Here is a 576,716-nt window from a genome sequence, read left to right as displayed (position 1 = left end):
ACTAATTAATAATTAATTATACATAATTAAATAACTTCCCACCCTATTCCTCTATAAACCCAATACCCGCTACAGAACATATATATCAATTATTCAATTATTTATAATGAAATAACCATTAATTAAATTTATTTACCAATTATTTAAAATATTTTATAATAACTACTAATTATTTTTTAATGTAACATAATTAAATTACTACCCACCCTATTCCCCTATAAACCCACAACCCGCTATAGAACATATTTATCAATTAATCAATTAATTAAAATGATTTACCAATTAATTAAATTTAATTACCAATTATTTATAATTAATTAATATTAACTACTAATTATTAATTATTTAACCTATTTATATTACTTCCCACCCTATTTCCCTATAAACCCATAACTCACTACAGAACATATTTATCAATTAATCAATTAATTTAAAAAATCCAATTATTTAAAAATAATTACCAATTAATTACAATTTATTTATAAATCCTACTAATTAATAATCATTTTAACATAATTAAATTACTTCCCACCCTATTCCCCTATAAACCCACAACCCGCTCCGGTACTAAAACATATAATTTACTTCTAAATAAATGTATTAATATATAAATTTAATACACATATAATATTAATTATTTTAATTACTTAAGTAAAACATATAACGCATACATAATAAAAAACAAAACAAATAATACAAATATCGATATTAGTGTAATCGAAATTAGTAACATCGATATATATGCTATCGATATTACTAACTTCGATATTACTTACATCGATATTAAGTATTTCGATATTACTTACCTTAGGGTCGATATTCTGTCCAACGATATTCTTGTCATCGATATTCTGCACCTTCGAAATTACTGACACGATATTTTGGTACATCGATATTTCATACTCGATATTTTGACTGTGTACCAAAGAAATGCATATACCACACACTCAAACATATCATACACAATCATAAACAGACTCCTTACATGTCACATTCATGCAATTTAAAGACCTGGAACCCCTGGCACAGGAAGACTGGAAAGACATTTTACAAGTGACATCCATAGACACTGTCTGCTGGAGTGAGCAGGTATAAAAGGCCTGTCTCTTTGCCATTGATCATACTGCCACCACAACTATTTCCACGAAGCCTGGGTAGAGAGGACAGTAGCCAATCTGTGGAAGAGGGCTGTATTTTGAGTTCCACCTTGACCTCTCCGAGTAAAGCACTAGAGTCACAATCCACTACACAGGGACAATTATCTGTGGCCTCATGATTATCAAGCTCATGTATGGCATAATGTTAGACACTTAGTACATCAACACAGTGCATGGCAGCAGGCATCTCCATAGACATGCAGGAGGCTTTCCATCCCAAAACGTACCTAAGACATGACTAGATCTGCCAGTCCAAATCCCGAATCTAAATTATGCATCAGACAATGCACTTTAAATATTTTAGGATTCTTTGTATTGGATTTCCAACTACTATCTTGAATACTCAGTCAATTCTCTTTGTCTGATCTGCCCATAATTGTGTCTGGGTGCACAGTATCTTCTCCACTGACAGGGCCTTGGCCCCGCTCCTAAACTCTCTTCTATGACCTGGTATCGGACTTTACACCTCTGGCTCCTGAGGTCTCTGTTTATTCTTCACAGCTAACACAAATACATGCATCCATCCGTATAACAGTCTGTGTTTTATTTATTTTATTTTTTACTAGGCCTTGCTCATTACCCAGAGATTGGATTTGTCCATGGTGGTTTCTGGAAAATCTTGAAATATTCTTCACAATATATTAAGCCTTCCAGCCTTAGAATGGAAGGTTTTCAGTTGCTTGACAGTCTGGTAAGTAAATGTGGTGTACCCATTATGGGACCTCCTTTCGCCTAGTGCACCAATGTCTTGTGCAGCAGTCTCTATTCCACTGCCATGCCCCACTCATTCACCATCCAAATCCCCCAGTTGTCTCATTAGGCTCTATTTCGGCTTCACAATCGTAATGTTCTTTCTTCCTCTTCCCAACTGAGTGTGTTATTGGCTATCGTTGCTCACCAACTCCCAGTGCTACTTCATGCTCCACTATGTATTATTCATGCTCCACTATTTACATATATTATTTCAGTAAAGTAGCTTTGACTTCATGAAATTGTAAATGCCATCATTCCGCTTCTCCCACAACCACAGATTGGGTTCCTTTAATGAAATTTGTCAGGCCTGTTCTTATTTGCAATTGGTATCTAAAGAACTATGTCCGTGTGTCAAATGTTACAGCAATAGCACCAGAGCACACACTGTTATCGCAATGCAATCCTTGATAAGACAAAGTACTTAGTCGATTTTCAGTTGTATGCAGTCTCTTCATTTATTGTTCAGCATGACATGGTATGAGCAGTTTTATCATAGAGGCAGCCAACACGTGTTTCGCCTACAGGACTTCTTCAAGGCTAAATTAACTGTCTAACAGACAATGTTTGAGAATGGTGGAGAAGTGTGGCTCAATGATTAGAGAGGTCTAGCCCGGGACCAGGGTTCAATTCCCCGCCTCGGCGGGTCTTGGGCTCAAAATTCCACGGACCTGATAATTCTCGCCTCGGTGCCTATTCCAATCATGGAGTCCCACTCTGCAACTCTGGGCAATAGCTTGCTTAATCTCCACAACGACCCCCACAACGCTAAGGATGCCTGGCCTCCACCTTGGGGGTGGCCAGGAGTGGACGTCTCACAGGGAAAGCCAGGATGGGTTCCACAGCGGTATTCGTACAAGTGCCTTGAGACCCTTGCGGGTGAGTAGTGCGCTATACAAGTATCAATTTACATTTAACATGTGCCACGAAATTCAGTCGGTCCATTGTGAGTTAAAAATCCCTTGTAACTGTAACAGCAGAACCACTGTGTATCCTCCAATATGAGTCTCAGTAAGTATGTATCTATTTGCCTAGCATTGCCCAGTAGGTACGTCAATCACAGTAGTCACTGGGTGTTATAAGCTCCATTTACATAAAGTACTGCAGGACCATGATAATCCTGCCATCGTACTGGCCCACAGACTCTGTGTGTCAAAAGTTGCTGTCTTAGACTGGATGAAGAGTGTACTTTGGGCCCTCTACCATGAATGCCTTGCAGCACTGATCTGGGGTGATCATGTTAATGATGAGCTATTAACCTCTTTCTCTCCCACCACTATCATGAAGATACAGTGGCACATTGGTTCAGGTCCCTGCATGGGCCAATAACCTAGTTTCAGTCTGGAAATCCTCTGTTGTGTTATGTGCACCATTTATCACAAAGTTTACCCGTGAAATGTTGAGGCAGCATTTACACTACAGAGTTGCTGCCTTTTTGCCTCTAGATACTGCGTCTACAGGGCCGGACTAACAGTGCAACCGAGCCCTGGCAACTTATTCGAACTGGGCTTTACGAGGGAAGGGGGGTGCTGGTGTGAAACACTTCTGCTGCTTTTGTTACAGTTGGCCAATATTGCAGCACTGCTGAAAAACCCACCCCCAGTAACAAAAACCGCCCCCACTGGTCCAAAACCGGCCCCCACCCCTCTGGCCCACGGCGAAAATGCCAAGTACCCGCCATGGCTAGTCCGGCCGGTGCTACTGCCCCAATTAATGAAAGATGCCAATATTAATGTATTAATGTGCCATTTCTTTGAAATTTTCATAATCGAGTGTGTGTGCAACTGGTACCTTACACAACTTTTCTATAAGAGAATATGCTTCCTGGCCACTTTCAATTAACTTTACTCTGAGATAATTTTTCACTTTCTCATAAGATTCTTTGGGTTCTGTACACAAAGGCATTTTGGAGTATGTAAAGTAGTCCTCCTGTAGTACTCTTTTACTAATTTGTAAATGCCCTTCTTTTTTGTCATCAAAATATAATGGAATATTCAGTGAATATTCATAAATGATTAGCAGAAATAGAAACAACTGTGGCTCTGATCTTTTACTAATAGGAAGTTGGACATTTGCGATCGATTCACAAAGCCATGCAAGAGCATCTAAAAGAGAAAATCTGCAGTTGTGCTTCTGTTTCCCATATATGCTTTTGTGAATTGTCAATGTGTTTCAGCGTTGCCATATTGCTTTAGTCCATTAGAATGACTTTAATTACTGTCTGCAGTTTATGTTGTCCTAACTAGATGACATCCTTAAATGGAACAAGATAAATTGCTGGCATTTCTTTTTCCACCCCGTCTGAGTTGGACAAAGAAATTACAGCACGCATTACTGCCCGCATTTCTGCTACTAATAGGGAAAGCTATAGTTGTCACAATTATCTAATTATTGAGTCATGTATACTTTTTCTAAGTGTAAGAGAAAAATCCGTCTCACTAACTGCTAAATGTGACTGCATAATTATCTTTTCACATTATTTAGAAATAGGATACATGATTCTTGAGCATAAATGCGAACCTTTAGTTTTAAATAGGGCTTCCGGTTTTATTTGCGGCCATCTTATTAGTATTTATCCATATTTATGTTCTGTTTCGAGAATAAAGGAGTCATAAAATCATATATTTCCACAGAGGACCTGGGGGTCTGCGAAGCTCTTAGGAAGGGTTCTCCTGCAGAGTCTGGAGGGCTGGGCATCTGACAATTCCAAACCTTGAACTCTTGGTACGAAAATACACAAAGGCAAAGCCAGAATCCCTTTATTTATGTTTTTCCAACCTTAATTCCATGTATGATTTACTAGATCACTCAATTCTGTCGCAAATCCCGCTGTCAGGTGGACCCCTGAGAATATTGTTGGTCTTCTTTCTCTACTGAATGAGAACCTTACAGACATGTGTTACAGCCCCAATGGAGAATGTTCACCATCTTTTAAAATAAGCGGGTTGTGAGACAGGGGTGTATGCTGGCTCCATTTTTATTTTCACTTGTTGTGAGACAGTGGTGCTTGCTGGCTCCATTTTTATTTTCCCTTTTTATAAATGGCGTGGATAACACTCCGGTCTTTGCAGGCTGAAGCACCAACCGTTGCTGGTCGCCCTGTTCCAGTACTCTTGTATGCAGATGGCACAATCCTATTGTCCAGGACCACTGTCAGGCTGTAGAAATTAATGAATTCCTTATCAGGGTTTATTGAATCCAAGGAATTAAAGATAAATAAATTAGTGACTTTCACAATGACCTGTGTGAAAGCATCACAGTAGGCTGTAGGTGTCCTAGTCCTAGGACGCTCCCGCGCCGCACGGCCACCAGCTGCTGCGTGTGCTTCCCCTTTCTTGTGCCTCGCTGCCAGACTGCCGCCTCGTGACCACGCCCCCCCTTCGAGCGGCGTGGTCCGTGATCGGCGCTCCTCTCCCTGTGCCCCTGCTGTAGTTACCGAGTAGAATTGTATTATTGGTGTATTTACAGAGTAGAATTGTTTTGTTTTATTTCTGTTTCTCCCGCTGTATTGCCTGTTTCTTCCTGCCTGTTGGCGCCCTCCGTCGTCCCTCCCCGCTCCCCGCTTCCCGCCACCACCGCTGACCACGCCCCTTTTTTCCTTCTGTTCCCTCCCCGCTCCCGCCTCCCAGCTGCTCCGCCCACCCGTGCACTTCGCCATATATGGCGACCGTGCGAACGTGCAGCGGTCACGCGCAGCGGGCGCGCCGATTGTGCGCCGAAGGCGAGCCAAAGGTAAGCCCGTCTGCGCCCGTCCGCGCCTGGACCGCGCCCAGTGCCAGGACCCCTGGCCCACGAGGACCCCGACCGACCCGCCTGACGTACACCGCCGCCACCCTCATCGCACTCAACACCGGCCGAGTCCCGGGATGCTGCAGAGCCACCCCACGACGCGTCCACGGACCCTTCAGCTGCAACACCTGCAAGTTCTCCTGCATCCGGACCTGCCTCGCACCAGCACCCGCCAAGATGAACACCAGCAGCAACCACCTCAAGTGCATCCTGCTCAACACCCGCTCCGTCCACAGACACGCCATCGAACTCTGGAACCTCCTAGACGCCACAGCCCCTGACGTTGCCTTCATCACGGAGACCTGGATGAACGCCTCCTCAGCGCCCGACATCGCCATCGCCATCCCAGAAGGCTACAAGATCACCCGGAGGGACCGCTACGCCAACCAGGTGGGAGGAGGCATCGCCATCATCCACAAGAACACCATCCGCATCACGACCAGCACCGACAACACCCCACCCTCCGCCGAACACCTGCATTTCCAGATCCACACCGACCCGAAGACCACCCTCAGAGGCACCCTGATCTACCGACCTCCGGGACCACGCACTCAATTCAGCGAGAACATCGCCGACTTCGTCAGCCCACACGCCCTCCCCTCCGCTGACTACATCCTCCTGGGGGACTTCAACTTCCACCTGGAGAACAACAACGACGGCAACACCAGCACCCTGCTCGACAACCTCGCCAACCTTGGACTCAAGCAGCTGGTGTCCACCCCCACCCACCTCGCCGGACACACACTCGACGCCATCTTCTCATCCAGCAAAGACATCGCCTTTAGCCACGCCACAGAACTCCACTGGACGGACCACAGATGCATCCACTTCACCTTCAGAAGAACGACGACCCACCACCACCAGCAACAGGTTGCCCGAAGAAGCTGGAACAAGATCACAGCCGACCAGCTCGCCGCTTCCCTGAGCCAGCACCCTCCGACCAGATCAGCAAACCCCAGCCAGGCCGCCGACAACCTCTCGAAGTGGATCAGCAAATGCGCAGACGAACTCGCCCCTCTGAGGATCCCGCCCAGCAGACCCGGCAGTAAGAGAGCCCCATGGTTCACCGACGAACTCAAGAGCTCCAAGAAGAACTGCCGAGCCCTCGAGAAAGCCTGGAGAAAGGAACCCACGCCGGACAACAGGACCACCCTCAAGCTCGCCACCCGGAAACACCACCAACTGATCCGCACCGCCAAGAAAACGGCTTTCAAGAACCGACTGGACAACAACGCACACAACTGCAAGGAACTCTTCAACATCGTGAAAGAGCTCTCCAACCCCAACGCCGGAAACAACGTCATCACCCCATCGCAAGACCTCTGCAACTCCCTCGCCTCCTACTTCCACAACAAGATCGTGGACATACACAACAGCTTCAGCACTCAACCGACGCACGCCACGACCGCAGCAACGCCACCCACCACCACCCTCCGCGCCTGGACCCCGGTCAACACCGAAGACACCGTCCACATGATGAACTCCGTCCACTCCGCATCTCCGACCGACCCCTGCCCTCACCACGTCTTCAACAAAGCCGACACTGTCATCGCACCCCACCTGCGGGACATCATCAACACCTCATTCGACACCGCCACCTTCCCGGAGAGCTGGAAGCACGCCAAACTCAGCGCTCTACTCAAGAAACCTACAGCAGACCCCACCGAACTCAAGAATTACCGCCCCATCTCTCTACTCCCGTTCCCAGCCAAAGTCATCGAGAAGACCGTCAACAAACAGCTGGCCGCCTTCCTCGAGACGAATGGATCCCTCGACCCATCGCAGTCCGGATTCCGGGCCAACCACAGCACCGAGACCGCCCTCATCGCCGCCACTGACGACATCCGAGCCCTGATGGACAACGGAGAAACAGCGGCCCTCATCCTCCTAGACCTCTCCGCAGCTTTCGACACGGTCCGCCACCGCACCCTAGTGCAGCGCCTCAGCAACGTCGGAATCCAGGAGAAGGCACTGGATTGGATCGTCTCCTTCCTCGACGGAAGAACACAGAGAGTCCGCCTACCACCGTACAAGTCAGAGGCCACCGAAGTCATCTGCGGCGTCCCTCAAGGATCCTCGCTGAGCCCTACTCTCTTCAACGTCTACATGAGCCCCCTCGCGGCCATCGCACGCCAACACAACCTCAACATAATCTCCTACGCCGACGACACCCAGCTGATCCTCTCCCTGACCAACGACCCCGCCGCCGCCAGAGCCAACCTGCACGAAGGGATGAAAGAGGTAGCCGAGTGGATGACGACGAGCCGCCTGAAACTGAACTCAGATAAGACGGAGGTCCTCATCCTGGGCTCCTCGCCATCCGCCTGGGACGACTCCTGGTGGCCCCCCGCCCTGGGTACCGCACCCAAACCGACGAACCACGCACGCAACCTGGGCTTCATCCTGGACTCCTCCCTCTCCATGACCAGGCAAGTCAACGCCGTCTCCTCGTCGTGCTTAAACATCCTGCGCATGCTTCGGAAGATCTTCTGGTGGATCCCCACGGAGACCAGGAAGACCGTCACCCAGGCCCTCGTCACCAGCCGACTGGACTACGGCAACGCACTCTACGCCGGAACCACCGCCAAGATCCAGAAGAGACTCCAGCGCATCCAGAACGCCTCAGCCAGACTCATCCTCGACATCCCACGACACTGCCACATCTCCGGACACCTAAGAGACCTGCACTGGATCCCGGTCAACAAGAGAATCACCTTCCGCCTCCTTACCCACGCACACAAAGCTCTCCACGATCAAGGCCCGAGCTACCTCAACAACCGCATCAACTTCTACGCTCCCAAACGCCACCTCCGATCTGCCAGCCACGCCCTCGCCGCCGTCCCACGCATCCGTAGAGCCACTGCAGGAGGAAGGTCCTTCTCCTACCTGGCCGCCAAGACCTGGAACTCCCTCCCGGCCGACCTGCGCCTGACCCAAGACCACCTCTCCTTCAGGAAGAAGCTCAAGACCTGGCTGTTCGAGCAGTAGCGGCACCCCCCCCCCCTCAAGCGCCTCGAGGCCCTACGGGTAGGTAGTGCGCTCTATAAATGTCTTTGATTGATTGATTGATTGAGGCTAGGTCCCTCTTCTTGAAGGGTACACCCATCATAAAGGTGAGTTCCTTTTGGTATCTGGGCATTCTCTTTTCTAGTAATGATTTCTGGGTCGGACACATCCAGAATACCAGGCTTAGGATGAACTGAGTGTGTGAGGGGAGGGTTCAGGTTTTCTTTTAAACCTGGCTGCCGCCCTAATAAGAATATGAACAGCATCTATAAAGTGAAAGCAATAGCTGACTCTACTTATGGTAGGGTTCCGTTGCGTACCCTACAAGATGAGGAAATTGAGTATTCGCCCTTCATCATCGTCCTCCATTATCCATAATGAAGTAGCACTATCTCATTTGTAGGATATATCATCACTCAAACTGATTCTACTGAGGGGCTCAGTTTGGGCAAACCATGGAACTGAATTTACGAACCAATCATACGGGACTGCCCGACGCTAGACTTTGCCTTTGGAGTCCTGTGGCAGTCTTACATTAATACCCTTATGCAGGTTAATTCTGTCCCGCGGCTTCAGGAGCTGTCCAGAATTCTTATGCTCCAGGAGCCAGAGATAAGTGCTGAGTACCAAAGTTTTGTTCAGAAATCTGGAGCAGGTGCTCTCATATGTGGGAGAAGCTAAATGCCATTCATGTGTAATCTTGTTTCCACCTCGTGCCTCTAAATCGATCAACAAACACTCACTGTCCCTTTTCCTCACTCTTTAGTGATATATTTTTCTTTTGTTAATAAGTATGTTGCAGGTTTAAAATTGACATATGACAGGATTTCGTTAACCATGTGCAAGAACTATCAATGGTGTTAAACTATAGCCATTCTTGCTCCTGGAAAATCATGCAGCTTGAACCAGCCATAATGTGAAGTGGTTGAGGGACCTACTGATGAAGTGGCTATACTGCTTTAACTTCATCTACAAAGGGTACAAACTGTTCCTGAAAAACTCTCAGGTGGACTGTAAATGCTACAATTTTGTTTGCCAAGCTATGCCTACATCTTTAGGAGGTCAATCATATGAAGCCAGTCTTTAATGTACTCAGCTGGCACCCAATTGAATCAACGCTCAATTTTCACAGTCACGAGCCCTATTCAAACAAAATTGCTCGCTAGTTGCATAATCTCGACCCTCGCTTCACTTACTCAGGAACCTTCAGTGGGTCAATTTGTTCATAATCCACCGTCTGGCCTCTGGGCAAAAGAAACTTTGTGGATCACTGGGTACCTTCTGTCCCAAGCCATGAATTGGCTTGAATTCAACCTGAGGCTGCTGTTCCATTGAAGACCAGGGGCCTCATTTATGAAAAGTGACGCATCGCTGCGTGAAAACAGCGATGCGTCACTTTTCACTGCACACTCCTTACGACATTCCTGATGCGTCATATTTAATGTATGACGCATCATGTCGCAAGGAGTTACAGATACGTCAGTATTTCTGACGTATCTGTAAGCGCAAAAGTGACGCATTGCTGGTGTGTGACACAAAAGTGACGCAACTCCAGCAATGCGTCCTTTCACATGGGGAAAGCCCCATGTGAAAGGGCTTGTGTCAGTCTTACGCCTGCTGTGAGGCAGGCGCAAGATTTTGACGCAACAGCGTACTAAAAGTGACGCAGTGAAATCTCATAGATTTCACTGCGTCACTATTATGAGGATTTTGCATACGTTATACCTGACGCAGGTATAATATGGCGCAGGGGTTTAAAAAGTGACGCATCTACCTAGATGCGTCACTTTTTAAATATGGCGCAACGAGGCCCCTGTTACTTTATCCAGAAGCTCCAAACTAGTCCTTTACCCCTTGCATCCACTTGCACTCTAGCTGCTTTTAATCTTTTCGGTGGTTCATGAACACCAAGCAGATAGCACTGACTAGTGACTGCAAGTCGACATACGTTATTATAAAACTCAAAAATAAATGAGAGACCTGAAGCCTGCAAGTTGGTGACAGGCTTATGAGTAATATTTGTAAATATTAATTCACAGAAAGAGTATGACGCATGAAATCATACATCAAAAACAGTAAATATGAGTTAAAGTTTCATAACTCGGGTAAAAAAAGATAGATACAAAAAACTGGATTCAACTTAGAACCAAATTATATCTGCCATGACTAAAAACATTTGGTGAGAGGGTGTTTTGCTACTGCACACACTGAAAACCAACTGATAGCAAGCACTCCAAATGTCAGCATCTGTAAAATAAGGTTTCTTTGGGAGAGGCAACTAGTCACTCACTCTCTCTCTCGTACTCTCTCACCCCGCTCTCTCGTTCTATTGCACACTCTTCCCACCTCTCTCATGTGGTTGACTACAGGACTTTGAGCACAGTTTCTTTCTCAGGACTTTTCAAGGTTTCCATCCCTTGAATCCACGCTCTCCTTCTCTTCTTGGGGTGTCTTCTGCATACACCAGTGCTCCCTCTTTGTGTGTTTTTTATCATGCTCTCCCCCTTCTTTCTCTCTTTCTTTCACACTCTTTCTGTTCCTCTGTCTGTAGTTAATTCACCACTTTGTGCACAAACTACCTGTCCCTTTCTGTCTTCCTGGTATCCTGTGCAGCTCTCACCCCTATCTAGGTAGTTACAATAGAAATGGTCAGAGTCTATCGATTCATTGGAACAATAAATGTTAAGCAAGCAATTAATCAAGTATGGAACAAAACAATGTTATATCCAAAGTGTGCTTATGCTATTTATTCATTAATTCAGCATAATATAAATCAGGTACCTGGTTCAATTCCATGGGTACCTAGACACAAGAGGTATCATTACATGCAGACACAGGAAATACAATATTCAATTACGTCATTGAATCATATGTACGCCAGCAGGTATTATTCTCATATTGAATACACCACTTATGAGCTTCATATAGAAAAACCAAACATTTTACGCCAATTATTTACATGAATATCGCGCTCAAAGTGATAGAAATAGGGAAACAGTTAGGTGGGATAGGTGTGATGGGGAACACGTGAGGACTGGGTAAAGGTGGTTGTGACTAGAAACAATCACAGTGGGATAAAATAAACCCTTTACAGTCTGTAGTTCGATCTGAAGTTCCAATATACACATATACATAGGATTCGTGTTACTCTGTTGATTAATCCTATGATTGGAGATTGGTTGTGATCAGGTCTACGTTTCGACCCCTTGGTTTAAAGGGTAGGTTTGATCCTCATATTGGGGTCTTCATCAGGACAGGAAAGAACAGGAGCGCCTATGAATAATAATTCTGAATGAGTGTATCATGTATTAAGAAAAGCTGAAAAACACACTACGGGAACATATCAATGGTAAAAAATGGCTTACTTCAGCGTTTGTGTGGTCATGGTTCTCGCACCACACGCGATTCTGAAGGGAGAGGAATATAAAATATAGCCAAGTGTTAAAGGCAGTTGCCTCGATATGTGGGGCACATTTTATAAAAATGCCGATGTTATATATCCATTTGTAAAGAATATATTAATGGGGAGCCTCATCTTTAGGAATTGGCGCTAAAACACAGCGCTGATCATAGAGCTAAATTAACCGATGGTATGGTTGCTGGTATATAGCTTTACACATAAGGAGGCCTCATCTTTAAGAATTGGAGCTAGAATACAGCGCTAGTCATAGAGCTAAATTAACCAATAGTATGGTTGCTGATATATAGCATTACACATGAGAATAATATAGCCAAAAAAATGGAAGCGTTGCTGTACAGCGCGCGTCCGATCTCCCTAGCCGCTGGGACCGCGGCGAGGAGCCCAGAACTGGAAAGTAGCTCACCGTTAAGTTTTGACAGCAGTGGTTGTCTACCAGATGCTTCTTGCTCGTTTGCCGGCCGTGTCTGAGCCGCGAGGTGCAGCCGCCGGATACTTCCTAGGGGCTCGGCTGCTCATGGCCAATCAGAGCGCATAGACGTAAGGGAGCGTGTGAAAAGTCCCGCTGCTGGGTGAACAAGTTAGGGACTGTACGGAAGATTGGTTATATTCTGATGCTAAAAGCAGCGTGTAGAGTGAATGTTAGCTGACTTAGCTGTGAATCTTGCAAAAGAGAAACAACCCTTTGGATGGAAGGCTTTTTATCCCAGTAAGTACCCCCTCAGGATCCTTAGATAATTAATGCGTACACTAGGCTTTAAACGATTTTGGCTAGTAATTCAATACTCCCCTTTCAGATGAAGGCGGAGTAACCACCCCAAAAGTAAGGAACCCTTGATGGTCCTACCATAATGGCCACGTAAGGGCCTCTGCTAAAGTAAGCCATTTTTTACCATTGATATGTTCCCGTAGTGTGTTTTTCAGCTTTTCTTAATACACGATACACTCATTCAGAATTATTATTCATAGGCGCTCCTGTTCTTTCCTGTCCTGATGAAGACCCCAATATGAGGATCAAACCTACCCTTTAAACTAGGGGGTCGAAACGTAGACCTGATCACAACCAATCTCCAATCATAGGATTAATCAACAGAGTAACACGAATCCTATGTATATGTGTATATTGGAACTTCAGATCGAACTACAGACTGTAAAGGGTTTATTTTATCCCACTGTGATTGTTTCTAGTCACAACCACCTTTACCCAGTCCTCACGTGTTCCCCATCACACCTATCCCACCTAACTGTTTCCCTATTTCTATCACTTTGAGCGCGATATTCATGTAAATAATTGGCGTAAAATGTTTGGTTTTTCTATATGAAGCTCATAAGTGGTGTATTCAATATGAGAATAATACCTGCTGGCGTACATATGATTCAATGACGTAATTGAATATTGTATTTCCTGTGTCTGCATGTAATGATACCTCTTGTGTCTAGGTACCCATGGAATTGAACCAGGTACCTGATTTATATTATGCTGAATTAATGAATAAATAGCATAAGCACACTTTGGATATAACATTGTTTTGTTCCATACTTGATTAATTGCTTGCTTAACATTTATTGTTCCAATGAATCGATAGACTCTGACCATTTCTATTGTAACTACCTATACTGACCCGGGTCAGAGATTTCTTAGGGTGTACCCCATTGAAATTTACTACTCACCCCTATCTAGCCACTGATCCAGCGGGCCAAGAGAAATTCAGTCTAATATACACAACTCTACACCAAGATACTCACCATTATTCATAAATCTATCACTAGGCCCATATACGTCTGAGACATGATTTGACCAACTGAATCGTATGACCTAATTAATCAGAAACACTTTATAATACATTTAATTAAGTCAATATCATAGGAAATGGATTAACTAATGGTAACTCAAGGAAACAAACAAGACCAGCTTGTCATTTCAAAATCTATTTTATTAACTTTATTATAGAGCAAAATGCATTTTAAACGTAAATTCTTTATTAGCAATCTTTATTAAGCAAAATTATTTATTAGAAAGGCACATTTGACTGTCAGCTCAAACCAAACTCAGCATGAGAAGTGCTCAAACATTTAGGAAAATTCCCTAAGCCTTTTTTCCCTAACTTAGCTAAAGAAAACCTAAAGGGAAAAAGTAAAGTTTCAATGGATCTTACGTGAAACGAATGTCCGTCAGCATTTCTGGAGCACAGGAACGAGCCAGCAGTGCTCCTACGAAGGGGGCAATTTTTATACCTTTTTCCTATCTAAAACTAACTAAAAGAATACAAGTATTCGAGCAACACGAAACACGATTGGTCTAGGGACATCATCCGATGAAGTCATATGTCTTTCGCATGGCAAAAGTCACATTTCTTCAAGAGCGGCATTGTTCATAAACTATGAGTGTCACAGGCTTTTCCGTGAAATGCAACATTAAGCAAAATCAACTACTGCTTCCTCCGTTGAAAGCTTTTCCGCCGCTGCACATCCTGTCCTTGACCATGAAAGCAGAACCAAATGTCCTTTCATAATTTCCACGCAGCCTTGTTTTCGAGCATCTTTCAAAGAATTATTGTAGAAAATATTTCCACTTTCATACGCTGCTGTACAAGGCCCAACTTTTGACAGGACTTCGGACATCCATTTTAGAAATAGGCCACAGGCCTCTTTTAGCATGAGTCTAGTATGCAAGGAAACACAAGACAATAATTAATTCAAGAAATGATAATTATTCTGTTTCCCACCCCCTTTACTAATATTAACCCATTAGTCTATATTACCTAGCTTTGCATACAAAAGATAAACATAACACAAACACATGAGATGACACGACATAAACAAAAGCACATTTTAAAGAATGCACATGCCATTATTTGAAACAGCCCCAGTTAATTTACAACAAAACGAAAGGCAAAGTAAATGTATTATTTAAAGCAGAATGACAAACATAACAAGAGCACAAATGATTAAACCCGCGTGTTCGTGTAGGTGCACATTATTCTAGGTTGTGTCAGTACAAAAACGTGCAAATCATGCAACACTCATTAGTAAGCTAAAATTATGGAAGTTTCATTACAGCGTGCTTTAATTCAGAAACTATTCTGAAAGTCCACTTCATCACCACCCTGCCACATATTTCCACTACACAAATCCACTATAAGCCACACAATTCCACCTCACACACCACTGCTAATAATTCCAATCCAACCCACATAATCCCACTCCACACCACATCCACTCCACAACACATTGATAAAAAACATTGGGACATGTGTATGAAACTATTTTGTGTTCGCAAACGCTGCGAATCGCAAACGCTGCGAATCGCAAAAAAACAGCATTTGCGAATGCCAAGTAGAGAAACGCGATGTACCATACATTTCCTCATTGCAAATTAAGAAAACGCAATTTATTGTGATTTCTTAATTTGCGAGGCAGCAAATCTAAGAATATCCTTGCAAATTCGCAGTCTGCGATACGCAGGCTGCGAAGATCGCAAAAAGAGAAATTGCAACTTAAGAAGTCGCTAAGGAATGTATCAAAAATTTGCAATTTCTGAATTATGATAATTTGCAAATTTGCACTGCAAATTTACCACCAAGTGAATGCAGGTGGTAACCGGGTGCAAGCTATATAAACAGGCCCACAGTGCAATAGGGACTTCCACAATGGTAGCGCTATATGTGAAAGCCAGGAGTCTGAGTATTCGGGCAGCAGCAAAGAGGAGGAGGCGACAGGAACGGATCTTTAGGGAGCGCGCCACTCTGTTCCAGCAGACTGAGGAGAAGATCCATGAGAAGTACAGGCTGGACACAAATACCATTTTAGACCTGATAGAGGAGCTGAAACCCTATCTGGAATACCCAATACACAGGACCCAAACCATTCCCACCCATGTGCAGGTCCTGTGCTCACTGCACCTACTGACCACAGGGAGTTTTTAAGGGGTGATTGCAGTGGCAGGTGGGGTCTCACAGAGTTGCCTATTGCGCTTCTTCCATGCATTCTTAGATGCAATGCTACATCGCCTAAGGCATCACATACAATTCCCCAGCACACAACAGGCATTACAGCAAACAAAACTGGGCTTTTACCAGATTGCACGATTCCCCCACGTAATTGGCTGCATAGATGGGACCCATGTGGCCCTCATACCCCCAGTAACCAATGAATAAGTATTCAGAAACCAGAAATCATACCATTCCCTGAACATACAGGTCACCTGCAATGCCAAACATATCATCAATGACATTGTAGCCAAATACCCAGGCAGTACTCACGACTCCTTCATCTTTAGACATAGTGGGATACACAGACATCTGAATGCTGGTGAGTTTGGTAAGGGCTACCTGCTAGGTAAATGCATGGGACACATACCTACATACAGTACATCTTTGGGGGGGTGGGACATTGACTCTCCTCTTGTTTTCATCCCTGCAGTTGACAGTGCGTGTACAGTGCGGGACTTCATCCTGATCCCGTACCTAAATCCAGCCAATGCAAGGGAGAGGAGATACAACCCTGCACACAAATCTACACGCTGTGTAATAGAGCGAACGTTTGGGATCCTGAAGAGCCGGTTTGGCTGCCTGCATAGGAGCGAAGGAGACCTCCAATACAGCCCTGAGACCTGCTGCAAGATTGTGGCTACCTGTGCAATGCTTGGAAAACAAATAGGAGAGTAAGGAGTTGTGTCCGCGAACGTTGGACGGGAAATACTCCTGATTCCCTGGTCAAGGATCAAAAGAACAAAAAGGAGGAGTACTACCCGATGAGGGTATGTGAAGGCTCTTGTCTGAACTCAGGAAGAATTTTTCCTTTGTTAGGAAACCCCTCACTCACCACCTGGTGGTGACTTGCTTCATCCTACCGAGCAGCGAGCACGGGGAAGTAGGTGAACTGCCTGATCACGCCCTGAAAACTACTATGTTGGTACCGGCGTAGCGCCCCCCTCCTGCCTGATGCAGCTCGAGTTGAGCTTTAGCACTGTTTTCAAAGCACCCTCCATTCAAGGTGTGCGTCCCAGAAGTTGATTTTTCTTCTGGTTGTCCAAGGATTTAGGACTGGGTGTGTCTTTTAGGGGGCACATACCACCCACTTCCTTGGTTTTTGGTCCTGAGGAATACCGGGGATTTTCCCCTAATGGTAGAAACATGTCGACCAACACATAAAATAGAGATAAGTGGACCGTAACTCCCCCACTATTATCTCAACCTGATCTTTTAATTTTGTCCAGTATCTTTTTTATTAAAACTCTATACTAAAGAATACCAGGACATTTTTAACACTCACATTCTTTTTTGTTTTGCACCCCACACTTCACTACCAGCTCCACTGCAGTTGCAGGTGTTGAAGCACACCCAAGTGACGCTAGGCCACTTGGGTGGGCCCCGATGATGAAGCAAGTCACCACCAGGTGGTGAGTGAGGGGTTTCCTAACAAAGGAAAAATTCTTCCTGAGTTCAGACAAGAGCCTTCACATACCCTCATCGGGTAGTACTCCTCCTACCTGTGCAATGCTCCACAACATAGCAATGAGAAAAGGCATCCCAACCGAACTGAGTGATACAGATACGTCGGAAGATGATGGCCCAGCTCCCCCAGGCAGACCAGCAGTTGGGGTTGGGGCAGCTGTCGGATGGCAGAGATGGGCTGAGATCACACAGAACTACTTCTAGGTGAGTAATGATGACATGAGGCTACATACATTTTGTAGCAGATATGTGTTTATTCACACCTTTAACTGCAGGATGGAGGTTTGTCACACAGCCTGACCAACACAATGAGTGTTGGTTGTCCTTATCACATGTTAGTTCCATAGTGCAGGTAGTCAGGCAAGTTTTGAGTCCTGTAGGAATGGGTTGCCTCACCCATTTGCGTGAATCATTATTCCAAATTCACCTCCTCCTTGGATGGACCGCCGCAGGCCGTTACAGGGGCTGATTGTCCTTCCATGGGTCCACAGGTGCTGCACCGTCTCCCTCTGCACCTTCTTGGATCTGGCACTGGTGAGGTGATACTTCTCCTATTGGATGTCTTCTCACTCTTCTCTGTGGCCATGAGTAATGTGCCACCTGCTTTTTCTGTCTGCAGTTGCTCAACGGCAGTGGTGACCTGCACCAGGCCTTTTGCAATGTCGTGGCAGCAGTGGGACATCTTCACTTGCATGCTGATGCTGCGACCTGTCATCTGGCTAGTGGCAGTGCACAGGCGGTTCACTGCCTTGGTGTAGCTTTGCAGACGTAGGTTTGAGCGTTGGATAGCCCTGTGACTGGCTGCCTGGTCCCTGTTTAATGGTGCTCAGAGTTCAAGGATGGCACCTCCCATGCCCATCATGCCATCCCCCATGTAGCGCAGGCTCTTGTTCATTCTGCATAGCTGACGGTTAATGGACCTCATTGATTTGTGTTGCAGGCGCCAAATCTGCAGCATGCTGCCCTCCAGTCCTGCAAACATTGTGGCAACTTCGTCAGTGGTACAGCTGGTCCTGGGCCTTGACCTGCATCTTACTGCTCCTGACTCCCTATGTTGGGGCGTGTGCTGCTCAAGCACCTGGGTGACATGCTGCCCTGGCTCTGCCTGTCCATCCTCCTCCCCTGTGGACTGTGATTCAGCCTCCAGTGGTGGCAGTGGTGGCACAATGGTGTGCTTCCTATTAGGTCAGGTGTTGCCTCTGTGTCTGAGTCTGAGTCCCCATGACATGCCTGGTCATCCAAATTTTCAGACTCCTCGCAACCTGCTCTGTCATCCTGTGTCCTGGCTTGTGCTGTGGATGGAAAGGGGAATATTTGATTTTGTGACTTTGTCTGCATTTCTCACTCAATAAAGGTTTCTGCATTTGTATTGGCTAACTGCTATCTCTCAATTTCCCCCTGTACATGAATTCACATACTGCATTAACATTGCTAGGTCTCATTGTCCCACTATTATGCATATGACTACATCTCCCATGATGCACTGCTATATGTGCTGGAAAAAGTGGACCGGAATGACGTGTGTAGTTTGTGTTTGGTGCTTTCCTGACTGTGTGAATGAGATGGAGATGTGTGCAGCTGCATTTGGCATGCATCTTACCTTGGCTGGTGGATGCAGGGTCAGAGCTGTCTATGTCAGCAACACCACTGACGCTCTCGGGCAGGAGGGTTGACTCCACCAACTACTCATGGGATGTTGAGTCGGTGGCAGTAGATGTTCTACCCCCAGTCTTGTTGGCCTCCGGCAGCCTAGCTGCCACTTTCTCCTTTGACCTTTGGCGCATGTCATACCAGCGCTTTCTTAACTCCTCCTCCATGCGCTGGGTCACACCTACTGCATTCACCTTTTCCTGGATGTCCTACCAGATCCTTCTTTTCCTGGACTCAGGTACCCGGAGTGCCTTCTTGCCAAATAAAAGTTCATGGCTTTACACCATCTCCTCAATGAGCACCTCCTGCTCCCTTTCACTGAATTTCTGTGTTCTTTTTCTTCCTGCACCCTCCTTGTCCTTCTGTTTGTCCTGGGACTCCATTCTAGCAGTTTCACTGGTGTGCACACTCCTCTGCCTCTCTTCTCAGCCTGTGACTCTGCCTCAGGCAATCAGGTGCAGCAAATCACTCCCACTTCCTGGGTGTGATGTCATCAAGCTGCACCTGAATTGCAGATTCCCTAAAATTGCAATTTCTTATTTGCGAAATTCCCAAATAAGAAATCGCAAGTAGGTGTTCTCAGAATTTTCTGAGATTTTTAAGGAATCGCAAACAGTTAGCGACTTTTTACTTACACCGTGATTTGTGATTCTCAAAATGCGATTTGCAAAAAATTGCATTTGAGAATTGCTAATCAGAGTTTTGATACATATGCCCCATTGTCATTTACAATGCCAATAGCTCTTGTTGAATAGCTTTTTAGGACCCTAGTGAAAATTTCCCAATTCATGCCCTTATATAGGTATACATCACCTTGTCCTTATATAGGCATAAAAATCATAACCCTATTTAGACATAGCTCAATCAGTCCAAATACAGGCATGGATACTTCCACTAGTTCCGAAAAGCCACAACGATTTCTTGGAAAACTCGGCTTCAGCAGTCAGGGACTTGCCCTTGCTTGAATATTGATTTGTCCACGAACTCCTAGGATTTTCAAAGAACTGTGATTCTTTGATGACGTTATTATGTCCAACTTTACGTCAAACTTGGCACCTTCAAAGTATAAATATGCCCACACTTGCCCTAGCAAACACACAGTGGTTTGGAGCAGTTCGACTATCTACTTGCCCAATGCAGCTCGCTACAGCAAGTACCGATGGAAGCCGACCCTCTAGCTGATGCACTGAGAGAGACGCTGTCTTTTCTCTTGCCGAGAAATCCAGCTCCAGTGTTTTCCAGCTCCCCTTGTGGGTGTTGGGATATCGAGTCCCGAGACAGAGAGATACCAGACTTCCTCCATTGTAAACCAAGGTACAGAGCTGATTAGGACCTAAGAGAAATCTTGGATAGATTCTTCACAAAGAATACTAAACTTATGCTACACCTCACTTACTTCTTCCCTCGTACTAGACTTAGTTTAGATACATTGGGGTAGGTGTATATTAGAAGCACCAGTTGAGTTCTTTTAGCCGTCACCTACCTAGCCGGACCTTGGGCAGATTTTCCCCTCGTCTCTATGTCCTATCTTCCTCCTACCCCTTTACCCTATCTCTTACCCTTCCTTGCTTCATTCACCTTGTTCCCTAGGTTTAAGCGCGGGCGCAAAATCCGTTCCGCTCCCGGACTTTGTGGATTTTCGGCAATTTCTCGATTCGCAAATCTTGCGAAATTGCCGAAAAATTCACAAATCCGCTCACGGTGGATTTTGGACAGTTGAGTGGACTAGGTATTGCACAAACCGGTGGCATCTTCTTGGATAAATATAAAGGGCAGGGCTCATTCTGGCACGATGCTCCTGTCACAAAAATTAAACCTCAACAGGAAGCACTTACAGATATAAATAAAGCAGGTGCCCGAGTTGAAGCTCAAGTTCAGTAACGTATTCATCAGCCCAAAAACAATCGTGAGCTTTGTCGAGGCTGGGCAGGTGTGCTTTCTCCCCATATGTACTGTCGAAAATTAGCTGTGACGCTGGATAGAGGCCTTTGCATTCTTGACTTTCACGAGCGCAATCCCCTTGCAGTTCCTGTGACCAGGAGATTCTTTCTCCTCATCTGCAGCTCTGATCGGTCTCTGACCTTTTATACACACAAGAGGCATGTGAACTCGCGTGGAAGCCCTGCCTGTTTGGCCCCTCCCACACACTAGCGGTGTGCACCGTCTTCCCGCCATTTACCCACTTTGATGGACAGCTCACTCAAGGGACCCCTGCGCCCTTCGGCGCGATGGCATAGTAACACACACGGTCACTGGAGACAACTCTTCTGGCACTTTAAGCAGCTGTAGTGTAGGAAAAGCACTATACATTTACCCAACGAGGTAGCACTTACTGATTAGCCAGTAGTAGACAGTGGGAAACAGGCTATTTGTGCAAATCCGCGAGTTCGCAAATTTTTTCCGGAACTCGCTGATTTTTTTGCAATTTCACGTGAATTTGCGGACCGCAAATCCGTAGAATTCGCCAATACTTACCTATGTTCTTTAAATACCTTTCTTGACACTTATGTAACTTTTATCTGATGTAAATTGCAACATTATTGTTCCTCATGTAAGTGCTCTGATTCCCTCGGGTCTAGCCAGCGCTATATAATAACTCATTAATTAAATTTGTTCCCATTTAGTACTCTTTCTCTCTTTGTCTACCTCCCTAGCTCCTAGCTCCTACCCTCTCTCCCCTGAATCTCTCATCTTGCTTGCTAGTCTGCCTAGCCCCCTGTCCTTTGTGCCCTATGACTAAGCACTCCTTCTCCCCTTGTTGGGGAAAGATCCAATATTTATAATCTGGAGTCTCAGCGAACTCGCTGAGAGAGTCCACTGCGCCAAGGAAGCAACTCACAGCTGAGGTATGGTATGGCACCCCTGCCAAAGCACTCCCTCTCCCCTTTTTGGGGAAGAATCCAGAATGTAGGCCTTGGAGTCTCAGAGACCCCTCTGAGAAGTCCACTGCGTAAAGGGAGCATCCCGCAACTGAGATAGGGAAGTGATACCACTTCCCCTGGGATCACAGCTTACTGGACTTTGAATGTTGCTTTGACTCATCTACCGGTTTGTGTTCCCTGTCGCACTTCCCCTCCTCTTTCCATGCAGTGTCCTTCACCCTCCCCTCGTCCCCGCCTTCATTGCCTGACTACTTCCCCAGCTCCTTCCCCCTCCCATGAACCTTTTCCAATGCCTGCTTTTCCCCTTTCGTATTTGTGCATATAGTTTATCGCAACCATACAAGTAACTATGTTGCCATGCTCTAATAACTGTGTAACCTTTGTAACGATGTAACCTGTAACTTTGATTTGATGCTCATGTAAAGCGCTCTGATAACTCAGGGTCTAGCCAGCTCTATATAAAACCTTTAAAATAAACAAATAAATAAATATGTATTTTATGGCTTAGAAACCATACCATGCTTTTACAGTATTATTTTATAATACTCTTCTTGCTGTACGTATTATACTCCGCAGCCAGTATTACGATTGTAGCAGTTCATTTCTTCTGCATGAAAAAGAAGACTGTTCAATAAATACTTTTATTGAAAACGCCTGTCTCTCTATTTCTCTGCACCTCTGATGAAACGAAGCATGCACGATTGGCTGAGTGAAATATCTATCTATTATTTCCACAACTCCGAAGATACGTTTTATCTTGGGGAAACAAAGTTGTCATGTTTATGTGGTTGTCAGAAACAAATCCCTTCTTGTTTATTCATGAAAGTTTCTTGTTACCTCTGAGCTAGCTGGCACTCACAATTAAGTCTAATATTTTCGATAGAGACCTAGTCGACCTAAGTCCTACGTCACATCTATAGGATATATAATTCCAATGCGCAGAGCCTATTGGGAATATAGGAACTACACTACATGGCACCCAGTGTTTGGTAAGGCACTAATTTAACGCTAGATACTAGAGTAACTCAATCGTGCTTTTCACAGAGACCCCTTTTTCCCATCAAAAAAACTCCAATAGACGTCTGGAGTGGGTGAAAGGATAAAATCTGCCATATCTGAGTAGGACGAAAAATCCTATGTATTAGTTTTTGGTTTGTTTCAACGTTGAAGGATACAGTGTTCCAAAATATTGTGCACCTTATCGTTGTTTCCATGAAACTTACTCTGCAAACTTTCATTAAACAATGTCGAATAATGGCGACAACAACGCAACCGGTGGAGCTGCAGCAGCAGCCCGACCAGGCTTTGACGTTACAGGGTTTAATGAAGACGATGCAGATGCTATAATCATCCCGGAAAATTAAAGGATAACCATCACTATAAAGCTTATTACAAATGGCCTATCACCAAGAGGTGGTAGGGTAATTTTTGTCATAGAGGCTCATGAATATCGGCAGACAGAGGTATTCTATTCATGGATTGTCTTCCCAGAAGCAAATCCAACAACACATGTGTTCCACTTCTACAAGATAGAGGGACCTCCAGCGGAATACACTTCTTTCGAGGACATTGAAATTCCATTACATACCAAGAGCATGCGCTCTGGTTTAAAGGCGCCCTACAACATCAAAATCATATTACCAGGCTCGGTCCACTAGGTAGACCAGGAGCAACATGGCCGGTACTAGCCAGCTATACACCACATCCTGACATTGAAAGAATGACAGATGTAGAACTATTAGTTCAGCTAAAACAATTAATTAAAATACATAGACAATTGGTTCAATATGTCATGCGGACTCTAACAGTCCAACCTGCTATAAGGATTTCACAGCACACCACTCATCAGGGGAACACAAACAAAATTACACCACCGACTATACAATCGGTCATTGGCAAATTACCTGTAAAAAGGGAACAAATTTATTTCTGGTTAGCTCAAATAATTACTTAAATCGAGGCAGTTTTTCCCGATAGTAATCCTCATGAGAAACACAGGATTCTAACAATCTGTTTACCAATGGGGATCACACCACACCTGGAGGACTGTGACACTTGGGGTACAGTCTTTGCTGCAATCTACACAAAAACTCATGGTGTTCCGTCTATGGCGGTCATACTAGACATCCTGAAACAGATTAAAAATGAATACGGGGCAGTGCCTGCTTTGAATCTAGGTATGAAATTACTGAAAGATTTCAAACAGGTCTCAGCTATAATATTAGCTAATATTAAAGGTGAAGCAGCATCGGTGGCAATCCGCCAAAGATCTAATTTTCTTGTTAGTCTTAACAACCTAGTCGAAATAACAGCTGGAGCTCCTCAATACACCATATTAGGAGACTTCAATTTTCATTTAGAATCCCTGACCGACAACGATACCATTGCCCTCATCAGTGATCTTTCACCTGTAGGACTTCATCAAATTGTCACCCAGCCTACTCATAAAGCAGGACACACCCTTGATGGGACATTCACTAATAACCCTGACATTCTGATCTCCCCTCCAACTCCCCTTATTTGGACAGATCACTCGGCAGTCTGCTTTTCTATTAAAACTAAGTCCCCTCCATCTCAATTCGGACCATCTTCTCCTATTTCAACACGAGACTGGAAAAACATCGATGTCTCTCACCTTGCCTCCATGCTGACCGCTAGCATCAATGCGATTGAACCGAATCCTTCACTAGCTTCTAGCAACTATCTTAACACCCTGGACACGGCATGTTCCAAACTGGCACCTCCCAAAACCTCTCATTGCAATAGAAAATCACCCTCCGCCCCATGGTTCTCTGAATCCCTACGTCTACAAAGATAACACTGCAGAAATCTGGAAAGACACTGGCGCAGGCACTACAACCCTATTGACAAAATTACGTATAAAAGCGCCGTGTCTAAATACAAAGACCCCATTGCCTCAGAAAAAATGATTTACTATACTTCCCAAATCAATCAGGCTCAGAACTCCACAAGAAAGTTGTTTCAGGTGGTTAATCATCTCTCAGACTCCCCCACTCCCCCTTCCGACACGTCCCAACCCCTCTGCAACTCCCTTGCAGATTTCTTCATGGACAAAGTCACTTCTATTTTCTCAGCCTTTCTTCCCGAACCTTCTTCAACCATCACAGTTAACCAATCTCCAACCACCACTGCTCCCTCTTTCTGTAAATTCAATTCAGTCTCTGAGGAACAAGTCTCTCGTCTAATCTCCAGCACCAAATCAGGATCACCCCTGGATCCATGTCCTCCTTCCATCCTCAACCTCATCCCTGATGCCATCTCCCCTGCTTTGACCAATATCTGCAATACCATGTTAACTACTGGCTCATATCCCTCAGTTTGGAAAAAGGCCATCATCAAGCCACTTTTGAAAAAACCCACGCTTGACCCCTTTTCCCCATCCAGCTACAGACCCATTGCCTGTCTTCCTTTCCCTACAAAAATATTTGAAAAATGAATGAATATACAGCTTTCCAAATTCATTGATGAAAATAATTTGCTAGACGACACTCAATTTGGATTTAGGCAGGGACACAGAACCGAGACAGCCTTAATAAAAGCAGCTGACGAAATTTGAATGATGTTAGACAAAGGCGGTGCGGCAGTATTAATACTGCTTGATCTATCCGCAGCCTTTGACACGGTCGATCATGCCACTCTGATCGACCGTGTCTCATCAATCGGCATCCATAACAAAGCCAAAGAACTTCGCGCTTCCTTTCTGACCAACCGCTCACAAGCTGTAAAACTAGGCCCTTTCTTCTCCCACACGTTCTCCTTTCCTTGTGGAGTACCACAGGGCTTCTTGCTAAGTCCGACCCTGTTTAATATCTATGTTTCGGACTTAGCGAGGGTGATCAAGTCCTACGGCATTAGTCTTACAACCTATGCTGACGACACCCAGCTGGTTCTATCTGTACATCATGATGGACTCGCAGTTGCAGCAAACTTTCAAGAGGGAATGCTTGCCATCAGCTCCTGGATGTCGTCAAACTGTCTAAAAAAACTAAACTCTGAAAAAACAGAGGTAATGACATTTGGGAAACTGGAACCTGCCTGGTCCCCCCTCTGGTGGCCCAAGGAGATGGGACCTCCACCAGAACCCGTCACTAAGGTTCGCAACCTCGGAGTTACGTTCGACGACAGACTGCTCTTCCACCACCACGTCAACTCAGTAGTCTCCACCTCCTTCTTTACTCTAAAGAAGATCAAGAAGCTTCTCCCCTACCTTCCCTCTTCAGCTGGTAAAACTCTGATCAGCACCCTCGTTTTTGCCAGAACGGACTACTGTAATGCTCTCCTTCTCAATGCACAGGAAAAAGTTCTCAATAGGCTTCAACTAGTGCAAAACGCCTCAGCCAGTGTCTTACTGGGCATACCCAAGTTCACCTCCATCACTCCTTACATTCGACAGCATCATTGGCTTCCTGTCAGGAGCCATACAAAATTTAAGGCACTGTGCATTGCCTACAAAGCCATCAACAACTCTGGCCCGCAGTTTCTCAAAGAGACCCTTCGTCCTCTTGAAAACCCCAGGACCCTCCGCTCATCTTCAGCTTACCTGCTCAATGTCCAACGCACACGGAAAGCTAACTGGGGTGACAGATGCTTTGTGATCTCCACAGCCAGACTATGGAACTCACTTCCTCTTACCATCAAAACTGCCCCCACTCTGCTTAGCTTTAGGAAGAAATTAAAAACCTGGCTGTTCCCACATTAAGATCTGTTATAGTTTTCATCTGATCAGTTAAGCGCAGAGACACCCCTGGGTATTTGTGCGCTATAAAAATCGCCAAAACATAAACATAAACATAAACATAAAGAACTTGATGTAACTGAGCAACCGTATGAACTGGCCAAAATAATAGAAAAATCCTATGAAGAACTAGGTAGAGATAGTTTGGGTGGGAAATCAGTAAAACCCCAACTAACAGAAAATCCTGAAAAGGTTTTTATTAAAAACACTCTCACTACTCCTAAAAAGAAGTGGGAAAACACTAAACAGACACTTCCTAAAGAGAAGCGTTCTCAATCCAGAGGTAGGTCTCCTCAAAAGGAGCCCTCTGAAAAGAGGTATAACCTCAGGAATAGGGATAATTTGAGAAAACCTGATAGATATCAAGATACTGAAACACGTTCCTTTCGTACCTTTCAGACTTCCTCACAGAAATCGGAAAGAAGAGGACGATCAGAACACAAGGAAGAGCACGTGAAGTCCAAAGACGATCAACACGTTCCAAAGAATAAGAAACCACAATTCAACAGAAAGAAGGTAGCAGGTCTGTAAATCAGACATGCCAACGATCTTGAGGACATAACTCAAGAATGGGTTGTGGGCTCAAACAATGCTGGACAGCGCAGCAGAAGTTACCATAGCTCGAAAGATCCTAAAGGATCATCTGGAGACAGTGGACTTGAATGAATACATTCAAGTTGAAACTGCTGATACTAGGGTTAGTGTACCCCATAAATTATATGAAGTAACACTCAGGATAGAGGGGGACATAACTAGGAAAATAAGAGCACTCTTTAGGGAGAAACTCTCTAAGGGTTATGACATTCTTCTAGCTGAACAAGACTGGCCACCTGAATTTGTCAAGGAGTGCCCACAAGGCGAAGATATCATTATGCCAGCCTTCTCAAATCATATTCTTATTCATAAAAAAACACCTATGCCAGAAAATGGGCTGTAGCCCAGGCTCCAGCATTATATAAAAATCATGTGGGATGGGATGAGGATTCTCCTCACCATAAGATCCAGTTAAAAAATCAACCAACTGCTCAGAGGCAGTATCCAGTTAAGCAAGAAGCTAAAAAACAGGTCAGGGAGATCTTAGATCAACTTGAATACCAAGGGGTGATTGAAACATGCACCTCGTCCATGAACAATCCTTTGTTTCCTGTCTCCAAACCAGATAATACATATCGCTAGTTTTGGACTACAGACATTTAAACTCTTGTTGCAAAACCTTTGCAGTACAAAATGCACACAGTGCAGCACTGATGAATAACATCGTGCGTAAAAAATATAAAACCACATTAGATATTTCTAACGGTTTCTTCTGTCAAAACATTGCGCCTGAAAGCAGGTACTTGACCGCTTTCTCAATTATTGGTAAACAGCGTGACTTCTGTCATCTCCCCCAGGGATTCAAGAATAGTCCAGGGTTATTTTCAGCCAGAGTAACAGAGTTACTACAAACGTATGATGATGAGGCATTATCTTATGTCGATGACATCTATCTAACAGATGATGACTTGGACAGGAACTTGAACAGAGTGAACACCATAATACTTGGCTTCGCATCTGAAGGGTACAAATTCAACTTTAAAAAATCAAAAATTGCCCACCTCAATGTCCTATTACTAGGATACGAACTTTCAAGTGAAGGCAAAAGCCTGGCAGACAACTTTTTAGGAAAGTGTGCGCTACTCCAACCTTCAAAAATGCTGAAAACCTTACAGTCAATTCTGGGTTTCCTGAATTTCGAAAGAACTTACATTCTAAATTATACAGAAAGGGTTAAACCTCTCTATGAACTAATCAAACCTGATTTCAAATCAACTAATTGGACTCAAAAACACACAGAAATGTTACGTTCAGTGTAAACAGACATGTTAGGAACAACCGATTCACAGACACGCGTAAACGTACGCAACCTTGTAATCCAAATCATCCCAGGGAGATGCGGATGCACATACTTAACCTTTAATGGAGGTGAAAAGGTACCAATAGCTTATAAATCACACTTGTACACACAAGCTGAAATGAAATTCACTTCAACAGAAAAAATTCTGACAGCGGTTCAAACTGCAGTAGCAAAAGAGAGAGCCCTTACACAAGGAAAGCGCATAATGGTTTTTTACGCCTGTACCTATTTTAGAGGCAGTGACAAAAGCGAGCATTCAGAATGCAAAAGCTTTACATCCAAGGTGGATGTAAAGCTTCTCTTGCTGCAACAGACGTTAAATACGTTTTTGACCCTTACTTGAAAACTCAAGAATTTCTACAATACGAACAAGAATGTCCTCTGCCCGCTGAGATTTTGCCTCTAGAACATTACGGATGTATAATTTATACAGATGGATCAGCACAGCCCGCAATTGGGGGTAAACAAGCTTATAGTGCTGCGTGTGCGATTGTTAAAGGTTGTTGGCCCGATAGTAAATTCCGACCTATGGTCACAAAAACACAATCCCTCGGAGACTGTACAGCTCAGCGAGCTGAACTACAGGCTTTCAAGATGGCGCTTGAAAATACCGATCGCAAATTCCCCAGACTCATAGTGTGCAATTCGTAGTACTGCGTTCAATCTTACATCAAATACTTTCAGAACTGGGTTCAAAGCGGTTTTAAAGACGCAAAAGGTGGCACAATCAAGCATAAATTGCTTTGGGAACAAGTAGTTCTATTACAGAAAGAACTACAAAAGACTCACGTGATCCATTCACTGAGTCATCAGCGTGATGGCGTTCACGTTGCAGGGAATTCATTGGCTGATGAAGCCGCAAAGGCAGCTGTGCAAACGGCTTCCTGCAATCAATCGTTCAAAAACAAAAAAACAAAAAAGACGGTGAAACAATGTTACCTCTAAACTGTCCACTCGAATACTCATACATAATTGATGCAAACTCCTTTCCTTTTGCTTGAATCCCTGGTAGTGGGGGATAAGGCAATTCCAAACAGGAAACGTCGAGGTACTTTCACACAAGTAGCACATATGGGAGAGGGTCTGATACATCAAGGATCTTAAAATCTCTCCTAGAATTAAAAAAGACGTACTGGTGGCCAGGGATGAATGCCCACATTTACGAATTTGCAATTAATTGCCCTCACTGCAACAGAGATCGCAGCAGAGAGAGCCGCCAGATACCAGACTACAGTGTAGCCAGCCCAGTGCAGACACTATTGTTAGACAGCATTAGACTGTCTACACGCAGACGTCCGCATAGACAAATGCGGTCCCACAACTATTAGGACAGATTCATTTGAATGTGGCCTCAGCGCTCGGCTGATGCCCGAACTGTTATAAAAGATGGGCAAGTCTTTATCGGCACATACGCAATCGGCACGCTACATTCTGACCATGGTCCTGCGTTTAGCTCTCAAGCTTACAAGGAGGCCATGGCCAAACTGGGCGTTGCATTGCGGTACTCAAATCCATTCCATCCTGAGGGCAATTCGGTAGTGGAAAGAAAAAAACGGGACATAAAGCAATCTATAACAGCTAGGGTATGAGGCTCGGGTGACGGGTGGGTCAAACATCTAATAAGTGTCCAACATAGTTTAAATAATCTGCCAAGAAATTCTCTTGGTGGAATCACTCCATATGAAATTCTTTTTGGTACTAGAATGATTGTTGAAGACCTTGATCCTCATACTTCAGTGGTAGAACAAAAACCCTTTGATATCAAAGACCGTTTGGCTGTTTTGCAGGAGTTCAATTAAACAAGACGAAGTCTAAGCAACACATTACAGAAGCCAACAACCACTGAAGAAAAACCTCCTGTCCCAGCAAGACCTGTCTGGATTCCAAAGATTGGGGATCTAGTCAGAGAGAAGATCGTGGACAAGAAGGAATTTGGGCCTTCTTACAGAAAACCAGTACCTGTCTTAGAAACCATGGATTAAGAACAGTGTTACTGCCGCCCCTTGCTGGAAGAAAGAAGAACCGGTTTGTGTCAATCGACCTGGTGAAACCACATCATGTGGCCGATAATAAGTAGTAGGTCTAGTGGACTCCAAAGATGTAACAGAAGACCAAATAATGCTACTATCCAAGAGGTTCAAACTGAGAGACTTATCACCTTTGAAAAATCTGCAGTAAGAAAAGAAGGACTATGCAACAAAGCCATGGAACTTGTGCCTTTTGAAACCCAAATAATACTTCGTCAAGACACTTCTGTCTACAATGATATAGCATCTGACTATACTAATATGACAAGGGATCAAGTAGCTCCAGTGATTTCTAGTAATCCTGATGCAATACCAACAATTGACAGAACTGCCTCTGGCTATTTCATCAACTTTGATACGTTTTCTGAGTATCCCAGTGAACCCGAAACAACACCAGAAAATAAAAATATTAAAGGAACAAGTAACAGAACTCTTTCATCAACTTGCAAATACATATCTGGCATCACCATGGGTTGAACTTTGGATTGTGTTAGGCGTACTTTTTCTCCTACTTTAACTCATTCTTGTATTAAGTTTGGGAATGCTGATAAATGGGAAATATAGTAAAATGGACACAGCAAGTAAGAACATCAACTTGCAGCTGAAGCCACACAAATCATCCCCTCGTGAACAAAGAGACTTATCGTCAGCAAATATCACAGCCGTTCCTCTTCCTCTAGCATGGGACAGAACTGATTATGACATTTGTGGTCCTGTAGATCTGTTGAAGACTCCACATCAATTTAAAGTTTCCTTGAGTGTCTTTGTTTCCCCCCGCATATTTTCTGATGATTGGGCTTTGAGATTGTAAATAACATGATGGCAGACTTAGAAATGTCAACAAAATTCCCAAAACATGCCCACTTAGAAGGTTCATCAGATTATGAACAAGTGTATTGTTTTAATCATTATTGTCATCAATATTTGCACAAATCTGCAAACCCTAGAAATGTTTTTTTCGTATAATCAATGGGAACATTCTCCAACGCCACCAAAGGGTAGCTCAAAAACGGTATACAGTCACAATATTGAGTTTTTATTATCCATTTGCATTAATATTGATTAAAAAATATAGAATGGGCACAATATCCACTGGACAGAATATAGACTACAAAAATATTGAATAGGATAGCATTAATATCGAATTAAAAATATAGAATGGACATAATATCGAATGGACAGAATATAGACTACAAAAATATAGAATGGACAGAATATAGATTACAAAAATATAGAATGGACAGAATATAGACTACAAAAATATCGAATTTGAGGTAATTAAGTTAATATCAATTTTTAAAGTGTTTTTTATGTTAGTATATGTTTGAAAAGTGTATATTTATTTTATTATTTATAGGAATTAATTATTTGTAAGGTATTAAAATTTTTTTTTTTGTGGTATACTTATATAGCGCAAACCTGTCACCACCAAGGGCATCCTGGCGCTTTGACCCGTGATCCAGCAAATTCAGCAGCTCAGCCTGTCCTAGGGAAGAGGTAGGTTTTCAGCGCCTTTCTGAAGGCTAAGAGATCCTCAAGACTTCTCAGGGATATTGGCAGGGAGTTCCAGAGTTTGGCTGCCGCTACTCTGAACGATCGGCCACCCATCCTCACTCTCTGGAAGCGCGGAACTATAAGTAGCCTGGATGAAGAGGAAAGTAAAGCTCGGGATGGAAGGTACCAGGCAAACATTCTCCGCAAAGGGAATGGGCCCAGGCCATGGATAGCCCTGAACACAATGCACGCTGCTTTGTAGCGAACGCGTAGATGGACTGGCAGCCAGTGGAGTTCCTGTAACGCTGCCGTGGAAGAGCTGTGGTAAGGGCGGGAAAGGGCGAGTTTGGCAGCCATATTTTGCACCCTTTGAAGCTTGCCCAGAAGTGTTACCGGGGCCTCCAGAAGTAGTGCGTTACAGTAGTCAAGTCGACTTAGGATGGTACTTCGCACTACTTCTGGTCTGGCTTGCTCAGGAAGGAGGGGTAAAACCTTGCGCAATATAATTCTGTAGCGGGTTGTGGGTTTATAGGGGAATAGGGGGGGGAAGTAATTTAATTAGAATTAATTAAATATGTTAATTTATTTATTGGTATTTATTTTGAATTATTGTTAATTAATTATTAATTGGTAATTAATCAAAATATAATTGGTAATTATTTTTAATTAATTGATTAATTGATAATTATGTTAATTTTAGTAAAATATTTTCTGTAGCGGGTTGTGCGTTTATATGGGAGTAGGGTGGGAAGTAATTTAATATTAATTAATTAAATATGTTAATTTATTTATTGCTATTTATTTTGAATTAATTATTAATTAATTATTAATTGGTAATTAATTAAAATATAATTTGTAATTAATTTAAATTATTGGATTATTTGATAAATATGTTAATTTTAGTAATTTATTTTCAGTAGCGGGTTGTGGCTTTATAGGGGAATAGGGTGGGAAGTTATTTAATTATAAAATATTTAAATATGTTAATTTATTTATTTGTATTTATTGTGAAATAAGTGTTAATTAATTATTAATTGGTAATTCATTCAAATATAATGGGTAATTAATTTTAATGAAATTATTAATTGATAATTATGTTAATTTTATTAATTTAGTTTCTGTAGTGGGTTGTAGGTTTATAGGGGAGATGAGGGGGGAGTAATGTAATTGTAAGTAATTCTATTTTTAATTTTTTTTTATTTTATCAAATTTTTAATTATTTTCTAATTGTTAATTAATTTATTGTTAATTGGTAAATAATTTGTATTAGTAGGTAATTATTTTTAATAATTAATTTGTATTTGCATTTTTAATTGATTAATTAATATATTATATACAAGTGTTAAGTATTTTAATTAATTTGTAATTGGTATTATTATTTATTTTATTTTTATTTATATATGAAGTATTGACTTTCCCTACTGTTGCACTCACTGGAGTGGGAACAGTAATTTTTACCCTCCTGCTATCCAATGCTTTTTCTACTGTTGCTCTCACTGGAGTGGGAATAGTAATTTTTACCCCTACGCTATCCAACACTTTCCCTACTGTTGCACTCTCTGGAGTGGGAATAGTAATTTTTATCCCTACGCTATCCAACGCTTTCCCTACTATTGCACTCTCTGGAGTGGGAATAGTAATTTTTACCCCTACGCTATCCAATGCTTTCCCTATTGTTGCACTCTCTGGAGTGGGAATGGTAATTTTTACCCCTACGCTATCCAACGCTTTTCCTACTGTTGCACTCTCCGGAGTGGGAATAGTAATTTTTACCCCTACGCTATCCAATGCTTCCCTACTGTTGCACTCTCTGGAGTGGGAATAGTAATTTTTACCCCTACGCTCTCCAGCGCTTTCCCTACTGTTGCACTCTCTGGTGTTGAAATAGTATTTTTTACCCCTACGCTATCCAGCGCTTTCCCTACTGTTGCACTCTCTGGAGATGGAATAGTAATTTTTACCCCTACGCTATCCAACGCTTTCCCTACTGTTGCACTCTCTGGAGTTGGAATAGTAATTTTTTCCCCTACGCTATCCAACCCTTTCCCTACTGTGGCACTCTCTGGAGTGGGAATAGTAATTTTTACCTCTACGCTATCCAATGCTTTCCCTACTGTTGCACTCTCTGGAGTGGGAATAGTAATTTTTACCACTACGCTATCCAACGCTTTCCCTACTGTTGCACTCTCTGGAGTGGGAATAGTAATTTTTACCTCTACGCTATCCAGCGCTTTACCTTCTGTTGCACTCTCTGGTGTTGGAATAGTATTTTTTACCCCTACGCTATCTAACGCTTTCCCTACTGTTGCACTCTCTGGAGTTGGAATAGTATTTTTTACCCCTACACTATCCATCGCTTTCCCTACTGTTGCACTCACTGGAGTGGTAATAGTAAATGTTACCCTTTCCGCTATCCTACGGTAAAAATATTGTAACTTTTTTATTAATATTACGTTTATATACATATATGTATTAACAAATCAATTTGTATGTTTTTTTTAACTTACATTAATTATTTATTAATTTTAAGGTTATTTAAGTATTTTAAGTATGTTTAAGTTAATTATATTTTTTATTTAATTAATTTTTAATTAATTTAAAGCATTTAAAAAAAATCGATGTTTTGACTAACTATATTTTTTACATCGATATTTTTGATTCGATATTTTTGTACTTACCTGTTTGGCGATAGGAGGTCGAAATTTTGGCATTCTATATTTTTACCTCGATATTTTGGTAGGTCGATATTTTGGCATTCTATATTATGTCAGTGATCCCTCAAAAACATTTTATGAAAAATGTCCATACTTCTCAGCTTTTAATGTCACCAATCGAGAAACATTTTACGTTAAAAATGTTAATAAGACAGGAATGAATAGTATGTTGACTAATACTGAGCAAATTTATTTTGCTGCCTTTTATGCTCGATTGTCCACATTAAGGGGGTCATTAGGATGGCGGACGGAAGGACATCCGCCGGCATGAAGTAGGCGGAAAATGCCTTTTTTCAGTCCGCCAGCCGCGGTCTGTCCGTCCGTCACATTAGGATGGGAATAACTGTCAAAAGTACGTACACCGTGGAAGAGCAAGCACTGCCACGGAAATACACCCGACCCCGTGGCGGACGTAACCAACCAGAGACACCGCCGTACGGAATGACGTCTCCGACCGTCCACGTAATTACGATAGCGGATAAGAGACAGCAAATCGCAGCGGAAAAACCACCAGCCTGAACACGGCGGATACACCACAGCGGAGAGCCAAAACATTGCAGAGATACCCACCACAGGCAGATATCCGTCAAAGACCCAGCTCTGAACGCATTTTCGATCCTCTTTGTGCTCCACCACCAACAAGTCATGGACCGTCGCCAACGCCGCCGCAGGTACACAAACACAACAATCAATGCCGGAAGGGGAGTACCTGCCGGGCCGTGACGTGGGGAGGGGGAGGTGCATGTTGGGTAAACAGCATTTACGATAGCACCAATATATCAACAATGCAAGTACACAACCAGGAATGACACACAGAAACCACTACACACAATTAGATTGTTTATTGCACATATTACTAAATAACTCCTAGAGTAGGCAGGAGCATGGGCACTGGATACAACAGAAAAGGTACATCTGAGGTCGCACATGAGAGGGCACAATGCAGTACCATTACAGCAACAGGGCAGTGTTCATAACAGAGCAGGTACATCAGTGGCAGCAAATGAGAGGGGCCAAGTGCCTCAACAGTCCATGGCACACAGCAGGGACATCAGTGGCAGCACATGAGAGGGGCCAAGTGCATCAACAGTCCATGGCAAGGCACAGAGCAGGTACATCTGAGGCAGCACATGAGAGGGGCACAGAGCATCAACAGTCCATGGCAAAGAACAGGTACATCAGAGGCAGCACATGAGAGGGCACAATGCAGCATCCTAACAGCAACAGGCCAGTGTTCTTAACAGAGCAGGTACATCAGTGGCAGCACATGAGAGGGGCCAAGTACCTCAACAGTCCATGACACACAGCAGGACATCAGAGGCGGCACATGAGAGGGGCACAGAGCATCAACAGTCCATGGCAAGGCACAGAGCAGGTACATCTGAGGCAGCACATGAGAGGGGCTAAGTGCATCAACAGTCCATGGCACACAGCAGGGACATCAGAGGCAGCTCATGAGAGGGGCACAGAGCATCAACAGTTCATGACAAGGCACAGAGCAGGTACAACTGAGGCAGCACATGAGAGGGGTGAAGTGCATCAACAGTCCATGTCACACAGCAGGGACATCAGTGGCAGCACATGAGAGGGGCACAGAGAATCAACAGTCCATGGCAAGGCACAGAGCAGGTACATCTGAGGCAGCACATGAGAGGGGCATAGAGCATCAACAGTCCATGGCAAAGAACAGGTACATCAGAGGCAGCACATGAGTGGGCACAATGCAGCATCCTAACAGCAACAGGCCAGTGTTCGTAACAGAGCAGGTACATCAGTGGCAGCACATGAGAGGGGCCAAGTGCCTCAACAGTCCATGGCACACAGCATGGACATGAGAGGCAGCACGTGAGAGGGGCACAGAGCATCAACAGTCCATGGCAAGGCACAGAGCAGGTACATCTGAGGCAGCAAATGAGAGGGGCTAAGTGCATCAACAGTCCATGGCACAGAGCAGGTACATCTGAGACAGCACATGAGAGGGGCTAAGTGCATCAACAGTCCATGGCACACAGCAGGGACATCAGAGGCAGCACATAAGAGGGGCACAGAACATCAACAGTCAATAGCAAGGCACAGAGCAGGTACAACTGAGGCAGCACATGAGAGGGGTAAAGTGCATCAACAGTCCATGGCACACAGCAGGGACATCAGTGGCAGCACATGAGAGGGGCACAGAGCATCAACAGTCCATGGCACACAGCAGGGACACCAGTGGCAGCACATGAGAGGGGCCAAGTCCATCAACAGTCCATGGTAAGGCACAGAGCAGGTACATCTGAGGCAGCACATAGGAGGGGCACAGAGCATCAACAGTCCATGGCCAAGAACAGGTACATCAGAGGCAGCACATGAGAGGGCACAATGCAGCATCCTAAAAGCAACAGGCCAGTGTTCGTAACAGAGCAGGTACATCTGAGGCAGCACATGAGAGGGGCCAAGTGCCTCAACAGTCCATGGCACACAGCAGGGACACCAGTGGCAGCACATGGGAGGGGCCAAGTGCATCAACAGTCCATGGCAAGGCACAGAGCAGGGACATCTGAGACAGCACATGAGAGGGGCACAGAGCATCAACAGTCCATGGCAAGGCACAGAGCAGGTACAACTGAGGCAGCACATGAGAGGGGTGAAGTGCATCAACAGTCCATGGCACACAGCAGGGACATCAGTGGCAGCACATGAGAGGGGCACAGAGCATCAACAGTCCATGGCACACAACAGGGACACCAGTGGCAGCACCAAAGAACAGGTACATCAGAGGCAGCACATGAGAGGGCACAATGCAGCATCCTAACAGCAACAGGGCAGTGTTCGTAACAGAGCAGCTACATCAGAGGCAGCACAAGGACGTGTGTCAAGCGGCCCATCCCATGGACATAAATAATGCAAGGCTGATTACAATGGACTATCTACACACCAAGTAAAATTACATGTGAGTGATGGGAACTACACCTCACAGCACTGAATCTGGTGGACTGCTCGACCTAGTAGCCTCGGACACAGTGGCAGGATCTGATATCGGATTGGGAGACACAGCCATAGCTCTAGTGACTGACACATGAGCCATAGGCCCAGACACACTGCCAGCACCAGAAACAGGAGTGTGGGATACAGCCACAGCTCTAGTGACTGACACATGAGTCATAGACCCAGACACACTGCCAGCACCAGAAACAAGAGTGTGGGACACAGCCACAGCTCTAGTGAGTGACACATGAGCCATAGACCCAGACACACTGCCAGCACCAGAAACAGGAGTGTGGGACACAGCCACAGCTCTAGTGACTGACACATGAGCCATAGACCCAGACACACTGCCAGCGCAGCACCAGAAACAGGAGTGTGGGACACAGCCACAGCTCTAGTGACTGACACATGAGCCATAGACCCAGACACACTGCCAGCACCAGATACAGGAGTGTGAGACACAGCCACAGCTCTAGTGACTGACACATGAGCCATAGACCCAGACATACTGCCAGGACATGACCGTGCACTGTGACCAACAAATACCATGCCAGCATCTGAGACATGAGAATGGCGGACACACACATTGATAGTACCTAAAACAAGAGAGAGCACAACTGACACAGTGCTACTACACGAGGCATGACAGCGAACAACAGACACAGTGCCACTATCTGACACATGAGAGTTAACTACAGCTGACCCACTAGAACCACTGAAATGATGAGCCACAGGGCTGTATGGGCCAGGAGGCAGAGTGGCTCTGGGACCTGTGGACAGCTGTACTTGAGCGACATTGAGGGGGGCAGGTGTCACAGGTGTGTGTTTCCGTTTCTTTGGGATATGGAAAGGCACCCTGGACATGACTGGACTGGTGAGTGGTGTGGCCTCATCATGAACATCACCCATCAAAGGTGGATCATGTGCTGGTGTGGGTCTGCTCTCTGGGGACGTGCTGGATCCTGCTTGATGTTTGCTGTGGCCCTGCCTTCTGCCCTCTGCATCATGTGTAATGGGGGATGCAACAACAGTGCACTCCTTCTTCTGCTTCTGCGGGGTGTGGATGGGAGTAGAGGTATAGGGGGACTCCACCGCTGACACATGTGTTTTAAGTTCTTTCTCCAACATCAGCCTCAGGGCATCCAGGGGTGATGTATGCCTGTCCTTGATGGTGCTCGTGTCCATGGGAGAACCCTTGTCCCTCTGAGGTGCCTTGCTTGTAGGATGTGTCCTGTCTCTGGAAAGTGCCTGAACCGTGAGCGGTGACCTGTCCCTGGGAGTTGGCTTGTCCTTAGTAGTGTCCCGGTCCATTGTAGTGTCCCTTTCCTTTGCAGTGTCCTTGTCCTTGGGAGTGTCCCTGGCCTTGGGAGCTGCCCTTTCCTTTGCCGTGTCCTTGTCTTTGGGAGTGTCCCTGGTTTTGGGAGGTGCCCTTTCCTTTGCAGTGTACTTGTCCTTGGGAGTGTCCCTGGCTTTGGGAGGTGCCCTTTCATTTGCAGTGTCCTTGTCCTTGGGAGTGTCCCTGGCCTTGGGAGCTGCCCTTTCCTTTGCAGTGTCCTTGTCCTTGGGAGTGTCCTTGGCCTTGGGAGGTGCCCTTGCTCTGGGAGTACTTTTAGAGGGGGATGCCTGTGTTACATGTGAATCCCTGTCACCCAACACCCCTTGATCATCCTGTGTGTCAACTCCAGGGTAGCTGATGTCGTGGTCTGTGAAATATTTCCCTGTCCTAGGGGATGGTGTCTGTGCCCTCCGTGCCCTGCCTTGCTGCCTGTGGCTGCTTCTAGTGCAATATCCCGAAAATGAGCCCTGCTCAGAAATGTCACTCTTCGCTGACACATCAAGTGGTGTGGATGGGGGAACTGAAGTAGAAGTTTGTGCCTGCGATTTTTTAATGGCTGCAGACATTGTGCTGGTTAACGACTGAACTGTTCTGTGTAGACCAGCAACTTCGCCATGCATCCCCTCCATGAATGCTACCACCTGCCCCAACTTCCTATCGTGGTCTAGGAATGTATTGATCATGTTGGTCTGGCCTACACACAGCTGTCGCAGCAGATCAACCGCCTCAGCACAAAGGGCATTTTGGGTCACAGGGGCAGGGGCAGCGGTGCCTGCACCGAAGGCCACTCTGCTCCCCTTACTCTGGCGAGCACGAGCAGTACTTGTTGCAGTTGTTGGCAGTGTTGGCCCTGTGTGCTGTGTACCGACTGAAGGTGTAGATTGCCCACTCCCTGTGTCTACCAACAATGCTGACTCACAAACACCTTCTGAAGATGAGGACGATGGTGTCTCCACATGTGAGTCCTCAGGGACAGTCCTGTCCCCCTCTCCAGGGCTGCTCTCTTCAGTCTCAGTCTGCGTGTGTGTGTTTCCGGATTCTGATGCATTGACACCACTGAGCTCTGTCGTTTGTGGATCAGTGCCCTGGGCCAAAGCTGAAAGAGAGAAAAGAGGTATACGTAAGTGCCACACTCATGTACTGACAATTGCAACTACAAAACACCTTGACTGCTGACCAATATGTAGCCCCCATCCTGCACAAGAATCACCCCAACCATACATCTTCATGTCAAAGAACCGGGGTGCCTGTGAAACATGTACTTCTAACTAGCAGGGGAGTGCATGCCGACCACCACACATGTGTCGCCATGAGAACACAGACCTCAAGGGCATGTCCTGGGACCCTGCACTACAATGCAACTGGTATGTCCACCTGGCTGGCATGGATGCCAACGCACACTCTGATAATGGCACCAACATGCTATTGCAGCACAACATACACACCACAGATGTCACTACTGTGTCTGGCATCAATACATGCATGCACTCACAAGTCACAAACACATTCAGTCTGCTTACCGCTAGTTTGCTGCTGATCCCCTCTCAACCGGGCGGACAGGTCAGGATGAGTCACTGCAATGATACGGAGCATCAGAGGGGTCATGGTGCATCATGTAAGCCGGGATGTACGTGGAATCTGCCCCAGTGTCATCTCCACCACATTCTTGCTGAGCCTGGAGATGTCGTCCCAACGCTTGTGGCAGTGTGTGTGTCGCCTATTGCACACCCCCACTGCCCGTACATCACATGCTATGGTCCTCCACACGGCCTTGCAAAGGTGCAGCTTGACCTACCATGATGGGAGACCAAATGGGAAAGTCAGTGGACATATGGACAGCCACACAGATAGGAGCAACACGTATCCTGCAGCAGCCATGCACAGTACAGCACATGTGAAGGTCCCACAGCACACCGCCAAGATTGCAGAAGCCAGGAGTCAGTGACCACCTCATGCACACCAACATGCCCCCCACTGCACTTACCACCTGTTCGGGGGCACCGTAGAGCCGGTCATAGTGGCAGAGCACACCGTCCACAAGGACATCGAGCTCCGCTGCGGTGAAGGGACGAGACCGGATCTCTCGCATTCTCGACATGGCAGGGTCCCTGACTGTGGCACAACAGCAGCAGTTGGAGGATTGGTCAGCAGCAGCAGGTAGAGGTGATGGGTGCAGGCAGAAGTTGGCGGACTGGTCAGCAGCAGCAGGTAGAGGTGATGGGTGCAGGCAGCAGTTGGCGGACTGGTCAGCAGCAGCAGGTAGAGGTGATGGTTGCAGGCAGCAGTTGGCGGACTGGTCAGCAGCAGCAGGTAGAGGTGATGGGTGCAGGCAGCAGTGGCTGGAAACAGTGGATGTGTGCTGCAGAGATTCACACATATATAGGGCCCTGACCTGATATCAGTGGCACACGTCTGCAGCAATTGGTTTTCCCGGGCTGCCTCTTTCAAAAAGAGCCAATGACTGGCCCTGCTGTGGAGGTGCACGGCTTCCGCTAGTATTTGAAATCGCTTACGCGCCCCGCGTAACCTGTTTCCATTGGCTACATGTCCAAGGACCGTCACGGTCACACACCTGCAACCGCATGTGCGCGCTACCGCGATGGTGCATCATTTGAAATTCTACACTCACTGGCGTCGCAATGGCGGAGCACGCATTCTGCGGGGGCAGGGAAGGCTAACACATACATTTGAATGTGCAAGTGGGAATGACAGTTGGTAACCCCCCATTACAGTCACATTGCAGCACCCACCGCAGACTGCCGGGCCTGACCGTTCACTCACCGCCGGGTGCGGACGGTGGTTGACCGCGGGGTGCAGGCGGTGGGTGACCGCCGGGTGCAGGCGGTGGGTGACCGGCGGTTGCAGGCGGTGGTGAACCGCCCTGTGTAGTGTAATCAGCCTGGCATGGTTGCCCCTGGCCGCTCACATACCGCCTGCACCCGGCGGTCACCCACCGCCTGCACACAGCGGGCAACCACTGCCTGCACCCCGCGGTCACCCACCGCCTGCACACGGCGGTCACCCACCGCCCACACCCAGTGGTCACCCACCGCCTGCACCCCGCGGTCACCCCCCGCCTGCACCCCGCGGTGTGTGAGCGGCCAGGGGCAACCATGCCAGGTTGATATCTGTACACAGGGCGGTTCACCACTGTCCGCACCCCACGGTGTGCGGCCAGGCCCGGCGGTCTGCGGTGGGTGCTGCTATGTGACTGTAAGGGGGGATACCAACTGGCATTTCGACATGTTCATTCAAATGTATGTGTTAGCCTGCCCCGCCCAAGCGGAATGCGTGCTCCGCCATTGCGATGCCAGTAAGTGATGATTTTCAAATTATGCACCGTCATGGTAGTGCGCACGCGCTGTTTGCGGGGTGTGACCGTGATGGTCCTTGTCAACTCAGCAAATGTAATGCACTATTGCAGTGTCAAGGATCATCTCATGTGTTGGGGGAAGGCATACCCGGATGTCATGTGTACACACAATGCATGTCTCCACACACATGTTATGTTCATAGATGTACATGTGTGTCAGGACATGTCCGGAAATCGACAGTAATCATTATGTCATGTCAATGGCACGTGTACACATGTATCAGTTATGTCCATTGTTGACATGTGTGGCCATACTATTGACCGAGCCAGTGTTGAACATAGGCCCGTGATGTGAGCCCAAGTTGCGTCAGATGTGCATGGCTATGTGTTTATGTCTTGGTTTTGAGGTCACACGTTTCTATTGGTACACATCTACACAGTACATCACGGCTGTGTACCCACATCCAGAAGCTGTCGGGAGTGTGTGGTGTGTGTGTGCAAGTCGCATTGATGGTGGTATACATGCATACTGTGTATGCGTCTGTGTGTCGCTTGTTGTATGCCCATGACTGTCATGTGAGGATGCAGAGTATTGTAGGTGGGGTAATGGGTGCATGATGACAATGAGGGTGTGGTCCATGTTCATGTTGTATGTGCACATCATGGTGTGTCTGTGGGGACGCTTCTCCACACTTGGGCAATCTGTCATGTTATGTTGGCAGTCCTTTCAACATGTCTGCACGTGACCTTCGACATTTTTGCACACCGGATGTTGTTTGTGGATGTACTTTGTGTGTGTAGTCAGCTGTAGTGCCTTATATTTTGGTCACGTCACACATACAATCAGTGTCTGCTACATGTATAATTTGTATTGTGTTGGTCAAGATGTGATGGTGTGGCCCAGATGTGCATTGTTGGTGAATTGACATCTGCTCCCATGTACTCCCACACAGGAGGGCTCCAAATGTGCATCGACCATACACTGTGCTGGAGGACATGGTTGACGAGGAAGTAATCCGAAAATTCCAGCTGGACAGACGGAGGTTGCAGGACCTTGTAGGCGAATTGTCACCTCATCTTCAGCTACGCAGGTCATATCCAGGAGCAATTACACCCACAGCAAAGGTGATGGCGGCACTTCACTTCTTTGCAACTGGCACTTTCCAGAACACAGTTGGACATGCCGGGGGGATGTCCAAATCCATGTTCAGCATGGTACTGCAGGATGTGCTGGATTCCATGATGTCTTACAAGGATGATTACATTCATTTCCCACGTCTGGCAGAGCTGCCTGCAGTGAAGGATGATTTCTATGCCCTGGCCCAGATCCCACACGTAGTGGGTGCCATTGATGAGACACATATTGGTCTGATACCACCCCAGGCACGTAAAGCCGTCTATCGTAATAGGAAGCACTGCCACTCTATTAATGTGCAAGTGATGTGCCTGGCTGACAACATCATCTCTAAGCATGGGCGGATTTTGCGGATCCACGATCCGCGGATTTTGCGGATTTGCGGATCGTGGATCTGCAAAATCCGCGGATTTTGCGGATTTGCGGATCCGCGGATTTGGGGCGGGGCTTCCATGCGAGTGCACATGCTTCTTGTGTGTATAAAAGGTCAGAAAAAGATCAGTTCAGCAGATGAAGAGAATTAAGCTCCTGGTCACAGAAACAGCACGGGTATTGCGCTCGTGAAAGTCACGGATGCAAAAGCCTCTATCCAGCATCACAGCTGATTTTCCACGGTAGAGTTGGAAAGAAGGCACACCTGTCCAGCCTCGACGACGCTCACGATTGTTTTTGGGCTAATGAATGAGTCACTGAATTTGAGCATCAACTAGTTCGAGCGACCATGTGTGTGTTACTATGCAATCGCCCCGAAGGGCGCAGGGGTCCCTTGAGTGAGCTGTTCATCATAGTGGGTGAATGGCGGGAAGACGGTGCAAACCGCGAGTGTGTGGGCGGGGCCAAACGGGCAGGTCTACCATGCGAGTTCACACATGCTTCTTGTGTGTATAAAAGGTCAGAGAAAGATCAGTTCAGCAGATGAAGAAAAATAAGCTCCTGGTCACAGAAACAGCACGGGTATTGCGCTCGTGAAAGCCACGGATGCAAAAGCCTCTATCCAGCATCACAGCTGATTTTCCACGGTAGATTTGTGAAGAAGGCACACCTGCCTCGACGACGCTCACAATTGTTTTTGGGCTGATGAATGAGTCACAGGAAGGGCATGTTGTAAATATTTTAGGATGGCGCCGGCAAGCTGCCAGCGCCATCCTAAAATACTTACTAAATTAGCTTCAACAGGAAGCTCTAATAGATAAAATCGAGCACCTGCTCGATTTTATCTATTAGAGCTTCCTGTTGAAGCTAACTTAGTAACTATTTTAGGATGGCGCTGGCAGCTTGCCGACGCCATCGTAAAATAGTTACAACAGGCCAGGCTTCAACTTTTGCCCCCGGAATAATCCGCCGCTCGCGGATTTGCGAATTCTCGGTAAATTCGCGGGAGTTCGCGGATCGCGAATTTACCGAAAATTCGCAAAATCCGCGAGCGGAACGGATTTTCCGCTCATACTTAATCATCTCCCATGTGTGTGCAAGGTTTTCAGGGTCTGCACATGACTCCCAAATCATGCGGAGCAGCATTGTCCCCCAACTGATGGCTAATTTGCATCAAGAACGTGCTTGGCTTGTAGGTGAGTGTGCTGTGATGACTACTGTGTTGTATGTGTGACATGCTATTACCTTCTTCAAAAGAAGAGAGTGTCCCAGAAAACTAGAAAGGACTGGGTGTCAAACTATATCAAAAAGAGATTCCTTTCTGTGTTATTTAACTTTAGTTTTGTGACCAACTGGTCTACACACAAGTCTAATGTTACTTGTGTTAAGAAAGTGGCTTCAGGTACTTATTACTGCACAACACTGAAGTTACTTCTTTCTCTCAACATTTTATTTTCATAGCATTAAAATCATTTATATAAAATTCATAACAAAACATTTAATTTCCAAACTTATATTCAAGAGCATTACCTAGTCTAATACAAAAGCAAATCCTATTCTATTTTATTGCTAAAAAAAAATGTTTAAACAAATTTAAAACAATTTTTCATACATTAAAATATTGAAATATCCAAATACGTAATTTGTAGGAAGTCCCTTGTCAACGCGTTTCGGTGCGTTAAGATCTTTAAGCACCTTCTTCAGGACAGACTTATGGGTTATAACAATTAATCTTCTTTCTAAAAACTTAAATTCATACAATTAGTATATTATGTCTAGTTGAGAGTTAATAACAGTCTATGCAGTGTTGGGCACCCTTTATACCAAAGCACTATCTATGAGGGTATTGAAAGGACAATCTTACTTGGATTGCTTTTACGTCAACCGTTTCGTTATAGGGTTTCCTCTTTTGTTAGATATGTCCGATTTCAGTTTCACTTTGTCTCAGTTTCAATCATTTCTAGAACAAGGAAGGTATATGCATGAGGGGTATTATCCCAAATATATCCCCTGTTTACAATTAGATCCTGGTAATGATGTATGTGTCTGTCATCCCCCACCTAGGCGACTCTGCGTACCCAAACCGACCATGGCTGCTGAGCCCCCTACGGAATCCAACTACCCCAGGAGAAATGCGCTACAATGATGCCCATGGGAGGACACGTAGGGTGGTGGAACGTACATTTGGACTGCTGAAGTCTAGGTTTCGCTGCCTTGATAAAACCGGAGGGCCCTGCCATACTCACCCGGAAAAGTATGCAAATCGTGGTTGCTTGCTGCATGCTCCACAACCTGACCTTACGCAGCAACATTGCACTGATCATGGACCCTGCAGACCAACAGGTAGCTCAGCCTCCCATACCACCCATGTCCAGTGATGAGGATAGTGGGGAGGAAGAAGGTGTGGACCAGAGGCGTCAGCTCATTGCTCGCTACTTTAGTTAAATGTGAGTAACTACCTCTTGTGCTGGTGTTCAAAGCGTGATGTATGTTAGCTGGTGATGTGTGGATGTGGTGTGTGGATGGTGCCAGTTCTGGTATGTTCTGTTTGCAAATGGGTGTGGGAGATGGTGTACGTCCAATGCTCCCTGATGTGTTTCCTGTGATCTGCTTAATTTGGGATGAGTGTGGTTTGTGGGATGTTGATGTATGTTGTGGTGTGATGGTTGTGAATCAGTTTCCTGACCTGTGCTTGTTGTTCTCTCATTATCTCTAGGTCACTCCCACAGAGACATGATTGTCAAGTACATTGATACCTGCACCTGGTAATGACAAGTACTAAGACGAACCTTTGAATGAAACATGGAGGTCACACAGCATTGAGTGTTTACGTGGTGTTTATTTACAGGGTGTGGATTACTGTTAGTGCATATTTGCAAATAGGTGTTGGTGGGGAAGTGAGAGTTGATGGTCATATCAGATGACAACACCGTGGGGACACCACATTGTGTGATGTACACCTAGTCCAACAGACGTGTGCCAATGCTTGGAATTGTGGTGCAGGATAGTTCGCAGAGTGAATGCCAGGCTCAAGGCAGGGTGAAGTCAGTCGCAGCCCCTCTTTGAGCGGGTGGTTGGTGCATTGCCACTGCTGTGAGCTGGATCCAGCCTCGGACGGCCCCTCCGTCTTGGAGCTGGAGTGGTGCCAGCTGTGGGGGCAGGTTGTTCTGGGGCAACTTCCCTGTCAGTGCCCTCAGGTGATGGTGGCGGTGGTGTTGGTGCCCTGTCCCACTGGCCACTTGGAGGAGGGGGGGTGGTGTTGGTGCCCTATCCCGCTGGCCACTTGGGGGAGGGGGAGGTGGTGTGGTACGGGATAACCACTCCCTCCAAAGAGCTGTTTGCTGCCCAATTATGTCAACTATTTGTCCCAAACGGGTGTCCACTGACCGCAACAGCTGGCAGGTGTCTATAGAGTCTTGGTGGGCATGATCGAACTGTGCCTGCGACCGCTCGTAGGAGGCTTCCACTCTGGCAATGGCATCCAGTGTCTCTGTCCCAGGATGGGCTGGGTGTTGTTCACGGCCTCGCCCTGCAGCTGCACTCCTGTTTGTGACCTGGGCCATCATCTGTGTCCTCACCCGTCCACTCTCCATGCTAGCCTGTGATGTTGAGGGTCCATCATTGTCCGATGGGTCAGGTGGGATATCAGTGGCAGGAGTGGTGGTGGTGGTGGTAGTGGTGGTGGTGGTGGTAGCTGCACAGGTCACAGTGGCAGTAGTTGCTGTTGGTCCAGGGTTGATGGCGGTGGAGGCAGGGTTACCTGATGGCCCTGGGAGTGTAGTTGGGCCGGCATCGTCCTCTGCAACTGAGGTGTCTACCGGATCATCACCTGAGAGTCCATGCTGTGAGGTGGGCGACTGGTGCTGGCGGCTGCTGGTTTCTCCTGTCAGTTCACGGTCACCTGAGGGACAAGAATATGGAAATCAATGCTGTGGACATGACAGGTTTATTGTTATAACATTTCTATTTTGTAGGGCATGAGGACATGGTTGTTGGTGTCATGAAATTGGTGTGTTCCACAGTACTGGGCATTATGGTGGTGGGGATGTGAGGAGACAATACATGGATATGTGTGGGCCTGTCCTGCTATTGGATGGTGCCCCTGTGAAGAAGGCTACCTACATATGAGTTTGAAGGAGGAGATGCAGTGGTGAGCACATGGTAGGCGGACTCCATCTTGCTGTGGGACGGGACATGGGGGCCTGTTGGGAGTTGTAGTGCTAGACCAACCCCGCACCCTCCCTGTGAACATGGGTGCCTGTTGGGAGTTGTAGTGCTGGACCAACAACCCCACCCTCCCCCACACTCCACCACCCTCCCTGTGAACATGCGTGCCTGTTGGGAGTTGTAGTGCTGGACCAACCCCCCCACCCTCCCCCACACTCTACCACGCTCACTGTGAACATGGGTGCCTGTTGGGAGTTGTAGTGCTAGACCTACCCCCCACCCTCCCCCACACTCCACCACCCTCCCTGTGAACATGGGTGCCTGTTGGGAGTTGTAGTGCTGGACCTACTCCCCACCCTCCCCCACACTCCACCACCCTCTCTGTGAACATGGGGGCCTGTTGAGAGTTGTAGTGCTGGACCAACCCCCCACCCTCCCCCACACTCCACCACCATCCCTGTGAAAGTGGGTGCCTGTTGGGAGTTGTAGTGCTGGACCTACCCCCCACCCTCCCCACACTCCACCACCCTCCCTGTGAACGTGGGTGCCTGTTGGGAGTTGTAGTGCTGGACCTACCCCCCACCCTCCCCCACACTCCCCCACACTCCCCCACCCTCCCTGTGGACATGGGGGCCTGTTTGGAGTTGTAGTGCTGGACCAACCCCCCCCACACTCCCCCACACTCCACCACCCTCCCTGTGAACGTGGGTGCCTGTTGGGAGTTGTAGTGCTGGACCTACCCCCCACACTCCCCCACCCTCCCTATGAACATGGGGGCCTGTTGGGAGTTGTAGTGCTGGACCAACCCCCCCACCCTCCCCCACACTCCACCACCCTCCCTGTGAACGTGGGTGCCTGTTGGGAGTTGTAGTGCTGGACCTACCCCCACACTCCCCCACCCTCCCTGTGGACATGGGGGCCTGTTTGGAGTTGTAGTGCTGGACCAACCCTTCCACCCTCCCCCACACTCCACCACCCTCCCTGTGAACGTGGGTGCCTGTTGGGAGTTGTAGTGCTGGACCTACCCCCCATACTCCCCCACCCTCCCTGTGGACATGGGGGCCTGTTTGGAGTTGTAGTGCTGGACCAACCCCCGCACCCTCCCCCACACTCCACCACCCTCCCTGTGAACGTGGGTGCCTGTTGGGAGTTGTAGTGCTGGACCTACCCCCACCCTCCCCACACTCCCCCACCCTCCCTGTGAACATGGGGGCCTGTTGGGAGTTGTAGTGCTGGACCTACCTCCCCACACTCCACCACCCTCCCTGTGAACATGGGGGCCTGTTGGGAGTTGTGGTGCTGGACCTACCCCCCCACACTCCCCCACCCTCCCTGTGAACATGGGGGCCTGTTGGGAGTTTTAGTGCTGGACCAACCCCCCCACCCTCCCCCACACTCCCCCACCCTCCCTGTGAACATCGGTGCCTGTTGGGAGTTGTAGTGCTGGACCAACCCCCACTCTCCCCCACACTCCACCACCCTTCCTGTGAACATGGGGGCCTGTTGGGAGTTGTAGTGCTGGACCAACCACCCCACCCTCCCCCACACTCCCCCACCCTCCCTGTGAACATGGGGACCTGTTGGGAGTTGTAGTGCTGGACCTACTCCCCCACCCTCCCTGTGAACATGGGGGCCTGTTGGGAGTTGTAGTGCTGTGTGATAGTGGTCATTGGTTTGTACTTACCAGCCTCAAGCCCCTCTTCCATTCCTTCAAGGCTCTCAGGGTACAGTATTCCCAGCACCTTCTCCTCCCATTCTGTAAATGGTATGGGCTCCGGGGGAGTGCCGCCCCAGTGTGGTGTGCCCACAGGTGGTTCTTCGCCCTGATGCCTTTCACCCTTGCCTTGAGGTCGTGCCACCGCCTCTGGATCTCGTGTTTGGTGCGTGGCACGGTCCCTGAAGCATTCACTCTGCTCACTATCCTGTTCCACATGTTGGTTTTGGTTGTCAAGGTGGGCTGCTGGACTAGGTTGCCGAATAGATGTGGTTCCACACGGATGATTTTATCCGCCATTACCTTCAACTCAGTGTCTGTGAACTTGGGGTTTTTCTTGGGTCCCAATGGGTGTGTTGTGCAAGGTGTGGGTGGTGTGGGGTGGGGTATGCAGGCGTGTGGTATGTAGGGATGGTGTTGTGGAGGTTTGTTTGCAGGTTCTATGTGTGTGTGTGTGTCTCTGCTGTTTGTGGTAATCTGCCTCTTTCTTCCAGGTGTGCAATGATGCAAAGGATTGTGGTAATGGGAGGGATTCCTTTTATACTCCGTGTGGTTCTTGTGTCCCAATGGTTGTTGGCAGTCAGGTGTTCTGTGGGTGTTGTGACTTGGGTGCTCTTGTTTATGTTGGGGGGCCTTGGGGCGTGTAGTTGGTGGTTGTGGGTGTTTCAGGTGGGTGGGTGTTCTGTTTTGTGTGCTTAGTATTTACTTCCGTCCACCATTTTAGAATCGGTTTGACGCCGGGGTGATGTTCGTTTGTTCCATCCGCTGTCATGCTCCGTTTTCCGATCATTCCGCGGCGGTCGTGGGAGCTGGTGAGTTCCGTTGGGTTTGAGGGGTTATCCTAATCGTGCGGCCGGACCCTCCGCAGGTCGTGCGGCGGTTGGCCCTGTTTCCGCGGTGTTTGCGTCCGCGGCGGAGGGAATTTATGTAGTACCGTTCGCCTGTGGCGGTCTTTCATGTTATCCATCCGCCGCGGTCGGATTTTGATGTGATCCGTCCGCCGCGGTCGGTGTTTGCTGACAGTTATAACCTAATCGCTACCGCGGATTATCCGCGGAGCCGTCAGGAGTATTTTTACCGCGACCATGGCGGACAGAACACGTTTCCGTCCGCAATCCTAATCGACCACTAGGTTTTGACTTTTGGAAAGACAACATTGAGACAAAAACTGTCTGGGGCACAAAAGACTGGCAGGTGCAAGGTTAAGAAGCCTTATTCAGGGCCTGCATAATCCCAGAACAAATAATGTTTTTAAATGACACTGTTCACCAGACATCTTGTCTTGGCTTAGCTAAGATAAAAGACTTAAACAAACCGTCCATACCTAAACCAATACCTGATATTAATGGCACTACAGATGAGGAGGTAGACCTGAAATATATTTTACAACAAAACAGAACTAATCCTGATTGGAAAAAATGGCTAATCTGGCCAACAGACAGGAATAACTGTCAAGGTAGATTCCTGAACAAAACAGAAGGGTTCACATTCACTAGGCCAGACCGAAGATATATCCAGAGAAAACAATCAGGGATAATAACTACATACAGTGTAGGAAAACTGTGCCTTGAGTGGCTTCAAAAATACACACTCCCAGATATAAAACAACACTTAACTTTACTTAAAGATGGTGTTCATTTAAGAGACTTCTTACAAGGACCTCGTAAACCACGTCCTAAACGTTTCATATACGCCAGTATATATGCTGCTTATCATGAAGCATGGAAAATCATGCAAATGGAAACTGCAGAACGAATACGAGAAATTGATCGTATTCATTTAGAGAAAGCTCTCTCTGTAGTTGACCATGGGTTAATGACTCAGTCATCCAGAATGTATTCTTTAGACAGCATTGTATTCTCTTCCATAGACATAATGGAACAGAACTTGCTCATGTTACAACATGGACAGTCTCAATTGCGTTCTATAATGCTGCTAGGCTGGATGTTACAAAATCTTCATTCAGGCTATGTGCCTTGGTGTCTAATCAACACCATGTCATTATTTACTGGATTTAACCTTACAAATAAACAAATATCTGTGGCACAGAGGGGAGCAGACTATACGGTGCTGAGCATAGAAAATGTTGGAGTGGGGGAAAGGAGTTATCTCTTAGTGGCAAAAATTGCAAAAGCTCATTAAGCGGTACACTTTTATGTCAGGGTAATAATTTACACGGAGCCTGCGATGGTTCTTCGACCAACTTATCCTGACACCTGCAAGGTTCTCCGGCAGCAGTGATAGATCCAATTTTTAGGCAGCTTTCCAATGGGAGCTACATAATGTTGAATGATCACAGCTGTTGTGGAATGATGCCCTGAATAGCCTATCTCGTTAGTGTGTCAGCCAGGGTCACTTGTTGTATGCAAGTATTGTTTCCTAAAACTAAGACAGACGGGGAGTCGCCGCTATGGCCTTCACTGAACATCTCTTCTATACAAATTGATACTTTAAGCAGAATGAAAGCCATTCTTTTACAAAAAACTGTGCCACTGACCTCGTCCAAAGAGACTTGTGATCTGCAAGTTGCAAGGTCCTCTGCAGAGATACATGCCCAATTATCAACGAACTGCCCCATACATTTCACAGAAATGTTAGGTCATATCTTAAACATGTCTGATACCAGTGGTATTGTACATGTATTTATTATGATTTTTTCGGGACTGTTAGCACCCTTTGAAGCAGCCTAGGCATTTTTACCAAACTTCATGCACTCTCTGTTCAGTGGCCTGCCTCTCATTTCTGGGACTCGTAGCAGGAATACTATTCTTGTTCCTTCTGCTCCGATATGGCAAGCAGGCGCGGTGCGTCTATTGGGGTGTAGGGGCGTAGCCCCACTGCCTCTGGAGGCACCGCCGTGACAAGAGCACGGAGCAGCAATTCAAATTGAAATAATTCAGACATCACAACAAATAAAAAAGCGCCGCTGCCGCCGCAGCGCAGCGCAGCGCTTTGGGACACACCCGATGCAATAAGGAGTGCGCAGGGGGTGGGGCTGGCTGGTCTGAGTGACAATCTTCTGCAGCAGGCCAGCACCAGCAGCAGTACTGTCTGCTCATGACGATTTTTGGCCTGTAACTTGGTCGAGCATGCGTGTTACTAACCTGACAGTCACGTTCCCCCTTAGAGACGGACCGAAGGGCAGGGGGGTGCTGCTGTAGCCGGGCCCGGGGTTTCAAAGGCGCGCCAGGGCGAGTAGTCTGTGTGCCCCCCTAGCCAATCCTAGCGCTGCATGCAGCACCAGGATTGGCTGGCCCACCGCGCAGAAGGGCAGGCAATCCATTATTGGATGCCGCGCGTGGGTGGTGGCACACTGGCTGAGCACTGCATATCATTGCCAATCATTGTGTGACTTCAGCATGTGAAGCCATGCAGTGATTGGCCATGATTCGGGACGCGCGTGTCGTGACTTTTTTTCACTAGTTAGTTGAGTTTCTAGTGTAGGGGGGCGGGGGCTCTAGTCTTCGCTAGTCGCCATGTGCACAGCAGACGTTCGATACTCATACTTCTTCACTCGAGTCGTCGTCGAGATACTGAGTCAGACAGAAATCACAGAGATTGAGAACTTCAACTTTGAAGATTATTTAAGAATAAAGTAGGTGCAGTGCTGCTCTTCTCTAAGTTGACTCTGATGTTGTGTGCAAATTGCAAAATGTATGAATTTTAAAACATATGCTGCGCTTGTGCTGGCTGCTGCAGCGCCGCTGTTGTGTTCAAGTCAAGTGATCTATGGCGCCTCTGCCCCAGTGGCGTAACTAGGGGGTGCGGGCCGGGGTGATAGAAATTCATGTATATTTTATCTTCCATTTTCTCGACCTGCCTCGGACTTTCAATCAGCCTCAGTTGATTCATGTAGAAATGTCTGCCCTGGTGTAAAAATGTCATATTCCAAAGAATGCTGTTTCTGGCCGTGACCAGAGTTGAAAAACACATTCCCACCCTGCCAGAAAAAAAATAAAAAGCTATTTCTTTCTTGATATTTGTGGTGACTTCGCCTGTCCTACGTGACCTACACTGGCTCATTACTGAAAAACAAATCCAAGTAAAAGCCCTATGTTTTATCTTCAAAGCTACAGCTGGACTAGGCCCTCGCTATATCAAGCACATGAGGATATGGGGGGTCGATTGTTGGAAATGGTACTTGCATTGAGATGGGTCTTTACATAATGTTTTAGTCTGTTTACTGAAATGACAATTTTGCTGCTCATACTTACCTATTGTGGATTCCGGTGCTACTGTGGTGTTCTAGATACTGAGGTAATGTAGGAACTGCCATGGCAGTGTATGGATTTACATTCAGGGGCAATGCAGTCACTGATATGATAGTAGAACCAGGGGCCTTATTTAAGAAGGCCTTGTGGCGCCGGTGCGTCACTTTTTGCCATTTTAAAAGTGACGCACCGGTGGCGTTCATAAATAAGGCCCCAGGAATTCAGTGGGTAAGTCTATGTCTGATGCCTGCGCCTCTATAATACGCAAACTGCACCTGACTTGCACACTCATCCACATTTCTAACACCCGATGGAATATCTGCATAAAACGCTCGGTTCAGTCAGTTTTAGTCCGTTTTCCCGCCCGCCTTCTTAAGCACACTGATTTAGTACAGACGACTTAAAGGGAAATTGGAGCTTTATTTACCTTGAGCTGTGTCAGTGCAATGAGACGTCAGCACGGACATTATGCAGAAGGTACACTATGAATGGTACTCGTACAATTCCAAGCCTCTCTTTCAACTGGTCAGGTAAATCTTCAAGTTGACAGGCCTGGATAATGCACTCCATTCCATGGTTTTACAGTCGCTCCCTGCCTAGCACATTCTATCCGTGGATCTCACTCACAGCCTCTCAGTGAGGTAGGGTACCACATGATCGTAAAAGGTAGCACAGTGCTCTAAAGAAATTGAGGTTAAACGCAATAACAAGGATTGCTGAAGGAAAACTTGGTGCCCAGATATCTATTGCTTTAAGCACTTTATAAATATAAATATTTGCTGCGGCAGTTGAGGTGACATCAATAAATAATTGGCTGAATCGCAAATAGGAGCGTGAACCACCTTTCGTACTCATTCTATTTGCATATCAGATAGGGTTGCAAAAGCCCTCAGTTGTGAAAAAAAGCCAACTTAATAAGGCACTTGTACATTGCAGTCGTAAACCCTGTGATTGTGTGAACTGCAAGTTTGCAGCCACAGAAGGGCTTTTTACATATTCCCATCATAACTTTTGCACGTTCTTACCCTTCAAACCCAACCCCCATAAGTATACTATCGCTCTCGCTATTGCTTGAACATTCACAACATTTTCATAATTTATTTATTTACTGTTCGTGTTATGTTGAGCACTAAATGTCACCTGTGGTCACTTCAGAGCACAAGACTATCAAACAAGCATTAAAGAGGTGGGAAATTGAGTTGCATTGTGTTTTCTTGAGTCCAGTCCACCACAGATGAAGGGGTAGGATATTCAGGGTTCAGGCATCTCTGGGTAAAGGTTGCACAACTGCCAAGGTTTCAGATTGCTAAGTGTGAAATGTTCATAACTCCAGTATGATTATGAGTGTAATGTCGACGACTTTGAGTGACACTTTCTCACAAGCAAAATCAAGCAACGAAGACAAGGGAAACATACAAATATCAGAAATCACACCCATTTGAATAATGGGAAACTCCTAGAAGATCTTAAAACTGCTGCAAAGCACCAGAAATGGAAGGGCACTAACTGGAGGTCGACTTTGTGACTGCAGTTCTCAGTAACAGAGGGCAGTCAGGCACTGCAGCTGTAGCTGATCATTCATGAGCTTAAAACGCTAATTTTATAGCATAGCAAGTGCAACGAGGCGATTTTACCAGCACTGAGTCACACAGCAGGCTGGGTCACGTCAATGTCCTAGAAAGGCTGCTTGCTCCACTCACCTGGAATGGACACCTGGCACTGAAGCCCTCTCACAACACACATGGAGGGCAAGAGAAGGGTTCAGGGCATAAATACTTTGCTCAGTTTGCAATAAACTGTCACTCAAACATCATCCAATGTCACACATAAGCACACCGAAAAATATGGAAATGTCACATATGGGCCGGTGGCAAACTTGGTAGCTATGCATGGGCAGGGTTAAGGGTCTCCTCACCTCTGGATTGGGGAGCGTTTGATTGGTCCTGGGTATGACGCATTAAGCTGCTGGGGTTCCAGCACACAACAGTTATTACAATACCAGCAATTGGTGTGCCTTCCTCGTGGTTTGCTGCGCCAACTTCACCACAGGTCTGAGGATTTACACAGCACTGTAAACACACCCTGCCCTCCTCGGGATCACCTTCTCCCTGCCTCCACCACTCTATCCATCAGGAGCCTTCAGCTGCCACTGACTCTCTCTGCCGTATTGTCCCCCGCTAACCTCTCTGCTGGCTTCTGATACCCAGTATGGCTGGTAAACGTGATGCAGTGCCCCCTGTTGGTAGTTGATGTAGTTTGCCACCAGGGATACTGCACCAGTGGCCGGGTAGTGAGACGGGGGGATTTGCATCTTTGCAGCCAGCAGTGCAAGGACCTGAAGCAGCCAGACCAGGTGCAGGAGTGGCCCAACCCCTCAGGGCCCAGCCAGGGTTGGATTGGGATTACAAATCAGCCCTGGCACGTTAATAAAAAGTGGCCCACATTTGCATATTGCCTTTCCACAAAACACTGCTCCGGCGATGTTTTATAAACACCTGAAAACAAGCGAGGCCTCTTCTGCTCAGGCCCCCTGTCCCCACTTAGTATGCACACATTCATTGGTCAGCCCAGCGAGAGAAAGGGAGTGACACCTCTGCCTGTTGATAAAAGGGAGATAATGTATACCCATCTGCCTCCAGAAAGGCCACTCAGGACCCCACTGGGCCGCTGGTGACATCTGAACATTAGCCTGACGCTGGGAGCTATCTTTTTTCGCAAGGAACAATACTGACCTTGTTGCATCCTTGCTCATCCTTGATCCGCTGGTATTTTAAGAAGTGCTGTGGCATACCCAGGGGTACCTCTGGCAGGCTGGCAGCCACACCAGAAGTGCTGCTTGACTGTTAACTGGCACAGGAATCTTGAGATCGAATTTAAACCTGAAGTGCTTTCTTTCTGCATAGGATATTTACTCACGGGTGCACACTTCATTAGATAGACATTGCACGTCTATTGTTTTTGTGCAATGCACAGAATATATATGCACATACATGACTTCTGCTTTGGAGTAATATTGATCCTGAATCTTCAGGCACAATGTAATGTTTTATTAGTGCGCCATCCATGCTTTCAAAAGGCTTTTTAAGCAAAATATTTGAAAAATAGGGCCACAGAATGCACATGGAGCCGATTTAAAACAAAAACATTTCCTTTCGGCCGAGAACCTTCCCCCTATTTCGAACCCGTCAGCTCCGCATCAACCTCATACAGAGGGGTGGAGTCCATTATTTTGCTCGCTCACACAGGTTAACGGGGGTCTGGATTTAAAATTTTTGCCAGGGCTGGTTTCCATCTTGGTCTTGGACTGTGCACAAATTGTTCAGTATTCTTGTTTTTTTCCAGTGCACACTATTTCTTAGATTATCATAATGCAAGCAGGTGGCCCACCCCTTGAGAAGCACTTCTATGGGAACGGATCTGTTTTTGAATAAGAGTCTTTGATGAGCTGAGTATCCCAAGTATTGAAAGGCTGTGTACGTGAAGTATTGTACGTCTGTGTATGTGAAGAGGTACTGGCACTTGTAGTTTCATTCGAGGGGAAGACAAATTGTGGGCACTGGTAAGGGAGATAAGCTGCCTCCTCTTCTGAAGATGGCCACCACGTCATGATGTGACTGTGTGCACACTGATATGACTTGGACAAGACCATCACTTTCCAGCATCGCTTCTGTCTCTTTTATCAGACAGTGCCAGCACTTCTAAGCAGGGCTTGAATGTGCACTTCACTGTGACATTTCTAAACGTTGGATGGGACAGAACCAGCACTTCTTGGGCACTCCTTAGAAAGGTCGACACGATCAGACTCGGACAGTGTGGGAACTTCTAGAAGGGTGGTCTTCCTTGAATGGGACAGGATCAGTACTTTTTAGCAACGCTGACAAAGCGATGGCATCTCTTTTAAATGAGACAAGACTTGCACTTCTCAGCAGATGGCTACACTTCAAATATGGCAGCGGCAGCCTGAGCCTCAGCCTCGCCCGCACCTCTGCTGCTTTTATTTAGAGTGCAATGCAAGCCGCCGCAAGCGGACGCTGCGCCACGGATGGGGAAGTAAAATATAGCAATTTTCTGGATTCGATTCAATGGGCCCTCTGTGCAGTGGGACCAGTCCACTGCACCTGTTGCAACATTGGTAGCCACACCCCTGCTCGATACTAGACAACTACTGCTGACCTATGGGCATCACAGGAGAAGGGGCACAGCATGCATGGTCACCTTGAGACAGCAAAGAAGAACGGGCACGGCACGGCATGGTAAATCTGTTTAGTAGTTTAAAGAAATATTTGTTGAAATAAGTCCTTGGTGTGTGTACATTCTTCAGAAAAGTTTCTGCAGGCCTTCCTACGCAACACTGTGTGCTTTATGTCCCAGAGATGTGTGTTGGCCTATATATGGAGGTCTGAATTCAGCAGCGTAATGGTATGAAGCTCTGTGGTTATACTGAATAAGCAGCTACCTATGTTATGACATCTATTAATGTAATAACTGCACTTTCACAATTGCTTTATTAACCTTCCTGCTTTCTCAAATTTGCTTAAAAATGTACCATTTGTCCACGTTTTTTTCAAACTTTTCTTGGGGGGAATTCCCCCCGAACCCTCCTTTAGGGGTTTGGGCTCGCTCGCTGCGCTCGCTCGTTACGGTGCAGTATGAATATCATTTTACACCCCACCAATTTCAAATGTCACCACCCTCCCCTGATGGCAAGTCCAGTCACCAGCGATACCGAGATTACCATGGAGAGCACTCTTCTGGCAATGCAGTGTCGTGAGCGCATGATACAGATTCTTGGCTTAGCTCATTTCAGAGATCTAAATACCACGTGGTTCCGATCATTCAGACCAATCTGGCAAGATTGCATCTAACCTGTTCTACGATGCCTGCTTTGTGGAGAGGAATGCGTGTTGGATATTTGTCCGACACTTCCATCAGCACTACCAACGGATGTTGACGCTTTGCTTGGTTCTGTAACGGCTCATGCATTGTGTTGTCCCCAGCGGCTACCAATCCTGATGACGGCATTCATTGTGGTCTCACCAGCACATGCAGCTGACGGTGAGATATGTGGACCAACAGGCACACAGGTACCATCTACTGTGAACATTGCTAATGCGACTGACACTGACGTCGATGCTTCTCATCTGTGTACGATTGATCTACTTAATGAAGTGGTTCAACTTTCACCTACTGTGGTAGACGATTTCTTTGCCAGCTTAGAAGATTTTATGTTTTCTCCTGACACAGAGAATAACTTTTAAAATTAGCACACAGCGGTCTATCAACTTTAAATTCAACCTACGTTTTTCAAGAAAACAAAGTGACTTCTAACGTTGGAACTCTATTTTTCTACCATTTGATTTGACTTTTTTCCAAAATTAAACTTTGGCTCAAAGTACTCTGCTTCAAGTAGAACTATTCTTAGAGAACAAGAATTTTTTGAATACTTCCTAGAGACAATATTTGACCTAGTCCACAAACCAAAAACAGTTATATATTCTACAATGGAATGGTCTCGACTTTTTCTTCTGTATTTAAGAGCCATTTCATGAATATGATTTCATGATTCATTCTGATAGCATTTCGAATGTCATACAATATGCTTTGAATGAAACCATTACCTAACGTACAGCACAAATATTCATTTTCGTGCACAACCATTTTTTAAATGCATTTTATGCTTTTTTGGGTGGGATTGTAAACAGATGCTTTAGATATGTTTTAAATGCTTAGAATTTATTAATGTCGAACATAATAAAGTGGAGTGGGTGTTGTATAGCATTTTAGGACCCTAGTGTAAATTTCCCGATTCATGCCCTTATATAGGTATACATCACCTTGTCCTTATATAGACATAGAAATCATAACCATATTTAGACATAGCCCATGCAGTCCAAATACAGGCATGGATACTTTCACTAGTTCCGAAAAGCCACACCGATTTCTTGGAAAACTCGGCTTCAGCAGTCATGGACTTCCCTTTGCTTGAATATTGATTTGTCCAAGAACTCATAGGGTTTTCAAAGAACTGCGATTCTTTGATGACGTTAATATGTCCAACTTTACGTCAAACTTGGCAACTTCAAGGTATAAATATGTCCACACTTGCCCTAGCAAACACACAGTGGTTTGGAGCAGTTTGACTATCTACTTGCCCGACGCAGCTCGCTACAGCAAGTTCCGAAGGAAGCCGACCCTCCAGCTGATGCACTAAGAGAGACGCAGTCTTTTCTCTTGGCGAGAAATCCAGCTCCAGTGTTTCAAAGCTCCCCTTGCGGGGTGTTGGGTAATCGAGTCCCAAGACAGAGAGCTACCAGACCTCCTTCATTCTAAACCAAGATACGGAGCTGATTAGATCCTAAGAGAAATCTTGGATAGATTCTTGGCAAAGAATACTAAACTTATGCTACACCTCACTTACTTCTTCCCTCGTACTAGCCTTAGGTTAGGTACATTGGAGTAGGCATATTTTAGAAGCACCAGTTGAGTACTTTTAGTCTTTATTTATTTATGTATGTAGTTTATGGCTTAGAAACCATACCATGCTTTTACAGTATTATTTCATAATGCTCTTCTTGCTGTACGTTTTATACTTCACAGCCAGTATTACGATTGTAGCAGTTCATATCTTCTGCATGAGAAAGAAGACTGTTCAATAAATACTTTTATTGAATACGCCCGTCTCTCTATTTCTCTGCACCTCTTATGAAATGAAGCATGTACGACCTACTGAGTGAAATATCTATCTATTATTTCTACAACTCTGAAGATCAGTTTTATCTTGTGGAAACAAAGTTGTCATGTTTATGCGGTTGTCAGAAACTAATCCCTTCTTGTTTATTCGAGAAAGTTTCTAGTGACCTCTGAGCTAGCTGGCACTCACAATTAAGTCTAATATATTCGATAGAGACCTAGTCGACCTAAGTTCTATGTCACATCTATAGGATATATTATTCGAATGCGCAGAGCCTATTGGGAATATAGGAACTACACTACACTCTAACTCTTCCAAATGCGAATCTGATTGTATTGCTAATGCTAATTTGAATACTTCTTTCTAGTTATCATATGACCCAAGTCCGTTTCCAGGCTTCAACACCAATTAGCCTTTGTAAAAGTACCGTTCCTCATGGAACTGACAGAGCAGTATTTTATATGGCTCTCGGAACATCGTGATATACCAACACAATGACATAGTAATGTATACTCACGAATATTGTCACATTAACTTTACTCAGGAAAGAACACTTTGTCCGCTTTCTACTTTTGTATTTCTTGTTTTCCCCAGGATGCGTAGTCCATCATAGCAGTTCAGTGTACCTCATGTTTGATGGAAAGTCTGTCTACCCTTTTTGAAAAAACAGACTATCTCCCACTCGGCCACCTATCATTATCCTAGTTTTTTAAGCACTCATACCTGTTGCCTATCGTGCTAAGAAAAGCAGATGGGCCTCGTCAAATTTAGCACCCACACTCATCCTTAATAACCCCACAAAGGCCAGTTGCGATAACATACAGGAATGGGAGGATATACTAGGAGACACGACCAGGCCTAATCTCTCATCAAGTGAGTAAGGGCCAAAGAGGCAAAAATAACTTTCTAAATAATTTTAATTTCAATTCAGCATCACACTTTCTCAAATTTTTATGACTTCTCTGCAACTTATAGAGAGTGACTGTGAGACCTCCTGCCTCATTCCGGAACCTATGGGGCATCTTAAAGTCTAGATCAAGGTAGGGACTGCGCGGTTTGCAGTAAATAAACAGTTCTTTTTACACAATCCGAAACAACCCATGACTGAACAAATAACCTACTGCACACAACACGATCACCATGATTTAGGAGTAATATGGTGTTTAGCTACACTGCTTAAGAGAATAGTGAAATGTTTGCACGCTGTACAACATCTCATCTTTGAGATTTAGACACCTCACTTACAGCTTACAGAATCACCTCTGACACTAACAAGCACAGTGACAGACAAAAGGCACATGACAAGCACCAAAAATGATGTGATGTTCTGTCTTTTACTATCTATTTTCCACACTACCTGTATTTCAACACAGCCTGACACAGTTAGGCATCTTTACATAGACATGATACTACAGAGTATCAAGGTCCACTAGACATAAAATCTTGGGAACACTACATTTGTTACCAAGAACCACCACTCGACTGTAGCCTCTTTACTATGAGATCACTTAATGGCATACATACAATTAAATATGTCACTAATGGTGATCATAACTTATACTTGGCGTTAATTGTGAATAGGTGCACAGAAGGTGGACTGAATACCATGCAAACACCGAGTATAACAATTTGTAGCATAATATTTATGTTTTTTGGAATTGTTCTCTTTGTTTCAATGGGATATTGGCAACAAACAATATTCTTGAAGACATCTAGGTGAATGTACTTACCTACACACTTGAAAAGCACCATAAGGCCTTGTTCCTACATCGGAAAAAGGGATATGATTTCACAAGGTCCTGATGAAAGCCAACTGACCCTACAGGCATCGATGGCTGAAACATGTAGACCATCATTGTGAGATGTGATGTATTAGTAGTGCATTCTGCAAACATGTCCCAGTTTTTAAACCTTGTCCATATTGTAAATTATATAAATGTTGTGAATTCCAGTATAGAAAGTCATTTTAACTGTCCCTACAGACCCCACCTGATTTCTATAACCAGATACTCTTACTCCAGCGGGTGGTCTTATCTACCTGTACTGCCCCATGCCCAGATAAGGGACCCAATGCTGAATCTGTCCACTAGTATACACTGGTGGAGACCATATACAGCACTGATTGGAACTAGTGGTACAGGGTCTCCAAGAATATTTATGGTGAGACTCTGGAATTAGAATGGTGAGGGTTCACTTACTATTGATTTATACTGTACTACCTACGGAAGCAGAGTGAACTCAATTTACTTTTACCTCCTCCAGTTTGATTTCTGACTAAAACTAGATGGCCCAGATTCCAATGTAGCCATGTATCCTCAAATACATCTTTCATTTAATGCGGAAATATGTACATAATCTGATCTAGAGAAAAGATCAATAATATCAAAGTTGTAAAATAATATGTGAATCAATAGGAGAGAGGATGGTGGCATTACAGAATCTATACATAATTCTGAGATCACCTACATTCTTGTTAAGTACTTGAATTGATTTAATTGGGCCTCACTTCAATGATACATTGAGGTATGTCCAGTTTTCCTAATTATACATTTCTCAAAGGTGACATATTTTTGGAGCTCCCGCCACAATTCACAACAGGAGATTTAGTCTTTACTACCCTATCCAAGAAATATTAAAGTGATTGTTAATTTGAAATTGATGGTATATTTGCTCCCAGTGTTAAACAAAACAATCCTGGAACTATTGGATTCATTGGGTGTTGTGCAAAATTATCCTTGTTTGGAAACATGCATAAACCTTTAGTCTGAAATGCCAAATTCAGCGAATATAAACTGAAATATTTTTGGTTTTGTGTCATCAGAAAACTGGTGCATACCCAGTAATTATATACTTATCTAGGGCAAGCAATGGCCATTGCTAAACACGGTGGGAATCTGGTACTAGAAGGCAGTCACTCTGTTAAAGGAATTTTATAATTTTGCATAACATCACCTAAAACATAGTGGAAGAAGCACACACATTTACAGCAGAGTCTTTTGAAGTAACTGATCCCAGTAAAGTTGGCCAAGCGACTCTGCCTATCTGAAAAAAATATATATATCAAAGCATGAATCCAGTTAACTAATCGACTGCTGGAGGGAACCACACACCTCAGTGAGAATATATTATTACAGTTAGACAGTACCAGTGCCAAGCACCACTGCATTCTGTTTTAAATATCCACTTCACTTTGCTGTATACAGGCTGAAATTGTACTATGAATCCTTTATAATCATGCTCTAACAACTGTTCAAATAAAACTGCAGGCTCAAAACATAGACAAGTACAGGAATAGATGTTGGATGATTGGTCTATCAATATTAACCAACAACACATACCAAGAATGCAGTCTAACACCACCTAAAGCTACTGTAGCAAGAATGTGGGAAGATTTCAAACCTTATCAAGAGGGTAGTTGTTACTTATAAGAATGGAATACAAAAGAAGAAACAAAAATACGTACACAATCTGAACATCAGCTTCAAGATACATACCCTACAGTAACCCAGGTGTCCTCTCTGCCAAATGAAGAAAAGGCACAGGCATATATTAAAGAAATTATTAGTAAGAAGGAAATTCCTAATCAAATGACACAATGTCAAAGAGTATTTGAAGAAGATAGGATTATTATACTACTGGAAAATTAGAACATACTGATAGCTAATTGGATCATGCAAATTCATGAACCAGAGACATGTAAAATGATAATTTAACCACAAATGAATGGCCAAGCCTTTCATTCTTTAAACAAAAAGACATTACACCCCATTAAAGGTATATAGTAAAATTGTTAATACAGACAAAATTGGAGCAACTAAATCCAGAAGATCAAGAATAAGAAATAAAACCATTTATTATAGGGGAAGTTATGTTTGCTATTAATTCACTGGCACGACTTCTGGAGATGGTTAACTTAAGACATTTTATAAGGTGTATAATTCATATCTCACAACTATCACTAAATCTTTTAATGACATTTCTTAAGGGCTTGCTTTTCCCTTCTTTCCTTGGAGCGAGCAATACCCAAACAAATATAGCATATAGAGATGAATAGCCTTGCTAAACTTAGACCATATTCTATATCTGAAATGGATACATTCCTGATTAACTTGTCTTATGAACAACCTGTTAACCCAAAATCAGACAGGTTTTATTCCAGACATATTGCTTGCAGCAATATAAAATATAATCTCCAGACTACTGACTATGAGGTCTTGGACACCATGTTAACCATTTTTATACTAGATGTGGTAAAAGCATTTGATTTAGTAAGCTGGGCATTTTTATTTTATCGTGTTGTCCTCCACATGTAGTAAACATCCTAAAATCTATGTATAAAAATGCGACAGTAGAGATGACATTTGAAGGAAGTTTGTGTGCAGTTCCTCTGTTAGTAGATGGAAGTGAATTTGTACTACTTCCATTTACATTATTCATTGAGCAACTATCCAGATTGATTACACTAGTTTAGTAGCTAGTTTCAAACTGAATCAGCTATGTAAATATGGTTGTATGTTGATAGAATTGGTTTATTTTTAAATCAGAAAGGAGACAGCCTTGATCACATATTTGATGAAACATCTGCATTTTCTAAAGGAGGGGGATTCAAAATAAATCAGTGAAAATAGAAGGATTGCTACTAAGTTATGATGGAGATAACTTGGTTGCTAATTTCCACCCGATGATTATCTCTAAACTAGTTTTATATTTGTTGTAAATGGTTTCAGGATCCATTTCACAAATGTTCATAGTGAATGATTAATCATTATTGAGAAACACTGAAGCAGACTTTGGTAAATGTGCACATTTGCCTGGGTTAATTTGATTTAAATGGTAAACCTAACTCAATGTCTTTTTATTTTTCACAGTACACCAAGCAATCTAGAAAAAGCCTTCTTTTCTAAATTAAATTGCTTGAACGTATAATCCGTTTGAGCTAGATAAACTTCACAGGTTTCCAGGGTAAAAGAATGCTTGCCATTGATCAATAGGAGATGGGAATGTTGGAAATGGAATTGTGTAATTTGGCATGTATTATACAAATTAGTAGTACATTTTCAGATCTCATAGAGGCAAGCAAGATGCTTTATGAGAATGATCGATTAGATGTCAATAAAGTCAGGAGCGTCAGATTTTACAGCCGAATTCGGCAACTGAAAAAGTCTAATTTAAAACTTTGAGGGCAATATTCCAAAGATAAAAAACTTTGGAAAAGCAATCTAATCTACAAAAGGTACGGGCTGTATCCCATTATGGGACTTGTATCCCATTATGGGACAAGCACTTACTGCTGATGAAATTACTTGCAACTTTAAGTCGTAGCACAGAAAGAAAATGTTGAAGTTAGATCAGTTAAAAAATAAGAAAGGGGAATTTCTATTACTTCCCAAAATTTTTGACTAACTTGAGATTGAAAGAAGGGGAGATTTTGTTTTTAAAATATTTATACATCCATTTTTATTTTAAAGAAAAATGCAATAAAGTACTAGCATGTTTGATGAGCTATTGCGTTGAAAACCATGGCTGGGCTACAGTTGGTAAAATTTATCACATCTCAATAAACACTTAGATCCAAAGTCATTTGTAATAGCGAAATTGTTGGTGCCAAGAACAGATATTTGCATTACAGACAATATTTGTTGAAAGATCATTGAAGAGGTCCACAGACTATTAACTGACTATTAACTGTTCTAATCTCCAAATGATACAATTTTTCTGCTGGATCACTTATATTTTAATTCTGAGCAGCTCAACAAAATATTTCCTCAGGTCTGAAATACTTGCTTTATAAATAACAAAGCAAAGGAGTCATGAGTCAAAGTTTTAAAGCTCATTGTTCTGCGCTGCCCTACGGTTCAAAAAGTTTGGTCTTTTATTTATCATAAAATAGATAATCATTCAAAATGTATTACATAGGAATCTCATGTTGCCTCTCTCGGTTTCTGGTGGGAAGCCTGTCACAATACAAATGTGGAGAATTTGATAATATTTGCTCATTGGTTGCCATATCTATAATTGCCGAAAGGTAGAAATCAACGGAAGGATCTTACTATGTCAGAACATGATTAACAAAAGGAGTGTATTGATCCTGGGGAAAATATGAGAAATGAGGTAGCACTTTATCATATGCTTACTGCTATGAAAAATTAATTAATTCAATGTTTGCTTTTCTTTTTGTATGACTATGCATTGCCGGTTCTTGAAAATTCCAATTAAAAAAAATTATGACATGCCCATGCTGATTATAAAACCCTTTCCGAGCCCATATGATTGGATCATAGCCCTAGGAAGTCATATTTTTATAATTATATTTTATCTCTTGCTGTGACCTTCATGGTTTATTATGGGCCGAATAAAGTATTTTGAACAATATATAGCACTTTTACTCTTTTGATAAATTTTAGAGTATGTGACATTTTACTCAAAATCTTCAAGGGACATGATCACAACACATCCTATATAGTGTTTCTTTCACCTAGTTATATCACACCCAAAGGTACACATACTATCTTAGCTTGATCAAGTGGGCAATGTTATGGTAGTGTGATCCAGTTTCATTGTTTATTGAGAACCCAGGGTGAGAGTCCGTAACTAGATATGGAATTATACAGAGATTTGTTTAGCTAAACTGTTTTCATATATTTAAGTTACATTTAATATTAAAAGACATGTGTTTAGCTATGGTGATATTTACCTAATTGATGACACACATCTACCATGCATTGTCCCAGGAAAGAGGGTCCTTACTACTGCACAAGTTCCTTGAACAATTGTATGTTACAATATTTTTAACAAAAATATTGTCTGCCAGAATTCTTATGGCCTCAATGTTATTTACAAATATATCACTCCATTAGTGTAGATTTTCTGTTAATAACTCGAAAGGGGTGATATTTTTATGAACCATATTTAGGACATAACATTTCTTTGAAGCAATATTTTTGAAATTGTGGCACCATCGACTTGAAATTTTGAAAAACAGAACATCTTTACACTCAGTTGATTCTATAAGGCTTGTTTGAATTTTCATTTGGTGGTCCTTTAAAAATCTGCAGCCCCAGGCAAAATAATCATAGAATTCACCTTAGAAGTCTGTACCCAAATGCGAAGAAGTGCACTCACATATGGTGTTAATCACTTAATAGTTTTTGGTAATCTTTATATGAAATATTTAGCTCTAATTTTCCATTTACTTGATTCATTTCAGGGGAACCCTCCACCCTTTATTAGAATTACTGTGTATATTATGTTATAAATAGCATACACAAATATTCAACATACTTACCTTACTAGACAATTCAAATTACAGACTTCTCCCACAAATGATCAATCTTTCAATCAATTGCAAAATATTCTCTTCTCACAGTACCTCCTCAAACTATAATTACGTTTTCATAGCATTGTCTGAATTGTTCTGGCTCTTTACACAAGCCATATCTGTCCACCCATTAATTACTTCTCACATGCTCTTAGCGTCTTCTTTCTTAGCTTTCAATCCACCACAATTTTGCTTACTTCAAAAACTATTAGATACTTTTTTTTACTTGTGCTTTCATCAAGCATTGAAATGTTGATTCAATTACAATTTGATATCAAATAAAATCATATCTTTACAATATGGTGACTCTCCATTGCCAGTTCCCAAAAGCAGGAGTAATAACTAGAATACCATTTGAAGCCTCTCATCCTTCTCTGCTTCCTTTAAAGTTATTCACTTTTTTCTACAATTTGCAACTTGAATGTATTATCTCTTGCGGTCAGTTATGTTATTTATGAATGACAGCTTATACATAGTTGATCATGAAACCATTTAATATCTCCGTGTTCTCTTTTTAAATCCACTAACATGGGAAACATATGAAAAGACAGAATGGTAATGGCTGCTATTTGCACCATTTGTGTTTTGTGCTCAATTTTCTTTGTGTCAAATGCACACTTACATTTAAAATGGATGCAAGGGTGCAGTCTTTGCACTAAAAAAAGTGCCAAATGCCAATCTTGCATTTTGCAGAATTATGTCTAATTCCACATAATTTTTCCAAACATTCACACAATTTACACAAAAGCAAATTAGACACACTTCTAGGTTAGATCTTATATTTTGGTTTTTAATATTTGAATTATGTTCTCTAATTCTGACTTTAGGCTTGCATGAATTTTGGCACACATAGGCAAGCCAACTTATTATGTAACGACTTTAGAGTTATAGCACGTTTCAAAGAACCCAACTTTATTTGTTCTCCTTTCCTTTGAAATGGTGACTCTACTCCTTAAATTCTATTATCCAAAAATCACATTTGTTCATTTTTTGGCAATTTAAACATTGATTAGGTCCACTATTAATTGGCATAAGGGCATTTTGTAATTTTCTTGTAGTTAGAGATTCCAAGTTTACTAAAATGTCTTTGACATTTTATTTTCTGGTGTACAATAATAAAGGTTTCTCCTTACAAAATGTCAACAGAGAGTCATCAATGTTCAGAATAAATAAGGTTCTAGGAACTAATTTTATTATTTGTCGCTATTGTGTGCTTTATGGTATTATCAGCTTTATCTATTCTTATGCATTATTTTCTCTCTCTTTTCAAAATTTTCATTTTGTGAATCGATATTCAATTTTCCAAAATGTACTATCCAAGATTTGTTCCAAAAAAATGCTTGTAATAAACTCACATCTCATTTCTCCTATGCACTCATTAAATTTTTCTTCCTTCAAACCAATACATTATTCTCACAACATCTGATTATAGGGTAATTTTTATGATCATTTTTGGAGGTAAGGTTGTGGCTAATAATAAGCTATTTTTGTCTCTAAAATTGTTTCTAAATACTCATCTCTTACTTCAATTTGAACATCTGATGTAACAGTCTGGATGCTAATTCAAACTGTATTCTTCAAACATTTGTAAATCATCTCTTAAACTGTTTCACACACCAAGAACATTGTCTATAAATCCCCTCCATATTTGTATCTTACATGCCCATATTGGGTGAGTCAAGATAAGTCTCATCTGAATCGTATTCGCTTACAATGGCATAAGATAGCTTCCCATTGCAGACATAATGTTTGTAGAAAGAATTCAACCTTGAATCTGAAAAAAATATAATATAATAGTATAAGTAACATTTTCAAAATAAAGACACTTTTCTCATTTGAAAGTAAATGTGTGTTCAGTAGCAGACTTTGAACAGCCTCCATGCCATTCTCATGGAGAATGTGACCATAAGCACTTTTCATATGACATGTAAGAAGGAGATCTCCATCTGTAGGTTTTAATGATTCTAATCTCATCCAAACATCATTAGTGTCTTTCAACTGATTTAGTATTGTGGTAATAGTTGCTCTAGAAATGGTCTGTGCACTGTACAAATAATACAACAAATAAAGTTCACTCCAGGAAGAATCATTCTTAAAGATAGATATTTCACTTTCAGATTAGGTGATTTGTATCTAGTAATTTATAAATTGTAGTTTTCTTTACAGTTTCATTCATAGCTGCTCTATTAACCACCTGCTTATTCCCATTCAGTATCTCATGTGTTGGTCTTGATACCATTTTATATATCCTCTTCCTTGAATTATTAAGCATGCTTGACAAAAATTGAAAATTATGAGGGAATGAGATTTTAAATAGTAATTTGGTCAACATTCTAGGTCTCGATGACAGTAAAATTACAGAAAATGCTGGAGGATGTAATTAATGAATGTGCAGAACCAATCCCGAAATTGTAAATAGAGTCAGAACAATTCCGTCAATGCTATGAAAATTAAAATTGAGGGGTTCATGAGAAACTGTGGGTAGGGAACTTAATGAAATTAAAAGATGGTTTCATGAGAAATTGTGAGTATAGAATTAATTAAGAGAGTGACATTTCGGGGAGAAGTCTGAGATCTGAATTGTTAAATAATGTGATTATGTTGTTTATGCACTAAATATTGAATGTTGTGATTTATATTCCTTATGAAGGACAGAGATTTCCGGCAAATGCATTGCCTACGTAGAAATTTGGAAATATTTAGATACATTTATCAATGGAAAGATTGCATACAAATTAGGAAGTAATTATCACTTTGCATGAGTGTCCTTCTTACGGTTTAGGTAGAGGTATCTGTTGGAATATGTATCTTCACATCGCATGAAAATACATTGCATGCCATTACAATGCGTTTGGTACAATGACCGCGTTGTAGCAACACAAAATAGTACATCGCAAGTCATTACAACGACTTGCTGTAGGGTGCACACTGGACTTACGAATCATATTATCTACTATTCCTACTCCAGTTTGTGCAAAAGCAGGGAAGGTGTTGGATTGTAAATCCAACACCAGCGCACCCCGTATAGCAAGTCGTTGAAACAACTTACGATGTAATGGTATGCATGGTAACAACACAGTCGTTGTAACAACCGCATTGTAAAGGTACTTCGTTGTGGAGACAGTGTTGTAAACGCTGTTTCCCATCTGTTGTGAATAACATGCCCTTGAATGCCAGCCAACATATTTGAAGCTAAGTATTTGACAAAGCCTTTTATGAATAACCAAATCATCTTGGACTGCAACTTTACCATTGAGAAATAGTTTAAAGGATCGCTCTTGCAAAAGTAATATTTAGTTCTAATTATACCATAGATTCCTATTCTAATGTCGCGAGGGAAATGCAATTCATACATAACAGAAATTAAGCACAATGGTATCCTAACCTGTATAGAAATGTGTATACTTTCATCTTATAATGACTGGCCCTGTTATTAATGACTGGTTTATTGAGATGAGATTTGTTTTCATGAATAATCATGGGCAAGACAGTACTTACTTTGTCATGAAACTCAAATGTCTTAGATCTGGCAAAAATAGCTTTAGATTGCTTGGATGTTAAATAGGCCTATAGCTTTGCTTTGGCATTGTGTAATGTTGAATATTGACTACCTATTGGTGATTACCCATCAGAATATGATCAGAAAGTTGAGTCTCAACTTTTAGATGTCAGTGCTCAATTCCCTGTTGCATTATTGCTTGATTTCTGTTATACATCAGCTCAATTATTAGGCTTTGTAAGTAGGAGTTCTAATATCATTCAATCCAAAGCTGAGCGTTGTCCGATTTGAATAATGTCTGACACTTGGGTCTGTAAGCAGATAAAGAAATTTAAGTTTACTTGTAGGGGTTGCTCGAAAGTCCACTTTCACTGCCTTTACAGCACTGAATATTGAGATAGTTAGTTAGAGTAAAGAATGTTCTGAAAGTAAAAACTTATATATATCTGATGAGCAGTTGCCTGTATAAAGTTGAGGAATAAAGATTCGATCTATAAAGGAGTATTGTTGATGCCATATGCAAGAGAAAATATTAATTCTCAATGAAGGATTTGCATGCGTTCAAACATTCACAAAATCTAGTGAATGTGCTCAGTAATTACTTGGCAAGTCATGCTCAGTCGACCAAGATTATTTAGATCACTGATGCCCATGTTGATATCAGGTAAACACTTGAAATTTCCACATAAAACCAGACGCCTGTTTCACTGCGAATAGCACCAGTGAGATCACTGTACAACTGTGGTTCTCTGTGTTAAAGGCGAAAAGAAAAGAAAAGACTTATTGCAAACTAGAGCAATGGACCACTGACAAAAAAAATATATGTTGTTCCTTAAATAACATATTTTGATAGTTACAGAATAATATTGAACTCCCCTTGGTTGAGCCGGTCAGTGGCACAAAGGTACAATCAGAAATTGATTACTTCTCATTTGATTGTGTACCAATTGGTGTCTGTATCAGGAATATGAGTCACCTGACAACACAATATGTCTGGCACACCCATCTTAACTCATACTTATTGAGAGCTCCTTACACTTTGATTTTAGCCCTTCAATGTACCAAGTAATTGTTTTTACTGATCTTATAATTAGGCCATCTTTGAAGGATATTATATTTTTTCATGTTCCTTTGCCACGATATGACCCTACACATTACAGAAAAAGCACTATGAACACATTTTAGCTCTCAAATTCTTTACATTTTTTTATTTAATTTCTATGCCACCCTTTTCAACCGGTTGCCCAATTCTGCCCTCCCCTTCTGTCTTCCTCTCTGTGCAAAGGGAAATTCCTATCTGTGTGTCTATAGCCCATGTGTCTCAGGTAGTCAAAGAACACAACAACAGACTAGATAGCTCCCTTTACCCCAGTAATTATATATAGACTAACTTTGCTATCATACTTGAGGTTATCACATCGCCAATTAGGCATTGACCTGTTTGGAAATCATGACCTATTTATCTTACTCTTTGCCTAACATTTACTATTGCCGAACAGACCCCTTGATGTGATCAGTATTGAGAAAAGTGAATGTTGGACTACACAAAGAGGAAACATAATTGATCACTGGTCCTATGATCTACAGTTAGATTAAATATCACTTTATCGATTGAGAATCAGCTCCACTTAAATGTGGTCAGTTAACAACAGTCTAACATTTTATCTGCATCTCTTCTGTTCCGACAAACTCTTTCATTTCACCCTGCACTGCGGTCTTCGTTGTGAAATACTGAATAATGCCCTGAAATCTAGTTTGACACTTAGTTGACTTAACTGGCAAACTCACTTGGAGCAGCAAAATGGACAACGTCACCATGTTCTATCACAAATGTTTCTTCACAGAGTCAGAGCAGATGAATATAGACAGTCCATACATCGTGACTAGCCTGTTGGATCTTGCAGAGTGAAAAATGTGCTCTGGTGAGTTCCTTGGCACATTTAACTGGCATTTGGTGTGCATGAAAAACCTCTGCTTCAAGGATTTACTCCTTTGAACATGGCACGCCTTTTACAGCAGCTTTCATTTAAATCAGAGTCAGTAACTTTTGCACTCTTTGTCATGTCAAAACACCTGAGGACCAAGCATCTTTGATGATTCTCAATATATTTGCATTCATCCTAAAATCCCAGCATTTGATTGATAGACTAAATTGATCAATTTAGCTACAGCTGCTGCCTCCTTTTCCACATCTTTAATTCTTCCTTCTACCTTTGTAACTTGGCAGATATTCACCATCAAACTTTGGTTGATATCCTCTATACTCTTTGAAGTTATTCTATTGCACTAGATGAGACAGCAAAGCTATCTCTCATTTCATCTCAATGTAGTAGGTCTTGCAAAAATTGATAATGATGGTGCACAAGTTTGAGGAATAGGATCACTTTGGGAGCCTTTTTACCTAAGCCAGTATCCTACCAAATGTTTTACTATATCACATTCAGTCAGTCTGAATCAACAGTCAGATCCCAATCTAATGCTTTAGTTACATTGAGGAACTATGGAGTAGTCACCTGTTTGAAATCAGTCTCACAAGTGTCCACCCCTTTCCTGAAATGCAGCAACTCCCCAATCTTCAAAACTTCTTCCTCACTCTGCGCAGATCACCTTGTGTGTATCTGTGTCTGATAGCCAGATGATAAAAGGGGATATTGCTCAGTGTTTGATAAGGTCAAGAATAGATTGCGAGAGAATGGATCCAGGGAGCTGCTTCTAGGGAATACCCACTTGAACTGAACCACAAGTCTCTCATGTACTGGTTCTCCGGTTTTCCCATAAACTGCCAGGGTGTTACTTTAGGTGTTGGAATTTGTTCCCAATATTGCTATATTTATTTCACCTATGTATTGTGCCTGGCGGCATGGTTATATACTTGTGCAATGTTTGCACACCTTAACAAAGTTGGTTGTCTTAGACCTTTTGTTGCTCATGACAGAATGGTTCCATCATGAGCACCAGTGCTCCTGTGCTCATGACGGACCCATTCCGTCATGAGTACGGGGGCACTTTTTTTTGTTGGCCTCGGGAGGTGGGGAAGAGCTTCCCCAACCTCCCATGGACGTTTTTAAAATTTTCAAAGCAATGACGATTGCATGGCGTGCTGACGTCATTGCATTGAAAACAAAACTGAAACTTGGGGGTCCATTAGGATGTCTGGCGGTGGCACCACTGCGGTGTTGGTGGGGCAGATCAACGCCTTTTTCCGCCAGCGAGCAGCGGGAAACACGTCTGCCATATTAGTACTGCAAAACATATGTCAATTCCCGTCCGCAGTGGAGCGACGCGCACTGCCATCAAAGTGTGCCCGCCACCGCGGCGGTGGGAGCCAATGGAGACTCTCCTCCATGCGGAATGACGTCCGCCCCAATCCACAAATTAGGACGGCCCAAACAAGCAGACGCACCGCAGCGGAGACACCTCCTAACCCGAGACGGCGGAAACTCGACAGCAGAGCGCAACACCACAGTCCCTGTCCTCTCCAACCGGTCACGACCGCCATGGACCCTGCCCTACACGTGTTCCCGGTGCTGTACCTGCTACAGCATTATCATCTCATGGGCCGCCGTGTACACAGCCGTAGGTACGCAACTACACAAATACAACACACAACACACGGGCTGACACAGGGTCCAAATATACAACAGACACCCTGCTGGGGGCATCAATGCATCTCTTGTACAAACTAGGACCTGTTCACATGGTGAATCTAATCCTCAAAATCCCACCCAACAATTGAAATGTTTGTTGGGGCAGCGGCTACCAATATGCTGTCTGTGCCTACTGGATCTGGATAACCACTTTCAATGAATTAAAACTGGTTTAAAATGTTGCGCTGTATTACCCACTGTCAACCCTCATATCCTCTCAACCCTCCCCTCCTATGAAGGACTACTTGTGAGTAAAGAGGAAAGAAGGAGAGAAAAAAAGGGTGAAAAGGGATGGTGGAGCCTCACGGGAGTAACACCATGGAGGTCAGCAGGATGCTACACGCCTGCTACCTAGGTTCTCATCATCAGCATCCACCAACCCGAACAGGAATTGGGATAGTGCACAAAAAGAAAGAAGAAACTGGATAGAGGTGCTAGGATGTCAAAGCATGCCTGTACATCAAGACAAGTCTGGTGTACCACAGGTCTAGACCCACAAAGAGGACTTAATACACTAAACCCTTTGGTGCATCTGTCCTCAGTTAAAACCGAGCTAGACCCCACTGGCTAATGGACCTTTATTCAGTGCTGTGTGTCTGCTCATATAAAAGCCAACATGTTTCATTGCCCACAGATGACTCATGGCAATTTCTTCAGGGCATGGGTCTGCCACTCCACCCTGCACCGATAATCTTATATTGTTAGTGTTCCTGCAAAAGACATAAGTGGAAATCAACGCAACACCATCAGTAGGCACTCATTCTCTTTTGGCTGGTATTGTCTTAAAAAATCCCCTACTGGATTGTCATAATCAATTTACAGAGATCAGGCCCTTTGCAGGCATACCTGTACCCTCGTGCTTATGTGAGTATGTGCTTGGTCACTCTCTCACTGGTTGTCACTTTTACTGCCACCGTCAGTCTGTAAAACATGGGGTATTGTGATTCATCTCAACTGTATTTCAATAGGCAGTTATATTCTATGTTCTATCTGACTTTCAGACTTTCTGTTCAAGTTCTCTCCCCATTTCTAACGTATTGTTATTTTAGTTATATGATATGTATTACCGCTGGGAAATGCGAGTCTTGCTCGTTCACTGCCCACTATTCATCAAATTTCCCCTCGATCTATTAAACAATGACCGTTTACAAATGGATCGTTTCTGCTGGTAATACCAAGATCCCTCCTTACTTCTATGTTCTTTGTGACATGCTCACATGGTATCAATTCTCACTCACGTCATTATCCATTTGGTGACTGTGTCTGCCTGCTGTTATCCTGTTCATACTTAGCTTTAAGAAAATTCTAAGCGCTATACTGCCGACTCTCTAGTTAGCTATCTCGAAGAATTCACTCACCGTGACCTCGTTTGGCATGGAGCTCTGTCTCATCACCATTCGGGTGACTGCTATGGTGACGCTCTATGTACAATCGGTGCGCGCCATGTCATCACGCTGGTCATGTGGCCAGTACCACCCTCTCTATATTTCAGTTGAATAAATCTACCATCTTGCAATGTGTCAAAACAGACGGGTTTGATCAAAAAGCCCCGTATTAAGATATGCAAACCTGGAGCAAAGTATTTGCTTTCCTGCCCATGTTTAAAGAAAATTAGAAAACAATATTTGAGGAAAATTTGTTGAAAAGGGATTTTAAACAAAAAGAGAAAAAATAAATTCTTTTTTTGAATGAGTGTGGCTAATAGTGCAGCAACTTTATATACAGGCAAAGCATTGCCACACCGATAAATTGTTTTGGGGTGCGGCATGAGGAGCGAAGAAGTTCTATTCACCCAATTTATAGTACAGAAGCCTCTATACCCCAAACCCACAATTATCACGCTCCTACTCAGACACTTCCTGTTGTCAATACGGAAAACATTTTGTCAATACAAAAAACTTTATTGGGTGTTTTGAGATCAGTTCAAGCCTAGTGGCCCCTTCACTGGTACTTGGCCCCTGCTGGTAATATAGTTCAAGTGATGGTTACTAACTCCTACAGAAAGTAATATCATGTTGTACCTCCCTCCTAGTAATGTCAAGGGGTACCTACCCTAGTATCAGACTATACTCTCATGAGACGCAAGGGCACGTGAAAAGGCTATCACAGGGATCCTCAATTAGATGTTGACCTTACCCCATTCAATGAGGTCGTTTAGCCCATGTTGGTCCACCCCTTCCTGGTAAATCCAACGTGCTTCTCTCGTGCTGAGTCTACTTTCAATATTCAACTGGCCACCTAAAACTTTCTCCAGCACAACCCAACGGATGTCTCTCGGGGTATGTTTCAGTTCCTGGAAATGTTGCACAAATTTAGTTGTAAGTTTCCCTGCACGCAAGGTACTCAGATGCTCTTGAATTCTGATGTTGACTTTACGTGTCATGAGGCCTATATAGTGTCGGTCGCACGAACATGTAAGTCTGTATATGACTTTGGAGGTGTTACAATTGCTGTATTTGTTCAAATACCAGGTTTTGTTCCATACCAAGGTCACACTTTTTGTAGGTGCAGTTAGAGCACATACCGAGCAACTACCACGCGGATAATGTCCATGTGGCAAGTTGGTCCCACGTGATCCCTGTTTGGGCCGGGTATGGACAAAGCGGTCTCGGAAATTCGCTGACCGTTTAAAGGCAAAGCGAAGTAGAGGCATTTTAATGCTCCTTGTGCTTAAAAGATGCCAATGACGTCTGATGATCTGTCTAATTTTAGTAGACAGAGGTCCAAAAGTGGTAACCACTGGAATACATTCTTCACGGTTCTTTGCTGTCCTTTCTAGCAGGGCTGCAAGTGGAGTATTAAACGCTTGTTTTTGTGCCTGTTTGATTACTTTTCTAGGATAGTCACGTTCTTCCAGTTTTACTGAGAGCTCATGAGCTTGTTCAGTGAACTCCTGTAATGATGAACAATTGCGGCGGTATCTTAAATATTGGCCCACCGACGTTATTGTTACATAGGGCTCGTGGGTGGTATGATCTGTAGTGGAGGAGTGAGTTTTTGTCAGTGGGTTTCTGGTGCACACTGGTCACCAATGTATTGTTTTCCACCCGAATATCAAGATCAAGGTAGGTTGCTGTGGACCTACTAATGGTCCACGTGTACCTCAAACATTTGTCTAAATTATTAAGCCATTCCAGAAACTCATTTAGTCTGATTACTGAGCCTGTCCAAATGCATAGCACATCATCGATATATCTCTTCCAGAGGACAATGTTCCTCTGGAAGAGATTGGAATCGTAATTGATGTAATGTGCCTCAAACTGGCCCACATATATGCAAGCCAGGCTTGGAGCAAATGTTGCCCCCATTGAAGTACCAGAGAGTTGTAGGTACATCTGTTCCTTAAAAGCAAAAAAGTTGTTAGTCAGGGCAATTTCTAAGCACTGTAAGACAAACGTTTGTGGTGTGTCATAGAACCACTCGTATTCCCCAGGGCGCGCGCTGCTGCCACCAACGTCGCTTCCTGGGGGATGCTAGTGTAGAGTAACTCAATGTTTCTAGTGACCAACAGGTGGTTATGTTGGTCATAAGTAATGTCTACCAGCATTCTCAACACATCTGTGGCGTCTTGTACGTACAGATGATGGTTGTGTAACTACACATTCCCTTAGAAAGTAATCTGAAAATTGTGATAACGGTTTCAGTAATGATTGGATCCCCGAAACTATCGGACGCCCGGGTGGTGGTCGCTGGATTTTATGGATTTTTGGCACTATATAAAAGGCTGGCATCCTGGGTTCGAGGTTAACGAGAAACTCTGCTTCTTTGTGTGTCACCCATTTCTTTTCTTTGGCCTGTGTCATAATCATATAACTATTTACACACACTGTCTAGCTTTCACTGATGACCATATAGCATCTATCTTGTCTGGTCCGTCGCTGTTGCCTAATGCCCCTCTCAGTGGGACATCATCAGCACGTGACGAATGGGAAAAATTATCTAACACCAGAAAACGCCAAATTAGGATAGTGTGGTTTTAACTGAGGACAAATGCACCAAAGGTTTTGGTGTATTAAGTCCTCTTTGTAGGTCTAGACCTGCGGTACACCAGACTTGTCTTGATGCACAGGCAGGTTTTGACATCCTAGCACCTCTGTCTAGTTTTTTCTTTCTTATTGTGCACTATCACCATTTCTGTTCTGGTTGGTGGATGCTGATGATAAGAACCTAGTTAGCAGGCGAGTACCATCTTGCTGACCTCCATGGTGTTACTCCAGTGGGGCTCCACCATCCCTTTTCACACCTTTTTTCTCTCCTTCTTTCCTCTTTACTCACTTGAAGTAGTCCTTCATAGAAGGGGAGGGTCGAGAGGAGGGGGGATGACAGTGGGTAATACAGCACAACATTTTAAACCAGTTTTTATTCATTGAAAGTGGTGATCCAGATCCAGTAGGCACAGACGGCATATTAGTAGCCGCTGCCCCAACAAACATTCCAATTGTGGGGTGGGATTTTCGAGGATTAGATTCACCATGTGAACAGGTCCTAGTTTGTACAAGAGATATTGAGTGGGGGATGTCCTGTTCTCTACCCCTTTAGCTCCTTTATGTATGAGGCATCAACACATCCACAAGGGCATCCACACATGACCCACATGCCACCAAGTCACCCTACTGCATCCTGGACACACATCGACCGCGAACTTGCAGCAACGTCCCAATCACGTCACTGCAGCGGTCAATACATGTGCACAATGCAGAAGGCAGGGCCCGTCCAAGGCATGGGCAGGGCACAAAGACCACAGGGACACACTTCCCCCACCACACATTAACACACCCCATGAAGGCACAGGCCAAGCCCCCATCCTGTGCACACCCATGCACAGCAACAAGCAACAAGCACAGCAACAAGCAAGCTCAATCCACACCCTGCACCACACATCAAACAACCAGGGAGACAGCCACTGCAGGAGTGGCTGCACAGGAACACACACCACCAGTGTCACACACACTGAAGGCTGCCAATACTAGCCAGTACATACACACACAAACAAACACACACCCTGGGTGAAGCCACAAACATAACACACACATAGGGATGCCTGAACAGATGTCTTCCCAAAAACAACACGCATACACAAAACACTAAAGAAACACACAAAGAACCCCATCCGAAACAGACATACCCTGTCAGCAAAACTGTTGAAAGGCAATGGGAGCACAGACACCACAGGAGTGCACAACCTAATCACTCAGGACCAAAACACACACAACATACCCCAATTCAAACAAGGAGTGCACCATCACAGAACTACACTGCCATATAAAACCAACTACAGACGCACATGAAATCAAAAATAAACAAACTCTATAGGACATCAGGGGGTGCATATCAGGCAATGCCAAGGCCACATACACACAGCACTGTATGCGCAACAAGCAGTGTGTGCACACCAAGCAGAACAGTCCCACACAGACATGACTGACACAACCTCAACACACACAAAACAAATCAGCACAGCACAAACACAACAGCACACCCAGGAAGTGAAGGAATAACACAGCCAACACACATACATTCAACACAACAACAACAGATGCACCACTCTGGGATACAAGAGCAGAACCATCTTGACAAGAGCGCTGGGCAGCACACAGAGCTGAAGTGCACATGAGCAATCCTCACTGATTAATACCACAAGAAAATCACACATAAATCATAGGGGCAATGTCCATAGTGGAACATCACATTTGGCCCAAGAACTGCACCACAAAGCACAGTGTCACAAATGAAGTGATGGGGAGGCACACGCACATTTAAATCAAGGGGACAGCTGACATCAAAGTGAACTGTCTTGCATGTCAGTAGTCGACATGTAAGGGGTGTACCATACTCAAATAGAGGGAGTGCAGACTCACAATGGGCAGGCACAAGTGGCACACATAGGGGATGGCATTACACCACAAACACCATGCCATACAGGAGGATAAAAGGCAGCATGTGCCTGCAATGCCTGAGAAATACAACCACAATTGCAGTGTGTAGCAGCAGGTCTGCACAATCTACACAAACAGAATCAAGGCACATGGATGATCAAACAAACACAACACCGATGTGCCCGTCACACACTCTGCACACTCACAAGTGACTAAAACAACAAGTAGGAGTAAGACAGAACAGCACGGACACACCAACACACTGCACAGTGCACAAATCACACATATGAATACAACCATATCCACAGGGCAGAACAATCCAAACAACAGGCACACAACTCCTGGGTGACACATGTCTGTCTTTCAAAATCCAGGGGCACACACACACATCCACACCCACTACAAAGTCACACCCTTCACACTGCACACCTCTTCACTACCCAAGAGCACACATCTCATGTAGGCCATGGGGCCAGGATTAAGAGTCAACACAAGATGACCATACACATACACAGCTGGGAACACATAAAGGAATAACACACATACATGATGGCATTGCCCAGCCTGCATGTAACATACACAGAAAAACCTGTGCACAGCATCACACCCTGTGCTGGCGGTGTACCCCAACCTGACATCTGAACAATGTAGCCAACAATAGCAAACCACGAAAAAGAAAACTGCATGACAGGTAAAATAGACATCACAGATAACACAAGTATCAATGTCTGAATGAACTGAAGACCCTTTCAGCCCTGTTAAAAAATGTGATGGGGGCAAAGTGCTTGGCAATGTTGAAGTGACATATAGAGCATGGGGCACAGTCAACCAAATGCACACACCAAAATAACTTTAATCAGCAAGTACACTGACAAAACAGACAACAGGAGTAACTGTCTTGTTTCACATATTGCACAGATGTGACAGTAGAACAACAGTAGACAAGAGCAAGGCACAAAATGCTGATCATATGCAAGATTATCTGCACAGGCAAACTCCAAACAGGAAGGCCAGTGTCCATGGCAGGTGGCACAGAAAGTACATGAGAGGCTGCACAGGGCAGACTCCAACACAGGAGAGCAACAGGGCCAGCGTCCATGGCAGGTGGCACAGCAAGTACATGAGAGGCTGCACAGGGCAGACTCCAACACAGGAGAGCAACAGGGCCAGTGTCCATGGCAGGGGGCACAGCAAGTACATGGGAGGCTGCACAGGGGATAGTCCAACACAGCAGAGCAACAGGGCCAGTGTCCATGGCAGGTGGAACAGCAAGTACATGAGAGGCTGCACAGGGCAGACTGCAACACAGGACAGCAACAGAGCCAGTGTCCATGGCAGGGGGCACAGCAAGTACATGAGAGGCTGCACAGGGGAGAGTCCAACACAGTAGAGCAACAGGGCCAATGTCCATGGAAGGGGGCACAGCAAGTACCTGAGAGGCTGCACATGAGAGAGTCTAACACCGTAGAGCAACTGGGCCAGTGTCCATGGCAGGTGGCACAGCAAGTACATGAGAGGCTGCACATGCAAGGGCGGACCAGTAGTGAATGACAAGGCTAGTGGGCTTGGCAAAGTGAAGAGTCAGGACATGAGAAGCTGCACAGGCATGGGCAGAACAGCAGTAAATGACAAGGTCAGTGGGCATGGCAAAGTGCAGAGTGAGGACATGAGAAGCTGCACAGGCAAGGGCAGAACTGCAGTGAATGACAAGGCCAGTGGGAATGGCAAAGTGCAGAGTCAGGACATGAGAAGCTGCATAGGCAAGGGCAGAACAGGAGTGCATGACAAGGCCAGTGGGCATGGCAAAGTGCAGAGTCAGGATACGAGAAGCTGCACAGTGAGTGTGTTTGACTGTACCCTTCCATGGCCAGCAATACACCCAGGTGGTAAACAATGGGCAGGACTAGCACACCTGTATGAGAGACAGGTGTGTGAGGGGGACCACCACTCGCTCTTGACTGTCAGAGGGACTTGGAGCTGGCTGTGTGTCGGGACAGCAAGACCACTTGACTGTGGAGAGAGAGGCCCAGGTGATGTAGGGCTATCAGTGGCTTGGCAAGCTGGAGGGCTGTTTGGACCAGGTGGTGTGGTGGCACGTGGAGGTGGAGTCATGCAGACCTGTGACACAGTGTGGGTGGGAGAGGTTTGAGGGGTGCCTTTCCACTTCTTGGGAATTCGAAATGCCTTCCCTGCACTGGGATCAATGGGAGCTGGTGATGACACAACAGGCACACACACCAACAGACCTGCATCAGGTGCAGACACTGGCACTCCCTCTGGTGATGTGCTGGATCCTGTAGAACGCTTTGTCTGGCTACGCCTTTGGACCACCTTCCCCTGTTTGCCAGGTGTACCCCCTACATTGCCCTCCTTCGCCTGTTTGCCAGGGGTAGCCCCTACAATGCCCTCCTTCACTGATTGCCAGGGGTAGCCCCTACAGTGCCCTCCTTCACCTGCTTCACTGGACCTGGAATTGGAGTTGATGTGGTGGGGGAATGTGGCCCTGAGCCCTTCCTAGGTGTACCCTTGCAATACAACCCCTCCTCAGTGGGCATAGACACTGCACGCTTAGCTCTGCTGGAAGTTTTACGGATGTCTTTGCATTCTGGGGTGGCTCTGCCCTTCTGTGGGGATGGTGTCTACGGGCGGGCCCACTTGGGTTGTTTCTGCTGGGTGCTTCTTGTGCTCTATCGTGACTGTGACGCATGGGAACCATGATCACTAACATCTGATGTGGCCACTGACTGGGGGGTGGACAAAGGCATTTACATGCAAACCAAGAAGGCGTGTATTTACAACTCTTCACAACAAAGAATCCAAAGATGCACAATAAGTAAAGGCATCAAGTAATAAGTAACCATAAAAAAGTCATCTGTAGAGTCAGGCCGATGACGTGTATTTAAGAGTCCAGGCGAAGAAGCGAAGTATCTTGCCACTAAAGTATAAAATTGCCGGGCTCCATAGAGTTCCAGGTATTCGTGTCCGATACCTTGGAGCTTGTGTCCAACAGACGGCGTCCCACACTAAGGTTTGGATTAATAACTTGGTTATATTGTATCTATACAGGGGGCACCCTTTTTTTGCAATAAATATCTGTCCTGATGATGATCTTAGAGACTACAGCTACAAAGACCGAAACGTAGAACTGCACACCATCTCCAAAGGAATCTATGTTTGGAAGAGCTATAATGATTTCTGTTCTCTAGTTGCTCTCACCTGATTAATAGGAGTGGTGGTTCTGTTATGAATTGTTTTGTTGAATTGATTTATCCATCCTTTCATGACATTTTGCATTAGATTCAAGATTTCTTGGTGGTTTCTTTTGCAACAGAAGAAAATAAGCTCATGAAATGTAACACATATACAATGTTGTATTAGCTAAATGTGTAAATATAAGTCACTCATGAAAAATTGTGAAATGTCATGATGAATATGAATTAAATATTGCTGAATGATATAAATCAATCATTGTTGTTGCGTGCTGTAGTCCTAACCGCCATACTTTGGGGTCAGGCCACTTACATTGTTCATGTCACTGTCTAGCAGGCAGTAATTCAGCACAGCACACATACCATATAAATAGATTAGTAGCTCAACCGAGTGCGACCTCCACCTACATTCATTGATACGTTATATAGATGACATCTTTTTTGTTTGGGTTGGTACCCCTGAACATCTATTGGAGTTCCATGAATGGATCAATTTCCGCAATTGTAACCTTCAATTTACGATAGCCCATGATAGAGCTAGTATGGGTTTTCTTGACATCTCTATTAGAGCAGGAGATGACAACTTACTATATACGACACTATTCACGAAAACAACGTCGAGGAATACCCTGTTGAAATATAACAGCCATCACCCTCAAGGCCTGAAGGATGGTCTCCCCTTTGGGCAGTTCCTTCGCCTTCGTAGGAACTGCTCAAAGCGGGATGACTATTTTTTCGAAGCCAGAATACTGAAAGACAAACTGCATGCCCATGGCTATCCAAATAAATTGCTGAAGCGCTCACTCAAACGCGCTTGGTATAACTATCGAGAGGTGATATTACAAGTGAAAGCCAAAGCAACCTTGACACAATTAATATGTGTCACCACTTTTGGTACTGCCACAAGTATGGTGAAGAAGCTAGTCCTGAAACATTGGTCACTACTGTCTAATTCACCCGAAATGGTTGAGAAACCCATGTTTTCTTTCAAGAGAGGCTCAAATTTAGAGACCGTCTTGTCCATGCCTACAAGGACACCAAAAGCAATTTTATAGAGAACATGCAAAAATTGAGCACAGTGGTTGGTCATTTAAAATGCAACCACTGTACGGCATGTCAAACCACCATCAATCTTAAAAGCTTTCAGCTGAATGGAAAGAACATAATGTTGAACTGTTTCTCGAATTGCAACACATCTAATGTTGTTTACTGTGTCCAATGTCCTTGTGGATTCAAATATATTGGTAAAACCACTCAGCCAGTCAAAAAACTAATTTTACAACATCAATCTAGAATCCGATGCCGCACTGAAAATGCCTATTAGGGGAGCATTTTACCATGAGTAAACATACTGAAAAAGAACTTTTGTGGTGGGTAGTCGAGACTGTCAAACCAACGATCAGACAACCAAACGTTGATCATATTTTAACCATGAAGTAACAGTGCTGGATTTGTACAGCTGATTCCATTTTAAATGGTTTTAATTCTGTTACAGAGTGGTATACTCTAGCTAGCTTGGCATGATTCATCCACAGTCAACATATGTTGTTGTACAGAGTTGCCTGATTGACCAATACTCAGTTTGTCGAGATATTTTAGATGACACAACATGTTACTCTTGGTGTGCATAAGCCTTTGAAGTATATATACACATGAAGAGGTTATATTTGTCAAGACAGCTGCTATTCTGTTTTAAACAATTGTGCATTGATGCAGTTCTGTACTGTCCAAAAGGAAAAATATAATAATATACATATGTGGCAGTAAGAGCTTTTGAATAATGAGGAAAAATGATCTGTTTTGCATGGACGATCTCTGTTAGATTGTTACAATAATATATGAATAAAGAATTATTTTGTAGCGCATACTGCGTGAAAGAAGTATTCTGTAGGACATGCTTCATGTAGCCTCCTCTCTGAGTATGCCTACATGAGAGATGACATAATTCAACGTGTTTTAGAATTGCCCTGATGCATTGTTAAATAATAAGTGACCCGATATTTCATTAGTCAAAATTATAGCAAGAACTGAAGATTAGTTGAATGGAGCACCAATTACTAATTACTTATTAATTATGAAGTATGAGCTATATTATTTAAAAGATCTATGTTATTTCGATAAGTTCATTATCATGAATATAAATCTGTGAAGCTGAGGAGCTGTTAATATCACCATCGCATCAGTGCACAGTAAAACAACAAAAATAATATAAACTTCAACCACAATCCCCATTTGAAGGTGGCGTGCCGTTTTACAACTTTGTTTAGGGTTAGTCCGGTATCGTTGTTGAGCCTGCTGTAATAGGCTGTAGATACAAGTACGTTTGTTCTAGTCCTTTGTTGATTTTGTCTCGATCTTAACACTTCCGGTGCATGCTACATAAAAAGAGAGCCCCTGCCCGACGTACATTTATGCTTCACTCTACGGATCTCTTTTGGCCGAGGTGTTTGGTTGCGTCTCAAAAGAAGCGTACATGTAAGTAACTTGAGCTAGGTATCAGTGGCTCGCGATTTAAGAGTGCTTGTTATCACGTCTGTGCTCTTGCAGCAAAAGGCAAGCACTTTCAGCAATGGAGTTAAACATCCACGCTGTTCTGAATAGTATATATGTCTCAGTTTAACTCAGTTCTTATGTACCTGCTGCCTCACGGTGCTGTTAAGCGTGATGCACGGTGTGCATTTTCATTGATCTGGACCTGAGGGTGTTAATGGCGGTGGTATTTGTGGACAGTTCACCGTCACTAATCGTAATTGCGATAACGAGTGAACTTGTCTACTTCACTTGTATGTTACACCCATTTGTTACTCTGACTGATGATCATGCCCAATGTTTCTGTTGGCTTGGGGCAGTACGGAGCAGCATAGCTGTCGACCGGTACAGACACGGTGTTTGATTCGCCATAGTTTACGTATATAGATCTGTCTGTGCCACCATGGTATAACGAATACGTGGTTGACCTTAAGGCTTTAGGAATTCTACTATGGTTAAAGATATCATCATTATGTGTGTTTCTTTGAAGTATTTAAGTCCACCATTGATTTTTATATATGGTTTATTTGTAGTGAAGACACGCCCTTCATTTCTTTTGGAACCTATCCAGGAACTGCTGTCCGGATAGTGAGATCTTATTTGTTGAGATCTGATTCAAGTTTTTTTAAAAGGTATGGACTATGACATTAACACAGAGGTTATTTAGTCTCCACTGTTACAAGATAGGCAAATACATATCCCCTGTCTATATGTTTCTTGACAGATTCTGAGAAAATTTTTCCTTCACAATTTCATAGATTTGACCACCCAATAATCCTGTAAGTAAATTTGCTGTTCTTTTGATGCGTTGGTTGATGGTAGCTAATTGAGAAACTGCTAAATGTTTAGGATAATTGCTGATATACATGTAATGGTGTGAAATTTGTTTTACAATACCCTGTCATTAACATTCTGGGTATAATGATATAATTTGTGAGAAATGTTGATTTGTTTGGATATATGTTTGGTATAACAATGGGGCTAGCAATCCCAACACAAGGTTCTTATATGTACTATGATGAAATATGTTCTGAAGAGCTTGACTGTTGTATGTTCAGCATACTAAGGTTTGGATCAATAACTTGGTTATATTGTATCCATACAGGGGGCGCCCTTTTTTTGCAATAAATATCTGTCCTGATGATGGTCTTAGATACTACAGCTACAAAGACCGAAACGTCGACCTGCACACCATCTCCTAAGGAATCTATGTTTGGAAAAGCTATAATGATTTATGTTCTCTAGTTGCTCTCACCTGATTATTAGGAGTGGTGGTTCTGTTATGAATTGTTTTGTTGAATTGATTTATACATCCTTTCATGACATTTTGCATTAGATTCAAGATTTTATGTATCCCCTTTAATGAATTTGCAATCCAGCAATTAAAATACAGAATATATATTTTCTATTATATTTTCTATAAAAATAGCTCTTCCGTGTGTTACTTTTGCTTTAATAGATTCATAATTGTTGTCCTGTGGACACTTGCGAGATAGTTCATGTATGACAATCTCACTGATTAAGGTTTCAACAAGTAATGTGATAGATAGTGATCAAATAAATCCCTTGTAGACAACTTTACCTTGTTTTGAACTTTCTAAAAGGGGCATTTTTAGAACTGTGACTTGAAATCCAACTTTATCCTTCACAAGCGTTTTAGATTACAATTCATTTGACTGTAAACATGACATTTTTACCTGTTCCCAATTAAAAGTTATCATGCATTAAATGTAATAAAGCAACCCAATGTTATTCTATGGGAGAGGTCACTCTCACAGTAGGGAAAAACAAATATGTGTATTCTTCACTACCCGGACATGTAACACTTAAACGTACTAGTCCAACTCTTAAAATACAACGCAGCCTGCCCAATGGACTATTTAGGGTCTACAGTACGCGTGACTTTTACATGTATTAAAAAGGAAAGTTTGGGCCTGGCAAAGGGCATATTTTGCCAAGTCAAAATGTTACTTAAAACTGCATAAAAGCAACAATGAATGGCAGACCTAAGGCATGTTTAAAAAGACTACTTACCTGGATGGCACAATAAGTGCTGCAGGCCCACTAGTACCATAGTACCACATTATCAGGGACGTATAAGTACATTAATGGTGCCAATTGGGTGCATGCCAATTTTAAATATTTACAGGAGAGAGCAAAAGCACTTTAGCACTGGTTAGCAGTGGTAACGTGTGCATAGTCCTAAAGCCTATATAAACAAATTCAGCAAAACAGGAGGGATGAAGCCAAAATATGTTTAGGGTGACCCTGCAGAGAGGGCCAGATTTAACAATTGAGTCCATATGTCCTATTTGTATAGCGTTCTAGTTTGCTTTCAGTGGTTTTGTCTGTCTTTATATTGTAAACATATTGTCTCAACCCCAATTGTGTGTATTTGTTCTATATGTGTAAACTAGTTTAGTCTGTAAGTCTGGCTTTTATGGCTTTCTGGTTAACATTAAATAAAGTACACCAAGGGTGCAACAGGCATGTGTGCCTGCATTGTGTGCCCCTGGGCACTTTGATATTACTAAGGGCTGCAGATGCTAGTGTAGCCCCTTCTGTACTACAGCTAGCGCTGGCACATGTGTGGAACCAATGTTATCTCAAGCGGGTGTTCCCTCATGAGGGAATCACTTTGCCTCTCGCCCTCACGGTAATATGAAAGCGAGCACACAGGCAAAGAAGTTGCCAGGAGACAAACTGAAAGGGCACCACAAAAAGGCTGCGTACTGTCAGTGCGCCCCTTGATGGCAGCACTCTGGGAGGGTAAAGGGGGTCCAAAAGACCGCTCAGAACAAGGGAGCCATTCTTAATGGAAGAGAATGCCTCACACACAATATTGTGTCATGCTTCATCATAGTCATCGTCTTCCCACTCTGGTACAGAGGTACTTCCAGGGCTGACTCAACCTCCACGAAGACTTGGTGGTAGGAGGGAGTTCTTACATAAACCTTGCAGGACAAGGTTGGATCCAGTTTAATTAAAAATTCATTCAGTCTGGGGAAGGACTCCACACCAGTTTAGAAAAATATAGAATCCTTTTCTAAACATAACAAGATGTAAACAACAATAATCCAATCAGAGAAAGTCAAGATAGGAATTGCTCATGCAATTTCAAGGGTACAATGGTGTCAAAATGACACCCTGTTGCACTCCCTGAAATTGATCTGTGCACATATGTTGCACACACACATGCCCTAAGGGCATGTGTGTGCGCAACATGAAACTTTGAAAAATGCACAAAAGAGCATTTTTCAAAGTTTTTGCAAATTAATTTGCTACTCCTATTAGCGAAATCACTAATTTGTTAACTTTTATGCATTGCATTTAAGGATTCTCAATTTGGGATTCCTTAAATGCAATCGTAATTTAAGGAATCACAATTTAGAGATTCCTTAAGTTGCGATTTTTGCATTTGGGATGATGCAATCCAAATGCAAAAATACTGGTTGCAAAGGGGCAGATTCTGAGAATCTGCCCGTTTGCACTCACTGATGCATATGGCATCCCTATTATAGTACTCCTAGTCAAAGTATTTTGTTCAAACCATAGTATCAGGGCCCATGCTGCCCTTTCACAAGTAAGCCTACAAAAAAGTGATGGATGGAATGATTGAATTAATCTCAGCCACTAGTCCATCATTATAATGCACAACGTGTCCTCTCATTATGGACCCATCCATATGCAAATCAGTCTTTACCCCACTCCCATGAGAACTGCCGAGTCTGAACTGCCAGGCGAGTTCCGTCTGAAATGGAACACAAGCAACTCAGGACTTGTTTCGCCCTGAATAGGGCTTATGAGTCAGATATAGCTTTCACAATGAGCACATCAAAGAAATCCTCTTTGGCTTCAGGTAACGTGTGATTTTTTTTTAAACAAAAAATATGGATGGTTTTAGCCAATGGTGTTTTTAGATTGATGGCTTTGCAACTTCCCTAACAATAAAGGTTTTCACAAACAATGAAAGAATAAAACCTGAATTGCGAAAGCCCAAATGCTGGCGGCCAAAATCTGACCAATAGGTTTGACAATGCTTGATTGTGAATTGAACCCTGTGCACTTTCTTAAAATAACTGCTGAATTGAGCGTGGTATATGCTACATAAGCATGATTTAGAATGAACTGTGAAACAAAATATGCTGATGATGTAGAGGAAAAAAATCTTTAAACCACATGTAAACAAACAGGGTTTTGTTTTTCTGCTGCAGTCAAAAGGCCTCCTCTTAACTGATACTCACACCATCTAGGAAAAAAATACATCTGTTAATTGTCTACATATAGCAATTGGTATCTGAAATGTGACCAGTGAAAGTTTGTGGCACTGAGTTGTAACAGGTCTGCACAGTTTTACAAAAAGGTTGGTTTGCTTGAACTAAAAACCAAGTATTCTTTACTAATCAGTGGAAACTACACAACAAAATCTGCAATATATGCAGCAGATGATGAGTGATATAAGTCACCTGTGCCTAATCCATAATGTTGTGGAAATCACCACGGTTGCAGAATTGCATATTGTAAGGGTCCGCGATGATAATACATTGTAAACAGGGCCATGCGATTTATGTGAAATCATTTTCGAATAATTATGAATTTACCACGCTTACCACATAATCTAACAGCTGGATGCTACATTATTTTGGTTTAAAATTAAACGAGAATGAAATAATAATACTAAAGAATACGTTGCATTATTCTTCTTAATGTCTCTTTTATTGCTGCAAAATGTATTCATCTCGTTACTTCATGTATCCCTCCATTGTAACATATTTCCAGTGGCCCTGAAAAAAGCCTCGAGCATGATGAAAAGGAAACACATCATCACATATGCAAATTTAGCCCACGCTTTCAGTACACGATTCTACCCTTACTTTGACGGACTGTGCTAATTAACCGGCAGCTTGAAACGATGCAACATGTACAATGTTTCTGTATGACCCGTCCCTAAAGAGAAAGTATGGAAACATCAGAGCATAAGGACTATTCAGACTGCTTGGATTTACAAAGGGTATACTACACGTTTTTCTGTAACAGTTTAATGTCAAAACAAATCGCATTGAGTTGGCGTGAATAATATAAATGGTTGGTTGCCATTTTTCGAAGAGTTACATTGTTAAGGCGACAGAGGTGTTGGGGTATTCTGAGCCTCGCAGCACGCTGGTCAGACAGTTACTAAGTTGTCCAGTAGGGGGCTTGCCGTCCCCAGACTTGGGAAGCTGCAGCAGCGGTTCTGGCAGCATCAACAGAGCTCGCGCTACTGAGAGGGCTCGCAGAGCACCTCGCGCGCGGGCAGCCGCACAGTGACGTCCAACGCGCTGCACATTCCTGCGCGAGAGCTTTGAAAGGGAAGTTCAAACCTGCCACGGGCTGGCTCTGGCGAGTGAGGAAACCGGGAAAACACACCTGCAGCAGCCAAAAGGACACAGCCACGAGCCTGAGAAGTTATGGCTGCTGCTGCCCTATGAAGTGACGGACTATTCGCGACCCACTTGCTTTTCTGAAGTGAATTATTTTTATTGAGTCTTTCAAGAGTTTATCTGACTTTAAGGCTCACTGATAACTTTCAAACCAAAGGAGGAAGAAGCGGACTTACTGACTCATGCCCTGGTTCAAGTTTGTGAATTGTGTCTCTTAGCGTACGGTTTCCTCGCACAACAAAATGCAGGCAGCTCATGGAATTATCGCTGCCTTCTGTGCTGAGGTGATTTTTAAATAGGAGGGCCCGGGCTGCACTCTACTACCGCCTCCCCGGGAAAAGGAGGCAAGTGTTGCACTTTCCAAAGAAGTGAATTTGGGACCATGACTCCGGAGGAATGCATCCTCATAGACACGGGGCTCGACAATTTTGCACTTTACAACGACTCCGTCAGCCCGTGCAACAACCTGACGGACGAGTCCTTCTACCCGGGGTTCCTGTACGCCATCCCCACCGTGTACGGCATCATCATCCTGATAGGACTCATCGGCAACATTACCCTCATCAAAATCTTCTGCACCGTGAAGTCCATGCGGAGCATCCCGAACCTGTTCATCTCCAGCTTGGCGCTGGGAGACCTGCTGCTGCTGGTGACCTGCGCCCCCGTGGACGCTAGCCGCTACCTGGCCGACAAGTGGCTCTTCGGGAGAGTGGGTTGCAAGCTCATCGCCTTCATCCAGCTCACCTCGGTCGGCGTGTCCGTCTTCACCCTGACGGCTCTCTCTGCAGACAGGTAAGCGCTAGGGCGGAAGTCACGCGCGCTTCAGTTTGGAAATGCGGGAGTCACGCGTGCTTCAATCTCAAAATGCGGAAGTCACGCGAGTTTCAATTGCAAGTACATGTCCTTACATTTAAAGTGCTGCCCTGAGATGCACCGTGGGGAATTCGGCACTTTGATTCTAACGAAAAATTAAAAATGTTCCCTGCTGTATTTAAAACTTAGAATATCGCTTTACCGTGCGGCTGGTGGGACGGGACTCTTCACACTGTCTTTTCAGTGTAGGGACTGCATGCAAGTTGGAAGGCAGGTGGCTGAAAAACCCAGTGTCGACCGCACATTTCATCTTTTCGGGGGATTGTGAAATTAGTATACCAATAAGTTAATGTATTGGCCAATGAATGGGTGTATTAGTTACATTTACCAATACATGTTTTGTAGCTCAGGTGTTACGAATGTTCAGGAACTAAGACGGCAATGTTCTATTAATAATTGTTGAATCTAGTGCGGGGCAGGTTTAAGTGCATCTGTGTATTTTCTGAAATCCGCACCGAAAGTTATACAAAGAAAGAGAAAAAATGCAAGTTTAGAAGTTTTATTGTGTAGAATATACAGTTCAAGTATAATATATATTTTTTCCCGTAGCGATACTACGTTTCCCACCACGTGTGAATCCCTTGGAGACAAATATAGTTTACTTACTCCTGAAGTTCGTAGTCAAGTCGTTTTGCTTCGTTTAACAAACGTAATACTTAAGAACAAACCATTCCTAGTGACCCAAACAGAAACGTACGTTTGAGGCACACATACAGATATAGTGTATGTGATACACACAATTACACAGAGACCCAGGTATACACACATTCCCACGGGCATAAACAGAGCCAGACAGACACACAAGCTCACATTTGCACACACGTACAAACACACAGGTACAATATTACACCCAAGAACACACACAAACAAACTCATGTAGACACCGGACCAACCACCCAGAGATATCACCAGACGCAAAACCCCCCACTTAGTCATGAATACACTCACATTGACACAAGCACACCCAGGCAGGGACATACAAAGACACACCTACTCCTTGCTCACACAGAACACAGCCCTGACACTCAAAATAATGCAATATATTCTCATTGCACGTGTAATAGACTGAAACTCTGCTGAAATGTTTGAAATGAGGCATGACCTAAATGGAAGGGTGCAATGCCGTTGGCCACGAAAGGGTGCTAGGCTTTGGGCAGTAATATAAGACCGATATTTTGGTGCACCTGCTGAAGAGTAGGGTGGGGTGACACACAGCTATTCTGTCCGTTGACTCAGGAGACAGACCTGACCCTCTCCCGCCATTTCCATAAAGTGACCCTTTGCTGATACCATGAAGCAGCCCTTTCGGACTCTGCACTACCACAACACAACCCGGTTTCGGGCGTTACTGTACCGAGGGCAACCATTGCTTGGCACAATTACTTAGCTCAAAAATGGTGCATCAATGACCATTCCACAGATGGGTGAGCGCAATGGAACTCCCTGGATGTCACATGTTCTTCTTTCAAAGGAATGATTTTCCCGCCCTAAAGAGTGCAAAGTGGCTTCCCTTTAGCCCACTGACATTTGCTTACCTCCCCATCATATCTACACGGGGAAACCCATACAAATGTATGCCTGTCGCTACGCAGCAGCATATGTATATAGATAGTGTAAACATTGGGGGGATGGAAGAATTTGGCCAGATAAATGCTAATAGAAACAGACACTGCACAGGCACGAGACACCGACCAATCATTAAATGTGCTTTAGCACACTAATCCCTTACGTAAATTAAATGGATACTGGGTCCAGCTCGTTGGCGGTGGTGGGTATACATGACGAACGCATTGTATACTGTATCACGAGTGACCCGATCTCATGTCATATGTCACCAGGAATGTATGGAATGTATATATATATATCTTTAAAAAAAAATGATGCATTTGTATAAAGCTCTTCTTTGAGAGGAATGAGACAGCAACACCTTTGCCTGCAACAGTACAGGAAAACCCTTTTGTGATGTGATTATAGAGTTTTTATTTTTACCGAGTATTGTTTGCTATTGTTTAACTCAGAGGACGATAAAAACCAGAACGAGTCTATTGTGAGCACACTGAGAGGCACCGAGTTGCCCGTCTCTCCACAGCACCCTGCAGCCTTGAGCTCCAACTTTCACAGCCCACTTGTTCTGCCGCCACAGAAAGATGTGATGAGGGCATCTGGCGTTTATAGCAGTGTTTATGCTCTGGACAGTAAACTGTCACAATCACCCCCAGGCTCCGATTACAGTTCAATCTGATATTTTAATTACAGACAAAACTCGAAGTGGCATTTACACGATCCCATGTTTGCATTCAAACGTCTTGTCCACTCTAGTTAACTAGCAGGACGCCAATTTGCAATGTGCAGTACAGGCTTTTTCTGTCCAAAAATGGCCAGCTTGTTTTTAAGTAAGTCAGACTTTTCTCGTGCACAAACGTAAAAACATTCTAATTTCAGATTTATACTTCACCATCTGATGACGTTCTAAAACAAAATGACCCTGGAAGTTTTTGGTAAAGAGGTTCACTCACATTAAATATTAAGTTTCTTCAAACTCCAAGTATACATTCATAACATCCACTTATGGTTCCTTACTCAGAAGAAAGTTATTGTTTGATGTTAAAATTAAATTATGTGAAGTTCCCCTAAAGCTAGATCTGCCAGGGCGTTTAGAAAGAGTATGATGCAAACTGAAGAAAACAATGAGATTCGTCTACTGATTAATGGATTCACAACTCTTCCTCAATGTGCTGAAGATGACCTCACATGTGCTAAGAGTAAAGGGCGTATTTGAAGTGCATGGAAAAAAAGCGAGAGAGAGAGAGAGAGAGAGAATGAGAATGAAACATTGGAGGGACTTTTCCAGAGAGAAAGAATGAACGAAAGAATGAAAAATGAGAGAGCAAGAAAGCAACCAAGAGATATGTAGAGATATACAGAGAAGGGCAGAATGAGAAAAAGTAGAGTGAGAGAGGCAGAGATGAATTACTAAATAAATGGCTGTAGAAAGGAACGGAATAAGAGAGTCACAGGGCTTGGGAGAAACAGAATTTGATAGAGCATGCAAGAGAGACAGACAGACGGTGAGCGTGAGTAGGAGACAGAAAGGAAGAGAGGCAGAATGGGAGAGAGCTGAGTAGAGAGAAGAGAGAAAGTGGCGGGAGGGGCATTTACAGGCTGCCAGATCTCCTCTCGTCAGAGAGCAAGATTCACTGAGTGTGAATAGTCTGCAGAAATACATTTTATCTGGTTGTATGATAGAACAACGCATGCCTAATCCACGCTGTTTCAACCACTACTGCATCTTTACCACACATGCCTTTACAATTAATTTCATTGTAAAGGCATGACTGGTAAAGACATGCATGGTAAAGATCACACCGCATCCCCTGCCTTGAGCACTATAAATCACCCCCAGCACTGCAATCCCCCGCCCCAGGCCTACACTACCCAGACCCCCTGCCCTGAGCCCCAAACACTGGCCCCTAGCCCTGCAATGCACTCCTCCCTAGCCCAAAAAACGACCCTGGCCCCAGCCCCCTGCCCTGAGCCTTAAAACAGCCACCAGCTCCAAAAACTACATCAACCACTGCGCCCCCACCCTGAGTCCTAAAACGGCCACCAGCCCTTAAAACTGCCCATTCCCTCTGCCCAGAGCCCTGAAACTACCCACCTCACCCCCAAGTCCTACTTATCAAGCCGCGTTCCGGTCCTTCCTCTCCCGGTCCTTCCTGTTACTCTCCCCGCCCATCCAATCTCTGGAACTAGACTAACTAGTGACTGCTTTAAGGCATACGCGTTGTTAAGCCAAGTGGTGTTCTGCCTGCGTGGTAACAGCACACATGGCTTAGCCCGCATGATTAATGGTGTATCCCATTTCACCTATGTACAGTGATGCTGACAGTACACAGAGCAGCTCCTGGTATGCACACATTCTGCTGCGAGAGAGGCAGTCACTACAAGTCAGAAAGTGAAAGAGGTCTGAAGATACCTCCCTCAACCTGGGGAGTGGTTTTCAGGGTATGGTCAGGTATCCTTTCCCCTTATAGAAAAACTGACAGATCATGGACAGACTGGTTGAGCTCATCCAATTCACAGTGCAAGAAGTTGTTAGTACATTGTAAGGATGGATGACTCTTCTTTCCAGAGGAGGAGTCATCAAGAAAAAGGGTGTAGGAAATAAAAGGGGTCCAGAAAAAGGATATAGGAAATCCTTATATCCAGAGGTATAGATTCAGATACTATATAATCAGAATTCTAGATTCCCTTAACTTTATGACGCACAAGAGAAGGCCTGCTATGCATAGAGGGGCATATTTACTTACAATTCATACGATGCCATAACGATCAGGAGATGGTATGCTATACATAGAGGGCCATATTTACGTACAATTCGCAAAACGCCATGGTGTGCAGGAGGAGGCTTGTTATACATAGAGGGGGCATATTTATTTAAAATTCACACAACACCATGACACGCAGTAGAAGGTTTGCTGTGCATTCTGGGGTATATTTAATTACAAAACACACAACACCATAATGCGCAGGAGAAGGCTTGCTATACATAGAGAGGCATATTTACTTACAATTCATGCAGTTCAGCCAGACGTTGCTGCGCTGCATTGCATAAATTGTAAAGAGTTAAAAGCTGCATATCTACTAAGATATCTACTAAGATATGGTCCTCCTCAGCCCTCTCCCTGCGCTGGCACACTTGTGGCTGTCTAGCGCCACTGCAGGTACCCTTGCACCAATGCTGGTACCATTGCACCGTAGGGCATTAGTGCCTGCAGAATATAGCATGCATAGAAATATGAAGTAATGAGGCAAAAAAAAGATATTTCTCCTTGTTACATCTGCTTCTGGGATGCATAGCATTTTTGATGTATTCTTAGGTTTACAAGTCTTCATACATCTGGGAATGCGCCAAAGTCCATGGGTGGATGCATGGGTGCGCCCAATGCTCCATCACTGTTACAACTCTCAGATGCAAGTAAAGCAAGGCAGCACTTTGTGCTGCCTTGCATTACCCTGTATTTTCTAAACCCTGCAAAGCCACACAAGGTGGCTTTGCATGACTTAGTAAATGGCAAAAAGGATTTTGCATCAAGGCTGTGCCATAAAAGTTACACAACCTCAATGTAAAACCTTAGTACGTATCCCCTAGAATATCTGCTGTACAATAACAAGAATTCCCGCAGAAGAATAGGTTTGAAGGACACAGACACAATGCAGGAGGAACCTTCTCTGATGGGAGATAGATGAATGGCATGCGCACAGGGATTGTGCTTTCAGAAGGAAATGGTGTGGCAGTAAATTACATTGGTGGATAAACATGTTACCTCATGATGGGGACATTAAACTTTTTTCTCTTAAGGGGGTGGCTACTCTCCAAGCAAGTTTAATATAAGTGGTTTGAAGCAGATTACGTCAGATGTGAGAAAGTGTGCAAGAGTGAACACAAGTAATGGGTTCACTACTCCTTACAAAATGGTGACAGTCACTATTTGAAGTAGTCACTCATGCGGTCAGCACTACCCAGAGCTGGCTGCTAGAGCCTTGTTTTACATCAGTGTTTGAGGCATCAGTGTTGCTCAGCACGGTCTTGTATGGTCAACTACACACCACTGACTAAAAGAGTTACTAGCTGACCCACCATTGCCCACCGGCACATGGCATGTGATGTTACTACTTAGCAGTGGAGAACTAACTATTGTAGTGACTACAACCAAACACTGAGTGATAGCGGACACCACTGTACATTACTGAGTGATTATACGTCCACTGCACAGCACTAACTGATGCCGTGAACGCAGCACACAATCGACTAATAGCACCGCCTATTATTTGCACAACCATTGCACAGAACTAGAAGCTGAAGTGCCAATAAACAGCACTGTGTTGTGGGATCATAACCACAGCACTGGTTCCTTGGATAACTACTACACAGCACTAGCACATTGCCCCACTCCACCACAGCACTTCCTGGTGCCGTTAGCTGATGCACAGGACTCAATTTTGTGGTAATTACCGCACAACAGCTTCTACTTGTGAACATGGCCAGCATCAAAAGATAAGGGTAACAGTGTCTTTGCCTCTCAGTATTGGCTGATGAGGTCACTTCAACACAGAACCAGCGACCACCACAACTGCTGCTGCGGTCGATGTACTTACTGAACAGCAGCAGCAGACGAGTAACTCCTGGACAGCAGAGCTCGATTGACAGCCTGCTGCAGACGATAGACCATGCATTGACTGGTGCTCAGCACAGGAGAAGGAGGAGGTTTGTGGCAGAGCTGCTTGAGAGGGAGATTATTCCGCATCAGTCGATGATGGAAACTTCACTCACCCAATGAATCAATACAGCAGAATACCCATTTGCAAAGTTAATATTGAACGACACACACTGATGCGAATGCTGCACCCCCTCTACGGAGCTTGTAGAAAGGCTGGACTCCACAGAGCACGGGACTCAAGGCGTGGGGTTCATGAAGCGCTCATTAATGAGGGAAACACCTTTGCAACGGGTCAGTGGATTCAGCAGACCTCTGTACAGAAGCAGCTCACGAGGCTCAGTACTGCAAACCATTGCCTGATGTTAAGTACTTACAGTAGAGCACTGGCTGATGCGGCTCATAGCTGCACAGTACTGGGTAATACAGGGTGACAGCAGGGCGGTACTGGGTAATGCAGGCGATAGCAGCACGGTACTGGGTAATGCAGGGTGACAGCTGCACAATAATGGGTAATGCAGGGTGACAGCTGCACAATATTAGGTAATGCAGGGTGACAGCTGCACAATAATGGGTAATGCAGGGTGACAGCAGCACAGTACTTGGTAATACAGGGTGACAGCTGCCCAGTACTGGGCAATACAGGGTGACAACTGCACAGTACTGGGCAATACAGGGTGACAGCTGCACATCCCAGGCAGAGCGAAGAATATTTTGCAAATCACAGGCTTCAGCTACTGAGAGTGACTGCAGCACACCCATGGCTGCTAAGACTGACTGCTGTACCGCACTAGGAGGCGAAGGTGGCAACAGATGTGGTGACTACACATGAACTGATTAAATGGCTGAACATTGTGTGTACTATTTAAAGTGAGTGGTTGCTATGTTGGACGGTATGATGGAAGAGAATAAAACAAATAGGCAAGGTACTTGAGGTATTCTTTACTGCAAATGTTGGCTGTTGGTGTAGCTACTAAAAGTCGTGGGTTTGAGGTGGACGAATTCAGGGCAATACTGGTTTCTATGACTTGTAACTGTATACTGGCTATTGGATTTGGTTACTACCAGAATGGAATGATCACTAGCCTGCTTCCAGGCTGAAGGGGGCTGATTATTGTCACTATGCATCGCTGCTATAAGCTTATAACTTGTACTTTACTGAGTGGGCGGTCACATCATTGACAACACAATAACATGTTTTTATTCACGAGGACCGTATTTCCAATGTGCCTTAGGTTTCTCTATCTGTCACTCACAACTTCCATTTTTGTGTTAGATGTAGACCCAGAGAACTACTTTTTGCACTCCTTGCGTTTCACACGTGTTGCCTTTTGCCAGGCATGTTTAGAGCTGTGATCAATTGGCCGAAGGTGACATTCCTAATGAATACACAAAGTTCCATTACTTTATGCACTAAAGGATTGAATAGAAGCCATTACCCATCCAAATCTACTGCACACAAGATCTCATTAAAGAGGTTAATGTTAGAAGATGTAAATATCCAAAGACCAGGATAAAATGTAAACAGGTCTGTTTATTAATCATCCACTCTCCTCACTGGAGAGTGTCCCAACATTCCATGGCAAGCTCCAGGGCCGGCCACACCAACAGAGTGAAAGGGGAAGGGGTGGATGGAACATACCATTATAGGAATAAATTACAACACATCTCCCTTCCATAAGGTGACACAGAATAAAACAAGGCCCACCGCGGTGGGGTAAAGAATTACCATAGCATCCCAAAAGGGAAGGAAAGAATACAGAACATACTTATTCACATTGACAAATCTTGTCAAAACTCCACCATTGGCCATTCTCATGTTGAACCACATTCTTAAGTACTTTGGCAATTTTGCATGGCATGTGGTATTTACTCTGGGTGGGTCCCACTTTGATGTTCTTCCTGACTTGTACCCTGTCACCAACCTCCCACTTGGGATCCTTCACCCCATTCTTAGAGTCGGTACACAGACAAAATATCGAGTTTTAAATATCGATATACAATAATATCGAAGTTTAAATATAGATGGGACAAAATATCGAAGGTAAGTAATATCGACAGTCTTAATATCGATATTAGTATGATATCAGTAATATCGAAATTTTAAATATCGATGTCAATAATATCGAAATAAATAACTTCGATGTTACTAATATCAATTTTTAAATACATTTAGTGTATATTATATTGTATTTATTATGTTTTATTATTTATTTTTAATGTAATTTAATTAAATATTGTCTTTTACTACTGTAGCGGGTTGTGGGTTTATAGGGGAATAGGGTGGGAAGTAATTTAATTATGTTAAATTATTTATTAATTAGTAGGAATTATTAATTAATTAATTGACAATTAATTTTTAATTAATTTTAATTAATTGATTAATTGATAAATATGTTCTGTAGCGGGTTATGGGTTTATAGGGGAATAGGGTGGGAAGTAATTTAATAATAATTAATTAATTATTATTAGTTTGTATATATTTTAATTAATAATTAATTGGTAATTAATTTATATTAATTAGTTAATTAATTAATATAATTTTGTACATATTTTTATTTATTAATTAGTTGGTAATTAATTTATATTAATTAGTTAATTACATTATTTATAGTAATTTTTTTAATATATAATTTTTTATTCTTAATTAAGTAATTAGGAAAAATAATATTAATTATTTTATTAAATTAATTACAGCTAATTACTTTATTGTTATTGTTAATTAATAATTGATTGGTAATTAAATAATATTAATTAATTTTGGGTAAAGGAGTATTTTTAGGGTTCAGGGTCAGTTTTCAGTTTTTGGGTAAAGGGGTATTTTTAGGGTTCAGGGTCAGTTTTCAGTTCTTGGGTAAAGGGGTATTTTTAGGGTTCTGGGTCAGTTTTCAGTTTTTGGGTAAAGGGGTATTTTTAGGGTTCAGGGTCAGTTTTCAGATTTTGGGTAAAGGGGTATGTTTAGGGTTCAGGGTCAGTTTTCAGTTCTTGGGTAAAGGAGTATTTTTAGGGTTCAGGGTCAGTTTTCAGTTTTTGGGTAAAGGGTATTTTTAGGGTTCAGGGTCAGTTTTCAGTTTTTGGGTAAAGGGGTATTTTTAGGGATAAGGGGCAGTTTTCAGTTCTCGGGTAAAGGGGTATTTTTAGGGTTCAGGGTCAGTTTTCAGTTTTTGGGTAAAGGGGTATTTTTAGGGTTCAGGGTCAGTTTTCAGTTTTTGGGTAAAGGGGTATTTTTAGGGTTCTGGGTCAGTTTTGGGTTTTTGGGGTAGAGGGATATTTTTAGGGTTCAGGGTCAGTTTTGGGTTTTTGGGGTACAGGCGTACATGGTAAAAACAAAAAAAATTACATTAAATCAATTAAATAACATTAAAAAAAATTAAATTACATTAAATTATTAAGTGTTTTATTTATTTTAAATGTATATGTATAAGTTGTAATTTTGTTTTAATATTTTTATTTAATATTTGTAAAATTATATGTATTTTAAAATTATTTTTACATTATTATTAATACATTTAAAAAAACGATATTTTTAATTCCGATATTTTTGTACTACGATATTATTTTTTCGATATTTTTGTACTTACCTTTATGAAGATATGATTCCGATATTTTTGATGTCGATATTTTTGTTCTGATATTTTTGTAGTTCGATATTCTGGCTGTCGATATTATGTCAGACATTCCTTAGAGTCATACCACAGCTTGTACCTGTCTTGGTGGAGTTGGACCTTCTCTGCACTTGCTTCTCGATCCACTACCCTGGGCTCACCCCCACTCAGCCAACTGGGATTAAACTTGGTACAAGGTTCACGACCACGCAGTGCCACAAAGGGTGAGATGCCTGTGACATTATTAGAAGAGGTGTGGTAAGCCCACAGGCACTTTCTAAGGGACTCTTCCACATCATGCCCATTGGTTGCTGCTAATTGGATGTGTTCCTTGATGATCCTGTTTGCCCGCTCAACCAGCCCATTGGCTTTTGGGCAGTATAAAGCGGTGGTTTCATGTTTAATGTCTAAACCTTTGAGGAATGTACGCATTTCTTCAGAGCAAAACTGCACCCCGTTATCTGTGACCAAAGTCACTGGAATGCCTTCCTCAACGAATACTCCATTCAAGAACTCTACCACTGTCCTGGTGGTGACAGATTGGACAAACCTTTGCTTGATCCAATGGGCCGTGTAATCGATTAAAACAAGCACGAATCTCCTCCTTTCTCCCAATTCTTGCATTGGCCCGATAATGTCCAGGGCCAGCTTGCTCCATGGTTTAATTGGCACTTTTACTGGAGATAACGGTGCTTTCTGTACTGTCTTTGACTTGTCGCTTTTTGCGCACGCTCCGCAGTCCTTGACAGCTAGTTCGGCCATGGCATCCATCCTAGGGAACCAGTAACTGGATCTGACTCTAGCTTTGGTAAGGCTGCGCCCTAGGTGGCCTTTGTGTGCCAAGTCTATGACCTTCTTCCTGAGGCCCTTAGGTGGAACCACTCTCAGATTGCGATAGATTCTTCCATTAATGAGGCTTAGTTCATTCCTCACATCCCAATACTCCTCTATGTTATCTTCGAGATCACTCTTCTTGCTCGGCCATCCTTTCTCCATGTATTCCTTCAGGAAATTCATTTCCTTGTCTTCCTTGGTCTCCGCTACCCACTCCTCTTCTGTGATAGCAGGCGTCTCCGTCATTAGTACTGGACTGTCGAGTGCTTCTTCCTTTTCCCCCACTTCCAGTAACGGTGACCTTGAGAGGAAATCTGTGATTTTATTCTCCTTCCCTGGCACATACTCCACATTGAAATTCTAGTGCTCCAGGCCCAAAATCCATCTGCTAATGCGAGGTGTGCAATTCTCTAGTCCTTTCACAGAAAAAATGAAGGTGAGGGGTATATGAACGGTCCGGATGGAGAACCTTAAACCCCACAAGAAAAACTTGAAATGTCTAACAGCCCAGAAACAGGCCAGGGCCTCCCTTTCAATTACGGAGTAGTTCTTTTCTGGGTTTGTGAGACTCCGGGAAGCAAACGCGATGATTTTCTCATCATTACCATCCTTTTGTATCAAGGTTGCATCCAGGCCCTTGTTTGAAGCATCAGTGGCTAGGATGGTTTTCTTTGAGGCATCAAAAGTTCCTAATGCTGGGGAGGTTAATATTTCCTCTTTCAATGATTTTAACACAGCATCATGCTCTTTTTTCCAGAGGAAATCCTTGTTCTTCTTCATTAACTCCCTCATGGGCTCACATTTGGCAGAAAAATTGTCCACGTACTTTGACATGTACTCTAAGAGCCCTAACAAATACTTTAGTTCTTCCTTGTTCTTGGGGCTGGGAGCTTCCTTCACCGCTTGGATTAAACTGCCCTTCGGCCTGAATCCATCTTCTGTAATCTTGTGGCCTAAATACTCAACTTCCTTCACTTTTATTTTACATTTTTCCTTCTTCACGGTCAGGCCTGCCTCCATAAGTCTGCTGAACACCTGCCTCACGACTCCATCATGTTCTTCCTCAGTTTGACTATATACTAGGATGTCATCTTGGAAACACATGGTGTTCCTCACTCCTTCCAATATCTTCTGCAATGCCTTCTGGAATATAGCTGCTGCAGACGCCAAGCCAAATGGCATCCTTTTGAACATGTATGCCCCTGCTGGGGTGATGAATGCCGTGAGGGGCCTAGATTCAGGATGAAGTTCAATTTGTTGATATGCCATGGACAGGTCGATTACACTGAAGTACTTAGCTGGACCCATGGTACACAGCATTTCATTAATTATGGGCAAAGGATATCTTTCCACCCATATATTGTCATTCAGGCTGCGCAAATCCACACAGAGACGAATACCCTCACCATTGGCCCTGGCCGCGATAACCCTCGGAGCCAACCACTCTGTGCAAGTTACAGGTTGTATTATATCTAAGCCCACCCATTTGGCGGAGCCTTGTCATCTGGGATTAGTTGAAGGGTCCTGGTCCAGATAAGGAGACACACCTGATGAATTGTGCGTTTACTCCAATTCTCCAGGACCACCCAGGCGGATCCGACCTCAAGTACAGAGAGTGGGTTAAATGGTGTGAGAAATCAAGAAAGGTTTGCAGTGCAACAATAAGTGTGAAAACAAAAGTCAAAGGATAGTGTAGGCTAAAATTGACTACCATGATATAGGGAACATTTTTATTGGGAAATAAATGATGGGGTCAAGGTTAAAAATGGAGTGTAAGACAGTGCAAAATAATAACTGCCCTAAGAAGATGAAATAATGGTCGACATGTTTCTGCTATCTCAGGGGCAGCTCCCCTGCTTAGCTTTCATCAGGACCAAGTCTTAGTTATACACTACTGCAAAAGAAAAGGTTCCACAAATATTTGTTTGTGATTATTACCCAAAATGTGAAAAAGTAGGTACCACAATTATTGCATTATAAATGTTACCTAATGATTATTCTGGCTATAGCTCTCTACGCAATGTACTCACTGCGCCCATTCTGCCAGATTTAGTCTTAAGGGATTCTTTCCTGTAAAAAATAAGAGTAAGACACACAGTATGTCAATTATGCACCTCAATTTAACTCTAACATCAAAAAACTGCAAAATAAAGTACAGTGTCTCACTCCACTTTCAACAGCGGTGAAGAAAATAATGTTTTGTATCAAGTGATTCATTTACTTACCCCAGTAATCTAGGGAGTAAGCCTCACCTCTCCTGGCACCGGCTCAGGGATAGGAGGCCCGCTCTGAATTCATGTGGAAAAAACAAGTAACAATAAGGATTTTTTCATTACAATTAAAATCCCTTGAATATATATCCAACCTATGTGCATCTAAATTGGGAGCACAGAACAAACGTTGGTATAATGACAAGGTTGAAGCGAAAATGGCTGAAAGCAACAGGATGGTGGGTATTCAGTTATCCTTTCTATAGCTGTCCGTTAGTTACTAGTGCTCTGTATATTGGTAAACAGAGTTTCCTTATGACTAACTTTTAGGCAGCATAACAGAGAAAAGCAGGCAGAATGATGTTAAAGGTTTCCTTACCTATCCGTCGGTACCTCTGGCCTCTTCCTGAGGCTAGGGGGGAGGTACCGACTGGACACCGTGTATGTACTGATATACTCGCTGGTGAAACGCCATTGGTTGACTTATCTGGCGGACCAGAACGAAAGCATGCGAGGTGAAATGAAAACAGAGCGCATGCGCAAGGTCGCGTGTTTCTATTGGTTTATGATTAGTTCGTGAGTTGGTATGTCAACAAACCGATTTTTTTGATCTCTTCTATTAAATCGGCATTGGCGCATATACTCTCCGAGTGTTTTCCACCCGTGTATGTTTATTCAATCACCGCTTGAGCAGACCCGTCAAAATAACAGTTATCAGGAGAGACGAGTCAAAACATAACACGAAAGAAACTCATTTGAAACACAGCCTCCAATTGGGTTCTCACGACTTACAGCGAGACCCATTGGTCGGTGGTGGGCCAATCAGAATGGTGAAAGCTACCTCGCCGATGTCGGCGAAAAAACGTGAGACCCAGCTCATGTCTCTGAAAATAAAAGGAAAAGTTTTTCAAGTTTGATAATCATCAAGCCATTACGAAGATTTTAAGCAGTGAAGGCATGGCTACGCATGGTGATTACCAAAAGCAGTAGCGCATTTGCATTCAAGTTTAGTGCAATGGCATTACGATCATTCTAAGCACAAAAGTAATGAACCCCCGGAGCACAACCAATTGCAACCGGAACTCGGGCATCGGGTATATAGCGTGTCGCGCCTATATAGTGTAGTGAGCTCGTATTCGCAAAGAATATCCCATAGTTATAGGTACATGTGATTGCAGATGTGCGCACTCTGGATGTACGAAAGACAATATGGTCAAAACCTTTAGGTCAGGCAGGGCAACAGTACGATCTTGACATGAGGAAGTGAACTATGGACCACATGTTGATGAACTTCTAAAAGAGGTGCCAAAGAAAAGGAACAGTGGTTCATCTAACACTTAGAACCTACTCATTCCAAATTCCTGAACCAGATAAAGCAGCCTGTAGTCGTTAGATTGATGTCCAAGGAATATCATCGTTCAATCCTTCTACGTCACTCCTGAGGCGAAAAATCCATTTTTGTTCTTTCAAAAAGAGGAAACGTGACACATCAGTGATATGGGGAGGCACAGAAGGTTTCTCCAAAACAGTCCAGCGGATGTCATCTGGAGAGTGTCTCATTTGCAAAAAGTGCTTAGTGAGTCTGGTAGCCTGTTTGTTACATCGGATTGTACTCTTGTGCTCGTTGATCCGCAATTTGATCTTTCGAGTTGTCATTCCGACGTAACGTAGGGAACAAGGGCAGGTGATAAGATATATCAACTTGTTGCTGTTACAGTTCGTATGACTTTGCAAAACCCAGGGCCTTGAAGTTCCTATGTCGATGGAGACTGTCTTCTCTGTCTGTGGGCACGCTGTGCATACACCACAGGGAAAATGCCCCAATCGTGGGGGAAGGTTCCACAAGGTGTTGGCTGGAACCACACTAGTGCATCTGGGCCTTGTATGGACCAAACTGTCCCTCAGACTCGCACCTCTTTTGAAAGAGAAGAGTGGAGTCTGAATGGAGGATCCAGCAATATTGAGAATTTTCCAAATCCTTCTCACCGTTTTCTGTAATTTGTTTGACAAAGTACAGAAAGTTGTCACAAAGGTGAGTCTATCCAATGGTGGCTTTATGACTGGAGGACTCAGCAAGGCATCCCGGTTGTTATTGAGTGCCCTCTTATGCGCTCTTTTCACCAGATGTTTTGGATAATCTCGATCTCGTAATTTGGATGTTAGGTCCTTCGAAAGATCTACAAAATCAGAGGTCCTCGAACAATTCCTGCGGATTCTTAGGAATTGTCCCACAGGCAAGTTTTCACGCAGCGCTTTTGGGTGGTGACTCGTATAGGATAGTAAAGAGTTACGGGCCATTGGTTTTCGATATAACCTGCTGCCAAGATGGCCATTCTCAGGAAAGATGGTAATGTCCAGGAAGGCTAGTTCTTCTGCACTGTGTTCGATGGTGAATTTGAGAAACTGATTTTGTCCATTAAGCCATTGTTGGAAAAGCACGGCTATCTCTGGTGTTCCATGCCAGATGACATAAATGTCATCTATATAGCGTTTCCACACTAAAACCTGATTGAAAAATGGATTGCTGTGGTTAAGGACACACTTCTCTTCAAACATATGTACGTACAGGTTCGCTAGAGATGGGGCAAAAACGCTGCCCATCAATGTACCCGATACCTGTAAGTACAAATCTTCCTCAAAAGCAAAGAAATTTTCGGTCATGGCCAATCGAGCGCATTCCATTCTGAAGTTGATTGGAGTTATGGAATCTAGGTCTGAATCCTCTAAAAGACTCTGTACTGCTTGTAGTGTTTCCTGCTGTGGTATGCAGGTGTACAACGATTCGACGTCGAAGCTGACCATCAGGTCAGTCTCGATATTGAACTCAATCTCTGGGAGCAACCTCAGCATGTCCGCGGTATCCTGTAGAAAGGTCGGCCTTTTCTTCACCAGCGGCCTTAAAAAGATGTCAACAAAGGTGGACAATGGCTCAAGTAGTGAGCTGATGCCCGAAATAATCGGGCGGCCCGGCGGTGGCCTTTGGGCCTTGTGAATTTTAGGCAGATTATAGAAGTACGGTACAATAGGGTTGGATGAGATCAAGTAACATGCTTCTAATTCTGTAATCCAGCCCTCTGCTGATGCTTCTTCCACCATGTTCTTTATCTCATTCTGCAATCAGGCGGTTGGGTCCTCAGTCAGAAGGCGGTAGTGCCTTTGGTTTCTGAGCTGTCTAAGGCACTCTTCCCTGTAGATGTTGGAATCCATAATTACAGTTGCTCCCCCCTTGTCTGCTGATTTGATAATTATGGTTGGATCTTTTGCCAAAGCATTGATGGCCGTTCTTTCTTCTCTTGATATATTAGAGAAAGACCTTTCTTCACAGGCTGCCAGACGATTGAGGTCGTGTACTACTGCCTTCTCAAATGCTCCCACCTGAGGTGGCACCTGATGTAGTAGTGGAGTGAAGGTAAAGGGTTTCTTTAGACCAGTGTTGGTTAGAGTGTCATCAGTTTCCATGGGTTTATCTCTAAAAAAGAAATGCAGACGCACTTTTCTGAAAAATTTCTCAACTTCACATCGAAGCTGGAAGGGATCAGTGTTGTTCGTAGGTACAAAGCCCAGTCCTTTGTTCAGTACTTGAAGTTCCAGCTCAGACAAAACTCGAGAACTCAGATTAACTACGAGATTCTATCTGTGCTCGTTCCTGCCTGTTGTGATATTTGTTGTCTGTTCTTGGTGGTGCTCCTGGTATTTGGGTAGTTCGATTCGTCTTCCCATTGCACTGTTTGGCCTCTTCTCCGGCCTCTGCTCCGTCCACGGCCCTGGCCTAAAAAAGACTGGTCGTAATACCATGGAGGTGGGGTCTGGAAGTTAGGCATCATTTGTGGGTATTGGGGTTGATGAAACCCCCATGGGGTTGGTGGCCACCATGATACCCCTTGGAAGGACTGCGTACCCCGTCTATTGCCTCTTCGAGCAGGCCTGTTGTACCCACCACGGTTGTATCTTGTCGAAGTGTTGCCTGAAGACGCATCTGAATCACTTGACCCTGGGTCTGAGGAAGATGTTGAGTAATTGGAGCCGTATTTCTTGCCTCTGTTGTTGTACTCAGGAGGCGTGTAGTTGTCGCTCGTGTAGGGAAAGACTTTATCCATGGCAAATTTTGCCAGATCTTTGCGGAATTTGTCAATTTTAGCGAACAAGATAGATTCTTTATATTCTTTGTTGGTCTTGTTATTGTCATCCAGTTGTTTCTTATATACTGTGCCTTTTATGATCGTATTGATCTTCCCTTCCAAGACCTGAATTTCTATTAGGATAGCATCCGCTAGTCTTTTTGCTGTGGAGATAATCAAGATCAGCCAGTCCCGTGTGCATTTCCATGCAATGAGGGACCAATCTTTGAGGAAGGTTTTGTCTGTTAAGAAAAGACGAGGGGCATTTGTCACTATAAGCCCAGTGGGAGCACATTTCGCATGAAGGTACTCTGCCATGACCTGACCATGTATGACCGTGCGTGAGTGAGTTTTCTTCAGAGTTAATAAAGCACCCCAGTCATCCTGGTGACTGGGTCCAGAAATGGGGATAGCATCTAAGATGCTAGGATTATCTGTAAGGATCGACTGTAAGGTGTCCTCATCAAATGACAAACATGTAAATTCAGCCATCTCGCAACCTTGTAATAGTAAATTACCAACGTGAGCAGGTAAAGACTAGCGTGAAAAATATTTACTCCAGGTGTACACAAAAAGGACCCGCAGCCTAGGCTGCTCAGAATATGTAACACAACAAGATGAGGAAGGGTCCAAGGGGTGGCAATATTTATAGACCACTTTCAGCCTAAACCCCCAACTTAAACCGTTATCAAAAAGAAAGGCTAGGTAGGGTCTGTACACAGGACTGAACTTCTCAAAGTAGCAAGAATGAAAGAAGAATGAAAAAAGAGTTAGATATGTGTGTGCAACTAGATGGAAATGAATCCCATCAGCCCACCCATTTGGCGGAGCCTCATTATCTGGGATTAGTTGAAGGGCCCTGGTCCAGATAAGGAGACACACCTGATGAATTGTGCGTTTACTCCAATTCTCCAGGACCACCCAGGCGGATCCGACATCAAGTACAGAGAGTGGGTTAAATGGTGTGAGAAATCAAGAAAGGTTTGCAGTGCAACAATAAGTGTGAAAACAAAAGTCAAAGGATAGTGTAGGCTAAAATTGACTACCATGATATAGGGAACATTTTTATTGGGAAATAAATCATGGGGTCAAGGTTAAAAATGGAGTGTAAGACAGTGCAAAATAATAACTGCCCTAAGAAGATGATATAATGGTCGACATGTTTCTGCTATCTCAGGGACAGCTCCCCTGCTTAGCTTTCATCAGGACCAAGTCTTAGTTATGCACTACTGCAAAAGAAAAGGTTCCACAAATATTTGTTTGTGATTATTACCCAAAATGTGAAAATGTAGGTACCACAATTATTGCATTATAAATGTTACCTAATGATTATTCTGGCTTTAGCTCTCTACGCAATGTACTCACTGCGCCCATTCTGCCAGATTTAGTCTTAAGGGATTCTTTCCTGTAAAAAATAAGAGTAAGACACACAGTATGTCTATTATGCACCTCAATCTAACTCTAACATCAAAAAACTGCAAAATAAAGTACAGTGTCTCAGTCCACTTGCAACAGCGGTGAAGAAAATATTGTTTTGTATCAAGTGATTCATTTACTTACCCCAGTAATCTAGGGAGTAAGCCTCACCTCTCCTGGCACCGGCTCAGGGATAGGAGGCCCGCTCTGAATTCATGTGGAAAAAACAAGTAACAATAAGGATTTTATCATTACAATTAAAATCCCTTGACTATATATCCAACCTATGTGCATCTAAATTGGGAGCACAGAACAAACGTTGGTATAATGACAAGGTTGAAGCGAAAATGGCTGAAAGCAACAGGATGGTGGGTATTCAGTTATCCTTTCTATAGCTGTCCGTTAGTTACTAGTGCTCTGTATATTGGTAAACAGAGTTTCCTTATGACTAACTTTTAGGCAGCATAACAGAGAAAAGGAGGCAGAATGATGTTAAAAGTTCCCTTGCCTGTCCGTCGGTACCTCTGGCCTCTTCCTGAGGCTAGGGGGGAGGTACCTACTGGACACCGTGTATGTACTGATATACTCGCTGGTGAAACGCCATTGGTTGACTTATCTGGCGGACCAGAACGAAAGCATGCGAGGTGAAATGAAAACAGAGCGCATGCGCAAGGTTGTGTGTTTCTATTGGTTTATGATTAGGTCGTGAGTTGGTATGTCAACAAACCGATTTTTTCGATCTCTTCTATTAAATCGGCGTTGGCGCATATACTCTCCGAGTGTTTTCCACCCGTGTATGTTTATTCAATCAACGCTTGAGCAGACCCGTCAAAATAACAGTTATCAGGAGAGACGAGTCAAAACATAACACGAAAGAAACTCATTTGAAACACAGCCTCCAATTGGGTTCTCACGACTTACAGCAAGACCCATTGGTCGGTGGTGGGCCAATCAGAATGCTGAAAGCTACCTCGCCGATGTCGGCGAAAAAACGTCAGACCCAGCTCATGTCTCTGAAAATAAAATAACTCTTTTTTCATTCTTCTTTCATTCTTGCTACTTTGAGAAGTTCAGTCCTGTGTACAGACCCTACCTAGCCTTTCTTTTTGATAACGGTTTAAGTTGGGGGTTTAGGCTGATAGTGGTCTATAAATATTGCCACCCCTTGGACCCTTCCTCATCTTGTTGTGTTACATATTCTGAGCAGCCTAGGCTGTGGGTCCTTTTTGTGTACACCTGGTGTAAATATTTTTCACACTAGGCTTTACCTGCTCACGTTGCTATGTCAAGATCGTACTGTTGCCCTGCCTGACCTAATGGTTTTGACCATATTGTCTTTCGTACATAAAGAGTGCGCACATCTGCAATCACATGTACCTATAGTTATAGGATATTCTTTGCGAATACGAGCTCACTACACTATATAGGCGCGACACGCTATAAACCCGATGCCCGAGTTCCGGTTGCAATTGGTTGTGCTCCGGGGGTTCATTACTTTTGTGCTTAGAATGATCGTAATGCCATTGCACTAAACTTGAATGCAAATGCGCTACTGCTTTTGGCAATCGCCATGCGTAGTCATGCCTTCACTGCTTAAAATCTTCGTAATGGCTTGATGATTATCAAACTTGAAAAACTTTTCCATTTATTTTCAGAGACATGAGCTGGGTCTGACGTTTTTTCGCCGACATCGGCGAGGTAGCTTTCAGCATTCTGATTGGCCCGCCACCGACCAATGGGTCTTGCTGTAAGTCGTGAGAACGCAATTGGAGGCTGTGTTTCAAATGAGTTTCTTTCGTGTTATGTTTTGACTCGTCTCTCCTGATAACTGTTATTTTGACGGGTCTGCTCAAGCGGTGATTGAATAAACATACACGGGTGGAAAACACTCGGAGAGTATATGCGCCAACGCCGATTTAATCGAAGAGATCGAAAAAATCGGTTTGTTGACATACCAACTCACGAACTAATCATAAACCAATAGAAACATGCGACCTTGCGCATGCGCCCTGTTTTCATTTCACCTCGCATGCTTTCGTTCTGGTCCGCCAGATAAGTCAACCAATGGCGTTTCACCAGCAAGTATATCAGTACATACACGGTGTCCAGTCGGTACCTCCCCCCTAGCCTCAGGAAGAGGCCAGAGGTACCGACGGACAGGTAAGGAAACCTTTAACATCATTCTGCCTGCTTTTCTCTGTTATGCTGCCTAAAAGTTAGTCATAAGGAAACTCTGTTTACCAATATACAGAGCACTAGTAACTAACGGACAGCTATAGAAAGGATAACTGAATACCCACCATCCTGTTGCTTTCAGCCATTTTAGCTTCAACCATGTCATTATACCAACGTTTGTTCTGTGCTCCCAATTTAGATGCACATAGGTTGGATATATAGTCAAGGTATTTTAATTGTAATGATAAAATCCTTATTGTTACTTGTTTTTTCCACATGAATTCAGAGCGGGGCCTCCTATCCCTGAGCCGGTGCCAGGAGAGGTGAGGCTTACTCCCTAGATTACTGGGGTAAGTAAATGAATCACTTGATACAAAACATTATTTTCTTCACCGCTGTTGCAAGTGGACTGAGACACTGTACTTTATTTTGCAGTTTTTTTATGTTAGAGTTAGATTGAGGTGCATAATAGACATACTGTGTGTCTTACTCTTATTTTTTACAGGAAAGAATCCCTTAAGACTAAATCTGGCAGAATGGGCGCAGTGAGTACATTGCGTAGAGAGCTATAGCCAGAATAATCATTAGGTAACATTTATAATGCAATAATTGTGGTACCTACTTTTTCACATTTTGGGTAATAATCACAAACAAATATTCGTGGAACCTTTTCTTTTGCAGTAGTGTATAACTAAGACTTGGTCCTGATGAAAGCTAAGCAGGGGAGCTGCCCCTGAGATAGCAGAAACATGTCGACCATTATATCATCTTCTTAGGGCAGTTAATATTTTGCACTGTCTTACACTCCATTTTTAACCTTGACCCCATGATTTATTTCCCAATAAAAATGTTCCCTATATCATGGTAGTCAATTTTAGCGTACACTATCCTTTGACTTTTGTTTTCACACTTATTGTTGCACTGCAAACCTTTCTTGATTTCTCACACCATTTAACCCACTCTCTGTACTTGAGGTCGGACCGCCTGGGTGGTCCTGGAGAATTGGAGTAAACGCACAATTCATCAGGTGTGTCTCCTTATTTGGACCAGGACCCTTCAACTAATCCCAGATGACGAGGCTCCGCCAAATGGGTGGACTGATGGGATTCATTTCCATCTAGTTGCACACACATATCTAACTCTTTTTTCATTCTTCTTTCATTCTTGCTACTTTGAGAAGTTCAATCCTGTGTACAGACCCTACCTAGCCTTTCTTTTTGATAACGGTTTAAGTTGGGGGTTTAGGCTGATAGTGGTCTATAAATATTGCTACCCCTTGGACCCTTCCTCATCTTGTTGTGTTACATGTATTATATCTAACTCACAAAGTTTGCGCAATTCTTCTTCTAGGGGTGCCTTCAACTTGAGGGGTACTGGGCGTAGTTTGTGTACAACTGGTTTTGCGTTATACTTCAGCTTAATTCTGTGTTGGAACATATGCAAGCAACCTAACTCGTCCCTGAATAGTTGCCCAAACTCCTCACAAATGTTTCCACATCCCTGGTACCTGTCAGTGAGCAAAACCTGTTCCGCACTATTTGGATCTAGGATGATACCCAGCTCTTTTTGGTGAGCCCAACCCAGCAAATTGGATCCTGATTCCACTACATACACTGGACCAAAAGTTCCTCTATCCTTAAAGTGTAGTTGAACATTTTTCATGCCCACCACAGGTATTTTCCCCTTGTTATACCCTGTGGGAGAAATGTCAGGCATTTTCAATTGTTTCACATTGCAATTTTTCATGGACACAAAATCATCTCTGTTAAGTAAAGTGTACGGAGAACAAGAATCTGCATACATTTCTACACATTGTCCATCGAGGAAGACATCACATTTTGGATAAATAGCATTTACAGATCCTTTTATGTCTTTTACCTGCAAAATTATTTTCTCGCATCTTTGTCCTATGCACTTCACTTCTCTGGCTGTACTCTTTTCCGTACTCCTACTCTCACTTCATGTATGTTGTTCACCATCCCTACATACTCTCGCGAAATGCCCTCTCCTATTACATCTTTTGCATGTGACAAACCTGTCAGGGCACTGGTAAAAGGTTGCAAAATGGTTGTTGCTCCCCCACCTGTAGCACTTTGGTCCCTTCTCTTTTGTTTCACCTCTGACGCTGTAATTATCCTTTGACCTTATCTTACATACTTCACTGCCCTCCTCTTCGTCTTTTACAGTAGCCACTTCCTCCCCATTGGTTTTCATCTCCTTAATACATCAACTGTGTGTTCTACAGACTTAGCTATTTCAATGGCTTCTTTTAAACCTGGGTTTTTTGCTAGCAACTTCTCCTGGATGCGTGGGTTATTGGTACATCTTACAAGTTGATCCCTTATAAGGGAATCTGTTAGACTACCAAACTCACATAGCTGTGTTAAACCCCACAATGCAGCAATACAATTCTGTACAGACTCCTGTTTCCCTTGACTTCTTTTGAAAAACTTATGGTGTTCCAACACCACATTTACCTTGTCCCCAAAATGTTTCTCTAACTTCTCCATGGTCTGCTCATACTCGTCCACCCCTCTTTCATCATGTCCCTCCTGATCTAATATTGGTAGAGACTCATATAACTTGCGCCCTTGCCTACCCAAATTGTGCAATAAAATGTGTTTTTTCCTTCCAGACTTATATTTTTCCCCACCAACAGCTATTAAATAAGACTCAAAAAGTTTCACCCACTCCTTCCAACTTATTTCAGGTTCACCTATCTCATTTAGGAAGGGCGGGGGTTGGCTCATACTTGCTGCTGCTATAGCTGAACCCTTCACAGCTAACACCAACAGTATGGAATTATAAGATCCTCAGGGGGAAAGAAAAAAAGCAATGTTTCAAAACTCTCTTTCAAAAATATAGTCACCATCAGGACATATATTATAAATGTAAACTGCCTGGATTCCACAGGGTCTGCGTGAAGTTCCACCTTCCACACGAACTGGTGGCAGCCAATTGAAATGACAAGTTAATTGGAAGGAAAACCCACCAAGCAGCGAATTGGGAAGCAGGCAGGATTTGTTGGTTGCAAAGAGTTAACTTTTTCACAGAAATGCCGGCCCTTAGCTACCGGCGCGCCGGGGAACGTCCCAGCTATCCGGTTACCAGGAAGTCCTGACGAGCTGACAGGACTTCCAGACACGCAGCTCTCCTGCTTCCAATATCTCTGGGGAATAGTCGCGCTCGGCTCGGAGCACCTTCAAGGCGGCAGGCTGCCGGTGGCTGCACGTCTTCTGTCAGACTCCAAAGACGGATGCCTTAACGCTGACCTCACACGCACTTTGGAAATCAGCACACGGGACCACAAGAACAGCGCGGCGGCTTCAGTGGAAACCCCAGCCTGGACGACACCTCAGGCGAACATCCACGCTCCTGGACAGGCACAAGGCTCTACACGGAGGTAGGTAGGTTATATTATTCCTGTTCCCTATAGCTATGTTTCCGTTCCTTTCCTCAAGTAACACAGAATTTTTTACAACATTCGCCCAATTCCTTCCACGCTGCAAGTCTTATTTGAACAGTCACAGGGCTAAATTACTCGGCAACGCAAACTTCAATCAGCCATAGAATGGCAATGCAAAGCAGGGACGGAAGGCAGCTGAAAAATGCCCAAAAGCCACTCGGAAAGTAGGCTCTCACCTTCTCTTCTAGTAATCTAGTCAGCAACAGCAAAATCCGACTTCCTGAATAAGCGCAATGGTCACTTCTTCTTGATTTCCATTAGCAGCTGTCCTCGACCATATATTATTATCTTCCTTTGTCTTCCTCACACAAGTTTTCCTCTTCCTCCTGTGTGTTTGTGTGGAGAGAGCACTCAAAGTGGAGATGATTAACTTCTGCCCCCTGCGCAGTTCCGTCGCCAGTGTTAGAAAATGTAAATATCCAAAGACCAGGATAAAGTGTAAACAGGTCTGTTTATTATTCATCCACTCTCCTCACTGGAGAGTGTCCCAACATTCCATGGCAAGCTCCGGGGCCGGCCACACCAACAGAGTGAAAGGGGAAAGGGTGGATGGAACATACCATTATAGGAATAAATTACAACAGTTAATTCTCATGCTGGGCAATAGGAACATAAAAAGACACATGTCATGTAAGGATGCCACGTGATGCATTTCATGAAGAGTTTTAGATCATTTTATGCCATTAGAAGGACCTTTAATGCAGTCAGTGCTTGTGTGGGTGAGATATTTCAGGGTCTGATTGAGGGACTTAAAAATCCTCTCAGTTCTGGACGATTTCTGGAAACCAGAGGGACATTCACCATTACATTTAAGCGCACTATAGGCGCTGTGCGTAGTTGTAACTCCTAAGGTGGATTTTCCTCGGATTTAGTATCTCCTCAATAGTAGGAGTATTTTCCATAGCCATATCACTCTAAATCAAGACTATTTTTTTTTATATATTAGGTATTTCTTTTGAAAATTAAGGACTCAATTGTGAATTTAACGGGACTTTTTTTGGTAATTTTTATACCCAATTGTCATGAATCACCCTCATCATATTTCCCCTTTCCCTAATAACATTCTTCACCATTCCCCTTTTTTCCTTCTTTTTAAATCATTGCCCACCATTTACATTACTTTATACCTCTCCCTCTTACCCAATCCTCTTTACGTGTTTTACTGGGCACTTAGAAGCATATTATCAGGAAAACTATCACCACTTTTTCGGCACATATCGCCGAAAAAGCAGCAATTTTTTCTTCGCACTATCTCCAAGACCACTCTAATTTGCTTTAGCACTTGTTTTCTCGAGATAGCTGCTTTTTTTTCCCCTGCTTTGCATGTAAGCGATATTTATCGCTAATGACATGCAAAGTAGGCGTCTCCTCATCAATACTACCTGAAAACAGTCTCAAACCAAACATCGCACTATTTATAATCCTGCCTCAGACACACAAAGCGATATGAAAAGCCGCTCTAACCCCGGTTATCGCAGGAATCTAACACCTGTTTGAAAGGTGACTTACCCACCTTTTGCATGGGTTGTGGATTGTCTGGTTAGGTTCACACTTGCATATTAGCAAGCATTTCATTAGACCTGAGAAATCATGGCATGATTTCTCACGCTATTGCTACTTATCGCTGTATATCGCTGTTTTTGACGTCGCCTCTGAGCAAGGCGTTGCAAATACGCCGCTAACACGGCGATGTCAACCAGCGATAGACGGAGATACAGGAAAACGAGTTAAGCACGATTTGCGATTATTATCCCAATACGTTACTAATATGCCCCTTATTTCCTTGTCCCGTGTCATTTGCTGTTTCTCTTCTCAAATATTTCATAATCAGATCCCCCAGGATATAGCGGCATGGATTTGCAAATTTAGCGGCACAAATATGGAAATTTAGCGGCACAAACATGGAAATTTAGCGGCATTTTTGCGGCACTTTATTTTACTCATAATCATTAATTTTCAGCCTCAAATCCTGGAGGGTCTGTACAGTGCATTACACAAGTAAGGGGAGGCAGCGCCTAGGACTGGGCTACTACTGTGTCATCCCCTGTGAGGGTGCTCTAGCAATGTCGCCTTGTGGTACCTTCCAGTGACGCCACCCACAGCATTTTTCAGACGGTGTGCGCTGTCTACCATAGAATTTGTATTCGAACCCCTAACCTTCCAATATATATTTCTGTGGCACCAGCCTCTCCAAGCTTTTTTTTTGGTGTGGGAGGAGGGGTATTGGGGGTGGGTTGGGGTTCAAAAAGTGCCTCCTATGTACTTCTCGGCGTATCCTTGCATATGCAGTGCCTTGATCTGTGCGACTGGTCTGCAGCCTGTCTTCATATGTGCATCGCCATGACCAGTGCTGTTTGTAGGAAGCCTGTCTGCAATTGTGCTGTGCCATGGGCTGTACTATTGGTCTGCTGCCTGTCCTTGTATGTACAGTGCCATGGAGAAAGCTATTTGCCTGCTGTCTGCCCTGTTCTATGCAGTGCCTGGGGCTGTGCTGTTGGTCTGCAGCCTGCCTTCGTATGTGCAGTGCCATGGAGTGGGCTATCGGTTTCCAGCCAGCCCTCGTATACGCAGTGGCATTTTCTTTACCACTGGTCTGCATCTGCATATTGTTAACTTTTAGAATGGTGGTAGAATGATGTGAAAGTATATTTCTCCAGGCTGTGACTAACTCGTGTGCAAATGGCGACATAACTGTCCAGCAGAACTTGGGTGCCTCAGTGTGTCAACAGAGTTACTCCAATTCTGCATTTAGAAGCATTGGTTGTATTGGGCCACGTGAAATGCACTCCCACTTCATTTGCAAACACGTGAAGATTTACACCTGCGCTAAAAGACATTTCCGCCTCAAACTACTACCCGCATATCCCGCCCCATTAACTGATTATTGCTCAGACCCTCTCCTGTAATGCAGGAAAAATACCATGGGGCAGATTTATGTCGGGCTTGCGCCACGTTTACGCCGCCGTTGCGTGACGCAACGGCGTGGAAACATGGCGCATCCCTATGACCTATTTACAACGTGACGCATCTAGGCAGCTGCGTCATGTTGTAAAGCCCTGCGCCACATGGAACGTGCGTCAGGTTTCATGTGGGCATTCTGTCGCAGGGTGGGCGTTCCCTCGTAGGAAAGACCCGTAAAACTGACGCAGTGAAATCTACAAGATTTCACTGAGTCAGTTTTACGACGCTGCTGCGTCAAATCCTTATGCCTGCTTGAAGCAGGCGTAAGGAGTGATGCACCACGTTATGTATGGGTGGCCTCTGTACATTGCAGGAGTTGCGTCGCACTTGCGACGCTACTCCAGCAATGCGCCGCCCGTACACCACAAGATGCGTCACGCATCTGCCGTTCCTTGCACCATGTTGTGCCGCAATGTAAATGCGGCGCATCTGTGGTGCCGCAAGGAGGGAATTGCGTGACGCATCAGTTCTGGCGCATCCCTGCTGATTTGCAGAGACGCGCCAGAACTCATAAATCTGCCCCCATCAATTTTGTGGTTGTGTTTGACGGAGGTGCATGCATTTTCGAAGTAACCACAGTCTCTTGCCTGGTAATGTTTTTATAGTCATCATCTTTTAGCAAGTGCAGCTGGGCACTGTAACTCTCTCCAGAATTATGATTTGCTAAACAGAGCATACACATTCGTGTACACAGACACCACCACAAATTTGCCAGCTCCGTTTATTTTGCCTAAGCGTGCAGGCTAAAATAAACTTAGTAACTGACATTGCATTACCCACAGAAAGCACATAAGCAGTGCGGAAGTCCTAAATATGTTTGTTGATAAAAAAGCAGTCGCTGAAATGACAGATGGCTGGAACTTTTTAGTGCAGCAAAATGTACGCATTTCACATGCTCCTCTTGCTCCTCTAGAAAAATAAAATGACCATGTATTGCCCATGTCAATGAACGTGGCTTTAAATGTTCACTTGTTTTGCTTTTGATATTATGTGCCATATGAAGATTGATCGCAAAAGAGAATAGGAAAAATCGGAAAACAACTGGAAACATAGGCAGAAGACGCACACACGTAGCTCTAAACTACTCAAGTACAAGCCCTGCTTAACAGTAATTGAACCGGGTTGGCAGCTGCCGGTATGCGCGTTTAATGAACATCTCGTGTTTATGTTCAACCGTAAACACACATGGCTGCATGGTATGCTTGCTAACTCACAATAAGATATGGTTGTTCTTGTTTGGCGCTGCCTCCTTTAGGATTTAAATGCTCAACGGCGCCGACGGCACAAACAAATTCAGCTGTTAATGTTCCTTCTTTGTAATGCAGATACGGGCGGCACTCTCCTGTTTCCTGCTATTACGGCTGTACAGCGCAGTTCACGTCGTGACGTATGCGCGTACAGCCGATTAAAAGGCATCATTTTTTATGTCTGCCAGGAGACCTGTTTTTTGCGTCCGAAATAGTCAATATCGCGGCTATCGCGGTAGTCTGCCGATTTCGCGATTTTTTCGTGAATCGCAAAATCGCGATAAACTGGAGGGTCTGCATAATGGACATAGACAGGCTACACAGATAAGGGGACCCCCTCTAGGAGAAAACTTTTAAGGTCAGGGAGAAGAGGGAAGAACAACAATACAATCTAAGAGTACTCCCTCATGACCTATATTTCTTTTGCCTGATTCAACATGAATTCAACATAGGCTGAAGATAGAATTAGACAATAACAAAATCCCAAAAACATAAACATATTTATAACTCTTGACATTATTTATTTATTTTCTTCAATGTATCAAAAATATTTTTATACTACCTTTCGCCAATTTTGCATATAAAATTGATATTATAGACATATACACATCATTGTAAAATATAATGACATTTTCATGTATCAACATCATAAACCCCCAGGTAAAGAGACAACAAGGAAATCCATTCCAACAAACTATCACACATGCATTCCTCTTCAGCTACACCCATACCACATTCATAACTGCATATATCTGGAAAGTGGGCGATATAAAGTTGTTTTTAGTCTCCACGACCATTTAAGGCAACTGCATATAGCAGGATCTGAGTAGCATTGGTCGACGCGTTTCAGTGGCTTGAAGAATGGATGAGCACCACCTTCCTCAGGACCCGCCAGATATCAGACCAATATCTCTACACACAGGGGATACTACCAATATTTCTCCACCAATAGTTACGTAAATTGCAATTACCACCCTTTTCCCAGAGTATTTTTGCTGCTCTCTAAATTTCTCTTATGCTCTGTTTATTGGGTAAGATGTAAATACAAGTATGTTGTCGTAAAAAAAGTGGGTCCTTATATGATCACTTCAGTAGGGTCTCTGTATCCTACGTTCTTATATTTTGCCAATCCATTAGGGCAACATCTTTGATTAAATGTGCATAAGAATGTTTTAATCTGAGTCCAACAATGCTGCCTTCGCTAGCACAGACTCCTAACGGGTCTCGAAACGGGCACACAATGTGTCAAGTGGAGACAGACTACAGCAACCTAGAATTAGCATCTGCCAGAGAGGTATCCCTAAAGAACACTTTCTGCAAATTGGTATTCTTTAATGCCGTTTTTATCAGGAGAGCACGCTCTTGGTGCCAAATATAATTTCTCTGAAGGTTTGTGGCTAGCACTATAAGCAGATAGGCTATTTATTTCAACGAGCTTTGTAATATATCATTTAATAAAAGTGTCTGATTAAAGCTGGTCAAACACATTAGAATGAAGAAATGGAAGCATGTGGCTGCCCATAGTTAATATATGCTGCGTCTCTAATAGGACTAAGTACGCAGATTGCCAGCCACACACTTACTTAAATCCTCTATTTTTGAGGGAACAAACCATAAGAGACTTCCTGGTTCGTACGAGTATATCACTCAAACCCTTTTATTATTTATTTGTTTTTTGTCTTTTTTTAAGTATTGATGTATGAAAGGGACACCTTATCGTTTTGTACACCTTATATACAATTATTTACAATTTGTGATTATTTACAACACAAACACATACACATAACTAGTTGTATTATACAAAGTGAATTGCTCTGATATATATACACTCAAATATTCATACTACGAAGAAAAAATCATCCGTAATTCCATAAAGACCAGAGTCAAAAGTATAAACTTGATGACAATCATAAATCAATGAACTACAGTTGAATGTAGGCAGTTCAAAAAAGGAAAAATAGACTTCAAATTAATTCATTCAGTCCATTCAACCAACAAATGGCTAATCTTTTTACGCCAACGAATCCGGTATGTCAACTCTACGGATTCTCATCAGGGCTCTGTCTTAATACGGGATATCTGCAAGTGTATAAAATAAAACTTGTTTTAGCTACATTTCTGACAGTTGTTTAGCTTCCAACTACACTTAACTCGGATTCCTCATATTACCTGTTGAACCGGCAGCCGCAAGTCAAGGGTAGGGTATTAGTTCTGACTGAGTTTCTTTTCTTTTCGGGATCTAAAAACAAACGCAGGTATCATGACCTGTTCTGGCTCACTTTCTAAGACCAGAATGGGGCACATATGTTATCAACATACCTTACTGGATCATGCTTGTGATCCTACGTTTTCACCAAATGGGAGTTAATTTTCAGTCTTGTATTACAGCCTGACAATAATGAGAATAACGTTTTACGTGCTTTTTATGCACAGACGGAGAGAGTATGGCACTCGTTGCTCTACTCGGCATACCTGCTCTGAGGGATTCCTCGCTTGGGCTGTTCTTGTTCTAATCGGTTGCAACGGTTAACGCTTTCTAACCATGTGGGCACCGCTTTCCTCAGTCCTTATTATTTGCGCTCGCTTTCCCTAAAGGAAATAACAGCGTTTTATTAGGTTTCTGGGCTACTGCAATATTGGTGGCATATCAAACCCATGTTAGCTCTAGACTTACTTGAACAAGCTGTGACTCGGCATCTAGCTCTCATTCACTTAGTTTGGCAGCCATGTTGTAACATGGTTTTGGACCTACTTATAGCTACTTGCTTGGCGGCCATCTTAGAGTGAGGTCGCTAGAGAAAGCTCTCATTCTCTTAGTTTGGCAGCCATGTTGTAACATGGTTTTGGACCTACTTATAGCTACTTGCTTGGGGGCCATCTTAGAGTGGGGTCGCTGGAGAAGGCTATCATTTAGATGTGAAAAAAGGTGAATTTAAACCACATATGAAAACATACGCGCAATTCCCATCGACCCTTTCTTTTGGAGGCACTATACTAGATAAAGCTTACACTCTAGATATTTCAGAAAGCGAGTTGAGCCCGCTGAGTGCGCTATTAAACTTAAGTATAAGGTAGGCCTCTTTTTTTAGTAGAAGTTTATCATGGTCAATGGGTCTAGACTGTTGCAGAACATATAGAATTGACCACTTTAAGTCATTCTCAGTGTGTTTATTTTCAATGCAATGCTCCACCATAGGTGCTGTAAGCACTTTATTCTTGATTCTAGACTTATGTTGCGTTATGCGCATATTCACTTGTTGTGTTGTCTTGCCTATGTAAATCTTATTACATGGGCAGATGACTACATACACAACCTTTCGTGTTTTACAATTTGAGAAACGTAAGTGTTTCCACTTAATATTCCCATGTTGGAATTCCTTCCCTTCCACAGTAGTCCCACAGGCCACGCATGTCCCACATTTATGATGTCCCTCAATGGGTTTCATTCCCCATTGAGACAATAGGTCACTCTTAGGTTTGGGTAATGCTATCTCGGCTCGGACAAGATGTTGTCCGATGCTCCTGTTCTTACGATACGCGAAAAGAGGACGGGGAAATGGACAGTCCAGGTTTTCTAGTAAGTGCCAATTTTTTAACAGGGTTTGTCTGAATTTGTTTGTGTCAGGCCCAAATGTGGTGACACAGACCATCCGGTCTAGTTCAGCCTTTGATTTTGTTTGTAGCAAACATTTGCGTGGTGTACATCGTGCCCGCTTGAATGAGTTTTTTAACAGTTTTTTCGGATAGCCACGGCTTTCCATTTCGTGACAGAATGTGTCAGCGTGTCTTTCATACTCTGACAACTCCGTGCAGTTTCTCCTGATACGGAGCAGTTGGCCATAAGGCAAGTTAGCCTTCAAGTTCATGGGGTGGTCACTTTGGTGGTGCAGTATTGTGTTTTTATCAGTCTGCTTCTTGTACAAAGAGGAGACCAACTTCCCGTTTGAACATGTGATTTCCACATCCAGGAACGTCATTCTTGTGTCACTGATCTCAATAGAAAATTTAATGTCTGGATGTTTGGAATTAAGCCATCCAAAACCAGTTTGTTCCCTCAAAAATAGAGGATTTAAGTAAGTGTGTGGCTGGCAATCTGTGTACTTAGTTATATTAATGGTGCAGCTAGCCCCACGTCCCAGGACCTGACTCCCCCATGCTTCTCTAATAGGGACATAGTGTTTCCTCCAGTAAGAAGCCAATACATTTATTCTTCTTTGTCATTTAAAGTATAACTCGGTCTTCTTCTGCTGGCTTTTCTCTAGCTTGACGGTGAATCTTGGTCAACTAAATCTAAATTAACTAGAAGGCCTGAGACCCCTAAAAAGGGTTTACTCACCTCAACCTCACCAAGTTGTGTCTTTTTTCTACTTATTCCCTCTTAGCAGAACTGGTATTCAGACAAAATATCGAAATTAAAATATAGTCATAGCTAACTTTGTTTCCTAAATATCGTCATATAGAAATATCATCTGCAAGAATATGGTTGTCAAGAATCTCGATTTTAAGATAAGTAATATAGAATTTTAAAATATCGAAGTCATTAATATCGTTTACAGAGATATAGGTGTTTATAGTACTGTTTTTAAATGTTTTTATGTATTTTTATATATATTTTAAATATATATGATGTGAATGTGTGTGTAATTATTGTTTACGATTTTTAATATTGTTATTACATTTTTAGTAGTTATGAAATATAATTTAATAATTGTTTGTGATTTTTAATACCGTAGCCGGTTGTGGGTTTATAGGGGTACATGGTGTGAAATAATTTAACTATAATAAATGAATTTTTTTTTTAATTAATAATATTTATTTCATTGGTATTCATTATGTTATTTTGCAATTACGTTTTTTTAAATTTACACTTTAGGTGCGGGTTGTGGGGTTTATAGGGGTACTGGTTTGGAAGTAAACTAATTATAAGTATTAATATTTAGTTTTTAGATAATAATAATTATTTATTTGATGGCTAACTTTGTTAATTGTGTAATTAAATGTTTTTTTCTGAAATTTTAGATGTGGGTTTTGGGTTTTGTAAGGGAATAGGGAGGGAAGTAAATTAATTTTAATTCATTTGTAATTACATTTTAATTGATATTAATTATTAAATTGACTATTATGTTATGTGTGTAATTATTTTTTAGTTAAATTGTATTTTAGGAGTGTGCTGTGTGTTTTCCGGGGGGTATATTGTGAGAAGTAAATTAAATATAATGAAGTAATACTTAATTTTTATTTAGCAATAACTAATTTATTGATACATATTTACGTTAATATGTAAATACTTAATTTCTTAAAGTTAAGTTTTAGGTGCAGGTTGTGAGTTTTGTAGGGGTATAGGGTAGAAAGTAACTAAAATAAAATGATTTAATAAATTTTTTTGGGTTATTAAATGAAAAATACTTTGTTATTGTAATGATATTAATGTTTGTAGTTATTTATGATATGTATTTAGCATTGTAATATGTATTTATTTTGTTTAGTTTCTAATATAAAATATATTTATTTTTTTGCTATGTTTTTGCAAATATTTTATTGCCTTGAAGATAATTTGTTTGTTTCCAATGTTGCACTGACTGGAGTGGGAATAGTACATTTTACCCCTCTGGAATCCAACACTTTCCCTACTGTTGCACTCATTGGAGTGGGAATTGTAAATGTAACCCTCTGCAATCCAACACTTTTACATACTGTTGTACTTATTGGAGTTGGAATAGTACATTTTACCCCCCACCATCCAACACTTTCCCTACTGCTGCACTGACTGGAGTGGGAATAGTACATTTTACCCCTCTGCAATCCAACACTTTCTGTACGGTTGCACTGACTGGAGGGGGAATAGTAATTTTGAACCCTCCACAATCCAGCACTTTCCCTACTGTTGTATTGACCAGAGAGTGAATAGTAAATGTTACCCCTGTGTTAAGTAATGGTTTTCCTACTGTTGAGTGAAGTGGGAGTAGTACATTTTATACATTTTTTGTAGTACATTTTGCCTACTTTACTTTAAATTGTAGTGGGAATAAGATATGTAATAAATGTAAAATTATACCATTTATTTAATATTTTTGCAATGTATATTATTATGCTTTTGCTTGTTATCACTATTTTTAATGTTTAAATTATTTGTATAAAATTGTAAGAAATTTGTTGTTTACTTTTTTATTTTATTTAAATTGGTTTATTTTTTTAAATATTTCATGTTAGTATATGTAGTAGTAATAACTTTATTTCGATACAGTACGTATCATAAAAGCAGTACAACATCAATAAAAACAGTACAGAATATACAATATAGTGCTTTAAGATTCGAAGGATAAAAACAATAAAAACAAGTGTGCAGATAATAATAACCTTTTCCATATATACACCAGCTTGGAATTCAGTTTTATCAACTTTACTGGAGCAGCAACAACCTTGAGGTTCTTAACCCCATGGCTGCTAGGCGTTTTCCCGTCCTGCGCTGCTATTTGTTGTTTTACTTTATTTCATGACGAGCTGGCCTTGTCATCCGCGCACGGCAGGTAAGCGCCATGACGAGCCCAGCTCGTCATTAGCCTCGAAGGGGTTAAGCGCCAAGCCCAACCTAAGAATTTCGCCATGCAACATGCAAAAAACGGGCGTGCATCTGAGCGCAATATACGTAGGGCTTCAACATGTGACCTTGTTCCCAAAGTCTTACACAGGGGCGTTAGTATATGTATATATATTTATTTGCTATAGTATTTCATTATTTGAAAAATTCTTAAATTATAATATAATTTTAAATTATGAGTTTTTAATAATACTGTTTAATGAGATACATCTAAATAAAAATAAAAAATAAAAAAATATATATACATATATATATATATATATATATCAACAAGAAAGCTGCTCCCAGCAAAGAGATGCCTCACACTTCGTGCATACATTCCATTTATTGGCATCTTTAGTAGGCAGTGGCAATGTTCTTTGCACATCTGCCTGTTTCAGTGAGAAAGGGAGGTGAACTCCCGAAACGCGTATGGACTTGAAGGCTTAGAAGTTTGTTGCCTGCATGCACGCAGCTGTAACCCTGTGATTCGCCAATAAATACTGTTCTATGAAATTCATCACTAAGTCATCCGGATCTGTTCCAAATTTAGGTGCATCCTTGATCCACAACAACATATGTATATGAGGAGCACCTCTTGCTTGGTACTCCTTTCTCCAGAAGAAATCCAACACCTCTCCAAGAGGTGGATTCTTCTTATTTGTGATGAAAGACATCATAGCTTCAAATCTATGATTGAAGTACCTGCATACATTCACAGGATCCAAAGAACACAGTTCTCCAGGTGTCTTGAATTCAATGTTTTCAATATTTCCATTTGCCTCTCGTAGAAATTCAAGTAAGTCTTCCCAGCCATACTCGGCACAGCTCAGAGTGAGGAACCATGTCGGAGTTCCTAAGTTCCTCAGCATACATTTTAAATCACCATGACGATGGTACCAGTACTCATTAGTACCACGCTGACACGCCATGAGATTAATTAAGTGAGAATCCAAAATACTGTCTTGGACATTGACTTTATGCATAAAGTCCCTTGCCGAGATATTTCGCATCTGTATACCACTTTTTAAGATGTGGTTCACTGCATATGACAGTCCAGACAGATCGCTTTCAAACAGGAGAGGAAACAAATAGGGAATGCATTGACGAAACCTAGGATCGTCTGCATACAATCGTAAAGTCCGGTATTCAGACGCAGGAATTTGATGAGGTCGCTCATCATATCTTCCTCCTCGACCTGTGGGAAATAGCTGTGGGAAACACAGAGCTTCCAAACTTTCCTCCCAAACACTAATGGGACTCCCTTTAGCTTGTTTCATTTGAAACAACTCAATAGCATTCCCCATGACTTCCTTGGAATGCAAAGGATGAACACTATAATGTTCATATATTTCTTCACTTTTAGAGGCTTCTACTTTCTCAATTTGGCCAGCACACAAATCGCTATCCTCTTCATCACTTACTTCCTCTTCTGCAACATATACATTCTTATAGTACTTATTATTTGTCTTCAAATACACTGTTGCCTTTTTGACTTTCCTAACATCCACTAAATCTTGCCATATTTTCTTATTCTTTGTCGGAACCCCATTAACTAAGATAACCAGAGGTTCCTCTTCCACTTTTTCTATTCCAATTGTGTTAATGTTTTTGTTCAAATCTAGAGGCAAATAAACAACTCTTCCCTTTAATCCTCTCTGTAAATCTGCTGGAGGCAACTTCCCTGTCTTTGGCTCCATTCTTACAATAGCCTGAAAGGGATGGATACTTTGAATCAAAATACATTCATAAGTATTTAAATCCTTCAATTCAGAAGGAATCTCAACCAATTCCAGATTATTATGAACTGCCCTAGCAGGCATCTGGTTTTGGTTTAATTTATTACAACAATAAGTACACACACGTTGATCCGATCCTAAATCAAAATAATTTTCTACCATCAAGTATGTGGCAAAATCCTTCCATTCACTATTATTTTCCCTTTCACTTTTTGCATATAAATCCACTACTTTAGTCTGATTCTTATAATAAGTGCGTCGACAACATACACAAGTGAAATTAGGCCTCTCACTTGATTTCATCTGAAAAGTGGCAATTTCCTTCTGAAAATTATCTGTACTGGAAACCTGTACATTATCTTCAACATTACCCTCTACTTCAGGGTCAATTTGAACATTCTCATCTTTACTACTAAAGTAACAAAACTCAATTTCTTCACAAATATTCTTCACATCTATTTCAGAACCATGCAAAAGAGCAGCACATAATTGTTTAAGCATAATTGCTGGACTCTTAGCATAATGCAACATTCTCACTAATTTTCTCACTTTATTATGATGCACTGCTAGCATCCTGAAATGATGAAAAACACTCTGGCATACTCTCCTGGAAAGACAAGCCAGTGAATGACCACGCAAACCTGTCATTTGTCTCACTCTGCAAGGATCTAAATTTTGCAACAACTTCATTTTCTGCTTCAAACTTTTCTTATTAAATGTCCGTATAAAATCACAAAGCAAATTGATGGAAACCTGTCGCACACTGCAAATAGAACTACACTTCCAAATGTACACAGGACCCTTAGGACGTCTTCCTAAAACCTCATCACTTAGCACCTCTTCTGTCTCTGTTGTCACAAGTTTTTCCTTTTCAACTGGACAACCATCCTTCACTTCATAAGCTCGACCACTGGTGTCAACTGCAAACATCAAATCATTATCCTGAAAATAACTCTCCTCATCAAAAAATGCCTCAGAACTTGAACTATGCATCCATTCTCCGGAAAAAACTTCACAAAAGTTACTACGATTTACTACTCTCTTCCATCTACTGTTTGTTTTGAAATCAGAAATTACCTTGCTTAGTTTCCTAATTCTATTGATTACCAAAATAAACAACTTTCGCTTAATTTCAAAAGCATGATTAATAATTTTCTCTACATTTTTCTTCTTCTTATAAAATGCCGCTTTCTGTTGGCCTTTTTTAATATTTCTTAATAAATTAACTATTATCCTGTTACGGAACATTCGTTTTCGAATGTCCCTAAACTGTTGTTTCCTTCTACTATCATGCACAGAGTTATCTCTTCCTCTACCAATAACATTTTTGATGGGTCTTTCCTTTCCATTTAAATTACTCTTCTTTTTCTGAACTGAAACATTTTGGCGAAAAATACTTTTTTTACTAAAAATATTTTTTAAGAATGATTTTGTGCTCTTACCCGGAGCTTTCTTGGTGTTTTGATAAGTATTTGGGGAAGAGGACTGCTGCAATAAAACATCATCCTGCTGTCTTTGACGTTTTCTAGCCTTTCTAATTCTATTTTTCGTAGGCATTTTTCAAATTTAAAAAAGATCTGCAGTTGAATCTGTGGAAAAATATAATAAAAAATGTTATTAACCACTATTACCAAACAGTAAATGAATAACAGTCATCAAAAACTTAACGCCCTACTTATTATTTAACATAGAAAATCTTTTGCACCAGCACTGCATCACAAGGACATTTTCAGTCATTTCCTCTTGAATGCAGGTATACAATTGATTTATGTGCTGTGTTTAAAAACGATTTTTTGAAATCAATTACATTTCTGGATATGTACTGCTAGAGCTTTATAGGTTGCTTTGGGTCATATTTATAAGGCATATGAGTGTCTATAATGTTATTTTTCCTTTTTAAATGGAAAGCGTTCTTCATGGTGCAAGTTTCTTATAAATACGCTCCCACCTGCGAAACGGAACTTTGCGATGCGAAGCTGATTGCCTCCCCGGTGTCTGTCAACATTCTAAACAGACCGGAGCGGCCGCCATCTTATCTCTCGGTAGGATTGAGAGAGAAGAAGAGGTGAAAAACGAAGGGGGAATTTAATGAAAGGGGGCAAGGTATACCCCTCTTGACCCCCTAGGAATGTTGTTGGGGTTTTTAAAGGGTCCCGTGGGGAAAATAAAAAAAATATATTTTTCACGGTAGAAGCGCTTTCCGAACACCGATCTGGGCCGCAAACTGCTGGCGAAACGGGAATAGGTATAAGGGGGTGCGGGAGACCATTTTGTGCTTCGTTTTAATTAAATTACTAAGTATAAGGGGGTGCGGGAGACGTATCCTAATCCCTTATATTTTCTGAGGGTGGCTGAGAAGGCTCATATATGTTGATACATGTGTTCCAGCGGCTGTGCGTGAGCTTTTTTTTTTCTTTGCTGCGTCACGTCTGTTAACGTTCGATTCGAAGGAAATCAGGAAGTGTTGACAACCAATTTGTCAGTGCGATAAAATATTTCGTTATAAATGAATCCTTATTGATAAACATTGTCTGCGCCATCTTGTCTTTTTTACAATGCCACAATTTTGTCGTGCACGGTAGCCATTTTAGATGCCAGGCCGGTCCCAGGCTATCACCTAGCCCCAGCTGTAGAGAATCCACACATACCAACCCTCCCGATTCAGGCGTCAGACTACTGATTTCAGTGCTACTCTCCCGCCTCCCGATTCCTGCAACCAAAAACGCGGGGGTATATTACCAACCACTAGCGATAACTTCTTTAGAGACAAAAATTATCGCCGCACATCGGCGATTTTTATCGCAAATAAACCTTGCTATTAGCAAGGTTTATCGCAAATGCGATAAAAAACGGCCGCAATGCATGAATATCGCTGAAAAGTCAGCAATATTCATGCATTATCCAGCAAATGCTCTTAGCCATGTTATCCACCTCTCATTGGATAACATGGCTAAGAACTGCTCGCAAATGCGATAAGAAGCGGCCGCAATGCATCAATATTGCTGAAAAGTCAGCGATATTCATGCATTATCCAGCATATGCTTTTAGCCATGTTATCCACCTCCCATTGGATAACATGGCTAAGAACTGCTCATGGCCCCATGAGGAACGCTTTCCATTTAAAAAGGAAAAAATAACATTATAGAAAAGAATCGTTTTCAAACACAACATATAAATCAATTGTATACCTGCATTCAAGAGGAAATGACTGAAAATATCCTTGAGACACATGAAAGCGTTTTCTGGAATGCCCTAGCACCATTTTTTGGACATTATTAACATGGCTATGTAACTCCCATAATCAAAATCTAAATTTTCCAAGCGCAAGTGGCAACGTATTTACAAGACACTTGCCCCATGAGGAATGCTTTCCATTTAAAAAGGAAAAAAATAACATCAATTACACTCAAATGCCTTATAAATATGACCCAAAACAACCTATGAAGCTCTAGCAGTACATATCCAGAAATGTAATTGATTTCAAAAATGGTTTTTAAAAACAACATATCTGTTACAGCTTACATAGGAGACCATGGAATGGGCTTCATATACAACAATAACTTGTGTTACTGCATGCCAGAATGCTACACCGAATATGCAATTACAATTTCTCAAAGTAACAAAATCTATTTCTATATCACTACAGACAAAGCCACAGTTTAAAAACACAGCTTTCTTCATCATTTTCTCCTTAGCAAGGTTTATCGCAAATGCGAAAAAAAACGGCCGCAATGCATAAATATCGCTGAAAAGTGAACGATATTCATGCATTATCCAGCAAATGCTCTTAGCCATGTTATCCACCTCCCATTGGATAACATGGCGAAGAACTGCTCGCAAATGCGAAAAAAAACGCCGCAATGCATGAATATCGCTGAAAAGTCAGCGATATTCATGCATTATCCAGCAAATGCTCTTAGCCATGTTAGCCACTTCCCATTAAATAACATGGCTAAGAACTGCTCAGGGCCCCATGAGGAACGCTTTCCATTTAAAAAGGAAAAAATAACATCATAGAAAAGAATCGTTTTTAAACACAGCATATAAATCAATTGTATACCTGCATTCAAGAGGAAATGACTGAAAATGTCCTTGAGACACATGAAAGCGTTTTCTGGAATGCCCTAGCACCATTTTTTCGACATTATTAACATGGCTATGTAACTCCCATAATCAAAATCTAAATTTGCCAAGCGCAGGTGGGAGCGTATTTACAAGACACTTGCCCCATGAGGAATGCTTTCCATTTAAAAAGGAAAAATAACATCAAAGACACTCAAATGCCTTATAAATATGACCCAAAACAACCTATGAAGCTCTAGCAGTACATATGCAGAAATGTAATTGATTTCAAAAATTATCTTTATAAACAACATATCTGTTTCAGCTTACATAAGAGACCATGGACCTGGCTTCATATACAACAATAACTTGTATAACTGCATTCCAGAATGCTACACCGAATATGCAATTACAATTTCTCAAAGTAACAAAATCTATTTCTATATCACTACAGACAAAGCCACAGTTTAAAAACACAGCTTTCTTCATCATTTTCTCCTTAATTCATACTATTCTCTATCTAAAATAAATAAATCTTTTCTCACCTTAGCAAATACTTTTTGAGTTTTGAAAACAGTCTCAGAAATACACCAAATTGTCTTCAGCAGAAGAAAAAGGATGCACTCCAGAGTCTGCAGCTATTGAAAGCACAGAAATACAGATATTCATTTCACATATCTCTCATATTAGCCAATCATAACTCTTCCCTCACTTTTTTCAAATCAAAACCCTTCCCCCCTCTGCCCTCTCTGCCTTTTTTCCATAGCAACGACCTCCTGGAAGACCTCTCATGTTTGCAAATTCACACAACAATGTTTCAATTGAACTCTGAACTCTCAGTGCACCTGCGTATCCAGTGCAATCTTTCATTAAAAGTTTCTTCCTTGACCATTCAAATTACATCTTTCAAAGAACACATCCATGCACCCTAACTTTCTGTTTTCAGAAATGGAAATACACCAATCACTGCTAATGAATCATTAGCATTGGAAATCCACAGTTTTTTTTCTTTACAAACTCCTACTGTTTCAACTGCCCTTTCATTACCACACTTCATCTGACTGCAGCACAACCTTCTCCCACCATGTTTAACGTCTGGATTGTTGGACATAGTTACATCCACTGGGCTCAAAGGTATGCTGAGAGCAGAAATTTACACAACCTCAATTTACAAGATGTGGAAATTAAGTGGTTGGGCCAAAGAGGATTAAAATGTCACCAATTGATACCATTGGTGAAAACCTTTATGCATTTGCCAAAACCTGACCTGTTAATTGTGCACTGTGGAGGTAATGATTTGGGCACTTTGACAGGGGTAGGTCTGGAAATGCTTTTAAAGGACACCTTTGAGCAATTAATGGCACTTTTTCCTCAAACTGCCTTGGTATATTCCAATATATGCCAAAGACAGAAATGGAGGTGGTCCAACCAATTTTGTCCACAAATTGAGAAGTCGAGGAAGCATGTAAACAAATCTGTTTCAGCTTTCATGAGAGACCATGGAATGGGCTCCCTGTACAACAATAACTTGCGTTACTACATGCAAGATATCTACAGAGGAGATGGAGTTCACTTCTCAGATGAGGGCAACAGAATTTTCATTCTGAATTTAAGAATGTGCATTGGTACCTACTTATAAGTACCTAAATGTACCATAAACCCAAAAGCTCTTCTCAGAGCTACCCTTCATCTAATCACTCACAATTATTATTTTTTTCTAACTTTTTTCACTAATTTTCCACAAAATACGCTCCCCGGTTCGCTAACCGAAAGCTAACCTCGCGGAATTTTTTTAAAAAATGTTTTTTTTCCGCACATTTAAGCCTCCTCAGCCACCCTCAGAAAACCTAGGGGTCAAGATAAGTCTACCGTGCCCCCTTCTACACATTCTGAACATTATTTGCCCTCCATCTTGTATCTTAATGCGACCGAAACACAAAATGGTGGACTCCCGTGACGCTTAAGGTTCGCTAACCGGGCCGCTTTCCAGAAAGCGGTCCTAAAAAAAGGTGGGAAAGTAATTAGCAGAAAAACGACTAGAGACACTCTCACCAAATATAGATTAGCTCATACTACATAACAATCCCTTTCATTCTCACAAATTTGATTGAAATTTCATTTAGCCATTTAGCCTGTAGACCTATCTAAATACCCTGAGGTAAATTACTTCACAAAACACATCTAAAATATTGGAATTGACAACCAATGAAAACTTTACTTTCATTTACAATTTTTATTACCTGACATTTGATTGGTTATATACCTGAATATATATAAAGGAAGAGAAGGAAACACAGCCATTTTCACTGCTACTTCCTGAACTACATTTCAAGAGCCTTTTCACCTCCCTGTAAAGTTATTTGATAATTTGTAAGTGGCACTTTAAATTAATTTGTAAAAACGTTTATTGATAATTATTTACTGTCCCCCTGCTATAGTTATAGATACAGATAACCTCCTCTGTTACATTTATTGATTGACTTACACTTCTCTGCTATAATTATGAATTTACTTACTTTAACTTCACTGTTAAAAAAACAGAACTACATGTCTGAACTTAAACCCAACAGTGCCCTAACTCTTCTAATATAATTATTTTTTTTATGCAATTTACAGCAAAAAAATGGAAGGGGAGCAAGAAAAAACTAATGTTTCCTTCGAGATTACATCCGAAGACATTGTAACTGAAGAAAATGTGGATGAAGATTTTATGGATCAATCTTTTGACGAACAATTTATTCAAACCTTACAAGAGACAGAAACATCCATGTTTGACGAGATACCAGATGATATAATGCTGGAAGTTTTAATGAACTATGAAAATAATAAATACATTTTTTTTAATCAAAATAAATAAATAAATAAAAAAACGAACAAAAACAACAAATAATTAACATACAGTATTAGAAAAGTCTATCATTCTTTTATCCTTAAAGTACGCTGCCCAGAACACTTTCCGGTTCGCGAACTTGGCGCTTACCACGCAAAAAAAAAATATATTTTTTTTTTTTGGACCCTCCTAGGCCCTTTTAAAACCTCCACATAAAACCTAGGGGGTCAACGAGGATCTACTATGCCCCCTTATGGTAATTTCCCCCTTTGTTTTGGCCTCCTCTTGTCTCTCGATCCTACCGAGAGACAAGATGGCGGCCGCTCCGGACTGTTTAGAATGTTGACAGACACCGGAGGGCCAATCAGCTTCGCATCGCAAAGTTCCGATACGCGAAAAGTTCGCTAACCGGATCGCTGCCCGGAGCGCTGTTACAGATATATATCTTGATTTAAACGTTAATTTCTCAAAATCCACTGAAGCACATATATTGAGACCTAGCAAAGGCACATCGGGCTAACAGTCCCTACAATTTTGCCAAGTTTCGTGAAAATCCATTCAGCCGTTCGGGCTAAAAGTGAGTCCAACCGCCCTTGCAGGATGGGACTGCGCTTATGACTGTCATTGTTGCAAGACTTTGCGAGCAACTACGGACAGGTAATATAGCGGTCCATGATGACATGCATACCTTTACTGCTTAACTTGTGAGGTTAATTAATATTGGCATTACGTTTGTTGTGCATTTTTAGTAATACTGAAGAGCTGCGCTCAAAGCTGTGAAGTTAGATGCTGCAGTTACTTTTAGCTGACTGGGCTAAACAAAACGCTGATTGTAAAAGAAGTGAACTTACTGACATGCTGGGAGTCTCTTTTGGTGAGTTTTGGAGAGACTTTAGTGACAAAACTTAGACCTAAAGGAAGGGATTTATTCGGGATGTACAGGACTAGTCTATTTAATTTGAGAATTGTACAGTTTTGTAAAGTATACTTATTAAGGCAGTGATTTGCCATGAGTGTGATAACTTTCGATGACTATGGGATATATAGTTTGGTTGCCTACTTGGCACTTGTTCTGTCACCCTTGGGAGATTTTGGCTTTATTCTTGGTGTTGGGTACCTATTTCTACCGTGTTACTACTGTGTATCTTCACTAGTGGTTCGGTGATTATTGAGTTGATGTTTACCTGGGAGTTACATTATTTTGTGAGTAATTAATTTGGGCCTAATAGTGGTTATTCTGTATATTTACAGCCCTGAAGAAGTCAATTGTCATATACTGACAAGACGAAACACGTGTTGGCTGTGTATATGAAATCTCCTATGAAAAACTTTATGAAGCAATAAAGAAGAAGATTGGAACACATGAACTTGTAGTTACTTTTGGACATTTGAATAATAATTTTGAGTGCTTGGTGGAATGGTGTAGCGTTCTGTAGCCTTTGGCTATATTTAAGGGTCTTGGTAACGGATCCTTGCCCACCTTGAGCACCACCTGGACTCTTTGAAGACTAAATTGCTTTTACACGCTGTGCGCTCCTGCATAACCGTTACCATTTTTCTCTTAATTGGGCACAGTATATCAGTATATTACTGCAGTCACAATAGCTCTTCAATACTTGTATGCAGCACATTGGAGTTCGGCAACGCTTGTATTGCGGAAGTGCATAATAACGGGACTCCGCCCACTCACGACCTATGCAAGTGCCTGACGGCATGATGGTATAACGTCATCTAATTCTGCATGACATTACTAATCGTGCCTACGCATGACGTGTACGTCTCTTTATCCTGTGCCACAAACTGTGCTTGATGTGATTTAACTCACAAAATTATCACTGAATATGACTTCACCTCTACTATGGCATGTAGGGTGATATATTGTTGGCAAGTGCCCAACTCAGTCACTGATTGTCACGTACATGGCATAAAGTTTATGACAACTATTACCCTCCACGATAAGCCTCAAGGTGCAAGACCGTTCTAGTGCCTGTGTAGAAAGGAGACAGAGAAGGGGAGAAATCCAGTGCAGGTGAAATGTAGGTGAAATGGGCCCCTGCTCGACCTCCTGAAAAATAAACAAAATAACAAAACATGATTAAAATACTTATAAAAGGTTCACTTGAACAACATTAAATAACATTATTCAAAAACCATATACACATAATCTGTACAGCAGCACAGAACTGAAATTATCAAGGGAATGGAGGATACAGAAGAACATATAAAAGGCATAATTCCATCAAAACTATACATTTAATCCTTCAAATGTACAGACAATTCCTCGTCTTGTTTTATCCCCCCAGGGGCCTTTGTCTGGAAGTTTATGATTAATCTAGACTCCCTCTGTCGCAGCTTGAGAACTCTGTTTACCCTCCTGTGGTTTTTTGTTACCTGTTCAAGGACAATGAAACTGAGATCTTTAATGTTTGAGTAATGTTGTTCTCTGAAATGTTGAGCCACTGGATATTAAGGATCAAAATTCGTAATTGCTCTACTATGCTCTAATATCCATTTCTTTGCCATGCATGTGGTACTGCCAATATACCATTTGTTGCATGTACAAACAATGGCATACACAACAAATGTGGAACTGCATGTGAGAAAAGTACAATCCTTTTGTTAATCCCATTATACATGACCTCTTTACACGTTTTGCTATTGGCGCAGGCCTTACAATGCCCACACGGGAGGAAACCATCAAGGCCCTGAATGTTGGTCGGGGGATAGGATGTAATATCACTGTGGACAAACATGTCCCTGATGCTCTTACCGCGATGGTATGTGATGTTCGGTCTTTCTGAAAAGCTCTTACCTATAACATTGTCAGTTTTCAAACCCCCCCAGTTTTTGGTGATGACTTTCTTGATGGCTTGGGTGTCTGAACTATAGGTAAGTATAAGTCTTGTGGTATCATTTTCCTTTTCATTGCCAGTACTCTTATCTGTGATGGTATCAGTTCTCTCTATTGTATTAGCTCTTTCTTTTGCCTTTTTCAGCACACAATTAGGGTAGCCCCTTTCTCTGAATCTGTCAAGAATGGTTATACTTTCCTCAGAGTATGCCTGGCTTGTGTTGCAGTTCCTCTTAGCCCTCAGCAGTTCCCCAAATGGAATACTCCATTTGAGATTATCGGGATGACTGCTGAGGGCATGTAGGATGCTGTTTCCGGCGGTAGCTTTGCGAAAAAGTGAGGTATGAACCTTGTTGTACTTTATCTCAAGTTTCACATCAAGATACTCACTATAGGTTTTGCTTTTCATACCACTAAGAACAATGTTCTTATGTTGTGATTGAGTTTATTGATAGAAATATCTGCCTCATCAACTGTGCCATTCCACACAATAAAGAGGTCATCGATGTAGCGAAGCCACATTGATACCTTCTTGAATTCTTGTTGTAGGGAGGGTTCCATCCGGATATCTTTCTCCCATCTTCCTAGGAACAGATTCGCAAAATTCGGCGAAAAGCAAGAGCCCATAGCTGAGCCACTGACCTGTCGGAAAAGTTCCCCATTGAACAGGAAAATATTGTTCTGTAAACAATATTTTATCATGTCCAATATCATTTCGGCATGTTCTAGAAATCTTATATGTCTGTCCTTCAGGAATTCTTCGCATGCTTCTAGGCCCTGAACATGATCAATAATAGTATACAGACTCTGTACGTCCAAAGTAATAAGTACAGAATCTGTATCCCACTTGATATTCTCTATCTTCTTCAAAAAATCTTTAGTATCCCTAACAAAACTATCCACGTTTACCACAAAGTCTCTGAGAAAATGATCAATGTATTTAGACACCTTCTCTGAAATACTGCCCCGTGAAGAAACTATAGGTCTCCCTGGAGGTCTAGTGGCATTCTTGTGTACCTTAGGTAACAGATAGAGGACAGGAAGAACCGGATAGTCACATTTCAAGTAATTGAATTCTTCCCATGTCATTATACCCTTCTCTTTCCATTCAAATAGATAATCCCATATGGTGGTAATACTTTCATTGTAACGTTGCGCTTCTATTGGCTCATAGAAATTGGCATCAGAGAGTTGTCTATTGGCTTCCTCTATGTATTGTTCTCTATCGAGAACAACAATATTCTCCCCTTTATCTGCCGGACGGATAACGATCTTGTCATCTTCCATGAGGGATTTGATAGCCTGTCTCTGTCTGTAAGTCATATTCAGATCTCCTTTCTGTCTGCATTTATGTTGTTTATGTCTTAATTCATTAAGGCTCATATTTACACCTTCGTGAAAAGTATCAATGCTATCGTGTGGTAAGACAAAGACAAAATTGGATTTAGATCTAAAATCAGTCTGTGCCGCTGCACTGGTGCAAATCTCAAGATCAGTAAGTAGTTGTGTGGTGCTGGTGGATGCTCCCTCCTCTGATTCAGTGGTACCCAGTTCCATCACAGTTTCTAGTATCTCACTATCTCTAATGTCAAAATTATATACATCAGACATTTCATATGCATTGCTAGACATGTTGTCTGTACATCCTTTCAACTTATGCCACTTCTTAAGTTTCAATTTGCTGGTGTACTTAAATAAATCAATGCGGTTATCAGTGTATTTCGAGGGGAAGGATGGGCAGAAGGAAAGGCCTAGGCACAAGGTTCTTTTCTCAGTTATGTTCATATCTCTCTTGGACAAGTTAATAATAGTCATGTTCACCATTTTATAATCCAATGTTAGGTTCTTTTGGCGCGTCCTCTGCTGATTCCCATGCCGCCACGGCCCTTGCCTCTTTTGCCATCTTCGCCTAATTCGCGCTCTTCTGTTTCTGCGTTTACCCTTCCGCGCCCCCTTCCTCGTTCTCTCTGTCCCCGTGTTTTCGGTATTGGTGTTTCCCTTGTTGTTTGATGCCCCCTCCTTAGGGTCCGATACTCGTCTAAAAAAGTCAACTGTTTTTTTCCCACTGTAGGTAAAACTTCATTAATCAGGGAGACATCAGACTCACTCTCACTGGTAGGATTTTCTTCATTGTCAATCACGTTCTTGGGTTCATCTACGGTAATGTTACCTGAGCCATCGTTTCTATATAAGTGATCATCCTTGTGACTGAAAGTTAGAATGCGACCACTATCATAATCTGCATAATCACGGTTCAGGTTTCTTTCCTTCCTTGCTTTTATGTAAGGGCTATTGTGACTGCAGTAGTATACTGATACACTGTGCCCAAATGTCTGACTGAGCTGGACGGTGAAACTTTAACGTGACAACATTTATAGAGTATACATTTTTGCGTATTTGGAAGTCCTGCTTATGACGTAATTTTATGTCAAGGGCTGTTAATATCAATTGTGACATACAGTATAACTGAATACTTTTTATTTACTGTTCATTATGTGTTCATTACTGTTAATGCACTTGCTAATGCTAAAGTCTTTTGTTTATGTCTATAACCTCATTCACGATATGTAGCCAATGAGATGCAAGTATTATTTCACGTGATCAAGCCATCGTTTTGGCGAAACGCGTTGTGAACTAAACACACTTTTTGGATTTGGCGACTACGTCCTTTTTTGTCCTGAGAGCGTGTGAGATTGTATCATTTGACTGAATCATTGGATTGCCGGTTAACTCTGCCGGCGTACACGCCACCTTTCTTGGGTCACTAGGGGTTCGGAAGGAGTATTATGCTGTGTGGATATATAAATATATATATATATATATATATGTTTCTTTCACTTTTTAAAACAAGTTTATTTTCTATATTCATTGAAGTATATATTAAATCTATTTTCTTTTAAAAAATTAATGTTACTATTTAATATTTGTAATATTTATATGTATATATGTTTAAATATGATATTTAATACAATGATATTAATGACAATGATTTCCCCCGAAAATATTTTTGTACTAACCATTATGAGTATAGGACACCGATATTTTTTACATCAATATTTTGGTTACAATATTTTGGAATAGCGATATTTTCATAAGCGATATTTTGTCAGTGAACCAGCAGAACTGGGCTAACTGCTCTGCTTCTGGGGCACTGTAGTATATTTCTCACATCAGCGCTGTTCAATTTAGAAAGAAATTACACATACTTTATAGATACGTGGTTACCTTATGAACTCAATGGGGCAGATTTATGAAGGGCTTGCACCACGTTTACGCCGCCGTTGCGTGACGCAACGGCACGGAAACGTGGCGCATCCCTGCGCCCTATTTACAACGTGACGCATCTAGGAGATGCGTCACGTTGTACAGCACTGCGCCATGAGGAGGCGTTCCTGCGCAGGGGGGGGCGTTCCTGCGCAGGAACGCCTCCTGAAAGTGGCTGAGTGAAATCTGTGAGATTTCACTCAGTCACTTTCAGGGCAATGCTGCGTCAAAACCCTGCGCCTGCTTGAAGCAGGCGTAAGGCTTGAGGCAGCATTGAAAGAATAGGCCCCCCCAGAGCATTGCACAGCAATGCGCCACATTTCCGGCACAGATGCGTCACGCATCTGTGCCGTTTTTGCCCCATGGTGCGCCGCATCATAAATGCGGCGCACCATGGGTGGCGTAGCTGTGGCGCACTGTGGCGCATGTTAACTGGCGCATCCCTCGGGATGCGCCAGTTAACATAAATCTGCCCCCTAGTTTTTTGGGGAGGTGTGAAGTGGGGTAGTCACTTAGCTGTTACTGGTTTCTGAACTGGAAGACATCAAATAGAGGCCATCTGCTTTTCTTCGGAGGAAAAAATTTAGCATATCTTTGTCAGTTATTAATATCCTGGATACAATGTTGAGACCTGTAAAGCTAACTGGAATGACTCTCTGTATGTGTCATAGCTGTCGTTATATGCCAGCAAACGGTGCATTCTTTTTTGACTGCTTTCAACATCAATTTGGTGTGCTGGGGTCCCTGGGAACCTTGCAGGAGCAGTAACCACATCTTACATTAAAGATAGGTTGAAAAAACAACTCCATTCTTCTGTGGCTCTCCCTCAACCTCTTGTGAAGTAACCAGATGAAACAAGGCAGTCAGGCACCTCCACCTGGGTTTTGCAGAAAGGGAGGCGCAATCAGCCAAAGAAAAAGTAGAAAACATTTGTTTACTGTCTTCTACTTTTTTGGCTGGTTGGCAGGGCCGGTCTGACCACAGTGAGCACTGGGCATTTCCCCAGTGGGCCGTCAGGGTGGGGTACGTTTTGGGCCCCTGGGGGGGCCGTTTTTGTGACAGGGCCGTTTTTGCACCATAGCTGCAATATCGCCTCCTGTAACAAAATCGGCCGAAACCGGCCCTGGCAAACAGCTCGGCCGTACCCCCAACCCCCGGGGATCCGGCTGAGCACTCTGCCAGGGCCAGCTTTGGTTCCCAGTATGGCCCTGCTGGTTGGGCTTTCCTCTCATCAAAGTTATTCTAGTAGCCGAACAACCATGTGTCATTTTGCTGGTTCAGAAGAGGCAGAGGAAGCAAATTGGGTACATGGGGATCTTATTTTCAACTTGTCTTTCATTTAAGAGGCGGCACCCGCTCCTGGAGCGCTCCATGATTTTTTGATTTTTTTTAGGGGGTGGGGGTGTTGCCGGTGCTAATAGCCTTATTTTTCTTAATGCATGGGAATAATAGTTTTCATTACCCAGTGAGCAGTTATGGACCAGTGTCCTATACAAGAGCACATGATTGCAGGGAGGATAATTAAAAGCCGTTATTGCCCAGTTCCTAATTAGATCAATGGATGCTGAAGCTCCTTTATAGCATACAGTGGAATGGCAGATTATCAATAACGGCTGACAAGCTGAGACTCATCAATTACACGTGTAAAGAATAATCAAGCAACCACGAACTTTCTGCATTTGAGCAGTAAAACCTTTGCATTTTAATTTCATTCAGCTCACACGAAACGACTTCTTGATATTTTGTATGGATACTATCAAGTGAATTTGAACCAATAAAGCAAATATGTTCAATATAAATAGGAGTGAACTTAAGGCCACAAAACCGAAGCAAGATAAGATAAATGGAATTTTGTAGACTACAAATACTTTCTCAACTCTGTTTTGGGAATGAATTTCATACTTAGCTAGAAGCCATTCATCGAAGGATAAAGGAAATGTTCTATTCAGAAAGACAATAACAAAGCAAGACGCACTCGAATCTATTAATGAATTGTAAAATCAATTAGAACCACAGTCAATCCAAGCATAAGTGGTTTAGAGCCGTAAATAAAATATTTTACCTCCATGGAAGAATGCCAATGTATATCGACTTGATGGCTTACACAGAAGCAGAGCAATTTATGCACGATCTCCTTGAAGTGTGCAAAAGACTTCATGCCTATCCGCCCTATATATACAATAATTCAGGTCAACATAGTTTATCAATAGTAAATTGTGGTTGTTCTTAAATGGTAAAAGGTAAAGGCATGGAAAGCAGTCGTTATAGCAAATGACTGTTATTATATTACTTTAGACTGTGTTTGTTCAAGCATACAAATAATGAGTAGAATTTTGAGACAATCTTGCTATTTCCCAATGGTCTGTCCTAGATAGCCACACACAGCACATCTGCTTCTGAATCGGAGCTTTAATCAAGCATTATGAAAAAGCTAATTGGTTTGCCTTTTTGGAAGTGGAAGTGGAAGTGTTTGGAAATAGTTGGCTGGCTTTAGGGGAAATTCACAAGGACTCAACTCCAATTTATACCCACCTTAACGCATCAAAAGTGGAGATAGATTCAACACCCCATTCACAAGCTGGTGCAAACTGCAGACATCACCTGTATTCCCACGATAACTGCCTCAAAATTTATCTCCACGGTGGACATCACCAACTAACCCTAATGAGATGCACAGTAGGTGTTCCTGTGCAAAACACACACAAAAAAACCACAACAACCACTTTCACAACGAACTGCCAGATCTGCGATGTGAAACAAAAACAGGATATAAGCCGCGGTAGCAGCAGGGAATTAACACCTGCCTATTGCTGGTGTAAAGCAGGACGACTACCTGCAGCATGAAAGAGAGCCCAGCCAAGAGCCACACCTGGAGACCCACAGATGCCATGGAGACAATGACTATGCACTGCGGATACCCATGAGGGCCACAACACCCACGTAACCACCCCAGGACTGCCACCACCCCCAGGACCCGTCCTGTCCCACCCCGGTAACACCACAGAGGCAGCGTACACGAAGACAGCGGACCCACCTGAAACGCATCTGCCGCCCACAGGCATGCGACTCATGACAATGCCAATGGGCACGCAGCACAAGTATATTCAATATGACACACAACATGCCAACCCACCAGACACGATAACACGACACCAATGGGAATCCGGCCTTGCCATGCCCACAACCCAGCCACAGCATGGCACCACAGACACACAATAGCAGGATGTGAAGAGAGGCATGGAACAGGCATGTGCAAGAACGGCAAGTGACTAAGAAATGTCAACCTACCCAATGCCAGGTGTGACGTGGAGGTACCGGACAGGCCACAAAGTGCAAATCACGGAATTGGCCATGTGGAGAGCAACTGCTGGTGCATGGAGTGTAGTGGCCAGTCGACGCTACCATGTCCCCACAGGCTGTGTGGCAGAACATGTAAATCTTGCACATTACGTCCGTCCCTGCATGCCCATGCATAGTGGATTGGACCTGCATATACAACAGAAAGTAAAACCCTGTGGTTTGTATATGCAAGAAAGTCAAAATGCTGACTGTGGAGAAACGTGTGGGGGAATTTTGCTTAAGGAGAATTCCTAGTGTTAATCAAATTATCCTGGCAAAGAAATGTTGAACACTTATCCCACTGTGTATCAAACCATTGTTAAATAAACAATTCAAACAAAGATATAAAAACAATTTGCACGATTTATTGTGGTACCTCCCTTTAGGGTTACACTCTAAATTTAAAAACATTTGCTAAAAAAGTTATCTTCATGGTAAAAAACAACATGGACAGTAATAAAAAAGACAGTCAAAAGCAAGAGTCGACGCGGCGTTTCGGTGGCTTTACAATAGTTGCACCTTCATCAGGACATTTGGCAATATTGACTTTTAATCTCAAATCGAAGATTTTAATATCAGAAGACTTCTAGGTCGATTGGGGTCTTGCACTATTAAAGTTCATCTGGTGGTAAAATACCTTCATATGTGTTTCTGTGCTTGTAAATCGGCACGGAGGAGCCACCGTAGTTTACTATGCGGCCTTTGTCAATTAAATTGTCGGATCCCTTCTTCACATTGGAATCACAGTTAAGGTACTCTTTTTTATTCGATCGGTGAGGGTAGTTATAGGTTTATCCGATGCAAGGGGGTTTGATTCACTTCCTCTTGTTCATCAGCCTGATAAAATGGATTTGGCCTCCCTGCTCCTCCGCGTCCGTATCGTCAATTTAGCTGAGTCTCGGTGAAGGTTTCCAAGTCTAGACTTCGTCTCCTTTTTGGAAGTCAAAAATCTCCAGCGGGGTGACTTTGGAGGCTGTAGCTGAAAAGAGTTCCCCTGGGCCGGATATACCATTTGGTGGAAGTACGCTGAACAGGATTTGCTGCTGCACAAAAGCAAATCTCAGTGCTACATTGAATTTAGGTCGACTGGCGATGCACCGCGGGCAGATGGAGAAGCAGATTGGTCTCAGTCTTCTCTCAGTTCTCAGAACAGTTTTTAACCAAAAAATTTACACGTTTTGGAGTTTTGCTATCTAGGCACCTTTAGCATTATCACCAAGGGTCCAGAACTAGAGGGGCACCACTTCAGGGGTTAATACCTACTTAGGCTGTGCCCGGGTGCAGTTTCAAGATGGCTGGACCATTTGCTATCCCTGAGGCTTTAATCAGGAGGCCAGCCAACTAACTCTTGGAGTTACTCTGGTAGTCCTGTTTAAGTAGCAGGGCAGACCTGTGAGTGGTCGAGCCAGACATCAGGTACCAGGGCTGTCCTCTGAAGTACACAGAAAGCCACAGCAGCAATCTGTCCTCTGAGAGTCATTTTGCAGGCCCAGAAGGTGAACTTAAGAATGGGAGAAGTTTCTAGAAAATGACCTACAAAGTGCTTGAAGTCTCCTGAGACCCCTGCCTCTAGGCAGGCTGCATGAACAATGCATTGGGGATGTGCCTTTTGTTTGAAGGCACAGCACAGACTATTCAGTTGCATTTGGGACTGTACCCAGCACCATCACCATATTCTGCCAGTGATGGCCTATCAGTCACACCTTATCCCTCTGTTGTGGAGATGTGTGGGTTGAATATGCAAAGTCCAAATGCCAACTACATCCAGTCGTTGGACCTATGAACATGCTGCAGGCACCAAATAGGGAAGAAATATGTCAGCCTTCTAAAAGTTGCATTCTTAAAATTGCCACTTAAAAACAGGGCCACTGGAATTATGCAGGTTGAGCAAATTATGTGGCAAGAAAAGGCAGATCATGGGCCAGATGTAGGTAAATATCATTTACTGATTCAAAAATACAGAATTTTACCGATTCGGTATTTTAGAATTGGTAAATGCTATGTAGCAAAAAATGTGGTAAGTATTACCGAATCGGTACGATTCGGTATTTACCGAATCGTATTTACCGGTTCGGTAATTCCCATTCATTCCCAGGGGCCTGGAGGTCCATAGTAATGAATGTGAATTACAGAATCGGTAAATACTGATTCGGTAAAATAGGGAAACATTCAAGGTTGGCAGGGTGTCACATTGACACCCTGTTGCACCCCTGAATAGTGCTTGTGTGCACATGTGGCACATATACATGCCCTCTGCCACATGGCACTGTTGAAAATGCACAGATTTGCATTTTCAAAGGTATTCGGTATTTACCACCAACTAATAGTTGGTGGTAAATAATGAATCCTTACAGCACATAAGCACTCTTAAAAGTGCTTCCTACATGCCATTTACCGATTCGATAAATACAGAATCATCCCCTACATCAGAAATGGCTAAATACCAGTCGGTAAGCCTGAAATTTACAGAATTTCGGGTTTACCGACTGGTAATGGGCCACCTACATCGGGCCCCTTGTGTCTTAATGTCGTAGCTTTGGAGATATTAGTACTTGATTATTTTGTTTTTTTCACACTTGTTAAGGCTGTCCATGCATTGGTTACACCTCATTTGTACCAGTTTAACACCCAAATACAGCAATAAGTGATAGAAATGTGACTAGTCAACCTTTACAAAGGGACTCCATTGTGCTGCAACACAAGTCCCTTTGTTTTTATTTACTTTTGAACCGTTTAATCTGCTGGAAACATTTGCAGATTATTCAGCAGATGATGAAATATGTTGCAAATGCGGCAAATCTATAATTATGCAAAATTCTCTGTAGTGGCATAATCACATAATTACGGTGGCACTGCTTCAAATCCAACTTTACCATTAAAGAGAATTTGAAATTACAGTTTCTCAGACACCAAACATGAAATATTAACCTGTTCCCAATCAAGAGTTAGCACTTATAAATTGTAGCAAGGCAAGCAAATGTTATCTCATGCAAGAGGTAGCCCTCACAGTTGTGAAAATTGAATTAAGGAGTTGTTCACCACCAGGAGATGTACACCATACATGCACATTTTCAATCTTTTAATTACAATATCAATTGCACCTATAGGCTACCTAGGGCCTACTTTAGGGGTGGCTTTTATGCGAAAAAAGGGGAGTTCAAGGCATGACAAGGTGGTTATATTGCCAAGTCAAACTGGCAGCTTAAACTGTTTTCGGGTTTCAGTGGCAGGCCTAGGGTATGTTTTATGAAGTGGTGGCACAATAAGAGCTGTAGACCCACTAGCAGCATTTGATGTACAGCACTGGGTATATGGTAGAGCACTTTGCCAGGGACTTATAAGTACATTTAACATGCCAATTGGGTGCAAGCCAGTTTTAACATGCTTTAGGGAGATAGTACAAACACTTTAGTACTGTTTAGAAGTGGTAAAGTTCACAGAGTCCTAAAACCATTAAAAGTGAATTAAGCAAAATAGGAAGGCAAAGGCAAATTGTGCAGAGGAAAACCACCCTAAGTCTGACAGTTTTAACAGTCTGTTTATGGTGCCATTAGAATCCTAACACAAGAGGAGGCATGGCTTTCTAGCAATGTGCAGATGGCACAAAGATCAAATTAAAGATGTTTTCAATCCAAAGAAATTGTATCCAGAAATGTGTGTGTAAAAACAACAAAACTGGATGTCTGCAAATCTCCAAAATCCATTTTACAGAAAGCAGAATTCATCCATATTATTTGACCTCAAGACTCAAAGTGCAAGAAAGACTGGCACTGTGAAAGTTTTTACCCCTCTCTGACCAGAAAAGTCAGGTGGCTAGGCAAGTGTATCAATTCTGATTTGACCATGTCCGCACATATCTGATATGTAAACTAATGCCAAAGCCATGCCTCATGCCGTAAAGAATCTCAAACCATTTCTGGAACCCAGTGACTTCTACCACATTGTGTAGGCTCCAGTAGTACAGAGAACAAACTATGGAAACTCTGTCTTGGTGGGCAACAACGCATTACCTTTTCCTCTACTAAGAGCCATTCTCCCCTCAGCAGCAAAGGTATATATGTCTGATATGAAAAAATATGACCACATTACTTCTTTTTGAAGGGTAGCCATTAATTAGGTTCTCTTTTAGACAGAATACAGTTGAAATGGGCATGCACTTTTATTCAGTTAATATGTCTGCAGAAATCTGAGTACCTCAGTTCCTCCCTCAAATTATCTGGTGCTAACTAGAAATTCAGATTTCATAAAGTGAAAAATCAAATCTTTGGTGCAGGAACTTCCACATGTGCCTCTCTCTTAGACAGATCTACATATACAAAGATCTTAATGCTCCTTTGATCCGGTTAAAGTGTTTCTCAATTGAACTTGCTACATTTGGTTCCCCTTTAGCCTCTTATCTTCTCTTCACCTGTCTAGCTTCTCTTTTTTCACTGATTTTTCTTTCGTGAACCCTCTACCGTACTTTCAAGATTAATCTCCTCCCTTGCTTCTCCCATTCTTGACATATGTTTACCAACCTCATCATGGTTTGTTTGTACTTTCTCCTCCTAAACCTCCCCCCTCTGCTCTAAACTCTACATTTTCCTTTTTGCTCTACTCTAAAAATATTTGTTGACTATTTCCTTTATTCTTACATGGTTCAGTTGAGATGAAGTCCTGTGTACGTTGACACGTTAACATTATCGCCGCTTTAGCGGCACAAAACTGCAGCTAAAGTGGCGATACTGGGCTTGATAATATGCCCTTGTGAATTCCCATAGAAGACTATATTCTGGTGTGAACATGGGCTTCTATGGGAATACTATACAGCGTATTATCAAGCCCATTATCGCCGCTTTAGATGCAGTTTTCTGCCGCTAAAGCAACAATAATGGTAACGCCGTGCTTGATAATATGCCCCTTTGTTCCTTGTGATGCTATCTGTTTTGTTGTCTGTAGAGCGTGCTGATGCTTTTTGGTTGAGAAGTACTCTACATGCACAAATACAATAAAAAATAAATACAATCATCATATTTCTAAAATAAGGGCTTGTTTCTCATACTTATACATTGCATTAATAAGAACAACTTTCCAATGGGTTACAAACAGAGTGCACCACAAGAGTGGAAGAACAATTTATGGGTAATTATAATTCCTCTAGCTTATGCATGTTTAATACTTAAGTACTGTGGATCTCTCTTATGACATATTTTCTGAAAATCTTTATGTATGACTGTGTTCTCCCTGAATGGTGAGTGGTGGTGTGGGTTACGGATAACGAAGAGTTGCTCTTCCCCCATACACCTGTTGTTTTCACTGCGCATTGAGGCTCAACTGCAGAAGTGGCTAGGAGTGCTTGTTCCGGTGTTTCTTCTTTTGTCTGCCAGAACAGGGTCTCCTAGAGTCTTCTAGGGACTCAGATCTAGTGGGAGTGGTGGGCACTATCCTCAGTTTAGTCTCCCAGGAGCGTTCCGCTGTAATCCATCTGCCATTCCTCTCCCTGGAGCTTTCCTTCTCGACATACTCTGTTTTGGGTTGCCTCAGGTCCTTTTCCTCATGAGCAGGGCAGTGTTGGCCCTTTAGGGACCTCACTGTCAAGTCTGCCCTTTTCTCTTCCTGGTCCCTACAGTGTTTACCATTCCCTCCAGGTTCCTGTCACTCTTCTCTGTGTTGCATCACACTGGTGACTGATCTCCTTGGTGGCATTGGTGACTGTGTTGTGGAGGAGTTACTGTGGACAGTGGTGGTGGTGTGGTCGGGGTTGAGCTTAGTTGACCCTTTGCGGGTGAGGCAGAAGGAGGAAAAGTGAACAGAGGGGATGGTTAGGTAGTTTTGGAGTGTATGATTGCCTTGGGTTAGCGTCACCCCTGCAAGGTGGATTGCAAAGTAGAGTCTTAGTGTAAAGATGGCCCTGGTGAAGGTTGTGGTTCAAGGGGTTGAGTTGAGCACAAGGTATTATGTTTTCTATAAATTCACAACTGAACACTATTGTCTTTAGTGTGCGTTGAAGCTTTAGTGCTTTTCTGTGATTATGCCCACACATAGGCCTTGCGTCAGTGTTTGTTGTCATGTGGTGATGCGTAGGACATGTTGGAGGTTCCCAAAACCAGGCTTTATGCTGTCGAAGAAGAGATCCAGATTTTCACATGCTCCTATACATACTGTATACTTGCTTTGGCTGCAGGGACTGAGAACCTGCAGTGATTTTTTCTTTCTGCTTAGATGTGGTTGACGGTGCAGTCAGAGTCTGCTGCTCCCCATACACCCCGCTTTCATGTGTCCTCTGGACATGGGTGTACTGAACCCTCACTGTGCCTGACCCTGGGGAAACAGAGTCAGACATGTGGCAGGGCGGTGAGCAGCCTCGGCCAGCTGCTGGGTTGGGGGTGTTGGTGTTGTGCTAGCAAGTGGAGGAAGTCGATTTGGAGAGTACTCTGTAGGAGGACATGAGTTTCTTTCCTGAAGGTCTGTTTTTTATTCACTATTAGTCTGCATTTCTGCCTGTGGGTGTTGGCGGCAGAGTATGTTCTCCTCCTTTGTGGAGAGGTGAGTGGAGTGGACTGTTTTTTTCAGCATGTTCAATACACTTTGATTCATTAGGAAATATTTTATTGTAGACTTTGCTATGATTCCACTCCTCACTCTGTTTTGCCCTACTCTCCCCAGAAAAAGTTGGGTAGAATAATGATAAAAAAGCTTAGGAATTGTACCATTCATTTAAAGAGACAACAGCCTTCACAAGAGGTAAAAGTAGAGCAGAGAATATCCCTACATGTTGAAACTCTTGTTGGTTTACCTCCTATTCCAACATTTTTTCAAAACGTAAAAGTTCCAGAGAAAGAGTCTTTTCATCTATTTAAACTAAAGGAAGTAGTTTCTTCTTTCAATAGCACTTCCCTGCGATTATTATCTAAGAATGATCCAATCCTGGAATTCAATTTTAACTTTGTTCCCATTGACGGAGGTAATACTAATCCAAAAATGCTAAATGAGAAGTCTCTGCCTTTGGTTGCAATAGAATTTATGCTTCCGGAGATCTAGACTTGGAATGCTGTCTTTCCTACCGGGAAAATGGAAGTAAAAGAGACACTGGGACCATTTAATAGTACAATAACTATTGAGGGTATTCATGAATGGTCCAATACTCCTGATTTTCCATTGAATGTCTTTTCTCATCCCAAATGAGAATATGTGCAGTTCTCTAAAGCTCTACAAATCTTACAGCGAATCTCAGAGTTCATTTTATCACTACTAGAAAAGACAACATTAAATTCAGATCACTTTCTTCAAATGTCAGCCTCTATTTTAAAACAACTTAGCATTCAAAGTGTTCCCTTGAGAAATGGTCAAGGCCCAATTGCAAAACAAAAGTGGAAACCAATGCATTCAAATTTGCAGGTTATTTACCATTAACGGATTCCATTATATTGACAAGTACCAAAAAAATGTTGGAAAATCAATCTTAGTACAGAATAGTCCTTCAAAAGTGTCCAATCAGGATAGTTTTTTTTCTTTAACAAATTTCTTTTCAAAGGACTCAATAAAGCCACATACCCCTTTTAATGTTAAATCTTGTTCTGATGTACCATGTTTTCCAATTTTTACTAGAGCTAAAAAGAAATTATGTCAGTCAGAAGAGTTGAACAAGTTACAGTGAAGTGGTAAAGTGAAACCACAAAGAAAAAGTACTGAGAGTAAAAGGAAAGGTACAAGTGTAGATTTACTGGTAAACTTTCTTATCATATCAGATTTAATTTAAATTCAGTAAATAAAGCAACCCAAACTTCCGAAGTTGAGCATTCTAATACTCCATAAATTCCTCAGGCCCTACAATCTGATAGTTCTCTAGCTACGCTTGCTCTAGAAAAGCCGTGCCATGGCCTCAATCCTTTAGCTACAGAGTTTATATACCAATATTTAGGTAAACCAATTGTTTCTTCCCTATTGAAAGAGGACTTAGTTAATAGTTCAAAAATGGCCTTAGTTAATCAGCTACATAATAATCCTTGAACTATTACATCAACTGCTGAAATCATTGATATTTTTTGCACACATTGTAATCCATTAAATGACTCAAAAATTCTGTATCTACTGTGCTCATACTCACAGATACAATCATTATCTTCAGCTGAAATCAAGTTAGTCACTTTTGCTTTCTAATCAGGTCCTTTTATTGCAAGGGTTGAGATTTGGCCTACATCAGTTCCATCTATAGTTTTGAGTAATATTGATTTATTACATGGGAGGTAGTGACACTTCAGTTAAACTACCTTTTGTGTGACTGGAGTCAAATAGCTCTCCTATAATGGAGATGAATATCCTAGCTCATAGTTCCACATTATCTAATAATGATAAAGCTTATGAGTTGCCTAACTCTTTGGTCATCCAAGTTGACATGGATGGCAGAAGAGTTTGTACTAACAAGCATACTGGGCAGGAAATTATGAAGTATCATGGTATCTAGAAGGCTGGCATGGTGAGAAAATGTACTTCCTGAGGAGCCTGAAAGCTTTTATTATTTGTTTTACAGGAGACCTGGTGAAAAGCAAACTAGAACTTGATAATCAAGGCTACCCAAAAGGAGGTTTAGCTATATTGTTATAAACATTGTACAGATGGAACTTCATATCTTTAGTAGGACTGAGCATTTATATTAAATGTGTAAAAAGTAGGCCTAGTTGGAATATTTGATTCCGGTGGTGCAATTGGAGAAACTTTGTAATTCCATGTTACTTTTGCGGAGTTAATCTGGAGCAATTATATTTGTTTCTAATAGGGCTAGAAGAGGGAACAGTCCCTCTATGTTTAAAAATCACTGAAGATTAAAGTTTAATCTGCAGTGATTTGTACATATAGAATGGCTGTCCCTCTTGTGGGACTGTTTAGAAACAAACAACCACTGCAGTGCACACCCCTCAGCACCTTTAAATACTCTGCAGTAATCACTGCAGAGAATTAAAGGGTGCTGCGGGGTATGCACTGCAGTGGATTTTACAAATGGAGAGACTGCTCCTTCTTCCCGCCCTTTTTAAAAATCACTGCAATGCAGTCCCCTTGGCATACTTACATGGGGGTATGCACAGGAGAGTGGTATGCAGTGGTTTCTAAACTTTAGAAACCACTGCATACCACTTGGTGGCAGCACACTTACATACTTTGCCATAATCACAGCGAAGTATGTAAGGGCACTGAGTGGCATTTGGCTGTGCTCTTTTCAAAGCACAAAATGCATCCCTGATCTATTTTTGGATGCAAGGGCGCATTTTGCGCTAAGAAAATAGTTCCAAAAGCCCACTCTGAGGAATGTCACTGGATTTTAAGGTAATTCCAATGAATAAAATTCCACCAAATGCACCCTCCCTTAGTAAACATGAATTGCAGATTCAGAATTGCTGTTGTAAAAATAACTTCTACTATTAAATCTTTTTGTACTCTTTGTATATCCCCGAGTAAGGAAAATGACTCACCCTGGGTCAGCTCTTTCAATTTTATTGAAAGTACAATTGAAAATGATTCTAGCTCTCAGTTCCTAATAGTAGGAGATTTTAATGCAGCAATATCTAATACTCTCCTGAGAACATTTAGGAATAAAAAGATTGCAGAAGCTTGGGTTATCTCAGAATTCTTATTTCCAAACAACTGTTTAGCTGATAGTAGGTGTAGACAATTGCTTGAATTCCTAAAAATCATTAGGGGAATCGTAATCTATGGTAGAATTGTAGCACATGTTCCTTCAAGACCTACTAGAATTGGTATAAATGGATCATCAATAATTGATTATATAATATTGAGTTGTGATTTATTTGGTCTAATACCTGAATTGAGCAGGGTTGATGAAAATTATAGTGATCATACAATTTTCTAAGTTTGAATTACGCTCTTATTCTAGTACACATCGTATTGGCCGCTTGAATTCAGTAATGGTCAGGTTGATGTAGCTCCTAAACAGGGTCATCTATTTGTAAATCTAGAAATATACATTTGTTCAAAGGAAAAAAAAGTTTAGGAGGTTTGGTGTTAGATAGTGACAAGGATTTCAATATAATTGTAGAGTTTGAGAAATGTATCGCTATGGTCACAGAGGAGATACTGAGTCTCGAAAAACCTAAAAAAAGAAGAGACTGTGGCAACAGATATGTCACAGATACAAAGCTTTTAAAAAAAAATCAATAATCTAATAATGAAACAGTTTTTGAATGAAACGGAACTTCAGAGCAAATAAAATCTGGCTTTATGGAAAAAAAGGAAAAGATTTGCCTCTCTTGCAAAAGGAGATTACATGATCAAAACTGGATTGACTTGCACCAACCTGCAGCTACCAGAAATTCTAGAAAATACTGTGGCCAGTGGCTTTTAACTGAGTGTCTAAAAATAATATTTCAGTTACTTTCATTTCTCCATTGACTTGGTGTGACTACATTGTTTAATTGTATGCTGCAAATGTAAATGATCCAGTTCATGTTCTGTCTCTTTACCTATATTTAACATCAACCTAAGATAATAAGGATGTCTCACCTCCAACAATTCTTCAGATCATTAAATACATAAAAATAGCCAGATCTTCTGGAGAGATGTGTCCAGATTAGATTCTTGTACTGGTCTTGAAAGCTAACCCAGAAATATAGGGAACAGCTTTAGCTCCATTATATGATTATTAGTAGAATATAACGTGCAATCCTAATTCATTGAAAGGAAGTATTACAATCCCACTGCTGAAAAAGGATACAGATCTACTCCAAGCAACTACAGGCAACTTGCACTACTCGATATACCTGGCAAGCTATATGCAAGAAGTATTTTACATCATTTGCATGACTGGGCTTATGGAAATAGAATGATTCCTTTAGAACAATTAGGTTTTAGACCGAAGCACTCTGTATTGGATAATATTGCAGTTGTTTAAACATTAACCAATAAATGTGCAAATTTTAATTCTCCTGTAATTCATACTGCTTTTATTGACTTTTATATGGCCCTTGACAGCGTTTACAGGCCTATTCTAGGGAAAAAACTTGTCGACTTGGGAAGTCCATCCTAGGAGTAATAATTGCATTCTATACTTCTACATGGTGCAAAGTTTTGATAAGTGGGTATAAAGGGTTAAACCACAAGATAAAAGCAGTGAATGGATTGAAACAGTGATGCATATTGGGCCTGATTCACAGAACTAACTTAAGACAAAATCCTAAACTTACTACCGTTTTGGTATGCACAGAAGGCACTTACTCATTTTGGTATTCACAGAAGGCACTTACCGCCCGATTCATCAATGAAAATAGTGCTCGCAAAGGGCCAGATTCTGAGAATCTGGCCCTTTGCGAGTGCGATTTTTGCATTTGGGATTCAACATCCCAAATGCAAAAATCGCTATTTGCTAATTCGCATATTTGCCAGGATTTACATTTAAGGAATCTCTTTTTGAGATTCCTTAAATGTAATTCATCATCCATTTTACAATTGCGAAATCGCAATTTCGGGCCGCAATTTACCGCGAGGTCAAACCTCGTGGTAAATTGCGAAAACTCAGAAAAATGCATTTAAATGCATTTTTCTGAGTTAAACGTTACACACACAAATGTCCTTTGGACATGTGTGTGTGCAACACCTGTGTTAATTTCCATTGCAGGGGTGCTACAGGGTGTCCTTTGGACACCCCAGGCACCCTTGTACTCGCAATCTCATTTGCGATTAGCTAATTGCTAATCGCAAATGAGGAATGACTCCCCATGCATTCCTATGAGCCTTTTGGCCCATAGGAACGCATGGGGAGTTATTCCTTATTTGCGATTAGCAATTAGCTAATCGCAAATAAGGAATCAGTGGGAATCGCAATTAATATTGCGATTCCTACATGAATACCGTTTTGCGAGTCTCAAATAGCGATTCCTTATGATTCGCTATTTGAGCCTCGCAAAACGGCCCGTTCATGAATCAGGCTGTTACTAATTTCGGTATTGACAGAAGTCATTTAGCAGTCCTAAAGTGTTGGAGTGCTAACTTTACTACTCCTAAACTGAGAAAAGTCCTAACTTTAAGACTATCGGTATTCTCAGAAGGCATTTAGGAGTCCTAAAGTTAGGCACTTACTCATTTCGGTATTCAAAGAAGGCATTTAGGAGTCCTAAAGTTAGGACTCCTAACTTTAGAACTCCTAAATGCCTTCTATGAATACCGAAAGTCCTAAAGTTAGGATTTTTCTCAGTTTAGGAGTAGTAAAGTTAGGGCTCCTAGCTTTAGGACTCCTAAATGCTTTCTGTGAATACCGAAAGTCTTAAAGTGAGGATCTTCCTCAGTTTAGGAGTAGTAAAGTTAGGACTCCTAAATGCCTTCTGTGAATACCGAAAGTCTTAAAGTTAGGATTTTTCACAGTTTAGGAGTAGTAAAGTTAGGACTCCTATCTTTAGGACTCCTAAATGCCTTCTGTGACTACCGCAAGTCTTAAAGTTAGGAGTTTCCTATAGCACTGGTTAGCAGTGGTAACGTGCTCAGAGTCCTAAAGCCAACATAAAGAGGATCAGAAAAATAGGAGGGGAAGGCAAAACATTTTGCGTGACCCTTCAGTGAGGGCAATTTTCACTCACGTAGTAGTACTTGAAATATTAAATGCACTTTTGGCATAATGGTGACAGCCCCTGCTGAAATACCCTTGCACAATGCTGCTATGTAATTATGTATTATGAGCATTTTTAATATATTAGTGCACGGATCTGGCATAATATTTCCATTGCTTAATGGTGGTAATTATTATAAAGTTATCACTACTACTGTCAGAGGCCGCAGCTTGTAAAAGTTGTGTAACCCAATCTGCATGGGTGCACTCCCCCATTCTTCCATTCATGCACTCATACAGTCACCGGTGTCTAAAATTGGATCACCGGTTGATTTGGGTGTAATCCCTGGTTAGGCAGCACCACAATCCCAGGTAGGGTAAGGACAAGCAAAAACCAAATAATCCTGTGCTGAACCAGCTGATAGCTTGGCACAGAGCAGTCAGGCTTAATTTAGAGGCAATGTGTAAAGTTTTTGTGCAACACTTCAAACAGTAAGACAGTGAAAACACCACAGGTTAGAAAAATAGAGCAACATATAATAAATGAAAAAGAATCGAAGACATACGTTTTAAAAGAAGTTAGGGAAAATAGTGACAAAAAGCACAAAGTGCCAACTCAGGTTTTCTGCTCGTGCCGAACTGGGTCACGGTCACACTTTCAGGCAGATCGTGTTGGAGCACAGATCAGACAGTCACCCGGTTAGATACCTTCTCAAGTTTGTGCCAAGAGTCCTATTCACATAAAAGAGGGTTGCGAGGAGCAGGCAGAGCATCTAGAAAGACTGTTGGAGAAGTGCGAAGAGCTGGCAGGTGACGCGGGCAGGCATTGCCGGAGCTTCACTTTGGCGGTCCCCATGAGCTGTTGATTCGGCAGTGTGAATAGTTGGGCTGATGGAGCTTCATGTTGATTTGTGGTGCTAGCTGCAAGGTCTCAGAGCTACCACATGGGGTTGAGGAACTCACTGCAGCTGGCTCCAGTGGCTGGTACAGGATGTTTTGGGGCCTTTTATGAGCCTGAGGCTCAGATTAGGAGACCAGCAGACGAGACTTTGGAGTCAATCTTGGGTCCTGGGTTCAATATGAAGTTGCAGGTGCAGTTTGTCTTCACCAGACAAGAGGGCAGCAGGTAGCAGGTCAGCACAGCAGGGCAGTAGTTCCTTCAGAGTAAGAGTCCAGCACAGTGGCAATCCTTGCAGCAGCATAGCTGTCGTGTTGTTCCTATAAATCTATATAGGATCTGCGCATAAACTGTGTGATTGGTGTCCAGACTGATTCTAGGTACCCCCACTGTATATGTTCACCTGTATACCATTATGAACTCTTACCAAGGAGAGAATAGTTTCTGGCAACTATCAAACATGACAACCCTGTCCCCTCAGGGATTGTGGAAACAGTACAGTACTTTTCAGTCAGTCACTCATGCTCTCTTTGTCTCGGAGAAATGCACAGAATTAACAATGGGGATGTTTTCAATAAGCATTTATTGAACCAGCATTATTCTAGTCTAAAATACGTGTGTTGCAACAAACATAAGACAGAAAAATATATATAAGGTTATGAGCACCAAGAGTAATTAGATGGTAGAATTCTACCATAGTGCTAAAACAATGAATATATGCAGGCATATAAAAACATGACAGTAATAATGCGTACTCTTACAATGCTAACCCTAACTAGATGCACCTAAATGTACCTAGCATGTGTGTAACTGTATAGCCAAGAATCCCCCTAGGATCGAGCCAACCCCATTGCCTGCAGTGAGAGAACCAAGGACCCCGTCTTGGTCTTTAGATGGACACCCTGCAACAGATGTCAGACCGCTGCGTGCTGGAGTGTCTGCATGCATGAACCTCAGCATCTCGTGTCAGTGTGTCAGCATGGAAGTCTTTCTCCTCTGCCTGTTCAAACAAAGATATGGTTCCTATATACCAAAAAGGTACCCTCAGGGGTTCTAGTTTGCTATGTCATGTCGGCCGAGAATGATGATAGGGATGACCCTTATACATAGTTATTACACAAGAGATGCAGAAGATGGTACTTCTGCCGTGATTCTGCAAAATCTCATGCATAATAAATGAGGCTAGTTTTTTTCGGAGAAAACCACACAAAATGTATGCAGCACCTAACTAGGTAAAAGGTCAGCACATACCCGTCATGTTGGACAATAGTACGGTAAATGTAGGTGAAATGTTTGGTGAATACCCAGGCCTATATTGGGGTACATTACTAATCATAACAAACAGTCATTCTTCCTGGCAGAGTATCCACAGGTCTAGAAGTGTACTGTATGCTGCCCTAGAAAGAGGAAGTAACGAGGAGAAATAGACTTATTTCTCCTTGTTATGCCTCCTCTGGTGAGACTTAGTATTTTGACGCTTTTCCAGGTTTACCAGTGTTGACAAATCTGGAAATGCGCAAAAATTCATGATTGGATGCTTGGGAACACCCACACTCTGCCCAAGTGATTTAAGTCACCTTAGAACATACGGGATATATGTATCCGCTGTCCAGTCATACAAAATTGTATGACTGTAAATGTATGGTGGATGCATTGAGCAGTTCATTCATTTATAGACAGGTCTGTTGTTGTGTTGGATTCTGTGAGTATGGGGTGACCTGTTCCTTTGTACCCCCTGAGCTCCTGTTTGTGCATTGCAGGGGGAAAGATGCCTGTGGTGAAGGAGACCCCAGTCCTTTTAGGGTGTCAGGTTTGGCCAACTGGTGGGTGTTGTTTTTGCATTTGTCACCCCGAGTGGGATGGGTATGATCAGACGTGAGTCCCATGCTCTCCACACCACTCGAGTCTTGCTATCCTGGCTGAAGACTGCTGATAGCCAGAAACCGGTCCTAGGATGCTTGATTCCGGTCCAGGAAAGACATGGCTTGGCAGTGGGCTAGTTTGACCCTAGGGACCCTCAGGATTCAAGTGGACTTAATTTCCTAACTTAAAATGGCCACAGGGCACGTTTACACAGTGGTGAAGGGAGGGGACGGGGCCTGAGGTGACGTGTGCAAACACGACCTATGGTGTTTTTTAAGTTGGGGAAATAATTCCCCTTCAATCCTGAGGGCTCCTGGGGGCCAACTAGCCAACCAGTTGCTTCCAGTAAGGGCCACTTCGCTGGGTTGCAGAGAGGTGGTCCAGGTTGTGCCCCTTTTTACACCTCTCTGCAACAGCGCTTACTGGAGGTACCTAGTGGGCTAGTTTAATCATAGGGACTCTCAGGATTCAAGGGGACTTTATACCCCAAATTAAAATGGCCACAGGGCGTGTTTGCACACATGTCACCTAAGGCTCCCCTCCCTTCACCAGTGTGCAAACACACCCTGTGGTGCTTTTAAGAGGTTGTTTTATTCCCCCTGCCCTGTTATGTACTAGAGTCTTACATAGGAGGTCATGGTAGTCACAGGGGTACCACAATGCATAGTGTTCTCTAGTGTATGTAGGTGTTTTGACTATATTCTAAGTGTCTTTTAACATAGCACTGGCTCTAGGACTGGTTACTCAAACTCAGTTACCACCAGTACCCGTCTGAAAAAGTTGAGGGTAAAGGATAATTTTGCAACAAGGCTTCTTTCTGCTCCTCTGTTGCTTCTTTCTGCATTTCTCTTTTTTCTTTCTGTGCGTTTTTTATTCTTTGTTCACATGTCCTACCTCCGTAGGCATAGTTCGAAACTAGCATTTAAAAAAACCTTTGAAATTCACTTAAAGAAAGCATATGTTTCAGTCACGTTTAAGTTAGAAATTCCTATTTAAAAAACAAATGAAATTCACTGAAGGTTTCAGGAACCTATGTTTTTTTCAGTGAATATATATATATATATATGGGTCATATATATATATATATATATATATATATATATATATATATATATATATATATATATATAATTCACAAACGATCCCGTCGCAGAGGGAACAACTTGGCAAGTCGGTGCTTGGTTCGGGGCCAGGACCGGGTCCCATAAATTATTACTCACGAAAAGGAAAACAGCACTCCGCTCATTGGAAATGAAGATTTATTCAGACACTGTTGCAGCCTACGCGTTTCGAACCAGATGGTTCCTTCTCATGGCAGTGTTACACAGTTGTCCTACTTTACTTGCAATTATATATCTTATAGTGCTTGTCAGAGTGCATTATGGGACATGCAGTTCAAAGCTAGTTTAGCTTGTTTCTTTACAACATTACTATCATGTTATCATTTCAATGCATGCACACAGTTTGCTAAATTGTAGGCTTAGTGTCATACATCAATTCAATGTTCTATAAGCACTCAGACTGTGTGTCTGGGCAGTGTCTTTAACTGTGCACTTATGGAAACATGTCCTCCGTATTTTTGCCATATGTTAATTTATTCGGCTGTGCAGTCAGTTTATGATTCCTCTGAACAAATGTACTCTTTAAACATGCCAAAGGGAATCCAATAATCGAACTAATATTGGGAACGCACACACGACTAATATGAAAACTTTTTGCTCTCCTCACTTGGTGCGTATGCACATTACAGTGTCTAATCATTGGCAGTGACAAGGGCACTCAGCCCGAGGAATCATAAACTGACTGCACAGAAGAATAAATTAACATATGGCAAAAATACGGAGGACATGTTTCCATAAGTGCACAGTTAAAGACACTGCCCAGACACACAGTCTGAGTGCTTATAGAACATTGAATTGATGTATGGCACTAAGCCTACAATTTAGCAAACTGTGTGCATGCATTGAAATGATAACATGATAGTAATGTTGTAAAGAAACAAGCTAAACTAGCTTTGAACTGCATGTCCCATAATGCACTCTGACAAGCACTATAAGATATATAGTTGCAAGTAAAGTAGGACAACTGTGTAACACTGCTGTGAGAAGGTTCGAAACGCGTAGGCTGCAACAGTGTCTGAATAAATCTTCATTTCCAATGAGCGGAGTGCTGGTTTTCCTTTTCGTGAGTAATATATATATATATATATATATATATATATATATATATATATATATATATATATATATATATATATATATATATATTATATATATATACACACCAAAATGATGCAAGTGGAATTTCTCTCTGATATATGTTCAGTTATCTCACTTAAGATAAACAGTTGATAAGTATTTAGGGGTCGATTACGATGCTGCCAGGAAGGGCTCCGACCATCAAGCCGCATCTCGGTTTACTTTCCGACTGCCGAATTACAATACTAGCAGTCAGAAAATAAACCGGCCGGTCATTCCCACTGGCTTCTGACAGGCTCCTGTCGGCCAGTCAGAGGTCAGCCCACAAGCCCAAAGGGTGGTCTTTCAGCTCTTGGGATTACGATGCACAGTTTCTGACAGGGTGGCCATGCCAGCCTTTCTGATATGGAAATCCTGCTGGAAAGCGTGTTTGGGGCCCCTAACAGGGTTCCCTTGAGCTTGCAGTCTATGGTTGGGGGCTGAGGGAGCACGTTAATCCCTGCACCCTGTGGCTGGTACCTTGAGATGCCTGCCATAGGATGCAGGGATTAACACCTCCTCCCATTTCCCTATGGCAGCATGTACTACGGCGGATTTATGGTTGTAATGCATTCTCCCATAGGGAAATGTCGAAATGCGACCAAATAGTGTTCAGTCCCATCCTAATCAGGAGGTCGGAACCGCTGACCAGGTGTCAGTCATTCCTATTTCCGAGAGAGTGTCAGGCGGACACAAGTCCGCCCAACATAGTAAAAGGTGCCTTAATGTGTAGTAGAGGCAGATATGCCTGCCACTATTGTAAAGTTGACAGGCTAGTCATTTTAAAAATGAACATTGAGTTCTATCACCTTTTTTACAATTGTTAATATAAATAGATTAATAACTTCTTCATTGATATTTTTTGGGGATGCACTGAGTAGTTTCAGGAGCTGAGATATCTTTCTGCACAATATATATCTACCATTGTTGCTTCACAGAGACTGCAAGACCCATTTTCCCCTCTAGAATGACTTGTAGAAAACATACATTCATTATTAGTTACTTTCCCAAGCCTTTCAGGTACTTAATCAAGGTCCCATAACAGTGATGATTATCTTCTGAATGTTTTCAGTATTTACATTAAAACTCTAAAAGATCAAGGGAATTAATCTTCCTTTTCGGTGGCTGATCCCTTTTGGGACCTCAGAGAGTTAAAACAGTAATGAACTACAGTAGGGAGTCATAATGGACCGTATTCACATTTGTATGCAATTTGCATATCTGAATTAGAGGAATGTGATGTATGAAATGTGCAATAAGGAATGTGCACATTTTGCCTATTTGAGGCTTGACAAATATTAGTAATAGTAGTCAAAGTGCACTGCAGTGGTAGGCCTGAGACAGGTTTGAAAGGCTACTTATGTGGGTGGCACAATTAGTGCTTCAGGCCCACTAGTAGCATTTAGATTACAGACCCCGGATATATGGCATACCACATTACAAGAGACTTACCAGTAAATCAATTATTCCTATCAGGTAAACACCAATCTCATCATGTTTAGGGGGAAGCACATGTACTTTAGCACTGTTTAGCAGTGTAAAGGGCTCAGAGTCCTAAGATCAACAAAAAGAATCAGCAAAATGTAGAAGAAGAATGCAAAAAGCCTGGGGAAAGACCACCCTAAGGATGACATGTCTAACACGTGTCCCCCCACAGATGAAAGTGGGGAGATCTACCCAACCTCTATGGAGTTCTTATCAGTAAGGCTATGAAACCTAGATAGACAATCAGCATAGGTGTTGTTTTCCCCAGGTCTGTGCTACACACTGACATCCATACCCAGGAGGGAAATGTGCTACCTCAACAGTTTTGGATTCCTCCCCTTCATTTGCATGAGCCTCCTGAGAGGCCTGTGGTCAGTTTGAATCAGGAAGTGAGTACCAAACATGTTGGCTTCAACTTCTTTAGTGCGCAGGCTACAGCAAAAAAGTCTAACCTTATGGAGACACTCCTCATTAAGTTGGGATATTACTGCCCCTATGACATGCTCTAAGGGATCTGCCTGAATGATAAACTCTTTGGAGGAATTAGGGGCCTTGAACACCAGACAGGACTGTGCATATGTGTTGGCTTGCTCCAGGGAGTCAAAGGCAGTTTGACATGTCTCTGTCCAAATTGCATTTCTGGTCTACATCTCTTGGAAGTCAGCTCAGTCAAGCAGTCAACAATGGTGCCATATCCCTTGAAAACCTCCTATAGTACCCAGTGAGGCCCAAGAATGCTCTGAGCTCTGTCTGGGTTTTGGGGGGCAGGCAGGCCATGAAGATTTCTAGCTTGGCCTGAAGTAGTTGAATCTTCCCCTACCCCACCAGGTGTCCCATGTATACCACGGGCCACTGCCCCCCCAATCTGGCACTTACTTGCCTTAATAGTCAGGCCTGGATGTTGCAGAGCCAAAAGCAGTTCCTGGAGGTGATAAAGGTGGTCCTTCCCGCTGCTACTGAAGACAGGTATGCCATCCAGATAAGCAACAGAAAAGGCTTCCATACCAGCAATGACATGGTTCACCAGCCTCTGGAAGGCAGTAGGGGTGTTATTTAATATAAAGGGCATCACTCTAAACTGGTAGTGGCCCTCTGGAGTGGAGAAGGTTGACTTTAAAAAAAAAGAGCTATATATAGTGCAAACAAGACCCGAGACATTGGGAATCAGAGCGCTTTACATGAGCACCAGTTTCGTTACATGAGGACACATTCATTTTTTCTAGGCAAGGGGAGATTAAGTGATTTGCCCAGAATCACAGCATGTTGAGTGTCGTTGACGAATTCTCGAACCCGGTTCTCCAGCTACGAGGTTGACCGCTCTAGCCGTAAGGCTACATCATCTCCCCACATTTCTTCTGCTCCCTCTGTAAGGGTGATCTGCGTGTTCCCTGATGTAAGATCATAGGTACTGTGATACTGGGCAGCCCCTAACCACTCAATCAGCTCACCAAACTAGGGGATGGGGTGAGCATCAGTCTTAGTTGAAGAATATAGCCCTCTATATTCCACTCAGAACCTTAATTAAGTGTGGTGCCCAGTGGGGCATCTTTGGGAACCAGAACCACAGGATTGGACTAGGGGTTACTGAGGGGTTCTGTAACACTCAACTCCAGCATTTTGGACACTTTAACCTTAATGCCGGACCTCACCTTATCTGACAACCTGTAAGATTTATTCTTAGCAGGACGGTTGTCCCCTGTGTCCACATCATGGGTACACAGGTGGGTAGTTCCAGGGATAAGGGAGGACAGAGACAGAGAAGATTATTGCTCCAACACTTGGTGGCAGTCTCTCTGTTGGTCAGGAGTTAGAGTGGTGGAAAGAATTACTCCTTCCACAGATCCATCATTCTCCTTTGAGTCCAAGAGGTCAGGGTGAGGTTCACTCTCCTCTCCCTCTATTCCATTAGTTACCACCAGCATGGTGAGCTCAGACCTCTCAAAGACTAGTTTGAAGTTATTTGCTTGCAGAACCCTGTGGGGTTCCCTTCGGGTCTTGAGGTCCACTAGCCGGGGGCCTCACTCTTTCTTTCAATCACCAAATATGGAGCTTTACCACCTGCACTTCTGGTTGAAATTACAAAGTGGTAGAATTCTTGTTGTACCACTCCTTCATGATTTCCTGGCTTGCTTCAAGGTTACTGGAAGCTTGCTTCCATAACTTAGCCATCTGGATTTTGAATGCCAGCATGAAGCTCACTATATCCTGGTGTACCTTCCTGGGAGCTTTCTCCCACCCTTCGTTTAGCAGACTCAGAAGTCCTCCGACTGGGTTACCATGCAATAGCTCAGAGGTGCTGACACCAACTCCTCTCTGTGGCACCTCTCTATAAGCAAACAACAGGCATGGCAGGAGGATATCCCACATTTCCTCTGAGGTTATTCGGCAAGCCGCTAATCATGCATTTCAAGGTCATGTTGAACATCTCAACAAGCCCATTGATTTGTGTATGGTAAAGGGTGGAGAACCTGTATGTTACCCTTCACTCCTTTCACATTGTTTGCATTTAAGTTGACATGAAGTTTGTATCCCTGTCAGACACAACTTTCTTGGGAAAACCAGCTCTGTAAAAATCCCCATCAGGGCCTTGGTCACTGCGGGTGCAGTAGTAGTCCTTAGAGGGATTGCCTCTGCGTATCTAGTGGGATGATCTACCAGAACCAGGATACACCTGTTTCCTAATGCAGTCTGAGAATCCATAGGCCCTACAATGTCGATGCCCATCGTCTCAAAGGAGAGCTAAATACTGGAAATGGATAAAGGGGGGCTTTAAGCCTCTGCTCTGTCTTCCTGCTGTCCTGGCAGATCACACTAGTCCTACAGAAGGTATCTGAGGAATTATTGATCCTAGGCCAATAGAAGTAGGAGACAAGCCTTGCAAAGGTCTTGTTTTGGCATAGGTGTCCTACCAGGGGAATTTTGTGAGCTAGCTCCAGTAGGAAGACCCTGTAGCATTGGGGTATCACCAGGGACCTTGATGTGCCATGTCCAGGAGCCTTATGCTCACTGTAAAGGAGGTTGTCCTCCTAGTAATAATGGTGACTACCAGAGGCATCAACCTGCTGCTTGGGCTTAAACCTGTTGCCTCATGCCCACCAGGATTGGGCACTCCCTTTGTGCCCTACATAACCATTCCTTGGTAGCTCCTTCTTCCACATGCCATCCAGCAAGCTCAGGCAGATCACAAAAAAAAGCAATGTCCTCCTCAGTGGACTCTGGGGCGACCACCGCAGGTGTCCCATCCATCTCACTGAAGGTACATTCTAGGTCTGGATTGCCACGCCCTCTGCCTTTCCTCATCTTAGCAGTTGGCTGGGCCATTGTTCAAGACCCCAACCCTTTTGTGTAAACTACACACACAGGCACTGCTCTGGCGGGCATGAGATAGGTTTGAAAGGCTATTTATGTGGGTGGCGTAATTAGTGCTTCAGGCCTACTAGTAGAATTTGAAGTATAGGCCCAAGGTGTATGGCATACCACTGTCAAGGGACTTACCGGTACATCAAATATGCCAGTCAGGTATACACCAATGTCAACATGTTTAGGGGAGAGGCACATGCACTTTCGCACAGATTAGCAGTTATAAAGTGCTCAGAGTCCTAGAGGCAACAAAAAAAATCAGCAATACGTGGGGGCAGAAGGAAAAATGTCTGGGGAAAGACCACTCTCAGTATGACAGGTACAACAGCTGCCTCCCAAAAGGCTATGAGTATCTATGAAAAATACGAGTCTCAGGAGCCCTTACTGCATTGTGCCGGGAAGGGGTCCATTAGGATTCTTTCTGCCACTAAATGTCCCCCTTTAAAATAATGTGAATATTCATACTGTACGTTTTGCTTATTAAAAAATCTCCTGGAAAATATTTCCAGAACCTGCAAAAACATATAAATGCACTGGTAAAAGGGAGGAACAAAGGATTTAATTGGGTGAAACAGTAGAAGGATTGCCTCGATGACAGGGGAAGGATCTAGTGCAGTAGGGCACTGTATTAAATCAGTGATGATATACAAGGACAAGCAATATAATATTGTAGTAATAGTACAGAAGTAATGTCAAAACTTTTTCATTGTGGCTGTTTGAAAAGACAGCTATTAAACAATCCATTAGATAATATACAATACAAAAGACTAATAAAAACATCAATAATGTATGGCTAGTCCAAATATTAGCAATTGGACATTGATAGGCCATCACTAAACCTACAAAACCAGCATTAATATGAGTTGAAAAAACCTAACATGTGGAAAACTGCAAATGTCATAATGCAAAACAACAATAACATTGCATTATTTAAGGATTTCTGTCAAAGTCTTATTATTAGAGAACAATTTTAGTCTACGAGAAAAAAGTACTAACTAAAGTCTTTAAACGTCATCAAAAAATAGTAAGGTCCTCATGCGTGGATGGACTGAAAGTTCTTGGAGAATTGTTTTTAAATATTTAATATCCAATCGACAATACAGCATATAAAGGAGGTTGAAATTAATAGGGTCTCAAGTGAAACACCAATAAGACATGCAGTAAGATTCTGGATGTCTAATGTACCCAATTATTCTGCCACCTGAACTTTATCTCAAACTAAACTGTAGCATTAATCCCTACACTTTTTAGATATTGAGGTAATCACTGGTTTTTAGAATGTATTCCAATTATGCAAGAGGCAGGGTGTTTACAGCTCATAGTAGTAAGAATTAAAGACTGCCTCGAATAAAGTCTACTGTTCTCTACACAATAGATGGAGAAAGGTTAGGTGGACTGATGGGCAGTCGGAATGTAAAGCGCCCGAGACAGTCGGAAGGACTCCAATGCAGTCGAGGAGATTCTGACTGTCAGGAGGAGGCTTTCTGCCGACATCATAATCAGCCCCTTAGTAGTGTAGTCTTTTTGAATAAATCAAAAGATGAATGAATGCAAGGAAGGTCTATCCAACTATAAATACACCAGAATGTTTGCAAGTGGATTAATTGAGGGTGCATGTAATTTTCAAGAGAGGTCAGCTATTGTGTTCAGGGTTTGATAATCTGTATACTGAGAAATAAATACATTTTAGGTTCTAGACAATGTAATTTCCATTGAAGCACATTTGAAATCAGCGGTACCCATCCTGTTTTTTCAGTCTAATAGGCTTCTAGACATTAAAAAAGGCTCCTGTCTACAATAACCTTAAAGAACATGATCATAAATTTTGGACATTGATGAAACCTTGGTTGGTCCCCATAGAGCAGTTTATAAGATATATTTCACAGCACAACTGAACACCAGAATGAAGAAGCTACAGTGTATGAAACCTCTATAATGTGTACTCACCAAAATGCAAAGACTAAAAAGATGAAAGCAAGAACTCTTTGACTCTTAATTACAGAACAAAGATACCTCCTAGTTGCACTTGCAACATTACATTGCTGATGATGGGCTCCGAAAAGAGCATTCAGGGTTGTGGCAGAAAAAAGGCAGTAACATAATGTAGTTTAAGTTACTTTGCAGGTATTTTAAATCTCTAGTTCTCATGCAATTCTTTCATAATCTTTTATTTTTTTATATTTTTACCTGTCTAGCTTCTCATGGTCTTTGGCGATCCTGCCTTGAGGAATCAATGATTCCAATTGAGGGTGGCAGAATGTCTTATATATTAATAAGGCTATTTAATCCCTGCATTGTTGTCAATATTTGCAGGTGACTGCTTCTTCAGGGTGCCATACATTTCGCATTTTAATATTTTACTCAACTATAAAGACTGCTGGGCATTCATTTTGGTTATTTATGGTCACTCAAGTTTTAAGATACTCCATTTCCATCTCAGCTCCTACTGTCCTTCTTCAGTAGATCTACAAATATCTGACCCAATAGCGAAATATTACCAGTGTACTCAGCTAAAGATTTACTTTAGGGGCTCACTAAGAATATTTTCCTAACCTCTAAAACTCAAAAGGTTCCCCAAGATTTTCCCTGGCTTTTGCTTGTTCGGATTCGGTTTGAATGGATCTTGAAAAATTCACTGCTTTTCATTGCTCAGGCCAATAGTAGGAAATTAACTGTTCAATATTTCTCCCTTCCATGGCATTGAAAACATTATTTAACATGAAATATTCCCTCCTTTCCTTCCAATTTCTGTTGCCATCATACCTATCTGTGAGATGTTAGGATATTCTGTTGGGCAGAATATGCTTGGAGTTCTACTGCAAGAGGTCGAATAGGCCATGCTGTGCTCGGACTACTAAAGCATGTGCCAGGTGTAACAGCTGCTAACCCTGGCTATCACTAATTGATGTCCATATAAAGGAATCTCAATAGGTTACCATCAACTCATTAGCTCAGTATAAGACAGCTTGCTAGGATGCTGACATTTAAGCGAGTATCAGTGAAGTTTAAACCTTTTCTGGTAGAATTTGGTGGTTCACATCTAAGTGAAAACCCTTTTCACCAATGGATATGCATTGGTTGCCTGACAGGGTGTCTTTAACAGAGCTACAAAGACCTGATTGATCAACACAATGATCTCTAATTTGCTAGTGGCACATTATGTCTTTCTGAAAATATCAAGGACTCTGAGCCTTTGTTGATGATTGTAGCCATGAATACTGACAACAAAAATATAAATCTACTAAAATAGTGAGGTCAAAATCTGTGAACTCTATACTTATATTTAAAAATTACAAATATTGATTCCAAATTAGCACCCCACAAAAATATCTTAAATTAGACATCATCTAACAGAATAATATATAACATCAAACATCAATATACAGTGTGCAAATATTGATAAAATAATTTAGAAATATTAAAATTATGTAACTATAAATAATTTTACATTTTGAAAGTAGCTATATTTTTTAAACACTTTTGTATTATTAAAATAATCTATTTTATAATTTATTTTTTAATATATCTGTATTTTAAATTGCAAATTATCATAAAATGTAACTTTTGACATTCAAAATGTCATTTACAAAATATAGATCAATTAGAAATGTAAAATAAGTTTTGAAAAAATCTATTTAATAAATGTTTTTGAGGGTTTAAGATTTATTTTTCCCACTCCAAACTAGGCTACAATAAGGAAAATGTAGGGCCCTGGAGCAGTCAGGTTTACTTTTTCCACTCTAAGCTGAGTGATGTTGGGGAAGTGTTGGACAAGGAGGCAGGGAGCTGATTTGTTACTCCCCTGCCAAACTCATAGTCGCCTGGCGGTGGCAGTCTTGCGACCACCAGATTACAACCCTGGTGGACGTGTGGCCCTGGGACTGCCTACTCCGCCAGGGAACTACCATTTCCTAATTGTGACGCGGCAGTCCAGAGGCAACTATATACATTGTGGGTCCGCAGCTGTTCTGCCAACCATTTCATGACTTTCCTTACCGTCACTGATTTTATGGAGGTCTTTCCTAAATGAAAACAGTGGCAGGGAGGAAAGAAATAGGGTCCTGAAGGGCCCCCTAGTGCCTCACGCCATTTGGATGAACACGGAGGGCACAACATGTGCTCCTCTATGCACAAAAGTTCCAGCAAGCCATCGACTTCTCAGTCCATGCCATGCTGGAACTTCCTTTGACATTCCATTTGCAAGGCCTATTCCCATTGCAGTGCCTATTTTATAGGCACCGCTGTCAGAACAGCAAAGCAAATGCCAGCCAATGACTAAAAAAGTCCCCCCGGTGGTGCAGCCGGGGGGGGGGGGCGGTTACGCAATGCACCATCAAACTCCTGATCTAGCCCGAAGTGTTGGGTTCCGGGAGTGGCGCACTGGGACACATGAAGCATTCCATATCTAAAATAAATTGCAGAAAATATTTGTATCTGTGGGATTCCAATTTACTATTCAGACTCCAAACTAAACCTACATTAAAGAAAAGAAAATTTAAACAAGTAAAAGTATCAAATAAATAACAAAAACAAATATCAGTATTTTATTACTTGATGAAGTTAAAAAGGTAGGAAAAATAAATACCTTTGCAGTCCAACTAAAATTAGGGGATGTTGGGCTCCCGATGGAGGGGTCAACTTTATTATTTTCACTCCAATATAAGCAACATTGGTATATGCTTTAGACATTGGTCTTTGGCAAATTTACCATTCTGTCTACCAGCTGAACAATATTGGCAAACGTATTGGACTCAGTGGTTGACTCTGGCTGGTGTGATTTACAAGCTAACTTTGCAGCAGAAGTTCAGATATTTAATTCTCACTTCATTCTAAGCAACATTTTGGAAAATGTTGGACTCTTTGGGTCAAATTTACTATTCTAGCTCCAACCTAAGTAATATTCTGGAAAGTGTTGGGCTCTGGAAATTAAGATGAGTATAAAATCTCCAAAAGAAGCAATATTGGAGAAAGTGTAGGACTATGGGGAGTCAGATTTAATATTGCCGCTCCTAAGTAACCAACATTGGGAAATATGGTGGACTCTAGTGGGAGGGGGGTGGAGGGGTCACATTTACTATTCCTAATCCAAACTTAAGGTTGAACTCACTTTGGGGTAAGGCGTCATAATTGCTATTACTACTGCAAACTAACCACATTTGAGAAACATTGTCTGAGTGGAAGGTGCAAATTAAGTATTACCAATCCAAAATAAATAGCATTGTAGAAATTATTTGTCCCTAGAGTAGTCAAATTTACCATCCACATTTTAATTTATCAAAATTACGGAAAATAGAAATGAAGAAATGATTTAAATAAATAACAATACAAATATCAACATTATATCTAAAGTAAAACAAAATAGCAAAATAACATTATTAAAAATAAAACATTTAGATATAATATAAATAATGTAATACTATGTGGGATAAATATATAATAACACCATTTTAAACAATTTAAAACAAATATGATTTTTTTTCTAAAATAAAATAATTCTACTTATAAAAACCATACCTGCTAAAACATAAACAACATAAAAATAAAGTTTTAATTAGTAAGTAAATGTATAAGCATAATATGAAACATTTATGTAACTTTAAAACTTAACTGAGGATGAAATTGGCTGGAATTTGCAAACCAGTCAAAGTGACTGTTGACAAAGAAGAATAGGTAATGATTAATGAAATCTGTTATGATAACTTTTTCTAGGGTACATAGATATTTCTGAAGATGAAATGCAAAGCACTTCATTTTCATGCTATAAAGAAGCTAATCAGTTATAGGACTTTTTACTTTAGGACAGTTACTGGTACATGCCATGAGCCATTAACTGTCAAGCAGAGAGTCTCCGCCAAGTATCAACATTTCCCCACCTCCTGCACCCATGTACCATTTGTTTTTTTGCAATTGATACTTTTCCCCTGGTACTTCTTTATATTTTAGGGGAAGAGCAGCTGCCTAGGTAGGCTGGAAGGGGTGGACCACACTCTGGACAAAAAGCTTACTTTTAGAGCCAACCTTCTGTTGTGGTGTCTATCTTTTTCCATGTTTATGGATGTACATCACTACTCCTGATGTTTCCCCTCTGTCTTTTATATTTGCCCATATCCACCACATGCAGTGTGTTATCTTGCTGCTTGGTGCAAGGAAGGAATGTATACTGGCATTTAAACCACGTACTGAGCTAAGCTCTGAAGCAACATCACAACCAATGGACATGCACAATGATACTTAGATGGAAGAGGCATGCTGTTTCTGTTTTAATTAGATGTCCTTGCCATTAATGACCCTTTCTGCATCATGTATTTCATCACTACAATATGAGTGGACGCTGAATCATGTGTGATCTTTAAGTATATCCAATTGCTCCTGTTTGTCAAGTGTACAAAAATTGTGGTGGTCAAATTCCTGTCTGACTCCTTTGCCTGTTATCAGAAGTAACACAATTGCCCTATCTCTCTTCTTAGGGGCTTATTTGGACTTTGGTGGAGACTGTAATTCTGCCAATCTTTGAAGGGGAAAATGATAAACTTTCTGTTGCATGAGTCTCTGGGTGTGAAAAATGTATTTGCAAAATCATCTCCATCACGGAGAAAGATTTGCTGAACTAATACTGCCATGGAATGCTCAACTTCAGAAATTATGTATTTTTTTAATTTCAAGAAATTTCATGAACATTGTGCAAAATCATTTGAAATTCTGCGTGTGATGCAAAATCTGGTTGACTGATATCTTATGTGGTATTGTATGTGAGGACATACTTCATGTCCAAAAATCATACAATATACCTACAGAGAGAAAGCTGCTTTGAGCAGAAAATGTCTCCTGGCCATAATGTAACTTTTCCCACAAGACATTTTCTGGTCAAATCTATTTTTTACAGACAAGAATTATGCAGAAGTGCATCATGTAAAATTTTTGAAAATATCTTAAATTTTTGGAAATTCAAAATTCATGAGTTTCACAAGAATTTTCTCATGTAAATAGCAGTTTTTCCAGTCTAAAGTCCTCCATTGGGCTCTATTTATGCTTTTTTTACAAGATGGATGCTCCAAAATAAGCTCTAAATATCAGCCTGCACCTTGCATATACTTATTAACAGCTGGACAGAAGTACTCGTTTTGAGCATAGGAAGGAAAACATTACAGGGCATATTTACTAGCCCCTATCCCCACAGGAAAGTCATTTTTATGACATTTTCTGTGGCTATGAACCCTTTGCCTTATTTACAAGGTGTCATTAAGCCACTTAACATGGCTTAACTCGGCCTTGTCAATAAGGCCTCCTTTTACACTACATATAGGGGGGCGATTACGATGTTTGGTGGACTTGCGTCCACTTGACACCATACCGATAACGGAACCGACTGACATCTGGTCAGTAGTCCCGACCACCTGACTGGGATGCGACCAATTCCGACATTTCCCTATGGAAGCATGTGTAACGGCCATAAACCGCCCGTAGTACATGCTCCCATAGGGAAATGGGAGTTGGTGTTAATCCCTGCACCCCATGGCAGGTACCTCGAGGTGCCAGGCACGGGGTGCAGGGATTAAAATTAGCTGGTCGGAATTGAAACCAACGATGTCGGTCATTAGACCTCCGACCTGAGCTCAGAGGCCTTACGACTGACATCGTAATAGGTCCCTTAGCGTAAAAGGGGTAGGAAATGGGTGTTGCGGTGCACGTTCCACTGTAACACCCATTGATTTTGACGCTGCTCTTGCTGATTGCTTAAGGCAGACTTTTGTATTTGTTATAAAGTATGTTTCATTTATTGTATTGGTGTATTTTTGTGGACCTCCGTTGGAGTTCCGTAACAAATAAATTAATTGACTTGACTTGACTTGACTTGACTTGGCCATGAATGATTGTGTATGTGCAGGAAGGTATTCCGTCCTGCACATAAACAATCATTAAAAAAATGACAATTTACAACTTCTATGTGTGCTGCACAATGCTGCACACATAGGAGTTACAAATCGGCTTTCTGGGATGTTTATGTGCAGGAAGGGACACCTTCCTGCATATACACAATCATTCTCCCCAAAGCAGAAGCAAGGGTGCCTGCATTGGCACCAGGCAGCTAGGTTCAGCGCTAACGCTAGAGGAAACTTAGGGGTGCACCGCATTCTTGTGAACAGGGCGCATCCCCTCATTTTCAGAATGGCGGAGAGTGGCGTTAACAATTCTTGCTTCCACATTCTATTTTTAAAATGCCCCTACATTTTCAAAAAATTTGGCGTCAGTTGTAAATCTGTCTAGGAGTTTACTTTCGTATATTTTTAAGCTGATAAAAGCAAAGTTTAATTATTCCTCTGTGTTGGATGCCGTAAATTGCATACATCATCTATAGCAGATCAAAGCTTTTGTTTGGCGTTTCAATGTCTGTAAAATTGCAAAGGAGATGAGGATTTTGGATTCTTTTTTTTTTTTTTTTAGTCCTCATTACGCAACATTTAAAAGTCAGGAGTTTTCAGGGATCCTTCTCGATATTCGTGACACCCTTGAGAAAGGAAACCCCTTACGTCCACATACTTATAGGGAGGAGGCATGGTTGTTCATAGTGGGTTGAGCTAGCCATTTTTGCTACTCTTACAAGCCTTTCTCATCATTGTTCCGATAGCGTAATCATTGGACCGTAAACAGAGGAGGTGATTTGGAGAGCCAGGAGTAATGCCTTCAAGTTTCAAATAGACATTATATTTACCACACCCTTTAGTTCAATGCTTATGGCATTCTTCCCACAGGTCCCAGAATCTATATTTTTTTGAGGCATACCTCTTATTTTTATCTAAATTAAACACTTTCAAAATTGAGGCCAACCATTCATTATGAGTAGGGGCAACCAGAGTTATCCGTTTTACACAGATCTCCCTCCTTGCCAAGAGAATCAGAATGAAAAGTAAATTCTCTTGGGCTTTAGTAAGAGGCCTTCCCACAATTGTTCTTGAGATCCCAAAAATAACTAAGTCCATACTTACAGAGAGTTGTCTTCCAAATACCCCTTCTAAGATAGTACCCACTTCGTTCCAAAAGGCATCCAGGCTGGGACAACGCCAAAACATATGTAAATCGTCAGCCCTCTGCAGACCGCACTTTGGGCAATTCTTCACTGTGGCCCCGTTAAATTTGGATAATCTTTTCGGAGTCCAGTAGGCTCTGTGTACAGTGAGCAAATGGTTTCTTTTAAGAGCAGCAGATGTTACAATTGACCAGCACATGTTCATAGATACTTGCCATATGTTACTTGTATCCAGCGTCTGCAGATCTTTTCCCCAGATGTCTTCTGGGATTCGGAAATCTTCCTCCCCGGCCGAGGTTAAGGCCCAGTACCAGTAGGAAGTTTCTTTCAAAAATGATTTAGCCGTCCGCATCTTCATCTCCAGGGTAGTATTACCTTTTCTAGTTTCTCTGAGAGACTTACTCCAACTCTGTAGTTGGTAGTATTTAAATTTAGAAAGAGTGAAGTTTGTGCTCGGAGATAATATATCCCAGTCAAGCAAGTTATTCTGAAACAGGAGTTGACCCCATTCCTTTATTCCTGCTGATCTTAGCGATGTTGCTAAACTATCTTTGTAGTCTGGTGTAGTATGAGAATCCCAGATCGGGGCCTTTTCACTGTAAAAGGGGATATCCAACGTAGATCTGATACAGTACCATACTCTTGCGGCAGATTTCAGAACCTTTAGTTTAATTTTTTTAAAGAACTTAGGATGGCCGAATTTGTATAGAAAGTGGCTGGTATTGTTTGTTAATACACATAAGAATAGTGGGTAATTTTCATATGGACCCAACAATACCCTACTACTTTTAAATTGGAAGGCTCTGCAATATTCTAGTAGGTCTGGGCTTGCTATTCCTCCTTGCTCTTTTGATCTTCTTAATTTACGCCATGCAATTCTTGGTTTTTTAGATGACCATATGAAGCTGGATAAGTCTCCCTGGATCTTTTTTATCTTATCTCTATTGAACTCAAGCGGGATAGCATTAAAAATAAAGGTGAATTTTGGTAGAATTGCCATTTTTATGATATTTGATTTCCCCAGGAATGTTAAGGGCAGAGCTCTCCAGACATTCAATAATTTTTTTACTGCAACCTCTACCCTATGTAGATTTATTTGTGTAATTTTATCAATCTCCTTTACCAGATCAATACCCAGGTATCTTATTTTGTCTTTACTAAAGGGGGATACGAAGTTTTCATTCCAGCTTATGGTTTCAGTTTTTGTTTGATTTATCTGGTAGCCAGATATCCTACCAAAATTCAACAAGGTCTCTTCTGTTGTTTTAAGAGCCTCTTTTAGGTCTGCGGTAAAGATCATAAGATCGTCCGCATATAATGCGACTTTCTTGTGCCACCCTTGGTAAGAAAATGGGGAGATTAAAGGAAGGTTCCTAAGGTGTTCTGCAATCGGCTCAATATAAAAATTAAAGAGTAGAGGGGAGAGGGGGCAACCCTGGCGTGTACCTCTACCTATCAGGATGTTATTAGTAAGGTGACCATTAATTAATATTTTAGCTCTGGGCGAGTTATAAATATTGGCTACTGCTTTTACGATGTTTTCCCCTAGATTGAATTTCTTTAGTACTTCATTTAGATAGGACCAATTTACTCTATCGAATGCTTTAGCAGCGTCTATTGTAATTATTGATAGAGGAATCTTTTCTGCTATAGAGATGTCAATTGCTGCCATTAACTCGTGAGTGAGGTCTTGTAAGTGCCTTGAAGCCTTTCTGGTTAGAATTTATTAAGGTCCCCGCTATTTTCCCTAACCTTTTTGCCAGGATTTGAGTAAAAATCTTGTAATCACAATTCAAGATAGATATTGGGCGGTAAGATTTGCATTGCTTTGGATTTTTTCCTGGTTTTAATATAATAGAAATGATGGCGTCATTCCATGATTCCGGAATTCTCGCATTGTTTATGAAGATCTGGTTGACTAGTTTTGTTAAATGGGGGACTAGCGTATCTTTTAACTTTAAATAGAATTCATTGGGGAGGGCATCAGGCCCTGCTGCTTTTCCTCTCTTTAACTCTTTAATCGCTTGGACAACTTCCTCTGATTTTATTTCACCATTTAAAGTTATTTTTTCCTCTGGGGTTAGAGCTGGTATATTTTGTGTTTGCAGGAAGTTAGTTATTTCTTCAATTTTTGGGTTACAATCCTCAGCGTAGAGTTTAGTAAAGAAAGCCGAGAATTCTTCTTCTATTATTTTCTCTTCAAACCCATTTTGAGAATTGTCTGTTGGGTGAATGTAATTTATTTTATTTCTAACTTGGTCTGACTTGAGTTTCCATGCGAGCATCTTTCCACACCCCTCTCCATACTCATAATTGGCAAGTTTACTACATTCCCATCTCTCCCTAATTTTCCCTTCCAATAGTGATGATAATTTTTCCTTCTGGTGAGCCTTTCCCTCATTAATTCTTGACATCTCGGTGAGGAAGTATCTAACAAGATCTGTCTATCCAAATTTTTTATATTTTCTTCCATGTTCTGGATCTCTTTTTTTGCCTCTCTTGATTTATGTGTTGCCATGCTACAAATCTTACCCCTGATTACTGCCTTATATGCATCCCAGATCATTTGGGGTGAGGCACTCCCAGTATTATCGTGAAAATACTGATCTGTCTCTTGTATAAGTAAATCAATTATTGTAGTATCCAGGAGGATTGAGCGGTCTAAAGTCCATCTTGATATAGATTTAACATCATTTATTTTTAATATCATTTGAACAGCCGAATGGTCTGAGAGATGGGCGGGCAGGCAAGTTAGTTTATGAGTATTCTCTACCAGTCCCTGATCTATTAAGAAATAGTCAATTCTTGATTGTGTTCTCAATTTTTTATTATTAAAAGTAAATCTATCCTGTTTGGAGCCCCTTTGGTCCCATACATCAATGAGATTTAAATCTCTTTTGTATATTGTCAGCCATTCTCTCATTTTGGGCAAGGTGTTTTGTTTCCCTTTTGGTATCCGATCTGTGTTTGGGTTTAAGATTATATTAAAATCACCTCCTAGGATCACAGGAAAATTTACCGCGATTAATTGAGAGTATAAAGATTGTAATGGGGTGGGGTCGTCTATGTTAGGGCCATAATACCCGGCTAAAATAAAGGTATTGTTGAAAAAAGTTATCTTGGCCATGGCCCATCTCCCTTTAGGGTCTATCTCGGAGGATAATATTTTAGCTTTCAGGGATTTTTTTATAAGAATAACAACCCCTTTTGAGGCGCATTGTTGGTCAGTACAGACGTAATCTTCAACCCAATAAAGAGTTTTAATGATCTCTTCCCATTCTTTTTTCATTAAATGAGTTTCTTGTAGGATTAGTATTTCGCTATCGGCAAGTTTTAAGTATTCAAAGATTTTCCTTCTTCTGCTCTTGACTCTTAACCCGTTAACATTCCAGGTAATTATTTTTATATTCTTCAGATTTTTTTCCATCCCCCTCTGTAAGGTATATGGCGCTTTTTATTGATCATCTGGTTCCCGTTTTTCTCCTCTATTTTGCGATGAGGACATTTTTTGGTTTTTTCCCTAGTTTGCTCCCAAATCCCATGTGCTCCCCCCCACTCCTTCCTCCCCTTTTGAAATGGCTGGAAGCCATTTGTGTTCGTGAGTATTTACAAAAAAATGTAGAAAAGAAAAGAAAAAAGGAGGGACGGGGAGACACACACCCTCCCTGGGAAAGCCTCCCTTTCCTTTGGGCCTTAATTGTGGCCCTCTTTGAGCTCCGTGCCCGAAAAGAAGAAAAACTAAGTAAGGATGCTAATGTGAAAAGTATATCTTAATTGTACAGTTAGATTTCATAGAATCATTATAAATGTGATCTCCCACAGCAAGTGTATTTAGCTTTATGCCTAGGAGTGGGCTTGAGATTGTATTTGAATCTGGTCCCGCATTAGTGTTATCAAGTTATCTACCTCTAGAGGATCTCTTATATTATACATCTTGTTTCTCCACATTATTCTAAGTGAGGCCGGGAACTTCATTTGAACTGTTGCCCCCAGTGATTTTAATTCAGGCATTTTTTGACCCAACTCCCACTGCCTGTCTTGTGTCACCTTTGCAATGTCAGATCGGATTCTAAAAGACCAGTCATCTCTGTTAAATGTTCCTGTTTTTAGAGCCTCACTCAGAATCCTTTCTTTGATGTTGTATGATTTAAAATTCACCAGAATCTTCCTAGGGTTCTTTCTTTCTTTAGGTTTCCCAAAAGGGTCACGGTGAACCCGCTGGATGTCATTTTCTAGGTCTGAAGATTTACACCACGGGAAGTATTCCTCTAGTAGGGAGATGATAAATTTCTTTACATCTGACCCTTCTCTGCCTTCTGGCACATTAAGAAATCTCAAGTTTGACCTCCTAGACTGGTTTTCCAAGGCTTCCAGTTTTTCCTCCATACTTTTGTCCTTTGCTCTTAAATCTCTTATATTTTTTTCAGATGCTTCCACCCTCTTTGTCAGACCCACAGCTACAGCTTCTACTGTAGAGACTCTCTCGTTAAGTGGCAGTAACTTTGAGTCCAGAGATTCAAACCTTTCATGAAGTTTGGTTTGGTTATCTTCTGATATCCTAAATCTGGATGTCATCTCTGTGAACATTTTTTCCATAAGTATCTCCATACTACTGCTGCTAGACTCACAGAGATTTTTAGCAGAATTAGCAGAATTATCAGATTTGCCGGAATTAGAGTCAGGGTTAGCATCAGGGTTAGAGTTAGTGTTAAATATATCCAAAGTGATGACGTCAGGGGATACAGAATTTGTAACATTCTCTAGCTCTGGAGTAGTCGGCATAGTGGAACAACCAGGGACCGAGACAGGATTTCCAAGGGAGCCTAGAGGAGTAGTCGTAATGAGAGACTGGTTTTGACTAGTAGTTTGATTCTGAGGTTGATCTATCATCTGTGATTCCTCAAGATCTTGATTTTCTATTTCCTTCATTGAGAGCTCAGACAAAAAAATTCCCGGATCGCTTATATCCCCCACTAGTGGCTGAGGTAACATTGGTACTTCTGGTGAGGCAGACTTTTCCATAACAGGTACAAAGTGTGTTCTATCTTGGGGTTTATCCTGCACTTTAAAATAAGTCCTCAGAGAGGGTGTAATTTTTATTGCAGCTTTTTTCCTTCTTTCCGCTAGTTCCTGCCTAACCTCTGAAGTTTCTTTCTTATTTATTGGTATCCCTTTATCTGATTTAGGGGCTTTACGCGAAACTCTCTTTATGATTCGCGGGATTACCGTTTGTTTAAGAGCAGGGGGAGCTGATTTTTTAAGGAAAAGCCTATTCCTTAGACAGTAGGAGGACTTCTCCTGTTGACACAAATCGAGATGAGGCTCAGTTTTAGTGTCCAAATCAGAAATGTCAGCACCTACGGTTTCAATTCTGTCAGCACCTGAGGGACTATTGTTGAAAAGAACTCTTGCCTGTATAGCCTGTATGGCCTGTGTTGTCAGCTCTGGGATTACTGGAGGTGTGATGGCGCAGATTGTGTTTTCCTTCTGTCCCTCCACTTTTATTCCAGCCAGTCTCCCTGAAGCGATGTGCTGCAATTGTGATTGTAGTTGTAATTGTAAATGAAGGGATTGTAATGATATTTTAGTCCCACCGGCTCGTGGCTGGAAAGTCAGCTGGGGTAAATCAGCCAATCGATTAAATTGTATTTTTTATGTAATGCCCCCCAAACTGAATTGTCAATTGAAGAACAGGAGCAGGAGCGAGTCTCGGAATCAATGTACTTCACTGAACAAGATGTCCAGTTTCTAAACGCTTCAACAGTCCCCACCTTACCTCCAGCACAGAAGGAAAATCGGCTCACCGCTTTCCTGCAGACTCGACGAGCACGCAGCGCCACCTCCCACTTTCCAGTGTCTGAGCCAGCTGAGAACTCTGCATCGAGCTCCGAATCGCCGATGGGAGGGCGCGTCTCGCCGGAGCTCTCTGTCCTGATGGCGGAGGGTGAATGGGAATCCTGAGCGCTAACGCTAGCGCTGAGCGGGGTCATCTGACAAAACGGTACACACACCGCAGGTAAGCGTCGGGCTCACTTTTTCTCCTTAACCCGCTATCTTAAGCTGCCCACAACGTAGCCACAGCCAGAGGACAAATGTAAAAAGAAAAAAAAGAGCGAACGTGGGGGAAGATGGCGGCCGGCTGCTGAGACCGGTCGGGAGCTCCGTGCCTGAGCTCCGTATGCAGCTATGTGTAGAAGAAGGATGCTTGCGTAATTCGTGAACTAAAGATTGTGATACTTCCGTGATACTTCTGTGATACATGTGTAACCGTGATGGACTAATATGCAGGGGTTGTTTGATCCTGGAAAGTCGGTTGCAGCTATTGAGGGCTGTTGGCTCTAACGGACGTGGTGGGCGCAGCGGACGCAGCGGAGTCTGCAGCGGAGTCTGTTTCCTTTTCTTTTTTTTTTTCTTTTTACATTTGTCCTCTGGCTGTGGCTACGTTGTGGGCAGCTTAAGATAGCGGGTTAAGGAGGAATTTTGGATTCTTAACAGGATTTAAATATTTCTAATGTTGACACAGCCTTTCTGCAGCAGGTAAGTTTTGCTTACATGAGTTAACCAATTAGCCTTCTTTCATCCGGGACAGTCTGCAGTTCTCAGTTTGATAAATTAAAGACAGCTACATCTCTGGAGCCATTTCTTTGTTAACTCAGGTTAAACCGTAATACTGAGCCAAGTCATAAATTAATTCACAGATCTGCAAATGTTTACACGCTCTAATGATTTGTTTCCACCCATGACATTTTATCAGTATCTTGCAATTTTATTGTGTAAACGTTTAAATCTTCTCATCAAGATACACATAAAACGCAGCCTTAGCCATTCATGCACATGCACAATTAAAAGTGAGTCAAACTTTGTATAAATACCCTGTTAAAATGTTTTACTCTCCCCTTTTGAAGATGTTAACGTTGGGATTGACAAATAAAAGTACAGTGTTTACTTTTTCGATCAATTTCTTCATAAGAGTTGCTGTCCATTTGAAAGGTCTTACTCTCATAATTTACAGTTTTATTAACAGAACTAGAGTCATAATAAATGATTTTTACCACAGCAAAAAGTTGAATTTAAGGTCGGAATTCTCAAAGCCTGATTCTCGGATTAAGGATTTAAGAATGTTCCAAGTCTGACTGCCACCTATAATTACTGTAAAACTGCCAGTGTAGCGGATTTTTCCGTTTATGTGAGTGTTCTCAAAGGGTGAGAGGGCAGAAGGTTGGCCATTGGGAATGGGGTGAACATCTAAAAAATCGTTGGTATTTACAAAGATTATTAATCATTTTTCACGCCTAATTAGTAAATTTACATTCGGTAACAAAGAAATTGTTGGAGTGAAAGTGCAATTTACGAGGAAAGCGACCTAAACACAACCATATTTTCAAGGGGGATAGGGAAATTAATTGCTCAACCTTGAAAAGGCTTTCCACATGACAAAAAACAGAAGTAAATACGGTGATTGTACATTTATAGTATATTTACTCCTGCGGATTGTCCACACTGGGAAAAATCCACTAGATAAACCATAGGGATTAAACAATGTCCCTGGAAATCTATGAAAATATTTCAAAACTGTGCTCATTGGGACTGAATGGCTTCCTAAAATGTGGTAATCTCAATCTGCATAAATAGTAGGTGATAGTTGTGACGCATCTATCGTTAAATTTTCGTCTAAATCTGGCCAGAAATTATGACGTCAATCAATCAAATCACATTATTCAATATTTAAACAATTTTTACGGTCATAAAATAACACAAATGTACAATATACAATTAAAAAGAGAATAATACAACTTTCATGATAGAAATATTAACAGTAATTTGATGACAGACATTGAATTTAAAAACAGGATTAAAATATATATTTCGTAATTCATGAAAACAGAGTAGTCCAGGCGCCTAGTCTTCCATTAGAGAAGTAGATATAAAGCCACAATATAACATACTAATTCATTGGTTAGTGAATGTAAAAAATACAAGGCAGGACGACATTGAATAAAGCAGCCGCGGCCGGTAGTGGGAGTACCGCTGGGCGGTGACATGGGGAGGGGGAGGGGGAGGGGCAGGGTGGGGTTTAGTAATGTATTGATTACGGAGGTCAACAGGTAAATTTCGTTGCGTGCACTGCATCGCATTTGGTGATGCAGTGCATGCAACAAAATTTGTTTTATTTATTTATATGTTTACTTACCTGTTACACTCCGTAACCCATACATTACTACCCCCCACCCTGCCCCTCCCCCTCCCCACGTCACTGCCCAGCCGGTACTCCCACTACCGCCCGCGGCTGGATTAAAGTAATATTTACTCATTCGCGGACAGATACATCTTTTGCAGTGCGCTTTATTAAATTTACAAAATATAATATTTAAATTTGATTGGGGGGACGAGCCATCACACGGACAAGGCGGCAGGTCAACTAAGGAATAGATGCCAGCCGGATAGGAAAACATAGAAGGAATAAGGTTGAGACAAAATCGTACCAAAATAAATCAATGGTGCAAATTAGTTACAAGGGATAGAAAAAAGTAAGTGCAGTGATTGTACATTTATGGTATATTTACTCCTGCGGATTGTCCAAACTGGGAAAAATCCACTGGATTAACTGTAGGGATTAAAGAATGTCCCAGGAAATCTATGAAAATATTTCAAAACTGTTCTCATTGGGACTGAATGGCTTCCTATAATGTGGTTATCTCAATCTGCATAAATAGTAGGTGATACTTGTGATGCATCTATTGTTACATTTATGTCTAAAGCTGGCTGGAAATTATGAAGTCGTGGTCAGGGTGAGCCTTAGGGTGCTCATACCACCAGGGTTTAGTCCCCGTGGTCAGGGTGAGCCTGAGGGTGCTCATACCGCCAGGGTTTAGTCCATTTTGTTGTCCTGACGAATGCCTGGTAAAATTACACCGTTTCAAAGGCAGAAGCATGTTGACTGATGTAAATATTTATTGGAATTAACCTAGCAATTAATTTGGGTTCATTCTCCAACATTAAATTTTATCTATGGCCTAGTGATCATACAATAAATAATTTTTAGATACACCTAAGACATTTTTTACCTTACACTACCACTAATTAGTTTCACGTCACGCCTGAACTCACAAAACAAACCCGCTCCGCAGTAGACCTGGCGTCGCAGCACACTGAAGAGGCACTCGGCCTCTTCAGTGGGGCCCGATAATGAAGCATGTCATAGACCAGGTCGGTGAGTGAGGGCTTTCCTAACTGACCAAAGCGAGGCCAGTGACATTTCCCTTTTCCGTTGCTCCAAGTGTGGTTCTCTATGTACCACCCAACACTCTTTTTTTGTTTGCAAAAATTTGACCGGGGATTAAGAGTTGTTCCTTATTCTCCCTACCTCTCTTCTTGTTGTCCATTTCCTATAATGTGGTCATCTCAATCTGCATAAATAGTAGGTGATACTTGTGATGCATCTATTGTTACATTTATGTCTAAAGCTGGCTGGAAATTATGAAGTCGATAATTTTGGCACCTAAAAAAAAAAAACAAGTTGTTTCAGGTAATGAATTAATTTCGTTTATAAAAGTATAAAAACAAGTAGTACTAATTTTGCTTGTAGTAGCCTGGGCACTTTTGAAATAATAGTTTTACTAAGGCAACCAATGAACAATTGTGTCAGCATTCAAGCTTTGTCACAGAACTATTTTACCGATCATGCTAACATTGGACCCATTTTAAGGTTGCAATAGGTGTGTCTTTGACTAGCCAGACTCATGTGGAGGGCTGTATGTCAGTGACATGTTCTTGAAATGTGTACTATATTTTTTTAACAAAAATATTCTGTACAAGGCATGTATTCCGTGTTAGTGCCTCATTACGAGTGATCCGGTAATGCTGATGGTCTTGGTAATGGCCCAGTCAAGATCACTAGATCCATGGGAACACTGTGGTTCTGGGACATCTTGAAAATTGACCTGCTAAAATGAAGCAAAGAGTCAAGGTTTGACTGCGATTGAAATTAGAAAAATATAGAGCAATCAGTGCTGAAACACTGATTTTACATGTTATTCCCCATATACTTGTGATCAAATTTACACCCTTCACCCACAATTACTAAAGCCCACAGTTATGGTAGGTTTGTGGGCAGTGAAAGATATTGTTACAGATACCGGCACCCCAGTAATGAGCCCCTAAATAAGTGAGGCTCATTATAGGAATCTTGCCATCTGTGGATAATACATTACACCCAGGTCTCTCCTGTTCTCGTCCTATTCATTACAAAGTGGAGATAATCATCTCCCAAAAGAAAAAAAGAACAAAGTAATGCTGGGACCCTACCCTAGCCCCTCCCACTGGGAGTACGTAAGCAAAACTTACCTAGCATTCTGCCTCTTCTTTTTTTTCTGTCTGTCAACAGGATTGGGACAAGGTGCTGGTGCTGTTCCTGCTGGACTGGAGTGGTGTTGCTTCTTCCTCTCCCCATTTGGCTGCCTGGTTGTGTGGGTGGGTAGTTTGCTGGTCTGCCTCCCAGCCTGCCAGGCTTACTGGGAGACTTGGTTGTTCCCGACTGGCTCTTGCATGATGGCCGGCCATTTGAGGCTGGTGTGCCACTGTAATGGCAGTGTTTTTGGCTTTATTTAGCAGTGATAATAGATCATTATTCTTGCTCGCATCTAGTATAGGTATTCTTAGCCTGTGTTGGCCCTTTTAAGCCCTTTTTCCAGACCTAGAAGAGGATAGCTGCTTAATATGCCTTTATTCTTGACTTTAACCTGTCTATTGCCTATTGGCTTTGACATATTAGACATATTGGTATGGTTTATGTAGGTATTCTGACAGAGCTAAGGAGCATTTCACCCCTTTCAGGCCTAAAGCTAGAGAGACTCCATCTTGATGGAAGCAGAGAGGCTTTTTAGGGCAAAAGCAATGTTTATAGTTATAACTGTTGTTTGCCCTAAGCGGACCGGAGAGAACCGGCCAGAGCTGAATCTAATCAGGAATTGTTCCCGGGCTCAGTCTCTAGACGAAACAAGCAGACTGGTCACTGTGGGAGCGTCTAGCGCAAGGAGCCTGGTGCATGGGATTGGTGGGAAGAAGCTGCTGGCTGGAACTTTCCATGAGGAAACAGCATTCTATATTTGTGAAGTGCAGAGGCGGAGTCAGTCAGTCAAGCAGAGGGGAGTCAAGCAGGAAGGAGTCGAGGAGAGAGTCCAGCAGAGAGGAGAGCAGTGGAGTGGAGTTGGCAAGGAGAGAGAGAGAGAGGGTTCAATCTGGAGAAGAGCTGAGTTGAATAGTGAGCTGGAACTGAAGGAAGCAGTCAGAAGCAGTTGCTTATCAGGAGGAGGTGTGAATAGCTGGAGTCTGAAGTAATGCCTTTTAGAAGAGATAGAGGAGAGCTCGTGGATTAACCTATGGGAGCAGATGGAATTGGACATTGGCGCAGAAACAAAATGAATAAGATAGTGGAATGAACGGTGATCAGAGCGGCAGGAACCATTAAGAGTGAAGACGCAAGGTGGAGAGACAGTTCGTGTGGGGGAGAGGAGTCCAGAGACAGAGCGATCAGCGCAGAGGTGTACCCAAGAGTGCAGGAGAGAGAGAGAGCATGAGATGAGCCAAGGCACAGACGAGAGAGGAACCCAGATGACAGCTAGAACAAGACTTCACACTAATCAGGTGATATTGTTTTCATCACATTAGCTACACTTAATCTTTTCCCTTTCAGCGGAGTGTTCCTGTTATGTGTAATCTTTTCTCTTTCAAGCGGTGTGTTCTACCTATAGCCTTTGTTAGATTTGTATTAATGTTTATATTACTGTAATAAAAGACCCCCAGTTTATAACAAACTGGTGTGTAGCCCCTATTCTTGTTCACTGAAGGTAAATGAAGCTCCTAGGTGAGCATTAGATGCATGAATGGATGAGTAATCCCAATCAGGTAAGTGGTGATCACATAAATAGGGAGTGAGTGGACCTTTGATGCCAAGAGCAGGTAATACACAATAATCTGGACCCACAATCAAAGTTATTATTGTAGTTTCATCCCGAGTAGACAGCTGAGATAATATCCCAATATATATATATATATGTATAGGTGTTCATAGGAATGTGGTCGTCGTTGATATGCGGCGTTAATGAGAGCGACAGGAAGGATACTGTCGTGTAAATCCACCAGATTGTGGCTTAAATAAATGAGAGCACTAGGTAGTGGAACTAGTGTGTAAGTTTCGCAGGATCGCGAACGGTTTGGAAAAGGGAGCATTGGGTTCTGCAGGCCCGTGTGTAGACGCACCAGATTGTGTGTCAGATCTGCCCTAGGGTAGAACGGTCTGGGTCAGGGTGGCCGTGAGACCAACTGATGTGAATAAGTGTGGTGTAGGGTATGGATATCCCCAGTAATCAGTGAGTATTCTTAGTATCCCTATAGATTTAGTGGTGTTTTTAATAATATGAGCTTGTATATTGCGAGTTCCCTATCCTCAGGTAGGTACCAGGTGCCTGGATATAGAGGAGTCCTGAGGACGGAAGGTGAGTACGTTTTGGCTGGGTCACAGGGGCCCCTGGGGGCTGATCCCATCTAAACAGAAAATCCAGCCATTACAGCCACCCTCCCGGTTTCTTCCGGGTTACTCTGCGCATCCTTCTGTGGCCTGGCTGGGTGGAAGACGTGCCTCGATAGCTGGTTCCCCTGCCTTCCTGGGAAACGATGATCCTATCTGGCGGGAGCCTTGGGCTGGCTGGCGGGGGGCCTTGTTCTTGTCTCCTGGCCCCCTGGTGAGTGCCTAGTAGCAGTGTCTCTGCGTTTATGGGAATGTGATGTGTTTCTGTGTTTCTAGGCATTTGGGGCTCCGTGCTGGGGTGCCTCACACCTGTCTCGCAGCTTTCTTCTTGCCCTGGTGTGGCTGATGGTCGGACGCCTTGGGTTGACTGGTGGGAGGGGGGCCTTGTTCCTGTCTCCCGCCCCTCCCCAGGGTGGATGCAACGTAGCAGTCTCTTGTTTTTTCCTTCTACACTGGAGATCCTTGCTGTGCTTTTGCCTTACGGCAGTGGAGCTGCTTCCTCCTGCCCTGGCATGGGTCCGGTTGGTATGCCTGGGTCTGGCTCGAGGAAGGAGCCTTGCCCTGGCTCTCAGCCCCCCCCGGGTGAGTGCTGCGTGGCATGGCGGTGTCTGCTTCCTCTGATGTTTGCTGCTTGTTGGACCCCCTCTTCCACTGGTTGTCTCTTTGTGGATGTCTTCTTGCTTTGGCTGCTATGCTGTCTTTCCTTTCCTGGCTTGGGTCCTGGTTGTGCGCCTTGGGCTGCCTGAGGATGGGCCTTCTTTCTGTTGCCTGCCACCCCATGGTGTGTTCCGCATGGTAGTGGCTGTTTCCACCTCTGCCCTCATGTTGCCTCTGTGCTCCTTCTGTGTGCTGCTCATGGGACTGGGGGGGCTTGTTCTGTGTCTGCTGGCCCACCTCCCCCGGGGTCATGCTGTATAGTGGTTTTGCCCGTTTTTCTTCAGTGTTGGTTGGGGTTCTCCCCCTGTGCAGGAGTTCCTTTTTGTGGTTGTGTCTGCTCTGGTTTGGAATCCTCCTGGGCCAGCCGGGTGCTGTGGCAGTTGGCGTCTTCTGTCTTGCATTTGGGATTGGCGATACAAGTTCCTGGCTCATCCTTCTGTGTGTCCGAGTTCCTCGCCTGGTCACTTCCCTTGCCACTCCTGTGCCAAGTTTCTTCTTGTGGTGGTCCTTGGTCCGCCCTGCCTTGTGGTTTTTGTTGGCTCCTTTGGACCTGGCTTTGGTCTTTTTTCCTTGGGTGCATCTGCCCTCTGCCTAATCTGTCTGGTTGCTCCCTGTCTGGGTGCCTGCCTGTGTTTCCAGGGACTGTGGGGTTGTGCCCTGCGCCTTGTTGGGCCCTGCTCTTGCCCGTCGCTTTTGGTATTCATATGGCAGCCTGGGGCTGTTGCTGTCTGGTGGGTCCAGCGTGGGTGATGGGTGGTGAGGTTCTGATGCTCCGGTTCATGGGCTGTTAGTCCGTTCTTGGGTCTCTGACCCCTCTTTTTGCCTGGTTTTGGGATGCATCGTTTCTGCCTTGTCCACCCCCAGTTCTTGCCTGTTTTCTGGGTGTTGTGCTGGGTTGGGTCGGGTCCTTTCCTGTTTGCATGTCTGCCTGGGTTGCCTCTGGCTAAAGTATCTGTTCCTCCTGCGGTGGCACCTTTGGGTGTGTTTTTCTTCGTTACACCTTCCATACCTCTGGCTGAGTTTCCCTGTTGGGCCCAGGTCTTTCTCTGGTCTCAGCCCTTTTTGGTGAGTCGGGCTGGTTGGTGGCATGCGTATGCTGGCCTAGGTGTTCAAGGGGCTCTGGGCCTCTGCTGCCGGCTGTTCTCCTCTGCCCTCTGGTGTTCGGCGGGGTCAGGCCTGGTTGTTTCCTGGTTGAGGGTCTCCCATGCTTGTGGCCGTGCCGTGTTGTCTTCTTACTCTTCTAGGGTTTTGGCTTTGGTCTCTGTTTGGCGTGGTCTCCGCCTGTGGGTGACTGTTCCCTTAGCGGTTGTGTTCTGGCCCTTGCGGGGTGGGTTGGTCTGCCCCTTGTGGCCTCAGCGTTCCTTTCCGGCAGTGCTGGTCTTTTGCCTCTGCAGCTGCTCCGGTCTTCCCTGTGTGCCCCACTTTTTTTGGGCCCGCTATCATAGGTGGTGTCTGTCGTTCTGTGTCCCCACTTACTCTGTCGGGAGTGCGGTCGGGTGGTGTTTGTCTAGCCTGTTGGGTGCCTGCCTGCCTGGCCGCTGGTTTCCCTGGGTTTGCTGCTGTGGATTGAAGGTTGAGGTGGGTGTCTTGTGCCTCTGGCTGCTCTAGCTTTTCCTGGCCTTTGCATTGCCTGTGCCTGTGCCCTGCTGGGGCCTTCCCTGTTTTGGGCCTTCCCCGTGTGTGGGTTGGGCCGCAAGGTCCCTCTGTTTCGGTGGGTTGCTTGGCTTCGGCCCTGGCTTCCTGTATGCTTGGTGCTCTGTTGCCTTGTTTCTGCCATGGGGATTTCTCTCCTGCTCCTGCTCCTGCCCTCCCTTGGTTTATGTTGGGCCATGGAGTGTGTGGGCTGGGCGGTCTGCTTGGCTTCCGCCCTAGCTTCTGTTGCCTCTCTGGCTTGCCTGGTTTTGGAGGTTCGTTGCCTCCACTCGTGAGTTGGGCGTTTCAGGTCAATGGCCATTGGCCCTGACCTACCCCTTCTGGGCCTGTGCGGATTCTGGATTGTTGGACCCCAGTCTTTTACTGTCCTGTGTGTTGTTTATTTGACTGTCTGCCTGGTCTCTTTGGGGGGTGTCTTTGGCTGACTTGTTCTTCTGCCGTTTCTGTTTGCTCTGATCTTTGTGGCCTTGTGAGTTGTCCTCGCCTGACCTTGCTGATCTGGTGTTTCATTTCGGGCCTTGGTTCGGTTTGGGGCCTTGTTCCCTGTGGGGCATTTCGCCTCTTGGGTTTCTGGTCTCTGGCTCTTCTCCTGCCCTTTTCGGTTTTGTTGGGGTTTGGCTGTATGGTCCTCCTGGTTGGTCTTTTGATCTTTCGGTGGCTGGTTCTGTTGGGTGCATGGCTTGCTCCCTTCTGGCTCTGTGGGCTTTGTGGGGTGGTGTTCTGGGGAGTGTGTTCCTGTTTCCCCGGCTTCTTGTGTTTGTCTTGACCATAGCTGGCTCTTGGCCTGTTCCTGGGCTCGAGCTTTGGCTCCACCTCCATGGCTGGGTGCGTGGTGGTTGGCGGTTGGCGGGCTCTGGTGGTTGGTGCTAGCCTTATTTTCCTGGGGCCTGGTCCTCCTCTGTAGGGCTACAGGAGCTTTGTCTTCTCGCCTCTCAGGGTGCCAGTTCGTTCTGATGGGGGGGGCTGGTGCCTGGCCTGTGCTTGGTCTCAGTGGTCCTGCCCTTGGGTGGTCCTTGGAGTTGGGCCTTTGCCCTGTTGCCTGGCCTCTTTCCTATTTGTCTTCTCCAGTGTGGCTGTCTAGTGGTGTTGGGGTTTGTCCTCTAGTTGGCCTTTTTGCCCTTCATGACCGGTTGCGTTGGGGGCATTGGGGCCTTCCTCTCTTCCCTTGTCTTTTTGGGATGCTTGTGTATCTGTTTGGCTGTCTGGGCTTCCCTTCTGTTCTTGCTGGGGTTTCTCTGTGTCTGTGTTGTTGCCGGGTCCTGAGTGCCTGCCGGGTGGTGCTGGGCTTGTGGCCCTTTTGTCCAGTAGATGCCCTTGGTCGTATCCGGTTGAGGCTTTGTCTTCTCTGGTCCACTGAGTTACTGAGTGTTGGTTGCTTTGGAGCCTGTTTCCCTTTTGGGGTGTCGCAGGGATTCTGCTCCTACACAGAACTGTGCACAGAGACCCAGGACCTCAGTGAATTGCGGTGTACCAAAAAACTCACCTCAGTGTCTAGAAACCCTAACCAGCTAGCATCAGTGTCACATTAGCTCTTCGTCCTATAGCAAAGGAACCAATGATTAGACAACCCAGAACATGCGAATTAGTTTATACTCAGGAATTGTGGGAAATAAGAACACTCTTTTGTTATACTCTCATACCAGTCCACAACAGGAGTAAAAAAAGAGACACGGGCAAGGCTCAAATATTTATTTTAATGGCATGCTCTAAGATGCAGTACTTTTGCTAACATAAGCAGACATATGATTAGAAATAATGTGATCAGCATTGTATTCCATAAAAGACAAAGGGAGAAATCATATTACAGTGATGGTGAAAATAGGTCCTATAATGCCTAGTGAATCACCCTTCCTAGCTAGGAACTATGTTTCATAAAATATAGAAGGTCTCTTAGGCTTGTTTGGGGGACCCCATACCTCCAAGATCAGCAGGTGTGAATCACATCAGGATCTGCAAAAGCTCTCTGTATCTCTGGAAAAACGGACATCTTCCACGTGTCTGAAATCATGCTTACAGTGCATTTTTAAAGGCGCCAGAATCACTTTGGCTTGCAGCTGTTACGGCTGGAATGTGAGCCGATCTGCCCGGACAACAGCTACCTTGTTATGATAACCTTGGAGGCTTTAGCAATCAGTGTGCAGACTAGAGTCAAGATGTAAGTCTAGGGATGCTAAAAACAAGCCATTCTCATGTGAAGCATTTCACGCAGCCTAACTTACAACAACAGTTATATGCAGTGTTGTGTGCAAAAGCAGCAAAAAGGAAAAATGGCGTTTAAACTTCTAATAAGCCCCTGCTAACATAACAGTGGGAATAACAAGGCTCAGCCCTCACTTCACCCTCCCTTGATCGGAGAACGCACAATACCGGGGGCAATTTTTAGAACACAGAATTCAAGTTTAAATGAGACAGAACCAAGTACAAAATTTTGCCAAAGTGGATAATTGGGAGTAAAATCCGAATTAGTAACTCAAAAATGTTTTTTTTTTAAATCCAACAGCGATGTATATTTAAAAAAAACATGTAACTTGTAGAGTTAATGAAAGTTAAAGATTGAAAGGAAAAAAGGTCATCATAGCAATACGTGTCTATGAAGCAGAAAAAAGTTGTAACTTCAATCCAACAGCGTATAGGCACAGTATGTTGCAACCGCCTCCAACAGGAAGTTGTTGTTTTCGTCAGTGAACATTTCAGCCATCCAATTCAACAATGGAAGAGAACACACATGTTCCTCAACAGCCGGAGCCTCTAGCACCATCAGAGGACATCTCAGATGTTCTTCGAGATAACTGCATGCCAGAAAGTCATGAGCTGCAGTCCATATCTTTCAATTGCCTGGGACCCCATGAGCCACTGCGCAGGCCATAATCCCAACTCCAGAACAGTCTAGTTCATGAGCAACTAAGGGACTCATAATCCGGGTTAGGAGACATGTGTTGCAGAGACACAAATCCAGAGCCCACTCAAATAGGCAATCCAGGTAGTGGAAAACTGGCTGCACGCATGTAAAATATGAAAACCGGAAAGATAAACCATACGCCACACTCAGAGTCAACAGAGATAGAAATCTATAGTATTCAAGCATCCGGTTACGAAGATGGAGCAGCCGGGGCACACCGTCGTGGGGCAGAGAATGTGAACCATTTTGGAGTAAGCAAATTAACAGCAGTACACCAGCACCCAAGGTGAGAATTAACGGTAAACCGCCAAAGACTCTGAAAAAAATAGAATGAAAAAATGCCGGTATGACACTAAATATAGTCTGGAATGAAGTCAAAAGGTCAGAACTCACTACTTTAAAAAATTGTGCCAAGCCTTCGGTCAAAGAGGCAATAAAGATTGTGTGAATCAATGCCCCAAAATGCAGGGGGAGATTTGTGTTTAATAAAGCGTGTACCTCAGTAGGAGTATTAGCCACGTGAAGGACGAATGTTTCACGGGCAGATGTAAGGGCGGCTTCCTTTTGAGACAAAAGCGCTCTTATTCGACTCATCCTGTTGAACTCTGCTTTCAAGGTCGGAATAGAAGGCCAGATGGATACATCGAGCTTCCCATGTGGAGGAGGAAACAGGACATTCTTACAGCAGACAACACGTTGGGAAACAATCACGATGTACGGAATTCCTGTCAGCATACCACAGCAATCTTCATTACTTAAAAGTAAATAACTACTGTTTGCTAATAACGTGAAAGTAGGTGTAATAGCCGGGGTGGATGTACCTTTTCAAATACAGGCAAAATTCGGGGCGTCTGTATTACAGGTACCATGCAATTATAAATTCCTATAGACCAATGAGTGATCGGGGGTGGAAGTGCAATCTTCTCCTTTTAAATAAAGTTATTTTCCCTCCCTCAGACACCTATAGGTGAAAGGAAGAGACCAATCCACATGGAGATACGCGCTACCTAATGGTTCATATCTGCCTATGGCATAGAGTTTCATGCATGCTTCAAATTTAACCCCTTCGCTGAGGCGGCTATTACGCCGCAGCGCTAAGGGGGCGGGGCGGCCGCGCGGCGGGTCCATGCTGGTGACGGAACCGCTCCGCCACCAGCCGCGGTTGAGCTGTGCTGATGACGGAGGGGTTCCGTCATGGCCCCGCCCGCTCAATAGAACGCCCAGCACAGGCGCTGAATCCGCGCCGCGCAGGCGCGTCGTCGAGCCATGACGGAACCGCCCCGTCATCAGCACAGCGCCACCGCGGCTGATGACAGAGCGGTTCCGTCATCAGCACGGAAAAGGTTAAACAGCGAAAAAGGGAGCGTTATTAACCCATGAATAAGCCAAAATGCACAATTTGTCTCGGCCACAGAAAATGGTAAGGGTTCTAACTTTTTAAAAGGTAAAAGTGAAAACATAGCATCTTTCATTGACATAAATTGTTGTTTAACAGTCCAATTAAATAGCAAAAACAATGAAGAAGTGTTCATATAGTCCCAAGGCACCTTCCCAGCCTTCAAAGCTTGTAAGGTCCATGCAAACTGCATAATATAACGCAATTGATTTTGACCATGGTACAAAACTGAGACTTCATCTTGCACAATATCAACAACAGAAGAAACAATATATTCTAATGTGTGAATTCGGGAAGAAAGTGTGTTAATGCTATTATCCACAACTGCAAGCACTTTTTCTAAATTAGCTTGCTCAATAGCACGTAACCTAGAATCAGCTTCAATTTGGGACAGTTTCCAAACTTCGTTATAAACTGCATAGATCCATCTTTTGGACCTGCCCTTTGCATGACCTCTGACAAAGTCATTCAAGTCAACGGCGTCAGTCAATTCAGACAAATGGAGTTTAACTGACGCTAAGGTGGAGAGTTTGAGCCCGGACTGACTTTTTTTTTTTATTTTTTAACATCATTTGTATTGCATCACCAATATAAATGTACAGACAAGATATTCAGCAAAAATAACACGACATGAACCGATTCAATTGAGGACATTCGGTCTTCATCCGGGGGGATCACCCCGCTCCTGACGTGGGTGGCTTCATTTCCGTCTTGGTCCCGTACTTCTTACATTGTCTGACCGCTTCATTTTGCACATAACCCTGGAATGCTTTTGTGATTTACGACCCTCCCCCTCCCCAAATTTCGGTACCCCAACATCCCTCCAAACCAGCTTCCTACCCGCCCTCCCCCGTGGTCGCGCTGCGCTTGAGTAACCATGTATTAGCGCCCGGTGTGTTGTAGGAGGAAGCAAACAATCGCTAAGGTGTGTTCTCCTGTATAGTGTTAGGGTCTGCTCCAGCTAGTTCGCTCTCGCCTTCCTGCCCCTCTTCGTCCGCATCCCTGAGTGCCTGCACCATCACCTCCCATGCAGTCGCCCTTTCCAGTGCTTTCTCGTCATTCGACCTCCAAGCCATCTGGTAGCGTAGGGTACTATCACACGCAGCCCATCTCAGACACTCCCCATACCATCTTTTATACGTGGGCCCCACTCTGGACTTCCAATTTCGTGTGATCTCCCGCTTGGCCAAGATAAGCCCTAAATCTATAAATTTACTTGACATCGTATTTCTAGGTGTGTGTGGGAACCAGTGAAGGATGCCAACTGCTTTAGTATACTGGATATCCCTGTCCGTCGCGCCGTTAAGGGCCCGCCCAACTTCCTGCCAATAGTCGCCCAAAGAGGGGCAATCCCACAGCATATGACATAGATCTGCCCCTGCTGTATTACATCTGGGGCAAGCAGCGTCGGTCGCCCCAAAGTACTGTTGGATTTTCCCGGGCGTGAGGTATGCCCTGTGGATAACATAAAAGTGGATCAATTGGAACCTGGCATTCCTCGAGCTCTTCCGCGCCCTCCTCAGCAGTTGGCCCCAGGTCGTGTCTGGTATCTCCACCTGGAGGTCCAGCTCCCACTTGGCCTTCAGGGCTGCCAAAGGTTGCAAGGCCTCCCGCTGCATCCTCGAGTACAGGCATGTGACGGCCTTAAAGGTTCCCGCCGCCATCATGGCGTACTGGCAAGCCATCGAGGTGCCTGGTTCCTGCAGCCCTTCCCCCCAGTGGGCTCGCATGGCGCCCGTGACTGCCGCGTGCAGCAGGTAGTCACCCCTCGGTAGGTCAAATCTCTCCTGCAGGTCCCGAAACGGCAGCAACACCCCATCTTCGTAGAGGTCACCCAACACGTGTACTCCCGCCTCCTCCCACCCTAGCAAGCGTGACCAATCACCTCCATGTGGGAGGGCAGTGACCATTCCCAGCGGTATTTCGGGGGCATACATAAGGCGGACACCCGCCCGCTTACGGGCCCGGTCCCAACATAGCCGGAAAGTCTGTTCCTCGACCGTCAGGTCTCCCACTCGGAGTTTCTGGTGCAGCGTAATATAAGCCAGAACGTGTCGCGGGGTGCCTTCGGCTCTCGCGTCCTCGGGACCTCTATATACTCTCGCCACCTCCTGAGTAAAAGTCTGCAGCTGCGCGGCGAGGTAATATCCTTCGAAGTCCGGCACTGCCATACCTCCCTCATCTTTGGGGCGTAACAGCGTGTCGAGCGCTATGCGTCTCCTACCCGTGCCCCACAGGAACGCTATAATCAGTGACCTCAGGCGTTTGAAAACCGAACTCGGGATCCATACCGGCAGTGTCCTAAAATAATACAAAAGCCTGGGCAGGGCTATCATTTTAAGCAGGGAAATTCTACCAGCCAGGGAGAGCGGTAGAGTCGCCCAGAAGTCCATAGATCCACGCAGGGCGTTAATACAGCGAGTTATGTTGCCATCTAGCAGGTCGGACGGGGCGTGGTAAACATAAACCCCTAGATAATGTAGGCAGCGCGGCTCCCACCGGAGTTCCTGAGCAGTGAGTGGGCACGGCTCTCCCGGCCTCAGGGGAAACAGACAGGATTTAGGCCAGTTGACCCTCAGGCCCGATAACCTACCGAACTGCTCCAGTAGCCTCCGCGCCCCCTGAAGTTCGGCGCCGGCATCGGCCAAAAACATCAACAAGTCATCCGCATATAGGGAGATGAGGTGTGGCCTCCCCCTAAAAGGCAAACCTGCGTAGTGGCGGCCCAGTCTGGCTACCGCAGCGAAAGGTTCCATTGCCAACGCAAACAGTAGCGGGGATAGGGAACAACCCTGTCTAGTGCCACGCCTAATCGGGTATCGTCTTGAGATCAGTGCACCCACCCGGACCCTTGCTACCGCCTCAGTATAGAGGACCTTGGTCCACTGTATATATCCGTCTCCCAACCCGAAGCGACGCATCACCTCATACAGGTATCCCCATTCGAGGCTGTCAAATGCCTTCTCAATGTCGATGGACAGGACAAATGGGGAGACGGTGTCTGGCCAGTCCGCACCCATCAGTCTCGTGAGTCTACGGATGTTATGAGTGGTATTGCGTGTCGGTATGAAACCGCACTGGTCACCATGAACCAGTCCCGTCATGTGCACTAGTAATCTGTTGGCCAGAATTTTACTGAGGATCTTGTAGTCCGTCGTCAACATAGACAACGGACGATACGAGGACAGCGCCGCACCCTCTCTGCCCGGCTTCAAAAGTGGGATCATAAGGGCCTCGCACATAGAGCCCGGGAGTCGGCCCTTCTCCTGCGCCTCATTGTATACCTCGCGCAGCCGCGGAGCAAGATGCTCTAGGTATTTGCCATAAAATTCGATCGGTAGACCGTCAAGGCCCGGGGTCTTGTTTCTAGCCATCTGTTTTACAGCACAACCTATTTCTCCGAGGGAGATGGGCCGCCCTAACTCTTCTGCCTCCGAGTCCTCCACTCGCGGCAACTCTAGCTCGTCCAGGAACTCCTCAAGCTCCTCCGTCCCTCCCGTGTCACCACTCAGATAAAGCCCTTCATAATAAGCTCGGAACTTGTTCAGGATCCCGGGTTGGGAGTGGCAAGGCTCCTCCCCTGCTCCTGGATCCTCATGATCGGCCCTCCCCCCCGGATAGGGTTAGCAAGCCAAGCCAACATCGCCCCCGCCTTATCACCTTCCGCATGCGCCCTCGTCACGTACGCCTTGTGGTCGAAGCTACGCAGCCGCTCCAGCTCCACCGCCAGCCCCTCCCGCGCCCCGCTAAGCCCCTCCTGCAGTTCAGGGTGATTCGGGCGCCGCTTCTCAAGATCCCTCAGCCGTGTCTCAGCCTTGTCTAAGTCATCCAACAGAGTCTTCCGCGCCCCTGCCGTGTGCCCAATACAGTGTCCCCGCACCACCACCTTGAAAGCATCCCATTCAACCGCCCTCGTGGAAGCCGAGCCACTGTTCTCCTCAAAATACCTCTCAATACGTTCACTCAGGGCCTCCCTGAACAACAAGTCGTCCAGGGTGTCAGGTTGCAGGCGCCATGTTGGCACGCAGTTAACAGTCACCATCCATTCCAGAGACATCAACAAGGGGTTGTGGTCCGATATCGTCCTGGCCAAGTATTCCGCCCCTCCCACCGCGGGGAGCACACATTCCGAACAAAGAAACGCATCCAGCCTCACATGTAAATCATGCAGGTGCGAGTGAAAGGAGTAGTCCCTAGTGGCGGGGTGCAACGCCCTCCATGCATCCGTGAGGGCCCAGCTCTCCTGCCATTCTAATCTACTCTTGGCGATCCTATGTGCTGGGGACGCGCGCAGCGGGGGATGGGACCTATCTAGTAGCACATCCTCAACCGAGTTGAAGTCCCCCCCCAAGAGGACCGGCCCTGCTAAATAACCCGCCAATTTGCCCGAGATGTTAGATAAGAAAGCGGGCAGATCTACATTAGGAGCATACACATTACAGAGAGAAATCATCCTGCCTCCCAGCCTTCCTTCCACCGCCACATACCTGCCCTCTGGGTCTATCGACGACTTCGAGACTTGGAAGGGGACCCCCGCCCGTATCCAAATCAATGTCCCCCTCGCAAATGCTGAAAATGTCGTGTAGAATAACTGCCCCCTCCAGCGCCTTTGTAGAGCCGCCCCTTCCTGCTTATTTAGGTGCGTCTCCTGCAAAAACGCTATGTGAACCCCCCTACGCTTGAGGTACGCCTGAACCTTATGTCTGCGCGTCATGGACTGCATACCCCGCACATTCCAGGTCACACATTTCAATGCTCGAGTACTAGCCATTCCCCCCTACACAACCGGACCATACAGCAAAGAACAGTGTCCGTATAAGTCCCGCGACCACGGGCCCCACCCCCACCCTCTCCAAACAGGAAGCCAAACCCCTCCAACAACTACAACCCCCTGAGCAACCCCAACTGCTCGCAACTCCCACCCCCCCAGGACAGGCCCCCCCGCAACTGGAAGTACCCCCATCCAAACCAACACTCCCGACCACCCCTCAAGGAAAGGTGGTAATATTCGCAGTCCCCACTGCGATGACCTTAGGGGCCAGTAAGGCGCGGCTCAATGCTATAAGACCTCCAACAAATCAGCCCCGCGCGCTCCACCCCACAATCCCCACATTACAGCTCCCCAAAACCTCAATCAATATCTTTCCACTGCTGCGGGTCCATCGCCCCGGTGTCCAACCAGCGAGTCCATTCCGCCAAACCAGTTCAACACGCCTCCAGTATCTCTCCCGAGGTCTGCGGCGTCACCATAGGGCCCCGGGCTCCACCAAATTCCGATTGTCCTGTCTCTGAGCCCGTGCCCGGGGCCTCCGAATCCGTACCCTTCCCAGACTGAGTCCTGGCGGCTCTAGATAAGTCCACCACCGCCTGTAGGGCCGCCTGCCTCTCCGCCTCCGTCTGCGACATCGAAGGTTTCCCGGTCCTCTTGCAGTTCCTTCTGATCCGTTGGGACTGCCTGATCGGCTTTTCCACCTTAGCCTCTTCCTCCCTGGCCTTAGCACCGTCCGTTCCCGCCTTATAAGTGTCCCACCAGTCCCATGCGTCCGCGGAAGTCGTGAAGAATAAAGACTTCTCATCCACCACCACTCTTAGCTTGGCAGGAAACAACAGGGAGTACTTGATGCCTTCCTGGCGGAGCTCCCGCTTGAGGGACAGGAAGTTTGCCCGGAGTCGCTGAGTCTCAAACGTGTAGTCCGGGAACATGGTGACTCTGTTGTTTTCCACTTGAAAGGGCCCTGCCTCTCTCGCCCTCTGCAAAAGCCAGTCTCTGTCCCGGTAATGGAGCAACTTGAACACCACCGGGCGAGGGGGAAGGCCCAAGGCTGGCGGACGCGCCGGAACTCTATGTGCCCGCTCCAGGGAGAAGAAGGGGGACAGACCTTCTGGTGCCACCTCCGTCCGCAGCCAGTTATCCAAATAGCCCACCATGTCGTCACCTTCAATTTTCTCCGGCAGGCCCACTAGGCGTACATTGTTGCGCCTGTTCCTGTTTTCTGCATCCTGGGCCCTCCTTTCCAGCACCTTCAAACGGTCCATCACGTCGGCCATCTGGGCCTTCACAGTTGCCTGGGCCGGGGCTAAGTCCTTAACCGTGGTCTCCACGGATTTCACCCTGTCCTTGAGTTTGTCGTGGTCGGCCTTCAGGAGGCCCAAGCCCGTTGCCACCTGAGCTATATCTTGCTGCAGGGCATCTTTTGTAGTGGCGATGGCTTCCAGGATACGATCCTGCATCCGTTGTAACGCCGCTTGGTCTCTCTCCGCTCCTTCCGCCGCCTCAGTGTCGGTCGCGCCATCTCCCTTCCCCTTCGGCTTCCCCATCTGGGCCGGGGTGGGCGGTGGTCCTCAAGTGTGTACTTGGTCGCCCTCCGAGCGTCGCCGGGCACCGTCCTCCGGCCGTGTTCTCAGGCCCAGATTTGTCACCAAGAAGCAGGAAGCACCGAGCGGTCGTGGCTCGGCCAGCGCCAGTTGCGCCAGAGGTCCGGGGTTCTCGTCTCCGGGTCACTGTCGCACCGTTGTTGCCCCAATCAGGAGACGGTCCTCAACCACCGCCCAAGGCCGCGCCAAAAGTCCTTCCGGCACCTGGGGAGAGGCGCGACGCGGCCGCCAACACCTCTAGCGTGTCCGGGAGTGGTCTTCAGTGGGTCTCCGGGCAGATGTCTCCGTCACCAGCTATCTCATGCCCTCGCCGCCATTTTGGGGTCCGCGACTTCTCGGCCGAGTTCAGCTTTCAAAGTTGAGATACTGCTGTGGGAAGGCTCGGTGTCGTCCTCCGTGGGTCCCGGACCCTCCACAGTACCGTCCAGTACCGGATAGTGTCCTTTATCTCGGGGTTCGAATGAATTATCAGGATATTTTCCGGGATCGGGCACGGAGCTCCGAGCTCACGCTGCCTACCTCCTCGGCATCCAAGCCACGCCCCCCTTGAGCCCGGACTGACACAGCTTGCCAACAGAGTAGGTAGGGACAGAATGGTCAGTCTCAAAATGGGGGTCCACCCTAACCTGTGTATAACAAGGTGCTAAACCCGGAAAACGATGCTGGCATGAATCTGCAATTATTTGCCATATTATCCAGGCTTTGGGATCCAAACTGGAAATGTTAAATGACACATTCTGTAACAGAGTTTGTAAATCATTAAGGAACCTACTGGTATGATTATTCCAATTGGAGTATTCTCCCAAATCAGGAATAGAGGGAGCATTTAATTTTTTAGACATGGCCAATCCAAATCAGGTGGCTTGTGAAATAGTCGAATTCAGAAACAACATATGGTTCGGGAGGAGACATGCACGATGCAAAGCCTCAGTGCCTTGCACTTGCCAACTTTTAGAACCCCAACCAGATTTAATATCAATAGTCTCTCTACAGCTCATAGCCCCCTACAGCCAATTGCTCGATAAAGGACTTCGAATACAATAGTTTCATGTGGGTGAGTCTAATTCTGGAAGAGGACTTCTCAGTCATCCTAAAATAAAATGCATCAGGATTTGATTGATTAAAATCAGTAAAGTATGAAAACTTTTTCAAAAGAGTTTTGGAGCAGCCTTCAACAGGAGTGGGACAATGTTCCCATTGTTTGTAATAAACCACATTTCTAAATGTGTTTGCTTTGTGCAGAAAGTGATTGCAATAGTGTTGGTAACAGCAAATCAGCATAATTAGCAGAATCTAAGTACAAATCTTCAGCATCAAAGGCAGCATAATATTTCAAATCAGAAAACAGAGCCTCTACGGCTTGGACGTCCCAATCATCAGAGCGAATGTTTTGCTTAACCACATCCCCCATTGAAACACGAAGTACATTAGGGACATTATTAACCTATGTGGGCCCGTGGATTTGACATTTTACAGCACCCCATACTATCCAATCTAAGGCAGGCCAAGCAGTGATATTCACAAAAGTCTGGTCTCTCTTCATTCTGTGTGACGAAGAGTGGGGTGCCAAAGTTCCAGCAATTAGACTAATTGTAGTTCTTTCTTTAACATAGTGTCCATTCACAAAACAGAAAAAATACACCACAAATCCAATGGACATGAATACAAAAAAATTAAAAAAGCACCAGCCAAATGTAAGTCCAGGGGGGATTAAAAATTTGTTTTAAACCAAACAGCAAAAATCTTAGCTTAACACCTAAACTATTACGGCCAATGGTCTTATATTCCGCCGTGATAATTCTCAGTAACTGACGGGGTTTCTCTGCATCGGGACATCGTGCAAAGCATTAAACACCTGAAAGCTTACCTCATCTCCCTTAATATTAGCAAGAACGAGATCGGAAACTACGTCAAACACTCCAACGAGTCTCATTCCCAATTCAATAGCCGCCTCCGGCCCCTGCCCATCCTGAACACGTTTAATGACGGAGGGTAGGAAAAACATTGACGGGGTGCTGAAGCATCCCGTATAGACTGCCGCAAGAATCATACCCCATGTGGTACAGTCAGTTACTTCAGGCACTAAGTCTATTGCATACTAATTGTAAGAATCCTGTGTATTAGGAAATACTGTCTCCAGTTGATAAAATTTCTCAGCAAGCCAAAATGGCATTTCATCCTTATCTTGGGGACTCTTGCCCATAACCGCGTTAACCATAACGAGACTAAGCTTCAACCCGTTCGGCCCAACTAGATGCGCTGCAACACCAGGGCCACCACCTGGCATGTTGCGGGAAATGTAATGAAACAAAGCCCTAATAACCTCTACAGCAGAGGTATAAAGGGACCTCATTTCAAGTAAGGGACATTCCCCCACACGCGGGTGCGGGGTAAATTCAGTCAAAACCGGTCACAAAGCTCCTGGAATTGACAAATGACCTAATCTAACTGCCGCTAGAGTGTGGGGAAGGGGGCCATCAAACCAAATGCGGTGCTGCCAAGCAGAAATCAGAATCTCATGTGTCCTCTACGGAGTATACACCACAGGCACGGCAGTAGGAGTGTATGTATGAAACACATTAGTATCCTCATTAACTACCGGAAACGTAACCCATGAGTAGAAAAGCTCAAACAGGTAAGCTGCGTAAGCAGTCACAACAAAAACAACTGCCATGCCTTCCAAAACGAAGTTGAAGCCCTGCAAGTGATTGCGAACAGCCAATCGACTGTGCTGTGGGATATCAACGGCAGCATAACGACACAGGAAGAATAAAAACAATGCAAAGTAATGTATCACAGCTGTGTAGTAATCCAATAGAAACCGTTTTTAAATATCAAGCTTGAAAAGACCTATGTAACTATAAGTAGGTTTATCCGTGACTACTGTCAACCGGAAACAATAGTGAGGGGGTCGTGGACTAATACAAGCACTAGTCGAGAGTCTCACAATAAGACCACAATGTTGGGTGCGCCATGTCGCAGGAATTCTGCTCCTACACAGAACTGTGCACAGAGACCCAGGACCTCAGTGAGTTGTGGTGTACCAAAAAACTGACCTCAGTGCCTAGAAACCCTAACCAGCTAGCATCAGTGTCACATTATCTCTTTGTCCTATATCAAAGGAACCAATGATTAGACAACCCAGAACATGCGACTTAGATTATACTCAGGAATGGTGGGAAATAAGAACACTCTTTCAATATATACTCTCATACCAGTCTACAACAGGAGTAAAAAAGAGACATGGAAAAGTGAAAATATTTATTTTAACGACGTGCTCTAAGATGCAGTACTTTTACTAACATAAGCAGACATATGATTAGAAATAATATGATCAGCACTGTTACAATTCCATAAAACACAAAGGGAGAAATCATATTACAATGATGGTGAAAATAGGTCCTATAGTGCCTAGTGAAACACCCTCCCTAGCTAGGAACTATATTTTATAAAATATAGAAGGTCTCTTAGGCTTGTTTGGGGGATCCCATACCTCCAAGATCAGCAGGTGTGAATCACATCAGGATCTCCAAAAGCTCTCTGTCTCTCTGGAAAAACGGGCTTCTTCCAAGTGTCTGAAATCATGCTTACAGTGCATTATTAAAGGCAGCAGAATCACGTTGGCTTGCAGCTATATATATGTTATGGCTAGAACGTGAGCCGATCAGACGGAACAACAGCTACCGTGTTATGATAACCTTGGAGGCTTTAGTACTCAATGTGCAGACTAGAGTCACGATGTAAGTCTAGGGATACTGAAAACAAGCCATTCTCATGTGAAGAATTTCACTCAGCCTAACTTACAACAACAGTTATATGCAGTGTTATGTGAAAAAGCAGCAAAAAGTAGAAATGGCGTTTGAAGTTCTAATAAGCCCATGCTAACATAACAGTCTTAATAACAAGGCTCAGCGCTCACTACAGGGGCTTTGCCTTTGGGATCTCTTTGGGGTGCTTCCTTGTCAGCTTTCTTTTTTTGCCTGGTTGTCTTTTTGGGGTGATCCCCTCTGCTTGGCAGGTTGGGGGTTTCCTTGGGTTTGCCTAGGCGCTCTGTTTCCCATTTTTTGGTTGGGTGCCTCCTTGCTGTCTTTTTCACCTTCTGTTTTCCTTAGTTCCAGTTTCTGGTCCTTGGTTGTGTCCCTGCTGGCCTGTTCTGGCTTGCTGGTCAGTTGGACCGCTGGGGGTCTTCTTTTTGTGAGGCTTCCTCTCTGTCCTTTCTTTGTGGGCAGCCTCTGCTGTTTTGTTTGGTTTGGCATGTTCCCCCCCTTCCTGGATTCTTCAGGGGGGTGCTCCTAGTGTATGCTGGTTGCACTCTTTGGGTGTCCTCCTCTTTGGCTTGGTCATCTCCCATTCGTTTTTGGGGTACCAGCTTCGGTGCGGTGCTTTCCAATCGGAGTGCTCTGCCTGTTGTTTCCCGTAGTTCCCCCTTTGTTCCCTTGGTTTGCTGCTTTTAGTGTGATTTCTGGGGTATGCTTGGGGTTTTGGAAGACCAGGTTTTCTGCTTTGGTATTCTCCCCTTTGTAATGAATGAGACAAGGACAAGGGGGGTCAGGGGGGTAATGCTCTGTTAGTTACCTGTAATCTTCATTACTCCGGATCCTGCTGTCCTTGTCCCATTAATTACGCCCCACCCCGCCCTCCCTCCTAGACAGCCAGCTTTCCGTTTGGGGGTTGGTTGTTCAGGCGGAATGCTGGGTTGGTACTGCTTATGTACTCTTATTGGAAGGGGCTGGGGTTAGGTCGCAGCATTCTTTTGTTCTTTTTTTCTGTCAGGAGATGATTATCTCCACTTTGTAATGAATGGGACAAGGACAACAGGACCTGGAGTAAGGAAGATTACCGGTAAGTAATAGAGTAGAAGTCACTGGAGACAGATTTGTATTATTTTCCATTGAATATGCAAACCTTGTTGGATATTTCAAGTAATTCATCAATTTTGGTGAAGAACATGTGCCTCAAAGTATCTCCATTGTGAACCTGTCTTTAACACCTTAGCTGCATCGCAAATATCCCTCCCCAGTGCTGCGCTGTCCATTGGAACTAGTGCTGAATGGACGTCCAATGGTCGTGCGCAGCACTGGGGAGGTAGCGCTCGTGACGACCGTTGGCCATTAGCAGCGCTTAAGAGGTTAACAAAATGATTATGCAGTTGGATATCTACATATAACACTTACCAGTGGCCCATTTATCGTATTGTACAGTTCTTTGTTTTAATATTTCTGTTGTTTGCTGTGAGAAATTAGGTTACCACTCTATAAGGGCATTATAAGTAAATTTAATTTCCCAATCAGGTGTAAGCCAATGTTACCAATTTTTAGAGAGTGAGCAAAAGAACTGCCATGTTAGCAGTGTTAAATGGTACAGAGTCCAAATGCCAACAAACATGAATTTCAGCAAAAAGTGGAGGGCGAAGGCAAAGCATTTGAGAGCAGACCACCCTAAGGCTGACACGTCTAACGCTTCCTTTGGCTGCACTTGTAACAAAACAAGAACACCATGCAAATATGATAAAGAGGAGCCCCACCCTACCATTATGCAAGAGCATAATAATTTGAAAAGGGGAAATGGCAGTAACATAATAGTGTCAAGATGATGATTCATACTGGGTTCCCATTCTGTTGTATGATGTAATGTTCCTCTGCATGGATATAACTTGAAAAGACACAACCCATCAAGCATATCTTATTCTCCTCAATTCTCAGTCCAGGGAGAGCCAAAGTAGTCTTGCACCTGGCTCACAGAGGAGGAACCACTTGAACATAAAACATTAGCCATAACGTTCAATTACAACCAAACAACATACCTTTGCTCAATGTCAGCCAGATTCCCTCAGTTTATAAATCTAACCCCAACTGTGCACTTTCTTTAAGTTTGTTGGGCACATTGGTGATCAACTTCTTACAAGCAATATGATTCTACCCTATATAGTAGCCAGCAAAGAATTTCTTTATTTTAGTTTTTTTTCAAGTGATTATGAAAAAAGTGTGTGTTGCTGATCTTTGAAATGTCAGGGAAAAGCACTGAGTGTTTTTAAAATACCCATCACACACTACGAATCCCATAGTGTCATGCTTCATCATAGAGGTCTTCCCATCCCTCTACGGGGCAGGGCGTGCTGCAACTTACGAGTACGCTGGAGCACTTGATGTTGTGAAAATAGGCCATGTGTGGTGTGGGAGTGAGCGTGTTAGGGTCTATGAAAGATACAAAAATATTAAAAAATTCCCTGCTAGTGGAAAAAACAGATTTTATTCACTTCCCAAGCTGGAAACATTAAAATGGGGTTGTGGAGGGGGTATACCTTAATGTGATGCCCCCTACTGGGTCAACATGTTTCGTAAGCAGTCCCCACTTCTTTACTCATCCGGACCTAGTATGATCCCTACTGCACTCAAAATATAATGTTTTTATATATATACTATGCCTATCTTTCAAAAGCCAGCCAGCCTGAGAAACGTGTGTTTTTCATAGCTAGTTAATCACAGTGAAAAGGTTATCACATAAGAGCAATTTTGTACATACACTACTTGGAACGATAGTCAGGCTTCATGAGCTTGCACAGAAGGGGAGGCTGCCGTGAATAAGTCACTGTAGGTAAAGTAAGAGATCTCATAACATTAGTGTTTACTGATCTCGCCGTAGGTTTAATGTGAAAAAGTAATGACTTGCGTGACTTAAGTCGAAGAGCAGGGATTTAAAGACTTAGCTCGAGTCTTACTTACATGAAAAGGGTATGCCCTCTCCTCTAAATACCTCTGTGCTGCTCCGTGGGATGCTGAGAATGTGTTCGGACTCAGAATTTATCCGATGTTAATTTCAGAAAAACCGCGACCCGGCCGTTTCTTTGACACTAGAGTGTCGAATGTAACTAAGATGGCCGCTCACATTGTGCTAAAGTAATAGTAAAGAAATGCACTACTTCCTGGATCGGTGGAGAATGTCCGATCAGTTTTGAATACAAACGTAAATGACAGTGAAACCAAGGCTCTATCTTAGAGCAGAAAAGTTGCTGTCTTGTGGCAGAATTCTAATTTTAAAACTGATTTTCTTGCATGCACGGTTTGTCATCTGCAGGGGCCCTGCTTTTCCAAAGACACTAGAGTGTGGATGTTTCCAAGATGGCCGCTCTTTTTGTACCAAAGCTTTATTGAAAAATGCGCTACTTCCTGGATGCGATCGATCAGTTCTACAAAAACACTTTGATGAAAAATGACACTGCTTCATCGCCAGCTATGATATAAAAGCAGTGCATTGCCCCTGAAAAATATATCACAACATTTTACCTAATGGTGTGATTCCACTTTATGGTGATGTGTTCAAAAAAACAATCACATAGGTTGTTTAATCTATGTTTCTTATCATTTCAGATACCAATTTGGTCATTGTGACTACTAGGGGCTAATCTACCCCCATTTTTCCAGACATGCTTATTTTTGCAGGCTGGTTTTTGAAAGAAAGGCATACTATATTGTTGGAAAACGAGGCAGCGTCTGTGAGGCCTGCACAAATAACGTGACTACATTTGTCCTTCACTGGGAACCAAATACCCAATTGTAGCGCCTGACTCTCAGAGGGTAGCGTTGCAGAGCAGTCTGAGGCTTACTCAAGGTAGGTGGTGTGGGCTAGTAATCGCCATTTGCAAGTGCGCAGAAATAACATTCAATAACTGATTGTCCAGTCTGTACTTTGATTTATAAAAGTAAGAGTACATTTATTAAACACACACACTACTCAATACTATGCACCAATTTACAAATATACATAAGCTGTTGGAATTACTTTGTGGCATTACATAACATCTCCCCCCCTCCCGCAAGGGGGGGTGGGGTCTAGTACCACCACTCCCATGTATGCACATCATCTTGCCCTCAATGCAGTTAGTGGATCATAACCTGGAGCAAGGGCCTTGCGCACAGACACCATCCCAGTGGCGACCCACCCCAGTACTTCAACTAGCATTTAAAATAGGTAACCCTGCCTTGGTGACACACAACCCTGACCGAGCAGTTCCTACTGACCATAAGGTATGTACCTCTATGTCTTAAGGGCTAATAGTCTGGGTTATTCACCTAAGCGCTGCAGCAAGAATACATGTTTAAGCATCACTTTAGAATGATCGTACTCATAACATTTGGATATCATTAAAAATGCATTGCAATTACAGCCCCTTAAGGCATCACAGATGATCACAGGATTAAGTAAAGATGGTCATACACCCTAGCAGGAGTGTCTAGCCACTTAAATTCACTTTGCTTATGACATCACCTTACACCAGTACTTCACATTACACATGTAACCTTCAGTCCCTCTAAATAAGATAACATTAGTAAAAGCATTTCCAGTGCAATTACATCTCTTCACCTCCAGGGGACGCCCTTCTCCTGACATTCCCAACTCGGCCCTTCACTCCACGATCACTCCATGATGCACTTCTCAATCCTCCTCCAGCTGTAGAACAAAAGTTCCAGCCCACGAGCAGTTAACATGTTGGCTGAGCCCTTGAAGGGTTATTCTTTTTAAGTCTCCATGTGACTTAGAGAGGGACTTCCAGTTCTGTGCTGGGGGAGACTGCGCTTCTCAAGCAGCTCCCCCTGCACCTTAGGACAAATTTGGCGGCGACCCCGTTCTCCTGGGCCTCCACCATAAGTACCAAAATGTTGCTTTCCCCATGCCTTGCAAGGCATTATGGGGCGCTTCAGGCTCCTTTCCTACACATATTATAGTAGCGGCTCCCCCACTGCTTCGGAGGGAGCCGCGATCATGCTGTAGCCTTCGTCACATCTCTCGTTCTCGATGGGGGGCCCGGTCCCACCCGGACCCCCAGCTGACTGGCTGCGGCTCGTTGGGGGCCCAGTCCCACCCGGACCCACAGGGGTTTCCTCACAGCTTGGGGAGCCCACTCCCGGCAGCTCCTGCGAGGGAGTGCGTTCATCTTTACTTCAGTGAGGTCCAGTCCCACCCACGAGGCCAGCACACAGACGAGCAGACCACCCCCGGCTACTCCGGCCGGCTCCTCGCGCGGCCCGCACCTCCTTGTGAGGCCGCGGGAGCCGGTACCTTCATTCTGGTCTTCCCGCTCCGGCAGGCAGACTTGGAGGTTTCCGCTGCTGCCAGCAGATCTCGGGGGAGAACGACAGCACTCACCCGTCTCCCTCTAGCTTCGGCTGGTTTTTGGGTCCCAGGGATGGGGTCCCGGGCCCCCGGACATCTTCGGGGGACGCAACAGCAGTCCCCAGCATCCCGCATCAGTGGGGGTCCAGGGCGGGCTTCTGGTGCCCCCTCTGGGCCATTCTCATGGGGGGGGCGCGCCAGCGCTCCCCCGCCCCTCTCCTTCACATCACCAGGGTCCAGGGTGGGCTCCTGGCCCCCCTCAGGCATCTTCACGGGCGCGCTACGGCGACCCCAACTTTGCTTCCTTCTGGGGCAGCCCCCGGTACCTGACCCACCCCGGGGGCATGATTGCGACTGGCAGCAGCGACCCACACGCTTCCTCGTTGGTCACAGGCGGGGGTCAAAGGTCGTCTACCTTCTTGAGAGCATATCTTGGCCCCCTGGAGTCTGATTTACCCGATTTTCACGTCTTCTTGCTCCTGGTGGCGTCCCCAGCCACTGGTAGCACTCTCCTTCATCCTTGGGGTCTCCAAGAGGGTTCATTCTGCAGGCAGCGGTTTTCACTGGCTCCCTGCACCTCTCTTCTCCCTGCGCGGAGGCCTCTTCTTCTGCGCACCGGTCCTGGGAACTTCTTCTGGCGCTGTTAGGGGCCTGGGGGGCAGTCAGGTGTATCCTCCTTCCAAGTGCCCATTGCCAGGCTCCAGCACATTCCGCCTCAGCAGGCCACACCCCAGAGAGAGCTTCTCTTCCTGTGCAAGTACTTTTTAAAAGTTGAGTAGGGGGCTGGCACAAAGTCTCTGTGTGTCTTATCAAATGGCGACACATCACTTCCCTGCCCCTGCTCCCTCCTTCTTGTCCAGTCTCTGGGTTGTTCAAAATGGCGTCATCCAGTGTCTCTGGCCACATGGCCTCTGAAACCCAACTCCTACCCCCCTCACTGCCTTTACCGTGGTTCAGCTTGGTGCCTGGCACCCAGTTGTAGCAGTTGATGGATTGTCTTGTAGCTCCATGTATCTTTTCTCCTTGGAGGGAAGATCTTCGCTCTGGGTAGAAAGGTTATTAATGTATCCTTCCAGGGCCAGACCCCAGCCAGGGACTCAAGAGAAATATGACAATTCTGGACGACCCAAAAGCAGTACAAATATGACTTTGGACTCTGCAGAATACTTACTTTCACATCCGCTACACAGGGGTGTCCTCCTTCCAACTGCCCATTGACAAGCTCCAGCACCTTCCGCCTCAGCAGACCACAACCCATGAGAGAGCTTGCCTTCCTGTGCAAGTACTTTTTAAAAGTTGAGAAGGGGGCTGGCACAAAGTCTCTGTGTGTCCTATCAAACGGCAACACATCAATTCCCTGCCCCTGCTCCCTCCTTCTTGTCTAGTCTCTGGGTATTCGTAGGTTGCAGCACGCCCTGCCCCGTAGAGGGATGGGAAGACCCCTATGATGAATCATGACACTATGGGATTCGTAGTGTGTGAGGGGTATTTTAAAAACACTTAGTGCTTTTCCCTGACATTTCACGGATTAGCAACACAGACTTTTTTCATAATTACTTGAAAAAAACTAAAATATAAAAAATAATTTACTGGCTACTATATAGGGTAGAATCATATTGTTTGTAAGAAGTTAAACAGGAGGTATATTCTATCTTTAGACCTCCTCACTCCCCCTTTTGTTATTTTCTTGACATTGGTGATCATACTGAAAAACATGTTCTTTGCATCACTTCCAAATTGTGTTTCATACCCTGATGCATCAATGGTTTGCTACTGCAAATTCAGTCTCAACCTTTGATCAGTTACAGACTCCTAGGTTGGGGTGGTAACTGATTCGCAAAGGGGAAGAAGGTTCTCTTTTGGGCCATTACTTTGTGTTACTGTTTGAAAATGTTTCAGGGACAGTAGACAGTGGTCCATAGGACAACCTGCTAATTCTCAGTGACATTTTTTTTTAAAACAGGTACCTTTTTTAATGCAGTCCTGTTTCCTTTAGGAAAAACTGGCAGTAGCTAAAAAAAAGGAAGCATTACCAACATGGTGGTCTACTAGCACTTGCATGCCACCTTCTGTGCAACTGTGACCAAATGCTAGGGGTTTCAAATTGTGACCTGCTTAATGAATATTGATTCAGTTGGTCGTTCTGTGACCCATGCATTCTGGTATTTTGTGCATCAACCTATTTGTAGATCGATCAGTTTGCAGTATCCCATTTCATTGGTAAATGGTTGTTCCTCAGTGTCCACGTTTTGCACATTGAATAACAGTATATCATGCCCATAGTGTGACTGAACACAGAAAAATCCTCCTAGTAGTTCCTGTAGACCAAAAAAGATTCATGAAGATGCATGAATACCATACCCTAGTTCAGTATAACAATTTACTTGCTGTGCTTGCACAAAAACTACAGCAGGATTTAAGAGTAAGATTAACTCATCTGGCTTGGTAAATAAACCAGTGATAGATGAACGGAAGGCTAGCAAGACCAGCAAAGTTATACTGCCATCCATTGTTGCTTCTATGGACATTGTATTTCTGAATGACACAGAGTTGCACAACTAGAAGGAGCACAGGAAGAGTTGTTCTAAGCTTGCGCAGACCATGAATGATTTCTGAAACTTTCACAGGAGGAGTAGGGCATAACAATTTGTTTTGCAATATACCTATAAAGCAATCAAGTACACTACCGCTTTTTTGTGGCACACCAGCAGCGGGAGTTGGTCACAAAATAAAAAAGTACGTAAGGAGACCTGAGCCCAAACAGAAAGCGGAGTTACAATTTAATTGAACATCATGTCTGGGCTTGGTACCTTGATCTGGTAAGAGGTGTGACTAAATTCTGCTATAATCTGGAAATGTCTCACAGAAGGTAATAACTAAGGGGCCTTAGGTCCAGATGGATCGTCACTAACAGCATGTCAAAAGCCAGAAGTTGTGGTGCACCCAATTACTGTGCATTCATTTTTCAGTGCTTATTAGAACAGACCATGTTCCGCGTATTTGGAAGGGGGTAATTTTAATCTCCCTTCAACAAAGCTACATTTGGCTCAAGAAATGAAAAGGTATCATAAAGATAGCAAATTACCAGCCCTTCTAAATTATCTCCGCCCATAGTTTGTTCTACCTTTATAAGTGAAAATATTGGGCCCGATTCACAGAACTAACTTAAGACAAAATCCTAAATGTACTACCATTTTGGTATTCACAGAAGGCACTTACTCATTTTGGTATTCACAGAAGGTACTTACTCATTTCGGTATTCACAGAAGTTAGGAGTCCTAACTTTAGGACTCCTAAATGCCTTCTGTGAATACCGAAAGTCTTAAAATTAGGATTTTTCTGAATTTAGGAGTAGTAAAGTTGGGACTCCTAACTTTAGGACTCCTAAATGCCTTTTGTGAATACCGAAAGTCTTAAAATTAAGATTTTTCTGAATTTAGTAGTAGTAAAGTTAGGACTCCTAATGCTTGTTTACTTTTGTATGTCTATTGTCCATGTTCCTTATAAAAAGAATAATTCCGTTTTTTTTTCCTTTTCAGATTAATAGAACCCAAACAATGTATCCACCAGCTCTCGCTTATTAGTAATGTTCTTGTGATTTTGCCTCCTTCTGTTGGTGATTCCAAAACTTGAAATAGTAATTGTAATAGGGTTTATTTTCTTTTGAATGCCAGGTCACAATTGCCTCTAAGACACTTTAGAGCGAGCTAGATGTATGTGTGTTAAACGTTTGATGACATTTTTATAGTTCCTACATTGCTGGAAGGGAAAATGGCATTCTGTGGAGTTGTTAAATGCAGCAGATTTTTTCCTGTTTTCATATTAGCACATGTCAATTTATTTTTTTAAAGGTATTTTGTTTTGTGGTAACTATGATTGCTTTTCTTCAGCTTACCATGACAAGTTTCCAAAACAATATGGCTGCAGAGTAAATAAACCGAGTAGGAGATTGCATTATTGATGAAGAATACTGACCTTTTATTTTAAAACACAGTTTCTGTAAGGATGCGGTGCCCTTGAAATTTTATTTGGGATAGTAAGCGACCTAGAGCAAATTGGGACACCTTAACACTCCTCTTAGACATGGCATCTATAGCAGGATTTCCCCTGACTTTTTTCCTTCAGATCTCCTGTTTTTACTGACTTTGTTATTGCTGGATTTAGGGCTTTGGGCACTTTGCCACCACTGACCAGTGCTAAAGTGCACATACTCTCTGCTTTAAACATGGTAACATTGGCTTTTTCACAATTGGCATATTCAGGGTACTTATAAGTGCAACACATTTTCATGCCCAGGGCCTGTAAATTAAATGCTACTGGTGAGCCTGCAGCATTGATTGTGCCACCCACTCAAGTAGCACATAAACATGTCTCAGGCCTGCCACTGCCGAGCCAGTCGGTGCAGTTATAACTGCCATGTCAACCTGGCAAGCCAACCCTCTTGCTAGGTCTAAACCTTCATTTTAAATACTTATAATACACCCCTAAGGTAGGACATGGGCAGCCCAAGTGCATGGTGCAGTCTGTTTAAAAAGTAGGTCATGTACTTTTAAGGTTTACACGTCCTGGTAGTGAAAAACTCTTAAAGTCATTTTTCAATAGTGTAAGGCCTATCTTTTTTATAGGATAACATTAGAATTACTTTCTTACAATTTATAAGTGTAATTTTAAATTAGGAAGAGACTGGACCCCCAAAGTTGGTGTCACTGGATCCACAAGTTAAAAACACAACTTATGGTGAAGTTGCATTTTAAATTGCACTTCCAAAAATGCTAGTTTAGAAAGTTGACATTTTCCACTGTAACCCTTTGGTGCCTTCCACTTGTTTCTGAATTCACATCCGGGCTGGGTGACAACTGACATTTTGCACTCCCTCTAGACTGCCACACACATAGGGAGCTTAGACGTGACTTATGGTCCATCAACATCCTGATGGGCTATCATGGGCAGGATGGGGGGGAGGAACTTACGTGTACATCTGAAAGTGCTGTGTCCTGTCCTCACTCAAAGGGTTGCGTACCTTTCTGTAGTGAGTCTGGAGCCAGGGCAGGAAGAGCAGGGACTCTTTACACTTCAAAGCATCTGTGAAATGTTTCCTACTTCAAAGGCACAACTGGGTATAAGTAATGGACCTCTGACACTACCAACTCAGTACACTTCTGAACCTGTGTAAATTTTGCCAGGAAGAAGGGCTGCTGAAAGAACTCTCATTCTGTTGGACTCCTGCTCTGCTGGCCTTTTTGCCTGGGAGTAAGCAGGACAGGACCTGAAGAGGTCCTGTCCTGCTTAGTGAAGAGAGCGCAGCTGGAGAACCACACTGTTCCTTGTCGTAATGCCCAATACTAATCTGGCCACCGCATTTTGGACCACCTGAAGTTTTTTAAGCAGGTAGCCAGGGGCGCCAGCATAGTGGGCATTGGCGTAATCCAAGCGTGATAAAATCAGAGCACATGTGACAGTTTCTCTTGCTGCTTGCGGGAGGAGAGGAAAGAAATTACTCAAAGTCTTGAGGAGGCCGAAGCAGCATCCGGTCAGTTTCTTAACATGTGTTGTAAAAGAGAGACTCTCATCGAACCACACTCCCAGGATTTTAGCGGGCTGTCCTGAAGAGAGGGGTAGAGGAGAGTCAGGAGGCCACAGATGCTCACGAAAGTCAGTGGGAAACTTGCCAAATTGCTTGGAAAATTGCTTTTAATTTGCGAACCATTTCCAAAGGGGATTACTTAGGTTGTTGCCTACCTGCAGTGTTGGTGCTCTGTCATCTGGGCCTTCCCGTCCCAGTACGACGCGGCAGTTAGTGCTGTTGCCGCAGGGCGGGGAAGGCTTTTGCCACACTTCCGGTTTGACTGAGGGGCAGGTCAGCGCTCTAGTCTGGGCAAGGTGAGGGCTATAAAACGAGCATGACCCAGCGGACGCGTAGCGATAAGGGCGGCCGGTGAGAGAGGCTGTCACCGCCTGCTAATATATTACGGTGATTTTAAAATATATTATTCTGATTTGCTTTTAATTTGCAACCCATTTCCAAAGGGGATTACTTAGGTTGTTGCCTACCTGCAGTGTTGGTGGTCTGTCATCTTGGCCTTCCCGTCCCGGTCCGACGCGGCAGTTATTGCTGTTGCGCGGAGGGTGGGGAAGGCGTGAGCCACACTTCCGGTTTGACAGAGGGGCAGGTCAGCGCTCTAGTCTGGGCAAGGTGAGGGCTATAAAATAAACATGACCCCGCGGCCACCCAGCGGATGAGCGCAGCGGGCGTGCCCCCGGCACGCCAAAGGCAAGCCTGTCTGCGCTCGTCCGCGCCAGACCGTCGCTGGGAGCTAGGGACTCTGGCCAATTGACCGCATGTGGTAGCCCCCCCAGACGTATATATTACACAAGGCAACAACTCCTAAAACTTCAGACTAGTCCTTTTTATACATGCCGGCAGGATATGTGGTCCTATGAAGAAGGCCCTTTTTCCTGCCAGGTTTGTCAGATTCAGGCTGAGTTTATCTTAAAGATGCAGGCTTAGCCAACCCTGCTGAATCTATCCTGCCCTTAAGGAATAGATGGACCAACCTTTTATGCAACATTTGTTCGTTGCCCAAACATACTAGTACTGAGGTGTGGGACTTGCTGTCATCAATTCAACCTGATTTAATTTTTTTGACAGAGACCTGGCTTAAACCGCACTGTGTTCCTGCTATAACATTAGGTCTCCCAGAAGGATACAAGATGATTAGATTAGGTAGGACCACAAAAATGGGAGGAGGAGTTGTAATTGTATACAAAGAAGGAATTAAGATCTCCATTCTAGATCAGTATGAGGATGTCAACATGGAGATATTGATTTTTAGAACAGAATCCTCTCCCCAAACCAGCTGGAAAGGGGCATTAGTTTATGAACCCCGGGGCCCATTGCGGGTTTCTCCCTGAAATTGGTTGAACTATTAGCCCCATATGTGAATACAAGTAAAAATGTCCTTCTTTTGGGAGAATTTAATGTCCACAGCGAATGCCTTACCAATTCTGATGCACAAACACTTTTAAATGATTTATCGCTGCTAGGTTTGGCTAAGCTTAATGAAGGACCTACCCCTTTGGCGGGGCACACTTTTCTCAAATTCATCGCTAATTCAGTGTAGTCCCCCACAACAACTTATTTGGTCAGATCATTCGGTGATTGAGTTTTCCGTTCAGGATTCTGTAAACCTAGTAAAATCCCAAACCTCCAATACGTCCCCTCCGCAGACAGTGGAAGAAAGTTACAGAGGAAAGTTTTCAAACAAAATTTCAGATTCCTCTGATTAAAATAACTGATAACATCGAGGAGGCCTTGTTCAAATATAATTCAGCAGTTCTAGAAGCTATTAACAGTATTGCACCACTAAAAGCTACCATGAGTCACTCTAATCGACCACAGGCAGTTTGGTTTTCTACACAACCGCCAGCTCAAAAACAACAATGCAGGAAATTAGAGAGAACTTGGCACCTCTCCCATAATGATACAGACAAGGAATAGTTTCAATCAGCCTTATCCAGCTACTATAGAAACATAAAAATAGCACGGAAATTGTACATTACTACACAGTTAGCGGAGGCGGGCAACTCCTCTGAAACCCTGTACCAAATCCTGCAATCTTTTATTAATCTGGTAGCCTGTGAAAGCTTAGAAGCCCTATCACAATCTCTCTGTGATGACATGGCCCTCTCTTTCACACAAAAGATAGAACTGATTTATGGAAAAATCATTGGATCAGGAGGTACGATACAGATCCAGGAGGGCACCTACCAAATTAATTCCTTGGAACCTCAGCTATTAGAGAACTTCCCTGCAATCTCGCTGGATGAGGTAGCATCATTGATTAATAAAATCAAGTCCGGCTCTCCTGCCTATCATGTCCCTGCTAGAATTCTCCCTTGTCTGGTTAAAAATCTGTCCTATCCTATGCAATCCCTCATTAATCTCTCCCTTGCAGAGGGACATGTACCTCGGGAGTGGAAATTAGCCCAGGTTAGGCCCATCCGCAAGAATGCTAAATCTCCGTGGACGGATCTTTCCAACCTCCGCCCTATTTCACTCCTTCCATTTACAAGCAAACTAATGGAAAAACATGTAAATAGCCACTTCTCCAATTTTGTCGAACGCACAGGATGTTTAGATTCTTCCCAGTCCGGTTTTAGGCCCAAACACAGCACCAAATCAGCTCTTCTAGCGGTCACGCATAAGATCAGGATGACCCTAGATAAGGGCCATTCTATGATTCTGGTGCTGTTGGACCTATCCGCGGCGTTCGACACAGTCTCACATAACATCTTGACTAAAAGACTGGAAGAGGTTGGGGTAAGGAAAACAGCCTTGCAGTGGATGAGGAGGTTTTTATCCGATCGTTTCCAGATTGTTAACTTGGGTTCATATCTATCAGCCCCCACTAAGTTGTCCAAGGGGGTATCACAGGTCTCATGCCTGAGCCCTACACTTTTTAACATCTATATTGCTCCCTTGGCCAATCTTCTGAGGGCCCATGGGTTCATCCCCATATCATATGCTGATACCCAGCTACTTTTCCCATTTAACAATTTTACTCCAGCAGTACAGGTGGCTTTCTCCGAAGGGATGAGAACAATATCGGAATGGATGCGAAACAACTTCCTCCAGTGCAATGTGGGGAAAACTGAAATCATGCTCTACGGAGAAGCACCCCTTCTGTGGACCCCTGAATGGTGGCCAACAGATTTAGGTCCCCTTCCTACCCCTAAGATGTCAGTAAAGAACTTAGGGATCCGGTTGGATCAGGCACTTACTCTGAAAGAACATGCCGCCCAAACAGCTGGGGTTTGTTTTTATACAATAGGCCTACTCCGTCAAATCTTTCCCCTACTACCAGATTCTTCTCGGAAAACACTTGTCCAGGCACTTGTTTTAAGTCGCCTGGACTATTGTAATGGCCTGCTAGTCTCTGCCAATGAGGCTTCATTGGCAAGACTACAGGTGGTTCAGAATACGGCAGCACACATGGTCCCTAATGCTCCCTCTAGGACCCCTTCCCATCCTCTTCTGATAAAATTGCACTGGCTCCCCATTCGCCAAAGAGTTAAGTTTGAAATTTGCTGTACCATCCATAAGGCACTGCTTAACTCAGGACCTTTATATCTCTCTGAAAAATGTCTGCCTTATATCCCCACAAGATCTCACCGTTTGAGCACTAAATCCCTGCTGGTAGTACCACGAGTAAGAAGAGCAAGATTGAGAGAAAAGGCCTTATCCCACCTTGGCCCTCGCTGTTGGAATGAATTGCCACTGCCCTTGAGGCAGTGCTTAGACCGTCTACATTTTCGAAAGCAGCTGAAGACTATCCTTTTCCTCACCTACTAACTCTTTGGAGTTATTCTGCCACCCGCATCTCGCTGAAGCGCAGAGATACCCCTTTGGGGGTCGATTCTAGCACTATACAAACAAGCAAATAAATAAAAATAAATATGCCATAGAGCAGAATCTCTGATTTTTGTTTATTGCACTTAAGTTGTGCATCGGCCAGCCATTTAAAGATGGAAACTAAGCACTGTTGCGCCGCTGAGACGGAATAAGATGTTTTGTCCCAGGTAAACAGCAACTGCGTATTGTCTCCATAGGCCATCACCTTTGCCCCAAGTTCCTCTGCCAGATATATCAATGGCGTAACATGAATGTTAAAGAGGAGCGGGCTAAGGGAGGAGCCCTGCGGGAGACCAGTGGTAAGCAGCTGAGAGGAGGAGTAGAAAGGAGGGAGCCAAATCTGCTCAACCTGCTCCTCCAAGAAAGACATAAGCCAACCCCAAACAGCTCCTGATACACCAATCTCTGCCAGTCGGGCCAAGAGAAGAGCATGTGGGACTGTATCAAACGCCGCCGAGAGGTCTAGCAAAATTAATGCTGCCCTCCCGCTGGTGTCGAGGCACTCGCGGATAGCCTCTGCCACCTCTACTAAAACAGTCTCAGTGCTGTGGGAGGACCAGATCCCTGATTGAGCTGGGTGCGGAAGTGCCTCAGACTCCACATATTCTGTAAATTGTTTATTGGCCACCTTCTCACAGACCTTGGAAATAGCCGGGAGGAGGGAGATGGGACGGTAATTCCCTAGATTAAGGGGATCCAGAAAAGATTTTTTAAGGGGAGGCAAGATCTTCGCCTGCTTCCAGCCCTGAGGAACAACCGCTGTCTGGAGAGACAGATTAACAATGCAGTTCACCTCTGTATCCACACTCTCTGGATAGAATTATTAAGAACTTTGGTATATCTAGACAGTTATAGGCGTGCTTTATATGTACCTTCTCCTGCTCTGCATCATTATCAATGTGACATTTATTTTCATGACAATGTCATGGCTGCGTAGGCGTGCATCGTGATTGATTCGAGTTTGTGTCTTAATTATGACGACAATAAAATAAATAAAAAAAGAATGGTGTGCGCTATCACATCCTTCTTAGTCATTATGCAATGCGGTCTAAGTATTCAAAGAACACATTTTGTGAACTTGTGTTCTTGGGAACATTCTCGGCTTTTAATATTTATGTTCTGCATTCATTGTTTTTTGTCACCCTAAAATATTTGAGTAACAAAAACACAAAAATTCTAATTAAGCTCTGTTTAAAAAACAAAAAATGCTGAATTCAGTTTTACCCACTTTGCCAATGAGCGAATGCAGAGTAAGCATTCAAAAAATGTATTGTAATTGGTCTATAGGCATCTTTGGGAACGTGTCTGTTTAAAATGACGTGGTTAAACTCATCCAGTGCTTAATATGAGCTGGTGGTCACAGGTGGGACCCGCCGGCACTGCTTTTTTTTTTGAAGTGACGTGTGCTCCTAATCAGGCTGTCACCCAAATCAAGTGAGAGAAAACATAAAAAGAGAAAAGAAGGAGGAAAGAAAGATGGGAAAACACTGTCAAAGGAAGAAAGCAGGAATGAAAAAGAATCTGCACGAATGAGCTAACGGGGTAGGGAGTGTATGGTGGTGGATTAAAGAGACACGAGGTGAAATCTTGACTAGCCTCCCTTGATATCCCTTCATCAAAATCGGCTATGAGCTTCTCAGCGAAATCTTTCGCCCTGGCACTTATTCTTTTAAAGATTAAGCACTGATCTCTGAGATCCAAGGTAGTGCCAAGCGCTTGTTGTCATGCTCCTACAGTATGTAATGTAAATTCATTTAAAAGTTGATGCACTAATGTAAACACCAGAGCTCAGAAGCGGTATTAGGCAAACACTGCTCACTATTTCTGAACTTTTCAGTTAGAAAATAAAGCCCCAACTCGGAGAAATGTCAGGTAAATTGTATTCACATAACACAATGCAGGCGCATAAAACAGAGGCTCAACTCTGGGCCAAGCCAGCGCAGGTCATCATGATATGTCTTTTATCTCAGACATCCAAAATGTGTCTTTTCATAGTAATACTCTGCAAAAGTTGATTTCATCACTTACAAGTTGTACATCAGTTGGTATATTTATTAAACCTTTTTACACAAGAAAATAAATATTAATTCATGTATCCAGTTCACAAAAGTTAAATGTTACATCATTGAATATTGCCTTATAAAGAAGCAGAGCTAATTTATTTTCAATGATCAGATGTCATTGTTATTCACATTGATAAGAGGTGGGTTGAGAGTGTTGCCTTCGGTGCAATTTGTTGCCCTATTCACAATTCATATATATTCGCAGCAATGACATCCGTGAATTTATTTTAGTATATTCACGTCTCATTCAGTACCTGATGCTCTGAAACGAGTTTAAGATGTAAAAGGTGACGCACAGGAAAAAGACATTACAGCAGGTCAGCTCTTCAATGTCATGACACAGTATGACTCCGCCATTAGCCGCGTCACCTTTACGCCTAATTGCGTGCCCGTGCACTTCAGGGTGGGTCGCATCGCTGGCAATAACAGCACAACGCTCACTTATGCTCAAACTCATATATCAGGGTGTTCTCAGACACGTCACTATACACAAAGAGGGATTAGAAAGGTAGATTAACATGTCAATAAGTCATGTTATTCTTTTACAGATCAGGAAAACTTTCTGATTACTGAAAGCGAATGAGTATTGATTCAACTAGAATAAGGAGCATGCATGATATTGTTTAATATTAACGTAAGAATTCAAAACGCGCTATATTAATAACTCATTCATTAAGCAATAATGGTTTTACTTTCATGTGTTTCAGTCAGTCCTGGTGGTTCCACTACATTTAACTTATCCAAGAAAGTGGATTTAATACCCCCAAAAGAAAACGAATGTTTCAATTTGATTGTTTTGTTCATCTAGTTCAGGAAATTATTTATTGTTTATCCATATTAAGAATGACATTTCCAGTGAGAAAAGAGACTGTTTCAATGTGGTTGGCAATTAAGATATAGCACTACATTTTATAAAAACGACCTGGCAAAGGTGTAGATCTGATAAGAACTTCGTGAGTGAATATAATTTAATATATATTAAGTGCCAAAGATTCTCTTTGTCTAACCCCCCAGCTGTGCAAGCATTTCACGGGCCCTCCTGACGTTCATTCTTTCCCATCAATTATGTACACTGAGACCTTTGTGGTGATAAAACAGCCGCAGTTTATTCACATCATAAGTTGGTACACACTTGTCATGTTATGATGGCATTGGTCATCAACATGCTCATTTGTAGCTTCTCTTGGATTACAATGTAAGGCATTTTCATAACAGGTTATACAGTGTGCATCCTATACTTTATTGCATATTAATAACCCTAACTTGCTTGATTCTGCAATGCATCATCCTTCCAGTCATGATGTGTCTTCAAGGTTGTCATAGTCGCTTTCCAACTGTTGTGATCTAATTTCTGTCACTTAATTGGTACAGCAGGTCGCAGCTTCGAGGCTTCAACTTGCTACCGAATGTCTGGCGTTCGTGCCCCTTCGCCAAGCCAGAGTTGCAAGTACCTTGTCTGCCTCATGCTGACATTTCCTACAGTTTTGTATGCCCTCAAGTACCCCTTCCCGGGTACTTGTCTCAAGAGTCCCTGCCGCAGTGCATCCCAAGTACCTTGTACGGGCAATTGCACTCGTCTCAGCTCAGAAGTCCAAGCCGTAAGGCATCACAAGCACTTTGTTCAGGCAATTGTCCTTTAACCTCCTTATGTGAAGATATTTCTTGTCAAACCTTGTGACTCCCCGCTACGCTGGAGGTGGTTCAGCAACCACCGACAGCTCCACAGGACTAGTAGAACAAGTAACTCAGGTACCCTTATCATGCTGCAGTGGAACCGGACCATTACTCCACCGGACAGATGAAACCCTATCACCTGTGTGATCTTGTGGAAAAAAGCCATAAGGTAAATGACTCTTGGGAGGGGCCCGCCCTTTGGTCCCCTTGGCACACCCAGGGACCCTGCGCTGATTGGTCCCTTCAAATCAAGCTGACCAATAGGCACCCAGCGTTTTTCCGGGCTTAGCTGATCAGTGATCTCCAGCATTGCCGTACCTAACCGAGACCTATATCTGAAGTCCTGAATTCTTGTGTTGTGGCCATATTACTAGCTCTTTGGTATCCTGTCTTTATTTCCCTGCCTGGCCACCGGCTTCCTCCACCTCTTATCTTTACCACCCTTTTTGTTAGTGACTGGTTACTTACCTGAAATATTCATTACTCTGAGTTGTAGACCTCCCTGTCACAGTCATTACTATATGAGCAATAGCTCCTCCCCAGAACTTCCAAGCAAAACTCTGTAGCCCATCCCTTCCATCAAGGCCACTCCAACATCCTGTGGCATGTAACCTTTGACTCAAGGAAGGACATCCTGGTCCCCCAGCACAAGAAGCCGAACATGGAGGGAGGGATGGGAACCAGGACTGTGAGGGGGAGGTGTACGACTCAGAGTAATGAATTTTACCGGTAAGTAACCAGGTTCATTTTTGTAAAGTTCTTGCCCTGCTGAGTCACCAAGGGCATCCCAGAGGACCACAACAACCTGGCTGCCTCCTGGTCGTGGCGCTCAACAGCCAGGCTACTCACCCGCACCTGGAGGCGCTTTAAAAACTCTTCTTGACTCCCGTAACACAGGAGGCGCGCGTGAACGGCGCCTGGATGAAGCCCTGATCAAGGGCGGGCCCGTTTGCACCCGTCCTTGGCAGGCCAAGGCTGGGCTGGGCAACTCCCCTTGGCCCTAAGAGCAACATCTCACTGGTAAGGAGCCGGATTATATAAATTGTGTAATTCAGTGAACTTAAGGTTATTTGTGTCAGAAAGCAGGTTTTGTGGAACTTCTTTTTCTTATATCTTGTTTAGGGGTAAGAATGTGGCACAACAGCCAGAGCTGATGACTGTAGAGCTGGGAAACCAGGCTCAATTCTTGATGTCTGCTTCACATCCTGTGATTCTGGGCAAATCACTAAATCTCCCTGTGCTTACAAAAAATGAATGTGTGCTTGAGTAATGTAAAAGATGCTCCTGTAAAGTGCTCCAATACCTTTGGGTCATGTTCGCATTACATAAAACTGAAAAATATATTACAACATTTTGTGAGCACTCCCGTTTCCAGGCACTGCTCAAGACTGGAAAATGAGCACAACCTAAGGATGGCAGAAGCAAGAATCCATCCACACATTGTCTCTGTGGAGAAAAACATGCACTCCCACACCTGTGTTTTGGGAGTGTTTTTGCTAATCTACCCTACATTTTGTGTTTTATGTGAAAAATGAAGCAACAATGAAATTTCTTGTGCTAATTGTTTTCTTTTCATTAGAAGTTTAGAATAAGCACACGCACTATAAAAACTTCAGTTTACTAAACACTCTTACTTTATTTAATATTATTTGCCCTATAAAACCTGGGCTGTGCAGGAGGGAATGGCCATCAATGATGCAGAGTACCAGCTTCCAGAACTTTTTTATCAGGTGGTGGTGGCGGTGAGGGGGCTCGACGTGTAAAAAGGTTTAGATGGGGGTCTCGGCCGACAAACGTTTGAAGACCTCTGCCTTAGACGAAGGAGGGAGAAATCTCAATCACCGGGCCACAGGGACCACGCCCCATTAGGACAGCGAAATGCCCCATTCTGCACACCCCGAGAGTACCAGCAGCAGAATACTGTGGAGGTCACCCCCCCCCCCTCTCGCAGACCAGCTCAACACCCAGAAGCGGCAAAGGAGCTGTACGCAACACCCTGGCGCCATGCTACGCAGACGCCCGCAGTAAGCCAGCTCCATAAGCACAGATCTAATGTGCACCCGCTGCTATTGGAACCGTGCTCAGAAACCAGAGCCCGCCCTACCAGAGGAGGGGGCCATTCTGCCACACCCTAGTCATGCCGGAAAGTGCCACAACGTGCCCCACAAATCCCCCACACTCCCCAGGAGGTCCCCGCTACAGCAGGGGATCGAACCCGGAAGAGGGCAACCTAATCAACATTAAACCACAAATAACTAAGGGGCATATTATCAAGCCTGTGCGCTAAAATTATCGCCGCTTTATCGGCCGAAAACGGCCGATAAAGCGGCGATAATGGGCTTGATAATATGCTCTGTGGAATTCCAATCGAAGCCCATGTTAGATGTCTTCACATCTAACATGTGCTTCGATTGGAATTCCATAGAGCATATTATCAAGCCCATTATCGCCGCTTTATCGGCCGTTTTCGGCCGATAAAGCGGCGATAATTTTAGCGCACAGGCTTGATAATATGCCCCTAAGTGACCTGGAGGTAAGGACGGGCTAAGGAGTTTTTCTTGGAAGTTCTGGGGAGGAGCTATTCCTCATATGGTAATGACTGTGACGGGGAGGTCTGTTGAGGATGTAATCTGCATTTTCCACAGCTTCTATGAACAAAGTGAGTTTAATAATGATACCATTTCTATAGAGCGTTTGCTAGCGCATCTGCTACACTAACCAGACCCCAAAAGTCGAATGTTATATGCACTGAATATTGCATTATAAGGATTCAAAGCTCATTTATTTTCAATAATCAGAGGTTATTGTTACTCAAATTGATAAGAGCTGGGATGAGGGCGCTGTCTTTGGTGCAGTTGATTGACCTATTCCTAATTCATCTACATTCTCAGTAATGCCATCTGTGAAATAATTTAAGAATACTAATTTCTCATTCAATACCAGATGCTCTGAAACGAGTTTAAGATGTAAAAGGTGACGCACAGGAAAGACACTACAGGTCCACTCTTCAATGCCATTGACACAGTATCCGCCATAAGCCGCATCATCTTTAGGCACGATTGCGTGCCCGTGCACTTCAGGGGGGTCGCATCGCTGGCAAGAAACAGCACAACGCTCACTTATGCTCAATCACGTATCAGGGTGTTCTCAGACAGGTCACTATACACAAAGAGGAATTCGAAAGGGAGATTAACGTCAACATGTAATTTTATTCTTTTACAGATCACGAAAACTTTCTGATTGCTGAAAGCGAATACGTACTGATTCAACTGGACTCCAGGGCATGCACGATAATAATGTTTCAGCCTAATTGAAGAATGCAAAACGTGCTATATTAGTAACTCTCTCACGCATTAAACAATAATGATTTTACTTTCACGTGTTTTAGTCAGTCCTGGTGGTTCTACTAAATTTAACTTATCGGAGATAGGGGGTTGGAAAACCCCAAAATGGAACAAATATTTCAATTGGCTTTTTGGTTTTCTAGTTCAGGGAATTATTCATTGTTTATCCATATTTAGTATGACATTTCCAGTGACAAAAGAGACTGTTTCAATGCGGTTGACAATTAGCATACAGCCCTATATTTGATAAAAAACGAGTTGGTAAATGTGTGGATCTGCGATAGAATATAATTTAATATATATTAAGTGCCAAAGATTCTCTTTGTTTTTCTAACCAGTGCATCATTTATCGAACGTCTGCTGGTGTTGATTAGTTGCCCTGCGCACGCTTCTGTTGATTAGACGCAGACGATGCTAGCGATGATTGGACAATCACTTGAATGATGGTTTTAGAGTCCTCCAGGGGTCTTAAACTCACGCTATTCCCGACAATGCCTTTTAAGTTGGTTTCATAGCCTTTAACGTCAGTATTTTCTACAGTGATAGTCTTTGTTGCGTGGGATAAATGAAATAAAATTCCTTATTGACAAAAACTGGATATGGGTTAGTCCATGATGCTTGAAATCCTCTCGGGACAGTTATTGATTACATTGATTAGTGAGCAGCGATTTCTAGGATAAAGTACCTGCATTGGTACATCCTAAGGTCCTGGCAAATGAAAGAGAAGTTGCGTGCCCTTACAAAGGCACGAGGCCAAAGGTCACAGAACCCAAGATGACCTGCAATATCATTTTTACCGTACGCTAGAGAATACTTCCATCCCTTTATAGTCCTTCGTTCAGTATATAACCAATACCTGGAGTCACGGCTGTTCTTTTGCTAACGGTGACCCTAGATCAGATTACATCTTCGTACTGGGGAAATAAAAGAAAAATACACTCCATATCTGGCAAACTAAACATTTCGGACCTGGTACATAAGGTCGTTTCGAAACACTTTTAACACGTATCAACTTTTAAATCCTGATTTTCTGCCCAGAAACGTTTCCTTATTGGTAATGGCTCTGTCGCAAGAGAGAACATTATTACCCCCAGGTCCCTCCTGTCCTCGTCCCCTTCATTAATAACAAGTGAGATCTACTATCTCTCAGACAGAAAAAAGAAAGTAGGAATGCTGGTACGCCCCTCCCTCTCCCTATAGGGAGTACATAAGGGTACAGTACCCAGCATGCCTCCTGTTCTTTTTTCTGTCTGTCGACAGTTTTCTGTTTGTAGGTCCAGGAGCGGTTGGGCTCCTGGGGTCTCACCTGGGGCTTGGCCTCGGGTGGGGGCTGGTTCTTCCGGGCTGACTTCTGCTGCCGGGCTTGAGGAGTCTCCTGTGACGCTGTCTGCCGCCTCTGTCCCTGCTCGTGGGAGTCTTGGTCTGTACCGGCGGGGTGAGGCTCTGGAGGCATGGAGGCAGTGTCGGGCCGCGTCTCTGTGCCGCCGGGCTGTGCAAGACGCGGCCATTATCGTCTGAGGCTCCGGGAGGTGCGGCGGCTCCGTGGTTGCTGGGGCGCTTCCTTCCGGCCATTGCCTGACTTCCTGGTTTTGGAAGCGGAAGTCAGGCGTTTGAGGTTCCCGGCTGCGGGCGGTGTGAGGCTTGTTTGCCGGTTCCTGGAGTAAGTACCGCATAGCGGTTTTGGGGCATTTAAATTGACTGGGTGTTCTTTGTTCCCTGCATTTCGTCCTTGTTCTTGGGGATAACGGTCGCTGTGCTGATTTGTGCTGCTGCAGGCGTTTGGTTGCTGTTTCTCCTGCTGCTGCCTGGGCTCCTCATTTTCTTGCTGATTTTCCTGCCTGCTGGTCTGTCCTGCTTGCTGGGGCTTTCTCAGATGGGGAAACATTCCCGAAAGCGCAAGCATGTCGAGGAGTCCTCCACTTCCTCGACTTCCTCCTCCTCCCCTTCTCCGGATCCCCGGCGCTCCAGGCGTCGTTCGAGGGGTGATGCGAAGTTGAAGGCTCTCATCCAGGAGTCCTTGCTGGAAATGGGTGGTTCCAGGCCTGGGGGTTCTAAGAATAAGTCCAGGTCGCGGGCTAGAGGTGTGCCCCCTCCTTCTCCCTCCTCCTCTTCGTCCTCTGGCTCTGAGGATGGTGGTTTGGACGCTGATCTGGTAAAGGGCAAGTATGTTGACAAGGACATGTTGCCGGATTTGCTGAGCCATGTCAAGGAAAATATGGGATTTCCGGCGGATAGTGTGCCTGGTTCGTCGGGAGGTTCTCTCCTTCGCCAGTTCCAGTATTCTGCTCCTACGGTTATGCCGGTGCATCCTAGTGTGCGGGAGGTTTTGGATCGGGAGTGGAAGGATCCCGATCGCATTCTGATGCCCCGCTTCATGGCGAAGCTGTATCCTCTTCAGGATATGGCGAAGGACTTGCCGGACTCAGTCCCTGTGGATTCTGTGGTGGCCAGTCTGGTTGGTCGCACTTCCTTGGCCGAAGATGCTGTGGTGCGTGACCCTGTGGATAAGAGGGTTGACGCTTCTCTTCGTAAGGTTTATTCTGGCTCCCATTTGGCCCTGAGGGCGGGTATTTATGGGACCTATGTGGCACAGTCTCTATTGTCTGACTTGCAGAATTTATTTGATTCTATGGATAATACCACTGACTGCGCTGATATTCTGGCACACATCGAGCGTCAGGTTGAGTTTTTGTCTGACATTTCCTTTGACGTGGTTCGGGCCTCCGCTCTGTCTGGGGGTGCTTGTATAGCGGCTCGTCGGAATGTGGTCCTCAAGGATTGGAAGACCGATTCTGCCCAGAAGACTGCTGCCCTGCGTCTGCCGTTTCAGGGTTCCATGTTGTTTGGAGCAGAGTTGGAGGGGAAGCTTCATCGTCTTTTTAAGGAGAAGAAACATTCCTCTTCTTTCAAGATGCCCGCGGCTGCTCCTGCCTTTTCTGAGCCGAAGCCTTTTTTTAGACCCTCTTCTCGCAGACAGTTTTCCAGAGCTCGTGGCCGTTTTCAGCCTGGTCGGGGACGGGACATGAAGGCGAAGTCCCCTCCTGCGAAGCCTCGTTCCTGACTATCTGGGGTCCGAGGTCGGACCATTGGTAGGTGGTCGGCTTCGGTTATTTCTTCCGGCCTGGATGTCCTCCTGTTCAGACTTGTGGGTCCTGGACGTGATCCGCTTGGGGTATCGTGTGGAGTTCTCCAGCCTGCCTCCGGACTCTGGGGTCCGTCCGACTCCTTGGCCATCCTGCCCGTCCAAACGGGCGGAACTTTCTCGGGGGATTCAGTCACTGTTGGACAAAGGGGCGATTCAGGCAGTGCCTCCGGGGGAGTGGGGTCGGGGGTTTTCCTCCATCATTTTCCTGGTGCCCAAGGTGACGGGAGGGTTTCGCCTTGTTCTGGATCTCAAGGCCCTGAACAAGTTTGTGTTGCGGATCCCGTTCAAAATGGAGACTCTTCAGAGGGTGATTCCCCTGGTTCTGCAGGGTCATTACATGTGCTCTCTGGACCTCCAGGATGCCTATTATCACGTCCCTGTCCATCCTCTCTCCAGTCCCTTCCTGCGCTTTTGCCTTCGGGGGGTCCATTACCAGTTTGTGGTTCTCCCGTTTGGCCTGAGGTCGGCTCCCAGGGTGTTTACGAAGGTGATTGCTCCCTTGGTAGCTTTCTTGCATCTCCAAGGGATGATGGTTTACCCGTATCTGGACGACTGGCTCCTGCATTCCCCCTCAGCGGAGCGGTTGTTGTCGGATCAGCGGGTAATGTGTGCTGCTTTGAGGGACCATGGGTTCCTGTTGAATCTCCCCAAGTGCCGGCTCCCCCCTACTCAGGACTTGCAGTTCATTGGGGCCCGTTTCCGCACAGATCTGAATCGGGTGTTCCTGCCGGTGGATCGAGCTGTGACCCTGTGTTCTCTGGCTCATCGGTTTCTTGTGGGGAGGTCGTTTCAGGTCCGCCTGTGGTTGCGTCTTCTGGGGTTGATGGCCGCCACTGTGTTCACGGTTCCATGGGCGCGTTTCCATCTTCGTCCTCTGTGGTCCTACCTGCTGTCTCGGTGGGATCCATTGTCGGGGGATTTGTCCCTTCTTGTTCCTGTGTCTCTCCGTATCCTTCCTGCCCTGCGTTGGTGGTCTCTGTCTTCCAGTCTGGACAAGGGCTTGCCTCTGCAGTCTCCTCCTCCGGTGGTACTTACGACAGATGCCAGCGCTCTGGGTTGGGGTGCGACTTTGGGGTCGGACTGCCTTCAGGGTCGTTGGTCCCTTCTGGAGGGTCGTCAGTCTTCGAACTGGCGGGAGTTGTCGGCTGTGTGTCGAGCTGTCAGGGGGTTTCGACTTCTTCTGGTGGGCCGCCATGTGTTGGTTCGGTCGGACAATTCAGTGACGGTGTCCTACCTAAATCACCAGGGCGGTATCCGTTCTCGGTCCCTGAACGCGGTGGTGTCCCCGTTGTTTTGCTGGGCGGAGTGCCATCTTCTGTCCCTGGTGGCTGTACATGTTCGGGGGGTGGACAATGGGGTGGCGGATGCCCTCAGTCGTTTTTTTCCTGCATCCCTGGAGTTGGCATTGACACCGGTGGCCTTTCGTCTGGTGTGCGTGAGGTTTGGTCAGCCCTTTCTGGACCTCTTTGCTTCCCGGCTCAATGCGCAGCTTCCCCGCTTCTTCTCCCGGATTCCTCAGGAGGGTTCTTGGGGGGTGGATGCTCTGTCCCTTCCTTGGCCGTCTCGCCTGCTGTACGCCTTTCCTCCTCTGGTTCTGATATCTCGCTTTCTGTCCCGCCTGTTGCGGGAGGATCGAGAGGTGGTGGTGGTGGTGCCCTTCTGGCCCCGCAGGTCTTGGTTCCCCACGCTGATGCTGTTGGCTGTTCAGGGTCCATGGTTCTTCCCCTTCCTTCCGTCTCCCTTGCGGTCGTCTCCGATGTTGCCCCTCCGGCGGCTTCGGCTGTCGGTTTGGCGGTTGAGAGGCAAGGGTGGAGGCGTAGGGGTCTCCCGGAGCATTTAGCCTTGGCTATTCAGCAATCTCGGAAGCCTTCTACCCTTCAATCCTATGGTAGGCATTGGGGCAACTTTGAGCGTTGGTGTCTTGGCCTGGCTTTGTCTCCCTTGGTTTGTCCTTTGCCGGATGTTCTCCAGTTCCTTTGGGATGGGTTCGAGAAACGTTTGTCCGTTTCTACTTTGCGGGCTCAGTGGGCTGCTATCAGGGCTTTTCGGGCTCCTTGGGGGAACCTGCCAGATGTGGATGGTCTGGTTCCCCGGCTGTTGCGTAGTTTTTCTAACTCACGCCCTGTGGTGCGTCCGTCTTTTCCTCTCTGGGATCTTCCCTTGGTTTTGAGGGTACTGGTTGCTGCTCCCTTTGAACCTTTGGAAGAGGTGGATATCAAGTTTGTCACGCTGAAGGTTGTTTTTTTGGTGGCTATCACTTCTGCTTGTCACCTGGGGGAGCTGGGTGCCTTGATGGCTCGAGAACCCTTTCTGTCCTTTTCTGCTGACGGGGTGGTCCTTCGTTTGGATTCCTCTTTCGTCCCTAAGGTTTCCTCCCAATTTCATCGCTCTCAGGAGCTGGTCCTCCCTGCTTTGCTTTCGGCTCCGGTGGACGGGGACGACCTCCCTTGGTCCTTGCTGGATGTTTGCCGGGCTTTGCGGGTTTATTTGGATCGGACCCGGGATTTCCGGCTTTCTGACTCCCTGTTTGTTTCTTTTGGTGCTGTCTCCAGGGGTGGTCGGGCTTCTACTTCTTCCATTGGGCGTTGGTTGAAGCAGGTTATTGTTCTGGCCTATTCCCTTTCTGGTTCCCCTCCCCCGGCTGGGGTTCAGGGGCGTTCTACTAGGGGTATGGCTGCTTCCTGGGCAGAGGTTCGTGGGGTGTCCCTTTCGGAAATTTGTAGGGCCGCTACTTGGGCTTCTGCTAATACCTTTGTTAGGCATTACCGTATCCAGAATGTTCTGGGGGATGACACTAACTTTGGTTTGGGGGTTCTTCGGGCTGTGTGTTCCTGATCCCCTTGTTTTCTTTTGTGCTGTGCTGTTGTTTGCAATAAATTGCTGGGTTTTGCTGTTCTGCTGTGTCCTGGTGGTTTTTTGTTTGATGATGGCCGGTTGCTGCTTGGGTATTCTCACTTGTTATTAATGAAGGGGACGAGGACAGGAGGGACCTGGGGGTAATGTCCTATTACTTACCGGTAATCTTCATTACTCCGGGTCCCGTTGTCCTCGTCCCCTTCATTACATCCCTCCCTCCCTCCCGGGCTTTCCGGCCCTCATCTTGGGCTTGGTGGTTCAGGAGGCATGCTGGGTACTGTACCCTTATGTACTCCCTATAGGGAGAGGGAGGGGCGTACCAGCATTCCTACTTTCTTTTTTCTGTCTGAGAGATAGTAGATCTCACTTGTTATTAATGAAGGGGACGAGGACAACGGGACCCGGAGTAATGAAGATTACCGGTAAGTAATAGGACATCACTGAAGATTCAGTAAAAAGTCACCAGTTTATCTAGGAGTTCAAATGGCACCTGGTATTGTGCTCAAAGAGCCCATTTCAACCACTACAAGCCTTCCTTGCAGGCTCTTTGACCTGAGGACTCAAATATAATATGTAATAGATATTTTTTATAATTATCTTGACCTCCCAAAAGCTGATTAGTTGACTGGATAAAACCACAGAAAGTCAGCCTTTGACAACAACAGTGTCACTCACGTGAGAGTCAGAAAGGCTCAGGAATCTCCTGAAGGGAAAGTAATCTTTTAGTTGCTCTTTTTTCTTGTATCAAAAACTTCCAAAGTAAAAGAAAAGATATGTCCCCTGCCCCTCCATTTTTTTCTTACCAATTTTGTGGCTGGTCAGTTATTATGCGGTCCAAGGTTTTTTCTCGAGACATATTGAGCATACATTATTACAAAAGAATAGTGAGGGATTGTCCTGCATTACAGGTTAGTAGTCATCTCACAAGCAGGCTGTAACAATATATACTGACTAGTTTTCTTTGTTGTATTCACTAACACAAAATTGCACCCTGTAGAATGGCTTCAGCATGCTAGTGATAGGATACTTTAAAGAAGGAGACCATTGCAAATGGGAAAGATTGGGAAGTAAGGGAGGGAGACACACCAGAAGGCAGAACAGTAGAACAGAAAAGTAAATATTATTGCATTTTAAATATTTCTCACAGGAGGCCTGGGAAGGGAGTGATTTAAGTGACGAGGGAAGGGCGTTCCAAAGACCTCTGCTTCTGAAATTAAATATTTATTTCCATTGGCTCATGCCAAAAGATAATGAGTCCTAGATACATAATATAGTTTAGGAAATTTCATTAGCCGACTTTTTTCAAAGGCTAAAGTCTTTAAATGAGTATATTCAACCACGTGTAGATCGTGTTCAGTGTCATTAATCATGCACTGGATAGAGAAAGAGGCAAGGAAAGGATGCAAGACTGATCAGTAGTGGAGGCAATTCCAAGCATCTAATTTGATCAACGATCACTTCTCATTTTTCACAAATTGAAGTGTGGATGCAACAAAAAATGATGTGCCTAGCCAACTAATGGATCTTTAAAGCTGGTCCCAATATGTTTGGCCAGTACGTTAATTTCAATATTCATAACATAAGCAATTGTCACCTCAGAATTGTTTCAAAAAATGTTATAAATTATTATTTTGTCTCGATAATGAAAAAGCAATCTTTTCCTAGAACCACAAGCATAGAATCAGAGATGTAAAATGTTAAGGCATACACTTAAACATAAATAAATAATGCACGCCATATCCTCATCAACAGTTACCTTTAGATATCTCTGGCTGGAATTGTTTTCAGAAAAAGCCTTATGTTAACGAAATTTATCAGGCATTTAAATAATTGTTGCACTTGTGCATTATTTCAAGTACATGTATTTATAGGTTGTTCGGGCAGGTAATTTTCTATAGCTTTAAAACATTTTATGAAACTATGGAATGCGTTGTGACCTATGATAGCTGAATTGTTTTGTGTCGATTTGTTCAGTAATGAACTTCTTTCACTGACAATTAGCTTACCCTAAATTGAGAAGTTTGGTAATCAGAAGAAATTGATGGGGAAACAGCCGCGATTGGTCACTAGATACTCGAGTGTCACAGCATGAATATAATTGTTAAAAAATATGAATTTGAATTACAATATATTTTTTTATGGGGAACTGTTCGCCCTAAAATCAATAAGGGGGAATGGACCACTTGTCCTGTGTAACCAGGGTCTATGTAGTTATGGAACCGTCTTTAAAAACCCTCATACATGTACACAGGGGTCAGGTGGTATATCTTAATTCTCCGCTGTTGGAAAACAAGGCAGAATCTGTGAGGCCTGCACAAATAACATGACACATTTGTCCTTCACTGGGAACCAAACACCCTAGGGCAGTGCCTGACTCTCAGAGGGTAGCGTTGCAGAGCAGTCTCAGGCTTACTCAAGGGAGGTGGTGTGGGCTAGTAATCGTCATTTGCAGGTGCGCAAAAATAACACTCAATAATTGATTGTCCAGGTTGTACTTTGCTTTATAAAAGTAAGAATACATTTATTAAACACACACACCACTCAATACTATATCCCCGCCCAGCCAGCACCCTCGCGTGCTGCCGTGTGAGCCGGCCCTGCAGTTGTGGTCTGCCCGCTGGAGCAGGCAGACATGGAAGTGTGTGCCTGCCTCGGGGGAGTGCAATGGCTCTCCCCCCTCCTCCAGCTGCACTTCAGGGCCCGGGGATGGGTTCCCAGGCCCTTAGGCCAACCTCACAGGGGGACGCAACGGTGCCCCCCGACTTCCACGTTCTCATTGGGACCCGGAGTTGGGGTCCCGGGCCCCATCTCCTCTTTGCCGGGGGCCATGGTGGGCTCCTGGCACCCCGTAGGGGGGAAGCTTCACGGGGAGCGCGACGGCGCTCCCCGGCTTCGCTTCGGGGGGGTTGGGGATGGGGTCCCAGGCCCCTTGGACTCATTTTTGCGGGGAGGGGCACGACGGCGCTCCCCCGCTTCCTTGTCCAATGGCATCTTTTCTCAGGGAGCGCAAAGGCGCTCCCCAGCCTCAGGTTCAGCAGGGGCCAGGGTGGGCTCCTGGCACCCCGAGGGGGGACACTTCACGGGTTGCGCGACGGGGCACCTGACTTTGCTTCTCCTGGGGGCAGCCCCACGGTCAGGTCCCGGGGGCATTTGTGAGACTGGCGATGGAGCCCCACGCGCTTCGTCGTCGGTCTTCTTAGGGTTCAAAGGTTGCCTACCTTCCGGGGGCCATATCTCAGTCCCTGTGGGTCCGATCTGCCCCATTTTTGCGTCTTCCTGCTCCTGGTGGCGTCCCCGAGCCACTGGGAGCACTCTCCTTTTCTTTCCAGGTCTCCAAGAGGGTAAATTTTGCAGGGAGCGGTCTTCTCTGGCTCCCTGCGCCAGCCTTTTCCCTGGCTCTCCTCCTGCGCCTCTCTTCTCCTTGCGCAGAGGCCACTGCTTCTGCACACTGGTCCTGGCTCTTCTTCTGGTGCTGTTAGGTCCCTGGGGGGCAGTCAGGGGGTACCTCCTTCCAACTTCCCAATGCCAGGCTCCAGGCTGCAATAGGATTACAACATGGAGGTCAACCCAGAGGTCAGAGGGACCTGGGTAATTACGTGGTATAGATAGAGTGGTCCCTGACCAAATAAGAATACATTTAAATCTTGTAACAAACAATCATTGGCAGAAATATTGGTAGAACACTATTGTTTATTCACATAGTGTCAATACGTGTTTTTCACTGTATTTTTTCATTTTTAGTTTTTCTTATACATTTATAAATAACATTTTTACAGTGCCCACTGTACAGAGAAAGGGGAGGGGTAGTGCAGTGATCAGGATTGGTGTGGGTATGTGAAGTGACAAATCAATTGCAAATTTCTTTTAACAATTGAAAGTGGCTTCTCAAGAGAGCCATACAGGAGTACATCCAAAATCAAGTTGGCATTCTTGCAACATCATACTAGACAGGTGTTCAAAATCACACTCTGATTATGTGTTCCAGTTAGATAGTCAACATTTCGACCCTCGTTGTAGGGATGTTGCCCCTTACATGGCGGGTCTTCTTCAGGACAGGGGAAATGGGGTGGGCATATCCTATGGGGGAAAGGAACAAGAGACTCACAAAATCGGGGCAATGTTTATCATCTATGATATATCCATCAATTAGATCTACCAGTCAATTCTAAATGTTTTAGCATGGTTAACACTTCCTTATTGTGGATTGTTGTAATGTATTGCTTATCACTTTGGTGCAACAATGTTGAATTATAGAAACAGAAGAAACAGTGTTGCGATATGTTGTGGTATTTATCTGGTTTCATAAGTGGCACACATAAACCACATATAATCAATGAAATGGCTAAAATAAAATATTGAAATCATTAATGTACCTTATTTTTGCACTTAATAGTCGATATGTGTTAGACCTGGCATCTTTGATATGGTCTACCCTCGTATTTTTTCTTCAGCTCTCCTGTTTTCTGAATTTTGTTTTTGGGGCATTATGGCTTTGTGCACTTTACCGCTGTTGACCAGTGCTAAAGTGCTTGCACTTTCTTCCTCAAACAGAATTGGCCTCCATCTGCTTAGTACATTCAATTTACTTGTAGGTCCCCAGTATATGGTACTACATGTACCCAGGACCTGTAAATTGAATGCTACAAGTGGGCTTTCAGCACTCTTTGCCACCCAATTCAGTAGCCCTTTAAAACATGTCTCAGGCCTGCCATTGCAGCCTGTAGGACAATGGTAAGCTGCCAATTCGACCTGGCAATATGAACCTTTCTCCAGGCCTAAACCTTACTTTTTAATACATATTAGTGACCCTAAAGTAGGTCCCAAAAATCACATGTGGCACAGTGCATTGTATTTAAAAAGTAGGACATGTGTTTTTAACTTTTACATATCCTGGTAGTGAAAAACTCATACATATTTTTCCCACTACTGTAAAGCTTACCTCTCCCATAGGATACCATCGAGTTACCATTATGTTTAGGCTCAAATAATTTACAGTTTAAAATCCTCTTTAATGAGAATGTAAGTCACAATTCTGAAATCGCCACTTTTAAATTTCCCTTCCCAAAGCATTTTGTGCCTCTGTCAGTGTCCCTGGTCCCATGACTGTTAATGGTTTAGTTGTTGGGCTTTATGTACTCCTCCCAGATAGTGAGTGTCATGACTCGATGCCTGCATTCTCGTGCCCACCACCAGAGGGCTGAACTGTTGGGCTCTCCAGTGTTCTAATAAGCTTCCAGACCCTCCCCTTCATGCGTTTACTGACCTCCAGTCATTTGGATTCTACTTGCAAATTGCCATCCATTCCCAATCCATGCCCGGTTTTGTGGAAGCCAGCCTGCTCATGCTAGAAACCAGCCTGCTTATGCCTGAAACTCCATTAACTAGAATTCCCTGCTCACTAATCCATCGCCAGCCCTGCAGGCCAAGGATGGGTGGAGGAATCCAGTTCACCTGTGGCTGGCTGGTATTAGCCTGCTCACACCGGATGCATATGATTACCGTGAGCTCTTTTAAGCCCCCAGATTCCTTAGTTCAGTGTTGGTCATTGTAGCTGTGTACCGGTGAGACCAACCCTTGTTTCCAGTGTTTCCTGAGATTTCCAGTTTTGGCTTTTTAATTTTTTTTTATTATTTCTTCTCAGAAAAAACAGTAATATCAATTAATAAAAAAAGAGAAATAACCAATACAAACGTTTCTAAATATAATACATATATCATTTCAACAAAATAATTCCTAACAATATATACCATACCTAGGGGCAGATCTATCATTACCATCATTTGCGATTGTCAAATAGCGATTTTTTAGAAATCGCTATTTGAGAATTGCAATTTGGGATGTATATAGAAAATCGCTATTTTTTACCGATTTCTTAAAATTCCTTAATTGCGATTAGCAAATTGCTAATTGCAATTAAGGAATAATTTCCCATTCATTTCTATGGGCCAGGAGGCCCATAGGAAGGAATGGGAAGTTATTCTCAATTTGTGATTCGCAATTTGCTAATCGCAAATTGAGAATAATTTCAAGGGTGCAAGGGTGTCTTAAGGACACCCTGCTGCACCCCTGAAATTTACATGTGTGCGCTTATGGCGCACATAAGCGCCACATGGCACCTTTACAAATTCCAAAAAGTGCATTTGTAAAATAATTAGCAAATTACCACCAACTACAAGTTGGTGGTAATTTGCGATTTCTTAGTGTGACATCGCAAAACTTTAATGTTTCTTACATAGCATTTAAGGAATCGCTTTTTGCGATTCCATAAATGCTTGCACAAAATTAAAAAATCGCATTTGTCGATTTTTTTGTCGCAAACGCTTCTTTTTTAAGAATCGCAGCGTTTGCGACAAAAAAACGGATGATACATCTGCCCCCTAGTTCTTAAAAAAAAAGAAATGATAAGAGAAAAAAAGGGAAAAAGAAAAGAAGAGGCCAATTTTAGCAGAATACCATCTCTGCCCCTTCTCTTCACTCTCTTTATATTTATACAAAGCCATCTCCAAGTTATATACATGAAGGAGTCTAGCGTACCATGCTTGAAATGTCGGAGGATCCACATCCTTCCAGTTTGTGCAATCATTATGCGAGTTATTGCTGTTACCATGAAACAAAAGCATACTTGAGTCAATTCCAGCTGTAAGGTCTCATCACAGCCTAGTAGCATTATGGTTGATGTTAGAGACACAACCCGCCCTAAAGCCTGATACAAAAAGGTTTTGATCCCCTGTTTCAATGCTTTTAATTTAGTGCAGTCGAAGAACATATGGACCATATCTGCAGGGGCCTGTCCACACCTTGGCCAATGATTATTTTCCCATTTCCCCCACAAAAATACTTTTGCAGGTGTAAAGTATAAACTAAATATTGTTTTAAAAAGTTGGGTTTTTAGATTGGCAGATATAAACACCTTCTTAGACAACATTAAAGATCTACTTAGATCAACATCCTGATTCTCCAGTTTGCCTGCCCAGGCACTTTTGATCCTGACTATGTCATCAGAGTTGACACATAGCAGGATGGGCTATAAGTCCTTGATTTGAGGCTGCTTATACACAATACACTCTAACAACGGGATTCGATTCATATTAATGATTTGTGATACAACAGGTCTAATTGTCTCCCTAAGTTGAACATACTTAAAGAGCGATCTAGAGTCCACACTGTATTGCTTCTGAAGTTCTGCAAATTACATAACTCCATTCAGATCAGTGACATCTCCTAAGTTACTAATTCCAGCCTGTTCCCAGGTTTTACCTGTTTTTTCATAGAGTGGGCCGAAAAAACTGGTGATCGCCACAGTAATAGTTATCTCTGAAATTTGGGTATTTCTAGAAGCTGACACACTTTGTGCCAGACATTCCAGGCTGCTCTCAGAGGCTTAAGGCGGGTTTTCTTGTAATAGCAAACCCTCCAGCTGCCTCAATAAGACCCCTGGTGCTGCACCACCTATAGCTAGCTCAAAGATGGAAGGAGAGGTTTCACATTCCCGACTTCCCGGGCTTGTTTCTGCCCATGTTTCAGGTTTAAACAATATAACCATTTGCTGCAGCATTATGGCCGAGTAATAATATAATAGGTTGGGAGCTGCCAACCCCCGGGTCTTGTGTTAGAGTCAGCAATTTCATCGATCTCCTAATCTTCTTATAGCTCCAAATGAATTGTGAGAAAACCCCGTCTAATTTCTTAAAGAAAGCATTTGCTGGTTCCAACGAGATGCAACGGAATAGATAAAAGACCTTAGGAAACATTATCATTTAAGCACATTGCATCTTCCTATAATAGACAGATGTAAATTATCCATTCTTCTTAGATCTCTACCTATCTTCTTTATAAGAGGAGCCAAATTAATAGCCCACATGGATCCAACATCCGCAGAGATATTTATCCCAAGGTATGTAGCAGCCTCCGTCTTGCGTGGATCATGGCATGGAGTGGCTTTTATTACAAAAAATCTTAGTCTTGACAGTATTCAAACCATACCCAGAGTGCCTACCAAATTCCAGGTTGAGGGCTTTGATCCTTTCTATTGCTCCCATTGGGTCAGGGGTGACGACAGCTATATCATCAGCATACGCTAGCACTTAGGTGTTAAATCCCCTGACCACTATTGGTTTAATTGCCTGATCTTGTAAAATTGATATAATTAGTGGATCTATATATAGTGCAAAAAGGATTGGAGAGCAGGGGCAGCCCTCTCTTGTACCACAAGCTATCCGAATCCTTTCAGACTCCCTACCCATCAATTGTATCCTTGCGAAGGATTGTACATTACATGGCCCTTAAGGCAGTTAATATGCGTGGTCCAAATCCATTTGTTCTTAAATAACCCCACAGGTATGCCCATTCAACCTGATCAAGTGCTTTTTGTGTGTCAAGCAGGACTAGGGACATCTGTTCCCCTGAGGCTTCCACTATGTCAAATAATGACATTATCTGGTGAACATGATAAAGCCATGTTGCCATGGGTTCACCAGAGAGACAATAATTCCTGATAATCTGAGTGCAATGATCTCATCGGCATTTATCAGAGAGATGGGTCTGTATGAAGCTGGATCCTCTGCCGCCTCACCCTTCTTCAAGTAGATAACAATGTTAATGTCTTGCCAGGATTGAGGTGGGATCCCCTTCTGCTGTACGGCCAGGAACAAGTCTAAAAGAAGAGGGGCTAACTCTACTTGTAGAGCCTTATAAACTTCCATCAGGATCCAGTCAGGGCCTGCCGCCTTACCCGAGGCCTGTAGTGCCTCAATAACCTTTTTTAATTGTAATTATCTTCCTCCAGCTCCTGCAAGATGGGGAAGTTGTATCAGTTTCCGAACATACTACCTTTGGAGTTTCATCCCTCGTCCAATACAAATCCCCATAGAAGTATATCTGGAATGTCTGTCACCATATTTCCCTCCTTCCCTTTTAGTCTCAATATATTATTTGCTGCAGCCTTTTCTCTTAGCCGAAGTGCCAGGTGTTTCCCTGTGGTCTCGCCATATTCATATTCATAAGCATCTCAAACGTGGGTTTGAAATGCTCCCGCCACTGATTTATTATGAAACCCATTATTTTAGCCTTAGTTCTTATAACTTCTAGTTCTGGCTGGGTTTGTCGTTCCAACTGTTTTTGCGCAATAGCTGCTATATGCTCCTCCTCATATTTGGACAACTCATCCGTTGGTTGGTATATTTCCTCTCTCTGTCTCTTCCTACATTGCCCAACAAAACTAACTATCTCCCCCCTTAACCCCACCTTAAACGCATCCCAAACAATTTCTCTGGAGGTGCTGAACCTATTTATATCAAAGAACTGCTGGGTCCACCCCCTGATGTGTTTGTATGAATCCTTTAGTGACCAATAGTTTCCTATCGAAAGTCCATTTTGTACAAGGTTGATTGTGGCCCTGCACCATGATTACCAACATCAGAGGGTTATGATCTGACAGTACTTTAGGCAGTTTCGTAATGTTGGCCCCCTCGATAAGAGAGGCGGAGGCATAAAAATAATCGAGCCTAACATATTTTCTATGTGGACAAGAGATATATGTGTAGCCTGAGTCTCCTGGCTTTCTAAGAGACCATATATCAACTAGCTCATGGCTTGCCACCAGAGCTTTTAGAGCCTTGAAAAACAGTGGCTTTCTCCCCCAATACTCGTCCCTCAAGGGACCTTTTGCATCCAAATGGATATTAAAATCACCATAGATAATAAGGGGGGATGGCCAGGAATCCAGCTCTAGTTTTAGTTCTTCCAGCAAGCCTGGGTCATCTAGATTCGACTCATAGATCGTGCATAGTAGTAAACCTCTTGATATTGAGGCGATTGCCCACCTGCCCCATTTATCGGATTGTGTACGTTTTATAGGGGGCATCCGGTTAGAAACGTGAATTGCGAAGCCTCTAGTCGTGGTAGTCTGGGATAAGCATGTTACCTGGGTATACCCCGGGATAGCGTTGAGCCCTCTCTTTTGCCAAGGGATGTGGATTTCTTGTTGGCATATAATATCTGCCCCCAAGGATTGTAATACCTCACTTACCCTACCTCTCTTACTCCTATCATTCAAGCCCCCGATGTTTACAGAACAAATAGTCAACCTACCCATCCCAAAAGATTTCTAGGCACCTGACTTGGATATTGTACCATTTAAACATACTTACTCCTGCCTCTCTCCTTATGTTACACCACCATTTTGTTTGTCTGAGTTTTTCCTACCCCCTCCACCCTCCCTCCACCCCTCCCACTCCTGCTCCTTTCTCACCCACCCTGCTCTGTGAAGCAATAGACCTATACCGGTCTTTAAATGATGGTCGGTGGTGCCCTCCCAAATAGTGTCATCTATTAGACATATATGTGACTTATGTGAAACCCCCCGAGAGATTCGAATATCACTTCACCCTTTCCTTTGTTTTTTACCTGACTGGAGCCCTTAATGTTCCCCCTTAAATCTCCTAAATAAAAATAGTACTACTGGAAGAAAAGACGGGGAGAGACAAGCAAAAGACTTGGGGCCAGATGTAGGTTGCCAAATACCGGTCGATAACGGCTGATTTCGGCCGTTACCGACCGGTATTTGGAGTTTGAGATGTAGGGGGCCTAATATTTACTGATTCAGTAAATTTACCGATTCGGTAAAATACCGAATCGGTAAATTTACCGAATCGGTAAATCTAGATGTAGGTGGCACTGAAAACAGTGCCACAGGCCCTTAAGAATTAGTTATTTACCATGAAATACTATTTCATGGTAAATAACGAATTCCTTAAGGGCATGTATGTGTGTCACATGACATACGAGTCAGAATCAGGGGTGCAACAGGGTGTCAAAGTGACACCCTGTCCCCCTTGACAATTCGGTAATTTTACCGAATCGGTATTTACTGATTTGGTAATTGACATTGATTCCTATGGGCCTCAAGGCCCATAGGAATCAATGGCAATTAACGAATCTGTAAATACTGATTCGGTAATTACCGAATCATACCGATTCGGTAAAAATTACCGAATTATTACCTACATCTCATTTACCGAATCTAGAATACCGAATCGGTAAAATTCGGTATTCTAGAGTCTGTAAATGAGATTTACCTACATCGGGCCCTTGATACTTAAACAAGAGAATTAGTCAGAGATTATCCTAGCTAATCATATAAATCTCGAAGCTCCTGGTTAAGAGGATTCCGCTCAGATACTCCTAGTGGGTTATTCAATCCCTTATCAAGATCCTTTTTTCCCCCATGTTCTTCCCCTTCTTAGTTAGGCTGTCTTTTACATGTTGATAATCCGGTTCACCTGCTTCCAGCCAGCTTGGCTTTATTTGTCCGGATATCACTGTGTCTAACTTTTTGCCACTCTCATCTGCTTTATCTGGAACCTCTTCAGTAGATATTGCCAGCATTGATTCCTGGACTGGGTCTTCTCCCCATCACGCTGTGTTTGTTCAGCCACAGGATTCTCTTGGGATCCAGATTCCGGCAGTTCTGCACTATGCACACTAAATGAATCAGCCTCCAAGGACCCCTCAGGCTCCAATAGACCCAACAGGAACTTACCAGTCTGTATAGTACACTGACCGCTCGACTGGTCCAGTCAATCCGCTGTCACACTCCCTGAGCTGTGGAGCTTCTCCCTGCTCCCCTGAGCATCTCAATCACTGTGATGCTGGTCCGATGTGGCTGGGGCTGCACGCCCGCGCCCCTCCCCTTCCCGTCAGGGAGATTCTCTGCCCAGGTCTTTCGCCTGTGTCTCGTCTGTGTTGTAGTGGGTGCTGCCTCTGACTCTGCCACGATCCTCTGCGGGGACTCCTGGGAACCTGCATGCTGCATTGAACCTCTCCCTTTCGCGTGTGTATTTGGCCCCATGTCGACCAAGGGATCGACCGCCACACTCTGCCCTGGTGTGAGGACCAGCTCCCGCTCGAAACTCCTGCAGCCGGCAATCAGCTGCTCGGCCAGCTCCACCAACACCGTGACCCAGCACTGCAGTCCAGGTAAGGCCCCGCCAGGTTACTTGAGTCTACTTGCCACCTAGGGGTTTATCATTCTATCTCTCCATCATATTTTTAAAGTGAATGCCGCCGCCTTTGGAAGCCTCCTATGGCCGACTCACTCAGCCGCCATCTTGCTTCCGCTATCTTTACTGGATCTCGGCCACAGCAAAACCCATTTCCTGAGCTTTTGATATCCTGGTTTCTAGTGTTTCCTGAGGTTTAGTTATTCCTTGTTCCTGAGCTGCTGCTGTTCTCCTTGTTCCTGATTGTTACTGCTTGCAGTGCACTCTTGACTCCTTGTTTCCGGAGCTGTAGCTATGTCCTGTTTCCTTGAATTAGCACTGCCTGCAGAGCTACCTTGACTTTTGAGCGTTTGCTCAATTCTTGTTTCTGCTCCAGCACAGCCTTCAGTGCTACTGTGTTTTCTTGACTCCTGATTCAACTCTATTCTAGTATACCCTTGTGACTCCCCTTCTGTATATTCTTTTCCAGTCCCTGATTTTCTTCCCAATTTCTTGGTTCCAGTACCTAGTTTACAGTCTTTCTATTCCTGTTGTCTTGCTTCTATTACCTTGTATGTTTGTTACTTCCTTTCTGTCAAGTGTGCCCTGTGATTTCCTTCCTTTCCAGTTAAGCACTCCTTCTTGCTAGCTCCTTGTCTATTGTGTTTGCATTTAGTTCTACCTCCTTGCTGTTACTGCCTTGCGTGTTCCCGTTTGATCGCCAGGATCTGTGGGCACAGCTGACAACCTAGGTGGTGGTTCTTGTTTACTGTGAGCATTGTCTTTGAGTTACATTTATAACATCACCATAGGTATAAGCTCCACAGACTCTGCTTTTGCATGCATATCCTATATGTGGGTATTTGTAGCCAGTATCTGTAACAGCAATTGTGGGTGAGTAACTTATTAAGCTTCAGTCTTACCGTGTGAAGGTCCCGAGTGCTTTACCTCACATTCCCTTTATTGTTAATATTGTTGTGTGTGTTTGTGTGTATATATATATATATCCTGGGTGTAGGTATTCTGAATGCTAAATTGCCTCTTAAGTCCCAATCCTTTGAGTCTTAGCCATTGTGTTCACTTGTACAGGCTTCCCCTTTGGATCCCTTTTCTCCTCTGACTTCCTGTGTGATCACGGGCAGCGCTGTACTACTCTTTCTCTGTACATTTTCTACTCAGTCTCCTGTCCTTGCCCAAGTCCCTGGCTGTGTTCCTGAAATAGTCGTAGACAGTCCCTGACAGTGAGCCAAAGAGGACTAGGTGTTGACAGGATGGACTACCCTGCCTGATTGCTAGTGGGGAGGTGTTCCTTAACCCACTTAAGGGTCTGCCTCCAGCACACACAAGGAAGCCTTACACTAGTGTTTTGTCACCTCATTTGTCTTGGAACCTTGACAGGGTAAGAAAAGAACTTTTCAGAACCAGATGTAGGGGTAGCCTAGAAGATTCCCCCACTTTTAAGGCCTCCAGAACCACTCTTCATTACAATGGTTTCTAAGTCCATAGGTAAAAATCATAATTTGACTCGAAGGTGATAGGCTCCACATCAATGACCACAAACTCCTTGCCCTGAATATATGGCTTCTCCAGCTCAGAGCTTTATCCCACAATCATTGCCAGCCTCACTGAGACCTCTTCCAGTGCTCCCCAGTGATGAAGACTCCTCCTCGAATGCAACCAGCTGCCTTACCCTGCGGACCTCTACCTCCTCCTGGACTTTTCTTCAACAATTCTTCTGAAGATAAGCCAGCACGTGCCCAATCCACCTCTCATATCCGACCAGAGGTCCATCGCAATCAGCCTTAACTTATGACTTTGCCCCAGTCTTGCACGAACAGATACCTGTGGTTTGATTTTTTAGGCACTATTGTGGACTAGAAACTTAACAAATGAATAACTCCAGTTTTACTAATTGGATTTAATTTGTTTTAGTGTCATTTTCAGGCACGGGCCGTGCAGGGCGTTATACTGGGGCGGTGACGTCAGGCAGGGGAGGGTCAGGGTGGGGTGTAGTAAAATGCGGGATATGGACCATTAGAGGTAAGTACCGAAAAAAAAATGAATTTTGTTGCCCACGCTGCATTGCCAAATGTGATGCAGGGTGGGCAACAAAATTCATTTTTTTTTTCCGGTACTTACCTCTAATGGTCCATATCCCGCATTTTACAACCCCCCACCCTGACCCTTCCCTGCCTGACGTCACCGCCCCACTATAACCCCCTGCACGGGCCGTGCCTGGTCATTTTATTCATTAAGCTGTCTTTATTTTTCTAAATTAATTTGGGATTTTTCTAGGGTGATGTTTTCACTTTATTACTGTTTGTGTGCTGCATGAATACTTTACAAATTGTCTCTAAATTGAGCCTGGCAGCATTAGTGCCAAGCTATGCTGCCAGGCTACCAGAGAGTTAAGAGCAGGTTAATTTAGTGGCTTTTGTGGTTCACCCTGACAAGGATTGTGGTTATTGCCTGAGACGATTTTCCACCCGCCTCAGTCAGTAACCCAATTTCTTACAAGATACCTGTTTCAGCCACTTCCCCTTGCCAGCCCCATATTTACACTTCAGCGGTATAGTTGGACCTAATTCTATATACTCTCCGCAGAGAAATCTGCGCATGAAAAATAGAATATGTGTAGATCTGGCCCCCATAGCTTTGTAAATTGCATTTATGAGCATGTGAAGTAGTACTACGGAATTAGTGCTACACTTGCCAATAAATGGCTTTATGGCTCACCCCCATACGGTAATACATATTTTTCTGATAACAAACTTGATCTAACCAGACCCTACTCCTACATAAATCCTGCTGAATACGTTTGAACTTTTCCTAACAGTAAGTGGCCTGAGAGTCACTGATCGATAATGAATTGTCGAGTAAATGTCAATCTCTTATATTTATAGTCCTTAAATTACTCAATACACTCATTGTAAGTATGGCAAGCAAATTTGCATTTACAACTTTCATTATCATAACTTTTGTTTTTGACATTAACTTTAAAAAAAAAATTACCATTATAACTCCCAAATCTGTCTAAAAACCCAAGCAGCCATGTCCGAAGACAATCACATAAAACTAGGTTATTTGCTATTCTAACTAGCCGCCATATTCATGAAAATCGGCATTTGCGATTCTGAAATAGCGAAAAATAGCGAATCGCTATTCAGAAATCGCAAATCCGAATTCATGAATAATTGCGATTAAAAAAAGCGATTCGCACACGATCGCAAAATCCGATAGCGATCCGATTGAAATAGCGATTAATCGCAGATTAATCGCTATTTCCGCCTACCCGCGCCTGGACTGCGATCTCGCAAATAGCGAAATCGCTATTTGCGATATCGCTATTTGCGAGATCGCAAACTCGCGAGATCGGGAAAACGGGAAGTCGCATTTCGAGCCCAGTGATGACATCACAACCAGGAAGCTGCCGGTTCCCAGCACCATTTTGCACATTGAGGCACAGAGACAGGGAGCACATTGGAAAGCTGCAGCACATCTTGGCAAGTAAACTGCTCCACATATCCACAACCCATACCATGGCTGAGGAAGCAGCACCTGGGACCAGCAGCTCCTCTGGGAGAAAGAGAAAGCTCAAATTCTCTGAGCAAGAGCTGGAACACCTTATCGAGGGGGTTGTGGCCAACCACGACCAACTATTTGGCGCTAACTCACGGAGGGTACCAGAAATTGAGAAGCGGCGCATTTGGCAGGGGATAGCCTCAGCAGTGAACTCGGTGGGAGTGGCGGCCAGGTCCCTGGAAGAACTTAAAAAGCGGTGGTACGACCTCCGAGGCCGTGCCAAGGAGAAGGTGGCGGCGCGCCTTGGGGAGTCCTCGGGCACAGGAGGAGGAGGACCAACGGTACCACCGAACACCGCAATGGAGGACCAGGTTGAGAACACCCTGGAGAGGGAGGCCTGTGTGGGTTTCACTGCACTGGACTCATCCTGCCCCACACAAGACACACAAGGTAAGTGCATGCGACTGCGACCCTGCCCCCTATGGATGTCCATGACCAAATAGGCTCCCCCAATGTCCCATAGGCATGCCATAGTTGCACATCAAGCAATGTCCTGAAGCATTGAAGGAGATGTAGTCTGGCCACAATGTTGTAGTACCACAATGCAGCCAGTCAGGTCCCAATGCACAGAAAGCCACTGCCATTCAGGGAATGTCACCCAGCATGCATGTAGCAACTGCACGTCTGCCAGATGCATGCAACTAATGGTCCACCACTTACCCCCACAGGTGGCGATACCAGTGACAGTGACAGGCTGGAGATTGACGAGGGCGTCCAGGAGGTTGAGGTGCCAACACCTACCCAGGCACCAGCCCATGCCGCTGCATCTGCACCAGCAGCAACTACCACCAGCAGCGTCCCCCCTGCAACTGGTGCAGCGCCCACATCCGCTGGCATGGTAGCCCCCATTGTGCCTCCTGCCACCGCTGCTCCTCCCAGAGCCGCAGCCAGGGCAGTCACTCTTGTGCCCTCTGCATCAACTGCTACTGCCACACCAGCAGGCACACCCCCTGCGACTAGCTCACCTGCAACACCGGCGGCATTACCCCCAGCAGCTGTCACCTCAACATCCGGGGCTGCGCCACTGTCCACTCAGCGGCCACCCTCACAATCAGGCCAGCAGGGCAGGCGTGGCAGGTCACGCCAGCGATCGACAGCAGCTACCAGGCAGGCCAATGCTGATGGACAGGCGCGGCTCAGCATCGAGAGACGGATGCTGCGCATACACCAGCGCCAGGCACAGCAGCAGGGAGCTATTCAGCTCCAACTACACAACATTGGCCGCAACGTGGCATCTGTTGCTGCCCACATTGAAGGCATGAGGGCCGACCTGGCCGGTGTGGGAGATGGAATGGCCCGCATTGCTGCAGCCGTGGAGGCCAACACCCGTGCCATGTATAGAATGCGCGGTGGGCAACGCCGGCACCACCGCCAACTGTTGACCCAGCTTGGCACTTACAGCAGGGCAAGCTATGTGTCGGCAAATGCGGCATCTCTTTTGGCGCGGCGCTGTCTCACCCAGCAGCACACTATCATCCAGTGCAGTGTGGACATGACGAGGGTGCTGGAGACCCTCACCACGGCCGTCGTGGCTCTTCACCCTCCACCTATTCCATCTGTTGTGGGGGGTGATGATGCAAGTGAGGGGGCGTCCAACCTGAGCTCACAATCTGCCTCACATGCCCCACTACCCACCCGCAGCACCACGACCCCCCCATTGCCTGAAGCCCCGGAGGAGGAAGCCCCTCAGAGGCGTTATGGAGGAACACGCACTAGGCACACCTAGAGAACTGTACCTCACAAATGCCACAGGCTGAGGTCAAGCCTGCCATGCACAGCAGTATGGCGTAATACTGTTTGTTGGACTAATTTGGCACAGAACCTCATATTTAATTTTGTGAATGTAACAAGTACTTTTATTTTGCAATTTGGCACTGATCCTTATATTTAATTTTGTGAATGTAACAAGTACTTTTATTTTGCAATTTGGCACTGATCCTTATATTTCATTTTGTGAATTTAACAAATACATTTATTTTCCTACACACATTAGCGTTGTGTCATCATTACATTTTGAATGCATTGTTGATTTGTGGGGTGATGGAAGTGGTTGTACTAGAAACTGTTCACTGTGATGTGGTTGCGACGTCTGTGCCCTTCTGCTGGGTTCTCCCCTTGTGCATGGTGCGCATGTGCAGGTGGCCGGTTGTCCCCCTCAGATTCACTGCCAGAGATGTCAACAGGTATCCGGCGCTTGGTTGCAATGTTATGTAGTATTGCGCAGACAGCCACTATGCGGCAGCACTTTGCAGGACTGTAATACATGGCCCCACCTGTCTTGTGCAGTATGCGGAACCTGCTCTTGAGCAGGCCAAATGTCCTTTCTATGCAATTCCTTGTCCGTATGTGTGCAATATTGTAGCGCCGTTGCTGGGGTGTTGCAGGGTTGAGGTATGGGGTCAGGAGGTATTCACGGAGGGCGTAGCCACTGTCACCTGAATGAGAGGAGCAGATGGTGATTGCCTGTGCTGCGCTGTTACATCTTTGCAATGTGACTTTTAAATCAAAGTGTACTTACCAAGTAGGTGTCCTTCCCCAAACTCTCCCCTGACCAGTCGTGTGTGGAGTCCGCTGTGCCGGAAAATGAAGGAGTCATGGGTACTCCCTGGGTACCGTGCGACGATGTCAGTGATGTATGTCTTGGCATTGCAGACCATCTGGATGTTGAGGGAGTGGTAGCACTTTCTGTTGCGGAACATATACTCCATGCCAGCTGGTGGGCAGACGGCGACGTGGGTACTGTCTATACATCCGAGCACATGTGGAAAATGGGCTACATTGTAGAATTGTAGCTTTGTCATGTCCAATTCCTGTTGGCTGGCGGGGAATTTGATGTGACGGTGTAGCTGGGTGAGCATGGCGTCAACAAAAGTGTTGAGGCAGCGTGACATGGTGGGCTTGGATATTCCCCCAGCAGCCGCTACTACCCCCTGGAAACTTCCAGAGGCCAGGAGGTGCAGGCTACACAATACCTGCACATGTGTAGGCACAGCATTGGTACAGCTTGTTGGGTGCTGCATCAGGGGGTCAAGGTCCTGTATTAGCTGCATTATCATTTCCCCATTCAGCCTGTATTTGGCATATATCTGCTCCCTGGTTTGGCCCAGCAAGGTGACCCGCTGGCGGAATATCCTGTCCTGGATCCTGCGTCTCCTCCGTGCTAATCGCTGTAGCCTGCGACGCCTCACCACCATGTACATTCCTGGCATTGTGGGACTCCTAATGCTGCTGCTGCTGATGGTCCTTATGTGTGATTGGTCAGGCCAGTACCTGTTGGTGATAGGTCAACGGTTTTTTGAAAGTTTTTTTTCCATGGCTTTCATGGTTACCACCTGCTTTGAGTTGTCCTTATTTTGCGCGGTGCAAATAGCGATTTTTGGGTTTTTCGCTAATTGCGATTTTTCTTGAATACCGATAGCGATTATTTTGCGATTTCGCTATTATTATCGCAGAATCCGTGGTGTGTCGCTATTTCGGAATCGCTAATGCTCAGCGGCTGGGATTCTGCGAATTTATTAGCGATTTCGCAAAAATGTGTTTGCGAATTCGCTATTTTGTTGTTGAATGCCGATAACGGAAATTGCGCCCGCTTTTGCGATTTCGCAGCGATTGCGGGTGCAATTTCACTTCATGAATCAGGCTGTAAGTGTCGGGGGATGCGCTGAAGCAGATGAGGAAAGCAAGGTGTTCTGTATAGTCCCAAGCTACATCCGGTGTGCAGAGTTCAAATAAAGTCGGGGCAAGGACACTTCCTTGAATGCATTTGTTTTATATCATAATTCTTATTTAAGGCAAAAGGGTTGTGTCATCCGCACGTCGGAGTTTTATGCGCCTCAACCCTTGTAGAACTTCATTGAAAGTTGGCTGTATATAACGGTCCTTTCAACATTGAGCATAAGCATTGGGGCTGCGTGTTATCTGAGTATACTGCATGGATGATAGAAGGTGTCTTTGCTTGCAGTTTGTTTCATAAAGCATTCGATTGGCTGGAAGCATGTTTAAACCCAAGAATAATAGATGAATACATCCGTGTGGGCCTGAGGTGGTAAAATGTGAGATTGATGAGTGTCCAACAGTTCCAGGTTTAGATGATTTATATATGTGGTCGAGTGGTCATTTGCAACCTGATACTGTTTGCAGGAGCTCAATCTAAAGCCCCCTTTCTTGTCTGATGAGACGAGCGATCAATTTCTTGCGGTCTAGCAACTTCTGCGGGAAAGCTTGCTTGGAAAGATCTTCTCTACACCAGAAGTAGTGTCCTAATTGTTTTCCCTATTTTAACTAGGTTTCGTATTTTTTTCTGTTTTTTATCACATCACCTGTACTTTACATTCAGCGAAGACTGAACCTATCAAAGAACTGGGAATGAGGAACAGAGTGGCTCCCCATAAGGCACACGTTAGCAAGAGCATCCTGGTAGACTAGAATTGTCAGACTGGCTAGTGCTCTGAGCTCTCCAAAGAAAGATCATTTGTTTTCCTTCATCTAAGTCAGGTTAGGTCAATTCTTTGTTCCCCTTCAGAGATAGTCTGCCCTACGCGATGTACAGGCTACATGTGTCTAGGAGAAAAGTTAGCAGCCGCCTTCTTCTATTATTTGGGAAAACGGTAGATTGCCTCCACATAGATAAGGTCACTTATTAATTTTATATCCAGCAATGGGTGGAGCTGATAGTATTATTTATTAAAGATGATGTATGGGAAATCATTACAATGTGTCCTTCATCTGGTACGTATTTCCCCATAGTGGCCTAACCTAAACCTCATGGTAAGGTGGAGGCAATTGATTACATTATATTCCTCGGGTCACTGTCAGAAAATCAGACACTTCTAATCCTAGTGTGGCCCATCTTGCAGACTTCTATATTTGTGAGGGGTTTCCTATACATCAATGATAGGCCCATGTTTTGACACAATCTTGCCACCCCAACACATCAATGATAAAGTGTTTTAATTCAGTGAATGAAAACTCATATTTCACAGGCAAAGGATGTTATTTCACAGATATCTGTGGCACGTATTTCATGCAATGTGAGGACTATGTCTATTCTGATTTCTTTCCTTCCATCAAATATTTCCACAAGCTGCTGCAGAAAAATTATCTGTTACCCATCGTTGAATTATCTTCTTCATGAAAGGTATACAAAACCTGAATATTGAAATTGCAATCAGGTCCCTTTGTTAGCTCTAAAAGCAGCTCATAAAATCTTTTACGTGTACAGGCAACGTCAGTTCCCTTTAATACCCTGACCTCTAACTTGCTAAATTGAATATTTTTATTCTTTTAAGTACAGCAAAACAAGCACTATTATCAAGTATATTACTTACTGTTTTTAATAAACATACTCTCATATCTTTCCCGTTGTAGTTTATCAGTGGCTCTAATGAATTCAGTCTTTTGAGGTTACTAACTCCATGGACTCTAATAGTACCAACTGATTCACTTCACATAGCAGTACTCCCTTGGAGGTTTAGCGGCGTCTTCATAGGGTTGGATCATGATGATACTGGATGACTCCACTTATCCTATTACGCATCAAACGCAGATTCTACATCTGATAGTGTACCCACGAAAAGTTAGTTACTGCCTGCATGCATAACAACACCTGTTCTCAAACACCCTGGGACACTAGATACTGTATGGTCATGTGTATTAGGGGCATTGTGCTTCCACATTTCTCAAACCGAATTCATCTCAACAAAGTTGCAACTATGCACTTAAAAGAGCACCCTGGCCCTCACAAAAATCGTAGTTTTTTTTGTTATATTGGCAGTGGGATGAAGCATTAAATAATGTAAACAAACCACCCAAAAAGCACTTTTGCCTGTGGAAGGTATATGGAAAGCGCAGCGCAGAGGCGCTTTCCATTTAAAATCTGTTTTTGTTTTTTCTATAACTTTGGCATCATTTTATGACCTGCACAAACTATGGAAACATCCCCACCACTAAAACTAGCTAGGTTTTTGCCTGCCAGGTTTTTTGCAGACCAATGCAAGGAGAAAAAAAAAGGTAATTGGGGCTAAAAAATATGTATTTCCCATTTTTGCGTCTACATGAACTTTTCTTCATTGCTACATTCGAAATTGCTAAATAGTTTTATATCAATTTTGGCATGACAGTACAACTTAATTCAGAAAATGTTATTTCATTGGCTGAATTCTTTCTGTGCACAAGCCCTCTTGCATGATGCTTGGGGTTAGGTTAACAGTGCGGAGATCCCTATGACAGACGCAAAGATGCATGCCCATGCTAATGGCCTGAAGGTAGATCAGAGTTTGGAATGCCTTTTAGTTTTCCCCATTTCCTTTCTCTATTGTTTATATAAGGCTCTGACGTAAAATAATCAACCATATCGTTTGGTTTCTTGCAAAAGTGATTGAGCCCAGTATTACTACCAACACAGAAAATGTAATATGGCACGGTATACCTGAATTTGTGGGCAACTGGATAATGACACCATCCCATCCTTGCATTGTGCCTAGAAATATATTCTGACTACAAGAACATACATCAATATATGTAAGTAACAAATGGCTACGGCACGGATCGAGTGTGGTAAGATCAAAATAGGAAGAGCTGAAGAAACTCGGTATGTGTAACCTCCACTCTCTTCCCCAACTAGGTGTAACCACGATTTTTTTTTAAAATAATAACGGTGCTTCATCGAAGTAGGGATAGTCTGTAATACTCAAACAAGCATTGGAAATGCAATAGGTCTCGCAGTAGTAAAGTTTGAGCTATAGGTGTTATTTATTTTTTTGTTTTTTATTTATGTGTTGTTTTTTCTAAATAGCTAAATTAATAGCTTTCTTCTTTACAAAGCCAATAGTTATAATTTTTGTAAATGTGACACCTCTAGCGTTTGTGAACCAGGGGTGATGAAGCAAACCAGAAATTGTGTGATGCAACGTTTCAGACCCTGATATTAGACGATGTCTTCCGGATGGAGAACGTTACTGGTGCCGAGGGCCTATAGATTAAGCAAGAAGAAAACTAAGGACCTGGTCGCCCTGTGCAAGTCTCTAGTCTAGAAGAACCCACACGTTTTTTAATTTACTTTTGATTTTTTAGTAAATAATCTAAAAATACAAGATTCAGACAAAATCCAGATGTGAGCTTTAGAGTTAAGACTATATCCAAAAGACATATATGGAAGTAAGAGAAACCCAAAGTGGATATATATATATGATATAATTGTATTTTGTCTTGCATACGTGCAGGGATCTGTTTGCGGCTCCCAGTTGGATAATTATTTAGAACCCTGTATGTATGTGCTGCCGTTTCCCCCAGCAGCCCCGACTGGTCATTCTGTGTTTTCACATGTATGTGAGGGTTTATGAGGGTTCGACATTGATTTCTCCTAAATGACCCAGAGCTGGCTTTCAGAGATCTAATATGCAAGAGCAGCCGTGTAAGAAGACCACCAGGAGTCGGCACAATAGCGGCCTCCTTGATTACTTTACAGCCTGCTGCTCGATATTCATGTACCTCCGCGGGGGCGCCATTGTTATGAGTCCTGTTTTGGTCACGTGACCTGTCAGCACAAAAGCAGCTGGCCAGCACGGAACAATTGGAGGGTCGTTCTCCCTGCGCAGAGGGGGTGCGGTAAGGACAAGGAGGGGCGCATCTGGCCTTTATGCCCCGCTGTAAGTGTTAGGCTTCTCTGAGGAGGTTTTGACATGAAACCATGTTCGTCCTCGTGTATTTCTGTTGGGAGCTGTTTTTCGGAGCAAGCCAGGCTGGTATTTGAGTGCCCAGTGCTTGTAAAACATCACTCAAGTCAAAGTCTTCCTCCGTGCTGTGCATCCCTGCTAATGACGTTCCTGATTCATTCTCCCAGAATGTTTGGAATGTTCAGTTGTAAGGCAACCTAATACCCCAATGGCCATGAGGCAGCATATATATAAACGCTCCAAATAACTAAATTCAGGGGGGACAAGAAATAAAAACAGAATCTGCCTCTTGCAGAAGGTGTAGCCACGTGGGCAAACGCAGAATCCTGCGACGTTATTACGGACATACAAAAACCGTGAATTTTCTGTAGAAAATGTATTTCTTGCAGGAGGGAATGTCAGGAATCCCGTCGAAATGCTCTAAAATGTTGCATTCTAACTCGGTGGTATTTTTCAAAACACGAGGGCAATGAACGTCATAATCCTCGCTCCGTCACCGCAGGAGTCGTTCCCCCATTAATGATACAAAAGGTTGTCCCGGAAAGCTAGGAGCACGTACCATTAACTAAAGCCTCGAGTGCACTTGTTTCGAATGTAACCAGGTGACTGGGCCTTTTGTCTGTCCGAGGTGCATAAAATGAGCACTGATTGCAACCTGGGTGTCGGTAATTACACTGCAAATATGGCCTGTATTAGACGGTATTTGGGTTCGCTCTAGGTGTGCTGTGCCCCACTGTGCAAACACGGAGTCTTGTGATTAGCATAGTAGGCGGTTTCCTGCAAGGTCCCGGTAGGAACACTGCTTTGCACAAGTGAAAAGCTGAGGGCAATGAACGTCATAATCCTCGCTCCGTCACCGCAGGAGTCGTTCCCCCATTAATGATACAAAAGGTTGTCCCGGAAAGCTAGGAGCACGTACCATTAACTAAAGCCTCAAGTGCACTTGTTTCGAATGTAACCAGGTGACTGGGCCTTTTGTCTGTCCGAGGTGCATAAAATGAGCACTAATTGCAACCTGGGTGTCGGTAATTACACTGCAAATATGGCCTGTATTAGACGGTATTTGGGTTCGCTCTAGGTGTGCTGTCACCCACTGTGCAAACACGGAGTCTTGTGATTAGCATAGTAGGCGGTTTCCTGCAAGGTCCCGGTAGGAACACTGCTTTGCACAAGTAAAAAGCTGCACCACAGTGGGATGGTGTATCCTGCAGTTTATTCAGACTATTTTACAGCCGTACAGTGAACGCTGTAACCCTACTTAATTCGGATACATTTTAAACAATATTGTTCCTAACTTTTCCCACCTGTCTAACCTAGGAGAGTTTGTTGCAAATTATTTTTACGGCGTCATTATTTGTCTTTGTATTGCTATAGGCGATATAGGGTCCTTTGTCTGGATTTGGGTAAAAATTGTAAAAAAAAACAAGACGGAGGGAAGAGAGGGGAGGGGGGAGGAGAAATGCGACACAGCGGGAAGGGGAGGGGGCGGAGCGGGTAAAATAAACAAACAAGACGGAGGGAAGAGAGGGGAGGGGGGAGGAGAAATGCGACACGGCGGGAAGGGGAGTGAGTCCCGTTTGGTGAAGGCACTCCTGAAAGCACGAATCGATAAACACATCGACTCACGCCTTGTTTTTCTAGCTCTCTTTCGTTCCTCAAACGCATTCCTGCGGGACTCTCCCAACCAACTCTCGAGTCTACACCCTGGGAGGTGCTCACAACCAGAACTGTGAGTGTGAAAAACAGGCGCCCTTTTCAGTTGCAATGACTGGAAGCATGACGTCACCCAGTATCACTGGAGGGTAAATGCAATTCCGTGAGCCAGAGGAAGAACGCGCTCAAAGACGTGCCACAATCACGGACACGTTTCGCCCTGCTTGGTGAACGTCAGCGTGAACATTTTATTGAGCACTCACAGTAAAGAAGCTTAAAGGAGGCAATGGGGGAGGTTGATCGTTCCTGATAGTGCGAGCTTGGGAAAGGTGCCATCCCTTATCAGAAACATATAGCGCTGTGAGGCATAGCTAGTATTTGCCACCGAAGGTGTTAGGGGCTTGGAAAATAAAGAAAATTCAGAAAAAGTAAGTATTCTGACCTTCAAAGATAACGTTATTACAGAAAACAGAAGTATTAAACGTACACTTTTCAGGGCTACAGAGACCAGTTGCCCAATTTGGACCAAGGGGCGGGTGGCCCCTACTTGGGCGCATATGGCGACCACAGGCGCAAATTCTTGCTCGAAAGACCTGCTCCATCGCAAAAGAAAGTAGCCAAAAGCTGTCACTCTCAACAACTGATTTATTGGAATAACTTTTGTTCCGCTCTTTTGGTCTAATGTAGAGCGAGCGCGTTGTTGAGCAAAAGTTGAGTTGGCACTATACAAATATGCTCAATAAAATGAGTAGAAACGAACCTTGACATGCACTGGATGTAAAATGATGGGACAGCAAAAAAAGAAATCAATAGTCATAGCCCGTAGCTGGCCCACTGCTCACCCTGCGTGCTGTGACGTTCTCTATAGCACAAATCTCCCCATTTCGTTTCTAGTCTCCAAAGGATTGCAGTTCCTCGAAGTGCTCAGACAGAATCTAAGCACTACACCGAACACCAAAGAAAACAAAACAAACAAGGCAGGCGGCTGGGGGGAGGAGAAATGCGACGCGACCAGGCAGGGGAGGGGGCGGAGCGGGGCTGTGGGAGGAGTGCGGGAACAGACGGCGAGGGGAGGAGAGTAGGAGAGTAGGGGAGGCACGGCCTAGCGGCCGTGCAATCAAGAAGTGAGGGGGCGGGAGAGTAGGCAAGGCAGGCGCCTGGGGGCATGTGCACGCGCTTTTAAGCTCAATGCGCATGCGCATTGAGCTTAAAAGTCACGGGCACTGCAAGGAATCGCCACGATTCCTTGCAAGTTGGGGAAAGAGTGGATAAGTCCCAATACTCTCGCTTGCTCGATGCGCATGCGCATCGACAGGCGAGACATAAAAACGGCCGGGCGCTGGCGGCCCTTGTAACCTTTTCTTGCGGTCCCTTAGTGAACTGCAACAATGGTCTGCTGTTTACTAGACTCAGCACTATCATTCAGAATGGAAGTAACTGAGGCGTCCTGCACCACGTTTTTTAAAAGACATTTTTTATAAACAACTTATAATGAACGTGTAAAAATATGATGAAGTCTCTTCAAAATTAAAAAACCTGTATTTCATTAACATACAGAACTTTTTCACTGTAGTACATTCAATGATATAAGTGCATTGAGAGTTTGTTTTTTAAGTGTTAGCTTTTCAAACATGAACTTTGAAACAATCACACTTCCACCGACCCTGACATCAATGCCAATAGTGAACTAAGGGCCAAGTCAGTTGTCATGTGTTGCTATTAAATCAAACACAAGAGAAGGAAAAGGAAGCAAAGTGATAATAAATAATTTCCTCAGATCACACAATTTGGTCAAGTGGGTAAGCGGGGATTGATCACAGGTTTTCTGGTTTTGCATTGTGCAATTCAGGCACTAAATGTACATGGTTTGATAAACCTACATCCAACTTACAAATCCCAGATCGCCGACCGCCCCCCTGCTGGCACCAGTGCGGCCCTCAGACACACAATAGACCATACTTTGTGGCCCCCGTGAAAATCTTTTTGAGTACCCGTGCCCTAGACCATGTTGGGGTGGTATTTATCCTATTCCTTGTTTTTTGTCTGGACTGACACCTCTTGATGGTAAGTTAAAGCCTGTAAAGAACTCCTGGGGCCTTATTTATGAAGGCCTTGCGCCACCGGTGCGTGTCTTTTTCCCATTTTAAAAGTCACGTAAGAGTCACGCAAGACCTTCATAAATAAGGCCCCTGTTGTCTCACAGTTAGCCCAAATAGTTCAGAGAAGCGAAAAACGTAGATGCATCCTTTGCCGACTCTGGATCAATTGACGGTAGACAGTCAAAATATCGAGTTGTAAATATCGACTTACCATAATATCGAGTCTGTAATATCGAAGGAGCATAATATCGAAGGCAAGAATATCGTAGGACAGAATATCGACCCAAGGTAAGTAATATCGAAATACTTAATATCGATGTAAGTAATATCGAAGTTAGTAATATCGATAGCATATATATCGATGTTAATAATTTCGATGACACTAATATCGATATTTGTATTATTTTATAGTTTTATATTATGTATGTGTTATATGTTTAATTTAAGTATTTAAATAATTACTATTATATGTGTATACATTTTCTATAATAATATAGAAATTTATAAGTAAATTTGATGTTTTAGTACCGGAGCGGGTTGTGGGTTTATAGGGGAATAGGGTGGGAAGTAATTTAATTATGGTAAGTTGATTAATAATTAGTAGGATTAATTAATTAATTATAATTATTTGCTAATTAATATTGATTAATTGGGAAATAATTAATTGATTAATTGATATATATTTTCTGTAGCGGGATGTGGGTTTATAGGGGAATAGGGTGGGGAGTAATTTAATAATAATTAATTAATTAATATATGTTTTTAAATATTTATAACTAATTAATTGGCAAATAATTAATATTAATTAGTTAATTAATTAATATAATTTGGTAAATATTTTAAATTAGTAATTAATTGGTAATTAAATAATATTAGTTAGTTAATTACATTATTAGAGTAATTTCTTTATATATAATTTTTAGTTACTGTTAATTAATTAATTGGGGAAAAATGATAATAATTATTAAATTATATTAATTACAGCTTATGTGCTAATATATTTACTTTATTGTTATTGTTAATTAATTATTAATTGCTAATTAAATAATATTATTTAACTTTGGGTTAAGGAGTATTTTTAGGGTTCAGGGTCATTTTTGGGTTTTTGGGTAAAGGGGTATTTTGAGTGTTTAGGGGCAGTTTTCAGTTTTTGGGTAAAGGGGTGTTTTTAGGGTTCAGGGTCAGTTTTCAGTTTTTGGGTAAAGGGGTATTTTTAGGGTTCAGGGTCAGTTTTCAGTTCATGGGTAAAGGGGTATTTTTAGGGTTCAGGGTCAGTTTTCAGTTCATGGGTAAAGGGGTATTTTTAGGGTTCAGGGTCAGTTTTCTGTTTTTGGGTAAAGGGGTATTTTTAGGGTTCAGGGTCAGTTTTCAGTTCATGGGTAAATGGGTATTTTTAGTGTTCAGGGTCAGTTTTCAGTTCATGGGTAAAGGGGTATTTTTAGGGTTCAGGGTCAGTTTTCAGTTCATGGGTAAAGGGGTATTTTTAGGGTTCAGGGTCAGTTTTCAGTTTTTGGGTAAAGGGGTATTTTTAGGGTTCAGGGTCAGTTTTCAGTTCATGGGTAAAGGGGTATTTTTAGGGTTCAGGGTCAGTTTTCAGTTCATGGGTAAAGGGGTATTTTTAGGGTTCAGGGTCAGTTTTCAGTTCATGGGGAAAGGGGTATTTTTAGGGTTCAGGGTCAGTTTTCAGTTCATGGGTAAAGGGGTATTTTTAGGGTTCAGGGTCAGTTTTCAGTTTTTGGGTAAAGGGGTATTTTTAGGGTTCAGGGTCAGTTTTCAGTTCTTGGGTAAAGGGGTATTTTTAGGGTTCAGGGTCAGTTTTCAGTTCTTGGGTAAAGGGGTATTTTTAGGGTTCAGGGTCAGTTTTCAGTTCTTGGGTAAAGGGGTATTTTTAGGGTTCAGGGTCAGTTTTCAGTTTTTGGGTAAAGGGGTATTTTTAGTAAATTAATTATTAATACTTATTGTTTAGTACATATATATTATATCTTTACTGTATATATTTTTATTTATTAATTTTAAACATTATTAGATACTTTTAAATATGTTTATTTTATTTATTAGTGTTATATACTTACTTTTACATTTATATATATTAAAAAAAATCGATATTTTTAACATCGATATTTTTTACAACGATATTATTTTTTCGATATTTTTGTACTTACCATGTTGTAGATAGGATGTCGATATTTTTGCCCTCGATATTGTTGACTCGATATTCTTGTAGGTCGATATTTTTGTAGTCGATATTCTGTCATAGATCCCAATTGACACTGTCATAACTTCCTCCCATACTCCTCTATCTTCCTCTAATGGAAGTAAATGCAAGGTAACATACTCTAAAGTATGCAATAAATTGAGTGCTCTTAATGAAACAGAAACATAGGGGAAGTAGCACCATATGCACACCGACCAAAAAACACAGAAACCTGAGATGTGAATAGGTTTTCACTAAAGGAAATATGCATTTCTTTTGTTAGCTTGACCTCGGGAGCCAGACATTTTTCAGTAAAAATGTGCAGAGGTGTTGCATGCAACTAAGTTAATGAGCAGCAACACAGATAACAAAATATATATAACGAAAGTATCATTTCTTAAGAGTTTGCAAAATGTGCTTAATTACATGAAATTTCGGGAAAATTACGTGAAATTACACGTAATTAGGTGAAATGCAAATAATTTAGCATATTTTTGTAGCCCAAGAGCCCATTGTTAGTGAACAGCAAGCCATAAAACATGCAAAAAATGTCTTCCTATATAAAAGTCCTAAGTGGGCACAGGAGAAAGGCCTCTGTTAGGCCAATTTAAGAAGAACCTATGCTAGCTTAGATGAACACACTGGGTTGGTGGTGGATTTTATTATGAGGATTTTATCAATTCGAGCTAGTCATAGTCACCCATGCTGCAAGAAGCATGTACACAGCCTAACAAGGTGTTTCAGACTGCAAGATTAACTGTTCTTTTGAATTTGGTCAAGGAATAATGATTCTCAAGTACTGGGGAGAAAGGTTGAAGTTGAAAAATTGAAATGACTTTTCCAGTGTTCCTCAGGTGTTAGTTTTTATATGGAATCCTGAGTTTTTCACAGGCACAGATGTTCTTTTCTAATCCGTGAAGATATCCAAAACGTTATACTCCCACTTTTCCCATTAAGTTATACGTGTATCGTTCTGGAAAATACTTTTTGATAGTAGATATCGTTCATGCAATTTGGTGTTAAAAAGCAACAAGGTAGGATTTCGAATAGTTAAATATGAACCCTCTACTTGGTTTTAATGTCACTGCCTCCCAACCATTTATGCATTCTTACACTTTCTAGTATCACTGAGGCAGGACATCATACAGAGCAAAAACAGCCAGAATGTCTTAGTTTAACCCTTAACTGAAAAGGACTGGTGAAAGCAGAGCTGTTTATGGCACATGATTTAGCCACAGCTGATGCTGACTCATATTACAAATTCAAATGGAGAGGGCAGGAATGTGTCATATCTACTAAGATATGCACATTCCTGTTCTCCCTCTGTGCTGTCGCATTTGTGGCTGCCATGCGCCAGCGCAGGTACCCTTGCACCATGGTGCAAGTCTGCCTTCAATACAACAAAAATTGTTTTTGTGCAGGAAGGTGTCCCTTCCTGCACAAAAACAATTCTCAGAGTCAAATACAATCCACTGAGGCTGTTTCCTCTTTCAATGTGTGCGGCAGAATGCAGCACAAATACAAAGATGAGGAATAAAAATAAACTAAATTTCCCTTGTTCTTGCTTCACTGGGAAGGCGTATCACGTTGACGCTTTCCTAGGTTTGCTAGTGTTAGTAAATCTTGGATTGTGCCGAAAAGCATGGGTGGATGCATGGGAACACACATTTCCACCCATGGGACGCCTTCTTAGGGCATCAGAACGACCTCCCACTTCCCAAAATTCAAGACTCTACTCAAAGCCCTCTTCCTGGAAGCCACCTGAACTGTAAGGGATGCTCATATTATCACCATCCCTTGTAATTACTACGATCTGTATGTACTTTGTTATTTGAAAGCCACTTGAGTTGTCCAGATTTCAATCTTCCATCGCCGATAAGGCAGACTCTTGTACCTGGTGTGAAGCGCTCTGATACCTTCGGGTCCAGCTAGCGCTATACAAAACTTTTAAATAATAAATAAAAATTAAATAAATAAGTGTAACACAACACAGCGACTTACGCTGCCTTGTGTTACTCCATATTTACTATGCCAGGCAGAGACATGCAAGGTGGCTCTGTGTGGCATAGTAAGTCTCACTTAAGGACTGGCGTTGCCCTTGTGCCACCTTGCCACAAGGGCAATGCATGGCCTTTATTTCTGGCCCTAAGTATAATCCTCTAAAAAACCTGTAAACTGGCAAATAGTTAACCATGGTTATTAGTAGCAGTGAATGGGAATGCTGGTGAACCAAGAAAAATAACTGCTGATATTTTTTTCTGTGTGTAAAAGCTTTCTATCCTATGTTTAAAAAGACTAAAAATAAGTTAAGGAATCAAAATATGATTTCAGAATGGGCACATGCATGGCAATGTACATCTAAGTTGTTATTACAAGAGGGCCCAGGAAAATGAGGTATAGTGAAATTGTGTATCTCCCTAAGAGACATGGTCAGGCAAGAGCTACTACAGTCTATCCATGTCTCATCTTCATCTAAATGAGATAAGTTTAGCAATTGGGCTAAGAAGAACCAATATGCAGATAAAGGTTTGAGATGGGCCACTCACTACCATTAGCTGAGCATTGTATTCGGTATTAATATTGTGACACTCCTATAGTCACTCTTGTATTTAAATACAGAAAGAGGTCAGAACCAGTTTTATGGGCTGGTCTTGGAGTAGAAAGGTATATCATTTTAAAAAAGCTCCTGAGGCTGAGGTTAAGGTCTCAGACCTCAGAAGAGATATAAAGAACACAAGGGATACACACTAAGGACCTGATTCTGATGCAGGTTTGAAAAGCTTCCTGACCGAATCGGTTTGGAAATGGTTTCCGACCCACTCGGATCGGGAGAGTCCGACTGACAAAGTACGATGCATCCGGATACTTCCAGATAAGATTTGGTTGAACTCCTATTGTCTTCAATGTGAGCATTTGTTCCTAACCGCATCATAATTGGGCCTTTAGTTGGGGAGACACGTTCCCGAGCCGATTTGGAAGAAGCAAATGCCATTAGGACGTCTTCCTAACTGCATCAGAATCAGGCCCTAGGTGGGAATGCTTTCCTAACCGCATCAGAATCCGGCCCATAGTAGATATAATTCCTGGCAATCAAAGTAAGCTGAAATGCTTATGTTCAAATGTAACAAAAGTAATATTTTCTTTCCATATAAAGTCTTAGGCTCATGGACAGATTTACAGATTTTTCTAAACCAAGTATGTAAATAAATGCATTACTATTTAATGATGTGTTCAAATGAATTGTCCTTACTCATTGCCTCTATTAAGTTGCTCAAAACAAGGACGTGATCACAGATACACTTTCTGGAAGTAGTCAGTCGCAGTAAAGAGCCTATGTCTTCTATTGCTTTCTTTCCAAATACCTACTCTATTCTGACATAACGCATTAAATAGTGCAAAAAGCAATTGAAGTGCCATGGTCATCAATTCACCAACGTGCGAGAGGTAGCAAAAGTGACATCACATACACTCTGGCCTCAAAAACGTCTCTGAAAGTGACATCATATGACCTACGACCGTGTTTTTTTCCAGGAAGGCATATCACATGACCTAACTTGACAACAATTGAGGATTTGTGTTGGATAGTGTCACAAAGTAACACAAAGTTGTGCTATGCAATGCTTTGCATTATTTTATATCAAAAGGGTGTTCCATTAATGGTGCATGGGGTTCCCATGACACCATCCATGGGATTTGATGCCAATCCCCATCTACAATCATTGGTAGAGAGGAATGTGCACCAAAAATAGTATGCCTCCTACAGGCAGGTGTAACAAGGAGAATTTCTTTCAGTTCTTCACGTGTTTCCACTTTTTTATGGGTGCCATATTGTACAGCACACATTCAAAGTGGGAAACACATTAAAGCATAGTTTTTGTACTCAAAGAGAACCTTTCCAGTACAAAACATATGCTTTGGAGAATGCACAAACCTTGCACTCTGGCACAAGCTTGTGTTTGTTGGTGTATGACTGTCAAAAGTGTGCCAGTGCACTGGAAGAAAGACTATGCGCCCCATTTAACACAAGGCAGCGCAGCAACTTTATTTAGAAATTACCGATGTAAAAACACGTTTGTTTATTTGCTTACTTTTGCCTTACTTGTAAACATTTAATAAATAATTCTTTGTGCACATATTTTCAAATTGCCCCTCACTACTCAGCTTTGTGATTCTCATTATATTACACAAATCATCAGATAACAATTATTTGCAGAGATATAAGGCCACATGCATCAAGCAAAATACCAGTCACAAACTGGCTGATTCGCAGAATCAGCCCATTTGCGACCCATATTTTGCCACTTGGGATGCATCAACCCAAAAGCAATTTAAGAAAATAGCTAATCGCAAATTTAGCGATGACCTATTTTGCTATTGCAGTTAGGGAATCACATAATATGATTCCCTAAATGCAATGTGTTGGCCTTGGCCCATTTTCCAGGGTCATCCCTGAACATTTTGCCTTCCTCCTTGTCTTTTTTTCTGACCTGTTGTTGGTGGTTTTAGGACTCTGGACAGTTTAGTACTGCTGTCCAGTGTAAAGTATGTGGGCTCTCTGTGGTAAACATGGTAAGATTGGTCTACACGTGTTTGGAGTATTTAATTTACCTGTCAGTCCACAGTAATGTAGTATCTCATATACCCAGGGCCATTAAATAAAATGCTACTGGTGGGCTTGCTTGCGCCACCCACCAAAGTAGCCTTTCAAACCTGTCTCAGGCCTCTGCCACTGAAGATCTGGTGCGTGCATTGTTACTGCCGCTGTGACGTGGCACCTAAAGTGTGTGCCACATCTGTGATCCCCTTTTACTGCATGTAAGTCAGTCACTCCTAAGGTAGGCCCTAGCTAACCCTATGGGCAGGGTGCATTGAAGGTAAAAGATAGGACATGTACCTTGATTGCATGACATGTCCTGGTAGTGACAAACAGCCATTTTTAGTTTCTCACTGCTGTGAGGCTGCCCTCTCATAGGAATGCATGGGGGATTCCTTGATAAGTGTTTCAGTGGTATTCCTGATATGAGAGGAGCAGCGTGGTCAAGTTTGGTATGTTTGGAATAGTGATAATAAATTCTGTGTAATAGTGTGCGCAGATTTATGATCACTATTTTAGAAATGCCACTTTTAGAAGTTGGCCTTTCAGGGTGCTATGTGTCTGCCTTCCTGATGTGTATTGCATGTCTGGCTATGGAGTGACAGGGGCTGGTGAGGTGTGTGGCTCAGGGAGGGCAGGGTGAGTCAGTGTTAGGCTGAACAGGAGATCTGCATTTGGAGTAGTGGGAGGAGTAGTCCCCTGTCCCTGAATAGGTCTGAACCTTCCTGGGTGAATCCTGGCTCCACCCCTCCTGTGGTGTGTCTGATGACAGAGCCCCCACCTGACAAAGGGGAGTAGAAGCACTGTACACAAGGTGCTCCAGTACCCCCAGAACCATTTGAGACTGGTTCCCCAAGACCCGTGCCAGGGCAGAACAAAGAGAAACCACGTACAAATATTGGGACTGTGACATCATGTAAGGTGTGCTATTGTGGGTGCTTACTTGTGCCTGCCGGAGTGCTGGGCCCAAGGAGGAACCACCACAAGGGATTGCCCCTCAGCCGAGGGTCCTATGAGCTGGCCTGCCTGGCGCCAGGTCTGCCCCCGGTGGTCTTGGCTACGTATCCTGGGAAGCGCACTCGGCGCCAAGAATACCCCAAGGATCGTGAGGCCGGCAGCGCTGTGCTGCATAAGCATTTCCAGGGAAATCCTGCTGTAGGATTTCCCTCTGTGCTGCAGGAATGGAGTGGGAGCCCACCCTGCATGTTGGTGCCTGCAGGGGTGAAACGGGAGCCTACCCTGCATTCTGTGCTCCTCTGAGCGGAAGCCCACCCCGCATTCTGTGCCCCTTGGAGCAGGAGCCTACCCTGCATTTCTGGACATAGAGGAGCCGCCAAGAGCGCCGAAAATGGAAGTCAGGCACCCGTGCCTTACTGTGGGCGGGGCCTGCTCAATCAGCTGAGAGGAGCTTTGTGGGCTCCATTTCTGCCTTCCCCCGTCTTGGACTGGAGTGAGGAGAAGCATATGACTTGCGACGGACCCCTGGTGGTGAGAAAAGGGGCTCAAACAGAGTCCCCCCAGGCAGCCGGTGCAGAGGAGAAGCCGCCCATCAGCTTCCTGGGCATGCTGAGGCACACTGTCAGTGCCTGGATCTGGTGAGTAATAGCCCCGGTGAGTGGGGGCTGAGCTTGCAGCCTTGTTGGTGCTCCCAAGGCACAGTGGTGTCAAGGCTAAAGTTTCTCTAGCTGCACCGCAGGAGCACGGGCATCTGCAACAACAGGGGCATTTCTTGTCATAACAAAGAAGGGCTGAGACGCACCCTCCCCCCACAGTGCATTGTGCACATTTGTGGTGGTTGCATTGGCAGCCAGAGGGCCGGTTGAAAGGTCCTATAATTGAGAGCCCTGACTTTTGGGCTAGAGGGCATTTGGGAACAGCCCAGATGGGCCCCAAAGAAGGCCTGTTGGCCTGGGGTCATTTGGTGTCCTGGTGTGGCTTAAGGCCCCTAGATGTTGTGTGAACCTTCCTAGTGATACTGGGGTGCACTGCTGGGTATTAGGATGTATGCCTAATGTGATGCCTAATGCAATTGTCCTGCTATGATGTTTATGCCTAATGTGATGCAGACATAACGCGTTTATGTTGCTTGACCTGATGCTGAGTACAGTATTTCATCAGTAGTTGCTGGTTGTTTTATATTTGCTACTTGTGCTTTCTAATGGTTCTGACAGCAGCACAATTGGCCATGTCATGTATATAATCCCCCGTGAATTACTACCTGGTGCCAGTTGGTACAGTGTATATTGTGTGATTATGATTCTAATGTGTTTATGATAATGCAAAGGCTATTTCTTTATATAACCGTGTGTGGATTTATTTTTATGGTGTACCTAGTGTGTCGCTGCTGTGTATGTGTGTTGCGCAAATGCTTTACACATTGCCTCTGGTATAAGCCTGACTGCTCATGCCAAGCTACCAAGGGGGTGAGCAGGGGTTATCTTCAGCATGTAACTCCCTTGCCATGACTAGATTGGTGGTTTCTGCCTGGCTTAGGCGCTTGCCATAGCCACCCAGAAATCCCATTTCTAACACAATGCATTATGCTTTCCCAAATTGAGGTTTTGCAACTTGGAAACGCAAAATTACCTTCAACTTCAAGTTGATTGTAATTTGCAATTCCTTTGAAAAATGCATTTTTCAAAGTTCATTGTGGTACATACACATGCCCTTAGGGCATGTGTGTGCACCACATGTGCATACTTACCTTTATTAGGGGTTCATCAGGGTGGCCTTTTGGTCGCCTTGCACCCTTGAAATTGCATGCGCAATTTGCGAGTACCTATTTGGTATTCGCAAATTGCGAATGCAATCCCATTCATTCCTATGGCCCACTAGGCCCATGGGAATGAATTGGAAGCCATTCCTTAATAGCGAATCGCAATTTGCGATTCGCCATTAAGGAATATATAGGAATCACATTTTTTTTGCGAAACCTACATGCATAGGTAATTGCGATTCCTTAATAATCGCTATCAAGGACTCGCAATTCTTACCTTTGATGCATGTGCCCCATAGTCACATAATAAATGTGTACTTACCCCAGTTTCAACATTGTTACATTTACCAGAATGTCAGTACTGGTTTCCGACCCCAGTAGTCTGTAAACAGTGTATTGGGAACGCTCTTTGGATGTTATTGCTACTGCATCATGTTCATATTGATTTAAAAATCTGGGGTGGTATCTTGAACATCTGTGTTGGGACACCCCAACTGAGCACCAGTCTTTATGTGCTTGCATTGTTTAAAGCGCATTTTAGACACCAATCAGCCCAAAACTGTGTCTGAGACTCTGTCTTAACTTTGTACTCAAAATGCTCACTTTATGTGATCCAAATCTATGCCACAATTTTTTTCTGACTGGGTCTTAAGTAGCTGAAGCACCACTATTTTACGACCTTAGTTGTAAAAGGATGGTTGTCATAAAACATTTCAGAAAATATTGTAGCATTTGTTGAGATATCTAATGCAAAGAACAGAACATAACAAAATGACATGTACAAAGAAAAATAGCAAACCAATTCAAATATAACATAGCACAATGCAACAAAACAATCAATAGAGCACACAACATAACAGCCTCACTACAACACTACCATATTGAAGTGAAATAATGTAGTACTGAAACACATCAGTGCAAAACAAAACAGAATTTACCACCCCCACAACAAAATACCACATAACAAACATGCACAAATATTTTTGTTGTACATTGCTAAAAGGTGTATGTTTTACGCTTTAGTTTATTATCAAGGACATGAAATAATGCCCAATAAAAATGTGTTGTGATCTGTTCCCATTGCACGAAAAAACAAATAGGTAAACCCTGCTCACTGTTTCTGTGCTGTCTAAAAATCATTCTGTAACTTCGAGAAATTTCAATTAAATTAATCTTAGTTCTCTCATTTCAGCAGCAAACTATTACGTCACTTTAAACTTTATCTTTTTTAAGGAATTGCAAGGACTTTTTAAACGTAGGTTAAAGTCATAGCAGCTAACTTAACTATAACGTCACCTTCAACTGAGCTCATTGCACGCTGGCTAGGCCCTGTGCCCTACTCTCCATGAGCACACAATCCTCTACATGTGGCTAACCCTTCAGCTATGGTCAGCAGGGGTTGGTTGCAGGGCCTGGCTTCATGTCCAGGACTTACATCCAACCATCAGCGGTGGCCAACCCCCATGGTGCATGACCCTTGTCTGTGCACAGTGGGCATATACCACAAGGCCTCTTCTGGCTCCCTTCTGTGGGAACCCAACGACCTCTGTGATCAAACTGCAGAGTGAGGGTTGCCCACATAGCAAGGTTGACCAAAGCCCTTGTTTCTTTTCTTTAATTTATACCCATGGGCCTGCAGGTCCTGTGGGTTCACAGATGTGTGAGTGCCTCGCCGGGTCCCACGGAGCCTTCAATATGTTTGGTCATTTTACCTTTTTTTTATTCAACGGTGACCCCATGGGAACTGCCTGCATGTCCCTAGGAGTAAGTTTGTGCTTTACCCTGTCCCCTACAGCTTTTTTTAGTTACGTTTCAGGATCGAGGACCATCTCCCTGAGTCTTGTAAGGGATGCTACAACTTGTGAGCCATGTCATGGCTAACCAATCAAGGGTGGGGACCAAGGCCTACTCAGGGGTGGGCTAGTTCACGAGTCTACTTGCACACAACAAATAAGTATCCAAAAATCATTGTCCAGTCAGTGATTTTTCTTATAAGAAGGAAAAGTACTTTACACACACACAGTTCTAAATACTACACACAAATTTCTAAATACATCCATCTCGGAAGATGGAAATATCTATGATGATACCCTTTAACAGATCATAATCCTAGGCATAGACATTGTATAACAGCATGTACGTATAAAAAGTAAGGCTACTGGTATTATCCTGGTGTTACTAGGTTCATAAAAATCGAGACATGCCAAAAATATTCAATACTAGCAAAATTAAAACCTTTCAGGATGACCACCATACACAATTTGTAAACAAAGCATGTAATTTTTGTGTGGCCATATCATCATTATCACTATAAAATTGCACTATTGAAATCCACATCCGCATGTCTCTTTTTTCTTTTTATATTGCTGTCAATGCAGCCCCAGTGCCTTCCAACCAGGTCACTATACCCAGTTGCCTACGGTGCTCAAAGCCTCGACAGCTCAGAAAACTTTAAACTAATGCTCTATTACTTACCGGTAATCTTCATTACTCTGGGTCCCGTTATCCTCGTCCCATTCATAACAAAGTGGAGATGACCATCTCCCGACAGAAAAAAACAAGAGTAATGCTGGGACACAAATACTGCCCCTCCCCCCGGGAGTACAGAAGCAGTACTTACCCAGCCGCCCTCCTGTACTAACAAGCCCAGACAGGAAGGCTGGCTGTCCGGGAGGGAGGGAGGGGCGCATGAATGGGACTAGGACAACGGGACCCGGAGTAATGAAGATTACCGGTAAGTAATAGAGCATTAGCCCCAGGTCCCTTATGTCCTCGTCCCATTCATAACAAAGTGGAGAAATACCAAAGCAGAAACCCGGCCTTCCACACGCACAAGCACACCCAGGAACCACAACAAAGCAGCAACCCAAGGGCGCAACGAGAAGGAGAAAAGGAAGACCGCAGGACACAACCGGCCCGCAACCCAGCACAGGACAGCAGGGAAAGCACCGGAGACAAAGACAAAAAAGGCCATGGTTCCAAAGAAAGGAGACCGCCAACCCGAGAAATCCTGCCACCAGGGCCAGGACACAAAGGACCCGGCCAACAACCCAATGGAGAAGGCTGCCAATCCCAGAACCAGTAGGAAGGCACACAGGACCCCGGAGACCCACAAGGCCAAGAGACCACAAGCGGCAAACAGGACCGAGGAGGCCAGGATGCAACAAGAAAACCAGGAGCCGAACAGGAGCCAGAACCCGCCCGAAAGACCGGGACGGGGAAGAAAACAGAACCCCAGAAACCAGTTGAAAGGCCACCAAGCAAGGAGAGGCCAACAAGACCGGAACTAACCCAAGAAACCAGGGTGGACACAGAGATAACGACCACACCCCAGAAAAAAACCCAACCCCAAAAGGAGGGAACACAAGGCAGGAGGGGAGTACAAAGCAACCAGGAAACCCCAGCAGCCGCCCAACGAACATAGAGGGCAGCACAAAAGAAGGCACCCACATGGCACAGGACCACCCAGGAACCCCACACCCAGGTCAGACAAGCAGCAAGGGCAGGATCAGTGGAAAAGTAAAGCCCAGGGAGCAGAGCACCCAGACCACAACCACAAGGCCCAAACCCAGCAACACCGGAGAGGAGCCAAGCAAACAGCAAAAAAACAGGGCAACAAAACGCCAACAGAACCGGGAAGCCAGGACCAGAGCCAAGCAACCCGACCACGGGCAGACCCAAGCAAACCCCAGAAGGCGAGCAGAGGACCAAGTAGCAGGAAAACCACAGACAACCCACCGCCAGGAGGGAGGGACCCGCAGAGGCAAGAGCACCACAGAACCGCACCCCAACCAGAGAGGGAAAGGGGTGGGGCACCCAAACAGACCCAAACCGGGAACAAAGCCCAGGGAAGCAAGGAAGGAAGAAGCGAGCTAGGACCACAAAACCAGGAAGAACCTGGAAACGTTCGGCAACAAACCCCCAGAGCAGGCCGAAAAAAACAGCATAACCCGAAAACCCAGTAGGCACAGCCCGAGGTCACACAGAACCAGCAAGAAGCCGGCAGAACCGGAGCCACAGAGCCCCACACAGTCCCATACCACCGGGTAAACAAGCCCAGCAAGAGAACCACCAGCAGGAGAAAGCCCAGAAGGAACCACCCGGAAGCGGCCCCAAAGCAGAACACCCCGCCACGACCCGAAGGGAGACCAGCAAGGAAGCAGAGCCCAAAAAGGAGCCCCACACGCAGGAGCGGCATGCCACAGCCAAAAAACCCCCGCCAGGCACCCACCAAGGGAACCAGACGAGACCAGAACAACCCAGGGAGCAAACACCCCCGAGAGCAGAAGGACCAAGAAACCAACAGCACCCAGCAGCCCCAGGAGGCCAGGCAGGCACCAACCCGGCCCAACCAGGCACAACCACCGAGCAGACAGCGGAGCAAGGGGACAGCACATCACTTCGGAGAACAGGTGGCACAACAGGAAACGGCCGCTGCCAGGAGGCCCCAGCCAGGAACAAACCAGGCAGGCACCACGGCAGAAACAGGAGGGGCAGCCAGGAAACCCCAGAAGCAAGCCAAAGGCAAGAACGGGGAGAGCCAGAGCAGAAGCATCTAGGCCAAGCAAACAGAAGGCCCCGGGACAACACCCAAAGCCCCAAGACGTAGCAAAGGGAAGCCCACAGCACCAGGAAGACCCAGATGAACGCCCAACCAGGCACCAACCAGGCCAGACCCAGCAAACCCGCAGGTAACAGATGAGACCAGGAGCAGGCAGGGAGGAACAGAACAGCCGCACCCAAGGCAGCACAAGCCACCCAAGCGCAGGTGGAGGGGACAGAACACCACAGATAGCCCCTCAGTTGACACCGGCAAGCAACCAAGGACAGGAACCAGGTGCAGCCCAAACGCCCACCAGCCCCACAGAAGCCAGGTAGCAGAGGCGAGGAAACAGGGCACACAACCGGAGCAAGGCCATCACAGCCAGCCGGCAGCGGCGATAAGGCCACCCACGGCGAAGGCAATCGCCGAAGAAGCGAGAAGCGACCCAAACAGAAGAGCAACTGAGGGCAAGGCACAAGCAAGCAGGCAGGGAGAACCCAACCAACACAGAGAAAACCCCAGGAGCAAGCAAAAAGGCTGCGCCAGCGAAAAAGAACCAGCCCCCACAGAGGAGACACGAACCCACGCCAACCCCAGAGGGAAAAACCCTCAAGCCCGAGCGGCCAAGAGCAGGGGTACAACCAGAAGAAGGGAACCAAAGCGAGAAGCCCCAGCAACACGCCCGCCCCCAGAGAACAGACAAGAGCCTGGGCGGGCAGGCGGCAAGGCGGCAGGCCAGTAACGGATACGTGACCCCGTAGACCAAAAGAGGAGCACAGGAACCACAGCGCTCAACCGACCAGCACCCACCAAACACCCACGCACCGCGCTCAGGGGGGGCATCAGAGAACACCAGTGTGACCGAGCACCAGAAGCACACAGAAGCACCCGCCACTAAGAACACACAGGAAGCAAGCAGCGTGGGCACTGGAGGCAGCAGCAGGACAACCCAAAAAAGAAGAGGGGACGAAGCACAGCGCTGAACACAGGCACCCCAAGTAGGAGGCCCCGGCACAAACCACGGCACCCCCAGAAGACCAAGACGCCGGAACACGGCACAGCCCGAAGGACAGCCAGTCACCGGTACGGAGCAGGAATATCGTCGTAAAAATATCGACTAACCTAAATATCGCTGCAAAAATATCTACAGGAAGAAATATCGATGACAAAAATATCGTCTGACCAGAATATCGACAGACAGGTAAGTAATTTCGTTAACATTAATATAATATCGTTTACAAAAACATAGTTTACAATAATATCGTTTTTTAAATAATTATAAGTAATGTAGTGTTTTTATTGAATATTTGTACTCAAAGTAGTATTTTTAGTAGTATATTATTATTTAATAATGTATTTTAAGTTGAATTTAGTATTAATAGTTCCGTAGCGGGTTGTGGGTTTATAGGGGAGTAGGGTGGGAAGTAATTTAAATATAATGAAATAATAGATTAATTAATGTTTTAAATGAATATAAATAGTGGAATAAATAATAGTTAATTAATTTCAATTAGTTCATTGAATAATAATTATGTAATTAATTATGTTAATTTTTTAATTAATTTTAAGTGTGTGTACAGGATTTTTTTGTGAAAATGTTTTTGGTATTTTTAGGGTTCAGGGTCAGTTTTCAGTTTTTGGGTAAAGGGGTATTTTTAGGGTTCAGTGTCAGTTTTCAGTTTTTGGGTAAAGGGGTATTTTTAGGGTTCAGGGTCAGTTTTCAGTTTTTGGGTAAAGGGGTATTTTTAGGGTTCAGGGTCAGTTTTCAGTTCTTGGGTAAAGGGGTATTTTTTGGGTTCAGGGTCAGTTTTCAGTTTTTGGGTAAAGGGCTATTTAAATATAATGAAATAATAGATTAATTAATGTTTTAAATGAATATAAATAGTGTAATAAATAATAGTTAATTAATTTCAATTAGTTAATTGAATAATAATTATATAATTAATTATGTTAAATTTTTTTATTAATTTTAGGTGTGTGTACTGGATTTTTTTAGTGAAAATGTTTTTGGGTAAAGGGGTATTTTTAGGGTTCAGGGCCAGTTTTCAGTTTTTGGGTAAAGGGGTATTTTTAGGGTTCAGGGTCAGTTTTGGGTATTTGGGTAAAGGGGTATTTTTAGGGTTCAGGGTCAGTTTTCAGTTCTTGGCTAAAGGGATATTTTTTGGGTTCAGGGTCTGTTTTCCCTACTGTTGCACCCACTGGAGTGGGAATAGTAATTTTTACTCCTACGCTATCAAATGTTTTAATTAGTAATATATTGTATATTTTAATTATATGTATGTATTATTGTTGTTATATAAAGTAATGTGTAAAATCAATTTATATGTCCACATTTATTAAGTTTATAATTAAAAAGTGTAGTCAATTTTTTTGAAATAGTTCAAAAATAAAAGTAATGTAATGTATTTTGTTAATAGTACTTATATTTATTTATTATTTAATGTAATTTTAATTATTTTAAAAATTCCATATTTTTTACATCTATATTAATTACAACGATATTTTGGAGTCAATATTTATGTACTTACCTGTTTAAGTATAGGGTGTCAATATTTTTGTAAACAATATTTTTACAACGATATTTATGTCAGCTATATTTTTGTAATCGATATTTTAACACCCTACCCCAGTCACCACCTCCAGGACCAGCCTACGAGACCCCCAGAAGAAGAAAGGGGGTGAAACAGCCAGAACGGGGGCCAACAGCAACAAGGCCCCCACCGACACAGGGAAAAAAACACCCAAAAAATAAAGGCAGCCTAGGGATGCCAACCCCTCGAAACCCAACGGACGAGTGCGGAAAGGCCAGGGCCAAAAGGATGAGACACACAAGGACTCCCAGAAAAAATCTGCGTGGGCTCCAGCCACGAGTGTGTCCATCAAAAACCATCACCGAAGCCCCCACCAACACTGCAACCATGCCCAGGAAGGAGCTGGAGGCCTGACCATAGGGCGGAGGGTCCACGGGAACGAAGAGCATGGGACACATCCCCACAGAAAAGTAGCACAAGACGCAACAAAAAGTACACCATGAAGGGCAACTCGGAGCAGAATAACAGATGTGTATATACACCCAACTCAATGGCAACCACACAAACGAACTGAGAAGGAAGAAAAAGGACACAAGAACCACGGAGACACCAGGCCCCTTCACCGTAATAGCACATCTAAGCCGGTGGTTCACGGGGCTCCTCGAATGTTTCTGAGCGCTGGAAACATCCGACGTCATTACTACCCAGTTAACTGTACTCTGTAATGCCAACAGCCATCATGTCAAAGAGAGAAAACACGAAACAGCCCAAAAAACAAACAAACACAGCACCGGAGCCAGAAGCCCCAGGCCCCAAACCAGCAGCCCCAGCAAGAACGGGACATGACATCCCAAGAGTCCACGTAACTCAACACCCAGGCGAGCCATAAACAGAGGGCAAGCCTGAGCCCCTGGACAGGTCAGAGGACTCCCAGCCAAGGCAGGGGAGCTGCCGGAACCTGCAGCACCAGCCGCAGAAGGGCAGCGCCATCCCCGGTCTGAGGTAGCCCAGGAGCAGGGAGGGGCAGCAGAGGCACAGAGCCAGGCCGGTGACAGGACACAGAATACAGCAGGAGCTGCCAGCGGACCCGAACACCACCACAGAGCAGCAGCGCCCGTGTAAGTGATGCACGAGTGAAACACCCTGCCTGCCGGACACCCCGGCACAAACCCCGTGCAGGAATGAACAGGATGACAGCACGGGAGAAGGAAAAAAGATCCCAAAATCGGGACTCACCCGGAGTGGGGGCCAAACCCAGGAACAAGGCCCCCACTCTACCTGCATTCCAGAATCCAGCATGGAGATCAAAGCGTCCTCACAACCACCATGCATCGAACATCTTCAGGCTGGATAACAGAGACATGAAAACGAGGAAGGAATACAACATCACATCAAAAGTCACCAGGAGTTCAAACGCTCCAAGTGCGCCAGGCAGGAAAGTAAAGAACCCGAAAACAGGACTTACCCGGAGCGGGGGCCAACCCCACGAACAAGGCCCCCACACCACCGTCTGCCCGGAATCCAGCAGGAGGTCATCCAGCAAGGCACGGCTCCCCAGCCAGGCTCTGTAAGCCGAGCCCGCGACCCGGAAGCAACCGGGAACTCCAGCACCAGCCACAAAGGGCCGGTAGGTGCATGCAGCACACAGCAAAGCTGGGAACTCCTCAATTCCAACACCGGCTCCAAATAGAGACTGACTCCAATAAAGCACAGAAGGCCAGGAGGCAGTCCAGGGACCCCGCGCCCGCACAGCCAGGCAGCCGGGTGGGGGGGAGAAGCGAAGCACCGCCACTCAAGCCCAGCAGGAGCAGCACCAGCACACCATCCAATCCGTCGACAGACAGAAAAAAAGAACAGGAGAGCTGCTGGGTAAGTACTGCTTATGTACTCCCGGGGGAGGGGCAGTATTAGTGTCCCAGCATTCCTCTTGTTTTTTTCTGTCGGGAGATGGTCATCTCCACTTTGTTATGAATGGGACGAGGACATAAGGGACCTGGCTGTAATGATGACGCCTCCCCAGGTCACGTCCACAATGACATGGGAGGCTTAGGCTATCATTAGCAAGATGCTGGTGGGAGCTCCTGTAGGGTCTGATTCACGTTTTGCAGTCCCTAAAATGCATAGATCATTCCTGCTGGTCCCCTTGCCCTTCCTGGGGCACTAGAAGCAAACAATTGCACATTTTTATAAGTGCTTGAAAGGGTTTATGTGGCGTTTCTTCCACTTGCAAGCTAATTGAATAAAACTCCAAGTTCCAAAAGTGTTTAGAACACATCAAACATCCCAGGTCAAATCTGCACTGACTTGTGAGATTTAGGGTGACAATTCTAACGTGTTATTGGGGACTTCTGTCAGGGCTGCTGCACATAGTTCAGACCTCAAAATGCCTCTAACATCATTAGTGGTGCTCCTGCCCATTCCGGGGGTACCGCAGGAAGAATATGCTAATTTTAAGCCCTTGCTGGGCTTATGGAGAACTACTTGCAGGGCCCACAGCAATTTGTTTGAAATGGCCTCATGCCACTACAACTTTCCATTTTAGTTTGAGGCAGACTTGTGCTGTGACTTCATTTTATTGTCTTAAGTGCTTGGCCTCAAGTGGGCACCTGGTGCAACTTTTGTTTTGTTGGAGGCTATGGGGGGAACCAACTGCCTCTTTAATTCCTGAAAACTCATTTCTTCCAGCAAGCTCATGTGTGCTATGAGGGACATGGCTTCTTTCCTCAGCTCTTCTGTCTACCAAACTCAGTGCAGGGTGGAGCAGGAGACCCACTATTTGCCACTCATGGTACTCCATTGCGGTACACTCCCGACAGTGCTCCCAGAGCTGGTCCTCTTGGGAGTTGTTTCTCCACAAGCATCGTAGTGCTCACATTTTATATTTGGTCCCAGGGCACTGGGGGTCCCAGGGACCATTTTGCATCCGCCCTCATGGCATAAGGACTCCTTTGGGCAGAGCTAGAGGTTTGGGGGGCTATGTGTTGCTTGCACTGACCCTGGGGCCTTTCCCTTCTCATGAGTAAATTGGAAAATGTAGTGGAGAACTACACACTCTATTTATTGTTAGTCCCCTTGGGGACCAAACTTCTCCCCGTTCTCCGATCCCACTGGGATGTTTTGGACAATGTTGGTGTCATTTTGCTCCTGTTGCTGAGCCCTAGCCATCAGGAGTATTTTCGTTAGGCTCCTGCCCTCCAAACATTATTTTCTGGATTTCATTGCATTCCTACAATGGCCGCTACGACATATTGTTTTAGCCATCCAATCGGGGTCGACCAATCCTCTGTAGAAAGGCCAGTCAGGGCATATCTGGGAAGTAATGAGATATCGTTAACTTTCCCTCGCGGCTAACCCTTTATTCCCCACTTGAGCACTTTTTTGAATACTAATTTCTCAGAAAGAGCTAAATAGTTGTATGCCAAATAACAAAAATGTAGGCTTTTATAGTGAGGTTCTAACCAAATTTGTTGTAATTTCGTTATGCCGATTTTTTTGTATTGGGGATTAAACATTTGTATGGGAATTAACATGGGAAATTGCAATTTTGGGCACCCCTTTTTCTTGGCACTCACTTGACAGATTGGTGTGAAACTTTCGTTTAAAGGGGATCAACCGTTTTAGGGAGTATTGTGCAGATTATACAAACAGCGCCAAAGTTATTGTCAAATAAATAAATGCTTTTCCTTTGGAAGCTCAGACCTAGCTGTAAATACACCATTGCTTGAGCAGCAATTGTAATATGTTCATATTTTGATATCTACTAACGGTTCACCTGCTCAAACTATATCTAACCCAGTAACCCTTGCTTTTACAAAATTAACTGGAACCCCACTCAGTGAGTATTGTGGAATATGTACATTGCTTATGTTACTCTCTCAATCCCTTATCCTACAAGCTGTCCTTAGCCTTTTTTCATGCTCACCATCCTACCCCTGCTTGTTTCCCCAGCAATCCTCTTTCCCCAACCTTAGCCTCCTTTACCCCATACCTACCCTAAATTCTTCTCTTCCTTTTACCCTTGACCCAGTTCCTTTGCTGTAAACACCTTTTCTCCTCTACAGCAACTTTATCTGCTCTATGTAAGTTCTTGTGTTGCTGTTATTAACATGTAAAGCGTATCTATACTTTGGGTGACTATACACTTTAGAAATCTATCTTAATATATATGAGTGTGTGTGTGTGTGTGTGTGCGCGTATGTTTGATGTAGCTAATTTTAACTGAAACTGAAAAAACAGCTTAGTCATCAATCATGTCATGAGGTGTTATGGACCCTACTCTATGAAGGGAAACAAACTTTCCTTCCCTCTTGTTGGCTAGTAAAAGCCATATTTGGGGTGCAGTGGACATTAAAACGCTCAGACTTGTAACTACTGCACCTGCTCTAGTAATGTAACAGGGTTTCCGTTCTCCCACAGAACTGTGCACAGAGATCTAGAACCTGGGTGAGTTAGGGTGACCCAAAACTCACCTTTGTTTCAGAAATCCCCTTACCAAGCTAGCTACAGTGTCTGAGAGGTAGTAATTACTTCCCAATGACTTAGACAATCCAGAACATGATCTTAGGGTACCTCAGGTATCGTGGAACACATGAACACTCTTTCGTTATATAATCATTACAAACCGAAACTGGGAGGCAAAGAACACACGTGCAAGTTTGAAATGTTTATTTTTCAATGCAAAGTTCTCAAACGCAGTATCTTGTATAATACCAACATACATATTATAAAAATCAGAGTTAGCAGCATAGTCACTAATCCATAATAAGCAAAAGGTGATAGCATGTTATGATGCAAAAATCTATAGAATTCTGTATCACCTATATTTCGCGCACCCTATTCAGTATATTATATTATATCTAAGAAGGTCTCGTTTGGGTTCTAGCAGGGCGGGCCCATACCTCTAATTCTCAGTAGGAGTAGATCACATCAACAGCTACCAGCTCTCTGCATGCGAAGCATCAAGTGTGTCGATTCATTTCCTGTAACTCTATCTTAAACTCGCGTAGAGCCCAATGTTGGCAGCAACATTATTTGTGTTATGTCTAATGTAGTGCGAGGATCAGGCTTTCAGCAACCTTGTGTTAGGTTATTCTTAGAGGGTGCAGTTCTCAGTGTGCAGACAGTTGTACCAAGCACGACTGATATCAGAGCAATAACATATTATTCTCAAATAAATCACATCTTTCGTCTAGGTTGAAAGCTACAATAACAATTAGGTGTCGTGTGCAAACTGAAGCCGAAGGAAAATATGTTGTTTAAACATTTAATAAACTCATGCTAACTTAACACAATATATAGAAACGCAGTAACCATATGACACCCCCCCCAATGATCCGAGGACGGTTAAAAAAGGAAGAAAATATAAGCCAATACTATATGAGAGGCAAAACATGAAAGCAGAGTTCAACAGTATTGAGCCAAGCTAAATGTATGTAAATGTATATATGTTTTTAATAATAAAAAAATATGTATGAATGCCTATAGTGGCCACACAAAATATAAAAATTCGAACCTAAGGCCAACTACAAGTCCACAGGCCTAGAACAAATGAAAGTCGAATGTTCGTAATAAAAAAGGCACCATTCAGAATTACTAAAAAGTCACGTGCCATAATAATGAAAGTCTTCAAAGGCACTCATGGGTTGAATGAATATGCAAAATAGGTAGCGACAGCTTCCAACATGTAATCACTGTCATCATCCGAAAACAGTTCAGCCATCCAATTAAGCAATGGGAAAGAACATACGTGCTCCTCCAGCACTGAATCCTCTAGCAACATCAGAGGACAACTCAGTGGGTTCTCGAGAATGCTATGTGCCAGAAAGTCATGCGCCGCTGCGAATATGTCCCACTGACCCATTAGTCCATGCATCGCTGCCAAAGCCATAACCCTTTCGCCAGAACAAACCAACTCGTGAGCAACTACGGGGCTCATCAGCTGATCAAAATTGACGTCAGGAGAAGTCGGTAAGCAGAGACACAAATCAATTGCCCAGTCGAAATCACAGCTCAGGCAATGAAACACAGGCTGGACACATGTGAAATAGGAAAATCGGAAAGATAATCCAAAAGCCGTGCTTAAAGTCGCAAGCGGCAAGGAGCCATAGTAATCAAGCATCCGGTTGCGAAACTGCATCAGTAAGGGCTGAGCGTTTCCTTGCGCAGGATGGGCATCCATGTTTTAGAAAGCAAAATATCACCAGAACGCCTGCAGCCAAAGCCAGCAAAACAGAAATCCGCCAAACAGGCTTGCGAATATAGAATGAAAGAACGCAGGGATAATACCAAATACTTTCTCAAATGTAGTCACGAGACCACTGCTAACCAATTTAAAAAAATGTGCTAGGCCGGTTGTGGAGGAGGCATTGAAGATTTGATGAACCAGCTCGGAGAAATGAAACGGCAAATCAGTATTTAAAAGTGCCTGCACCTCTGTGCGTGTGTTAGCTATGTGAAGGACATAAGTTTCGCGGGCAGAGCTCAGGGCCACTTGCTTCTGAGACAATAGGGCTCTTATACGGCTCAAACCATTGAACTCCGTTCTCAAGGTTGGTATTCGTGGCCAAATTGAAACATCTGAATTCCCATGCGTGGGTGGATATAACACATTCTTGCAACAAACCACCCTTTCTGATACAGTTACCACATAAGCGATACCGACCATTAACCCACAACACTTTTCGTTATTTAAAAGTAAATAACTACCGTTGGATAATAAAGCGAATGTGGGAACTATTGCAGGAACCGGTGTCCCCTTCAAAACACAGGCCAAATTAGGCTTGTCCTGATTACAAGAACCATGCAACTGGATGTGTCTGCATATTAGTGAGCGGTCAGGTGACTGTGTACATTCTTCACCATTCAGATTCACTTCATTCCCCTCCTTTAGGCATCTGTAAGTGTATGGTAAAGACCATGTCTCATGGAGGAAAGTACTGCCTAATGGTTCATATCGCCCTATAGCTATATATTTCATACAGTTTGTAAATTTATACAGAGCAAAAGGTAAGGTAATAATACCATGGATAAGCCATGTAGCTGCAGTCACCTCAGTCACAGAAAAGGGCAAGGATTCTAATTTTTCAATGTGTAACATAGAAAATGATGCATCTCTCATTGAAAGCATGCGCTGTTTTTCAGTCAAATTAAATGGGGCAAATAGTGATGAGACGTTCATATAAACTCCAAGGCACTCGACCAGACTTCAGAGTCTGTAGTTTCCAAGCAAACTGCATTACAGAACGCAATTGATTTTGACCATGATATAACACGGACACTTCATCATGTACAATGTCAACAACAGAAGACAAAATATTGTTCAACGTGTAAATCCGGGAAGAAAGCGTGTTAATACTGTTATCGACAACTGCAAGCACTTTTTCTAAATTTGCTTGATCAATAGCTCTCAGGCGCTTAGCAGCTTCAATCTGAGAAACTTTCCAAATTTCATTGTAAATCGCATAAAGCCACCGTTTAGATCTACCATTAGCTGGGCCTTTTATAAAATCGTTCAAATCCACATTATCATTTAATTGAGACAGATGTAGTTTAACCGCAGCCAATGTTGAATGTTGTAACCAATTCTGACACAGCTTCCCCACAGAATAAGTTGTGACAGTATAATCTTCTTCAAAACGGGGATCAGGTCTGACTTCTGTGAACCCATCAGCCAAACCCAGAAAACGACGTTGGCAAGAATCAGCACTCCTATGCCACATCAGCCAATCCTTGGAATCCAAACTGGAAATGTTAAAGGATGAATTGTGCAATAGAGCTTGTAACTCATGAATGGACAATTCAGTATAATTACCCCAACCTAAATATTCCTCTAAATCAGGGATGCTTGGTGTATTTAACTTTTTAGCAGTAGCCAATCCAAAGCATGTTGTTTGGAAAATGGATGAATTTAGAAACAACATGTGATTCGGGATGAGGCATGCACGGTGCAAAGCCTCAGTGCCTTGTACCTGCCAATCTTTGGTACCCCAAACCGATTTAAGGTCTATTGTTCCTTTCCAAAACTCGTAGCCATCTACAGCCAACCTGTCTAGAAAGGACTTCGAATACAGCAATTTTGTATCAGTAAGTCTAACTTTGGACATGGACTTTTGTGTCAATTTGAAATAAAATGACTCAGGATTTGATTGATTAAAGTCTGTGAAATATGTGTATTTTTTCAGAAACGTATTGGAGCTGCCTCCTAATGGAGCAGGGCAATGTTCCCATTGTGTATCATTTACAGCAACCCTCCTGGAATTTGTCTTATGCAAAAAATGATTACCATAATGTTGAAAACAAAACAAATCACCATAATTAATAGAATCTAAATACAGATCCTCAGCATCAAAGGCAGCATAGTATTTCAAATCAGAGAATAATGCTTCTATGGCCTGAATATCCCAATCATCAGAACGTATATTTTGTTTAATCACATCTCCCATGTTTACTCTAAGCACATTTGGAACATTAATCACTTCAGTGGGCCCATGTATTTGAAACCTAACCGCATCCCACACAATCCCATCAAGGACAGGCCAAGTAGTAATGTTAACTGTATTTAAGTTTCGTTTCAGTCTGTGCGCTGAATGTGAAGAGGAAAGAGGGGCCAATATTCCATTAAGGTAAAGAATTCCTGTTCTTTCTTTTAACGTAGTGACCATCGATCAGTCGGAAAAAATAAAACACAAAACCAATTGACAAAAAAAGGTAAAATGAAAATAGGATCAACCAAATGTATGTCCAAGGGGGAATTAAAAAATGTTTTTTAAACAACGTGGCATATTTTGCAATAGTTGAGGGTTTCTTTGAAGGTTCCGAAACAGAGTCAAAAGAGAATCTGGACTGGTCGGCCAAACGGGTCTGTAAATCAGGCATCGATAAATCAGCAGGATAGGTGTAGTTCAACTCATCAATGTTAGTTACAGGAATAGTATTTAATAAAGGACTGGATATGGCAGGCATCTCGAGGGACACCTCCTGTTCTGCACCAGATGTAATAGCCAGCACAGAGTGCCTCACCATGGAAGGACAGGATTCCGCCGGTGTCATGCTATGAAGAATCGGCCACCCTGTGTGTCTTGACATTGTCAATAGAAATAAATCTGTTTTCCTTACGACCTGGAAGTGGTGGTAAAATGACTGTTCTTGTGCCCTTCACTCCAAGAACTCGAACCGGTGCACGATATGAGGGACCAAACTCTTTCTTGTTATCGATCTTCTCTCGAACCAGTTCTCTAACTTGGGGTAGCCTGCCAACTACCGGGATCTGCAGCACATCATCCGATGTGGAGGGCAAATGTTCCTTTGCAAGACTGTCTCTGGTCTTTTGTAGATTCTGTAAAACATTGCAATGTTCATCTACGTCAAAGGCCGTGGCCTGGGCCTTGCAGTCTAGCCCATCGAGGTCAGGGACATACATCTTGATACCAAAGAGCATTTCGTACGGGGTCCGCCCACCCAGAGACCTTCTAGGGAGATTATTAAGCGCACGCTGCACGCCTATGAGGTGGGTTAACCAGTTTCTGCCAGTGCCTATAACTCGAGCTGTCAAAGATTGCTTTAAGTCGCGGTTCATTCGTTCAACTACACTATTGCCCTCGGGCCTGTAGGGACTCGAAAACTTGACTTGGACCCCCAACGAAACCATAGCATCCTTATACGCCTTAGAGGCGAAAGCCGGACCCTGATCCGAATGGAAGGTACCACAGGCAAAAATTCCCACAAAGACTCGCAAATCCTTAATGACAGTACGTGAATCAGCGCTTCGATGAGGCCATACCCACACAAAGCGTGTGCATGAATCAACTGCTACTAAGATGTACTTGTACGCAGTATCAGAAGAAAAAGGACCGCAGTGATCTAAATAAATGCATCCAAGCGGTTTATTCGAGATGTACAACTGTGTCTGAGGCGGACGCGCAGCAGTTGAAGGCTTAATCTGCTGGCAAATGTCACATTGAAGGACATAATCGCGCATCTGTTTGTACAGTCCCCGCCACCAGAACCTTTGTTGTAGCTGAGTTACAGTGGCTGAGACGCCCGCATGCGCAGACGCCACACCTTCATGAGCCGCTGCAATCAAAGCAACCCTGCGATCCGAGTTGGGAACTAGACGTTCGCCAACATCAGGGATTTTCACATAAGGAACCTTATCGGGACTTAAGTGGTATGTGTATTTAGAAGGGAACCCCGCAGGACATTTACTTCCCTTCTCTGATGCAGCTACTGCTGCCAAGATGTCATCATCTATTTTGCTTTTGGACCTCGTGACTGCAGCAACTAAGTATTTTGATACCGCTGACTTCGCTGCTTCATCAGCAAGCGAATTGCCAACAGCGTGGACCCCCCACGCGCTGATGACCGAGAGTATGAATCACAAACACGAGTGGCAACTTCTCTTTAAGTTCTGCCACTCGGACCCAGATCATTTTATGTTTTATTGTGCTACCTTTGGAATCACGAAATTCATTCTGAATCCAAAAGAACAAGTTTTCATTGTAAGACTGGACACAGTAGTAAGAGTCACTTACGATCAAAGTCATCACACTTGGATCTGCGTACTCCAATGCAAGCATCAGAGCACGAACCTCAGCTAATTGTGCGGTGCAGTCCCCGAGCATCTGCGTGTGCACGACACTGGACTTGAACTCATCGTTCACCATGGCACCGACCACAATGGCGCAAGCGGAAACGTAGGCATGTTTAGAGCCATGCGCAACCTGCGCCGAACCATCAGTGTAAATGATGCAATGGAAATCCTCCAACGGACGCATTGCTAAGGGAGCAGGATGAACAAATTCATACTGTAAATACTCCTGCGACTGTAAAGTGGCGTCAAAAATAAACGTGACATCTTGTGACGTCAAGGATGCAGCCCATTGAATCCACCGAGGGTGCAAAGCTTTGGAATTAGGTACACTGGCTTTCATAACCGCCTCTAGGGCAGGACACGGGGTAACAACCAACATGCGCTTTTCTTGTGACAGGGCACGTTCCTTAAGAATTGCCATCTGCACAGCTGTTAAAACTTTCTCCACAGTGGAAAAACACAATTCAGCCGAAGTGTACAAGTGTGACTTGTAAGCAATAGGTACTGTATCTCCTTCATTAAAAGTCAGGTACGTGAAACCCACCGCCCCAGGGATAATTCTTATCACCAGGTTGGTCTGGTTATCACGAGTCTGTAAGTATTCAGAAGCGAGCAAATCAGCCTGCAGAGATTGCAGAATGGCTGAATGCTCAGGCAGCCAGCATGATTTGGAAAAAGATGGTTGTATCAAAGCATATAAAGGCTTGATACGCTGGGCATATTCCGGAATGTAAGTCCTCCCGAAATTCAAGAAGCCCAGTAGAGATTGTAATTTTTTCAGCGTTGTCGGAGAGCGCAATTGTGCGCATTTCTCCAGGAAGTGAGGTGCTAACCCTTTTCCCTCGTTGTTAAGCTCGTAACCGAGAAACAACACTGTGTACTCTGCAATGTGCGACTTTGCAAAGTTAAACTTGTAACCAATGTCTGCAAAGTTACAAATTATGCTATTTACTCGACACAGATGCTCCCAAAGATCGTCGTCTGTGAGATAAATGTCATCCACATACGAACAAGCAACCGGGTCGATGCCCTCCAGAAGAGAGACAATGCGGGCGGAGAATACTCCAGGACTGTTTTTATAGCCCATTGGGAGACGCCAAAACATTTTTTGCACACCGCCGCATGTAAAACTGGTCCATTGGGAACTTAGACCATCTAATCTATGTGCATAAAAACCATTGGAAATGTTGAGCGTGGTTTTGAACCGTTTACGCTCAAGACTATTCACTAAAGCGGAGCCATGAGTATTCTGTACTGCGCAGTTACGGCAATGCGAGTTTAAATGCCTATAATCCAAAACCAAACGATACGAGCCGTCCGGCTTGTTTACAGTAAAAAGGGGGTTATTCATTGGTGACACACACGCTTCAATTACACCTTGATATTCCAATTGTTCAAGGATAGCTGCGACTGAGGCTTTGGCTTCATGCCGTATGGGATATTGAGGTTGAGGCTGCGGCTGAGACCGTAACGGAATCTCATGGCTTGGAGACAATTTATCCCAGCCACACTGATTGCGGTACACAGCCGGCGCAAGCGCCAGAGCCCACTCTTCTGCAAAATGCAGCGCTTCCACTCTCGATACAGTGTGCGCGAAACTGGGTAGGATTACCTCCTCCCCTCGCGGAGCTGCGAGAACAAAAGGTGGGGGCCAGTCAGCCTCCGAAAGCAAAATGTCATACGTAGACGAGAGATTTTCCCAAAATACCCCTTTTACAGTTCGCTGCATGTCACCTTCAATTAACAGGACAATTTCAAAAAGACGTTCAGGGGGAGCAACATGCGTATCAGCAGTTTCAATCACAACATAAGTTTCAGTCGCTGTCACCTTCAACAGTGGACGGAGGGCCTCTCTCACTATGGTAATCTCAGCCGCGCTGTCCAGCAAGGTCAGAGCCCACGTCAGATTCCGAAGCCGCGTTCTCACTATCTGGGGCATAACGATGCGCTGTCAGGGCGGCGACTTTCTTCGTAGCAAACTGTGGTCTCTTGGGCGTAGAGCCTTCCTGCTGATCTCCACCGGTACGCAGGCAGGGCTGACCACGTCCTTGCTGGCCACCCTGGCCCCTGCCGCCCCCTCCACCACCGGTTGACGGAGCCGATGAGTCCTGAAAGGAACGAGGAGAGCGTTGGTCAGAAGCCTGAAACCTCTCAGGCGATTTAATCATTGCGCGGTTGCGCAAATCATAAACACGATCCGACTGCGCAGGCAACAGAGACGCAGGAGCAGAAACCTGTGTTTGTTGTTGTTGTTGCTTACCCTGAGTCTGCTTCTTAGGCCAATTCTGTTTTTTGGACTTAGGTTGACCACTAGTTTCCGAAGACTGACCCTGGGGCTGCTTTTTCTCTTTATCAGGAAAAGCCTTAAGCCCCTTCGCATTGCGGCCAACCGTTTTATAGGCAGCCACAATGATCCTTGCCAACTGACGGGGCCTCTCGGCCTCGGGAATTAACGCTAAAGCGTTAGCAACCTGAAAGTTCACTGCATCTCCCTTGACATTTGCAAGGATCAGATCGCAAACTACATCAAAGGAGCCACACAGGCGCATACCCAATTCAACCGCCGACTCCGGTCCATGCTCATCCTGAACACGTTTAAGGACCGCACCCAGATTAGTCACAGACGGGGTGCCGTAGCACCTCGAATAGACCGCTGCAAAAGTCTTACCCCAGGTCTCACAGTCAACAAGCTCAGGTGCAAAATCTTTTGGTAAACTTAGTGTAAGAACCCGGTGCTTATCACCGGGATTCGTATTAGGAAACACAGCTTCAAGCTGGCCGAATTTCTCTGCAAGCCAGAAAGGAAAATCATCCTTGTCCTGCGGCTTTTTGCCCATCACGGAATTCACCATGACAGGATTGATTTTCAAACCAGCCTGTTCTGCACGAAGCTGTGCGCCCCTAGGGGCTACGTCTTGAACATTACGGCTAGTGTAATGAACAAGCGCTCTAATCACCACCACTGCGACTTCATGAAGTTGCCGCAGATCAGCCACGTTGCAAGTGGCGCGATTAGGGTGAGGAGTGAATCCAGCCAAAGCGGGCCAAGGAGTGCCCGGAATGGATAAAGGACCCAACCTCGGAGCGGTTAAAGCGTGCGGTAGGGCGCCACCAAACCAAACTCCATGCTGCCAAGCGTCAATAGGAACCTCCAGTGCTCTGTACGGAGCATACGCAGCCGGTACAGCCGTAGCAGTGTAGGTGTGGAAAACGCCAGAATTGGCGTTCACCGCCGGAAATGTCACCCACGAATAAAACAGTTCGTACGGGTAAGCATGTTCCGCACTCACCACCAGAACAACAGCCAAGCCTTCCATAGGGACATTATAAGCCCGCAAATGGTCACGCACCGCAATGCGACTATACTGCGGGATGTCCACGGCTTGTGCCATGATAGCACAGGAAGATTAAAAAAAAAACAAAGATTACTTTGTAGCACAACTGGGTAGTAATTCAAAGAAACCGTTTTAGATAAAATCACGCTTGAAAAGACCTATTTCAAAAATAGGTAGGTTTCCAACACCACCGTTTTCCGGAAACGGGAATGAAGGGGTTAAGGTTTGAATGATATACTACTCGAGTGTCATGATATAAGGCCAACAACGTATGGGCGCCATGTAACAGGGTTTCCGTTCTCCCACAGAACTGTGCACAGAGATCTAGAACCTGGGTGAGTTAGGGTGACCCAAAACTCACCTTTGTTTCAGAAATCCCCTTACCAAGCTAGCTACAGTGTCTCATCGGTAGTAATTACTTCCCAATGACTTAGACAATCCAGAACATGATCTTAGGGTACCTCAGGTATCGTGGAACACATGAACACTCTTTCGTTATATATAATCATTACAAACCGAAACTGGGAGGCAAAGAACACACGTGCAAGTTTGAAATGTTTATCCTTCAATGCAAAGTTCTCAAACGCAGTATCTTGTATAATACCAACATACATATTATACAAATCAGAGTTAGCAGCATAGTCACTAATCCATAATAAGCAAAAGGTGATAGCATGTTATGATGCAAAAATCTATAGAATTCTGTATCACCTATATCTCGCGCACCCTATTCAGTATATTATATTATATCTAAGAAGGTCTCGTTTGGGTTCTAGCAGGGCGGGCCCATACCTCTAATTCTCAGTAGGAGTAGATCACATCAACAGCTGCCAGCTCTCTGCATGCGAAGCATCAAGTGTGTTGATTCATTCCCTGTAACTCTATCTTAAACTCGCGTAGAGCCCAATGTTGGCAGCAACATTATTTGTGTTATGTCTAATGTAGTGCGAGGATCAGGCCAGCAACCTTGTGTTAGGTTATTCTTAGAGGGTGCAGTTCTCAGTGTGCAGACAGTTGTACCAAGCACGACTGATATCAGAGCAATAACATATTATTCTCAAATAAATCACATCTTTCGTCTAGGTTGAAAGCTACAATAACAATTAGGTGTCATGTGCAAACTGAAGCCGAAGGAAAATATGTCGTTTAAACATTTAATAAACTCATGCTAACTTAACACAATATATAGAAACGCAGTAACCATATGACAGTTATAATAGTTCAGAAAAGGGGGTGGTGATGGACAGAGTATCTGAATGAAACAGAACACTCATACCCAGTCAACAGATCAGGGCTTGATCCATCACCGTTTTTTAGCTCACTGCACCATCCCAGCTCAGAACCTGGCTACATGCAAATTAGCTTGTCAAGCAAGCCGGGCCGACGACGGCTGAAATGCCAGAAACCGGTCCCCGGAAGCTTGTCTCCTTTCCGGTGAAGAATTGGCTAGGTAGTTTGGTCTGCCCTGTTCCCATGACGCACTGGGCCAGGGACAGACTAATTTGCATATAGCCAGGTTCTGAGCTGGGATGGTGCAGTGAGCTAAATAACGGTGATGGATCAAGCCCTGATCTTTGGACTGGGTAAGAGTGGTCTGCTTAATTCTGACACTCTGTTCATCACCACCCCCTTTTTTGAATCGTTTTTGGCCACTATAGGTGTGGCAGGGTATACTCAGACATGAGTCCCCTGCTCACTGCACCATCAGGATTCAAGCAAGCCGGGCCGATGTCGGCTAAAATGCCATAAACCGGTCCCCGGAAGCTTGTCTCCTTTCCGGTGAAGAATTGGCTTGGTAGTTTGGTCTGCCCTGTTTCCATGATGCACTGGGCCAGGGACAGACTAATTTGCATATAGCCAGGTTCTGAGCTGAGATGGTGCAGTGAGCTAAATAACGGTGATGGATCAAGCCCTGATCTTTGGACTGGGTAAGAGTGGTCTGCTTAATTCAGACACTCTGTTCATCACCACCCCCTTTTTTGAATCGTTTTTTGCCACTAAAGGTGTGACAGGGTATACTCAGACATGAGTCCCCTGCTCACTGCACCATCAGGATTCAAGCAAGCCGGGCCGATGACGGCTAAAATGCCAGAAACCGGTCCCCGGAAGCTTGTCTCCTTTCCGGTGAAGAATTGGCTTGGTAGTTTGGTCTGCCCTGTTTCCATGATGCGCTGGGCCAGGGACAGACTAATTTGCATATAGCCAGGTTCTGAGCTGAGATGGTGCAGTGAGCTAAATAACGGTGATGGATCAAGCCCTGATCTTTGGACTGGGTAAGAGTGGTCTGCTTAATTCAGACACTCTGTTCATCACCACCCCCTTTTTTGAATCGTTTTTGGCCACTATAGGTGTGACAGGGTATACTCAGACATGAGTCCCTTGCTCACTGCACCATCAGGATTCAAGCAAGCCGGGCCGACGACGGCTGAAATGCCAGAAAACGGTCCCCGGAGACTTGTCTCCTTTCCGGTGAAGAATTGGCTTGGTAGTTTGGTCTGCCCTGTTCCCATGATGCACTGGGCCAGGGACAGACTAATTTGCATATAGCCAGGTTCTGAGCTGGGATGGTGCTGTGAGCTGAATAACGGTGATGGATAAAGCCCTGATCTTTGGACTGGGTAAGAGTGGTCTGCTTAATTCAGATACTCTGTTCATCACCACCCCCTTTTTTGAATCGTTTTTGGCCACTATAGGTGTGGCAGGGTATACTCAGACATGAGTCCCTTGCTCACTGCACCATCAGGTTTCACGCAAGCCGGCCGACGACGGCTGAAATGCCAGAAACCGGTTTCCGGAAGCTTGTCTCCTTTCCGGTGAAGAATTGGCTTGGTAGTTTGGTCTGCCCTGTTCCCATGATGCACTGGGCCAGGGACAGACTAATTTGCATATAGCCAGGTTCTGAGCTGGGATGGTGCAGTGAGCTAAATAACGGTGACGGATCAAGCCCTGATCTTTGGACTGGGTAAGAGTGGTCTGCTTAATTCAGACACTCTGTTCATCACCACCCCCTTTTTTGAATCGTAGTAATAATAGTGGCCTTTCTGCCCAACACTCAACTTACACTGCAACAGTCATAAAAATAAAATGGAGTTTTTAATGTTTTTATATGTAATCTTTACAGCGGTTGAGTTTAGTCGAAGCAACAGAAATACTAATACATTTACTGCAAAAAAGTGCAAAATTGCAGTGTATGTTTTTGTCTACCTAATGCTGGTAGAACGGTTGAAGGTCCAGATTTACTATGCTCTTGGGTTGTTTTTGCATCATGCAAGTCGACACAAGGCAATGCATGTGTGAAATGACATTTAGAAAGCCACGCAGATCGAGATTTGCTTGGCTTTGTGTCACTTTTCAGCCACAGAGTAATTCAATGAAACACCTTGTGCTGACTTGCGTTACCCTTCATCAGGGAGGCTTTACACGGGTGGAGCATGACTGTTTACATGCATCCACCTATGTGTTTTAATGCAACCCAGATTTACTAAAATCAGTAACCCAGGCTTTGCACCAAAATAGTGCGTCTAGCTGAGAGAAGCATCATTTCTTGTCATTGCTTCCTCGTTGCATGTGTTCTTTATTGTACAGCACACATACTACCAGGAATACACCTCTAAGGAATTTTTTTGTGCAGACAGGTATCCCTTCATGCACAAAAACAATCTTGATCACAATGCGGCACCCATATGTCATGCCACTAGGTGCCTGCAATGGCACTGGGCAGCCACAAGTGTGCCAGGGCAAGAAGATAGCAGAAGGACACCGTAGCTTAGCAGGTTTCTGCTCTCTCCATTTCACCCAGTACAGGAAATTATGTAGCTGCATTGCATTATGGGAAAGAATAGTAAATCTGACCCTAAGTTTGTAGAATCCTAATACATCATAACCAAAGAGAAGCCTACAGAGTCTATAAGTATGTCCCATTGTGACCAACAGTCATCATTAATCTTCCACATTTTTGCTCGAAAAAGTGCTGTGCTAAAATGCCTGTCAAGGCAATCATCATTAATATGATAGAAGAACAAAATGCTGACTTGCTAATTTTCTTCCACTAGCTAATGAAAGTGAAAAATTAATGAAGGAGATAAAGGTCCCATTAAATCAATAGCAGGGCAAATCAGGTTTGGAAACAATATGGACACAGTGCATTATTGGCATTCCTAGTTGCTACGAGAGACAGGAAAGCAGCAAACACAAATGGCACCCAATCACCCAGAAAATTGGACTAACATTTTCTAAAGTAAACAGGTTTTATGTATGAATAGGTTTTTCTCATATTTAAGGTAATATAGCTGATTATTTCTTATGCCATTTCTTTTTAAATCCACATGCACACAAAGCGGTAGAAGAAAAAAACCACACCTGTCTGTCGCTGGTGCTTGTAGGCCGTACTTAGGACCCGATTTAGCGAAGGGTTTTACACATTCGAAGGCATATATACAAGCCCCTATTGCCACCACAACGTCCCTTTTACCGACATTGCGGTGGCGATAGGGGCTTAGCCTTATTTACACGGCAGCTTTAAGTCACTTAACGTGGCTTAAAGCTGCCTTGTAAATAAGGCCCCCTTTCACGCTATGGTGAGCATGAAAGGGTTGAGCAGTGGGTGTTGCAGTGGGTGTTCTACCGGAACACCCATTGATTTTGACGCTGCCCCTATGGAAAAAGGGCAGCGTACATAGGAGGCAGCGCCAAAATTAAGACAAGGTAAATCCGGGGGGATATGTTTAATAGAAGTGGCAGAATGAGGCTTTAGCCGTCATGGCTTAACACCTCACTCCTCCACTTCATTTGCAATGATATGGTGCAGCCTTGCGTTTCCCCCTGCGATGGCGCTACACTTAGCAGGTATACCATAGTGCAAGGGTGTCTTCATGCAGGGAAGGATTGTTTATGTGTAGGAAGGTGTCCCTTCTTGCACATAAACAATCCTGAAATGACATTGCCTAATGCAGCACACATGAAAGTCACAAAATGGCAATTTGTTTTGTTTAAGATTAAGGCAGCACACATGGAAAAAGCAAAAACAAGGATAAATAAGGCATTTCTCCTCTATTCGCCGACTTAAGACCAGGAACGTCCACCGCAAAACCCACTGCCCACTACTTTCATGCTAACTATAGCATGAAAGGGGGCCTTATTTACAAGGCAGCACTAAGCTACATTAAGTAAATAAGGATAAGCCCCTATCACCACCACAATGTATGCCCCTGGTCTTGAGCTGGCGAAATGAGGAGAAATGCAATTATTTCTCCCTGTTTTTTGCTTTTTAAACCCAGATTCTTGTGACTGGGGGTGAACGTTTGCATTGTTCAGCATTCCCTCCAATGATTATTCCTTTTGCTTTCATTGCACCAAAGAGGGAAAGCTATGCCCAGATGTTGGTCCCGTGCTTATTGTGCCGCTGGATTTAAGCTAGACTGGCTGATAAGGGTGAGGCCTCGGATAAGGCCACCGGATGCTTGTTTCTGGTCCAGGAAGGGCCTGGCTTGGCAGTTCAGGCTGGCTTTTTCCCATGAGAAACAGGGTCAAGACTGATTTGCATATGACTGGGTCCATGCCGGAGTGGTGTGGTGAGATAAAGAATAATGGATTACACCCAGATCCTTGTGACTGGGGGAGAATGTTTGCATTGTTCAACATTCAGTTAATCAATTGCTCCTTTTGCATTTTTTAAAAGTGGGATTTTAAAACACGCAATTTAAAAACCAACCTAACTTCACTAAAAGATGTATTTTTAAATTGTGAGTTTAGGGACCCCAAACTCCAAGGATCTATCTCTTCCCAATTGGAAGTTATACTTGTAAGATGTTACTAGGCAGCTCCAATTATAAACTATGGGAGAGATAGTCCTTGCAATAGTTAAAAATGAAATTAGCAGTATTTCACTATCTTGACATGTAAAACACATGTCATAGTTTTTAAATACACTGCACCCTGCCCATGGGGCTACCTTGGGCCTACCTTAGGGGTGCCTTACATGTAGTAAAAGGGAATTTTTGGGCCTGGAAAGTGGGTACCCTTGCCAGGTTGATATGGCAGTTTTAAAACTGCACTCATAAACACTGCAGTGTCAGGTCTGAGGTAAGTTTTCAAGGCTACTCGTGTGGGTGGCACAGTGAGTGCTGCAGGCCCACTAATAGCATTTGATTTACAGGCCCTGGGAATACACAGTGCACTTTACTAGGGACTTACCAGTAAATCAAATATGCCAATCATGGATAACCAATCATAATCACAATTTACTCAGAGAGCACTTGCATTTTAACACTGATCAGCAGTGGTAAAGTGCTCGGAGATTCTAAAACCAGCAAAAACCAAAGGTAGCACAGTCACAAATAGGAGTTCAGAAGCAAAGAAAATTGAAAAAACAGGGAAAATACACAACAAAGATGCCAGCTCTAACAGGCCCTTAGATTTCTCACAGTTTTTGGGGATGTCTTGACTTGACTCCTTGGACTATTGCAAATCTACTTCAGTCCCTCCTGTGGATTTCCACAAGGTTGCACTTTTCTATTTTATGTGGGAAGTGGAAAACCCCAAATGTTTACATGTTTCGCCACGCATTACTGTTAAAGATTGATGTAATAAATGAAGCACTCTGCCGCTCTGGGATTTCACAGCTCTGTACTAAAATGAAAAATAAATAAATAAGTATATACATGCATGCATAAATACATACATGTAAACATACTTACATATTTACAGCAACCTGGCAGGGAAGTAAAATCTTCTGGTGTAGTAGTTTGAGCTATTTTAGTATAGTGTCTCTTTATAACACGCAAAAATAGAAACCACGCTTAAACAATAAACCTAGAGCGAAGTATTTATGTTGTGCTGCGCAACCAAATCCATAAAAATAAAACACAGCACTTGAAGTGTATAAATGTGTTGGCGATTAATAAAATGCTTCCATAAATTATTTGCCATGTTTTTGCAGGATGTCTGGTGAACGTCTTTCCTTAAAAAGAAGACTGTGCGGTTTATATTCTCAATAATGCTGCATCTAAGTAAGAAAAAAATACCAAACCTAAAGTACATAGTTTCAAAAAAACAACAACCACTTTTTGCATTCTGTCTCGTGAATACAAAGCATGAGAAAAGTTCTGACCCTGTGTTCCAAGAAACGCACGACGTGGCATGCCTGCCAGTCTCCAATGACCTTTTCAAAAGGGTTTGTCGTAATTTAGAATACGAGCCGTTGTCATATCACAAAAACACTGTGCAATTTTGAGAGAAAGAGCAAGGGAAAGAGAGTGCATGGCACTGCCACTCAGTACGAAATGCTGCCCTTCTCTGTGTGTAGTGGAGAGGGCAGACTGACACCAATTAGGCTGGGTGTTCAGTTTTTACGTCACACGTACTCTGATAAACTGACTGATAACCTTCATTTAGGTGTTTTTGCAGCCATTAATGAATACCAGTCTTGCCCGAGATATATCCATAAAAACAAACAGTGTAATCACCTGTCAAAGTATTACCTTAGAAAGAAGCAAATGAGCAGTTAGTGCCGACAGGCACTTCTTTCAGTAATATCCGGAAATGCTTTAGGAAATCATTTTTCTGCAGTTATAGTTGGTAATGGTTCTGAAGGCTTTCTGCATGCAGGGTTTCACTTTTAAAGCTAGGCCTTTGCGCCCTCTTTAAGCTGTTTCTTAAAAAAAATATTGTCACAATCCCTTTCAAAGCTGAAAATGGCTATATGGACAACTCGTGAGAAAAAAATAAATTTGCCCATTCGCCTTCATCAAACAACAAAGCGTTGGTCAGTAGTTCTTTGCAGAGGGCAAGAAGATCTGAATATATGCATTGCGTTATGCCTGACGTGTATGGATGAATGACCATCAACATATCTTCTTGGCCTGAATCATTGTTTGTGTTACTCATAGGAACATTTCATTTTTAAATTGTAAGCGTAGAGTGTCCTAAGTAAGAGAACTGACTGTTATTTATATGACACTATGTTTAGTCTTCTGTACTTTGAGGTAAATGTGAATACATTGTATCCAAGTAATTTGTATTACTGTCGGAAATCTGAGGTGTCCCATCATCCAAATGGGTGTGGAGAACTGTGTGTGTGAAAGAGAGAGAGAGAGAGAGAGAGATAGAGAGAAAGAAACAGAGAGAGAGAGAGAGAGAGTATGGAATGCGTAGATGTCTCTGGGGTTCTTTGTAAATTATCCAAACATAAGAAGCGTTTGTGGTGTAGATATATCTTCCTGCCCCTATGCTAATGGACTGTCCTGTATACATGAATGCTAATCTGCCAATAAGAAAGACCCTTTTCTTTCTGCAAGAGTGCAGTGTGTTTCCTTTTGACAGACAGAAAGAGATTAAATAAAACGCTGAAAACGAGTGAACTGTGCTTTGTGTGCCCTGGACACCACACTAATGTCTGTGCCAACCCACTGCCTCAAAGCTAATAGCTGTGGGAGCCCTGGAAATTATGAGAATTTATTAAAATTCCATCCAGATAGAGAAATATAGTGTAGGCACAGGCGTCTTATTTGTGGGTATGTAGAGTCCAGGATTCTCCAGTGAATCTAATAGCATCAATCTAACAAAACTATGTAGGACAGGCTTCTTTGGATGTAGGCCAACCATCAGTGAACACCAATATAAAGCTTGCAGTTTCGACCATGAAAATGTAAAGAAAGTTCTGGATTTGACCGTTTGCAAGGAAACACGGATGTAATAGGCTGACAGAGAGATTTTCAAGAATTGTACATTCCCTGTCTAAATACTATGAGCTGTAAGCAAAGGTGAGTGCATCATTTAGATCTTTTGTTGCCAAAACAATTTACCTGAGAATTTCGGTCTGTATTTCATTTACTATTCAGACCTCCATACTGGCAAGGTTCCTGTTTAATTGTTTATCTAGGCGTGTTTATCTAGGATCCTGATCGATACTGTGACCTTATGCCCCTATTCGGCTATAAATCCATTTATTCCCTATATTGGCATAACCGTTCAAGTGCGATATTCAGAAAGTCATCTCTGGCCTCACACGAACAGAGCCACATTCCGGAATAGTTCTCTGCCACTTCCTTTGCAACCAATTAGTGCAATGACAGAGGCGAAGTCACTATCTGATATTCCTAGATTAACACTCCGAGTTCTTCAACAAGATAAAAACTCAGCAAACCTGGAAATCCCCGCTTGCTGTGTTTTGATTAGTAATGGAACTCTAATGAGCAACTGATAGCTATCACTTCCTAGTGACATCTTTAATTGGCGTCTTATGTCCAGGAAACTTGCGTCAAACCAGGCACCTGTCAGGTATAAATACTACCAACGTTGCCTTAAGCATTTGCTAGTGTCCCATTGCTGTTGTATGCTGTATGCAGTACGCTGATGCTGCTGCTGTCCCTTTGGTGGCATGGGCGTCCGCAGGGGGGGGGCAAGGAGGGGCGCTTGCCCCCCCCTGGAGCGACCCTCCTTGCCCCCTCTGCGGGCGCCCATGAAAACCGTGACTTCAAGACGGGGTTCTCACTCTCTTCCCTCTCCTTTCTTTTATTTGCTTCCCTGTGAAATGGATCCAAAAAAGAAAGACGCTTTTGCTGGAAATGTAGTATTTTTCTGTCATTTTAATTCCAAAGTGCAGTATTGAGTATAAAGGCTAAAAATATGAAAAATAGATAAATAACTAAATAAAGTAAGACAGAGTGGTAGCAAACTGGCCAAACTGATTTTATTCACACCTAAACACATTAGCGCCACTTTTACAGAGTTTGCCAGTGAAGCACTATTTTTGTTTTCTTGTCATTGTTTTCCCTGGACTTGGAACTAGTGCACCAATCCTGGAGGTACCAAAATGTGTGGATTGGAAAACAAAATATGTGTTGCGGCTCTGCGACCAGGGATGTGGTCTTTTTACCATACTGCTTACGTTTTGTAAGGATATAAGCAATGGCCGTTGAAATGGGTCCATTCAGGGCCCTGTAGTCGTGTCCTTAACTTTTCAGGCAAAAGCACTCACTGATTTCTGAATAGTGAGTGTAAAAGCATCAAGGTAACCATGTTGTTCCTGCTTACATTTCCCATGGTTTGCTATATATTGCATTCCCTATAAGTGTTTGCTTCTTCCAGGATGATGTTCCTTTTTTTGTGTAGGCCACATATTGATCTTGTCTAGTGCGTAATTTAAATTGCGCATCCAGCTGTTTATAGCGGGCAACAATTGGGTTGTAGTTGAAAACAGTGGGAGTTTTTCTCAGTGGGGCAGTACTTTGTTCAGTGGGGGAGAGGATGTGGCACTATGGTCAGAGCTGCTGAATTCGGAACTGGGAACCAGGTTCAGCCTTAATAACCAGCCCACCAGACCACTCTTTTGCGAGAGCACAATCACATGCTAGACCATAGAAAGCTTCACAACACCTTAGAAGTCCTGATGTCTACGTACCAGCAGGTGGACCCTAGCATGACAAGTGTAGGTTAACCTTCAAGGCTTGTCCACCACTATCCAAACTGAAGTTCACCTCCAGTTTTGCGGGTAGGCCTATGAAGCAGCATAACCTAGAACAACAGTCACTGAGGTCACAGGACCTTTGAGAAGGGCCAGCTCTAGGGCGGTGCAACCAGTGTGACCGCACCGGGTTATGACTTTAGGTGAAGGCATCATGTTTGCAAGTATATTATGATTTTAAAAACGCTTGCTGTCTCCTTCCTGGCTACCAGCAATCTTCGGCAACAATAAAAATGTCATGATGACTCTGGTGATTAATGTTCTTCCTAGAGAGAGATCAGAATTTTGTCTAGTGGAAGTTTTGACTCATGGAAAGGTAGCTCAGATGGTTAATGTCCCGGCTGCAAAGAACATGCGCCATGCAGATAATGAAGTGCACATAATGTAAATAGGTCGGTGATCTACTGCTTTTGTCAGAGATCCTTTTGTTACTTGCAGTTTATAAGTTAAAATCCTAACTTAGAACAATGAGCAATTAACTCTCATCTGAGAGCTGCATACAAACTGCAAGGTATACATTTGAGCGTTATGTCCCCCCCCCCGTCCCCCAGTCTTTGATTATCCTAATTTCCCAAAAAGTGTTCTTTTGGACAGAAATCAATTCTGATTATTAAGGAGAACCCCCAACCATGGTATTACGTTTTTAAATTCCGGGTATTGTGTTTCTCCAGACCAATCACTATAAAACTATACAGACTACTAGTATGGTTGTCATGTGACTCCTACACCTTGTAGTCCTTAGTCTTATGTAACATTTTCTATACAGTGATTTACACACATATTGATTGTCTTTGTGTAATGTGTGTGATGTAAAGTGCTCTGACACCCTACAATGGTATGAGTGGCGCTGAAAGTCAAATTAAATGCATCTGAGAGAGAGTGGTTATGGAGACTTGGGGGGCAAAGTTAAGGGTGGTAGTGAAGGAATCCTTGGGCAGAGGTGGTCTTTGGGGGTCACTAACAAACATTAATGCACAGGACACCACCAGTGCTATTGCTGGCCCTGCCCTTGAGGCCAGTCTGCCTCACCCAAAGGTACCTCGATTGGCCTTGTTTCAGCAGCAGTAGCTGCAATTCACCAGGGATTGGCAATGCAGGATTTTCACATACCAAACTAAGGGCCCGATTCACAGAATGAACTTAAGACTCAATCCTAAACTTACTACTATTTTGGTATTCACAGAATGCACTTACTACTTTTGGCATTCACAGAATGAACTTACTACTTTTGGTATTCACAGAAGTTAGGATTTTGTCTTAAGTTTGTCTTAAGACACACTTAAGACAAACTTAAGACAGACTTAAGACAAACTTAAGGCAGACTTGGGACAGACTTAAGACAGACTTAAGACAGACTTAAGACAGACTTTAGACAAAATCCTAACTTAAGTGTGTGTTAAGTCTGTCTTAAGTCTGTCTTAAGTTTGTCTTAAGACAAAATCCTAACTTCTGTGAATACCAAAAGTAGTAAGTTCATTCTGTGAATACCAAAAGTAGTAAGTGCATCCTGTTAATACCAAAATAGTAGTAAGTTTAGGATTGACTCTTAAGTTCATTCTGTGAATGGGGCCCTAAGTTTGCAAACCTCAGTCTCCCTGCTTCATTCACAAGCACTTTTAACATGTGCTGCCTGCTGTGGGGCCACTGGAAATAATTATGCAGCAAAGAATGACAACATTATGCCGTAGTGTTGACTAAATTATGCATTAAAAAAAGGCTGCAGCGTAATACAGTATATTTTCAGATATTTTATTATTTCGACGTGTGTACACATGCTAACAGTCTCTGGAAAGATTTTGCCTAATTAGTACCAGTGTAACATACAAATGCAGCAGTGAGAAGGGTGACCAGTCAACCTTTACCATAGGCCATCCACTCCGCAGCAACACAAGTCACATTTTATATTAACTTTTGATATGTTTGAGCTACAAACAATTTATTAGTTTAAATGGTCAGATCATGCAGCAGATCTTGAATTATGAGGCAAATATGGCAGGGCCATAATTTTAGAGAAAACATTTGCAAACTAGGATATTTTGCCATTCATGTTTGAACTGCTGTTGTTAAACAAGGGTGAAGTGCTGATGACAGAAACTCCATGGCTCGGAGACAAAGTGCTTGTGTTTCCACATTTTATCATATTTGATACATTCTGTGATTAGAAGCATATCCCACTTTGTGAATATATTTTAATGTCAATAACTCATTATAACCTTAAATAATCATGTGTATCCATTGGTTGATTAAACTGGGCAGTGAAATGCCAAACAAATACTAAAAATTGGGATGTCTGCGCATTTTAGCCACACCTCTGGCTCCACCCACAGATCCAATCCTTGGGTTATTCCCGCCCTCTGATTCTCCGCCCACTTTTCCCCTACTTTTTTTCCCCCATTTCGACCACTGTGTAAGACTCAGCATCCCTGAACCTGTTATGAGGCGCAGCTGCAGGCGCCGCATGTGCCACACATTTACGGTGCCAGGCTTCCGCATAAGGGAGCTGGCCATTATTGTATCCCTAAACGTTTGCAAGATGTCAGTTTGACATTGACTACACGTAGAGGGACTATAAGTTTCTTTTAAAAAATATAGCTAATATTTGGACCTATACATTTTATTTTGTATAAATTAATTGAATGTGTGTAAAATTTAGCAATGCCCAGGGAATTCTAGTAAAGGGAGCACCCACTGTCAAATCACTAGCGTTTGTGATTGCTGCATTATTTATTACTAACTTTGACGTTGTGCTTTAACTTTGGATAAAAGTTATTATGAATTCTAGCACCAAGAAGCCAATATTGGTAAATATGTGTGCTACAAATAATCCCTAACATACACTATGCATACAGTGTATTTAATCTGGGCTTTAATCATAGACTGTTTTAAAGTATTCTGATAAAAATCAAATTGTGCTGAAGACAGCCTTGCTTGGTGTTGGATCGAGGACCCAGAAGTCTGCACACCTAGCAGACAGAGATAAAGCACCTTGTCAGAAAGTTTAGCATTTTCCCTACAGGTGGTGTTTTTTGGCCCGTGGCAGGGTCAGCCACATGTCCTGGATTCCTGGCATTTAATTGAGTCTATCCTAGTTCTGCACCTCAGTGTTTCGTGTGCCCAACCTGGCACACATTATGTCGGAGGATGGTGATGATGTTAACATTTTGCCCCCCCCCTGGAAAAATTTCTGCGGACGCCCATGTTTGGTGGTGAAGCTACTGATACCATTATCGCTGCTAAAGCGCGAACGATGGTGTGGTGAGCTTAGGAGCTGAACAGCCGTCCCTCTGCGAAGAAGCCCAGCAGATGCCAACTGCCCACGGACGCTGTCCCCCCTCCTCCTCCTCGACGCGCTGAAGAGAGACGCTGCCTTTCTCCTGCAGAGAAATCCAGCTCCAGCGTTTCTAGTCTGCCCTCGCGGGTGACTGGGATACCGAGTTCCCCCTGAAGGAGATACCAGACCTCCATCATTCTATTCAGAGGTATGGTGTTGACTAAACCCTTAGAAGAGAATTCTTGAAGCAAACCTTGGCAAAACCAAGTCTACAGGTCAATTAAAGCTTCGAAAGACTTGTAGACAGTACCTTTCTTGTTGCGACCCACACGTTGGTGCAGGCCGGTCGGGGCAACCGTCACAGTTACGATGTGAAGTGGAAGATGTGCAGCATGTGGTGCCCTCCTGGTAGGAGGTGGGGACATCATTGTCCAAGGCAGACCAGGCCCATTCAGGTGTGAAGGAAATCTCCTCCCCTACTCTAAATGCAGCCCAGGTCTATTCAGCCCAGCCCTCACTCGCCCAGGAAAGGCAGGACACACCTCACCACCCCAAGGGGCTGTCTGAACAGAATGCACATCCCAAGCCCCTGTCACTCCAAAGTCAGTCAATCCAAAGACCTAGCAGAGGCACACTGGATGGCTAAGCAAGAAAATATCTACTTTCTAAAAGTGGTATTTTCAAACGCAGAATGTAAAAATCATCCTTACTAAAAGATGCCTCTTTAGATTCTGCGTTCAGGCATACTAAACTTAATTCCCATCTTATTCCCAAGGGTAGTTATAATATGTCATAAGACAACTCCCTATTCTATCCTATAGGCCAGATATTCACCCTTAAATAGTGAAAAACGAACTTGGCAGTATTTCACTATCAGGACATGTCACACACATCAGGACATGTCCCACCTTTCACATACACTGCACCCTGCCTATCTGGACACCTTGGGCCTACCTTAGGGGTGACTCACATATAAGAGAATGGAAGATTATGGCCTGGCAAGTGGGTGCACTTGCCAGGTCACATTGGCAGTATTAGACTGCCCACAGACACTGCAACGGCAGGCCAGAGACCCTTTTGCAAGGCTGCTTGTGTGGGTGGCACAATCAGTGCTGCAAGCCCACTAGCAGCACTTGGTTCACCGGCCCTGGGCACACACAGTGCACTGTACTAGGGACTTAACAGTAAACCAGATAAGCCAGTTATGGAAACACTAATCCATGACAACAATTTACAGAGGGAGCACTTGTACTTTGGCACTGAAGAGCAGTGGCAAAGTGTCCACAGATTCAAGACCAGCAAAAACAAAGTCCAAACCTGAGTAAAAACTCAGGCGGTAAAGACAAAAATACAGAGGAAACCCATGCCAAGGATGCTAGGTCTAACAGTTGCAATCTCATTATTTGGATAGCAGCCACTATAAATCTAATTTAAAGTGCAGTGAATGTGAATTGAAGAAAGGTTTTGACCACCTTGATGAATATCAAAAGTTGTGACAACCCTAAGCCACTGACCTAAATAAGGTGGGCCTATTAAAAAGAAGACGTTCCCCACAGACGCTCTGTGGGGACTAGCCAGACAATTTCGCACATATCTCCCCCAAACAATTGTACCTCACATGTGCGGGTGGGCATACACATGATAGGAATGAAACAGAACTATAACCATATGAACACAAAATTGACTTTAGAAGGTCCCAAGTGTGAATCGTTAATGTCAGGTACAACAGGCCCACCCACAAGTATGGAGTAATGTTTCTTTGGGGGAACTGTGGGAATAAAGGATGGTAGAGTCTTTGCTTTTGGCAGGAAACTCCAGAATTTTTCCCTATATAAATGTGAGGAAATTGATTTTATAATTGATACTATTTGTTATCTTTGCAGAGTAATTTGAGTAAGAAAAAGCATGAGAACCTTTCACTCAACACAAACCTGGATTACCGAATTTCTCTGAAAGCCAGCTGGTTCTAGGCCTTATACTGGAGAAACACTCACATGTAAATAGAGAAAGTGAGAGGGCAGTGGATTGTTTAGACATACCTATGTTGTTTGCAGAGTATTATAGGTAGAAAAACCTATTGGAATACATAGAAGTCACCCCAAAGTGGATTTTTCTGGATCTCTAATTATCAGAAAGTTCTAGGGTTGGGAGAGATCTATGGGTGCTGCTGAGCCCAGCTTGAGTACTTTAACCATCCCGTTTGGAAATTGAAAGGAAATTGGGTGTTTTCAGGAACCGTTAAGATATTTTCAAGACATTTTGAGTAAGAAAAGTACTGGGATCCGTGCAAGAAATAGCACCCTGGATTTGTATGGGCCAGTAGCTTTCAGAAACATCTGAGGTTGGTAGGGTTTTCTTGGTATTAGTCAGCACCAAGACTAACTTCCATAGTTACCCACCTTCCAAGAATCTATGTGAATTACCAGCAAAATTATTGACAGTTCCACAGTGTTTTTCTAGGTTTTTCCTAACCTGTGTGATAGTCCTTTCCAGACATTTGAAGTACTATTTTCATTGGAAGGAGAGTGGAGCCCAGTGTGGTATATCTGTTGATTTTTCTTGCAGGGTCACGAATGAGTTTAATTTAAGTTTTGCTCTTGAAGTCAACTGAGACAAAAAGTCTAGTCTCAGTTAAACTTAAGACCAAAACTTAAATTAAACTGAGACTGTGAATACTGAAAGTCGTGAAGTTAGACCTTCGTCTCAGATTATCTTTGTGAATCAGGCCAAATATTTTTGTGGTTGAGATTTCGACAACAGCATTATCTTTATTTGATTTTGGGACACCACATTTAGTGAATCAAATGTAGTGATATAAATTATTATTTTGACAAAAAAGATGGCGAAAGAAACTTTTGTTTCATAAAGATAATGCATTATCAATTAATAGCATATATTTTCATTTTCAAAACACATCATGTTGAGGAGCAAGAATTAAGTACGTTTATTTTTCTTGAAAAAGAAAGTCTCCTATTGAGGTCAGTGACAGGGAGATAGGTATATTTAAGTGCAGAGTAAGTTAGTGACCTTTATTTTGCTGTCATTTTGATGACGGATATTACAGTACCCGCACCGTGCTGCAGGTTAACAACACTGAGTGGTGTGCAGGGGAAAAGTAAAAATAACTCACAGAAATAAGCAGTAAGGGGGCCACCTCCAGTACATAACAAATAAAAGATCGGGGGTAGAGGAAAACCCTATAAATAAAAACTAAAGACCATGGGCAGAGATGAGCCACAGGCATCACTATGACCTATGGGTTGATTCCGACCACTTCCTGATTAGCCTGCATACCGCTCTTCTGCAACACCAAACACAATGAAGGAGAGCACCAATGAGTAAGAAGAGCAGAAATAGCAAGAAAATGGGGACTTATAGAAGAAAGCCCATACTTAGCCAAGATATCGGTATGTTGAAGTCACGGTGCATAGAGTGCAAGAGTGAAGGCCCCATGGCGAAATTATCTAAAACTGCCGATGGCAGTATGTGTGAAGCATGTCATGGTGGAACATGTCCTTTCCTTTTTATTTGCTATTTCTTGAGCAGTGCTCTGTAGGAAAGTGGAGTATTATGTAGTAAGGCTGGTTAGGCTTCAATCTGTAATACTCTCAGAATACCCCAACAATGGTCATCGGATTCACAATACTAAATTCTTAGCTCAGTCCTGATAGTGTGGCAAAGAGCAGTCAGGCACATGTTTTAAGCATTTCATAGTACCATCATGGATGATAAGTAATGGGCATAACGCTAAAGAAACCCAACACCAATTTAAAACAAAAAAGCAGATTTTTATATAAATGTTGACATGAAAACAAAGTGAATAGGATAAGAATACCCAAAGTTATGGATTTTAGAAAAAACTAAATCAGTACAAATCAATACCACAAAACATTAGCATTGCGTTCAATGGTAAAAAGCACTAGTGACAATCAGTCAGAAGTGAGATCATGGTGCCAGGGGTGCCCCTTAAATCCTAGATTTAGGGGCAGTAGGGGTGTGGGTGCAAGTAGCCAAAGTTTACTAGTCTCAGCAGCTAATCCGCCACTGAGTTGACCACATTTGGGGCTGTGTTTCACTTCTTCTACACAGTACCCTCTGTTCTGCCACTTTTAAAAATGGCAGAAACCTTCATTTATTTATTTTATTTATTTATTTATGGAATTTTTAATGCGCAGCTACTACCCAAGAGTGTCTAGGCGCAGTATGATACTTTAAGATACAGTGGTAAGCACAAACCTATTGGTTGAAGAGCCAAGTCTCCAATGCCCTACGAAAACAGATGAGAGTAGGAGCCGTTTTGATATGTGAGGGTAGAGAGTTCCACAATCTAGGAGTTGCTACCAAGAAGCGTCTGTCTCCCCAGGTGGCGGTTCTTGTTCGGGGAACAGCTAGTAGACAACTGGCTGCTGATCTTAGGTTCCTTATAGGGGTGTATGGCTGAAATGCCTCTCTTAGAAATTTCGGGCCGGTGTGATGTACGGCCTTATAGGCAATACATAATGCCTTAAATTTAATCCTGCTCTCCACTCTTAGCCAATGAAGATGGCGTCAGGTAGCCCACCCTGGGAGTGGGGCTATCCTTCTGAGGGTGTACGCCACCTGACTACATAATTTTCCCACCTGCCTGGTTGCAAATGTGCCTGGGGCAGAGGAAGGACTGTTTCCACCTATGGGAGGCAACTGGTTTGCATTTCAGAGGTGGTGTAAGCTATGAAGCTCACTGCCTTGATGTGTCACTTCACTAGCCATCATGTCAGGGAGGGAGGTGTCACCTCCTACTTGTCCAGACGTTTGTTTTTAACTTTTAGGAGTGTTTACATTCCCTGGCAGGGTGGTTAGATTCCTGTCTTGGCTGCAGCAGCTGCGGGCTATCAGCCAGGACACAGGAAACGCTGGAGCAACTAAGTGGGCCACCTCTATGGTAGCCATCTGGGTTAATGCTGCATCAACTCTGACATTGGAATCATGTCAGGAGTGATTAGGCACGTTTTTTATACCAAGCATGACCTAGTTCAGTGACATTATAATGGAGCTGGCAACCTCGGGGTGCCCGCTTGCCAGCCCATGGTATCCTACGGCCCGCTGAGCACTAATACTAGCCCTTAGTCGAAAGAGACAAATATAGAGACATATAAGCTTGCACTTATATGTCCATGCCTTTAATATAATGCACCTTTCCCCGTGGGGTGAGTGGGATATATAAAAAAGGTGCTTTGAACTTGCCACACATGGTGAGGGCGAAGTTGAGTTTGAGCAGTTTGTACTGCGCATGCAGTCTGCAATGGCAGAATGCTGTCATCTGTTTACTTGGCTCATTCAGGATGGCACAAACAGTGCTTCAGACCCTGGTGACCACTTTAATCCTCCATGCCCTGGGTACCACTGGTACCACTTACTATGGACTTTTATGGGGGCTAAAGTCCTTGTCAATTTGGGGTACAACACCTGTGTAAGCTTTAGGGGGCTAGCACTGGCACTGGGCCTGGTTAACAGGCTCCATTGCAATTTTAGTATTCTGGCAATGAAAAGAATGAGTCAGTTTGACTTGATTTTATAACCGGAGGTTGGGGCATTATTTTTAATCTTCACAAAGGTCTGAATCTTCATCTGAAGGAAAAGCCTAAAATCTTCCACCTTCCTGTGCTGTGTGACGGATGCTCAAAGCCCTTGCACTGCAAGGGTCATTTCTCAAAAAATTGCACAGCTCCTTTTTCATGAAGATACATGAGCAGGTACTGGATTCTGATTCCTTTGGGGGAAAAAGTAGTGATGGCTGTGGTGAAACCCCGTGTAGTACAGCAGCCCCTCATTCCAGCATTTGAATTCACGATGTTCCTGTATAGTGGCAGATGTTCCATACAGAAGTAGAGGTCAAAATATGACAGTGGCACATTGTCTGTTTTGCAACATTCTGTAGCGCAAAATTGGTCCCAGGCCATTGGGGCTCTTTACATGAGCACCATATTACATTACACAATGTTAGATGTTTTGTTTTCTTAGAGAACAGCAAGGTGGGTGGGGGGTTTCAGTGATCTGCCCTGAATCACAGCATGTAAAACTGATGCCTGGACTTCAACCTGGTACCTCAGTTCCAAATTAAGCTGCTCTGGCCATTAGGCCACATCTCTTCCCCAGAGATATAGGGGAGAATGAGCCATAGGGATATGCATGCATGGATCTGTGGGTCCTCTGTTTGCACCTCCAGATATATGCAGCTTGCACAAGCAAATTCTGTCAGATGTACATCACAAATGGGTACAGTCTACCCTCAGCAGACACTACGAATTCCAAGGATTGCATCAGCAAAAACATTGCAAATTGTTTGTGCTTTTCCTTGCACATCCCAAAGCAGAGAAACAGCCTTTGGTTGTCCCTATTACCTTTCCACTCCTAGGGGTTTGCATTGTGGTTTTTGTGATGCCCCTATCAATTATAATTAAGGCTCCCTGTTTTCCGTTTTTACTGATTTTTACAGATAAATACAGACAGAAAACCATTGATTTTCCTGCCTGTATTTAGTTTTAAATGTGGATGAAAACAGAAATATGGGTTGTTTTTGAGTGATTCTAAATGCTGTCAAACATGATTGAAAGGCCAATCGCTGTGCGAATTGACAAGCAAGAGGTTGAGGATAAAAAAAATAGGGATTTTAGTATAGAGCCTTAAACAGCAGTAGAGTTTCACAACCTTGATAGTAAAATGTACATATTTTCTTACAAGTGCATATTTTACCATCTGACTGTGTATATATCATTGAAACCTGTCAGGCATTGAGGCACGAGTGCATATTAACTGGTTAAATAAATGCAGAAATATACACATTTCAGCGTAATTGTTTCACAAAACCTTAAACAAATAAGGATTAATACAGGTTAAATTAGCAAAAAATTAATATGGATAAATATAGATGAAATGACAAAATTATAAGTACCATAAAACCCGAAACCCTAATCGTAATATAGTTTTGTGAATTGTGACTTTCCACTGCCATTTGTGCTGGCTTCGTGAATACAAAATCTTAAGTGCATCAGGCCGCAAAAGAGATTTTTTGAATTTGAGCCGGGGTAGATCGATGATCAGAATGGATCTCGGTGAAAAAGGATTGCCCTCTTTTTAGCTCACAACGTATATTGAAGATTAAGTGAGAACATTAAGCTTCATTATCTGTGAGCTTCTGTTATCTCGTCTGTGAGTTGTGTGAAATATATCAGCTCATAAAACCTGCTAAAATTTATTGGGGGGCAAAATGCCAGGCATTTACCTGAACATGAACATTTTGGTGCAGCAACGGTGATAATTATTGCTCACAATAAATTCTGAAGGCATGGTGTCAATTTCTAAGCGACGCAATAATTTTTGAATCAGATAATGGTTAACTCATAATGAGAGTTTAAATGTCAATGTTCAGTAGCATATTACGTTAAATTTATGATTCTAACCTCAAAGGTCCAAATAAATTACAATGTTGTCTGTGTCAATAATGGTAAAAAAAAAGTGTGTTAAGTTTAATTACATGGTTAAACTGCATGTGCGCTTATATCAGATATTTTAAGAGGTTGGTATGTTAATTTATATTACTCTTAGCTCCAATATTTCAGACTTCTACTCCGTTGAGCATAATGTAGACACAGGCAAGTACGAACTAATGCAATCAATAATAAATAAGAGAATGAATGAAAAATGAGCATTCAGTCCAAATGAAATGAAATTTCCTCATAACATATAATTAGAAATGTTCTTGTTATGTAGCACCAGGATTAATATTCAGCCAAATGGCATCAATAATTTTGCACTTCCTCAGAAAAAGAAAGTAGTGAGCCCATTCTGAGAGTGCACGAAACAGAGAGCATGGACCAAATGGCAGAGATTTAAAATATTTGAATTTGTAGATCCCTAGAAAAGCTGGCCCAGGGCCAAATTCCGTGGGGTCAGTTGCAAATAGTACGAAATGTAAGCAAAATTACAAACACTTTTATCTTGTGAAAAATTAAGCAAACGATCTTTAACTCGTTGGCTACTGGTGCTTTATGAAATACAGCAAGCAAATTTTGCCCAGCCAAAAACTGAGAAGAGCAGGGCCCATATAACAGATAACTGCACCGGTGCTAATTGTCGCTGTGTGCCAGAGTATGTATGTGTTTATGTGCCTTTGCGTCTGTGCGCTAATACAATATGCGCACAGACGCAAATGCACATAAACACAGAGTTCAAAGTCTGTGCCAACATCACAGCACATTACAGACCGTTCCTAATGCGGTGGGGCGCAGACCGGCAATTAGTACTGACGCAGTCATCTGTAATACGGCCCTAGATCGTGAAGTAATTGAAAAACTATGGTGCTTATTTACAAGCCCCTAGCGCCTCTGGTATGTCACTTTTGTGACACACTAGCGGTGCATTTTGCTGCCCCATATTTACAAAGACTCTAAAGCCTCCCAGCATGGCTTTTCATGTCTTTCTAAATATGGTCCCTTATCATGCATCTTTTTGCGTGAAAGGGGCATGCCATGGGTGTTGCTGTAGGTGTTCCCATTCAACACCCATATATTTCTGCATATTTCCAGATTTATGAGTAATAAGGAAGGCAGAGGGAGGCGCAACGTGGAGTAAAGTTTTCATTTCTGCAAATTTTTTCCTCATTCTATGCGTACTGAATTCTGCAGCACACATAGAAAAAGGAAAATCCCTCTTGTGATTGTTTGTATGCATGAAGTTGTCCCTTCCTGCATGAAGACAATCATTCCTGCAATGGAGGAACTCTTGCCCCATGGTGCAAGGGTGCTTTGCTTCCAAGGTAACGCTGTGCGGCGCAGCCAAATGGCTTGTGGCACAGCACTGCGTTACATTGTCGTAAATAAGGCCCTATATCTTTTGTTCATAAGCCATATTGCATGTGTAAAAATATGCTTTACAAGCGTAAAACTAAACATCAGTAGTCAGAAAAGTGAGCTCACTGCACTATTTGTGCTGCATTCGTGATTAGGTACGGAGCACACTGATTTTTCCACAAGTCTTTTACTTTTTTGTAGTGCGCAAAGTTGTACTTCATTCATATATCATCCTGCAATTACAATGAAAGCAATGTCAATTTGCAAAAAAGTTGTCTATGTACAATAGCATTAATGCTCTATTACTTACCGGTAATCTTCATTATTCCGGGTCCCGTTGTCCTCGTCCCATTCATAACAAAGTGGAGATAATCATCTACCAACAAAAATAATGACCAGAGGAATGCTGGGAACCTAATCCTGCCCCTCCCACTGGGAGTACATAAGCAGTACTTACCCAGCATGTCTCCTGAACCAACAAGCCCCAAGAGGAAGGCCGGCCCTCCGGGAGGGAGGGCGGGGGATATGAAGGGGGCGAGGACAACGGGACTCTGAGTAATGAAGATTACCAGTAAGTAAAAAAGCATTACCCCCCCTGGTCCCTCCTCACCTCGTCCCATTCAAAACAAAGGGAACAATACCAAAGCAGAAACCCAGCCTTCCAAAACCCACAAGCAAACCCAGGAAACCACACAAGGCAGCAACCCAAGGGAAGCAAAGGGAGAACCGCCGGAAACCCCAGGCAAACCACCCAGACCGGACGGCGCCCCATCAAAGCAAGAACACACACACCAAAACAGCGGGAGCCAGTGAACAAGAGAAGGGAAGACCACTGACAACATAAAGCAACCGAGGCAGCCAACAACAAAAAAACAGTGAGGAAGCCAGAACCGGGTAACAGGGAAACAACCAAGGACCGAACCCGGAACCAAGGAAGACAGAAGGCGACAGCCACAGCATGGAGGCAGCAAACCAGAAAACAGGGAACCCAGGCCACCTGGAAAGGAGGCACCCAAAAGGGACCCCAAAGGCAAAGCCCCAGAAAGGAAACAGACCCCAAAGCAACCAACCTGAAGTTCCGAAGCGGGCCAGAGAAAACAAAGCCCCAACAGGACAAGACCAAGGGCGCCCATAGGAAAAAAGCCAGGGAAGGCAGGCACACAGGCCCCAACCAAAAAAGGCAAAAGGACAGGGCCTGCCAACAGGGCAAAGGCAACGAACCCAGTTCAGACATGGCCATATGCAAATCAGTCTGACCCTTTGCTGTGGTTCTGTGGTTCTGTGACTTTGAGGGTTTGTGGGTCTGTAGATTCTGAACCCATTCAATAAAGGTCGTCGGATATAGACGATTTTGGTGTCAGCGGACGCAAATCACGAGTGCGGTATGTACGAGTGTTTTCGTCATGACCGATCAATAAGAACACTACATATTTAGGGATTTCGTTTGAACCCTCGGGTTCCATTTTGTGTGCGGCAGCCATTTTGTGTGGTTGCCCTCACATAGGCTGATGACTATGGCCGAACGAGTCCTTGGTACACATACACCTTAGCTGACTTTTGTGTGACCTGGCCGAACTGACTCCCTTGCCCGAGGCTGACCTCGTTGAGCCAGTTCCTTGTTAAGCAGCTGGTCAGATAAAGATCAAAGTGCAGGACATTGCTGAGTTTATGGTACATGCACACACCCTTCTATCTTGCTTCTCATCTGCTTCTGTTCCTTCCTTTATGGTTTAATTACTGATTTGGGTTGAGGTCTTTATGATGGGTTTGTCCAGCCAGATCGAACAGGAATATTGGAATTTGCTTGGTCATTTCTGGTGGGCTGGACAACGGAAAGTGGGATTGGCATCTTGCGATATGTTTGAATGTCACCGTTTCATTGGTCAGTTTGTATGCAATTGATGCTAGCCAGGAATGTGATTTTTGGCATAAAAGACGATGCTCCGGTCCTTGAATTTTTGCAGTCTCTACGAACCACCTGTGTTGTGCTTCGTAGACCTCTGTTCCTGGTTGCAGCCAATAAAATTTGGTATTTGACGTCATCAAGAAGTGTCCCGTGTCTCTGTTTGCCAAGGCAGGGGAATCCGAAGACATCGGGTGTTATCCCTGGCGCCGCTGGGTTTTAAAACCCGGTTCTTCAGTGCCTCATTTTTTGTTTGAATATCTTTTATTGCATGTTTTGTTTTAGATATTCATTTGGCAAATATACAGACACGGAGTAATGTCATAATCAATGCATCATACAGTCAGTACATGTCTCTGCTGTTGTCAAGTTACATTTGTAAATACAAACAAGAGACACCAAGATAAAGGCAAAGGTAGTGTACACAGTTATGACAAGATCAATGGTTATAGTTGCACAACAAATCTAGATAATTTGTCGCATATTAACAACAGCAGTTCGCTGAATAAACTATACGTTTCTCAACTCTCCTTCAATGGAATGAACAGGTTGAAGCAACAGACATTCTACATCTCTGGTACTGTGGAAAACCAGATGTGACAGCTATGCAGTGTATATTCAAATTTTGTTCAAAACTAAAAACCGTGAACATCAACCTGGGGATATAAAGACTAAAGACTGGGCAAGGTCAAACCTATGAATGTGTGGTTCAGTCGGGTCAGTCAAGCTCGGGCGTGTGTGGTGCCATATTTACTCTTGTGGCTGCGGGTTGTAAAGCACCGTAGGCGGGATGTGGAAGGGGGGAGGGGGAGGAGAGAGGACAGGAGGGTCAATTTAGAGGTCCAATCCGAGGCCCGCAGGGGAGCAAGATCTGCGCGGGGAGTGGGGGGATAAAGGGGGTGGGGAGGGGAGGGAAGAGGGGAATGGATGGTTTGGAGGACTGCTGGAGGGGGTGGAGGACAAGGGGGTTACAGATAGATCAGCGGTCTTGGTGTACTCAGGTCTAAATGTTACCGTTCTTCAGGCACACTCGGTAGTAAGAGGTCAGGGTATTATCCCAGTCTTGCACTATAGGGAACATGCGCAGTCCCGCCGTCTCCTCTCTGTGTAGAGCTACACTCTCCGCCCTCGCCCAGTTATCAAATGAAGCACGCCAGTGTATGGCTTGTGGGGGTACTCTGTTTTTCCATCGTTTGGTGATAAGGCGTTTCGCAGTAATCAGCCCTAGGTCCCAGAATCTAGCCCGTACCTTCGTCCGCACCGTCCTCTTGAAAAGACCCAAGAGGCAAGTTTCCCAGGTGTGTGATAAATCGCTCCCCGTTGCCATTGCCAATGAGGTCGACACTAATTTCCGATATTCATTCAGAAGAGGGCAGGCCCAAAGTATGTGCAGCAGTTGCGCGTCTACAAGTCCACATCTGGGGCATGCCTTTGAGTCGAGGCCAAAGTATCTATTGATTTTGTCTGGGGATAAATATGCACAGTGCACAATATAATATTGTATAATCTTGAAACGGGAGTTGCGTGGGACACAAGTGGCCCTAGCTAGCACTAACGCCCATTCCTTGTCTGTCCAGGTACGGCCTCTGTCAGTAGTCCATTTGTCTCGTAGGCGTTGTGACGAAAATTGTGTGTGCGTATGCAGTGCTTGGGCGAGCCAATGTATCACGTGAGAACCGGTGCCCATCACATGCAGGTATTGGATCAGTAAGTGAGTCGGTAGTTCCTCTGTTAGGTCACCCCAAGCTTGTGTTAGTAGTCGGATACGTGTTGCATGTGCCAGAAATTGTCCAGGAGGCATTCCCGTGCTACCTACCAGGGACTCAGACGAGAGTAGAGAACTCTCTGCATAGAGGTCTCCCAAACTTTCCAAATCAGCTTTGTCCAACCACTCAGCGCTGCTTCCGTGAGAGTGCCTCCTTCCCAAGGTGTCCCCAACAGTGGTAGATTAGGGACATACGTTGCGACAGAACTTGTGAGCTTTAGGTTTCTTACGTAACACTTTCTCGCCACAGCGAGCTGCAACTGGTCTGGGCAGTGCTTCTTGGCTAGGGGATGAAACAGTTCATGTATCTGAGTCACTGTCATGACCGTGTCAGCCGAGGTCGTGTCACTCAAATTCTTGCCACTTAACCAGTAGGCAACCCATTGTAGCTGCGCTGCTAGGTAGTAGAGTTCATGGTTAGGGACAGACAACCCCCCATGTACCGTTGCGGCGTACAGTGTCTTCAGGGTAACTCTAGGTCGCACTGTGTTCCAGATTAGTCGCCTGATCAGTGTTTCCAGTTCTCGGAAAATTCTGGTTGGAACGTAGACCGGCAAGTTGGCATAAAAGTACAACAGCCTAGGCAGTACTATCATTTTAGTAAGGGTAATCCGACTGGGGACATTCAGTGGAAGAGAATTCCAAAACGTCACCTGGGCTTGGAGTGATGAAATGGCCTTTATTAGGTTACCCTCCAGTAGGTCGACGGAATCAGGATAAATGTGCATTCCTAAATACTTGAAAACAGTAGGGTACCAAGCGAGTCTCTTGCCCATCACTATAATGTCAGTTTCTGGCGTGTCCTAAGCGAAAGAGTATACTCCCGACATGGCCCAGTTGACACGAAGGCCCGATACGTCTCCAAAGTTGCTGAATATGGAGGTGAGCACACGTGGAAAGTGAGTCAGGTCCCTGACATAGATTAATAGGTCATCCGCGTATAATGACACAAAGTGTATCCTATCGGCCAAGGGGATACCCCACTCTGTGCCAGAGGCAAAAAGTTGTGCCGCCAGGGGCTCCATTATAAGAGCAAAGATTAAAGGGGAGAGGGGGCACCCCTGCCGAGTGCCTCTGCGGACTTGCACGAAGTCCGATAAGAGCCGGCCCGTGCGCACTCGCAGCATAGGACCTTGGTAAAGGAGCTCCACCATCTGGAGGTAGTCATCTCCCAAATCAAATTTCTTCAGGACTTGGAGCAGGTAAAGCCATTCCACCGAGTCAAATTCTTTCTCTAAATCGAGGACCAAACACCCCGGTCGAGGCCCTCTGGACGTGGCTAGGCTTTGCACTCGTAAGAGACGTCTGATGTTGTAAGACGTGTTACGGGTTGGTACAAAGCCGTTCTTGTCAGCATTTACTAAAGTAGGTACCAAGGGTGCAAGTCTCTGAGCTAGGGCAGACGCCAGGATCTTATAATCCGTATTTAGAAGGGCAAGTGGCCTATATGAACCCATGTTGAGTCCGTCTCTACCCGGCTTCAAAAGAGATATGACATTTGCCTCATTCAGGGTGGGAGGGAGAGCCGAGTCCTCTATTGCTGCCTTATACGTCCGCAACAGTTCGGGTATGAGGATGACAGAGTAGGCTTTATAGAACTCCGCAGGCAACCCATCTGGTCCCGGAGTCTTACCATTGGATAGGGAAAAGATGACTGTCCTAATCTCTTCAGTCTCAAGCAGTGCACCTAATTCATCTTGTTGCGCATTGGTGGCCGATGGGAGAGGTAGTGTCGATAGATACTCTGAAATTTCGTCCTCAGTGGCCCGTATCCTTGAGCGATAAAGGTTCTCGTAATGGCTCATAAATGCCTCATGTATAGCTCTCTGTGTATAGACTGTATTGCCTAGTGCGGTGTTTAGTACTAATGTTGGCGTGGTTTGGGTGTCTCGTCTTATCAGCCAAGATAATAGTTTCCCCGGTTTGCCGCCTGTGTGATGCGTGCGCGCTGAGTGGGCAGCATAATTCAGGTTCTATAGTCTGTCTAGGAGGCGAGTGTGTTGTTCTCTAGCTGTCACTAGTCTCGTGTCAACCCCCTCAGCTGCCTCGCGTTCGCTATCTAGCAAGGTGGCCTCTACATCTGTCAAGTCCCTTTCTACCTGACGCCGCATGGCTGCCTGCATGCCCAGGCAGTTGCCATGTGTGACTACCTTAAACGCATCGCACTCCGCTTGTGGAGCAGATGCTGTGCCGTTGTTGTCTTCAAAATATTGCAATATACGGTTCGAGAGTGCCTCCCTATATGGGGCATCCAACAACACATCTGGTTGGAGCCGCCACGTAGGTACCGGAGGGTGAGGGCATTCCCAGGCAAAGCCTAAGGTGTGCGGGTTGTGATCAGATTGAGTGCGCCCAAGTACTCGGTGTTCGTAACATAGGGAAGTAAATCACTTGAAAGCAGGAACCTATCTAGTCTGACGTGGAGTGTCTGGGCCCCCGAATAATATGAGTAGGTTCTCGTGTGTGGGTTTCGAGTGCGCCAGACGTCATGGAGGTCCCATTGCGCTACCCATTCTGCAAGTGCCTTCTGTGCCCCACTCGCCGTCGCATTTGCTAAGGGGGGAACGAGCGATCTAGTGCGACATCCAATACACATTTAAAATCGCCACCGAGTAAAAGTGGCATTCCCGGCCAGGGCGCGATCACCGATGACAATCGGGAAAAGAAGCGTCCCTGTTCCATATTAGGGGCATAGACAGATGCAATGATAATCTGTTATCCATCTAGCTTACCATGCAGAAGTACATATCTGCCCTCAACATCTATTGTACTGTGAGTGAGTGCAAAGGGGACCCCAGGGCATATCCAGATTAGAGCTCCCTGGGCAAACGCTGAAAAACCTGTGGCATATAATTGACCCCTCCACCTGTGGTGCAGTGTAAACACCTCCGAGTCCGTCAAATGGGTCTCTTGTAACAGTGCTATTTGTATTTGGTGTCCTTTAAGATACAAATAAACCTGGTAACGGCGTGAGGGTGTGGCATGCCACGCACGTTCCAGGTACAGAAGTTAACCGTAGTCATGGTTTGTCCGTTTCACCAAGTCTCTGTCCTTCCACCCGCCCCCAGTGAAGGTTGAGATAAATAACATTTCCGGAATCCACTTAGGTCAATGCAAATCATTTGCCCTCGATTTGTGCCCTGCGAACACACATTTGGAATATAGGAATAAACCACCAGTCCTACAAACAAGGAAAAAAATCAACATAATACCATAAGGTCGACAGCGGAACATGAAGTCGTCCAAACGCTCTAGTGAGCACTAAAAATCTGTAAGTTCAAGGGGGGGTCACTGAGCTCACAGTTCTTAACGTTACAGGGTGTACATGCAATTAGGGTGAGGGTGCTGTCCCCCACCACAGGTGTTCATTGTCTTCTGGCACAGTTCAAGCGAGAGTATTCAAAGCCAGGCGAGGGTGTCTCAACGTGTTCAGGGACTCGCCGCTCGACAGTAGCATATCTCAGATCACAGCTTGACACTCACCTTCGGGGGATTCGTCCACCCCATCAGTACAGTCCCATAGTTCACCAGTAGTGATCCCATCCATGTCATTGTATCAGGACGGTGGTCTGCGTACGTGTCCATGTCAGGCTGGCGCAGGCGCCCTCACTGGGCCAGGGTCCCCTCAGTATTCACATCTCTGGATCTTGTAGTTCCAGGAGTACGTCCGCCGTAGCACCTTCAGTGTCTGTTCAGTGTGACCTCCGTCTCAGAACGCACTCAGTGTATCATATCAGCGGTTTGTGGTGTGACATTCGGAAGGTCCAATGAGATCTGGGAGTTTGGTATGCCATATAGATATTCATCATCACTCACTTGGGCGTCCGGGCTGGTCGCCAAGGCAGGTTCCGCTGTTTGTGAAGCGCTGATTTCCGCCACCATGCGTAGGGCCTCCTGTTGCTCACTCTGCATGCGTTCAGGCGTGGGACCTACTTCTGGTTCCACATGCGTTGAAGTCGCTGTGGCGTCGTCTTCGGGGTCCGCGATCTCGTCGTGCCTTCGGCGGCATCTCTCTGGGTTCTGTGTCGACACCCGAGTCAAGCCAGGCCTCAACCGCTTCAGGGGTAGTGAAGAAGTGTGTCATGTCCTGTGCAACCACACGCAGGCGGGCCGGAAACAGCAGAGAATATTTCAGATACAGGCGGCGGAGTCGTTGTTTTACCGCTAGAAAAGAGTGGCGTTGGCGTTGCACATGCACTGTGTAATCAGGAAAGAACATGATTTTGGAGTTCTCTACTTTGACATCAGACAGTTTCCGGGTCTCGCGTAATATATTATCGCGGTCCCTGCAGATCAAGACTCGGATGAGCAGGGGTCTCGGATTAGAGCCTACAGGGGGAGAGCGTATTGGCACTCGATGGGCGCGATCCACCACAAAATGTTGTGATAGCGTACCTTCTGGCAGTAGGTTCGTGAGCCAGCGTTCCATGTGTTCCGCCGGCTCTCTGCTCTCCCATCTTTCCAGCAGGCCCACTATGCAGATGTTGTTCCTTCTCGCCCGCCCTTCCGCGTCCTCCGCCCGATCTTCTAGGAACTCCACTCTGTTAAGGAGGTCCTGACGTGCTTGTCTATCTGTGAGAGCTTGTGTGTCATATCTGCCACGGTCGTTTCGAGGGCAGTCGTCCTATCTGAAAGCTTCTTATGGTCAGCCCGGAGGTGCGTCAGGTCAATAGCCACTCCATCAATCTTAGACTCTAGAGAGACGCGGGTCTGTTGCATGTACTCCTCTAGTCTCTCCATTGCTGCAAACATGGTGTCCAGCTTGGTGGCTGTCTGGTCCGGGTCAGTTTGTTTCGCCATCTTCCTTTTCTCCTGTGTGCCACTCGCACCAGCTCTAGTTTTGGACCCTCCAGACAAGGGAATTGCGAGAGCGTCTCTGTTGCAGTATGGCTAGGACGGTCTCCCACGGCAGCAGGGAAGGAGAGCATGGTCACGGCGCGACACGAGCCAGGTGGGGGGGAGCTCGGGTCGCCCGCCCCCCAGAGTCCCGCAGGGGCCTTCCTGTAGAAAGTATGATCCTGTGTAGGGGAGGTGTTGGCGCTACGTCTCCGATGTCGCTCCCAGCCGCAGCTAGTGATCGCCAGTGGGGTCAGATGGGCCTCAAGCGTAGTGAGGCAGCCAGTTTCTCCAACGTGTAGATTAGGTCAGGTATCCTTTGCCATCCCACCTCTCAACGCTTCTTCACTTGCCCTGGATGGGGTGTGCCAGTAGTAGGCTTTTCAAGGCACTCCGCAGCGTCGCGTCCCCTCACCCCCACTCCAATGAGTTCTTGCGTTAGGGTGAGGCGATTCCGAGTCTATGCACAGTAGGACCAGGTGGAGGATGTCACCAGCGGTTACGTGCATTCAAAGAGGGGTCGAAGGGAGGACGAGTCACAGCAGGCTGTTTCGGGAGATGTCCGCCCGCGTGATCAGCAAGGGTCCGATCGAGGTGTGAGGGGGGCCCAGAGTCCCCATCTCAGGCAATTCTTCATCTGGCCCGCCACTCTCGCCCAGGTCCAATTCTCCTTACCGCAAACAGCGGGCGGGATCCGGCCCCTCAATAGTGTCTGGTGGCAGTTCCTTGCTCCGGGTCCGCGGGTCTCCCAACGCTGCCAGCGCGGGCAGGGGCACAGTCGCCGTGTCAGTGGAGCCTCAGCAGGAGTCTGAAGGGAGCGGGTGCGGTTCCGCGGCGCCAGAGAGTGCGCGGCGAGGTCCACTGGTGTAGGGCCTAGCAGGCCCGATACATCCTCAGCCTCGGGTAGTTGTAGGCGCCGGCCTGAAGGGGCCTCTGGCGGGATGCGTGATCTCCGTTTTCGGCGGTGCGGTCAGAAGGTGATGTCTGACTTCAAAGTTCGCCAGCATAGGGAGAGGTACAGCAGGTTACCTAGCTTGTGTTTTCGGCCAGATTAGGATGTGATTATACAGATAAATGCCCTGTGGTAGGGGAGCTTCGGTCGGAACTCTACCCAGGCATGTCCGTCTCCATTGCGCGCTCAGCCACGCCCCCCCCCCTTCACCCCCTGACCCTGTGCCTCATGTGAACAGTCCCGCCCGAACTTCCAAGCCATGTCTTCCCTGGACCGGAAACAAGCATCCTGGGACTTGTTTTGGGTTCATAGCCACACCAGGGCAGGAGGAATCAGGAAGGCAGGGGAAGCAGCAAACACAGTTCGTTTTCCACCTGGCCACGTCCCAGGAAGACGCGCCCAGCAACCCAGAAGGCCGGCACACCAGCAAAAGGCTGGCCAGCCAGCAAGAGCCGAACAGGAACATCTATGCCTCCCAGCAAGTCCGGCAGGCCGGGGGGCAGACCACCAGACGCCCAACACCTTGCCAACACAGCCAGGCAGCCGGACGGGGGTCAAAGAAGAAACACCAATCCAGCCCAGCAGGAGTAGCACCAGCACCATGTCTCCAATTCTGTCGACAGACAGAAGAAAAGAACAGGTGGAATGCTGGGTAAGTACTGCTTATGGACTCCCAGTGGGAGGGGCTGGGTTAGGTTCCCAGCATTTCTTTGGTCTTTTTTTCTGTGGGGAGATGATTATCTCCACTTTGTTATGAATGGGACGAGGACAGAAAGAACCTGGGGGTAAAGGGCGACTGGTGAAAATTCTGTCTGCTTGTCGTCCCATCAATTAAGAAATTATTTACTAGTAAAAATATTTGCTCCATAGCTGCACATGTGCAAAGTTCATGTTATCTTCGCTCATGCTAAGTGAATCAATAGCTTCTTTAACATACCTGTTAACATGTCTAAGGATCAGAGTGCAGGCAATAGATAATATTTGTCCACATAAATTAGCTGCCCTGCACACTTTTTCCTAATGATGGTTACTCCGAAATCCATTTTTCATCTTGTATACATGACTAATTGTGCCTAATAGCCTGCCAATGTACGTATGTGGCTAAATCAGAGCAGCAGGTGCAGTGACACGAAGACCTCGGGATAACAGGGTACACCGGCGCTAATTATGGCTGTCTTTTACTACACAACTTAAAGGAGTGGAGATAATTTACTTCGTTTGCATTAGGGGCTATTGCACCCTTGCAATGTCACTATAAAGTTGGTAATGAAAATGAATGGACTTACGGTGGTTAATTCGTGCAAAGAGAGTCCTGATATACGAAGTGATTTAGTGGTTGCAAACCCTGAAATACAGAGTTTGTGCCTGCTACATCAATGTTTCTGATGCACTACCCCAATTTTGCGACTTGGAAACTTTTCTCCCAGTGGCAAAGCCACACCGAATTGCAATTTGGAAGTGGAATTAAGGGTATTCCTTCAAAACTGAATGTCGGTAAGGAGTGTATCAATGGTTTGTGACCATAGTTCTGAATATAAACTATTTGTTACCTTATCCAGAGGTGGTAGCCGATTCACTCTATAAACGGGTTTCCTTCGGTCCCTCCCCCTGTGGAAGTTGTTGAGGCAGTACTGGTTGTGTAGGCAGTGGTCCAGGACCCTTCTCTCACGTACGTTTTTCCAAAACAGAAAACTTTTTTAAGGAACTCAGGTTTCAGGTTTTAAAGTCTTTATTTCGATTATTAGCAATCATAAAAGACATATTAAAATACAAAAGAATATAACTGGTTCATTTAAAATATCCAAAGGAAATCAATGAACATAATTATTATTTAGACCCTCACAAAAATACATAAGTGCACAAACAAAAGAGCATTTCTTAACAAGTGAATAAAACAGGATTAAATTTCAATTAGTGAATAAAAAAAACCTGAATATTTTATGTAGAATTTAAAAAAATAGGAAAAGACAAAAAATATTTAAAAAGTTAGGATTACAGTTCTAGATCGCGAACAATGAATGCAGTTAATAGGACATAGTCGTAGGGTGGTTTAACAGGTGTATACTTAAACTAAACAGATTATGGCAAATAGCAGAACGACTTTTGCACTTGGCGCTAAGACAAGCGCTTTTTTAACCTAAGGAGCCAAGCCCAGCCCAAGTACTTTGCCAAGGCTACCACAAAGACCTCTGAGGTGTTAGTCCTGAGCACCTGTATGGCTTCCATTGCTGTTTTATATGGCAAATTTTGGAACAGAGGTTTTAGCCATTTTTTCCGAGGTGCTCCATACCTAGGACAGGCAAAAAGGAAGTGACCTTCTGACTCAATATGACCTAAGCAGCACATACAATAAGGTGATATCCCTGTGGACCATTTGTTCAGAAAGATGTTTAATGGCAAAGCGCCCACTCTAAACTGATGGTACAATTTCTTATCTAGCGGTCGGGAAATAACATCCCAGTATGGCTCTCTCAATAGGTCAATTTTGAATGTTAGAAACCTGCCTGTGAGGTCATTTTTATTGGACAGCATCACTCTTTTTAGGCGGGTAGTGGCCCAATATAGAGATTTAAATTCATCTTTAGGTGGGAAGGGATTAGATTGTGGGGATGACCAAAGATGTTCCAAGCCCATGTCTATCAGAATTGTTTTTACAGCAATGAGCCATGGTATTTTCCCTGAACCCCTGATGGACCTAACTTCTGACAATTCCTTTGCAAAAAGGAATAAGTCTGGGGATGTCCATATTCGTCTCCACAATGCCACTAACCTAAATCTTGCCATTTCATTTATGGGGGGGGTGCCAAGATCTAGGCAGAGAGGGAGCAAGGGTGTAGACTGTGGACGGCCCACTAGGTTTCGGAGGAATCTACATTGAGTTTTATACAGATTAGACAAGTCCATATGACCCCATAGATCTGCGCCATATAAGATGGCTGTAGAGATTTTAACATCATAGATCTTAAGGGCCGGCAGGACCCGTCTAGTGATTGATTCCTTCTGCTCTTTAACGAGACAGCCAGTAAGCCTGGCAAGTTTGAGTTGTTGCATATTGATCTGATCCTTCCATCTCAGACGGCTATCAAGGGTGACCCCTAGATAGGTCATGGTATCAACCTGTTCAAGGTTTACTCCATTCATCTTCACTGAACTTCGGACTGGGTGGTTTTTTGTGAAGACCATAAATTTTGTTTTCCCCACGTTGACTACCAGGTTGTTGATGGCACAAAACTCCTCAAAGCGGTCCAAAGCCCGCTGTAGTCCGCTGCGTGTTTTAGAGAGGATTAGAGTGTCATCTGCAAAGATGAGTAGCGGGAACCTCATCCCTGCCAACATTGGGGCATCAGTGGGAGTATCCAAGAAAAATTTAACAACTTGGTTGATAAAAAGGAGGAACAGGGTAGGGGCCAGGACACACCCCTGGCGGATGCCTCGGGTTGCGGGGAAAGTTTCTGTGACTTGTCCCTGACCCCCCCACCTCACCCTCGCAAAGTTGTCCTCGTGGAGTCTTATAATAAGGTCCAATAATTCGGGTGGGCATCCCAAAGTTACCAGCACACCCCACAACCTGTCCCTGGGCACCAGATCGAAGGCGGACTTCAGATCAATGAATGCAGCATAGATGTTACCACCACCTAACCAAACCTCCTTCCAATAGATCAGGCAGAATCTAAAAACCTGATCTATGGTGCTCATTCCCGATCTGAAGCCCACCTGCATGGGGGACAGGATGTTCTCCATTTCTATCCAACCCTGGACCCTTCCCAAAACCATACGCGCCACTATCTTTTGAATCGAGTCGATTAAACTGATAGGGCGGTAGTTTGCTGGAATAGATTTATCACCCTTTTTATAGACTGGAACTATTTCTGCCCCTTTCCAGGATTTCGGGACTGTAGCTCCAAGTGCCAAAGTATTAGCTATTCTAGTGATATACGGGAGACACAACGAGACAGCCAGTAAGCCTGGCAAGTTTGAGTTGTTGCATATTGATCTGATCCTTCCATCTCAGACGGCTATCAAGGGTGACCCCTAGATAGGTCATGGTATCAAGCTGTTCAAGGTTTACTCCATTCATCTTCACTGAACTTCGGACTGGGTGTTTTTTTGTGAAGACCATAAATTTTGTTTTCCCCACGTTGACTACCAGGTTGTTGATGGCACAAAACTCCTCAAAGCGGTCCAAAGCCCGCTGTAGTCCGCTGCGTGTTTTAGAGAGGATTAGAGTGTCATCTGAAAAGATGAGTAGCGGGAACCTCATCCCTGCCAACATTGGGGCATCAGTGGGAGTATCCAAGAAAAATTTAACAACTTGGTTGATAAAAAGGAGGAACAGGGTAGGGGCCAGGACACACCCCTGGCGGATGCCTCGGGTTGCGGGGAAAGTTTCTGTGACTTGTCCCTGACCCCCCCACCTCACCCTCGCAAAGTTGTCCTCGTGGAGTCTTATAATAAGGTCCAATAATTCGGGTGGGCATCCCAAAGTTACCAGCACACCCCACAACCTGTCCCTGGGCACCAGATCGAAGGCGGACTTCAGATCAATGAATGCAGCATAGATGTTACCACCACCTAACCAAACCTCCTTCCAATAGATCAGGCAGAATCTAAAAACCTGATCTATGGTGCTCATTCCCGATCTGAAGCCCACCTGCATGGGGGACAGGATGTTCTCCATTTCTATCCAACTCTGGACCCTTCCCAAAACCATACGCGCCACTATCTTTTGAATCGAGTCGATTAAACTGATAGGGCGGTAGTTTGCTGGAATAGATTTATCACCCTTTTTATAGACTGGAACTATTTCTGCCCCTTTCCAGGATTTCGGGACTGTAGCTCCAAGTGCCAAAGTATTAGCTATTCTAGTGATATACGGGAGCCACAAAGTGAGATTAGATTTAAAAAGATCCGCCGGGATTAGGTCCATACCGGGGGCTTTGCCTCGGAGAGTAAGTGCCAATGCCAGCTCAACCTCAGCAACCGTAAAGGTGAGTTTCCCGCTTTCTGGGGTCTGCGTGAGTGGATTGCCTGAGGGATTTGAAGTATCATCGTCCCCAGCTCTAAATTGGGCCGAGTAAAATGATACCCAATCCTCGAGTGGCATATTATTTCCGGGTGTAGAAGAGTCGATGTTTTTGCCCCATTTAACCAACTCCCAAAACCTTTTCTGGTTATTAGAGGATGATGCCTCTAAAAGATCTGACCAGAACTCATCCTCCCACTCCCTTTTGGCTTTGCTAAGGGTTTTTTTGTAATGAAGTCTAGCAGCTCTCACTTTAACCATGTCCCGAGATTTAATGGCAGAGATGAGAGCTGTATGTGCCTCTCTACAGTCCTTGTTATACCATTTTTGGGGCAAGGGATTAGTTTTAGTAACAACTTTCCTACATGGTTTGGATAGCATTGATTTTAAGCTGTCAAAGCACTTAATATGAACACCCATCACACTATTTGCAGCTCCAATCTCCACCCCCGACATATCTATTTGCAACAATTCATTAAATGCATTTCCTACTACAACATTGATATTATTTAATAAGCATTCATCTTCTATAACCTGTGACCACTTCAATCTCCTCCTATCATTGGTAAGTAGGACATCCCCTGTATAGGTTGCAGATGGTTCCTCCCTTCTATTTAAATCAGGTGTCTTCATCGATAGGGACAGTGGGTTATGATCGCTTTCCGGGCGCTCTAAAACTACCATATCAATTAAGAGAGCCCAATGCTCCATGTCCAGTAAAATATAATCAATGCGGCTTTGCCTATGGCCATTATCAAAAGTGCTTTTTCCCTTCACATCAGAGGCAGAGCGGCCATTACATGCCCTGAACCCATTTTGTAAGCAAAAGGCCATCCAGGACACTGCAGCCTCTGTAGCTTTAGCCATCTTCTCCACTTGTAAGTCTGGAATACCCCAAGCAGAATCATCTGCCATAGTCCATGTGTCTCCCATATCTAGCACAGGTTCTATAGTACAATTTAGGTCCCCAGCAATGATGGTAGTAATACCTCCGACCATTTTCGTTATCATGTGATCAACAAGGTTCAACAGGGGTGGGCATCGACCGCCAGGAAGGCCTCTAGCATAGATGTTAATAATATTCATAGCTTGCTTGTTCCCTTTGTTTAAAACAATGGATAACAGATCCTGATTCTCCACTAGGAACTCTGTTGGGTAAAAGCCCAGGGATTGTTTCACCCAGATTAACAAGCCACCTGCGGCCCGCCCTTTACCTCCTTTAGTTGCGGGTTTGAAAAAGTTAGTATAGCCCAGCTTATGGACAGGTTCCGTTGCCCATGTTTCCTGCAACAGGATAATATCGTAGTTGTCCATAAAACTTGACCAATCCGCAGACACAAGGCGTGCCTTAATATCCGCTATGTTCCAGGACAAAATTTTTAGATGGTCATTCAAATTGCCTGGCAACAAAGAGTGTAAGGGCTGTACAGATCCATGAGCAGCCCCTATATCATCATTATCCACTAGATGCTTAACACAGTCTACCGGGGCAGTGATTTTCTCCTCGATCTGGGACCCCTGGGTAACTACGCGTGGTCTAGGGCTGTTTGGCAGATATGTTCGGCCGCCCTCCCCGTCAACTAGATTGGTCAGTTGAATTGGGCATACCACGTTATAATCACTGGGGACTTGGGCTATCACACTACCAGTCGGAGACTCGCTAAATGGATTGTTAAGTCAATCTATAGCTTCCAAGCCAGAAAGGGGGCCAAAATGATTAAAGAGAAAGGGGCGCTGGCAGTCAATCGGGGTCAGTACCATGGGATGTCTTGCAGCAGGACCTTTACGGAACAGAGGATAGGATTGGAAGGGTATATGCCTGCGCGGGTAGAAGTAGGATAAATCTAGTGTTTGTACATCCCCCTGCCTTGCAAATCTGGGTACTCGTTTAATAGCATCTACTACCCATGAGTCTTTGAACGATATAAGGATACAGTCTCCTTCTAGATCTTTAGCCTCAGGCCCCACCCAATCTACTCTCCTCACATACAATATCTCCGTAGGAGTGGAGGGGGGTAGCGGGCGATTTTTGTTCAGCCAAAAGGTGACTTTATTACGAAGGTCACCATATGATTCCCTAGATCCTGGTTTTAATGGTGCTACGCCTGTCAAAACGATGGTGTGTAAGGCCGCTTCGGGTGGAAGATCAACACTGGGGATGTTTGGCCTTTTACGCCCCCCCTCCCTGCGACTGGTAGAAGCAGTATTTTGAGTTCTTGAAGAAATTGGTGAAGGACGATTTATATTAGATTGTATTTGAGGACCCATGTGTTGGCGCCCAACCATATTTTGTTTAGCCTCTGTTTTCGTTTGGGGCTTTAGAATCTGAGTCTGAGAACTAACACCTGGTTTAGAAGAGATGGTAGAAGAGGTATTGGTTTTTTGACCCCCTTTAGCTATGGTGTTATTTATTCCTGTCGTTTTATTGAGGGAATTTTTGCCGTTTTCCATATTCTTACTAGTAACCTTATTAGGTGCCTTACTTGGTGCTGGTGCATTAACAGTGCCCTTATTATTTAAGCCACACAATGCTTGCAACATTGCGTGGTTTGATTGGATCAAACCCTCCATACTATCGATCTTTGAGGTCATGAGCCTAGTCCGCTCCAGGACTGGTAAAAGTAGTGTTTTAAACATGGCCTCCATTTTTGCCAGCAGAGCCTCATCACTATTGAGGCACATGGGACATGTAGTGGAGGAACCCAAAGCCAAAAGTGCGGGGCATAGCATATTATTATTGTTAGGCACCGAGGGTTTTAGCATGTTTAATTGGGGCTCGGGCCCCTGGCGCCATTCCCCTTGGACTGTATTTGCTTTATTGGGTGTCATATTTCTTTCCCCTGACATTCTAGCATCCCGTTTTCTCTTTTTGGTATTGGGGGCAGAGTTGGATATAGGTGAATTAGCCTTTACAACAGGATTAGAGATATTGGATTGATTAAGAAGAGGGGTTCCGGATAATTGGCTAAAATCCTGCTCCTCATTAATCACAGAGTCATTATCCACCATCCCAATCTCCTGCGTATCTTTAGAGTCGTTAATACTAAGCCTTTTTTCCATTATTTTGTCTCTTGTGGACAGGCTACCCCCAATATTTTCTATATGGACTATTGCGTCCGTAGAGGTGGTATGGACACAATTGAAGGCAGCATGGGGTACAGATGGTGCAGGGGAGACAGATGTAGCTAAAGCCCCCAGCGAGGATCGTTTTCCACTAATCAGGTCTATTGAGAGCCTTTTCTCAACCATGGCAATTTCCTTTTCTAAGATGCCAGTGGCCCGGGTGATAAAAGCGTCCAAGGGGCCTGAGACGACGCCATTAGATGTGTTGATTTGTACAGTACGTTCCTTCCCTGATCTTAATGGCATTTTGGGTGGTCTTCAGAACGTCCATGGGGAGTAGGCCTGGGCCGGACTCTGCCGTACTCGAACGGCCTCAAACGGCCCGCTCTTTGCCCGGTCTTCGCCCCGGCCGTTGCCCCGCGCGCGTCCCGCGTTCGCGTTGTCCACACAAGCTATGAAGGAAAAACAAGAGGAAGGGGCGGGAAGAGGACCAGCTGTGGCCGATCCACGCCGCTAGGAATGCTGGTCCTCGCAGTTCCGCCTCTACCCCTGTTGACCAGATGACAGCTTGCAAGGGGCGCGTTGGTGCTCAAAGCACGTGAAGGGAGGCAGAAAGGATGTTCCCCAGAGAGAGTCTAAGCCTACGAGCGGCTCCTGCGAAGCGGGGGCCGCGAGGCGTGGCGAAGTGGCCAGACAGCAACAACACAGGAACAGCGCTTCTTTGCAGGAAGGGTCCCAAGGCTCACTCACTCCACACAGATTTTAAAGAGGAGGAGGAGGGGGCGGGAAGAGGACCAGCTGCGGCCGATCCACGCCGCTAGGAATGCTGGTCCTCGCAGTCCCGCCTCTACCCCTGTTGACCAGATGACAGCTTGCAAGGGGCGCGTTGGTGCTCAAAGCACGTGAAGGGAGGCAGAAAGGATGTTCCCCAGAGAGAGTCTAAGCCTACGAGCGGCACCCACGAACCGGGGGCCACGAAGCGTGGCGAAGTGGCCAGACAGCAACAACACAGGAACAGCGCTTCTTTGCAGGAACTCAGAATGCTTCAAAAAGTTTTCTATTGTGCTAGCAATAACAGAGATTGTGGGCTACTTACCTTGTAGTAGGCCACCATCCTTGTGACAGTAGCCAATCATAGGGGCTCATAAATTGCAACCTACCTAATTGGTATTATTTGGGCATGTCGTTTACGACCCCCTGAAATTCAGTATTTTGAACACTGAACTATTTGTAAGTAGATCTCTTCCAAAAATCTAATTTCATTCACAGAAGTTGGTGTGCAATTTGTGACCGCTTTTCCTGAAAGTAGTCTTTTTACCAGAGGTTTGTTAACTATACAGACTGAAATATCATGAGAGCAAACATAATATGTTATGAACTTAAGTTGGCTCTGGCTTCCTGTGAATATGTGGTGTTTACAAGCAAATAAACTAACTAACACTTTAAGCCCCATATCCACCACATGCATCAGAATGCAGCGTTTCTGCCAGTTTTCTAATTTGCTTTTATCACGTCATATTCGCCTCTGCTTGTTATTTCTCAAGCGTTTTTACCTCTGTGGGCTTCAGCATAATGATGTGCACAGATATCCGCACCACCTATCACCCACATTGACCTCTCACCATTAGTGACATCAACATTTTGTATACTTGACTCTTAATGATGTATCAATTTATACACTGGTTCACAGAGATGAAAGAAGCCTATTCTGTATTCAGGTCTTCAATTACAAGAGGCAAGCACCAGTAAAGGTCACCACTCTTATAAGACAAGCAGGCAGTGCCTCTGAAACTACATGACATGGAAAGAAAAGAGGAAATGATCTCAGAAAGAAATGTATTGTTGGGCTAGGAATATCAGCTGCATGGTAGCACATGCCCTGAATCTCTCCAGCTATAAATTAGCTGGTATCCTGATTTTTCTTTTGCCTAGCAGAGAAAACAATGCTGCATGTGCACTGAGGCCTAGGCTTACATCATGGTACAGAGACCCAGAGCAAAGCTTGGTGTTCTGTAGGGGCGCCAGAAATGTGCTATCTAGTTGAAACGGGACTACTCTCCATTTACTGGGTGGTGGCAGAGTACATTTTTATGAATGATAGTACCAAAGAGATGTTTTTGCTGTTTAGGAATGAATGTGGTTCTTACATACCGTTCAGATGTAAAGTCTGCATAAAAGTAATACCCCGACCTCGTACTGACATTGTCTCCGTGTTGTTTCTGTGTCTGGTGGCTTAGTGGACTAAAGCGTCCAATGCAGAGGCCTGTGTTTCACCTCGTGGTCACAGGTTTTAAATCCCGGTGGGTTCACTCAGCCTTTCATCCTTCTAAGTTCGATAAAATTAGTATAATTTATTTTGGTGATAATAAACATCTGTTATTCAGCACCGAGATACCTGTCGTGTGAACCTGCACTTTACAAATACCCATGTTGAGTGACTGGTAGTAGGACTCTGTATTGTTTTTGAGTATATTGCTGTAAAGGCAAGTGAGATCCATTTAGAATACCCGTGATAAAACATAAGGCAAGATGGAGGGTGAGGTATAGCCTTCACTGTTAGTAGAAGTGTAGTGGTGCATTCCCTAGAAAGATTGTGTCACCCTGACAATAGTGTGGAATAATTGAGACAAGGCTGCTTTTGGAATGCAGCAGTGCCCTTGTTACTTCCTGAGCACTGCAACTCTGGCTGATAGAAGGGTAGGGGAGGTGAGTCAGCAGATTCTGTGTTTAGAACCTAGTAGCACCTGTCTAATGACTGTGTAAGGGATTAATATGTTTTGGGTGTAGCACTATGCTTAGGTGCGTGAATAAAGTACTTTTATTTTTTACGACGAAAAGCACATTGCTCAACAATATTTATTGGGCCTGACACAAGGGAAACTTTCACTTTTTGGCAATTTATAATTTATAATTTGAGTAAGTATGATTTTTTTGCTTATTCACAAAATCCGAGTGTAGGTTACTAATATAAAAAACAAAAACAGTAATAAGTCAGCAACACACATGGTCAACAACTGGTACTGCAACACACTCCTATAGAAAATAATGGAGGTAGCCTCATAAAGTAAATCCCTCCTTAAGAAATAATATTAAATTAAATTATGTAAATTAGCTAAAATATAAAAATGTATAGTTTAATGTTAAAAATACTGTATAAATAACGTATATTTGTAATTTTAACTATACAATATTTTATTTCACTATTTTTAAATTAAAAATTAATGTAACAATTTCTATTAAAATGTAACTGAATAACTTAATTCCACACATCACCTGTAATAATTATTAAGCCATAAAACATTTTTTTTTTCAGTTGGGAACTCATTTTAAAAAAATTTAATTTAGAAAATTCAGAACAATAACTTTAATTTAATGTAATATATTTCCATCAATTAAAGATTTATTTCAAAATTAAGTTAATGCTGCAGTAATATTATTAAATTTAGTTATACATTTAAAACAAATATAAAAATTAATTCACAATAATATTTATTATAAAAATATGTTTAGTATTTATTTTTAAGTTTCACATATTTTTCCCTATACTTTACAGAGAACAGAGATGCCTCACGTACCTGCATCATTCTGCATTGGTGCTGTCTCCCGGCTGGCACACCAATATTTTCAAACTCCCAACTCTGCCACAGAGAACAGAGACGCACTCCCCTTTAAAGCGTCTTTTATTTAAAATATTACTGCTATCCATATGCAATTCGTGTATTGAGGTCCAACATGTTTCAAACTATTACAGTCCTTGCTTACGGGCCATTTTAAGACACCCCTAACATGCGCTCTTTTGTAGCCCCTCGTCTGGGACCATGAGTTTGCATTATCTCACTGTAATATTTTGAAACAGGTTGGGCCTCAATACATGACTCACACTTGGATTGCTGTAATATTTTAAATAAAAGACACTTTGAAGGGAAGTGTGTCTCCATTCTCTGTGGTAGAGTCAGAGTTTGAAACATGTTGGTGTGCCAGCCGGGAGACAGCACCACCGCAGAATGAAGCGGGTAAGTGAGGCATGGAATTGGAGCCTTTGATGAAACCTTCGCTAATTTTATATGTGCAGAGACAGTCTGGGTAACATGCTTATGGTTGGGCACTATACTTACCTATTTTAGGATGAATGGATTATTGTCATGCTGCAAACTCTTGGTCCCAGAATGCATTATCCAGCAAGTCATTATGACGGTCACAAAAGCTTAATTGACATTATGCAAATGAGGAGCTACAAAAGAGCAGCATATTACGAGTGTCTTAAACCGGCCCATGAGCAAGGACTGTAATAGTTTGAAATGCTTTATGCCTCAATACATGAATCCCACCTGGATTGCTGTAATATTTTAAACAAAAGATGCTTTGATAAGGAATACATCTTCGTTCGATGTGGCACAGTTAAAAAAAATATATCTATATATATTTTTTTAAAGAAAATATATGTATTTATTTTTAATAATATATGTATATGTTTTAATATTTACATATATAATTAAATAAATATTTATAACTAAATCGAAATATATATATACATATAGACACTGACGAAAGCGAAGGCTGAAACACGTCAGTTATCATTTTTTGCGCAGTAAATCGAAGTTAAGATTTAACCTAATGAGAGTGGTGGTTCGGTCATTTTGTGACAGTGGAGCTGAATATATATATATATATATATATATATATATATATATATATATATATATATATATATATATATAAACACACAGTTCCTGACTGCGAAGCACCTTTCTCTCCCACAGGCACCAATCAGGAAACGGACCACAGACAGTGAAGTAAGTATTTCAGTGCTTTATTCCTCCCAAGCAGACATGACGCGTTTCGACCGGGGAACCCGGTCTTGATCACATGACATGTCGTGACCCATTAAGTGATTATATACTATTCACCATGTAACATGCTCCTCCCATATTAGCATAGATATGGTAAACAGACTGACAATGCCTTTAAGAACATCCACATATAACGTTATAAGTAACAAGCTGTTTTCAAATAAACACATTCCTGAAAATTATACAGATTAGATATACTGGGCAAGTGCCCATATGGTCTGTTTTATAGTTGAATCTCATTATACGTCTGTAGTCTCCTATTTCATTGCTGATGGCATGTTATCAATGACGATTTTACAATAAATTTTCATAGTGTTAAACCCAAATTAGTGCAAAACAAATAATAAATAAACAGAAAATAATCTTATATTCATCTATTGATTATATAGTACAAACTGCACTTATCAAATGAATTTATATATGTCAATAATAAATGGTTTAGTTTAACCGCAATGTCAATCACTATTGTACATATTTATTAAAGTGCAAGATGCTGTTAAAGTGACATGTGCAGAAAAAAGTGCAATAAGATCTGTAAACAATTCATAGTACTCAAAAAATTGCCAAGTAACAAATAACACATATAAAACTTGATTCAATGAACCTGTTCAAACAGCAAAATGCAGCCTCTCCACCCAAAGACACAAGATAAAAACTAGAAAAACCAGGCGACCAGTAAAACCCGTTAAAATCCAGTATAAATAAAGTAAAAAAGCCCACATAAAACTCCCGGCACAAGCAAAAAATCATCTTTCATAGGTTAAACAGCAAACAATTCATTTGTTGTTACATTTTCTTTAGTCAATAGCAGCACAGAGAACTTAAAACAGGATTCAAGAATGACTATAAATACATAAATAGGTTTCTTATATAAAAAAATATTATTCATAAAAAGTTATATAAGTCTTCTCCTGTATTCAGACCATTCGGCATTTTTGTGTCAAACTGTACTATATGCTGAATTTTTTGGGTGACGTAATCTTCGTTCTCTATCACCCCCTCTTATGGACTTGGGCACGGCATTAATCACAAAATAATTTAAATCCTTAAGATTATTTTGATGTACAAATTTAAAATGCCGCGCCACAGTGTAGCTGGGGTCAGAATTGACAATCGCAAGGAGGTGTTGTAAAATGCGATTAAAAACTGGTAATTTTGTACTGCCTATATATTTCAGTTGGCAAGTACATTCCAGGATATATACGGCAAACTCAGTTTTACATGTAAAAAATCCTTTTAATTTAAGAGGCTCTAAGGAGAATGCATCTTGTATTTCCCTTTTGTTAATACCAAATTTACAAGCTCTGCACGAGCTACACTTAACAAAGCCAGTTCTATTTGACAACAAATTCTCTCTCTTTTGAACTTCAGGACATGATCTATCCAGAGAATCCCTCATAGAGGGCGCTCGCCTGTAAGTTATACTGGGAAAGTCCTCAATTTCAGGTACTATTGTTATGTCAGACTTTAAATAGCTACAATGTGGGATGGTGCAGGTGCACACCTTGGTTTATGCGTTTTAGTTTTGATTTGAACAAAATGTTTAGGAGATTTAAGGAGTATGTGAAGGAATTGCGTGCTATTCCCTTTATCTGTGGAAAAGGACCCTACTTTCCCATTCTATAAATCAACCAAATGAACTGAGGGAACACCCACAGTTGAGGGAGTGCACAGCCAAGGACTTAATGTCTCAAAACAAGCTTTTCATATATATTAACAGACAATGATGACAGATGGCCAAAGGCGATAAAATTCCTTTGAAATTATCAGTTTTAGTAAGTGTTTCAACAATGATACATGTGCAAACAATTACAAACATTATTTGCATACAACTTATTACAAAAAATAAAAAATAGAACAGTTTGCTGTTATGTAATCGTGTAAGAACTTAAACATATGCATAGACAGTTAACTTCATGTAAATAATGTGCTTTTTCAAAGGTCCCAATGCATTTCGGGTTTACTACAGAAACCCTTCGTCAGGGGAAATCCGTTCTATGAATATGATGATCTTCATAGGTAAGCAAACATCCACAGTAATCTAAAACACAACAATATGCAGTGAATATACTGCTTTGCATGTAGGATTTGCACCCAAATTTGTGCCTGTGGTGGGTTTTATAAGGAAAAAGAAGGGGCTGTGCTCAGGTGCATGATAGATGCCAACACCAATAGTATGTGATGAATTAAATATATAGAAAGACCTGTGCGAATATAGTCTGTGCTGAGGGGACAATTATTGTAAAAAGTGTCATAAATCAAGGAAAATGGGAGATGAACGATACAAAAACCGCCCGCAACAGTTGAGGATCTTTTTACCGGGCCTGGTGGAAGAAAAAAAAAAATATATATATATATATATATATATATTACCTACTGACGGTCGCCAGTAGGTATCTATAGTTAGGACCTAGTTTCCATAGGAAATCTGCAACATTCTATTGGGAATAACTTTAGCGCCGGCTGTTGAATCTTCGCGAATTTCTCAAAGAAGATGGCCCATTCCACTCCGCTTCTTCCCTGAAAGTCTCGGGTAGATTCGACAAGCAAGGGCCGAGAAAAAAGCGGGGTCCCAAAACGTCTTTTCCCCATGTTAATTTCCATAGGACGTTAAGACACGGCTACAGCCCGAACCGTTGAACGGAATTACACCAAATTTGGCAAAATGGTAGAGTCTGATTCGCAGATCACCCTTTTGCTTAAATGGTGTAAATCCCTCCAGTAGTTCCTGAGAAAATTAAAAGAGAAAAAATATATATATCTATAAGCGTGCACCGTGCGCGCACCTCCCCGTGCAAGAGCTGCATGCTGATTGGCTGCCACTGTCTGTCAACACTCCAAAACAGAAATTGATGGCAGCCATCTTGTACCTCGGTAGACTGAGGCACAAGAAAGCAGAAAAACAAACGTGTAGAACTCAAAAAGCGGGCAGGATAGAAGCACCCTGACCCCCTAGGCCTGCTCAGGGGGTCACACAGAGACCCCCAAGGCAAAAAAAAATTTTTTTTTTTCAAAATTCGCGGGGTACGCGCACCCTGCTATTTCCCAAAAAAACCATAAAAGCATTTTTTGGCCTTTGGGGTCCTTGTGGGACCCCCTGAGCAGGCCTAGGGGGTCAGGGTGCTTCTGCCCTGCCCCCTTTTTGAGTTCTAAAACTTTCCGAGCATGAGCTGCATGCTCATTGGCTTTCAACACTTCAAACCAGGAAGTGTTGGCAGCCATCTTGTGCTCGGTAGAACACAAAAAGGGGGCAGGGTAGAAACCCCATGACCCCCTAGGCCTGCCCAGGTGGTCCCACAAGGACCCCCAAGGCCAAAATTTCTTTTTTTTAAAAACCTGTCTTTTTATCCAAATTACCCCCCGGGGGACAAAATCGCGTGGGCATAGTAATAAAGAAGTGTGGAGGGGCCCAATCCCCCCTACACTGCCCCGGGGACCACCGCCCCCCTGGGAAAAGCAACGAAGCCCCCTGGTGCAATAATTTCAAATAAATAATTTTAAATTCTATTAGAAATTTATTTTAAAATTATTTTAAAACACTTCCCACCCTATTCCCCTAATAACCCACAACCCGCTACTAAATCATACATTTTTAATACATTTTGCAATTATTATAATTTTATTTTAATTTAATTCTATATATTTTAAAACACTTCCCACCCTATTCCCCTAAAAACCCACAACCCGCTCCTAGAAATTTTTCTTATTTTTAAACAACATATTTTTATTCCTTTTTTTTAATTATTTACATATTTTATTACATTAAATAACAAACATAAACAAAATTTAAGTAAAATAAATTAAAAATACAACATTTATAACATTATACATTCCAGAAATCTATATTTTAACAGTCGATATTTTCTCTTTAGATATTCTGACAGTCTATATTTTGACATTCGATATTTTTTACATATACAAGAAATCGATATTTTCAACACTCGATATAAACTACTCGATATTCTATACTTTGATATTTTTAAAAACACTTAAAAATCGATAAAATTGACATCGATATTACTTACCTGGATATTACTGCAATGTTGATATTCTGTAGTCGATATTCTGTCCAGTCGATAAAAAAACTCGATATTTAGACTGTACACCAATTCTATTAGATCCTTTCTTGCTTGCCATTTTCCATTACGTTACTTGAGTAATTTATGCACTCTATATTCCTAAATTTCTTTCACTTTGGAATATTTCACAATTCTATGATGATATACTCACTCTCGAGGTGGACTGACATTGTGAACAATTGCATTATTTTAAACCAAAATGCTGATGTCAAAATCTTGTGAATTATTTGCCTTCCCTGAAACAACTATAACCCATGTGATTCCTTTTTCAATAATAAGTTATTTTTTGCCATACTTAGATTAATCACTAATCATGCCTTTGCGTATATGGATGACATTTCTGAAAATACTTTTTTATTTTCTAATTATTTACTATTTACTTATGTGTGGTTATTGACATGACTACAAATGAAACCCGGAATACTGGGCAGCGGCACTATTCCCACTGCACAAACAGATTACAAACACCGAAACAATTCCAGCCTCAAGGAAAGGCTTAATATTAGCTCCAATTCACAAGAAAGGCAACACAAATGACCCAAAAATTACAAACTTGTTGCCTTAATTGACGACGAGGCCAAATATTATGCAGGTCTTTTACTAGAGGAGCTTACGGAATGGACAAATGAAAATGATGTGATCGTCATCACCCAGACAGGTTTTCGTAAACAAATGGGAACAACAACAAACATTCCGGCTTTAACACTTTTAATAGATGCCGTTAAACTAGCCAATCTGCCTTTTTACGTATGTTTCATTGATTTCACTTCAGCGTTCGATAACATCAACTGAAAGCTATTATGGGAGAAGCTGGCAAACAGGAAATTCCATCAACCCTACTATCACAATTGATGTTACTACATACGGATACGTGGGTACAAGTTAAGTTGGGACCAGGAGACCTTCTGTCAAGGAAAATACGGATGACCAAGGGCCTCAAACAAGGGTGCGTGCTAGCTCCATCACTTTTCAACATCTTTATGTCCTCTCACAGAAGCTAGACGAAAGAAACTCTCACGCCCCGAGCTTAGGAGGTCTTAACCTCTCGAACCTGATGTTTGCTGAAGACATTGTGTTGATCAGCAGAAGGCCGATAGGGCTACAACACCTAATCAATATAACATACAATTACTCAGCCTGGAATAGCCTCAACATTAATCTCTCAAAAACAAAAGCTACGAGAATAAATGCTAAGACATCCACATCAAAGTTTTGCTGGGAAATGGGAGGCTTCACACTAGAAACAGTGGAGGAATACAAGTACTTGGACGTAATTGTGGAAAAAAAAGGGTCATTTCAACAACAGAAGGAAGCAATAAAAAGGAGAGGAATTAGCACAGCGATCGCACTTAGGAATCTCAAAACGAAAACAGTCAGCCGTAGCTTCACCTCACTGCTTCAAGTGATTCATGCAAAACTAACACCGGCCATTACTTACAGAAGCGAATGCCTCTGAGGGAGGGACGCGCAGATATTGGACAACATAATAGCCAAGGGAATGAGAATGATATTCAACTTGCCTAATTACACCTCACAGGCACAAATAAGGCTTGAATTCGGCCTGAGGAACCAAGGAGTAGAACGAATGGGTGCCTATGCCAAAAGTTGGCATAAAATCCAGGGAGCCGAAGACTCAAGCTTGAATTACCATCTATGGAAGGAGATAGAAAGAAAAAATAATTGCGCAGCCGCAAAGTATCTAAAGCACTCAATAGATTCCTTGGAATTACAAGAAGCCTGGAAAAGCATTGGATCACATAATACCTTTAAACAGCTAGTAAATAAATCAGTAAGAATAATTTCGCTAATAGTGGACAAAGCAAGACTAGCCAACAGGGCTCACGGCTGGAAAGTCATCTAAAAATATACCAGCAGCTCCTATCAAAGCTAACTAGGAGTCAGGTGTACAAGGCGCACAAAGAAGAGGTTCATACGCCTACGGCTGGGCAAATATCCGTCACAAAACCACATTCTTAGCCACTGCAGGAGCTGGAAACCGACAACCGCGCGAGAGACAATCGAACGTTGATCGGGGGGGATGGCCAGAACTGAGCAGCCGGAGTCAGAACCATTAAATGCCAAAATGATGGATCTATATTACTTTGAACCCCCCCCCCCCCTGGGCGTTTTCTCTTTCTCTCTTTTCCCTCCTGTCTGTTACACAAATTACTCACCATGTAAAAAAAAATTTCCATAAAAATTACTGATATAAAATTTAAAAAAAACACCTCCCCCATGGAAAAGGCTACAAACGACAATAAACTGCCTTTTATGTGGGGACCCAAAAGAGGACATCCTTCATTTAATATGCATCTGCAAAGGACTGGAAAAAGAGCGCAGACATCATCTGATACCATCCCTAAAGAAGCTAGGAATAAGAACATGCCGGCAGGTGGTCAAAGCATGCTTTGATGGCAAAAGCATCCAGTTAGCAAGCCATTTTGTCAAATTTCTGGAAAAGCGGAAATAAAATAGAATGACAGAAGGGAGGGACCGGACGAAGCAAATCCGAATGGCAAATAAAATCTAATTACCCATTCAGCATGGATAAGGAACAATCGCCCCAACACAAGTCTGTACTCTACAAAACAGCGGAAGCCATCTACAATACGCCATAAGACTCCCTCAAAAACCTATCTTCCAAGTGTCATTCCAACCCGACAGTGATGCTTAAACCTGCCCCAAGATCATGCATTTGCAAGTATCTTAACATACACAATTTAGGCTATATAATGACTTTTTCTAATCTTAATCTATGTACAGCGCTAATGAAGCTTAAACTTTCCACAATGCACTTTTTAGTCTTATGAAACTTGTTTTAATGTTTTTTACATCATTTTTTAACAATCTTATTTACAGAAAAGGCGGCACCAGATTAATTGGTATTTTATGTATTACATTTTACTGATTGCAATGGTTTTAATTAACTGAGCAATAAAGATTTACTTACTTACATTGGCATGACTACAATCGATTTATAAATATATATTGATATTCTGTTTTTGAGCCAACTGATTTAAAAAATAATTGCAACACAATGATATTTGAGTATGTCTTCCATATTTATGAACAATGTGGCTATTTTAATTCGGAGTGAGCTCATTCATGCAACTTGACAAAGGCTTCTGTGAAGTCAAATGCGCAGTTTATTCATGTGAAACACCAGGTTTATTTGTGCACAAATAAATCGATTTGCTTATTTAATGAGCTACTTCCTTTCTTCGCCACATTGATTTTGGAATTGGATTAATTTGAGGATTTCTGACGGAGGGTACGAGCAGTCACAGGCACCGCCAGTCTGACTGGCAGCAGGATATATATTGGATATTGGATATATATGTATACATTCAGTGAAAATAAACAATGGTCTCAAGCCCTCACCATGCACAGTGTGGGCATCAGTGATCTCATGAGTGATGTAATATGTGAGGTAATTATCAGTGTATGGTGAAGGCAGGAGTTATACTTAATTTATGGCACACGTTATATTTAACTGAGATAACTAGAACTGGTGAATTTCAGTGGTTTTGATCTTACAAAACGGTATGTTTCAACCCGTTGACTGCGGCGGGAATTTTGCCGCAGTGTGGGTGAAATAAAGGGTGGGCGTGGTTTGTATGATCCTTGGCTGTCCTCCGCACACACCCACAGTGACGTTGGATGGCCGGGGGCCGTCTGGTGCATCGAAAGGGTAAAGTGACATCTTCCCTACCTTTACCGTCCCTTCAACGTTGTGAATTTCCAAGTTTTTTTTAATGTATAGTAAGATATGTTTACAATTCCTAGCCATGACATCACTTTACTTTTTGTTTTATTCTGTGAATTTCAATGTTTTTTATCTAACATAATGTAAAATACCCATCACTGCGCATAGTGCGAGTTTGGCGGCAGGGCCTGGTCTGGGGCCAGACAGTCCGCACAAACCCCTTTGGCACTCAACCTCCTCCCTCTGGCCTTGCCCAGTATTGGGATGGGTGCAGGACTTGGGTTTCACCCAGACCCTGCAGCCAAGATCCATGGGCGCCCACCGCTACTATGTCATGTAACAATATCACTGGTGTCATTTTAGGTAAGGCAGACCAAAGGAGTTGTTGATGTGGTGGCAGCCAATATGACTTTTTCTTTAGATCTGTCAGATCAGGGGATCCTCAACTGCGTGATATACACATACATTTTGGGCCTTAGTATCTCAAAACTTCTGAACGAATTTACACTAAATCACTAAAAGCACACTTTATGGACCAATATCTAGTTTTCTGCCAAACTTGGATGCCTTTCTATTTATTTGTTTTTGGGGCATCCATCTTCCAATTTCCTATGTAAAAATGCATGGGGAAAACACGTTTTGCGGCTACCCCTTTTTCTTGGCCCTTGTTTCACAGATCACTGTGAAACTTTCCAGGAAGGACCTGAGGTGGATCAACTTTTGTTTTGCAAAGTTTAATGAAGATTAACTGCAAACAGCACCTAAGTTATAAGCAAACCCAAAAAATGTTTTCTTGTGAAATCTTAGTTCTAACTATACTTACTAATATTTTATGAATCGTTTTATTTTTATTTCTGGGGAAAGACTCCAAAACTCCTGTTAATTTTATATCCCTAACCTCTCTCTACTCTGGAACCCTAAATGTACCCTTACCTCCCTTTATCTCTACCCTACCCTAAACCCTAAATGTAACCTACCTCTCTTTACCTCTACCCACTCCAAAATCCTACATTTACTCTTCTTTACCTCCCTTTAGCTCTATTCTCTGATTAATCCAAAAATTACCCTTACTTCCCTGTACCTGTACCCACCTCTAAACCCCAAAATCACCATTACATTCTATACTACTACCCAACCTAAAACGTAAAAGTTCTCTTATCGTTCTTAACTCTACCCATCCCTAAACCTTAAACTTTAAATTACCTTTCTTAACCACTACCTACCCTAAACCCTATATTTACACCTACCGACCTTTACCTCTACCTACACCTAATCCCTACAATTACTCCGACCTACCCTTACCTCTACCTCTACCCATCATTAAACCTTAAAATCACCTGTTGGAATGGGGGAATATGATTTCAATGAATGTCATGATATGTGCAGACCAGACAACAGCAAAATCACTAAATGCAATGTGAATGTATGCCATAGCCTGTGCCCACATGACTATGGCAATGCCCATCAATGCAATGTCAATTTATACCGAAGTTTGTGCCCGCATAGCAGTGTTGACACCAGCAATAGTAATACCAATGTACATCATAATCCATGCTTGATCGATGATATTATTTTTGCCAATAAGAACAATGTCAATGTATGTTAGAACAAAGCAAATATAGCTTTGTCAATACCTGTAAGAACGATGCAAATGTACAAAATGACAACTGTATGCACAATGTTGATAATATCAATACAAATTATACCAGTACTGCCATATTCTTTTTTCGCAGTTCAAATTAGCTCACATCTTTGCTGTTGGATTCACCCAGAGTCATAGATACATGGGCAAGCAGATCCTGCAACCTGTGCCCACACCTATTGCATAATAGGTCATTAGGGGGGGTCCTCCATAAAATAAAGGCAAATATGCACCCAGGGAAAACCCTGATCGATTCCATAGATACATAGTTTCGCAAAAAACAAGACTGAGGTGATGGCCTCAATAAAACACATTTGGCCAGAGGTTCCTGTTCCACAGAAATCTCACAAAGCTAAATACCACATGTAGATAGTTATACTCAACCAATCAGGACATAACATGCACACCACAAGTATTGATCACGCACTCCTCATGCTGGACATCTGAACACATACACACTGGCCCACATTAGCTCTCCTCGAGGTCGAGAGCCATCTGTGTCCTAATCAGATGCTCACGTTCGATTGACTTACAACTAAGATGCACTTTAGGACTGTAGAGATCTTTTTATTGTACCTCTTGAACTGTATTACTGGCCAAAACTTTGTACATCAAGAGATTTCGAGATTATGCACTCTGTCCAGGCTCTCCCGGCCACAGCGTTTACTTAAACCAACTTGTTCCTGTTTTGCTAAACACCTCTTGTCTTTTAATTTATTTAAGGTAAATTCATCTATGAGCAACACACCCTTACCAAGGTTTACCACTGTCTACACCTTTCCCCTTGTTTGAAAAGGGTAAAAAATTATGTCATGTAAAAAATAAACTTATGTGTATAAAGGTAAAGGTCAAAACCTATACTATGAACCTACCAGTGTCATACTTACTTGGCTGGTCAGAAAGAATTGTAAGACAAATAGAAGATGACTTTTGGTGTTATGTACTGAATATAAATACAGCATGACGAGGTCATAATATATGTTATTTGAAAGCTTTCTTATGTTGGTTATTATTACTTTGACACATTTGTTTGTTGCTCTAAATAAAAAAATTAAGTATACATCAAGTGAGTTGACACACACTGGTAGCACTGGGATAAGTAAGTTACTCTGACACATGCAGAGGGATTATTTGATGCAATGGTGAAAATTATTACTCAAATATGTATGCTACTGCTTCAATCAGTGGATAGAATAACTCAGTTAATTTCATATGGTTCCTCCCCTTGCGTTTGTGGTTCTTATCTTCCTAGGCTCAAGTTGATAGAGTGGGTGAAGCTCAACGATCATTAAGGTTTTGAGGTTATGGAGTCAAGGGTCAGCTATCAGACAGTGGACTTTAAGCAGGGGCTTGCAGCTCCAGGCACTTATGCTTTACAAAAGGCAGACAAATCTTCAGTTTTTTACCACTATCCACCAGGCACATAATTCCAATAAATGCCAAACTGGTCTTTTTTATCTTTTTTAACATTCCTGTTTATAACTAAGAACAGGGTGGAGGTGACACCCATTCTAAAGGTTATAGGTGTGTTTGCTAGAGTCTCTAGCTTCTCTGTTAACTTTGGGATCTTATTACTTCCACTTGAACAGAACATCAAGCACTTCAGTCTCCGGCACCATGTGGCAAGCAACACAAAAAAGCAGGCATCCAACCCTACATATTTCAGGGGCATGCAGGGACCTTGCTCCTCCATTGGTAAAAGCTACACTGGGACAAGTTGTGAATGACCAAGATGTCATTGTGGCATTGTTACACACTACAATGGGTATGAATGTATTTCTATTAATGCATTCTTCTAACTTTAAGTGATTTAATTCTAGGATATACCTAAACTAACCTACACCCATGTTTATATAAAAGTGGCTCATCCACAAAACTTTGCTAGGTGGTTTTAAGCAACTAAAGTCTGTAGCTGTTAGACCTGGCATCCTCGTCATGGTTGCCACCGGCTTTTTGTCTCTATCTCCTGTATTTTTGATTGTATGCTGAATTTCGTTTTTGCTTGTTGAGGTACTCTGGGCACTTTACCACTTTTGATCAGTGCTAAAGAGCAAGTGCTACCTGTGTAAATTGTGATGCTGATTGGTTATCCATGATTGGCATAATTCATTTACTAGTAAGTCCCTGGTAAATTGCTCTATATGAACCCAGGGCCTGTAAATTAAATGCTACTAGTAAGCCTGCAGCACTGGTTGTGCCACCCACATGAGTATCCCTGTAAACTTGTCTTAGACCTGCCTTTGCAGTGTCTGTGAGTGCGGTTGTAACCTGTCATGTCGACTTGGCAAGTGCACCCACTTGCCAGGCCCAAACCTTCCCTTTTACAGCACGTGAGGTATCCATACAGAAGGACCAAAGTACCCTCATGGGCAGGGTGCAGTGTAAGTGAAAGGAAGGACATCTACTGGTGTGTTTTAAATGTCTTGATAGTGAAATACAGCCAATTTAATTTTTCACTACTGCAAGGACTAGCTCACTGGAGCTTCCTTGTAATATTTTACAAGTGTAACTGTCAATTGGGAAAAGCAAGAGATTTGGAGTTTAGGCTCCCTGAACTCAGAATTTAAAAATACATCTTTTATTGCAGATGTTTTTCAAATTATATGTTTGAAAATGCCACTTTTAGAAAGTGGGCATTTTCTTGCTTTACTATTCTGTGTGCCTCTGCCTGGTTCCGGTATCAACGTCTGGTTTAGACTGACAGGACTGTTTGTTCATGCACTCCAGACACTCACACAAAGGGAGCTGAGGTGTGTCCCGCATATCCTGATGGGTCTGCTTGTGCTAGAGTAGAGGGAGGAGTTCTCACTGACACCTGAATAGGGCCTTGTCTTCCTTTCACAATGTTGCCTCCACCCCCTGTAGTGTGGCTGGGCCAGGGAGTACAGAACTGGTTCTATTAAGCAAGACAGACTTTCTTTGAAACCTGCACTCTTCAAAGGCGGAAAGTAGTATAAATAGTGGGGCACTGACCACAGAACTTTAGAACACTTCTGGATTAAGAGGACCATGCCAAGGGGAAGAGCTGCCAGGAAGAGTACTGCTGCTTTGCTGTGTGTTGTTTTGCTGGATTGGCCTGCAGTTGCTGCTTCTTTCTGTGTGCAGTGGAAAGGACTGAACTTTTACTTTGCTTTGGTATCCTGCTAAAGACAATTCTCCAAGGGCTTGATGTAGAGCTTACCTCCTTTTAAGAAGTCTCAGGGGCACAAAGACTTCACTAGCAGCATCCCTGAACTCTGTCTAGGAGTGCCAACTCCAGTTCTGGGCCATTGGAGGTTGTTTTGATGCTCCAGTTGCTGAAAATCCACGCATCGCCTTTCAAGCACTGTTTTTTCCACAGTTGAAAAACACATGCAGTGCCTCGGTGTGACTGAAAACATTGACCTAGTGCCTGTCGGAGGCCACAGAAACCAGCCACAGTACATACAAGTACGAGCGGTGAGGCAGTGGAGCCGGGTTGGGGGGGGGGGGGGATTTTGATGGACGATGACAAGGGAAAATTAAATAAAAAATTAATTTTCCCTCATCATCGTCCATTGAATTTGCCTCCCACCAGGCCACACTGCTCTTACCTGCACAAGCTGCTGCTGACAGAAAGCAGTGCAGCCTGTGTCCCGAGCACCAACTCTCCGAAGTTCCAAACACCTGCTTCGCCTCCGGAGCTGGCGTGCTGTGCACCTGGAAGAATTGACACATCACCTGTCTCTGGCTGTGGAAATCGACAGATCGCCTGGATCGCTGCTGAATAAACCAGTACTGCCTTGATATTCTCACTCATCACACCTGTGTGCCAAATCTACATTGATGCTGGGCTTTTAGTTGGAAACCGACGCATCACCACTCCTCGCAGTATGAAACTGACACATCACCTCCTCTCCAGTAAGGATCTGACATATAACCTCCCCTGAATAGCAGTAAGGAACTGTCTTATAACCTCCCCTGAATGGAAGTAAGGAACTGACGTATCACCTCCCTTGGTGCAAGGAACCAACGCATCACCTTCCCTGCGAGAAAGGAACCGACGCATCACCTTCCCTGCACCTCTTCTCGTCCTGTAATTTTGACGCACCCAAGGTACTTTGTGCTAAAAATCACTGCATCCATAGTTTCGTATGGACGGAAGTGCTAAATCCTGTTAAATCCATAGTTTGAGTTGTGTATGTTGAACTTATGTAGTTTTGGTCTTGTTTGGTTTAAATAAAGATACTTTATGTTTCTACACTGGTGTGGTGTCCATTTGTAGTGTTTTCACTGTGTTAATGTGTGTGTTATGTACAAATGCTTTACACATTGCCTCTGAGATAAGCCTGACTGCTCGTGCCAAGCTAGGAATGGGGTGAACGGGGGTTATTTTAGGTGAGTGACTCCCTTATCCTGACTAGAGGGAAGGGTCCCTACTTGGATAGGTTACAGACCTTCCATCTATTGACCCCCATTTCTAACAATGGCTAGATTTGAATTTCAATGTTTTTGATGGAAAGAGTTAATCTGACCTAATTTTATCTCTTCCTTGTGCTTTGAGACAATTAATCTGTTAGTAAATTTTATGGGGCATATTTACAAGCCCATTGCGTCACTTTTGCGCCACTGTTGTATCACTTTTGTGAAGTAGCAGTGGGGTAAATGTTGCAGGCCATTTACAACGTGATGCATCTATGGAGATGCGTCACGTTTTAAAGCCCAGTGCCAAATTATACCTACGTCAGGTATAATGTATGCAGGGTGAGTGTTCCCATGCAGGAAAGTCTCGCAGAAGTGATGCAGTGAAATCTACAAGATTTCACTGCGTCACTTCTAGGACGCCACTGCATCGAAACCTTATGCCTGCTTGGAGCAGGCGTAAGGAGTGACCAGCACAGTAAGTTTAGCCCTCCCCATGCATTGCTGGAGTTGCGTTGTGCTTGCGACACAACTCCAGCAATATGTGACTTTTGGGCCAATAGATGCGTCAGAATTACTGCGCAATGGTGCACCGTATTGTAAATACGGCGCATCCATGGTGGTTTAAGGGTATTGCAAGCTGGTGCAGGGAAACTGATGCATCTCTACAGATGCGTCAGTTTCTTGTAAATCTGCCCCTACATTTTTTTTTAAAGTCGGATGAGTTGGACAATCTAGGTTCGTTGGCATCTCAAAGGTGTCATAATGTACCTGTCCAGTTGGGTGTCTCTCATATTTTAGAATCAATATGGCCTAACAATCTGTGTGTGAACATTTTTAATTGAAGGGGCATTTTTTTTTAAGTATTACCAGACATATACTACATGCCTAATCGTTTATTAAAGTGAGGTTTTTTGTCGACCTTGGAATGTTGTCACTGTGGAGAACCAGTGCTCGATACAGTTTATATTTTTTCCACCTGTGGTAGAATAGCTAAACTGGAATCGCGTGTTTGATGAAATCTCTACGGTAACACATATGCCGTTATTTCCTAGCTTGCATTCAATTATATTTGGTGCATTCAAGGTTGTCCCCCGTGCAGGGGCGTAGGAGACACTAAAATTCTGGGGGGGACAGGGACAACCTTTTGGACTTTCCATTGACAGTATACAAATCACCGCCCGTTAAACAAATACAGTTGCGCGTAGTTTTGAAGTGAAATATTGAGAAAAGCAGGCATGTAGTCACAGTTTGCATTTATGCTTTACTGTTATTTACATTCACATAGTAATCACACCAAATGTCAAAAACACATGCATATGAATCTTGCATCTTCATGCACCAAGCAAACAATGGTCGCTGACTTAGGGTGGGGCGTCCTGTTTGTAAGTGCATTATGGTTTGAAAAGTACCTGCTGCTGCATTCCTGGTCTACAGCGATTTTCAGGCAACAATAGAAATATGAAGATAACTTCAGTGATTAATGATCTTTATTGAGAGAGATCAGAGGTCTGACTACTGGAAGTTTTGACTCATGGTAAGGTAGCCACAATGTGTTAATATGCCTGCTGCAAAGAACGTGTATCACGCAGATTATAAAATGCATATAATGTAAATAGGTCAGTGAGTTACTGCTTCTGTCTGAGAAATTCTTTCGGTATTTGCAGTTTATAAGTTAAAATCCTAACATTGAACAGTGAGCTACTAACTGTCATCAAAGAACTGCATGAAAACTGCAAGGTATAGATTAGAACGTTATGATTTTTACCCAGTCTTTCATTATCCTAAGGTTGGAAAATGGGTTCATTAGGATGGAAATGAATTCTGATTATTAAAGAGAACCCCCAGCCATGGTGTTATTTTTAAATTCTGGGTTTGTGCTTCTCTTGTGTTGTGAAGCCATCTGTGCCCAGGGCACTCCGCAATTTTTTGCTCACTGGTACTGGTGGTACCTCACTTTCACAGACCCTGGCCTCTGCCTAACCAGGCCCAGGGCCAGTTCTAGGTTGAAAGAGACATTTACAAATACAGTAAAAACAACTACATAAACTAGGGTGCACTATGGGTTAGGGTACCTCCATGATTGATGAAGAACCGGGCTTTTAGAACCCAACGGCGCCAGGGGCACGCCCAAAATCTTCGGATTCACCTGTCTTGGTTTACAGAGACACGGAATACTTCTGGGTGGTGTCAGAGACCAAATTTATTAGCTGCAGCCAGTAACAGTGATCCTAGAAATACAGCATGGGGGTATTTCAGGAGACTGCTCAAATTTGTAGAGCAAGACATCTCCTTTTATACACAATATTCACATTTACAAACATACACTCCCACTGCACAAAAATTTAACCAATGAGGTACATTCTCAAACAAAGTATCACATGACGAAAAGCTCAGTTTGCAATGTCCCAACCCAAAGTTAATCATTGGAAATGTCCCAAATTCAATCTCCACAAGCAGGACAAACCCATAATTGAAGGGCACAATGCATGTAATAAAGAACACAGAAAAGGAAACAATGTCTGATAGTGAGCAAGATAAGACATGTGTAAGGAGACTAAAAGTTAACGATATCCTAAACAGTGTTTGACAATCTCAGACAACGATCAAACCAGGGAAATTGACTCGGCAGGCTCAGCTTCAGGTGAAGGAATCAGATCCTTGCAATTCACCTCGGAGTCAAGAAAGACCTTGTTAATGTATACCAACACATGAAGGCCAAGCCGCTTCGTTCGTCTAACCATATTCGTCGGCCTACGTGATGGCAAGACAAAATGGAGATGCAAACAAAATGGAACCCATGTTCAAGACGAAATCTCCAAATACATGGTGAACTCGCTAGCTAGCATGACGAATTCACTCCATATTAGCCGCACTCACTAAATACGGTCCGACATCACCAAAATCCTGACGGAACCATAACCTTACCTGACGAGGCCCCTTTTCACAGAACCACATTGACATGACCTCTCCTATATGGCCCTAGTACATAATAGGGCATGGGATTTGAAACTACCTTTAAGTCCCTAGTATACATTAGGGCACAGTGGTTTAGAGGCCAGCATCCCTTCCTGCACTTGCATGTGTGCACTGATGTAGCCTGAGGTCAGTTTAAAAGCAGGCCTGTGTTGGAGGACTGCTTTTAAAATGCAAATTGTGCCCAATCGTGACTTTTGGGTTTGGGGCAGTTACACATTGATAAACTACAATGTATCCCTAGGGGTTCCCCTAGGTGTCCCAGGGGTGAGAGGTCATGTATCTACAAGTAGGACACTTATAAAATGAGTGTTATATGGCCTGGATTTAGTTAAATTGCACTTTTCACTGCCTACATTGTAGTAAAGTGCTTTCCAAAATCGGCTTTTGTGCTAGGAGCACTGTGAAGTGAGGATCTGCAATATTTTGATATAATCAGAACCCCTAAAGTCTTTCCCATGTATTCTAGGGGTGGGGGGTCCTGTAGGTATAAGGAGGATCCTTATATAGGCCCTGGTACTGGAGAAATTGGCCAGATAATTGTTCCATTGCAGATCCCCAGCCCATAGGTTAACATTGCAAGAGGTTATTAATTAATAACTGGAGAAAGTAAAGCCATACAACTAGGATTAAAGGACTCAGAAGAATGTTAATGATAAATGCAACGATGTGGTATTGCTGAATTTATTCTAAAATGTACAGATAAGAAGTTATAGGACTTTCTTACCTGGAAGCCACAATTCAGCTCTCTAATGCCCTGCCTCAATTTGTCAGAGGTAAGTGGATTGGACTGGCTGTTTGAAGAGGTGATAAAGGCCCCTGGAGTTAGGAGGCCTATCTGGGAGCAGAGGTTGCTGGGCATAGGAATGCCAGAGCCAGGGGGAGGGGTACTAAACAATGCTCTTCAAGAGAAGGAGACAAGCTGGAAAAATCCCTTTCAATTACACCTCTCCCACAGCTGGATAGGGGGATTAAGGAGGAATTCCCAGATGTAAGGGGAGTGGACCTAGGTAGATGAAGCCGTCCTGTAGGCTGGTTTAGTTAGTTCTGCTCCCTCTGCTGGAAAATCAGCCATGATGAATTTTCGAGAAATTGTGCTCTCTTTTGGAAAATAATGCCAACCTTTAGAGGATGTGGTCATACCCTGGAGCATTGCCCTGCACCTCATTGTACAGGAGTGTCCTCCTTCTTGACCCAGAGAACTTGGAATAAGTATCTGAAAGGGACAAAGCCTCTCAGATAATGCTGGTTCAAACTTGTGAGAAGAAAGGTCCCAGCTGAGGAGTTTGATTTGAACCAACCAGGCCCTGGCCACTGAAGATTGTGCCTGTTGCACAATCTGGAATTACAGTCCTATGGACTACCATGCTTCAAAAGGACTAAAGAGTGGACTCCCTGCAAGCTGAAGGTTAACAGAGCACACCTCGACCACCACTAAGAATCCGCAGCCTGGAGAACTACCAGTGAATTTGAAAGGGTTTTGTCCAAGTGGATTGTGGCATTTTTGCGGCACTTTATTTTACTCATAATCAGTCATTTTCAGCCTTAAGTCAATGGAAACTGTTTTAGCAGAGTATTCCACTTTGAATCGGCAACCTGGAATATGGAACCCTTGGAAATGCAATTCTCCATTTGCTTTAGTACAGGTTGGTAGCAGTTATCACACTTTTTGACACATTGAGGGACCGGTGTTTAGCACATTCTTAACCCTTTTCTCGCCTGAGAGTCTGAGAGCAGCTGGAGACCGCTTTCGTGGACAGGCCATGACCCATTGAACAGGTCTAAGAAGGCCCACTGTGAGAAAAATAACTGACTTTGTTAGTATGCAAACTTTTTGAAATCCTACTGCTGTCCATTTATTTTAAAGCTCAAAATAATTCTAGTTTCTTCTTCCCACATCCTAAAGCTAACTTCCTGATTTGCAGAAGGGAAGAATATTTGTAAAGCATCCTCTCACGTTTGCCTCAATTTGTGACAAGCTAATATACCGAATTTAGCACACAATCCCTGGTAAACCCTAGTTTTACTGCAGAATAATTAAAGACACATGTTATCTCTGCCCAGGAAAGATATTTCTATTAAGCAGAGGTGAGTGAGACAATTAATTAACCACAAGCTGAGCTAAGGGTCAGTCTTGGCTCAAAGAGTCCATGCACGAGCCAAGCCTTGAAAATGTTTGGCATGTAAAAATATATTCTCAATCAATCAAATATAGTTTGTTTTGGGACAAAGCCTATAAAACCATATCAGTATAGTAAAAAAATAAAAAAATACTCAAATGCTAGCCCTAAATAAATATGGCACTTAAAGTCGACCTCTAAATGAATGTTATATAAATAAATTAAGATTATAATTTTGACATCATGTCAAGGAAATTGGAAATGAGTAGGTACGGGGGCACTCCTAATATTTTAAATGGGATTAATCAGGGTCTCCGCAATAGGTCAGAGGCGCTGGCGATAACCCACCGGTCTGCACCACACAGAGTTGCTCTTTGCCCTTGTTTTTATTTTATTTTTTATTTTACAGAGTTTTATATAGCGCAAACTTGACCCGAAGGCATCGGGTATCAGAGTGCTTTACATAGCACTAGTTGCGTTACATGAGGACACATTTGTTTTTGTTGGACACGGGGAGATTAAGTGATTTGCCCAGAATCACAAGATGTTCAGTGTCTTTGCCGAGACTCGAACCCAGGTCCCCAGATTGATCCCCATAATTGCAAGGCAATGCCAACTTCCTGCCCCTGTCAGCAGATTTACATACACCAACATCACACCATTCTGATGTAATAAATAAATCAAAATGCTTTTGCAAACAAAGTACATGTTTTGCCAACACAAAGCATGATTTTTCACTGGTAACAGAAGCAACATTTACAAGTAGCTTCAACTTAGTTTTGAAAATGGCTTTGTGAAAAAAGTGCTTTTTCCAGGAATCTTAGAGAAAGTGTTTATAATGAAGTGACGAGAAGTCAGATTTACCCAGACATGTGAAAGGAACACTACAGACAACTAGGTTTTGACTGTCTTTTGCATTGTGCTGATCAGAAAAGGCTCTCTCCTCGTACACAAAAGGAGCCTTAAGCTGGAAAGTTGAGCTCAATAGTGCCGTCTTCCTCCACCACAAGCCCCTACAACACATCACAGCCTGGTAATAGTTGCTTGGGTAATCTTGGGTAATCTTGTGCTTTATATGCCTTCAGCAGGTGACCTGATTGAGGGGAGAAGAGTTTAATGGGGAGTTGTTGATTTCACAGGCACTTTTGTAAAAATGGTGGCATTTTTACAAAAGTGCTGATTTCGCAGGCACTTTTGTGAAAATAGCTGCATTTTTACAAAGTGCTGATTTCGCAGCAAACCGCGAAATCCTGGAGGGTCTGTCGAAGGTCTATCGGGCCTTCTAAGGTGTAGCATCGGAATGACCTCTGTCAGGATTGTGGTCTGGTGTACTTGTCATGGAGGCTGAAAATGGTGCTCCAGTTCCAAATTTCTCAGCTCTGGCCAGAGTGCCACATCCTCTACCACACTGAACACCATACTGCCCCACTGGGAGAAACTGGCACTGCCTTCAGCTACAACCCAATTGTGCTGAGACTCAATTCAAATTATGCATTGGACAAGAATAAAATGCTGCCCGAAAAAAAGTAACAACACCCTGTAAAAAGCAAACACGGAATGCAAGGATGAGCAAAGCATGTGAAATGTAAGCAGGAACAACATGGTTTAAACTCATTATTCAGAAATCAGTAAGTGATTTTGCCTGAAAAGTTCAGGAATTGGCTACTAGACCAGGAAGGGACCCGTTTCATTGTCCATTGCTTATATCCTTACAAAATGTAAGCAGTTTGGTTAAAAAAAAGAACACATCCCCGAACACAGAGCCGTGGTACACATTTTATAACCTAAAATATTTAAAACAGTTGAAAACGCTCATATTAAACGTTTTCCACTCCACCCCACACAGGTATTGCAGTCCCTTTAGGAATGGTGCACTTCCCCACCCTGGGAATACAATGTTGTTCAAAGAAAGAAGATGAAAAGAAAGTAGCGCTCCACTGGAAAGCTCTGTAAAGCAGCGCTAAGGTGCATGGGTGTAAATAACAATCTGGCCTGTCTGCTGACCACTCTGTATTGCTTTATTTGGTTATTTATTTATTTTTCTTATTTTTATACTTTTTTCTCTCCGTCCCGAGATTGTACTTTGGAATAGAACCCTGTCAGAAAATGAGGACATTTCCAGCCAAGGTGTTCTGTTCGTTTTTGGATCCATTTCACAGGGGAACAAATAAAGAAAAGAAGAGGCAAGAGAGAGTATGTAACAGCTGTCTTTTTAAATCAGCACTTAAGGATAAGCGAGACAGAGACAGAAAGAGATGGATGAATAAAGAGAGAGAGAGAGAGGGGGGATGAGGGCAGCTGCCAGAGGCAGAGCAGGAGAAGCAGACACTGTCCTTGCCTTCTCTGGTCATGAGGGAAAAGAGAAACTAGTTTTTTTCCCTTCTCTGCCCCTCCCAAACTAGCCAAGCCTTACTGCAGAATAACAAAGGGCAGAGATCGGGTGGACTCTTTGACTGCCAGCAGGTGGGGTCACAGGTCAAGTACAGGGCCATTAGGTAGCGTTTTCGCTCGCTAATGGCCCTGCGAATAACAGAAGTGAGAGGGGAAATTCTTTTGTCCCCCATCCCCCCGCCCTTGTCCCCCGTGTCCCCCCCACTCCAAAATCTGGCGGGGATATATCCCCCGCATCCCCCACACTATCTACACCTATGCCCCCGTGAAGTTTTATGGTATTATATTTTTCATAATTACGACTAGAATATGCTTTGTGCGACTCTGGCTTGACCTTAATCCGCCATCTCCGCTAGCTGGTTAAATCAATTTGTAGATATCAGTGGCTTGGAACGGTCTCATATCTCAGAAAATCCAGCAACTGACTATTTGCGAGAAATGTGGGCTCCAGTTACGTAGAGGAGGGTGTTAACTCTGCAAATGGCTGCTGGATAAGCTCGAAGGGTTGTTAATAGTCTCAGGAATGTCCTAGCTATAGGTGTCTGTAAAGGTGCTGGCCTATTATTTGTCCTGGTGGTATAAGGCATTTCATTACGATGCATGATTTGTGGATTTGTGGATTTTTGTGTTGTCGTTCTAATGTACAATCCATATAAAGATGACAAGAATGAAAAAAGAAATAAAGGGAAAAAAAAGAAAAAAATAATGTATGAATTAGATTAGATGGAGGGCTTTTTTTTGTTTACCTTGCGAGCTTCAGTCCCAGAGGGGCAGCAGGAGAAATGATACACTTCTCAATGACGAGTGATAGGGATGTTCATGACAACCGTAGCAGTTCCAGATTACAACTGTAAAATGGCTGACGAGCTGACACAGTATTCAGAGGTTTAATTCGAACTTGCGGGCCCATTAGCATGACGGGTGAATCACCACCTCCGGCCCGGCGGTGGCAATCCTCCCGCCAAAATGCCCTCTATCACCCGCGCCATATTTATATGGTATGGTGCACCGTGGCAGACGGAAAGACCTTCCGCCGCTTTTCCGCCGGTCGGATTCCTGACCGGGCGGAAAAGGCGCTTGCCATAGTGGTGGTGCCTTGCAGGCACCGCCATCCATGTTAATATGTGGCTTTTTCAATTCCTTTCCATGGCGGAGACTCCGCCATGGAAAGGCATGCGGATTTCGCTTTGAGGGCCCATTGCGGGCCCCCAGGAGGGTGGGGGGCTGCACTTTGGGGGTACTTATGGTACTCCTCGACATTGGCATAGACAAGGTGGCAGGCACCGCATGGTGCCTGTCACATTGTGAATGCCAATGTACAACATGCCATGCATATATTGCATTGTGGTGGGTGCTGCTTACAGCACCGCCCACCACAATGCAACATATGCGGGATGCCACCGCCATCGTGGCAGTGGCATCCTGATTGCCATTGCGAGACCGCCGGACCTCTGGTGGTCGGTCTCGAGCACCGCTATGGTGGCAGGCGGACAAAGTCTGCCCGCCATCATAATGAACCCCTTGGTTTTCAGGCTACCAAACGGCCTACCAGATTTTGCCTTCACTGTCCCAGCTGGGACTGGACATTCACATTTGCATTACACTCCTGCTTTAGAATTTTTTTCCCCACTAAAGCTAGCATTGCCATTGGCAGAAATTGTTTATTTTGCAAAATCAAAAAAAATGTGAAAGCCTTTCGGTGATGCCACGGCGTCGAGTCGGACTGTTAACATCATTTTTGTGTCCAAACACTAATACCCAAAGAAGGAACTTGTTTCTGGAAAATAAAGAAGAAAAGTTCCTGCTGCACTTGAGTGTTCTATAAAAGTGCATGGAAAGCATTTCCGTTCACTCTTGTCATTACTTCTGCGCATGCTGGATCAGGGAAAATGTAGGTGGATAAAGCTTCATAGATCCCCCCTTTAACAGGGCGTGCTTTCTAGTTTCATTTACACTGTCTGTCTCCCGCTAGTAGTGGCTTTTCTGACAGTAGAGTAGGTGGTAGTTCTGCTACTGCGACCTCTAAATCACTCACTTCGTGGCATTTCAGCGAGCAAAAATGTTAGTCTCTCAGTAAATGATATGAACCGTATGCTACCACCAGCGCGTATACTTCAGTGAACAAAATGTTCAGTTTCATGCAATGGATTTTGGGCATCCCAGTGTGCTAATTGTGGGAAGGGAACGCCTGGAGAAATCAACACATGTCTATCCATTTTAAAAGTAACACCCTGATGTCCATACAATGTTGGCTCACGTTCTCTACCTAACTGGGCATACCTTTCATAGAAATATAAAGTTGTCATGCACATATCCAGAGGTTCGTCGTTTTTGACTCACACCTGCTACCAATTTTTATCTGTACATCAGTTACATGATTAGGCAATAGGATGATAGGAGTACACACATCTGATATGTCTAACAGTAGTTATACACCAATGACAAATATTAACAGGAATACTTACAATAGCCCAAGCCTTGCTAGGCCTTATTTAGGGTTTGGTGGACTGGATATTAAGTCAAAATGGGATGGATTTCCCGTCCGCTGTCTTGCAAGTTCCATGGGCTATATATTGCCCTTGTAATACAGCAGACAGGACATTGTTCCAATGTACAGGCAAACCTGATAATATGGCTACAAGGAAATGTACTGTATGCAGAAACATTTCTAAGTATGCTATCATATAAATGCAAAGCAAGCTAAAAAGTCACCATTAGAAATAGATGTCAAGTTTAAACGTGTAGTTTAAATTGGAGAATCTAGCGCAGGCCCTGTTGAACCATACAACAGCCAGCCTTAGTCTGTTTCATGTAGTTAAGGAGTAAACAGATTACTTTCTTTCAACTGTAATTCTTTCTTTCTGCTTCTAGGTACAAAGCTATTGTCAGGCCTATGGACATCCAAGCCAACAATGCCCTGATGAAGATTTGCATCAAAGCCACCCTGATCTGGATTCTGTCAATGACACTCGCCATTCCTGAAGCGGTCTTCTCTGATCTGCATCCGTTTTACGACAAAGGAACCAACAAAACCTTCATCAGCTGTGCCCCATACCCACACTCCGATGGACTGCATCCAAGAATCCATTCAATGACATCCTTTCTCATCTTTTACATCATCCCCTTGTCCATCATTTCGGTGTATTACTATTTCATTGCAAAGAATTTGATCCGCAGTGCTTACAACATGCCAGTTGAAGGGAATGTGCATGTAAGAAGACAGGTATGATTCCTTTTTATTTCTATTAATGCCTATACCCTGGGGAGGCTCCAATTAGTATGAAGTGACTGGTTGCTTTCTGTAGCAATGAGTGAAACTGTTTAGAGTTGGCAATAACCCTATACATAAATAGACACGAACAAAAATTAAAACAATTTCCTCTGAAAAATGATGGTACAGAATTACTTACATTACATGCCTTAAAAATACTTAAAAATAGTATATGGAGGGCGTAATTAGGCACTGATTTAGTTAAGTTATGTTTTTTTCAGACAACAAAAACTGTTAATTGGTAATATAGTGTGTCTCAATTAACTTCTTACTGATGTCAGCTGGATAAGCCTTGGAGGTATGTTGATATTTTTACAGCTCCCTGTTAATTTCAACAACAATAAATGGCGAAATCTTACATGAAGAGAAAGACACAGATATTAGAGATCTCTTTATATTAGCATTGGATGTAGTGTTTGTCATTTACTTTCCCAAAATCTACCTGCAGTACAATAATAGATCATTCTCACAAACCCTGGGTACATTCAAAATTCAGTCCTCTCAGTTACCTGGAATTTTGAAATATATATTGTTGAAATCACGAGCAATTTTTTTGCAACACCATTGTGTGGTGTGTATTTTAAAGGAAAAAAATATCTGTTGAAACTAGGCAGCATTTGCTTCAAAATTAACCAGGTGGTTGGATCATGTACGCAGTTCGAAGAAAAGCGTTCTGTGCTTCGTAAAAAAAGCTTGCTAAACAGGGATAACTAGTGCTGTGGGGAAGGAATGGAGATATGTGACATCATTGTAGGCCAAAGGAAGAGGCCTTAAGGACCCACTGTCAGATTCACAATTCTTGGTGGTAAAGCATATTCTGGGTAGATGGTAAGATGCTGATTAACCATGATAGTCCCGAAAATAGTTGCTTGCAAATGAGCTCCGGAGCATGTCTTCCAGCATCAGTTTAACCCCTTCCATGCTGGTGACGAACCCCAGCCGTCATGCACTATGGTGCTCGTGTGCTGATGACGGCTGGGGTTCGTCATGGCCCGCCCGTGTTCGTCCGGCGGCCGCACACGGGAAAAATCGCGGCCGCACGGAAGGGGTTAATAGAGCTAATTTGGAGAACCAGCAATCTAATATTTTTATTTTCTCTGTTTATTTGGAAACCCTTTATGTGGGCCTGATAGGCTGTTTGACCGCCTTCCTTCTACAGGCTTTCAACTCAGCTGAACTTGTGTGCTTTCATTCTACAGTCTCACAAATGCATATTCTTACTGTGCATATGTGTTACATCCCCATGTTTGCATTAGTGCAACTGTGATATTTTCAGGTTTGTAGTGGGTCTATATGGGTCTTTTGTATGACCTTAGTTCTTTATCTCCGATGAACAACAGAAAATAAATCTGAAATCATTGAATCTTCAATACTTGAAGTACTGTATTGAGTTGATTCCGCATATACAGGTACCTAAGACAACTGGACTTTTGATACGCTGACTCTGGTTATTTTGGCAAATCTTTACGCAGTCCTCTCTTTCTCATGTCCCTTGGAAAATATTTATTGTTCAGTACTTGCAAATTTCCACTGACAGACCCTCAAAGCCCACCAGACAATGTGTTTCTTTCCTCAGGTAGAATTGATCGTAAACCTCATCTTTCCTCAGGTAGAATTGATCGTAAACTGCATCTGTTTTACACCATCCTAATGTGGCTGGCGGTGTCTGATAGACACCGCCAGCCACGTTACAGCTTTTCCGCCGCGGTTGTAAGTCAACCACGGCAGAAAAGCGGCGGACTAAAAACAGGACCCACCAGCCATCCTGATGTGGCGGTGGGTCTTTGGTGGGTCCACAGAGGACTTTTCTCATCCTCCGGGCCGGAGGTGGCTTCCGCCTGCCCGGAAGATGCGGAAAAGCCCCCATCATAATCAGCCCCATAGTGTGGTTGTTGGGTTTGTAAGGCTACTGGGTGGGAAGTTAATTAAGGGCCTTATTATAAGTTTGGCGGTGCAGGAGCAGGACTGCCCCGCTCCTGCACCTCCAAACCTGTGTTGGTACTGCCCCCCAGATCAGGAGTTTTCTCCTGTCTGGTGGGGGATTAATTTTCGTAAATCACGGCGGTGCCTATGAATGAGGCACTGCAATGAATATGTCAAAGGCAGTACCTGCGCTGTACTGGTGTGCATGCCCCTGAGTAATAATTGATTACAAATTATTTAATCATTTTATAATAATTATTTAATTGATTGTTAATTATGTAAATTCTATAATAATTATATTTTCTGAGTTATATATTAGGTGCAGGTTGTTGGGTATGTAGGGGTAAACGGTAGGAAGTTAATTAAGTAATAGTTAATTAACAGTTATTTATTAAATTATGAATTATTTAACTGAATATTAAATACGTAAATTGTGTAATAATTATATATTTTTAAGTTATATATTAGATACAGGTTGTTGTTTTTTTAGGGGCGTCGGGTGGGAAGTAATTTAAGTGATACATAATTATTTACTTATTAATAATTATTTAATTGATTATTAACAATGTTAGTTGAGTTTTATTGATTTATTTCAGTTACATTCTAAGTGTCAAGTGCTAGGTTTGTGGGCGTATAATGTGAGAACTTAACTAAATAATAAATGAATAACAATTTTTAGTTCATACTTAATTATTAATGTTTTTAATACACCATGTAAATTGTTTAATTGTCTTATTTTTTTATGTATAATTTTCTTAATAAGAGTTTGTTATTTCTGGTGAGCTAATAGGGTTATCAAAATATGTTTTGTGTTTGATATTAAGTAATTTACCTACTGCTGCAAAGACTGAAGTGTGTATAGTAAATTTAACCCCTCCAAAGTCCATCACTTAACCTACTGTTGCATGGACTATAGTGGAAATAGTAAATTTAACCCTTTCAAATTCTAACACTCTCTCTACTGTTTCATAACAGGAGTGGGAAAGGTTAATTTAGCACCTCCAAAGGCCAACACTTTTCCTAGTGTTGCACAGACTGGAGTGTGAATAATACATTTTACCCCTCTGAAGTTCAACCTTTTCCCTACTGCTACACAAACTGGCGTGAGAATAGTAAACATTATCCTTCTGAATTTCAACACTTTCTCACTGTTGTACAGAATGGAGTGGGAATAGTACATTTTACCCCTCTGAAGTCCAACGATTTCCCTAGTGCTGCACAGACTCAAGTGGGAATAGTAAAGTTTACTCCTCCATATTCCAACACTTTTCCTACTGCTGTACAGGCTGGAGTGGAAATTGAAAATTTTACCCCTCTGAAGTTCAACGCTTTCCCTAATTTGTTTGTTTAATTTTATATTATTTGTTTAAATATAGATATGTTTTGAAATGTTTCCAATATTTCTACTATTTGTTTAACATTTTTATATTTAATTAATTAGGTAATTTATTTAATTGTTTTGTACTTGTGTTTTAATATTTTTTATGTTTTTCATTTAAATATATAAATATTTATATTTATGCTTTTTATAGTAGTAACATAATATATATCAATATAATATTAATATATATGTGTGTTTTTGGGAGTATTTATACATATATATATATTTAAATATTATTTTAAATTAATTAATTTGCATTATATCAATGTTATTTGTTAAAATATTTAGGATTTACTATTTTAAACTACATATACAATGAAAATCAATATTTTGAAATATTTTTACCAATATTAGTGGAAAAGGGTATTTTTTCTCAATATTTTTGTACTTACCATTATAAGCATAGGAAAATTATATTTCTGCAGTCAATATTTTAGACAGGATATTTCTGATTCAGTATATTGTTGGGATCAATAATATGTCAGTTATCACTGTTTCCGCCAATGTGTTGGGGTTATCCATCAAGGGAGAGGGGCAAGAAAAACTGGGACCCAAAACATGGATTTCCTACATAAATTCATATAGGAAATTTTGGGAAAGGATACAGAAAAAATGGATGAATGAAATTACACCAGATTTGACAGAACGCTTGAACTTTACTCATAAAGTGTGATTTTCATTCTTTTTTATAAATCCATTCAACCATTTTCGAGAAATTTACATTTAAGCATGTGCCTGTGGTGGTCAGGAAGGGGTAAAAAAAGTAGCTATATATGGACTGCTGGTATCCAGATATGCTCTTATTGGCCACTTTAAAAGGGACTAGCCCTTCCTAACTGGTTGATAACAGCACAAATAATATGTTGCCACAGCCATTACACAATGAGGCACCTGATATGTCACCCTGAAAATGAATTTAAAAAAAGATATTAGGGGCAGTGTGAGCCCACAATGACCCCAGGGGTATATGGAGGTGTCCCAAAGGAACACCCACATGATTGACTGGCCACAACATGGACAATAGGTTATATGTGGGTGTCCCACAGAGACACCCACAAGATTGACTGGCCACAACATGGACAATGGGCAGTAGCAGCCATGACAGAACTCTGTGTAATGATCCTCCTTAAACCATGAATACCAGGTTTTGAGGGTCAAAAAAATAAAAAAATATAAACGGGGATGACAGATTTTAGTCACAATATAAATCATTTGTTGGTGATGTTATCTACATTTTGAAAATTCTGATGAGCTCTAGGGTGAGTTACCATGTGAAACATTCTGACCCCTGCTGATGTTTGAAGAACCACCTTTTATAGAAAACAGTTTTCTCGCATGAATAAACATTTTATAAATGTTCACATGAGAATAGAGACTGCTATTCTCATTAAAGCGATACCAAAGGGGATGATGGACGGAGTGCTTGAGCAAATCAAACACTCACCCCCAGTCAACTGATCTGTGTTTAAGTCATCATCATTTTTTAGCTCACTCCACCACCACAGTTCAGACATGGCCATATGCAAATCAGTCTGACCCTGTGCCTCATGGGAACAGTTCACCCCGAACTGCCAAGCTATGTCTTCCCTGGACCGGAGCAAGCCTCCTGCGACTGGTTTCTGGCTAATCAGCCATCATCAGCCAGGCTAACTTGAATCCAGTGGCAAAGTGAGCAAGGAACCCACGCCTGGGCATACCCTCCCAACTTAGGGCGAACAAAGCGTTACCAAAGGGGATGATGGACGAAACGCATGAGCAAATCAAACACTCACCCCCAGTCAACTGATCTGGGTTCAATCCATCATCATTCTTTAGCTCACTCCACCACCCCAGTTCAGACATGGCCATATGCAAATCAGTCTGACCCTGTGCCTCATGGGAACAATCCAGCAAAACTGCCAAACCATGTCTTCCCTGGACCGGAAACAAGCATCCTGGGACCGGTTTCTGGCCAAACAGTTGTCATCAGCCAGGCAAGCTAGAATCCAGTGGCAAAGTGAGCAATGCATGTATTTCCAAAAGCAGCAGCAGCCTGTGAGTTTATCCTTCCCAGGGTATTCAAATGAACAGCTAGATCACTAACATTCTGTATTGATGAAAAACTGCAGCACGCCTCAGACCAGGACACATTTTGCGTGAGTTCTCAAATATCTTTCTAATCCATGCCAGTAAAGACTGAAACAGTGCTTTCAATCCCAGCAGCACTATGTCAGTTAACTTCCTGGTGTTCTCCTGCATCTTCTCACAGTGGTCTAATGAACAACTAGAGCGCTTACATTATATGTTTGTGACAAAATTGTGGCACACCTGAAGCCATTTTAATGAAATCAAAGTTGTAAAACCTATGGCAATTCCTTTGAAATGAACACATTATGGAGTTTCTTTTTGTTACAGAACTTATGGTTAGTGTCCTTAAAAGCTAAAATGAGGGCACATTTTCTATGAGTTCTCAAATATCTTTCTCATCCTTGTCACTAAAGCATTCTGACATGCAGAGTGTACCATGTTCTTCCATCACCACAGCAGTGTGTCACTTAACTCCCAGTAATGAACCACAACATTACCAAAGAATTCTAATGAGCAACTAGAGCACTAAGGTGTTTGCTTCGTGATAAAAGTTAGGCACTCCTGAACATCATTTTGTTGGGATAGGGGCTGTTGAAATTAAAGCCTTTTCTGAAGAGCAGGCTGAATTGATTGAGCATTGACATGTTAATTCAGGCATGATAGCAGAGGGTTAAAATGTGAAGGTCAGAATGGGTACTTAGTCTTTTGAGGCATATAGTACCTGTAAAGGTCCAAACACTAAAGAGAGAGACATCCCTTTACAGCATCCCCCTTTCACATCTGTTTACTCAGCCTACCCGTCTTCTCAGTTGCTTCACTAGTGCTATTGACAAATTCTATGTAGTGAGGATGTTTATAAGTTGTGGATATTCATTTCCAGAACTTTGCTGAAGAATTTGTCACATTACAGATTTCTCAATAATTTAAAATGTAACAGTGTCCAACTTGGAAGTAGTTTATCTTGCAAAGGCATTTTAAGCATGTCTCCAAGGTTCTATGTCATTGTGCCCATCTCAGGAATATGTGTAGTGTGTCTGATCAAACTACAGAGTGTTGTTCATAGGGCCTGGCAAAAGGTGTCTTTTCAGTGGCAGATGCATACCTGTCAACCTTTTGATTTACAGTTGCAGGCCATGTTAACTGTTTAAGAGAATAATCCCAGGAAGGTTAATAGAATATTGGCCACAGGTGTGGAATGCTGCATTACTTCAAGGCGGCCACAAACCCTATAGGACACTGTAATAATGACTGGGCAATGTCATCAGTGCTGTCATCAATGATGGCATTTTAGATGTGATCAGTGATGTCATCAATGATGTCATCTAACATGTCCTGAGCGTTGTAATAAGTGATGTGATAAAAAGTGCATGGTGGGGGGTGCAAGTTATAGTTCGCTCAGCAATATATAAAACTGGTGAATTTCAGCGTTTTTTAGTCTTAAAATTTTAGTTATTGAATTATTTCATCAGAGCAAATATATGATGTAAAGTAGATTGCAATTTGTTCACTTGGAATCATCTTCTGATTCTCTGCCCAATTCTAAATTTATTTAGAATCTCTAATAGCATATTTGTAAACATGTTGTAGGATGCATCCAACAGTAAATCGGTCTGATACCTGCAGGATTTCCAAATACTCCCGTATTTTTGAAATAGGAGTATTTATTGTGTTGGGAATACTACTCGTTGATGCAATGTATTTAAAATAGGGATACTGAATTCCAGACCATAATCAAGTGTTTTCTTACACTCTATCCTGCTGATGTTGTGAGTTCCTGTTGCCCTACTCATTTTTACATTCATGTTAATTCCTCAATTTCACTAAAACTTATAGGGAGCTTTTTACCTTCCTTTATTACAAACGATGGACCCTATTTAGAGTTTGAAATGTGGGATATGTCGTCAAAAATGTTTTGGATATCCTGTCTGCTGAATTTCAAGTGTCAAAGGATATATGAACCTGTTATTAAGTGGATTGGCTATCCGTCACATTTGTGATGGAGTATGCTATCTACCAACCTCTAAATCAGGCCCTAGGAGTTCACATTCTCTTGAAGGGCAGGATTTACGAGTATTTTAAGTATGATCCCTTTTGTTCTACCTTCTTTCACGTCTTAAGTGGGACAGCAGAGTCCCTTTTGTCACCATTGTTTTTAATTACCTGTCATCCAAAGTTTTAATGACTTTAAACATTCTTTTCCAAACACTAATGGTTGCTTCTTTTTTCGTACATTTATTTGATGTTTATACTCTTTCCATAACCCTTTACAGGCAAATTCCATGATTTCTCTGTACAATAATTTCTTAAAACCTGTCTAAATTTACAGGACATAGTTCTACATTCAGCATCTAAGAAATTACCATAAGTTAATGTTATTTTATTTAGTATGCTTAAGGTGGAGGGTTCTTCATACAGTTTTAATATAAATACTTCTAACGGCATAGAAAAGGAATTGCTGTGTAGATTGTATTTTAAATCTCTACAACACTATAATCATTTTCATAGCAACTTGATCAGACTTATTGATTTCTTCTTTCTTTGCTGTTAAGCTCACTTTTATTGGTAAATAATCATTACCCTCTCAATTTAGTCCTTCGAATGAGTCTACAAACCTGTTTAATGCATAATCATTCAAATAAATATAATTAAATGAATAGCTAGTGGCACAAACGTTTATCCTGCTTCCTGATCATTTGCATAGCTGACATTCAGCATTTCCTGACCTAGATTCGAAAGGGTTTCCTAATTTAATATACCATGCTGGTAGCCTGAGTCCCCCCCCCAAAAAAAAACAATTGAGCTAGGTATTTATCAACCAGCACTCATTTCTACTACGAAACTACTCTTTTGTCTTCTTTGTGATGTGATACCAATATCTTTGCAGTTAAATCACCAGCTAAAAGTATTACCACCACCCATACATCTCTCTAATATAAGCAACATATTCCTTTAATGCATCTAAAATGTTCTTCAAATTCAGGCTAAAATGAACGTATACTTCAATGTGGGTACATTTTATTTTTGCAGTTTTGTACTCAGCTATACTACTATAGATAACACATGCTGATTGACTGTTTTTACCATTAGTATCTTATGCCTCAACATTTGATGCATTAATGTTCTTTGCCCTCCTGCTGGTATTTGTAAAAAAACATCATACAGCTCGGAGGTGATGCGGAAGAGCTTGTGTTGGGCAGCCAGGATGGTGTGTTCAAGGCTGGATTGCTGTGCAAGTGAACTAGCTTGTGGGTAATATGTTAAGAGACGTGAAAAGCTTTAATGTGGAGTGTATGTAGCTTCCACTTTCTGTGTTTACAGCAATATCTCACCGTCTTTCTCCCATAGTATTTCCATTGTGTCCTCAGGTGGTAATCAGAACAAGTTGCACACCTTTTATGGTGCAGTTCCAGCGATGATCACCCTCTCTTCCGATATATTACTCAGTCAGTATTTTCTAAAATCCTATTAAATTTGATACCACTTCTTTGAAACATTATGTGTTAGTTCTACGGGAAATTGTCTTCTACATTTGAGGTCACCCACTGCCTTGGTGTGGTGATACTTTGGCTGTGTGTTGAAAAATATGATTGCTTTAAAAAATATATATATTTTGTTTAGTTTTATATATAAGCATCGTCAGTTACATTTCCTTTGGGAGAAAGCACATTAGAACAGCCATAGTTTACATTCTGTTTTTGAAAATCCAAGGGACACCTTCCATTCCTCCTACTGATGAACTGTTTACAAACGTAATACATTTATATAAAATAATTGGTATTTATCGAGCACAGCTAATCACCCATGAGGATATCAGGTCCTGAGGTCTTGCTGGACTCAGTCGAACAGCTAGGTCTTGAGTCCCTTTCTAATTCCATGGGAGGAGGTGATGTTCAATGGATTTGGTCATTACAGGCTTTGGTGGCAAGGTAGGAGAAGGAGCAGCCTCCACTGTGGCTTTGGTGTGTGCGGTAACTGTGTGCCAGGGGGTGGCAAGTGGAGTGTAGGGGTCTCAAAGGTCAGTAGAAGTTCAGGCAGTGGTTGATGTAGGCTTTCACTTGGTCATGGAGGGCATTATAGGCGTGTGCCAAAATCTTAAATTGACATATTTAATGTACCATGAGCCATAGGAGGTTTCATGAGGTGAGGGGTGAAGTTGGTCCACTTCGGGAGGTCTAGGATGAGTCTGGCTGCTGCTTTCTGTATTATCTGGAGTCTATCCAGGATTTGGCTGGAGATCCCAGCTCGAAGTGCGTTTCCGAAGTCCAGGCGGCTGATGACGAGGGCTTGAATGACAGTGGAAGCAGGCGGATGAGACAGCGTTGATCTGGCGTTTCATGTTGAGTTTGCTGTCCAGAATGATGCTGAGGTTCTGCGTGTGGACTGTTGGGGTGGGGCCGAGTTTGATGGGCTACCAGGTGTCATCCCAAAGATTAGCACTTCCATTTTGTTTGTGTTGTGCTTCAGGTAGTTATTCTTCATCCAGTCTGGGAAATTCGTCATAGCCTTGTGGAAGTTGGTTCTAGTGGTGGAGGTGTCTACTGTGAGTGAGAGGATAAGCTGCAAGGAGTCAGCGTAGAATATGATGTTGAGGCCCTGGGGTCCGACAATGTTGGCCAGAAGTGTCATGTAGATGTTGAACAGGGTAGGGCTGAGGGATGAACCTTGAGGGATGCCACAGATGATGCTTTTGGGCTCAAAGGTGAAGGGTGGTAGTCAGATGTTCCTGGTGCGACCTGTGAGGAAGGATGCAATCCTTTTGAGGACTCCCTGGATCCCGAATATGGTAGAGCCTCTTGAGGAGCTTGTGGTGTATCAAACACCACTAAGAGGTAAGAAAGAATCAGGGTCACTGTTCCCCTCAGTCAAGGAGGGTTGTAATGTCATCGGTGGTGGCAATCACGGTGGTCTCGGTACTGTGGTTGGTGAAGAAGCAGGACTGGGAGGTGTCCAGTAGGTTGTTTCTCTCCAGGTCTTCAGTGAGCTAGTAGTTTATTATCTTCTTGAGCACCTTAGTGGGGCAAGGAAAGAGCATGATGGGGTGGTGGTTCTGGAGTTCATTGGGATCAGTGATAGGTTCTTGACAAGGGGCCTGAGTTCTGAATTTCTTTGCTACTTAGTAGATGGAGTTCATGATAATTGCAGTGTTCTGTGTGGTGAGCTGTTCCCATGGTGTGAGTGGGTGGGTGTCGTGATGTCCAGTGGTGTGAGGAGGTTATCGAGGCCAGTTGATTAGTGTTTGAAGTTACTATAGATGGTGGATATCTTGTTGTGCAAGTAGTTCACCAGAGTGTCACAGAGTTTCTGTGAAAGGATGGATTGAGTTCTCAAAGGCAGCAGGGCAGGAGAACTCTCTAATGATGTTGAAGAGTTCCATGCTGTGGTTGACGCTTGCTTTAATTCAGTGTGCTAGGGTGTGTATTTTTGTGTCTTTGAGAAGTTGGTGGTATTTGTTAAGAGCTGACTTGAATGTGGCTTAGTCTGTGGGGTCTCTGCTGATGCACTACCTTCTTTAAAGTTGTTCGCAATTCATTTAATGGTCCTGAGTTTGGGTCTGTGTCAGCTGACTTGCTAGGGGGTTCTGCTGGTCTTGGCTGGCTTAATGGCAGTGATTCTGTCAGCGTAGTTAGTGATCCAGGGGGAGACTTTCTGGACTGCTTGCTCCAGGTTGGTTACGCAGTTGGGCTGGGTGGTGTTGAGGGTGTTAGCTCATTGGGTCTTGGTCCCTTTGTTCCAGCTGCAGTGGGCTGATCAGAGGGACTTGGTGGTAGTGCAGAGGATCATGCAAAGGTGAAGTTGACGATGGTGTGGTTGGTCCAGGTGAGTTTGGTGACTTGCCTGTATTTGGCTCTGTCGCTAGCAGTGAAGATCAGGTCTAGCGTTTGTCCTACACAGTGTGTGGAGTCAGTGACAAGCTGGGTAAGGCCGATATTGCTCATGCTTTCCTGAATGCTGGTAGAGCTGGCATCCTTGTGGTCCTCAAAGAGGAAGTTGAGGTCTCTGAGAAGATGTAATGTTTGGAACTGATTGCTGGGGGGCAATTAATTTGGGGATGGCATCCCAGAAGCTGGGGCTTGGTCCTAGGGGGTCTGTAGGCAAGCGTGCTTCTGATGGTCATTCTGCTGTTGGTTTTGATATATATATATATATGTATATATTACCTACTGATGTTTGCCAGTATGTAGTTATAGTTAGGACCTAGTTTCCATAGGAAAAGCATTTTTTGATTTGTCAATATCTTTGGCGCCGTTTGACGAATATTTGCAGAATTTTTAAAACTAATGGCCCACTCAGGTCAGCTCCTGCCTTGAAAGATTTCGGGTGATTCATCAAGCGTGGGACGAGAAAAAAAGGGGAACCCTAAATGCAATTTCTCCATGTTAATATCCATAGGAACTTTTGTGGCAGCTACAGCCTGAACTGCGGAACGGAATTACACCAAATTTGGCCAAGAGGTAGCTCTTGGTCCAGAGTGAACTCTTTGCTTTAAATGGTGTAAATCCATTCTGTAGTTCCTAAGAAATTTAAAAATAAAGAATATCGATATCTGAGCAGCAAGGAGGATTCACAAACCCTCCTGAGCACAAGCTTTATTCTGATTGTCTTCCAACACTCCAAACGAGGAAGTGTTGGCAGACATCTTGAGACTCAGTGGAACAGAGTCATAAGAAAAAGTAAAAAAAGTTAAAAATGAAGAAAAGGGGGCAGGGTAGAAACACCCTGAACCCCTACGCCTGCTCAGGGGATCCATCAGGGACCCCCAAGGCCTCAAAAAGCACTTTCACAACAAGAAATTGGCCAAATCCACACTGGGTGAGAGAATCCGGCCACATTTTTAAAGGAAGCGGGGGCTCCCGTGCTTCGTTTCTTTAAGCCCCCTAGTGGGCCAGGTCCCAGGGGCGATGTCCAGTTAATTAGCAGGGGCAAACTGTTATGCACAATCATCCAATAGTTTTCATGAGAAGTACCATACAACGAACTAGGAAGAGAAACAAGCAGCAAGCATGATGATTTTCAAGCCAGCATCACAGACACACTGCATCCAGTCGGGCAATGCACAACGCATCAATCGTCCTGTGTACATCGAAAGGGGGCAGCCGAATGTCCTTTGAAAAGTACAGTTACAAAACCTGGATATTTTAATTTCACACTGATTCAGTCGAATATCTCTCTGGATTAAAGACCAACTCCATGCCACCCTTGATCCGTGTCCTGCCCACAGACCTCGGATTACACCTCTGAGTTCAATTAAATCACTCGGCCGACTTTAACAAGCATAAATGCACTGTTCCCCTTCCACCGGCTCAGCAGCCGATTTCCCTTTTCAGATGAACTTTCCCTCGTGACGTGAGATGTGATCTGGCAGGTCTCTGTGCCTGCCCATCACATTTCCTGCAGCACCTGCCTATATTTACAGCCCTATATCAACGTAGTCTCCTCAGAGCGAGCACAATAAAATCTTGTCGACAACCAGAGGAAACGTTACTCTGATTCACAAATGATAACTTAATTGAGACTATGGGCATCTAACAAATGCAAGCATCACCTAGCACTCTGGCTCCAGGCAGACCGATAATTCTTTTTGTTGATGCTTTCCAAGCCCAAGTTAAGGATTCATTCGTGGGCTAAGTTTCGTGAGCAGGGCAGTCGCATCCATGGATCCTACTTAATTACGTTATCCACACCCTGCTCCGAGTGCTCCAGACCTCATTGAGACCTGCCTCCCTGCACATCGGCGGGAAAGGAAAGTTGCCCCTGCTTCACGGCTCCAAATGACATGGTTATGCTAAGCATGCTTGGAGAAGTCAGCGGTGTTTTGAAACTGCAGAGAGCGAGAGAGAGTGATGTGATCAGAGACTGTGGCGACACAATTAGGAGTTTCTAAATATAGTAACTCAATAGAGAGGAAGAGTCTGGCTGAGCCAACAATCACAGATCAGTTTCACTACAAGCACAGGGGCAGAAGGGCCAGCAGCATCAGGGAAGCACCTGCTGTACTGTACAGCACTCACGCATACTACTGCACCACAAGCATTCTGCGCAGGATACAGCGGGACTGACACCGCCACGGAGCCCTCTCACAGCAACAAGAGTTTAACTCCATGGTGTGCTTGCCGCAGCAGCGGGCAGGATTCTCTGAGTGTCCGGGCAGCCAGGAGAGGAGCGCGCAAGCGCAGGGGCAGCAGGACCGTAGCTCACCTCAACACGAGACTGGTGCTGGCCACCACAGGGGCAGCTCACCTCAGCGCTAGCGGTGCTAGCCACTGCAGAGGTCAGGGGGGCAAGCAACCAAGTCCCAGCCACAGCAGTACCTCAGTGTGAGCACAGTGTTGGCTGACCACAGCAGAGTGCAGGTGGGCAAGCACCTGAGGCAGCTCACCTCAGCACGAGACCGGCGCTGGCCACACCAGAGAGAATAAGGTATGGCGAAGACAGCGAAGATAGCAGAAGATCGAAAGATGATGCATCGCGAACACGTTACTACATTGACCAGAGTCCTTAGGGGCGACACCGCCGGTGTGTGAGTAGTGTGCGACCCCACCCCAATTTGTAACTTTAAAGCTCCCTTGAGCAGTGGGCTGATGAGCCTGGGATCCTGCACCTATACGCCTGAGTGGTACTATACCTGGCAGATATTGGCAGCCATCGGCAACCCCAGAACACGGCCTATCCCTGCTGACGAGGGGTGATACCCCGAAACACGTGTCCAGGGATGGCGAAGTCAGCGAATATAGCAGAAGATCGAAAGATGATGCATCGCGAACACGTTACTACATTGACCAGAGTCCTTAGGGGCGACACCGCCGGTGTGTGAGTAGTGTCCGACCCCACCCCCATTTGTAACTTTAAAGCTCCCTTGAGCAGTGGGCTGATGAGCCTGGGATCCCGCACATACGCCCCTGAGTGGTACTATACCTGGCAGATATTGGCAGCCATTGGCAACCCCAGAACACAGCCTATCCCTGCTGACGAGGGGTGATACCCCGAAACACGTGTTCAGGGATGGCAAAGACAGCGAAGATAGCAGAAGATCAAAAGATGATGCATCGCGAACACGTTACTGAATTGACCAGAGTCCTTAGGGGTGACACCGCCGGTGTGTGAGTAGTGTGCGACCCCACCCCCATTTGTAAGGGAGAATAAGCACCTGGGCCCCTGCCCAATGCTGGCCACCACAGAGGCCAACAGGAGGGCAAGCACCCGACCAGTTCTGGTGCCAGCAGGAAGCAGCCACGCACACGGCAAGCACCCAACCCCCAGACGCTTCACATGGTCTAGTCAGGCAAGCTGCAGGTACCTTGCCATACAAATTCGTGTGGTGCATGTTTGAGAGCCAACCTGTAGGAGCGTGTGTATGTGTAAGAGTGAGCTGTCTACCACAGAAGCGGCTCAGGAAGAGTGTGTGTCATAAAGTGGGTTTTTGAGTGACAGTGTTTCTGTGGATAGCAAGAGGGAGGGAATCCCCTCACTTGGGCACAGGAGGATGATACATTGTGGAGGTGTAACATTGCAACAAAATTGATGCAGTCCGATTTTTAGCCTGCATATTACATTTCACAACTAATACACATGTTCCTTATCTGCCATCACATGACATTTAGGCGATATTCCATAACAAATGGAAAGAAGTTGCGTGACCAATTAAAGCAGACTGAGGTCCCCAGCTTGTAATATATGTGCAATGGAGAGTGCAGTGCCACTGACTTAGGCTGCCTCCTTATGCCGGCCTGTGGTGCCTGAGAGGAAGCCGGCTCCAGTGTGTGGCAGCCACATATTAGCCAGATGGAAATGCCCTGTGTAAAAAATGGTTGCCAAGGATCCAGTATGGATCTCCATGAGAAGAGAGGATGATGAGAGATGAAGAATTGGGTACCAATATCGCAGCCCCTGCAGAATCCCATGGCCTTGGGCGCTTGGTAACCACATTTATCCAATTCCTGTCCACACCCCTACCAGACCTTAATCATGATTTATGCTAATAGGTGCCTGAGTGACATACGAGGACCCTGTCCCCGCTGGAGATTACTCCCCTCCTCTCCAATCCCATTGCCAAAGGCTCGCAAGCCTCGACATTTTAACACCTACTTCACATGAGAAATCTGCATTGCGCTAATTTCCATCAAACACCAATTTGCCAAAGACTTCCAGCTCGGAAATAATGGGGCCATTTAACCTTCAGCCACTTCCTAGTACAAGTTATAACAGCTTTCATCTCTCTTACTCAGTAGCTGCTGGGGTCAAGTAAACACACAGGCACCCGCAGACGCAAGAGCGATAATCTCTGAAATGAGGCCTCACACATTGGGGTGGCGGTAATGGCGGGTTCTCGTGGAGGTGAGGATTGTCAAGCGACCTTTTAGTAGCCAGCCAAACTGAAGGCAGCCGAGAAAAGAAAATAAGCAATTTGACATTGTGCACATCTGTGAGGGGGAGAAGCATTTCGGCTGGCCTTCTCAAGTTGATCCAGGGAGGTTTGATGCAGGTTCACCTCAATACCCACTCTTAGGGACACAGCAGGAGTTGGCCTAATGGCTAGGGCGGTCGACCTCAAATCTGGTGAACCGGGTTCGAGTCTTGGCAAGGATACGCAACATCTTGTGATTCTGGGCAAATCACTTAATATCCCCGTGCCTAACGAAAATGAATCTGTCCTTATGCAACGCAACTGGTGCTCGTGTAAAGCACTCTGATTCCCAATATTTTCGGGTCAAGTTCGAGCTATATAAAAAGCCGTAAAAAAAAAAAACAAGTTATACATGTTAATGTGCCTAGAGTTTTCAACGAAAAAACTTATTTAAAAGGTCAAGTTTTCTTTTCAAATCAAATAGAGCTTTAAAGGGAAAACCGACATTGAGGAAATATTCCGAATTCTAAATGAGACATTCATTTAATGCTCTCCATGTATGCAAAAGCATCTGTGAAGCAGGAAACAGTCTCCTAGGAAATGGCATTTCTAAATGTCTGAAACATTCTAAGTAATGGTAAATAGTTACGGGTAGGCAAAAACAAAACACGTGGGGATTCAGAAAGCATATATAACAGTATCTATGGAACAGAAAATTGTTTATGGAAAACGACTTTTATAAAAAATACTTCCAGAGACATTTTAACTGATAATAAATAGCGGAGATTGGACCAAAACAAGAACACAAACGGATTCAGAAAACACCTCACTACCTGTTCCCTGTAAACCTCTGCTCTAACGCTCAGTGAAAGAGAACCACATCTGTAATTCTGAAAGGTAAAGAAAACGTCAAGATCAAAAATAGCCAACTATTACTTGATGTGGGAAACTACCCATTTCAAGAAATAATCAAAACCCTCGACAGGGTAATCCCTCAAAGTTTAAAACAACCTTAGTTCAGTACCCTGGTAGCTGTAGTACAGAGCAGACAGGCTTAACTTTGGGCACTCTGTAAAGTATTTGTGCAGTACCAAAACAGTAATAAAGTCAAGTGTCAAAACAATAAAAATCCGAAACCTTAGAAAATAGAGTAAAAGTTCACAAACTTTACTTTATTATTCTTTATTTCGGCAAAAATATTTACCATAAAAGACATTTGTACATTATAAAACATTTTAAAATATAAAAATTTTGCAAATACGGCAAGTCCTTTGCATGTAATTTCATCACATTGCAATATAATTGTTTGCTAAGCAGCCTTGATACATCTACTCCTAAGAGACCAAACAGCACCAAGGTACTTGGCTACTGTGAATACAATGTGGTTGGACAAGTCAGTTTTAAGAACTCTAAAAGCGGCTGAGCATTCAGTAAATCTCAAGTTTCTGCACAGTGGAATAATCCATTTCCTACGTGACGCCTGATAAACAGGGCAAAAGAAAATTATATGGAGCTCAGTCTCATCGGCCAATTTACAAGCAGGACATATACTGTTTGCATGTTCATTCCACTTGTTTGTGAATACTCGTACTGGGAGAGACCCATGTCTCCATTGTAAATACAGCTTCCTGAGCAGGGAGGGATAAAGATTGTCTAATACTGGCTCAAAAATATAAGTGTCCTTAGTCCAAAGAAATGAATCGGTTAATGTCCCATTGTTTTGGTGGCGGTACAATGCCGTTAGTTTGCAATCATAGTATGTTTTGGCCAATAACTTTTTGGGAAGCAGTGGGCAGGCGGTTATAGGGTCGGTCCACAATTTCAAAAGGCCCAGGCCCTCCAGCTCTGTTTTTATAAATTTCAGCCATTTCACAAACAAATTACACCAAAATGATAAAAAACCAAAAAGGGGAACTGTAGCTAAGAGTTTTTAAAGTTTTAAGTAGGAATAGTACTAAGATGTTTGACTGAACCACGCATGCCAATACCATGCATGCATTTACCCCGCGGTCATTACAACGAGCACAACACTACCTCACATTTAATTTCCATGCAAGTCTTTACCACAAATTTTCATTGGAAAGGCATATGCATGGTAAACATTTAACAGGTAAGATATATATATATCCTTACATTCAATGAAAAAACCATAGCTTTTAGGGACTGTATAGTTAGTAATTAGCATTTAAAAAACCTTAGAAATTCACTGAAAAAAACATTGATTTCAGGGATGTAATAGTTAGAAATTAGCATTTAAAAAACCTTAGAAATTCACTGAAAAAAACACAGGTTTCAGGTACGTTATAGTTAGTTGGAAATTTTGCTCATACAAAACCAGAGAAATTCGTCAGCTATAGTTAGTTGAGCTAACTATAACTCACGCCCCCGCAATGCACTGCTGATGATGTCACATATTACATCACTTATGACATGGTCAGTGACATCACTAATGACATCTCAAATGACATCACTCAATACATCGCAGATTACATCATCCACTTAATCTTTGATGGACCTCCTCATACCCTAATATATCCTACTACCATTCACGGAACTGCAGACATCAAATATCAGTATATTCATGCCAACTCACTGATTGATAGGTCTACAGACACATCTACTCACTGATTCATACAGGCACTCATAAAGCCAGTCATTAATCAATACAGCTACTATTGTATGCTTTCATACACCCATACAGACACACACACACCACCACTAAACCATAGAGTTACTCACACACCTAGTTAGTCACCCAAAGAGTCAGTCACACTGCCATTTACTCACCTATATAGTTATAAACACACCACCTCACTTATTCCTACAGATACTTACACATACTTACTCTCTTATACAATCACTGACACAAGCACACACTCATCCATACAGCCACTCTCACAATAACTCACTCTCACAAATAGTCAGTAATATACTCCAACACTCACATATACTGCCTTTCACATATGTAGTTACTCACACATATAGCATTGAGACATCCATTCACTCACCAACACAGCCATACACACACTCACTCACCCATAGAGACCCTCGCAGATGCACTCGTGAACCCATACACCCACTGAATCACCCAGTCACACATCCATGGAGGGAGCTATACTACCCACCCACCCACAGAGACACTCAGGCACCCCTACAGGTACTCAGACAACCAATCATTAACCCATATGGACACTCATGTAGCTTCTCATCAACACATGCAGCCACTTACATACCAACTGACAGACTGATACAAACGTTCACACTGATTAGTGATTCACCCATGCATTCACTAAGACACATTTAATCCCTCAATCATACAGTCAGTCATGCACCTAATAAATCATCCATTCAGACACTCATACACCCACTCATTCTTCAATACACCTTTGCGTATCTATATATAACATTCTTAAACTTTAAAAATCATGCAGTTGCTGGATGATGTCATCAGGGAAGTGATGTCATTTGAGATGTCATCAGTGAAGTCATTGGTGATGTCACTGACCACGTCATGAGTGATATAATATGTGACGTCATCAGCAGCGCATTGCTGGAGCGCAAGTTATAGTTAGCTCAACTAACCATAACAGCTGAATTTCTCTTCTTTTGTACCAGTGAAATTTCCAACTAATTATAACGTCCCTGAAACCTGTGTTTTTTTCAGTGAATATATATATCTGTGATCAAGGCCAGCTTGGCTGGCCGAAATGCGTAATGACAGGTTGTGGGAGCACAGCATGCAGATAAAAATAAAAAATAACTGAATCACAGCAATTGGAGTTCGTGTGTCTCTCCATCGCCATTTGGAGGTTGGGGAGTCTTTGGATTTTGTAATATACATATATAATCACTGGAAAAAGCCAAAGGTTACAAACAGGTTATAGTAAGGAAATAGAATTAATAAACTGTAGAAATTTACTGAAAAAAACAAAGGTTGCAGGTACTTTATAGTTAGGCTTACATTTCACTCGTACAAAACGAGAGAAATTCAGCAGTTATAGTTAGCTTAACTAATTATAACTGGTGCCTCCACAATGCACTGCTTATCACCTCACATAATACATCACTCATGACATGGTCAGTAACATCACTGATGATATCACAGATGTTGAATACAATTACAAGGAATAAGTCTCAGATATTTTGTTGCCTATTATTGCTTCATCATTTATTGTGCAAATGTATAACATGATATAGATAATACATTCATATAGTATTCATAACATCATAGATAGTACAGATTGACTCTTTTTGCAATTTCATATTTTTTCTTACCCTGCCAGCAACACTCAGGTAGCTTATATTCCACTCAACCAACACTCAAAAGCAAAAACCATCTCAATAACTATGTATTCGAAATAACACTGTTCAACAGCGACTTTCTTTCAAATTGAAACATAATTCATAATAAATGTGTACCATAAATGAAAAGCATTAATATGCAGCAAAATATCTGAGATTTATTCCTTCTAATTGTATTCAATAGCGGAGGCGGATTTCATTTGTATCATTGAGTCTTCATCCTTCATCAACTCATCATTGATGAGAAAGTCTTTGTATCCAGCCTCTAGCCTTGCCCTGCTGACAACTCTACCTTTTCAGAAAATGTCTAGGTGCTAAGGTGATTCAGAAAAGGGGGTGGTGATGAACAGAGTGTCTGAATTAAGCAGACCACTCTTACCCAGTCCAAAGCTCAGGGCTTGATCCATCACAGTTATTTATCTCACTGCACCATCCCAGCTCAGAACCTGGCTATATGCAAATCAGTCTGTCCCTGGCCCAGTGCATCATGGGAACAGGGCAGACTAAACTACCAAGCCAATTCTTCACCAGAAAGGAGGCAAGCTACCGGGGACCGGTTTCTGGCATTTCAGCCATCTTCGGCCCGGCTTGCTTGAATCCTGATGGTGCAGTAAGAAAGGGACTCATGTCTGAGTATACCCTGCCACACCTATAGTGGCCAAAAACGATTCAGAAAAGGGGGTGGTGATGAACAGAGTGTCTGAATTAAGCAGACCACTCTTACCCAGTCCAAAGATCAGGGCTTGATCCATCACCGTTATTTATGTCACTGCGCCATCCCAGCTCAGAACCTGGCTATATGCAAATCAGTCTGTCCCTGGCCCAGTGCATCATGGGAACAGGGCAGACTAAACTACCAAGCCAATTCTTCACCAGAAAGGAGACAAGCTACCGGGGACCGGTTTCTGGCATTTCAGCCGTCTTCGGCCCGGCTTGCTTGAATCCTGATGGTGCAGTGAGAAAGTGACTCATGTCTGAGTATACCCTGCCACACCTATAGTGGCCAAAAACGATTCAGAAAAGGGGGTGGTGATGAACAGAGTGTCTGAATTAAGCAGACCACTCTTACCCAGTCCAAAGATCAGGGCTTGATCCATCACCGTTATTTATCTCACTGCGCCATCCCAGCTCAGAACCTGGCTATATGCAAATCAGTCTGTCCCTGGCCCAGTGCATCATGGGAACAGGGAAGACTAAACTACCAAGCCAATTCTTCACCAGAAAGGAGACAAGCGACCGGGGACTGGTTTCTGGCATTTCAGCCGTATGAGTCCCTAGCTCATTGCACCATCAGGATTCAAGCAAGCCGGGCCGAAGACGGCTGAAATGCCAGAAACCGGTCCCCGGTAGCTTGTTTCCTTCCCAGTATAAGAATTGGCTTGGTAGTTTGGTCTGCCCTGTTCCCATGATGCACTGGGCCAGGGTCAGACTAATTTGCATATAGCCAAGTTCTGAGCTGGGATGGTGCAGTGAGCTAAAAAACGGTGATGGATCAAGCCCTGATCTTTGGACTGGGTAAGAGAGGTCTGCTTAATTCAGACACTCTGTTCATCACCACCCCCTTTTCTTTTTTCACAACAAGTTTATTGATAAAGATGAGCATATGTAACAGAGTGGCCCCCTACAATCAGGATGGCACCACCAAACATACCGATACAATCAGGAAAATAGGACTGAGTATCCAGTCAAGAAATCATTACAACACGAGGATACAAGAAATATCATCCCCGTCTTTATCTTTCCAATTACCCACTCACCCAACTCCCCGAACCCTCCCCTGGATCCCACCCTAAACCCATGCATGTGTGTATCTACAGTGTCGATGAAGATTCCTAATGTGGCAAGTGTATGTGTGGGGGAACGGGGCGATTGGGCCACAAGGAGCTAAAGATCTTTCTCTGGTTCTGCCGGGGGGTCCAATGACAAGCCCCTGTAGTCCGCCCATCTTTTCCATATCTTAAAGTGCTTACGAGGGCACCCCCGAGCTTAAAAGATCGGCCGTTCCAGACCCATGCAGAAGTCTATGCCAGCCTTCCACGCACTCAGGGGGGGGGGTCTCACATCCTTCCACGCTCGGGCTAGGTCTCTCTTGGCCACCACCAGCCCCAGGAGGAGCAGGTGCCTCTTGTAGATATTGCCACCAACCCCCTCTAGAATATGCAGCAGACCCAGACGGTGGGTACGAGGGAGGGTCCAGCCCAGCACCTCCGACAGGCAGCCCCACACACCCCTCCAGAAGCCAACCAGCCTAGGATACGACCACATTGTGTGGAGCAACATACCCATCTCCACCCCACACCGCAGACATTCCGGGGACTCAATCAGTCCCGCCTTCCACAGACGCTCACGAGTATAGTAGGCCCTATGTAGAATTTTGAATTGTATGAGTCGAAATCTTATTGCGATAGCCGCGCCCCTCGGGGATTCCAAGGCCTCACGCCAATCATCCTCATCCAGCTGAGCGACGTCGACCTCCCAGGCCGCTTTTAGTGGGAGGAGGGTGGAGGAGCAATGGATGACCATTGTCTGGTAGATGCGTGAAACTTTTTTATCTCCAAGATCGCCCATGAAGACCTTAGCTTCAACCGGGCTGAAGTCAGGGAGTGAGTCAATGTTGGTAAGACTGGGCAGCAGCGCATGCCGGAATTGCAGATATCGAAAAAATTGAGATTGGGGCATATCAAATTCGGTGCGAAGGGCCTGGAAAGATTTGAGGGTCGTGCCGGACAGTACATGGCCTAATTGCGAGATACCGATCACGTCCCAGCCATCGAAGCCCGATAGCTTAGACAGTTCTGGCAGCATGCCGTTACGCCACAGGGGCGTCTCCGCGGTCAGTCTGCCCCACCAGCCCATGCGACGCAAGGCCTGCCGCCACACCGCAAAAACGAGTCGCGTAACCCTCTGCAATGAGCGGCGCAATCGGGGTGAGTAGAGGATGGTGTGGAGCGAGTTGTCGCCCATCAAAGCACGTTCCAGGGCATAGGCTGGGTCCCCACCATTGCCATACCACCAGTCGTTCAGAATGAGGAGGTGTGCGGCCTGATAATATGACTGCAAATCTGACGTGGCCAAACCCCCACAATAAGTGGACAAAAAATGTAAATGTACATTGTACATTGTAGTGGAGGAGTGTGGCTCAATGGTTAGAGCGGCAGACCCTGATGCAGAGTTCTGGTCCGGGACCAGGGTTCAATACCCGCCTCGGCGGGTCTTGGGCGCATAATTCCTCGGACCTGATTTCTCGCCTCGGTGCCTATTCTAATCATGGGTCCCACGCTGCAACTCTGGGCAATAGCTTGCTTAACCTCCACACCGGCCCCAACAGCGCTGTGGATGCCTGGCTTCACCCTGGGGGTGCCCACTTCACAGGGAAAGCCAGGAGGGGTTCCACAGCGGTATGAGTAATAGCGCCAGGAAACCGCTTGGTGACAGTGCGCTCTACAAATACCTTGACATTTACATTTACATTTACATGTATTTATATAGCGCAAATCGCCCACATCGCAGGCATCTATGCGCTTGCTTAGGGAACCCTTCCTGGTATTCCCCTGTGAGATACCCCGGCAGGGTATCCACAAGGTGAAAGCCAGGCATCCCGCCGCGAGGGGCCGTTGTGGAGATTAAGCAAGCTATTGCCCGGAGTTGCAGAGTGTGAACCAGTGAGTCGAGTAGGCACTGGAGTGAGAATTATCGAGTCTGTGGAATTATTGAGCCCAACCCCCGTCGGGGCGGGGAATTGAACCCTGGTCCAGGGCCGATCTCAGCTTCCGGGTCTGCCGCCTCTAACCCCTGAGCCACACTTCTCCACGTACGTAGCACAACTCTGGCGGCACCCCCAGCCCACAGAAAGCGGCCCAGCACAGAATTGACCTGTCAAAACCATTGAGGTGGGATAGGATACGGGTGGTTCTGCAACTGGTACAGTAGGCGTGGTAGCGCCACCATCTTAAAAATAGCGGAGCGGCCAAAGATTGATAAGGGCATCCGAGACCAAGTTTTAACATCCGACTGTACCCGTTCCCAGACTGGTATGAGATTACGGTCCCATGCAGTGTCCGCCGAGTCCGAGAGAAAGACGCCCAGGTATTTCAGCCCGGTCGTAGCCACTCGCAGCCCTGAGGCCCAGGGGTCCGTCAATGCGCCCCCCTCCAGTACCCACAACGTGGATTTATGAAGGTTCAGATACAGGCCCGAAGCCTCCCCAAACTGTTGCATCACCTCCAGAACACGTGGGCCCGAACGCTGTAAGTCGGTAAGGAAGAAGAGGACGTCGTCCGCATACAACGCAATTTTATCTGACAGGGTGGCACTCCATTGAAAGCCCCGTATCAGCACATCCTGGCGCACTCTGGCAGCTAGGGGCTCCATGGCCAGTGCAAATAAATAGGGGGAAAGAGGGCATCCCTGTCTGGTCCCGCGGCCGATATGGAACATATCCGACACTGCCCCGGCGACCCGCACCGAGGCCGTGATGTCTGTATAGAGGAGCCGGACGTATGATAGAAAGACCGGGCCCAGGTTGAGACAGCTCAGCAAGGCAAACAGGTACGACCAGCTGACAGAGTCAAAGGCCTTGTTGATGTCGGCCAGCAACAGCGCCGCCTGGTCCCCCAACGTCCCAACAGCGTCTATTGCCGCCTGAGCGCGACGGATATTATGCCTCGTTGCCCTGTGTGGCATAAAACCTGCTTGGTCAGGATGGACCAAGTCGGTGATATGTGGAGCTAATCGGTTTGCCAGGGCCTTGGCCAAGATCTTGGCCTCAACATTAATCAAGGAGATGGGTCTATACGAGTCATGGCTATCTGGGGGTCTGCCCGGCTTCAGGAAGACCACTATTTCGGCATGGCGCCAATCTGGGGGCAATATCCCTCGTGTACGCGCCACCTCCAGCACCCGGCGATAATAAGATCCAAGCTGCACATGAAATTTCTTGAAAAATTCACTTGGGTAGCCATTAGGGCCGGGGGCCTCACCAGTATTAAGTTGCCCCAGTGCGTCTCCCAGCTCCTCAGCTGTGAGGGGTGCATCTAGGGCCATCTTGGTCTCATCCGAGATTGGCACCGGCGGCAACTCTGCGAGAAATCGAGCCAAGTCGTCTTCAGACAATTGGTCACGCGGGGCATATTGGGTGGAGTAGTACGTGGCAAAACTCGTCGCCAATTCATGCGGGTCGGTCAGGACCTCCCCACCGTCATTCGTGAGACCCGGCAGCAGGAGGGGTTGGAAGTTTTGTTGGCACAATCTATGCAGCATGGAGCAGGACTTGTCCCCCCATTGATATACCCTACTTCTGGTGGCCAGCCACGCCTGTTTGGCTTCATCCATCAGGAGGGACCCGTAGGTTTGCTGTGCCTGCAGAAGCAGACGTATCCCGACTCCATCATCCCCCTCGCGGCTTTACCGCTCCAGGGTCGCTACTCGTGTGGCCGCTTCCGCAATCTGCTCTCGACGCTTCCGACGGGCCGCCGAGCACCATGCATTATCCACTCCCCGTATGGTAGGCTTCATGGCCTCCCACACCATTCCTACATCAGCACCCTCCACTAGATTTTCCCGCCAGAAATGGTCAATGGTTTCACGCAAGTGATTAGTATATGCCGGCTGCAGGAGATGCCACGAGGACATCCTCCATCGAAACGGCTGCCTTCTCCAGAGGAGTTCCACTCCAATTGAGACGGGGGAATGGTCGGACAGGCCCCTCGGCAAGATGTCAGCGCCCTTCACCCTGCACAAACATTCCCTAGGCACAAACACACAATCAAGCCTCGAGAATGAGCCGTGTACAGCTGAGACATAAGTAAATTCCCGGGCTGTGGGGCGCATATGTCGCCAAGCATCCACCCAGCCCAATCCTTCACTCATTGCACACAATCTGGTGGGTGAAGGGGAAGGGGACGGGATCTCAATTTCACCCCGGCGCCTTTGGCGATCCACGCTTACATTCATCACATCGTTCCAATCTCCCCCAATCCCTGCCAACGATCCGGAGATGTCCTCCCATACAGCAAACAACCTCTCGGCCAGGGCCCACTGGAGGGGGGGGGGGCGTAAACACTGCCAAACACCACCGATTCTGTGCCCACCATGCCCTTAACAAACAGGTAACGACCCTGAGGATACACCCACTGCTTCTCATGGACGTAGGCCACCCTGCAGTGGACCAATATGGCCACCCCCCTGGATCCCCTGGAAAATCCCGCATGGAAAACCTGCTGATAACCAAATCTCTGTAGGCCCAGAGCCTTTGTGCCCATCATGTGGGTTTCCTGAAGTAAAAGTACATCTGCAGCTTCTTTTTTCTCCCAGCGTAACACAGCCCCACGTTTGATTTTGTCCAATAGACCCCTGACATTCCACGTAATCACTCGCATAGAGTCTTCATGGAGTCTATGAGTTGGTTCAGCCATGGTCCAATAAGATCCACCACTTGAGCCCTCCACACCCGCGCCACCCACCACACGCCATATGGAACATTATTGCGACACACACATGCATACCCCTGTCAACCCCAAAGAGAACAATCCCCAACCGCACTGTCCCGCAGCCCCAACCAGTCCCCGTCCCCAACTCAGCGGCCTTAACCCCGACCGCCCACTTCCCACCTCCCCCAACCCTATACCTCAATGAACTATGAAGTATCTGTCGCGGCATGGGTGGTCCCGAGACCAGAACATAGGGCCCGGGCCCACCCATACCAATGGATCCCAACATCCCCAAACGAAACAGGAAGCTCACCCCCACCTCCCTCAGTGTCTCTCTCTCTAGAGGGAGAGTGGTGGCCATCATTACGCAGTCCCCGACCCCCCACTCCACAACCCCATTCTCAATTAGGAGACAGAAGAAGTATTGTCCCAGGGCGGCAGCAGTGCCGGGCAGCCATTGAGGCCCAGGCAACTCGGTGAGCCCAACCAGAAGTCACGGCAGTGACAGTAAAAAGGGAAAAGGCAGGGCCCCGGAGTCTTTAGTGTTCTGTCCCAGATTGTTCCGAATCCTCGGTTGTACCACTGGTCTGTGTGCCATCGACCGAGGCCGCGCGTCTGCGCGATTTGGAGCGCTTGGTACGACCCTTCTTCATCGTCTGGTCTCGCTGAGCCCGTGGTGATCCTTCTGGAGAGCCCGGATTGAGCCCCGCCTGAGAGTTCGGTCTAAGCCGCACCGTTTCATCTGTCCATTTGAAGAGGTCCTCCGGTGTATCAAAGAACAGTGTCTGCGATTGAAAGATCACCCTCAAGCGCGCCGGATACAACAGGGAATACTGGAGCTTAAGACCTCTCAATTTTGCCTTGGCGGCCATGAAGGAATGACGCTGCTGTTGCACAAGTTTGGTATAGTCAGGGAAGATCATGATCTTACAGTTTTCATATTGGAGGGCGTCCCTGATTCTAGCTTCCCTCAACACGGCGTCCCTGTCATGATAATTCAGTAGTCTAGCGATCACCGCCCTAGGCCGCTCGCCCTCAGGCGGCCTCTGCGTCAGGGCGCGGTGTGCCCTCTCAATAATGAAGCAAGCAGACAGTGTCCCTGGGGGCATCCATGATTCCAGCCACTGTGTGAGGAATTGTTCCATGTTGCCCTTTTCACAGCGCTCCGGAAAGCCAATAAAGCGGAGGTTGTTGCGGCGTGCCCGCCCTTCGGCATCCTCTACACGGAGCGCTGTGATCCGCTGCGCAGATTCCATCGCCGCCATTCTCTTTTTAAGGGTAGTTACGTCCTCCTCTACCACCGTTACCCTGGATTCGGTTTCGGTAATGCGCGCCACGGCGTTTCTCAGGTCTTGGCATAATAAGGTCACATCCGCGCCCACCGCCCCGATCTTGGCGTCTAGCATGTCCCTTGACTGGGTGATGGCCGCCATAAGGGCTGCATTGTCCGGCCCCCCTCCAGGCGGAGCACCCCCGGATGATCCAGTGCCCCCACTGGGCCCGGTGAATTTGTCGATAGTTACTTGCTTGGCGGGGCCACCACCTCCTCTGGTCATGGCTGCCGAGGGTAAAAGGGGCCCCCAAGATGGAATGGAGGCGTGGGACCCCGACCGCTCTCGTTAAAGTCTATGGAAGTCAAGGGAAAACAATGACCCGCCTCCGGCCCCCGGGCAGGTCTTGGAGGGTCTGTTCCGATGTGGCCCAATGTCTCGGTCAGTGTGTGGCCGGCCCCAGTGACCGCCAAGGAGCAGGGTCTCCTCCGAGCAGTAAACCCCCCCCAGAAAGGTGGACAGTCAAAGTGTATTTCGCGCCAGAGCGCTGGCGTCTCCTCCGGTCTGGGGGGGGGGGGGGGGCACTACTCACGGTTGCTGCCAATCTTCCCGCAGACCATCCACATTGTGGGTCCACCACCGCCGGCCGGGAACATCAGGGCGTCTGACCCCTGTCGAGCCTGCAAGCCCCGGCCAACACCGGGCCATGAAAATTGAGGTCCCGGCTGCGCCCGGGCCACCAGGCCGCTCCGGTTGACCCCGGCCGTCCGCTGCCCCTGCAGAGGGATTACATACACTCCCCTGTGTCCTCGGCGCCCCGGATCACCGGGCGTCACGGCCGTCACAAGGCCCGGCGATGCAGTCCACTGCTCCCCGGCCGGGGAGCGCCAAAATCGAGGCCCCAGCTTTACCTCCGCCCTCCAGGCCGCACCTTGCGCCTCGCAGCCCCGTCCTGTTTCGGGACGCTGGACCTCCGCTGGGCACACCGGAGGGTTCCTGGTGCTCTCGGCGACCTCCGCCCCACTGTGGTCGTGAGTTTCGGGGTCAGGGACCAGGATAACTGGAAGGATTAATGGCGGGCCGGCGGGAGCTCTAGCAAGCTGTAGCCACGCCCCCCACCACCCCCTTTTCTGAATCATTTTTTCCCACCATAAGCGTGGCAGGGTATACTCAGATGTGAGTCCCTAGCTCATTGCACCATCAGGATTCAAGCAAGCCGGGCCGAAGACGGCTGAAATGCCAGAAACCGGTCCCCGGTAGCTTGTTTCCTTCCCAGTATAAGAATTGGCTTGGTAGTTTGGTCTGCCCTGTTCCCATGATGCACTGGGCCAGGGTCAGACTAATTTGCATATAGCCAAGTTCTGAGCTGGGATGGTGCAGTGAGTTAAAAATCGGTGATGGATCAAGCCCTGATCTTTGGACTGGGTAAGAGAGGTCTGCTTAATTTAGACACTCTGTTCATCACCACCCCCTTTTCTGAATCATAGGTGCTAAGGTGACCTGTGACGGGGACCAACCTGGTCCTTCTATCCTACCTATGACCCATCACAGTCAGCCTATTACCATACCTTTGTCCCGATCCAGTGCAACCAGTTGCCCGCTGTTGATGGTTTGCTCTTTGTGGCGATGTTTATTTAAAACGCTAAAAATTCACATCCCTGGTTCCACTGACTGGAGTATTGTTGTTTGGTATCATTTTGTTTATTGAAATATTCTCTATTTTATAAATTCAAGTGGGATTTTTATTGTTTAGTGTTTTTGACTTTTTTAACAGTTTTGGTACTTCTAAATGCTTTACGATTTTTTGCCAGGTACACCTGTCTGCTCTGTGCCATAGCTACCAGGTGCCGAGCTCAGGTTTACATTATTGAAACATTTAATGTACCTAATGAGAATAGTACCATTATTGCTTGTGGTGGCCTACCATCCACCCCAACTAATAATCAACTTTCTCACAGAAGCAAACACATATTATTCAGTAAAGTGGACATCCACCTGTTACAATGGGAACTAACTTCTTCTGTGTCTTGGGTATAAAGTAGGGTATTACCTTGGCAGAAGGAGTGAACAATGGCCTACTGTGGAATTGCATTGTTCTCTACACTTCTGATCAGTAATATCCCAATTTACAGTAGGACAAATGTATGTGTACAATGTCACATTTTAGATTCTGAAATATCCATCCAATAATATTTTAGAGTAAAAGCCTACCCTATAGCTTAGTTTGGGACCAGTACTAGCTATGAAGCACTTTATAACACATGGGAGCCTGTAACTCTGTATAAATATATCAAGTGAGAGGCCCGGAAGCAAGTCTCCATTTTAGTCAGTTTATTTACAACAGGACCTCTGTAGTGTTCCCTGGAGGCCATCTCAGCAGCAAATTCCTTCCTTGGGAACCCAGCATTTGGCCTGACACAAACATTCCACTAACTATTGTTCTATTAAGTCTGAAAGCTATAGTACATCTCTTTCCCTCAAACATAAAAGCCTAAAAATTAACAAACAAATGATTACTATGTAATTTAATTTAACACATACTATATACATAGTCATGAAATACCATGCAATCAGTCATACTTTACAGTTCATTGTCTCTTAAACATGCCAGACCTCTCTTAGATCTTTGAAATTCATGACAACACAATTTCCTTGAGTTCCTTCCCATCCCATCCTTATCACCAAATATATGGTATGTGTGCAGGAATCAAGACTTCTTTCTAGTAAATTTAGTTACAGAAGGACATCTGTAGCATTTCTTGAAGGCCAGCTCAGCAGCGACTGCTTCCTGTGGAACACCGGCTGAGGCCTGAAAATAAACATTCCACTAACTGTAGTTCTAACAAGTTTTAAAGCTATAACTCAAAGCCTGTGTCTAATTTCCTTGTTACAATTGAGGTATGACATCTCCAGTCACGGGTAATAAATAAACAATTTAACTGCTCAATTTTGCTAAATTCCAACTTCCGCTACTTATCACATTTCCGAGAATTTTGCCCGAGACCCTTTTTCATTTAATGTAGGGGGTGAAACCATTTATGTTCATATAGAAGAGGTTCAGTGGTTTGGGGCATCAGTTTGTTGACATTGGATAGTCATAGGGTAGCTATCATGTCTATAGAGGTAATTTTTATACCTAGGATCTCATAAAGGGATTAGAAGAGAGAGAGAGAGAGAGTGAGAGAGAAGAAAAGGGGTAAGGGTGTCCAAGGATTGAAATATAGGACTTTTGGCCAATAGATAAACTATCAGATGGGATCCGGGTGTGTTCATGAACATGTATTTAAAGTAGAGAAAGAAAATAAGATATCTACCTACCTTTGGCTGGTGTGCTGGGGCTCTAGGGATTGAAGAACCCAGTTTGTCAATGGGAAGTAAAATATAACGGGTATGAACATGTCTGTAGTTTGTACAGTAGACAAACTAATGACATACTAATGACCTAGAAGACTGATACTATGATCTAGGCAGCTGTGGTGTAACTGTTATTGACTAATAAATAATACAGTTATACAGTGTGTAAGAGCACAGGGCTGGAATTGAATACCGTCTCATGGCCGGAAAGCCTTTCGGGATCAAACATTAAGCTAAAGATGAAACAAAGAATTATGTCACTTGTCTTTAAGGACATACAGGTGATGCTGTATTTCAGGATTTGTCTCTATCGTTTACCAAAACTTCAAGGACCTTGCTCACATATACCTTGTTAGAACGTCTCTGTGAATGTCTTTCAGAGTCTCTGGGAGGTCTTTCCGACCAGTCTTGGTGTCAGTTCGACAGAAGACTTCTCTTTACATACCAGTGTTGGAGACAAATGAAATGCGAAGAAGAGGGAGTTCGGTATTATTCCCTGTGAGTCCGGATCTTAGAATCCTATGGTCTTTCCATCCACTGTTTTCACCATTGTTGGAGGTGTATATATTTATTATGCCATTTGCAAAGCCATTTGCAGAGCTGGGGTTGAAGGAAAAGCGTTATTTCCTCCTTAGATTCAACTCATTCGAGAAAGTGGCTGAGCTGTACATTTTATATCTATCTAATAAATATTCTTTGCTGGCAATATCATCTGCCTGGTTTAGACATGTCTCAGAATCAGGTAATTATCGGTGTAAGTCTGCCTGCTCTTATTCTATTGCCTTATCCTGTACACCCACTGAAATTCAAGCAGAGGGGAGAAGGTAATTCTTTAAGTTTAGAGAGAAATTCTGCCAGGAAGTCCAATAGTTTTCCCACTCCAGTTTTACTGGTACACAAAAAAACAGGCATTAGCTCTGTGGGACTGGTCTTCCATTTGCCCATCTTTGGGCTTAGAGGCCACAATAAATCTAGGTTTTATTAAATCTTCCTTTCATTTGGATAGGTCTTTTTTGTTGTGCCCAGGGCCTGCTGAAATTAAGTGAGGTTAGCTCTAATACACCTGAGCTTTTTTGAGATTCAATTGTCTTATCATCCATGGATGTAATTTAGAGACAGATTTCTGCGATGTCTTTCAGGATTGTTTGCAGGACTATGTCACACATCGTTGCAGTAGGGAAATCTTTGGAAGAATTTTTCATATCTGCTAATGTTTAAGAAAAGGACAATTGTCTTGATCCTTCATGCACATTTGGGTGAGGGAGCATTGTCTAACACCAGAATGATTGTCACCCACGGGAGTAGCTTTAGTTTTACTCTCAAAACTGATCTTTACTCTTAGATTTCTGTATTATCTCCACCTTTCTTTAAGTATGACTCTTGCAGGGGGTGGACAAACAAACCAACAATGGGCTTTGCCAGGCCACCAGTTACAGGCCCCCGTTTTGCTGTTCTGCAATTATGCAGATTCTATCAGAGGGCTGTCTTTAGATGTATTCAATGTAAATAGTTGACACATAGAACACTTATTTATGAGTGAGGGTCTCCTGTTAAAGTTTGCTATTATTGAATGAAGCTTGTGGAAGATTGAAAGTGACCAGGCTTTGCCATTATCCCATGACTCATTGTGCTCTGGCTCCCAAAGGTAGGAGCAGTAATGCACTGATACTCAATATTTGGCTACCTTTCATAGGTGAAGTAGTAGATGATCATATGTTGACCTTATTTCTCGTTGTCTGTTCCCTTCTTGTGCATCCTCCCCATGCCCCTTAGGAACACCATTAGTCCTCATGTGATAAGGGTGCCTGGGTGCAGCAACTACCAGCCTAATTTTGTGCTCAGCCTCTTCCACTGATTTCATCAAAAATCTCTTGTATATAAAGGAGTGTAGAAAGTCACAAGCAGTTTCTCCTTCAACATCCAGGCAAATACACTCATACAGTGTTTAGAGCCTTGCATTTTTGTACTTTGTTATATGTTTGAAGTCAACATAGAAAATCTATTAAAATTAATATTGAGCATTAAAATATTTTTAATATTCATTTTGGGCTAAAAACATTTTTATTTTCCCCCTTACTTTGCCACATGGAGATCTTCACTTAAATATGGAGTCTCTCCCTATTTAACTCGAAAATAAATTTGAAATATTAAAATATTTCTAAGCTATAGCACTAGTAAATATATTTTGAATTAAAACTTTAAATAATGGACATATATTGAAAGAAATTAAAATAATTTTTTTTAAAGTTTAAATTAAAAGAAAAATTCCCAGCCAAAGAAATAAATGTTTTAATGCGCATTAATATAATTAAAGGTGTTGAATTTAATTAATTACAATCAATGTATTTTTTTATAAACTATATTGTTACATGAACTTTTACATTCAAAATAGGTTATAAAAAATGTTTTTCTAAGTAAATAACAAATATGTTCTTTTTTATATATTCCATGGGAAGGTGTTGCATTACCAGTTATTGGCCATGTGTAGCTCTGAACTTAATGCAATTTTTTTAGTACACTCTCAGGACCTGATTCATAAAAGTAAACTGAGATGAAAGTGAAACTATACGACTTTTGGTATTCAGAAAGGGTATTTGCGAGTAGTAAAGTTATACTTTTGCTTTAGTTAAACCTAAGTTTTGGTCTTAAGTTTCACTGAGACCAAAACTGAGACAAAAGTCTAACTTTACTACTCATGAAAGCCCTTTGTGAATACCAAAAGTCGTACAGTTAGATTTACATCTCAGTTTACATTTTTGAATTGGGCACGATGTTTGTGAACAGCGAAAGTTTTACCCTTACTCAAAAGTGTAAACGTACTCAAAAATGGAAGTTTCCTTTGCGAATCAAACCCAATGTGTGTAAATACCCTTGTTTCTGTGGACAGTGTTAATTTCTGCTGGTATATAAGCATTTCTGAATCAATATGCAAGGGTTGATTCATGCCCAGAGACTCGCAAGACTTGCAGATCATTTCCTCCCTCAGAATTGCAGGAGTAAATCCTTTCTCAGGATGGCAAAAGAGAGGAAATACCCCATAAATGTTGGGGATGTAAAGGTAGAGGGTCTTACTTAGCAAAGAGAGGTTCCTCGTGGAGAAACAAACTCAAAAGCTTCCAAATGCAACTCCACTCTAAGGGGACAAGTCCACATGCATGTATGCCCACTTGTGCATTTAGTTATGCTTAAACACTTACAAATGTGAGTATTCTCAGGAATCAGCCACAGTTACAGCTTAACAGGAAGTCTATTTAGACATACCCACCTTCCGGGTGTGAGTTTTCCTCCAAGGCTAAAGTGAAACTTCATCATTTGCAGCTCCAATGTAGGCTAAGTAAAATGCCATGTGGTGTCATGGTCTGTTGGCCTGCTAATCATTTCTGTTTATTTAACACAAATAAGTTCCCAACTCTAAAGAGTTAATTAGTTTTAAAAAACGATGTCAATGCAACTCAGGCACAGAGTTTTCTCTTGATAGGCCAGAGCAGGGAAATATTGTGATGGCCACCTCAACCTAAATAGGGTGCAGCAATCATCACTATGACCTAGCCGCCCAATAACAGATGAGCCGTTAGATCAAAGGTTTGTGACAGCAGACTCCATTGAGGATATTGTGTTTAGAAATGGCTTTGGATTGCTGAATTAAAGCGTTTATAATTTGATCCTTTGAAGAACCCCATAGAAAATATTTCCTACACTCCAACAATTAGGATTGTATACACTCAGTTGGATACTGTGCTTTGTTCAAGAAATATTTTTAATAAAGTATCTGACCTTTGAAAAGTGCTAGAAACAAAGGGCAACGCTCCACTGCCATAGTCTAGCAACTGTGAAGTACAAAACAGGGGGAGGTAGAGGGAGAGATCAGCCAGGTTCGCCCTCCACGGCAATACTTCTTCAAAAAAAGATCTGAAAAATTCAGATCCAGAGAACCTGACTAACTACTGGAACATGACACCTTTAGGTCTGTTTCAGAAACAGGGAAAGAAAACTTTTTCTTTATAGTCCCCTCACTCACCGGAGTTTCCTCACGGTGACATGCTTCATCATTGGGGCTTCTCAACCCGCTACGGGTTGAGGCATGCTGCGACTATCGCAATTGCGTAGGAGCACTTTTTTATGAAGACTATGTGTCGTGTAATGTGAGAGAAAGGGGAAAATGAAGTGGAGTGAAAAATTTAAAAATATCCTGCAAGTGGGATAAACTAACTTTATTCAGGCTCCTAGTGGATATATTAAAAATGGGGTGGTTTACTAGGTAAACCGGTTCTATTATGGAACACAGTGCCTAGTAAAAGTGTCAACTAGTTTCGAGCTGTACCCCACAGCTCTTCTTCAGGACTACAACAGGGTCCAGCCCTGTGAGTACCACTCCAAAACAAAAAGTGAAAAGTATGCCTATATTAATTTATGAATATACATACTCTTTTCTTGCAATTCATTGGCATATCTGAAAAGAAAAATACTTCCAATGTTATAGGTTCATTATTCATTTACCAAGTGATATTATCAGAATTAAAAGTGACATTTCATATTAAAATGGTGTCTGAATGACCTTCTTTGTGATAGTATATAAACACCTTCACCCGTTTCACACACACACTTTCCAGAACCGAGTGGTCCCCTCATCTGAAGGAGCACCCTTCGTGAATTGCCTGTGACTATACATTAATATAAACAGCACACATGTGACCTGGTCTGTGGGTCCAACACAAAACATGACGGACGAAACAAACAAAAGAGGAAAAATTCATACTTTTTCTGAGGTTTCACTGAACCTCATGGTCAATCGCGGGAAAGTCATATGTCCCCGTAATTACCTAAAAGATGGGATAATTAGAAACAAGTATGGGTTCTAAAATAATTAGATATCGGAGCAACACGTGCTTACAAAAACGCGTGGTGCTGGTAGCTGTGCTATTCCGATAACTAGGATGGATCTTACTTGTTACGAGGCTCTATCTTGGCGGTAAACCTACTCGGCTCCCCTTGAGACCGGTGATCGCTGTCTCATGCTGGGAAAAGTGTGTATTAAGCTTTCCCAATGCTCGTCTAGCTTCCGGGTATGGAGCTAGACCGCGTTTGTAGTTCAAAGATGGCCGCTCGTGTTGGAACCGAGCGGGGGCCATCTTTGAATACTCGGGTTGAATACCGAATTAGTATAGAGTTACAAGGTGATCAAAGCGATATCGGTGATTAAACATGTAAAGGCACGTTGTGAATATTATAGAACTAGTTATTAAAGCTTATACATATCGTGATCTCTTAACCCTACATTTATGTGGCGGGTGGGTTATACTATCAATACGCGCAAATCTTTGTAACCATTATCTAGAATAGGAGCATCACGGAACATTGTGTATTAAGCTTATCTATTTTTGGTCTTGCTTAGGAAGGGAAACTAGACTTCTTATATTATACAAGAATGGTCGCTCGTTTTGGAGCCGAGCGAGTGCCATCTTTGGGGGCTTTGGTTGATTCAAGAACCAGATTAATACAGAATTATTGCAAAATAATCAACATGATAATCATTATAGACAACACATAGAGGAAACTTACGGGATTTTCAGGAACTCATTATTTTTTAGCGCATACAGGTCTTGATCTCCAATCCATAGATTTTTATATACAGGGTGGATTATGCTATTAGTAAACACAGTTCTTTAAATGTTTACCATTATTTCGCCAGGAGGCCCCATGGGATGGTGTCATTAAGACCATGGGTGTCAGTTTTCAACTTGTACACCCAACGTTGTTCTTTGTTCAGCAGGCGATGTTCCAAGTTCTCCTGTCCATACAGTCTTTCAAGTGTCTGTCATTTGATAAAAGCCACAAAAAGAATAACATTCAATAACAAAATGACTTGGGAATTTAAAGACTTCAAGAATTGTAATACTTCTGGAGTAGTATATATGATAACCTGCAACTGTCAATTGCACTACATTGGAATGACAACTAGAAAAGCCAGCACTAGGATAGTCGAACACAGAAGTAATATCAGACGGAAGAGAATTACAACCAAAATGATATCCCATTTTATTGAATGTAATCATACGCCCAAAGATATGAAATGGGTAATTCTTGAAAGACTGTATGGACAGGAGAACTTGGAACATCGCCTGCTGAACAAAGAACAACGTTGGGTGTACAAGTTGAAAACTGACACCCATGGTCTTAATGACACCATCCCATGGGGCCTCCCGGCGAAATAATGGTAAACATTTAAAGAACTGTGTTTACTAATAGCATAATCCACCCTGTATATAAAAATCTATGGAATGGAGATCAAGACCTGTATGCGCTAAAAAATAATGAGTTCCTGAAAATCCCGTAAGTTTTCGCTATGTGTTGTCTATAACGATTATCATGTTGATTATTTTGCAATAATTCTGTATTAATCTGGTTCTTGAATCAACCAAAGCCCCCAAAGATGGCACTCGCTCGGCTCCAAAACGAGCGACCATTCTTGTATAATATAAGAAGTCTAGTTTCCCTTCCTAAGCAAGACCAAAAATAGATAAGCTTAATACACAATGTTCCGTGATGCTCCTATTCTAGATAATGGTTACAAAGATTTGCGCGTATTGATAGTATAACCCACCCGCCACATAAATCTAGGGTTAAGAGATCACGATATGTATAAGATTTAATAACTAGTTCTATAATATTCACAACGTGCCTTTACATGTTTAATCACCGATATCGCTTTGATCACCTTGTAACTCTATACTAATTCGGTATTCAACCCGAGTATTCAAAGATGGCCCCCGCTCGGTTCCAACACGAGCGGCCATCTTTGAACTACAAACGCGGTCTAGCTCCATACCCGGAAGCTAGACGAGCATTGGGAAAGCTTAATACACACTTTTCCCAGCATGAGACAGCGATCACCGGTCTCAAGGGGAGCCGAGTAGGTTTACCGCCAAGATAGAGCCTTGTAACAAGTAAGATCCATCCTAGTTATCGGAATAGCACAGCTACCAGCACCACGCGTTTTTGTAAGCACGTGTTGCTCCGATATCTAATTATTTTAGAACCCATACTTGTTTCTAATTATCTCATCTTTTAGGTAATTACGGGGACATATGACTTTCCCGCGATTGACCATGAGGTTCAGTGAAATCTCAGAAAAAGTATGAATTTTTCCTCTTTTGTTTGTTTCGTCCGTCATTTTTTGTGTTGGACCCACAGACCAGGTCACATGTGTGCTGTTTATAATAATGTATAGTCACAGGCAATTCACGAAGGGTGCTCCTTCAGATGAGGAGACCACTCGGTTCTGGAAAGTGTGTGTGTGAAACGGGTGAAGGTGTTTATATACTATCACAAAGAAGGTCATTCAGACACCATTTTAATATGAAATGTCACTTTTAATTCTGATAATATCACTTGGTAAATAAATATTGAACCTATAACATTGGAAGTATTTTTCTTTTCAGATATGCCAATGAATTGCAAGAAAAGAGTATGTATATTCATAAATTAATATAGGCATACTTTTCACTTTTTGTTTTGGAGTGGTACTCACAGGGCTGGACCCTGTTGTAGTCCTGAAGAAGAGCTGTGGGGTACAGCTCGAAACTAGTTGACACTTTTACTAGGTACTGTGTTCCATAATAGAACCAGTTTACCTAGTAAACCACCCCATTTTTAATATATCCACTAGGAGCCTGAATAAAGTTAGTTTAGCCCACTAGCAGGATATTTTTAAATTTTTCACTCCACTTCATTTTCCCCTTTCTCTCACATTACACGACACATAGTCTTCATGTAAAAAGTGCTCCTACGCAATTGCGATAGTCGCAGCACGCCTCAACCCGTAGCAGGTTGAGAAGCCCCAATGATGAAGCATGTCACCGTGAGGAAACTCCGGTGAGTGAGGGGACTATAAAGAAAAAGTTTTCTTTCCCTGTTTCTGAAACAGACCTAAAGGTGTCATGTTCCAGTAGTTAGTCAGGTTCTCTGGATCTGAATTTTTCAGATCTTTTTTTGAATAGTCTAGCAACTACCTTAAAGTTATAAAAGAAGAATGACCTTTTGGGTAGTCCCTTGGATACGGAGAAACTGCAAATGCAGCTGCGGTCTGTGCAAGCAACAGCGGTGGGGCCGCGTGCGGGGGATTTCGAGGGACGATGCCGAGAGACAATTCATTATTTATTTACCACCCCACCGTTGTTACCTGCACGGACCATGGCTGTGCACATGAAGGAGGATTATTTTAGAGAAGCAGATGCTTTAGGTAAAAAACTCTTGTCTAACGGATTCCTCCAATTATAGGGGAATTGTCCTTAAACAGAGTGAGCATAAAGAATCTATTAATTCCACACCCCAGAAAGACACATTAGGATGGCCAAGAAAACTATGAAACACTGGTCCATACTCATGACATAAAGTATACTCTCTGGTTTACCAGTGTTTGCAAAAAGTCTTCATCTGACATGTTATTTTGCACATGCCAGAAACCAACAACCCAAAAAGCAAACTATTCAGTGAGTCTGGATGTTTCAACTGCAGCAACTGTGTCACTTATCCCTTCCCAGAAGAGATGGAGGAATTTGTTACAAATAGATGAAATACAAATAATAAAGTTTTATTTCATCCATACAGACTACAGTATTTGGTGACCCTACGGCCAACTATATATAGGTCAAATCAAACAAAACATTAAGGCTATTATTCGAAAATACAGAAGTTTGGTCAGATAGACAGCGACCACAGCATCCCTTGTCCCACACTTTCTGTTCAGCAGTTGCCCTGAGAATGCAGTAGCAGCTGCTTTTCTTAATGGCTCATAGAGCAGGATGTGTGGGGGGAGGGTTTAATAAAAAAAACATACCTGCTGCCGTCTGGGGGTTCTTCCGCTCCGGTCCGACTCCGATGCCCAAGTGGCTGGTGCACACTGCAAGGATCCTAGACACCAATCACGACGCTGCTCTCATGGTAGTACCAAACACAAGAAAGTGCCGGACAGTCTGAATAAATGCAAACAAATGCACACCTAGTATAAGTAATTGCTAGGCGGACAACCCATTTGTGATTGATCACTTATATTTTTATAGAAAAGTTTTTTTGAAACGTTTTTGGCATCAAAGGATACACACCACATTCACAAAAGTACACAAATGCATTGAAACCAAAAAACAATACATAAAATTACAATGTACACATATAATAATTGTGATTACAATAAACAACTGTGCTATGCCTCAAAATATAACGTTGTGCTGAGGCACCAATCCTAAATAAAAAATGAACAAGTGGACAGAGAAATGGAATACTAGCCTACTTGTTTCCACCACCACTAGATACGTGTTAATTTTGACATGTGGTACAACGAAATAGGAACACACAAAAAACTAAGCAAAAGTGTAGAATTTGTGCGAATTCTGTTCCTATTGTGCCCTAATATTTGCAGTATCTGGGTGGAGCAGGACGCCGACGCGTTTCGAACCCATAGAATAAGTTGAGGGTTCTCCTCAGGACAAGGATTGGGGGTCGTTGTTGCTGTGAATTTAAAAAAATGGTATCAATAGGATGTTGACTACCACCTCACTGAAACTGACACACTGTACATACACGTATGGGTACCTTATACTTGTAATGTCAGGAAACTCTCTGTGGGTTTTCCTGTGGGTAAGATGATATGAACCCTAATTAATCACTTTGCCATATACAACACGTAGGCCTCCAAATGATCAAGGGAAGGTGGACACGTACCTTGATGGATACAACACTACAAAGTGTAAGGGGTGCCGATGTGCGTAAAATCAGGAACTACGGGGATTATGCCTGGGCAGATAAACAACACTAAGTGTCACAAACCAAACTCCAAGCGCCCTAGTTAGTTTTTTGCGCATGTAGCTATCGCTGCCACAGAGGTAAAAGAGGCTCCTACCTTGTTGGGTAGACGTTCGTTACTGTGCACGAACTCGAGCCGCCGCTGTAGTTCGAAAACTGTGGGGACAAAGGGAAGCGGTGATCAGTAAAGGGCCGGAGAGGCGTTTACTGGCTCTCTATTAGTAACGCTGTGATGGAGCGGGACTTACATTTTTCGCGATTCAATCGGTCTTCACATCAAACACCCGAGCTGCACTGGACAGGTAGCGCGAGTGAGTTGGGGGCGTGTCCCGATCTTTTAAACGCGTAATGCGTTAGCAAAGGTGTGATGGGACTTGTAGTCCACTGTGACGCGAGTGAGTAGGGGGCGTGTCCCAATGTTTTAACGCATGATGCGTTAGCATGTGGGCCGCTGGGACCCTGACACCCACAAGTGCAATTATAAAACTAAAAAGGAAATGATTCGGGAGGAGGGCAGCTGGAGCATTGTTTATCTACTGAATTGTCACTCCAAGGTGTCATATGTTTATGGCAATCTGGCCCCTGTATGATCATATAAGGGGAGGCAGGCGTTGTGGGTACATCAATACGTAGACACCAATCACGACGCTGCTCTCATGGTAGTACAGCATGAGAGCAGTGCCGTGATTGTCCTGAATGAGTATGATTAATGCCCGCTCAGGTCTTAGGAGCCTGTTCCTCTCTTACACCTGGCTGAGCAGCACAGCTCAGGCAAAGAGAGATCAAAGTGCACATGAGGATTTGGCCAGCCTTAGACAGCCGGCCAAGCCATCATGCACTCTTACAGTGTGTACTACTCCCCACCTGCTCTTGTCATGGCCGCACCAAGACTTGGCTTGCTGGTTTAAGTGCTGAAAAAAAATGATAATAAAATGGTGCCATTATCATTTTATTTTTCTTTCCCTCAGCTGGGTTGCAGCAGGAGGATCGATTGTCCTCGGCCATAGCGGACGAGCCGCTGCTGCAAGAATGACATCTACTTGTAAATCATCAACTGTGCTGAGAGACCAACCAGAAGTGGTCATTCATAGTTGATTCCAGACAGAATGGATTGTAAATTGATATTGTCTTTCTACACTATTCAAAATGGCTTAAACACATTACAAGAGTTGAACAGGGTGGTCCTTAGCTTTTCCGGTGCTCCTTGGTACCCTGTTCCCATATCCTCCATTTCTATACTTTTGCAAAAACCAATTGTGCTATCGATATACCATTTTACAACCCCTCTACAACATCATTTTATGCTTTTCCGATCAGTATTTACTCAATTAACCATGTACTTCCTTCAAGCTGTGTATACCATAACATACTCCTATTTTTCAGCTTCCAACATAATCATTCGGTGCAGAATTTTTTTGTTGCAAAGTCATACTGTGCCCTGGGCACCCCCCAACATTTTTCTGAATGGTACCCAGGGCCAGTGCAGTGCTGAAAGAGACACATTTAGAAGACAGTGAAAACACCTACATACACTAGAGTACACTATGGTAGGGGGTATCCCTGTAATTGGCATGACCTACCCCTAGGGCCCTTGTACATATTAGAGCAGGGTGATTGAAACTACCTATCAGTCCCTAGTATATATAGAGCATGGCAGTTTAAAGGTCAGTAACTTTTCTGCAATTGCATGTGTGCACTGCTGAAGCCTGAGGTCAGTTTAAAAGGGAGAACATCCATACCAAAGCGGTCAAAACACTGCGCTGCCATTACCACATGTCTTTTACAACGCAAGTCGTTACCACGACTTGCGCTGGAGGGCGCTGTAGACTAAGGAATAGTAGATTTACTATTCCAACACCTTCCCTACTGTACGTAGGCTGGAGTTGGAATAGTAAATCTTACTATTCCTAAGTCCAGCACCCTACAGCGCAAGTCGTGGTAACGAATTGCGTTGTAAAAGATGCGTTGTGATGTACCGCGATCTAAAAGATCGAGTTGTAACATTATACAACCGTTTAAAAGTAGCCCTGGGTGGCGGGACTGCTTTTAAAAAGTAAATTGTGTTCAAACTCAAGTTTGGGATTTGGGGCACATAAAAATGGATAACCTACTATGTTTTGGCATATTAGGAACCCCCAGAGTCTCCCCTAGGTGTCCCAAGGGTGGGGGTCAGGTATTTATAAGGTAGACCGTCATCAAATAAGTTTTATATGCCCTGGGTTAAGAGAAATTTCACATTTCACTCCCCACATTGTGATAGAGTGCAGCCCAAATTCGACTTTGATGTTAGGAGCACTGTGGAGTGAGGATCTGCAATATTTCTACAGATCCAGAACCCCCAAAGTCTCTCCTAGTTGCTCCATGGGGTGGGGGTCCTGTAGATATAAATGAAGTACTTATGAAATATGATTTTATAAGCCCCAATGCTGGAAAAATGGCCCAAGTAATTTTTCCCTTTGCAAATCCCATGCCACATAGGTCAACATGGCCAGAAGATATCAACAAATAACTTTTGGTAGGAGAGGGCTAGTAGTACCATTCAAAGACTTCCCCGAATGGTATTAATAAACTCAAGAATATGATATGGTTGAATTTCTCCTAAAGTATACATACAATAAGTTATAAGACTCTCTTCTTGGTAAGTCCATATTCAGCCTTCCAGTGGTCTGTCCTAATTGGTCAGAGTTAAGAGGATTAGCCAGGCTGCCTTGAAGAGGTGATAAAGAGCCCCTGGGGTTAACCAGCTCTGCTGGGAGGACAGTGTGCTGCTACACAGGAATGCTAGAGCAGGGGGAAGAGTCATAAACCGTGGTCTTGAAAGAGAAGAGAGGCCTAAGTGCCATTTACAACTCTAAACTTGACACCTCAGGCAGAGCAAGGCTTATGGAAGGAATGCACAGATGCAAGGGGGAGAGAATTTGGAGGATTTGGTGCACTCTGGGACAAAATAATGCCACACTCAACAGGATGTGGTCATATTCTTGGGGAGTTGCCGTGCTCCAATTGGTCAGCGGTGACCTCCAGCTTGACCTTGAGAACTTGGAATAAGTATATGAGAGGGGCAAAGTCTCTCAGATATACAGCTTGAAACTTAAGGAAGCAAGGTGTTGCCATGCTGAGAAGTTGGGTACAAATTCTAAGAACTGCCCTCTGAAGACATCACCAGCTAAAACTACAGGGCTGTGGACTACCTTGCTGTTAAAGAACTAAATAGTGGACTCCCTGCAAGCTACAGATTAACCCCTTTGCTGCTCATGACAAGCTCAGCTCGTCATGCAGTACACTGGTCGTGTGCTCATGACGAGCTGAGCTCGTCATCAACCATGGGATTTAACAACTTCCAGCACAGGAGAGGAATCAGCTCAGCAGTCATGTGGTTAACAGAGCCCAACTGGACCATCACCACCAAGGATCCTCAACCTGGAGAAATACCAGTGGATTTGTAAGAGTTTTGTCCAAGTGGATTGTGGGAACCGGTCTTTCCATGACCATCGTCGAGCTTCCAGACCATTGGAGTGAGTTTGAGACACTTTGTGACCTTTTGGGGAACTTCAGAAGAAGATCCAGAAGTTTGGAGAACTTTGAACCAACTTTGAAGAAAAAGCTCCATGAGGGGACCGACTCAACCTGGCCAGCCAAGCCGCCTGCCTTTAACCTCGAGCCGGCGAAGCCATCCAGGTTTGTCCTGCTAAAAACTCTGTAGTTCCCACTTCCAGAGTTTGACCGGGAGTAGACGAAATCCAAGGCTGGCAACCCCTCACCGAATCCGGCCTGGCGAAGAGCATGGAGGGACCCTGCTAGAAAAAGCTCCGTAAAAGTTTCTAAGTCCTAACCATGAAAAGGTGACCAGGAGCAACCTCGAAAGCCAAGCCACCTGCCTTCAACTGCGTGTCGGCCTGGATCCTGGGTTTGCTCTGTTGAAACGCTCTGGAGGTCAGACTTCCATAATTTTGACCGGGAACTCATCGCAAGGCAATCTGGCGAATGCTCACTGAATCCAGACTGACTGGGAGCTTCGAGGGACCCCGGGAAGAAAAGCTCCAGAAACGTTTCTAAGTCCGAAGGTAAAAACTGTGACGGGACCTACTGCGAGTGGTAGCCGCTCAGGGCTCCATCGCGGTTAGCCTGAAACTTTGAGTTTGAGCCGGTCTATCGCGACCAGATATCTCTATAAGGTGCTATATGTTTCTAAGTGCTATATAATGCTAAATCTTTTAAAAATCATATATACGGTTCGCTACATTTGGTTTTAGTCATTTTGGTGTCAATAGATAAAAATATTTCCTATTTTCATAAATTGGAGTTGGATTTTTATTATGCGTTGTGTCTTAAATATTTACTGAATTGGTGTTTTTAAATGCTTTACATACCTGTCTTTGAAGCTAAGCCTGTCTGCTCGCAGCCAAGCTACCAAGGGTTGAGCATGGGAATAATTTTCTAAGACCTATTGTGAGTCCTATACTGTGTTAGTGGCCTTATTGCCAGTGGCAGACCTACATTTGCTCCTACCAATAATCCACTTTCCAACAGTCTTCTTTTACAACACAGAACGTTAGCATAATCCTATGTTAGTAGGCAACGCGGTTTTCTTTTCGTTTTGTTTTATCAAATCCTCTGCACATTACTGTTTGATTCTATCTAATTTTGCAATCCTTCACAGGTTTTCTTTGTATTCCGGACTTCCCTATTGACTGAGTATTTTACATGTTGCATTCAAAGTCGCTTGCATGTCAATGCGGCTTAATTACTGAGTGCCATTCTTTGACGACATGAATACATTTCAGTCAGATTTTTCCTGGAAAACAGTTTCCCAGGCTATCTCTAAATAATGGCTGGCCTTGCTTTTACTTTTACCTAATTATTTGCCATTCATCCACAGCTCTAACAGAAGCCCTCCTTTTATCATTTCTATAGATAATGCTTGCTTCACTTAGAAATTCCTTGTAGTGATAATGACCCACAAATGAGGGCTGAAACGCCATCAAAACAACCGGAAATTAGACTAGTTAATCACTGTCTTTACTAAGATTGCTGGACGAATATAAACTGTTGTTGCGCCAGCATTACTCATCTCACATTGGCCTTTTTTCTGTCCTGTATATGCATTTGTTTTCCACATATGTGTAATTTTCACTGTGTGATCACATGAGCACCGAGCACTTTTATTCCGCTGAATACCAAAAATAACTGTTATATTGAATAAATATATTCACTGATGTCAGCGTTTAATTGATTAGAAAATAAGGTTTATGTACGTGTGTTTAAGTTGGCATACCTAGGCGCAAAATTAATTTACTAGGCTTTTGTCTGTTTGCTTTGAAAGCTAAAGTAAACATGCTTTTAAAGTTGCACAGAAAAGTTTCCTATGTTCGTGTTTTTTCCTCGTTACCTTTTCATAACATACTTTAAATGAAATTCATTGTATGGTCTCGTATGTTGCCATAATCAAGGCTGTAGCTTCCTGCAGCTACAACTGTATTGCCTATTCATTTGAAACGCCTTATATTGTTCAATAGTGCAATGTCATTTCCCTTGTTTGTGGAGTGAGGTTGGGTCATTATTTATTAATAATGTAGGCGGTCCCTGAAGAAGCCTGCTTTACATAACACAATTTTTACAATGTTGATTGGTTTATGTCATGTAACTGTATTAGTTCAGCCCCATGATACCGCCTCGCTTTGTACAGAAAGCCTTGTTTCCTACTCCTCTGAAGCTATAAAATGTAAGGGGCAGATTTACAAGCCCCTTGCACCTCTTTTGTGCCGCCGTTGCATCAGTTTTGTCACGCAGCGGCGGCGCAAAAGATGTGCCATGGTGCGGGCTATTTACAACGTGACGCATCTGGGAGATGCGTCACGTTGTACGCTTTCCCTACTGTTACACTCTCTGGAGTGGGAATAGTAATTTTTACCCTCCCGCTATCCGATGCTTTCCCTACTGTTGCACTTACTGGAGTGGGAATAGTAAATGTTATGCCTACGTTATCCAACGCTTTCCATACTGTTGCACTCTCTGGAGTGGGAATAGTAATTTTTGCCCCTACGCTATCCAACGCTTTCCCTACTGTTGCACTCAATGGAGTGGGAATAGTAATTGTTACCCCTACACTATCCAACGCTTTCCCTACTGTTGCGCTCACTGATTTGGGAATAGTAATTTTTACTCCTACGCTATCCAACACTTTCCCTACTGTTGCATTCTCTGGGGTGGGAATAGTAATTTCAACCCTCCCGCTATCCAACGCTTTCCCTACTGTTGTAGTCTCTGGAGTAGAAATAGTAATTTTTACTCTCCAGCTATCCAATGCTTTCCCTACTGTTGCACTCACTGGAGTGGGAATAGTAAATGTTATGCCTACACTATCCAGCGCTTTCCCTACTGTTGCACTCTCTGGAGTGGGAATAGTAATTTTTGCCCCTACGCTATCCAACGCTTTCCCTACTTTTGCACTCACTGGAGTGGGAATAGTAATTTTTACCCCTACGCTATTCAACGCTTTCCCTACTGTTGCACTCACTGATTTGGGAAAAGTAATTTTTACTCCTACGCTATCCAACACTTTCCCTACTGTTGCATTCTCTGGAGTGGGAATAGTAATTTTAACCCTCCCGCTATCCAATGCTTTCCCTACTGTTGCACTTTCCGGAGTGGGGATAGTTATTTTTACCCTTACGCTATCCAATGCTTTCCCTTCTGTTGCACTCTTTGGAGTGGGAATAGTAATTTTTACCCATACGCTATCCAACACTTTCCCTCCTGTTGCACTCTTTGGAGTGGGAATAGTTATTTTTTCCACTACGCTATCCAACGCTTTCCCTACTGTAGCACTCACTGGAGTGGGAATAGTAATTTTTACCCCTACGCTATCCAACACTTTCCCTACTGTATTTGTATTTGTGAGTATTTATTAAGCGCAGCCTATCGCTCCGGAAGGAGCATCTTGGCGCTGAGAGATTGTGTGTGGATGGGATTGGATGATGGAAGCTCTAAATAGCGGCCATAACATAAGCATCAGATTGTTGATAGACCCAGGTCTTCAGTTGTTTCCTGAAAAGACTCTCAGTCTCAACCAGTCTGAGGTGTAAAGGCAAGTTGTTCCAGGCCCTTGCTGCTAGGACTGTGAAAGTTTTTCCGCCCCTGGTTTTATATTTATACCTCGGAATCTTGGTAAGGTTACCACCGGAGGATCTCAAACTTCGTACGGGGTCATAGTGAACAAAGCGGTTGACAAGGTATTTCGGACCGATGTTTTTAAGTGCTTTGAAGACTGTTAGTAGAAGCTTGAAGAGGATCCTCTTGTGCAGGGGCAACCAGTGAAGACGATTTAATGCTGCTGAGGCTGAGGATTTTCTGGGAAGTTTTAACACTAATCTTGCAGCTGCGTGCTGTACACTTTGCAACTTCTTCAGTGTGGACTTTTTCACTCCAGCCATCAACCCATTGCAATAGTCGAGTCGGGAGAGTATTAATGCGACCACGACCGATTTCCTGGATGCGATGGGGAGGAAGTCAAAGAATTTTTTTAAAGATTTGATAAGTCCGAAACAGCAGCCTGCCGTGATCCTGACGTGATCATCAAAGGAAAGGGCTGTATCGAATTGCACGCCAAGATTACGTGCAGAGGTCACTGCACTAGGCGGGGCCTCTGAGTCTTTGGGCCACCAATCCTTAGGGCAGAAGGGCAGATCTTTACCTAGTGGTATGATTTCAGTTTTCCCACTGTTGCACTTCAAGTGGTTTTTGTTCAACCACTGAAATACATCCGTGAGACAATTCTGGAAGCGCAGCTCTGTGTCCGTGCAGTTTTTGTCGATAGAGACGACAAGTTGTGTGTCGTCAGCGTAAGACGTGACTAGGATCCCATGGGACTCTATCACAGCTAGGAGGGGTGCCATGTAGATGTTAAACAATAATGGACTACTGTTGCACTCTTGGGAGTGGGAATATTAATTTTAACCCTCCTGCTATCCAACGCTTTCCCTACTGTTGCACTTTCTGGAGTGGGAATAGTAATTTTTACCCCTACGCTATCCAATGATTTCCCTACTGTTGCACCCTTTGGAGTGGGAATAGTAATTTTAACTCTCCTGCTATCCAACACTTTCCCTACTGTTGCACTCTGGAGTGGGAATAGTAATTTTTACCCCTACGCTATCCAACGCTTTCTCTACTTTTGCATTTACTGGAGTGGTAATAGTAAATGTTACCCTACTGCTATCCTATGGTAAAAATATAGTATATTTTTTATTAATATTATGTTTATATATATATATATATGTGTTAAAAAATGTAATTGTATGTTTATTTATTTTTAACTTAAATTAAATATTTATTAATTTTAAGGTTATTTAAGTATTTTAAGTATGTTTAAGTTAATTATATTTATTATTTCATTACTTTTACAATACTTTTAAGATATTTTAAAAATTCAATATTTTGTCTAACTATATTTTTTACATCGATACTTTTGATTCGATATTTTTTTAATTACCTGTTTGGAGATAGGAAGTCTATATTTTGGTTTTCTATATTTTTTAATCGATATTTTGCTACATCGATATTTATGACATCGATATTATGTCAGGGATCCGTTGGAGAGGTAAGTTGGGATGCCTGGGGATGCTGGGACACCGTCGGTCGGTCCACTCAAGGCCGTGGGACTTGGGTGCAGGGGTGTCTTTAGGAGATGGGTTTTCCTTACCAGTTCCAGTCCCAGTCCTGGGGATCCTCCAGTAAAAGGCTACAGGCTTCGCTGGGAGATGCCTGGCAGGTCAGAGATGACCAGATCTCAGGTCAGGCTCACCGGGGAGACCTCCTCAAGGTGTTGGGCCACTCAAACTCAGGCAATGTGCGTTGGGTTCAGAGTGGAGCAGACGCACAGATTTGGCCGGGGCTAGAGCCTGTGGGTGAGCAAATCGGGGCTCGCAGGATACAGCATCTTTTCTGTGGAAGGGAGGGCAGATCCTCAGCGTTCTTAAGGTTGCTGGCTGCAGGGCACACCAGGATTTCGCTTCTGCAGGTTCTAGTTGGGGACTAGCTGGTAGGGCTCGGGCCAAATCAGTGGGCGTCCTCCTGTTCTTAGCTTTGGCACGGCATCTTCGGTCCTCCTTCTTCTTTTCTTCTTAGTCGGTTCTTGTCTGAGGAGGCAATGTTTGGAGTTGCCCCTAAATACTAAATTTTGGAGCATTACAGGTAAGTAAAGGGTGGGACCAATGGGTCTTTTCCTTGGGGTGGGTCCACCCCCTATTATGCCACCGTCCTCACTCTGGTTGGTTGGGTCCCCGATCTGCAAGATGGTAGGGAGTCCATCTCATGCCCATCACATACATTCTACTGGGTCTATTTGTCCTTGAGGTGCTTTGTACTTGTCAAACAAGGCTGCCGTTAGCGGCCAAGGTGCCGCCCGATCTCTTTCTACCGCTACGTGGGGCTTAAAGAGGATGTAGGCTTACGGCTAAAGCGGTCGACCACGAAACTGGGGAACCGGGTTCGAGTCTCGGCAACCACGCTCAACATCCTGTGATGCTGGTCAAATCACTTCATCTCCCTGTGCCTAACAAAAATTAATGTGTCCATCTGTAACGAAACTGGTGCTCATGTAAAGCGCTCTGATACCTGATATTCTCGGGTCCAGTTTGCGCTATAGAAAACTTTAAGAAAAAAGGGATTGGGGTACAGCCAGTGTTGTAGGAGGCTCACCTGTGCACTAAGGGCATATATCTGCACATCTGGTACCCCCAGCCAGCTGCTTGCCAGCAGCAATATTAGCACCTCGTATCGTACCCTGGGCTGTTGACCTGCCCAAGTGAGAGATATCAGATTGGACCTCAGCCTTTTTAAGAAATGCGCCTTAAGGGGCATCGAAATATTTGTGGAAAGATATAGAAACTTGGGTAGGACCACCATCTTTGCTATCACAATGCATCCAGCAAGGGCCAGCGGCAGTCTAGTCCAGACCAGTATGCACAACTCGAGCTACTCAATAACACATCCATAGTTTGCCCTCCATAGTATATCCATATCTCAGCTCAGCCCGATTCCTAGGTATTTGACTGGCTTAGTGGCCCATTGAAATGGAAAGTCTAAGGGGCTGGTGGCGGTTAACTCAGTAAGTTGGAAGAGCACTAGTATGCCCCAGTTGATCTGTATGCCTGAGTGCCCTCCAAAATGGATTACCTCGGCGTCAGAGGTGCAAGGTTGATACTAGGGTCACGGACATAAAGGGTAACATTGTCTGCATACATTGATTCCACCAGCGCTCAGGTGGTAAATCCAATTCCGGGCTCCGCGTGGTGCTGGCATAACCTAGCGGCTAGTGGCTCCATGGCAACAGCAAAAAGAAGAGGGGACAGGGGGCAGCCTTGTCTGCTACCTCTGGTTATTTCGAATCGCTCAGATACTTGCCCATTTAAGCACACATGGGCTGTGGGCTGAGAGCATAACAGCTGAACCTTCTGGATGAATCCATTGCTTATTTTAAATCTAGCCAACAGCTTGAAAAAAAAGTCCACTCTAGCGTATCAAACGCCTTTGTGTCATCAAGGAGAGCCACCACTGCCGATATTGAGGGGTGTATGTGATGCATGATTGAGAATATGGTTATGTGAAGTCCCACTCCCGGGTATAAAGCCGATTGGTCCAGGCGAGAAATCAGGGGCATGAGCCGCAGCAAGTTGTTAGCCAAGAGATTTGCATAGATTTTGGCATGGATATTTATTGAAACCAGGGGACGACACGAGTTGCATTGACCGGGTGGTTTGTGTGTCTTGAGGATCGTGACAATGATGGCCTCGTGCAGGGATGGTGGAAGCCTTTCTACCCTCAGTGACTCGGGATACATTTTGATGAGGTGCAGATTAATATGTCAGCATATTCCTTATAGACGTCGGGCTGTAGCCTATCCATGCCAGAAGCCTTGCCAGCGCCAGGTCAGCTATAACTCAAGCTATTTCCTCCGGGGTTATCGGAGGATCCAGATATTCCTTATGGCCTGTTTCCAGCCAGAGCAGTCCAGAAGTTTCAAGGTATTCCTGCAATGCCGGCTGGCCCGCAGACGGGCTAACCATGTATAATTTGGCATAAAAAAAAGACATAATAGTCGGTAATTTGGTCAGTGAGGTGAACACCCTGTCATTGCAGTCTATGAGTTGTGCCACATAGGCCGAGCCGTCAGGGTTTTACTTGGTCTATCTTCCTCCCCATATCATCGTGCTGCAGCCTCCTTCCCAAGATATTTCACCTCCCTCTCTGCCTCTTCCTTATTCTCCAATATCTTGTTTGTGATGTTTGCCAGTGTGGTTTGGCAACAGTACACAGCCTGCTCAAGCTCCAATCTACCTATTTTGGCCTCCAGCATGCTCGAGGTGCCCCCTATCGCCCACAGGACGCCTGCCAGTCTCCCAATGCATCCTCCTTTTATCACAGCCTTAAAAGCCTCCCAAAATGTGTATTTTATTTGCAAAGTAGTCTACGATAGCAATGAGCACTTCCTCCTAAAACGCAGCATCTCATAAGGCATGTGGGGGCTGCCGCTAGGAGAATGCTCGTGGGTTTGGTCAGCATCAGGTGTACCGGGGGATGGTCCAAGAGCATCTGTGGGATCCACCGATGCTGTCCAAGTGACCGTGTCCCTAGTAATCAGCAGAAATCAATGCATGACGAAGAGCTGTTGTTTGTAGAGTAGCAAGTGCCACTTTTCTGTTCCCCATGTATGTGTCACTAGATATCCACCAGCATGCTGTCTTTAACTATGGTGCTAAGAGTGCCAGCTGCTTGCGGATGATGCTGTCTGGCCCCCGAAGGATCCAACCGGCTATTTGGTGCAATAATTAAATCTCCAGTCCACACCGCCCCCCGGGCCAAGAATTGCCACCAGTCTCTAGGCCCGCAGAAGGAAGTCCAGGTCGTCCTGGTTTGATTCATACACTGCTGCCAGTGTCATGGGCTTGTGAAAGAGCTTCCCTGCAATGATTATATATTTCCCCTCTTTGTCTATGAATGTGTTGGTGGTAAGCCATGGTATCCCTTTCCTAAGTAAGATAGCAACAGCCCATCCATAATTGGAGCATACAGATTAATAAGTCTGACCCCTGTGGTCTCTGTTATGTGGGTCTCTTGCAGGAGTCGTACTTCCACCCCCTGTCTAGCGAGGTAAGCATGCACCAGCCTAGATTTCTGGAAGTCATTAATACCATGGACATTACACATAATACAAGTTATTTTAGCCATGTGAGCCAGTGCATATCATGGGCATGTAGCAGTGTAGGGGAATATTTGACGTTACACCGGGGGCATGGGTGTGCTCGCATACCCCACACGTGTAGCAAGTATGTAATCAAGTGCATTTTTTACCCCGCTGGCCTGTAAGCTTTGTCCTCAATTCGCAAGCAAATTCCTCCCTTCCACACATTACCCCAAGACAATTTCTCATTATGAAAACATCCCAAACTCTTCAAACTCCCATCCCTCCCCACCCTCCCACATCAACCCCAATTAGGTTGTGACAATACGCCCTCTCTCCTCTTCCCAAATTTGCAAGGTCCCATAGAAGTACTTCTAGATTTATACAGTGGAGGTATGACTTTTTCCCATCGATCACGCCTTTCATCTACAGTGGGTGTCCTGCCCAAGGGGCATTTTAGTCCAGCAAATGTGGTTCAGGTCTCGGTTTGGCACATGTCTAGACCAGTCAGTCTATATTGCCAGCGGAGGCTCATTAATCATTATCGCTGCTGGTGCCTCCTTCATTCTGTTTCGGGGTCTTCGAGGGTGATCGCTGTGCTTTCTCTAGTTTCTTAGCAAATGTTAATGCTGCCTTTGGATCTGTGAAGACTGCATATTGTCCCCCCCTCTTTGTGTGCAATTTGACCAGGTAGAGCAGGATGCACGATAGTTCTTGTTTTTGGAGAAAGCACTTAGCACAGAGGAATTCGCAGTGTGCAGCCTGGACCGCCAGTGTGAAGATTGTGAAAAAGGATAAAACATTCCCCTGGTGTCTTACTTCTCCATCTCTCATGCAGAGCACAAAACTGCATCTCGATGGTGGCATTTTAGCCACTATTGGATGAGCAGGCGTCCCAGGTGGCGGTCTGGGCCCTAGTGATCTGTGCGCTCGATCCACGATGAATACTGAGGAGAGGACTGTTCCAAAGAGTGTGCACAGCAATGCCTCCATGTAATCTTCCCTTGGTGATATTGCAGTGGATTCCGGTATTTCCATGATGTGGAGGTTATTCCTTCTTGAATGCGATTCCAGGTCCTCATTCTTGGCCTTGGTCAGTTCAAGTACTTTGTCCATTTTTAGCATCTGTTGTTTGCCCTCCGCCAGGGCATCATCATTGTCCAAGACTCTGGCCTTCAGCTGCATGATTTTAGCATCATGGGTGCCCACCCTGTTTTTAACTTGGTCGAGACGGGCTGATAGCTGGTCCAACTTAGAGTTGACTGTATTCAGGCTGGTTTCTACCTCCAGGAGCAGTGAACGAAGGTTTTTGTCACGAGAGGCAGCATTGTCCGGTTGCGTTGCTGGTTCCTCCGCCTCAAAGGGGAGTTCCTCTTGTCAAGTTTGCCAGCTGCTCTCGAACAGGAGTTTAGATTGCCTGGCTTTCTCTTAACCCATGGTGGTTTCAGTGGGTCCCAGTTGAGCCATGCAGTGGGGTTTTGCGCACTTTGCAGGTGGGTCACCTCTCTAGGTGTCTATGCGTGTGGGGTTTGGGGCTATCTGGGTTGCAGTCAAGGGGATGGTGATACCTTGCCAGTGTCCACTTGAATCTTTTTTCTTTGCCCGATTTCATAGGAACGGTATCCTCAGCGCACCAGCCCTTGGCTAAGGTGGTGGTCCCTGTTAGAAATGGGATCTCTGGTTGGCTAAGGTTTGCGCCAAAGCCAGGCAGAGACCACCACTCTAGTAAGGGCTTGGGAGTTACACTCCAAAGATAAACCCTGCTCACCCCCTTGGTAGCTTGGCATGAGCAGCCACGCCTATCCCGGAGGCAATGTGTAAAGCTTTTGCGCAACACACACACACAGTAGCATCACACTAGGCACACCACAAAAGGAACTCCACACAAGGTTATATATAAAAATAGCCTTTGTATTACCATAAACACATTAGATCATAATCACACAATGTACACTGTGGAATGGACTCTCAATGGCCCTCAACACAAATATGCCCAATGTTGGAGCCACACGGGGCTCTGGAACCTAATATGTGAGCTTTGGAGCCCCACAGGGCTCTGAAGGTAACTAAGGCCCCCAAGCACTGTGGCTCTCAGTGGGAAAAAGCATGGGCCCCTCTGGCCCCTCTATTCCACAGAGCCCTCACTCACTGGCTCTGTGGGGCACAACACGGGGGGAAAACACATGCCCCTCTTGCCCTTTAAACAATTATGGACAAGTAGGAGCGGCCCACTGACTGACGGGGCCACTAAAATGTAAAATTGATACTTGTATAGCGCACTACTCACCCGCAAGTATCTCAAGGCGCTTGTAAGAATACCGCTGTGGAACCCATCCTCTCTTTCCCTGTGAGGCGTCCACTCCTGGGCAACCCCAAGGTGGAGGCCAGGCATACTTAGCGTTGTGGGGGCCGTTGTGGAGATTAAGCAAGCTATTGCCCAGAGTTGCAGAATGGGACTCCATGATTGGAATAGGCACCGAGGCGAGAATTATCAGGTCCGTGGAATGTTTTTTTTAGCCCAAGACCCGCCGAGGCGGGGAATTGAACCCTGGTCCCCGGCTAGACCGCTGCATCAGGGTCTGCCGCTCTAACCATTGAGCCAAACTTCTCCACTGTGTGGGGGCCAGTGTAACTCAGGGGCCCACACTGGGGCCTCTTAATTAAATAGGTCCCTCACATTGGAGCGGCCCACAACGGCGGCCCGCTCAGGACATGGACAGTGTCACTCTGCAACAATGCACACACGGAGCCCCCCAGCCCTTTTCACTCTCCGGGCTGCTCTCTGGGGACTCCGCTCCTTTCCTCGCTGGTCTGCCGGATCTAGCAGCTTCCTCCCTTCGCTGCTCGGATCTCTCTCTGTGGCAGGCTTGGCGGCGTCAGCAGCATACGGGGCTCTCACCGTGGTCATGGGAGCCCCACCTCAAGACAGGCTGCTTCCCTGAGCGACGTCCCTGCCTTACTTCTCCTGGGCCAGCACCGCGGGGCTCTCCTCAGCTCATGGGAGTCCCGCTCGATGTGTGCAGGCTTCTGGAGACCTTTCAGGCCCCGCCCTCAAGCAGGCAGTCCCAGGCAGTCCTGCCTGACTTCCTGTACGCCACGGCAGTACCTCCTCTTAATCCCGGGCTGCAGTGGTGATTTACGAGCAGCAATGTGGGGTGGGCATTCACTTCGAGGATATCGGTAATTGCGGGTTAGGCTCCCGCTTTCTATAAAATAAATTCAGTAACGGGGTAGGATACTGCTAAAAGCGCATAAACGCGGGGTGGGCACCCGATTGTAGGAATTAACTAAAAAAGGGCAGCCATCAACCGGGATGGGCACACACTTGTGGCATATTCTGAAATATGGCAGTAATGTGGGGTGGGCACCCGTATTAAAACAATCAAATCAGCGGGGTGGGCACCCGTATTAAAAAAATCACAAAAGCGGGGGAATCCCCTTTTCAAAATGCTTGCAGCTCTGTGCTGCAATTAAAAAGAGTCACGGTCTGCGTAAAAGTGCTCCCAGGCACTAGGTGTCACAAAGTCTCCAGGAAGACAGAATCAGGGGATCTTTGGTGCTGGGGAGACCCCACCAAGGCGCAGCCAGGCAGGCCAGCACGCAGGGATCCATGGGAAATAGCAGCTGGGTCCCACGGTGGTTCATCCTGCCAGCATGTCCCCTCAAGAACACAAGCACAACAGAACATCTTCATGGGGTCACAGGCCCTTCTTTTATACACATGTTTCCTTTGTTCCACAGCACAGGGTTGGGGGAAAACCAGATGCAACTGGTTCGGGGAGCTTTGGAGCACTTTATTGTGCTCAGCTCCTCTCCTCTTTGTCAAGTGGGGGCTAGGTGCTCAGACACACCACAAAGGGCGGAGCCAGCATTGTGGAGGTGGGGCACAGCCCTATTCAGGTCCAAGGTGCAACTCCTCCCTCCCATCTACATGCAGATCTCCCTATTCACCACTGGGCAGGCTCAACCTGGCTCCTGGAGCCAAGCACACCACCCAGCCCCGGTCAATCACAAGTCAAACATGCACTCCACAATAGGTAGGCAGGCACACAGCACACAGAAATGCCAACTTCTAAAAGTGGCACTTCTCCACCAGTCACAATAAATCTGCGCACACCATTGTGCAGCATTTATTCTCATGAGCTCGCACATACTAACATTGACTCTGCACTCCTCTCACACCAGGAATTACCATGGACACACATTTCCCCGATGCATTCCTACGGGAGGGCAGGACAATCTCACCACACGCACTCAGAGTGCGCACGCACTTTACACTGGGACCCAGTGCTAAAGTGCGCAGAGGCCAAAAACTACTATTTTCAGGTCCCATTAACATGCAAAAAGTTTAGGGGTGAACCTGCCAAACGGGCCAAGTCCAACAGTCCCCATTCCCTTCTCACAGTTTGTCTTTCCTGGCTCGCACTCCTTTTTTTATTAAGTGGTATTATTCACCTTGGTTGCAATGTGTGGGGCCAGTACCATCTGTTTGTAGGCCTCACATCTCAGTCCTACACCATTGTGCAGCACCAGCACAGCCCAATTCCTTGTTTGCCCTTCTGTGAGGCTCTTCCCCTCTCTCCGCTCATGGGTCAGCCCGCTGTGGGGGGGGAAGCAGGAAGTCAAGAGGCAGAGCCGCCCCCAATGCAGAGGTGCCTCGGGGGCCGGGGGAAGGTGCCAGTCTGCTCCTCCACCTGGAAGGGAGACGGCTCTGACACACACTGGCCCCAGACCCGGTCCCAGCCCAGCATTCCGTGCCCCCACGGCTACAGCATCCACTCCCTAATGACGCCCCCACCTTCCTATGGTGTCCCCGGCCTGCTCACCTGAAGGACCAGTGCACGTCACCGCCCTCTGCCCTATGCCCATCACTCATCAGATTTGTCATCAGTGGTGAACCACAATCTCTGGGTTCCACAGTCACCTCAGCCCTCCACGCGGGTGGCAGCCTATTGCGTGTTGTAGTCACGGCCCCAGAGTCCACCTCATCCAGCAGTCAGGTGGGTACAACCAGCTCTCCGTGGTACGCTTTGAGTCACCATATTGGTGCATGCATGTTATGAGAGATTGATGCATATTTATAGACAGTATTGTGGAGTTGCACATCCACGAAAAAAGGTATTTCTAGATTTGTTTCGCTAATGGGCTGAGATATTCAGCAAAGTGCGATGTGTTAGCTTGCCAAATGTAAGATGAGATTCTGGTGTATGCAAAGTATTATACTGATTGTTACGATATTAAGAAGAAAACAATGAGAAAGACATTATTGATGGCTCACACAATTTTTTCCAGGAGGAAGGTCAAGGTGGCTTTCAGGCACCTGGTTTTGGTCCTGGTCCTGGTGCGGGTGTGCAGGTTGTTAAAACAGAAGGCAATGGTGAAAAATAAAATGGTAGCCCTTGTGGCAGAGGTAGAGACTGTAATAACAACAAAAAATTAAAAATAGGCAGATGTTAAAAGTCCCATTCCATATCTTCAGGTAAAATGGAAATAGGATTGTAGGTTTAATCTGGACAGAGTAACAAAAGGTGCTCCAAATGCACCAGAATGTGTATCAGATGTCACAGTATGGGACAATAAAGTCATGTTCCCGAGCCTTATCAGCTTCTATATATGCAGATTCCAAGGCGGTACATTGGGGATATGCCTTCAGCTTGTTATGCAACAGCTTATGCAGAATAATATTCAAGGTTTCCAACAGAGCTTTAGAATACAGCAGAAACCTTCAGTGAATAATTACAATTTTCCACAATTTGCAGGTACATTTGGAGTTCCTACTGGACCAATTTTTTCACAATGACCTTGCCTGAGGTGGAAGGAGGTTTGCATGTTTGGTGCAGTCCTAGTGGTATACCATGGTGGCCCTCTTGTGAGAGGAGAAGTCAATGGCAATCCAGTATCATTTATGATTGATTCAGCTGCTACACGCTATAAAGTTTGAGCTGTGGTGGTTTCCAACCTAGCCCTCTTGGGAAAAGAAGTCCAAGTTGTAGTCATTTCAAATAAACAAGTGGCCAATAAGATGTCAGCTAATTAATGCCTTGGTAAAATTTGGTTCAATCATAAATGACCATGAATTCATAATGAGTGAGATCAGTCCAGTTCATTTTTTAGTACAATACCTTCTCTGTAAGCTTAACAGTGTAATTTGCTGGGCACTGGATGTTGTTAGTATTCAAACAAAGGGTAAGACAAGAATTAAAATGATTCCAGTTTTCACAAAGAAGACTTACCCCTAGATTTCCGACATATTGTGAACAATGAGTTTGAGATATTTCAGAAGGAGGAATTGGATTCATCAAAAGTGCAGAGCCAGTGCATATCACTTTCATACCAAATGTATGTTAGCCCAATACCCCTTAAAGCAAGCTAACTGGTCAAGCAGGTGAAGGGATTTAAACTGTCTTTGATTAAATGATTGAGTAGGACATTCTGAAAGAAGGAATATGGGGCCCATGTAACTGCTGGATCATGGAAATAAAGAAGCCTAGTGGAAAATGGAGGGTAGCACAGGACCTACACAAAATTCATTACACAGGGATTCCTTGCTGTCCCATGGTACCGAATCCTACAATCATATTGTTTAAGATTCCCACAGAAGCCATGTGGTTTATAGTAGTAGATTTGAATAAAGCATTTTTCTCAATCCCTCTTCTTGAGAATAGTTAATATTTTTTCACTTTCAGATTCCGAAATAGAAATAAGGCTTGATGTAGAGTCCCACAGGTGTCTACTGTCCCATAAAAGGAGCACAAAAAAGGCTAGTAATTTAGTCAGAAGACCTAGAGAAAGCTCTAATGCAAACTAGATCTGTGATCCTATCCATCAATCTTAAGCTTCAGCAGTTTAAATCTATATCCATGCTCTACTATACACTGGACAAAACATAACAAAATGAGGTATTATAAGCAACAATGATATTAAGAAAAGATGCCCAAAGTGTGGATTGCTTGCAGATCACATTCTTTATAAGTTTGTCAGTTGCCCCTAACTGGTGGGTTATTGGTCTGACATCCTAGGACATTTGTCAGTACATTTGCACTATGATATTAAGCTATTTACAGTCAGTTGTTATGAATCCTGGAATCTAGACCGCAGGTGAGCAGGGTTGGGTTCCTAACCAACGGATTAAATGACTTAGATCAGTGCACCATAATTGAGGGAGGAAGTCCAGTTTAACTGCAGTCCCACACAACCTGCCGAGCATTCCTGCGAGGGTGGTGTTTGTTTTTTCTTACATATTAACCGTCCCATAAAAGGTTCATTGGCACAGTGGCGATATAAATACAATTTCTTTCAAATATTAGCACACTCGAGTATAAATTAAGAATAGTACTGTATATTTTAAAGTGATTATTTCAACAGTCATATTTTGTTGCTTAGTACATTAATAATAATTATGCAGAATATAAAAAACAACACGTTTGCATGGTGCTGGCATCGAAAATAAAGTGAACAATTCTAACATGTTTTAGAATGTTTCTAGCATCCTACCAGCCTAATGCTGCTTCTATGCCTGCACTTTTAGTAATAGGACCTGTTTAGGATCCCAGCCAGGAAAGTGTCAAAATTGGGCACAAAGGGCTGCACAGTTAGCGAGATCGAATGGTACAGAAGCTCTTCTAAGTGTACCAGCCATACTTAAGCGTAGTTTCTAAGAATCTTGAATCTCAGTGAGGTCTAACACCAGCTGGTGCAGGATAACCCTAAAGGGCTGTCACCCCTCCATTAACATCAGGAGCCTTAGTAGGGGTATGTTGAGGTTTCATCATTAAATCACTTAGAGTCCCCAAGAGATGGCCCTCGCTGGCTTACAACTGAAAGGACGGCTCCCACCACAAGGAGGACAGAGTACTTTAAAACGCTTGTACAAATACGAATTGAGATTTCGATATGCTTACTTGTTTGCCCTTTTTTAAAACTGTATGGGTTTGGGTGGAGGGGTAATGGCTAAATTCTTTTGTTACTGTAATGATTTTAACTAATCAAACAGTTCATACAAATTAAATTCTATGCCCACTCTATTAGAGCATGGAATAGCTAACTTGGCTTTAGAGTTTCTTGGGGCCCTCTGCACCACATTCCTGTTCACAGTGGATCAGCTGTGTTTATCACACTTCAATCAGGTAGAGAGTGCGCCCTCAGACAGAACACATTCATCAACTCAGCTCAGTTCTTCTCCTTACTGCATTGACTCTTGGCATGAGTGGATTTTCTGGCAGTGTGGCGGGACCTCTTGTGATAACGGGGTGCAAATGCCTCTCTTTTTAATGGTCAGTTCCTGGAGTTTATATAGGATATTGCCCACCTGAGTTTTAGCCTGCATTGCAGAATCATGCAGGGAATTTCCACAATTCTAGATGTAACCAGCCTACCTCTTGGTGGACACTTATGTGCCAGATACTTGAAATGGATTCAGCTATTTTAATAATCAGGGGAAAAGGACTGCAAGTGAAAAAATTGGACTTAGTTACACTTGCTTTTTGGAAAAGGGACTCGTATTTGTTAGCTTTTATGCTAACTTTCTTAATGTGGTACTATTCATTTATTGCATGATGAAATAAGGAAAATCTTAGATGGTACACTCATATTCCTTTTCTTTTCTGTTTTTTAAACAGAGTTGTTGTAATTGATTACTCTGTGAAAACTCAAATTCTCTAACAATTTTTGTAAGTATCCCTGAGAAACTATAATATTGGCAGGAGGAAGTGATTTATGTTCAACATCATATTGAAAAAGGAGTAAGCAAGGTGTCTAAAGAACGCATTTCTGCGATTTTAAAAATGAATCCACCACCAATACAGAAAGTAGTGAAAATTTTTCTAGGGCTGGCTACTGTTATCAGTGGATTCCAAACTTTTCCTTGATTACAAAGCTTTTACAGAGACTGGCACACAGTGATATGAGGGTCCTGGATATTGTGGCAAATTGTGTGTCAGATTTGTATTCCATGTCAACAGGTAGAGACTAACAAAAGGGCCAATATGACCATGGGTCGCAGAGGTAAATAAGAAGGTTCCTCCACAAGATTAGAAATAAATGTTGTTGAAATGCCTTTAAGATACATTCTAATGGTAGTTTTTCTGTTCATTATGTGATTGAAGCTGTCCCAATCAGGACCTGTGATGCTCTCACTGTAGCAATGCTTAATTGTGGAAGTTGATCACTACCTTTGTTTTGCCAACGTCTTTAGAATCAGATGGGGAAAGTAATTTTTAAAATGAAGTCACGAGAATTTTTTGCCTGCCACAAAAGTGGAGCAGACATTTCATTGTAGATATAATCCAGAAGTATCAGAAAATGTAGACGGCTAATGATATCCTGAAAGCAAAGTTTGGCAAAGTGTGTGCAGCAACAATGCTGAAATGGCCACATGCTCTTCGTTTAGTGTTGTTGAGTATAAGGAATATACCCAACAAGACGACAGGCTTGTATCCTCATAAAGTCTGAGTGGGCTAAGGAATTAGGATTCCTGGCATTCCTTCAACTGCACTTCTGAATATTATTGATTATCTAGTTCTGGCTTACTGAAAGAGCTTGAGCGGGTACGTTCTATCCGAATTTGGCTACATCTTGAGCACATGGTAATATCACGACCAATAGCCTGGTCGCTGGGTTGTGGTGAAGAAGCATGTTAGAAAAAGTTGCCTTGAACCTCGATGGAAAGGAGCTTATCTAGTAATGTTGATGATGAATACTAGTGTGAAGTGTGGAGATATGCCACATCTCACATGAAGAGAGTAAGGACTGCAGATGATGAAGTGGTAACACTAACCACTAATTCAAAGAGTCAAACTCGAGTTTGCGATGTGATTCCAGAAAGAGGAGAACAAAGAGTACTATTACAAGACGAATATGAACAACAACAAAAAGACCAATAAGAAAATCAAACTTCTAAAACTTGAACTCTGAAAAGCCATGAGCAACTTGTGGTGATCAAGCTGCAAATCGTGCAAATCATGAAACAAATTAAAATTAAAACAAGGCATGTGAAACAAACCTATATGAAGTTGGAAGTTTGATACAAACTGATTGGTCTATGTAATAGTTTACTATACAGTTAGTTAAAACCTTTAAAAAAAATCTCATACAAACACCACTTTGTATGTGCAGCACGCATGCAAAGTTGGAAAAGAAAGAAGAAATCAAAACATTTCTCCTGTTAATGCCTGCTTCGAAATGGTGTTAACGTATGGTGCTAAACCCTGGAAAGTAAATTAGGAAAAAAACATTTTGTACTGGTTTACGTCACTTTTGAGATGCTAGCCCAGCACAAAATGTTCGTAAATCTACCCCAAAGTTCAGAAAATAGTAAGGTTGAAGCTACATATCAGTTATGACCATAACCTTAATTCTATGATGATCTTGAATAGCTGTGACTGCAAGTTAAAAATATATCCAGAGTTACCCATATGAGCAATGCATGTAGCTATGTCAAGGAAAAAATTGGGAGCCTTAACATGCCGGCAAAGCATGTAGGGCAGAATGTACATAGGTTTGGCTTTGCAATTGCCAAATAGTGAATTTTTGCAATTTGCTATTTGGTAATTGCAAACACCCCTGTACTAATGTGACTTTGACACATTTTGCAATTCCCAATGGGTTGCAAATAGACCTACCTCATTAATATTCTTGAGCTAGGTCTTGGTTTTCGATCCATTGGGAATCACTTATATCACAGTGATGGTGGCCTGCTTGCGCCACAGACCACCATGTCTGTGATTGCTTTTAAATAAAGTAATCTATTTTTAATCTGCAGCCCATTTTCCTTAAAGGAAAATTAATGCATTTCAAAAAGAAAAATGAAAGTTTTCTTTTCATTTTTTAAGAGTAGGCAGTGGCCTGTGGGACCACTGCCTGCTCTTAAATTTTTTTTTACAAACATTCACTTTCACAAAGCTTCACGCTTGCCAATGGGTGACGGCCTACTTGAAGTAGGTAGTAAAATGTGAATGTTTTGAGACTATATTTCGACTGCAAAATATTTGCACATACTATTGCAATTCAGATTTAGGAAAGGACGCACTTAGCACGTCCCTTCCTCAGAATAAAAAGCAAACCCATTTTGCGATTCGATAATAGGTTACCAAATCACAAAATAGGACTTTGTACATAAAAGAAAATATTTTTCGCAGTTGCAAACAGCCCGATTCTGTGAATTGGGCTGTTTGTGACCTAAAAAAAGCTTTTTACATCTGATTCTTTGTTTTTAAGAGTCCACGCAGATGTGAAAAGTGCAAGATGTGAAGCAGCCACAAAAACATTGCACCCAATGTAATTCGGATGATTTCATTTTAGCATTCTGCTTAACGTTTATCTTAGGTAACAATGTAGATGTGAAGGAGCAAGAGTGCAAGGACTGTCAGAAATGACCCCAGTATAAATGCCACTAGCCTGGCTTTTAATCACAGAGGGTAGGTACAAGTGATATATTTCTCCTGGGTCCAGGTGGCAGAAGAGTTAATTACTACCCAGGTGTGTAAGCACTTGCTCAGTTTAGCCATGTTGTCCAGCCGTGACAAATTTTTTGAAGTGATGGCTCTGAGTTTTTTAAAAGCTAATTCTGGGAGATTGTTCCCCAAGCTTTGAGTGACATGTTGCTAAGTCTGTCTTGGAAATTACGCTTATACAAAGATTCAGCTCTGTTTAAATCCCGCTAAAGTAGGTTGTTCATAGTATCTGATGGGACAGTCTGTGTCAGAAATTTAAAAAAGAGCAGCTTCTGGCCCAGGACTGCTTTATTATATTTTACTCAGTCAGTCAGTCAGCCAAACAACTTTATTCGGTTTACAGCTGTGAAACCATAAAAGTACACATATATAAAAACAGGTATAAAATTTCATAAAACCATTACACAATTCATTACGAACAAAAGCAGAGTCATACATAAAATACCCAACAAAGTGCTTAGACCCATGGGGTCAGGAGCTCAAATAAACCAGTAATTAGATGGGAACCAGAATCCTGACAGAAATGATATCACATGCAGGGGACTAAGTTAATGTATGGCCCTTCAAAATGCTGCCATCTATTTAGAGGATGCCCTACATTTTACAGCAGATTTAAGAAAATTAAGGACAAATAGGATGGCGTCTTCAGACAGCAACTGTAGGTAAATGAGAGCTGGGCGGGCCTGCCTTAATTTAACATTCCTTACTTGTGCTTGCTTTGGAACTCAGACAAGCTTTGTAGAATCAGGTGATGGTCTGATCCAGCAACAAGGCTTCTGTGCCCAGAGTAATTTCACTTGCGTAAGTCAGTACGGGGATAACCTTTGCTCTCATCACCTGAAGCAAAGGGTCTAAACTTGGTCCCCTGAGATTCTGAGTGATTGTTGCAAGTGCCAGCATGAGGCTTATGCCCTTTTTTCAGTGAAAGCAGATGAGATTTGAAAGTATCTTGACGTGACTTGACTTGACTGTCCAGGTGGATGACTAGATATTTATACTCAGCACTGTATAGAAGTCGTTCTCAATTGAGGTGCCACCTACCACTGCCTGCTGTTTTCTTTAAGAAGGTCACCGCTATGGTCTTCCTGTGATTTATTTCAAGACTATACCTAGTGATGTAGGTATGCAAACAGGAGAGTTGGTGTTGAAGGTCAAGTTTGGTTTGGCTTAGCGATACCAGATCCTCTCCATAATGCAAGTGTGTCAAACTATGGCCACCCTGTTTGAGAGGATAGCCGTTGACCTTATCTAAGGCCTCTATCAGATTGACACAATACAGGTTGAAAATCATGGGGGTGAGTACGTAGCTTTCCTTCATTCCTAGATTGGTAGTGATCTTCCTTGAGATACGTGCACCAACCCTTAGTTTAACCTGCACCCAGGTGTTTGAATACAGCTTCTTAATTATTCACAGTAAGATGGCTGGCAGACCCCAATCCTGCTATTTGTGCCACAGGGAGCCTCTGGGAATGCTGTTAAAAGTGTTTTAAAGTCTATGAAGCAGGAATAGAGCACACAGCCTCTCCTGCAGACTTTGTTGACAATTAGGGCCGGTGCACAGTCAAAACATCGATTCCCTATTATCGACCTACAGTAATATCGGGTCAAAAATATTGAAGGTGAAGAATATCGAGGTCAAGAATATCGTTGGACAGAATATCGACCCTAAGGTAAGTAATATCGATTTTTTTTATATCGATATAAGTAATATTGAAGTTAGTAATATCGGTATCAAATATATTGATGTCACTAATTTCGATGTTACTAATATCGATATTTGTTTGTTGTTATGTATTTTATTATGTATATATTATGTATTTTATATGTATGTGTTATATGTTTTTTGTTAAGCATTTTATTTGTTTTAAATTATATGTGTACTATTTTTTATATATTAAAAATGTTATTTTTAATTTATCTTTATGTTTTAGTACTGGAGCGAGTTGTGGGTTTATAGGGGAATAGGTTGGGAAGTAATTTAATTATAGTAAATGAATAATTACATTTTAGTAATTGTAAATTAATTTTAATTAATTTTTGCGTTTAAGGTCTGTAGCGGGTTGTGGGTTTATAGGGGAATTGGGTGAGAAGTAATTTAATTTTAATTAGGTATTTATTTATGTTGTATTGGTATTTATAAATATTTTATTTCTAATTCTTTATTAATTGGTAATTAATTATTTTAATTGATAATTACTTTTTTTAATTGGTAATTAAGGTTTGTAATTGGCTATTACATTGTTTAATTGGTTATTAATTTTTAATGGGTAATTAACGTTTGTAATTGGTAATTACATTTTTTAATTGGTAATTACTTTTTTAAGTGGTAATTAATTTTTTTAAATTGGTAATTGATCATTGTAATTGTTAATTAATTGGAAATGTATTTTATTCAATGGCAAATAATTTTCCATAAAAAACAACATTTTTTTAAATAAATGTATTGTTTACCATTTTCTAATTGGTAAACAATTTTTATTTATTAATATGTTTTTTGTTTTGAAAAATATTTTAGTGTTCAATATTTATTATTTGGTAATTTATATTTATTAATTTATATGTATTGGTATTTATTGTTATTTTATTGTTAATTAATTATTGAATTGTAATTATGTTTTTAGTAATTATTAATGGGTATTTGCAAATGATGTAGTTATTTAAAAATTAAATTTTTAAATATTTTATTTATAACAATTATTTATAAGTATTTTATATTTAACTTCTACACTATCCAATGCTTTCCCTACTGTTGCACTCTCTGGAGTAGGAATAGTAATTTTTACCCCTACGCTATCCAACGCTTTCCCTACTCTTGCCCTCTCTGGAGTGGGAATAGTAATTTTTACCCCTACGCTATCCAACGCTTTCCCTAGTGTTGCACTCTCTGGAGTGGGAATAGTAATTTTCACCCCTAGGCAATCCAACCCTTTCTCTATTGTTGCACTCTCTGGAGTGGGAATTGTAATTTTTACCCCTACACTATCCAACGCTTTCCTTACTTTTGCACTCTTTGGAGTGGGATCCCCTGAGCTTATCCTGTTTTCGGCACCTCCCGGTCCCCCAGATGTGACCAATGGAGTGACGGGCGGTCAAGAGCTGAGGGGTGTTGAGAATCGCCCGAATCTAGGCGCGGATCGGTCGCCCTGGCTCTGGGAAGACGAGACGGGGCCGGCCGCCGAGTGACCCAAGATGGTGCCGCTCTCTGCCGTCTTCTCCGGCTGGAGCTGGCGCTGAGGACCGAGGCGTGCTGCAGTTGAAAAGGCTCTGTGGCGTGGGGCGCGGACCCGAGAATGAAGACCGGGACAGCCGCGGAGTGACTGGGAGGCGTGCAGCCCAGAGCGGAGGTGAGCGGGTACAGCGGAGCTGAGGCTGCAGGGCGTGGGACGGACTGCGCCAGTGGTCCGGCCTGCCAAGGCATTGGAGACCTCAGGGAGCTGCCAGCCTTGATAGCGAGGCGCGCCCACCCTGCCTTTGATCAGGGGCTCACCCCCCGCCTATACTGGAAGCACACATGTGGTGGCTGGCCCCTGAGGCGGTACAAAAGGGGGGTGGTGATGGATGGAGCATCTGAGGGGGGCAATACCTCTGGCGACCCGGCGGCGGACAGGAGCTTGTAAAGGAGCGGGGCATCTCCTTCGCGGGGGGAACCTCCCCCCCTCACCCGCAACTGAGCATCGAGAGCTGGGGCAGTGACCACTGCGGGAAGCACTCAGGGACCAGAGTGTGGGCGGATGGAGGCTGCGGCACAGGGCGCTGGACCTGCGCCTCCCTGACAGGGGTGAATAGGCTGGTGAAGCCCTCCTCTACACTGAGGGGTGAATGAAGGCTGTGGAAGGCGGCCTTGCGACTCGGTGCTGGACCTCGCACGCTATGGGGTGGCTTTGCTGAATGGCGCTGGGCGTGTGACCGATGGCAGCGAGTCCCTACGGAAGCTGAACTAGGGCTGCAGGTTGGACTGAGTGTCGCAGAAGGAGAGCATCAGCGCGGTGACGATAGGGATACCTGGGCCCGCCCCCCCACACACAAGCCCATGGTGTATCGGGGTGACTCTGGCCTTGATCACTGAGTGAGGAGCTTTTGCGGGGGCAAAGAAGAGCCGAGTACACTGGCCCTCCTGCTTGGAAAAGTGGCGCGACCCAGAATGGCGCTGTCTGGTTGGCTCATTGGATCTCGGGGCTATCTTGAACAGTGAGATATTAGTGAGCGGAACCCTTTGAAATCACTTAGAGAAGAGGGGAGCGCGGCGCTGCCGACTTGAGCGGGGAGTGCAGGTGGCACTGCATTACAGGGTTGCAGGAATTTCACGGCCGCAACAATGGGCAAGCCTCACGGTCGAAAGGAGGAAGACCCCAGCCATCGGGGTCTGAGTCCCCACCCCAGGACAATAGAGGTGAACAGGGAATCCCACAAGAACCTGGTATACAGCTCCAGTTGCATAAAATATTGGCGGCCATAACGGACACTTGAGTTGCTCTTCAGCAGGACATTGCGCAGGTTACACCAGGGTGAAGCAGACTGAAACCACACTTCAAGAGTTAGGCCCCGCACAGACCTCACTAACAGCATCAATGGCGAGTGTCCTGGATAGGATTACGGTGCTTGAACGGAGGGCTGAGGATGTGGAAGGCAGGAACAGACGCCACAATCCGCGTGGTGGGCCTACCGGAGAAAATTGAGGGATCGGATATGGTGAGCTTCTTAGAAACTTGGCTTCAAGCTGTTGTGGCCCCGGAAGGGCTATCGACTTTCTGCACCTTGGAGCGGGCACACCGAGTACCGGTGAAGCCACTGTTGCAGGGTCACCCGCCACGGCCAGTAGTGGCGCGCTTGCTGCACTTTCGCCATCATGACCTGCTTCTCCGAAGGGCCCGTAGTGACGGCCTTTATCAGTTGGAAAACAGTAGTGGTACTATATTTCCAGACTATTCGTTCGACACGCAGCGACGTCGCATGTCCTTTCAAGCTGTGAAGAAGGAATTACGGGCTGAGAGGATTCAATACTCTCTGTTCTTCCTGGCCAGGTTGCGCATTGCACTTGATGGAAAGACCTACTTTCATGACACGCCAGAGGATGCGTGGGATTGGCTGGCGTCATACAGAGCGGGAAAGGATGGCCGGGTGGTGGAGGCGTGGGAGCTGACTGCTGATGCTCAGTCTCATAGGTCACAGAGACTGCGGCGCCACAGGCGGGGCCTGCGGAAACCATTGGTCTCTCAAACGGCTATAGAGCGCAAAGGAGCCTGAGACGCGGTGTCGGCGATCTCTGGTGAACTGCTGAGGACTATGCCAGAGGCATCGGATCTTGGAAGTGATAAGGGCCAGTCGGAGGCAGAGTCTTCTGTGTCGGGTGATCAGCAACTACCAACGGTCCCTCCTGGGACGGCGGATGGACTGCTGGATGAGTAGACTCTGTGCTGGCTGTGGGACTGGGGCCTTTGCCCTGTAATGGGGAGCTGCAATGTTTGACCAGTGGATGGGGGTGATAGCGATGTGGTGGAAGAAGGCCCTGTCTGCAGCGGGAGCTTCTGCCTCAGTGTATGTATGATATGGTAATGATTGATCATCAACTGATGAAAGTTAATCATGGAGTAGCAAACTTCAGTTCTATATGCCTCCTGGGCCTCAAATACGATGGTGACATCACCACCCCCTCATGCCTAGCAAATGCAATTGTAAGTGTGTCGTAACCGCAGCTCTGCAGCCTAGACCAGTATTATTGACTAGCGTCATCTGTATTGAATGCAATGGTAGCAGAACAGGATCGCCAAAGTGGAACTATCCCTTTTAAGGTTGAAGCTTGAACACTCATCAATCTAAAATGAGGTACTCCCTAAAATGTTGAGGAGGATTAAGCTCCAACACAACAGACATCTCCACATTGAGTTGAATAGTGTATGCAGGGCACACACAAGAACTACTTAGGAAACCCATTAAATAAGTACCTGATGCGAGAACATTGGTGGCACCATGTTATATAGATCCGACCATGTAGAATAGGGCTGTGTATTTTTGAAGACCGAAAATTGGGAGGTAGGGACTGAGTCCATCTTCGCCTTCCAAACACGCCTGCCCAATTCCTGACTAGCTCACAGTGCATCAAGTGATTCTGGCAACCTTGAACATGACACTCGAAGGAAGCCATGTCAGAGATGTTCTCGTATGTTGCAATGATCAAGGCTGTAGCGGCCTGCTACCACAACTGCATTGCCTATTCATTTTAAATGGTTTATTGATCAATAGTGCAATGTCAGGAACCTTTATTAGCTCAACTCTATCATACATCTTCAGAATAAGGTGAAAGCACTGTTTCCTCCTTTTTTTTAACCCCTATAATTTGCATTTCCTGGGAAGTGTCGCAGAATTTTTGTTCACTTCTATGAAGGCAGACTCCATGACAGTCAGTTCATTTCATTTATACTTGGAACATTTCCTTTTGTTTCCCTATATGATTTAAATAGTCAAACTAACTACTGTTTGTTTTCTGTATTGTCTCCTAATTTTAAATAAACCCTTATGATTTGGAGTTTGAATATTGTCCTGCAAAGGTTTTCTTTATTTGCCCTATGTGCATGTCCTTTGGTACACATTTGGCCCGCGATCCTGCACATGTTTTATGTTACGTCTCACCCAATTCTCCACTGTCAGTGTGTCAGACTTTGTGGTCATCTTTTCTTTATTGGACCTTTCCCAATACCTAAACTTATATCATGTTGTAGATCAGGGTCGCTATTTGAACCTCTCCCAGGTAAATTCTCACATTCACTCCAGGATGTCTTTGCCTTGGCTCTAATGGATATTTAACTCTGCCCCCATCATGGGATCTGTACCCTTCCTTTTTAAAAATAACAACATTAGGTCATTACTTGGAAAGACTTACCTTAATCCTCTTTTGTGAGCCAAATACCAACCTATTGCTCACTTGCAGCTTCAGCAAAAATGCTTGAACCTCGTGGAGAAACTGCTTTTCTCCTTCTGGAACAAAATGGAATCCTAGATAATGCCCAACCTGGAATTCTTCCTCATTGCAGTACTGAGTTAACAATGCTAGCAGTGGTAGACAACCTGTTGGACCTGTCGGTGGCATTTGATAAAGTTGACCATGAGTTTTTGTTATGCCAGCTGCAGGCCACCAGCATAACTGACTGGGTCCTTGAATGTTTTGCTTCATTTTTATTGGGTAGATCAGAACAAAGAGACCCTAACCCAATACCACAGTTTTCTATTCTTTTGCCTTATTTATTTAATCTTTTCAGAAAGCCTCTGCTGGCTATTATTTGCTACTTTGGGCTCAACTTATATTTATGCACTAAAGACACTCAACTTATATGAGGGCTTACACAATCATCTAATAATGTTTCCCTCCCCGGAAATGATCTGTGAACAGTGCACACATGATTGGGATGGTCTAGGCTGAAACGTAACACAAATAAAATGGAAATACTCATAACTGGAGGCATTCCAGATTTCTGGAATATGAGTTTTGATTCCTCTGTCTACTAAATGTGTTAAGATTCTGGCCACCAAAATAGATGCTATATTTTTCACATTTGGTATCTTCACCAAGTACTTCCTTTGCTGCCACATGGTAGAAGTGTCCTGGTGTCAGTCATAGGTTGTTCAAAATTAGACTTTTGTATCTTGCCATCAAAGGTTCAAACTTAACTAGACTTCAAATTGTTCACAATCAGGCAACACGTCTGGTTATTGGTGCCTCATGCTATAGTCCTGCTAAGCCTAACTTAACAACCTTGGATTGGATGCCTAGTCATCAACATATTATCTTTAAGAAGCTGTGTATTGTCCATCAAGTTCTTGGAAATAACTCTTGTTATAATTCTAAAAGATTTTCAGATTATACTGCAGCTATATTACTGTGTTCTTCATATTATCTGTGCCTATTCATCCTACTTTTCCATAAAGCCCATCTGATCAGTCGGGATTTCCCACTTAAGATTGCTTTGGACCTGAAACCCTTACCAAAATACCTGCAAGATAGCTCAAATCATGTAATGTATAGGAAGGGTCTTAAAACATTAGACCTTAGAGTTTAGCAGACAGGGTACTCCGTCGCAATAGTGACAGAGTAACCTGCCTTCAAAACTATAGGTCTACCGTGTGATATAGAGTCAGATGGGCCAGCAGGATTAAGGGACTGAGTAAAATTTACTCTGTCAGTGTTAACCTTCCTCCAACAGCCCAAGGGAGTAAATGTTTGTTTTCTTTTGTTTTGAAAAGCTTTATTTCGGTACATTGGCCATAAAAGCATCACAAAGGTTAAAAAAGCATATATCATTATCACAAAAATTAACAACATTGGTACAATTTTGCATCCAGTCGCCATAGAGCAAACAGTCAGAATAAAGTGCTAGTGCGTATGGTCAATTCTTATACACAGGGAGGAAAATTAAGAACATTACTAAAAGCCACAATGGGTAATAAAATAGTTTTTAAAAACAAGAGGAAATACTCTCTTTTCTTTAAAAAAAATCACAGTTAAAAATTAGTTACAGTAGGTCATTTTAAAAGTATTAGTAAACCTGGGCAGACCGTGTACTATATTCAACCACTACACGGAAGGCTCCAAAAACTTCCTCCTCATACCCCACATTGAAAATAAAAAACGGGAAACAGAGTAGACTATTGGGAGGTGGAGCTCAGTTTTCAATATTCTATAAGCCTCGCTAAAGTGTCTTATGCCCATGTTCTTACAAATTTGTACAAGCCAGCGTCTTCTTGGCGACCTATAGGAGTCACACTGGAAAAGAACATGCACCTCAGTTTTGTCCACTAAGCCACATGTAGGACATTCAATCACAACCTGTCCCCCCATTTTTTAACATACGATCGTGTTGCATGCTTATCTAGGATCCTGATCGATACTGTGACCTTATGCCCCTATTCGGCTATAAATCCATTTATTCCCTATATTGGCATAACCGTTCAAGTGCGATATTCAGAAAGTCATCTCTGGCCTCACACGAACAGAGCCACATTCCAGAATAGTTTTCTCTGCCACTTCCTTTGCAACCAATTAGTGCAATGACAGAGCAGAAGTCACTATCTGAGATTCCTAAATTAACACTCCGAGTTCTTCAACAAGATAAAAACTCAGCAAACCTGGAAATCCCCGCTTGCTGTGTTTTGATTAGTAATGGAACTCTAATGAGCAACTGATAGCGATCACTTCCTAGTGACATCTTTAATTGACGTCTTATGTCCAGCAAACTTACGTCAAACATGGCACCTTTCAGGTATAAATACTACCAACGTTGCCTTAAGCAATTGCTGCTGTCTGCCTGTTGCTAGCTGTCTGCAGTACGCTGATGCTGCTGCTGTCTCGTAGCTACTGATACCATTATCGCTGCTAAAGCGTGAACGATGGTGTTGTGAAACTAGGAGCTGAACAGCCGTCCCTCTGCGAAGAGCCCAGCAGATGCAAGCTGCCCACGGACGCTGTCCCCCCTCCTGCTCCTCGACGTGCTGAAGAGAGACGCTGTCTTTTTCCTGCTGAGAAATCCAGCTCCATCGTTTCTGGTCTACCCTTGCGGGTGACTGGGATACCGAGTTTCCCTGAAGGAGATACCAGACCTCCATCATTCTATTCAGAGGTATGGTGTTGACTAAACCCTTAGTGAGAATTCTTGAAGCAAACCTTGGCAAAACCAACTTAACTTAAAGCTACTTACTTACTCCCCTCCCACGTATTAGGCTTAGGTCAGGTACACTGGGGTAGGCGTAGTTAGAAGCACCAGTTGAGTATTTTAGCCTAATGTATATATGAATGTATATATGTTTTATTACTTTTAAACCATTGTATGGCTAAGAAACCATATCAATGCTTTTACAGTATTATCTCGCAATACTTATCTTACTGTACGTACTTTTTATAATAACAAGTCTTGCAATTGTGGCAATACATTTCTCTTGTACGAGAAGAAAGACTGTTCAATAAATGTTAACCCTTTATTGACAAACGCCCGTCTCTCTGTTCTCTACATATTGTGAAAGTAAACTGCACTAACCTGACTGAGTAAAATAACTGTCTATTGTTTCACACAACCCTAGAGATTGACTCTTGATCTGAGGAGCAAAGTTGTCATGTTGCACGGTTGTTGGAAAACTGAATCCCTTCTTGTCTGTGCCAGGGAAGCTGATCACTTCCTATTTCAGTCAAGAAAGTTTCCAGTGACCTCTGAGCTAGTTGGTAACAAACCCAATTAATTTTAGCATAGTCAGTAGAGGCCTGGAAGATCCGCACTTCTACGTCGATACTACTGTTTATGTTATTCCAATGCGCAGGGCCTAGTGGGAAACTAGGAACTACACTACATGGCGCCCAACGTTTGGTAAGGCAATAAACTAACGCAAGACGTTAGAGTAACTCAGTCGTACATATTTCACACAGACCCCTTTCTCCCGTAAATACTCCAATAGACGTCTGGAGTGGGTGAAAGGTTAAAATCCGCCCGAACTCAGTAGGAAGAGATTCCTATGTAAAGCTCTGGTTTATTCAACGTTGAAGGATACAGTGTTCCAAAATATTGTGCACCTAATCTTTGTCTCCTTGGAGACCGACTCTGCAAAACCTGCATTTATACAATGCCAGGAGAAAACGGAACCACTGGGGGCGCAGCAGATGCGACTCAGCAGGGTCCCGACGATACGGTACCGGGTGCAATAATCATCCCGGCACATTTAAGAAAGTCTATAACGTTAAAACTTATAGAGAACGGACTGACACCACAGGGTGGTACAGTCGTCTTCGTGATAGAGGCACACGAATATCGGCAAACAGAGGTATTCTATTCATGGATAAACTTTCCAGCGGCAAACGCTAGAACAAAAGAGTTTCACTATTACAAAATAGAGTAACCACCGGAAGAGTACGCTCCTTTCGAGGAGACTGAAATCCCACTAAAATTCCAAGAGCACCTGCTCTGGTTTAATGGCGCCCTAAAACATAATGATCACATAACCAGGCTCGGTCCACTAGGTAGACCAGGAGCAACGTGGCCGGTTCTAGCCGGCTACACACCACATCCGGACATTGCAAAAATGTCAAAAGAAGAGCTGTTAGTACAGCTGAAAACATTAATTAAAATACATAGGCAATTCGTCCAATATGTAATGCGGACTGCAACAGTCCAACCAGCTGTTAATGTACCACAGCTGACCCCTCATCAGGGGAACACTAATAAAATCACACCACAGAACATACAGTCATGTCTTCGTAAAACACCCATAAAACAGGAACAAATTCCTTTCTGGTTAGAACAGAAAATCACTCAAATAGAGGCAGTATTTCCTGATACTACCCCTATTGAGAAACACAGAATCTTGGCAATCTGCCTTCCTATGGGAATCGCACCACACGTGGAGGACTGCGACACTTGGGGTACAGTCTTTGCTTCCATTTACACAAAAACACACGGTGTTCCGTCTATGGCGGTAATACCAGACGTGCTAAAACAAATTCAGAATGAATACGGTCCAGAGCCCGCTTTAACTCTTGGTATGAAATTACTGAAAGACTTCAAGCAGGTCTCGGCTATATTATTAGCCAACATAAAGGGAGAAGCAGCCTCTGTGGCGATCCGCCAGAAGTTGAAGGAAACAGATATAACAGATCAGCCAGTTGAGCTTGCCAAAATCATAGAAAAATGCTATGAAGAATTAGGTAGAGACAGCTTGGGTGGAAAACCAGTGAAGCCCCAACTGCTCGAAATCCTGAAAAATTATTTATTAAAAATAATTTAAACACTCCTAAAAAGAGCTGGGATGGAAATAAACAATCCACTCCCAAGGAAAAAGTTTTCCAGTCCAGAGGAAGGTCTCCTCGACGGAGGGAAAGAACTCCGACTCGAGAACACCAGTCTCCCCAGAGGGAGCCCTCTGAGAAAAGATATAACCTTAAAAATAGGGATAATCCGAAAAAACCTGATAGATATCAAAGTATTGATACACGTCCCTCTCGATCTTTTTCTCAGAAATCGGAAAGAAGAGGAGGGTCAGACCCAGGAGAGCACACCAAGTTCAAAGACAAGGAACCTGCTCAGAGTAAAAAATCTCAATTTCCCAAAAAGAAGGTATCCAGTATTAGAGTAATCAACCATGCCGAGAATACTGAGGACACAGTTGAAAAACGGGGAGTGGGCATTGACAATGTTGGATAGTGCAGCAGAAATCAGTATAGCGCGCAAGATCTTGATGAGTCATCTGGAGACAGTGGACACGAATGAATACATTCAGGTTGAAACTGCAGACACCAGACTTAGCGAGCCCCATAAAATATACGAAATAACATTGCGTATAGAGGGTGATAAGACTAGGAAAATAAGAGGTCTATTTTGGGATAAGCTCTCAAAAGGCTATGATATTCTGTTAGCTGAAAAAGATTGGCCTCCAGAGTTTGTCAGGGAGTGCCCTCGTGGCAAAGAAGTGATTATGCCTGCCTTCTCGAATCACATTCCGATTCATAAAAAATATACATATGCAAGGAAATGGGCAGTAGCCCAGGCACCGGCATTATATAAAAATCATGTAGGATGGGATGAGGACTCTCCTCCTCACAAAATCCAGTTAAAAAGTGAACCAACTGCCCAACGGCAGTATCCCATTAAGCAAGAAGCTAAAAAACAAGTCAGGGAGATCTTAGATCAACTTGAATACCAGGGGGTGATTGAAACATGCACCTCTCAAATGAACAATCCTTTGTTTCCTGTCTCTAAGCCAGACAATTCATATCGTCTAGTTTTGGACTACAGACACCTTAATACATGTTGCAAAACATTTGCAGTACAAAACTCGCATAGTGCAGCCCTAATGAATAACATAGTTAGGAAAAAATATAAAACGACATTAGACATATCTAATGGTTTCTTTTGTCAAAACATTGCACCAGAAAGCAGATATTTGACCGCTTTCTCAGCATTTGGGTCGCAGAAAAATTTCTGTCGACTCCCACAGGGGTTCAAGAACAGCCCAGGAATATTCTCAGCTAGGGAAACAGAGTTACTACAAATATATGATGATGAGGCATTATCTTACGTAGATGATATCTATCTCACAGACGACGACTTGGATACTCACTTGAAAAGAGTGAACACCATTATACTTGGGTTCGCGGCAGAGGGTTACAAATTCAACTTTAAAATGTCTCGAATTGCCCATCTGACAGTACTATTCTTAGGGTACGAATTATCAAGTGAAGGAAAAAGCCTAGCGGACAACTTCTTAGAGAAGTGCGCTGTAGTCCAAGCTCCAAAAACGCTGAAGAATCTACAATCCATTCTAGGTTTTCTGAATTTCGGAAGAACTTACATTCTAAATTACGCAGAGAGGGTTAAACCTCTCTACGAACTAATTAAACCTGATTTTAAACAAATCAATTGGACTCAAAAACACACAGAAATTTTGAGATCACTGCAAACAGACATGTTAGCTAAAACTAAATTAGATACACGTGACAACACACGCAGTCTTGTAATCCGACTCATCCCAGGAAGATGCGGATTCACGTACCTGACCTCTAATGAGGGAGAAAAGGTACCAATTTCAATTAAATCTCACTTGTACACACAAGCAGAAAAAACATTCAGTCACACAGAAAGAACTGTGAAAGCAGTGCAAATTGCATTAGCAAATGAAAGAGAATTAGCACACAGCAAAAGGATTAAAATCCTCACAGAGGAATCGGCCTTCGAGGCGCTATTCAGCGCAGTAAACCTGCCTACAGTGTCACTGGATCCGAAATGGATACAGTGTAAAGATTCTCTAGAAGCGGAAGATGTGAAATACTATTTCGCCCCGCAATTCAAAGAACTGAATGATTTAGAATATGAAGAAGAATATCCTCTGCCAATCGAACTTCTGCCTCTCCCACAATACGCCTGTATAATCTATACAGATAGATTTGTACAGCATTTCAACGTAGAGAGCAAATCCTACGATGCAGCCTGTGCGATTATTAAAGGTCGTTGGCTGTGCGGTAAATTCAGACCGAAAGTAACAAAAACTGAATCTGTAAGAAACTGTTCGGTTCAGAGAACTGAAATCAGATGTTTAAAGATGGCGCTCAAAAATGCAGAACGTGAATTCCCGACACTTATCGTGTGCGATTCTCATTTTTGCGTCAACTCTTACAACAATAAATTGCAGAGTTGGATTGAAAACGATTACAAAGATGACACAGGTGCCACAATAAAGCATAAATTGCTCTGGGAACTGGTAGCTCTTTTTCAGAAAGAACTACAAAAGACTCATGTGATTCACGCACAGAGTCTTAAACGTGATGGCGTTGACTTTGCAGGGAATTCATTGGCTAATACAGCCACAGCGGAAGCAACTAAACCGGCTTCTGTAGCCACAGAAAAGCGTACAGAAAAATACATAGACGGGGAAACCATGCTGGCAGTAAAAACGACCGTAAAAGGCGACTGTGCAGCACTACCCGTGAACTATCCACTCAATTATGCATACGTAATCAATGCAAACTCCGTTCCTTTTGCTCGAATCCCTGGAGTGGGGGACAGAGTCATTCCAAACAGGGACCGGAGGGGCTTCCTCTTACTGGAAGCACACATGGGGTTGGGTCTGAGAAATCAAACAATTAAGGATTCTCTGAAAGAATTACAATCAGAGTACTGGTGGCCAGGAATGAGCATAGATATCCAATGTTTTGCTCAAAATTGTGAAAACTGCAACAGAGATCGCAGTAATGAACAGGCCAGTGTAGTTTCAGGAACCCTGATAGACAGCATAAGGCGGTCTATCTGCGCAATCAAAGAAGAGAAGCGCGTCCCATTGTACATCCTTAAGGCTAAACACACTTAAAAAATGTGGCCTCCAGCGCTCGGCTGATGCTAGAACGGTTATAAAAGATCTGCGAGTCTTTATCGGCACATACACAATTACCACGTTCCATTCTGACCAGGGTCCTGCTTTCAGCTCTCGAGCTTATAGGGAGGCCATGGCCAGCATGGGAATTGGGTTGCGGTATTCTTGTCCGTCGCACCCCGAAGGGAATAGTGTGGTTGAAAGAAAAAACCGAGACATAAAGCGATCTATAACAGCGAAGGTATTAGGTTCAGGCGCTGGGTGGGTCAAACATCTAATAAGTGTCCAGTCCAGTCTTAACAATTTGCCAAGAAATTCTCTAAAAGGTTTCAGCCCATACGAACTATTGTTTGGAATTAGAATGAACATTCAGGACCTCGATAGTCAGATGTCAGTGGTACAAGAAAAAACAACAGACTTTGACATCAAAGATTGTTTGGCTGTTTTACAGGAACTGAATGAAACAAGAAAATCCTTAAGCAACATAAAGTTAAAGCAACAGCCATCTACCACTGACGAGGCACCACAAGCAACAGCCCCAGCAAGGCCTGTCTGGATTCCAAAGATTGGGGATCTAGTCAGAGAAAAAATCGCGGTGAAGAAGGAATTTGGGCCTTCTTACAGAAAAGCAGTACCTGTCTTGGCAGTCACCGGAACAAGATCAGTAGTACTACCGCCCCTTGCTGGTAAAAAAGAGAACAGAGTCGTGTCTATCGACCTGGTAAAACCACAAGCATGTGACCTATAATCAACAGTAGGCCCAGTGGACTCCCAAGAAACAACAGAATACCCAAACTTGCAACAATCCAAGAGGTTCAAACTGAAAGACTAATCACATTCGATCAACCTGCAGTGCACAGAGAAGGACTATGCAATAATGCCATGGAACTCGTGCCTCTTGAGACAAATATTGAAACGGTTCGTTAAGAAACTCCAGTCTACAATAATGTGGCATCAGAAAGTGCTACCGAGAGACAGATTGAAAGAACAATCCCAACAATTGACAGAACTGCCTCTGGTTATTTCATCAACTTCGACAACTTCTCTGAAGATCAAAACGACCCCGAAGTGATGCCAGAAACAAAAAAGACTTTTAAAGAAAAAGCAACGGAACTCTTTCATCAACTGAAGGAAATCTACCTTATTTCCCCTTGGTTAGAGTTCTGGTTCGGTCTAGGTGTATTTTTCCTCCTGCTTTGGCTCATCATGGTACTTTGTTTGGGAAAATTCATTGAGGGAAAATATAGTACAATGGACACAGCAAGTCAGAACATCAACCTAGTCCTGAAACCACACAGATCATCCCACGTGAAGAAAAGAGAACTATCAACAGTAAATGTCACAGCAATTCCAATACCTGGTGGGGTAGTATGGGAAAAAACTGACTATGAGATCTATGGTCCGGTCGAAATCCAGAAGTATCCTCATCAACTGAAGGTTTCCTTAAGTGACTTTGTAAAACCTAGTACATTCTCTGATGATTGGGACTTTAACAGTATTAATAACATGATGTCTGATTTAGTAATGTCAGCTAGATTCACAGAACATGATTATTTACAAGGTTCATCTAGTTATGAGCAATTATTCTGCTACACACATTATGGTGATCATTACTTGCATAAATCTGCACAGCCTAAAAATGTTTTATGTATAATCAATGGGAACATTGTGCTAAACCACCTAAAAGCAGTTTTAAAGCATTTTTTGAGAAATTCAAATACTTCTCAGGGTTTAACACCAGTGATGCAGAAACGTTTTATTACACACTGTTAGATAAAACAGGAATGAAAACAATGCTGACAAATTCTAAATTGATATATTCAGAAGCATTTTATGAAAAAATGATGACATTTGGTTTTGATTATTGGAAAAATAACATTGAAACAAAAACCATTTGGGGTACAAAAGATTGGCAGGTACAAGGCCTTGAAGCACTATTCAGAACCTGCATGATACCAGAACAAATGATGTTTTTAAATGACACAATTCACCAAACATCCTGTCTTGGCCTAGCTAAGATCAAAGACCTTAACACACCGTCTATTCCGAAGCCAATACCTGATAATGCAACAACAGATATTGAGATAGACGTATCTAAAATTTTACATTTTAACAGAACACATCCTGATTGGAAAAAGTGGTTAAACTGGCCTACTGACACAAACAACTGTCAAGATAGATTCCTGAACAAAACACAGGGGTTAAAAATGACCAGACAAGACCCTAGATACTCCCAGAGACAACATCCAGGGATAGTAACAACATACAGTGTAGGGAAACTCTGCCTCGAATGGCTAACATCATCCACACTGGCTGAAATTAAGCAACACTTGTCTTTACTTAAAGATGGTGCTGATTTGCGCGATTTCATTCTTGGACCACGCAAACAGCGTCAAAAGAGTTTCATAGCGACCAGTATCTATGCTGCGTACAACGAGGCTTGGAAAGTCACACAAATTGAAACAGCAGAAAAAATACGAGAAATTGATCGTATTAATTTGGAAAAATCACTTTCTGTAGTGGACAATGGGTTAATGACTCTGTCCTCCAGAATATATTCGTTGGACAATATTGTATCTTCTGCCTTTGACATAATAGACAGAGACTTGCTAATGTTACAACATGGCCAATCTCAATTACGTTCTATTGTACAATTGGGCTGGACGCTGCAAAATCTTCATTCATGCTATGTGCCTTGGCGTTTAATCAACACAACGTCATTATTTTCCATTTTTAACCTTACTGATGAACAAATCAGTTTGGCACAGAAAGGAGCAGACTATACAATCCTGAGCATCGAAAAACTTGAGAGATTACCATTGACAATGTCAGAAAGTCCTGTCATTGAATGGATAATACACGGAATTATCACTATTCCGATCACAACTTTCCGATTTAAAAAGTGCCTTGAGTACATACCTACTGGCCAGTATGAACGATTGGGTAAAGGATATGTAAAATCAGAATGGAAATTACCATACACACATTCTTGCTATAGTGACAGCGACAAAAATGTATTTCTTAGTGGTGAAAACTGTAAACATTCACTAAGCGGTATACTTTTGTGCCAGGGTATTAATTTACACGGAGCATGTGATGGAAATTCTAACAACCTTTCATGCCACCAGCTAGTCACACCTGCAACTCAGATAGAGCCCTTCTTTATGCAACTTGCAAACGGGAGTTACATTCTTAGAACGGATCCCTTCTCTGAGGGCTAGTCATCTCCTTCCTGGAGTGACCATGAGAGCCTCTAGAGACATGGGAGGTATTGGATTCACTTGAGTGATTCCTCCTCCTCCTATGCCCCTGGTTAAGTCCATTTGGGTGGCTGGGCAAGGTCAGCCTTGCCTCAGTCCCAAACACACTTAAGTTAGCCTGGTTCAGCCTACTGACTAGCACCTGACTATCTCTGTCATCATCTGACCCACTGCTTTCCACCTCCTCCTCTTCTTCCTCTTCCTCTTCCTCCTCATCTACCTGAGGAGCTCCAGTGGTGGAGGCTTCCTCATCTACCAGGATGATAGGGGCAGGGGTGTCTACAGTGTCATCCTCTGAAGGATGGCCTCCTTCAGCATTCCCTGTGGGGTTTGCTTTAGAGGGCTTTAGAGTCTCAGACTGGTCTAAGAGCTCTCTTAGGTGGTCTGTAGTAGGGGATGGCCCTGTCTTCAGACCCCTTAAGACACAAAGCTGTCTTAATTCCTTAAAGGAAAAAATAGCAAATTTGGATGGTGCCCTTGGAGGGTCACTCTCAACAGGGATGTTCCCAGTGGAACCCTCTGCTCCAGACATTGCTCTAGTGTGGGTGGATGTGTTGCAATCTACCTACACTGGTGTTTACCTACTAAACCTATCTAGTAGTTGTAGCTAGGGTGTGCTACTCCCTTTGCTCTACAACAACTAAGTTCAGTATACTAGTCTTGTTTTATATGTACCTAGCAGGTACCTGTATGATCTTTCAAATGATAATCTCAAAGATTGTAATGGTAAAACAACAGCAAGCTCAGATCCCAATCCGCTGCTCACCAATGTGAGAATTTGGCCTGGTATATAATGCTCACTAATTCTTAGTGATCACTTTGTACCATGCCAAGCAACCCTTATGATGATGGTTGTAATTCAACCTTGTAGACCAGTTATCCTAGTGGTAACGTGGACAAAGCAGTCTTAGGCTAAACTCTGAAAGGCATGTGAAGCCAGCTGTTATACCATACACAACCCCCTTGAATACCAAATGAAAGGGACACCACACAGATATATATTGAAAATATATATTGATTTATTAACTATAAAATCCCCTGGACTCTTTATGAGCACAGAAGCACAAGCGTTAAATCACAAGACAGTTCAAAATACACAAAAGTTGCACAATATGGATGAGCCCTAGGGGCCACCTAAACCATATACTAAGAAAGTGGTATAAGAGATACCAATAGGAAAGGGAACAGGCCTAGGGCCTTGGGAATCGCTGGAGCTATTCGAGACTAGCAGTGACTAAGTCGGGAAAGGCCCGCAGGACTCGGGTGCAGTGTTCAAAGTGCACGCACTTTCCAATGCAAAGTCTATGGTGCGTAAAAGTTACACAATGTTAGTTTAACGGCACTTCCGCTGAACCTAGAGAAACAAAACTTAAGACACAGACCCTAGAGGTGTGTACCAGTGTAGGGACACCAGTGCTGCAATGTTACCTCACCCACAGGAAGTGGGTGCACAGGGTCGAAGTGGCGTCAGGTTTTGACACGCAGGTTCTTGGCGCTTGAAGCTGAAGATGCTGCAGGCGATGTGAAGGAGAAGTGTCCGGTGGATCCAAGGGTGGATCTGAAGTGGTGAAGACCTGAAAGCAGAGGGGACAATGTTCAAAGTCACTGACCAGTGACCACCGTGGAACCAGATTGAAACCAGGCAAAGTCGGGTGCAAACAGGTGATGAGGTGTTGCTTCTCTCTGCAGCCACGTGAACACGAAGAGGTCAAGAACGTCCAGGAGTCGATTACAAGCTGTCCCTCAAAAGCTCTAGCTGATGGCGGTGTCGGCAACTCGATTGAAGCATACAAGCCTTGGCTAAAGCAAGCCATGGGGAAAATGAAAAAGGCTTAATACTCGGACCAGCAAGATCAGAGCGGGTACTCCTTTCTACAGGAGCGAGGGCAGGTCTAAAGCAACCAGACCCACAGTGTAAATTGTAGTTTTCGTCGCCAAGATGGCCGCTAAACACGTGACAAGCGGCCGGGACTGCGAGTCGAGTGGCACTAAGCAAAACGGCCCCACGCAGATCGTGGAGATGCTGGAGGGCTGATATTTGGTGCAAATGCTGCTCGATTGTGAGGCTTCTTAAACCCCAAAGCACAGAGTCGAGGGTGCCTTGGGTGCTGCGCAGTCAGCGTCTTGGGGGTCTTCCAAGATGTCCGCTCCCACGTCTCTCGGTGCCTCCACGGGTCCCTTCTTTGCAGGGACTGTGGATCGGGCTGGAGGAAGTCTGAGAAGCTGGGTCTTGTCAGGCTCTGCACTGGGGCTCTGGCGGGAGGCGGCGGCAAAGCAGACGTCGAGGTGCTGGGTGATGCCTGTGTTCACAGGGTGGCCCCTCCTAGGCCACAAGGGAGTTTCTCTTCAGTCTTCTGTGCAGCAGAATGTCGAAGTCCAGTCTTCTTCTTGTTTAAAGTTGATTTCAGGATGATCTGCTGTGCAATGGCACTGCTCCCACTCTTATTCCAATCTGAGGGGTGGATCTCCTGCTAGGTCCCTCCCCTATGGGTGGGACCAGGAAGAGGGGTGGTTACACCCCCTCTCCTTTGTCCAGCTCCTCACCAGGACTGGGGCTGGAAAGCCCCAGAACCGGTTTGGGCTGGCTTATGCACAGGGACACCTTGTGTGCCCCAGGCATGTCTCAATCTATTCAGCCCTGTCCTACCCAATACACAAAACCCTGTCTGGGGTGGTGCTCGCACCTCCCCAGGCAGGAAACCCTTTGTCCAGGCCCTCCTCGCTGGAAGGACTCCCAGCAGCAGGAGGTCAGACATGTGTCTGTGGTGGCAGCATCCATTTTGTGATGCTGAGGCTCTGGTTAACTTTAACCGGGGTTAAGGCTACACACATGTCATGTCCCTCTAGAAGGGTGGAATGCTATCCCCGTCGCCAGAACTGGCGAGGGGATAGTATTCCAATTCGTATGACACCTTACTCGACATGTTTTGATAAAGCCAAACCAAAGATAGCATTTAACCGCAACGATTATAATGCACTTAAGAGTATATGGTATGGCAATATCCCGGAACAGCTTAGGGAGTGGTTCCCGACAGCTGCAGACAGGCTCAGCTCATGCTAGAGCACCATCTCACATATTTCCAAGCACTCTGCCTCCAGGATTGAGGAGGCCTTCCATAGGAGTGGCTGATAGGAACATATGTGTCCAGTTTAGGGTCAGGCACAGGCATACTGTACCTAAGTAAGAGGTGGTTACACCAACTTACCCCAGCTGAGTGATCAGCCAGTTGTGTCAAATATGGAGGCCAGGCCAGGGGTGGCACAATACATGCTGCAGCCCCTGGTAGGCCTTGGCTACACCTATGCCCTGGGTACCTATGGTATACTGTTACAGGGGCCTATAAGGTGAACCAATTCCAATTGTGTTATGCACCTAAGGTACATGGAGTCCATTTTAAGGAGAGAGCAATCAGCCTGGGGCCCTGAATAGAAGGATCCCAGGCCAACTAAGTCAAAAACCAGCTAAACACCAGGCAAAAAGTTTGGGGGTAACCATAGTCAGATATCCACCTTCCTACAGTTAACAAAAAAGTTCTTTATGGTTTTCAGAAATAGTTACCCCAAAATCCAGAGAGCATGTTTCAGTAGCTAGTAAGTCTGCTTTAGCAAGAAAAGGGAGTGCAGTCTGGTAAAGGCTGGCCAGCTTTTCTTGGGAGTTTGTGAAGTCCCCCCAGCGTATCCTTCTCCCTCTATTTACTTGAACTAGGGCGGGGACTGGATACCCATCCGTTAAATCCTGGTTTTTGCCCGTTGAAAGGCAGATATTTATGTGCAGGGCATTATGATCACTATCACTGCGGGGACTAATATTGAATCCAAGAACTCTATCCCAACTACCAGTATCAACAAGGATATGATCAATAATCGATGTGGATCCTTGTCTATTAAATGTAATGTTGGAGGCAGTGCCTGCCGGGAACCGGCCATTGCAAGCCCGTAGAGAAAATTTTAAACAAAGGGTATTTGTTTGCAGAACTAATGGGGTCCAGGCAATAACAGGCGGAAGGCTAGTTTCTGGAATTGACCAATGATGATCTTCATCATATATAGTATCAGGTGCCAAACCCTTAAGAGGTTCAAATTGGGTATTGAGATCGGCACCAATGATCATCCTTGTGTTAGGGGAATTGTTTCTAGAAAGGCAGTCAGGGCGTCCAGGGTTAGGGAGGTCGCACCTCTTGAAACAGGTCGGGAATAGACACTAATCAGGGCAACAGGTAGTTCATCAGGCAAGGTGAGGACCACACAAAAAATGTCCATGGATTCAGTATCTAATTCTTTACCCTCGCACCCTAGGTGCGTGCCAACCCAAGTGGACAAACCACCAGACGGTCGCCCTTTGCCCAGGTGGGTAGCTGGTTTATCAAATATGGTAAAGCCCAAACTCGCAGGCTTGGATCTTGCCCAAGTCTCTTGAAACATGCATACATCATGCTGTTCAATAAATAGGCACCACTCAGGATTATTCAATTTAGATGGAAGGCCTGCCACATTCCAGGACAACAAACTAATGGCAGAATTAGTTATGGATCCCCCCTCTATCCATAGACTTGAGGGTTGTTCCGCTAGGGGAACTGGTGGACTAATCTCATGAGTGGCAATGGAGGAAGTTGACTTGGCTGGTGACTGCAAACCAATCAGTCAATCGTTTTGGTCAAGGGAACCTAATAGGTTGTACCTATTACTAAGGGAAATGTGGCCAGTGGGTACAGTTGAGAGAGGGCATTCAACAATTGGGAAGGTGCTAATATTAGGAGGGGGGTAAAAATACCCCAATGGAAGAACATTGACACGATCATGATTAATTAAAACTGAACCAGTTTGCCTTAATATATGTTTCACTAGTTTGGGAGAGCCAAAATTAACCACAACACAATCACCAGTCAACGTTTTCTTAGTTTTCCCTACCCATGGAACTCTTCTCACCATTTTGAAGTTGTCAAACAGATGCTCACCCAGAACAGTTTTATTACTTAGGAAATGGAGCACCTTATATTTCAGGGCGGACCAATGTTCAGTTTTTCCATCTTCTAGTTTATGGACATTTGCCAAGATGACGGTGTAAGGGCATGACTCCGGAGGAAGATGTAAAGAGAAATCTGAAAGGGGGGCCTGATCCGGGGGATATGGACTATCCACTGGGCCAACAGGGCCCGACTTGGCTACTCGCTTAGAACTCGTTAGGTTTTGGGCTGTAGGCAGGGCATTAATAACTCTAGCCTGGGTGGCAGTGGTTAGAGTGGTGGTTGTCTGATCAGTTAAATTGGGTGGGATAATGTTCAAACATGGTACTTCCGGTGGTTTGGGGGTAGGTAACGGTACTGCCTGCTGCTGCAATTTGATTTCAATAGCAGAAAGTCTATTACCTATTTCCTTAAGTTTAGTTAAAACAAGGTAAATAAGTGCCTTAAGCCTACACTCAATGTAATCCATGAGATCGTGCTTAATCCCCCCTGGGTTAAATGTGTTGGACTCTATCACTCTTGCATTGCTTGAAGTTATACTAGCCTCAGGATCCGGGTTTACAACATTGCCCGGATTACCCAGATGGTGCTCCAGCCCAGGTGTGTATTTTTTGCTCCTAGGCTGTTTAGCTTGATGTCTACTACCCTTGGGTATACCAGTAGCTTTTCTTTTGCCCCTTAGGATTTAATTATTGGCAGACGCTAATGCCCGCGGATGCCTAGTGTGGGCTGCTAGGGGAGAGGGAGATGAACTAGAACCAGCACATGTAACACCAGGTGGTAGGTTAGGAGGCAAAGTTCCCACCTGTATGGGATCAGTGGATATGATGGAAATAGCACAGTCATTGGTCGAATTAAGTGGGACTTAACGGCTCTGTGTTTGCCGATTGGGGAGGTGGGTGAGCTAGAGCGTCCAATGATAATCTCCTTTGAACATTTGCTTTCTCTTTGGCCACCTCATGCTCAGCCCTTCTAAGATAGGCACCCAGAGTCCCTACACCCCCAACCCCTGAGCAAACTTTAGGATTCAACTTAGCCATGTATAGATAGTAATTGACCACAGGGTGTTAGATACAGATGAATAAAACTAGACACTCACGAGGGAATAAAATGGGCCAGAAAAATAACAAAAATGAGGCAGTATATTGGTATCACCAGCTATAGGTTCCTATACGGTCCATGAAGTCCTATCCAGGGGCGAAAATGGGAAGGCCCAGCCCGGCCTCTGCCGGCCCCGGACGGCCACAGAAGGCCCGCCCTTTGCCCGGGCTTAGCCCGGTGATGCTCCCGCGACGCAGGGGAAGAGTCCGTTTTTCTAGCGCCTCCTGCCGCGGTTCAGCGGGTGGCGGCTTCCGGCTTCCGGCCGCCCAGCAGGCTGGTACCTGCAGTCCTGAGTGTCCCTGATGTCGAGGACCCTCCCCCACACACAGCGGCCACAGGAAGGTTGGAACAGCCTGCGGCTGCGGAGAGGGAGCAGGAAAGCAGCAGCCAAAGCGATGGGGCAGCAGGTCAGAGAAATTGGATCCTCGTCTTCGCTAGATGCCCCTCACGGGCCGGTAGAGGGATGCAGGTGCAACCCACGTTGCAGACTAGGTCCCCGGCTCCACCGGGGAAAAGTCCATTTTTCTAGCGCCTCCTGCTGCGGTTCAGCGGGTTGCGGCTTCCAGCCACCCAGCAGGCTGGTGCCTGCAGTCCTGAGTGTCCCTGATGTCGAGGACCCTCCCCCACACACAGCGGCCGCAGGAAGGTTGGAACAGCCTGCGGCAGCGGAGAGGGAGCAGGAAAGCAGCAGCCAAAGCGATGGGGCAGCAGGTCAGGGAAAATGGATCCTCGGCTTCGCTAGATGCCCCTCACGGGCCGGTAGAGTGATGCAGGTGCAACCCACGGTGCAGACTAAGTCCCCCGCTCCACCGGGAAAAAGTGAGTTTTTCTAGTGCCTCCTGGCGCGGTTCAGCGGGTGGCGGCTTCTGGATGCCCAGCAGGCTGGTACCTGAGGTCCTGAGTGTCCCTGATGTCGAGGACCCTCCCCCACACACAGCGGCCGCAGGAAGGTTGGAACAGCCTGCGGCAGCGGAGAGGAAGCAGGAAAGCAGCAGCCAAAGCGATGGGGCAGCAGGTCAGAGAAAATGGATCCTCGGCTTCGCTAGATGCCCCTCACGGCCGTAGAGTGATGCAGGTGCAACCCACGTTGCTGACTAAGTCCCCCCCTCCACCGGGGAAAAGTCTGTTTTTCTAGCGTCTCCTGGCGCGGTTCAGCGGGTGGTGACTTCCGGCCGCCCAGCAGGCTTGTACCTGCAGTCCTGAGTGTCCCTGATGTCGAGGACCATCCCCCACACACAGCGGCCGCAGGAAGGTTGGAACAGCCTGCGGCGGCGGAGAGGGAGCAGGAAAGCAGCAGCCAAAGCGATGGGGCAGCAGGTCAGGGAAAATGGATCCTCGGCTTCGCTAGATGCCCCTCACAGGCCGGTAGAGAGATGCAGGTGCAACCCACGTTGCAGACTAGGTCCCCCCTCCACCGGGGAAAAGTCAATTTTTCTAGCGCCTCCTTGCGTGGTACAGCGGGTGGCGGCTTCCGACCGCCCAGCAGGCTGGTACCTGCAGTCCTGAGTGTCCCTGATGTCGAGAACCCTCCCCCACACACAGCGGCTGCAGGAAGGTTGGAACAGCCTGCGGCGGCGGAGAGGGAGCAGGAAAGCAGCAGTCAAAGCGAAGGGGCAGCAGGTCAGGGAAAATGGATCCTTTGCTTGACTAGATGCCCCTCACGGGCTGGTAGAGTGATGAAGGTGCAACCCACGTTGCAGACTAGGGAGTAAATGCCTTCAGGGGTAAGCCATCCGACCGTCTTCTTTTTATTGTCTGTTGCCACCAGGAATATCCTAGCGGTGAGGGACTGGAAAAATACAATAAATGGTCCCCTCACTATGGGACAAAGATCCCATGGTGTTGAGCCCATCACTTTTTTCTTTGGGAGTCTTTTTTTAAAAATATATATATTTTTAAGTTTTTTGTAATTTTGGCCTGAAAGAAATTATAATTAACCTGGAGTAATTAATTATTCCTCTTGTAATGCGAAATACCAAAATTTTGCCAGCTCAAGTAATTTGAGACAAAACATCCACTGAAGGAGCATAGGAACAACAAACTAAGAGAGACCGAGCAGCTGCTAGCTATTGCTTTCCGTGTCAAGTAGCATTTAGAGCTATTTTCACGAATGCATTCTCTGGCCGGTTTTGGAAGGAAGGGTGCATTTTGCAGTAATAAAATAGTGCTAAATGGTGGATTATGCTTCTCACGTATTTAAGATTAATTTGGAGGCAATTACAGGTAATTACTCTAGATAGAATTACTCCAGTTAGACCCAACCCTAGTGTAAATATCTGCCACCAATGTTGGACACACACACCAAACTTTTAAATGGCTTTGTATGAACTGTCATGACAGTAGTTCACTCAAAACCAAAGAGTTCATCGCTGGGCTGATTGTTGGCGAGGTAATCAGAAGCACCACAGGCAGACTGACAGGTAAGGAGGCTGATGAGCTGTTGCAAGGGTTTTGGTTAGGAGACACTCCAAAGAAAAGTTGGGTGACATTCGTGAACATGAAGACAATTGGGGCTATGTGTTGTAGTTGTTGTGGCAAAGGCTGCATGTAAAAGTTGCAAAGGAACAGAGTGAGAACTGAACCCTTGGGATACCAAACTGAATCTACATATAGATTTAAAAGAAAGGAGTAAGCAACGCATTTTGTCTCATATCGATTAAAAATGATTTCAACAAGGATAGAACAATCTCTTCAATACCATTTCTATGGCAGGACAGGAGGCTTCGGATTATGTCTTCTTCCTTCGCTTTTATTTTTACAGCAGCAACACCAAACATCATCAAACTACATTTCCCATGAACACTTGGGGAAAAGAAAAGTCTTAACAGGAGTTATTTGTCTGTGTCCGCACTCCAACCAGCTCCCATAGTCCATCCACGCTGTTTCCTCTTCCTCTTTTTTCGCTGCTCAGCAGCAAGATAAGTCCTTTTTTGGCTTCTCTCCTGGGTTTGGGGGGTGTATTTGATTATTGGTCGATTTGTGGCTAGAGCTTGTGTGTGCCTTTGTTTTTCAAATCCCCTCGCATTTGCGGGACACCTAATGCGTGCCTAACGCGATTTTCGCCCCAGTGAACAGTACTGTGTGGTCCTCCTCTCGTTAGGGGACAGACGCTCCTCTCTCTGGTCAGCGCGAGTTTGGAACTTCAGACACAGCGTGTTCGACCGCGCGCTGCCCTGAGAGAGTCTTTTCTGCCTCCTGACACCCTGAGTCGTCGGTTTTGCCCATTTTTTCTGCGTTGGAATGCCCTGGTGGGTCTGTATTAAGATTTGTTAGACAACCTGCAGTGTCACAATTTCGCACTGTTTCTGTGCTGCTGTGGGATTCTGTCCTAGGTGGTTGCCCTGTGACTAGTAAGGGCTAGAGTTTCCCCAGGGCTTTGCCCGTGTATTGTGTGCCTGCGTACCACCCATATTTGCCTGGGCTCCCTCCCAGCTCTAAATTGATGCCTTTAAGGCTCATTTAACTTCTGCTACCTGAAGCTCCTGGGTACCTGCGGAGCCTAATTTACCTCATTATGCAGGGGGAGCAAGGCCAGTACCAAGAGGAGGACCCTCTTAGCAATGTCCCCTGGGGTGATGATTTCTATCAAGCGGTAGATGATTCCATTTATAAGGCTGTAGATCAGGCCATGGTTCCCCTTGAGCAGCGCCTCTCAGCGCATTTGAATGCGGCTTACTCGAAGTTGGCGGCCCTTATTCCCACTCAGGCCCCCACTCCTGCCCCCCTCCCTCTTCCCCTCCTAGCAAGAAGCCCTGCACAGAGGGGGTTGAAACTGATGCGTTTGCTCGCTTGAAAAGTGCCTTTTCAGCGCAGGAAGCTCCTCAGCCGGCCCAGTTGCCCCCGAGTGAGAATTTTCCATCTACACCTCAGACCGCTTCTCCTGACGCACCGGACGATGGGGACTCCCCAGATACAGATGAGGAAGCGTGTTCCTCTAGGTCCTGGCTCCCTGCCATGACCCCGGACCCTGCAAGGACATGATATGTTGGACCCGGACGATATTGTTCACCCACGGTCTTCAGACTGGGTACCCGGGGACAAAGTTGCCCATTATGTAGCGAGCCATCTGCGTAAGCCCATGGATAAGGATGCTCACAGCCACCTCAGGGCGGAATGCCCATGCCACACCTTAGCAGGAAAGGTGGCGTTGACTCCTGACATAGACCAGATGATGGCGACATTTTTGGCAAAGTTTATTAGGGACCCTTAGAAGGGTATCTCTTGGCGTAACTGCCAAGATAAACTGTTGGATGCCGTGGGGCCGATGACCAAGATATTGGGCATGGCCTAGGAGGCCAAGGTGTCAGGGGACCTTATCTCCGCAGAGGTTCTCTCCAACTGGCCGCAGCGGGCGATTGTGTTCCTCGGAAACGCCAACTGCGCGCTCTCCACAGAGAGACGGAGGTCACTCCTTATTAAAATTGATCCTAAGTTGGGTGACCTCGCCTCTTTGGAGGCAGGTGCTGTGGTGGAAGGGGGCCTGTTTGGGGACCCCTCCATCAAGGAGTTAGGCAAGTTTGTGGCAACTTTTACCTCCCTGGACAGGGCACAGTCCAACATCAAGAAGGTCTTTACTCCTCTGGTTTTTGAGAGGGCTGGACGTGGCAGGGGCCGCTGGTTTGGCCGCGGCAACAACTCCGAACGGGAGCAAGGCTCCGGCCGTGGGCAATTCTAGGATAATGCCCTCTTCAATAACTTCTACCCGATGGGAGGACAGAGGTTTCATGGCCGAGTAAGCCAAAGAGGCCAGCAGAAGGGTGCTGGAATAGGTGAGTGTGCTGCCCTCTGCAAGCTTGCGAGTAGAGGAGCGCTTGGCGCATTTCTTCCCGGCTTGGGTTTCCCTCACAAACGATGCTTGGGGCTGCCAGTTGGAGTTTCATGGTCGTCCATGTCAGCTATATCATCCCGCCCCATTACTTTCTCGCAGCGAGATGCAGAATTGGTGGGCCGAGGTATTCGCCCTCCTCCAAAAAGGGGCGATTTGTTGCGCACGCGACCATCCAGGGGGTTTCTTCAGCAATCTCTTTTTGGTCGACAAGGTCGATGGTGGCCGGCGGCCAGTCATCAATTTAAAAGAATTCAACGAGTTGCTGGTATACCGCCATTTCAAAATGGAGGGCATACACCTCCTTCAGGATGTGTTGCGTCCATCCAATTGGATGGTCAGACTTGACCTGAAGGATAAGTACCTGACGGTGCCTATTTTTCTCCCCCATCTGCGTTTTCTATAGTTCAGATGGGATGGTCAGGTTTACAAATTCACCACACTTCCTTTAGGACTCTCCTCCGCTCCGTGGCGCTTCACGAAGGTCCTTTGGCCGGTAGTGGAGTTCCTACAGGTTCGGGGGTATGAGGATGATCGTTTACCTGGACTACATGCTGCTTCTGGACCAGTGTCCCAAACGGCTGTCGTCCCAGTTACAGACTGCGGTCAACCTCCTTCAGGGATTGGGATTCGTTATCAACTAAAAGAAGTCCCTCTTGGTCCCTGTCTAATGTGCAACCTTTTTGGGGTTCAATATAGACTCGGTGTCTTCCACTCTGAGTCTTTCCGCCAAGAAAATGGCAAAGATCAGGCAAGAGCTACGTCAAACTCTGGCAAAACCGCAAATATCTCTCCGTCAGTTGGCGTGGTTGGTCGGTCTTTCATCTTCGATTCAGGCCATATTCCTGGGGCCCTTACATTACTTGTTGATATGCTTTATTTCGATACATAAAAATATCTTAAAAGCAGTACATACAATACATATTTAAAAACAGGCATTCACCAAATGTACATAACAATACATCCAAAGAGATAAAAAAGACAATAAAACATTGGGATATGTACAGTTAAAAAATAATTAAATTGATACAGAAAGCCTATTTGATCGGATCAACCAAGACCATTTAAAAAATTTTGAGACGCCACAAACTACAAGGGCGGAAGTGTCTGTTAGTAGAATGCGTAGCGCCACTGATTATTGGCGGGTGCCAAATGATCTGCACACTGGTTTGAGCCAACGCTTTCTTGGGTTACAATAGTCTGGACATTCAAAAAGGATGTGAGCAACCGTCTCCACCCTCGTGGGACATAGGGCACAATAGGGGGAGTGCTGGGAGGTCGATTTCCATCTCGATATCAAATAGCCTACTGGTAGGGTACCCATCCTAAACCTAAAGTACAGTGCCCTATCAGATGCAATAGAAACCAAATCAAGATATGGTTCGTAAGCCACCATGTCTTTGATTCGTAGGAAAGCTGCAGTGGAATTGCAGTGTTGTGGGTTGCTAATGAGTTTGAAAGAAACCCAATCCCAGTACAGTTTCTTCAGGGTGGCTTTCGGTGGGGCAGAGCGAGTGACCCATGCTTCGCCCAATCCCAGCTCCCCCAAAAGGCGTTTGACATCCCTCAACCACTTTACCCTGTGCCAACCCCCCATGGCCATCACCTCGGACAGGCCCTCAGCGTATGAGGCAAGTTCGGGAACCCTCCACAAACAAGCCCACAACAACAGGGGACGTAGTCGTGCCTGATCCACGATCGATCTACATCCCAGGTCCAGTAGTACGGGAACTGTGGGTGTGCTCAAGGGGAGAGCCATTACTGAGCCATGCAGCGCCTGAAGACAAATCATCTCAGACAGGGCCTAACGTACTCTGAGCTGATTCCGCTATCGGAGGAAGTGAGGGACGAAATGCAATGGTGGCTCATGCACATGGAGGCCTGGAATGGTTGCGCGATATTTCGTTCAGTCCCAGAGATAGTTATCGAGTCGGACGCCAGTCGCTCCGGATGGGGGGCAATTTTTCACCGGCGTGGCCTGGTCCACTCATGAGCAGTCGTTGCACATCAACTGCTTGGAGTTACTAGCGGGGTCTTTTGCTGTTCAATGCTGGACGAAGGACAGGGTGCAGTTTTGTGTCCTCCTCAGGATGGACAATGTCTCGGCGGTCCCGTATATCAACCACCTGGGGGGTACAAGATCCAAGATGCTGGCAGACCTAGCCAGGGATTTTTGGCACTTTTGCCCGGACCACCGGGTATCGGTCGCAGTGGAGTACCTATAGGGGTAGTAGAACAAGGTGACCGATTGGCACCCCCGTCACCTCCTGGATGCCAGTGTGTGGAAGCTGGACCCTCAAGTTTTCTCCCTACTGTCGGAGAAGTGGGGTCCCTGCTCGGTGGATCTGTTTGTGTTGTGCCTGGACCATCAACGTCCGAGGTTCTTCAGCTGGCGCCCGGACCCACTGGCGAAGGCGACAGATGCTTTCCTCCAGGATTGGTCTGGGGACCAGGGGTATGCATTTCCCCCGTTTTTCATGATAACACGAGTGTCGGCGCTGCTGCGGTGCCAGTTGATGGAGCTAGTGTTGATCACGCCATGGTGGAGGTCTCAAGTTTGGTTTCCGGTTCTTCTGGAACTTTCTTGGAATTTTCCAAACACACTCCCCCACTCTACTCACATTAATCCAGGAGGGATCTCTGAGGCTCATGGCCTGGAGGCTCTCCGGCATTGCTGGTCGCTCCCAGGCCTTCCGGGAAAGGCTTGACGACCTGCTCTCCAAGGCATGGGCAGATAGCACGACGAGGAGATATAGGTCAGCCTGGCATCGATGGCATTGTTGGTGTGTGTGACAGGGTTTTGATCCCGTGGGGGCAGATGTAGTCCACATCCTCAAGTTATTGGCGAGTTTGGCTGAGGAGGGTCTGGCCTATCGGACAATTAACACCTTCCGTTTGGTGATCTTGTCTGGTCATATGGTGTTGCAGGGTTCCGCCAGTAGGTGAACATCCCTTGGTGTGCCGGTTCCTGGGAGGGATTCGCCTCTTGCTTCCCCCTGAGCCACGTTACTCGGTGCTCTGGGATGTGAACAGAGCTTTGAACCTTTTTCTGTCCTGGCAATCGAATAGGTTTCTTTCTCGAAAAGAAGTAATGGCCAAATTAGCAATGCTGTTGTGCCTGGTATCATGCAGGCGTGTTTCGGATGTACGAGCATTAGATATTTCTACCAGAGATTTTCACCGGACGGAGTGTCCTTCACAGTAATTAGAAGAACCTAGTCAAACACAAGGGTAATTTCATATCCCGCTTTTCCAGACACACTTAAATTGTGTGTAGTGCAGTGCCTCCGTGCTTATGAAGAAATGACTGATGATTCCCCTCCTCGGGGCGAAAGACAGCTGCTCATTGCATTGCGCAAGCCGTACAAGGCAGTTTCATCCCCAACCATTGCCAGGTGGGTACATTGGGTAATGCAGGAGGCAGGGAATGATACTAAGCAATTTGGTGCTCATTCAGCGAGAGGGGCGATGGCCTCTAAAGCTTTTGCCCTAGGGGCACGGTTGAAGGATCTGATGCAAGCGGCCAAGTGGTCCTCAGATTCCACCTTTTAAAGGTTTTATTTCAAACCGGTGTTGGAGGTGGCAAGGCTAGTTGTCGACAAGCTTTGAACTGGCATAATACGAAGCCTCTGGTCCTGCCGTAGAATGAAAATTTGCCTAGCTTTCGTGCTGGTAAGTTTCAATTCTATTAAGGACCCGGAGGCGAGGATTATCCCTCCCAATGACTTTGAAGAAGTGGAACTTCCCCGTAAAACTGTAAGTAATCCATTCATGTGCTTTTTCAGCTTAGTTATAAGCGATGATGTTATTGCACGGTTATCTCATCTTGTGACATGTTGCGTTGCTTGAGGTTCTGCCTCTGACACTGCCTCTTTTGCAGGAAATGACGGTCCCAAACAGGATTCGTGAGAACTGACCAACATGTGCTTTGCGCGAAGAAAGAGGAAGAGGAAACAGCGTGGATGGACTATTGGAGCTGGTCGGAGTGAGGACACAGACAAAGGACTCCTGTTAAGACTTTTGTTTTTCCCAAGTGTTCATGGGAAATGTAGTTTGATGATGTTTGGTGTTGCAGCTGTAAAAATAAAAGCAAAGGAAGAAGGCATAATCCTTGTCTCCGAGTCCTTAATGGAACTGAAACTTACCAGCACGCTAGCTAGGCAAAATTTCATTCCCACTAATCTGTAGAGCATGATTGAATGATCTATGGTGTTAAATACAGCAAGAAGTTCAGGCGTACTAATGCTCCAGGGCCTCTGGCATCCATCCTCCTCCTAAGGTTATCTAGTACTGACAAAACCACCAGTTCAGTTCTGCACACATGGAGGAATCTTGCTTGTTGACTATGAGAAACACACTGTATTTCAAATAATCTTGCAGTTGTGCAAACACTATTTTGTCCCGTAACTTTCGCTAGAAAGACAAGTGAGTGAAGGGTAATCAATGACTTGTTTTTGGAGGATCAAGGTAAGGTTTCATCAACAGAATACATACCACCAACTCTTTTTAGGATTTGGGAACCTGACCAGTGGTAAGTGAATATACAAAAATGTCCCCAGTAGCCAGCCTACAAAGAGTGCTAAGTGTTGAAAATATATAGCAGAGCATAAGTCCAACGAAGAGCCCGAAAAGTGATTCAGTTCGATCATATCAACGAGCTCCATTTCTGTGATGGATAAAACCATTTTAGCCTTGCTGTAGTTTCCTCCTCTGCAATTTAGGCTACTTTGTTGAATGGGAATGTATCCAAGTACCTCGGACAGTCAAGCTTGTTACTTGCAATTTCATCTTTTAGCTTTTATTTTTTGATCCTTGCAATAAAATTATATTTTATTGAGTTTAGTTCACACAACAATGTAGCATACAATGCCATCTATGTCGGATATAAAGTTGCCTATGACCGTCACCATACCATGTCATACATAACAGTTTATACAATACATAGTCACATTGCTTGATCCAACCATTAGCAGAGTTGTTACATTAAAATTCATCTTGAAGTGTCAGCAAGTATGTTGTGAAGGGACTCCAGATATCTTTTAGCCTCAGCATAAAATTTGAATTGATCTTGAAAGTAAGGCATGTCTTTGAGCCAGGGTTTAATTTTGGGCACAGCCTTACCAATTTAAGATTGGCGCTGGAGGTACTTACCAAGACCCAAAATAGACACCTGTGGAGTCTCCTTCACCAGCTCCATGACCAGGCACAAGAGTGTGCGCATCACGTGCCCCCACTATCATCTTACTGGTGTGCAGTTTCATGTCAAATGCATAAATAAAGCCTCTGAAGCCCGCACCTCACACAACTAGCATCTATCTGCACAGAGCACAAATTTACATAATTTGGTGGGAGTATAATACATTTGTTGCAGATACTTCAAATGGATAATTCTGAGATTACAGTTAGCTTTAAGAATTCGTTTTCACTCTCAACAGAAAACCTAGTCTTCCTGGCTCATTGACATACCTAGTGTGGTGTTACATTTATCTAACATTTTCTTTGGGGTCGGAAATCTATCATAGTGGGATGCATTACATAACTTGGTGACCAGGCTCCTACGTTTGTTTCTCGTGAGTAAAATCAGGAGTACCCTAAAGTGTTTGGCACAACCGGTAATCGCTGATATAATCTTCGAAGGACCACTTGGAGCTTATGGTACATGATAGTGAGCAGAGGGGTCGAGCGTTTGTTGCGCTGTACTTCTAACATTATGAACGTCCACTCTGGATAAGCATCTCCTAGGTTTTGCAAACCAGCTTCTTTTAGCAGAGCCAATGACCCCGATTTCTGAGTTACTGAAGTTACTGAGTGATGAAGTAGTGGAAAAGCTGGTGTGTAAATGGCCTGCACTGCCATCCGTTTACTGAGCGCTTTCCATTCCCAAGTGGTACAATGCACTGTGTTGATTTCATTGTGTGTTACATGTATGGTATCATGGCTTGTAGAGGGACTGAGTGGACGTACGTGCTTTCAATTGCCACATGAGGCTTATATTTCGGCGGAAAGGGCCAGTAATGGAAAAATTAGCTTGGGTACACAGGTAGAGTTGTAGATCTGATGCACCCAATCCACCTTTACTGTGCGGAAGTGTGAAGGTATCCCATCCAAATACAGGCTGCTTGCCAGGCCCTGCTAACTTCATCAGATATGAGCGCAGTGTTTCCAAAAAGGCCTGTGTCAATATTATAGGACTATTTAGGAAAAAGAAAAGGAATCTTGGGAGCATCACCATTTTCATTATTACTACTCTATAAGTTAGTGACAATGGTGATCGGGATCAGTGCAGCACTTGGTCGTCCAATATCGACGCTGCTGTACTGTAGTTATATCTTACAACTAGCTCTGGATCTCAGTGGACCCACAGGCACAAGTGCTTAACAGGGTCCGTACCCCATTCCAGGGGGTACTCCAGCGAGTGTTGCACTGCATCCTGCATTAGGAGGAAAATGGCCAAATTCTACAAATCATGCTGAGACCAAAAAAACACTCGTAATGTATATATTTATGTATGATCGATGCCAGATGCACTGAGAGGTACCGGACATAGAGCACCATATCATCTGCATAGAACGAAATGGCCATGGGTTGCTCGTGGAATCTCAATGCAGCATTGGCATATTGCTGATGAATCACATATGCCAGGGTCTCCAATGCGAAACAAATAGAATCAGTGACAGCAGACTCCCCGGTTGTGTTTAACTGTAAATCTGGAGCACGCTGAATGTGTGACTTTTGAGACTCACCCTCGCCACCGGATATGTATACAATAACTACATCCAGGGCAAAATGTTCTGTGGCACTCCATACCACGAAATATCTCAAACATATAGTGCCATTGTATAGAATCAAATGCCTTGGCAGTATCCAAAAGGACCACAGCTGATTTGATAGATGTATCTGCGAAGAGTGTGCGCAGGCTGGGATTCACAGAATGGGTGGGCATGAAACAGAGTGGTCTGGTAGGACCATGTTGGTGAGCAGGGGCTTCAGGGGGGCAGACAGTATTTTAGGTAATGTTATGGCATCTGTTTTAGTAAGAGATAGTGAACAATACGAGTTACACTTTTTGGGTGGTTTGTCTGACTTAAAAAATGCAATAATAAAGGCTTCCCTAAGTGACAGAGGTAGTATCTGCTTTTGGTACGCCTCCTGATACATCTTATGTAAGTGTTATACTAAATGTTCTGCAAATTCTCTGTAGAATTCATTTGGTAGCCCGCAAATGCCAGAAGCTTTGCAGCTGGGAAGAGTACGTATAGCCTCTTTTATCTCTTCAACAGGGATAGGCTGAACTAGAAATCCCCTTTGCCCTAATGAGAGCTACACAAGTGCCTAGTCATCTAAATACTCTGCTATTTCAGCCTCCACCACAGAATCCCGCTATGAATATAATTGTGTATAAAAGTCTATGAAGGCTGTCAGAAATGCTGGCGTATCATGGCAAGTAGCGCCACCTCCATTCAGCACAATCATCAAGTGTGCCCTTGCCCAAGGGTCTTTCAATTTAGTGGCCAGACTATGGCCCAGTCTACCTCCCTCCCCATACACTTTCAAAACTCATCTACTGGACAGGTGTCAAACTTCCTATTCTGCTGTGTCCTTGTAACTGGTGACCTGCTCCTGGATTGCAGGTCACTTGGTCATATTGGGGTGTTCTTCATATTCATGCTCTAGTTTTTCTAGGTTGGATTCTATGGTTCGCAGCTGAGCGTGTAAACCTTTCAATTCCCCTGCCTGAAACTCAAAGCACATCCCCCAAAAAGTCACCTTGAACACATCCCAGCCAATGTCTTCTCTCTCTTCAGTGCCTACATTTTTCTCAAAATATTCAATTATCACTGACTTTACCGCTTTTCTAAGTACCATGTCTAATAATGAGTTAGCCTGCAATCTCTATTAAAATGGTGGTCGTGTGTGGGTGGGTGTAGCAGCATCTGGATGACCTGGCACATGGACGGACAATGTCTGAGGCAAGTGGTTAATTGTCCTTGTCCATGCATTCACTTCCCTTGTCATCAACCAGTAGTCCAACCAAGACCATGACCAGTGCACTGACGAAGTAAAGGTGCTCTCCCCTCTCTTGAGTTTGCAGCCTCCATAGATGAATAAGCCATAGTCTTGCAAACCTTCCCTTATCAATTTATCACTAATCACAAAGGGTGGCAGCGCATGCAGATGGCAACAAAGTTGTACATACATTTCGGGGTCATCTACATTTGGCAATATACCATGACAATAGTAACCTGTGTGCTGCAGAGTTCCCCTGCACTATTACAAACCTGCCTTGCTCATCCTTTTCAGAATGCACCATTTCAAAAGGCACACCCATCTTAATCAACAGTAGTACTCCTCTCAAATATGATGAGTATGATGACGCTACTCTAACACTGGCCCATCTGCCCCCTAACACTTGCTCTGCGGACTGTGAGATATTGTGTTTCTGGTATCAGCGATATTTGGACTGGATGACTGTGTGTATAACATTGCATATTGTATGTCCAATGCCTGTAACATCTTCTTGACTAAGAGAAACTCTCTTTATGAACTGTCGCTGTGGAGTCTGAATAAAATGCCACTGCATTTCCTTGGTATTGTGTGGTTTGCTTTTCATGTGCCAGGCTGAGCACCACATCACAGTCATGGTTGTTGGATAGCTTGGCGATAATTGGGCGTGGCGGCACACCAAGGTGTGGCTGGGTCACAAGCGTCCTGTGTACTCTTTTGACAATCAGGACAGCAGAGCAACACTTCACCCCAACAGCTCCTAGAGCATGTTTTCCACATAATGCTCCATCCTTCTGGTGTTAGTGGACTTTGGTATGGTTGTAATGCAAATATTTTTATGGTGGGATTACACTTCCAGTTCCTAATTCTTCACTTGTATCACCTACAAGACCTTCTCTATATTTAGGCATTTTGTGGTAACCAATTGCAGCCTATCCTCTGCATTTGAAATACGTTGCTCTGCCTCTCCTATCCATGTACAATGTTTATCTATGTTTTCCCCATGTGGTCTATAAGTAGGTTAAGCAAATCAATCTTGCCATCAATTGTCTTTAGAGCCCGGTCAATGGCTAACAGGGTGCTTTCCAAAGTAGTGGTACCTTGGCACGGCACCTCTTGCTCTAAGTCCGATGGTGCATGTTCCAGGGGCCTGGTTGATTACCTGGCCTCCAAAGTGAGTCGTGCCTGCTGCTTGACTGCCTTTCCCATTGCGTATTGTCTTAGTGAAGGCGACAGATCTCCACTGTGCCCGCACTGTGACTGGTTAGTACACTGCACTGATCTCGTTTTGACCTCAAAATTAAGGGTCAGCCAATCAAGATGTCCAGGCTGGTGCACAACCACTAGCACAGCAACTCACTGCAGCAGGATGTACTGCACTGAGGCCCAGAAAGATGTGGGCCCCTGTTTTATCAGCCTTCCTCAGGCCTGGAGCAGTCTCTGCATTTCTAGCGCTGGGTTCTGGTAGGCTTTGTCTATTTGCGGTGAGCAGGTCCACTTCAAGCACCACACCCCTTCAGCCCAAGTTTCACGGTCACTCCTACCAGTGAATTCCTGCAGTTGCTCACAGCAGTATCCTTAGTTGTTCATTCAAAAGACTCCCATGGTCCACACATCTCTCCACAGCACTAATATTTTGAATAACCGGTTTCACGCCTTCCCCAGGGAGTTCTCAGCTGATGGGCCTGCGCGCACACTTTATTTGCTGGAGTTGACACCCCCTATCCCTCATGCAGCATCAGCCATAGCAGGCTTAGAGGTTCACAACAGCGGCCCTTCAGCATTTACAACCTAGCCACACCAGAGCCCACAGTACCAAGTAGTTAGCTCTGGGTTTACAGCTCCTCCCGACATGTAATGTGGCTGTGCAAAACCACTTCCCTCCAGATTCCCAGGGTCACTGAATGTATCTCTGACAGGCACTCCTGAAAATAACTTACCTGCTGGCGGCCTCCTCACCTCTGTCTTCTCCCTAAGCCAATCACAATGCTGCTGTCATGTGGTAATAGTATTACCAGCATGACGGCAGTGTCATGATTGATCTGAACATACGGTTTGCTGCTCAGACGGTGCCAAGGAGCCTGGCACTGTTCTGCAACACATCAGAGTGGAGAAATGCTAAGTGCGCATGTAGCTTTGGCTGTCTTAAGACGGGCGGGCAAACCGTTATGCGCACTTATGGTGCCCACAAATCCTCCTCCCTGCTCCGTCAAACAGCCCAGCCCTGCCCCGCCCTAGACTGGCTCTACTAAAAAATAAAATGATAATAACATTGTGTTATTATAATTTTAATGAATTGACAACTGTAGTTTTTATGATTGTATGTTCGTCTTTTATGGCATGCATTGGCGAAATAAAGAAATATGATGATGATAATTTTATTTTTCCTTTTTGCACTGCTCATAGAGCAGTGGGGGACATTCCTCCGCCTTAATGGAGGAGCCGCTGCTGCTATCTTCAGTTGTCCCTCTAGTCAGGTAGACAGTGGGTTGATCCTCAAATGATTTTTTGAACCCTGTTCTGCTGCACAGATCTTATTCATGACACCTGTTTCGTCTTCTGTAGAAGAGACTCCCAAGTGGTTCAATGCCACATGTCAATCTACCAATAGGAAAATATGGAAGGCCCTTGCTTGAGATTGGTAGGATAAGGAGGAATATGCAGCATGCAGGGCTTTTTATAAATAGTCTTTAGGTGTTAGAAGGAGGGAAATTAAATCAAATAACCTTAATGCATTAATTATTAATTACAGCAAAGCATTTAAGACACCCTAAAGACTTTTTGCATACAGTAAGCTGAATTACAAATGGAAACTGTGTCTTTACCGGTACCAGTTCCCACATTCCAGCTGATCAATGGGTTTCCCACTTTTTGAGTATATGTGACCTTATGAGCACAGAACTGGATCATTTGTATCAGCTTAGTGTTTCTTTGTTTAACACTGGTATGAAAATTGATCTGAAGAAGGTGATTGTTGCCATTCTACCCTTTAAACCACCAGATCCTGATGGCATCCCCATGGATTTGTTTAAATGCATTAGTGAGAAATGGGCCCCTCTGCTCACTAAGGTGTTTAATAATTTGAGTTCTAGGGGATTGCTGCACTCTTATACAACTTTATTAATGGTTCCTTTTTTTAAAAAATGGTGATCAATCAGATCCAAGTTGCTATTGGATAATCTCTCTTATTGATTCCTCTGCCAAAGTATTAGGGAGAGTGGTTTTCAACAGAATCACGACCTGGGCCAATGATCACAATATATTAAGCTTCTGCCATTATGGGTTCAGGGAAAGGCTGGGTGCAGAGGAGAAGTTCCAGAATTTCCTGCTCATAACTTGGAAGTATACCAAGGGGAGAAGGGTGGGACAGCTTTTAGCTTGGCTCGTCAATCCAGATCTATGGACAGGCATAGTGCAGGCACTCTGTGATACTGAGGGTACATAGAAATATACAAAGATAGCCATATATGACATACTTTTAGAGCATTATAAGGATTGTAAAATGGGCCAGATCTGAGTGAGAACAATGTTATTGAATGATTCCTTTACAGAGCAGTCCTACCCACTCTCCCGTTAATATCTAACAGTCATGGGTGCAACAGATGACACAACAGCATATTAGAGGAGCCATTCAAGATCTAGCTACTGGGAAGACCGCCAACATAGACAGTCTTCAAGACGAGTTCTATCAGATGTATGAGCCTCTCCTCGCTCTTCATCTGACGGAATTGTATAAAGTGGTCTGGGAGGTGGGTACTCTTCTCCTGACCTGTAGAGAGGCTCTGCTGATATCTCTCCCTAATCCCCGGAGGGATCTGGAGGTGACCTCCTCCTACCACCCTATGTTGATGTTGAACATCGACTATAAAATACTTGATAAGATCCTGGATGGTTGACTGCAGTTCCTCTTGCCCCCAACTGATACACATAGGCTAAAATGGTTTTAGACAACTCTGCGGCATTTCCTTAAATATCAGATGCCTTTACAGAGTGCTAGACAAGACCCTCCATGGAGTCCTTCCCCGAAGCTGTTGATCTCTCAGCATATTTATGAAAGGTCTTTGATAACGTTTAATGGTGCTATATTTGCACAGTGATGGTCTGCATAAAATTATGTCTTGATTGGAACAAATGGATTGCGCTACTGTACTCTAGAGCACATGCGCAGGTGAAAATGGGACAAAGTATTTTGGATCCCCTTGTGATACTACCAGGCACCAGACAGGGATGCCCTTTATCCCCCCTGGTTTATGTAGTGCTATTGAGCCATTTGTTAGTATCTTCAGGGTGGAGGACCTAGTTAGATGCATACCACTGCATGACAGAGAAACATAGCATCTCCCTCTGCAAAAATGATATGCTGGTATTCCTGCATGTCTGGGAGTCATGTACACTCTTGAGAGTGTCCATTTTGTGCTGTTCTGGAGAAACAATGGGCTTACACACGAATTGGGAGAAGCCATCCACCTTCCTGGTGTGCAGAGACAATGGAAAAATTCCACTGGGCAATAAAATCCCATGATATACCACGGTAACCTCAGGTTCTCCATTATATTGGCGTCAAAATTCATCACTCGGATGAGGATAGCAGAGGGGACAACCTTGATGGATTGCTCTGTTCGCGGCAGAGTAGCATTGCATTCTGGTGCTCATTGAAACTTTCTATAATGATGAGCATAGCACTTACAAAGATGATCCTTTTGCCTAGACTACTGTACATTTTAGTGAACCTCACTCTCGGGATTCCCTGGTCGTGGTTCAGCACTTTAGACAGCATGGTACGAGAACATGGAGCAGGTGTAGAACCTCCTTTTGCATCCTCCAATGCCCAACGTTGAAATTAGGCCTCAGAGTTGCAAACTTTGAATTGTATTACACCATGGCTCAGACTCAGTCTCAGAGGTTGGCTAGATAGCTGGCGGGCACTACATCTGTAGCAATTGGGTTGCTACTGCGTGCATAACAATGATGCAGTATTGATATCCCTTTTACTGGGAGGATGCTTCGCTCTGGGTTCACCCTCTAAACTATGGATAGCCCTGCGAAGCTGTAAGACTTGTTCTAAGTCTGTGGGAAGTTTCTGACCCTATCCCCAGTCTGCCCCTTGATTGGCCTCCCCACCTCCCACGGTGGCTTCCTCATGAGAAATAGGTTTACCACTTCAAAAGCTGTGGACCTGACTACAGTTGGAAAATTGTTATGATGAGGGTAGACTGCAAATGCTGGATATGTTAATGACAGATGTCAGCGTACTGGTTTTACAATTCTTGATGAATGCAACAATAACCCAAGTGATACATACGCTGCAGAGGGCGGGACAGACCGAGACGCTGACCCATTAAGTGTTGCAAATTGTCCTTAGTTTTGCGGGTGGCCACAAACTGGTCTCCTTGCTGTACAAGTCGGCCTTGCTTTAAACTCAGGCTAATCTGGAGGTGATTTGGTGGAGGGAGGAGTCTGCCCTAATTAGGGACATTTACTGACAAGGACTGGACCAGGGCATTAGAGCGGGTGCACATAGTATTGCTTAACACTAGATTCCGGTATACCCAGTTAAACCACCTCCATATGACATGCATTACTTCACACAAACCTAACACAATGCAGAGAAAGGCTGCTAACCATTGTCTTAGTGCCACGAACAAGACACCGATTTCATTCACATGGCTTGGTCCTGCCGCAGGATAGCCTGCTCCTGGCGGAAGGTGACCACAGACCTGGAGCAAACATTTGTCCGGACAGACATCTTAAAATTGGGAGTGGACCATTTTAGACTGTCCCCTACATCGAAACCTAAGGAAGCAGGCAATGGATTCATGGGATTGTTCTTGATTCTGGTCAGGTGGTCTCTTGCCATGCACTGAAGATCACCTGAAGGCCCCACCATTGTAGGTGAAAGTGGGAGTTCGAGCGTTGGGCACTAGCAGAGGAGTCAGCGCTGAGAGATGAGGAATGGTGAGACTTGAGGCACCAGCCTCTTGCAGATGACTGGACAACTATCCTGGGAGCTTTTGTTGGGACAGAGGAATGCTGACTGAGAGACCTGTGGCATTCGGCTAGGAGACTTGACGGATGTGTGTTAGACACTTCTGATTTTACAAACAAGATTGCAGTTTATACACCGGATGACCTCTGTATGTATGCCCAAGTTTGTACATAGTGTAAATTCCTTGGGAAACTCAAGCTTGATACAACATTAAATTATAACATTTCTATTATATGGAGGGATGAGGACAAAAATGTGTATATAAGAAAGTACAAAATTAGTTCTTTATTGGAAATTTAAATGAATATATATATATACAAAACAAATCCAAAGCAATACATAAACACACCAGATCTATGTCATAATTCAAACTAAACAGTCATAATATAAATTCAACTCAGGCAAAGTTATCCCCTGAAACAGACATCATTAGATCCATTAAGTTCATATTCAAAAGTATATTGCCAATACAATAATTATTAATTTAAACACTCTTTACAAATAAACCATGGATTCAGGCTTCTAATTCCTAAATTGGCGTTTGTGTCACTGAGTTGCTATAACTTCGGATAGTATGCTACGGTCGTTTTGGCATAAACATGCCTTCTTCAGGAAAAGTCACAACAAATCAGGCAATATCTGTAAATAGAAATACAAAATAACATATGTGCCGTCCCTCCTGGAATAAAAATACAAAGGATATCTAACATATAACTATTGCTTCGTATTTGAAGACCCATCACCTCTAGAGATAGAGAAGACAGGTCAATTGCAAAGATAACCCCACTGTGCCAGTAGTGAAAGGGTAAGGACTTGACCATAAAAGTGACAACAGTGTATTTGCATGCTAAAAGTGCCTAGACGGCACCCTAAGTGATAATTTAAATTAACCTTACATGTGTTACTCTTAAACCATACTTTGCTTGTTAAGCTTTAATTACCATATACTACAGAGAATATCCGCCTGGGTTCTCAAGGAGCTGAACGATATACTGTTGGAATTGGGAGAAAAACCCTTGTATTCCGAATAAGGCAATAGAAGAGCTTCAGATATCCTGTATTTAAATTACTTATATTCTAACAGCCTAGTTAGATTACCAGAGCATATCTACCATTAGAATGAACAGGGCCCACTTAGAAGATGTTCAATTTGTGGTTTTAAAATCACGGTAACCATTGTCAGGAAACGTTCCTAAATAGGACAACAAGCCAGAAATCAGACCGGTCTTCTTAACGGTGCTAATATTGTGACAGATTATATTATCCATAATAGAGCCTAAGATCTCAGTTTCCAGGATAAAGCAGCTAATACGGCCAATATAGCACATTATTCAGTGGGTCTGATCTAGCTCAAACCCAGAGTAGATCATGGGCCACAGGGAGAGTATGACTAACAAAGGTATGGCAGCAAAATCTAGCTGCAGTATGTTTTGAAAAATGAAGGTAGCCTCAGAGTATATGTCTACCCTAAAAAACCTGATAAACAAAACAGACAATGTGCAATATGTGCTCTTTAAATAAGGTCATTAAGACTAGCGGAAGAAAACCACTTGAAGAGTAATGCTAGATCGCAGCACTGGAATAGTCTGAAGCAACCTCATGTTAAGATACTTTAAGATGAAATGAAAGCTACATCATAAAATATACCCATACTTACTATATCTTCTATTCATTGATGACGATGTAAAAATTCGGGCAACTTCAGTATATTCTGTCTCTAATTTGATGTGCGTCGAGCAATGTGCGCGTTGTGTAAAAAGGATGCAACACATCCAGCAATGGATGCTGTGTGGTTAGGTGAAGCCGCCGAAATTCGAAGTGATTTAAAAACCATAATTCGAAGTGATTTAATAATGTGAGATGGGAGTCATGTGATGGATCACTTGCTTCTGTTTGCAGCTTGTGGCCACGACTGTCTCCGAAGCTGTTGGAATCCATGGTGGCTGTGATGTAAGTGTAAATATTACAAATGTGAAAACTATAAAAACTGTCAAATCTAATTGTAAGAGTACTGGTAGGCCTCAATACTCACATTATCAAAATTAGAGATTTTGGGAAAAAGAGTTACTATTCTTTGTCTGCATAAAGCTTAATAAGCAGACTTGAATCAAATGATTGGTAAAAGACCAGCAGCCATAATAGCGTAGTATAAGGTAGTGATGTAGCTTCTAATGAGTTATCAAAATGAATGGCTCCCTCTCGAAGTATAAAAAGTATTAGTCCCATGTAATAACCTAGTTAAGAACATGGGAGAAACGTGTTAAAGCATTACAATATATTGATATGGTGAGAGGATACCCAAAGAGTGTCATAGATAACCAGGCTAGGGATGATGAATAAAGAGAAGAAAAAAAAGCTATCCGGAATTCATTCATTCAACTGCTACCTGGACCCCCTAAAGAGGTATATTGCTGTAGAGAGACTCTATATCAAAGGGTACTAGGGTCTCTCTGGTAGCAATGAAAGGAAGGCCTTCCACTTTGTTGATCATTTCTTTGGTGTCCTTGATATGGGAAGTCGTTTTTTGGTATGTGTGGGCGTAGTATGCAGTCAACATACTCTGTGACTGACCCTACAGTTTTACTAATGGGCGATATGGGGGATTGTTGCTGTCGTTGTGTATCTTGGGGACCCCATAGATACTTGCCATGCGAGGATGTATGACATTTAAAAAGTCATATTCATTCTGACATATGGTCCCTTGTTCTTGGGCCTGGTTGGTGAGGACTTGTATTTTTCTCTGTACCCTAACAGTGAGGTCCAGTTTCACTGGTAAGTAATGTACCGTGTTGTTCAGAAGTTTTGCATTTTATTAACATATTCACCAGTGTCCAGTACAACAAGTCCTCCCCCTTTGTCACAGTTTTTGATGGGTATGTCTGAGGTGTTTTTGAGTTTGCAAAGGGCATTAAGCTCACTTATTTGCAGATTTGGAGATGGTTGTATATTATATTTAGTAGCTGCCTTTAGTGTAGACATAACCACATTCTCAAAGAGTCTTACCTCTGGGCCCACTTGGTCAACGGTGGTAGTAAATGTGGAAACTGGACTTAAGCCAGAACGATTTTCCTCATTATTTCTAATAGCAGAAGTGCCTTCAAAACATTTCTTTAGCCAAATGTTTAAAAAAAAAAGCCATAATGTCCTGAAACAATTCAAAGATGTTGGCCCCAGTATGGGGTACAAAAGATAAAGCTCTGTAAAGCAAAGTTGTAGTGGTAGTTGCAAGGGGCTTTTTTGACAGATTGAAGATTGGTATTTCTTTTACGTTCTCCAGTACTGGGCATTGAGAGTGACAAGGTATTGGGAATTGTTTTGTTGAAAGTTGCAATGGCTGAAATAGCCCTAGTATCTCGGTTGGTCCCTGGGTCTCCAGGGACCCCGTCATGCTCCTTGCCTCCCTAAAAGAGTCTGCCCTTTTGTAGAATTATATTGATGAATGGGTCTTTCAGCCTCATGACTAAAATGTTGGGGACTGTGTTCATTGCTTGAATCAGATGTGTCTGAAAAGGTGGTTATCTACTGTCTAGGTTGTATATTACTAGATGGATCAGGGTCTCAATATTCTCCTTGAGAGTAAAAATGTTCATTCAAATATGGATATGTCTTTTCTTGAGTATAAAACTGTATGTCTTTTTTAAGTTAGTCTGTTTTTCTCTTTAGGAAGTAGTCTGAATAAGATGTTACTTCTTTATTAATTTCCTCTAATTTCCATTTAGCTTCATCAAGAGTGTTTCTCTGTTCAGTCTTATCTTCTAAGGCTATCATGAATCTTTTTTTAAACATATTTCCGTGTGATAAAATCATTGGACCCCTCTTGAGGCGAATAGCCGGGAGGTAGATTGCCCTTTGCACTGCACGTTTATTTTCTGTTAAATTGCTGACTGCGAGCACTTTTAAAACGGCGAATTTTAAAAAACTGTTTATTTCTTCTGCACTAGCATAAATATTGCCAGCATTAAAACGAGAGCCTGCACATAGTCGGTAACAGCCGATTTACGGGCTGAATACCGATTTATTTGCCTGTGAGTTCTCAGAAACGGCGGACATCTTGGGTAGGGGCGTGAGCTTGATCAGTGCTCTAGCCATCACTACTTAAGGAGCCCCCTGCTAAAGAGCGCGAGATTCATTTGTGTGATAAAATCATTGGACCCCTCTTGAGGCGAATAGCCGGGAGGTAGATTTCCCTTTGCACTGCACGTTTATTTTCTGTTAAATTGCTGAATGCAAGCACTTTTAAAACGGCGAATTTTAAAAAACTGTTTATTTCTTCTGCACTAGCATAAATATTGCCAGCATTAAAACGAGAGCCTGCACATAGTCGGTAACAGCCGATTTACGGGCTGAATACCGATTTATTTGCCTGTGAGTTCTCAGAAACGGCGGACATCCTGGGTAGGGGCGTGAGCTTGATCAGCGCTCTAGCCATCACTACTTAAGGAAACGGAAATTCTCCGCGATAGCGGACGCGAAAAGTGGACGCGCCTGCATCAGCGCCGGAGTCACGCCTGAGTCAGCCCGTCTGCGCCCGTCCGCGCCTCGGTCGCGCCCAGTGGCCATGTCTCAATTTCCTCAGTCAAGCTCACTGGTATGTGTCAGCAGCCATACAACTATGGATACTATTACCACCCCACCTATACAATACAGCCTGGAGCAACTCCTAGCTTTAAAAACACCTAGACAACCAGGTTGTTGTCTTTTTGAGCTAAACAAAAACCATAACATCTGCCACGGCTGCTCACTGGCAATAAACTCTGTTAGAACTAAACAATTTGAGACCCAAACAAATATGACATGCTCTAACTCTGATACTAAGCTATTTACCTTCTTCAGCTTAAATTGTCGTTCCCTGCCCAGACACAAAACTGAAATTTTTAATTTGTTAATAGATGAGGCGCCTGACACTTTGTTTATTACTGAAACATGGCTTCATGCAAGCTCCGGACGCGATGTGGCCATGGCTCTCCCCGATTCATATGCGATTATACGCCTTGATAGGATAAATAAAACAGGAGGAGGCATAGCAGTGATCTTTAAAAAAACCTATACCTGTGAGTTTATAAAACTCCCCTGTCCGGGGTGTGAAGGTGCCACTTTCAAAATTATACTTTCCCCCAACTTTACTTTTTCCGGTGCACTCATTTATCGTCCACCTGGAGCAGCATCAAACTGGTTAAATAACATATCGGAACTCCTAGGCCCCTTCACCATGAACACTGCCAATTTCACAGTCATTGGCGATTTAAATCTTCATCTGGATAATGAGCACTGTATTAAGGCCACTGAACTTATTGCCGACCTTGCGTCCCTCAATCTAAGCCTAAAAAACTCTAGCCCTACACATACCGCGGGTCATCTACTGGATCCGATTTTTTCAAACTTTCATAACTTGAACACCTTCCCGGCTATGCCAATTCCCTGGTCAGATCATTTCCCTATCAAATTCTCATTTCAAACGTTAACCTCTAAGAACTCTCCAATGGCCCAAATCCCCACTGTCAGGAAATGGAAAAAACTTGATATCAACATTCTTAATACTTTACTAGAAGACACGCTACCATGCACTAACTCAAGAATGCAAAATCCATCAGCCTCTATCCAATCCTGGCTCCTGGCAGCCATTGACTCATGCCTGCCCAAGACCAAGTTAAAGGGCATAAATCAACGTCTACCTGCCCCATGGTTTAACGACTCCTTAAAACTTGAAAAGACCAAATGTAAAAATGCTGAGCGTCAGTGGAGAAAGTCCTACTCCATGGAAGCCAAAAATGAATATAAAAATCAATTAACACAATACCAAAAGCTATGTAGCAGAGCTAAAGCCAATTTTGTCTGCACTAAAATCACTGCAGCCTTAAACCAATCTAAAACTCTTTTTAAAACAGTTAAAGTGCTGGCCGGCTCAAACACCTCACCAACTCCACCTAATTTAAATAAAACACAATGTAATCAACTAGCTGCTTTTTTTATAGACAAAGTTGATAAAATTTATCAGGCCATCGAACTAAATCAGAACAAATACGACAAAGCTCACAGTGATATACGTAATTCTCCCTCTAACAGACCATGCATTCAAGAGGCCACTTTAGATACCACTTCTGGCAAAACTCCCACCCTCTCACTAAGCACTTGGCCTATGCTTAACGTTGAAACTGTCACCGACCTTTTAAACACGATAAAATCAGGCTCACCAAATGACCCTCTACCATGCCCCATCTTAAAATTACTCAGTAAAAAAGCTTTATCTACTATTACGGATCTTTTAAACAGCTCCTTGCAGGAAGAATGTGTGCCTCAGGATTGGAAGCATGCAATGATTCATCCACTTTTAAAAAAGCTGATGCAGACCCTAAGGTACCCTCGAATTTTCGACCAATATCTCTCCTCCCTATTCTTGCCAAAATTCTGGAGAAACATGTCCATCGCTGTCTCTCGCATTTCATAACCATACATGACCTGCTACCTCCCCATCAGTCTGGCTTCCGGGCTGGTTTCTCAACGGAGACCACCCTATTAGGTGTGACAGAAAACATCCGTTCGATGATAGACAAAGGTGAAACAGTGGCACTGGTGCTTCTTGACCTTAGTGCCGCATTTGACACTGTGTCACATGCGGTACTAATAAAAACTCTGCACTCTTTTGGCATCTGTGGCCCAGCCTTAAATTGGATTAAATCCCTACTTGAAAACAGAACATTTCAAGTCTTTTCCAATTCTGCTTGTTCTGAAACCCACACCTTCAAACACGGAGTTCCACAAGGCTCAATTTTAAGTCAACTAATTTTTAATTTATACATGAGCCCACTCGCAAAAATAGTTGAGGAGACCGGCTTAATGATGTTCTCTTATGCTGATGATTCTCAGCTTCTCTTTTCCCTTCCACCATCAGGCAACAATACTCCCTCCACATTAAGCTTAGGATTAACGAAAATTGCTGGATGGATGCAAAAAAACTTCCTGAAATTAAACGGTGAAAAAACCAAACTTATTATTTTGGGAAGAAATAAAGAACTCTGGGGACCCCAGCACTGGCCCTCTGAAATGGGCCCTCCTCCAACCCCAACCAACCAGGCCCGGAACCTAGGCTTTATTGTCAATGACACACTCAGTATGCACCAGCAAGCTATTAAAACATCGGCCACCTGTTTTGTCATCTTGAAGTGGCTAAAGAAAATCTGTTGGATGCTACCGGATCATACTAAAAAAACTGTCATTAACGCGTTAATAACATCAAGGTTAGACTACGCTAATGCGTTATATTTGGGGTCCAACAAAGCCACAGTCCGCAAACTGCAAACTGTGCAGAATGCAGCCGCGAGACTGTTAGGTAAAATTCCTATCCACTCGCCCACCACCAAACTCATACGTGAGTTGCACTGGTTAAAAATTGAGAACAGAATCAAATTCAAATCTTTATGCTTCATGAACAAAATCTCAACAAACAAAGCCCCTAAATACCTACAAAATCTTGTACAATGTTACCTTCCATCTAGGACGCTGAGAAATGCAACAGCTAATAAATTTGTTGTTCCCAAAATAAAACTGTCACGCATGGGAGGCAAATCCTTCGCCTACGTTGGTCCCTCCTTGTGGAATTCCATGCCACAAGCTCTGCGCTCAGATTACATCAAATTCAGAAAAGCCTTAAAAACCTGGCTAGTTAACATCTAAGTCAGTCATCCGATTACTCATCACTGAATCACAGCGCCGGGAAACCCTTTGATGGGTAGCTGTTTGCGCTATACAAGATAAATAAATAAATAAATAAATTAAATGACATGAAGGCAAAGCTACAGAAAATAAGAACAGCAACTCATCATGTAAAACAGGAAAGAATAAAAAAAATACCATAAGGACATTTTGTGGCAAGCAACACCAGTTAAGACGCTTTAATATAATGGATATAAGGTAGATAATCTTATACCCAAGAAAAAGCAAAGGGCATAATATCGGATGAAAAAAAATATAACACCAATTTCGCAAATAAACAATTTCCTTTGCATATTCCTAGACAAATTCTCCTCATATTTTTTTCACTTTGCATAATGCTCTTAAGCCCCTGGATTTAGCTAATGCACATCCCATATTTGACTTTAAAATGGCGGACATGCGAGGAAAATGAAAATCGAGTAACTCTACTGGGGGCGCAGTCCATTGCCTGTTAGCTGCGTGATCATTTTCAAGAGGGTGCCTGATTAGGAACGGATCCACTTTTAGAATGATTCAAAGCTGATCCATGGAAACTTACACCGAACTAGCAGCGTTTTCCGCGGGCTCTACTACCCATTTCTCCGGTTGGACTCCCGCAACTGTAATTCGCTTAGCCCTGTTCATTTGACCTGCTGTTCTTCCTCCTGATTTATGGCGATCCTCCATCTACCTGTGTGAGCCTGTTTGGTCGGTCCGTCCGCTACCCATCCCCGCTCTTCTCTTCTCCACTTTCCTGCTAATGACCTCTGCCCTCACCTGTCCTAGCCCCCACCCTGTTTATCTACGAATTTTCCCTCGTCAATTGAGATCTAGCTATTTTGTTCTGATGCCCGATGGAGCTACCTAGTTTAGCTATAGGGGAGACAGGTCGGGGATTTCCCTCCTTGGACGTCACCTACCCAGTCGGTCTTTAGCCAGACTTCCTTGCATCTCTCCTGTCATCTCTTCCCACATCCTCCCTCCATTTATGTCTCTCCTTCCCTCCTCTCTCTAAGTATTGAGACTGAACTATTTTGTCTGATGCCCGATGGAGCTACATGGCATAGCTATAGGGGAGATGGACCGTGGATTCCCTCCTTGGTCGTCACCTACCCAGTCGGTCTTTAGACAGACTTCCTCTTGTCTCTCCTTGTTGTCTTTTCTCTTTTTCCTCCCTTTCCCACCTCCCCCGCCCCTCCAATGCTTTTCTCTCTCCTATCTCTCCTCTCCTAATGTAATGCCTTTATTTTGGATGGATTGTGTAATTGTTGATCTTGTCTGATACATTGTTGATCCTCATGTATAGCGCTCTGATACCTTTGGGTCTAGCCAACCTCACTTTCCCTCCTCCCCTCCCCACCACTACTTTCTCGCTCCTCTCTCTCCTCCCCAATGTATTGCTGACTGTTTGATATAATGTTTACTTGTTTGATCTTTTCCTATATATTGTTGACCCACATTGTTGCACTTCCTTTCGTCTCTCCTGCTGTCTCCTACCACATCCGCCCTCTATTTATGTCTCTCCTTCCCTCTTCTCTCAATGTATTGAGACTGAACTATTTTGTCTGACGCCCGATGGAGCTACTTAGTTTAGCTATAGGGGAGATGGGCCGTGGATTCCCTCCTTGGACGTCACCTACCCAGTCGGTCTTTAGACAGACTTCTTTCCGTCTCTCCTCATTGTCTCGTCCCTAGCTCCTATCCCCTCTCCCCCGAATTCTCTCCCCTTGCCCGCTACTCTGCCTACCCCCTGTCCTTTGTGCCCTTTGACTAAGGTTTCCTTCTCCCCTTGTTGGGGAAAGATCCACTATTTATACTCTGGAGTCTCAGCGAACCCGCTGAGTGAGTCCACTGCGCCAAGGGAGCCACTCACACTTGAGGTATGGTATGGCACCCCTTGCCAAAGCACTCCCTCTCCCCTTTCTGGGGAAGGATCCAGTATGTAGGCCTTGGAGTCTCAGAGACCTCTCTGAGAGAGTGCACTGAGCAAAGGGAGCCTCTCGCCATAGAAATAGGGAAGGGATACCACTTCCCCTGGGATCACAGCTTACTGGACTTTGGACGTTGCCTTGACTCGTCTACCAGTTTGTGTCCCCATCACCCTTCCCCTCTTCTCCCCATGCTGTGACTCTCACCCTCCCCTCCCCTCCTCTTTCGCACCTTCATTATCTGTCTATTTCCCCTACTCCAACCCCCCCTGAATCTCTCACCTTGCCTTCTTTTCCCCTTACGTATTTGTGCTTATTGTTTATCTCGACCTTACAAGTAACTATGTTGCCATGCTCTAAGAACTGTGTAACCTTTGTAATGATGTAACCTGTAACTATGATCTGATGCTCATGTAAAGCGCTCTGATACTTCCGGGTCTAGCCAGCGCTATGTAAAACTTTTTAAATAAATAAATAAATAAATACATCAATTTATGTGTCTGTAATAATTGCCCACCATTCTGCCGTCGAAGGTGGGTCTTGTGCGATCCATACTCTAGCCACTTCAAGCCTAGCGCAAGCCAGTATAATGCTAATGAGCTTTCTTAAGCTGGAGTCGCAAAATTGTGGGCCCAGTAATATATCTGCGGCAGTAAATGATATTAATCTATTCAATTTGTGTGACACGGTCCTTTCCAGACCTTTCCAAATGCTAATAATAATGGGCACGAATAAAACATATGCGCAAAATCAGCAGCGTATAGATCGCATTTTGGGCATCTAGCCCTATCATTACTTAAGTTATTTGATGCCCATTTCGAAATACGTGCAGGAGTATATTAAAGAAAACAAATAGTCTTATATGACTGCAATCTTTAGCTAGATGAATGAACTGATTTACAAATTTTATCTAGTGCGGAAGAAATATCATCAGGAGTGCTATTAGCCTCCAGTTTCTTGCTCCAGCTTAAGGCTAGTTTCCTACAGTCACCATTGACTGAAATTTAAAACATCTATATGCGGAACTAATCAATGATTTATTCTTAGCTACATGGATACACTCTCAAATGCACGAATCCGAGAATACATTGATATTAAAACTGCAAATCAAATAGTGTCTAATTTGATAGTATTTTAAGTGCATACTTTCCGTAACTTTATAAAGTGTTCTAAGTCTCTCGAATGTTAAAAACCAAGTCTTATCGTATAGGTCCCCGAGATTTTTAATATCCAGTTGTGCCCATGATCTCCCCCCACCATCGTGAAAAATTCCTGGTAGAGCTGGACTGTCCCACGGAGGGAGTCTAGAATGGTATAACGGCATTTGGAATTTGCTAATAATAGCTCCCCATAGAAAAACTATATCTCTTGCAGTCTTAAATTTGACCCGCTTAAAGTAATTTGGATCAAATGTACAATATAATAAACATTTTGGATTCAGTTCCTAGCTTAAATGCATAGTAAAAAAATGGCTCTTTATAGGGTAGCATTATACTACGAATGCGACCTATAAACGACGACCAGAAGTATGCTTTGAAATCAGGGAAGTCAAGACCCCCTTTATTGTAAGATAGTTGAGTTAAATCAATTGCTCAGCGTGCTTTTTTATAGCGCCAAATAAAGCTAGTTAATATGCCATCTAGGCGTTTAAAAAATTATTATTAATGCAGAATGGAATTAATTGAAATAAATAGATAAATTTGGGGAGGATCTTCATTCCTGTCATTAAAATCTGCACAAGCTCTTCAGCTGTCTCCACTATAAGGATCATCAAATCATGGGAACATCTGTTTGAAATTAAAGACCATTTTTCGAAGAATTGCCTTACTTGGATAAATAATCCAAGGATGTTACAGACTCTAAGGCCTTTGGGAATAACCCCTGTCTTTAAGTACTCGAGCATATATTGTCCATGTAATTTTATTCTTTTAATTTTCTTTTTCAAGGAAAGTAATTCGTTAATATCTTCATTACCTGCAAAGTTGGTATTGGTAGATGCTTGTTGGTCAAAATTGCTTTGGTTACCTACTAATAGAGCATAATGTTCATCAGTAAATCCAAACGTCTGTAATAGTTCCATGTCACAGAGTATAGTGGTACTACTGCAAAGTCTGAAAGAATGTTAGCATGCAACAGTGGAAATCAGTGATAAGACCCACTGAAGAAAAGCAATGAATTGTGTCTTTGTGAATCAATTTACAAAGAAAAATCATATATAAAGCAAAGATAACTTGAAACAAACAAACCCCACGTAGACAGGCTGCGGGTAAATAAGTGTAAATGAAAAGGGCTGCCTGCTACTAAAAGGGATTTCCTCTAGGCAGACGTTTGACCTTGAGTTTTGGTTTTGATGTTATAGCAAGGCTCTGTATTGATCATCAGTGGTGACTGGTGATTTTTGCATGTGGTGAGGCAGGTAGAAATTAAAAATTCTTAAAATGGACGGTAAATGTTTTATAAATAAAATGTGCCCTAATCACCTCTGCATTACGAATTCCATTTTGCAATGCAGAAGTGATCTATTTAAAAAACATTTACTCGCATTACACTGTCAAAAATAAATAAATTCTTCTTACCTTCAGCTTGCCTTTGCAAACTCTTGAGTGTTCAATTCTTGTGCATCATGATACCTCCTTGTAAATATATGCCTGCTGGTCACATAGAAACTAAGCACCAAGCACCCTAGCCAATCCAAGCACTGCTTTAATGCTGCTAATATCAGTAAAAAAGCATAAAAGCAGTGCCAGGATTAGCTAGGACAGCCAAACACAACGCTCCGTCGGAATCCAAAAGGGATGTACCTCTGCTGTTCAAACTCCAAGGTTTATTTCCTCTACAAGCCTGAACTGCTCTTGTTAGGCTGGCCACAGCAAAAACACAGACCAATCTGACATGCAAAGTTCAGTTAGTACTGCCTCACCGTCTCCTGGTCATCACTATCAATGTGGGAGAGAAAGCACTGCAGCCTTGCCCCTAATAGAGAAGAAATGAACTGCAGTTCAGGGGACGTATTTAGGGGAATATAATAAGGTCATTTCATGTGGATGGACTCACAGTAAGGGGGTCAATGCCCCCATGCCTCTATGGAGAAACCACCCCTGTTGATCACTAGCTACATTGGTTTGAATGTCTTATAATGCTTGTATATTCTTGAACTGTTACATGTACCCTGCTGTTCAAATGATATAAATGTAAATAAATACATTGAAAGAAAAAATAACTAGAAAGTATACCGTTGCCAGCCACTGCTCTTTGTACCTTGTCTTCATGGACGTGTCACAAGCATTTGATCACATTAACATGTCTAATCTCTGGTCTTTGTTACTTGGTATTGAGCTAGATCCAGCAGTGGTCTATTTTATATTAAAGTTACGCAGTAATTTGTCTGCCAGAGCCAGATAAGGCACCAATGGAAAGTGTACAGAATCATTTGATCACGTTAACATGTCTAATCTCTGGTCTTTGTTACGTGGTATTGAGTTGGATCCAGCAGTGGTCTATTTTTAATTAAAGTTACACTAGGAATTTGTCCGCTAGTGCCAGATAAGGCACCAATGGAAAGTGTACAGAATCATTTTTTCTGGATTGGAGGTGCAGCAAACAAAGGTGTGTTTTATCATAGGAATTAACAATTTGTGTTCCTTTCTGACTGAACGTGGGTAGGCAGTACCTGCTTTGTTATATGCAGACAGCGAAGTATTGTTGGCAAGCCCCCCTAGGAGTCTGAGAAACCCGGTTATTGGTTTTGCTGACTTTATGACTGGTCTGGATATGGATATCAATTACCCTAAGTCACATATCATGGTGTGTGGCCCAAAGTGACAGAATTTGAGCCAAATGAATGAGAACAAGCTGACTAAAAGAACTAGCTGTCCTTATTTGGGGGTTGTGGTTTAATTATTCTAGTAATTGGCAGTCTAATGTGAATACCAGGAGGCAATAATTCACTGATTATATTGATGCACCTTTTAACTTGATCCCATTAGTAGGGGGGACCAATATTAGCTTTTGTAGATATCCATTAAACAAAATGTGTTCCTGTGGCTCCTTTTAGTGCTGGAGTGTGAGAGCATGGCAATGTTTTGTTGATTCAACATGAAGAGGACCGTTTTTTTCAGCAACGTTTATCTCAGCTTCTTTATTGCTCAAAATGTATTTGTCACCAAGAACTAGGCATGTCCTATATTGAGGAACAATTAAAGGTTACTCCTCTGCTGCTCTGAATTTCTATCAGCCCCCCCCCCCCCCAGGCAGCTTTTAGGTAACAGGTAATCAGGGATTTTCTTAGGTGTGACCCAGGGATCTCAATCCACTAGTGATCTTATGTTTAAATGTATTTTGGCTGATTGAGCAGGCCCTCCTTCTTCACTATCCGCAGCACTGTAACAAAATATGAGATATCTTAGGTAAAGCGTGCCTTTAGTGAGGTTAACCATTTCGGAAGGGACTTTTTGAACTTGATAAACCAACCAAAAGGCAGTATATTATCTTTCAAACTACTACCGGTATTGAGCAATAACTCTTGCACAGTTTGCTCTGTTTTCTGTTGGCCATAAAACAAAAGACCTGATTGTGGGAGAACACTATACTTTTTTAGAGTACCAGGGTCAGTCTGACACTGTCTCTGCCAAGAAGCTGGCTTTGCCACAATGCAGTCTTGCCTAGTTCCCAGTGTTCAAATTTAATATGTTTGTTAATCCACCAAATATCGTCTTATCTCATGAACAAAACCAGAAGAAGGTGTGAGAGGTTAGAAAGTACCTCACTTAAGCATCACCAAAGGAGCTACTGGTTGGTACTCACGAATTTGCTCAAGCTATCATCATTGGTAACTTTCATGACCGTGAAGAAAGAGAATAGGTAGTGCCTTAATTTTTAAGAGGTGAAGAAAAGGAAGCTGAGAAAGAATTCAGTGGCAATGCTTATGTCATTCCTAGCGAATCGGACCCCATGGTGAGAAAGAAGAAAGTTACTTTTCCAAGCTAAAATGATTTGTGACTCACTTGCAGTTATACATACTTTATTGATCGCAGTGATCACACTCAGATTAAAAGAATGACATATGTTAGACCATTTCAGTTAGAAAGGCCGACATGTTTCATTGCCACTTTTTTTCGGCAATTTTATCAGGGCTTGGGGACTGGTCTCCACCTCACCAACACTTCAAGCATAATCTGTGGTGATTGACAAAAAATAAAAGAAAGATGGTGCCAAAAATTCAAACACATATTAAAATTGTAGTTAACTGGCAATATTGCCAAGACATTTATGCATGCAACTGTACGAGGTAATGCCATAATTACCCAGTGGTTGCTAACAGGTCTCGTACCAGCAACACACCATTAGGGGAGCTCACACAATTTTTAGCTGCGCATCCCCTGCAAAAAGTAGCAGTTGCCGATCTTCAACCTTTGGATATGTATACCTCAACATTCATTTTAATTGATGTGCACTGACCATGTCACCAGAGGGTCACCCATAATCACCCCATAATCAATGAGTGCCTACCTCACATCCGTAAGCCTATCCTGATAGGGATTGTGCCAAACCTTGCAGCCTCGCAATACATTCGTACAACAATGAAAGCTTCACTAACTGTACTGTGTACTATTCCAGTCTATGGGGAACTACCAATTGAATTGCCACAGCACTCCACCATGCTTTACCATGACTGGCGGTCTCAAGTTGTTAAGTGATCATTATGGGGCAGCCCCACTCCCCACATCCGTGGTACCATAACCTTACTGTGTAAATGGTCTTCTCTGCCGTACAATCATCCAGGACGCTGAGAGTGCTCATGCGCTCTTTAATGAGCAACAAGCGCGTCCCGGATGGACATCAGGAAGCACGCCCCCTGACCTCAATCAGCATTCACGTTCACCATGTAGTGTGAGAGAGGACACTGATGAGGATCCTGCTCACACACAGGTACGATCTTGGAGGGGTAGTATTTACATACAAAAGGTACCTGGATTGTGACGTTTCGATTCCTTTCTCAATTTTCTAAAGATTCAATATTTCATAAAGCCTTTTTCTTTATATATAAAAAGCCTGTTGACAGATCATGACTGACTGACTGAAGGTATTTGTAGAGCGCACTATTGCCGGGGCATCTTGGAGCTGGGTAATGTGGAACCGGGGCAGCCTAAAAAGATTAGATTTGCATGAAGAGCCAAGTTTTTATACTTTTCCTAAAAAGCGTGAGGCAAGACTGGAGTCGCATTTGGATGGGGAGCGAGTTCCATAATTTAGCTGCTAGGAATGAAAAACGTTTTCCTCTTCATCTATCCTCAGAAAAAGTACTAGTCCAGTGTCAGTGGATCTCAGACAACGCAGTAGGACGAAAAGGGGAAATAAAAACTGTAGGTCTGGCACCCTCATGTATTTCAGAAGGAAGTCGGCACATTTGCCTAAATAAGGTGTATTGACTCGGGCAGTTATATGAGTGCCTGATGTAATATATAGTCATTAAAATACCTGCACTTATTAAGAAAGAGAGAAATATGTATATCTCTATTGAGTTGTGATATCGGGCACTAACTACTACGGATTACATTGACCACCACCCCCTGATACCCATATAGGTCCCTAGGTGTTCTGTGTGGTGTGCCCCAAGCGAGTAATCAGGAGCGAAGGCGTGGTATGGTGTTGCATCGCACACAGTGCCTTTCCAGATCCTCCCTATAATGCAGTCCCTGCAATACCATAAATATATGACTGCGATGTATTTCATGACTCTGACATCCATGCCGATGCCCCAATGGTCATACTTTAGATACTAAGCTCTGAGTGCAGACTGACACAGACACTGGCATACATTTATTTGTGTATACACATATCCTGCCCACCATGTATTAGAGCCTCTGTTTTTATTCTTGATGGGGACCACATCCTATAGTAGTAAAATCTTTATTCGGTTTCATTTTTACAAAGAAAACCATAAAAGTGTACAGACATTTTATAAAATTTAACATTACAGATTAAGATTCAGTTTAGTAAAACATCATCATTGTCTTATCAAATAGTTTTAGAGACTGTTATTTTGAAGGGTTAGCCTATGCTTAAAAATGCATTTTAAGAAGGTGCTAACAACTTTACACACGTAAGCCGAGTTTAAGAATTGTAACCATAACATAGCAGGGCGGCATCTTCTAAGATATAGAGATCGAAGCAGAGGGATTAGCCATAATTTGCGGTGAGCAGAATAGAATTTACAAAACAAAACAGTATGCATTGTTGACTGCTCTGATAGTTCGTCGCATGGGCAAGGAGTTAAACATTCTTCCCAGCTGTTTCTTTTAGGGAATGCTACCACCCTGTGGAAAATGTTCAACCTAAATCTCGTTAATAAGAAACGTTCAAACTGCGAGTTTACGTAGGTTAGGTAAGGTTCCATTTCCAGGGTGGTCATAACTGCTATGGAGTGCTGTACTGATTGTTTCCTGATCTCCACAGTGATGTGAAGCTCTTCGAAATAACTCAACGCCTTTACCTTTCGTTCTTTTTTTGATATTTTGGCGATGGTTTCAGGATTGTGATAGTACTCCGGCGTTTCAGGATTGTGATAGTACTGCGGCAGTTTCAGGATTGTGATAGTACACCACATCCTATACTTCCCAGGCAGTCCTATGTGGTACAGACATATATTCGTACTACTCTCACCATAGCCCATCACATGCCAGTGTAAGGTGTGCCCCAAACAGGACAGGTTCCAACCTGCCAACCTTATTCCACTCAATACAGTCGTTCGAACCTATTTGTCCACCATTTTCATAAAAATCCAACAAGCCTCCTTCCTGATCAGTATGTTTTAAGCGATATGTGTGTTTCCCACTACTCTCTCCAACACTGTCCATTTCAGATCCCTGAAATTATGTTTCTGCTCCTGGTAAGGCCGGACCAGTCTGTGTAGTCAGTTTCCCTGCCTTAAGGGTACCAGTATGTTCTTGTATCCTCACCTTCCCTTTGCCAGACATGAAGGCCAATGTAATGCACTCCACTCACACTGGTAAGTTTGTAAATTACATTTGTGGTGTTACATTTGCTAAATTTATTTTGATGCCAGATTCTGCCATCCGTCAACTGGGCATTTTTGGACGCCTGAGTGAGTTCACACACTGTGCAGCTCCCACAAGGGAAGTGTCCCGATGGTATACCTGATTCTCTTTTATGTTGGGTCCAAGTGTGTGTGGACCAGCCGGTCTCTTAGATTAGGTGCTCTTCTAAACGCAAACCTTGGGGGAGGCATTTTGGTCTGACTAGTGTCCAGCAACGTCCAGTGCTTTCTAATAATCTGTCTAATTTTGGGTGACAGGGGGTCAAAAGTAGTGACCACTGGTAGACAGGCCTAATTGTATCTCTCATTTCTTTCTAGCAACGCCTCACGGGGGGTGTTGAGCACTCTGTGATATGTCTGCAGGTCTCTGGGACCTCCATGTGATCAGCACTGGCAAAGGACCCAGAGCTTTTAAGCCAGCAAAACCGAAATCCAGCACTGCATCATAAATACAGTAGGTAGAGGCAAAAAGTCAGGGGAAACCATGCCAAGGATGCCAAGACTAACATCCCCACTTGTGAGGGAACAGCAGTTCACATTCCTTGGGGACTAAATGTGTGTCTCCACAATGGGTACCAGAGATGGACCAACCACACAATCATCTGCTTCCACTCCTGTATTAGGAAAGTGCCTCCATTAGGCAAGCAAGGGTTGCAGGGGTGTCAGAATTATTTGACCCACTTGTCATCTTGGCCTAAGTTTGCAAAACCTTGTCTGAAGTATTACCCATTTTCTTGCTTTCCATCTAGATTATTTGTGGAAATAAAATGTGTTAAATGCAAATACCCAAAAATAATATAACTAACGATTGGTACTATAGAAAACCATGACTGATTATTGTACTACTATATATCTACACCAACAATATACTGGTGCAAGTATATCGAGGAGACAATATTGAGGGACAAAATGTCAAAAAGTAAGTGCTTATAGGGAAGTATAGATGTATTATTCCTGTCTCCTCATCTATGTACCCTGAAGATGTATGTACCACATAAGTACCTATGCATGGAAATCAGTATAGAAAACCTAAGCTTACTTACCTGTCGATATTTTATTTTTGATATTCTGTCTTCGATATTCTGTCCCGTCGATATTGTGGTTTCCATATTCTGGGAGCATATAGTGACAGACTAATACTGGATGGGGCATATTGTGCATTCTAATTTGACTCAAACTGCTCATACCACATGAACTGTTCTCTTCCACTCATCCATTTAATAATTGCTCAACACCCGATCCCACACCTGTCAGAACTCAAACTTGTTCCCACTTCATCTCCTTTTAAGATTTAGCATATACGGAGGTGGATTTTTTTTCCCCAACATCAAGGTCATTATTTAGAATTTACAAAACCAGTAAAGAAAGATTAGCATGATTTGAAACCGGAGTTTTTGCGATTTGACAGCAATTTCTTGCTGATGCTAAAGAGCATGACTATCAGTCCTGAAATATTTTATTACCACATTTCTAATTCAGAAGTATTCACATTTGCTTAAAAGACAAAAATAATCAATATATGATATATTGATACTGAATCCAGATGTTCCAGGATCTAGCCCTCTCAAAATGAGGGCGCATATGCTCTTGGAGAGAGGCTCACAAACCCATTTCACAAGCTTATTTGTAAAGAAATTGACGTGAAGGTCAAACAGCCCGATATGTTTAACATAATGTTTTACTCCATAAAATGTTTTAAAAATATGATAACAGGTCCTTCAAGAACAACAAAGATGTTGAATAAAGCAAGAGATTACATTCATCCCTGTTGAACAGTAAGCGTGGGACATGTAATGATGGCACAGTATGGATTTACACTGCCATCTTTATGCTCCGGAGAAAGAGGCAAACGCCCCATGTAGAAGATAATGTATTTGAACTCTCTGTGTTGGTCTTGGAAGCCACAAGGGTAGCTTTTATAGGATACACGTGGTTAAGTCTTCTTTTTGAGATGGTCTCTGCTGTTGGGTGTATTATTAAAGCAAGGGTGGGCAAATACAGAAATAAAAGGAAGCCTAATGGGGAAATCATATACTGATAGGAGAATAAAATGGCCTGCTGGGATGAGAAATTGAAGGGAAAACAGTTGGACATATGAACATTGTGCCTACCTGTTTAGCATGCTAAAGACAATCCATAAAGACTGTGAGTTTCAGCAAACAGGAACATTATATTTAAAAAGCCTATGCAATATATAAAAAAGGAAAATATACCATCCCAAGTTGTCATGTGTTTTTGATGACAACACTAGTATTTCACTGAATAGTGCTGTTTTGTGTGTGCAGGCTTCTTTTTGACACGATATGTCCATTATAGAAATGTGAAACCCGCATGGAATGAATATAAAGAGGCTGTGGCGGATGATGTGCATAGAGTACGTTCAGCTTGTTCTCTTTCTTTGCCAATAGGGAAGGAGCTATGAACAAAAATCAAAGAGATTAAATGCATGGAACAGCTAAAGTCTGAGAGGGTGATAGGAAACAATCAAAGCAGATGGTAAAGCAAATGCCATAAAAAATAACGCACAGCGTAGAGTTCACGTTCATGGGTTTCCAGTCTGGTAGTTATACTGTCAAGTAGACGCGTGAATGAACCGCATGGCACAAGAGGGCGCAGAGAGTACACTGCAATATTTGGCAGGCGAGCAAAGGAGGCTTTTTCTGGTCAGGTAAAGATGAACATGCCGCAGATATCCTGTCGCATCCCCTCAAGGAGAGAGGTGTCTGGGCCACACCGTGGTGTAATGAATGTTCTTTCCATTAGTTCAAACGTGTGTGATCATAAGAGGCATATGTTATTTTTTTATGACTACATGACTCATTCTTCACCTTGAATATATTGTATGCATACATTTGTTGGCAGCTTGTCGTTCTTACAGGAAGTGCCTGGCGTGCTCATTAACTGTGGGAGGGATGGAGAAAAGCAAGCAATTGCCGAAAGCTCAATATATAACGAGTAGAAGAGGGATGGGAAGTGTGCATTTGTCATTGAAAAAATATTTTCTCTACCACCTAAAATGCTTTCCGAAGTGTTTGCTTTATTGTTGGCATAAAGATCTGTAACAATTGGTACTTTTTATCGGCAATGCAATTGGTGAAGCTAAAATGTATGAAATTGGTTTGGAATTTGAAGCTTTTAACAAATTACTGTGGGGTGGACTTATATATCAGTGGATGGAGTAATTACCGTCACCATGGTGGAGTACATTACTCCTGCCATAAGGAGTGTACTCTGCCTGCTGCATATAGAGATGTCCGCTACCCCTGCAGAAATCTATTTTATTTTCAGGAATCGCTGTCAACATGACGGAGCTGTACAACAATCTTACATTTTTTGTTTTCAAAAAGAAAATCCCAAAGTGAGCTTTTCTTTTTGAAAAAATCTACAAAAAACCCTCACCATGGAATGCTCCCCTCACCATGAGAGATTCCTCCCATTGTGAGGTGGGCATTGAGCATTTTTCAATCCCCCTTACCATCAGTTTTTCCCTGGCGGTGAGGGGCATTGAAAATCGGATGTATGTCTGGCAATCTGATTTTGGTATGGGGGCATATACCAAAAGCTCCGTTGGGCCGTCCAGGGGCGTAACACAGGCCCCGCAGCCCCCGTGGTGCGGGGGGACCTCTAGCTCAAAGGGGGCCCCCTCGGCACTGCACTCTGGCAGGAGAGCTCCTGATTGAGCCCGGAGGGGGCCCCTCTAAGTACTGTGCAGGGAGGCCCCCTCACTTTTCGTTACGCCAGTGGGGCCCTCATAGGGGTTTTGTCACTCTGGAGATGAAGTAGTCTCCACTTTCGTCAAACCTGTTGTCCACACGTCTCTAAAGTAGGCCGACAGACCATAATGTTGGTGGAAAGACAAATCCATTGTCGATACAATAGAGTTTTATCTCCATCAACTTACATCAGGTCCTAATGCTGTGTGTTTTCAAATTCTCTGCCTTTATTTTTATGCAACCCAACATTAGTCACGTAATAAAATGGTTCAACTCCACTAAAACAGGTGCAATATTTTTGTTTTCTCTTTATAATCCACCATGTGGATTGGCTATGTTAAGCTAACATCACAATATATAATACGTAAATGTAGACTTTTTTTTATAAAAGAGGAATGATCGAAGATGACACTGAAAAATGTCAACATTTGGAAATCTGACATTCAGCCCTATACGCTCTAAATGTAATAGTCTGAGAATAACATGATGTACTCTGACAGAATGATGCCTACTTCTTTGGGGTTGAGTGAAATGATTGAATCCTTACCTCTTTCAGGGAAATGTTGCATGAAAGTGCCCTACTGACATAATAATCTGAACAATGAAAAACCTGAAGAAAATTTCACTACAGAATTTGAACTTTCCATCCCCCAAAATACCACCTCAAATTTATAATTCTATTTACCAAACATGCCTAACATTTTATGTTGCACAAAATCTGGTTAGAACAGTTGAAAGACCAGGCTACTTTCTAAAAGTTAAATTGTATTTGGAGTTCGAAAAAAATAATTATCATCAATTAAAATGGTGTTAAAGCTCTGTAGGAGTTCGTCAAGAGCTAGACATATAAATGAAGTAGTAACACTACTTTTGTAACACTGAATAACCTTACTCTTAAGCCTCCTCACCCTCCCGAAGTGAATTGTACTTGATTTCACTGAACAAAAAAAGTAAATATCTTCAGCTCCAGTGTGAAAAAAGATACTAGAGTTATGAAATTCAAATGTGATATGGGAGAATATGTTTCTGTGGTTATCAATATTGTCTGGAAGGGACATTATTGCCTACAATTGAAGTTTATAATTCTTTAACAAGAAGAATACCAGACTGTTCCTAGAGAATTCATGGATTGAAGCTCTTTGCTCGCATTTTATACTTAACAAATGGTGTACTCTTTCTTTTTCAGATTGAATCCCGGAAGCGGCTTGCTAAGACTGTGCTGGTATTCGTGGGCCTCTTTGCTTTCTGCTGGCTTCCTAACCATGTCATCTATCTGTACCGGTCCTACCACTACTCCGAGGTGGACACCTCTGTGTTACACTTTGTGACCAGTATCTGCGCTAGGATCCTCGCCTTTACCAACTCCTGCGTAAACCCTTTTGCCCTCTACATGCTCAGCAAGAGCTTCAGAAAACAGTTCAACAACCAACTCTTTTGCTGCAGGACCCGCATTCTCATGCGATCACAAAGCATGGGGAGAAGCACCACCCGGATGACCTCCGTCAAGAGCACCAACCACTCGGTGGCCAGCTTTAGCCTAATCAATGGGAAGCATATCTGTCAGGAAGGCTGTGCTTAAAGCAACCTATTTCAAAAGAGTTGCAAAAGAAATCATGTTACTTTAACATTTGTTGCCACTAGAGCATGACCTATGCTATGGGAAAGGTAAACTAAAGAATTCGTATCTATGGACGATCATGGACAGCATACAGAGGTAGGACTCGAATATGGGCTGGTGAGATTCATGTATTGGAAATCTATGGAACTTAATGGATCAATCCTCCAAAGAGCAATGGACAGGCAATTTGTTGGTTTCCAAGTAAGGATAGAACATGGTATTCCAAGAAGAATTGATTGAAAAATATAAATATGCAGTAGAGTATTTAAGAGAAATGTGAAGTATTTATGTCTATTTTTATTGACTACAATATTTATTCATTGTGTTAAATTGATTTAATGTACCACAGAGTAATGTTTACTCAGGGACCTTGGTTCCTTGATTTGAGCAGTGCCATGTGAATGAGGTAGCAAAAAGGAATTTACCTAAATCCTGTGTGTAATTTTGCAGTGTACAGACAATCCAAGGAGTGTAACTCCTGACTGCATTATTTGTAAACAAGATTCAAGCAGCTGTTTTAGCTTCAATTATGAAATCCAATATGCTCCTAGAATGTGCTATTTACCACTGCTTTATTTATGTGCTGTTAAAAAAGTATTCTGGGCCAAGATTACACAATGTGTGCACTGCCCTGGGCTGTGCCAAGCACCCCTTGCACAAACATACCAGGGCAGTGTACCCTCTTAGGATGAATGTACTGTCCTGGAGGTAACTCATTCAGGGAAAGAGAGATCAGCTACTTCCAAGCCGCTCTATGTTTCGCAGTGCAAGCAGCAACCACCTGCACTTTAAATAGGGGGCAGATATGTGGGACATTTCTGGGAGTTGCATGTGAGTGTGCAAGCAGCAACCACCTGCACTTTAAATAGGGGGCAGATATGTGGGACATTTCTGGGAGTTCCATGTGATTCCCTTTCTTTCTCCAGAGGGCTGCCCGAGGCAGTGAACTAAATATGACCACCTTTTTGTGGTGCACTATGAGTGTTACTCCTGAGAGCATGTTTGCTGGTGCGCACAATCCGTAATAGAGTGCTGACACACAGGCAAAGTGATTTCATCATTTGCATTGAGCCATGCCTCATGCGGAAGAGAGTGCCTCCTCCAAGATAGCCAGCACTATCAGAATTACTGAAAGGGCCACACAACTGAAATACAATAGTGCCCGGGGGTGAACAAAGCAGGGAAACACAACTGTTGTGCCCCCTGGGGCACTACACATAATAGGGCCTTTGATAATCTAAATCTAGAGTGGGTAGAAACTATATTTGCATGGGCATGAAAGAAACATACTGACTCATTACATGTAACCGGCTATTGCCAGCCCTCATAACTCCTATCTGGTGCATTACCACATGTGATACTCTTTGCGAAATGCCAACCTGGGTAAACTGTACAATGTAGCTGTGGAAGTGTGTTCGTAAATCTGAGAGAATGACTGATTATATCACTCCCTAAAATTATTTCCTGTTGCAAAATGGGATCCAAAACTACTTTCGGCTCTGATGAGGTGATAATTCATAAGAAATATAACCAGATTATCTGGGTAACTCTATGTGAATGCTTGCTTGGTTGGTGCCAACATTCAAATATATGGATTTACGGGGCCTCTATCTTGCAAACATGGAATACATTTGTCCTTTCTTAGGGACTGTATGGACGTGATCTGAGTTCCTAACCCCTGAAAGGGAAATCAAAATATCTGTAACCCTATTGTATCCCTACACGATCACAAAGCAAAAGCTTGACACAGAAATTAACTTTCTTTCTGTTCCTAAGCAGAAAGGTTAACCTTCCCAAATCTAAAAATAAACTTTTTAGCATTTCCGATTTTCTGACTTTTGAACGAATGCTATTTGAATGCTGCAACAGGTAATGGAGGCGCAATGTTTTTGACTGTGAAGTGCGGCTTAAATACATAGCACACATGAACGGTGCAGTGGCATACCAAGGGTACTATGGCGGGACGAATATGCGATGCTCTTCCTGTGGGATGGCTACTTTTGGCGAGCTGCCTGGCCGAGGATTGATTTCCGCTGCTGGGCATTATAGTGTGAGACAGGCATCACATGAGTAAGATAGATGACTGTCAGCTCAAAATGCCGGCGGTTGAGTTAAGGGGAAAATGCCTCCAGCATATGTTGAGCTTTCACTCGGATTCCCTGAATTGATGGGGGTCCAGAGAAGGGATGTGGCACCGCTTTGAAATATACCACTTTCAAAAATAAAACAGAATAACCAACCAGCTTCAAATGCATACAACACAGTTTATAATTAATCACTTTGACCCAGATTTAGAAACACTTAGTTTTGGGTATGTGTTACTTTCTAAATCAAACCCGACTCAAGGTGCTGCTTTGGATTGTAACCCAAAGAAATGCAAAGCTGTCCTGTATTGCATTTCTTTGTGTCAAGGGGGCCGTTCCATGGGTGGTGCGTGGGAGTTCCCACACAACCACCCATGTTTTTTCGTGGAAATCCCTACCCACAAAGAAATGTAGACTGGAATTTGAACCAAAATGTTGCACCTCGTGCAGGAAGGAGTAACGAGAAGAGTTTTCATCAGGGCCGGACTGGCCATAGCTGGCACCAGGCAACTCTCGATGCGCCGCACGGGTGGGGTCCGTTTTTGGGCCCCTGGGGGCCGTTTCTGTTACACGGCCGTTTTTGCAGTATAGCTGTGAAATCGGCCCTGTAACAAAATCGTACGAAAACCGGCCCCGGCAAAGAGCTTGGCGGCACCTCCAACACCCCCACCCCCCAGCAGGGAAGGGGGGCGGCCAAGCACTTTGTCAGGGCCGGTTGTTGTTCCCAGTCAGGCCCTGACCATGAACCCTTATCTATGCCCAGAAAATGGCCCACAGGCTCTGGATTGGGTAGTAAAAGGAGGCCCCAACCAGGGAGCAGTGGACCCCTCAAGGCCCTGGTTCCGGGAGCCACTGCATCTGCTGCACAATTAATAACTACATCCCTGGGAGCATGGCTGGTAGGATAATACTTATGTGTTCACAAGTGCACTTTGTAACAGCACCAAATATTCTTTATGCAAAATGTGCGTTATTGTCAGAAACCCCTGCTCGAAACATTGGCAGGAGATGTAAGCACCCTCTGTGCAAATTCTACAGATGTCCAGGAGTTTTTAGCATTAATGTCCTTAAAAAACTCAAAGAATATTGCTGTAGCTCCAATATGGAATGGTCATCTAAAATAAAGGGACGCCCCTCATTCCTATTTTATATGTCTAATTTTGGTAGTTGGGTATGTTGTAGTGCTAACTAAAACAAAACACATACCATAAGTAGAAAGAAAACGGAGCTGTAATAATTATTGTGGTTTTACTTCAATAGCAACATCATAAAATACACAAAGCCCAATGTTTTAGACCTCAAGCCCTGGATATTCATGCCATGCAGTGCCATATTGCCGAAATGAGAGCAATTTGTGCTGCACAAGTTAGCAAGAGTCGCACATCACTGATGTCACCAGCCATGTTCCAGCAAAACTAGCTCTTTTAGTGTGATATTAGGTGTTGTGTTAGGGTGCATATATGGCTCAGCGGCGCCGGGCTTGTGATTTGCCCTCGAGGTAAACCCTCCAGTACAAATTATAATGTGAAAACCACAGAGAGGTGAACAGTGAAAGCTGTGTAATTTCCCCCAGTTGCCTGTCTTACATGTAGGAACAGCATATAATATCCTGCTTACCCATTGTTTGCATCTGGTTTCCTTTAGAAATAGGATTGGATGCAAAGACTTTTAATTGATTTGCTTTGCATTAAAACCTTTGGTTGTTTGAATTTTTCACACCCCTTTATGCCCTCTATCCATTAATTAATGGGCGTTTGGCACTCCTTGATACAAAGTAAGGTGCATATTTATGGAAAGGTTGTGTCACCCTTGAGTCATGCAGAAGGAAGCAAGAGCGACGCAACTCGTGATTCATCAAGCCACACAATGCCATCATGCGAGGCCTTGTGTGGCTTGATAAATCTAGAGTAACATAGTGCAGCGCCAATCACTGAGTTGCGTTATTCTGCTCCAGGGAGGCATTCCATGGGTGGAGCGTACTTGTTCCCATGCATCTATCCATGGTTTTTGGTGTATTCCTAAATTTACCATTAGTGGTAGACCTGGGAATGTGTCAAAATGCTACCCATCCCAGGTGAAGCGTAACAATGAAAAATATCTTTATTTCTCCTTTTTACTTTCTCTTTCTATGTGTGCTGCAAAAAATGCCTCAGGTGATTGTTTTTGTGTGGGCACCTTTGTTACAAAGCATGCACCCTTGCACCATTGTGTAAGGGTTCTTTCATTGGTGCTAGGCAGCACATTGTGCTCCAGTGCTGGGAAATGACATGAATGTGCTGTATTTTAGGTACAACCCATTTTGCCCTTTCCCTATCACGCTGTGTAGCACAACAAGGTGACTTGCTGTGCTGCATGGTTATTTGTTAAATATGCTTCTAGGTGTTGAGCTGCACTTGAGGTATGTTTTGGTGCAAAATAGCTTTCAATAACAAAAGTTTACTTCCTTGCATCACAAACGTGCCTGCACAAACATGGCAAATGTAGGCTTGAATATTTTTACCAGAAATATTAGGTCTAATATATGTCATTTTGAAGTTGCAAAATAAGGTAAAAAAGTATTACTTTTTCAGCAGCCTATTCCAATCAACAAATTATTTTGCCACAATTTCCATTTAATTTCCATTCAGTCTGCTCATTTTGCAATAGAGTGCTATTTTTCGAGTTTAGCTTCTGAGCTTTATTGACCATCTCTTATTTGATTCCATGCAGTGAAGCCAGGAGGTATTCCTTACAAGTTAATACAACTACCTCTTAATATCATGGTGATAGACGTTCAGTGCTTTAAACTTCCTGGTTATTTTGGCAATTTTCATTTAGAGGACCACTTTGGTTTGTCAGCTTATATCTGCCATTACTCGTTTAGAGGAGAAGCATGGGTTACCAAAAGTGATTTTGGTTTTGTTATGATATGTGATAATGTAACCAGAACAGGAAGAAGACCAATCTGCCATATGAAAAGCTGCTGAATGACGTGATAGACAGAATATTACGTTGAAGACAATTTCAACAATGAAATTGGGCAACCAAAGACTATCAAGTTCACCTACACAAATCTGTAAAAAGGCAATTGCAAGATGAAACTGGATTTCTCCTCATTGCACTATTTGCACAAATTTGAACATTTGTGCAAAAATTGGGGTTGTTGTGGTTTCTGCATCACTGACCCAAGTAAGATGATATCAAGCACATAAAATCGTTATCACTAACAAAATGCTCTTGATAATTGCCCTTGAGGAAAAGTGAAAAGGGGTATGATGGTTACCTTGTGCCGCTTTCTGCTTTCATCCCCCGAAATTCTTAATCAGGAGCTAAAACATTGCACAATTGAAAAATCCACTATGGGGTTCTATTTTCAGAATCATCTCTGAGATCTAGAGGACTTCCACAATGAATGAATGTTGGATTTATAGAGCGCATGGTTACCCGGAGGCGTCCCAGCGCTGTACCACTGGGGAACCCGTCCTGGCTTTCCCTGTGAGATTGTCCCTTTACTCAGCATCCCCAAGGTGCAGCCAGGCATCCCCGGTGGTGATGGGACCAGAGTGGAGATTAAGCAAGCTATTGCCCAGAGTTGCAGCGCAGGACCCCATGGTTAGAGTGGCACCAAGGCAAGATTTATCGGGCCCGCTGACATTGTTCCTGCACCCGGCCGCGTCGGGAATTGAACCCTGGTCTCAGGCTGACCTCTGCCTCCGGGTCTGCTGCCTCTAACCGTTGAGCCACACTTCTTAACAATGGGTTATCAATAGGGTAAGTGCCTTCATTTGTCAAGTATTCTTCATTATTGCGATAGTTAGAAATGGGGGTCGCTAGTTGGCAATGGTTTGCACCGGTGTCCAAGTAGGACCATTCTTCCTAGTCAGGGTAAGGGGGATACACTTCTAAAATAACCTTTGCTCGTCCTGTTGGTAGCTTGGCATGAGCAGAAAGGCTTATCTCAGAGGCAGTGTGTAAAGCCTTCGTGCACACATAAAGTAATAGAGTGAAAGTACTACAAATGGACACCACACCAGTTTAGAAAAATAATTAATCTTAATCTAAACCAAACAAGACCAAATTGACAAAAATCCACAATACAGTAATCAATATATGAATTTTGAAAGGTAAAAACATTTCTGTTCAAATAAAATGTGGAATGCTACACTTTTACACAAAGTACCTTGGATGCGTCGAAAAATACAAGCAAAAAGGGTCGCAGGGGAGGTGATACGTCGATTCCTTATACTCAGGGAAGGGGATGCGTCAGTTCCTTACTCTGAGGGAGGTGATGCATCCGTTCCTTACTGCTGTGCAGGGGAGGTAATGCGTCGGTTCTTTACAGGAGAGGAGGTGATGCGTTGGTTTCTAACTGCATGGGGAGGTGATATGTCGGGATCTTACTCCGTCCCCCAACAATGCAATAGACTTGACGCTTCAATGCGATGCGTGACAATCCTGTTCGATATATCGTTTTTTCTCCAACTGGGTCTGCATCAGAATCGGTGCACAATCTCAGACGTCAGAGATTGGTGCACAGTATTCTTCGCACAGCAGACTCTTCAGCCGCTAGCAGGCACTGTGTTGATTCTTCGGTGGCAGACGCGAAGCTGTGGAAAATTCTTCGTGCACCGCTGCAATGCTCAGAAATTTTCATCTCCCATTATTAAATGTCAGAGCACCAAATATCAAGGTTGTGCATTCTTCAATCCACATCATGCCTCTTTTATTCCCTATCAGACACTCCCTGCCCCTTCAACTCACTGTTGCAGGTGGCTTACTTCTTCCTATGAGACGATTCTTTCATCCTTCTCTTCCTCCTTCTTTCCCCTTTGTGTGTTTCTCTCTCTCTTGCTCTCAGGTAATGTCCAATCAGGAAAAATAAGAACCAGTCCCCAAAAATGAGTGCCAATGGCCCTGACCAGCAATCACGGCTCAAATTAAGCATGGTTTCCACGTTTCTGTTGTTTTCTGTCTGCACTAACTCATGGAGTTAGTAAGTGTTGCCTGGATGTGCAGCTGTCTTCACCAGCAGCTGCACACTGGTGAAGATTATTTCTTTATCTTTACCTTGGAGAGGCATCTGATAAACAAAATCGCAATCCATATGCAGGTTCAAAGGGCTTCCTACAATCAAAAATCTGCTCTTTTAAAAAATATTTTCGCCCTGAGCAGTTATCTCTTTTCGGTTACAGATGAGGTGTTAAGTCACTCCTCCCAGAAGAAGTGTTCTTTAAACCAAATTGTTAACACCACAAACCTGCTTATTATTTCTAAAAGTGTTGTATAAATAAACAAGGCATGCCACTTAACCCCTACCATGCTGATGATGGCCCCCAGCCGTCATGCATCACTGTGCTTGTGTGCTAATGATGGCTGGGGGCCGTCATGAACCCGCCCACTCTTAAAAACGGCCGCACAGGCACAGAATCGTGGCCGCGCCCAAGGAGTTAAGGTGCCAGAAACAACTGCAACAGATGACGGGTTCTAAAAAATGAAACACAAATATTTGTAAAATTGCCAAGATCTGAGTCTGTTGTTAAATTTCAGGGAAGAAGATGGACTCTGAGATCGAATTTCGCAGAAATTTATTCACAGGAGCAAATCCCTCGAAATATTTTTGCCCATCGAAAAAAGCCTGATTAATTTTCCGTAATCATTATTCAAGTTCGAGTCTCCTTGTTCACAGTCTGATGAAATAGACAAAACCTGTTTTGTAAGGAGCGGAATGAGAAAGACAGACAAGTAGATACTTTGCATGAGTTTGTGCCATAGACCATGTTGTGTTTAATTGCAAGTCTTTGTGCCTTACTTTCAGTTCACCAAAGTTAATGAAGCTAATCAGAGCAACGAGTCTTTTACCTAATACCTTAGCATTTAAAAAAAGCTTACTGATGGTAGTGAGTAATAATGAAAGCAATCAAGTATAGTAGACAGTGGAAATCTCCAGCACTATAAAAGAGGGAAGTAGATCACACGGGACGCCCTCATCATGAAGGGCCTCTGAATTCCGATAGAGCCGGTGATCGCAGTTAGTGACCCACCACAATTATGAGATCCTTTAAAATATATTGTCTTTCAACAGAACAAAACTCTGGGTGAAAGTCTGGGGCAATATGAGTAATTGGTGAGGGAATCATACTCAAATTACTGATGTCAACAGTCCTTCCTACATTTTTAATGGATCCTCAAGGTCCAACATTAATGGCTCATATTTTCTCAGCCCCTGGAGTAATGGATGACCCTGGTATCGATAAGTTCTGCAGTGGGGAAATACCAGCCCATTTCCTAGCCATTCAGAATAAGGGCCTAGTAGGGGATTCATTTGGTCATAGGCGGCATGTGATGAACGTAATATGCACTTGTATTGAGGGAATTAGTGTGGCACATGCTCAATTGCATTAGTAGCCAGGCTATAAGTTCATAACAAATCAAGAAATGGGCCACCTTGGCTTCTGCCATTCCATTTCTGCTGAACTGTGAGGTTTCTCTTTTCTTCTTTGTTTCCTGGCATGAGTGGCGCACCCATTTCCCCTTCTGCATACATGTGGAGCTCTCCATTTAAACCCAATAAGCACTCTTGTGGCTCTGTTTCGTCAACTCCTTACTCGTTGTCCTACCACTGCTCTTATTTTTAATTCAGGCTAACTGCCCACCCCTTCTGTTTTAGGTTGTTTTGTTTGCATCAGCCCCCGGCCTCGCTGTATGTCATTTTTTATGAGTGTTTTTCTGGGTCTCGGTGCTGCCCTAGCATCTTTTCCGTATTTTACTTATATATAATGTATATATTTACCTCTAATGCAAACAACAGTGTTGCACAACATAAGCAAACATCCCCGTCTGTCACAATATACAGGGATCATACTTGCCAGATTATGTATTTTGCTACCTCACCCTTCAGTAGGTCACCAATAACCTCAAAGGTCAAATTTTCCCTACGTAGATCATTCTTTAGGAGATGATATCTATTGGCCAGTTGAACAAATCATATGTATTGTTCATTATTTCAAATTACTCGTTTATGTGTGTATATTTCATAAACCTAGAAAAGGCATGCATATCATGATAATATATCAGGCATGATATAAAGGTATGATTTATCATTCATGGAGCAAACCTTTTCAAGATCACTCCACCCCCCCCCCCCCCCCTTTATATGTTAAGAGTGCTAAACATTCGTGGAGTCAGAGAAGGAAGCCAGGTATTTTGTATTAGCGAACCCCCTTTTGAATCAGAAGAAAGTTAAATCCCTCCAAAATCGGGAAAATGTTAAAAACCTGCTCTTTACCGACTATGTCCAGAAATTTGATTCTAACAGCAGCTTTCTAGTGGGATGCATACTGTACTTATTTGGGGCACTGTGCACTTTATATAATGTAATAAATAAATAAATACATAAATGTAAAATTATAGGTAAAGCAATATCCTTGTCAAGGAGAATTGTAAACCTATCACAATATTTCCATCCAACATTTATGAAAGTGTCTTAAAGTGAATAATACACAGTTCACACTAAGTTTAGTAGTTGGAGAATGGCCTACGAGTAGAAACAAAACTAAGTTATAATTGTCATATTCCTGCATAATTTAAAGAAACATAAAACACACAAGTATTTGTCTAAACCACAGATATCTGGCTCTGGTCGGACCAAACTGCCACTCACAAAGCAAGGTACTATAGTATTGTTTAAATATGGTTAGGAAAAGTCTTGTGCAAAGTTCGGACTGGCCCTCAGGGCAACCTGGAAGAGCTGGTCTGGCAGGTCAGTGTGTGGGCCGTTTTTTGGCTGGTTGTGGGCCTGTTTTATCGTCTTTTGGGCTAGTTTTACTGTTGACTTCCCTAAAATGACTGCAAACATTGCCCTCAGCAAGCACAAATACATGCAATCTCCCACATTATTGCAAAACAACTATACAGTGTGCCTTTGACAGTTCCAAACGTCCCAGATTTGCAAATGTGAGCCCCTTTTTTAGCTATCTAATTTTCTAATAGGGGGCACTTGCATTTTGGTGCTCGGGTCTATTTTCTGTGTCTGTCCGACCCTGGCTTATGTGAAAGGTGTTTACGCCAATATAATCTCATGGAAACTCCAAATATTTGGCTGAGTTTAGCATTCATATTTCAGTTCCCCTGCGTGCCTTGCTCTTGAGCAAAGCTTCCTATGCACAGAAAATGTGAAATTAGACGTGTGCTGCAGCTAAATGTGTTGATCTAGCAGCATTTACAGTTTGACTTTAATATCTGGACGGACATACCCTGGGACTGGTATCGTGTGAGCATTCATCTCACTCATGATTTTCATTGGAGGCCCTCCCTTGCATTACAGACATAACTCCTGAAATTTTCATTAGACTATCACTTGTTAGGCATTAAAAAAATCTATTTCGCCCACCCTTGCATAGGGCCATTTTTGAAGCACCAATAATATTTCGTTGTGGGTTTTTGACATGCATATATCAAACATCTTGTCATTTGTTCGCATATATTGACCTTCTCATTCATATTTCCTTTTATGTGACTAAATATTGATTAATGCTGCTCCAATAGCCTAACCATTACCTAGAAGCGGCTTCCTAAAAAAATTATATGAGGTTGTTCCTATTCTCCTCATGAGATTTTGGTATTCCGTTTCATACACATTTAAACAACTTCGGAGATATGCTGCTGTAGATGTGAGTCGCCAATACAGTAATTATATTGTTTCGTCCAAAAACCTAGAAGTCTGACATTTGAAATACAGGCAAAATCCTCTTCCCGTGAGACCTTGAAATAAAAAGCTATTTTTCAGCCGGGAAACTCTTGGCAGCTTATAATTAGGCCACAAATCTCCTTGTAAATCCTGTTAGTCCAATAAACCAAAACTGAACTTTTGCCAATGAGGAGTATTTGGTGGTTTAGTCCTAACAGCAATTTAATACGAATCCGCTATGCTTAGTTCAATGAATAATACCACCAAATTCAAGTTTAGAGAGTTTTAGTTTGTAGACATGAATGCCACTACTCACGGTGGTTGACACTGCACACAGATGCATTCTTTTGTTATAGAAACTAAGGGACATATGTACAAGCCCCTTAACGCCATGGGAACATCACTTTTTGAGACGTTCCCCTGGCGATAGGGGCCTTGCCTTATGTACAAGGCAGCGTTAAGCCACTTAATGTAGCTTAACGCTGCCTTGTACATAAGGCACTTTTTAATGCTCTGTTTAGCGTGAAAGGTGCGTGTAGTGGGTGTTGTGGTGGGCGTTCCACATAAAAGCACATATTCATAAAAGCATTTAAAAATGTTGTTAAAACAAGAAAATATTAACAATGCAGATATCGGACATAGAACATTGCACTTTAAATACAAGGCCCATGAACTGATGTCATCGGCCAAAGTGCAGAGTGCAAACAAGATTAAAAAAAACTTACCTCTTATTAGCAAAAGCAACCAGTCAGGCACCAAATGTAAATGCCATTCTTCGCTCTATAAAATTTACAATGCAATACAATCAGAACAGCTGCAGTGCAAAAGTCTAAGCCTGAGCCACACTGGGCAAAAGACATCACCCCTGAGCAAACCTCCAGAGAAGGGAGCTTCTGTAGGAATAGAAGGAGTGCAATGTGTCTAGTGATGGAGCCTCTTTTAAGAAGGGGTATTGAAAACCTTTTGGTAAAACAATAATAGGTCCTAGAAAAAATACAAAATGTGCCAAAGTTTGCAGGGAGTGCTCATCACAAGAGCAACTCAAAATAAACTTTGTACCATACCTCCCCAAATGAAAAGCGATCTGGCTCCTAATAAGATCTTGTCTAAATCTTGCCAGTAAAACCTTATCCCATGCTTTTTTCACCAGCTCCCAAAAAATGGTTCCAGCCCTAATGTGGTTTGAACCAACAGGTACCTACTATCAGCTGATTTTTTCAGCTCAAACAATTTTCTTCCCCCCTTTCTTATGTCCCTAAACCTGGATTTGCGCCAGTTTTTATCCCTGATAGAAATGTTAGTTGGCTGAAAAAATATATCAGGTCTGCCTAACTTGTTGCAAATGTTCTTAATGTACATGAGCCAAGGAATGCAAGAGCCCCTCTCACATGATAGGAAATCCAATATAAGCATATTGTTAAAAAGAGCTTCAGGGTCACTCCAAATAGAACAACATAACATCAAATTCACCAAATTGATTTCATCACTACGTAATTTATAATCAGTTCCTCATGGTCAGCGTAGGTCGGTGACCCTGAAAACTCTGTCTCGTCATCATGTAAGGACTTATTCGCCTTATGTCTCTACAAGCCAGAGCCATAAGTTAGGACGGGTAGACACATCCTTTTGAAAAATCTCAGCCTTGGGCGCAATAGGCTTATTACCAATGTTGGAGACTACACTAAAAAGGAAGCCACTTGAGCTGGAGAACTGAAGTTTCCACTTTTTGAAACATGGGCCCCAAGTCCCCTTGGAGTCAAATGTGATCTCCAATTAAGAAGATTAATGCCTTCCGGTGATGGAGACCCCCAGCAGCATGGGAGTTCAAAGCTTCAAATCTTTGGAACCACAAGCCATAACAAAAGATTTGGCTGAGTTCTTAACCAGGCCTAAGCCATCCATGACATTTTCAGAAGTATCTGAAAGAAGCCAGAGGCCTTTAGATGTTCTGGACAGAAGCACAGAACATCTCAGGGATGCTCCCCCCGTTCACAACTGGCATATCCTTTCCCTTATTGACTAAAAGAGAGTCTAGGTAAATAATATACAATAAGAACAAAAATTGACACTAATACGCAGCCTTACCGGATGCCATGCCCAGACCAAAACTCTTGCTACATTCGCCATTTGGCCCAAATCTGACAGTGACATTCAAATCTGTATGGAGAGCTCTTAGAAAAGACACCAGGTCTACTTCCATCCCCTTTGATTCTAATACCTCCCAGAGTTTGGACCTGACCACACTATAAAAAGATCAAGCCAGATCAATGAATGTTAGATATACATGACAACATTTTTATAGGGTGTATTTGTCAATTAGCAGATGAAGTTTGAGACACTGCTTTTGGGTGCCCAGGTCTGTTCTAAAACCATTTTGGACATCTGAGATAATGCTATTCTCACTAGTTCAGGACATAATTCTGCAGAGAATCTACCCTGCCAATAAATTTTACTGTATCGTCCATGAGAGAGATGGGTCTATAGCAACTAAGGGACACTCTGTTACATTTCTTGAAAATGAGCACAATTATTATTATTTATTTATTAAAGGGGCTTATAAAGCGCCTGGTGACGCCTCCCGGCGTGTCCCCGTGCTGTGTGGAGAGAGAGTCTTGGCCAGAGATCAGAGAGACTGTACATTATAAAGTAAATAAATGAGTTTTCAGCAGCTTCCTGAAGGAAGCCTCATTTTGTTCTAATCTGATGGCTGCAGGGAGGGCATTCCATTTCCTAGCCGCAAGGGTGCGGAAGGACTTTCCACCCATCCTGGCTTTTTTTATGCGCGAGGTTTTAAGCAGCCCCATTCCCCTAGAGCGTAGGGTCCTGTTCGGCTCATATGGTATGGCTAAGTCAGACAAATAAGACGGGGCTTTTAGATGGATGATCCTGTGACACCATAGGAGGGCTTTAAATAGTATCCTATGTCGGATGGGTAGCCAATGAAGGGAGGCAAGGGAAGGTTTAGACGGAGCCCTGCGAGGAAGTCTCAGCACAAGGCGAGCCGCTGAGTTTTGCAGGACTTGCAGCTTTCTAATGTTTTTATCCGATGTTCCCAGCAGAAGTACATTGCCGTAGTCTATACGGGAAGTGATAAGTGCCTGAGTCATTGTGCGTCTGGAATTCAGGGGAAGCAGATCTAGGGTGCGGTTAAGAGTTTTCATAACTCCAAAACATTTGCCCACCGTTTTTTTGATATGGCTGTCATATGATAGCTTGTTGTCTATCCAGACACCCAAGTTTTTAGCTTCTTGACTAGGAGTAGGTACAGGTCCCAAACTAGTGGGCCACCAATCTTTTGTCCACAGAGAGTCTCCTCCACCTATTACCAGTACCTCCGTTTTAGTGCCATTTAATTTGAGGCAATTTTCATTCATCCAGACAGCCAGTTTACTCATACAAGATTTGAAGTTTTCAGCCTCTGCGGATGGGGATTGTGAGAGGGAGATCAGTAGTTGGGTATCGTCGGCGTAAGAGACCAGCTCTACGCCGAACGATTGTACCACCTCTGCCAGCGGAGCCATGTACAGGTTGAACAGGGTGGGACTCAGGGCAGAGCCCTGAGGTACCCCCTGTGCAAGTGTCATGTTATCTGAGAGGAAAGTCCCTCTTTGGACCTGAAAGCTTCTGTTGGTAAGAAAAGCTTTCAACCAACCCAGAGCCTCTTTGATGACACCTGCTCGGTTTAGACACTGTAGCAAGATGTGATGAGCTACAGTGTCAAACGCGGCACTGAGGTCTAGCATAATGAGGGCCATAGTTTTGCCATCATCGGCTCCTTCCCTCATAGTTTCGGTGGCTCTCAGGAGAGCTGTTTCAGTAGAGAATCTGGGTCTGAAACCGGACTGAGATGTATGAAAGGCATTATGGGCTTCCAGGTGTGCCATAAGTTGGACATTGGCAATTTTCTCTGCCAGCTTGGCCAAGTAAGGTAGCAGGGAGATGGGACGTAGATTCTCTAACAGATCCTGACTAACATTGGGTTTTTTTTTGATGGGAAGGACTATGGCTTTCTTCCAGGCTGCGGGTAGGCAGGCAGTGGAGAAGGAAAGTTGCAGGATGTGCCTAAAATGGGGCTCCAGAACTGACAGACTAGCTGCTAAGATTTTAGGAGGGGCTGGGTCACTAGGAGAGCCGGATTTAATGCTTTTGCAAGTAGATATTAGAATGTCGGCAGAGGGAACAGAGAAGGCGTCTAAGCAATATTGAGTGCTAGTACGATCTTTATATTCTACAAAGTCAGAGCCAGACATTTTACTACCAGAAAAGCTCGCATATATCTTCTCGATTTTACCAGAGAAGTAATTTGCGATTTTGTTGCAGGTTTCCACAGAATCAGTGTGGGAGACAGGGCTGGAGTCAATTATTGATATTTCCTTAAATATCTGGAAGAGCTCCTTAGAGGAGTTCTCGGCTTCTTGAATCCGGTCGTTATAGTGAGAGGCTTTAGACGCACGTATCAATTTATTATATTCTTTTTGTGCGGCTTTATAATGGATTTTTTTATCCGGACAAAAGTTTAGGCGCCATTCCCTTTCAAGTTTTTTGCAAGCAGTCTTGGCTTTTTGTAGCTCCTGACTAAACCAAGGGGCCGATTTAGTTTTCCTCGTGGCACTAGTCATGACGCGTTTGGGGGCAGTGCTGTCAAGGGCCTTAGTGATGCAGGTTTGAAGGTGATTATATGCTGTGTCACAATCCCGACCTTTAGGCGGTCCAGCCTCTTGAAGGATTTTACTAAAGGAATCAATAGAAAATTGTTTCCATTTCCTGCAAGTGTATTGTTGTACACTTTGTTTGTGACGTTCATTGCCGTCCATTTGGAGTCTTATCGGGATGACAAAATGGTCAGACCAAGGTATTGGCTGGTGAGGAAGGACTTGTACTCCCTTCCAGTTCCCAAAAACAGGATCTAATAGATGTCCTTGTTGGTGTGAGGGTTCGGAGTTTTTTAACTCTAATTGTATGGAGAGTAGCTCCACTATAATATCAGCTGCCTCCTTGTCTGTGGAATCCTCAAAATGGACATTGAGGTCGCCTAGTACCAGTAGGCGATTTCTCCTGAGAGCGAGATGAGTTAGGGACTCCATGAGAGTGGGAATAAAGTCGTAAATCCTGCCCGGGGGGCGATACATAAGGATACCCGAGAGAGAATGATTAGGCCCTGTAGTAATTGTGAAGGATCCAGCTTCACAGTGGTCAACAGATATGGTAGTTAGGGTGCATTCAAAAGGTGTTTTAGTAGCGACAGCGATTCCGCCTCCTCTACCATTCTGTCTATCCAGTCGTGATAGGGAGTACCCAGGTGGTAGGGCCTGAATAATATCTGGGTCTGAATGACTGTCCAGCCAGGTTTCTGTGAGAAACAAGATATCAATATTGTCATCCTCAAGTAGATGAAATATCTCTACACAATGTTTTCGCATGGATCTACAATTCAGTAATGCTGCTTTTACTGCGCTTAAGGTTTTGCCAGAAGTCATGTTAATAAGGGGCGTAAACATACATAATTTACATTTCTTCAGTGATAGAGCGCTCATGGCATGGTTGCAACACAAGGGAGTGTGGTGCTGTAAGTCTAACAGTTCCTGTCTGCCATACCTTATAGTGTCAGGTGTAAGAGAGCCAAGGGTTTGTGCCCCATGCCCCGTCCTGTCGCGGACGGGCGCAGACGGGCAGGACTTAGGCTCGACTTCGGCTCGCTTCCGGCGCGCCCGCTGCACGCGTCCGCTGCGCGTACGCTGACCCAAGCACATTTATAGAGGGGGGAAGGGGTCGCCAGAGCGCTGCGCTGTGAGCCCTGAACCCGGAAGTGCTGGGCTCCTCCTCACCCTCCGCTCAACGCCCAGGATTGGACGCGGCGGACCAGGGCGGGAGTGGGCGGACTATGTAGATTCCCTAAGCTCTGACTCAGCCTGGAGAATTACGAGGGGGGCAGGTATAGTGCAATGCAGTTTTGACATTCAAATTCAAGTTTTTAAAAACAGTATCAACATACACAGTAAAAAGTTTTAAAGGAAACTTCAATCGCAACAATTAAAAGTAGCGCGCTAAACGAGCAGCGCTGTCCGTGCAGCTGATCACACCCAGAGCGCTAAGTGGATTGAGCCTGCCTCTACCACCGGCAAGACTCTACTCCACAGCGCGAGTGCGTTTTACCTGGACTTTAAGTAGTAGCCACTCACAGTGTCGCCAGAGCGCTGCGCTGTGAGCCCTGAACCCGGAAGTGCTGGGCTCCTCCTCACCCTCCGCTCAACGCCCAGGATTGGACGCGGCGGACCAGGGCGGGAGTGGGCGGACTATGTAGATTCCCTAAGCTCTGACTCAGCCTGGAGAATTACGAGGGGAGCAGGTATAGTGCAATGCAGTTTTGACATTCAAATTCAAGTTTTTAAAAACAATATCAACATACACAGTAAAAAGTTTTAAAGGAAACTTCAATCGCAACAATTAAAAGTAGCGCGCTAAACGAGCAGCGCTGTCCGTGCAGCTGATCACACCCAGAGCGCTAAGTGGATTGAGCCTGCCTCTACCACCGGCAAGACTCTACTCCAATTATGGCTGAACGCCATGATTCCAGAATATCCCTTTTGCAAGCAACATTGGTGTTCCATCATCGCAAGTTTGTAAATGTCCATGTATTGCCTCTGCTACTTCTTCTAAGGTAAATTCACTATCCAAAGGATACATGGGTAAATTTGAGTCAAGTGTCCCACTAACAGATTCGGCTGAGTGATAACTTGGCTAAAGTGTGCAACCCAAGAATCTGCACTAACGTATGCACAAACCAAATTGGTATCAGTTTGCAAGATTTTGCTGTTGTTAGCTGTGTTGCAAAACAGACTGGTATCTCTTGCCCTGCAAGAGCTTACCGGGGTAGGCGAAACCTCATCCCTTAATTCGGCCTTCCTCTTAGTAATTGTCAGCTTGTAGCAGCTCCTGCTAGCGGCAATAGCTACCCTATCCCTAGGGTTTGCCCTTAAAGCGCTAAAAGAGGTACGTCTGTGACTTCTTGCTTGACATATTGAACAAAGAATGTACACATTATTACTGCAGGCTATAGGTTTAAAAATTAGGATCCAAATAATATGACCTAAGGTAACAAAGGTATCCACACTGCAGTTTAATTCGCTGATGTGTCTGACACAATTAAAAAACAGGGTCTAAGTATTAGCACAAAGTCTTTGTTGGCCATTGTTCAGATTAGTGGACCTCTACTAAGTCCCTCCTTTCTTGGGAGTCAATTAGAGCTTCCCACAGTGATAACCCGATGATTGGGCACCAGGCATGCAAGCACAATAGAAAGATAATTATGGTCACTAAAAGGACTAGAGATAAGCGTTCTGTCCTTGATGTGATCTGACAAATTCCTGCTACCAATGATATAATTGATGGTAGACAAGCCTGCCCCTGCAACAAAAGTGAGTATCATCAAACCTCCTGGAGCAGTCCATTCGAATGTGTTGCAGAAGTCGTGCTTATTTAAATAAGGAAGCAACATCTGACCTCTGCAATCCCTAGGGCCGGCAGAGATGGCCAATGAGTGATAGTTAGAAACCTGAGAACCTGAGCCAGCTGATTCATCACCTTCTGTTACAAGATTGGCATTAAAGTCCCCTGCTAAAATGATATTCAGACCAGTGTCTGAATAGGTGGGACTGGATTCCTGCTCTCCAATAAAATCGAAAAGAGATCCAAAATTGGGATTGGCATTAGTGAAAATGTTTTTGTGGTAAAAAAAAATGAATTAAAAATTAAAACAAAACTTAGAAAATTTGTCCACCTAACAGTAAATGCCTGAAAAAGACTATTGTTGGTGGTAATGGGCAAAATAAAACAATTAAGAATGGTCTTAGACCAAACAGCTAACCCAGCCCTCACCCTACCCATCACGGATGGTGTAGCAGGGATACAGAAACAAGTAAAACTATCACAATACAGGTCCTTCGGAGCCCACGTCTCCTGCAGAATGACATTATCATACACAGATATAAAGTTAACCCAGTTCTTTATTTGGACTTTAGCTCAAAGCCCAGGGATATTCCAACTCAATAATTTAACCTTGTTATCAGAGCAGGAAGGATCAGGAAGTGACCTAATGTACAGACTATGAGTAACTTCCAAAATTGGATCTTTGGCAGGTGGTGCTATGGATTCCTGGAAAGCTGCATTACCTTCAATGGCACATTCAACTAGGGATAACGTAGAGGTGTTAAGTCACTCAATATTGCACACTCCAGGCAGCTAAGAAACGATTATTGGTGGCGACAGAATATGATACACTTTAGTGGGGATGGGAGGGCACACCTTTCCCTCAAGGCACCAACCATCAGTCCTAAGTTTCTATAGAAATACCCCAATGGCAATACCTTCACTTCACTTGGCCTAACTAAGCCTTAATAGGATGAACGAATGAGATCACATGAAACAAGCGGTTGTAGCTGTCATTGTTCATAGGCCTGAATTTGGTGCCAGAATACCACTTGGCTGAAATCTTCATTTCTGGTCAGTATTGCTGCACTAGAGTCGGACTATTCAAAGTTTTGTCCTCGAAATGGGGAATAACCAGTGCTTAATATGTACAAGAATGAGTGCCGGTGCCCAAGGCTCTGCTCAGAAGCCTGTGGCTGGTACAACTGGGTTCTGTTGTGCCAAATACCAAGGCTGTGCAGTCTTAACTTCACTTAATGCCTTTTTAATTTACTACAAGGTATATTACTGCCCCATAATCTTACCCTTGCAGGCTTCAACTTTGTCCCTTTGGGACAGTGTGGGTTCCCAAAAATGAGTGCATGTGGCCCTCACCAGGAACCACAGGCTGAAATGATGTATTGCGACTAACTACATAGATCTGGGAATGCCATTTACTTTGCCGAGTATGCTTCCACTCTTACAAGGACACATTTGGTGATATTTTTCTGCCTACTCAGAGCAGGTGGAAGTTGTCAGCACTAGGGCTGGTAAAGGTCAAGGTGTTGAGGGTAGGGGGCTGATGTCAAGGAATGGCAGTGCAGAAATGGGGGAAAACAGCACTGGGACTGCTCTTTCCCCAGGGCTGTTGCAAATCTCTTGGCATGGGCTGTTTTTAATCCATACATGGGAAGGGTAGTGGGGGCCATCAGCCCCAGGACAAATCCTGTGGCTTAGGTCTATGCATATGGTCTAATGGAACCTCACATCATAGAGGGTGAGTGGGAGGGTAGAAGAGTGGGATAGGAGAGTGTTTTAGGGATATGTTATTGTCCTTAGTGTTGCTGAAAGAATTTGGTGGGGGTTATGCTGTGCTACTTCCAGCAGCTCCTGTCCACTGCAGTGGTTTCAGCGGGTGCTCTTCTGGGTGCCTCAGAGGCTGGAATTCTAGGTTTGGGAGTGTGCAGACTGGGGATTACCCTGGTAGAACTTTACAGAACCAATAATGTTGACCTGGAATCACCCAGAATTGTGAGTGATGGAATTCTACTTGCACTCATTACTACTGGCAGAATACTACCCCTGATAATGAGGACCTTAATGTATGAGTAGCATACTTTTCTCCTTTTTAAACAGGTAGGTTTGATTACTCGCTTTTTGTGTTAGATCAAAAGTGCTCACCATGAAAAACCTATGGCGGTTAACATTTACAGTTTTACCTGTTTGTTAAATGATTAATGCATTTGTAAAACAATTACATCACTGTCTGCCACATGCATCAACAGAAGGAATAGTGATTCCTAAATAGGGATTTCTAAGGAATCTCTATTTAGGAATCGCAAAAGCCTATGCATGTAGGAATCGCTCTAAAAATAGAGATTCCTACACATTCCTTAATTGCTACTCGCAAATTGCTAGTCGCAATTAAGGAATGCTGTCCCATTCATTCCTATGGGCCTCCAGGTCCATAGGAATGAATTGGAGATTGCATGAGCAATTTGCGAGTACTAGTAGGTACTCGCAAATTGCTCATGCAATTTCAAGGGTACAAGGGTGTCAAAATAACACCCTGTTGCACCCCTGAAATTGATCTGTGCCCATATGTTGCACACACACATGTCCTAAGGGATGTATGACGTTACAACGCATGCTTTTACCACGCATGCTGTTACTACGCAAGTATTACAACGAAAACCTTTACAACGCATTACACTTGGGGGTGCTAGATAGTGAATAGTTTATTTACTATTCCAACTCCAGTCCCCGTGGACACTAGGGAAGGTGTTGGATAGTAAATTAAAACTATTCCTTATCCTGGAGCGCCCCCCAGTGTAATGCGTTCTAATAGTTTTCGTTGTAATACATGCGTTGTAACAGCACTGTGTAGTAAAAGTTGCGTTGTAAAGGTTGCATACTGTCCTAAGGGCATGTGTATGCGCAACATGAAACTTTAAAAAATGCACAAAAGTTAATCTTTCAAAGTTTTTGCAAATTACCATGAAGTTCAACTTCATGGTAATTTGCTACTCCTAATAGCAAAATCGCTAACTTTTTAACTTTCATGCATTAAATTTAAGGAATCTCAATTTGGGATTCCTTAAATGCAATCGCAATTTAAGGAATCGTAATTTTGAGATTTCTTGAATGGCGATTTTTGCATTTGGGATGATCCATCCCAAATGCAAAAATACCGGTCGCAATGGGGCAGATTCTGATAATCTGCCCGTTTGTGACCAGTTTTTCCTTTGATGCATGTGCTTGTGTGTTCTTAAAGTAGGTGTTTGATATACAAATGTTCTCTCACGCTGTTAAGTGCATAACTGTACCTGTAAAACAATGGGCTATATCCTTTAATACGTTTGGCTCAAGCACACAAAGAAAGCAAACAAAAGTACGCAAGACCTGATATCTAAAGGAAAAAGTGGAGCAAAAAAAGAAATTGACCTTCTTATCTAGAATAAACGTTCAACAATAATTTGCTTGAGTTGTTACATCTAAATGAATTCAGAGCTTGTTTAAAAGAAAGACCTAGGATTTAGCTGATAGAACCAAGGCGGTAAAAACGGACTTTCATTTATCAGCAGTATATTGGAAATGGTTCACAGCACATAATAAAAGTGTAATTGTATGAGCTCTAAGCTATTATCAAATCCCTTTGCTAGAATGCAGATGTGGTTGGTATTCTAAAAGTACAGCACCAAACGTCTTAAAAGTTTCAAGAAGTGATAAACTGATGGTTCACAAATTCCAATTTGCTGCACTTACTTCAAAATACCAGTGCGAGAACTATGAACAAACTACTATGAATTTAAGGCATTTGAGGTTTTCTTACACATTTTTTTAGGCTATCAATCAGAAACACCGCATGATTACATTAGATAGTTAGAAATCGTAAAACCACTACAAATTCTCCACCTAAATAATTTCGAGCACTGTCCCGTTCCCATGCAAAAGTAATCCCCAGGCTCCCAATCGCAGTCTACATTGTTCTAATTTCAATTAAATATTCAGCTAAAAATAAAATACAAAATATGATCTAATAAATTGTTTTTTGTAGGTTGAAATATATATATATCAAACCTTAGAAATAATTCTACAGAAGGGAAAGAGCATGGATATAAATATTATATATTATTATAAGGAAAGTTAGTGGAAGGGAAATGGAAACTATGAATTCAGACAATAACATAGGAAAAGCGAATGCTGGTGCAAGTGTTTAAGAATGCATCAAAAGAGTTCAGTTGATTTTTAATTCGAGGTTTCTCCCTCTTCTTTAATGATCCACTGTTTAAATTAGTACTATCTGTCAATTTTCCATAGGTCACAAATGATGAACCAGATTTCCTTATGGTTATCTATCCGTGCCACGCCTTTGGAAGCTTGGAATGAACAGTAATGTAAACCACAACACCAAAGTTGTGTGAGATGCGATGTACACCAAAGCAACCAACAATACAGTTAAAGGAACAAAGAAAATAAAAGACCAGGGCATGAAGAGTCAAAAATCAATTGAGGGGTCTATGGGACAATACACTTCAAAATCGTCTCCTTCGGAGCAATGTCAATCAACCATTTTCTTTAACCGCATGCGCGCTAGCGGGTTTTCCCGCTGTGCGCTGAATTTTGAAAATCGCGGCTTTTATGACAAAGCCAACTCGTCATCCGCGTAGCGCAGGTAACGCCCATGACGAGCTGGCTTTGTCACCCGCGTCGAAGGGGTTAAGGCTATAGGAATAGGTTACAATTACCCAAAAAGTATAAAAGTCTACTTGTTGAAGACTCATTGGGACCTCTGGATCAAAGAAGGCCAATTTGCACATAAGTGGATGGAAAAGTGAAAGAGCTAAGACTGGCTAAGTTTTTATCTCAAGGCTTTCTGAAGTCAATATTACCCCCTGGGTCAAATGCGGAGGATAACACTACAGGAGAAGCAGCTGAGCCAACTACTATAATTTGAAAAATTATTTAATCTGACCAGTAAATAAAGGGCCTTGACATTATTTGAAGAGTTTGCGTCTTTATCAGACTTGTGCAGCAAAGCCTCCTCATTCCACAAATTCTGCTAAAATGGACACTATGAATAAGAAAAGTCCAACCCTAACTTACAGGCAAGGTCCCCTCCGGATGGGAGCACAAGCAACCTTGTGTTGCCTTGTGGGTATTGATTGTGTTTCTGTCTGAAGAAGACCTGACCTAGTAGATTAGACTGGACTGTTACCATTGGAGCAGGACCAAGATTGATTTGCATGTAGCAGTCCTCTGTATGGCATAGAGGGTTACAAATAATAGTCTGGAATACGGCAATCACCAGTCATTCAGATTCTACTAAGCATTCCTTTAATCATCATGTGGTTTGTTGAAGTAGATGCCCTAAGTGTGATGGGGATACCCAGATATGGGCTGTATGCTCGCCGGACCACAGGAATAAAGTTATACCCCACTGACAAGATCCAAATATGTCAAAACGGATCTTGGGTTGTTCGTTTTCCCATTTGAAGGGATTAGAGTTTAGAGTCCTGGAGAGCTCTCAACATATCCGTACTGTAGTGAAATACACTGCACATCAGGTCCCAGGATTCCCCACGTTTTGCATTGTCAAAACATTCCTCTCATTACTATTTCCATTGGTTTGTGCTGATGGGTGCCTTTTAATCACCTGTGTGCGGTCTGCTATTGAGAACCAAAGATTTTGATAAGTGTGGCGCCCAACAGGAAAGAGTCATATTTGGCAATGATCACATAATCAATCAATCAGGCTTTGTAAAGCACAGCTCCTCACCTGTGAGGGTATCAAGGTGCCGGGTAGGGAAGACAGGTTTGCTGATCCATCTGTGTGCTGGGGGTTCAGCCAAAGAGCCAGGTCTTGAGATCCTTCCTGAACTGGGTCATGACTGGGATTGTCTGAAGTGGAGAGGCAGGGTGTTCCAGGTCTTGGCGGTGTGACAGGAGAAGGATCTCCATCCGGTTCTCGTATTGTGGATCCAAGGGATGGTGGCTGGGACCAGTTGGTTGGAGCAAAAGTGTCTGTTGGATATGTGGAATGAGGGGTGGTGGTTCAGTTATTCTTGTCCTGCATAGTGGAGGGCTTTGAGGGGTTCACAAGGAGCTTGAAAGTGATTATATTGTTGACTGGGAGCCAATTGAGTTTTCGGAGATGTTCTGTGATGTGGCCGTGGCAGGGGATGTCGAGGACCAGACTGGCTGTGGCATTTTGAAAGTTCTGAAGTTTCCTGAGGAGTTTCTGGGTGAGGCTGGCATACAGTGCATTGTCGTAGCCGAGTGTGCTCCTTATGAGTGTGAGAGTGACAGTTTTTCTAAATTCAGTGGGGATCCATCTGACTGTCTTTTAAAACAGGCAAAGCATGTGGCAGCATGATGAGGAGAATGTGTTGATCTGTCAGTTCATCGTGATCGAGGAGTCCAGTATGATGCTGAGTTTTCGAGTGTGGTCCGTGGGGGTGATCAGCGTTTCCAATGCTGTGGACCACCAGGAGTCATCCCAAACTTGAGAGGGTGGGTTCCAGGAAGAGTACTTCAGTCTTTTTCTAGTTGAGTTTGAGGCAACTGTTTTTCGTCCTGGTGGCAACGGCCTTCATCCCGCTGTGAAAATTGTTTCTGGCAGTTGAGTGTGCGTTGGTGAGGGAGATGATCGGTTGGATGTCACCGGCATAGGAGATGATGTTGAGCCTGTACTTCCTGACAATGGCCGCGAGTGGAGTCATGTAGACATTGAAGAGGGTGGGGCTCAGGGAGGAGCCCAAGAGTGCTCTGCAGCTGATCTCCGTTGGTTCAGAGAGAATCTAAGGTAGTCTGACTCGCTGTATTCAACCGATGATGAAGGAGTAGATCCAGTCCAGGGCCTTGTCGTGGATGCCGCTGTCATGAAGTCTCGTGATTAGGGTGCAGTGTCGAAGGCGGCCGAGAGGTCCAAGGGATGAGGGCTGCAATTTGAGCCAGGTTGAGGAGGGACAGGATGTCATCGGTGGCAGTGAGAAGTGTGGTCTCAGTGCTGTGGTTTCTTCAGCAGCCGGATGGGAGATGTCCAGGATGTGCTTTGCTTCGATGAAAGCTCTGGGTTATTGTTGGGGCTGCTCTATGAAAGTTGAGGTATGGACATGGGTCCAAGGTGCTCTGCAGTGGATGCTCTTCATGGTCTTGATTATTTTATCTGTGGTGAGTGGGGTCCAGTTTAGCAGGATCTGTTGGGGTGTGGCATGGTTGGGTGCAGTGGTGTCAGGCTTGGTAGGAGTGTGTGTTGAAGCTGTTGTAAATCTACCTCATCTTGTGATGGTAGAAGGTGCCGAGTTTGTTGCAGAGGTCTTGGGAGGGTGGGACATCAGTGGTCTCGCTGTTGGGTTAGGCAAACTCCTTAACAATGGTGAAGAATTCTTTGCTGTTGTGTGCATTGCCATTTATTCTGTCTTGGAGGGCTGTTTTCTTTGTGGTTTTGAGGAGGAGGGGGTGTGCGGTGATTGCAGCTTTGAAGGTTGTGTGCATTTTCAGGGTTTTGTTGTTCGTCCATTTCTTCTCTAGTATCCTGCAAGTGAGTCTGGACTTGTGGAGGGTGGGAGTGAACTAGCTGGCTTTCTTGAAGTGTTGCTTGCCAGGTGCCATCTTGAGGGGTGCCAAAGTGTCGGAGCAGTTGGAGATCCATCGGTGGAGGTTGTGTGCTGCGGTATTAGTGTTGACGGAGGTTGGTGGTGTGGTAGTGCTGTGAAGCAGTGAGATGTTCTTCAGTGACCTTGTTCCAGTTACAGCCGAGGGGGCGGGTAGGCTGTCGGTGTGCAGTGGGTTGGGCGAAGGCAAAGTGCACGCAGTGGTGGTCAGTGGTGAGGCTGTAGGTGAAGTTTCTGCTGGCGGAGAAGATGGGGTCAAGCATGTGTCCTGCTGTGTGGGTTGGAGCGGTGAAGGGCTGCTTGAGTCCTGCTTTCGTGAGGTTTTCTAGAAGGGATACAGTGTTATGGTGGTTGGGGTTGTCCAGGTGGAAGTTGAGGTCACAGAGTAGGATGAAATTTGTAGATGTGAGAGCCTGGGGTGCAATGAAGTTGATGATGGTGTTGGAGAAGGGTGGGTGGGGGGCATGAGGTCTGTAAATGAGGGTGCAGTGGAGGGTGGTGGAGGGTGGTGCTGGGATTGGTCTGTATTTGGGAATGGAGGTGTCGTCGACTTGTCCGAGTGGGTGGAGGGTGGTTTTGTGGACAATGGCAACGCCACCTCCTGGTTGGTTTATTTGGTCCTTGCAGGTGATCTTGTAGCCTTCGGGGAGGGCGGTGGCGGTCTCCTGGTCAGAGCTAAGGTTTATCCAGGTTTTCTATGAGAAGGCAATGTTGGGAGGGATGGAATAATAGAGGTCCCAGATTTCTGTTGTGGAGGTAGTAATTTTTGAAGAGGATGCAGCTGAGCTAGTCAGGTCCGCAGTTGGTCGGCTGGCGGTGGGAAGAGCTGGAGTGCAGAGGTGGGACAAGGTGCAGCTACAGTATTGGCAGGAAAAAGGTCCTTGGGTGTCCTTTGGCAACACGAGGTAGCAGGCAGCGTGGGGTCCGGTGTTGAGGATGAGGAGGGTGCTGGCATGGTATCGGTGGCAGTTCAGAGGACCAGGGTGATTAGAGATGGTATTTCTAACTTTCTGAAGCTTGTAGTTTGCTTCAATGTTTCTAGTTCCGTACCCATCTTTGTACACTGGGCATTAGTGGATGGTTCAAAAGAAAACCATATTTGTTTGTTTGTTCCTCTGCTTCATGGGCTGTAAGTTAGGTGTCTGGCAAGATGCCGCTGTCCTCGTCAAGTACACATGTATTCATCAGTCTGTGCACTAAACAACAGAAACAGTATTCTCTGGGAGGATCATAATCATTGAGCAGTTCTGTGTCAGTATTCATAATGCGCTTTCCAATGCTACCCTCCCTCTCAACTGATGGAACAGCCGGCATTGAGATGTGACAGCTCTCACTCTTTTCTGACAATTCTCACAATGTCCAGTTTGCAAAGATCTGTTACAGCACTTTAATTTCCAAAACAGCAATCACTCTGCTGACGATGCTCCTTTCATGGGTTTGAAACTCATGGCTGTAGACAGTTTTCAATAATGTGCCATTTAAACATAAAACAGGTTTAACCATCATGGGCTCCATTGGCACATCAAAAGTAGTAACATGATTGGCATTAATAGAAGAAGGAACAAAGCAGTAGGGTATAGCCCATGTTGCTTAACCCGTTGACCGCATCGCAAATTCTGCCGTGGTGCGGGTGAAATTATGAGTGGGCATGGTTCGAACGGCCCCAGGCTGTCCTCCGCACACGCCCACCATGACGTCGGATGGACGCGGGCTGTCCGACACATCTAATGGGTTAAATATCACTTATTAAAAAATAGCAGCGAACATTTACTTTCTATGATTGCTTATCAATTTAACCCCTTGCGTACTCTAGTGCGACGCAGCCCTGCCCACTCTTCAGAATGCCCGCACCATGGCGGAAAAACCGCCATGGTTAAGGCATTAAATGCCATCTTCAGGTTACAAGACCACCTTCACTTGCTCACTAATTTACAACCACAGTGCAGAATTAGAAAGATTCCACCTTTGTTTTGACCTTGGAGATTTGCAGCCAAGCTAAAGCAAGAGAATACTTGAGTTTCAAACTCATGGCTGTAGACAATTTTCAATAATGTATGTAATGTAATGTATGTGGTCTTGTAAAGCGCACTGCTGCCCTGAGGCATCGTGGCGCTGTAGACCGCTGGGAAACCCATCCTGGCTATCCCTGTGAGATGGTCCCTACTGGGTATCTCCAAGGTGAAACCAGGCATCCCCGGCGAATGTGGGGGCTGTTGTAGAAATGAGGCAAGCTAATGCCCAGAGTTGCCGAATGTGATCCCTGGTTAGAGTAGGCACCGAAGCGAGAATTATCGAGTCCGCTGACCCTGGTCCACGACCCTGCCGCGTCGGGAATTGAACCCCGGTCCCGGGCCGTTCTCTGCTTCCGGGTCTGCCGCCTCTAACCATAGAGCCACACCACTCGCACAATGTGCCATTTAAAACGTAAAACAGGTTTAAACATCATGCGCTCCATTGCCACATCAAAAGTAGTAACATGATTGACATTAATAGAAGGAGGAACAAAGCAGTAGGTTATAGCCAATGTTTCTTAACCCGTTGACCGTGGCGCGAATTCTGTCGCGGTGCGGGTGAAATAATGAGTGGGCATGGTTCGGACCTGCGCAGGCCATCCTCACACACACCCACCGTGACTTCGGACGGCCGGGGGCTGTCCGACGCATCTAATGGGCTAAATATCACTTATTAAAAAATAGCAGCGAACATTTACTTTTTATGATTGCTTATCAATTTAAATGCCATCTTCAGGTTACAAGACCACCCTCACTTGCTCTCTAATTTACAACCACAGTGCAGAAAAAGAAAGATTTGGAGATTTGCAGCCAAGTAAAGCAAGAGAATACTCCTGTGCTTGAAACAGGTCTGAGGCAGGGGAGAAGCATTCCCCTGCAGCTCATGCAGTGCAGCCCTTCAAGAGACCCAATAGGTAAGAATCATAAAGTACCTTTGAAACAAAAACACAGCATTGAGGTAAAAGACGCGGAATCCAAACGGCTGCTGAAATCAAAATCATGAAACAGTATATCAAAACAATCTTTGGGGGCAGAAGATGGCAGAACAATGGTATAATAAGCTAAAAAGCATGGGAAGTAACAGAAGGTAGCTGCTTCATGGCACTCCAGAGAGTCCATGACTGCTAGTTGGCATACTGATCAAAGGTAGTAATTGTTCATGTGCAGCAGTCACAAAAATAAAGTAATGCTAGGGGAAAACGTGAAAGATGTTTTAACAATAGAACATCCAGGGGAGCAATGTCTAACTATAACATATGAAGAAATTAAGTGATCATGAAATGGGGCAGCACAACATTCACGTATTCCAAAATGTGGCCGACTATTTGGTGGTCAGTAACAAAAAAAACAGTTGAGGCTCAAATAATTCACAAATTTAAAGCAATGAAGCATGAATTTTACCACCAGGGTTGTGTCGGGTCCCAACCTGAGAGTCAATTACAAAATTTAAACATTGTTTTCTTTCTGTACATGACTTTTCACTCTAAGACCACCTAGTAGTAGCTCCAGTAAAATATTTTCATGTCATTGTATCGTGTCTCAGTTTAACATCCTGCCCTTCTTTAATTTTTCTAAAATTTAGATGGATATTTTTAGCCAACAAGGATGTTGTGTTAGTGTATGGCTTTCCCACAAAAATAATGAGCTATTAATTAAAAGCACACAAGTTTGAAGAAGTGATTATGACATTTCACAATTTTACTGTGTTCAATCACATGGTCAGTTATTAAAGCCATCAACACAACAGGAGCAACCGGGGGCGAAACAGTCAGGCTGCCCCCATTATCAACAGGCCATAAACAACAAGAGGCCTGACTTAGCAAGAGCACCTTCCATTGTAGGGGTTTATAACATCTTTCAAATACTCCCTCACAAGAGTGATTCACTATCGCCAATCAAAGTGTCAGTGTGTTCTATTTATAACAAAAATATCAATACAACATAGGAAGACTCCCACCCATACATGAAAAAAATGTGCGAAAGAAGAGAAAGCACCTCACGGTCGTAACACCATGTGGGGCTTGATGGTTGGTACTCACTAATTATTAAAACCACCTAGAAACACATTGACTCTTGTAGTACATCACAAAACACTGAGGGGCATATTTGTGTGGGCTTTGCGTCATGCTTGAACCACGCTTGAGTCGTGAAAATTGAACAGATTGGTCTTGCTAACTGTTTCAAGGGACCTGTCCCCTACCAACAGACCTTCTGTCTTTTTTCTGTTTAGGCTAAGTCAGCTTTCGATCAACCATGGTTGAATGTTAAAAAACAGTTGAACTGGGGTAATATGATTGTTAAACAGAAGTCCCATAGTATAATGTGGAGCTCTCTGTCTTCCAGAATTGATGAGAATGATCTCTGACAGCCACCTACATTGCTTAGGTTTTGATGCATTATGTTGTGTTCCAAGGTGTCAACAGAGGCATAAAGGTCCAGCAGCGTCATAATGGCTAGGGGTCCCTTATCGATGATTTTCAAAATTGTTGTGTAGATCTGAGTAATCATGAGAGCTAATAGTGAACTACAAGTCCTGATGACGTTAAACAAGAAAGAATCGTCCTCACATGTGATAAGACTAATGGTATTTGTAGGAAGGGGGAGTCTCTAGTTGGCGCAGTGCAACACTAGCGACAAGCAGTGACTCTCTCTTCCTCGTCAGGGCTGAGGGCTACCTTCAAGACAACCTCTGCTTACCCTCTAGGTAGTGTGGCTTGAGCAGTCTTAGGCTAATCTCAGGGGCACATAGGGTTAAACATTTGCAATATTACACCGTCACAACCAACCCACCACACAATGACACCAAACTGTATTTGTAAAAATATATATCTTTATATAAATTTCAAGCAGGCTTGTAAATACAGTTGTCAAACTTTCAATAGCGGTTCCAGGTTACTTAAGTTCAGGTTGCCACAGTTCTCTTTCAGCAATAAGCGATCTTTTGGGCCTTCTGCCCAGGTTCGACAAGGTTCAGTGTCTCGTAGCACCTCAATGCGCTCTCTGCGTGGGCCTCGAGGGCCAGGAGCAGTGCGAGCCTCGGTTTCAGAGGCGGCTCGCGTTGGGAGCAGAGGGCACGGTGCGAGCTCGAGTTGCAGGTCGCTCGCACCGGTAGGATACAACACAGTACCTTTCAAATTCTTGTGGAGCGGGCGGCTTCCAGGGGAGCTGTCCCACGTCGCGTTGCTTTTCCGGGATCGCTGTTCATTGCGGCTCTCAGCCGGGCAGGTCACGGGTCATCCGGGGCGGCGGTGCTCTGTGGCGGCAGGGTCCTTTCCTCGTCGTTCGCTCCGACCCTGGAGGCGGCGGCTGTGTGGTGGCGGCAAGTGGCAGTACGGTCCTCAAGTGCAGGACGTACCCAGCCAAGTGCCGGTTGCAGCTGTGCGCTCACAGCTGAGCTGTTGGGCAGGATACCGACCAGAGGGGGTTCTCACAGGGCGGCTGTCCGTCTTTGCAAGTGGATTGACGGCTCGAAGCGCAGTCAATTCGGGAGCTTAGACCGGACAGGTCCTCCTTCACTTTGCTCTCGGGCTCCCGGTGCAGTTGCGGTCACGGTGTTCGGGCCAGCGGCGGCTGGACCTCACGTTGCTCTCGCTGTTGCTTTGGGCCCCGGTCACGGTGCTCGGGGGGATGTCGTTGCCTTGGAGGAGACTCCTCCGTCAGTACTGCAGCGATAAGCAGCACACACAGTCGCTTTCTTCAGGATGTAGCGCCCACTGGTCCTGGGGCGCTGGTCAGGGGGCAAGTTCACAGCAAGCCCTTGGAGATCGTTCAGCAGAGTTTGGCACAAAGTTTCTCAAAGCAAAAGTTTTCTCGTAGTCTTTCCTTTTTCCTCTCTTTCTGCAGCAAGGCACCAGACACAGGCAAGAGCCAGTACTCTTCCTTGTCCTTCCCGGTCCTTCTCGTCGGGCAGAGTTCCTTCTGTAGCACAAACAGGATCTAATTTACAAGGAGCAAGGCTCCGTCTTTTATACTGCATTTCTTTTGTTCTTGCAGGCCAGGGGGGCCTTTGCATAGCCACTTTCAGTCCTTGAGTACTCTGGTGGGTGCAATCCGGCTTCTGCTTTCAGTGTGAGGGGCAGGCGCATCAGACGCCCCACAGGAGGTGGAGCCAGCATTGTGCGGACAGGGGCAGCCAGAGTACCTTGTTGATGGGGCTTCGCCCTTCCTGGGCCAGGTGTCGGCTGAGTCATCAGTCGCTCCCCAGGAGGGTGGAGCCAGCATTGTGGTGGCAGAGCACAGCAAGATTCAGAGTCAAGAGCCACTCCTACCTCCCACTAAGGTGTAATCTGCGCCTTCACCACCTGTCATCCCTCAGCCCTGTCACTCACACATCCCAGACAGTCAGATACACATACCAGCAGAGGCGGGCTGAAATGGTTAGGCAAGCAAATGCTAACTTTCTAAAAGTAGCATTTGCAAACACAGGATACTAAAATAAACTTTACTAAAAGAAATATTTTATCATCCTGAGTTCAGGCATACTAAACACGACTCTCTACCATGCTCCCTGAGCCTGCTGGGATTATAGGGTGTAATAATTCCAGCAGCTCAGTCTGGCCTAACGGAAGCAGGTAGCCTTCAATAGTGAAATACGATTTTAGTTGTAATTCACTACTAGGACATGCCACACACGTCAGGCTTGTCCTACCTTACACCTACAATGCACCCTGCCCGCAGGCCTACCATAGGGGTGACTAATATGCAGTCAAGGGAAGGTTCAGGGGCTGGCAAGTGGGTGCACTTGCCCAGCTAGCGTGACAGTACGAGACTGCACGCGGGTTCTGCGGTGGCAGTCCCCAGACACATCTTACGGCTGCTTCGGTGGGTGGCGCAACCAGCGCTGCAGGCCCACTAGCAGTATTGGCATCTACAAGCCCTGGCACTCCTAGTGCACTTTACTAGGGACTAACAGTAAATCCAATGAACCAATCATGGATACCAATCTCATGTACAATTTACAGTAGGGAGCACTTGCACTGCGGCACGGGTCGGCTGTGGCGCAGTGCCCTGAGTATCGAAAAACCAGCAAAACATCGGAGGCACATCAGCAAAAAAGTGGAAGGGAAACTCACGCCAAGGTGCCAGGTCTAACATGTGTCCCCTCCAGCTGAAATGTGGGGGGAACTACCCTTCCCCAGGGAGTTCCACATCACTAAGGCGGAAAAATCTGGACAGACCGTCAGCGTTGGCGTGATCGGTGCCAGGGCAGTGTTCCACCGTAAAGTCCATACCCTGTAGAGAAATGGACCACCTCAACAGTTTCGGGTTCTCACCCCTCATTTGCATCAACCATCTGAGGGGCCTGTGGTCCGTCTGAACTCGGAAGTGAGACCCAAACAAGTTGGGTCTTAGCTTCTTCAGCGCCCAGACCACAGCAAATGCTTCACACTCTATTGCACTCCACCTACTTTCCTGTGGAAGTAACCTCCTACTTATGAAGGCTACGGGTTGGTCAAAGCCCTCCTCAGTCATCTGTGAAAGAACAGCCCCTACACCATGCTCTGAAGCGTCTGTTTGCACTATGAATTCCTTGGAGAAGTCAGGAGCCAGGAGCACGGGCGCCGTGCACATGGCAGTCTTCAGGGTGTCAAAAGCCTTCTGACAGGTGTCAGTCCAAATCACATTCCTGGGCTGCTTCTTCGAAGTCAGCTCGGTCAAGGGGGTCACAATCGTGCCATAGCCCTTGACAAACCTCCTGTAATACCCAGTGAGCCCCAGGAAGGCTCTCACTGCAGTCTGGGTTTTGGGGGGTTCCCAAGCCAGGATGGTCTCGATTTTGGGTTGCAAGGGTGCTACCTTGCCACTCCCCACTTGGTGTCCCAAGTACACCACTGAACCCTGCCCAATCTGGCACTTGCTTGCCTTGATTGTGAGGCCTGCTCTGCGCAGGGCCATCAACACTTCCCAGAGGTGTCGCAGGTGTTCGGGCCAGGTGCCACTGAACACCGCGATGTCATCCAGGTAGGCGGCACTGAACTCATCCAGCCCAGCCAACACCTGGTTGACTAATCTCTGAAAGGTGGCAGGGGCATTCTTCATTCCAAAGGGCCTAACCCGGAACTGGAAATGCCCATCTGGGGTCGAGAATGCCGACCTCTCCTTTGCCCCATCGGTCAAGGCGATCTGCCAGTACCCAGACGTTAAATCAAACGTGCTGAGGAACCGGGCAGCCCTTAGCCGATCAATGAGCTCATCAGCTCTGGGGATGGGGTGCGCGTCAGTCTTCGTGACTGAATTGAGTCCTCTGTAGTCCACACAGAACCGAAGTTCGGGTGTGGCTCCCGGCGCAGCAGCCTTTGGGACCAAGACCACGGGGCTGGACCAAGGACTGCTGGAAGACTCAACCACCCCACGGGCAAGCATCTTGGAGACATCCTCCTTGATGCAGGCCCGGACCCTGTCAGTCACTCTGTAAGCCTTATGCTTCACAGGTAAGCTGTCTCCGGTGTCCACATCATGGACGCACCAATCTGTGACACTCGGAACCAGGGAGAACAGGTCTGGAAACTGCCCCAGCAACTGGCTGCAGTCTTCCTGTTGTTCGGGGGTCAGGGAGGGTGAGAGGTTAACTCCATCCACTGACCCGTCCTTCTCACAGGCCACTAAGAGGTCAGGAAGAGGCTCCGACTCCTCCTCCGTTCCATCATCAGTTGCCAACAACATGCCCACTTCGGACCTTCTTAAGTAGGGCTTGAGGCGGTTGACATGTAGGACCCTCAAAGGGTTCCTGGGCGTCTTCATGTCCACCAAGTATGTCACGGGGCTCTTGCGCTCCACAACCTCAAATGGACCTGTCCACTTATCCTGAAGGGCACAGGGCTCCACTGGGGCCAGGACATACACCTCTTGTCCAGGCTGAAGCTCGACCAGAGTGGCATTCTGGTCGTACCACCGCTTCATCTCCTCCTGGCTTGCTTCCATATTTGCCTCGGCAAGTTGTCTGAAGCGCCTGGTTTGGTTTCTGAAGGCCAGCATGTAGCTATATACATTCTGGGGAGGTTTCCTGGGAGATTGCTCCCAGCCTTCCTTTACCAAACTCAGTGGTCCTCTCACGGGGTGACCGTACAGCAGTTCAAAGGGGCTGAACCCTAGGGACTTCTGTGGTACCTCGCGATATGCAAAGAGCAGGCATGGTAAGAGGACGTCCCACTTACGCCTCATTGGACCTTCTAGGCCCATGATCATGCCTTTCAGGGTTCGGTTGAATCTCTCAACCAACCCGTTACCTTGGGGGTGGTAAGGCGTGGTGAACTTGTACGTTACACCACACTCTTGCCAAAGGGACTTCATATACTTGGATATGAAGTTGGTCCCCCTGTCGCTCACCACCTCTAGAGGGAATCCTACTCGTGAGAAAATTCCCATCAGTGCACGTCCCACCACGGGGGCCGTCACTGTCCTCAGAGGGATGGCTTCAGGGTACCGGGTGGCGTGGTCCACCAAGACCAGGATGAACCTGTTGCCCATGGCTGTCTTGGGGTCAAGAGGCCCAACAATGTCAATACCCACTCGCTGGAATGGCGTACCGACCACAGGGAAGGGTTGGAGGGGAGCCTTGTTCTTCCCTCCGCTCTTCCCACTTGCCTGGCAAGTCGGACAGGTTCTACAATGAGCGTCTGAGCTCTTGTGCATTTGGGGCCAGTAAAAGTGGGTGACAAGCCTGTCATAGGTCTTGTCCATCCCCAAATGTCCTGCTAAAGGCACATCGTGAGCCAGACCCAGTAGGAAGGCTCGGAACTTCTGGGGTACCACCAGCACACGGGCTGACCCAGGTTCAGCAGCCTTAGGCTCTGAATACAGGAGGTCGTTCTCCCAGTACACATAATGTGTTTTGGCCTGAACACCATTGGCCAGGTCTGCAGCCTGCTGCTGCATACCCACCAGAGAAGGGCATTCTTTCTGCTCCTTGCAGAATTCCTCCCTGGAGGGTCCTCCTTCTTGCTGCCAATGAGTCAGCTCAGGCAGGTCCCCCAGCTCGGCAATCTGTTCCCCTGTAGGCTCCAGGGCATCCCCCTCGAGGTCTGCTTCCTCCTGGACCGTGGGAACTTCAGGGGCCGGCTTCCCGCGCCCCCTGCGCCTTCTCCCTAAGGCCGGTTCCTGGGCCTCACCTTCAGGCCCCAGGACCTCTTGATCACCCCTACTGGCTGCCATCGACCGGGTGGTCACGCACGCCCAGTCAGGCAGACCCACCATCCTCAGGTGAGTCGTCTTCTCCACCTTTTCCCAAGGGGAGTGCTCCAAGTCGTTCCCTAGCAAACAGTCAACAGGCATGGTTTTCCTTACACAGACCTGCAGAGTACCAGAGACCCCCCCCACACTCGAAGGGAACTTGAGCCATCGGACACTGACTCTCTGAATTATCAGCATTGATAACCCTACAGTAGGCATGGGGTACAACCTGCTCCTGAGACACCAGGTGCTGCCTCACTGCAGTCACACTGGCTCCTGTATCTCTAAGAGCCTCAGCTTCCTTACCATTGATGATCACCACCTGCCTATATTTCTTAGTGTTAGAGGGCAGGTAGTTCGTCGGGATCATCTCACTGTCTCCTAGTGAGACTAGGGTCATGTGAACGGGATCCCCACCCCCCGGGACCATCACTTCTTCTCCTAAGTGAACACTAGTCACTTGACGGGGCGGAGCACCAGTGGGTGCGGGTTTTCCAAACAGGCGACACTTGGGGTCACTGGATATGTGCCCAGGCTCACCACATTTGAAACAATTGAAGGGCCCCTACGGAACAGGTTTACCTGTCGGGGCCCCACTCTGCTTTGGGGGTGGGGGAGGCTGAGAACCTTTCTGCTGGTCCCCTTGGGGATTACTTTGGGGGCCTTTTTGGAACCCTTTCTGTTTTCCCTTGTCCCCCCCACTCTTCTGCTGGCGACCCTGCCCACTCTTGGCGGAGTCTCCCACTGGACCCTTGTGGACCCTGGTGCTGAGCCAGCGGTCCGCCTCCTCAGCAAGCTTCCTCGGGTTGGACAGCTTGCTATCGATCAGGTGTTGGCGTAACTCAGGAAAACAGTGATCAGACAAGTGCTCCCATGCAATTAAATCAAAGAGACCTTGAAAATCATTCACTTTGCTACCCTTCACCCAACCATCCAGTGCTCTGCAAAAATAAGTCACATACTCCACATACGTATTTCCAGGCCGCTTAGTACATCCCCTAAACTTCTGTCTATACATTTCAGGGGTAAGCCCGTACCTGTTCATTAAAGCTTCTTTCATGTGGGAATAGGACCTCTGGTTTTCAACGGGCAAATCTAGCAAGGTATCCTGCCCTTCGCTAAGGAACCTTCCCCACAACCCCGCTCCCCAATCCTTGTCAGGGACCCGGTGGGAGGACATGGCTACCTCGTATGCCCTAAACCATTGTCCTGTGTCATCCCCCTTAAAGAACTCTTTAACTACGTCTTTAGGGATGTGCACTCTTGACTCTACCTGCACCGGTGTTGTGCTGCCACCAGAGGGAGGATGATCCAAGTTTCTCTCCTTCAGACTCATCTCCCTCATTTTCAATTCGTAATCCATTTGGTGCTTTCGCTCTTCCAGCGCCATTCTTTTGGTTTCTAGCTCCAGTTGGATTTTTAATTCTGCCAGCTTTCTTTCGTGATCCCTCGTTTCCTTCCTGTCCGCCAGCTCCTCTGGCGACAGACCTTTGCCATAAGCTGTGCACGCTGTCTTGCCTTTCGAGATCCACCAGATCCCCAGGTGCATTCTGCTCCTCAAGTGCATCCTGCTCCGTGAGGGCATCTTGATCCTCCGGGGCCTTTCTGGACTCTATCCAGGCTTTCAGGGCCTTGTGGAGCTCTGGCTTGTTCTTGCAACCAGCGTGCGGAACCTTGAGTTTCTTGCAAAAAAACTTCAGTTCAACTCTGGTGTATTTATCCAGCTTTGCGGCGTCCCACTCCACCTCCAACATCTCAGAGGTCGTGGACTCCACTCCATCCAGGCTCTTCGTGCCCGGCATGGTTCTTTCGGTAGGGATCTTTTCTCGGCAAAATTGCAACAAAACCTGTGGCCAAGTAACTGGACTGTAATCACTGTGCAATGGTCAGAAGTTAAGGTATAAACACTGCAAATGTAAATTCGAAAATCCTCACCGCTGCGTCCAATGTAGGAAGGGGGAGTCTCTAGTTGGCGCAGTGCAACACTAGCGACAAGCAGTGACTCTCTCTTCCTCGTCAGGGCTGAGGGCTACCTTCAAGACAACCTCTGCTTACCCTCTAGGTAGTGTGGCTTGAGCAGTCTTAGGCTAATCTCAGGGGCACATAGGGTTAAACATTTGCAATATTACACCGTCACAACCAACCCACCACACAATGACACCGAACTGTATTTGTAAAAATATATATCTTTATATAAATTTCAAGCAGGCTTGTAAATACAGTTGTCAAACTTTCAATAGTGGTTCCAGGTTACTTAAGTTCAGGTTGCCACAGTTCTCTTTCAGCAATAAGCGATCTTTTGGGCCTTCTGCCCAGGTTCGACAAGGTTCAGTGTCTCGTAGCACCTCAATGCGCTCTCTGCGTGGGCCTCGAGGGCCAGGAGCAGTGCGAGCCTCGGTTTCAGAGGCGGCTCGCGTTGGGAGCAGAGGGCACGGTGCAAGCTCGAGTTGCAGGTCGCTCGCACCGGTAGGATACAACACAGTACCTTTCAAATTCTTGTGGAGCGGGCAGCTTCCAGGGGAGCTGTCCCACGTCGCGTTGCTTTTCCGGGGTCGCTGTTCGTTGCGGCTCTCAGCCGGGCAGGTCACGGGTCATCCGGGGCGGCGGTGCTCTGTGGCGGCAGGGTCCTTTCCTCGTCGTTCGCTCCGACCCTGGAGGCGGCGGCTGTGTGGTGGCGGCAAGTGGCAGTACGGTCCTCAAGTGCAGGACGTACCCAGCCAAGTGCCGGTTGCAGCTGTGCGCTCACAGCTGAGCTGTCGGGCAGGATACCGACCAGAGGGGGTTCTCACAGGGCGGCTGTCCGTCTTTGCAAGTGGATTGACGGCTGGAAGCACAGTCAATTCGGGAGCTTGGACTGGACAGGTCCTCCTTCACTTTGCTCTCGGGCTCCCGGTGCAGTTGCGGTCACGGTGTTCGGGCCAGCGGCGGCTGGACCTCACGTTGCTCTCGCTGTTGCTTTGGGCCCCGGTCACGGTGCTCGGGGGGATGTTGTTGCCTTGGAGGAGACTCCTCCGTCAGTACTGCAGCGATAAGCAGCACACACAGTCGCTTTCTTCAGGATGTAGCGCCCACTGGTCCTGGGGCGCTGGTCAGGGGGCAAGTTCACAGCAAGCCCTTGGAGATCGTTCAGCAGAGTTTGGCACAAAGTTTCTCAAAGCAAAAGTCTTCTCGTAGTCTTTCCTTTTTCCTCTCCTTCTGCAGCAAGGCACCAGACACAGGCAAGAGCCAGTACTCTTCCTTGTCCTTCCCGGTCCTTCTCGTCGGGCAGAGTTCCTTCTGTAGCACAAACAGGATCTAATTTACAAGGAGCAAGGCTCCGTCTTTTATACTGCATTTCTTTTGTTCTTGCAGGCCAGGGGGGCCTTTGCATAGCCACTTTCAGTCCTTGAGTACTCTGGTGGGTGCAATCCGGCTTCTGCTTTCAGTGTGAGGGGCAGGCGCATCAGACGCCCCACAGGAGGTGGAGCCAGCATTGTGCGGACAGGGGCAGCCAGAGTACCTTGTTGATGGGGCTTCGCCCTTCCTGGGCCAGGTGTCGGCTGAGTCATCAGTCGCTCCCCAGGAGGGTGGAGCTAGCATTGTGGTGGCAGAGCACAGCAAGATTCAGAGTCAAGAGCCACTCCTACCTCCCACTAAGGTGTAATCTGCGCCTTCACCACCTGTCATCCCTCAGCCCTGTCACTCACACATCCCAGACAGTCAGATACACATACCAGCAGAGGCGGGCTGAAATGGTTAGGCAAGCAAATGCTAACTTTCTAAAAGTAGCATTTGCAAACACAGGATACTAAAATAAACTTTACTAAAAGAAATATTTTATCATCCTGAGTTCAGGCATACTAAACACGACTCTCTACCATGCTCCCTGAGCCTGCTGGGATTATAGGGTGTAATAATTCCAGCAGCTCAGTCTGGCCTAACGGAAGCAGGTAGCCTTCAATAGTGAAATACGATTTTAGTTGTAATTCACTACTAGGACATGCCACACACGTCAGGCTTGTCCTACCTTACACCTACAATGCACCCTGCCCGCAGGCCTACCATAGGGGTGACTAATATGCAGTCAAGGGAAGGTTCAGGGGCTAGCAAGTGGGTGCACTTGCCCAGCTAGCGTGACAGTACGAGACTGCACGCGGGTTCTGCGGTGGCAGTCCCCAGACACATCTTACGGCTGCTTCGGTGGGTGGCGCAACCAGCGCTGCAGGCCCACTAGCAGTATTGGCATCTACAAGCCCTGGCACTCCTAGTGCACTTTACAAGGGACTAACAGTAAATCCAATGAACCAATCATGGATACCAATCTCATGTACAATTTACAGTAGGGAGCACTTGCACTGCGGCACGGGTCGGCCGTGGCGCAGTGCCCTGAGTATCAAAAAACCAGCAAAACATCGGAGGCACATCAGCAAAAAAGTGGAAGGGAAACTCACGCCAAGGTGCCAGGTCTAACAGTATTTATGAGCTAGGCTGCTTCTTTGGATGAAATTTCCCTCAAGTAAAACTTGCCTGCAACTTCAGCATTATTCTATTGTTACTGAGCTGTATTACTAGCTATTCGGGCAAAACAATGAGTAATAAATATTGAGTGACTGTAATATCGAATTATTAATATTGTGTCACAGAAATAGCATGATGTAGGATTATCGTTAATTAAAATATTGATTTTTACTGTAAGTAATATCATTTTCAATAATATTGTTGTTAAAATTATTGTTGTTAGTATTGTTTACAATAATATTTTTTTAAAGATATTGATTTTTAATCATTTGTATGTGTTTTAAATTATATTGTAATTGTATAGGTTATATATTGTTTGTATTATTGCTGTTAATGTTTTTAAAATATAGTATGTAATTTTAAGTTATTGATAACTTTAACAACATTTTTTATAGTAATTAATAGTGCGATAGCAGGCTGTGAGGATAATAGGGGTACAGGGTGGGAAGTAAATTAAGAATAATTAATTTATAATTATTTTTAACAATATTCATTATTTAATTGCTAATTACTTAAGTAAATTGTGTAATTGCTATTTTTTAAAGTTATTTTTTAGGTGTGGCATGTTGAGTTTGTAGGGGTATATGGTTGGTAGTTAATTAAGTAATATTTGCTTTATTGTTACTTAATAATTAATAATTTAATTGCGTAATGACAAATTATTTAAGGTCATATTTTATTTGCTGGGTTTGTAGGGGCTAGTTAATTAAGTAAATATTACATCTCACTTAATGAATCATTTAAGTTAAAATGTGTAATTTATTTATAAATATGTAAATTATTGAACAGATATATTTTTTATATATTAAGTGTATTGTGTTTTTAGGGTGATAGAGGGGGAGCATATGTATGCAATAGTTAACTATCAATTGTTCATTTAATATAATTATTTTATTTATTACTTACTATGTTATAATTTTGTATTTTAAATCGATTTTAAACTTGGGTTGCTAGCTATGGGGAAGTATAATGTGGGAAATTAATAAGAAAATCAATTATTGGCATTTGTTGTATAATATTGAATATTTAAAACATTTTCAATTATGTATATTGGGTCAATGTGTGTGTGTATGTGTTTGTGTGTATATATATATATATATATATATATATATATATATATATATATATATATATATATATATTACCTACTGGCTATCGCCAGTAGGTATATATAGTTAGAATTTTTTCCCTATGGGACTTTTGAAAATTCTATGTCTAATAACTTTGGCGTTTGTGGACGGAATCGGCTGAAATTTTCAGGAAAATGGCACATTTTGTTTCTGAGCAGCCCCTGAAAATTTGGTGGGGTTTCGTCAAGGGGGGGCTGAGAAAAAAGGGGGGTCCCAAAACGCGTTTTTTGCATTGAGTTTTCCATAGGGCGGTTGGACTCACTTTTAGCTCGAACGGCTGAATGGATTTGCACGAAACTTGGCAAAATTGTAGGGACTGTTAGCCCGATGTGCCTTTGCTAGGTCTCAATATATGTGCTCCAGTAGTTTTTGAGAAATTAACGTTCAAACCAAGATATATATCTGTAACAGCGCTCTGGGCAGCGATCCGGTCCGCTTACTTTTCGCTTATCGGAACTTTGCGCGCAGAAAGCTGATTGGCTCTCCGGTGTCTGTCAACATTCTAAACAGTCCGGAGCGGACGCCATCTTGTCTCTCGGTAGGATCGAGAGAGAAGAAGAGGTGGAAAACGAAGGGGGAATTTAATGAAAGGGGGCAAGGTATCCCCCTCTTGACCCCCTAGGAATGTTGTTGGGGTTATTAAAGGGTCCCGTGGGGAAAATAAAAAAAAAATGATTTTTCACGGTAGAAGCGCGGCCGCGAACTGGTAGCGAAACGGGAATTCGCCATTTTGTGCTTCGTAAATTAAATTACTAGTTATAAGTGGGTGCGGGAGACGTATCCTAATCCCCTATGTTTCCTGAGGGTGGGTGAGGAGGCTGATATATGTTGATACATCTCTTCCAGCAGCTGTGCGTGAGCTTTTTTTTTTTTTTTGCTGCGTGACAGTCCGGAGCGGCCGCCATCTTGTCTCTCGGTAGGATCGAGAGAGAAGAAAAGGTGAAAAACTAAGGGGGAATTTAATGAAAGGGGGCAAGGTATCCCCCTCTTGACCCCCTAGGAATGTTGTTGGGGTTATTAAAGGGTCCCGTGGGAAAAAAAAAAAAAAAATGATTTTTCACGGTAGAAGCGCTTCACGGGCCGCGAACTGGGCCGCAAACTGGTAGCGAAACGGGAATTCGCCATTTTGTGCTTCGTTAATTAAAGTACTAGGTATAAGGGGGTGCGGGAGACATATCCTAATCCCCTATGTTTCCTGAGGGTGGCTGAGGAGGATGATATATGTTGATACATCTCTTCCAGCGGCTGCGCCATCTTGCCTTTTTTCGAATGCCACAATTTTGTCGTGCACGGCAGCCATTTTAGATGCCAGGCTGGTTCCAGGCTATCACCTAACCCTGCGGATGTAGTTTATGGCCCCAGCTGTAGAGAATTCAGACATGCCAATCCTCCTGATTCAGGCGTGTGAGTACTGATTTCAGTGCTAGTCTCCCGCCTCCCGATTTCTGCAGCAAAAACCCGGGGGCATATTACGAACAACTAGCGATAATTTTTGTCTCTAACTTGTTTAGAGACAAAAATTATCGCCGCACATCGGCGATTTTTATCGCAGATAAACCTTGCTATTATCGCAGAAAAGTCAGCGATATTCATGTATTATCGACCTAATGCTCTTAGCCATGTTATCCACCTCCCATTGGATAACATGGCTAAGAACTGCTCAGGGCAGGTGTTAGATTTTGGAGATATTCGCGCTTAGCGCGAATATCTCCAAAAGTTGGTAATAGAAGGTAGCGATGTTAGGGACTGTTTCCAGTCGCTAACATCTTGGCACGCCACTTTGCATGTCATTAGTGATAAGTATCACTGACATGCAAAGCGGGGCCCAAGATGATCGCTATCTCCTTTTAGCTGTCACTAACTGGTGTTAGCGACAGCTTGAAAATAGGGAAATAATTTTATCTCCGCTTTCATGGTTTTTAAAGCCAAAAAAGCGGAGATAAACCCCCTTGATAATATGCCCCACGATTCCTTGGGGGTTTCAGCTGACAGGGCTTGGTATTGTGTTACATGGTAATTTTTCCAGGAAACGTCAGAGGGTCGATGCAGGGGTTCTAGAAGAGGTGATAAACCATTTAAGCCTCATGAACAAGCGCATGGTCTTTTAAAGATTTGTGAAGTACTCGGGGCGGCGGTGTGTGTGTGCCCTCTTTCAGGAGCGGGCGGGGGGGCACTGCCAGCAACTTGCCAGGTCAGGTAGTGTTCAACACGTGCATCACCCTTTCTCTGCCTGCTATTGCGCTCCATGCTTCGGAAAGGTAAGAAAAAGAACGTGCATTTGAGTTTGAAATGTCCGATCCTGCAGCAGCACACTTCCAAAGCCCACACATGACAATAACCCGATTCAAGGCCCCATTCACCCGTTTTTAAAAAAATAGATAACACTCCAACAAAGTAAGGTTATAAAACTTTATTAACTACTAACTTTAACAAACGGAACAAAAACTAAAAACATTTAAACATTTCTCAACACAAAAAGCAACAATGGTTAGAAGCTGTCTTTTGTGCGAATAGTCCCAAGGCAGCACAACGTGCAGAGTTCTGGACGGCACCCAGGTGATGTCGCCTGGGTGCCGCACTGGTTTAGGGATCCTACAATGCTGCTCCGAAAATTGGCGTGGGGCGTCCCGGGTGGGGCGGGGGGAGGCCTCGTCAGTAGCGGTCTGTTGTGCGAATAGTCCCAAGGCAGCACAACGTGCAGAGTTCTGGACGGCACCCAGGTGATGTCGCCTGGGTGCCGCACTGGTTTAGGGATCCTACAATGCAGCACAGAAAAACAGCGTGGGGCGTCCCGGGTGGTGCGGGGGGAGGCCTCGTCAGTAGCGGTCTGTGTCCAGTGTCACATGGCTGACACAACATGTACGACAGGCACCCAGGTGATGTCCAGTAAACTGCCGCACTGGTTTTGGTATCCTACAATGCTGCTCCGAAAATTGGCGTGCGGCGGCCCGGGGGGGGGGGGGCGTGGGGGAGCCGGCGTGAACGGGCCTCCCCAGGTGGCGGCCATCTAGCTGAGTTGCGCTCGCTCTTGCGGCCACAGCGTCTCGCTCACCATGTTGTTGAGTTGCTCCCACTCTTGCAGTGCAGCGATAGGCGGCTGCCACACGGCTCTAAAAATGGCGGACAGCCCCTCGGTTTTAGGCCTGGTCCACTGAAATGGTCCTGGGACACTTTGGAACTCGGACGCTTGCCTGCTAGGGCTTGGGTTCCATTCTCGAAAAGCGTCCCCTCAGCCGTGAAGATTGTATAAAAGTCTTGGGGGCCCCCGACTCCCGCAGGCTTCCGGTGGGGAGCGGCTGCCATGATTGCTCGCGGAATGACCACGACGGAGCCACGAGATGGTGGTGCTCTCATGCTGACGCCAGCTTCAGTCTGAATAATCCAGAAACAAGGTGGGGCTTTCATCGTTTGGGAAAAAAAAATGTTCTAAACCAATGAAAAGTGTTATTTTTAGGTCATATGACCAAGCCTTCCATCTTTAGGAAACCAAAAGTAAAATGAACCAATGAAAAGTTTTATAAACAAGTCACATGACCTGTTATGCGACATAGGGCTACAAAAAGCGTAGAAAATCCGTTGGCACGTGAGGCGGTGTCAGTAGCGGACCGATGTGCGAATAGGCCGAAGGCAGCACAACGCGCCGAGATCTGGATGGCACCGAGGTGGTGTCCAGCAAATTGCCGCACTGGTGTGGCCATCCTACAATGCTGCGCCGAAAGACGGCGTGTCCAGCTGAGTTGCGGTCACTGTTGCGGTACAGTGACTCGAACGCGCCGAGATCCGGATGGCACCGAGGTGGTGTCCAGCAAATTGCCGCACTGGTGTGGCCATCCTACAATGCTGCGCCGAAAGACGGCGTGTCCAGCTGAGTTGCGGTCACTCTTGCGGTACAGTGACTCGAACGCGCCGAGATCCGGATGGCGCCGAGGTGGTGTCCAGCAAATTGCCGTACTGGTGTGGCCATCCTACAATGCTGCGCCGAAAGACGGCGTGTTCAGCTGAGTTCCGGTCACTCTTCCGGCACAGTGACTCGAACGCGCTGAGATCCAGATGGCACCGAGGTGGTGTCCAGCAAGTGGCTGTACTGGTGTGGCCATCCTACAATGCTGCGCCGAAAGTCGGCGTGGGGTGCCCCGTTGGCTTATGAGGTGATGTCAGTAGTGGACTGATGTGTGAATAGGTCGGAACCAGCACAAGGCGCCAAGATCCGAATGGCAAGTCCTGGATGTTGAGTGCCTCAGTTGAGATTTCTGAGCAGTGCTTGTAGGACTGTCTGAAGCTTATTTGCACCTGTTGCAGCTTCACTAGGTCCGGCGGAACTTTTTGCCTTTTCCTTTCTGCTTCTTTTCCTACAATGCGTTTCATCTGAAGACACGACCAGGTCCCTGAATGTGTGCAGGGGGACGCTATTGATTGAATGAACGCGCCGAGATCTGGATGGCACCGAGGTGGTGTCCAGCAAATTGCCGCACTGGTGTGGCCATCCTACAATGCTGCGCCGAAAGTCGGCGTGGGGTGCCCCGTTGGTTTATGAGGTGATGTCAGTAGTGGACCGATGTGTGAATAGGTCGGAACCAGCACAAGGCGCCCTGCACTGTTGAGCCTTTTTCAATGTCTGTTTTTTGTTGTTTCCCCTCCATCAAAAACAAAACAAAAATACAAGGCGCCAAGATCCGAATGGCAAGTCCTGGATGTTGAGTGTCTCAGTTGAGAGTTCTGAGCAGTGCTTGTAAGACTGTCTGAAGCTTATTTGCACCTGCTGCAGCTTCACTAGGTCCGGCGGAACTTTTTTCCTTTTCCTTTCTGCTTCTTTTCCTACAATGCGTTTCATCTGAAGACACGACCAGGTCCCTGAATGTGTGCAGGGGGACGCTATTGATTGAATGAAAATGGCGGCTTGACACAAAGCTGACTCAAGCGTTACTGTTGGTGCTATACAGACAAAAATTGGTTTTCAGTTTGTACATTCTTCAGGTTTTTTTTTTCCATCCAAGTCTGATTGAGAGTTTGTAGAAAAATGGCTTCAGATTTTCCACATACTACTCTTCAACATTCTTCCTAAATGTAACAATGTGAAACTCACTAGGAGAACGGCTGTTTCTGTTTCCTTTCAAAATGCTGCCACCAATATTTTCTGAATGGAAGACACCATCTTGTAGCATAAAGGGCCGAAAGGGGTTCTGGTCTGGCCGATGGTTGGTGGAGACATTTTGACTATATCTTGGACCTGCCCGGCCTCGCCCAAAATGGCGCCGGTATAAATGGGACTCGTAACTCTTTGCCCGCAAATGTATATCTAGAAAATGTTATTGTAAGTGGCCCTGTCGTATTTTAATTACAAAATGTACGTCCACCGATTCCGCAACTGTTAGACACCTTTGTTCTTGTCACCTAATGGCCCGCTCGTTACGTTCTTCTACAGTGTAAATGTCTCCTCATCATATACGATTTCAGTTTGCTCCGTGGCTGGCCCACGTGGTTATAGGCCCGTATTTGTATACTGACATTTTCACAATAAAGGTTTTTAAAAGAAAACACGGTAGTAGTATTTTCATTTGTAAAGTTTTTACTTTTAGTGACTGTTTTCGAATCAGTAAAAGGCAAGTGAAATAAAGCAGTCCAATTACATGACGGATAAAAGGTATAATATGTAGGAACGCAGTAAAGATAAATGGTGAAGGGCAGTTGTGTTTTTCATGTCTGCAACATAAAGTGATCGATAAGAATCTGATAATCAGGCGTATCGGCGACTAAGACAGCAGGCCGAATCTCTTTTACTCAACGGCTCCGTCATGGAAGGAAGAAACGCCCTCTTTCTCGAAAAAGGAATATATTTTACTTGCAAGACAGTTGTAAATTTTCCGGGAAAGTACATTAGCCTGGAATATTATAACATATGTTTGAAAAAAAAATATTGTTCGAAAATAATAAAAAGCGTAATTTTTAGGTCATATGACCAAGCTTTTCATCATTAAATTAACAAAAGTAAAATGAACCAATGAAAAGTTTTATTAACAAGTCACATGACCTGTTATGCTTACGTTACGCGCTGCGCGCCGCGCCTCGGATCACTTCCGGGTGCGCTAACGCGGCGTGTCATAAAACGCATTACGCGACAACGTAGGTCAAGAATATAGTCTAAATGTCTCCACCAACCAGCGTTCAGAACACAACCCCTTTCAGCAGTCCAAAAAGTTCTGTTAAATGACAACAGAGGGGACAGGCAACAAGAACCATCAGTCAAAGAGGGGAGGGCAAGTTCTTCTCTTCCGGGTCATGTTGGGGCGCTACCGGAACTGATCGAATTGGTAGTCTACAGTGTTTCTGGATGTTTCAGACTAAAGCTGGCGTCAGCATGAGACCACTACCATCTGGTAGCTCCGTCGTGGCCATTCCACGAGCAATCATGGCAGCCGCTCCCCACCAGAAGCCTGCGGGAGTCGGAGGCCCCCAAGACTTTTGTAGAATCTTCACGGCTGAGGGGACGCTTTTCGAGAATGGGACCCAAGCCCTAGCAGACAAGCGTCCGAGTTCCAAGGTGTCCCAGGGCCATTTTAGTGGACCAGGCCCAAAACCGAAGAGCCGGCCGCCATTTTGAGAGTCCTGTGGCAGCCGCCTATCGCTGCACCGCAAGAGCGGGCGCATCTCAACTACATGGTGAGCGAGACGCTGTAGTCGCAAGAGCGGGCGGAAAACAGCTGAATGGCGGAAGAGGCACAGTGTAGCAAAAGCGGGCGGAATGGCAACTAAAACGATAAAGGGGCGCCCCACTACAGCTTGTCTTCAGGTCAAACGGATTGTGGGACAAGGTCCAGAATTGAAGAGTCATCAAAAGGCAAAAAGTTCCGCCGGACCCCGGGAGCCGGCCGCCTATGTCGGGGGCGATCTCAGGCTACACCAGTGCTATAAGACTTGGGGAGGGTGTCGGAGCCAAGCGTCTTCTCCGAGTCCATGGCCATCACACCGCCCCTCAGGGGCCTCCGTCAAGCTGTTTAGGAAGGTAACATATCACATTGTTTTCTAATGCAGTCAGGTCCACAAACGACACTCACTTACTTTGAGAATAGTGAAGCTGCAGTAGGTGGAAATAAGCTTCAGACAGTGTTACAAGCACTGCTCAGAACTCTTAACTATGGCACCCAACATCCAGAACTTATGCTATTTGAGAATGGTAGTGACATCGAAGCATCTCAGGGACCAAAACCATTAACGTACTTTCACGTATGAAAATCTTACTTGGGGAGGGGGCAGGAGCGAAGCGCCCCCTCCCAGTCAGCGCCACCACACCGTATGTTGAAAATCTGAAGCCATCGTTCTACAAAGTCAACCAAACTTGGATTGAAAAATCTAGAAAAATGTACAAACTGAAAACCAGTTTTGGTCTGCATAGCATCAGTAACAACGTTTGAGTCAGCTTTGTGTCAAGCCGCCATTTTGATTCAACAAAGCACAGGCATTGAAAAAGGCTGAAATTCAGAACTCTAAACTATGGCACCCAACATCCAGGAGCTTGCTATCCGGATCTTGGAGCCTTGTGCTGTTTTCGATCTATTCACACATCGGTCCACTACTGACATCATCTTATAGACCAACGTTATGTAAATAGTTTTTTAATAAAATGTTTTACCCTGTTTCTTTGCTGGTGTGTTGTCTATATTTTTAATATTTGCATAGGGTTTGTCGTTATTTTGTGCGGGATGGGTGATGGAGCCGAGCTGTCTTGCAGCCCTCATGGTGTGGAGCTCAGTTCATCTCACTATTTTCGTATTTCTCAAGAAGGGTTGTTCCTAATATTTCTATTTTAGCGAGGTCAAAAAGAGATCCAATTAGTGGCCTACTGATTTTGTTCGATTACTTTTATTTTTTTACACGATTTTTCACTATCTGCAAAGACTAAACAGAGTATTGCGACTTTGTGCTTGTTTGTAAATAGAGAATGATCCAAAGAGAACCAATTCTAAAACAGTAAATGCTTGGACAACAATCAATCAAATGGAGAGACAAGGAGGCACGACGGATTACAACGGGGGTAAAGGCCTGCGTTAACTACCCTTCAGTATCTGCAAAGAGAGAGTACTACTAAGGCAAAAGAGGGGAGGGGGGGGGGCAGCGTTCAAAGCACATCAGCGTGCATAAATACGAAAATGTTTTTATCTATCACGTACTTGACATTTTAAAGCTTTTCATATTTGCTATTAAAAAACCAATGAAATTCACAGAAAAAACCATAGGTTATAGTGGATATATAGTTAGGAATTTGCATTTACAAAACCTTGAAAATTCAATGAAAAAACCATAGGTTATAGGCCATATATAGTTAGGAATTAGCATTTACAAAACCTTATTTTACTCGCATAAAACCATTGAAATTCCATATATAGTTAGCTAACTATAAGCGCTAACTATATATCGCGCACCCGCAATCCACTGCTGATGATGTCACATATTACATCATTCATGACATGGTCAGTGACATCACTGATGACATCACTGATGACATCTCAAATGACATCACTGATGACAACTCAAATGATATCAATGATGACATCTCAAATGACATCACTGATGACATCACTGATGACAACTCAAATGACATCACTGATGACATCTCATTTGTCATCACTGATCACATCACTCATGTGATAATACAATGAACCTCTTCAGACTCTAATATAACCTTACATACACTCAGTATAAACAGACACTCACAGACTGTCACTCATCCATGGAGTTACTCACACACCTAGTCAGTCATGCAAAGAATCAATCACACCTCCATTTCCTCAACTATACAGTTATACACATCTTACTTATTCAAACATATAATAACACATATTTACTCTCTTATATAATCCCTGATACAAGCTCACAGTGATCGATACAGCCACTCACACATTCACTGGCTCTTATGTTCAGTTATTTATATATCTCAACTCTCACATGTATTGTGTTTTACATACGTACTTACTTGCACATGTAGCAATGAGAAATCCATTCACTCACCAACACACCCATGCACAGTCAACCGCCCATATAGCTGTTTCCACATGCACTCTTGAACTCATACTCCTAGTGAATCAACTGCTTACACATCTATGCACAGAGTCACGCACCTCCCAGCCACCCACACACACACTCAGCCTCCCATTCAAATACTTGGGCAACCAATCAATAACCCACATGGCCACTCTTATAGCTACTGATCAACACATGCAGCAGCTTACACAACAACAAACATACTGATGCACGAATTAAGACAGTTTAGTCACTAACCCATGTACTCAGTGAGACACATTTAATCACTCACTCATACAGTCAGTCATGCACCTACTAAATTCTTCATCCAGACACTTATACATCCACTCATTCTTCAATATGTGAAACATATTTAAACTTTACAGACACATACAATCACTGGATGTTGTGATCAGTGATGTCATCAGTGATGTCATTTGAGATGTCATCAGTGATGTCATCAGTGATGTCACTGACCATGTCATGAATGATGTAATATGTGACATCATCAGCAGTGGATTGCGGGTGCGCGATATATAGTTAGCGCTTAAAGTTAGCTAACTATATATGGAATTTCAATGGTTTTATGCGAGTAAAATAAGGTTTTGTAAATGCTAATTCCTAACTATATATGGCCTATAACCTATGGTTTTTTCATTGAATTTTCAAGGTTTTGTAAATGCAAATTCCTAACTATATATCCACTATAACCTATGGTTTTTTCTGTGAATATATATATATATATATATATATATATATATATATATATATATATATATATATATATATATATATATATATATATATATATATATATATATATATATATATATATATATATATATATATATATATATATATATATATATATATCAAGCTCCATGGGGTGTCCAAAAATTGAGCAGCACACGAGACCACAGACCGCGTGTTGCCCATCAAGCATTTATTGGTACAAACAGCTCACATTATCCAGTCCTTTAAAAAGCAGCCAACCGCCGGCTGACGCGTTTCGAGATTGTTGACTCTTCCTCAGAGGCAGTAGCGGTTAGGAGAAGGCATGGAGAACTGCAAATTCCTGATGTGCGATATCGTGGATCCTCATTGGTCCGCTCTATATGAGCAACACATTGCAGTGTGGGAAGTGCAGTCCTTAATGTTCCCACTGATGGATGCCCCCTTTGAATAAATGCTCTGATGGAGCCCTCAATGAGCCCCGGAATATGCGTCTGTTCTAATCCATGGTCTTTGCTCCACATGAGAGTCCTGTGACATCGAGCTCCGTGGCCCCCTATTTTCTGGGGCGGTGCCTGCTCGGCAGCAGGACTGCCGCCTAAACATCACGCTCCATGGGGTGTCCAAAAATTGAGCAGCACACGAGACCACAGACCGCTTGTTCCCCATCAAGCCTTTATTGGTACAAACAGCTCACATTATCAAGTCCTTTAAAAAGCAGCCAACTGCCGCCTGACGCTTTCGAGATTGACTCTTCCTCAGAGAAAGTAGCGGTTAGGAGAAGGCATGGAGAACTGCAACTTCCTGATGTGCGATATGGTGGGTCCTCATTGGTCCGCTCTATATGAGCAACACGTTGCAGTCTGGGAATTGCAGTCCTTAATGTTCCCACTGATGGATGCCCCCTTTGAATAAATGCTCTGATGGAGCACTCAATGAGCCCCGGAATATGCGTCTGTTCTAATCCATGGTCTGTGCTTCACATGAGAGTCCTGTAACATCGAGCTCCGTGGCCTCCTATTTTCTGGGGCGGTGCCTGCTCGGCAGCAGGACTGCTGCCTAAACATCACGCTCCATGGGGTGTCCAAAAATTGAGCAGCACACAAGACCACCGACCGCTTGTTCCCCTTCAAGCCTTAATTGGTACAAACAGCTCGCATTATCCAGTCCTTCAAAAAGCAGCCAACCACCGCCTGACGCGTTTCGAGATTGACTCTTTCTCAGAGGCAGTAGCGGTTAGGAGAAGGCATGGATGACTGCAACTTCCTGATGTGCGAAATCGTGGGTCCTCATTGGTCCGTTCTATATAAGCAACACGTTGCAGTCTGGGACTTGAAGTTCTTAATGTTACCATTGATGGATGCCCCCTTTGAATAAATGCTCTGATGGAGCCCTTATTAACGCCCCAGAATATGCATCTGTTCCAATCAATGGTCGGTGCTCCACATGAGAGTCCTGTAACATCGAGTTCCGTGCCCCCCTATTTTCTGGGGTGGTGCCCGCTCAGCAGCAGGACTGCCACCTAAACATCACGCTCCATGGGGTCTCCAAAAATTGAGCAGCACACGAGACCACAGACCACTTGTTCCCCATCAAGCCTTTATTGGTACTAACAGCTCGCATTATCCAGTCCTTTAAAAAGCAGCCAACCACCGCCTGACGCGTTTTGAGATTGACTCTTCCTCAGAGACAGTAGCGGTTAGGAGAAGGCATGAAGGACTGCAACTTCCTGATGTACGAAATCGTGGGTACTCGTTGGTACGCTCTAAATCAGCAACACGTTGCAGTCTGGGAATTGCAGTCCTTAATGTTAGCACTGATGGATGCCCCCTTTGAATAAATGCTCTGATGGAGCCCTCAATGAGCCCCGGAATATGCGTCTGTTCTAATCCATGGTCTGTGCTCTACATGAGAGTCCTGTAACATCGAGCTCTGTGGCCCCCTATTTTCTGGGGTGGTGCCCGCTCGGCAGCAGGACTGCCGCCTAAACATCACGCTCCATGGGGTGTCAAAAAATTGAGCAGCACACGAGAACACAGACTACTTGTTCCCTATCAAGCCTTTAAAGATACAAACAGCTCGCATTATCCAGTCCTTTAAAAAGCAGCCAACCGCCACCTGAATCGTTTCGAAATTGACTCTCCCTCAGAGGCAGTAGCGGTTAGGAGAAGGAATGGAGGACTACAACTTCCTGATGTACGAAATCGTGGGTACTCGTTGGTCCGCTCTATATGAGCAACACGTTGCAGTCTGGGAATTGCAGTCCTTAATGTTACCACTGATTTATGCCCCCTTTGAATAAATGCTCTGATGGATCCCTCAATGAGCCCCGGAATATGCGTCTGTTCTAATCCATGGTCTGTGCTCCACATGAGAGTCCCGTAACATCGAGCTCCTTGGCCCCCTATTTCCTGGGGTGGTGCCCGCTCGGCAGCAGGACTGCCGCCTAAACATCACGCTCCATGGTGTGTCCAAAAATTGAGCAGCTCACAAGACCACAGACCACTTGTTCGCCATCAAGTACTCGTGTGCTGCTCAATTGTTGGACACCCCATGGGGCGTGAATATAAATATATATATATATATATATATATATATATATATATATATGTATATATATATATGTATATATATATATATATATATATATATATATATATATATATATATATATATATATATATATATATATATATATATATATTGTTTGCTCTACTTTTTTCCAAAAGAAGCAAGTTTGAGCCATGTTCCATAATGCATGGTAAGTTTTATTTAAACAAAATTGTCAAAAACCACCCGACGCATTTCGGTGCAGCCGCACCTTGGTCACAGGTAAATTCGGTTTGTGAATACATCCATTTTAAGTATTTCAACTTACACATAAACATAAAAGTAGGACTACCCGTCCCAACACAGCTGAATGAAAACATAAATTGGCAGACATCTTTAAATTGCATCCGAATTTCAAGATCTGTATAATACATAGGCATTGTGGTAATTCAAAATTCATACATGCCGAAAATCTAATGGTTTTTAATGCAACAGTTGTCACGCCATGATTGTTTTATTATTGTATAAACTCTCTGTTTACGCGGACTAATCCACTTTTTTTACTTTTGCCCATTTGGGCACCTACAGTGGAATCCTTACCACAATTCAGCCCCTGTAGGCACATGTAAGTAATGCCATAAAGTAATTCTGCCCCAGTGGGCATAATGGCCAACTCAGTCAGCAACAGTGATTCAATATCACCCCAGTGGGCATAACAACAATTCATGGTAACATATAATTGTTAGATTAATCGTTACACAAAGGAAACCAATTCAATTCCTCCCCTGTGGGCTACCAATTCTCATTACTGGTAACAAATTGATCATTAAACCACATTTTCATATACAGTTTATTCGGTGCATCTCATAGAGTTGCTGTTGAGTTTTCATCCAAGTTGTGTCTCCTACAAAAAATAATAAAATGTGAAATCACTATAGTGCGAGTGCGTGTTAAAACCAATGCTTCCAATTTTAAACAGAATCACAATACATCTCATCAGTAGAATACGTATAATTCATAAATCAGCTCAACCCAAATGTACCGACTTCTCTTCATCTTTATTAAGACCCATTGGCTGTATTGTGTCATATTTGATTATGAATCTAGACACCAATTGGCGCAACTGTCTAATTCTGTCTCCGCCCCTTTCCGAGATCGGAACCCTGTCCAGGGCACAGAATTGTAGTTGGCTAACATCTTTCATATGAAAATCCTTAAAATGTTTAGCAATAGGGTAATTTTTATCTTCATACCAGAGCAATTGTAAATGAAGCACTGAAAGATTTGCTTTGCAGTAATACTTCAAAAGAAAAAACGGACTTAAAGGCAATAAAAGGTTTTTTTACGTATCGTACATGTAAAGCCTGTAAGAATAGTGTCTATGCATTGCGATGCTCCTGTGCATTAGTGTACATTGGAAGTACGATACAGCAGGTCAAGAAAAGAGTCCTTGAGCATACCAGAGCAATTGTAAATGAAGATAAAAATTACCCTATTGCTAAACATTTTAAGGATTTTCATATGAAACATCTAAGGCTGCAGTCCATGCCATGCAGGTACTGGGGTGCATGCACACAAGGGGCACAGGTTGACCCCCCTTTGTGCATTCACATGGCTTCAGGCACTGGGTACACCATAGGGTCCCCTTTGTTTCTTCCCCGCCACAGTTTTAATGGCAGGCTCAACGCCATGAAAAATGTGGAAGAGAGGAAACTCGGAATATGTTTGGTGGGACTGCCTTGGTCCACCCAACCGTATTGCAGCCTCCAGATCACCGCCACAAAATGGTGGTTCCCTGGTGGTTGTGGTGGTCCTGGGCGGCCTGATCACCCTAGTCATAATAGGGCAGTTGAGAGACCACCACTGTGAGTGTGTGGACCATCAGACTCATAACAAGGGCCTTAGTGACTTTGCATTGGTACAAAGTGTTGATAAATCTGACCCACTCTGCCTTGACATAGGCATAAATGAGTGAGCTGATGTTTCTGAAAAGCAAGATAGCACAGTAAGCCGGTAAGATCATAGTTGAGATCTGCACATAGTCAGCACTTAGCAGGTTGGAAACTCAACAAAGTTGACTCCAGTTCATCCCTCTTAAGTGGGTAAACTTAGTACCAGTTTTGATAGTTTAATAATATTTTTGGAACGTTTTTAATCTAGATTAAAGATTTATAGAAATATTTAATTATTAATCTGAATGGAAATTTTCCCAGATAAATTCTACCTAGTTTTACTTGGCAAAATATGCCTGAGGAAAACCTGATGGTGCGATCATTTTGCCCAATTTTGAATCCCAATTTTGCCACTAACTCTTGTACCGATCAATCAGTATTTTCTATTTAATCTTAATTAAAGACTAGAGTGTGGACTGTGGATGTTTATTTTCCTAGTTCCTCGGCCTCTTTGAATCGTACTATTTATATTAGGAAGGACATAGCTCAAACCTATACTTGTAGAGAGTTATCATATTAACATTGATAGGTTTGAACGTGCTGCTACTGCAAGAAGGTTAATATAGGGAGCCATCTATTGATAGAACACTAAAGAAACCCAGGGCTCCCAACAAAATATTGACAAGGTTTCTAACTTTCTTAAAACACCCCTTCCTTTATCTTGACTACAATGGGATCCTCTTAAGACATTCTCATTTATAAAGTGAGCACAGCAAGTGCTAATTTAGGAAATGGTCTCTGCAATAGTTGTATGCTGATTGGTGTCTTAAATAAATGACAAATGGAGTAGCTCTTTTTTACTACCTAGATAATGGTAAATAGTTGCTTGTCACAGGAACTTTAAAGGGATGTGCTGCTATTGGCTGGAACTGTAGCAGCATTTGTTGACATAGCTAAAATAAACAACAGATCTTACACAAAACAACATACCAAGACATGTAAAACCTAACAAACAGCAGAGTCAAAACAGACCACAAAACAGAATTATATATACAACACAACAATACAAAATACAAGTATAATAATACATATAATATAAAAAGGCAGTAAAAGAAAAACAAAACAGAACACACCACCATCATAACAAAATGCTTAAAGGCAAATATGTACAAACATTCTTGAAACACATTACAGCCTCAGAAGACTGTTTTCATCATAGATTGGTAAAAGGTGTCTGCACCAAGAACTGCCTTAACCTTCCACCGATGACATTAATTAGCGCCACTGGAAAATATTTTGTGATCGGTCCCTTTAAAGTCATTATTTGTGTGCAATCTCGTTAAACAGCATTTTGTGCTCTTCTTTAGTACTCGTCTTGTTTTTAAAAAAAATATTGTCACCATTTTTCTCCTAAGACTGTTTTTATTGGTCACTTAGTCTTGTGCAAACGAGAAATATGTACCTGCCCTGCTATGCTGCTATATTGTTAAAATGTCTCCTATCTGGTCTTTATGTGAGGTTTGTTCTTCACTTTCGACACAAGCCCAGGAATGTGTCACTAGTGGATGTTAGTAGGTTTTCAGTATTTGTAGAAGGAATTTTTTCATTGATCATGTGTTGTAATGCTTATTGCATGTATGTGGTGGTTTTAATACTAAGTGATTTTAACTTGGGTGCGAGAAGCTATAACGTGTGTTTGTAAGGCAATATGAGATTGTGCACTGCACATTTTTTACACATTTTGCATTACATTACTCAAAGATTTCACTTTTTCATACTCTTCACTGCCAGGTATGTATTAAAACTTGTGTTCACATTTTCAGCCATCGTTTTTGAGAAGGTATCCCATCCCTGACTAAGTGGCATTGAATAGCAAGGTTTTTGGTTAAGTGTCAAAACAAGATTAGCGCCACCATCTCTAGGTTCCAAAATCAGCAATCGAGCCACTAGACCAAATTTCATCCCTCGTAAGTGCTGGTAAAATCACAGTTTGCGAAAGACAACTCTTACAAATCCACATTGAAAAAAAATCAATACGACAAATATATCCTTTTTTGATAGTTGCATTTTGCTATCATTTTTTCTCACCTCACCTTCCAGGGCCCCAGTTTTGTATCCTTATATTTTTTGTGTTGATTGTCCTCCCTTTTCTATCTTTCTTGAGTATATTAACTTATCTGTCACATACAGGCCAACATTTTATGACAGAAAAATGGGAGATTTTGTAAAAAAAATTTTTTTTAAAAATGGAGATTGTATTTTCACTATTCACGTCTATAAAAGCCGAAGCAATTTTAGGTAGGAGACAGTTAGAATAAAGTAATTTTAGGTTTAAAAATCATGAGTCTTCCGCCTGAAATGGATCTGATGTCATGTATGCTGGAACATTCTTGGGAGCTTTTCTTCACTCCATGATCAGCCTGTGAACCAAGCTCTAGCCATGGTAAAAACAAAAAGAGGATTATGGAAGGTATCTTAATAAATATGAAAGGTGGACGAATATGACCCAATATTTTCTTATATTTTGCATTTTATTTTTTGCCTTTTTACAATTTATTTTAGCAACCTCCAATTACTCACACGGTGTTATAAGCAACTTTTTTCCTCCTCCTGAATTCTAACTTTCACGCAAGATGGTCCTTCATCAAAATAGTCATATGTCAACGCCACTCAATCACTCAGCAGCTTCTTCATTCTTGGATGTGTATGACAATGTTGATGACAAACTTGTCAAATTTCAGAAATATTGAATACCACTGTATGGCAGCATACAATTTGTTAGGTGTTAGATGATGCCTGCCTACTTTAGCCATAGTCAATGTGCATACTGTCCAATTAAAATACATAAAACATCAAATGATCTTTTTTATACAACATAATCGCCAAAACATAGTCAAAATTTAAACCAACTGTACATGTCTCTCTAAATTAATTCCAGCTTATATTTCATTCCGACATCCAGCCAAATTCACTTCTTACATATAGTAGGCCAGGTTAATTTGTTATTGTGACTGTGGAGGTAAGTGCTTGATATTGAGATTGGGTGTAGGTGAACATTTTTATTGAGTCCTATGTATGTGAGGTCAAGATGTTGGTTTCCTATGTTGTGAAGTTCGTATTTTTGCAACTTAAGGGCACATTTATGACATTTACAAGAGTGCAATGCAGAGTCTAAATGTGTGGCACTCCAGTCCACTGGGGAAGAGAGCATTACAGAGTCATACCTACACAAAAAAGCATAGCTGCTCTCTCTCCCTATCACTAGCGATTTTTGAGTCTGCCTAACACAATCCTCCCACCCCTGAATGATAGTGCAAAGGTGTGTGCGCACTGACTAGTGAAGGGTTTTTACTGGAAGTACACACTTCCAGTACAAAATACTATGCCTAGACATTGTTTAGAATGTTTTCCACACAGGGGTGTAACACAGGCCCCCGCAGCCCACGCGTTGTGGGGGGAGGCCGTGCTTCAGGGGCCCGAGCCCCCTCAATCAGCAAACCTCTTAATCATTAATTAAATGGTGCGCACGCCCGGCCTCCTAGAGGTCGGGTGTGCGCACCATTTAATTAATAAAGAACCTCTGAGGCCCGGCCCGGGACCTAGGCGTGCGAGCGCACCATTTAAATTGTCAATAAATCAAATGGTGCGCATGCCAATAATTAAATGGTGGGTGGGTGGGTGGGTGGGTGGGTGCGCTCCGCGTGCAGTCACTATCTGCGTCTGCGCGGTCTTCAGGGTGGGGCTGGTGACCAAAGCCATTGAACTTACAGTCCTGCGCATTGCGGAAAGTACGCAAATAAAAGTGCACGTGAAACTTGTTAGGTGAACCCAGTCACCAAAGAGCGTCACAGGGAGCAGAGGAGCAGAGGCTGTGTGCTGCTTGCAGCTGGCACTAATAAGCAGTGGCATAACTCAAAATTGTGATTTTTTTCGGTTAAGAAATATCATTTGAATAGAGACGGTTGTGGAGGTGGTCGCAAAATTGAATCGAATGGCAATAGTCGCCAAACTTGTGGGCATAAGGCAAAGGTAGAGAGTAGAGGTTGTTTACTTTTTTCCCTTTGGTGACTACGCCTCATGAATGAGTAAAAAAAACAAGGACGTCCCATATTGAAAATTATTGGATATAAATTAGTCATTATTTTCAGAACAGAGAGCACCCAGGCGTAGATCCTAACAGTGCTCAAAATACAGTGTTTTATTATGATGTGTAAGAATACGTTGACATTTTTTGCTGATGTTCAAGAGCAGTTCACTATGGCCAATTTCCCTTCCCGTTCAGAAAAGATATTTAATTTACCATCATTTAGTTTTGAATTGTGTACATTTAGAAGTGAAAATGATAGTGGAAGAGAGGATTTAGGCTGCAGATGATGTGTCCCTTTGTGGCTCACTGGTTAGAGGCGGCAGACCTGAGAGCAGAGGACGGCCCGGGACCAGGGTTCGATTCCCGGCGCGGCATGTTTCTGGACCAGGGTCAGCGGACTCGATAATTCTCTCGCCTCGATGCCCACTCTGATCAGCGATCACACTCGGCAACTCTGGGCATTAGCTTGCCTCATCTTCACTAACGGCCCCACCAGACTGCCGGGGATGCCTGGTCTCACCCTGGAGATACCCATTAAGGGACCATCTCTCAGGGAAGCCAGGAAGGGTTTCGCAGCGATCGAAGCGCCTTGGGATCCTCCGGGTAAGTAGTGTGCTATATAAATGCCTATACATACATTTGTAAGTGTAAAGTAAACTGCAGTTCTGTTAATTCATGCCTCACAGACAGGCACTTCATCAAAGGTGATTACAACAGTTGGTAAGATTATTTTCTATTTAGTGGAAAGGGTATGATCTTAAACATAGAATCTTGTTCCTCTTGCAAGCTAAGTGGTACTGTAAGTGCAACATAGAATAGCCAGGTTAGTAAGGCAGCGAGTTTTCCTGAGAATATCCTACAACAGAGTTACAGGTGCTTTTTGCTTCCAACCGAACCAGGAAGGAATCTTTTGGCCTCCTTCTAAGGGGACTGTGTGTTTTTTTTCTTTTTTAGAACCTATCATATCCTGGAATCGCCTATGATTTCTCTAACTTAGTAATACAAAGTCACTGGTTTTTCCAACAATACCGCACATTTCTTCGTTTAGCAATTATTTTTCAGGAGCTACCAGTGTGGACTGTCATGGTGGGCATTATTGTCGTTCAGTTAGTGAGCCATGTGTGTTTTATGATACTGTAGCTTTAGAAAAATAAGTGCTAAAGGAAGACATGTGCAGTATTGTTGGAAAAACCAGTGACTTTGTATTACTAAGTTAGGGAAATCATAGGTAATTCCAGGATATGATAGGTTTTAGAAAAGAAAAAAGAGGCCCTTGGAAATGCACTTCGAGCCACATTCTTTGCTGTTTTGTTACGTGCACACCACATTTTTGTGAATACATGTAACATCGATACCATGATCTCCAAAGCTAATGGGTGATAATGGTTTTCCCATGTATGTTAGCACAGATTATCTTACCCTCATTGGATGTAATACGGCTGTTGGGACGAGGGAGTGATGACCCTGTGGCATAGTAAGTATAAGTGTGAGAGCAAGGGCCCAAGTTGTCTAATTGGAGTCCTTGTGTAGTACTTTATCTTCTGCAAGAAAGTGGTTATTGCTTGTGGCATGCAAGATGAAGCTGTGCCTGGTATAGGTATTCTGTGGAGATGATCCAAGTGCTTAATATGTAAACCAATGAGTGCCGGGCCCAAAGTTTTCCTCAGAAGCCAACAAATGGCGCAATCATATGTTGGGATATCTATTACCAAGGCTGCCTAGTCTTGATTCCAAATCATCCCGCTTGTATCCACCACTAAACACCATTGGCCCCTGTGTGTCACTGGATCTCTGATCTTGCTATGTCAATTAAGCCATACCAACCAGATAAAATGTTGATTTCAAGTAACACATTTATTTTAAATTGCCTGTGACAGTGGTGCCACTACATGTGAAACTACTGTGAACTTTATTTATTATTCTTGAGTGTAAAGCAGATGTAAAACAGATTAGTTGTGATATGAAACATCAGTGTTTGATCCCAAACAATGCTGAAGGCCAAGAGGGGGAATGTGTGTTGGGTTGGGGGAAAAAAGTATGTGGTGAAGGACAAAGTGAAAATAGGGTACGGAAGAGGAGGAAGATGAGGTGTGGAATATACGGAAAGATGTTGGAAGGAAATGGGTGTAAGCTGCTCACAGAGGCTGTGGAGGTAAGTGATGTGAAGTTGAAAACAGGAGTGATTGTGACATTCTGAAGACCACTACTTTTTTCACAGACATCAGTAATTGTTAATTCACAGTCACATATTTTGGGAATTGAAAAGTTTGAAAATCTAGGGGCATATTACCAACAACTAGCGTTAATTTTTGTCTCTAACTTGTTCAGAGACAAAAATTATCGCCGCACATCGGCGATTTTTATCGCAGATAAACCTTGCTATAAGCAAGGTTTATCGCAAATGCGATAAAAAACTGCCGCAATGCATGAATATCGCTGAAAAGTCAGCGATATTCATGCATTATCGAGCAAATGCTCTTAGCCATGTTATCCACCTCCCATTGGATAACATGGCTAAGAACTGCTCAGAGCAGGTGTTAGCTTTTGGAGATATTCGCGCTTAGCGCGAATATCTCCAAAAGTTGGTAATAGGAGATAGTGATGTTAGGGACTGTTTCCAGTCTCTAACATCTTGGCACGCCCACTTTGCATGTCATTAGTGATAAATATCACTGACATGCAAAGCGGGGCCCAAGATGGTCGCTATCTCCTATTAGCTGTCACTAACTGGTGTTAGCGACAGCTTGGTAATAGGGAGATAATTTTATCTCCGCTTTCTTGGTTTTTAAAGCCAAAAAAGCGGAGATAAACCCCCTTGATAATATGCCCCCTAGTTTGTCATATCCGTAACAATTGTACTCATTTATCTGATACCCCTAAGAAGCATTGGCAAGGCTTGTTTCAGGCACATGTCCGCTTTGCGTGCTGAATCTGGATGCAATAACAGTAAGCTCAATGAGATGCATTTGAATACTAGTCAGATAGTAGACCGTGTGAAGCACAGGATTTTAGGTTACATGTTTTAAGCAACACCCGTAATTACAAAGGCAGTGCCGCTCAGAAAGGATTCATAGTTATGCTTCTTTGGTCCTACCACTTTTAGAGATCCCCCCAAACCTTTTTCACCTCACATAAAGCCATGGTGGAAATCAAAATGATGCATTGCCAAAGTCAGACAAACAACACATGACCAGAATAGGACAAATATTTTCAAGGTTGCTGGAATCGATGCCATTTTCCATATGCTGATTACATATATGATTATGAATACTTTGATTCCAAAGACATGTAGGGCATGATTACAATGTCAGGTGGACTATTGTGGTCTCATGACCGACCGACCACCAGTTGTGGTCCCTATACCACAATTACAATGCGACCTCACATGGTGCGCTCGCACACTCCCATTTCTCTATGTGAGCTTGTGCTGCAGCCATAAACCGGCCGTAGCACAAAATTCCATGGAGAAATGTGAGCTTGTTTAAATCCCTGCACCATGTGGCAGGCACCTCACGGTGTCTGACACACAGTGCAGGGATTAACAGGGGGACACCAAAGGGGCCCCCAACCGGAGGGCAAAAGGTATAAGGGGGCCCTTAGCAGAACCCCCAAAGGCACTTTCCGAGGGCAAATCCATGTCAGAAAGACCAACATAGATTTGCTCTCGGAAACAGTGGCGTAACGCAGTCCCCTGCATCCCCCACAGGGAGGGGGGGGTGCCCCGAGTTGCAGGGGGCCCCCTCAGCACTGTAATCATGCCAGAGCACTCCAGATTAAATCTGGAGTGGGGCCCCCTCTGTGTACCTTGCAGGGGGGCCCCTTCAACTTTCGTTACACCACTGTTTCCACATAATATTTGTGGTGCAAATATGCAATCTGGTAAAACGTTTGGAGAAATTAAAAATATTGCTCTAACATAATGCTTGCCTTGAGGAAATATTTATTTTTGGCACAAAGTCCTGTCTTGCATAGTTAGTATATAGAGATTTGCATCAAATACCAGGGGTGGCAGCGTGGGAACGTCCATGCACTGATACAGGTTGCTTTCTAGTGCAAATAAAGTTTTGCATTGGAAAGAAAATAGAATTCCAACACTTGCCACCATTTTACGTCACTTGTTGTGACTTTGCACCAGTGCAAAGTATTGATAAAGCTGCCGTCTGGTTTACAAATGCTTTCCTGGTAGAGCATTTTGGCAGACTGAAAGACACTAATTGGGATGTGCCATTAGACTTTATCTCACAGGCACAGTGAGGTGATCATTGTATCGTATTTGTCAGTCAATTAGTTCATATTGAAATGAGCTTTGGTTCTCCCGAGGGGAAATGGTGGTGTTCGAGGTGGCTATGTGTAAATAAGAAAGATGCTGAAGCTTTCATCTTAGATATTAAGGGGCAGATTTACAAGCCCCTAATGCCACATTTGCCCCACCGTTGCATCACTTTTGTGATGCAGCGGAGGCGCAAAGCCAGCGCCATACTGCAGGGTATTTACAACGTGATGCATCTGGGAGTTGAGTCACGTTGTAAAGCCCTGCACCACATGTGGGCGTCCCAGCGTAGGAACGCCTCATAAAAGTGGCTGAGCGAAATCTACAAGATTTCACTCAGCCACTTTTAAGGCCATGATGCGTTAAAACCTTGCGCGTGCTTGAAGCAGGCATAAGGATTGACGCAGCATGTTAGGCATAGGGGCACCCCAAGCCTTGCTGGAGCTGCGCCGCACTTGCGATGCGACTCCAGCAATGCGCCACCTTTATGGCAGCAGATGAATAACGCATCTGTCTACTCTTGCCCCATGGTGTGCCGCATTGTAACTGCAGCGCATCCATGGTGGCTCAAGAGGTGTCTGCCGTGACGCACAATAACTGGTGCATCCCTGCTGTAATGCAGGGATGCACCAGTTATTGTGAATCTGCCCCTAAATATTTTGTTGGCTTGACGATGTACTGCTTTAGTGAAAGCTGAGCACACACAAGAATGATTCAGCCAGGTTTCTGAATGGCTTGGCTGCAGCTCTTTCTGATGGATGAGCCACTGTCGAGTAAACATAAGGCTGTCCTTTCTTGGTCCTTTAGGATCAATCAGACATACTGTTATGGATGAATGTTGCTGTTGCATGCTAAAACTACAAATTATGTTTAAGCTCAGCAAGAGCACAGATTCTTTAGAGTCAAATCAGACCACTGGGTCAGTATAACCTTGAGATAGATCACAGCAGTGATTGTGTTTTGGGAAATTATCCTTCTCAGCACACACACGTGCCAAACGTGGGATTCAGTACCTCATAACTTTTGTTTACTGAAACAAGCTTTAACAGGTCTGACATCTGTTGACTATAGTTAAATTAAATGATTTAGTTTTACAGCAGGTATATAAAAACATCTCCATTTCAAAACCATCTTCAGGGGCCTACCAGATTGGTATTTTTTTAGGGCAGCGGAGATCCAGTTTTTTGCGTGTGCGGGGCGTACAATTAATTCATTAAACCCCATATTTTTCTCAGTTAGTGCTTTATTTTCAGATAGAACAGCTCTGAAACACAGTGGCGGCTGGTGACATTTTAAAATGGTGAGCAAAAAAGTTAAGGATGAGTTTTAAGTAGTGAGCATGGAAAAGTGAGGTAGCCCTACTGACAAAATGGAAGGTTAGGGAGGGGTCTCCTCTGGAGAAACATTTGAAATAAAGAGGGTCAAATGATATATTTTAAAGCTAATTTCAATAAAGATTTTTTCAAAAAGTAAGATTTATGAATCATTTCTCATGTGTGGTCATGAACTTTGTCAAACCATTAAAAAAGACCCCGCGTATCTTACTACATCCTGTCTCAACATGTCTACCTGGGTGAGTTCAAGGTGTCAAGGTTGTTTACAACAGGGCAGAATTGAGAACTCTAGAGCTGAGCACCTGTCAGTGTGTCATAAAGGTGTTCACACTACAGGTACGTTTAATCATTGGCCTCTCTGCAGAGCACCTTGAAAATGGTAACATGCCAATTTTTGTAAAGCAAATAAAGGAGGTCACACGGATGTCAAAATATGTACACCGGAAAAGAGACATTCTGTGCTCACAGGTGAGTGGAATGGGTATTTTTCCTGAGCATAGGAGCTAGAGACGTGGAGAAGATGAAGGGAAGTATGAGCAAAAAGGAGAGAGTGAAAACTCAGTTGAAGAGGAAAATAAGTATGCGAGAAACATGTTTCTTCCAAATTTCATAATGTTGGCAGATTTGTGGTGTCACAGAAAATACTCAACAGCAAATTAAATATTATTATAGTTCTAAATAAGGTTCTTTTATTAGAGGAAAAACATCCCTTTGTCTGCAGTGTGCAATGTTAAACAGCTCCAAATAAAAAGATTAATTTATATGGAAAGAAATGTAATGGAAAGGAGTGACCTTGCTCGTCAACATTTTACCTGAATCTATATGATCCAAGGAGGCAAAAGAACCCCTCCAAAAGTACATTTGAGCTGCCTGCTGCAGAGACTTTTAGCTCTACAAAATAAACAGCAGTGAATCGGATCGGCCTACCAATTATTTTTTTGTGACCTTAAAACTTGCATATAATGGAAGAGGCCTGGAGACTTCACACAAAAGACTTACCTGAAGCAATGGCTGGCTGTGTAATCCTTAATTGTGCTAAAATGCATCCTCTGCCCCAAGTGAATCCGTGTTGCAAGAACAATCATAAAGATGAGGGGGAATCACCAAAACATTATTTATGCTGATGGATCAGTATCGCATTGCCTTAGTTCAATTCTGAATAGATAAACAAAAAGATAGTAGGGGCCTAAACATTTAGTCAGGGCGCTGAGCAAACAGAACCATCACAGGTCTTTCTGGGAATTTCAAGAAGGTCTACAAGACTTCCATATCTTCCTAACTCTGCAGTGTTTCTTTAATTGGGAGTGATTAAGCACAAGGTCCGCAGTGGATCACCTGGCCTGCACTAACATTGGTCTGGGCCAGGATAAAATGGGTGTGGCGGGTATCAGTAACAGGAAAGAGGTGCCTGGGGCACATGAATCCATTTATCTTTCTCCTTGATACTTATTTATGTAGCTTTGCAAGCAGTTTGTATGTATGGAAACTATATTTCTAAACATACACAATTGTGTGTAATACAACTTTAGCTGCAAAACTGCTTATATCAAGTGGTTTTACAGCATCTGTAACACATCAAAACCATATCTGATTACCACAAGCAAAACACGTGTTAAATGCAAAGGAAAAATGTGCAAAAAAACAATAGTATGAGTGGCATACTAATGTTTACCAATAGTTATTTCCGAAATTAGTAACCGGGAGTGCTGACGTGCACTGGGCCAAAACACCCATGTAGCTTCTTTAGACCATGAGTTGCCTCCTCAAAATGGCTTGGAAGCCTAGGACAGCTCCCTGCACAACCTCTCTCACCTTCTGGCCGGGGAAAATAAGCTAGAGCTCCTCAGCCAATCCAAGTACTGCTCTTATGCTGCATATACTATTAAGCAGCAGATGAGCAGTGCTATGATTGTCTGGAGCAGGGAAGCACAACGTTCCAATGAAAGCCAATGGGACTGTGTCTTTGCTGAGGCAGCTCCATGGTGCCCTTCAATGTGGAAGCCTGAACTGTACATGTTAGGCTGGCCAGAGCAAAAATACCAGCCAATCTGGCATTCGCAGCTCAGTTTCAGCTTCAACTGTTAATCACACCCACTGGAAGTTCCGAAGCCCCGACCATAAGCAAATAAAATGACTGGAGGTCCGTACGGAGCTAATTTAAATTGTCCAATGAGCTTGGGAGGCAGTGGCTCACAGCAGAAGGGGGTTATTGCCCCTTTGCCCTTTTCAACAAACTGCAGTTGCTAAAACAGAGAGGGGGAACCCTTGATAACTGTTTCTGAGCTGTATTATCAGAAAATAAAGGACTAACTCAGAGAAAACTCTGATAAAGCAAATCCATGCTATGCCCTGCAGGTGCATAAAACTGGCACTATGATATTGTGTAGCAAAGCTAATGGCTTTAACTTAATGAAAGGCGAGACCTATTGCATTGTTAATGTTTGTATTTTATTGTATTTCCTTCCCATCTGTTGCTCCTGTCTCCCCCAGTGTTCACTCCCCCACCCTTGCGTCCCTTACTCCCTTCTTTCGTTTTCGGCCTTTTTATTTTTAAAGGGGGTTGGTTTTCAATTCTTGGGGTTTGGCTGGTGGGTGCCGTTTAATATATTTACTATTTTCCACTGCGAGTGGCATCCACCATCATGAAACAAATAAAGAAAGAAAATGATGAGCAGCGTCATGTTGTATTCTTGGCATACGTGTAAATGTATAACGCATGACGTTGGGCGCCATCATGCGATGATGTATACCAGCACATGCACATAACATGCCATTGTGCTCTTTTTTGGAGGCGGAAACCTTAGCAAAGCCAAAAGGTAAAACAAAACGAAACCTACTGGCTTTGCCAATGCTTGTTCAGTGCACGGGAACCCGCACCACAATGGAGCCTCCTCAACACTTACGCGTGTTTTTTGTGGTGGGTGTTCACATGCATCATTGCCTGTGTGTGCCCTGTCTGCATGTGTAAAATGCTGAGGAGTGTGGGTGCTCACGCCGAACCCCAGCGTTTAAAAGGGGATATTAGACAGTGACTTTTTCCCACAGGCCCTTGGAGCCCCCAGCCCTGTCTGGAGGGGCTGAAAGAGAGAGGGTGGAATTAATGTGTAATTTAAGGGAATTTGGATGGCCGAGATGTTGCGGAACACAGCATGGGGTGTTCTTTAGGCAGGCTTCATTGAGCTCATACAAAACAAGAGGGGGCTCCCTTCCAGCCTCCTGCCATCTTTCCCCCCTCTTCTCATTTATCACACAGCTGAACCTTCACAGCTCCACAAAAGTGTTTTAGTGTTTGCTGAAGCTGCGCTCTAGAAATGAAAGCCAAAGAAACAGGACATGTCTTCACAGAGCACAGACCCTATTTCATGCATCTGAGCCACTCTGGTGGAACAGGAGCCAGCACATGACATAGGGGAAAGCAGAACACATTCCATTTTAAATAAATACATTTTATGGCAGGTACATTCTCTGTGGCGTGTTTTGTAGGACGAGATGAGCGATACCAAACACAGCTGCAAAACACAAGCATCCCTTCCCCCACCCGAGTTTCCGTTATCCTGCCTAATGCAAATATCAGGAGTGTTTTTTTGTGGTGGGTTTAGGCCTCAACCAACCTTTCTTTGAGCCATTTCTTCACGGTGGATCTTTTAAAATGGCCACAGTGATCAGAAAATGGTTTTTACACAATAAAGTGGAACAGGCTCTTTTTGACAGTGAGAGAAGTGGCAACTACTAAATACATGAGTTATTAGATGTGTTCTTTCCTGCAGTCTTGTTTATCCCATTATAAAACCAGGAGGACAAATCCCAGAATCAAAATAAAAAACAAGCATCGATCTCTTGTCTTTATGGGGCCATGTGTTTCTAATTGGAAACACATGGCCCCATAAAGATAAGAAAGTGCTTTGCGACAGCAGCAAAGCAGGAAACCAGAGGCAAAAGGGCGTCCACAAAAAACCCTCATTTCCAAGGGCAGGCCACCGTTTAGCATAAAAGATGACGCCAGCCAATGAAAATGAGGGGCGGGGCTTAAAGCCCTTTTCTGAAATCCCTCTCTCACAAAATTTCTCACCAGCGAGCAGCGCATTCGCTGCAACGCATGCAAGACCTAAAAAAGTTTCTAAAATAGAGACATTTATAGTGCAATAGAGGGACTTTGGGCCAACCCTCATCATACATTTTTCTGTTCAGCTGTCGATCACATTTGGTTCCCCCCCACTTTAGTATACAGAATGTGGCAATGGCTCAGCTCATTTCATCCAGTGGCTCTCTTCCATTGAGAGTGATGAAAAATGTACCTGATAACATGTGCACACAAGCTTCACCCATGTCAGTGAGAGGGCGGGTGGGTCCATACCTAACTTTTTAAATGCTTCTATTTCCATTATTTATCTTCATAGTTATTTAAATCAACATTTTGTTTTTAAACTATATCTATTATTTACCACATCTCAAAGCTACCAGGAATCATATTTTCCTATGAGGTTCTTTAAAATTATAAAGGCTTCCTTACCAGTAGTTCTAAGCTTGCATGTCTGTTGGAAGTATCCATACTGTTATTTTAAATTCGAATGTGATAGTCATTTTTATTTACATTTAACTTTTTTTGTTGCAAGCATGTGGCAGACAAGCTTAGGTGGTGCCTTTTTTCTGATTGTGGCGCCCTCTTGAAATTAAATATAAAAAGCTTGCCAAGACCCCACCTACATGTAAACCAACACTTGTTTATGAAGAGGAACTAATTCTCTGCTACTAAAACTGCTCTAGCAACTAGAAAAATATGGGCAGACAGGCGCTTGAAGAAAAAGCATAGCAGTTGGTGCAATTGCCCCCAGGCCCGGATGCAAGAAAGTAAAATACTCCAGCAGCCTCTTAAAAGAGAATTATAACTGGGAGGTCATTGAGCCCTATACACCTCTGGATCCACGTGCAACGGCACCTGCTGCACTGATGATAACTGCAACCACCAGCAAGATGTGCATTTCTTTATTGCCTTCACAGCACTGCATCAAATCTCTGAACTGTATGACAATCACTTGTACACTAGGGGAATGTAAAAAAACTGTCTGTAATCACAACTTCTCCTACACCAACCAAGCAAGTCACACAGAAACATTCGCTGTTATATTTTGTCTGACAGCTGATTTTACAAGCTATTTAGTAAAGAGAAGTATTTTTCGGCAAGTCCTCCTTGAATATAACATTTCCAAAGAAAGTAAATACAAAACCTGAATAATTAGGAAAACATGTCAGTGCTGGTTATTTCGAAGGTCTCAGAAACCACTGGCTGCATATAAAAATAAAAGCACACTAAAACAATCAGAATAAACACAGTAGCAGCTTGTAAGGATCTGTCTTTGGGTTAGGTAAGGAAGGTATCTCAATCAGGACTACAAAAAACATGCAAGGCAGACAGTTGAAGGGAATACATGGAAAAGGAACACGAGAAGCTATTAAGAAGTCAGAAGACAGGGTAACTTTCATATCTCACAATCTGTATTAGTGGAGACAGGGTATACACGCTCTGTTTCTGCAGCAGGGCATTCTGCCTGTGCTGGGCAGGTGGTGGGTAAGGGATATGTGCTAGGGAACAGATGCTGGAAAAGAAACTGTGGACATGATCTCAGGAGTCCGTATGAGTGGGTATTTATCCCACTGAGCTATTTTTACAGAGTGTGGGTATCCTGCAACTAAGAGAATACATTTGCAATTCTGACCCTGCTCCTTTCCACCACATGTATCTCCTTTTTTCACTGGCTCTTTTAGGTCTGGCTTGACAGCACAGCTGTCTAGACATAAGTCCTGATTACGAGTTCGGCAGACTGCCGGTCATACTGCCATCGCAGCGGTCCGAAGAAGACTGGTGCAGCAGCAGTCACAAGCCATATTACGATGTCGCCGATGGGCCGGCGGCAAGCTTTTTGATGGTGTAGATTATTTTTTCATATTTGTCGATGCATGTGTGTATATTCTGACTGAACAAATGTTAAATATACACGTATTCATGACCCATGTGAAAAAATACCAGCTACCCATTGCTGGAGTCCGGACCATATGTGCCCGGATGAGTCAATGGGTAAACACTGCAAAATGGCCTTACCTGGATTTTGGCACCAAAAGGGTTGTTTACCTCGTGGTCAAGATGCAGCTGTGAAGGGAGGACCTAGAGAAAGGGATCCACATCGGAGACTGAAGGGAAGATAAAGAAATGCGTGAGTATGCACTCCAAATCCCTTGTTTTCGATGACTCAAACAGGCCGTTCCACCACCACGGTCGGCTCATCGGAAAGTCAGCTCATAATTCAGAAGGCGGAGAAACTTCTCTGTACTGCCCTATGGCAGCTGCTTTCACCTGACTGACGCCATAGTGGTCGATGAATGTCTGTTGGTGTCGGCGATGCTCCATCAGTCTTTCATTTAGAATTCCGTAAACATCATAATACGGCGGGTGGACTGCTTAGTCCGTGGCAGTTAATCCGACACCACCGCGGCAGTTGGGCCGCCAAACTCAAAATCAGGCCCTTACTGTTTCCATTTCTTTAAAATGTACATAGAGTGGGAGTACCAGTCTCTCACTTTGTTCTATTGCCTATTTGGTGTATCATTCCACCTTCCAGGAGGCACTTCTTTTCAAATGCATGAGGGCCTATTTAACACCTGAAAAGTTCACCCAGTTACCATACTGTTTGTTGCTTTCAATTATGTATCTTTTATAATAATACTAAACCAAAAGCATTATTTTTCACAAATTATTCCCAGTAATGCAAAGCCATAGGTCAGGCTTTAATATGTGAGTGTGATGCATGTAAACAGCATTTATGAGTATCACTTTTTACATGCATTGACACATTAAAGCTGGTCTATAGGATTTGCTGATCCCGGTTGGGTGTTCTATCACTGTTTGCAGGAAATGCCTTTCTATAGTATAGTCAGACTTTGGCTATTATGGCTACTATTCCATTACAGTGTTTGCTGAAGTGCTAGTATACCCTTGTACCTCGGATAAAGGGTTGCATTTATTTATTCTACTTTTGTCGTTACATTTTATCCACATGTACAGCATAGGTTCGATTTTAAAACAATGTTTATCTAAACTGTTTAAACACAGAACTTTAAGTATGTTGTAGCGTGAAAACATGTTCCCTTGGCTCTTTAAGGTTCTGTAACAAATAACACTTTGAAATATTTCCTTGGTAATATAAAAAATATGCTTGATTTCTTTTTTAATGCCACGCTGTGACAACAGTCTCACTTTGTTTTTATTAAAGAAAGCTTTCCTTTCAAAAGAAAACACACAGGACTGAAACCAGTGTGTATTGTATCATTAAGGGACAGCAAGTACTCTAAGAGACTGATTACGCCCTGTTTCCCAGAGTTCATTTGTCACAGGAGCTGCATTACACAAGATGGCTTCATTTAGCACTTGCTGCCCGCTGGTTTACCTAATGGAAGTCAGCCATCTTTTCTCCACCAATCACGGTGTGTTTGATTAAAAACGTTAAGACACACCCGGATTTCTTTTCATGTTCCAGGACACAAGTGAAATGTTTGTGCCAAATTTATGAGAAATAAAGATGCATTTTCAAATAATGTAAATTGCTCTGTGTTGTTCTAGGTGACGTAGCTTTCGATGTGCTAAACATATACAATGACTGCATTAACCGTTTAACGTAAAATGATTAGATTTAGAATTTTTTTAACAAACAGGTGTTGATGTGCAATTAAATTTAATATTCCCATGGAATGGATATGTAAGACAAAACATTATTTTGATGCTGCATGACATATGACTATTTTGAACAACTACAAATAAATGTACGAAATGTGTCCTATTTTGTCTGTTAATTCAGGAGATTGCAAACGCTGGAAGCTGTGCCAAGCGTGAGATCTGAAATCAGCCTTACAAAAATCGAGCTATTATTTTAGCAACTAAATAATATTATCAAATGTTGTTCAGCCGCATTATACGAATGCTACTTAAATTTCACATTGTATATCTTTATCTTAGCCTCTAGTGAAAACAAATATTATTTCAAATTGCTCAGGACGTTAACATTGTTTGCTTATGCCTAGTACATTCATTATGCTTGCGTACTGTACATTAATGGACCTAACTGTGGTGGGTGGCTCATAATAAGGGGAAGGGCAATTAATAGCTGCTAATGCCTAACAGCTTTCGGCCAATAAAAGTTATGAGCACCCATTACCCTAATCACACCCAACACAGACTGATTGAATAATAACCGCCGCTGTCAGATTCAGTTTACACTTCATGCTGTCACCAAAGAATGTAGATAAATAGCAGCATTGAGTGCAGCATTCTATGCATTGCTCAATCTCATCATTATGTACAGGCTACTAACTGGGTGCAAGTCAGGCAATAATGGCTGTTAATTAACTGTGCTATCAATGATCATGCTGAGCCACAGACAAGCACCATAAAGAAGGGGAGAGCCCTGCAGGCAAGCACAATAGGCAGTGGCGGAGCAAGACCTTTTGGCGCCCGTGGCCGCCCCTGAGTTTGGAGCCTGTAACTTTGCTGATTCCTGTCCTTGCCGCCCGCAACGGCTGCAGGTAAGAGCCAGGGGGGAGCCGCCACCCCCAAAACACTTGCTGCTGGGGCGGAACCTCCCCACAGCCGCGGTCGGCAGTAGGAGTTACTGCAGTGCGGTGACGTGGGGAGTGGGAGAGGGAGGCTGGGGCAGGGCCGGTCCTAGAACTTCTGGGGCCCCGGGCGAAAGGGAAGATGTGAGGCCCCTCTAATTTGCATGTAAAATCCAGTCGCGGCTAGCATGACTCGCGGGTGGGAGGTCTCGCAGGGGTTATTAAAAAAATTAAATAAACTTACCTTCCCAGGTCTCGTGTCATCTCTGCTCTTGACCTGCTCTCTTTTTTTCCTGCCTCTGGCAGGAACAGGAAGCAGGCAGCCTCCCTCCCCAATGGCAGCATTGTGATTGGTTGGGACGCCGACCAGCCAGGCGCCTATGGGGAGGCCATTTTTTCCATGTAGGGTGCATTGGTGCCTACATGGAGAAAGGCTAGAGTGCGCATGACTGGTTAGGTCGGTCCCGGAGGGCCGACCAAACAGTCAGGGCCCTTAGCAGGGGGCAAGGCACTCCTCCCCTGCCCTAAAGCAGGCCCGCCTGCCCCCAACCAAACACTTCTGCTTTCTCGCAGTGTGAGTAGCACAAACATAAAATGGTAGTTTTTGCATTTTATATTTCTGCTTCTCGCTCTGCGAGAAAGCAGTGGGGTGACGCTCCTCCGCCCTAGTGGAGTCACTGAAGTATGCCTGAGCAGATGACATTTGCTGCGGAAGTCGCTGCGGCCACGAGGCGCCCCATGCTGAATTGCCGCTCCTCTCCTTTCACAAAGTGAGCAAGTGCCTGCTGTTAAAGTAATTCAAGAATAGGTGTGTAGTAATGCCTTGAAATAGCGAAGCGACGCCCTTCAGATGTACACTAAGCAGACCAGAGTCGATCACTGCCTGCATGCGTCACAGTCGGACTCCGTACTGACTCAGACTCATCTACGGCCGTGGCCCAAGACCGTAAGTACCAGGCACTGTGAGCCTGTGTGTGTTTGTAATAGACAGTGATGGTGCCAGTGCAGCGCACAATCCCATCAGGTAGCTGCAGTCGTTCCTGCCGGTGTTACTTTAAAGTTGTTACTCTGTAGAGTGACATAGGAGGATTTATCCGATCGAATGTATATATAAATGACACCTGTTCATGTTGTTGGGCCCTCTCTGACATAGGTCCGTCCCCGTTCCCAGTTGGCCCAGGTCACTCACGAGATGTCAGAGGCCCCGAGTTTGCCAGCGGGGATGGGGGCCTACCACATAGGCTGGCAATCTGTATTTTGTTTTTCTGGTGGCCCGCCCACCCGGCAACAGTAGGCACCGGAGAAGTGTGTTGTTTGTTAGGGCTGTGTCCCACGTGGCAGAGGCCCTTGATAGACTGATGCTCTAAACAACAGCATCATTCATTTCAAGGGTGGAGCCAGGGGACCCAGTATGAGTCGTCAAAGGCTGGAAGACAGGATTCTGCCGGCCTGCCATCAACACAGATGTCCAGGCAGGTCCATGATGTTTTCGTGCGTCACTTGGGTCTTCACACACCCTGTTTGGGCTGGGTCCCACGTTATTTTATATGTTTTCCTAGTCATCGTTGCTTGATTTTGCGTACTAGAAAGGGTCACTCATGGTCGTTGAAATGTCACTCATAATGACACTGAATTATGAAAATTTCACACATAGCAATTTGAAACCTTGGCAGCTAAGATGGAGGGTAAGGTGTCAATTGCCCATAGCCAAAAACCTGCTCCCTCAGTGACGGCCTGGCATACTCCCACCCACCATTGCCTGGCAGGGGAGCGGTCTGGGGCAAGACACCTCTTTGCGGCCCCAATGGGGGGCTGAGGGAGAACGACACAACAATTAGAGAAACACCTAGCCACAATTAAGGCAGATTGCCACACTTAACACCTTCGCCCCGCACACAAAAGCCAGAAGTGTGATGGCCTGGGAGGCAGGAATGAAGTTGAGGCCCTTTAACAATCCTCGACTGCTTGCCTTCGCAATCCGACCCTGTCCCCAATTACAGGTCAAAGCTGCAAATGCAGACGGGCCTCGCACTACATGTGGGCTGCACAGCCCTGGGGAAAAGGGGCCCCCTCCCTGGGGTTAACAGCCATTAACCAGTGCTGCGAGGCACAGGGGAGGGGGGCCTCTTCTCCTATTCTTACACATGCTTGCGAAGCCCAGAGGAGAGGCAGCCCTTCCCTGGGCCACACAGTGCTCACCACAGGCGCGAGGCTGGTAGGGAAACACTTTTGCGAGGCCCCCTGTTGATGGGCTGAGCTGGGGCCGTGGGCAGCCGCCCATGCTGCCCATGCCTAGCGCCGGCCCTGCCTCCCTCCCTGTCTCTCTCCTCCTTGTCTCTCTCCCTCTGTCTTTCTCCCTCCTTATCTCTCTCCTTCCCTCTGTCTCTCTCCCTCTGTCTCTCTCCCTCTGTCTCCCTCCCTCTGTCACCCTGCGTCTGTCACCCTGCCTTTGTCACCCTGCCTCTGCCCCATCTCATAAAAACAAAAATAGCGCTTCACTGGCAAACTCTTTAAAGTGGCGCTAATGTGCTTTGGGTTTGAATAAAATCAATGTTGCCTCTTTTTTCGATCCACACTGTCTTGCTTTAGTTATCTTTCAATTTTAACCTTTTATTTCTGTCCGTCCCGAGGGAGCACATTTAAAGTGAAAAATGTCAGAAAAAGACAACCTTTCCAGCAAGCATGGTTTTTTTGGTGGGGGGACAAAGAAAGGAAAGAGGGAGTAATGGCTGCAGGGCACAAGGAGGGGGGCCCCACACCTGGATCTTTCTCTAGTGCCTAGAGGCCCAGGGAAAGGGGGCCCCCTCCCCAGGGCCTCCAAGCAGTAAAGAAGCATTTCGTAAAACACTACCGTGACAGTTCTACATACATTTTAAATGCACATTCCCATAAAAAAAATAGGGGATACAAAAGTAAACACGAGCCAGTTGATCTGGCTGCTCCCTCCTCCCCTCACCCACCTCCTTACCTGTGTCTGGCTGGTTCTGCTAACAAAGGGGGCCTTCTGTCACCTAGCAACAAAATGCAGAAAGGCAATGGCCGGTACTTAGAAGAGGTGTTGCCTCCCCCCTGACACTGTGAGCACACATAATTGCTGGCCCAGTTGCGGTGCAGTCCCTACTTTGTTTGTCCCTCCCCCCCCCCCCCCCCCACCCCTGTGCACCCAGGAATGCCATCACACCCTGACAGCAAGGTCAAGACACCTCGCATTTGTAATTTGATTGCGCGGGGCAGGGGGCCCTGGAGGTTATCTGTGAAAGCGTGCCCTTTCACAGTGAAGCAGGGGGCCCCCTGAGCGCGAGGCCCTGGGCAGCTGCCCACACTGCCCATGCCTAGCGCCGGCCCTGGGGTGGGGGGTAGTAATGTAGGGATTACGGAGTTTAACAGGTAGTTAAATATATAAAAAAAATAAAACAAATTTCGTTGTGCGCACTTTGGTGATGCAGTGCAAGCAACACAATTAGTTTTATTTATATGTTTTCTTACCTGTTAAACTCCATAATCCATACATTACTACCCCCCCACTCTGCCCCTCCCCCTCCCCACGTCACCGCCCTGCAGGAACTTCTACTGTTAACCGCGGCTGCCTCCCCACCCCCCTTTGCTACACCACTGACAATAATACAATGAGCACCATGCTCAACAAGCATTGGTAATGTATTGGTTTCGCCTATGTGATTAATAATAAGCTGTTTTTTGTTGTAAGTTGTACCTTAGTGAGCAATTGTGTAATATAAGTTACTGAAACTCCGTTAAAGCGTTATGATTTGTTTATTTTGTTTAAGGAGAAAGGCAATATATTGTGCACTCCTATGAGTCAACTAGATAATGCCAATTGTAATTGTGAATCATTTTGAAAGTGTGTATGGAGGTACATAGTTCTCAACAAATTGACTGGTGCTATAAAAATTACAATGCAGTGGCCTGGAAAGCGTTAATTGATCAGTAACTTATATCGCACAACTTACAACAAAAACCAGCTAATTATTAATCACTTAGGCGAAACAGATGCATTACCAATTCTTGTTACAACTGTCCTTCAATTTACAGTTTCTCCTTAGTTGCGGGATGCTAGCCCCTTTTAAGATATATTCAATACAAAAGCTTTCACAAACACAGCTGTAAGCGCTGTGTAGGCGAAACCGAACAATAAATAAAAGCATGTCATTTTAAGCCTTTAATCCTTACAATGCTAAAATGCAAAACCAACCTGTGAGGCAAACTGCATTTTGAGTCGTTTTTTTTCTCCATCTGCCAAGAGATTTTACTTCGGTTTCTTTTTCTGCTATGCTAAAAACTGTACCTTCATCTTGATGTTGAAAAGTTTAAAACATGCTAAATGCCATCAAATTGAGCACTTGAAATAACAAACTTCAGCTGAGTGCTGGAACATTTAAGTCTGTGACAATGTTGAGAATGTGAACTAAAATGAGAGTAATGCTTACATACTTCCTATGCCTCTAAAAATCACACTTAAGAACACAAGTTGTAGAAATCTATATAGTGAAATGGAGATTTGAAGGTTCCCATCACAGAATGGATATAAAGGAAGAAAACTGCGCCATCGGAGCTTCACTTTTTGTGAAGTTCCGTGGCGCAGAAGTCTTCATGATATTTATCAGGCAGCAATAAGCCACTTTTTTGGCGTACTGCTGCCTGATAAATATCAGTCCCTTTAACGCAGTGTTCTGTGTTTAAAGGGGCGTGCAATGGGTGCTGCTGGGGCCGTTCCTATCAACATCCATTGCCTTTTGACACTGCCCCAGATTTACGAGAAATCGTTCATCTAGAGCAGTGCCAAAAGCTTTCGCCTTCCCAGGGGAGGCGTAAGGGGGGCACAACGGGGAGAAAAATCTTTATTTCTCCTTGTTTTCCCTTTTTCTATTTGTGAAAGAGGATACGCCTCTTGTGATTATTTTTGTACAGAGAGATTTCCCTTCCAGTACAAAAATAATCATCCCTGCAAGGCCGGCAACCTTGCACCATTTGTAGTGTAGCGGTCTAGTGCACGCACGTTGCGTGCCCACGTGACGTGCGACGGCGGCCATCTTAGGATGCGCGCGCAGCCCAGCGCGGCATTAGTGCGAGTGCCGGAGCGGAGCATGGAGATGGCTCGGCGCTCTCTGAGTATAAGACCAATTAAACACATAGAACTCCACAAAAGTGTTGTGTGGTTATTTGGGGTGTGCGCAACGTTACAATGGTGACGAGGTCGGGTTAAGAAGGAAGAAGAACCCACACACCCCCCACAACCAAGAATAAAAAAACGCAGAACAAAATCGAACTTGACCAGGAAAACCTACAGACTGGTACAAGCAACGTCACAGGCCACCAGGAAACAATAAGGCACACGGAAGGACGGTCACCAGAGAGCGCAGCAGAGCCCACAGCCCCAGGAAGGTAGGCGACCTCAGAACAGGGGCAGAAGATAGTCCTGAGAAGGGAGCACATTGGTCGGGGCACCCCACTACGCCATACAACGGGGAGCAGGAGTGCTGGCTACCTCCAGGAACAACGAAGGGGCTGAACAAGAAACCCCCCAATTACAGACAGAATATCAGGAGGAGAACAGCTCGCCAGGGAGCCCTAATAGCCACGGAGACGCCCCGGCCACAGAAAAGCGCGAAAAGATGAGCATGCAAACAGCGTCAGCGAAGGCCCCCGTACAGTTCCTACCTAAACCAGGGGAACCTCTCATGAAGTGGGAGGATTGGCAAGACTACAAAGACAATTTCATTGAGGTGTTGGAGGATGAGAATGAAGAGAAGTTCTCCAGTAAATGGAAGAGATGGATACTATTACACAATCTAGGCCCGGAGGGGTTAAGGATTTTCAAGAACTTGGTACCCAAACCACGAGCAAGTACGGATGACGATGTGTATGCGCATGCCATAGAGGAGTTAAACGAACATTATAAACCCACTGTTTGTGTGTCGATAGACAGATACAACTTCCAGCAGAGGAAACAACTACCAGGAGAGTCAGTAGAAGAATATGTTGCCGCACTGAGAAAGTTAGCGTCCACATGTAGATACGACACGTTCCAAGATGAATTCATCAAGGACCAGATTGTAATGCACACTACGAGCACTGCAGTACAAGACAAGTTGATGGGCCAGGGGAGACGCCACGCTGCAGGAAGTAATGATAATTGTCAGGAGAGCGGAATTGGCGCGGAGGTGCGCAGAGGCGGCAAAAAGGGAAACCGCAGTAAGCACGATGGTGAACAAGATCGATGACGACGAGCGCCACAAGGAAAACAGGAGCAAGGGACCGAACAGGTGGCAAGGAAACCCGGGACCGCCAAGCAGACAGACGGGAAACAGCAAGAAATCGTGCTATAGATGCAGGAGTTGGGCGCATGAAGCTCACGACAGGAAATGCACGGCGTTTCGAGCCAAATGTATGTATTGTGGAATCGTAGGGCACTATGAAAAGGTATGCCAAAGGAAATCCTCCAAGAGCATGGTTAAATACATTGACCAAGGACAAGAAGACAGAGAGGGGGAGGACCATGAAGATGACGACACGGTACTCTGCATCTACGACCAGGTGTTAAGTGTGGACAACAAGAGGTCGACCAAGCCAGTGCTGGACATGACCATTGGGGGCGTACCAATAAGTATGGTGGCGGACTCAAGATCACCCTACACTATTGTCCAGTGTGCAGTATGGAAAGATACCTTCAAGCCGCACCTAGGCCCAGACCTAGAGAAATTGGACATCAGGCCGGTCACGTACAATGGGGACCGCATACCCATGTTGGGGTTCAGACCATTGAGATTCGAATTCAGAGGACGCAGGGCCTACTGTAAGCTGTACATATCTGAGAAAGGTCCATCAGTGCTGGGATGGATGGACCAAGGCGACTTGGGCATCAAACTGGACAGGGGCGGCAAGGAGCAGATCCTGCTCACAGAACTAGAAGCATGGCCAGACTTAGATAAGTGAAAGACAGAATTTCCCAAAGTCTTCGGAGGCACCGTGGGCAAGCTAGAAAAATTTGCGCACAAAATCATCCTCAAGGCAAATGCCATACCGGTGGCTCACAAGGTGAGGAACGTACCGTTGGCAGTGAGAGAGGCGGTGCAAGTGGAGCTACAGGAACTAGAAAAGAGAGGAATAATCAAACAAATCACATGCGCCGAATGGCTTGCGCCGTTGGTAGTGGTTATGAAACCCAGTGGAAAGGACAGACTCTGCGTAGACCTGCGAGAGCTGAATAAGAACATTGTAGTGGAGAAATTTCCCTTGCCGAGGATTGAAGAGATGCTGGCCATGACGAGAGGCATCAAATGGTACTCTACCATCGACTTGACATCTGCATACCATCAGATTGTCCTGCACCCGGAGAGCAGAAGGTTAACATCATTCATAACCCCCTTCGGGTGCTACCAGTTCCGCCGCATGCCATTTGGACTGGGTTCGGCGGCAACGGTGTTTCAGAAACTGATGCACCAGTTGTTCAAGAACATGGATGTCATCCAATATTTTCAGGGCGATATTCTGGTAATGGGGCGAGACAAATTAGACCATGACGCCAAACTCACGAAAGTCCTAAAGACACTAGAAGGAAAGGGCTTAACGGCTGAATGGGAGAAATGCCGACTGGGCATGGAATCAGTAACATACTTGGGACATGAGATCGGGGTGCAAGGCACCACACCAAAGGCCAAGAATGTGAAAGCAATCTGTGACGCACCCCCGCCAGCCAACAAGGAAGAAGCCAGGTCCTTCTTAGGAATGGCGGAGTACTATAGTAAATTTGTGCAGCACTTCGCAACAAAGACACACCACATGAGGAGGCTAACAAGAGAAAGCTCGGTGTTCCACTGGACACAGGAAGCACAAGGGGAGTTTGAGAGCATCAAGAAGTATGTGGTAGGAGCCATAACCCTACAAGGATATGATCCACAAGGAAAAACGGTGCTAATTACGGACGCCAGTGATAAGGGCTTGGGCGCCGTGTTGATGCAGAATCGAGGACAGGGAGTGATGGAAACAATTAGCTTCGCCTTGCGCACATTGAGTGACACGGAGAAAAAATACAGTGTCATAGAGAAGGAGATGCTGGCCGTGGTGTGGGCTATGACAAGATTTAGACAATTCCTGTGGGGTTCCCGCTTCCAATTGAAAACAGACCACAAGCCCTTGGTGAAGGTATTAACATCCAGCGGCCACGCCAGTGCCACCCCCAGGATCTCAAAGATGACACTAAAATTGCTTGAATTTAGGTACGAAGTGGAGTACATCCCCGGCAGTTGGAACAGAGTGGCGGACTACTTGAGTAGAGCAGCGGCCATGGAACCAGGAGAAGAGGACCAAGCGAGTGGAGAAGAGATGGTGGCTCTGACAGACGACCAAGAGAAGGTCATCAGCAACCAGGAGTGGAATGAAGCATATAAGGAAGACCCCATCATGCAGGAGGTGAAGAGGCACACAGTACAGGGCTGGCCAGAAAAGAAACACATCAGCGTAGCCCTCAGAATGTTCTACGAAATACGGGAGGAATTGTTGGTGGATGATAAGGGAGTGTTCGTGTACCGGGGAGACAAGGTTGTTCCCCCGGATGGCATAGTTGAAAAACTTTTGGCGTTACTCCATGAAGGACACCTGGGGATAGTCAAGATGAAAATGAGAACCAAGCAAGGATATTGGTGGCCAGGCATGGACCTAAGAACAGAAAGATACGTCAGAGAATGCCCACAGTGCCAGGGAGCAGACAAAACGCTCAAGCCACTGCGCCCCACACTAGGTAAACTTGACCCTCCACAAAACCCGTGGGAGGAGCTGTCCATCGACGTCTTGGGCCCAATATTGGATGGGCAAGGCATACAAAAATACGTATGAGTCATCATAGACAGATACTTAAAGTGGCCTGAGATGAGGGTGGAGGAAATAATGGACACAGAAACAATTTTAAATTTCCTGGATGACACGTTCCTGAGAGAAGGTATCCCCAAGTCGATACCAAGTGACAATGGTCCACAGTTCACTTCGGAAAAATGGAATAACTTCATGGAAAGAAATGGCATCCTCTCCAAGCACACGTCGATCTACCACCCAGCGGGCAATGGTCAGGTAGAACGATTTAATCGTGTGGTGATGGGTTCTGTGCAAGCGGCAATAGCGAACAACAAGGCCTGGGAGAAGGAAATATGGAAAATTATATGGGCCTACAGGATCACCCCCACAGGTACAGGATACAGCCCATTCCAAATCTTGAGAGGCCGTGATCCTTTCTCGAAGGACAATAGAGTATGGAAGGAGAAGACCATAGTGAGCCAGTGGTCTCCCGCAGTGGTCCAGGCAAACCTGTTGAAGGCCCAAGCAATCTATGCCAAGCACTATGACAAGTGGCGAAATGTAAGGGACACAGGACTGGAGGAAGGCAAATGGGTGCGAGTGAAGCTGGCAATGTTGCAAAGGAAAGGCGATAGCAAATACAGCAAACCGTTGCAGGTGAAGGAAGTGTATGACAGGGCCGCTCTATTGAGTGACAGAAATGTGTGGTCACAAGACCGCATGGCGAGATGCAATAAAGTGCTACAGTGGGACCAAGCCAGAAGAGGATCTGACATCACAGAAGAGCCTAGAGTAGAGGAAGGACGGTTCGATGGAGAAGCAAGCATGGTAGGAGAAGAATCTGGCGAGGAGCGAAGCAATAGAGGAAGTCCCAGAACGGAGAAGGGGATGAACTCAAGGGGACCAAGGGAGAGCCTGGCTACGCTGAACAGTGGGGGGGCCAGTGCAGAGACTCCAGTGAGAGAGACCATGGCTACCCCGGTAAGACTTACCCGCAGGGGCAGAGCAGTGGTCAAGCCCACCAGATTCCAGGATTTTGACATGAGCCGCGGACTGTAAGTCACAGTTTTCATTGTTAGGAAAAAAGGGAGATATGTAGTGTAGCGGTCTAGTGCACGCACATTGCGTGCCCACATGACGTGCAGCGGCGGCCATCTTAGGATGCGCGTGCAGCCCAGTGCGGCATTAGCGCGAGTGCCAGAGCGGAGCACGGAGCTGGATCGGTGCTCTCTGAGTATAAGACCCATTAAACACATAGAACTCTACAAAAGTGTTGTGTGGTTTTTTGGGGTGTAAGCAACGTTACACCATTGTGCAAAGGTGCCTGCGCTGGCGCAGGCAGCCCATTGTGCGCTGGCGCAGGGGAAAAGGACAGGAATGCACTCTAACTTATAGATACAGTGCATTCCTGCCCTTATCTTTTGCCATAGGGAAGTGCAGCAGGAAGATCTGCTGCGCTTCCCTGCGGCAAAACGTCATAAATGAGGCCCTGAGGGTTGGACAAATATGGATAATTTTAATATGTCTCTCTTTCCAAGCCACGCCTTCCTTGAACTTCAAAACGCAGAACAAAGTGAAACCACAACAGAAATCAGTATGTACTCATTTGGTGGCGGGGTGAGACACAGAAAAGAGCCACCACTTAAAATTTGCATTATCGTTATGTTTGCTATGCAGCTATTT

At 44.0% G+C, this 576,716-nt stretch overlaps 1 protein-coding gene across 1 annotated transcript; it reads left to right on the top strand.

The window, feature by feature from the left end:
• The first annotated feature begins 92,641 nt into the window (after positions 1-92,641).
• On the top strand, positions 92,642-492,442 carry GRPR (gastrin releasing peptide receptor). Its single transcript, XM_086933318.1, has 3 exons — positions 92,642-93,189; positions 361,295-361,646; positions 491,739-492,442. Exons 1-3 carry the CDS (start codon positions 92,780-92,782, stop codon positions 492,129-492,131), a joined length of 1,155 nt encoding a protein of 384 aa, XP_086789444.1. The 5' UTR covers positions 92,642-92,779; the 3' UTR covers positions 492,132-492,442.
• The last annotated feature ends 84,274 nt before the right edge of the window (positions 492,443-576,716 follow it).

Source organism: Lissotriton vulgaris, chromosome 8, assembly GCF_964263255.1.
Source record: "Lissotriton vulgaris chromosome 8, aLisVul1.2, whole genome shotgun sequence".
Classification (NCBI taxonomy): Eukaryota; Metazoa; Chordata; class Amphibia; order Caudata; family Salamandridae; genus Lissotriton; species Lissotriton vulgaris.
The sequence above is the reverse complement of the archived record's forward strand: the minus strand, read 5'-3'. Positions and strand labels throughout refer to the sequence as shown.

Bases quoted from the DNA above. Each gene is read 5' to 3' on its own strand.
- GRPR (XM_086933318.1), top strand. From the start codon at position 92,780: ATGACTCCGGAGGAATGCATCCTCATAGACACGGGGCTCGACAATTTT. The intron at 93,190-361,294 runs GTAAGCGCTAGG...TTCTGCTTCTAG, and splicing joins ACGGCTCTCTCTGCAGACAG to GTACAAAGCTATTGTCAGGC. The intron at 361,647-491,738 runs GTATGATTCCTT...TTTCTTTTTCAG, and splicing joins ATGTGCATGTAAGAAGACAG to ATTGAATCCCGGAAGCGGCT.